This window comes from Pinus tabuliformis, chromosome J, assembly GCF_031772625.1.
Source record: "Pinus tabuliformis cultivar Carrire ecotype Pingquan chromosome J, CPIR1, whole genome shotgun sequence".
NCBI classification, from domain to species: domain Eukaryota; kingdom Viridiplantae; phylum Streptophyta; class Pinopsida; order Pinales; family Pinaceae; genus Pinus; species Pinus tabuliformis.
In genome coordinates, this window is record NC_142295.1 from 1,643,762,027 (window position 1) to 1,644,338,742 (window position 576,716).

A 576,716-nucleotide genomic window follows, 5' to 3' on the forward strand; every position below is an offset into this window, starting at 1 on the left:
TCCTCTTCCAAAAATGGATCACATATTACAGAGGGTAGTGGGTTCCTCTAGAATCATACTGCTAGATGGGTTCTCTGGTTATAACCAAATCCTAGTCCACCCAGATGATCAGGCAAAGACTGCATTCACTACTCCATGGGGCACTTTCATGTATGTGAAAATTCCATTTGGGTTAAGAAATGCAGGGCCACTTTTCAAAGAGCAATGGACATACCCTTTGCCAAATAAATCCATGACTTCCCAGTAATTTACCTTGATGACCTCACAGTATTCTCCAAATTAGATCAACAACACCTGGATCATCTTAAGCAAGTCTTTATTAAATGCAGGAAATATGGAATTTCTCTGAATCCTAAAAATCTTTTTTTGGGTTGGAAGAAGGGAAATTATTAGGCCACATTATCTCCAAAGATGGTATCAGGATTGACCCAACAAGAATTGAAGCTATTTTGTAGATACCACATCCCAGGAATATCAAAGAACTTCAAGCATTTCTAGGAAAGATAAACATTTTGAGGAGATTTATCTCTAATTTAGTTGAGTTAATTAGATTACTAAACAACATGTTAAAGAAAGATTCGACTATTAAATGGACTCTAGAGGCTAAAAAGTCATTTGAAGATATAAAGTTAGCCTTAACACAAATGCCAGTTCTCATCAATCCAAAGTTTGATAGGGAATTTATCATATTTTCTTTTGCTTCAGAACACACCATTGCTGCAGTCCTTTTGCAGAAAAATGATCAGGGTTTTGAACAACCAATAGCCTTCTTTAGTAAAGCCTTGAGAGATGCACCTTTAAAGTATAACATAATGGAGAAACAGGCTTTTGCTCTGGTTAAAGCCATAAAAGATTTCAGAGTTTATATTTTGTACTCCCATATAGTAGCTTATGTTCCCAATGTTGTGGTTAAAGACATTTTAACTCAGAATGGACCTGATGGAAAAAGAGGAAAGTGGATAGCTACAATATTAGAGTATGATTTAGAAATTAAACTTACAAAATTGATCAAAGGCCAAGGTTTGGTTAAGCTCATGGCTGAAGCAAACTATCAAGCCCTAGACATAAACTTCATTGCAGAACTGGATAATGAAGAGGAGATGGCAACTCCACAGATCAGCTAGGCCTTTACAGATTCACCATGGTACGCTGACATAATATATGTTCTACAAAACCTTCAAGCTCCTCCAGAGCTATCTAGAACTAAAAGTAGGTTTTTAAAGATGAAATCTTCAAAGTTCTACATAATTGATAATGCCTTATTTTGGAAAAATCATGAAGGCATATTGTTGAATTGTTTATTAAAAGAGGAATCTAATAAAATTTTGCAAGAGTTTCATGAAGGTGACTGTGGGGGACATCTCTATTGGAAAACAACAACTGATAAGATCTTGAGGGCTGGTTTTTACTAGCCCACTCTGTTTGTTGATGTCAAAAAATTTGTAAACTCCTGTCACAAATGTCAAAATTTTGAAGGAAAAAGAAAATTACTGCCATTAACTTTGAAACCTATATCAACTGAAACACCATTTCAACAATGGGGTCTTGAATTCATTGGCAAAATTCATCCCCCTTCCTCTGCCCAGCATAGATGGATCTTAACTGCCACATATTATTTCACAAAATGGATAGAAGCAATACCCTCTAGACAAGCCACCGATACTGTCATAATAGGTTTTCTTGAGGCCAACATTCTATCCAGATTCGGTTGTCCCACTAAAATCATCACAGACAATGCTGCAGCCTTCAAATAAAAAAGGATGATTGATTTTTGCGACAAGTATCACATAACCCTTGGCCATTCCACAACCTACTATCCCCAGGGAAATGGACTGGCAGAATCATCCAATACAATCCTAATGAATATTATTAAAAAATTATTGGAAGACAATAAGAATACCTGGAACAAAAAACTAGTGAATGCTTTGTGGGCAGACAGACTGACCACAAAGAAATCTATTGGCACTAGTCCCTATCAGCTAGTCTATGGAATGGAGGTTGTCTTCCCATCTTCTTTGGGAACTCCAGTGATGAAATTACTCCAACAAGCACAGGTCGAGCCCATTGACATTAAAAGAAGGATCAACCAGACTATTCATTTGCAACAAACCAGAGAACAAGTCTATATCAGATCCCAAGTGGTGTAGGAGAAAATTAAGAAATCATTTGATAAAAGAACCAAGGCAGAAGATTTCTATCTAGGAGACAAAGTACTGAAATGGGACTCAAGAAGGGAAGATAAAGGGAAACATGGGAAGTTTGACTTCCTATGGAAAGGTCCCTACATTATTTATGCTTTCAGAGGTAATAATGCTTATTTCCTTAAAGAATTGGATGGTGCAGAAGTAGAAGGAGGACCAGTCAATGGTCGAATTCTTAAGCACTATATAGATCCCAGTCACTGATTTCACCAATCACTTGTACATACTATATCCTTCATAAAGTTCAGTGTGGATTGGATGGTAAACTTTGGATTTGAAGCCCGAAGAGAAGGCCCTAAGCTTCAAAAGTTGTGCTGTCAGTAAATATCAATAAAGCAGCAAGGTAAAAGGAAAGTTACAGAGCAAAATCACAGAAATTCAAAAGGCCATTGATCTACTAGTTCTTGACATTTCACCAGGAAATGCCATCCCCAAGTGGAGCCACTGTTATGTTCCTATACCAATAGGTGTCATAATTTTTGAATGGATGAGGTCAAAACTGTAATATGTACATACCTTTGCTTGCTGAAAATGTTTTCCATATTCAAAAAATCAAAAAATTAAAAAATGTAAAGAGGGTATGTCCTAAAATAAAAATCAAAGGACAAAAAGAATGAAAAATTGTCAAAAAGAAAAGATGAAAAATGAACCCCAAGGAAAAAGAAAAAGACCATGAAAGTGTGCAAATTGTTGTCATGCCACAATCCATGGTAACCAAACAGTTTAATCTTGGTTATTCCATGTTTTCAATTTCATTCTCAGAGATAGAGAATAAAATCTGACCAAACTATTTAATCTTGGCAGATAAGTATATAGGTAGAGTAAATAAAAAAGGAGCTCAACAGTTTAAACTGAGCCCTTGGATGTAATAAGGATAGATTGAGATAGATTTCTATTGTAAAAGAAAAGAAAAGTTTGATAAGGGTTTGCTAGTTCAAAGTGCACCCTAATAAAGAGTAGAAAAAATGGTAGGATGTGTAGATGGGTAGGTAGATGAATGGTTGCAGAATTATGGTGATTTATTGGATAAAATCATGTCATTTACTTTCATCATCAAATTTCTTAAAGTCTGGATGACGATGGGACAGTTACAAAGTCAAGTGATTAATTTCCCCATTCATTTTACCTTTTCACTAATTTCCCATAAGCAAAGTAAAGAGTACCTAAACCTTAAGTTAAAGGGGCTCAGAGCATTTCTTTGACTTCTGGAGGGACCGGACCCTCGGCCCAATAAATTATAGGTTCTAAGTACTAAAACCCCCTTACAAACATTCACTCCCTCCATAAACATTCATCTCACCTAAAAATTCTTTTCCTAAGGTGAAATTACCATTCACCTAGGGAAAGTAATAAACCTTACCGAAAACCCCCTTTGTTTACATAAAAACCCCTAAAAGAACATTAAGCCTAAGTTATAATGTGTAAATTTAAATGCACGAACCAATGTGTCAAGACATTATACTTAGCGCAATTTGTTCTCATTTCCATTTCATATTAACTTTAATTTTTATTATATTTAATTCCCGAAAATACACCCCTTTCCCGTATATTTAATTAAAAACCCATATGTTAAATATCCTGCCCCGATGGTTTGAAAAATAAACCATAATAATAAATAATTAAATGGATTAATTAGTCGAGTTGCAACTAATTAAGAGCCATAACCCTTCGCCTTACAAAAAAGGGATTAATTGATCAAACCGTGATTAATTAATAACCTTCCTCCAATCACATCGCCCCTGATGTCATTAAGCTGCCCTAACCCACAATTAAAATCCCGTCGGGCCCCTCCATTAACTCCCCGATCAAATCACACTCCCGATCACCGTACGATCTGACCCCTTCAGATCTAACGGCTGTTGCTCATATCGGGCGGCCTCCGATGCCGACCTTTACCCGCCCGATGTGAGCAGTTTTACTATTCACCCCACTGCTACGTGTCACTCGATAAATGGCATCGGGCGGACCTCTCCCAATACCGCCAAGTCTCCAAAAGCGATGCGATAGATTCCGCTTACCACCTCCACTACACGACAAAATGTCACCTCCGTTTGTTGGCGCTAGCTGTCATTTTCCATTATACCCACCAAAATCATTAGCTTTGCAGATAAACCAAAAGTACTCATTGTTTTCGTTTTTTACCAAGAAAAGAACCTTGTGTTCTCCATGCAAACATAGAGTACGTTCGAGTTGTCAACTAGCTACCAACCGTCAACCTTCCACAGCCGCTGAACTCCAGACCACTGTGCAGACCTGTGCGCTTCCTGTAAATAGTGCATAGCCACCATTTTACTGTTCAAACAACCGAAACTAGATATTTATCCTATTTTTGACTGAGAAACCCTATTTTCTTGCCAAACCTGAGCTAAATTTCTTTAAAATTTAAGTAATTTAGTAAGCTAAGTTGTCTGATAGTCCTGAAACACTCTAAAAAATCCAATTTTTCCATATTTCCCTGAAATTCATTGCCCCCCATCCTTGAATCCACAAGAACCAAGGATGGAAGCCCCAATTGCACTAAATGTTATGCCCATTACTACTCCCCATAGAGATTTAGACCATCTTCCACTTGTAGACAAAGATTTCCAAATAAAACACACATCAGTCTCAAAATCCCCCCTAAAACTATTCTGCAAGTATAGAGACTAGTACCTGAACCATACTGACTCCATTGGACTTCAGAAATCAAGTTTACCTAAATACCAGTTCCCCAGGGTGCATGTGTTCCCAAAAATTGTACATTACTGCCACATGAACTACGACCCTATCCAAAGGGCAGTAAGAGCTCCTGACCAGTCCGTTTTGTTTACTATCACTACTAAATCCATTAACCAGGTGCTTCAATTGCAGCCAAGCCAAAACCTAACTCCTCTTTCGATTGGAGACATGTTGAATAGATATCCTACACTCACTTCAACTAGATTATCCCAGTTATTCCAAATTTTCATCAGAGAAGAGCAATACATCCCAAAGGACCCTCCTCCTTATATATGGACTATATTCTCCAACCTGGGTCGAGATATTATAGATATGATATCCAGTATACTAGGATGCACCACTAGTGAATTTTTCGATGAGATCATAATATCCATCATGTCAATCTATTCTCTTGGCCAACTAACAACCATCATATTTGACTATGCAAAGTTTATTGCTGATAGAATGCATGATCAATTTATGAGGTTGGACAATGAAAGGGTGTTCAAATATTCCTCAGTTTTGTACCATTTATTCTTGTACTATCAAGCTAATAGGTTTCTAGTGGCCCTCCAAAAACTCGATACTAAAGGAAACCCCATATCAGTGATCTTCTGGACTTCTTTAATTCATCAGTTTGATTCTCAATACTCCTACACAGACTTCATAGACCTCTTTGTTTATCCTGTGATAACCATGCTGCAAGGAATCCCTCCACCTAGGATCAGTGCAGACATCAAGAGGGTCTTGCAATTGTCAAAGCAATACAAAGTAGGGGATTGGTACTTGTACCAAAACCATACAGAGATCAGAATCTATGGATGTGAGTTACCACCTTACAAAATTCCAAGGTGTCTCCCCATGAGATTATTTGATCTAGAGTACTACAGGCAGATGATCAATTCTGATGAGATTCATTTTGTTCAAACCAAGAAGAAGGCCCAACTAAGAATCAAAGATCATATTGGCCCATTCATTTGTAACGGTAGAGAAGAAGGAAAGGAGGCAGGTGAAATCCTCCAAAGGTTGAGATTAAAACAAAGTTTCATATGGACCTATGATCCCCACAGCTTTATTTGTAATAGGAGGCAGAAAAATAAGCTATCTCCTTACATCCACCATAGGATCCCAGAAATTGAACAGTATGCCAATCAATCTGAATGGATGGAAAACACATTAGTAGATCAAGATAGTACACAGGTTGTAGTTGACAATGTATTGATGGATTTAGAAAGGAGGCTTGATAAAGATTTATTTTTACAGGTGCTTGGAGAAACTCAATCTCAAAGGCAGTCACAAGAACACAGTGGACAAACTTCAGAGAAAGCAAGGCCATCAGGCCAACCAGGATCATCAGAGCAGGCAGAAGATTCAGAGCAACCTGAGATTTTAGAGGAGCTCAATCAAACAAAACATAATATGAGCAATCCACCCATTTTGAATACTCCTCTAAATGAGGAAAGAAATCCAAAAAGATACAGAGAGGAGGCCACTCCTTCCACCATACCTATTAATCAAACCTATGCTAAGAGGCAAAGGTTAAACCCATTTTATGAACAGGAATATACTGAGGAAACAACAAGCAACACAGTGGCAAAAAGAACTGATAGTGAGCATACTATCCCTTCAGGAGGTACACCATCTACCTCACAGTTCTAGGTATTAGAAAGGCAACAAAGCACAAAGGTATCTTCCTTCAGGGCTCCTTTTGGTCAGAGCCAGGATATCAAAGAAAAGTATAAAGAAATCAAAGCAAGAAATGAGAAACTAAAGGTTCAAACCTATGCTCATTATCTCAGAATGGCTCCAACCAATCAGACAAGGCTGATGTCAGCCTTTGATATAAAAGAAGGCAAAATGCAGATGAGCTTTCTTAAGCCAATTGTGCAACAACCAAGACCAATGGCTGACTATTTGAACACTGATTTTGAAGTTTTTGCAAAGGATATTCATCGTATTGACCAAATAGAGCTGCATAAACAAACGGGTGAAATGGTCTACTCTACATTGACCAACAAAGCAATCACAACTCATCAACTACAAAACTCACTGAGCAACACAACTGCACAACTTCAATTGGAAAAGGCCTCTTCTCACGCCAAAGACACCAGAATAAAGACTTTGGAGGACTTGATCATAGAGTTGCGACATGATCCCAATGATGTCAAAGTAACAGAACAATCAATAAAGAAGAAAAATGATGACATAGCTGCACTAAAGAAGCAGCTCAAGATCCCTCCTCTTCACCATCCTCAAACTTTTGAAGTTACAGAAAAGCAAAAGGAGGAAGAACTTATGGACCTAGTCCTTAAGTTGAATGATCAATTAAAAGAAATTGAGAAAGAATTGGAGAATGTGATACGGTCTAAGCAGAGTGAGCTGGCCACCACTCCTCAGACTGTAATACCTACAGTTTCCACAGCAATACCCTCCACCCTAGCAGCTTCCTTGGCACCAACGATTCCAACAGTAACAACATTTCCAGTAGCAGGTACTACTTCAGCCACAGGTACATCAACCAGTACAGGGACAACAACAGAAAGAATAGATGAATTGGTTAAGGCTATGGAACAAATGAGCATCCAGGCCATAGAACTGAAGAAGCTCAGAGACCAAGTGACAAGTTTGGAAACAAGTTGTGAACTTGCACAAATTCAGAATAAAGAAGAAGCATGAAAAAACCAAAGGATGGTGGAAAGAATAAGAATCCTTGAAAATGATTTGACACTAGAAAAGCCATTGGGAGATATCAAGGATATACTATGGACCAATATCATTGATTCCATCAATGATATTTGGCCTTCCATTCAGGTGATTTTTTAGCAAATTAAATTAGTCAAAATAGCCATGAAAGCCATACAAAAGACAAAGGAAGAACTGGGAGACAAGCCTGAGGAAGCAAATCAGTTGATAGATTTTTTGAACAGTAGAAACAGGTACCAACTAGATGGATTAGAAATTCAGGACAGAACAGCAACTATTATTGAGATAAAGAAGGTTCTTACTAAAAGGAACCTAATGCTTAATTTGGAGAAAAGACGTCAAAGCATTCAAGTAGACATCGATAGTTTCATGTTAAAATATGGCATTTTGAGAGAAAAAGGACTTCCTAGTCCTCTAGTCATACATGACAAGTTAATGACACAGGAAGATTATATTGAAAGACTGCACAAACAATCTAGTAGCCAAGCTATCTCTTCTGGAGTAAAAGCATTACCTACAGGAAAGATACTTTACGATGGCCTGGAGAATCTGTTCTATATAGAACATGAAATCAAGCATTTGTTCACCAGCAAACCTAATTTCACCAAATATACAGAAGCCGATGAAGTCTACAGGAAAATGATCAGAATAAAATTACCAAGTAGCGAATGGTGGACCAGTTTTACAAATTTACTATAAGTTACTATAGTAAATCTAGAGGTTAATGATAACTGCCAGGTGAAAATAGGTAATCCAAGATTAATCAACACAGGTAAAGAGTATTAGTAGGTTAAAGATAAGAGTGAATCCAACACATAACTACCAAGGCAACTACAAGAGCCAAATCCGAATTCCAGCAGCCAGCACATTCATAAATAAAGGGACAACAAGCAAATGGATTTCCATCTGTCTCTATCTTCGTGTTGAAGATATTTTTTGTTTCTTAGATTAATTCTCATATAGTTATGAGATATTTTGTATCAAATTTTGTATAAATACTTCACAAGTTGAAGTAATTAGGGTGGATTAAAAAGCATTTCTAGAGACATTTTGTTGTAAGCTAAGGAGCTATTGTACTCAAGACTGGACTGGTTTACTGGATTATGAAATAAAGCTGAGGACATTTCACTCTATTCTTATGCGCAATTGGAACAAATAAGTATCATTTTCTCATGTTTAAATATTGTATTCTATTTATGTTATGAAATATTCACATGTGTTTCTTATAAAATATTAAAACCAAACAAGGAATGATATCATCAGAATTAGCTTAAGTGCTCTCTGTTTCAATTGTTTGCTTTATTTATGTTTTCTTATAAACTGCCTTGGTCTGGAAATTCTTAATTGCCTCCTTACTTCCATAGTTTACCCCTATTGGCCCATAGTATAGGATTCTTCATTTCCCTTTGCTACTGGCCATCTTTCCTCTCTTCATCCCAATCCCGGTTAAGGATTCTTCATTGCCCTTGGCCCTGGTTAGGACTCTCATCCATTTAAACCTACAGATTTTCTCTTGTTGTGTTAGCCTGCCCTATGAACTCTTACCTCAACGATAAATCAAATCCAGTTAAGCCTTTCTTGATTGACTACATAGCCCAATGGGCTAAATATTTTCTCTGCCCATCTGTCTTCTTAATTCCACCACCCAATCAAAACAAACAACCCGGGACATTAAGAATTGGCCTAAAATCTTATTTAAACAAAGTTAAATAATAAAGAGAGAGCCCTCTCTGGACTTAGGTTGGCTAGGACCTGAGTCTAAAAGATTGGTTTGTGGTTACCTCGGGCCATTCCTTCTTTAATAACTTCTAAGGAAAAAACCTTAGTGATAACACTCCCAACGACTCTTGCTGTGGATTGTTCTTGAAAATGGAGCAAAGCAGAAGCTATCAGATAGACACAAGTAAAAATGAACATAAGAATGAATGATACAAATGACTTTGAAAAGGTGACAAGAAATGAGTTTCTGTTAAACGCAAGTTAGAAGATATCATATCATGAAAAAAAACTATTCAAACGTAAATGCCATTAACCCGTACTAAATTCCCACTAATGGTTCCTTATTCCTAGCTTTATTGCTCATTAATGTTTTGCATCGTGAGTCGAGAAAGAAACTTATTAGGGTGGCGAGCCTTTTAACTGCGAAAATTTTGATTTTGCGATTTGTGATGGAATATCGCAAATCGCATTATCGCATTTCGTGTGTGCGCTTTCTTTCCCATTCCTTTGGTTTTTGTGAAATGCGAGGCATCCTTTATTAGTTTTCAAAGCATAACTTATTTGATAGGATTTTCTTTGTAAATCCCTTCTCGTTGCACAACGGACTTGAGTGTTTTTTATAATATAGTTGGAAATTGGGTCCAGTCTTCCATCGCATTTCACAATATTGCATGGTTGGTAAGGTTTTAGATCTTTCTTAAGGGTTTCTAATGCGATGCTATAAGGGTGACTGTGTCATCGCAATATTGCATATCGCATGGTTAAAGATACTTTGTGAGGGTGCGCCCTTTGTAAGTGGTAATATGTGAAAAGGCAAGCATTTGCTAGCTTTTCAAGGGGTTTTATTTTGATATCTTGCTTTATTCAAAAAAATAATGAGAAAATGCCTAAATGCTAAAGTTATTTTTTTGGAAGGATTTTTTAAGGGTCCCCATTTATTAATAGAATACTATTTATTAAATTAACAAATGGGGGGGTTATTGAATAGCACAAAAGGGACCTACAAATTCAAGAGCCCACCTCTCAAAAGGTTCTATGAGAACCTGTGGCTGGAAAGGCACTGATTGTATAGGCCACCCCATTCTCTGGCAATTGTCACACTTCCAGACATATTCTCTTGCATCTTTGAAAAGACTTGGCCAATAGTAACATGAGCGAAGGATCTTGTAAGTTGTCCGCTTGTCTGCAAAATGTCTTCCACACGGTTCATCGTGACGGGCTCTCAAAATGTCCTAGATCTCCTCTTCCCGGAAACACCTACGGATAATGAAATCAAGTCCAGTGAAAAAAATATCTCCCCTAATCCAATAGTAATCAACAATTTTTCTAATAATTCTCTTTTTCTGATTAGATGAAAAATAAGGAGGCAACTTTCCTGTAGCAAGATAATTGGCCATGTCTGCAAACCAAGGTATTTTAACAGAAATAAAAAACAAATTTTCGTCATTAACAGGAACATCCTCACCTGCATGGTTGAGTCGAGATAAGAAATCAGTTGCCTGATTTTCCTTTCCAGGCCTATCGAACACCGTGATGTCAAATTCCTATAGCAACAAAAGCCACCTAGTAATCCTGCCATTAGTAACTGGTTTATTCATGAGATATCGAATGGCAGAGTGATTGGTGTGTACAAAAACTTCATAGCCCGTGATGTAATGTCTAAACTTATTAATAGCATAAATCACAACAAGGAATTCTTTTTCAGTTACTGTATAATTCAGTTCTGCAAGAGTTAAGTTTTTACTAACATAATAAATAGCATGGGTTACCGGATCCTCCTTTTGTCCCAATACTGCTCCTATGGCTGAATCAAAGGCATTAGTGGAAATATGAAAAGGCAATTTCCAATCTGGGCCTCTCAAGACTGGTGTTGAAGAAAGTTTTTCCTTGAGTGTATCAAATGCAGCTTGACACTCATCATCCCAATGAAATTCAACTTCTTTAGTCAACAATTTAAATAATGGAGAGGCTACTTTTGTAAAATTTTCAACAAACCTTCTATAGTAGCCTGCATGTCCAAGGTAACTTCAGACTCCCTTCTGATTGTTTGGTGGGGGTAGCTTTGCAATGACTTTAATCTTTACCGGATCAACTTTAATTCCTACAACAGAGACATGATGACCCAAAACAATACCTTCATTCATAATCATAAAACATTTTTCATTACTTAATGAGATGTCCTACATCTCTGCAAAACTTTCTCAAGATTATGTAAAGCTTCTTCAAAAGTATCACCCATGACTGTAAAGTCGTCCATATAAACTTCTACACAATCATGCAAAAGATCAGAAAAAATACCAAGGACCGCCCGCTGGAATGTGGTTGGTGCATTCTGCTAGTGTCAGTCTTTACAGCCTTCCTCCAGTGATCAAATGTGCTCTTACATAGTGATTTTGAAGTGTCAAGGTCAAATTTTGTCATTTCAGTGAGTCTTCAAGCAAAATTTGGTCACTAGGCATTAGGCCTAGGGTTTGCCCAAATGTCAGTCCATGTCATCATTCAGCTGAGCCTATCATCATTCAGAGGTTTTTCATCATCATGTCAGTGTCTAATGGGTCATTTTACACCATGTTCATGCTTCAGTTGTGCCTAGGCAAGCTCATTTCCCTCTCCTAGGGTTTTGAAAGCCAATTTCTCTTGGGCGGCCAAATCATCGGCAAAACTTGTTTCCTGATGTTAATACACCTTCCCCTATCCTTCATGTACCTTATCAAACACTTCCCATCCCTTAGATCCGCCAAATTCCTCATTTTTGCACAAACCCTAGTTTCTAGCTACAACTTGGCAATTTTCTAGGTTTGGCCTGTGTTTTGCCCTTTTGGACCCCTTCCCCTCGCTCAATCTCTGAGATTCCACTTTCCCCTGCTTCCTAACATCCCTCCCCATTCCCAAAAATTTCCCCAAGAATTTAGAAGCCCTCTGTCCCCTTCATTCCGCTTCATTTCGACAAAATTCCTTGTTTCACACATCGGGACAAGTTTCACTCAAAAGCTGTTTCTGAGCAATCAAAGATGAATTTTTCAAAACTGAGAGAGGTTTTTGTCCACAACATGCCAAGGAAGAAAAACCTCCTTCATTTTTTACACAGGTGTCATGGTTTGAGAGAAATGTCAAGAATACCGTTGCCTCAGGAGAATCAAAGGCACCTCTGAAGTGACCTTGGGAAAATCAAGTTTTCTCCTAGCTTGGTTGGCCAAATGACTTGCTTGATGGGTAAATTGATAACTAGACACGAAGAGCTTTCCAATGAGCTATCCTGCGCTCAATTTGGGGTTGAGGAAGGCATTCAAAAGTTGACTGCAACAGCACTCTTCCTTGAGGCAGCCTCATTGGACACTTTTTGACCAGTCTTGGGAGATTTGCTTTTTGACAGGTCAAATCAACTCCAAATTGAAAAATTCCGGTTGGGTTGGAAAGTAGACTCAAATACCTTTCCAACGAGCCATCCTGCGCCTGATTCCAATGCCGGGAAGGCCCTCAAACAAGGCTGTGAACGTGCGCGACTAAACGTAGGTGCGCGACCAAAAACAGGCCAACGCACTGTGTTAAATTACACAGGCGCGACCAAACGGAGGTGCGCGACCAAAAACTCTGTCTGCTGTAAAAACTCACCCAAACGCCAAATCTCCCTCAAATTTGCTCGATTTTGTTGAGCATACTTCACAGCATTTTGCAGGCAGGGCAGCGGTCATCTTGACTTGTTTATTCCACCTCGCTCAATAACATCAGGTCAACCAATGAGACTAATGAGCAAGGTGATGACCGGTCTTCTTCAACGGAGGTTGAGACACAGCAGAGGCTTTTAGAGAAGGCAAATCATGACAAAGAGCTGCTACGCAACATGAAAACACATTATTGGGCCAGAATGCATGTTTACAAAGCAAGGATGAAGATCCTTCAATGGCGGTTGAACGAGGCTCTCATGAGGAAAAAGAAAAGGACAAATCCCCGTATCTTGGCTGAGGCCTCCCTCACTCATCATGGTACTGATCAGCCTTGATCTAGCATCAAAATGTGAAAATTTTGAGAATTTTGGAGCATTTTGCAAATTTTTGGTAAAATTACAGGTTTTGCCCACGGTTTGGTCTCACCCCAGGTGAGACCATTTTCGAGGACTGCTCGGAATTTTGAAAACTTGGCATTTTTGGAAAGGGCATTCAAAAAGAAAAATTACCAATACTTGGGAGAAGCCTGATTTTGAGTTTTGAGCCTCCAAAAGCTCAAAATACACCTAAAAAATGACTTTCTGCCCACTTTTTGAGTTGCAGAAAGTGACCTTGGGAGAAATGGTTTTTGAGGGGTCAAATCAACACCAAATTCAGAAATTCCACTTGGGATGGAAAGTAGACAGGCCAAGCTTTCCAATGAGCCATCTTACACCTGATTTGGACCAGTGGAACCCACTCAAAAACAGCTGTGAAGGGGCGCGACCAGAACTTCCAGGGGCGCGACCAGAACTTCCAGATTTGCCAGAATTGCCATTTTCGATCAAAAAACACTGTTTTGACTATGGTTGACCATTTTTACTTGTAGATGATGGATGAATGTAATATTTTCATGGCACTTTGATAGGTTTTATCTTTCTTTACTCTTCTAGAAGCTTCTTTGATGTAAATAGTGAATAATTAATGCATGGATGAGTTAGCTAAGTAATAGAGGCAAGTTGTTTGGCTGCCTATTTTCTAGTTCTTAGTTTAGAATTAGTTCAAACTGCTCCTAGGAAGCTGAGCTCGACCCCTAGAGGTGGGGAAAGGAGTTAGATGGTCTAGGAGGTCTATATTATGCTCTCTCCTTCTCATTTTCATGGTTGGACTCTTGTGGGAGAAAGCATTATTGTGTATTGTACATCTATTTCTGCAATTTAAGGAAAGGAAGGCCAGGGTTTTGCAGACTTCATTGTGGATTCTTGTGGATCATTGTGTTGATGGTGTGTCTTCTAATTGTTACTGTAAGTTTGTTTATGTTTCACATCTCTCTTTCTTTGCTGCTAATTGAACAAGATGAAGTGATAAAGTTTGAATTCATGCATGCCATGCTCAGCTTTTAATTCTGTTCAATATCTATGTTTTCCACTGTTTAAAGAGGATTCAAAGTCCTTGTTTGCCCTCTTTAACCTCCTCTCTTTCTTCTCTGATCACTCATCCAAGCCAAAGGCATCAGCACAAGTTCCTACCTTGCCCCAAAGATCCCCCTGCAAAAACTGTGCTCAATCCCCGCACCCTAAATTGCACTCCCTCCAATTGCCACCAAAAAACCAAAAATCTTTAAATCAACCCCCCTTTATCAATTTACTAGCCCAATATCTTTGATCCTAATTGGTCAGCCTAATAATATTATAAGATCTATCAAATCTGACCCGAGAGAGCCTTCTCATACCTCGTAGGGCTAGCTACGAGGTGAAATGGTTTGATGTAGCCTTGAGAGTTTGTCTATCTCAGCCTAGGTGAATTCCAAGCGCTAACATATTGGCGACCATACTGGGGAGAACAACTGATCGTTTGCTCATTGATGTGTTTGTTTCATAAGTCTTAGACGGAGCCTGAAGTTACGCCAGAAGCCTTCGAAAACGCTCTTGTTTTACATCAGCGCAAGTAGATAAACGCTGCTTCAGTCTATCTCCGTGGGATTTGTGAACATAGCGCTTCATTGACACTTTACCCCAGTACATGTATCAAGTTCAGATCTGATTGTTGATGGTGAACAACGATCAGATACTGGCAAGGCTGAAATCATTCACTTGGCGACTCTAAAATATTTTCGAGATCAGATCCAAAGACTCCACTGGAGGATGATCCCGACCAGCAGAAACATGAAAGGAGAATATGGCAAGATCAGGTATTCAAGTTGGAATTTCATCCAAGATATTTTATTCCTTGTCGTAAATTATTTCTTCTCTTTTCCCACGAATGTCAAGAAGGCTTTGCAAAGTATATTGTATTTGAGAAGAGATCCTCGACCTACAGTTAATTCTTTTCCTTCGAAGATTGTGAGTACTAAAGATTTGCATACCTTTGAGCTTGATCAAGACCTTTTTTCCGAATTTTGTGATGGCCATTTTCAAGTTGATGAGCCTCAAGTGACCAAAACTAATTCCATACCTGCTGTACATACCCCTATACCTTGTAAAATTCCAGATCGGTATAAACCTCTTGTTTTACCTTCTTTTCTTCATGCTTTCCCCAAAAGCTATGATCTATACTTGCCGATGTTTGATGGTGAATGTAAGAATGTCAACGCTGAACAACATGTCCAGAATTTTGAGAATTTTCTAGATCTTTTTGAAGTTGATGAAGAAGATGTTAGTATAAGGCTTTTTGCTCTTTCTTTGCAAGCCAAAGTGAAGAGTTGGTTCAAAGCCCTGCCTGATGCGAGCATCTCAGATTTCCAGCAGTTCGTCAAAGTTTTTCTCGATAGGTGGATGATTGGGCGAAACCTTTTCTTGATTGTAGAAGAGTATAACCAGCTCAAAAGATTGCCAGGGGAGACAGTACAACAGTTTTCAGCGAGATTTAACCAAGTTTATTATTCAATCCCAGTTGATATAAGGCCTACTCCTAGATCTGCTCTCTTGCACTATCCGGGTGCCTTTGATCCGGAGATGGAGTTTCAGTTGAGAGAAAGGGATATTGCAACACTTCACGAGATGCAAAACAGTGCAGTAAGTGTAGAAGCGCATCTGCTGATCCGACGGGCAAGGATGAAAGAAGAAGAGATGAAAAGCATAGATCCAGCCGAATCTCTAGAGGTAAAGCTTGACGTTTTGGTAAGTGCAGTGGAGGAGATGATGCAAAGAATCAACACAAGGAATGATTATAATTTTCATGGCTCGCTGATTGAAGAAGAACAAGTTGCTGATCCAAAACATTTTGTTTCCCATCCTAGTTGTCATAGCACTTATAGTGATTGTTTTGTAGATCATCTTGGAGAAGAAAGAACTGTTGATATGACATGTATGCTTGATGACGTGTTTTATACCGATGATTTGCCTCAGTATGATCAGTATGATGATGATTATGTTCTCCAAACAGAAGCTAATCTTGCAGACAAATCAGCAGCTCGTTTGTGGGAGGAAGAAGTTCATTTTCAGCAGCTCGAATACAATGATCAGCCATCATATATCAGCTATGACAGTGACGAGGAAAGTGCAGCAAATTTTGAAGTAAGTGAAGGATCTTTGCCTTTTTGTTTTGATTCATGTCAGTTCATTAGAGACAACTTCCATGCAATCACAAATCAAATGTCAACAAGTCTTGATTTAGATCATCTTGAGGGCAATGAAAACCTTGTTCAAGACTTCTCATATTCAGATTTGCAACCTCCGAAAGCCATTGATTGTCCAGTTGCAGATGAAGGCATGAAAGTTGACATATTTGATCAAATGATACAAGAAGGTTCCCTACCTTTTTGTTTTGAATCAATTCAGTTTTTGAAGGGTAGATTGCATAGTAAATCTTCAAATGGACAGCCTATAACAAATCAACAATCACTCAGTTTTAATGTTGAGGATGAAGGTCAGATTATAGATGAAGTTGTGGAGGATGAAATACATGATGTGATGATGCAGGAAGATTCTATACCCTTTTGTTTCGAAACATTTCAGTTTATAAGGCAGAATTTTTGTAAAATCTCTAAAGAACAGGATGAGCAGCATGTAGGCAATCATGTAATCACATTGGAACCAATAGAAAATGGGTTGCAGCAGTCTTTTCAAGTTTTTCATGATCCAATAGCTGATGTTTTGGATGAGTTTTGCAGTCAAAGTCTTTCTCCATTTACTATGTGTGAGCTTGAAAAATGTGCTTATATGAATTTGATCTGGCAGCCAGTTTCTTCATCATTTTCAGCAGGGGTCTCGTCACAAGGCTCAGATCAAAGTGCGCATTCACGGTATAAGGGAAAGAGAAGTAATCTATTGGATGAGCTAAGTTCCAGTGTGCTTGCATTTCATGATCCTTATGCAGTGTTTTTGGAAGCGGATAGAGAGTTCATATCATTCAACGGATCTGTTTCTCAGTTGCCATCAGAGTTGCCTTTCAGTAGTTCTCTCTTGTTGCTCATAAACAAACATGTGTGGAGGTTTCAAACAGCAGACGAGATACTTACTTGGTTGCACTGGTTGTTTCATTTCACTTGATCCGCTGATGAATGAAACTGTTAGGGTAGGTTGTGTTGAATAAGCTCCACTTTGAGCATCATTTTCAGTTGGTCGATTGTGTTTAAGTATCGAGTCAGTTTTTAGTTGAGTCATGAGTCCTTTGTTAGTCCATTTTCAGTCTTGTTGTTAAGTTAGTTTGAGTCGGTTTGAGTCAAGTTTCAGTTAAGTTTCAGTCAAGTTTTCATTCAATAAATGAGTCAATGTCTTGTGTCGTTTGCCGAAATATTGACTCCATCGCCCAATGGTTGAAGGCACTGGTCTGCTCTCCCAGAGGTCTGAGGTTCTTGGCACCTCCAATGAGCTACCATCCCCATTGGAGCCAATGTTAGTGTCAGTCTTTACAGCCTTCCTCCAGTGATCAAATGTGCTCTTACATAGTGATTTTGAAGTGTCAAGGTCAAATTTTGTCATTTCAGTGAGTCTTCAAGCAAAATTTGGTCACTAGGCATTAGGCCTAGGGTTTGCCCAAATGTCAGTCCATGTCATCATTCAGCTGAGCCTATCATCATTCAGAGGTTTTTCATCATCATGTCAGTGTCTAATGGGTCATTTTACACCATGTTCATGCTTCAGTTGTGCCTAGGCAAGCTCATTTCCCTCTCCTAGGGTTTTGAAAGCCAATTTCTCTTGGGCGGCCAAATCATCGGCAAAACTTGTTTCCTGATGTTAATACACCTTCCCCTATCCTTCATGTACCTTATCAAACACTTCCCATCCCTTAGATCCGCCAAATTCCTCATTTTTGCACAAACCCTAATTTCTAGCTACAACTTGGCAATTTTCTAGGTTTGGCCTGTGTTTTGCCCTTTTGGACCCCTTCCCCTCGATCAATCTCTGAGATTCCACTTTCCCCTGCTTCCTAACATCCCTCCCCATTCCCAAAAATTTCCCCAAGAATTTAGAAGCCCTCTGTCCCCTTCATTCCGCTTCATTTCGACAAAATTCCTTGTTTCACACATCGGGACAAGTTTCACTCAAAAGCTGTTTCTGAGCAATCAAAGATGAATTTTTCAAAACTGAGAGAGGTTTTTGTCCAAAACATGCCAAGGAAGAAAAACCTCCTTCATCTTTTACACAGGTGTCATGGTTTGAGAGAAATGTCAAGAATACAGTTGCCTCAGGAGAATCAAAGGCACCTCTGAAGTGACCTTGGGAAAATCAAGTTTTCTCCTAGCTTGGTTGGCCAAATGACTTGCTTGATGGGTAAATTGATAACTAGACACGAAGAGCTTTCCAATGAGCTATCCTGCGCTCAATTTGGGGTTGAGGAAGGCATTCAAAAGTTGACTGCAACAGCACTCTTCCTTGAGGCAGCCTCATTGGACACTTTTTGACCAGTCTTGGGAGATTTGCTTTTTGACAGGTCAAATCAACTCCAAATTGAAAAATTCCTGTTGGGTTGGAAAGTAGACTCAAATACCTTTCCAACGAGCCATCCTGCGCCTGATTCCAATGCCGGGAAGGCCCTCAAACAAGGCTGTGAACGTGCGCGACTAAACGTAGGTGCGCGACCAAAAACAGGCCAACGCACTGTGTTAAATTACACAGGCGCGACCAAACGGAGGTGCGCGACCAAAAACTCTGTCTGCTGTAAAAACTCACCCAAACGCCAAATCTCCCTCAAATTTGCTCGATTTTGTTGAGCATACTTCACAGCATTTTGCAGGCAGGGCAGCGGTCATCTTGACTTGTTTATTCCACCTCGCTCAATAACATCAGGTCAACCAATGAGACTAATGAGCAAGGTGATGACCGGTCTTCTTCAACGGAGGTTGAGACACAGCAGAGGCTTTTAGAGAAGGCAAATCATGACAAAGAGCTGCTACGCAACATGAAAACACATTATTGGGCCAGAATGCATGTTTACAAAGCAAGGATGAAGATCCTTCAATGGCGGTTGAACGAGGCTCTCATGAGGAAAAAGAAAAGGACAAATCCCCGTATCTTGGCTGAGGCCTCCCTCACTCATCATGGTACTGATCAGCCTTGATCTAGCATCAAAATGTGAAAATTTTGAGAATTTTGGAGCATTTTGCAAATTTTTGGTAAAATTACAGGTTTTGCCCACGGTTTGGTCTCACCCCAGGTGAGACCATTTTGGAGGACTGCTCGGAATTTTGAAAACTTGGCATTTTTGGAAAGGGCATTCAAAAAGAAAAATTACCAATACTTGGGAGAAGCCTGATTTTGAGTTTTGAGCCTCCAAAAGCTCAAAATACACCTAAAAAATGACTTTCTGCCCACTTTTTGAGTTGCAGAAAGTGACCTTGGGAGAAATGGTTTTTGAGGGGTCAAATCAACACCAAATTCAGAAATTCCACTTGGGATGGAAAGTAGACAGGCCAAGCTTTCCAATGAGCCATCTTACACCTGATTTGGACCAGTGGAACCCACTCAAAAACAGTTGTGAAGGGGCGCGACCAGAACTTCCAGATTTGCCAGAATTGCCATTTTCGATCAAAAAACACTGTTTTGACTATGGTTGACCATTTTTACTTGTAGATGATGGATGAATGTAATATTTTCATGGCACTTTGATAGGTTTTATCTTTCTTTACTCTTCTAGAAGCTTCTTTGATGTAAATAGTGAATAATTAATGCATGGATGAGTTAGCTAAGTAATAGAGGCAAGTTGTTTGGCTGCCTATTTTCTAGTTCTTAGTTTAGAATTAGTTCAAACTGCTCCTAGGAAGCTGAGCTCGACCCCTAGAGGTGGGGAAAGGAGTTAGATGGTCTAGGAGGTCTATATTATGCTCTCTCCTTCTCATTTTCATGGTTGGACTCTTGTGGGAGAAAGCATTATTGTGTATTGTACATCTATTTCTGCAATTTAAGGAAAGGAAGGCCAGGGTTTTGCAGACTTCATTGTGGATTCTTGTGGATCATTGTGTTGATGGTGTGTCTTCTAATTGTTACTGTAAGTTTGTTTATGTTTCACATCTCTCTTTCTTTGCTGCTAATTGAACAAGATGAAGTGATAAAGTTTGAATTCATGCATGCCATGCTCAGCTTTTAATTCTGTTCAATATCTATGTTTTCCACTGTTTAAAGAGGATTCAAAGTCCTTGTTTGCCCTCTTTAACCTCCTCTCTTTCTTCTCTGATCACTCATCCAAGCCAAAGGCATCAGCACAAGTTCCTACCTTGCCCCAAAGATCCCCCTGCAAAAACTGTGCTCAATCCCCGCACCCTAAATTGCACTCCCTCCAATTGCCACCAAAAAACCAAAAATCTTTAAATCAACCCCCCTTTATCAATTTACTAGCCTAATATCTTTGATCCTAATTGGTCAGCCTAATAATATTATAAGATCTATCAAATCTGACCCGAGAGAGCCTTCTCATACCTCGTAGGGCTAGCTACGAGGTGAAATGGTTTGATGTAGCCTTGAGAGTTTGTCTATCTCAGCCTAGGTGAATTCCAAGCGCTAACACATTCCATAGACCAAATGGTAGTACCCTATATGCATAGGTGCCCCAGGGACATGTGAATGTAGTCTTTTCCAGGTCTTCCAGATCTCTCCTAATCTGATTGTACCTACTGAACCCATCTAGGAAGGAAAAATACTTTTTCCCCGCTAAAGTGTCAAGCACTTGATCTATAAAAGGCAAGGGAAAGTGATCTTTCAAGGTGGCCTTATTTAGTTCCCTGCAATCCACACACACTCACCATTTACCATTATTTTTTGGGACAATAACCAACAGAGATACCCACTAGCTATCAGAGATAGGATAGATGAACCTTACATTTAACAATTTCTGCAATTCATCTTTCACAATTTCCCTTAAAGCGGGGTCATCCTCCTTTGTGGCTGTCTCACGGGCCTGGCTTTCTCTTCTATTTAAATATGATGAATGCATGTGTCTGGGTGAATGCCTCTCATATTTGTATATTCCCAAGCAAAAGTATCTGAAAAGTTTTTCAATGGTTGAATTAATTATTTTTCCTGTTCAGGGGTTAAGCCAGAGTTAATATTCAAAGGTTTTTTAGGAAAATTTTCAAACACCTTACTCCCCCATTCATTCATGGAATATGCAGGAAATGCATATAATAAGGCTGAATGTAGTTCAGTTGCTATACTATATTCATGAAAATCCTGCAGATTAGTAATGAAATCTAAATTATGACTAGACTTCCCTTCTTCTTGCTGCAAAAAACCAGGATTAGAAATACAACAATTTATCAAGTTTTCTTCTGAATTTTCTTTAAGGCTCATGACTTGGGAGATCATCAAAACTGGTCGGGCACATTCTGAATCATGCTCTTCTTCTTCAACCCAATGTGTATTTTCTGATCTTAAGAGAGGTTGAGAGGGGGGATACAAATTAATATGCTTTATTTCAATCCCATGAGTGATGGTCATATTTCCGAACCTACACCCTATATAAGCATCTATCATGGCTAACCACGGTCTCCCCAAGATCAAAGGATGCCCTCCTAAGTTAGTTTTGGGTTGAAGAACATAAAAATCTTCAGGGTACTTCCAAGAATATAATGACACGACAATGTCTTCTAATACTCCCTCTGTCTTTACGTTAGACCTATCAGCTAATTCTAACATGGTAGGAGTAGGCAATAAGTCAAAGGTTCCTATTCTAGATAAGGTCTCCATAGTCATCACATTAATGGCTGCACCCAAATCAATTAAAGTATTTTTTATAGGTTGTCCATTGATAAAGGTGGTAACCACAGGGATTCCAGGGTCTGCATATTTTTTGGTAACAAATCCGGTAGACATTAAACTTGCAAGCTTTCCACCTACTTGAATTGTAGAGATTTCTTTCTTTTGTCTTCCTGGTCCCTTGGTACATAGCTCATTTAGTGTTTTAGCATAGATTGGGATATCTTTAATTGCTTACAGCAATGGGATCTTAATGCATACATTTCTTAATTCAAACACAAGATCAAACTCACGTTGTTTTAGTCTCATTTCCAACCTCTCCGGAAAAGGAGGTTGGATTATAAGGGATGAGGAAGGTTCTTGTGGCCTTGAAGTAGGTTGTTCAGCTGGTTCAAGTGTGGTTTCAACTTCAGGCATTTCTAGAGTGTCTTCCTCTACAATCTCTGCAATTATTCTGAGCTAATTCACCACTTTTCCTGACCTCAGCTGAATTTCCTGTAGCAACACAGGAAATTCATGTAACACAGGAACAAAAATTTCCTGCAGCGACTATGGTGCAATACAGTAGGTAGGAAAAGTGGGATAGGTGACCAATCCAATGTTGTGATCGGATTGGATGGTTTTATTATTGGGGTTAGACACTGGCTGGGACGGAAGCTGTGCAGGACGAGGTTGATTTGGTGGGGCAGACAACTGAAGCTGCTGTTGTTGAGGCTGAATCATTTGTTGTTGTGTGGGTTGCGGAGGATAAAAGTTTTGAGAAGGAAAATTCTGAGGCTGGGCATTGGAATATTCCACATTTGATTTTGATTATAAGGAACTTGAAAATGCGACTGAGCCATACCTACAGCACGTGGTTTCCATGGTCTTTGAGGTGCCATTGCATAAAGTGCATTGACAGCTCCTTGATCTGCTAGATATGCTACTTTGATTTCAGGAAATGAAGGGCATTGATCGGTGGAGTGTTTTACTTCATAGATTCGGCATATCTCTATGTTATCTGCAAGACATTCCCTCAAGGCATGCTTCTTCTTGCATTTCTAACAGAACACGGCCAAGGCTTTTTCCAGTTCCTCCTATTTTTCCTGTTTCTTCTTAACCTGTAAAACATACAATTGAGAAGATAATGTGCTAAGAATATCAGTCTTAAAATTTTCAAATAAATTACCCATTTCAGCTCTAGTTAGTCCATCTCCAGCAACTGACTTGAAAAGCCTGGAAGCAGTATCTCTTATTTTTCCTCCAAATTTAGAATTTCCTCTTGAATATTGACGACATATCTCACATACTTCATCATAGCCCAACTTTGATATGTCACCTCCTCCCGTCAGATTCAAAATCCCTAGAGATTCTGGTTTGATTGCTCTGAGAAAAATTATTCTTTTAGTATCCTTGCTTAGTTGATTCATTTTAGACCTCTACATATTGCACTAAAATATCTCCACCAAGTCCTCAAGACTCTCCCCCTCCTTCTGAGTCATGCCAAAAATCTCTTCTCTGAGGTCTCTAGTCTTGCAATAATCTTGATACTTTCTTAAGAATACTTTTTACATTTCCTCCAAAGTTGTAATGGAGTTTGAAGCCAACCCCATAAACCACCTGAGAGTCACATCCTTCAATGTGGCAGGAAACAACTTCAGCTTCTGAGCATTGGAAGAATAGTCATAGCTCTTGCATAACACATCGAACTCGAATAGAAATGCATCAGGATCTTCACTGGGAGCCCCGCGAAAGTTAGGTAAGGCTGAAGGAGGAATATTCTTCATCTGAGTAGCTCCACCAACCTCCTTGATAGGTAATTTGAATGTGAACAATTCTTCTTCCTTCTCATTGTATCCATCTGTGTGACAAGTCCCCTCTTCATGAGCCATTCTGGACCAAAAGGAAGTGGGGGCTTTGTAGACTGCAGATCCTGCAGAATCAATGGTTTGGAATTCTGGTTCTTGAACATGATTGCCAAGGAATTCCTTTTCAGGCTAACCACTGAGTAGAGATGTTGTTTTCCTTGTGACAGGAGATTCAAAATGGGCAGCAACAAAAGATTTTCCTGTAGAAGCTGCTACAGTAGAAGCAGGAATATGTTCTAGGCTCTTTTCAAGACCACAAACCTCCTGACCGGACTCTTCTTCTCTTGTTGCCTTATATCTTGCAGACTTCTTTTTCCTTGCCAGTGTATTAGTAAATGAAGTGGTGCTCACACCACCACAAAAGACATTTGTAGATGTTGGACCCAATCATCTACTATGAAAACAAATTCAAAAGAAACTACTTACCAAACAATCAGGACATGGCTTTGGTGAATTTCTGACCTCCTCCGGTGCATGGGCTTTGCCCTTCGTCTTACCACTTTGACTCCCCCAGTCCTGAAAAATTCCAAACAATGCATGTAATACAAAAACACTTCAGTATTATCCCTTTAGCACCTCCCCGACAACAATGCCAAAATGTTGAGTCAAATTATAGCCTTATAATTTGATTAACATAAATCATCAACTCGGGCGGGTAAGCTCGTGAGATGCATGCAAAGTATATACAGGCTTAACACTGTAAGTGATTATTAATATAACTAGCCAATCACACAAAACCAATGACTCTTTCCTACATCAATCACTAAGCAGCAAAGGCTATAGAGTGGATCAAACTTCCCTCTGCAGCGCTTAAGATTGTTGATGATGATTAAGAAAAGATATAGAAATCAACTCACAGCAAATTCGGAAATTTAATCAACATTAGAAATCAAATCTTCATTAATTGAATTCCACACATGAATAGAAAACTAGTTCATTTAATCCAGTGTTGTTGATATATTAGAAAGAGTGCATTAGCTATAAAAATAAATTATTGCTACATAACATAAATAAAATTCATAAAGACTAAACTATGGGAGTTGTGAGCAAAGGGGGCCCTCCCTTACTCACGACCCCTTCAAATTAGAAGAGCTTGCTCACTGCAATAGACTAGAAATATATATTTATATTAATATGAAAAATATAGTCGAGTACAATCTGTTACACAGTCCGTGCTGAAACCAACCCAACACTCTAACAACCCCTATCATCGAAACTAGGACATAATTTATACATTTACAAATCCCATATATGGCTTTAAAAAAAGGAGACTACTAATCTAACCCATCAGCTAACAGAACTGTTACAAAATATTCATTTTTAGCCATACTAGGTCTAATCCATGACTGAAAGCATGGATTATACAAAACTCGTTACATGGATTTAACTTTACTCCAAATGACCAATGAGAGAAGGCTTCTGAATCTGGGCGGTGTTGTTGGTAGATCTGAAACAACCAATAGGATCTCAACCATATGTGATATATTCCCCAAAAAAACCATGTTCCCATTTGACTTAGATATTTGTGGAACATGGCTAACCACCAATGTTGCTACAGGAAATCCGGGCGGTTACAGGAAATCCACAACTGCAGGAAATCTGGAGTGTTTGCAAGAAATAGAATCGCACAACTATCTGCAGGAATTCTAGGCATGTTTCCGAATCAAAGCAAATATGCACAAGAACTCAAGATTAGTTGGCATGGTAATTAAATAAAGAACATCTAGCTAAGGAATATTCAAAGTTAAGGTAAAAGATGCTTTTTAGTGTTAATTTACATACCTTCAGCCTACGACACCCTTCTGGCGAAAACATAAGTATTATAACCGAAATAGGCATAGTAGGGGTTAAAGATAGTTCAAAATAGGAGAGGTAAAGTATGGAAAAAGGTGTCAAAATCGAGCAAAACCAAGCCCCAACAGACATACTGAAGTAGTGAACAAGAATCTTGGGAATTTGTTGAGAAGTTTGAGTGGTGAAAATCCCAACCAGTGGGATATGGTCTTGACATAGGCAGCGTTTGCATACAATGACTCAGTGAATAGATCTACTGGTAAGAGTCCATTTTAGATTGTTTATGGCCGGTCACCAAAGGGTATTGTGGACCTAATACAGTTGCCAAATTTGGGGGAAAGGAAGAGTGTTGATGCAAGTGATTTTGCAGACAACATGCAGTTATACACAGACAAGTGAAGAAAATATTCCAACAAAGTCATGAGAGATATAAGGAGAAGAAAGATTTGAGAAAAGGTTTTCACTGAAGCAGAGTTGGTAACTGTGCATCTATGGAAAGAGATATTTCCCAGGAGTACCTACAATAAGTTAAAATATAACAAAATAGGCCCATGCAGAATTCTTCAAAAAAATCTAAAAACCCCTACAATTGGAAGCTGCTGAGAGACTTGGATATCTCTATGATATTCAATATAATTAATCTATATGAGTTTTGTGAAGGATAAAGCAGTGAAGAGATGGGTACGTCTGATGAGTGGAAGAAATTGTTACCAGTCACACCTATCGAAGAAGTGGAAGAAATTTTGGCCACCAGGGTTGGAAGGAACACTCGTTGTAAGGAGTATTTGGAGTATTTGGTCAAATGGAGAAACAGGAGATCTAAAGATGCATCATGGGTGACTAAGCAAGAGCTAGCATGCCTACAAGGGACTTCAATCTCTAAGGAAATACCACATGAGTTGGTAGCTCATATTTTCTTACCAAGGGTGTCTGATGCAGGAGCATCCTTGGCCTCGGGCAATCCTCATCAACAAAAAACAAGTTTCTATTGAGTTTGTAATAAGTGTTGTTACTCCTATATATTTTAAAGATACACCGATTATGTTAGTTGTTGATACACCCAGTTGATAATTTTTGCTAATCCTGTAACTACATTTTATCAGAGCGACGACTCCTCTAAAGTTGTTGGCACTCCTAGGATCATGTTCTTATACTCCTCCTACGTGGAGTTGTTGAAACATCTAATATTGGCAGATATTTAGTTGCACTGCTACAGGACAAACCCTATTAGACTTGTTGTCAGAGTGAGATGTAAGTTATAAATTTGGGTTTGCATTATGAGAGGAAGCAAATCGATTCAACTCAGGAAGGCGAAAATGTCAAAAACATATAACAATATTAATTTCAATTGCAATGCGAGGAGGTTAGAAGCGCGAGGATAAATTACACGAGAATGGAAGAAAAATGAGCTTTTGGCTTTTGTTTTTTAATTGGTTTCTGTTGGATCATGTGAGCTCCTGTCCCTTGGACTGTTCACATTGGTTTGGTTCCTACACTATTTTCAGAGAATGTGACTCACTGTTGTATGATTTCGGAAGGTGTATAGTTTCTATGCATGGTGTTGATGTGTAACAACATAGGAAATTCAAGTGCTCTAAGGGAATTGTTCTGTAATATGAGTTATTATCTGTAACAACACATTTTGAATGATAAAAATATATTTGAATCCCTTCATGTGTTCTTGTAAGAAGATTCAAATTAGTCTCTATTTGTGTCCATGATTTAATCCTGAATTAATTAAATTAGTAGTCAAACTTCAATGGCCTAGGCAGTGCACTATGTAACAATGATTAATATTTTGTAGGTGTTGTGAAAGCTACATAATTTGGACTGCGTCATTATGCCTGGATCGTGGCCTATACAATAGGTGAATATAATAAAAATCCTTCGAGACTAACTATACTTGTAAGCTCACGATGATCATTATTATTAATATATATTAGCCATTTTACTATCCTAAATGACATAGGGTCTTTGGAGTTGTAGATTCTCCAAAAGACCTGTAGATACTAAAAAATATATACTACATATCAGACCTACCATTAAGGAATAATTGTGAGGGAAGGAATACCATTTCTCATTAGGACTCTTGCGTCTAAGTTTACAACTTTACTGGCAAGATCATCTATAGCAGAATTGTTCATTCTCAATACATGAAAGAATATAATAGTAGAGAAGGTTAGTTTCAGATTCCTAATTCGATTAATAATGCTTCATAAGTTGTAATCCTTTGGCAAAGATCCATGAGCAAGGTGATGGATAACCAGTTGCGAAATCTCCCAACACCACCAAATATTAACATGTTTGCATCTTTGGCTAGAAGGAGCCCTTGCAGTAATCCATATGCCTCTACCACAATATTTGTGCAATTGCCTAACCTCCAATTGCACTCAATTTCATTTTTTCCATCAGGGTTGAGAATAACCCCTCCCCTCTTGTCACCCCCTATTATTTTCTAATTGTTAGGAAAATTTCCTTGAAGTTAATTATTGATTGCTAATTGTTAGCAAGGACCATGGAAATCATTCATTATTTAGGAAATTGTTGTAATCACTATAGATTTGTTAAATTCACGAGTATGTTTATTTAGGTATCTGTTATTTATAGTTTCCATTAAATTATGTATAAAAGAGAGCACTCTCTCCGTTGTTTTGGGAGGACTCTTGGAGCACATATCACAGTGATGATAAAATAATTTATAATTATTGAGCTTTTATTTTAATTGTAATTTTATAATTTCTATTGTGTGTGATTTAATTGATTAATTTACTTTATTTCGTTTGGATATTTATATTAGATTTGTTTCTCTTAATTAACTCAATCAATTTAATTAATTTATGTTGTAGATGCAGGAGTGTTGATATAGAATAATATTAACACTTTGTGCTACGGAAGTAGAACCCAGAGTCAATAGAATAGAGTATTATGTAGTTTAGATAGTTTCTTTAATTTGTTGTTGCGTAATCTAATTATGTAATTATATATTCATGTAGGATTTCTTTTATTTATTTGTTTATTTAACTATTTTTTGTTATATGATTCAATTTGTTCATGCAATTAGATTACTCATGTGAGATTATGTTTATTTATTTATGCAATTGATTATAAATGTCAAATTTCATTTATTTATTTCTAATGCTTTCATTTCAGATCAGTTTGCATCCCTTTATGTTTTTAAATAATGAACTTAACCTTAATGATTGCATTTGTTAGTTTGAGTAGAAAAAACAAACATTTTAGCAAGGATTAGGTAACAAACTCCATGGGTGGTTCAGAGTGGGAGTCAACGCAAGTCACCCATTCATTTTTGTAAGTGTGTTTCTTTTATTTCCAACATGCGTGTTTCCTTTCATCGTGAGTAAATTTTATTTCCTATGACTTTCTTGTAAGTGTGTTTATTTTCTTGCAAGTAGAATTAGTCACTTTAATTTTATATTTGTAAAACCTTGCCAATATTGTGAACTATCTATACTTCCTCTGCAAAAGTTATCATTGATACTAGAACTTGTTGTAGCAGCTACAACAACCCTAAAATTTTATGACAAGAGGCGAATTTAGGGTCCCCTCATCCAAAATAGTAAGAGATCTAATTGACCAAGACCCTAAGACCATTTTTCATACCCTTGAACTACAATAAATGAGGATGTTATAACTTAGAAAATTCACAAAATTTGGAGGGTGCATCACAACTTCTCAACGTGGCATAGATGCTCAGCATTCGCAACTTTGCATTGTATCGCAAACATGATCCACTACACGAAGTTTCATTTCAAATATATTTGTGATGTGTGAACACAATTAATGTGCATTTAATGTGCTCCCTGTTATACTCCTATACCAATAGGTGTCATATTTCATGATTGACTTGTTGAGCTCTGCAATATGTTCATTCCTTTCCTTGCTACAAAGGTTTTCCATATTATTAAAAAATCAAAAAATGTAAAAAAATGTAAAAAGGGTATGCCCTAAAAGAAAAATCAAAGGGTAAAAAGAATAGAATGGTAAAAAAAAAAAGTGAAAGAAATCCCCAAATAAAGAAAGACCAGGAAAGTGTGCAAGTCCAAAATGCCACTACTTTTTCATTTTTGTAAATAAAGCATTGTGTGTGGCTTGTTAAATTCATGCCACGATTGATGAATGGCCAAACAGTTTAATCTTGGCTAGTTCATGTTTGAATTTCCTGTTTTAGAGATAGAGAATAGAATCTGACCAAACCGTTTAATCTTGGTAGATAAATAAATAGGTAGAGAAGCAAAGGAGCTCAACAGTTAAATCTGAGCCCTTGGAAGTAATAAGTGCAGACTTAGGTAGGCTTGCTATGAAAAGAAAAGAAAAGTTGATGAGGGTTTGCTAGTCTAAAAGCACCCAAAGAAAGAAAGAAAAAATGCTAGGCAAAGTAGGCAGGGTAAGTAGATTGTTGTTGCAGAATGATACTTGTGATAGGTTTTGTCTCTAAATGTGTTACTCTTCATCTCTATCACAAGTGCAAGGCAGATATTATACTTGATGCAGCTCAAGCAAGGCATGGTTGAAATAACTAACTCCCCTTCATCTTTTTCCCTAAATCATTTACTAATTCCCCCCCAAAGTATTAAGATCTGTTCTTAATATCATTCATAAATCACTCATATCATTTCATAAACATTGCCTAAGTAAAACCCTATTTTACTTAGGAAAATGGCAAGAATTCTCCATAAAAAACCCTTTTTCAACTCTAGCCTAAGTTTGACTACAAAAGTTAAAGTATTTTTTAGCGCTCCATTCAAATTCATATTAATTGCTAACATGTATTATATATAACTCCCTTATAAACGTTTTTACCCTATCCCATATTCTATAAATATATTGTAAAAACCCTGATTTTTATATATATTCTCGCCCCTGGTCGAAATACGACCATAGTCATAGTATAAAGCGGGATTAATAAACTTATCTGGAGTTTATTAAAAACCTTTTCACCATATGTGATTAATTAACCACCTGGGTTAATTAATAACCAAACCCCTCAACCAATGAAAACAACCCCGATACATTCAAAACATGGTTTAATACATCGGGCCCGCAATGTTGACTTCCCGCCAAGTTCAAAGCTCGTCCACCGTTAGATCTACGCCCGTTCATCCAACGGTCGACGATTGTATCGCGCCCCCCTCCATCGCCGAACTTTAACTCGCGGGAGGCCGGTGGTTTTGGTGCCCATACTCTGCCATGCGTCGCGCTCCCGCTATGATCGCTTGCCCTCCGCCCGAAACTGCTCAACCCCAAAAGCAGTGCGGGCAAAACCGCTTACCACCGCCCTCCGCTGACGTCAACTGTCCTTTGCTGACATCACCCACCACGTCCTCCGCCACATCATCTGCCCCCGTACTTCCGCTGATGTCATCCGTACTACCACGTCATCCGCCCTTCAAAGCAAAAAATCCCGCCAAAAATTCATTTTGTCAACTAAAAGGGTAAAAAAGGTCATTTTTGCTATATTTCTCTGTGTATCGCGCTCCAGGCATAAAATCGACCGAAATCAAATGTGTTAGTTTCAGGCCGGACCCCGACTAGAAAAGACTCCATCGACGAGATCGTAGACTCAACCAACCTGCCATTTACAGTTTATTCCTCTTTAAATACAGTTCGAAACAACACCAAGGGACTTCGAGGCTCGCAGAAAAAAGGAATAAAAGGATATACAGGGAGATTGCTACCCAAACCAGTGGGCCTTCAGAGACGCAAATTGCCAGAGGAAAGATAATCAGAAGACACGTCAGTTGTTTTCATTTTACCAGAACACGAGGGACAGCGATAAACAGAGGAAAACAAGTCAAAGTGTAACAGTTCGGCATTAAAGTGTACCAGTTCGGCATTAAAGTGTATCAGATCAGAATTAAAACTGTCAGAGCAGAATTAAAGAGTAGCAGGTCAGAATTAAAGAGCACAGTTAAGACAGGCAGTCAGCGCAGAGTTATTACAGAGGACAGCTTCAAGCCGAACCCTAAAGGCCTGCCTCCAACACTACATCAATCAGTTGTTTCTATTTTACTTGTAAATTATTATTAGGTTAAACCCAGATATTATCTCACAGTTGTTATGAGATATTTGTTTTACATATTTTGTTATATAAATACCCCCTCCATTAGAGTGTTGGGGGGGTGTGGATTTTCTAGTCTTTGCTGTAAATTTGAACTGTTGGAATAAAGAGCTATTTGGAACCAACTCTTGTTTGGCCTACTGGATGAAGAATTGAAGTAGATGACTTGTCACAGACTTCTTGAATCAACCACTGGATCAATAAGTCCCCTATATATTGTGTTTTACAGTTTTCTTGTTTATTATAACATCTGTGTTTCATAAACTGAATGATAAAGAAAATGGTTAATTTCAGAATATGCTTGATTGCACTCTGTTTTCAATCTTTGTTGTTTTCTGTGTTTTCTTCAGAATTAGAATAAGCAATGAAATCTTAATTGCTCCTTGTTAGCACTTGAATCTGGCCTCAGGCTGAAAAAGACAAAATCCAAGGCAACATCAAACCACTTAGCCTCGTAGCTAGCCCTACGGGGATAGGAGAGGGCTCTCTCCGGGTCTATCTCAGAAAAAGGTCTTCAAAGGGCTGAGATGACCAATAAAGAACACTGATTTTAAGCTAGTAAACTGATAGGGAAAGTTTGATTTTAAATTTTTAGGGTTTTGTTGGAAAGCTGAGCACGGCAATTTTGGGTAAGGGGATGAGACACAGTTTTTGCAGAGGTCTTTTTGGGGCAAGGTAGGAGATTTTCTTGATGCCTTTGAAATAAGTGAATGGATAGATATGACTGGTGAGGAGTTAAGGAGAGCAAGAAACCATCGAGATTTCTCCTTAAACAGATGAAAACATAGATATTAAGCAAACTTAAAGGCAGAGCATAGAAACCATGAATTCTACCTTAACACTTCATTTACTTAATTTGCAGAAGAGAAGAGTGGGAAAATGATACACATAACAAACTTACAAGTACATGAGAGAAACACACCATCAACACAAATCACCACAGGAATCCCAAATAGTGCTGCAAAACCCTGGTCTTTCCTTTGCCAAAATTGCAGAGATACAAAGAGTAATACAGTCTAAGCTTATCCCTCAAGAGTCCAACCATGAAAATGATTAAGAAAATACATAATATAGGCAAGCTAACACATTCCCTTGCCTCTAGGGGTCGAGCTCATCATCCTAGGATCTGTTTCAACCAATTCTAAACTGAGCACTATAATCTAGGCAATCAAAACAACTTGCCTCTATAAGCTAGGAAACCAATTCATTCGTTAATTTTTTGCCATTTTATGAATGAATCTTCTAGAATAGGTAAATAAGTGTCATGTCAACATGAAATTACATCAATTACATCAAGGAGGATGAAAAATCCCACCAAAAAGTCAAAACTGGTCAAATGATGCGTTTTCCTGAGCTAAAGGTGAAAAATTGAGAAAATGCCCTGATGCGTAGCGCGCCATTTCTCAACGCGTAGCGCGCCTTTGAGCCCACTTTTGGGGCACTTCCCGACATCCAAATGAGGCACAAGTAGGCTTGTTGGAAAGGTCTAGATTTCTACTCTCCATACCAAGTGGAATTTCTCAATTTGGTGGCCATTTTCCCCTCCAAAAATGCAATCTCCCAAGACTGCTTCCTGTGTGTCCAAAAAGGGGCAGTGAGGTCATTTTTTGCATGTTTTTTTACCTTTTGGGAGCCCAAAACTTGATGAAATGTCTTGGAAATGGCTGAGCAGGTGTATTTCATCATGAAAAATCCAAAAATGCAAACCTTTCTTGAATAGGACCTCCCCATCTTCAGGGTAGCGCGCGGCGCGCTACGCGTTGAGCCAAAACCCTGATGCGTAGTGCGCCTGAACCCTACGCGTAGCGTGACTTTCAGATGCTTTTTGGAGGCCTTCCCGATGTTCAAATTGGGCGCAGGATAGCTCGTTGGAAAGGTATCTGAGTATAATTTCCAACCCAAGTGGAATTTTTCAATTTGGAGTTCATTTTCCTTGCCAAAAATAAAATCTCCCAAGATTGGTCAAAATGTGCCAAATGAGGCTGCCTCAAGGTAGAGTGCTGTTGTAGTCAACGTTTGAATGCCTTCCTCAACTCCAAATTGAGCTCATGATAGCTCATTGGAAATATCTTTGTGTCTAGTTATCATTTGACTCATCAAGAAAGTCATTTGGCCAACCAATCTAGGAGAAAACTTGATTTTCCCAAGGTCACTTTAGAGGTGCATTCAATTCTCCTGAGGCAACGATATTTTTGACATTTCTCTAAAACCATGACACCTATGTAAAAAGTGAAAGATATTTTTCTTCTTTGGCATGTTGTGAACAAAAACCTCACTCAGTTTTCCAAAATTCATCTTTTATTGCTCTGAAACATCTTTTGAGTGAAATTTATCCCGATGTGTGGAACAAGGGATTTTGTCGAAATGAAGCGAAATGAAGGGGATAAGGGGCTTCTAAATTCTTGGGGAAATTTTTTGAAGTAGGGAGGGATGTTAGGGAGCAGGGGAAAGTGGAATTTTAGAGATCGAGTGAGGGGAAGGGGTCTAAAAGGGCAAAACACAGTCCCAACCTAGAAAATTGCCAGGTTGTAGCAAGAAACTAGGGTTTGTGCGAAAATGAGGAATTTGGCGGATCTAAGGGATGGGAAGTGTTTAATAAGGTACATGAAGGATAGGGGAAGGTGTATGAACATCTGGATACAAGTTTTGATAATTATTTGACCATCCAAGAGAAATTACCTCCAAAACCCTAGGAGAGGGAAATGACCTTACCTAGGCGCAATTGAAGCATGAACAAGGTGTAAAATGACTCATTAGACACTGACATGATAATGAAAACCCTATGAATGATGATAGACTCAGCTGAATAGTGACATAGATTGGCATTTGGGCAATTTTGAAAAGAGTGAAAGCAAACCCTAGACCTAATGCCTAGTGACCAAATTTTGCTTGAAAACTCTTTGAGATGACAAAATTTGACCTGGACAGTCTGAGACCACTATGTAAGAGCATATTTGATCACTGGAGGAAGGCTGGAAATACTGACACTAACACTCCTATTTCCTGATTCTTTCATGTTGATTATTTGCTAAAGAATACTTAACTGCTCCTTACCAGTAATCGTCCATTTTCCCTCTTTAAATAGGTTGAAGGATTCTTAACTACCCTTCACCCATCTGAGCCCATTCCATCTGTTTAAAATCTTCATTTGTTCCCTGTGACTACCTTGCTTTGTGAAGCCATCCTCTGTTAAAAAACCAAATCCAAAAAGCCATCTTCTTTGACTCCATCATGCCCAATGGACTGAACTATTCTGTCTTACCTCTCTGTTCTATTGAATCTCACCACCCAAACTCCAACAAAACCCTTGAACTTCATAACTAGCCTAATACCTGTAAAAAACAAAGCTAAATCATAAAGAGAGAGCCCTCTCTAGATACAAATTGGCTAGATTCTGTATCTAAAAGATTGGTCTGTGGTTACCTCGGCATCCTTCCCCTTTCTTACAACTTTGGGGAAAACTTGAGTGATAACATCATTGGCGACTCCGCTGGGGACCAGAATAATTGTTTGTTACTATTGTTTATTTCATAAGCTACAGACGAAGCCTGAAGTTAGCCAGGTAGCCTTTGAAATGCTTTTGCTTTGTAATTGCAAAAGTAAATGAATGCTACTTTAGTCTATCTCCGGTCTAGCTTATAGATTGGATAGTTGGTTTCAAACACTTGATCAATTCCTTTTTCAAAAAGTCTTTAGGAAAGTTCAAAACTCCCACATCTAAAAACCTCCTAGAAGAGACTGTTAAAGTTGTATTGTCAAATTTATTTCAAGAAAAAACCAAAAACACACCTAGAAACTGGCTTCGTAAAAGATTCATTACACCATATCAAATCCTGATCCTAATCCCCCACCTGTGTTTGAAAATCCTAATCTGATTCCTAGGATTCTTAGAAGTCAAGAGAGCCAAGGAAATTCTGTTACTTCACACCTTGACAGACATTTGCAGAACTCCTTTCAATCTGAGCTTACCTCTGAGAGAACACTAAACCTTTTTGTGATTATGTTGAGGGCCCCGAAATCGGGTCAACAACAAGGGGGATACCCACCCGGTCCGGAACCTGGTTGGCGGCTCCTTACCCGTTTGGAGTAGCGGGTCCGACTGGGGATAACGGGACCAGCTTCCCGATGCATGGGATGTGTATGTGTGTGTGAAGTTTGATTATGTTAGTTCTGAAGGCATTCTATAACTACTGTAAATCTAACTTGCAAACTGACTCTAAGCTACTGTAATCTAATAGGAACAACACATAAGATCTACATAAACCAGGGATACATCTTTTCCATTATGCAACCTAGAAAGATTTCATACGATAACTGGAAATAAAGATTATTCAGCTATCATAAGAATATAAGCCATTTAAGATGAACTGCTCTGCCTAAGAAGTTAGACAAAACAGTTGTGAAAAGCACATCGCATAGTCAAATCATTCGCATATCAAGCATAAATAAATAAGTCCACCGTACAGAAGTGCCAAATGATAACCCATGTGTTCATACATTAACATGCAAACAATATCAGCTGTATATCACTCTAAGAATGCAAGCAAGAATTTAATCAAGAGATAAAAGTACCATTTATGACTAATTCTTACTCACAGACTTCAAGCAATAACGATCTACCTCTACTTGCTCTAATATCTACCAAGAGTACAGAAGTGCAACATCAGTAGCAGACATTAAGACACAAACATAAATAAATCTCGATCCTTCCATTCATCAAAACCTCCTCTGAGGGTGCAGAAGTGCATGTTCCGAGGACAAGTTTTTGACAAATTTCTGGACCCTTCTCCAATGCAATGAGAAGGGTTGAAATACTACTATCTAATCCTAATAATAGTATTATTACAAAATTTAGGACACGGTTCTCAAATGACCGCCCTTTTTCTAATTCAGTAAAACAAAAAAAACAAGAAAAAACAACTTTCTAAATGAAATTACTTCTTAATTTGGTCTCTGAAATTGCAGTTTTCAAGCATGGGCTTGAGAAGAGTCGGTTGGCCGACTTCTGTGTTTAACTGGGCTGTGAAAACGGCATCCATAAGAGCTGGCGCTACTTTCTCGGCCGCGTTCATGATGCACCTTACTGTCATGCATTGGCTGTGGGGCTTAACTAAGTAAGTCCAGTAACTTTCCCAGTTTAGTCTAGCCAATGTCTGAATTGTCTTCCCGTTTGCCTGTGCCTTCTGCTTCCATTCTGCCTCCAGCTGTAACGCGCTCGGTAAGTACCCCGGGGTGGACTCTGAAATCAAATTGGCCCTGTGTAAATTTTCATTTACACAGTCGATAAGTATGTTTGCCTGTGTCGCCGCTGACTCTGCTGCCTGTTCCGCTTGTGTGATTTGTTCGTCCCATTTATTGAAGAGCAGTTCCTTATGATTCTCATTAATCTTGGGTGCCCCTGCTCTTTTCCCTTCCTCGTCATTTTTCCAAGCCAGATATTCTGTTACTCTTCTGTTGGCTTGGTCATAGTCATTCCGCAATTCCACCACCTGGCTGGTGATCTTGTCGCTTAGCTCACAAAAATGCCTCCACTGTGATATTCTGCGCACCATATCTTCCTGTTGCTGTGATAGTTGGTTGTTCAAGCCGAAGGACTCTGAAATAAACTCTGCCAGCTTGGGTTCATCCTTGTGCATTTCTTGCGCCGAGTGCAGCTGCTTTTCTTTTTCTTCAATACTTCTTTGGTGGCTCACCTGCATCTGGCGAAAGTCTTCTTGTAGCTTTTCAAGCTGCTTGGAGGCTTCAGCGTTCACATTGGCTTGTTGCAACTGTTGTTGCAGCAGTTGTATTTGACTCTCGCGTTCGTTTAGAAGTTGTTGAACTTCAGAAGCCTTATCGATAGTCGCAGAAGCGTATGCTCCTGCAATCTGAGACAATTTCGTGAGATTGTCGGTTGGATTGTTATTCAGGTCTTTCCACAAGACATCTAGGCGTTCAGCATTTTGAGATAGAGCGTCTTCGAGCTTTCTTTTCTTTCTTTGTATCCTTACAACTGCCATGTGCTGTGGGCTGTAGAATACGTCCATTGGAGGGATCTCTTCTACGCTAAGTAGAAGTTCTGAGGATGGAGCGATAGGAAGATGCTCCATTTCTGCGGTACTACTGACTATGGTTGAGAAGACCTCTTGCACCACCTGTGTATTGCTCACAGGTGTTTTCGGGGCTTGGCCTTCAAGATTAATTAGTTCATTGAAGGTCTCCCATTCTTTATCTAGTTCTGCTGTAACCAGAGGTGCTTCGGTGACGGGAGGGGGAACTTCTCTTGGTGGCGAGGCGGCAACTTGCTGCTGAGCCATCGAACTTGACTGAGCCGTGTCCTTGATTGTTTCTTCGTTCTTGTCTTCTTTGTGGACAGACTCTTCAGGATCTGGAAATATTTCTTTTACGGCGCTGGAATCGGATTTGGAGGCGTTGGAGTGTTCACTGAGGCTGATGCTCAGAGTCGGTCCTCTGGTAGCTACTCGCAGTCTTTCCAGTGGAACATTAACCAGCCTTCTTTCTCTATACAACGTGAATTTCCGAAAGTCGTCCGGGGACAGCCTTGACTGAGCTTCCTGCAAAACTTCTTTGAGCGAGTTCTTGCCCTGAAAGAGATCGTCGAATAGATCTTTCTGCCCAGAGAACACACTTATCCTGACGTTAGTTGTAAATTCTTGGGCCACCTTATTTGGGTCAAATGGCCTTGGTGAGAATTTAAATACTTGGAGACACGTCACATTCTCCACCTCGCCAAAAGCGTGTCCCACATCGAATAAAGAGAAGGCCCCACATGTGACTGGGAATTGAGGCCAAATGGCTTTCTTTTTGTTCTTTAGATCTTTAGTTAAACCGCCTTCAGAACAAGTTTGATAAGCGATCTCTCGGGCCAACAATTTATCTGGGATGTACAAGGGTAGGACATGAGGAGGTGTTGTGCTTCCAAAAACTCGGATGTAGGTAAACCATTCTTCCCCAAACCATCTTGCGATGGGGGTGATATCAATTTGTGCCTCGGGAGAGCACCTTGGGGGATCTTTATCATATATCATTCTATGCATGGGCAGTATAAGCCCATGACAAATCTGGTAAAAATGGGGGGCGAACTGGGAATCCCACAAGATTTTATGATAGACATGAATAGGCAATGGGTCCTGGGTAGTCCATTGCCAACCCATAGTAGGGAATTTTGATACAAGACAGACATAATCCATTATATAGGCAGACAAATAGAAAGGAGGGTAGAACCTTTGGGAGAAGGATCCCTTAGAACGGTAGTGGAGAACTGCCGTGTATAGAGTGTCAGAAAGGATTTTGGCCCAATCAACTATCTCGGAGTTAGTCGCGGCATCAATTAACGGTAGCCATTCAGATGGAAATTTATTGATATCGGGCTTACCAAATAGCCTACAGAGCATGGCTGCAGCAAAACAATACGGAGAGGTAAGAGAACCAGTGCTATACATACCGTTCTTATCTTTTTTCAGTGGTTCATCCCTTTTTGACCATTCCTTGGTAGTGTCTGATAGGTCCGGATTCTCTGCTGCGAACTTCCTAACAAAATTTGCATTGTAGGTCGTTTGTGGTTTAGGAAGGTGATACATGAGCTTCAGGTCTTGAGCCGCGAATGATCCCACGAGCCCATGTCCTTTGACTTTGAACTGCCTATGATGCAATTCCGCATCATCTAAAATCCACTTGATCATGTCTGTATACGGTAAGATCTACGGCCTTGCCGCTATTCTGTGGAGGAAAGAGCATGCTAGGTCTTCCAGGGATGCTTCTGAAGGACGTTGTGCATCTGCGACAGCAGCAGTTGCCTTGATTATTCTAGGGTTCTCTTCTTCTAACAGCCTATACATGCCTTCCCATGTGGAAATGCCTGCATCTTTATTGCATGCGGTATCTGTGTAGAGGGGCGCCATCTCCTTGGTCTTTTCCCTTGTCTCTGAGCTCTGAGCTTTGTTCTTCTTCCCCATCTCGCTTATCGTTTCTGGTTGATTTTGCCTTCGCACTTTGCTCCTGCAGGTTATGAGTAAAATGGAAAGATTGATCAGAAAGGTGATGGGAGAGTTTTAAATGCAAGAGATAAATCAGATACGCCACCTTACGTGAAGCAAATCCGCATTAAGGCACGCGTCTTTATGCCACTTAATAACTGACAACTAATTCATTACTAACATTAAAAGCACATAATTTCCAATTCAGGTTATAGTAAGTGGATTTTCTTTGGGTGGCGTGCTCAAAGGAGTCGTACTAAGGTGCTTTTAAGAGCTGCCAACGTATCCTTGCATGTCGCGCGATCGCAAACGGTAGTGATCGCAACATCGCAGATCGCCCTAATTCAATGCTCGCCAACGTACCCTGCCTCATTTCTGCGATATGCGATCGCGCGATCGCAACATCGCAGATCGGCGGACTCGTAGGCTTTTGTTCATGGATGCTAACGTATTGCGATGCGATGTTGTCTATTAATACCGAGGCGATGTGCATATATGGCTTTTTAGAGGGGAGACGAAGGCGTTTATTTTTTCGCGATGCGACCTTGAAGGTTTGCTTTTATGAACACAGGTTTAGGCTTAAGTCGTCCAAGAAACCTTTCCTAAACTTATGCTTGTAACTTCAAAAGAAATCTTTGTTTTTTCTGAAAATTAACTAAGGGTCCCCATTCATTCTAGCATCATGGCCGATACTAGTTTGAACGAGGGGGGTTGTTGCTGGCCACAACAATTGGCGATTCACTTGGGAGAACCAGTTATCTCTGCTCTTTTTCTATTGACGCTTTCAGATTTTCTCAAAAAAAAAATTCAGGGAATCCGAACTTTATTATAAAAAGATAAAAACAAGCAATACTTTAAAGCGTCAATGATGTTTTGTTTTAGCCCCATTCCATTCCAATTACTTGCATTCTCAGGTTGTTTTCGAGTTTAGATCAGTTATTACTTGGTCTTGTAAAACATAAAAATAAAGTGTTCTCTATGTATCAACCCCTTTTAAGAATGCTCCTTTGTCGTAGGTAGAGCCACTGCTGCCAGCAGGCGTCCATAGCCTCGACAGGGTTACCTATTATCCAGGAATGATCCTTTATCTTGCTTCAGGTTTTCGCAACTGTTTCAGAAGAATTATCCCTTTCTTGATGCTTTTTTTTTTTTTTTTTTTATTCTCTAAAGAACAATGTCTTGGTTTGGTGGCCAAATAATGACACAGTCATTCACTTGATTTACACTTTTGCTGAACAAGCTGGCTCGTGATGAGACCCCTTGTCTTTTGATCGCAACAATCTTGAGTCGTTGCCCTGTTTTGGTAGACAGTTTTGGCAAAGTCAGCAAGTTATAATATCTGTGATTATGATAAGTCGGCTCGTGATGAGACCTCTTATTCTCTGAGATATAGCATCTTTCTAGGTCATTCCTCTGAATGTTGCATTTTCCTTTAGCAGGGAGGAAGTCAAATTCTCTTTCCTTAAGAAAGTTCTGGACGACAATGATAGGGCTACTTTTGATAATGGCTGTTTTCACAGAGAATCTTTATTCTAATATTGATACCTTTCATTGTGCTGATCTAAAACGAATTTCTCACAGAGATAGCTTTCTTTAAAATTTTCTGGGGTTGAACTTAACATCATCTCTGGTTAAAGATCTATCGATAATGAAAGATCAAATTTCTCAAAAGATTTCCTGTTTCACAAGAGCCGAAGTTCAAAATCTTTAACAGAGACAAGGTTTCTTCAGTGAATGTCAAATACTGTTTAGCCAGAACAAACTTTATTTGGGAGAGGCAACTATTCCCTAGGGCCATGTAGAGAATATAACTAACTTTGCCTATCAATTATTGGAAGTAAAACTAATAACCTAGCTAAACTACTCTTACTCCTACTCTAATTATATACAGGAAATAACTAGGTAAAATGATATTTCCAATGGAACCAGCGATTCATTATTATTCCTAGCCGTATGAATCTTCCAAGCATTAGTAAAAAGAATTGAATTCCTCTTGGATCGAAATTGTTGGCTAGAGAATAATAACCCATAAACTCAATTGGAATTCTGCCTGGTTTTATTTTCTCATGATAGGTTCTTTCCAACTGGGTACCTATTGGATCATAGAGATTGAGATGGATTTCTTTTGTAGATCGGTGATCTTTCAATAGGAGGGATAACAAGCCAAATTGTGAAATAGTTTTTTCAACTTCGATGGCTTGTAACCCGTTGATTGTTAACTTTGAGTTCTTAGCGATTCCGTTTGAAATGAAAGTCTTTATACATAAATCGCCAAAATCTAATCTATCAAAAATTCGAAAATCTAAACAGGAATTCGATTTTGTACAAGATGAACGTGAGTGAGAAAGAAATGATTGGGTATGTATACGCATAGTGGTGTCACACGTCTGGGAGTTACTTGTAACTTTTTCCTTTTCACAAGAACTGGCCGGGTTTTGTGAATCAGGACTTAAATCATGATTGCGAACAGGGATGGAGCTTTCTTCTTGGTATGAATCATAGATAGGAGCATCGTCTTGGATAGTAAAATTATTCAAATGAGATTTCACTTTGAGATGAGGGTTAGATGGAATAGTTTCTGATTTAAGACGTTTCTTATGATCTGACCCTAGTTGAGTTACTTGTGACAACTCAATATCATCACAATTATCAAAGCAACTATCACGAAAGACTTTACAGTTTTCCCTAGGTTCCTCTTTTTCATTGTATATTTTCAGACAAGGGAGATGAGGCAGCTCTCGTTTGATATGAATCGTAGGCTGTGTTAAAGTGGTCTCTTTGTTTTGGAAACCCAGTGATGTTTTGTTTGAATAACCCTTTGTTGGAATATACTTGATATCATGAGGGAGAAGATCGTCATTACCAAAAACATCGGGGTAAAGAGAAAAATGTGAATCTGGAACAATGCATTTAAAGACATCAAATAAATCTCGTTCATCAGACTCACAATAAGTATTAGGACTTAGATCATACCTTTTTGCGTCGATACTTTTCGAAAGAGAAACAGTAGGTGGATCTAACCTTGGCATCAACATTTGTTGATCTGGGATGATATTGCCTGACTTCATGTTAAAGTCGTCTTCTGGTGCCAGGGTATTTTCCCTTTCAGTACTTTCACCTTCGTTTTCTGATGGTAGAGCATGCAAAACTCCTAGGCTAAATTCTGTTTGGTCAGGTACAGGAGGTAGGGAATCCTCATCATAATCTGAAGGTTCTTCATCTGTGAGCTCATTCTCGAGATCATACTGTAGACATTTAAGGTGAAATCGCATATTGAAATCCCTTACGGGTTCGTCTTGTTTCCGCAGATAGTCGATTTCATCGTATACCTGGTCGTATTCATAGCAATCAAATTCCAAGATGAAAGTTCTAACGAATTGGTCCCAGCTGTGGATTGATGCAACTGGGAGGTTTCTGCACCATCTTCTAGCTTTCGCTGTGAATGTAAGAGTAAAAATCCTGCACAAAACGCCTTCGTCAATTTTTTGAATATCAGCATTTGAAACTCTTTGAATGAACTGCAGGGCGTGATGAAATGCGGAAGAATTATTCTCACCATTGAATTTTACCTGAGATAATAGCCTTACCACATGTGGTGGAGTGTTGGAAGAGGCAGGAACGTGGATGCAACTCCAGATGGGAATTCTGTAAGCAGACATCCTTTTCCAGGATTTCTAGTTTAAAGACAATCCAACAGACAATATGCTCAGGCCCTCCTTCTAGCGCCAGAAATGTTGAGGGCCCCGAAGTCGGGTCAACAACAAGGGGGATACCCACCCGGTCCGGAACCTGGTTGGCGGCTCCTTACCCGTTTGGAGTAGCGGGTCCGACTGGGGATAACGGGACCAGCTTCCCGATGCATGGGATGTGTATGTGTGTGTGAAGTTTGATTATGTTAGTTCAGAAGGCATTCTATAACTACTGTAAATCTAACTTGCAAACTGACTCTAAGCTACTGTAATCTAATAGGAACAACACATAAGATCTACATAAACCCGGGATACATCTTTTCCATTATGCAACATAGAAAGATTTCATACGATAACTGGTAATAAAGATTATTCAGCTATCATAAGAATATAAGCCATTTAAGATGAACTGCTCTGCCTAAGAAGTTAGACAAAACAGTTGTGAAAAGCACATCGCATAATCAAATCATTCGCATATCAAGCATAAATAAATAAGTCCACCGTACAGAAGTGCCAAATGATAACCCATGTGTTCATACATTAACATGCAAACAATATCAGCTGTATATCACTCTAAGAATGCAAGCAGGAATTTAATCAAGAGATAAAAGTACCATTTATGACTAATTCTTACTCACAGACTTCAAGCAATAATGATCTACCTCTACTTGCTCTAATATCTACCAAGAGTACAGAAGTGCAACATCAGTAGCAGACATTAAGACACAAACATAAATAAATCTCGATCCTTCCATTCATCAAAACCTCCTCTAAGGGTGCAGAAGTGCATGTTCCGAGGACAAGTTTTTGACACATTTCTGGACCCTTCTCCAATGCAATGAGAAGGGTTGAAATACTACTATCTAATCCTAATAATAGTATTATTACAAAATTTAGGACACGGTTCTCAAATGACCGCCCTTTTTCTAATTCAGTAAAACAAGAAAAAACAACTTTCTAAATGAAATTACTTCTTAATTTGGTCTCTGAAATTGCAGTTTTCAAGCATGGGCTTGAGAAGAGTCGGTTGGCCAACTTCTGTGTTTAACTGGGTTGTGAAAACGGCATCCATAAGAGTTGGCGCTACTTTCTCAACCGCGTTCATGATGCACCTTACTGTCATGCATTGGCTGTGGGGCTTAACTAAGTAAGTCCAGTAACTTTCCCAGTTTAGTCTAGCCAATGTCTGAATTGTCTTCCCGTTTGCCTGTGCCTTCTGCTTCCATTCTGCCTCCAGCTGTAACGCGCTCGGTAAGTACCCCGGGGTGGACTCTGAAATCAAATTGGCCCTGTGTAAATTTTCATTTACACAGTCGATAAGTATGTTTTCCTGTGTCGTCGCTGACTCTGCTGCCTGTTCCGCCTGTGTGATTTGTTCGTCCCATTTATTGAAGAGCAGTTCCTTATGATTCTCATTAATCTTGGGTGCCCCTGCTCTTTTCCCTTCCTCGTCATTTTTCCAAGCCAGATATTATGTTACTCTTCTGTTGGCTTGGTCATAGTCATTCCGCAATTCCACCACCTGGCTGGTGATCTTGTCGCTTAGCTCACAAAAATGCCTCCACTGTGATATTCTGCGCACCATATCTTCCTGTTGCTGTGATAGTTGGTTGTTCAAGCCGATGGACTCTGAAATAAACTCTGCCAGCTTGGGTTCATCCTTGTGCATTTCTTGCGCCGAGTGCAGCTGCTTTTCTTTTTCTTCAATACTTCTTTGGTGGCTCACCTGCATCTGGCGAAAGTCTTCTTGTAGCTTTTCAAGCTGCTTGGAGGCTTCAGCGTTCACATTGGCTTGTTGCAACTGTTGTTGCAGCAGTTGTATTTGACTCTCGCGTTCTTTTAGAAGTTTCTGAACTTCAGAAGCCTTATCGATAGTCACAGAAGCGTATGCTCCTGCAATCTGAGACAATTTCGTGAGATTGTCGGTTGGATTGTTATTCGGGTCTTTCCACAAGACATCTAGGTGTTCAGCATTTTGAGATAGAGCGTCTTCGAGCTTTCTTTTCTTTCTTTGTCTCCTTACAACTGCCCTGTGCTGTGGGCTGTAGAATACGTCCAGTGGAGGGATCTCTTCTACGCTAAGTAGAAATTCTGAGGATGGAGCGATAGGAAGATGCTCCATTTCTGCGGTACTACTGACTATGGTTGAGAAGACCTCTTGCACCACCTGTGTATTGCTCACAGGTGTTTTCGGGGCTTGGCCTTCAAGATTAATTAGTTCATTGAAGGTCTCCCATTCTTTATCTAGTTCTGCTGTAACCAGAGGTGCTTCGGTGACGGGAGGGGGAACTTCTCTTGGTGGCGAGGCGGCAACTTACTGCTGAGCCATCGAACTTGACTGAGCCATGTCCTTGATTGTTTCTTCGTTCTTGTCTTCTTTGTGGACAGACTCTTCAGGATCTGGAAATATTTCTTTTACGGCGCTGGAATCGGATTTGGAGGCGTTGGAGTGTTCACTGAGGCTGATGCTCAGAGTCGGTTCTCTGGTAGCTACTCGCAGTCTTTCCAGTGGAACATTAACCAGCCTTCTTTCTCTATACAACGTGAATTTCCGGAGGTCGTCCGGGGACAGCCTTGACTGAGCTTCCTGCAAAACTTCTTCGAGCGAGTTCTTGCCCTGAAAGAGATCGTCGAATAGATCTTTCTGCCCAGAGAACACACTTATCCTGACGTTAGTTGTAAATTCCTGGGCCACCTTATTTGGGTCAAATGGCCTTGGTGAGAATTTAAATAGTTGGAGACACGTCACATTCTCCACCTCGCCAAAAGCGTGTCCCACATCGAATAAAGAGAAGGCCCCACATGTGACTGGGAATTGAGGCCAAATGGCTTTCTTTTTGTTCTTTAGATCTTTAGTTAAACCGCCTTCAGAACAAGTCTGATAAGTGATCTCTCGGGCCAACAATTTATCTGGGATGTACAAGGGTAGGACATGAGGAGGTGCTGTGCTTCCAAAAACTCGGATGTAGGTAAACCATTCTTCCCCAAACCATCTTGCGATGGGGGTCATATCAATTTGTGCCTCGGGAGAGCACCTTGGGGGATCTTTATCATATATCATTCTATGCATGGGCAGTATAAGCCCATGACAAATCTGGTAAAAATGGGGGGCGAACTGGGAATCCCACAAGATTTTATGATAGACATGAATAGGCAATGGGTCCTGGGTAGTCCATTGCCAACCCATAGTAGGGAATTTTGATACAAGACAGACATAATCCATTATATAGGCAGACAAATAGAAAGGAGGGTAGAACCTTTGGGAGAAGGATCCCTTAGAACGGTAGTGGAGAACTGTCGTGTATAGAGTGTCAGAAAGGATTTTGGCCCAATCTACTATCTCGGAGTTAGTCGCGGCATCAATTAACGGTAGCCATTCAGATGGAAATTTATTGATATCGGGCTTACCAAATAGCCTACAGAGCATGGCTGCAGCAAAACAATATGGAGAGGTAAGAGAACCAGTGCTATACATACCGTTCTTATCTTTTTTCAGTGGTTCATCCCTTTTTGACCATTCCTTGGTAGTGTCTGATAGGTCCGGATTCTCTGTTGCGAACTTCCTAACAAAATCTGCATTGTAGGTCGTTTGTGGTTCAGGAAGGTGATACATGAGCTTCAGGTCTTGAGCCGCGAACGATCCCACGAGCCCATGTCCTTTGACTTTGAACTGCCTATGATGCAACTCCGCATCATCTAAAATCCACTTGATCATGTCTGTATACGGTAGGATCTACGGCCTTGCCGCTATTCTGTGGAGGAAAGAGCATGCTAGGTCTTCCAGGGATGCTTCTGAAGGACGTTGTGCATCTGCGACAGCAGCAGTTGCCTTGATTATTCTAGGGTTCTCTTCTTCTAACAGCCTATACATGCCTTCCCATGTGGAAATGCCTGCATCTTTGTTGCATGTGGTATCTGTGTAGAGGGGCGCCATCTCCTTGGTCTTTTCCCTTGTCTCTGAGCTCTGAGCTTTGTTCTTCTTCCCCATCTCGCTTATCGTTTCTGGTTGATTTTGCCTTCGCACTTTGCTCCTGCAGGTTATGAGTAAAATGGAAAGATTGATCAGAAAGGTGATGGGAGAGTTTTAAATTCAAGAGATAAATCAGATACGCCACCTTACGTGAAGCAAATCCGCATTAAGGCACGCGTCTTTATGCCACTTAATAACTGACAACTAATTCATTACTAACATTAAAAGCGCATAATTTCCAAGTCAGGTTATAGTAAGTGGATTTTCTTTGGGTGGCGTGCTCAAAGGAGTCATACTAAGGTGCTTTTAAGAGCTGCCAACGTATCCTTGCATGTCGCGCGATCGCAAACGGTAGTGGTCGCAACATCGCAGATTGCCCTAATTCAATGCTCGCCAACGTACCCTGCCTCATTTCTGCGATATGCGATCGCAACATCGCAGATCAGCGGACTCGTAGGCTTTTATTCATGGATGCTAACGTATTGCGATGCGATGTTGTCTATTAATAATGAGGCGATGTGCATATATGGCTTTTTAGAGGGGAGACGAAGGCGTTTATTTTTTCGCGATGCGACATTGAAGGTTTGCTTTTATGAACACAGGTTTAGGCTTAAGTCGTCCAAGAAACCTTTCCTAAACTTATGCTTGTAACTTCAAAAGAAATCTTTGTTTTTTCTGAAAATTAACTAAGGGTCCCCATTCATTCTAGCATCATGGCCGATACTAGTTTGAACGAGGGGGGGTTGTTGCTGGCCACAACAGATTACTACAGCTTCTCCAAGTTCACCATCAACACCTGCAACTACCCTTTCCACTCCTCCATCTACAACACACATTCCCATTGTTATCCCTACTCCTCTAGTTGTCACATCTATTTCTGCAACCATGGCAAACCGATATACTCCCCTAAACTTACCTGCCAATCCAGGGGCTCTGCCCCAAGACTATCAAAGTAAAATCCCTTCTTTTGAAGGTACTGGCACTTACACAACTCAACAACATACCAACAAAATGACCAACTATCTTGAAAGTTATGAGATTGATGTTGATGATGTTAGAATGAAAGTATTTGTGCAAAGTTTAACTAGAGATGTTAGAACCTGGTTTAGAACCCTCCCTGCAAACAATATCAATGACCCACAAGCTCTTTATCAGACCTTCTTGAACAGATGGGAAAAGAAGAAAGATCCTCTTCACATTTTATCAGAGTATGAAAACCTAAGAAGAGGCACACAAAAAACTGCCCAAGATTATTGTACCAGATTCAACAATGTCTACAATGCTATTCCTCAAAATCTCAAACCTCTTCCAGATTTGGCCTTGATCAAATTCCCAGATGCATTTGATTCTGATATGGCATACCAACTTAGGGAAAGAGCTCCTCGAAACTTAGAAGAGATGCAAAGTATAGCTGTCAGCGTTGAGGCCAACTTGATATCTAAACTTTCTAGAGCCAGAGCTGAAAGGAGGACACCTTTCAAAGAAGAACCTTCTGCCTTTGAATAGAAATTAGATGCTATTATTAAAGGAATGGATAGACTTGGAGATAGAGTAGAAACAATCGAGAGAAAATCCCCTTGGGATGGTCAACCAAGCAATACTGGGAGAAATCCAAATTTCAGGAAGAACCAAAATCCTAACACTGGAAAGACAGGGCCTGACCAAAATATTAAGCCCCCATTTCAAGAAAATTATGTTGAAGCCTCAACTTCTGATGAACCAACAGAAGACAATCAAATTAATCTGATGGGACTCAACAATGAACAACAAGTTTTCTTGACCCAAGAGGATCAAGAAGCTCACATCCTTAAACCATTCCAAACTAAGTCAGGTGAAACATTTGACTTTAGGGAGGGATATGATACAACCATTTATGAAGTCCACAAACAATACAATCTGAGGATCAGAAGAATAGATGTCCCTAAAAACAGTAAACAGAAAGATACCAAGCAGCCTAACAAAGGTAAGAGCAATAACCCCCCTGTATATATTCTTGCTAGAACATGTCCTAACCCTAATAACCCAATTGTTGAAGATGTATCAGATAATCAGCCACATAATAGACAACCTTCCTCTGCTATTCCTTCTAAAGGAAAAGTAGGAGAGCCTCTAGAACTTGATTTGGAAACAACTTCAGCCCATAATCCCACTCCTGAAGAGGAGAAAAACGCAGAAAATCCAGTTGTCCGAAATACAAGAACTCAAACCGAAAAACCTTTCAATCTTGAGACAGAAGTAGGCAAACTAAAGATAGTTGTTCCATTATCATAATTAGCTAAACATGATGTCTACAGAAGTCAAATCAGCAGATCACTCAAAATTTCTGTGAACGAAGATTCAGTAAATGTTTTTGATGACCAACCTGAATTGATATTTGGCCCTGAAGTAAATGGAAAAACAGCAGAGGGAGAAGTTCCTCCTTTCTATGTAGGTTTAAACATACATGATAAAATACTTCATAATGCCATGTTTGATTCTGGTGCTTCCCATAACTTAATGCCTAACTCTGTAACGGAGAGACTAGACCTTGACATCACTAGGCCATATAAAGACCTTTTCTCTTTTGATTCAAGTCAGGTCAAATGTTTAGGTTTAATGAAAGACTTATGTGTGTCACTAGTCCAATATCCTGCCAAAACCATCTTAATGGACATAGTAGTAACTGATATTTCACCAAAGTATGGCATGTTATTATCTAGATCTTGGGGTGCAAAGCTTCAAGGATCTCTACAGCTGGACATGTCTTACGCTACTATTTCAGTGTTTGGTCAACCTAAGAGACTATACAGGGAAACCTTAATGAAGTATGTAGTAAGTAGTCAAGAGAAACCTCAAAATTTCCCTATCTACTCAGTACATTCAGACATGGATTCTTTTATCCTTTACAATGCTGAAATTCATCCCCCACATGCAATAAAAGTTCTAGCAGGTGAAACAGAAAAAAATTGCAAATAAGAGGTCTAATGTCCGAATCCAAGAAATTTCTGAAAAACATGAAACATCAGATAAACCAGAAGAAACTGAAAAACCAGATCTCCCTATTGAACAGATCCCTGAAACTCCAGATACTAATTATGAACATGAAATCCTTTGGTACTTAGAATTTGATGGTTCTGTGAACAAATTAGGAGCAGGAGCGGGAGTCTGGGTGCACAATCTTGAAAACAATCATGCTGAAGGCCATGCCTACAGATTAAACTTTAGATGCACAAATAATATGGCTGAATATGAAGCTCTATTGTTAGGTCTTAAACTAGTCAAAAAATTGGGAGCAACTAGAGTGTCAGTCCTAGGAGATTCTGATTTTAATCATTCAACAGATAAAAGGGAAGTTCTTAACAAATGATCCAAGATTAAGAAAGTACAGAGGAACAACTCTAGAGATCCTCAATACTCTTCTAGAAAGTCAGCTTGCCAAAATCTCGAGAAAACATAACGTGCAAGCTCATAGCCTAGCAATGTTTGCCAGCACCTGTAAATTACCATTTGAACCAAATCATCAATTCACAGCAAAAATTAGACACAAGCCAGCCATAGTTGATAATGTGAAGAACTGGCAAGTGTTTGACAGTGATAATCAAATCAACAATTTTTTAACCCTAGAAGAAGAATTTTCTAGCACTAACATAGATGGAGATACAGTTAGTGAGTTTGATCCAACAAATCAGATGCAAACAGACATTTCAGCAGAAGATGCAACTCAAATGCTTCATCCAACGAAATTTACCAAAGAGGAAATACAAGATCTTAAAGAAATAGATGTTGATGAAATTATTGAAGGAGAATATGAAATTATCAATTTGAAAGACAATCATTTGCCCAAAGGGTTAACTCCTTTGGAAGATCTCTTTGATTTTAACGATATTCGAAAGAAACCTCAGATGGAATCTCCAAAGGTAGACATTGAAGACTACAACATAGGAACTGAAGAGAATCCAAAAGTGGTAAAATTGTCCAAATCTTTGCCCCCTAATCAAAATCTTAAGTATGTTGAACTGATCAAAGAATTCCGGGATGTTTTTGCCTGGAGCTATGAAGACCTGAAGTCTTATGACACTTCTGTAATTCAACATACAATAACCCTCAAGGAAAATCAAACACCATTCAAACAAAAGCTCAGAAGAATCAACCCTGTACTGCTTCCTTTAATTGAAAAAGAAATCAAACGAATGCATGATGCAGGGATAATTGCTCCAATCATATTTTTAGAATGGGTTTCTAATTTAGTGCCTACCAAGAAGAAAACATGAGAAATCAGATTATGTGTTGACTTAAGAAATGTAAACAAGGTTTCTTTGAAAGACAACTACCCTTTACCTAAGATGGATCATATTTTACAAAGAGTAGTAGGTGCTTCTAGAATTTCACTTTTGGATGGGTTTTTAGGTTCTAATCAGATTCTGGTTCATCCTGATGACCAAGAAAAGACTGCATTTACAACACCATGGGGTACATTCAAATATGTTAAAATGCCATTTGGACTTAAGAATGCAGGGGCAACCTTTCAGCGAGCAATGGACATAGCTTTTTCAAAAGAGATTCACGATTTTCTAGTTGTATATCTAGATGACCTCACTGTGTTTTCTAGATCATATCAGCAACATTTAGATCATTTGAGACAAGTGTTTTTAAAATGTAGAAAATATGGTATTCCATTAAATCCTAAAAATTCTTTGTTTGGTCTAGAAGAAGGCAAACTATTAGGCCATATCATCTCCAAAGATGGCATCAGAATTGATCCTGCTAGAATAGAAGCCATTCTGCAAATACCCCACCCCAGAAATGTCAAAGAACTTCAAGCTTTCCTAGGGAAGATTAACTTTTTGAGAAGATTCATATCTAATTTGGCTGAATTAAATAGATTGATGAACAACATGTTAATCAAGGATTCAAAAGTTAAATGGACAGTAGAAGCCAAACAAGCATTTGAAGAAATTAAAATGGCTTTGACCAAAACACCGGTCCTCACAAGTCCAAAGTTCAATAGAGACTTCATAATTTTCTCATTTGCATCAGAACACACTGTAGCAGCTGTTTTACTACAGAAAGATGATCAAGGATGTGAAAAACCCATAGCCTTTTTCAGTAAAGCACTTAGAGATGCACCTCTGAAATACAAAATCATGGAAAAACAGGCTTTTGCACTTGTGAAAGCTATTCAAGACTTCAGAGTCTATATATTGTACTCCCATGTAGTAGCTTATGTACCAAATGTTGTTGTCAAAGATATCCTGACTCAGGATGGAATTGAAGGCAAACGAGGTAAATGGATAGCTAAAATATTGGAGTATGACATTGAGATAAAACCTACAAGGCTTATAAAAGGACAGGGATTGGCTAAACTCGTGACTGAAACAAACTTTCAAGCCTTGGATATTAATGAACTAGATAATCAACAGGAGATGGTGACTCCACAAATCAGCCAGGCCTTCTTAGAATCACCTTGGTATGCTGATATAATTCATGTATTATTAAACCTGCAGGCTCCTCCAGGGTTATCCAGAACAAAGAAAAGATTTTTAAAGATGAAAGCTTCAAAATTTTGTATTTTAGATAATGCTCTTTTCTGGAAAAATCATGAAGGTATTCTATTGAATTGTTTAATAAAAGAAGAAGCTGACAAAGTTCTCAAAGAATTTCATGCAGGGGACTGCGGTGGTCACCTTTACTGGAAATCAATTGCAGAAAAAATCCTAAGGGCTGGATTTTATGGGCCAACCTTGTTCGCTGATGTAAAGAAGTTTGTCATTGCTTGCCACAAATCCTAAATTTTTGAAGGCAAAAGGAAACTGTTACCCCTACCCTTGAGACTAATTTCCATTGAAAAACCCTTTCAACAATGGGGTTTGGACTTCACTAGAGAAATACACCCTCCCTGTTCTGGCCAACATAAATGGATTCTTACTGCCACAGATTATTTCACCAAATGGATAGAAGCCATTCCTTATAGACAAGCCAATGATGCAGTGATTATAGGATTCTTAGAAACCAATATCTTGTCTAGATTTGGTTGTCCTGAAAAGATCATAACCGACAATGTTGCTGCCTTCAAGTCTAAGAAAATGATAAATTTCTGTAACAAATACCATATCACTTTAGGCCATTCCACAGCCTATTACCCTCAAGGTAATGGTCTAGCTGAATCCTCCAATAAAAGCCTGACTAATATTATTAATAAATTGTTGGAAGAGAACAAGAAAAATTGGCACAAGAAACTTACAAATGCACTATAGGCAGACAGACTTACTACAGGGAGATCTATTGGAACTAGCCATTATGAGTTAGTTTATGGCATGGAGGTTGTATTTCCTTCATCTCTAGGAGTTCTTGTAATGAAATTACTGCAAGAAGATCAGGTGGAACCCAATGACATTCAAAGGAGAATAAATAAGACCATCCATTTGCAGCAGACCAGAGAAGAAGTGCACCAAAGATCCCAAGTGTTACAAGAAGAACTCAAGAAAATATTTGATAAAAGGACCAAAGCAGAAGACTTCTACATTGGAGACAAAGTTCTAAGGTGGGATTCCAGGAGAGAAGACAAAGGAAAACATGGGAAGTTTGACTTCCTATGGAAAGGGCCATTTATCATCCAGGCATTGCAAGGGAATAATACTTACTTTCTGAAGAGCCTGGATGGTACAAAAACAAAAGATGGACCAGTGAATGGTCGAATGCTGAAATATTACTTTGATACAGTTTTTTAATGTATTCTGACTCTAACATGTACATACTATATCCTTGATAATGTCACAGTTTGGATTGGATAGTAACTTTCTGCAGTTGAAGCCCGAAGAGAAGGCCCTAAGCTTCACAGATGTGTTGTCATACATACAATAAAGCAACCAGCAAAGGAAGATTTCAGAACATAGTAAAAGTTATTCAAAAGGCCATCTGACCTGCTATTCTTGACTTTCCACCAGGGAAAGCCATCCCCAAGTGGAGCCATTGTTATACTCCTATACCAATAGGTGTCATATTTCATGATTGACTTGTTGAGCTCTGTAATATGTTCATTCCTTTCCTTGCTGCAAAGGTTTTCCATATTATCAAAAAATCCAAAAATGTAAAGAGGGTATGCCCTAAAAAAAATTCAAAGGGTAAAAAGAATAGAATGGTAAAAAAAAAAAGTGAAAGAAATGAACCCCAAATAAAGAAAGACCAGGAAAGTGTGCAAGTCCAAAATGCCACTACTTTTTCATTTTCTGTAAATAAAGCATTGTGTGCAGCTTGTTAAATTCATGCCACAATTGATGAATGGCCAAACAACTTAATCTTGGCTAGTTCATGTTTGAATTTCCTATTTTAGAGATAAAGAATAAAATCTAACCAAACCGTTTAATCTTGGCAGATAAATAGATAGGTAGAGAAGCAAAGGAGCTCAACAATTAAATCTGAGCCCTTGGAAGTAATAAGTGCAGACTTAGGTAGGCTTGCTATGAAAAGAAAAGAAAATTTGATGAGGGTTTTCTAGTCTAAATGAACCCAAAGAAATAAAGAAAAAATGCTAGGCAAAGTAGGCAGAGTAAGTAGATTGGTGTTGTAGAATGATACTTGTGATAGGTTTTGTTTCTAAATGTGTTACTCTCCATCTCTATCACAAGTGCAAGGCAGATATTATACTTGATGCAGCTCAAGCAAGGCATGGTTGAAATAACTAACTCCCCTTCATCTTTTTCCCTAAATCATTTACTAATTTCCCCCCAAAGCATTAAGATCTGTTCTTAATATCATTCATAAATCACTCATCTCATTTCATAAACATTGCCTAAGTAAAACCCTATTTTACTTAGGAAAATGGCAAGAATTCTCCATAAAAAACCCTTGTTCAACTCTAGCCTAAGTTTGACTACAAAAGTTAAAGTATTTTTTAGCGCTCAATTCAAATTCATATTAATTGTTAACATGTATTATATATAACTCCCTTATAAACGTTTTTACCCTATCCCGTATTCTATAAATATATTGTAAAAACCCCGATTTTTATATATATTCCCGCCCCTGGTCGAAATACGACCATAGTCATAGTATAAAGCAGGATTAATAAACTTATCCGAAGTTTATTAAAAACCTTTTCACCATATGGGTTTAATTAACCACCTAGGTTAATTAATAACCAAACCCCTCGACCAATGAAAACAACCCCGATACATTCAAAACATGGTTTAATACATCAGGCCCGCAGTGTTAACCTCCCGCCAAGTTCAAAGCCCGCCCACCGTTAGATCTGCACCCGTTCATCCAACGGTCGATGATCGTATCGCACCCCCCTCCATCGCCGAACGTTAACTTGCAGGAGGCCGGTGGTTTTGGCGCCCGTACTCTACCATGCATCGCGCTCCCGCTATGATCGCTTGCCCTCCGCCCGAAACCGCTCAGCCCCAAAAGCGGTGTGGGCAAAACCGCTTACCATCGCCCTCCGCTGACATCAGCTATCCTTTGCTGACATCACCCGCCACGTCCTCCACCACATCATCTGCCCCCGTACTTCCACTGATGTCATCCGTACTACCATGTCATCTGCCCTTCAAATCAAAAAATCCCGCCAAAAATTCATTTTGTCAATTAAAAGGGTAAAAAAGGTCATTTTTGCTGTATTTCTCTACGTATCGCGCTCCAGGCATAAAATCGACCGAAATCAAATGTGCTAGTTTCAGGCCGGCCCCCGACCAAAAAAGACTCCATCGACGAGCTCGCAGACTCAACCAACCTGCCATTTACAGTTTCTTCCTCTTTAAATACAGTTCGAAACAACACCAAGGGACTTCCAGGCTCGCAGAAAGAAAAAAAAAAGGAATAAAAGGATATACAGGGAGATTGCTACCCTAATCCGTGGAACTTTAGAGACGCAAATTGCCAGAGGAAAGATAATCATAAGACACGTCAACTGTTTTCATTTTACCAGAACACGAGGGACAGCGATGAACAGAGGAAAACAAGTTAAAGTGTAACAGTTCGGCATTAAAGTGTATCAGTTCAACATTAAAGTGTATCGGATCATAAATAAAACTGTCAGAGTAGAATTAAAAAGTAGCAGGTCAGAATTAAAGAGCATAGTTAAGACAGGCAGTTGGCGCAGAGTTATTACAGAGGACAACTGCAAGCCGAACCCTAAAGGCCTGCCTCCAGCACTACATCAGTTAGTTGTTTCTATTTTACTTGTAAATTATTATTAGGTTAAACCTAGATATTATCTCACAGTTGTTATGAGATATTTGTTGTACATATTTTGTTATATAAATACCCCCTCCATTAGAGTGTTAGGGGGGTGTGGATTTTCTAGACTTTGCTGTAAATTTGAACTGTTGGAATAAAGAGTTGTTTGGAACCAACTCTTGTTTGGCCTACTGGATGAAGAATTGAAGCAGAGGACTTGTCACAGACTTCTTGAATCAACCACTGGATCAATAAGTCCCCTATATCTTGTGTTTTACAGTTTTCTTGTTTATTATATCATCTATGTTTCATAAACTGAATGATAAATAAAATGGTTAATTTCAGAATATGCTTGATTGCACTCTGTTTTCAGTCTTTGTTGTTCTCTGTGTTTTCTTCAGAATTAGAATAAGTAGTGAAATCTTAATTGCTCCTGTTTCCTGATTCTTTCATGTTGATTATTTGCTAAAGAATACTTAACTGCTCTTTACCAATAACCATCCATTTTCCCTCTTTAAATAGGTTGAAGTATTCTTAACTGCCCTTCACCCATCTGAGCCCATTCCATCTGTTTCAAATCTTCATTTGTTCCCTGTTTGACTACCTTGCTCTGTGAAGCCATCCTCTGTTAAAAAACCAAATCCAGAAAGCCATCTTCTTTGACTCCATCATGCCCAATGGACTGAACTATTATGTCTTACCTCTCTGTTCTATCGAATCTCACCACCCAAACTCCAACAAAACCCTTGAACTTCATAACTAGCCTAATACCTTTAAAAAACAAAGCTAAATCATAAAGAGAGAGCCCTCTCTGGATACAGATTGGCTAGATTCTGTATCTAAAATATTGGTCTGTGGTTACCTCGGCATCCTTCCCTTTTCTTACAACTTTGGGGAAAACCTGAGTGATAACACTCCCCATAGTAAAAATTGCTCTATATAAACCCTCCCCTTCATTTTTGTTGTGATATGTTATTGCAAATATTTTGTGCTTACTTTCACTATGCCATTTGGCAACACATCCCTTTTACCCAAGTTTGTGTTGCGCTACTTGGATTTGTAATGCCCGCACTTTTCCACGCCACATTTTAGGTCAGTATTATGCACCCTCTTCTCCAATTTGTTTTGTCTGTAGATTGTAAGCGATACTCTATTTTCGCATGACTATTCATCTTCCCAGCACCTCACCTTCCACCTTTTGCACATATATACATATATATGGGTGAATCCTTATGCCCCCAACACTTAGTAATTTTTTTGAATTCCCCTTGCGATGGCCCTGTGATTTCTCATCACATCACTACATTATTGCCTTGTGCAACATGCTTTGGCATAGGAAGTGTCACACCTCTTTCTGCGTCACATCATATTTTTGTTGAGTAGTCTAGGTTTTAGTGTTACAATACATTTCAATCCTTTGTGTAGCATATGAGGAATTTATGCGATGTGTCATATAATAATGTCTTGATCCATTCCTGAAAGGGCACATTACCAAGTTGCGTCACGACACAATCTTATTTGATAACATAATTATTTCCCTTGCACCACAATGCACCTCTCGAGTTTAGACTTCATTACTCTTTTGTGCGACACCCAAATTCACTTTCACGTGTTTAATTTACTTGTTCTAATTAATATCTTTGATCTTACACGCTTGGTTGATTTGTGGTATTTTAGCATATCATTGTTTGAAGATATGACTCCTCCCAAGAGAAGAGATGGGAAATACCCTATGGAGGAAGAATTTGAGGAAAGTCCTATCGCATTGATGGCCACCTATGTTAATACAAGATTTTATATTGATAAGTCAATTACTCTGGAGTGGTCACAAATCTACCATTTGTTCACGAGGAAAGAATATCTAGATGGGGAAGAAAACATTGGGGTATATCAAAATGTAAGGAAGTCATGGTTGCATAGAGTGGCTTCTAATCTAGCGATATTTCCATGTGGGGAAACCATAGAATGGATAGTCAAGTGTATTGATACAAGAGACATGGCTATTAGAGATAGTCGTGGAAATGAAATTTTTGCACTTACATATCCACAGATAGTTGAGTATTACAAGCTACCAAAACATCATATTGCATTCTAACTGGCTTGGTCAACAAATTTAATTTGAATAACAAGGACATCTTAAGAGATTTGTGGCAAGACGCCAACAAGGTCATAAGTAAGCCAGACAAGAGATATAAAACAAAGTCACCCAGGAAAGCATATAAGACGGTCACAGCTATGTGTTGCAGGTTGTATGGCAATGAAACTGTAGAATTTTTCTAGGAAAGCTAGGTAACACTCATATGCACATGCGCTCATGATGGGGTCATTTTCAATTGAGCTTAAATTATTGTTGCATCAATCTAGGCCAATGCAATAAGTGCTTAGAGTCTAGAAGAAGGGAAACAACTCCAAATTTGCATCGATTCTTACCTACTTGATTGTATATGTGCTAGATGTGAGTTTGAGATGATGACGTGGAGGTGGACTCTAACTCCGAACATTAAGTTGGTGCATATTTACTGTAGGGAGTTGTGGAATAGCCAACATATGACATCATACACAAAGATAGTTCAAGGCTTCATCTCATGACTCTTCCATATTTTCTTTGATCACCATTCATCGTGCATGTCTGATCTTGCTAAGGAGTAGTGCAAGATGATTGGTTTAATGCACCAAATTCGACATATATCATAGTACTTGGCTAATGGAAACCACCACACCAACTCCCATTGTTTGTGACTCATAAGATAATTTTACAGGAAATTTCATATCAGGTGATCATAGGTGTTTGTGGCATGCTAGCATGATTAAAGAAGGCCCCATGGACTACATAGCCTCTTATTTAGGTATGTATGGTATAAGGAACTGTAAAAAAGCTTGCTTACCTAGATTGTTTTAGATTTTGAGAGTTGGACCTCCATAGGTATGACCCAAGGGGTGTAGTCTTGGCACGTTGTTCCAAATGCAAGTGCAAGTGGTCTTACTTGTCTCAAACCAAAAAATATGAAGAAAGAATTGAAAATTGTTACAATTCTATAGAAGCCCTTGGAAGAATGAATGGCTCTAATCCTATAGCATCAAAGTCTTCTAAATGAAAGGATGCTAAAGATAAGAAAATTGCACAAAAAAGGGTAGCAGAAAGAGAAGTTGCTAAGAAATAAAAGGAGAAGAAATTAAAAGAAGATCTCAAGTTAAAGAAAGAGAAAGAAAAAATAGAGAAGGGGGAGGTAGAAAAAGGGCAAAAGCCGAAAAACAAAGATTGCAAGAGGAGGAAGAAGAAGAGTGTCTTGAAAGAGCAAGGTTGTAAAAACAAGCCTAAGACGAAGCAAGGTTGAAAGAACAACATGAATAAGAAGCCCAAAATACAGACATTGATGGTTTTCCTAGCATGGACATTGATCCAACAACCTCATATTCCACGTCGTTAATAGGAGGTGATTTGTCAATTGGGGGATAGGAATCATTGTAAGTGATGATAATTGGGTTATGAACTTGAAAGTTTCTGTATTGACAGGGATACCAATTGGATTGTCCTAGGAAGGAGGAAAAGTTGGCCCAAGAATCGACAAATCCCATATAAGTGACCGTGGAAAGAAACATAATGTCCAACACTTTAGATAATCCTATAGCCATAAGCTTAGCTAGCATAACCTTGGCCTCGGCTAAAGAAAGAAGTATTGAACATTTGATGGAATGGGTAAAAGAGCAAGATAGGAGCTTGAAGAAAGCCTTGCAATAAATCAAAATGTTGTCGAAAGAACACTAGGATTTATTGATTTTAAGCTCTTATGATAAGGATTATTAGAGTGTAGCATTTGAATTAAATAAATCACTAGAGGAAATTGTGAAGCAATTGTACCAAGAACTCGGGAAACTCCGAAAGGTGGTTGCCATACTCATCTCAATTCAAAATGAAATTAAAGGGAAAGGTGTGCAATTAAAAGGAACCTTGTTGGCCATTGATTTGATGCATCCATGGATTATAGGACACCCTGATTGATGTATTGCCAAGAAAAGACGAGCTTAGTTAGGAAAGAGATAAAGCTGAAATCATACTTGCCATCCAAGTACTAGAAAATATTAAAACGAATGTGGTGAAAACTATGAACACCTATCAACAACATCACATCATGATGGAGAGACTAATAAAAGCTCACAAGTTAGTCTCCACCAGAGCTCAAGGAGAGGCTACAGAGGTAACAGGTGTAGCAGCACCTGGAGTGTTGTTCAAGGGGATATGTGCAGTGGGTGAAGATGTGAAAGGAGGGCTTTGAGATGTAGATGGTGAACTGGGGGAGACAGGGGTAGAGCGAAATAGAACCTTGATAGGGGTAGGAACCAGTTCAGGGTTGGCTGTCTCAGGACTCAAATCACTAGAGTTTTCCTGCCTTTGCTGCTTCCTAATTATTCTAGGGATTATATTAGGATTTTCAAAAACAGCTTGTGGGTTTGGGTCAGGGTTTGACCTAGTGGGTCTGATTTCCCTTTTAGGAGCCAATTTCTAAACTTCTTTTGGTATTTTTGCAGGATATTTTTGTGTCTACAGAGGCCAGACAAGATTTTGAACTTACTGTATATTTTCCAAAGCTAGCAGCAAAGGGAACGAGCAGCTTTCAAGAGATAAACAGAAATTAGAAAATCTTGAGGAAGTCCCCAGTGGAGTCGCCAATTATGTTAACACCCAGGTTGTTCCCTATGACTCCCAAGGGAATACAGCCGGGGTAACCACTAACCAATCTTTGGATTACAGTTTCTAGCCAAACTGTAATCAGAGAGGGCTCTCTCTTTATGATTTTTCTCTGTTTGGTAGTGTTTTAGGCTAGCTATTGTGTTCAGGTTTTTGGTTTATGTTTTGGTTGAAGGATTTCTTTCAGTGCTTAAGATGTAGTGTTCAGACAGTAGTATATCATTGGGCAATGGAGTCTGGAGCTGCGAAATGCTTTGAAATGCTTGAGTGATGATGTTCAGACTGCAGGGCCTATTGGGTATCTCAAACAGACAAAATTTGAACTTAGGTGGTGATGTATGGTCAGCCAACAGAAAGCAATTAAGAATTCTCCATTAAGCTGGTGATGTGAAAGTGAAACATGTTGCTCAGGAGCAAACTTGAATTCCTGAAACAAAGGTCACTGTGAAAGATATATTCTGAAAGTGCAGCAATTAAGAATTACACTTATCAAGATTATAGCTGAAGAAAACAATCATTAACAACATAGATTGAACTCAGGGTATTGCATGAATAAGTCCTGAAGGTTATTCTTTTTCTTTGTTGCTAAACACTTAGAAATTGGAAACATGTATGGATTGTAACAGATTGAAACACATAAAGAGAGATACAGAAAAACTTATTGTATTGTGAGATGCACAGGAATCCTGCAGTTTTCAACAGACACCAGAACGCATTCAATACTTCAGAACTCCGAGAAATTCCATCACTTTCTTTATTAAACTCTGAAAGGATTACAGCATAAGAACTTCTTCAAGAGAAATCAACAACCACCCTGCAAGCTTGTGCGAGGGGCAAATATATACAATCGGTTTGTACAAAATATCTGAGTGCTAAGTTATCTCAGAAATGAATACGTTCACCAACTTTTCAAGATATTTAGATAAGAAAGTTATTACATCATTGAATACAAAGTAAATGCATCTTTATGCCTGTCAGAAGATATTTTGGCCTTTGGAGGCCACTGAGTCGGTTGGAGTGATCTGCATTAATGCTAAAAAATGCGCTTTTGGAGCTGCTCTGCTGTAGCTTCTCGGCCTGGACACCTGTAGCTTCTCACTTTGCTTTGTTGGCCGCAAGTTCTGCTGAGTTGGCTCAGCTTTCATCTTTAATGCATGCTGATTCTTTAGACTGTCCTGTGTATGACAATTTGCATTTTCCATGAACAAAATTTATCGAATGGCTTCCTGTTTATAAAATCATCTGTATGGCCTTAGTCCACCATTCTAGTGTAGGTAGTTGATGCCTGAGAATTGCATCCATAGTCTCCTCTGCCTCTGTATATTTGTAAAAATTGGGAGGCACCTCAAACAGGTGTTTAATTTCATTCATTATAAAAAATAAACTTTCTACTCTATTGTAGAGAGTCTGTCCTGTGGCTGGCCCTGTTTCCTCTGAGGTGCTGGGCTTCTCATTGATCTGACTTGTGGCAAATGCATTAACCCTTTTGGCATACTGCTCATGAGTGAACAGTCTCCCTGCGTTGTTCAGTAAGCTAGGGAGCCCTCTGTTTTCTAATACCTGAAACTTCTCCAAAAACCTGTTTACCTCAGTCTGCATGTCCTGGGTTCTTCTCTCTAATGTCTGCACCAAGTTTCTCAGTGTAAGAACCCTCTTGATTAACTGAATGTGCTCAGTTCTGTTTGAAATTCCCATGGTAGCCAACTGAGTACTTGTTCTATTGTTAAGCACATTAATCATCCTGGTGGCAATTTCAGGCATATTGCTTAGAGCAGCTCTTGATCTCTGAATTTCAGTCTGTGCTTTTGGAATGAGCTCTAACTGCTCATGGATTGTTTCAATATACTGCCATTGGTCATTAATAGATTGGCCAATGTTAGCCCACAACACTATTTTAAGCTCAGCCACAACCTTATCTAATTTGAGCTCATTCTCTAGCTCTTTGATCCTGTCTTTGAGGGCTTTTATCTCCCTGCCCTTTTCTGCCACAGACTGCTTGGATTTGTCATATCTATCATTTACTTTGGCCAATTTCTCCCTGGTCTCATTCAGTTCTGTCATTTGAGCTTCCAGGGCCTGAATCTCATTCCTTAGCTTTTGCATATCCAAGCTAGGGGCCTGCTCTGTTGTTGGTGGTGCTGAAGTAGATGGTGCTGCTTTTTCAGTCTGTTGAGGAGGAGGAATAGTAGTTGGAGCAGCTTCCTCAAGGTTAATGATTTGAGGAGGAGGCTGGGAGGTCTGACCTTCTTCTCTTTGTTTCAGAGTTGCTTGTAATGCTGCCTGTGCAGCCTCTGATTCTCCCAGCTTTTCTTGTGTCTGGATAAGCTGCTTGTAGAGAGACACCAGCAAAGCTGTGGCATCTTGATCATGCCTTTGTTGAGCTACTTCATCTGTTTGAGGGTGAATTGTGGCTGGGAGTTTGATCTTTCTACTTAAAGCTGCCATATCTGCATCCCTCAATTTTAATATTTCCTGTATGCCCTTGATATCTTTGGGATCATGCCCAATCTCAATAATTATATCTTCTAAGGACCTTATTCTGTTGTCCTTTGCTTGAGAGGATGCCCTTTCCAACTCAAGTTGGGCAGCTGTATTATTAAGGCTATTTTCTAGCCTGTAGTTATCTAATGTCTTGTCTGCCAAGGAAGCATAGACCATCTCACCTGTTTGTTTATGCAATTCAATTTTATCCATTGGGTGGATGTCCTTGGCCAGGACCTCAAGATTGGTCCTTAAGTAATCTGAAGGGGACTTTGGCTGCAAAGTAGTTGGCATGAAGTGACTCATGATCATCTTGCCCTCCTGGACATCATATGCAGACATTAGTCGCTGCTGGTTGGTGGGAGCCATATTCAACAGATGGTTATACAGTTGTATTTTTATGGGCTCATTCCTTTTCTTTATTTCGATGAACTGTTGTTTAACGCTCAGTTCACCCTCTCTCTGCTGGCTAGAGGAGCTGACTTCTCCTCCCACTGTCCTCTCTTGTTCCTGTTGGAAGGAACTTGCAGATGCCTCTAAACTGGGTGGGCCCATACCCAAAGATTGCCCTATAGGCATCTCTTCCTCTGAAAGGGGATTCATCCTGTGCCTCTTCTCACCATGACTTGTTGATGTAGTTAAGGGAGTCTCTCTATCCCTTTTCCTGCTTACATCCTCCTTTTGTGGAGTTTGGAGGACTGAGGTTTCATTAACAGCTTCTTGCCTAGGAGGTACTATGTTTTGGGCCTGCTGCTCAGTGAGAATTGGGGCCTCAACTGCCCCTTCTTGCTGTGTGGGCTGCTCTCTGTCATGCTGCCCTTCTCTTTGCTGTGATTCCTGTTGTTGCTGTTGCTCTACCTGCTGCTGTACTTCTTCTTGTTGTTCCATCTCTTTATCTGTTTGGTCTTCAGTCCTGGGAGGTGGTTGCTCTTGTTCCACCTGCTTTCCTTTGCCTTTGCTGCCTGTCTGTTGAGTGTCCATGGCAGCTTGCTGATGTGTTGTTGAAGAAGAGGCAGCTGCTCCAAGTTGCCTTTGATATGATGAGGAAACCTGTCCACAAGTTTCCAAGTCAGCCTCTTTTTGCATATTCCTAGCCTCTCTCTCTAGTATCTGCTCTCTAGAGATTGGCTCTTCTAGAGTGCCTTCTTTCCAGCCTAAAGAATTTGCATACTCTTCAATATGAGGCAGCTTAACATGTGAATAGTTACCCAATTTGTGTTTTATCCTCCTGAGGGAAATAAAATGATTACGGTCATAAGGTGACCATTTGAAACTGGTTTGCAATTTAAGGCCTGCTAGGATCATATCTGCCTCCTTCCATCCCTCCTCTCTTTTGTTGTACAAAAAAGGGCCTAGCTGGCTCCTTACCTTCAGTTGTACCTTCTTGTTTTTGCTTTGGAAATGGATGTAGTCAGCATATCCAAACTGCCTGAAGTATTCTAGGGCAAACAGTCTCATAGGGACATATCTTGGCAGCCTGTAAGGGTCCAATTCACAGCCATATACTCTGATCACTGTGTGATGTTGGTAAAAATACCAATCACCAATGTTGTAAGATTTGGAGAGATGGAGAATTCTCTGCATGTCATCGGTTAACCTTGGAGGAGGGACACCATACAGCAATGTCATAGCTGGGTGAATGAACAGGTCTATAAATTCACAGTATGTGTATGGTGATTGAGAAACATGATGGAAAACTGGAGTCCAAAACACAACTGACCTTGGATTCCCCTGGGCATTAAGTTTCTTGAGGGGAATGGAGAAACTGTCTGGCTGATAAAACAAGAACAGGTGGTAGATGTATGAGGTGTATCTGAACACCCTTTCCCTTGGTAGATTCATTAGCTGTTCATGGATCTTCTCTGCAATATAAGTGGCATAGTCATAGTGTACAGCTGGAGGCTTTCCAGGAGAAAACATGGACAGCATTGCCATTATAGTGTCATCAACATCCTCAATTCCCTTGTATCCCAGGACATAGCTGATCAAATCCACTAGCATTCTGCCCAGGTCATTCAGGTAGTGATATCCAATAGGAGGAGTCCTTATAGTTTCAGAGCTTGGCTGTACAAATAACTGGTTAATTTTGGTAATCTGGGCACTTGACAGATTACTCCCCTTCTTTATTGAATCCAACATGGAAAGAGGGGTTAATGGCCTTGCAGTACGGAAATGCAGCATCTCATTTATGGTTTCTGGAGTGATAAAGAACAAAACTGAGCCTGTAGGACTGAGAACAGCTCTCTGGCAAGGATCATAGCATTCCTGGCATTTATGGATCAAGTCTGGAAGGGCATTGACTTGAGGGAGGTTGTAGATGGGCAAATTTGAGTCCCAAATCCCTAAAATATCAGCTCCATTTAGGTGTTGGTCTTTCAATTCATTTAGCATGTGAATATTGAACTTGGAACCCATTGGAAACCAATCTAACATCTGATAATCTACATCTCCCAGGGCTTTCCATGCTATCTCCTTGTGAGGGGCATTCAGAGGCTGAACATTCAGGGCTATTGGTGTCTCCATGGCTAGTAAAGTTTCTGAATTGTATGTAGACTGCTCTGAGTGAGCAGAAAACGCAGAGGAGTTTCTAGACGCTGTGACTGTGAATTGTAGGGAACAATGGGCAAATTTGTACAAACAGCAATTGAAATACCGTTTATGGGACTGATAGAAACAGTAGTAAAAGTGACTGGATTGTTTCTATGGTGAAATTACGTAATGGAGGTTTCTAGTTCACGACTGCGCGAACTACCAATGAATTCAGGCCAATTTTGTCAAATGCTGGCTCTGCAGAAGGTTTATTGTTCCACCAGTTTGAAATAGGTGCAGGTCACTGGGTAATTGATGGTGAAAACAGTGTTTTTTAGGCCTCCTTAAACAGTTTGTTTGCAGAAATACGATAAAACCAGGTACAGGGATTTATCTTGAAAAATACCTTGCGAATGGCCGATAACAGGTCGCAACTGCAGGTACAATGGAGGCGCTGACGGTTTCGGAATCAAGTTTGGCAGGTTGGCGCTGGTTTGAACGTAAACAGCATGCATATATATCAACAGACTCTTTTGGCAAAAGTGTGAAAAAACACGAAAATTGGCCTAAATATGGATTTTTGGCATATTGGCGCGTTTTTGGGATGACGTCAGCATGACGTCATCAGGTGGGGCCGAAGTCGAATGATGTCAGCATGACGTCACCGGGTGAGGTGGTGGGCTGTGATTGGTCCACGGATATGATGAAGTGGCAGACATATCAGCGCGGGGGCGGACGGCGAAGCTGATGCGGCGACGGGGTGGCAGTGACGTGGCGATGACGCGGGCATGGCAAAACCGGTGGTAAACGAAAAAAAGGGGTAATGGTTTTCTCGGACCGCCTACCATACGGCGATGGTTTTGTCAGAGGGCAACCCGAGAAATTGTGAGGGCGACGCGTGGCAGAGGCCTGACGTCACCCTCTGACAGTTTCTCGGGTGCTAACTGTCGGACGTCGGGCCCAACCCGATATGTATAATGGCCGTCCGATCAAAAGCGCTCGATCGGACGGTTGACGGGTTGATGAGGTGATCGGTTGATACGACAGCGGAAATTGATTAAAATAATATATTTTTGGGGTCTGCGCCCGGCGGAAAACTTTTGGGATATGGTATTTAGTAATGTTTTCCAATGCAAAAATAATGCGGCCCCGACACTTTGGATAAGCGAACAAAAGTGGGTTTTTGGTGTATTATTTGCAAATGAAGCGGGTATAGGTAGAAAGGGTTTTTTCCAAGGTTTTCTTAGCAAATGAAGGTTTTAATGGGCCAAATGAATTCAGAAAGGGGGAGGGGGTTAGACTTAGGTTCATCAAAGTGACCAGATGCCATTTTGATCCCTGACAGAGGGCATATGGCTATAATGCCAAGGGGAGGGATATTTATACAATGTTTGGGGTTTATACACCATGGTGTTATAATACTAGGGAAAGGGTAACATAGGGGAATTATATAATAGAGTTAGGGTTAATATGGTTAAAAAGGGTGGATGAAGGGAGATATCACTAAGTTGCTTAAAACTCACTTAGTTTAGGGAGTAGATCAAAATGAAAAGAGTTTTAGACAAGAAATGTGGCTTCTAATAGGACTAAGAACCATCATAAAACCACCAATTCTTCCATGAATCTCAGCTGATGAGGGGATATTAGTAATGAATGGGAAAGGGGATAAGTGGGAAGTTAGACATGCTTCTTTGCTTTGCTGCAACCTGATGGAGAAGAACACCTTCTCAATTCATTGATTTTGCTTTATGAACAAGGCTAACACACATGCAATTTTGTAAGAAATGACATTTCTGCAACCCCAACTGCCTACCCATCTACCTGCCTAGCATTTTTTATTTCTTCTTGGAGGGTGCACTTAGACTTGCAGACCCTTATTTGCCTTTTCTTTTCTTTGGCTTTTTCCTTTTGATTCTCTATCTACTGCTACCCTTATTTCTTCCAAGGTCCCAGATTAAGCAGTTGGGAGCCTTACTTCTCTACCTAAGCTACTTGTCTGCCAAGATTAAACAGTTTGGACAGACTTCTTTCTCTATTCTACAACTGAAAATTTAAAACATGGCATGATCCAGATTAGGCTGTTGGACCATCCATCAAAATTTAGACAACATCAAGCTATATACACAGATTGTTTTCTCTTGGAAATATGTGATCTTTGCATGATCAAAGCAGAGCATATTTGGAACTTTTCATTGTCAATCATTAAATATGAAACCTATTGGTATAGGTAGCTAACAAGACCTAAGCAGGATATTGGACGTGGAATACAAGCAACGATTCTTTCACGACATCTAGCATTCATGGAAAAAAATATAAATCTGACCAAGCAAGCATTGGAACAACATATGGTGGAGCCCACTAAGCTACATACCATGCTCACTTCGTTATTTCACTGAATCCAAGTGGACTTGAAGACAACTGTAATAAATACATGTGAATATAAAGTCAATAATGAAATCTTAATTTGAGAAATGTTATCTATTGCAACAGATTATAAGGCTTGGCACACTCATATGACCTAAGAGTTACAAATCCAAGTGCAAGCCTTATAAATTTTGAGGTCGAGCCTAAGTTAGATGTTTATTTTATTCAAACGGTTTTTTTGGACTCTGATGTAATTATGTAAAAGTAAAATAAAATTAAAAAATAAAGTGAATTAGAAATTAAAGATGAGGGTAGATGAAAAGTCATGAAAGGTGAAAGTTCACCTCACTTTTTTATAAATATAACCCTTTAGTAAGGAGGAGGGGATCTTAGTTTTTGACTTGGAGGATTTTTGAAAGGGAGAAGCTTGTAATCACCTTGAGGACTATTCTTCAACTTTATGCACTCCCACTATTCGGATTTTTGAAGACACATTATGATTTGGCCTTGAATGTTCAACTATAATATTTAGAAGCACGAAGGGTGATGACAAGGACTTTATTATCATGTGTTATCAACTACTGTGAGAATTTTCTTTATTGTTATTTGTTAATATATGATTGTTGTATATTTTTGGTAGGTTAATGAACTATTTTGTTAGTTGTAAACTCTTATCATTCTAAGAATTTCTTGTTGATTTTTGCATATGTTTATGCTAGTTGTTGATTGTAAATTGTTTCACAATTAATAACTAGTATACTTTTAGTTGTCATGTATCTTAATTAATTATTGTTATCATTCTTTCTTTGAGATACATTTCTATCATATATATGTTGTCACATTCCTTCTACAAATTCACTTAAAGTATTTTCATTAAAGCTTGTTTTATTTTCATTCAATCAAGGACTTAGGTCTCCATTTCATATGCCATTCATCCAAAATTTTAACATTTGCAAAAGCATAAGATGACATTTGGGCCAAAAACCCGGATGGGACTCTCAACCCAAATAACGTGAAGCCTCATACCATAGATATCCCATTAAGACCGTCAGTAGTGCATTCAACCCTTTTGACACAACCATAAAACAAAATAGTGGAAGTAGAGAGTGTAGCTTGCATATACAGTCCATGGCAACTTGCAAGTTCCATACCAGCCCCAAGTTGACAATTAAATGCACAATCTTTTGGTTGTCTTTTTGAAGCAATTAGGAAGGTGATTAAAAGGCCCATCAAAGGCCAAAGTGCCTTTCATTAATAACTTCCAAAGGGCCTGCATGAAGTCCTCAAAGGGTGTGTACATGACCTTCTTTGGTGAAACTCATATGTGGTTCCTTGAAATCCATCAAGACTATTCCCAAAGTATGTAGCCATTATGCCCTAACGCTATATCACAACCATTCATATCAATGGAAAATATACAGGTATTGAGTTGGTAGTATATCATGCAGAGTTTAACATTTTGCATCTATGCCCATGTTTTATCATATCTATATTGGCTATCGTGATTTGGATGTTGTGCATCGGGTGAAGAAAACAATGGGTTTTTTCTACTACTCACCTATGAATGAAATTATGAGTACCACCACTATTAACTGGGACTATGATTTGTTGGTGCTTAATGTATCCTATAAGTTTCAAGGTTTGTGGAGTCAAAATGATTGATAATGCATGTGGCGAGAAGAGGGGTACCTTGAAAGGAAGTTGAGGTTCGCAAGCTTCCCAAGTAGGAATGTTGGCATCTTCAATCAATAAATCTGGTGTTGATTTTGTAGTTATCTCTTTTGTCAAGGATGGAGTGGTCATATCAATTTATAAAAATTTATATTCTTAACACCTACGACTTGGAGGATATTTTTCATCATAGTTATAATAGAGTACATATTTCTGGTGGTTTTCCATTTCTGTTGGAGACAAACTTTGTACTTTCAAGCAATGAATAGGGGTTTATCTTAGGGAATTAACCTATGGAGAACAAGTATGGAGAATCAAGAAGGCATTCTTTAGTTTGTGCATTAATCACCCTTTGTTTCTAGAACCCTATAAGATGCTTTCAACCATGTAATCATATGCTACATTTTGACTTGTGGTTGAATCATCCCCTTGAGACCACTAATGAAACATTCTTTATAGGAAGAATCTATTAATATCTCTGTATAGATGGTTAATTGCTTGAAGGTTGTCATAAAGTTTGCAACCAAGCTTGTCTAGCATAGCTTGGTTAGCCACCCAAAATAGTGAGTATGTATATCAAAACATGCATGGATACATTTACCGAACAAAATCCAGACGATGTAGCCCACATGGATGTTGACACATATACCCCTATGATTTTGAAAACTTGTGAAGCATTGCAAGGTCTAATTAATGTGTGAAATAATAAAATTTTAAGTATGTGGGGTCCCTATACAATAAAATTAGGTTAAGGCATGACAATTATTTTCAATGATGGTATGATTATTTCTTTTGCACATCATATATGTTGTTTTTTTCTCACAAGGGAAATTGGTCTTATATGTGCATCAATATGAATGCGATGTTTTTATGAAAAAAAATATTCATAACTATATATTATTATAATAAATAATAAAATAATAATAATATATATATTAATTAATTAATTAATTAAATTAAATTAAGTTGCCTAATTAATTATGAAAGGGCGCTTATGTCAAAAGTCGTGTCTTAACCTTGTGCCTAGTCAACTCCTATAAAGGAGAACCGCCCAAGGGTTGTAAATCATCCATTATTGAATAATATATATATAAATACATTGTTATATGCATTGATGTGTTTTCGATTGTAAAACTCAGTGAACAAATTAATTGTTCCAGTGGTATCATAGCACGTCGACATCCTCCACCTCCACTATTATTCGTTGTCATCTTTGTTGCCTACACCATACCATTCTTCATCTTCATTTACAACTCTCGATCAACTTGTCCACACCGCTATGCATATCCCCCGCCAGACATCACTATCGTTGTGCTTGCTCGACTCACCATACCCCCCGCAACAAAAACCACATGTTGTGCCTGCTGGACCTACCATACCCTCGCTATTCAAACACTGCCCCACACCAATCTTCACCCGCTAATAGTCAATAGATCGAAAATTAGTTCCTCATCCCCCTCCACGCGTTTTTCTAATAGCCAATCCATAAGTCTTGCCGAAAATCCGTCGCACGCCAATCATTATACGCTGACTGCCTCCCAACCCTGTCCATCGAACTCTGTCAGTGCTTCGATCACTATTTATCCACTGTTTGATCGTCGTTTTGTTTGACTACAAGACAAACAGTGTGACCCCGTTTAACGTCCTGAACCATTGCAACTAATATGTTAGAAACTATATAAATTAATATAGTTACAAACTATATAACTTAATTAATTTATATAATTTGATTAATTTAATTAATATATATATATATAATTGGGTCTATTAAGAAAAAGAAGAACAAAATGGGGAGTAATAATGATGTCAATTCAAATAAATTTCAAGACAAACTCGACAGAATGCGCAAGCGCTTGGACAATGTCGAAAGGAAGCAGGATGAGTTCGAAAAAGGCTAAGAGATTTTAAGTATGGGGGATTTACGCAGTGCATTATATTAGATATCATTTTTGGGATTCAACTGCGTTAAGTAAGTCATTCAAACGTATGACCATTTCCATGAGAGGTAGTCATAACTGACTAATTTCTCATGATTTTTGAATAGTTCACTTAGCACTCATTGCATCGGGTGATGCTCACAGGGGTGAAGAAGTGGGATTGAAACTAGTGAAATGTGGAGAACGAATCACATAGCATCAATCATCACTTCCGGGGCTTGCACCCGGTAACCAGGACTTCCCAGGAGGTCACCCATCCCAGAACTCCTCTGGCTCAAGCGCGCTTAACTGTGGAGTTTTTCCCCACAATCAAGCCCACTTAGCTTGCTACCCCATTTGCAAAACCTTAGCAAGTATTGTGCCTCATGAACCATTCAAGTAGAGATCCCTTGACTCTTTTTGAATTTAAGTATGGGGGATTTACGGCTAAGAGATGATAATTAACAATCAAGACCAAATGGCGAGTGATATAAAAAAAAATACAAAGCCTGATGAGCCAGTTTATGGGAGTAGTTAATCCACCTTATAATCCCTTAAGCACACAAGGGTCACCACAAAGTCCCAAGACTCTAGAAAGTGAAGTTTTTCCAAACATGAATTTTCATCGATTCATGAAGCCCCATGAATACCAAATACACAGTTTCAAGGAAGTCAATATTATACAATTTTTTCTAAAAGAGACTTTCAAAAAATTAAAATGGAATTTCCGAAGTACGATGGTAAAGACCATAAAGGTGCCATTGTGTGGGTAAATAAAATGGAGACAACCTTCGGAGCTAACACACCAATAGGTGAACAGGAGAAGGTTATGACCACATCCGACAACCTGGAAGATGAAGCATATGACTGGTTCCTGTGGTGGTCCAATAGATGTGAATCTCGTGTGTTCAATTGGAAAAATTTTGTGGAAGCTCTACTCAAAAGGTTCCATGAAGAAGAACAAGATCATGTTTATGAAAGATTCGTTCACCTCAAACAAAAAGGAATTGTAAGCGAATACACCCACGAGTGGGAAGTATTAGCTATAAGACAAAGAGGGTTCTCCAATGAAGAGCTGCTTAAAATGTACATATGTGGACTTAAAAGCTATATTCGAGAAGAATTAAAACTATATAAACCCAAAACCATTGAAGAAGCTAGACATGGAATGATAATTATTGAGTGAAAATATAAGATCCATAAAGCACCATATGTCAGTAATGAAAAATCCAACAACTACTCAAAAGGGAAGACCACTAAGTCATCTTTAGAAAACACTGGTAAATGCATTCCACCACTAATGCACGAAGGAGGAAAACAACAATCAAATTTTGAAAATGAAAAAGATGGCAAATGTTGGACATGTAGAGATAAATATTCTCCAGGCCACATATGCACTATGCAAAAAATTTACAATTGTGAAGCAGAACAAGAAGAGGAATCTTCAAAGGACAGCTCCGACGAAGAAAATGAAGAATGCAAGACCCCTCATCTAGATCCAGAAGAAGAGAATATGCCAAGAATTTCTCTGGAAACTATCATAAGGATGGCTCAACCACAAACATTGAATCTTAAAGGACGTATCAAGAAACAAAACCTTATCATTATAATAGATTCAGGGAGTACACACAACTTTATAGATGTCAATGTCACAAAAGGAATAGACATTTTTACCTATCTCGTAGTAGATTTAAAAGTTATGGTGGCAAATGGAAAATGAATAGATGGAGTAGGAAAGTGCCATAAAGTTAAAATGTAATTGAACGAATATGAAATGGAGTCTAGTTTTTATACAGTCCCCTTAGGAGGTGTAGACATTGTCTTAGGAGTACAATGGTGGCAAACACTAGGGACATATTCTGCAAACCACCAAAAACAATTCATTAAGTTCAAAATGGATGGGAGGAAGTATAAGTTGTTCGGATTCCAAGCTCCACCTACCCAAGTCATTTTTGCTCAGTAAATGAAGAAGCTCATTCACGAGGGAGCCCCAATGTTCATCGCACAATGTCAACAGTTAGAACTATTATTGATGGAAGGGATTCACCAACAGTCTGAAATTACATCTCTAATCCAGAAATATGACAAAGTTTTTCAAGAATTGCCGATGAAATTACCCCCTGAAAGGAAAATTGAACATATCATTGAAGTCAAACCAGATTTGACACTAGTAAATGTAAAACCGTGTCGCTACCCCCATCATCATAAAACAAAAATAGAAAGAATGATACAAGATGTGTTAAAGCATGGATTCATTACGAAAAGTATAACTCCATATGCTGCACCGGTAGTATTAGTCAGGAAGAAAGATGGATCTTTTCGACTCTGTATAGATTACAGAGGATTAAACAAAATTACTATTAAACACAAATTCATAATTCCATTCATTGATGATATGCTGGACAAACTCCATGGCGCAAAATATTTCTCAAAATTAGATTTGAGATCAAGCTACCATCAAATTCGAGTGTTACTAGAAGACGTCGAAAAGACTTCCTTCGGGACTCATGAAGGAAACTATGAGTTTAAGGTAATGCCATTTGTTTTAACAAATGTGTCATCCACATTCTAGGAAACCATGAATGAACTCTTCCATCCATACTTGCGAAAATTTGTATTAGTCTTCTTCGACAATATCCTCGTCTATAGCAAAAAGTGGAAGGAGCACCTCAAGCATCTAGAGGAAGTACTTTTCGTATTGAAGAAGAATCAATTTTACGCCAAGTTATCAAAATGTACCTTTGGGCAAAAGGAAGTTAATATTTGGGACATGTCATTTCCAAGGAAGGAATCAAAGTGGACCCCAAAATAATTAAATAGATTAAAGAATGGCCCAAACCCAAGAACATATCAAAACTGAGAGGATTTCTAGGTTTAACTGGGTATTACAGAAGGTTCATAAAGAACTATGCACATTTGACTACGCCACTGACAAACTTGTTAAAAACGAATGCTTTCCAACGGAGTAACCAAGCAGATGAATGCTTCGAGAAACTAAAAGAAGTGATGTCAACCACACTAGTACTGGCAACTCCATATTTCTCCAAACCGTTCATAGTCGAATGTGATGCTTCAAGAATTGGAATTGGAGTAGTATTAATGCAACATAACCATCCTATAGCCTTCAAAAGTAGGAAGCTTATCAAATAAGAAAGCTTGAAGTCAACTTACCAAAAAGAGATGCTTTCCAACATACATATGTTAACTAAATGGTGACAGTACTTGCTTGGAAGTAAGTTCTCAATCTGAACCGATCACAATAGTCTTAAATTTCTACTTCAAAAAAAAACATTATCAACAGAACAATAAAAGTGGATGGAGAAGCTTTCGACATTCGACCTAGAAATACTGCATAAAAAGGGAAAGGAAAATGTTGTAGTTGATGCACTCTCATGAAAAGATGAGGAAAACACAACATGCGCTGCCTTGGTAATTGTTCCTGACTAGTTAGACGAAATACGAGCTGAGTATTCCAAGGATTTGGAATGTGGTGCTATGATTAAAAATATCAATCAATATGCCAACTTTGAATAGAAAAATGACATATTATGGTACAAAGGTAGAATTGATTTAACTCCATCATCCAAATTGAGAATGAAAATTCTGAAGGAATCTCACAGTTCTCCAGCAGTTGGCCATGTTGGATTCTTCAAAACCTACTACAACATTCGACAATCATTCTAGTGGAAGGGTATGAGTAAGGAAATCCAAAAATATGTCACGGAATGTGATGTTTTTCAGAGAAATAAGGGTGAAAATATCCCAACTCCTGGTTTACTACACCCATTACATATTCCAAATAAAAAATGGGAGGAAATCTTGATGGATTTCATTGAAGGACTACCTATGTCTGATGGTAAGGATAAGATATTTGTCGTCGTTGAAAAACTCACCAAATATGGCCACTTCATGACAGTAAAAAAAAATTGACACAACTAAGAAAATTGCGGATGTGTTTTGTAAAAACATTTACAAACTACATGGTTTTCCCAAGGTTATTGTCAGTGACAGAGACGCAAAATTTAAAGGCAATTTTTGGAAAAAATTTGCCACCAAGTAGGAATATCCCTTAACATGAGCTCGGCTCATCACCCCGAGACATATGGTCAAAATGAATTTGTAAATAAATGTTTGGAAACATATCTTTGTTGTTTTTTCACTGACAAACAAAGCAAATGGTCTCAATGGCTACACTTGGCAGAATGGTGGTACAATACCACTTATCACACTTGAACTAAAATGACTCCCTTCCAAGCCCTATATGGCTATGAACCACCCAGGTGGAAGGATTTTGCACTGCATGATTCTAAGGTCCAAACTGTAAGGAACCACTTAGAATAAAGCCAAAGAATTATTAACTTGTTAAAAGAAAATCTAACAATTGCACGTAATAGAATGAAACAACAAGCCGACCAGCACCTCACCGAAAGAGAGTTCGAAGAAGGAGATTGGGTCTTTGTCAGACTTCAACCTTATAAGCAATTATCATTAAAACAACAAGGGAAAATAAGTTATCACCTAAGTATTACAGACCATACCAAATAATCAAAAAAATAAGTAGCGTGGCTTATGGATTAAAGTTACCAGACCATTGTCGAATTCACAACACATTTCATGTATCAAGCCTAAAAAAGGTACTTGGTCAAAATAAAACAGCGCAAACAGAGATACCAGAAATTGACGAAGAATGTAGGATCATATTAGAACCTCAAGGCATACTCGCTACCAGAGAGAAGGTACTACGATCCAAGACTATTAAAGAATATCTTATCAAATGGAAAAGACTACCAAAAGAAGACTCATCATGGGAGACATAACGTTTTTGCCAACAACACCCAACATTGCCTATGCTTTGAGGACAAAACATTTTTAAGGGAGAGGCAATGTTATGAATAAAATATTCATAACTATATAATATTAAAATAAGTAATAAAATAATAATAAATAGATATTAATTAATAAATAAATTAAATTAAATTAAGTTGCCCAATTAATTATGAAAGGGCACTTATGTCAAAATTCATGTCTTAACCTTGTGGCCAGTCAACTCCTATAAAGGATAACCACCCAAGGGTTGTAAATCATCCATTATTGAATCTATATATATATATATATATATATATTTGTTTTCAATTGTCAAAACCAGTGAACAAATTAATTGTTCCAGATGTTGAAAGGGAAACAATGGCAACTGCAATGCTTTGACCAAAAATATATTTTCATAGATATATTTCATATGTGTCTAGACTTGATTGTGACATTATACTTGATTATCCATATCACATGCATAAAGGAGGCTATACCTTGCATTTGAAATAAAAAATAAAATATATATGATAATGTGGTGATTATATAAAATCAATTTTTATGTACAAGGAATACATTAGGGTGTTGATGTTGTGGTTGCACATGTATACAGTTCGTGTTGCAAGTGTTAAGAAAGGTTGTAATACATATTTAATTTTAAAACATAAAGGGTGTGTTATACCTGCTACCATGTACGCACATGTAACATTTAATAGAATTAACATGTTACCATTTTGAGGTGATATTAAATTATATACCATGAATTTGATACAAGGTTGATGGAGTAAATGAAAAATAGTGTGGTCTAAGGTGGCCACTACTTCCACCCATGAATTAATGTTTGATGGAAATTTTCTCTTGCCACACTAACTTTGTAACTAGCTTACATGGAAAGGGATTACTTGCTTTGTGATTTTGAATTCATAATTCATTTTCATTCCTTGGCCCTGGTGGTTACGTTATGCTTTGAACGAATTTGGAAGTATTTGCATGTTGGTTGCTCAATTGGTTTCCCATGATATGTAATCTTAGTTTACACTTGCTTGGGTAACAAGGTTAGTAATTAATGTGGTTTTTTGTAGTTGTTTTTTGTGTTGATAACCATTGAAGATGATCTCAGATATAGTATGTATGCCAAGCTTTGTTCTCTCTCTCTCTGTTTTTCAAACGATTTAGTAAAATTATGAATGAGTTCAAGTCTTGAAATGAATGTTGTTACTTTAATAACATTACATAGTGTTCATGTAATCCCTCATACTCAAATTTTTCAAATGCTCCATTTCCCTATAGGTTTACTCTATCTATAGTTTTGAAGTACTTTGCATGCACAGAAATGAGTTGATTCAATTTGTGTTGTAGTTGGCTTGAAGCTTTCATTGCGATGAAAAGCTAGTAAATAGTAGTAAAAGGAAAATGATGCCTTTGTAGTATGTGTAAAGCGTTTTGGATACCTATTTATAATTGTACTCAGTATCAAAGTATTGATTAGTTGAAAGTATTTTTAATATGTAGTAAATGACAACAAAGGAGTGGATATTTATGGGTATTGTATCAAACATTACTAATCCTTGTTATCAACTATGATCTAATTGAATCTTGGATAGTGAGTTTTTGTGGTTGACAATTTACAAGGTACAAATAATATTTATTTTGGTTTCGAACCAGCTACAATACAAAAGCTAAGCTAAACCCTACGAGTTACATTGAATAGTTGGAAGTAACACATGTTTTACTTCATCATAAAAATAAAACATAAGCAAAACCCTAACCTAATTTTAGATAAAGCAAAGACATGATAAATGGTTACGCCTAGAACTATGTATATAGCTTATAATCATCGATGTGAACTATCCAAGAAGCTTAGCATTCATGGTGTTCACCATGGTATTTTCATTTGTTGGGTTGAAACCCTAACTTTGTAACTACACAAAGTTATTGATTTAAAACATTATTTGAATGAGAGGAACTTGTGTTCCTCAACAAGTCATTATGTGCTCACAATAAATGGTTAGTTATACTATGAGAGGAATATAAGCATACTTGTCTATATCACAACACGTGATAAATACTGGTTGGCAGTGGGTATTTTAAGAGCAAAATGTCTAAGAAAAAATGTATTTTGATATGAATCACATCATATAGAGGCATTATCGAAAGCCAAATCCTGATGTATAGCTTCGCATATACACGTTCTCATAAATTTGTAACAAATAAAGTTAGGATTTCAAACTTTAGCAGGTAGATTATGAAGAAATATAAAAAGTTTTGAATTGTTAATTAGGGATTACTCCCTTCTTCGTATTATTTCATAGTCAGAATTAAAGCAACCTTTTATGGCTGAATATGCATCTATGCCATTTCATTCCTACACACAAACCCACACGATATTCCTTTCCTTAATGGACATTTTGTCTCATTACATTCATATATTTCACTTTTCATAATAAAATTACATACATAATCAATGATTCATTTCAAGATATGTATGGGGATGATGTTATTGTTTTTTGGAGACAATTAAAAGGATGAACATGTATGGTTTATAAATGATGTTGATTGGAGAAATAAGGAGTTCTATATTTGGATTCAATGATTCATAATGATTTGTTTTCTTCGTGATATATTCTTGTATTGCATCCCCTTTTAATGCTTGATTAATTATATTGTGATATAGGCCATATTTAATTTATATAATGGAAGATGAAATCGAAGGAGAAGAGGTAAAAGGCCAAATGTCATTTGGTACAAAGGATGAAACAAAAGAATGAGACTTTACATTTTTATGCAAACTATGATGAGTTCAATTAGATTTGTAGGCTGGTCAAATTACCCACAATGGCCAAGTTGTCTTACCTCCTTTGCTAGTCGAACTTGATGATTTTTATAGCATCATCCTAGCATTTCTAATATTCTCGAGTCTTGTCGACACCATGCTAACGATGGATGGAACACTAACCATGTACAACCTCCATTTGGTGTTATACATTTGCCCCATATACTAATAAATATTCCAATTGTGTCTAATCTTGATATCATAATCATGTATACAACCTCCTTTGCTCATTCTTTTTCCAAACAACCCATTCTCGTCCTATGGGAAGAAAAAGAGAAAAGGCCTTTAGACCTCTGAGTCCTCCAGGAACCACCTTCAGGATGGTTCCTATGAGTGTACCTCTACCCCATCAAAGTTACATTCCATCAAGCTTAAGGAAGAAAGAAAATAAGATGTTTCATTTCGAGATATGTAACTAGAAATCATGTGAACTTTATTTTATATTTGGAAATTTGGCACATTACATTTTTGAAATGATGGGGCATATGTGATATAATTTCAATAACTCTAATATCATATATGATGGTTTTTTAGGGGAGGCACAAGGGAGATGCGATCTATGATTTTATGGTGTTGATTATGATATATTTATATTTTGCCTTATGATTAATTTGTTGATTATGAATTGGAGTTAAAAGGGTGAAACTATATATATATATATACATATATATATATATATATATATAGAGAGAGAGAGAGAGAGAGAGTCTAGCGAAATCCCATCTGCTTCTAATCATTATTTATTATATAAATTCGTAATCCCTTCTTTCAGTGAAAATAAATTTACATATTCTTATAAAATTAATAAACATATTTCAGTTGAGAGGTAGTTCAACTACCAAACTGATTTCCATATAAATAAAAAAGAGGAGAATTATGAATGGAAGGAGAATTATCTATGAAGATACACTTAAGATTTGAAAGTCAATTGTCAATTTATCCATTTTCCGTTTTTGAGTTTTCTAGAAATAAAATTTTCTTGTTGATAGTAGGGGACATTTTGAAAAGGTGGTAGGAAAGATAGTTTGGCATTCCATGTATTGTTCTTCAAGGTTGATTACTTGATTTAAAGTTTTTGTTCATTCTATTCATGAGTTTTTATTAGTTTGTTTTTTACAATGTGTTTGGTGACTCCTTAAAGTGATATAGTGAAGATTTTATATTTGTTTCTTCCTTTGGGAACTTGGTTGCATTGCATAAGCCTTTTTACATCTTTGGCTTCTAAGCATCTTCTTTGATCCAAACTCTCATAAAGGTCTGGAAAGACATTTTGTCAGTTATAACTTAAATTTGTCTTTTATATATATCTTGTTGATTCCTTTCAAATTTTAGCTAATTGGAGAATTGAGTTATTATTGATTTATTGTTGCCATTTACTTTTTGAGTATAATTCTTCTTAATTTGTATCATTCATTCATTCATTTATTCTTTTGCTCATATATTCTTTAAAGATACAAATTTTATGAAGTAAAAGGATTTCAAATTTAAATATCCAAGTCTTGAAATATGGTTGTATAATTAATAAGGATATAAACCTAGGGTAATAATATTGACTATTTCACCTAGCCTTACGAGTTTCACGAGTGTTATGCGAGAAGCATTAGAACCTCTTGTTGTCAAAAAAACCCCCAACCCAAGTTTCATCATGTCATCAATAATGCCATGGAGAGAAAATTGTTCCATTTAAGTGACCCATCATGATGGTTCATAACAATCAAACTTGTTCAAGTCCAATTTAGAAAATGGTGCCATATGTTATTATACATTGGCATGTGGTTGTTATTATCCATTTGCCAAAATTTATTTTGGATGATTTTTTTATTTTATAGCTTGCATTATTTTTTTAGAGGAATTTAGATATGTGGATGGTTTCTTTATATTCTACATAGAAAGCTTTAGGAATTAATATGAATGCCACCATCCTTTTTTTTGTCAGAAACTGCAAAAAGATAAAATAGTTCTCCATTTTTTGTCCCAAGAAGAGCTCTAAAATCACTTGTAATGTACTTAACCCCAAATCTTTAGAGCAATCACATAAAATATAGTGCAAAACCAAAGAATTGAAGGGAAAATAGATAAACGATGAGAAAGATATCTTGGTAATCAAAGTAAAGAGATATGTTTAGTTTCCTCTTCAAGGGGGAATCTTTCTAGAGAAAAGCTCAAAATACAATAACAATTATTAACAAAGCATTACATAACTTTCTACTCAACATATAACTATCCATAGAGAATCTTAACTACATATGGGCCCACTAATAATGATGTTCTATTAACTAATTTGGACCTTATTAATGAAGGGGGGGCATTTGACAATGAGTGACTATTAACTAATTATTTACTAGGCCTTATTCAAGGATGGTGGCCCCATACATTAAATTATCCCAAGCAAGGGGGTTATGGCAGTACCCCAACATTACATACTACATCAAAACTTACATGTATCCAAATCTTTTCATCCTTGCTCCTTCAACCACATTACATGTCTTTTTCCCTTCATATTTTTCTCTATATGTCAAATGTAGAGGTAACACCTTCACTCTCCACTCATCCATCGCTTTGTATTCTCAAAAAATTGTCTTTCAAATGATTGGAGCTAAAACTTGCATCAAAGTCATGAGAAAAAGTGAGTAAGCTAGACTTACAAAGAAGGCTTAGTAGAGGGTTGCGGTCATTAAAGCTACAACTTAAGCACTAAAATTGGAATAAAAAACGAATTAAAAACAAGCCATGTGTTTGTTAATGATCCATCTCTAATCGCATATACCCAATGGGAGGTTTTTGGTCCTTAAAATCTTACTAGTGGAGAAGATGGAAGTACATAGCCTCCACTTGTTTCTCCAAGTCCACTATTCCTTGAGATACAAAGGTTATTTCAATCAATCATATTATTTGTTTTTATCTTACTACAACCAAGGATATTTTTTAATCCTTTTTTCTGGTTTGATGATTTAGACTTCACCACCTTGGACCAAGTGATATTTGATTTCTTTATTGTGTAAGGTTTCATCCCTATTAGATATGTAGGGATTTTGAAACATCACTTCACATGGAATAAGATGTGCTACATCACATCTTCATAATCATAATCAACATTAATGGGCACCTTATTTACATCTTCTAGCAATTCTAAATGCATATTTCTCTTTTACCCATCCGAGTGATCATGGTTATACTAGACAACGAATCCCTAAACCATGCTCATCAACAAAGGTTTCTAAGATATTGTTGCATTGAGAATGACTATTGATTCATAAACCATTTTATTTTTTATTTTATTTTTTTAATTGGTAAGATAATGTGTTATGTTGCATTCAAACCATTAAAATACACAATTAGAATGAAACAAAGAGGCTACTGGAATAGTCTACTTGGAGGAATCTAGAACAAACATTTTAGCATTGTCTAATATGCAAAAGAAACATGTTTGCTCATATGGTTCACAAAAGGACAAAATTACGTATTCACCTACCCATTTCGGAGCCAAGCCATACTAGATATTAACATCATAGAATATTAGTTGAAAGTATTCCATACAACTCGGTAGGTCCACCCTATAGGAAACCAAACTTGCCTTAATTTGGGAGCTATACAGATGGAACTAAAGATAAACCTAAAACTGAGAAAACATAGATAAAACCCATAGTAGAGAACCCTCCACATCCTTCACATCATAATTAAAATATATCTCAATAGGATTACCTTTCGAGCATACTATTGATTATGAGATGAGAACCCCACCATGTTTCCTTGTTAGCTATGAATATAGAGTAACTAGAAGTCAACTCCGCTTCTCCAAAGTCCCTAGCTCTTGCCTAAGGTTGAGATGATTTGACTACTGAGAAAGTAAAGCATGATCCGCAAACAATTTTATGTGTCAGTAGAGCTCAACAATCCTAAAAAAATTAGTGTTTGTCGTGTGATGTTAGAAAGACAAAGAGGGGGGTGAATCAATATGCCATTTCCAATTAAACTTTACTTAATTTATTCTTTCAATTCACAATTTCTTCATTGGAAAATTATTGTGTGAGCATATTCAATAAACCATGAGCAACATCAATAATAAAACATGTAAACCATAAAGCACATCAACGCATAAACCACATATGAACACCAAGATTTTAGGTGGAAACCTAATGTGGGAGAAAACCACCGTTGTTGTCAGATATGTCTTCTTCTTTTATTATAAAGAAAACTTCTTCATGACATCATGGTCTTGTACTGGCTCAGACTCTTGCCAACATGTAGGCACCTACCTGGAGGAGGCTACAACCTCCACCCGTTCTCCAACACCCACTGGAAGGGAGCTACAATCCCTTGGTCAAGTTTATCGGCTCCTACCGGAAGGAACCTCCTACTTCCTCAACAAGTTTACTAGTTACCTCTAGAAGGAATCTCTGAATCCTACACTAAAGGCTTTGACCCTTAGCACCTTATGGACCATGTTTCACAATATTTCATACTAGATCCACGTATCAATCAATCATCAAAACATGTATACCACCTTTCATTAATTTTCAAACTAGACTCACACCCTGCAATAAGGTCAAACTAAGATACCAACTGAATACTAATCACCAATATACTAAATCACTAAAACATTGAAGACCACATAATAATAATATCAATCAAACCAATATGCCAGAATTGAACCACTGAAGACTAATACCAATGTAGAATATTGTTGTGCAAACCACTAAATCACCAAAATGATCAAGCCAGTCTCAATGTGCCAACCAATACACTAATTATGTGAAACTCAATATTCAACCATTGAATGTCAATATGCCACTAAAAACCATATTAATAAAGCACTGAAGCATACCATCCAATAATAATTCCAAGATCTAAGTCTAAATGCCCTATATCAAACATCTAGGCATTGTCAATACCCAAGCTACCAAGCCAAGCCCTTGCAACTATCAATCAAGATGCAATATCAAATCATGTTCATAAGTCTAGAAGAAGAGAACGAATAGCAACAAAGATAGATCATTTTCAATCTCTGTCACAATCACTAATCACCCATATAGATATCATAACACATCAAGGAGCAATAGATCTCTGCATAAGACAACAATTCTTTTCAAGACTTCTAGATCTCTGCCTTGTAACACCATTGTCCAAAATAGTCAGTCAAATACAATGTATAATTCTAAAAGTATAATTATGTGTGTTTGTAAGAAGAGAAGAAGTAATTTCAAGGGTCCAATATTGAATCTTTGTCATACATATAAAGCATAAGTATTGTAGACAAGCAAAGATCATATCAAGTAGCCAAGGGTAGATCTTTGTCACTGAATCATAAGCTTTTGACTTGCATACAAATATTTATAACCTCTGGAAATATTTTGCGCACAGATTTCAAATCTCCGCAATTCAAACATTGTTCTGCTACCTCAATACAAGACACTTCCATAAACAATTATGGAACCAATACCGAATAACTTTTGCAAAAGAACTCTACTGCAATACGTTCAAGGTAATCAATATCATTGTAAATTCTTATAACATAAGATACAACAACCTCTACCATCATCAATCACTTGCAACAAAAATCATATAAAATATGCATACATATTTGAATTGCTCAAGTAACAAACACATCAATGAGAAACTATATAGATCTTTGTCTTGCAAGTATTCCTTATGCAAACTCTACTCTTAAACACGTGACATACGATTTCAGATGTCAGTATATATGTTAATTAATGGCATCCACAATTCCTCTTTGTCTCTGCATACCAGAAGACAGATAAATATTAAAACCTCTTATTAGATCTAGACAAATCTCTATCCTAGGTCATGTAAATCTTGTGCATACTCTATCTCAAAGATCAAGCTTCAAAAAACTAATTTCAATCACAAGTATTAGCTTCAATCAAAAAAATCATTCCGCATACCACAAATACAATGACCTTTGTTTAGATCAAATTTCATTGTCAAGGTTGTAGATTAGTAACATAGACATATCATATCAGTGAAGGTAAGCAACATCATAAATTCTATCACAAATCAAGTTATAACAATTTCAATATGCAAGATAAATAATGGCAAATCCAACACCATAGCTCCATATACTTAGATTTATCAATTTGAAATAGATCCACTTCTCCAATACACCTGCAATCAAACAAATTAGTGCCTAATGCCATATTAGATATGCTCCTCTATGCGCCCTTCATGCATTCCTGTTCAGAAGAAAACTTTTTCAAATGGCTTAATCGAAAATGCACACTCAATGCTTTGGATGGATCTCCATTATATTTGATTTGATCCTATCAATACCTGAGAGAATTACTTTGGTTTTTACAATACCATATGCACAATAACAATTGTATTTGTTGAACAAATTAAATTCATAGAGTACACAAATTCTTGTGGGTACAACCTTGGTTTCATGTGCAATTTTTATTTTTATTTTTGCAACTACAGGCCTGACCACACCCACACACCCTTCTCCATGCAGCTGGGAGGCCTTTAGCCACACCCATAGGCCCTCTTCCATGCGACTGGGAGGCATCTGGATGCATTCATAAGCTTGCTTCCTTGCAACTATGGTTTGGACTAGTTAATGACTCTTTTCTTGGTCAAGAACTTTAAGAAACTTTTAGTCATGGTTCAATCTCTTGTTATACATGTCTTTCTTCTGTAAAACCTCATCATTCAATTATTCAAACGTCATCCTACACCGATACATTAGTCTTGCAATGTCCCTTCATTCTTGTACTAGATGTTCATTCCCACACTACACACTTGTTAACCATTCTATAGACATATCAAACATGCAAACAACATCACATGAAGACATGTTAATCCTGTATTGACCACTGTGATAATAAACATATGACACTTCTTCCAGATCGGGCCTTATCATCCATGGATGCGTACAACAACTAAATAAGCAAACTATCCATAGAAAAGTTGATACATTCATCAATGTAGGTTGTCATCAAGGACAACATCAGAGCCATAAAGCCAACATGTGATTGGTTCCCAGATCTAGCACAAAGTCCTTGACCAAAATCAACATCCTTGTCCTCTCTATATGCATGTTATATTTTGACAACATCCTTCAAGGCTTAGATCTTCTATAACAACCCTGCTTAAAAATCCCTATAAAAATATATAAGACCAAGGTCATGGGACACGTATTCCAAGTTGAATGGTGGGCAAAACACCCTAGCGGGTGTTCATTTCAATTATTATGGCTAAAGGAAAATGGCAAAGGCTTTGGAAAGGAAAAATGGAATTTTTGTCAATTCATTTATGAAAATAATGGAAATTAGGAGAAAGGGAAGGTGAAAGGTCACAGGTTGCATGTGAGGAGGAAAATGAAGGTAAATAATGGAAAATTGAAGAAATTAGAGGCCTCATTAATAAAAAGGCTTTTAAGGATCAGTTTGTGGCTTTTGGTCAGTTTAGTTTTGGAGTTCTCTCTCTATTCTCTCTCTCACACTCTTGAACACTTAGAGTTTATTGGAACGCCTCAGCGTTGGATCGAGAAAGGCAAAGAGGAAACAAAAGATCAAGCAAGACAAAGTAGGATTAAGCAGCCACAACGAGTTTACTTGTAGGTATCAATTTGCATGTGTGATTTCCTTTCTATATTTGGCATGCATGGTTATGCATGTTTGTTCTTAGTTCTCTTGTTGTCATAGGCATGGGTTTTGCCAGGTGTGATAGTGTTCTTTAGCCTTGCCTTGCCATTTCCGGATAACCATGGTGTGATGGGGTTCTCATGTTTTGGTTGATCTATATTATTAGATGGATTCAAAGCTAAGTTAGGTGGATCTCTGAATGAAAGAACACATGGCCTAGTGATCCCTGAACCAAACTGTGAATTGCGGTAAAGTCATTGGCCTAGTGACCGCTGAACCAGACTGTGGGTTTCGGTAAAGTCAGGTATTGTCTGCCTTGGTGGTCCTATGAAACCTCGACTGATGAATAGTGGGATATATGGTAAATCTTAGAAGTGGTTGCCCTTGATTATGCCTAGGAATCCTTACCAGTGAATGGCGGGATATATGGTAAATCCTAGAGGATGATGTCTCGATTATGGCCTGGTGATCCCTGGATAAGACTGTGGATTGTGGTAAAACCTACAGACTAGGAGACAAGAAAATTCCACACGGGGTAGGTGGAGAAATCCAATGGAATCCATGCCTATTTATGGCATAGTGATCCGGTGAGGATTGCGGTAAAGCTCGATTTTATTGATGAGGGTGAGGTGGTTTAGCCTCAAGAAGCCCTAGTTAGTTCTTTTGGTTTGAGTCCCACATTCATGCTTGGAATATGGGATGAGGGTGATTGGATGAAGAGAGATTTGTCTTAGCCAATCTATGGTTAGGTGGAACAAGGAAGTCCCAAACCTGGTTGGCTTAGGCATTCATTAATTAGAGTTCCTTCTCCTTGGTATTTCATGTGTAAATGTACTGGTTTATGTGTGGATTTTATGGATGTTGTATCCTTGTTATTTTTGTTGTTTATATGTTGGTTATGAGTGTTTTATGATAGTGATGATGTATGTCTCTCATCATGTTTTTATTTGTAAATGTGATAAGGCATCAGTGCTTCTTTACGAATCTCAAATAAGTATGAGACCCATATGCTCAGATATGTTATTATGAACTATAGATTGCATGTTCATGATGTCTTTGATGAAATGTATGTCATGGTTAGGCTTGGTCAGGTCAAGTCATTGATCAAGTTTTGTTGTTAAAGGCTTTGCCTTGGTGTTATTTATTATCTTGGAAAGTCTCATCAAGTTCCAGGCAGCGGTTTGGAGACTGGCCCTGAAAAAGTGGCTTTAATCTTGCAGTCTCTGGCACAAAACCGGTAAAAAAAGACTGCAATATCTCCCTTGCAAGCATTGTGGGAGTGACTAGAGGGTCCCAGTTGCATGCATGCCCATGTCATGGGAGAGACTGGGGGTTTAATTCATTGAAAGGCTAGGTTAACTTAGGGGTTGGGCACCTGGAGTCGTATATTCGCTCATGGGTGTCCTGTAGGACCCGAGGGAGGTCTGTAAAGTGTTGTTTCGTCAGTTCCACTTCCTTAGCTGCACTTAGGGAGTTGAATTATATCATAGTAACTTTTCATCACATGTTTACCCTGGTGGACCTGTTAGCTTGGGTAAATGTTGGAGGAGGGTGTTACATCTTCTTCTTGATAACAGATAGAAATAAGCATAGAAAGGTGACAGCATTAGTGGCAACATTAATCTCCACATTTGTTCAATAGACAGGCTCTTTACCTTGGTGAGAGTAGAGAGGAGCCATAGTAACTAGAGTGAGCAATAAATTGTAGAAAGGGAGTCCTGTAGACAGCTCTAGACTAGAACTAGCATTAACATAATTGTACATGATAAAAAATGGAAGTGTCAAGTTTATTACCATCATGTCGAGAGGGATTCAAATCCATGAGACAGGTTGCATGCTAAATGCATTTAAATTACCAATTTCCAACGTAATTATCATGAAACCAACTACATTATTCTAAAGACTCTACACCAACAAAGCACCCTTCCCTAGTGAGCCTTGTGGGAACCATAAACAACATCCTCTAAGTGTGCATGCATTGAGGTGATGTCAAACCAACACATAGTTGGTGACATGATAGAGCCACTACCCATATATGCAACTTGTCCATCCTCTTCATCGATCACCCAATATAACAACTTTGAAAGAAATACATATGGGTGGGATTTGATCAACTTATGTGTACATGAGTCATGAGACCATTAATTTAATATCTCTTAGTGCAACAATGTATTTAATCAAGACCTCAAGGTGTCCCCATGGATTCCAGGGTAAGTGGACCTCACAAGAGTTAAACCTTGCCCAATGGTGAAAAACACCTCACTTTTCACTGTTAGATCCAATCCCTTTGGGATTGATTTATAGTTCTTTACTTGAACTTGGATTAGAATATTGTGCTTCTCTGTCCACTTTCCCTTAGTTGTTGAAGTGTGGTGTAATTTATTGTTTCATATATATCATAGGTGCCTCCTACTATTGTTTCTTCTACCTTGGTAGTTGTCCTCCTCCTTCTGAAGACTTGCTCTAATTTGGGCACAATTATGGATGAAGTTTCCAACATTTCTCATCCATGTGCCTATCTACATCAATATATTTGCAAATCTTCTCAATGTTTTTTCTTTCTTTAGGTTATGGTTGCAATTTTCTTGTTATTTTTGTTGATTTCTTCTTTTCCCTTTTGATGTTTCCCTCTCTTAAAGTCCAACTCAATGTAAGGTTCTTTCTTTCTTGCCTCGTATATGATTTTCTCACTAGACGACTATAATAACTTTATGACATTTATTGAATAGGCCTTTAAGGTATTTCACTATTAACTCGGGTTCTTCTAAAGAGATCCCCATTGTGGTGTCTTACTCATGTAACTTGGACAAGTATGATTGAACACCTTTTCCTTATTCTTGCTAGAGGTATTTCCATTTCAAGAGTTGTTCCTCTTCATAGTGAATAGGACAAAATTGTGATTTTAATAATTCCTTGGAATTATTCCATTTTGTAACTATCGTCTTCTTACCTATCCTTCAGGCATCCGCATAGCTCTACCATCATAACAAAGTATGTCCATACATTGTCAACCAGGAAAAAGCAATCATTCAGGTTTCTTTTATTTGATAAAAGTTGAAATAGATATCTATATAGATCGACTAGTTATTAAGGTTCTCAACATTATTTAACCATCATATGTTGGTGTTCCCAATTTTGCTTCAACCTTGAATGGAGTATTTAAAGATGAAGGGAGAGAGTCATTATTAATCAAATCATTGGGCAACCCATATTTGGTTGCTCCACACTTTCTCTCATGTAATTGGTTCTTTCTATATATCTATCATCATCCTTCATTGCCAATAGACATGTTACCATCTCACAATACAACAATGCTTTCTTCTAGTTGAGCAGATAATCCAAAATGGATCATTATATAATTTTTCATTTGTTTTGACACTTTCTACTTGGAAAAACTGAATCTATTGGCTTGCGGAGCCCATTTTAGGGGTAGGTACCATTTTGGTGATTCCCATCCCTCCCTTAATAATTATTTATCTCTTTGAGGTTCCCATCCCTCCATTTAGTAATAAAGAGATGTTGCATTGCTTATCTCCTTTGTTAGAAGCTCCACTTCATGGGATATCATGGAGAACCTCTCTCTTCAAGACATCTAAATGAAAATCATTTATTTGATTTGGTGAATGTTTTTTTTTTTTTTTTTGGTAGGGAGTTATGAATCCCATGCCACTTTAACACATAACACAAACATTCTCTTTACTTGATTACACACTAATGTCCTCCAAGGTTGTCATAAATGGATATCATCCATAGGACTTTGATATCTCTACCATTGGTCCTGTAAATAAATACAAAGTCTTATTTTCCATGTGTATGCATTTGTACATACTTTTCATTGATACACAACAATTTCCATAGTATAAATGCTAATTAATTATTAAGTCAAAATAAACATTTTATTTTATTTTAAATTTGATGCCTTTTTTTTTGCAAAATAAATACATTTTTTGACATAGTTATATGTTTATGTTTAAACTATATGCGATGTATGATTACTCATGCATACCTATGTTTATTTTTAAGGATCATTATTAATGAACAAGAATTTGAATCCTTTATTTCTCAAAGCAATGGTATGTAAGTGGACTTTGCATCTATACTTTCTTAGAGAATGCTCATTATTACACACAAACTCATCCATCGTTGTAGACATATGCATGATGTGATTGTCACATGGGTAGAAGTTTCATTGGGAACCTACTCACAATATAGTTGTAATTTCCTTTTATACTCTGAACATGTGCACCAATTTTCCCTAGGATGTCATGATTCTTAAGGTGTGTCATAGTAGTTTTACCTAAATAAAATACAAACCCCCACCCATCACATGATAAAACAAGGCTTTACTTAATTTATAGAGATTGGATGTATTTGAATCAATGCCTATTAAGAAAAATCAAGTTTGAATTTGTATGGCCTTTGGTGAGTTAAAGGTAACCATCAATGTTAGCAATTTTTTTGGTTGAAAATGGAAGGTAGGAGAGGGAATAATCAATCACGAAGAAATTATAGCATTTCCAATTTGCCTTTCAACTACACATTTTTTTGGGACAAGTGAGTCCCTTTTATGCATCATAGGTAGCTGAAATTATGTGATGTGTTGCTTTTGAGTTTCCCAAATTTGTTAACTACTATTTATAATGATTATGACATAAAGATAGTTGGCATTATATACCCCTTTTATTTATTGAAGGTGGTTAAACTCATGGGATATGTAGCTTGGAGTGTACCAAATTTGTCTACTATTGTTTATATCAAATATGAAATAAATATGGTTTGTTAAGAGTTATCTATTTCTTATATTCCTTGGAAGTAATTGACTAGTGGGTTCTGTTGCTTTGGAATTTCTCAATTTTGCGACTACTAGTTATAACAATTGTAAATATGGCTTATAATGCACTATGCACCCAATTTTTTGCCACCATTACACTTAGCTTTGGACTTTTCCACACTTGCAATTAACTTTGGAGTATAATTCTCAAGATGTTGTGATAACATTCTCCTTTATTTTATCACTAACATCACCGACAATTTCCACATTATTCTCGCAGGCTCTCATTAACTTTATTATTGTTTTTTCCCAAGAAAAACCCATACTTTTTTATTTCATAAGGAAACCAAAAATTACATTTTGAATGTGCATAACAACACCTAAAAAGAAGGCTTGTCCTTTACAAAAAAAAACTTAAAAGAAAACAACCAAGGACTAAATTCCTACCAAAAGAGGATTTATACCCCTCGTTTCAACCTTGTTTACTTTGCCTTGTTTTAACAATTATTCATATTGACATATTTGTTCTCTTGTAGAAGGTTTCAATGGGGGCTACATATTGAGTTTGATTTATAAGATTCAAAGGGATTGCTAACACCTTGTCAAAATCAAAGTAATCAAATTTATGTGGCCCCTTCATTCCCAGTGATGGGGTTTGATTTAGATATTTAGTTGTTGGGTCCCTATAATACTAGTGATTCCCCCATTACTATTGTCATTGTATCCCTTATTGTTATTGTTGTGCCCCTATTGTCCCCATATTGTTATTATTGTGCCCCATAGAATCCCACTATTATTATTTTTGTACCTTTATATTATTATTGTTAGGTCGACTTTGGTTATATTGTGACCCCTTAGACTCCTATATATAGAAAGGAGGTTTTGTCATTTGAATCATCTAAGAATTTTTCATTTCTGTAATGTAAAGGAGGTTTCCTCCTCGAAGAGGCTTATTTCTAAGGTGTTGATCTATTTTTTATATCTTTCTGTGAATCGGTTTCATAACATTTGGTATCAGAGCTTTGGATTCTAGGGTTTCGTTGCTCCAAACAGGTCATCGTGGCATTTTCGCTATAACTTCTTTTTTTCTTTTCTTTTTTTCATTTTTTTCTTTTCTTTTTTTATTTTATTTTTTTTGCGACGCTTCAGAAGCTAAAAAAAAAACCCATTTGAGAAGAAAGCTCCTTGAACCTCTGGCCTAAACTTCAGATCTTATCTCGCTATATTTTCGGAGATATAACCTGAGGAAGTTAGGGTTTTTGCAGACCCCCGAATTACATTCCAAACAGGTGACCTTGGGAAAATCGTCATAACTTTTGTTCTGAGAATCAGATTGAATTTTCGTAAGAAGTTACAGAAAGAGTACAGACTATAGTTTGTTTGGGTATCATTTTCAGAGCCTAAGGTTGAAACAGTGACCCGTAGTACGTCGTAGAAGTTTGCTCTACTGAACTAGTCGATACTCAGGCCATCGTGGGAGATTTGGCATAAATCTTCATTGGAGAATCCAATATTGATTAGACTTGCGCGGTTAGAAAGATTACTCAGAGGGTTATTGCAGGAAGCAATTTCAGACCTTGGAGATCCATAATTACAAAGATACATCAGATTCAATATCGAGCTCCTACAAAGTGAAAAAAGGTGTGTAGTTTTTTGTTTAATTTTTGCATAAGCTTGGTTTGAAAAAATAGTTTGAAGGAATTCAAAGGGCATAGTGAAGCATTATTATCGGTAATTGATGCCACGAATAAAGAAAATGGAAACACCTAGTAAGAAATCTAAAAGCTCTAGCATGACTCATGAAGAAGAGGAAGAAATGCAACATGATATATCAAAATTACGAGACCAAGTGCAACAAATTTCACTCGCACAAAAAGTAACAGAAGCTAAGATGGATGGTTTAAAGAAAGGCGTAGAATCTAAGATGAATTATGTGGAAGCTAATATGGACGACGTGGAAGCTAAGGTGGATGATTTAAAGAAAGGCATGGACGATTTGAAGACAGATTTGACAAAGTTTCTACAAGAAATGCTTACTAATGGCGAAAGGGTAGTAAAGGAAACTCATGATGAGGACAATAAATGTTAATCGTGATTTCATAGACTCTAACATTGGATCGAAGAAACACCATGTCCCAAAGATTGATATGAGGAAGTTTGATGGCAAGGATCCCGGAACATGGATACTATAGATGGAGCAATTTTTCGATCTCCATAATGTGAAAAACACACAAAAGGTACACATTGCAACTTTATATTTGGAACCAAATCAGTTTGTATGGTATCGATGGCTTTGCTTTCGTAAACAAATTGTCACTTGTGCTATTTTTACAGATGAACTGATAGCACATTATGAGGATATAAAAAGCAACAATTTTTTTAGCCAATTGATAAATCTCAAACAAACGGGTTCAATGATGGAGCACATTGAGGACTTCTAAAAATTGAATATAAGGGTAAAAGATATTCCACAGGAGCATAGGATTGATGTATTCATAGGGACTTTAAAAAATAACATCCAACATGAGGTTCGCCTTTGGGAACCAGATTCATTGGAGAAGGCATTCAGGTTGGCAAGAAAAATGGAAAGCAAAATTATGGAAACAAGGAAGCCTACCACTCACAATCATAAAGATGGAAGTGTTGCTGCCCCTAGCCATCCAAAACCTACAAGGTTGACACCACAACAATTGGAAGAAAAAAGAACAAAAGGGCTTTGTTATAGTTGTGATAGCAAATACACTAAAGTTCATAAGTGTGCTAAGAAGAAATAATTTTACATAGATTGTGAAGAGGAGGAAGAAAAGGAACAAGAAACGTCAAAAAGAAGAGGATATACACCAGGAACAAACCCTCGAAAAAGAAGAAATGAATCCGACCATATCTTGTAATGCATTGGCTGGAATTACCACTCCTCAAACTATCAAGATAGAAGGGCATATCAAGAAGAAAAAGGTAATAGTGTTGATTGATTCGGGAAGTACCCATAATTTTATCCATTGTTGATCTGATATTCACCCTATGAGTGACATCAATTAAAGATTTATTGTTTAAAGGTATTACAGACTCATGTGTTGGTGTGTGTTCTATGTTATTGAAGCAATGGATTGATCAGATTGCCAATACACATACAATAAAATGGAAAGACAACAGAGAAATACAGTAAGCAACAAAAAGACACAAGAAATTAATAAGGAGTTCACCCTATTCTCCAGGGCTACATCTCTGGTCCAGATCTCAGTGGTGGCCTTGTTTTATTATGCCTCTAAGCAGATAATTACAATACAGGGACTCAATATGAGTTCTCCTGAAGCAGATTCGCTTGGCAGGGTGGTTCTTGGACTCCCCAAGCCACTAGAGTGCACATACTCTTCTTCTTCCTACCAGCTTTCTGACCTTCTGGTCTACAGTGGAAAGAGCCAAATGTGGTGCTCAGTCCGGAAAGATTCCTCTATGGGATGGCTTGAATCTTCAAGCTCTCTAGTGCTCGATGTTGCCTCTGGTCATCTCGGCCCTCTGTCTCTTCTACTTTACTTTACTATTCTATGTGTTCCGTCCTCCTCTCGGGATTCTGGTATCTCTGTCTTCATCTCTCGTATTGACTCTAAAATTGTGTATTTTGTCTCTGTTTGTGGCTTTTAGCCATCCATTCCAATGCCTGTTCAGTTCCTCTTCCGCCTCTGTCGGTTCACCTTCTGTCGCTGCGCTTGGAGTTCCCTGTTCGATGTCATCATCAGCGCTCAGGAAGTGGCCACATGTCCTCCTCTAAATGGCGCCAGCCTGCTTTGTCGGTTCGTTTCTTCAGTTATGTTGTGGATGCGTTCTTCCTCAACCGTGGCGGTCAAACAAATTCCAAATCCTTCTAAAACGCAGCGTATTCCTTTGTCGATTCCGCTTCCTTCATCGGGCGCTATCTCAGCCGTCCGATCTGGGGCCTCCAGATCCGACGCCATATGCATGTTTCGCACGGTTGACTTGCTCGACCTTTAGCGCGCGATCAACGACGATTTTCTCTCACCTCTGCTTGCCACGCGTCGATCAATGAATGGAATCACTCCACTCTCTTCCAAAACCTCTTACTGTTTGAGGGCAACTTGATCAAAACCGCTGGTTTCCAGAGCACGGGTCCCGCCTTTATACGTTTAGCGCTTTTTCCTTTCCGCCCGCAATTCTTTGGCTTCCCCCACATGACCGAGTGCTCGGGCTTTTCCTTCACGGTCCTGTTCACCCAGCGCATCAAAAATCACCTTTGTTTCCTGATCCTAGACTCCCAGGGGCTACTTTGACCTCCTGCGTAGTCTCCATGGGCCTCGGTCAGCACACTTTGACCGAGGTCCTCATCATGTAACGCTGGCTGCCATTGCCACTGGTTTAGGGTGTTTTTTATCGTTGTTTTGGATTTCTTTAGAGATTTGTTTCGACCTGATACAGTCATGGTTCTTTGACAGTCTTCTATGGATCCAATTCATATCACGGCCTTCACACTGAAAAAGCTTTTGGACCACCCAAAGTTGGTTTTCAAGCATCAACTAAGTGAGGGTATTTCTTTCTCACTTGTCCAATCTCAATCCACTTTGCACTGCTCGGATTTGAACCTTTGCGCCCAATCCTGAGGTATTCAACATCTCCCCTGCGCGTTGTCCTCACCTTCCTCTCCAGCACTACGTCTTCCTGCAATTCATTAAGATATTCAGGTAGCAGGTCATCAATAGAAGGCAATTGACTTTGCTCTTCAGGGTCCTCAATCATTGAAGGTTCAAACAATCTCAAGCAATCTGCATTTATGACTAAGTAGATGTGCATGTAAGCTGGTAGATCAAGGTGAAAAGCATTTTCACTAATCTTCTCAAGTATCCTAAAAGGTCCATACCTGATAGGCTTTAGCTTTTTACCTTCACCTTGCATCCTGTCCTTGCTGATATACAGCCAGACTTGGTCTCCAACTTGAAAATTATGCTCCATCCAATGCTTGTCATGCCTAGCCTTGTACTTGGCTTGGCTCTTTTCCAGCTATTCCTGTACTACCTAGTGGATCTCCTGGATCTGTTCAATGAATCTAGTTGCCTTGTCCACATCACTGTTTCCATCAACCATGGTATCTTTACCAAAGACAAAATCCAAAGGAGACCTTGGTGTGAAACCAAAATAGGTCTCAAAAGGAGATCTTTGTGTATAAGAATGCTTGGCTCTGTTGTAAGCATGTTGCACATAACACAAGTGTTCATCCCAAAGCTTAGGATGTTTGCTGCAATATCCTCTCAGTAACTGGATCACCGTCCTGTTTACTACTTCTGTCTGGCCATCTGTTTGTGGATGAAAAGTTGTGCTTTTCTTAAGTTGGGTGTCCATCAGTTCCCATAGACTCGACCAAAACTTCCCCACAAATCGGGTATCTCGATCAGATACAATGGAAATGGTAATCCAAAATGAACTCATACATGTTCAAAGAACAATTTTGCAGTCTATTCAGTTATAATTTGTTTACTACAAGGTATCAAAATACACATTTTGTTGAACCTATCCACAACAACATATAGATAATCGTGACCTTTCCTAGATTTAGGCAGCCCTCCAACAAAATCCATGGAAACACTTTCCCAAGGGCGAGAAGGAATTGGCAATGGAGTGTACAAGCCTAGTTTTCTGTTACTGGGCTTGCTTTTAGCACACATGGCACACCCTCTTACATATCTAGAAACTGTCTCATTCATTAGCATAAACTTTGCAGCTGTGCAACTATTTTACTTACCCCAAAGTGACATGATATCAGAGAAGTGTGTGCTTCCCTAATTATCTTTACTCTCTCAGTTTGTGGAATGCAGAGTTTGCCACAATGGTATAAGAGTCGGTCTTTTATATGGTAGTCCAATTCTTCTACTCTTTTGCCTTGACTCAAAGTTGCATACACATCTTTTAAAGTCCATATCCTGAGCATATTGCTCTATGTAGCTTTCATGTAGCACCGAATTATGCTTAAGTATGGTAGATGCATTTATAATGGGTCTAGATAACATGTCTGCAACCTTGTTATGTATGCCCTTTTTATATCTGATGACTAAATAAAACTGTTGTAGAAAACCCGTCCATCTGTAATGTCTTGATTGCAACAACTTAGTTTGGGAGTGTAGATATTGAAGTGGTTGATGATCAATATGTATTACTATCTCTTTGCCCATTAAGTAATGTTTCCACTTTTTCACACGCTGAACTAATGCATACAATTCTTTATCATATGTAGGATAGTTAACTATTGCAGGATTAAAAGTCTTAGAATGATAACAGATGGGTTTACAGTGTTGTGTCAACACTTCTCCCATGGCATAGTCACTGGCATCAGTTTGGATCTCAAATGGTCTTTGTAGATCTGGCAGTGCTAGTATAGGTGTTGTACTAATCTTTTCTTTCAAAGTGTCGAAGGCTTTCTGATGTTTGCCTCCCCACTGAAACACCTTATTCAATCCTGTTAAAGCATGTAAGGGAGCTGCAATTGAGGAGAAGTTAGAAATGAACTTCCTCCAATATTGTGCTACTCCTAAGAAGCTTCTCACTTCTATAGCAGACCTAGGTTTAGGCCAGTTCACAATGACTGCCACTTTAGAGGGATCTATTTTCAATTCACCTCCCCCTACTATATGACCCAAGTAGTTTAGAGATGTTTTGCCAAATTCACATTTTGAGAGTTTAACATAAAGTTTTTCTCCTTTCAAAACATCTAATGTCTGCTTAACATGCTTTAAATGTTCTTTCCACCTTTCACTAAAAATCAGAATGTTATCCAGATACACAATAACAAAATCATCAAGAAAAGGTATGAGTACATCATTCATTAATCTCATGAAAGTAGCAGGAGCATTAGTTAAGCAAAAAGGCATAACCACCCATTCATACAATCCCTGCTTTGATTTGAAAGCAGTCTTCCATGCATCTTGCTCTGCAACTCTGACCTGACGGTATCCATTGTGCAAATCCAGCTTGGTGAAATAAACAACTTCCTTCAATTGATCTAAAAGATCATCTATGCGAGGAAGGGGATAACGATTTTTTATTGTTATCTTATTCAATGCTCGGTAATCAATGCACATTCTCCACAATCCATCTTTCTTTCTCACCAAAACGATTGGTGATCCACATGGTGATGTGCTAGGCCCGATGAAGCCTTTCTCGAGCAACTCCTGCACCTGCTTCTTGATTTCAGCATTCTCTAAATCAGACAACCTATACATCCCAATGTTAGGCAATGGAACATCTTGCTGCAAAATAATATCATGCACTATTCCCTTTTTGGGTGGCAGAACTTTAGGTTCCTGAAATAAAACATCATACTCTGAAATAACCTTTTCTATATCAGCTTGTTGTTCAACATTACAACCTTCAAATACATTGGTTTTATCCGGTTTCTTTTCCTTTACAACCATCAGTAAGAATTGTTTTCATGAGTTTATCATTCTTTTCATCTGTCTTGAGTTTATGAGAGTGTAATTATTCTTGAGCTTATGAGCTCTTACAAAGTATTTGATTCCATCTTTAACAAGTAGATACTTGTTCTCAGCTCTATAGAAAATAGCCTTTCTATCATACAAGTAAGGACTTCCTAAAACAATTCCACATATATCCAAAGGAATTATGTCTAACTCAACCTCATCTGCAAATGCTGACCCAAAAGAAAACTTGAGTTTGCACTGTTTAGTCACTTGTAGTTGTGCTTTATCATTCAACCATCCTAATGGGTATGGTTTCTTGTGAGGTGTAGTTGCTAATCCCAATTTCTTTACAGTTGCTTCAGAAATTAGATTTACTTGTGAGCCACTATCAAACAAAGTATCAATCTTTTGATTTTTGGAAATAACTCGAATATGGAAAAGCTCATGTCTTTTTCTCTCATTTTCTTCATCAATAATAGATTGAGTAGAATTACTAGTAGATGCTTCAGAATTCTTATCTTTTATACCTGTGGCTGCTATAGTTGTTTCATCTCCCGAGTCTGATCCCAAAACTTTCTGAATAACTGCAGTTGTTTTCTTCTTCTTGCCCTCAAACTTCTTAGGTCTCAGCTCTGGATGCAGAATCAAACAATGCTCATCATCATGCCCCTCCTTTTTACAGTGAATGCATGAATCTTTGGCTTTCTATGCAGTGTTAGCCTTCCTTGATTTCCACTTCTGCTTTCTTTTCTCCTTGCTCTTGCTTATAGTGGGTTGGGATGGTCCCCCAACTTTTGGATTTCCATTCTTTCCTCTAGCTTCTAGATGAGTAGCTTGTACAGATACCTCATCTATACTAGTGGGATTAAACATGAGGATGGTATGCCTCATGTAGCTGTGTAGACCACCAATGTACTTCAAAAGAGTCTCTAGTGAGTCTAATGAGATACCCAACATCAATGCTCTCTTTCTGAATTCTTGAGTATACCCTTGCACACTTTGCCCTTTCAACTGTTGAAGAGTTTGCCAACTCATCATGGCTTGTTGCATGTAGGCCAATGGATATAGCTGCTTTTTTATTGCAGCAACAAATTCACTCCAGACAGAGATGGTCTTGCCATGTCTTTTCATATCAACTTGGGTTCTGCCTTCCCACCAAACCAAGGCAGTGCCTCCTAGGCATAGGCTTGCCAGCTGAATCTTACTCTTGTCTGAGTCTATGTTTTGTACCCTGCAATACACATCAATTTGTCTAATCCAATTGTCCAACTTTTCAGCATTTATCTCTCCATCATATATAGGCAAATCAAATTTAACATCTAGCTTAATCAAAGATGCTTTCTTATTATGCACAGGGCTATTGGGAGGTGTGAGAAAGCTTTCCTCTTTCCCCTTTCCTTTGGAGTGGTCGTGGAAGTGAGACTCTTCTTCTTCTTTATCTTTTTTAGAACCTGATGAATCTTCCACCTTATGCTTTCTAAAGTCTCTGTACATTTCTTCTACCATAGACTTTATAGCTAGGAAACTCTCTATGAATTGAGGGTCTGGCCCTACAGAACCTTCCTCTAACATTGTCTTCCGAGAATAGACTCTCCCAATTTCAGGATTAGTTTCCACCAACTCTCCTTCTCCTAATTTGAGCTTTGATCTAGTGAGCATTCACAGCTAAACCAACACAAGCTTGTCTAACCTTACAGCCTAGAGCTCTGATACCACTTGATCTGATATTCACCCTATGAGTGACATCAGTTAAAGATTTATTGTTTAAAGGTATTACAGACTCATGTGCTGGTGTGTGTTCTATGTTATTGAAGCAACGGATCGATCAGATTGCCAATACATAGACAATAAAATGGAAAGACAACAGAGAAATACAATAAGCAACACAAAGACACAATAAATTAATAAGGAGTTCACCCTATTCTCCAGGGCTACATCTTCGGTATAGCTGTCAGTGGTGGCCTTGTTTTATTATGCCTTTAAGCAGAGAATTACAATATAGGGACTCAATAAGAGTTCTCCTGAAGCAGATTCGCTTGGCAGGGTGGTTCCTGGATTCCCCAAGCCATTGGAGTGCACAGACTCTTCTTCTTCCTACCAGCTCTGTGACCTTCTGGTCTATAGTGGAAAGAGCCAAATGTGGTGCTCAGTCCGGACAGATTCCTCTATGGGATGGCTTGAATCTTCAAGCTCTCTGGTGCTCGATGTTGCCTCTAGTCAGCTCGACCCTCTGTCTCTTCTGCTTTACTTTACTGTTCTCTGTGTTCCGTCCTCCTCTCGGGATTCTGGTTTCTCTGTCTTCGTCTCTCGGGCTGACTCTAAAACTGTGTATTATGTCTCTGTTCATGGCTTTTAGCCATCCATTCCAATGCATGTTCGGTTCCTCTTCCACCTCTGTCGATTCACCTTCTGCAGCTGCGCTTGGAGTTCCCTGTTCAGCGTCATCATCAGCGCTCAGGGAGTGGCCACATGTCCTCCTCTAAATGACGCCATCTTGCTTCATCAGTTCGTTTCTTCAGTTATGTCGTGGATGCGTTCTTCCTCCACTGTGGCAGTCAAACAGATTCCAAATCCTTCTAAAACGCGGCGTATTCCTTCGTCAATTCTGCTTCCTCCATCGGGTGCAATCTCAGCCGTCCGATCTGGGGCCTCCAGATCCGACGCCATACGCACGTTTCGCGTGGTTGACTTGCTTGACCTTTAGTGTGTGATCAACGGTGGTTTTCTCTCACCTCTGCTTGCCACACGTCGATCGATGAATGGAATCGCTCTGCTCTCGTCCAAAACCTCTTACCGTTTGAGGGCACCCCGATCAAAACCACTGGTTTCTAGAGCGTGGGTCTCGCCTTTATACATTTAGCGCTTTTTCCTTTCCGCCCGCGGTTCTCTGGCTTCCCCCACGCGATCGAGTGCTCGGGCTTTTCCTTCACGACCCTGTTTGCCTAGTAATCATGCATCAAAAATCACCTTTGTTTCCTGATTCGGGGCTCCCAAGGGCTACTTTGACCTCCTGCATAGTCTGTATGGGCCTCGGTCAACGCGCTTTGACTGAGATCCTCGTCATTCCACGCTGGCTGCCATTGCCATTGGTTCAGGGTATTTTTGATCGTTGTTTTGGATTTCTTTAGAAATTTGTTTCGACCTGATACAACCATGGTTCTTTGACAGTCTTCTATGGATCCAATTCGGATCAATTGTAAGATAGCCAAGGAATTGAATTGCTTCCTATATCCAACATCAGAGTGTCAAGTGATGGTTGCAAGTGGAGGAACCATAAATTGCTCAGGAAAGTGCCATAATATCAAGCTATCCATGGGAGAATATGTATCGAATATCCTAATGCTTTCCATTCCAATGGGTGGTGCTGATGTTGTATAGGGAGTCCAATGGCTACAATCCTTGGGTACAATAGCTTTTAATTTTCAAGATTTTTTCATGAAATTTTCTTCAGAAGAAAAGGAAGTTGTATTAAGGGGTATCGCAGGGAAACCGAGAAAGATAATTAGCTCTAACGGAATGACAAAGCTTCTAAAGAAAGAACAACAGGGCATAATTGCACAATTATGTTCACTAGAGGTTCCCACATCGAAATCATCCATTTCTCTAGATCTCCAAAAAGTCTTGGACAATCATTCCAAGGTATTTGAGACTCCCAAAGGCCTCCCACCTATTCATGATCATGATCATGCTATTAATTTGATTCCAGGAAGTGTTCCTCCAAACATCAGGCCTTACAAATATCCCTATGTCCAAAAGAGTGAAATTGAACGTATGGTTGCAGAAATGCTAGAGGCTGGTATAATTCAACCTAGTCAAAGTTCTTTCTCTGCTCCAGTAGTATTGGTTCACAAGAAGGATGGATCATGGCGCATGTGTCCAGATTATAGGGAGCTCAACAAGCTCACTATTAAAGATAAATTTCCCATTCCTGTCATTGATGAATTATTGGATAAATTGCATGGATCAATTTACTTCACCAAGTTGGATCTTCATTCAAGATATCATCAAATCAGAATGAAGACTGAAGACATTCCAAAAACAACATTTAGAACTCATGAGGGTCACTGTGAATTTTTGGTCATGCCTTTTGGCCTTACTAATGCACCTTCTACATTTCAAGGTTTGATGAATTCCATTTTCAAACCCTTCCTTAGAAAATTTGTGTTAGTATTTTTTGATGATATACTAATTTACAACAAGTCTTGAAAGGATCATGTCCAACATGTTGATATGGTGCTCAAACTATTGGAGGAGAAACAATTATATGCAGAAATCTCCAAATATTTCTTTGGAGTACAAGAGGTGGAATATTTGGGTCATATTGTATCTCATGAAGGTGTTAAGGTAGACCCTAGCAGAATTAAAACCATTAAGGAATGGAAAATCCCCACATCCATAAAGCATCTACGAGGATTTCTCAGGTTGACAGGGTATTATCGCAAGTTTTTTAAGAATTATGGGAGAATAGCAGCACCTTTAACAACATTATTGAAGAAAGATGCATTTTCATGGACTCCAGAAGCAATGAAGGCCTTTGAATATCTTAAAGAGGCAATGTGCCAAGCACCAGTCTTAGCTACACCAGACTTCACAAAAACCTTTATTTTGGAATGTGATGCCTTAGGAAATGGAATTGGTGCTGTTGTAATGCAAGAAGAAAGACCCATTGCTTTCGAAAGTCGTCGAATCAAAGGAAAGTATTTACACAAAGCTATTTATGAGAAGGAAATGTTGGCAATACTACATGCACTTAAGAAATGGCGACCCTACCTAATGGGAAGACACTTCAAGGTAAAAACAGATCATGATAGTCTTAAATTCTTTATAGAACAAAGATTATCTTTAGAAGAGCAGCAAAAATGGGCCACAAAGATGTTGGGTTATGACTTTGAAATCATCTACAAAAAAGGGAAGCAAAATGTTGTGGAAAATGTACTCTCAAGAAAGGATGAGGATGTGGAAGCATTTCTTTGCGCCATTTCTATTATCCAACTAGATTGGATAAACGAAGCAAGGGATGAATGGAAGAAGGACGAGGAAGTATAGGCACTCATTCAAAAGATACAACAAGATCACAGTACATTTGACACATTTAGCTGGAAAAATGATTCGTTATGGTACAAGGATCGGTTATACCTATATAATAATTCACAACTCAAACAAAAGATTCTTAAGGAATTGCACACCTCTCCCTTAGGAGGGCACTCAGGATCTCTAAAAACCTACCACAGGGTTAAGAAGGATTTTTTTTGGGATGGCCTTAAATTGGATATTCAAAAGTTTGTGGCGGAATGTTTGGTTTGCCAACAAAATAAAGTTGAAACAATTAAGACCCGATGACTATTACAACCTTTATCCATTCCAAGCCAACATTGGGAGGAGGTTTCAATGGACTTTATCATAGGTTTACCCAAGTCCGAAGGAAAGAGTGTTATCATGGTGGTAGTTGACAAACTTACCAAGTACGCACACTTTTGTGCATTATCTCCTCCATCTAAAGCGAGTACAGTTTCTACTGCATTTATGGAAATAATTCAAAAGCTACATGGAAACCCAAAGATTATTGTAAACAACAAAGATCCCATTTTCACTGGAAATTTTTGGACATAATTATTTTCTTGTCTTGGTACTCAGTTAGCTCATAGCTCATCTTATCATCCTCAATCTGATGGGCAAATTGAAATAGTAAACAAATGTTTGGAAGGATATCTTCGTTGCTTTGTATCTGATAAGCAGACACAATGGGTCAAATGGTTGCCTCTAGCTGAATGGTGGTATAACACTTCCTTCCATACTGCAACAAAAATGAACCCATTTATGGCACTTTATGGATGTCATCCACCATCTATCACATCATATTTAATAGAAAATTCTAAGGCTCAAGCAATGGAGGATCACATCGAGCATCAACAAGAAGTTCTCCAACTCTTAAAGGATAACCTCACCTTGGCGCATAATAGAATGAAACAGTAGGCAGATCAACATCGCAGCAAAAGAAGTTTTGATGTAAGTGATTGGGTATTCCTACGGTTACAACCATATAAACAAATGTCCCTCAAGCAAGCTAAGAAGGATAATAAATTATCACCAAAGTATTATGGTCCGTACAAGGTGTTGCAAAAGATAGGTACTATGGCATACAAATTGGAGCTTCCTGCAGCTTCCCGAGTGCACCCAGTTTTCCATGTTTCATGCTTAAAGAAGGTTATAGGTGACAAGCTTCTAATTCAAACAATATTGCCAGAACTTGATGAGGAAGGAAAACTCATATTGGAACCTGAAGAAGTCAAAGAAACAAGAACTCAATAGCTATGAAATCGATCAATTTCAGAGTATCTCATCAAGTGGAAGAACTTACCCGTTGAAGATTCCACATGGGAGGATGAGAATTTTATACAAAAGCATCCAGAAGTACTCAAGCGTTGAGGACAACACTTTTTTGAAGGAGAGGGGCATGTTAGGTCCCTATAATACTAGTGATTCCCCCATTACTATTGTTGTTGTATCCCTTATTGTTATTATTGTGCCCCTATTGTCCCCATATTGTTATTATTGTGCTCCATAGAATCCCACTATTATTATTTTTGTACCTTTATATTATTATTGTTAGGTTGGCTTTGGTTATATTGTGACCCCTTAGAATCCTATATATAGAAAGGAGGTTTTGTCATTTGAATCATCTAAGAATTGTTCATTTGTGTAATGTAAAGGAGCTTTCCCCCTTGAAGAGGCTTATTTCTAAGGTGTTGATCTATCTTTTCTATCTTTCTGTGAGCTAGTTTCATAACATTAGTGCTCGCAAGGGATACCATCATAGACATGTTTTTCTCCATTCTTTAGGAGTGAGTTGGTTCTTCAATTGAATAAGCTAATCAAGTTTGGATATCTGGCTCAGGGGGCATTGCTTGATGATTTTTTTGTAGGTTGATTATCCACGTGATGTAAATATAGTTGTTATGGAGAGTATTGATGCTTTGGTTTGGCTTTGAGATATTTTTATATTTTGGGTGACTGTGCACTTGAGGATAAGAGTCTTCTAGTTTATTTATTTGTTGATAATGTTGACACCAAAATGTTATATTCTCATAATTTAAATTTGTAGTCCATTATAAGTATTCCCATTCAATAATTATCTCATTCAATAACCTTTGATTGAGGTTAAGCTCTACAAAAATTAAGACATATGTGAGATCTATTTTTGAATCTAAACAATAAATTTTTTTATAAAATTTCCCATGGCATTCCAAATATCTTCAAATACTATTAAATACCACAAATGTGTGTGTATATTGGGAGACAAACCCAAACAACCATCATGGTGACATATGAAATGGTAGGATTGAATTTTGGAAACGATGGAGTAACAAATAAATCCACTCTACCCCTTATTGAGGGTCCTTCCTTAAAGGCTTTTTAATTATCAACAAAGTTTGTAAAATAAATAACGAAAAACCTTAGCAACATAAATATACACCACAATGTTTGGTCTTAGTGGAATGAATCTATTAAAACAACTCAAATTTAGGAAGCTGAAAGCCATTGAAATGACATATATAAGATTGAAGTAGCTCAAGCACCCTAAGATTTTCAATGTTGACACCCTTAGAGGTGTAAGATGAAAATAGGTTAAACACTCCAAGGTTTTCAATGCTAGAACTTTTCACATTTCTTCTCTAAACTTTTCAATGCTGAAACATTTTCAAATTTCTCCATAATATAAGCAGAGCGAAGGGTATAAGGGTTGAACCAACTATTAAATATTTATTTTTGACCACGTCTTTCAAGCAACCTGACTCACACCTCCACAAAGTTGTAATATCAAGTTGTATTTTTACAAATTACAAGGAAGAAGTCTTTTGCTGATTTTAGAAAAGCGTTTGACACGGTTCCTAGGGATAAGCTTTGGCACAGAATGGAGGAACTTGGGGGATAGGTTGTATGAAGAGGTGAAAGTCAAAATTAAAACTGCAACAGAAATTTCTGAATTTTTTAGAAGCGATATCGGGGTCAAGCAAGGTTGCCCATTGTCTCCTACCCTTTTTGGTTTATATATTGACAAGCTTGAGGAGTGGTTAAATTCGCAAGGGGGTGATGGCATTTATTTGGGCAAGTTTGTTATAAGGCTTCTTTTGTATGAAGATGACCTTATTCTATTTGCTAAATCCGCTCTTGGTTTTCAAGAGCACTTACTATCCCTTGAGCATTTTTGTAGAAGGGTGGGCATACAAGTCAATATTAGCAAAACGAAAGTAGTGGTTTTCTCTGAAAAAAGAAAACATAACTAGCATAATGCCTACTTTGAAGGCAACATTCTAGAAGAAGTTATGGATTAAAAATACCTAGGAATTGATTTCAACAAAAATCTAAGCTAGGATGGCTATAGAAAGAAAAGAACTTTGGGGGGTTGGAAAGCATTTTCAAAATAGGTGTAGAGAAGCAGAGTTATGGGACTGGAAAACCACTCAAACTCTTTTTGGGCTTCTAGTGATTCCGATGATTCTCTATGGTTGTGAACTGTGGGTCAGCAGTACATCCAACATGCAATGGAAACAAATTGAGAAAATTCAGAAGCGTTTGATTACAAACAAATTCAAAATTAAAAGTGCAGTTACTTATGCTATCTTGTTAAGTGAAACATGGGCTGCTCCTATTGAAGCAATTGCTATGGTGCGAGTCATAAGGTATTTAAAAAAAATGAGCAAATGGAAGATGGTAGATGGCCTAAGGTTGTCTTTAATGACATATTGTGCAAAAGAAAAAAGACTTGGATGCAGTAAAATAACAAATAGTTTAGTAAATGGGGTATTTGCTTGAACACGTGTCCCATAAACAATAAAGAGATAAAAGCTTTTGTTATGGATAAGTTCCACAAGCGTACTTGGGATAAGGAGCTAGGGAGAAAGAAAAAATACTATATTGAAGTGTTTAATCTCACTCATAATCATCAACAAAAAACGTACATAGAGGCCAATATTTCTTGGAGAGCCAAAATTCTTATTACTTAGTTAAGGACTAATTCTCATCAACTCCGTTGTGAAACAGGGCGCTGGAAAAGGCCAAAAGAAGTGTGGGAGGAAAGAGTATGTATTTTTTGTTCTTTCGAAAAAGTGGAAACAAAAAAGCATTTCATTTTAGAATGTGAGGCCTTCAAAGACAGCAGGGAAAGTTATGTAGATAATATGGCAGCTAGCTCTTGGGATACTCTATTTAGCGAGGGATTTGTCAAGAAGTTGGGAGCATTTATTGTGAGGCTTCATAGGAAAAGGGCCGAATACATCAACCAGATGAAGAAACAATCTGTCCCATAGGCTATCTTTAGCCTCATGTACATTAAAATAATTTTCTTTCTTTCTTGTCTAACCATTATACATTTTAATTTTTTTGGGAATTTTTTAACCCAAAACCCAACAAAACCGTTTTTGATCAAATTTGAATATTTTATTATTTAAAACGTATAACAGAGATACTTACAATTTTCTTGACATTGGAGTAAAGCAAGGTTGCCCTCTATCTCCTACTCTTTTTGGCTTATATATTGATAAACTGTTAGAGTGGCTAAATCTGCAAGGTGGAGATGGTGTTCGGTTGGGGGAATTTGTGATAAAGCTTCTTTTATATGTGGATGATCTTGCATTGATTTCTAAATCGGCCCATGGATTGCAAATGCACCTATATGCCCTTGAGCATTTTTGTAGAGCAGTGGGGATGCAAGTCAATACTAGCAAGACCAAATAATGATTTTCTCTAATAAAAGAAAGCAAAGTCAATACACGTTCTTCTTTGAAGACAACATTCTTGAAGAAGTAAATGTGTACAAGTACCTCGTGATTGATTTCAATAACAAACTTGATTGGGAGGACTAGAGAAAGAAGATAATTTTAGGAGTGTGGAAAGCATTATATGCTCTTGAAAACAGATGTAGAGAGATAGAGTTATGGGTTTGGAAAACAATTAAAGCGCTTTTGGACTCCTAGTTTGTCTAGTCATGCTATATGGGTGTGAATTGTGGGCTAGCAACGCCCTCGTCTCAAAAAAACGCTTGATCATGAGCAAGTTCAAAATAAAAAGTTCAGTATCTTATGAGATAATGTTGAGTGAAACAGGAGCAACGCCCATCGAAGCAATTGCTATGGTGTAGCTCATAAGATATCTAAAAAGAATTGAGCAAATGGGAGTAGGTAGATGACCTAATGTTATCTTCAATGAAGGCATGAGTGAAAGAAAGAAAACATGGATGAAATAAAACTATATATGGATGTAAAAATGGAATATCTACCTCAATCCCTGTCCCACAAATAGCAAGGAGCTAAAAGATTTTGTTATGGAGAAGTTTCATAAACGGGTATGGGGAAAAGAGTTGGGTAGAAAGAAGAAGTACTACATTGAGGAATTCAACCCTACGTGTGATTTACAACAAAAAGAGTTCATTAGAACTAGCATTTCGTGGAGGGCAAATGTTCTTATTGCTCAATTAAGAACCAACTGGCATCAACTTCGGTGTAAAATAGGACATTGGAAAAGGCCTAAAAAAGCTCGGGAAGAACGGGTGTGTACATTTTGCACGTCTCGAGCAGTTGAATTAGAAAAACATTTCATTTTGGAATGTGATGCATTCAAAGACATCATAGAAAGTTATGGGAATATGCTAGCATCGGTTCCTTGGCATTGTCTTTTCAGCGAGGAGATTGTTAGAAAGTTAGGCCAGCTCATCATCAATTTAAACAAGAAAAAAATTAAATTACAAAAAACGAAAAACAAAAAATTAATAATCCCTAATCTCATAAACATTAAAATATCATTTCATTTCCTATTAAAAAACAAATAAAAAAATTCTAATTTCCTACTTGAAGTCGCTATCGAACTACAAAGGTGCGTAGTTTGCACTACAGTGTGTTTTTCACGGATTGGATAAATTAAACTGACCACTGTTACGTATTCGACGAATCAACTCACTGTTAACGATATGATGCCCATGATAATTGCTAGACTTATTATTACTCTGACATATCCTCTCGGAATTTGATGTCACATTAAAAGTATGCTTATAAGTCTCTCTGTGTCCACCAAACTTGTCGTCGTTTCCGGGAGGGCGTCGCACACTGGGCCCTGCCCGTCGAGTTGAAGGAATGGTCGGCGTGCTTGATTTGACTGATGGGATTGAAAACGCCCACGTGGCAGTAAACAATATGAACAGGTGGCCGGCAGAGCACTAGGACTCCAAACTGCGAATGGAATTGGAACTGTGGAACGAAAAAGCCATGAACGATTGACAGCTAATAACAATAATAACGAGGGGGCGGGGGAAGATTCAGGGAAATAGAGAGTGATTGGTATCGGGATTCGGAGGGAAGCGGAGGAGCGAGCATAGCGTTAGGGAATGGCAGGGCATCAGCGTCCATTGTTCGTGCTGTTCGGAGCATCTCTGACTGAAAATGCCTTCCAACCGGGAGGCTGGGGTGCCAGTTTGGCAGATTATTACACTCGGAAGGTACCTTAAAACTCTCAGTCCCACTGCACTCCTGTATAGAATATATGCTGTTTATAGTTTTAAGAATACCTCAATCCTTTAGTCAGCACTGTAGCTGAATTGAAGCATTGATTTCCTTAGATTCAGAAAATCAGTTCCCAGGAGCTCATAGACAACTAATTGATAACAATTTCGCTGTGAAACGTATATGCACGACCAATTATAGGAAATGTACTTGACGAAGAACCGTTACAGTTATATAGCTGAGTTGAGTTGTTTTCGGTGTCATCGACTGTGATGATTCCGAATTATTAAAATTCAATATGCAGGCTTCACACACAGATCCATGGGTTGAATTTCTATTAATAGTATAGCTTGCAGAATGCCCCGTTCTGCCATTTTGGTTAAAGACTTGTATCCACAGGTAGGTGATTATTGAGTAACAAGGTTGTCTATTAAGGAATGGGAGCAGCGACCAGCCTAGCTTGTTGGGGCAGGTCCTTCCATTCTAAGGTTTAACAAGAACGTATGAGAGCCAGTTGCTGGCAAAACCATTCATAACAGTATTGTTTATGCGCTAAAGATCAGTGCCAATTTCGATTGGAGGATTTACTCTGCACAATCCTAAGGCAAGTTATGCAGTATTCGACACAATAAAGCATTATAGCTAGTTGTTGGCCATGCGGTGTAAACCTCAAGGAACTGAATTCCTTGCACATGTAGGCCGTCTTTTTCTTTCTTGGAAGGCCTCATAACGACAGCACCGTCCATTTTGTGATATGCAAAGCCCTTTATTTTTGGGAGCTATCTTGGAGAGAGAGAGGGAGAATCAAATTATTGACATCATATTCAACTTTTTAGTGTGAAATAACCGAGAATAAGATAGATGATGAATGGATGAATGATAGATATAAAAGAACATGACATTATTAATACACATTCAAGGTGACAGTTGCCACTGGCCTATATATGGGTCATCGATACATTTATTATTAATTACTGTTCTATCCTACATCTAGCTCTACTAATGAATATTCATGTTCATTACATGTCCTCTCCCTTTTAAGAAGCTTTGTCTTCAAAAAATATAATTTCGAGAGGTCGTTGTGTTAGAATGACCATGCTTTCCTACGGGATGACTTCCATTGGATCGAAGGTCTCTAGGAAGTTCCCAAACTTGGTCCTGTTCTTTTCCTAGGCACCCTTGCATGGTTTTGCATGTTCTTTTGTAATTGGTCCATATGGTTCATATGGTTTCTTATGCTACATCTTTCTATGTTTGTTTGTGTATGATATTCCATCCTAGGACATTGGTTTGATTTCGCTTGGGGGTACATCTTCCGTTGTAACTTGTTGGTTGGTTGTTGAAGGTTGACCGTGTAACTTTCCATTTTAACTCCACGAGTGGCTTTTGTAGATTGAAGGTGTATTCACCTAACATCGTTAGCTATTTTACCAAGTGGTATTGCATAAAGTCTAGTTTGCAATTAGAACTTCTGTATCTTTAACATAACTTTTGTGACATCTTTCAATCTTTGTAATTTCTAGGTCATCTACCATTTCTACTCAAGGTCTTTCGTTGGATAAACAAATAAATTCAACTTCTTTGTGACATTGATATCAAGGAAGTTGCGAGTACTTCTAGAGTCCACAAATATAGTTAGATCCATTTTTTCACCAACCTCTTGAACTTCAAGGTTTCATTTTGTAGGCTTATTGAGATAGTTGCTAGTGAGATCTTGGATAAGTCTACATCAGCACACCTCTTGGGTTACATAGTTTGTGTCACCATTGCCATAGCTGCCAACAAATTTTTGGCATCTTTCTTTCTTTTGATTTCTATTTGTCATCACTAATGGTTTCTTGTTCTGAGCCCGTCATGGGGTCACCTTTTTCTTCCCCAAAGGGTCACCTCTTTCTCATGTATTTTTCTACTTGCTCAGGGTAGCAAATGTCAGGGATAGACCCACATCACTGCAGATACTACATTTGTGAGATCTTGAGTCTCCTCTTGACCTCACCCCTCAACAGGTTGACCTATCAAGATACTTATGAAGAGCTCCTATGTCAAACCCTAGGACAAATATTGCTAAGCTGAAATATATACTAGCTTTAGGAGGTCCTAGAGCTAGAATCCTTTATCATATGGTACAATTCCCCAAGTCTGGTTGAGCAATCAATCTTCCATTTAGAAATTCTTCTCATTAGGCTTGGATGTTAGGAGTGAGGAACCTCTTCAATTTGTTGGTTTGTCTAGGTCGGACTAGTGTTCTAGTCTCGGGTGGTGTTTATGAGACGAAGGAACACTATGGATTAATTATCTCAATACCTAGAAAAAGTTTATAAGGAAAATTGTCTTAATTAGATTTAATTAGCTAGTTTAATTATTTTCATAAGTCCAACTTACAAAAAATGGTTAATTAAGCGAGATTAATAGAGACAAATCAATTTCTCTCTAGTGACTTCTAGAAAAGTTATTTTTAGAAGTTAAGATGATTTTAGCCATCGATTGGAGTTAGATTGTGGTCGTTGATTGCTCAACAAGAGATTATAAGAGGAGATCAATGGGCCCTTGGAGATCATTCAGACAAACAAATTGCAGTGATAGCAAGGGCACAATGATAGCGTGGAGGAGGCTCATCAAGGAGGCCTAAAGAAGCGGTTTTGCTATCTATGGATGCAACTACACGACAAATTTAGACTTATATACTTCAATGACAATTGATAAGAAGTTTCAAGGATGCAAATTATCCTCTAGGAACATTCGTTCATTCATCATCTTATGAGTAATACGTGCAAAATTTTCCAATAGTATCAGGCCTTAAACAATTTTTCATGAATCAGGGCACAATAATAGCCATAACACAAAAATTCCATGCATTAGACATTCTTATTTCAGAAATATAACATTACAAGACATTTACAAGACAATGAAGAGTATATCCATCCATCAATTTGCCAAAAAGAAGCTCCAAGAAGGATAACGAATTTTTCCAAACATCAAAATGCATTAGAGTCATCCAAATCTCTTCAGAAAATTGCGGTCCGAAAATCTCTAATGAGAGGGCCGAAAATCCCAAGTGTGATGATCAAATTGAGAGGGACTCTCTCTTATTTATACAATCCTAATGAGTTCGAATTTTCTAATGAAGAAGCCCCTAATGTGATTAAACAATGTAACAAACCCTTGGTTACAAGCCAACCAAGACAAATTTATAGTAATTATTATTTTATTTGTCTTTTAGCCCATGTAATTGATGCAAAGTGCTCTCCAAGGCTAGCGTTGAGGCTTCATGTGTTGGGAATGAGGACGAGGGCCTCAAAAGTGATGAACAAGAGGGGGATGCCTTCTAAATGCTGCAAAACATCTCCAAACCCCATCTTGGGCTTTGTGGGCTCCAAATGGGTTTCATGGGTCTCCAAATGGCTCAAGATCATGTCGATGCTCTAAAATGAGGGCTAGAAGATGACACATGCCCTCCCATGTCTCTCCAAATGAGACAAAACTTCCTTTGGATCTTGGATCAGCTGCCAAGTGTCAGGTGCAATGTGTGGCCGTTTGGGGAACATGGTCCAAGTGCATCATCATCTCTAAATGGTTTTGGCTCAAACAAGCAATGTGTGGTGCTGAAGAAGCCCATGGTGTGGCAATCAATGCTTTGCTATGGTGGAGGTCCATTGCTCTCAATGCTCACCCTACAAGTGCCATTATGCCCCTTTGGATAGCTTGGACCCCATATAGGGAGACCAAGTCCATGACAAAGACCCACCCACAATCCTGTATAAGATCCAATGCATCTCCTCACCTTCCAGTAAATAATTCATTAGTATAATTGAGTAAATAAGTTTGCTAATAAAGGGCATAAGTGGGCACGTCATAGTGGCATGACCTTCCAAATGGGCTTTAAACATGTACTAATGTTACCTTTCTCGACAAAGGAAGTTAATGAAGGACCTTGTTAGGTGGTTTCAACCTTTAAGGGAGTGACAGGTCCATGGTACATCCATCAAAGGGCTAGTGTCATGTGAAATAGTGATGGAATGAAGTGGGGACAGAAGGGAAGGCTCCAAGCCACATGCCATGGTACAAGGGTAGCTATAATAAAGGAAGCCCATACCTTGGGTGTATGATTGCAGGAGGGAGCAATTGTGGTACATGAGTTACCTTGACCTTTGTTTTTCCACCCTTCTTCATATGCCTTTTGCCTTTTATTGATTTTTCTTGTTTTTACTGCTCGGGGCTCCAAGGGATGAGAGAATGATCTGTAAAATATAGTAGTGAATACCCCCTTAAGGTTGGGCAGTTCATCGCCTACCAGGGGTTGGGACAATCATGGGTTCCTTGATGGTGCTGGGGGTACCCATAGGGGGTCTTGGAATTAGGGTGATGGCCATAATGATAGGGGGTAGAGCTCATATTCGGCTTTTTCCCATGTGCTAGATTCTTTTTTCCTGCCCATCTTTTTCATTTTGTTGTACATTTCCTATTGTATGTGGCCATGCTATGCTTTTATCTTTCTTTTTAGCTACATCAACCTTCGGGGCATCATTCCAGGCCCAATCCAAGGTGTGGACAAGGGGAAGGGGTGGCTAACACCTTGTGGACCTAGATGGGGATCAGGGTTTCCCATGTAGTGCCACTCCTAAAGCTAATAGCTCGTAGAGGAGATACCATGAGCCCGAGACGCAAGATTAACTCCCAAGATGAGGTAAGGGAACAAGAGTACAAGTCAAAGCCCGTTCTTTCTGCAGAATCCCCCCACTAATCCATGCCCAAATGTGCCCAAGAAAAGCAAGCATAAACACCCAATTACATAGTGAAAAATCATACCTTCAGGGTTGGAAGTGTTAGAATATTAGATCTACTAAACTAGCTATCTATCTAAGAAACCAACAATTTATCAACATATAAATAAGAACAAGGAAAAAGAATACAACTGATATACATGGTTCACCCAATTGGGCTACGTCCATGGGAAGGTTGTCTTCTATTATCTCTAGAAATCTCCTACAATCTTACAAAGAGAGCAACTACAAATAGCCCGATACAAATAGCAGTATGTTGTGAGCACAAGATAAGATGTGATGGTATCACAAAACAATATTTGCCTTAAGAGGCTCCCTTGACCCTATTATATACCCAGAGATGTGGAGGAATTACTCTTACATATTAAATGTGGGATAATATAATTCTCCAAAATAACACCTCTTTATATAATAAATCGATACAAGAGTATACTATGCCATAATAAATATGGGATATAATGAATTACTCTTTTACATAAGATTGTGGACAAGTTCCGACATAATACAAAGACATTATTACCTTCCAAGGAATATAATATATTCCAACACTCCCCCTTAATAATGGCTGGGAGAAGGGCCCATCCTAACACTAAGGAAGGAAGGAGTCATTACTGCTCCCCCTTGATGACAACTTCCCTCATCCCAAGCAAAGAATGAAGATGCACATACTTCGCTTCTGTTAAGGATTTGGTGAAGATATCGGTTGCCTGCTGCTCGGTAGGACAATACTCCAGAGAAAGAATACCATCGGCGACAAGACCTCAAATATAATGAGCATCAAGGTCGAGATGCTTCGTCTTGGAGTGATATACTAGATTATAAGCAAGCTGAATTGCACCTTGATTGTCACATTTCAACACAGTGGACGATTTCAGAACCAAACCAAGCTCGGTAAGAACATGTCCGTAACCAAACAACTTCTTTAGCTGCTTCTTTGGCTACTCTATACTCTGCTTCACATGAAGATAAAGAAAGAGTCTTTCACCTTCTTGCTGGACCAAGAGATCAGACCTGAACCAAGTTGAAATATGTAACCAATAGTTGACCGTCGATCAAAACTGTCACTTGCCCAATCAGAATCTGTATAACCAGAGAGTAAAACTATAGCACTGCTCGAATAAAATACACCATAATGCAATGTCCCCTGTAAATATCGTAGAATTCTCTTGGCTGCCTGCCAATGACTTTCACGAGGTTGCTGCATGAATCGAGAAACCATACTGACCGCAAAAGAGAGATTTGGTCTACTGTGAGTTAAATATATCAAACTGCCAATGAGCTAACGATAAAGAGTAGCATCAACCAGTGGAGTGGTACACTCAACAATTAACTTTACACCAGATTGAAATGGCGTAGGAGTAGGTTTACAATCACTCATATGGAAACGAGCCAATAAATTTGTTGCATACATAGGCTGAGAGAGAAAAATACCATCGGCCATATGTGATCGAGGAGGATTCGTTGATTCAATTGCACAGTTGTTCAAAGCAGTGTTGTTAAAAGCGCGCTTTTTTCCCTAAGCCGATTTAATCGCACGTTTTATGGGAAAAAAGCACGCTTTTTTCTGAAAAAAGCGCTGGGTTGCCAGGACAGCATGATTTTATAAAAAAAAATTTGGTTTTTCATTTGGTCATTTGGGTTTTTTCATGCAATTTTTTTGGAAAGAAACAAATAATTTTTGAGTGGGGCAGCTTAATGATCAATTCTAGGCCCTAGTATGGATATGCTATTCATGGTAATGTTAAATTCTTAAAGTAAAAGTGACATTCTCTTTAATCTTCATTTTCATCCTTTTACTTAAATTTTTAACATTACCATGAAATGACTCAGGATGTTTGAGAGTCGTTCCGGCCTCATTGGATTTCATATGGAGAAAGTAGAATTTTAGATTTCATTTAAAATCCAGCAGACTTATCAGTTTTTCAGGATTTCAGGATTGGGAGATTGTAATGTTTCCAGGTGACACCACCTGCTCGGGCTACCCCTGCCACCAGTAGAGGACGTGGTCTACCTCCTATAGCTCCTACTTCTAGTTCTTCAGCTTCTAGAGCACATCAGACTCCACTGCCATCTCCACCAGCACAGGCACCAACATCTATATCTAGAGGGAAAGGGAAAGCTGTGGCATTTTCTCGCAAGAGGGGCAGAGGAAATCAATAGGATTAGACCTCATTTTATTGTATATGACATTATGACATGATGAGATACATTATCATATTTTTTGTTGATATTTTGAGGCTGAGTTGGGACTCAGGAGTTAGGACTTACTATTTAGGACATGATTCAATGTTATGTGTGATTTTAGCGCTAGAAATGATATTAAACATCTTATATATTAGTTTTTTTATCATATTTATGTGTCAATGTATTTATTTTATGTTGTAGATGGTTTAGATATTAAAAAAATTGAAAAAAAATGAAAAAAAATTGAATATTTTTGTACCAAACGCTTTTTTCCCGCTTTTTTCCGCTTTTTCCCGCTTTTTCCGATTTTTTCCCGCTTTTTTCCGCTTTTTCCCGCTTTTTTTGATTTTTTTCCGCTTTATTCCCGGCGCCGATTTAATCCCGCTCGCGCTTTTCACAACATTGGTTCAAAGTGTTGTCATCAGTGTTCATGGGTGTCGTTCAATGTTGTCGTCGCTTCAGTTTAGCTTCGACAGATCGACAATGTTGGTTATGATCAGATTGTTCAGATAATGTTCATAGGTTTTCATGGCGTTCAACAGAGATGGTTTAGCGCCTGGTTGTTGACAGTTCCCTAGGGTTTGGTCGACGACATGTGCTTTGTCATTCGACAAACAGGGTTGGTGTTGACATAGTTGTATCATCCATCGTAGAGGTTTGATATGTCGTTAGGGTGTTGTCCGTGGCATAGGTCATTGTTTAGGTTGTCGTTGCAAAGACAGTTGGAGTCGACGATGTGTGTGGGTTTATTGTCGCATATGTTTTTATGTCACAGTGTGACGAAAGATGTAAAAAGGGTTTTTTTAATTCTAGACCAAAAACCCTAAATTCAACATCTCAGTCCTAATGACTTAATCCTAAACCTATTCCTAAGATTAAAACCTATGCCTAAAGCCTAACCATGTTTTACAAATCCTAAATCCCTAAACCTATTGCATTCAAACCTAATGCTAAAAAACCTAAGGTTCTAACCCTCTTGGCCTTTACATATTTTACATTGTAAAAACATTACAATAAACATATATCAGCAGTAACTGCTAGTTAAACCGCGTCAGAAAACGGATTCATGTGAGCAGCTGAGCGGTGAGCAGTTCCTAACCGTCGGGCTTAGAAAACCGCGCAGAAAACATAACCTAAGCATTTGAGCGCTGCAAACAAACTACCGGGGTTAGCATTGACCGTGACTGCGTCGGAAACAGTTGACAGTCCACCGCCATCGTCGGAGGCAGCTGTCACATGAACCATCAGGCCACACGGTTAGCCGAAACTGCGGGGATAAACATCGCAGGTGGCTGCAAACAGTTACACTGCAACTGTTCACATGGAAAGTCATCAACCTCCGCTTGGTTTACCCTAATAGCTAACGGTTTCATTATAGCCAAAGTCTATTTTGGGTTTTTATAAATTAAATTGGTTTTCAATTAATTCGAGGACCTTAATAAACCTTAAGGTGTCCCTTGAGGTGGCTAAAATCAAACCAACTCAACCTTCAAGTCAGCTTATTCACCCCAATTTGAGTCAAAGAAGTTTTGATGAACCTGGAGGCCTTTAAAAGGCAGATTTTGTCCATGAAGAATAGGAGAGTGGTTTTCAGCTTTTGTATGCAGGTTCTGGAGGGATAGAGGCGATTTTGTTTTCAGTGTTTCGGGAGCATCCGGAGTCGGAATTGGAAACCGTAAGCAGCGTTGGAAAGCTGGTTCAGAGGGCTATCTGATGACAGAGGTCAGAATTGCCTATGTGCAAGTTCAGTCTGACTAAATCAATGTGTAATCGATACCTTCTTCTCCTTCTTAATAAAACAATCGCCCATTTTGAAAGCAGACCCGGAGACGTAGTCCATTAGGGACGAACTTCGTAACAAACCTTGCTGTCTGGTATCACTGTGTTTTCATTGTTTTCCTTTTTGTTTTGCATCTTAATTATGGTTTATCAGCTGTCGTAAAGTGATCAATTCAAGCAGTTTTCCTCGATTTCCGTGCTTTCAGTTAACATTCAACTCATTAATGGCTAATCAATTCTACATCAGTTTTTAGTATATGGTCATTTCAGATCATATAATTTGGTATCAGAGCAGGTTGCGTTTGTAGAGTTTGCCATTGAATGTTAACCAGGTCTAAGTCGCAACGAGGAGAAGGAATCCTTGAGCAGATTGATCCAAAGATTGGAAAGCGACGAGTCGTTTAGAAATCGACCATGTCAGGACCTGATGCAGGTGAAAACACTGAAACAAAGATGAGTGAGGAACAGTTTCAGTAGGCATTCTTAACTATGTAGCAGATGTTGGGAGAATTGTACAAAGACAAGAAGGTGAGAGATGCAGCTTCTTCTTCCAAGTCATCGAAGAAGGACAAAGGTAAAGGCAAGGCTGATAAACCTCCTTCACCTCCATCATCTCCATCATCCTCTTCTTCCAGTGCAGAATTTGAAACGGAAAAGAAACCTAAGAAAACATCTCTTTTGAAACTTGATGTTAAATTTGAGTTAACTGTTTATGATGGTGAAATGAATCCTGAAAAGCTAGATAACTGGATAAAGCAGTTAGAAGTGTATTGTCACATTCAGAACATTTTTAGCGATAAAACTAAAATTCAGTTAGCTACACTTAGAATGGGGGGAACAACTTTAATCTGGTGGGAAAGCAAAACTTAGCTAGATGTAAAGCATAAAGGAAAAGTCATCTCTTCATGGTCTAAGTTTTTAAAAGCTCTTAGGAAACAATTCTATCTTTTAGGATACATGCAGCAAGCTGTTATTGATTGGCAACATCTGAGGCAAGGTAAAGGGCAGAGTGTTCAGGAGTTTACTCAGGAGTTCAGAAAGAAAGCATTGGCGCTTGGTATTTCATTAGATACACGTGAAACTTTGTTAAAATACATCGACAGTTTACATTCATATTTGCAGCATACTTTATTGATGTTTAATACTGATGATTTTGACGAGGTGTGTGTTCAGGCCATACATATTGAATCAGGTGCTAGACCATTCAAGTTGTCATCTCAGTCATCGAAAGAGTTGGAAACCAGAGATTCCAGTGACAGTAAGGTGAAGAACATTTCGAAGAGAAAGAAATCAGCGATTGTTCAGAAGGAAAGACCTACTTTTTCTCATTGCCAGAGAATCAGTCATGATGAATCGAAGTGCTGGAAACTTCATCCAGAACTTAAGCCCAAAAAGTTCCTTAAGGTGAAGGATGAAAAGAAGGCCATTGCAACAGTCCAATAGGATCTAGGTTCAGATTCAGGTGATGAAAGGAGGATAATCGCCATGGTTACGATAGGTAAAACTTCTGATACTGGTTCAAGTTCGAAAACTAATGTATCTTCTTCAAACATAAATCCTCCACATGAGGATAAAAGAGTTGAACTCTTCCACATAAGGATAACTTCTAAGCATACAAAGATTGACACAATGTTTGACAGTGGATCGCAAGCAAATTTAATATCTGAACATATAGTTAATCAATTGGGATTGGAAACACAGAATCATCCAAGACCATACCCATTAGGTTGGATTAATAAATCAACTCAGATACATGTCACAAAGCAGTGTCGGTTAAAATTTGCAATTACATCTAAGTACATTGATGAAGTGGAGTTAGATGTGGTCCCAGTAGACATATGTGGAGTTGTCTTAGGAAGTCCTTATCTTTATGATAGAGATGCAGTGTTTTACAGAAGAGAAAATAAATATCACCTAAAGAAAGAAGGGGTTGAATTTATTGTTAGGGCACATAAAGTCAAATCAAACTTAGAGTTAATTGTTACAAATCAAGTTATACAGTTTATAAGTTCAAGTAAATATGTACTCATGTTTATTAAGGAACAACATAAGGTTGATTGTTCGAGATGCAAGATTCAGTTTATAGATCAATTGGTCAAGGTGGTTAATTCTTTTCCAAGAAATCTTATTCATGAACAGGATAAGCAACATGAGATACATTTAATGTCCTATGAACATCTTCTTAAAGACAGAATGAATCTCAATTCATTCATTCAACTGAATTCTAGAAACTATCATCATCAACAATGTATTGCAGGGAATGGTACATGTGAGTCTAATCAGAGACTTGTTTCAGATGGTATGTTTATTTTTAGTTTCAGGGGTGCAGGTCAGTATTGGGGAAAGTCAGTGTTACATTTCTTTGGTATTGCATCATCATTTCATGCTTTAAAAAGTAATGAAGCCTCTTTTCAAGTGGAGAGGAAGTCTATAAGTTTTCATGACAAAGAATTTTCGAAAGCAGATCTAAAGTTTCCTTATCATGATTTGAAAACTAATGCATTAAGTGAAAGTGTTAGTCAATGGAGATATCAGTGAATAAACAAAGAAATAGTGATTCAAGTAAATCAACAATTACTTAGATACTTTCAAAGTCAGACTAAGTTGCAATAGTCTTTACATCACAGCTGGATGAGTTTTGTGCAACAAGTTCACTTAGTAATCAGTCAATAGGAAAGTAAATCAAGTCAAGTAATTGATATGAAGTCAAAATCAAAGGAGTCTTTGAATATTTCAGTTATTCCGGAAAGTAGATTGTTAATACCCATCAGATGTATTGAACAAAGTTCTACAAATACTATTTTCAAAGATGTTTTTGAATCACTAACTCATGATTCTTCGTGGAAAGAATTCAATTTCCATGTTGATAACAGGTTGTTTGCCCATCGTCGCAAGTTGTTCATACTACGGATGGAAGAAACAGGTCACCGAATCGAAAGGTATCATGGTCAGCATCATCAGGGTCATCACTTTTAGGTGATTGATCGAATGCATTGGTACATCGTCAGGTCAAGGTGGAAAGAGAGGGAGTTCTACCCTCATCGACTATTTAATTAGTCAAACTTTTGTGGTCCAAAAGCTTTCAAGTGGAGAGGAATGATCCAGGAGGATCCGTTGATTCAATTGCACAAGTGTTCAAAGTGTCGTCATCAGTGTTCATGGGTGTCGTTCAGTGTTGTCGTCGCTTCAGTTCAACTTCGACAGATCGACAATGTTGGTTATGATCAGATTGTTCAGGTAATGTTCATAGGTTTTCATGGCGTTCAACGGAAATGGTTTAGCACCTGGTTGTTGACTCGAGTTCGTCGACAATTCCCCAGGGTTTGGTCAACGACATGTGTTTTGTTGTTCGACAAACAGGGTTGGTGTCGACATAGTTGTATCATCCATCGCAGAGGTTTGATATGTCGTCAGGGTGTCGTCCGTGGCATAGGTTCATCGTCTCGGTTGTTGTTGCAAAGACAACTAGAGTCGACGATGTGCGTGGGTTTATCGTCACATATGGGTTTATGTCACATTGTGACGAAAGATGTAAAAGGGTTTTTTTAATTCTAGACCAAAAACCCTAAATTCAACATCTTAGTCCTAATGACTCAATCCTAAACCTATTCCTAAGATTAAAACCTATGCCTAAATCCTACCCATGTTCTACAAATCCTAAATCCCTAAACCTATCGCATTCAAACCTAATGCTAAAAGACCTAAGGTTCTAACCCTCTCGGCCTTTACATATTTTACATTGTAAAAACATTACAATAAACATATATCAACAGTAACCGCCAGTTAAACCGCGTCAGAAAACGGATTCATGTGAGCAGCCAAGCGGTGAGCAGTTCCTAACTGTCGGGCTTAGAAAACCACGCAGAAACCGTCACCTAAGCATGTGAGCGTTGCAAACAAACCGCTGGGGTTAGCATTGACCATGACTGCGTCGGAAACAGTTGACAGTCCACCGCCACCGTCGGAGGCAGCTGTCACATGAACCAACATGGTTAGCCGAAACTGCGGGGATAAACATCACAGGTGGCCGCAAACAGTTACATTGCAACTGTTCACATGGCAAGTCATCAACCTCCGCCTGGTTTACCCTGACAGCTAATGGTTTCATTATAGCCAAAGTCTATTTTGGGTTTTTATAAATTAAATTGGTTTTCAATTAATTCGAGGACCTTAATAAACCTTGAGGTGTCCCTTGAGGTGGCTAAAATCAAACCAACTCAACCTTCAAGTCATCTTATTCACCCCAATTTGAGTCAAAGAAGTTTTGATGAACCTGGAGGCCTTTAAAAGGCGGATTTTGTCCAGGAAGAACATGAGAGTGGTTTTCAGCTTTTGTATGCAGGTTCTGGAGGGATAGAGGCGATTTTGTTTTCAGTGTTTCAGGAGCTTCTGGAGTCGGAATTGGAAACTGTAAGCAGCATTGGAAAGTTGGTTCAGAGGGCTATCTGATGACAGAGGTCAGAATTGCCTGTGTGCAAGTTCAGTCTCACTAAATCACTGTGTAATCGACACCTTCTCCTTCTTAATAAAACGGTCGCTTATATTGAAAGCGGACCCGGAGACATAGTCCATTAGGGACGAACTCCATAACAAACCTTGTTGTCTGGTATCGCTGTGTTTTCACTTCTGTTTTGCATCTTAATTATGGTTTATCCATTGTTGTAAAGTGATCAATTCAAGCAGTTTTCCTCGATTTCCGTGCTTTCAGTTAACATTCAACTCAATAATGGCTAATCAATTCTACATCAGTTTTTAGTATATGGTCATTTCAGATCAATATGCCAGATCTAAAGACCCAAGAAATAGTGCAATGTACCGAGATCTATCATCTCAAACTGCTTCTGAAGAGCAATTTTCATCTTGAATTAATACAAGCTGGCTGCCATTAATAATTAGATCATCTACATATAAAACAATAATGAGGATATTATCACCAAAGTTCTTAACATATAGATTTGGATCAGATATACAACGCTTAAAACCATTATTCAAGAAATATGCATCAATTTTATCATACCAAGCCCTAGATGCTTGTTTGAGACCATATAAAGATTTGTGTAATTTGCATACTAAACTTGAGGATTCAGTAGAAATAAAACCAGGAGGTTGTTGCATATAAATTTCTTCAGTAAGATCACCATTTAAAAAGGCACTTTTAACATCCATTTGATGAATTTCCCACTTATAAGATGCAGCAAGTGATAAAATGGTTCTTATTGTGTTCATTTTAGCAACAAGAGCAAAAGTTTCATTATAATCAATACCTTCAAGTTGATTAAAACCTTTTGCAACTAATCTAGCTTTATGCTTTTCGATCTGTCCTTTTGCAGTGAACTTAGTTTTATAAACCCATTTACAGCCAACTAAATTCTTTCCTAAAGGAAGAGGAACAAGAGACCAAGTCTTGTTTCTCAAAAGAGATTCATATTCAGCAGACATAGCTTGTTCCCAATGAGGCTTACCCTTAGCTTGAGCATAAGTAGTAGGATCATTTGTGGCCAAAACTTTGGTCATAAGAGCAAAGTTAGATCTAGTTCGATGAGTGTTAGAAGGATTTCCGACCTCACTACCTGCAGATTCAAGAGTTTCTAAGCCCACACAAGAAGAGTAGAAGGAACAAGAGTCATTTCAGGAGATTCATGACTTTCAGGTGGAATACTTGAGGGAGAGGAAGAATCAAGATCAATAGGAGGCACAGAACTGGAAGGAGTAATTGGTGGTATTGGTAAATTCAGGGTAACATGAGATTCTACAGACTCAGGTGGGGAAGAGACTTCATGAAATTGAACATCCCTTCTGATTATGACACTTTGATTAGAAGGATCAAACAACCTGTAAGCCTTGGAATTCTCATCATAACCAATGAAGATACACTTGTGAGATTTGGGTTCTAACTTTTTTTGTTTTTCATCAGGAATATGAGCCCAACATTCACAACCAAACACCTTAAAATTACTAATATTCGGTTTATGTCCATTCCATTTGTTAATTTTAGGTATGTTCTATGCTTAGAGCAATTTATTTCAATTTTCACAGTTAGCTCCATATCTTTTCCAGATTAGAAATCACATCAGCATTAAAGTAAACTGCAGATAGAACATAAACATAAATTGCAGAAGACAAGCCAAGACAAGAGGACACAAGATGTGGCGCTAGCCAGGGACAAACCCCAATGTGGGGAAACCCTTGATCAATTCTTCTTATATGTTCTTCAATAGTTCAGCAGAGAGAGAGAGAGAGATAGTATGTTTACAATAGAAGTCAACACTTTGACTTATCTAGATAAGAGCATAGATCATCTCTAAGAAGATGATACATGAGATCAGTTGAAGACATGCTGCTTCAACTAATTCTCCAAGGTGACTCCTTCACCTATCGTTGTGCTGCATTTCGTCATCACGCTGCACCTCACTGCGCTGCACCATGCTGCACCCATCATCACTATGCTGCATCTCATCACACTTCATTAATCATGACTATACCTGTCACGCCCCTACACCTGTGGTAGCCTTTCAACCGCTTATAGCGAGGTGCGGCACTACCAATCGTTTTCTTTTCACCAATACTTACGATTGTAGACTACGCCTAACATTCCATACTTAGTTTTATTTTCGTTACCAAGTATTATTATGTGTCCTTTATACAAGTGAAAGCCCATAACATTCACATAAACAACATTCTACAAGAGAAATGCACAACAGTATAAAGGAAGGGGCAACTCCCTGCAATATGAGTTTGCCCGAATCAATATATTATACAATCTTCACTTTTACAAAGTATAAGTTAAATCTTGGGAAACCCCAAATTTACACTTAGCCAATTTTCACAACTTCGGCAAACTCGGTTGCCCAGCTCGTCGGCACCTCCGCACGGTTGCCGCACGACTCACCAACCCTTCGTTCACCTTGTCGCACGATCGTGTTGTTTGCCCAACTCGGGCGTGCCTCCAAGTCGCCACACACGGGCGCCTCTGCCCGAGACACACCTCCGTTCACAATCTCAACACTTCACCAAAAGTCACACCGTGCATACTTGCACGACGGGCGGGCGCTCACCCGAGTCACCCAAGAACCCGTGCTAAGTCGTTGCACAAACCGGGCGCCCACCAACGTTTCACCGTCGGGCGCTCTGTCGCATAACCCGGGTGCCACACACCCGTGCACGCCCTCACCCAACCGCTGGGCGCTCCTGCCCGCACCCTTCACCCACAACCGAGTCAAACTCATCCTCCTTCTTGCGGCTAGCCCAAGAATGGGCGCATCCCAACCTGCGCCTCTTCTCCTTAGCTTTGCGCACTTAGACTTGCGCCTTTACTCCTTGAGCGAAGATGTTCAAGCGATTGTCGATTGTGGAAATGCCTCCACGCACTTCCAATGTATATACGTGTGGCAGGGCGAGTTGGCTCACCCGGCCGACTTGTCCTCCACGCACTACGAGCCCCTACTTCTTCACAAACGCATCGTCGGCTTGCCTTCAAGTAAGGGTCGGCCTTCATAAGGTTTACACCATGCTCCTACGCGTATAAGTTCAGCTCGCCCTCCTCATATATCTCCAAGTTGAGCTCGCACTTCCACCGCAGTCGCACTTCGTTTTACTCCAACCGCGCGCACGTTGTCCACCCGCGGTCGCACTTCATCCGGCGGGCGTGCCAAGGACCGTAGGTCCTTACATCCTCCTCCACCTGAAGTCGTTGTCGCCCTCGACAACATACCATCCTGGTAGCCATCCACCAAGATCAACAATGTCTGTCTCGTCCATGATGTCAACTCCTCCACATACTGCAAACATCCCTGCAACATATGTAGAACCACAGTCTCCATCATGTCTCGCCCCGGCAACCATCTGTCACCAAGACCACCATACCAAGGTATACACCCCATCGGTATGTCATACATCGGAAATCATCTCAATCCATGACCATCGACCATCTTGTCACAATCTCCACATGCTGCCCCTCATCGTGGAAGGCTGGTCCCTCCATCTCAAGCTACATGCTTCCTGCAACATCTCGTGTCGACCTCATCATGCGTCGTCCTCGTGTGAACTGCTGCCGTGATACTCCAACAAATGCTAACACATCTCTGTACACTTCCGGACCCCATGTTTGAACTAGTCGGGTGATCAGTCCAATTATCACGCTCAAATCATGAGAGTGAACATCCTCATGCCATCATCAGTCGTTTCTTAGAACATCCCGTCACATCCTCAACTCGATCAAGAATCCATCTCCATACAAGAATAAGCCATGCTCAGGTCCATGAAGTAGTCCTCATCTCATCTGCAACACGCTGTCCATGATGTCTGGTACTAATGTGCTACATGAAATTAGTCACATCTACCCCAACATCATCATCCATATGTGTGCCTCCTCAATATGAAGAGACCATCTCATCAAACTCCGACTCTTGATGTGCCAAATCTAGGTCCATGAAGCAACCTCCATCATATCTGCAATGTGCCATTCCTCAAACCTGTCGTAGAAACAAGTATACACCTGTCTCATCTATCCATGTGCTGCCCATGATCATAGATCAATCAGCTCCCATGTGTCCAAAGTAGTTGAGTCTCGGCTCAACCCATGCCCAAGTGTAGTCACCAAGGCATCATCATCGTTGTAACTCCATCACTTCAAAGTGTCTCATATCGATCCTCCACATCAAGTCACTCTTTCAAGCCATTCCCATACATGTACTTCAAAGTATGCACCCCATCCTGCATCAAAGTCTCTGACCTCAGCTCCTCAATGCATCAGATCCTCCAAATCCACCATATATGAAGTCCCTAAAAGTCACAACCTCATGTCATCATGAGCTCCATGAGTCATCTCCAACCAACACTCTAGCAAGCATACAAGTCTCGGTCCAAAGGTCTCTGCAAGATGCCTCAGCTCTCCATGTAGTAGGAATGCTCCATAGTCTGCTCATAACTCCATCCAAGTCCATGGCCTTGTTGTACAAGAGTGCACAACCTCTCCATCGGCTCATAAGTAAAACATCTCCATGTCACATCAGCGAATCCATTTGCACAACATCCTTGCCTTGGCACTCCCCATGGGATGCCCATAAGTGACACCTCTACAAGTGCTCCCGCATAATGTCTCTGCATAAGACTGCCATGCTCCAAGTCTCCAACCTGATGTCCATGACTAAGTTTCCCATGTAGTCCAACCAAGTAGATCCATCACAACAATCGGTCATCCTCATCCAAGTCTGCAATCTTTGGTCTAATGAACTCGGTCACCCAACCATATCATCATCACATGAGTCTCTCCATCATAGCTCCCCCACTAAAGGTTCCACCAAGACTTGCTCTTGGTCTCGGCCATGAGAAGTCCACCCAAGCAACTCAAGTGTGTGCCCTTCTCCAATATGTCCATGAGTCATGTCGGGCACTTAGCCAATTCTCCATGTGGCTAAAGCATGACCCAATCTTCCGCAACGATCATCATGTTCCTCCCTTGTCACGGGCTTTTGTACCTTCTACCATAAGGTCACAAACAACCCCAACAAGTCCTACAACAGTCAACAATCCTTGCTTCTCCATTCAAGGTCTCATCATAGACATCCATGGTATGATCCTCCCTAGCATCGACAAACTGACTTTGCCCTTCCCTGCATACGGTCCATCTACCAAATGCTCAAGTGAAACACAAGTATCAATACTTACTTCATCATCATGAGGCCCCTCCATATGAGTATCCTCATTCATCCATGTCTGCAAACTGCACGATCCTGGTCCAACTTGATCAATCTCAAGTTCATCCTCCATCGTTGTCACATCTGCAACATTCTTGGTCATCACGGCTTCCTCTTCCTTGTCAGCACAATCCGCAACTTCATCTTGCTCCATTGTCCAACCAAGTTGAAGAAGTTCGTCTTCAACATTTTTTTCCAATACTTCAAGCTTCTCTCGAATCTGGGTATTCTCTTCTTTCATCCGCTTCAACCTGTATAAGGTAAGCAAGAGCTTCCCTTCGCATTCTTCCAAACTTGCCATGCCTTGTCGTTCAGCTTGGCCCAAGCACAAGGCTTCTCCTCTGCTAAACCTGTTTCACCATTCACCTGAATCACCCTGATATTCCACCTATCACCTGCAAAACTTGAGCTCCCTGTCAAGTCTCCGGTCTTCGTAGAATCAGCTCCTTGATTCAGTTCACCAAGTTTCCTGCAAAACTTGGACTAGCTCTGATACCAACTGTCACGATAGTGCAGTGGGATCAACACTTCATCATCAACCCGATCAGCTTCCTGATCATCAGCTCTGATACCAACTGTCACGATAGTGCAGTGGGATCAACACTTCATCGTCAACCTGATCAACTTCCTGATCATCAGCTCTGATACCACCTGTCACGCCCCTACACCTGTGGTAGTCTTTCAACTGCTTATAGCGAGGTGCGGCACTACTAATCGTTTTCTTTTCACCAATACTTACGATTGTAGACTAGGCCTAACATTCCATACTTAGTTTTATTTTCGTTACCAAGTATTATTATGTGTCCTTTATACAAGTGAAAGCCCATAACATTCACATAAACAACATTATACAAGAGAAATGCACAACAGTATAAAGGGAGGGGCAACTCCCTGCAATATGAGTATGCCCGAATCAATATATTATACAATCTTCACTTTTACAAGGTACAAGTTAAATCTTGGGAAACCCCAAATTTACACTTAGCCAATTTTCACAACTTCGGCAAACTCGGTTGCCCAACTCGTCGGCGCCTCCGCACGGTCGCCGCACGACTCACCAACCCTTCGTTCACCTTGTCGCACGATCGTGTTGTTTGCCCAACTCGGGCGCGCCTCCAAGTCGCCACACACGGGCGCCTCTGCCCGAGACACACCTTCGTTCACAATCTCAACATTTCACCAAAAGTCACACCGTGCATACTTGCACGACGGGTGGTCGCTCACCCGAGTCACCCAAGAACCCATGCCAAGTCGTCGCACAAACCGGGCGCCCACCAACGTTTCACCGTCGGGCGCTTCGTCGCATAACCCGGGCGCCACACACCCGTGCACGCCCTCACCCAACCGCCGGGTGCTCCTACCCGCACCCTTCACCCACAACCGAGTCAAATGCATCCTCCTTCGTGCGACTAGCCCAAGAATGGGCGCATCCCAACCTGCGCCTCTTCTCCTTAGCTTTGCGCACTTAGACCTGCGCCTTTACTCCTTGAGCGAAGATGTTCAAGCGATTGTCGATTGTGGAAATGCCTCCACGCACTTCCAATGTATATACGTGTGGCAGGGCGAGTTGGCTCACCCGGCCGACTCGTCCTCCACGCACTACGAGCCCCTACTTCTTCACAAACGCATCGTCGGCTTGCCTTCAAGTAAGGGTCGACCTTCATAAGGTTTACACCATGCTCCTACGCGTATAAGTTCAACTCGCCCTCCCAAAACATATGTGTGGACGGAAGTTCACCAAAAACATCAACACGAATGAGTTTATGAAACTCAGAGGCATTTCCCAAACTTGGTCCGACATTACTACCATATAACTTCTGAAAGTTAAGATCCTCGAGGTAGTCACAGGCTTGCAGTTTATCATTCCACATCTGGAATCCAACTCCCTCTTACTTCTGCAAATGAGAGGGTCTGCACCTGTCAGAAATAGGTTGTCCTCATAAGGTGCCGGTATGAGAGGTCTATCATCCACAACCTTCGGGTAATGGTTTGGATCGGTTTCACTCCTAGTGAATCTCAGCTTCATCATACAGCTATCAATCCTCTCATACTACGCCCGAGGTGTTTTGCTTCAAGACATAGAGGGCTTTCTTCCACCTGTATGCATGAGATTCCCGATCATGAATCTCAAACTCCTCAGGTTGTTCCAATCCTGTGGACCTGCTGCATGAGGGGAATGGTCCCCTTATAAGATTTTCCTTCGGTACATCTCAGACATGTACCTTCATGTTCTACTTGAATTCAGACATCCCTATCACCATTTGACTCACATCAAGTAGGGCCCCATAGGTAGACCTCCGGTGTTATAGATGCAATATGTCAATTGACATGATCCCCAATGGACCATCTTTCAACTTGATACAAATTGCCAACCCTGAACCCATGAGAAAAAGCATCTTTGAAAATTATATTTTTTAACACGTACCTTTCCATCGATGAATGCCACCCTGAAACCTTTGACTTCCATTTTCGGGATGGACACTAGGTTCTTCTTGCGATTAGGTACATTAAAGAGATTCTGTAAATGAATCGAGTTACCCTTATTCATTTGAGAGTTAACATTCCCTACACCCTTTCCGGGATAGGTGGCTTCAACTCCAAGTATAATCCCACGATTGTTTCCATCTCTACCAAATTAGAGAGTGCACCCATCTATTCGATGAAGTGCCTTGAAGCACTACAATCTATAAGCCAGATTCCCAAAGAATCTGAAGGAGAGGGCCAATACAAGATAACGCTTCTTTATCTTATCAGAAACAACATTTGATTCTTCATACCTGGGGTTCCTTGCTTTCTATGAAGAGTCGGCCATTTCCTTGATGACCTGCATTACCTGTCATTCCTTTGATCATTGAAGATGTCCCTGGAATGATTGTTATCATCATCAAGTGATGTGTCCCTGCCATTCAGACACTCCTTCGCATAATGGCCGAACTAGTTATCTGCCTTTCCTTCCACCTTGAGATCCGGTCTTCCAATGAAGTGATCTTTAGGTAGGCCATATTCCGCTGCGCCATTCTGATAATATTCTCTGCTTCGACTTCACCCTTGGTGAATTTGAAGAGGGATGAGGAATCCACTGATCCTTTTGTCCTTTCCCAACTGTCTTCGGTGATTGCTCTTTCACTCTTGCTTGGGCATTGTCTTCACCTCAACTCTGATACCATGTTAATTTTAGGTATGTTCTATGCTTAGAGCAATTTATTTCAATTTTCACAGTTAGCTCCATATCTTTTCCAGATTAACAATCACATCAGCATTAAAGTAAACTGCAGATAGAACATAAACATACATTGCAGAAGACAAGCCAAGACAAGAGGACACAACATGTGGCGCTAGCTAGGGACAAATCCCAATGTGGGGAAACCCTTGATCAATTCTTCTTATATGTTCTTAATAGTTCAACAAAGAGAGAGAGAGATAGTACGTTTACAACAGAAGTCAACACTTTGACTCAATGTTGCAGGAAGCGCCCCCCCCCCGGATCCTAGGCCCGAAGCGCGCCCCGTACGGAAGCGCCCCCGGAAGCGCGCTTCCGAAAATGGCGAAGCGCGCTTCCGAAAATGGCGAAGCGCGCTTCCGAAATTTTTAGACGCTTCCTGGAAATTTGGAAGCGTTGGCGCTTCCGAAGCGCCGAAGCGCGCTTCGTACGGCGCTTCCCAGACGCTTCCCAGGCGCTTCCCAGACGCTTCCGAGACGCTTCCAGAAAAGCTTCCGGAAAAGCATTTAGAAAATCGTTTTTTTTTTCAATTTTTTTTTAAATTTTAGGTGAGTTTGCTTGTTGGGGGTGGGTCCACCTTGGGTTAGGGTGACAAATGAAAGCAAAAAAAAATATAAATATAGCAGATGCTCCCTCATCTGGTCCCTTGGTTCCTAGGTTCCATGGTTCAACACCAACAGCAGGGGGTTCTTCTTCATCAGTTTCAGTGCCACGACTTCCAGAGGCACCATCTTCTTCATTGCCACCACGTGGAGGCCCGCCACCACGTTCTATTCGTGGTGGAAGGAGGAGAGATTAGTAGATATATTCACAATCTACTACTTTTTGTCATAGATTACTCATTAGACTTGTAGACTTGTGAATTTGAATTTTGAACCTTTTTGGCTTGGCGGTGACCAAGTGACATATTTTGTAAACATTATTATTTGAATTTTGGACATGACAAATGTTGACAGTTGCTCACTTGCTAGATAAATCATAATATGCTCTATGTTTTATGTTTTATGTTTTATAATATGCTTAAATGTTTTATGTTTTATAATATGCTTAAAAATTTGATGTATGTTTGTAATAGCTAGAATATAGATGATTGTTGTACATACTAGTAACTACAATGGAATCATGGATGCCATATCTATCTTGATTTATGCAAAAATATGCATGTTTTCATGTCTTCTACAATTAATTTGGTATTTGGGATGTTTGTTTTGAGTATAAATGCAAAAAAATATAAAATATATATATATATATATAGCAGACGCTTCCGCGGACGCTTCGCTTCCTAGATTTTTGGAAAATGACGCTTCCGCTTCCGCTTCGCTCCCGCTTCGTGCAACATTGCTTTGACTTATCTAGATAAGAGCATAGATCATCTCTAAGAAGATGATACATGAGATCAGTTGAAGACATGCTGCTTCAACTAATTCTCCAAGGTGACTCCTTCACCTATCGTTGTGCTGCATTTCGTCATCATGCTGCACCTCACCGTGCTGCACCATGCTGCACCCTTCATCACTATGCTGCATCTCATCACGCTTCATTAATCATGATTGTACCCATCACTGTACTGCATTATGTGCCATTGTTGCACCATGTTGCCATACTGACCTATGTGTTGGCTGCACCTTGCTTACTTGTCCCTTGCTTGCTTGTTGTCCCTAGCATACTTGTTGTCCTTAGCATGCTTGTTGTTGCATGCTAGTTGACCCTTGCATGGTTGGTGTATTTGTTGCTAAGTACCATACAACTGTGCCAATGTTAGTTAGTTGTCCCTTGCATGCTGCTCTCCTTCGGAGACAGATGCTCCAGTTGTTTCGGCAGTTCCCGACAGTTCTGGCAGTTCCCACTGTTCCCGGCAGTTCCGACTATTCCAGCTGTTCTCGATAGTTCCGGTAGTCCTGACAGTTCCGGCTTTTCCGGCAGTTCCGAATTTTCTAGCAGCTCCGGCAGTTCCAGCTTTTCCAGCTTTTCCGGCTTTTCCGGCAGTTCTGGTTTTTCCGGCTTTTCCGACAGTTTCGGCTTTTCCAGCTTTTTTGGCAGTTCCGTCTTTTCCAGTAGTTCCGACTTTACCAGTAGTTCCGGTAGTTTTGGCTTTTCCGGCTTTTCTGGCAGTTCCGTCTTTTCCGGAAGTTTCGGCTTTTCTGACAGTTCCGACAGTTCCGGCTTTTCCGGCAGTTCCGGCTTTCTGCCCTCTGGATGAGGGCAACGTTATTCCTTAGGATCTCTCCTCCTACTAAAACCCAAAGACAAGTAGAGAGAGGAAGAGATCCCAAGTGTGTTGAAATGACTTGAAGGCCACCTCTATTTAGTATTTATACTAAAACGTTGAGCACATGTGGGGTTTATTTGGTTGCTCGCCGACCTTGACGAATTGTCTTATAAGGCAAATAAATTCATAACTCCATGAATACTTATCGGAATTGGATGATCTTTAGATCAATCCTACACCTCTCGATGAGAGGGATCCAAGAAAAATATCAGTTGCCATAAATAAGATGACCCACATGGAGTTTGGCCCTAGTGGCCAATTTTAACACCATTTTTCCTCAGGGGTAACATGCTTAACAACTTTAGTAGGAACTCTATTTAAAATAAAATTAGCACAACAGATGGCTTCAACCCAAACTTTCTTATGCAGTCCTTTAGAATAAAGCATACATCTAGCCATTTGAACTAAAGTTCTGTTTTTCCTTTAGATAAATATGCATCAAATGCTGTCTTAACAAAATCCCCCCCATTATCAGATCGCAAGGTTTTAATACTCTTACCAGATGCATTTTCAACCATGGATTTAAATTCTTGAAATTTTACAAATGTTTCACTTTTATTTTTCAAAAAATAAACCCAAGATTTTCTACTAAAGTCATCAATAAAGGTAAGAAAATAAACTGCATGAGATATTGAAGGAACTTCAAGAGGACCACAGATATCACTATGAATTAATTGCAAAGGTGCTTTAGCACGCTAGGCTTTACCTTTATCAAACATTTCTCTATGATGTTTACCAAGAACACATCCTTCACAAACACCAGTAGTAGAAGAAATATTAGGCAAACCATGAACCATTTTAGTTAGCATTTGCATTTTACCATAATTCAAGTGACCCAATCTTTCATGCCATAATTGACTTAGTTCATCAGCATGAGAAACATAGGAATAAAAGGGTTGTCTCTTAGTTGAATTAAAACCAACAAATTTATATAAACCAGTTATATGATCAACAAGACTAGAAGAGACTACTTTGTAATTTCGGTTGATATCTTTAAGAACATATTTATCAGGCCAAGCTTCAAATTTAAAACCTTTCTGACATGCACGATAAATAGAAAGTAAGTTGATGGGCATGTTTTGAACATGAAAAACATCTTCCAATTGACCATTAGCAACATTAATATTACCAGAACCAATTACGGAAAGTTGTTTACCATCACCAATAGAAATTTTATGAGATGAGTGCTTATTAGTGTCACAAGATTTAAATAAAGAAACATTACCAGTCATATGTTTAGAAGCTCCAGAATCCATTATCCATTCCACATTAGAAGAAGAATTACAAGACGAAACAACAAATGCACATAAAACTACTTGAGATTCATTAGAATTTTTCTTGTTAGCTTTAGCCATTAAATGTTTCACTTTAAAGCAATTCTTTTCAGGATGGTTAGTTTTACCACAATGCTTACAAAGATCATACACTTTCTTCCTCTTACTAGTTTCATGATGTGCATGAAAAGCAAGACCATTATTATTAGTATGATTAGAAGTGTGTGAATAAGAACCTTTAGCATTATTAAAACTTTTCTTAGGATTCTTATTATGTGCCATAAGAGCTTTATTAGGTGAGACTTGTCCTAAATCAATCAACCTTTCTTGCTCATTTATCAACCCTTTACAAAAATCATCAAAAGTAGGTTTCGTGGTACTTTGAGACAATTCAAGAGCCCTATTCCTAGTTTGGATGAACATGTCAAAACAAGATGGCAATTTTTGTTCTACAAGAATGATAAGAGCAATGTTTGTCTTCTTGTAATCTTTACCACAATTATTTAACTTTTCATTTAAGGTTTTCAATTCAGCAAGATATAATTCTACTCTATCAAAATTAGTAGGATCTAGCTCATGAATCTTCTTTTCAAGGTAATAAGTAGAAACATCATCAAATTTATCAAATAAAGAAGCAAGAAGTATCCGTACCTCAACCAGGCTGTCTTCTGCCTTAATACTTACCTGAAGGCTATCTAAAACCGTTTAACCAATGAGCCCTCTTGCTTGATCACACTTTTATTCCCATTTAATCAAGGCTTGAGCATCTGTAGGTTTCTTGTGTTCACCATTAACCAACCTCCATAGATTCTTACTCTTGAGAACATCAATCATTTTCCTTTTCCATGCAAGATAGTTAGAACCGACAAGTTCAGGAACATAAGCTACTTCTGAAGTCAAAATGATCGAATATTTGACAAGAAATATAAACCCAAATGCAAGAAATGACAAGAGAAAAAGTGGATAGAAAACTGTAAATTTCTACAGTTCGTTCTGCCGTCACCAGAAAACCTGAAAAAACTGTCAATCTTAAATCAACGATAATTTTGCTTTCGGTACTCCATTTGAGCTGATTTTTTTTTTGAAATTGGGTAGCTCAGCGAGAGGAACCCAAATATCTACTCTGTTCTGGGAAATTATACATAGAAGGTAACAAATCTGACAAAAAACGTCGGGTGTCAAAACAAAAAACACTCAATAATGCTCCAAATGCTCATTATAACTAGTTTTTGGAAATGGTGCAACCACTTTGCATCCACTTATGTGGCTGAAATTCTGATTTGAACCCTCAGTCTGCCAATCTTTTGCCTTGCAAAAAAATGACCAAAAAAATGGACGAAAATCACAGATCTTACAACCGAAAGATAGATCTCCTTGAGGAGAATCCAAAAACCATATAGATCTTACAGAAAAACAATCAAGAGCCCCTTGAAAAAAAAATTCTGCAAAAAACTACATAACAAAGTTAGGGTTATGAGAAAAAAACTCAAATATGTAGAATCATGCCCAGATCTGAAGAGAAGCCTAATGGCGACCAGATAGAAAGCAAATCTACAAAAAATAATGAGTGCCCAGATAACAAAAAATGAAGATACACGTTGATGGTTAAATTCAAAGAAGATGCTAGATCATAGTAGCCATGGCTTTGATACCATGTTAGAATATTAGATCTACTAAACTAGCTATCTATCTAAGAAACCAACAATATATCAACATATAAATAAGAATAGAAAGAGAACAAGGAAACAGAATACAATAGATATACGTGGTTCACCCAATTGGGCTACATCCACAGGAAGGTTGTCCAACCTTTTATTATCTCCAGAAATCTCCTAAAATCTTACAAAGAGGGCAACTACAAATAACCCGATACAAATAGCAGTATGCTGTGAGCATAGGATAAGATGTGATGGTATCACAAAATAGTATCTGCCTTAAGAGGCTCCTTTGACCCCTATTATATACCCAGAGATGTGGAGGAATTACTCTCACATATTAAATGTGGGATAATATAATTCTCCAAAATAACACCTATTTATATAATAAATGGATACAAGAGTATACTATGCCATAATAAATATGGGATATAATGTAATACTCTTTTACATAAGATTGTGGACAAGTTCCAACATAATACAAAGACATTATTACCTTCCAAGGAATATAATATATTCCAACAAGAAGGCTCATGTTCAAACATACGATCATGACATATGAGCGAGGGCACATAATGACTGGCTTAGGCGGCGAAGAATAGTAACACACCAAGCTATTAGGTGGCTGCTGGTTGAAGACAGATCCAAGAGAAAATTTCTTTTATAGGGGTCACCCATTGGTGGTGGGTAATAGGCTTATAATGGTGATGAAAAACGTTGCAAAAGTTTGTATGTACCCCTGCTAACATGAGGGGTAACAGGTCCCAAAGTGAGTCCTTCACAAGACAAGGTCCAACAAAGGTATCGAATCCTCCAACACTACCTCTTAAGCATGTGCTTGTTAGTGTCTACCACACTCCAATGAATACTCCTCAAGCTAAGCATCCTCAAGTGAAACACAAGTCTCCCCGTAAGCAATTGAGTGGTTTGATACTACCTAGGGCTCATCACCCTTCTGTAACTATTAGATGCTCGTGATTAGTTAGCATGATATTGCCTCCAGTTGTTATATATGAGCAACCTCTTTAATATGAAGAAGTACTATTCACTGAATTGAGATATAGCAAGTGCTAAACATGATACCACCGTTTTGGTAATCACCATGTATATGTGTAAAGTGTTATGCTACATAAAAAAGTTATGCTTTTTTTCATACTCATAAAATTGCTTTACATGTTTTCTTAAATTTAGGTCACTTTAAGACACATGCACATTAAACTCTTTTTTAATGCCAATACTGTAAATTCTTATGGAGAAAGATTTCTAGTCGAGAAGAGGCCTTCTGGATTCTTGCGTTGAAGTATGTCATACAACGCATTTGGTAATCTAATGACAAGTTATTGTTATTTGCAGGCTGATGTTTTGGTTAGGGGATACACTGGATGGAATACTCGTCGAGCTGTTGCTGTATTGGAAAAGTTTTTCCCAAAGGTATTGCCATTGATTTGTATGTGATATTATATGGTTTTTCATATTTGACATATCTTGATTAATCCTTGAGTATTCTTTTGCTATATTCCTTTTGATCGTGCTGTGCATCAATAGACTTTGTTTGGTGAACTAAAATGTTTTTCTTAATAAGACGATTAGAGGGCTCAAACTAGCTTATTGACCATTTCTATTTGATTCTTTGTTAGAAATTCGCTAATATAAATGTGATCAAATTAATAGAGAAACTATTATAATGTCTTATAGCCCTTGAAGCTACTTCAATGGCATTTGATTCCTCTACAGAACAACGAAAAAGTTTGTTTTGATTCTTTGCTTTTATTTTATATCTAATATTTGTACTTTGTTTATTAAGAAGTTAATGTTTATTTTCTTTTTCTTGTCACTATATTTTCGTTGCATGATTCTTTATCCAATATTCCTCTTTGACATTATATGAATTGTTTTGATTATAAGTTATATTGAAATCTCCTTGTCATTGTACAATATCATTTAAAGACATTTTGTTGAAATGTAATTGAAATTGAAAATTGTAATAGGTCAAGAGGACTAGTAGTTGCAACTAGCAAGCATAGCCAAGCAAAAGAAATTGGTGCAAAAATAACACTAACAAAAAACAAAATGAATTGAATACCAAGTACAAGAGCAACATGAAATGAAATGATTAATGTAAGCATACAAGTAGGTTATCCCAAAAAGGAAAACCATAGAAAGTGATGGAGAGCTAGTGATGAAACATTCCTTGAATTAAGATGGCATTGTTGTAGGAAGGATGAGTTAGCTTATGTGTCCTCTAAATCAATAGTATAGGTATCAACACTAAGTGCCTACCAAATTGTGTACTTTGGACTTTGGATAGTGGCCTGGATTAATATTAGCATGCATGCAACTAGAGAGTGGTGATCGGTCTTTTAATTGGATCCCTGAAGCGAGGTGGTAGGAAACCTTCCATGTTGTTCAAGGTGAAGGAAATGATCACATGGGTTCATAGTCCTCTCCTTGAGTGGGCTCTGTTAGATCTCAAAGATTCCCTAGAGGAAAAGTCTAACCTCATTCTAACGGGAATGCCTAAGGCAACTACTCATTAAGTCACCAACCATCACTTAGATGACACACTCCTCACTTCCAGCTTGGAAAACCAAGCCAAAGGGGAAATCCTTTGGGCTTATCCTAGGTTTCATTGTTGTGGTTGGTAACATAGGGAAACGAGAACTAAGGAAGGTTAATTCGCAACCAAAGGATTATTTCTAGATACTAACTTGTTGCTTGCAATGCTATCCCAAATAATCCCTGGTACTTCTCAAAGTAGCGGGGTTTAATGAGGTCTCCAAACTAGCTACACAGTAAGCACCTTAGGAACACACCCAATGTATTCCTCTGCTTTCGGCTAACTCCTATGAAACACCAAGGGCGGTATCCCAAACGAAACACACAGCCAATATACAAATAGATTAGAGCCTAAATACACCAAGTTGGAAGGGTTAGGAGTTAATTTGACAACAACTTATGATATGGAAGATGATACGACAATAGACAATTAATGCATACCAACAAAGAAAATATTTGATGGATCAATGAAATAAGCTTGAAAATGACCACCAATTGAGTATTGAGACTTTTTACCACGATAGGGAATGATTTGGATACGTTTTACCTGATTTATTTGACTCTAGGAAGGAGATAATCTTTCTGTTCAAACTTGCAATTTCTGCAATTTCTGAAGATTGCAGAAAGTCAACAAGCAAAAGGCCAATTCAGGGGCCCATAACTAGCTCTTGGTGGACCTGAAACTCAAGAAACTTGGTTGGAAGTGTTAGTACAATGAAAGTATTTTCTAATGAACACAAAACACCAAATTTCTATGAGTAGTTGAAAAGGATATTCAATCTGCAAGTAAACTACTTAGAAAATGATCCTCAACTGTGAGGCCTGAAAATTGACTTTAGTCTAAATGAGTGATCAGATCCACAAAATGATTTGGATAGGTAATATATGATTTAGATAATGAATATTCAAAGAAGACACCTTTAAATCAATTATAAAAGGATACGAGAGGATTTGGCTTGAATATCATGTATTCCAAGGTTAGGGTTTGCCTCTAATTGTCTTCAATTGTTGTAAATAGTTTCCAGAACCTATAATAAGCCTTAAACACACGGAAATAAATGATGTTAGAACAACAATATGAGGCAAAACAAAGGGGGGTCATACAGCCTTAGGGCTTCTAGGGCCTCCAAAAATGCAAATTTATGGTGGTTTATCCAATGAAAATAATTAATTGATGCAAAGTAAACCATGCCTAGTGAAGAAATTTACTATTGAAATATGTTTTTGTATTACTATTTTCTTATATGACTTTTTTTGGATTTTTGGAATATATATATTTTTGAGGGCTTTTATATTTTAATTCTAAATATAAATTTACAAAAATTACAATAAATTTTGGAAAAGAGTTTTGATTATAAATTGTTGGAGTAAGAGTATGATTCCTTTTCCACAAGAGTCAAGGACAAAGAATTGTATCCCCTCTTAGATTTGGTATCACAGTGCTTGAAGTTTTGATAATAGGGGGAACACTAAGGATACAACCCTAGAATAAAAAACAAGACAAGAAATGGAGCCGAAATACTACAAGGAAGGCTTCATATGGAATGAATCCTCCAACCAAGAAAATCAACAATTATACAAGATAAGATTACTTGACCTCAAGGGAAAAGCTAAACAAATCCCAAAAGAGAACAATAGTATCTGTCAGCTTTCTATTATCCAACAACTAATTTGAACAATGTTTTGAGATGCAAGAACTAGAAACTAAACTGTGAAATTCATTGATCAAATATATTGAGTATTCTAACGAATTTGCAACAGAAAATAAATTCATAAAGACACAAACATACAATTAACAAAACATCAAAAATACCCAGGAAACCCCAACTGGGGAAAACCTGCTAATTTGTGTCTTTATTGATCTGCTTAGAAAAATTTCAGTGAATCAATTACAAAGCACTAGGAAAAATCCCCTTAGAATTCTCTGTTCCTCAAAACAACACCCTGCACACTCTAGTGCAACTCGGCCTCTCTCTTGCGTAGCTGTACGAACTGTACTTACTACTGGCTGATCCTGCTTCCTTGCGCAAGTTTGCTCGACCTCTCTAAATGATGTGATATGGAATGAAAATTTTGAGGTTAACACACACAAATTCAGCTGTATGGTCAAACACGCAGCGCCCTAGGGCGCTGCGCACTTTTTTGGGACACTTTTCGGAGAAATGGAGACCACCACTGGATTCATAATGACACATACATCTAGGAAAACCATGTTTCCAGCCCTGGTTTGAAAAACTGGCAGGTGAAAAGGGCAAAAAACTAGCAAAACATCATGTTTCTGCCCTCTTTTTCAGCTTGGCACTGCGCACTTGACCAGTCTTGGGAGAATGAAGTTTTGGAGGGCCAAATCAGGTCCATTTTGAAAACTAAAGGCAGATTTGGAAACTAGACTGGATAGGCTTTCCAATGAGCTATCTTGGGCTCAATTTGGACTCCAAGAAGGCAGCCAAAAGCTGGTCTGAAGATGGTGCTGCGCACTTGACACTGTGAGGGCGCACTTGACAGTTTGCCTGATTTTTCACTGTTCTTCTCCAGATTTGATTTTCACCTATGGGAATCAACTTTTTACTGATGTAATTGATATGGTAAATGTAATTATGGTCTTTTACTATTACCTAGGGGTAAATACATTAGGTTAATGGACTTCATCAAGTCAAATGAATCAGTTTCAATGTAATTAGGGATGAGTCACTTTGACCACCTTACACTCTAGCTATCAGTGTAGATTTTGGTGGAACTGCTCCTCCTCTCATGGATTCGACCCCTGAGGTTCGGAGGAGTTTGTTTTGATGTCTATATCTTCCCTTTCTTCACTCCTTTCAGAGGTTGGGCTCAGTTGGATGTTGTGCTAGTGATCAAAGACACTATTGTATCAGATTTTGGCCAGTATTAATAGATGAGTTGCAGCTATTTCTTTGGGATACATGTGGTATGAATGTTTAGCATTGTTTCTTCTTTGTGATCATCTGTATGAATGTTTTGTATGCTCATAAACCATTTCATGTCTATTATATGGTAATTTTCAAGTTGATAGGCAGAATACATGTTTGTTCATGCTCTGTTTTGGAAATTTATCATAATTTGTCCATTTTCTTCAGTTTAGGAAGAATACATCTCCTATGCTCTTCCTAACTCCTCATCAGTCTTAAACCATCTCATCAAACCACCTTTGAAGTGCTAAGCCTCCTACCTACCTTGCCCCTTTGAATGTCTGCAATCATATCTCATTTGCCCTGACCTAGCTTCTTTGACCTAATACCCTCATCCAACAATAACCCCACCAAATCAAATCAAACAACCCTCTGCACTTTATACCTAGCCTAAAACCCTAATCCATCCAGCCCTCTTGGCTGTGATCCTTTGGAGAGAGCCCTCTCCAGCTTGGTAAGGCTAGCTACCAAGTCAAAAGGTTGGTCTATGGTTGGATTCTTCCTCAGCCCTGGAGATTCGGAGGAGTGATAACAATATGGAAGACCGGAGTCTTAGCTATTCTGGAAGAATATGATCTTGAGGCCTACGTCAAAAGTGTTGTAGCTGTTCTTGCTGACAATGATCAAAAGAAGAAGTACAAGGCCAAGCAGGGGAATGCAAAGAGGCTCATTCTCGATGGAGTTTGAGATCATGTGGTTTCACACTTGTAGGGCAAGGATATCGCCCGAGAGATGTGGGAAGCCTTGTCTTCTCTGTATGAAGGCTCTTCCAAAGAATGAAAGATGTATTTGGAGCAAAAGTTGCAACGGACTTTGATGTAGAAAGGAGAAGGGTGAATCTCTATCTTCAACGTCTTCAGGACACTAGAGACCAACTTGCTGCAGTGGGGTCCACTCCTTAGCCAACCGCGATGGTGAGGATAGCCCTGAATGGAGTCTCGGATGAATGGCAAGTTTTCGTCCAAAGCATATTGGGCAAAGAAAAACTACCTTCGTGGAAGGAGATGTGGGCGACTCTTCAACAGGAGGAGTTAAGGAGGGACCTAGTGAAGGTCAACCTCAGTGGTAGTAATGGGAGTGACACAAAGATGAAGGAGGAGGAGGAGAACGCAACTCTACCACCAAAGGGATAGCAGAAGCCAAAGTGAAAGGAGGACATTTCGAAGGTGAAGTGTTTCAGTTGTGGCGAGATGCGTCACTATACATCCCAATGTCCTTTGAAGAAAAAGGATAAGGATAAGAAACATGATCCTAAGGCTGCTTTGTAATATTCCTAACCTAGAATATTCCTCAAACCCCAACAAAACTCCAACCAAATATGTGCAAATGATATAATAACCCAGAAGTGATAAAATAACAATGGAACAACATATAATAATGTAAATTGGAAATATAAGCAGATTCACAACAAATGTAGCGAGAAATGCTAAGCCATTTTATTATATTGAGCAATAAAATGAGTACAAGAGGTGATTAGACAGATGGCACCTCGACTTGCACAAGGCAAGTGAAGAAATACACTCAGAATGACAATAATGGCCTCTCTGCGTGGAAGCTGCTGCTGGAAAACAAATGATGATTTGGGGCTGCTCCCCTCCTTGGAAAAAGCGGAAACTCTGGATTCGGTCTCTACTCAAGAAACCCAGGAAAACCCAGAAAGCTCTCCTGGAATGGCTGACCCCCGAAAAACACCCCCTTGGGGTTCTGCGCAGTTCCTCAATGCCCTGCGCTGCCACTGAAGGAAACCCCCCTAAACTCTGCCTGAAATACTGCCTGAAACCCTGCCAAAATCCTCCAATGAGACGAGCTAGACCTCTACCCAATCTCTCTGTAAAAATCCACTTGCAAGACCCCAATCCAGCACAACAACCAAACAGAACTGTGTCCCTCTCCCAGTGCTGCGCAGTCCTCCAAAATGCTGCTAACACTGCTGCAGGAATGCTGATGAAACTTCTGCTGAAACACCAAAGGAAATACCTTGCTCGAGTAGGCACTCGAAGTCCCCCGGGGCTAAGGGTGAGATCTCCGAACGGAGACACTTAATGCACTAAATAGTGCTGCAGACCAGCTAAACAGCCAGCGTGCTCAGAATTCGAAATGACTAGCTCAAAATGCACATAACTAAATGATCAAAATGAGGGGGCTCCTCTCTCTTTTATAGCTTCTGCCTCTCTCAATCCCAATGCTCACCTTCTCCTGCGTGATTCCCCTTTTGCCACGTGTTCCTCCCCTCCTGCACAGTCCCTCCATGTGTCTGCGTGGGCTCCATTTTTGTGTCCCCCTTTTGGCCCCCTTGGCTCTCCCTTTAAGTCACAACATTGTGCTACTAGGAAGTGACTTTTATTCTAAAAGTGAGTTATGTCCCCCTTTCTCACTTTTTTTTATTTACAAAATAACTATAGAAGGCAAAATTTGGCAAAATCGAATATTCCAATTAGCTGGGGCTAATTAGGAACATTATAGTCTCCGGCGACAAAATGTTGCTTGTCCTAGCAACTGAAGTGATGGATGCTGTAAGATCTTCTCATTCTCCCAAGTGGCATCCTCATCCGACAAATTCTTCCACCTCACCAAGAATTCCTGGACCGTCCTGCACTGTAGCTGCCTCTCCCTGGTATCAATGATAGCCTCTAGCTGCAATACCAAATGCCCCTCATCATCCATAGGTGGTAGCTCATCTGTCACTATTACCTGTTGCCCCAATGCCTTTTTCAGGCATGATACATGAAAAATGTTATGAATCTTGCTGCCTTGGGGCAACTCTAACTCATATGCAACCTGTCCAATCCTGCGTATCACCCTGTATGGCTCATAAAAGCGGGGCTTGAGTTTTTCAGCCCCCTTCCGCTTCAGCGATGACTGTCGGTATGGCTGTAATCGTAGGTAGACCATGTCCCCCACCTCGAACTGCCTTTCTACCTGACCCCTGTCAGCATACAACTTCTGCTGGTTCTGCGCTGTAGCCATGTTATCCTTGAGAGCTCGGAGGATATCCTGACTCTCTTGGATCCAAATCTTGGCTCTAGGAGCCCTGTTGTCACCAAACATCACGTCAACAAAAGATAAAGGATGATACCCATATAAGGCATAGAATGGTGACATACCAATGGATATGTGATGTGAAGTATTGTAGCAATACTCCCCCAGATGCAGCCACTTCAGCCATGCTCGCTGCTGCCCACTGACATAGTTACGCAAGTAGCCCTCCAGCCACTTGTTAACTATCTCTGTCTGCCCATCCGTCTGTGGGTGATAACTGGTACTCGGAGTCAACTCCGTCCCCACCAACCGGAAAAGCTCCTGCCAAAACCCGCCCATGAAATGGCTGTCCCTGTCACTGACGATGGTCTTAGGAAGACCATGTAGCCTGAAGATCTCCCTGAAGAACAGCTCGGCCACCTGTGCTGCTGTGTAGTGTGCGGATATGGCAAAGAAATGCGCGTACTTTGTCAGTCGGTCAACGACGACAAAGATACAATCCTTGCCCTGTACCGTGGGCAATCCTGTGATGAAGTCCATCGAAATGCTCTCCCATTTCCCCTCTGGAATGGGTAGCGGCTGCAATAAACCCGCAGGATGGCTCATCTCTCCCTTGTTTCGTTGGCAAACATCGCACTCCTTGATATGCGGAGTACGTCCTCCTTGGGGCCCTTCCAGGAGAACGTCTCTCTAATGGCCCTGTAGGTTTTGGTAAACCCCTGATGGCCTGCCAATGGTGAATCATATGATGCCTGGAGTATCTTCTTCTTGAGCTGAGACCCCTCGGTTAAGAAGATCCGATCCCTGTAATAGATGATCTCATCGATCACGCTGAACCTGTCATCTGCCACTTGCCCATCCAGAATCTCACATGCAAACCTGTCTTTGGAGTACTCTACTAAGAGTCGAGCCCTCCAGTTTGTATCCAAGCTCATAAGAGACAATGTGGTTGGTCTACGTGAAAGGGCATCTGCTACCATGTTGTTCTTACCCTTGACATACTCAATGTCAAAGTCATATGCTTGGATCTCACTGATCCACTTCTGCTGCCTCTCCTGCAACTGCTTCTACTCCAAAAAGAACTTGAGGCTGTTGTGATCAGTCCTCACCCTGAACCTGTTCCCCACCAAATACTGCTGGTACTTAGCCAAGGCATGCATGATGGCCAGCATCTCCTTGTCATATATAGAATACAACCTCTCGTGCGGAAGGAGCTTCCGGCTCTCAAAGGCTATAGGGTGACCTCCCTGCATCAATACTGCGCCGATCCCCTCTCCCGACGCATCACACTCCAAAACAAATGGCTGCGTAAAATCTGGCAATGCAAGCACTGGGCAGCTGCTCATAACCTCCTTAAGCTTGTCAAAGGCTCGCTGCACTGTATCCGACCAACTGAATGCCCCCTTTTTCGTCAAATCTGTCAGGGGTGCAGCAAACTGTGAGAAACCTTTGACGAACTTCCGGTAGTAAGTACAAATGCCAATGAATCCTCGAAGTTCCGTCACGTTTCTCGGCTCCGGCCAATCTTTGATGGCCCTAATCTTCTCCTCGTGGACCCTCACTCCGTCCACTCCAATGATGTGTCCCAAGTATAAGATCTCTGTCAACCCGAACTCACATTTGGAGAGCTTGGCATAGAACTGCTGCTCCTCCAAGATGCGTAATAATATCTCAATATGCTAGAGATGCTCCTCCCATGTCTTGCTGTAAATGAGTATATCATCAAAGAACACCAACACAAATTTCCTCAGGTGACTACGAAAGATGTGATTCATGCAAGACTGGAATGTAGTTGGGGCGTTGGTTAGCCCGAAGGGCATCACCAAAAACTCAAAGTGCCCATAGTGACATCTGAAGGCGGTCTTGGGAATGTCCTGCTCCCTCATGCGAATCTGATGGTACCCTGATCTCAAATCAATCTTTGAGAAGAACCGTGCTCCTCTCAACTCATCCATCAACTCATAGATCCTGGGTATGGGGTACCTGTTCTTCAATGTCCTCTTGTTCAGGGCCCTGTAGTCAATGCACATCCTCAATGTACCGTCCTTCTTCTTCACCAACACCACAGAAGAAGCAAAAGGACTCGTGCTTGGTCGGATGTGCCCAAGAGCCAGCAACTCTTGAATGGCCTGCTCCATCTCGTCCCGATAGGCCTTGGGATGCCTATAGGGGGTAGTAATCACTGCCTATCTGCCCTGCTCAAGCTCAATAGTGTGCTCAAACCCCCAGTCTGGTGGTTGCCCCGGCGGAATCTCCCTAATGTTGAAATTTGATATTGGAGGATAGGTGGTTCCCTTAGGCTTTGATCTTTGGCCTAGGGAAAAGTGTCCAAAAGAATTTAATTTTTCTCCTAAAGTAACTTTATAATTTTTATAAAGTTAAATCTAATTTAAAAGTGACTTTAAGTGATAAAGTTACTAAGTCTAATTTTAAAGTGATTTTTATAAAGTCAATGAAAAATTAGAAAGGAAAAGTGACTTTGGAAATAAATGACTAAGTGGGTCTTTATTAAAGTGGGGTGAATTAAAAAATAAAAAGTGAGATTTAAATGAACATTTAATCTCAGCCTTAGATCTCAATCTATTTCAGCGATTGGATTTAGGGATCACCCAAAAGTCACTTGGATCACCCAAAAGTCACTTGGGGTTAGATTAAAGGAGGAAAAGGAGGAAAAGGTCATTCATTCTTTCATGAGCAGATTAGAAGAAGGAGAGCAAGAGAGCAAGAGAGATTTCTGAGCAGGGAGGAGAAGGAGACAGCAGTTTGGCACACATTCCAAGGCAGCAGTTGAGCAGATTTGTATAGCTGATTCAACACACAGTGAAAGGCAGATTTTGGCACGATTTTCGAGGAGTGGTTTGCACAAAAATCGAGGAGCAGTTTGCTGATTTTTTTGCACGCAAAACGAGGGCCGTACAACGCATTTATTGCAGTCCATACAGCGCATTTAATGCTGGTCGTACAACAGCATCTAATGCTGAAAGTGGGCACGAAAATCGAGGAGGCCGTATAGCATTTATTGCTGTCCTGTTTGCTGTAATTTCTAGTTTGCTGTGAAGCATGGGAAAAGAGATAAGTTGTAAATTTGCTTGTTGATTTTTTTGCTAAATATTTCTCACTGTAAAAAGGCAATTTTCAGAAATAAAGAAGAGCTCTCGAACTGGTTTTCCCCAAGAGTTGTAGGGGGTTTTTCCAGGGTCACATTGACCAAAAATCTCAGTGTTTAAATGTGTTTTAATGGTTGTTTATTACTGCTGATTTTTATTTCTGCAATTTCCAGCATTCTGTAAAATTTCCAGAATTTGTGTTTTCAGCAATATTTATTTTTTCAGCTTGTTAAATGTATGGTTATGGGAAAGGGCATTTAACTACATGGGAGAAATAAGGTGAAACTGAAAACCGGGGTGGGAAATGAGAAATTTCTACATGGTATCGGAGCTTGAGTATTGAAGGGCAATTTGGGACAGCAAAAGGAAAAATTACAGCTGCTGATTTTTCACTCAGAAAATTCCAGCAAGCTGATTTTTCATAAATAGCAGTTTTATCTTTACTACAACAGTGCTATTTTTCAGTTTTAGGACAGCAGGATGTCATTGGGATTGAGGGTGGAGGATAGGCTGGATGGGCATACAAATTACAACGTTTGGAAGGAGAGAATGCAGAGTATCTTTGAGGAGGTAGAAGTCTGGGATATCATGGTGCATACCACACAGAACCCTGTTGTTGTGCCTACTGATGCTACTCAGTTGGCTGAGTATAATAAGAAGAACAATAAGGGTAAGAGGCTGATTTTAGACGGAATCAAAGACCATTGCATTCCTCATGTGAGAGGAAAGAGCAATGCCCATGAGATGTGGACAGCGTTGTCCAATCTCTACCAGAGTACCAATGAGAACCGGAAGATGGTCCTGAAGGAGAAGCTGAAGAACATTAAGATGGGTAATGATAGTGCAGCTGGATATCTCACAAAGATTACTAATGTGAGAGATGAGTTGGCAGCGATTGGAGAGGCCATTCCACCCACTGAGTTGGTGCGGATTGCAGTGAATGGCCTCCCCCATTCATGGTTGAACTTTGCTGATGGGGTTTGTGCACGTGAGACCCTTCCCACATGGGAGAGGTTTTGAGATGATTGCATTCAGACAGAGATCAGGAAAGGTCAGCTTGGGGCAGCCAAGCCAGTTGAGCAGGATGAGGATGTAGCACTGGTGGCAGGAGGCAAGAAAGGCAAAGGTAAGAAGTAGGCTTCCACAAGCAGTGGTGGGGGCGAAGGCAAAGGTAAAGGTAAACAGGGGAACACACAGAAGGACTATTCCAAGGTGAAGTGTTGGAATTGTCAAAAGATGGGATGCAGTTGTGTGTCCGGAGAAGAAGAAGAAGAAGGGGAAGAACCAGGACGTGGCAGCTTCAGCAGAGATTGAGGACTTTGCAGGTCGTTTTGACCGGGAGTTTGCGTTCACTACGTGTGAGTCCTCTAGTGCAGGATCACCTGCCACACAGGTTCAGAGGGAGCATGCTTTTCCCTCGATTAGCGGAGCATCTTCAGGTATCTGGTATGTGGACAGTGCGGCTTCACGTCATATGACAGGAGTCCGTGAGTACTTCTCAGAGCTTTCAGAGAGTGGCACTGATATTGAGGTAGTACTCGGTGATGACAGAGTTGTTAGAGCAGTCGGGGTGGGGACACTGAGATTTCAAAGGGAGTCCAAACCTCCCTTGAAAGTGTCAGATGTTCTTTATGGGCTAGGGATGAGGAAGAACCTCATATCCGTCTCAGCTTTCAAGGACAGAGGATATGAGGTACTGTTCAGGGGAGGACAGGTGTTGATGTATCCCAGGGGCACTCCAGCTGATTCAGCTAGAGTAATAGGTGTACGCCATGCAAAGGTGTACAAGTTTGCATTCCAGCCCCTTTTGGCATTGAGCAGTAGTACCAACAGCAGAGCTAGCAGTTCTGAGCTGTGTGAGATTTGGCACCGCAGAATGGGACATATGTATCATGGAACCTTGAGGACATTGCGGGAGATCACTACAGGTGTGCCAGATTTCAGTACCGATCACTTTGATACTTGCAGAGGTTGTGCGATGGGCAAGTTTGCCAAATCCCTTTTTCCCAGTAGTGACAGTAGAGCGACTGGGATACTTGATTTGATTCATTCCGATGTGAGCGGTCGGATGTCTCATGTTTCCTTGAGTGGATATGAGTACTATGTTTTATTCGTTGATGATCACTCCAGGAGGACCTGGATTTATTTTTTGAAGACCAAGAGTGAGGTCTTCAAGCGGTTTCAGGAGTTCAGAGCTCTTGTGGAGACACAGACAGGTCGAAAGATCAAGTCCTTGAGGTCGGACAATGGAGGAGAGTACACCCTTGGAGAGTTTGTTGACTATTGTGCGGAGGCAGGCATTAGGAGGGAGTTCACTGTTCCTTACAACCCCCAGTAGAACGGGGTTGCGGAGAGGAAGAACAGATCCATCATAGGGGCTGCCAAAGCCATGTTACATGATCAGGGGTTGCCATTGTTCTTGTGGGCAGAGGCTTGCAACACAGCTGTTTACTTGCAGAACAGGAGTCCGCATCGTGCCTTGGGGAACATGACTCTGGAGGAGGCTTTCTCTGGGAAGAAGCCTGATATTGGTCATCTTCATATCTTTGGATGCATTACATACTCCTATATACCCAAGGAGAAGAGGACCAAACTAGAGCCCACCGCAGAGAAGGGTATCTTTGTGGGCTACAGTGAGACCTCAAAGGCCTTTCGGATTTACATTCCTGCACAGAGCAGAGTTGTTGTCAGACGGGATGTGAAGTTCGAGGAGGACAGGGCCTTTAGGAGGTCACGAGAGTTAGAGTATCTGGATCAGCCAGACCCTCAGCAACAGTTGAGTCAGTCGCAGGGATCCAGTGGGTAGGGATAAGGAGGATCAGGAGGTACATCTATGAGGATGTCAGGTCCGTTAGTGAGCAGTGGCTCACCGAGCCAGAGGGGTGGTGCTCCGGGCAGCATGCAGAGCAGTTCACAGAGCAGTTCACTAGGGAGTCCACTGATGGACAGTTCACACGGTACCTCAGCTTCTACAGGTTCAGGTGCAGGCAGGAGGACAACAGACAGACAGTCAGGAGTTCAGACTACTGATGGTGATGAGGAGTTTCATTCTCCTATGGGAGAAGCATGCTCAGGGAAGAGAAAGCCCAAGTGGCTTCAGGACACCTTGAGAGATGCCACATCTGTTGCTGAGCCGAAGAGGTCGGTCAGAGAGAGTAGACCACCTGAGAGGTTTTGTAGCTATATGGCGATGGTTACCAGCATCCTTGACTTTGAGCCTTCTAGCTATGAGGAGGCAGCTAGCCAGCAGTCTGGAGAGAGGCCATGCAGGAGGAGTATTCTTCTATCATGAAGAATAATGTTTGGGAGGTGGTGCCGAGGCCTGAGGGCAAATCCGTGGTTACTTCCAGATGGCTTTACAAGGTAAAGCATGCTGCAGATGGCAGCATTGAGAAATTCAAAGCCAAGGTTTGTGGCTAGAGGGTTCTCCCAAGTAGAGGGAGTTGATTATGAGGACCTTCGCTCCCGTGGCTCGATATACTTCTATCCGCTCCATTATATCGATAGCAGCAAAGATGGGTTGGAAGATCCACCAGATGGATGTGAAGACTGCATTTCTCAATGGCTTCATACAGGAGGAGGTGTACATTGAGCAGCCACAGTGCTTTGAGGTGCATGGGAAGGAGTCCCATGTGTGCAGACTGAAGAAGGCCCTTCATGGCCTGAAGCAAGCTCCCAGAGCTTGGTACTCCAGGATAGATACATACTTGCAGGGGACAGTGGATTATGGTCTGGACTACAGGCAGGGAGATGGAGTGAGATTGGCAGGATACACTGATTCTGATTGGGCAGGTTGTGCTTCTGATAGGAAGAGCACTTCAGGGTGCTGTTTTGGGTTGGGTTCAGCAGTAGTGTCATGGTTCAGCCGGAAGCAGCAGTCAGTAGCATTGAGTTCAGTGGAAGCAGAGTATATGGCAGCCAGTCTAGCTAGTTGTGAGGCCATCTGGCTTCGCAAGATGTTGTTTGGCTTATTTGGTCAGCCGTTGAGACCTTCAGTGATTTACTGTGATAATCAGAGTTGCATTAAACTCACGGAGAATCCAGTATTTCATGACAGGTCAAAGCATATCGGGATCAGATATCATTTCATCAGAGACTATGTTCAGAAGGGAGCTGTGAAGCTTGAGTATATTTCCACTGATGAGCAGGTTGCAGATCTTCTTACCAAAGCCTTACCACGGGGCAAGCATGTCTACTTCAGAGACAAGATGGGTGTGGTGAGGAACACCTTCCTCGGTAAGAGGGAGTGTTGAAATTTGGTACCGGAGGATAGGTGGTTCCCTTAGGCTTTGATCTTTGGCCTAGGGAAAAGTGTCCAAAAGAATTTAATTTTTCTCCTAAAGTAACTTTATAATTTTTATAAAGTTAAATTTAATTTAAAAGTGACTTTAAGTGATAAAGTTACTAAGTCTAATTTTAAAGTGACTTTTATAAAGTCAATGAAAAATTAGAAAGGAAAAGTGACTTTGGAAATAAATGACTAAGTGGGTCTTTATTAAAGTGGGGTGAATTAAAAAATAAAAAGTGAGATTTAAATGAGCATTTAATCTCAGCCTTAGATCTCAATCTATTTCAGCCATTGGATTTAGGGATCACCCAAAAGTCACTTGGATCACCCAAAAGTCACTTGGGGTTAGATTAAAGGAGGAAAAGGAGGAAAAGGTCATTCATTCTTTCATGAGCAGATTGGGAGAAGGAGAGCAAGAGAGCAAGAGAGATTTCTGAGCAGGGAGGAGAAGGAGACAGCAGCTTGGCACACATTCTAAGGCAGCAGTTGAGCAGATTTGTATAGCTGATTCAGCACACAGTGAAAGGCAGATTTGGCACGATTTTTGAGGAGTGGTTTGCACAAAAATCGAGGAGCAGTTTGCTGATTTTTCTGCACGCAAAACGAGGGCCGTACAACGCATTTATTGTAGTCCGTACAACGCATTTAATGCTGGATGTACAACAACATCTAATGCTGAAAGTGGGCACGAAAATCGAGGAGGTCGTACAACATTTATTGCTGTCCTGTTTGTTGTAATTTCTAGTTTGCTGTGAGGCATGGGAAAAGAGATAAGTTGTAAATTTGCTTGTTGATTTTTTTGCTGAATATTTCTCACTGTAAAAAGGCAATTTTCAGAAATAAAGAAGAGCTTTCGAACTGGTTTTCCCCAAGAGTTGTATGGGGTTTTTCCAGGGTCACATTGACCAAAAATATCAGTGTTTAAATGTGTTTTAATGGCTGTTTATTACTGCTGATTTTTATTTCTGCAATTTCCAGCATTCTGTAAAATTTCCAGAATTTGTGTTTTCAGCAATATTTATTTTTTCGGCTTGTTAAATGTATGGTTATGGGAAAGGGCATTTAACTACATGGGAGAAATAAGGTGAAACTGAAAACCGGGGTGGGAAATGAGAAATTTCTACACCTAAATACTATGGCATACCGGTCAAGGATGGACTGTATCTCCGGGTGCACTGTCTGCCCTGTAGTCCCTGTCTCCGATGCACACAGCTCTACTACCCACTCTGTGTCTCCCTTCCGGAAGACTACCTCCATCCGATGAGCCGAAATAGTCTGAGGTGGATACGTATGTTGTCCCCGTATCTTCTCATGCCTCCTTGTCTTCTCATCATCCCACTCCATCTCTAGGGTCTTCCAATCCGTCGTGACCTTCCCTAGAGTGATAAGCCATTGAACACCCAGTATCATGTTGGTGTCCGGAATATCGACCACAAAAAAGTGGTCAGCCAATGTGTAGGTGCCCATCTTCATTGAAAGCTCTGGAACAGACCGAGCACACGTCATGGTCTGATCTCCTGGGACCAAGACTGAAAACCCATCGAAGCTCTCTGTCTGTATGCCTCTCCGCTCAACCATCTATGCATCAATGAAGTTGTGGGTCGCCCCACTGTCAACCAAAATTGACACTCGTTGGCCACTTACCGTCCCTCGTACGCGTAGCGCCAGATACTTGGGAACTCCTCACTATGCGGCAAGGGCCCCTCCGGTGGGTGCAAAAGATGCACCACCTGCTGCTGGCGGTGGAGGTGGCAAAAGTCCCTGTCCATCATGGCCATCTCCTGCCTCCACACCATGCTCGTCATCCTCTTCTCCACTGCTTTCGGAGAAAACCTCAATGAAATGTGCCTTGCCAGCAACGCATCTATGCCTTGGTGTCCATGGCTCCTGACATGTGAAGCACAACCGCTTCTTCTTCAGCTCCCTCTTGACATCATCGTCAATCTGCACTCGTCCTAGATTCCCCTTTGGAGGTGGAATCCTCACATCCTTCCCCTTAGACTGGAAAGTCTGTCTCTGGGGTAAGGTGTCCGGCACCTGGGTAAGACATCATGTAGGTCCCGGGTCCTGCTGATAGCATCCTGAAGGGTGGTTGGTCTAGTGGATCTGACTAGACCCCGAAGTGGCTTTGCTAACCCCTCAACATACATATAGATCCTCCGTGCCGTGGATAGGTCTGACACCATCACGGAGACCCTTAAGAAATCTGCAATGTAGGTCTTTGGGCTCCCTGTCTGTTTGAGCCTCGTCAGCTCAACGAAATGCGCTCTGGATCCCTCCGATCAAATCGCTCCATCAGTATCCTGGTAAACTCGGCATACATCATCATTGTGGAGTGCCCCAGTGTAACCATCCCATGAAACCACCAATCCTGGGCCTCGCCATCCAAATGCAATGTTGCCACCTTGATGGCCTCTGCCTCCGACATCTGGTTAAGATGGAAATAAATGTCCAGCTTCTCCACCCAAGACTTTGCTGAACTGTTTGATGAGCCATCAAACGTAGGCAAGTGGAATCTACTCGCTGCACGGTGGGTGTCGCCATCATGGTAATGCCGATACCCTCTGTGATGGTCGCGAGGTTTGCTATCCCGCTGGAGCTGAACAAAATCTCTGAATGAGAGGGCTTCCCTGAACTCCTGCCCATAAGCTTGGTACTCTGTAAAATAATCGCCCATATGTCTGGGCTCTGCCTCCTGCTGGGCTACGGCCCCTGTGTCTGCTCCTAAGAAAGTGGGCATGGTAGAGCGTGTAGGGGCATGTGAGGCCACCTGTTGCGCAGTATCACGCTGCTCTGGCAAGTGATGGGATGCACCTGATCCCTCACCAATCTGAAAAACTCGTGGGCTCTCACGCTGTCTGGCCTCTACTGCCGTGAATCTCTGCCCCATCACCTCAATCTGCCTCGACAGATCCTGCATTGATTTGAGGAGCATATCCGCAAATCTCTTCCCGTCCTCGTCGGCCATCTGTTCTGCGTCCACTACTGGCTCTCTCTGTTTTGCGTCTACCACAGGCTCCACCTGTTCTGCGTCCACCACAGGAACACAGTCTCCCTCCCCGTAGGTATTCTCCAACCTACGTCCAGTGTCTTTGTACCTCCTACCTCTGTAACAAATGTAGGGTTTTTCCCCTGGTGTCATAGATTGCTAGCTCCACAGGTTGAGCCAGATCTATGCTCTGATACCACTGTAATATTCCTAACCCAGAATATTCCTCAAACCCTAGCAAAACTCCAACCAAATATGTGCAAATGATATAATAACCCAGAAGTGATAAAATAACAGTGGAACATCATATAATAATGTAAACCGGAAATATAAGCAGATACACAAGAAATGCAGCAGGAAACGCTAAGCCATTTTATTATACTGAGCAATAAAATGAGTACAAGAGGTGATTAGATAGATGGCACCTCGACTTGCACAAGGCAAGTGAAGAAATACTCTTAGAATGACAAGAATGGCCTCTCTGCGTGGATGCTGCTGCTGGAAAACAAATGATGATTTGGGGCTGCTCCCCTCCTCGGAAAACGCTGAAACTCTGGATTCGAGCTCTACTCAAGAAACCCAGGAAAACCCAGAAAGCTCTCCTGGAATGGCTGACCCCCGAAAAACACCCCCTTGGGGTTCTGCGCAGTTCCTCAATGCCCTACGCTGCCACTGAAGGAAACCCCCCTAAACTCTGCCTGAAATACTGCCTGAAACCCTGCCAAAATCCTCTAATGAGACAAGAGTTGGACCCCTACTCAATCTCTCTGTAAAAATCCACCTGCAAGACCCCAATCCAGCACAACAACCAAACAAAACTGCGCCCCTCTCCCAGTGCTGCGCAGTCCTCCAAAACGCTGCTAATACTGCTGCAGGAATGCTGATGAAACTTTTGCTGAAACACCAAAGGAAATACCTTGCCCGAGCAGGCACTCGAAGTCCCCCGGGGCTAAGGGTGAGATCTCCGAACGGAGATACTCAATGCATTAAACAATGTTGCAGACCAGCTAAACAGCCAGCGTGCTCAAAAGTCGAAATGACTAGCTCAAAATGTACATAACCGAATGATCAAAATGAGGGGGCTTCTCTCTCTTTTATAGCTTCTGCCTCTCTCAATCCCAATGCTCACCTTCTCCTGCGTGATTCCCCTTTTGCCACGTGTTCCTCCCCTCCTACGCAGTCCCTCCATGTGTTTGTGTGGGCTCCATTTCTGCGTCCCCCTTTTGGCCCCCTTGGCTCTCCCTTTAAGTCACAATGTTGTGCTACTAGGAAGTGACTTTTATATTAAAAGTGAGTTATGTCCCCCTTTCTCACTTTTATTTATTTATGAAATAACTATAGAAGGCAAAATTTGGCAAAAATCGAATATTCCAATTAGCTGGGGCTAATTAGGAATATTACATGCTTCAACAAAGATTGACGAGGATGAGTTTGCCATGAGTGCCCATGCATCTCCAGGCAGGAGATGGGGTGATATTGAGGTGTAGTCGGGAGGACTACATGTGGGCAGGATCCTTGAGGAGTCCACCTCTTGGATCAATTCATTGCTATGGGAGCCCAAGATTCAGCAATAGCGAGATGGACTTAGTGTCAAATGATGCAGTGGAGTGTTTGGAGGACAGATGTAGTGGCTTGGGACTAGAGACTGATCAACGCAGAGCAAGGTTGGAAGCAGTGCAGTTGGCACAGTGCAAGAGTCAACAACAAACCAGAAGATTCAGAGGGCCAGTATTATGTTTAACAAAGTTAAGTTAAGCTAATTTTGGATGTTTTTTCAGTTGCTTCTCTCAACAACTGAGTTGTAGTACGGATGCAGTGTTAGCAGTGGCAGTGCTAGCAGCATAGCAGATGCAGCGTTTGAGAGGGCGCTGTAGTACAGATGCAACAATGGTAGTGTCATGGGCAGCAGTACAGTAGCAACAACAGTGCAGAAAGGAGGTGCTTCAGAAACAAAGCAACATGCAGGTGGACACTGTTGCTAGAGCACTTTCCTCGCTAAGAGGGAGTGTTAGTTTTTGGTAGCATTGGAAGTGCTCTAGCCTTGAAAATTGGTGGAGGGGCTAAGGCACATGAGTTCTAAAGAACCAATAAACCATTTGGTGAAATTCCACCTGGATTTTATTTTATTAAAACAACTAATATTTTTAATGGAGTTCCTAAGTCTAAACTTAGGGAAATTAAAATCTTAATGGGTATTAATCAAAATATGAGTGAGAATGATCTAGAAGGCGGATCAAGTCATGTTTTAATCTTATTTGTTGATTAGAGATTTAATCTCGGCCGTTGAAGACTTCACAAGAAAAGTATAAAATGGAGGCTTGGGGTTCATTTGAAAATACAAAGAGAGAGAGAGAGAGAGAGAGTTGATCTAGAGTTCGATTCCTAGGGCTAGGAAGTTGAGAAATTCGAACTAAGTGATCATTCAACAACAGAGGGGCAGTGAGAATCCGGGAAAAGGACTTTCCTGAGAATACTAACAGAGAGGCGGAGAGAGCTTGCACAGAGGCAACGCAGTAGGTGGGAGAGCTGACGCTGGGCCAGTTTGAGTCCACGCAGCCTTGGCGTAGAGCCAAAGGGGCCAGCGCAGAGCAGAAAAGCTGTCTGTCACGTAGAATTCAGAATTGCCAGGAACAACCAGAACTGTCGGAACAATTGGGTTAACTAACGCAGAGGGCAGAAGAGGTGACGTAGGGTTGACGTAGAGCCTGAAAGGCTGACGTGGGGCCAGCGTAGAAGTAGCCGGGGTTAGCCAGTCTTGTGTCGGATCATCCGAAATTCTGCCGGGTGAATTGAGGTAAAACTCACTCAGATTTTCCGTCAATATTTTCTCTGTAAAGGATTGTTAGATGAGCATCCTAGATTTGTATTCAGATATTTCTCCTGCATAATAATAAACCCTCAGAACTGCTGCATTAGTTTTCCCGCATTGGGTTTTTCTGGTGACTATTGTGTCCAAAAATAAGTGTGTCCTATGTATCTTGTTCTTTTCTCTGTTTTCTGTTTCATGAGATCAAATATTTAATTAGTGTAGGTTGTAGAAGTAATTTTCTTTAGTATTCAGAAGAATAACTTGATGAATGCAATTTAAAAATCAAGTAGATGAAGTTGTGGAAATAATATTGAGAGGGGGGTGAATCAGTATTATCAGATCAATAATTTTATTTCCCAAACAGATTTGTATACGCTACTTCAGTTAAGTGAACTAGCGTGTACACACGACTGTACTTAAAGCAACCAGCGTATATGCAGAGAACTTTTGATTTAGCCAATTTATCATGCATTGAAATTTAACTAGTATATCAGAGATTTATTAGATAGTGTAGTAAAAGCAGAATAAAGCATCACACATAAGCTATGTTGTAGGAAACGTAAGGCAAGGGGGCGTTTCCGTACTGAAACGAGTACGAAACGCTGAAACACGTGTGGCACAGCCCTGAAACGCGTTTTAGGCCATACTGCCACGTTTCACGAAACTGAAACGTGGCCAGTACGGCATGAAACGCGTTTCAGGGCCGTATGACTCACGTTTCAACTTTTTATTTGGGTTTTTTTTTTATATTTTTAATTTGTGTTCTAATTTATTTTTAAGTTATCCTAGTGACTTCTAGATACCTGTCTAAAGTTATAAAAGTGAACTTTTGCCCTAGTGTTGATATGCAGTTCATCAGGAAGTTTGAGGCATATGCAGTTCATGGTAATGTTAAATTCTTAAAGTAAAAGTGATATTCTCCTTTATTTTTCATTTTCATCCTTTTACTTAAATTTTTAACATTACGATGAAATGACTCAGGATGTTTGAGAGTGGTTTTGCCCTCATTGGATTTCATATGGAGAAAGTAGAATTTTAGATCTCACTCAAAATCCAGCAAACTTATCTGTTTTTCAGGATTTCAGGATTGGGGGGATTGCAATGTTTCCATTGGATTTTATCATGTACTAGGGTATGCAACTTGTATTTAATCAAGAGAACCAAGCCCTCTATGCAGGGGAGACCCCCATTAATCAAGAGCATGTAGGGTACTAGGATTTGAAACTTGTATTTAATCAAGAGCACTAAGGTCGTTCGACTATGTAGGAGGAGACTCCCAATCAAGCACGAGACAAGAAATTAGAAATTTCTCGTGGTTGATTTTGGATATTTCTATTTTCATTATGTGATCATTCATGAGTAAATGTAATGTAAATTTAGAGACTTATAGTTTATGCATTGACAATTGACAATTTTATCATAATGTAATAAATGAGAATGTATCATATATGCTTTATGATTGCACATATTTCTTAAATGTCCTAATATATATATATATATTCGCGTTTCCCCGTTTCCAAAATTTGGGGAGGTCGCGTTTCGTATCGGTTCCTGTTTCGGAAACTCGTACCCATTTTCTCATTTCGTGCAACCTAGCACATAAGCAACACACATGAACACCAAGATATAAGGTGGAAACCCAATGTGGGTAAAAACCACCTGCTGTAGTCGTCTCTGTCTTCTTTTATTAATAAGAAAATCTGTTTACAATCTTGTATTGGTGCAGACTCATACCAGTGCACAGACCTCTACCTGTAGAAGGTTGCAACCTTCTCTTGTTCTCCACCTTCTACTAGAAGGGAGCTACAACCCCCTAGCTCTTGTACTAGCTGATATGTTTACTAGTATGTAGGCGGCAACCTACAGAAGGCTACGACCTTCTTTCTTCTTCCAAGGACCATGTTTCATAAATTTTCAGACTGGATCCATCAACAACATCATAACTGTAATACAATCATCAAATACATCTGCATCAACCAATCATTGAAACTCAATCATCACTTTCTGAATCAACCACAACTGAATCAATCAATCACTTTGACAACCCATCGTCAAATCACAATCAATTTGATCATTCAGAATACTGTCACCAGAACCCAAACCAGAACCCAGAACTCTGCAACAGCAAACAAAAACAATTGAAACATACTTTATAAGGTATACGCTACTTCCATGTGTCGAACCAACGTGTATACGCGCTTTTATCAAAGCCAACCAGCGTACACATCTGCAAATATTAATTCATAATTCTGCAGCTATTTCGGACTTCAGTTATACCCAGATCATAATATTTACAGAATAACATGTGTCAGTATTCAGATCTAGACTATACATGATCAAACCACATAATGATAATTCATTTCAAGCCTTAAGATCCCGATCCATCATTAGATCTTATCCCTCATCAACTGCTAAGGTTCATCCTTGGTTCAGATCAAGCACAACACCATAAGCCAATAACCTGCATACTAGATCTCACACTTCATCAGATATTCAATACTTGCACCCTTGGCCTAATGATCTTCTCCTCCTTATATAGTTTTAGGCCTTTCTCAATACCATGGACCAAAACCACTTAAGACCAATACCTTGAACCAAATACCTAGGGTCAATACCTCGGACCAAATACCTCAGACCAAAAACTTAGTTTTCCAAGATATACACGCTTTTCCTTTTGTGAAAGTGCGTGTGTACGTATATGCTACTTGTGTTTAGTGAACCTGTGTGTATACAGTGTACACAGCTTGGTCAAGGTGAATCTGCGTATACCTCTCTTTCTTCATTCTTTGTAGTCTGATCTGTAATTCTTTGCTGTTGACATGCTGTACTGTGATCTTTAATTTGAGTGAGTTGCCATCAAGGACAACACCTGTATCATAATGCCAACAGAAGTAGATTCATATTTGCTTGAGTAGGGGTTCCTAGAGGACTAGGAATTTTCACATGGTATCAGAGCATTGATTTTGAAACAGGAGCAGATCCAATGTTGAGCAGTGAGGCCGAAAGCTGCACTTGGCAGGAATTCAAATCCCCTTGAAGGGATTATGCAGTCCTTGCCGAAAAGCAGAGATTTCGAGGAAATCTCTCTAAGTGAGACGACACAGAGGTACGATTTCCAGTTCATGAGTTTGCAGAGGCAGAGGGAGTGATGCAGAGCCTTAGCGCAATGCTTGAAGGGTACAGTTTCCGCTGGGGCAGAAATCTGCTGGAAAAGAATGAAGACACGTAGAAGAGGAATTTTCTCCTCAGAGAACTTTTTGCCAAAAAGTTCGAATTTCTCAGTTGCTGGGTAGCTGAGCAGTGCTAAGCAGTGACTAGAGGAGTTAGTTTGACAGTTGGGTGAGATGGCATCGCATGGGCTTAAAGATTAGGATAGGTTGGACAAAGCCTCCAACTATGTCATATGGAAGACCAAAATATTAGTTGTTCTGGAGGAATATGATCTCGAGGCCTACGTGAAAAGTGTTCTAGCTGTTCCTGATGACAATGATCAAAGAAGAAATAAAAGGTCGAGTAGGGGAAGGCAAAGAGGCTTATTCTCAATGGAGTTTGAGATCATGTGGTCTCACACTTGTAGGGCAAGGATACAACTCGGGAGATGTGGGAAGCCTTGTCTTCTCTGTATGAAGGCTTTTCTGAACAACGAAAGATGTATTTAGAGCAGAAGTTGCAGCGGACTTTGATGCAGAAAGGAGAAGGGGTGAACTTTTATCTTCAACGTCTTTAGGACACTAGAGATCACCTTGCTGCAGTGGGGTCCACTCCTCAGCCAACCACGATGGTGAGGATAGCCCTGAATGGAGTCGCGGATGAATGGCAAGTCCTTCATCGGAGAAGATGTGGGCGACTCTTCAACATAAGAAGTTAAGGAGGGACCTAGTGAAGGTCAACCTCAATGACAATAGTGGGATTGGCACAAAGACGAAGGAGGAGGAGGAAAACACAACTCTAACATCGAAGGGACAATAGAAGCAGAAGGGCATTTCGAAGGTGAAATGTTTCAGTTGTGGTGAGATGGGCCACTATGCATTCCAGTGTCCTTTGAAGAAAAAGGATAAAGATGAGAAACATGATCCAAAGGCTACTTCAACAAAGATTGACGAAGATGAGTTTGCCATGAGTTCTCACGCATCTCCAGGAGGGAGATGGGGCCATATTGAACTGTAGTTGGGAGGACTACATGTGGGTAGGATCCTTGAGGAGTCCACCTCTTGGATCAATTCCTTGCTACGGGAGCCCAAGGTTCAACAGTAGCAAGATGGACTTAGTGTCAGATGTTGCAGTGGATTGTTTGGAGGACTGACGCAGCAGCTTGGGACCAAAGATTGATCAACGCAGAGCAAGGTTGGCAGCAGTGCAGTTAGCACAGTGCAGAAGTCAACAGACGTGCAGAAGATTTAGAGGGTTAGAGACTAGTAGCAGTCAGATTCCAACATTCATGGTATTATGCTGAACACAGTTAAGTTCAGTTAATTTTGAATGTTTTTCAGTTGATTCTCTCAGCCACTGAGTTGCAGTACGGATATAGTGTTAGCAGTGGCAGTGCTGGCAGCATAGCAGATGCAATGTTTAAGAAGGAGCTATAGTACATATGCAGCAGTGGCAGTGGCAGTGTCATGGGAAACAATACAGTAGCAGCAACAACACAGTGTTTGTGGCAGCAACAGTGCAAAAAGGAGGTGCTTCAAAAACATAGCAGCATGCAGGTGGACATTGTTGCTAGAGCACTTTCCTTGCTAAGAGGGAGTGTTAGTTTTTGGTAGCATCGGAAGTGCTCTAGCCTTGAAAATTGGTGGAGAGGCTAAGGCACATGAGTTCTAAAGAACCCAAAAACCATTTGGTGAAATTCCACTCGAATTGTATTTTATTAAAATAATTAATATTTTTAATGGAGTTCCTAAGTTTAAACTTAGGGAAATTAAAATATTAATGGGTATTAATCAAAATATGGGTGAGAATGATCTAGAAGGCGGATCAAGTCATGTTTTAATCTTAGCCGTTGATTAGAGACTTAATCTCAGTTGTTGAAGACTCAACGGGAAAAGTATAAGATGGAGGCTTGGTGTTCATTTGGAAACAGACACGGAGAAAACGAATTGATCTAGAGTTCGATTTCTGGGGCTAAGAAGCTGAGAAATTCGAACTAAGTGATCATTCAGTAGCAGAGGGGCAGTGAGAATCCGGGAGAAGGACTTTCCGGAGAATACTGACAGAGAGGCGAAGAGAGCTTGCAGAGAGGTAGCGCAGTAGCCGGGAGAGCTGATGTTGGGCCAGTGTGGGCCCACGCAGCCTTGACGCAGAGCCAGAAGGGCCAGTGTAGAGTTGAAAAGCTGCCTGTCACGAACAAGTTGGAACTGCTGGGACTTACCGGAACAACCGAGATAGCTAACAAAGAGGGAAGGAGAGCTGACGTAGGGCCTAACAGGGCAGCCCAGAAGTAGCCGGGGTTAGCCAGTCTTGTGCTGGATCAACTGGAATTCTGCCGGATGAAGTGAGGTAAAACTCACTTAGATTTTCCGCCAATATTTTCTCTGTAAAGGATTGCTAGATGAGCATTCTAGATTTGTATTCAGATATTTCTCCTGCATAGTAATAAACCCTCAAAACTGTTGCACTCATTTTCCCGCATTGGGTTCTTCCGGGGACTATTGTGTCCAAAAATAAGTGTCCTATGTATCTTGTTCTTTGCTTTGTTTTCTATTTCATGAGATCAAATATTTAATTAGTGTAGGCTGTAGAAGTAATTTGCTTCAGTATTCAGAAGAATAACTTGATGAATGTAATTTAAAAATCAAGTAGGTGAAGTAGATTTAAATTTGCTGCAGTAGGGGTTTCTTCAGTGTAGGAATTTTCACACTTCGTCCTCCATGTTTGATCTCTTAGGGCAACAACCAATTTCAGAGAGAAGAAAAACAAAATGTGGATGTCTCTAATGAGGATTGAGGTCGCTTCTATTTATAGGAAATAGGATGGGCTTTAACTTGGATAATTAACCCCAAGCCGACCTTGATAAATTACACATGAGAGGGCTTATTTTCAAATTTATATTTTTCCTTATCCAATTTTAGTGATATTTAGGTCGATTTTGGTCCTCTCGAAAAGAGGAATTCAATAGCACAAGTATCTTCTTCAAAGGAGCTGCCCAAGGTGGAATTTGGCCCAAGTTTCCAATTTTAACAACCTAATTGATGATCATAATCGTGATAAAAGTATTCTACTGATAATCTAAAAGAACCGCTAATTGTGTTTAACTTTTCATGTATCTAATTGACACATTGGCACATTATTGTTAATCACCATTATCTAATTGGTGTTCTAACATTGTTGAGAGAAGCACTAGATTTGTTTATTTTATGAGCAATTGTCTATTGGTAGTTTGGCGCCTTCTATCTTGTTTCATTGAGCACCTTTTCTTTTAGTGAAGATTGACAGTATACATTGATTAAGTACTTCATTGTTCTAAATTGAATATCGTTGCAATTTGTCCTTAAGTGCTTAAGACATTTAACAATCTCACTAAAAGTAATCTCTCATCTTGCATCTACATATTAAGTTTAGTGTTGGATTAATTAATTCACCTCCAAGCATAAGCTTGGTGGAGAGATTCTAGTTCCACCTTTCTCATCTAGCTTACGAAGTCTAGAACCTCTTTAGTGGTTAACACGGTGACCTTGCAGTCGTCAGAGCCACAGTCTTTGCAGCGCTGAAGGCATTGGGTGGTTAGATTTCCAAGGGAGGTATCGTTAATATAGCCATTGCTATCTTTCCCTGGGCTTCTCTCCACAACCTACTCTAGAGACTAGTTTCAAAACAGCTAAGGGAAAGGATTCACCTAGTTAGGCATCTAATCTAAAATAAACCAAGATCTTGCATTTCACTTAGTTTTTAGGTGTTGCATTTCATATAGGATAGTGAAGCATCTTAAGGCAGCAATTGTTCATCCGGTGGCTTGGTAGATAATTCACATTAAGGCAAGTATTTTGACTCCATTTAAGGCATTGGTTTTTCAAGATAATCTAATCATTAAACTTGCAAAATTAACCAAGTTGCTAGGCCATTCAGTGGTGTCTCCCAAACTTGTCGGTTGCCAACGGGTCTTACACCTTCACATCTCATAGGGACTACCCCCCATAGCTTGTTGGGAGACAACTAGAATGGAGAGGACGGGGATCAAAGCGATAGCCCATGCTTTGATCGTTGTCGCATCCGGCCTGTACAATTTGAGCGACAACAGTTTCCATGATGATGAATGTGTAGTTTGATAAATGAATGGTCGTTGATTCTTTGTTCGCATATGTTGTCATTGATATTTGGACACTTGTGATTGAACAAGATAAATGTATTTTCTAAACACAACGTATAAAACAAGCTTTGTTCGTCTCAATTAGGTAATTCCAACTTGTTTGCAATGGTAATTTGACATAGAATTCACATTTGCAAGCATGGTGATCCGATGATTTACTATGTGGTTTGTAGGATTCCAACACTGTTTGCGTTGCAGGTTGAGCAGACAATTTTCCCTTGATCATTGAAAGTGTTACATAAAGTTAATAGTGCATTCATCCACATCAGGCTCTCTTACCATTACTTTGGGGTGGGTGAACGTGTTATGTTTGTCAAGCCAGGCCATTTCCGTTCTCAGTCAATCCCCCTGTACTTATCCAATGACCGTGACTTAGATTGGCTGGTTAGGGAATCCCCTCTTAGGTTTAGAACCTTTCCCAAGACCTTAAGTGAGAGGCAAGGTTGCCGAGGTGACAGTGGCTGGCTTGCCTAGCAGTTGCTCCTTGTCTCTCGCCTGTAGTATTGGACTGCCCCATCACCATTAATCTAAGAGATGACAGGGAATTTACTTCATTATGTCCAAGCAATGTATTTATTACCTCTTTCATCATGAGTTATATTGCCTATCACATATCATTCTCTCTCATTCTTTCTTATTATTATTCTATCAACACCCTCTCAAAAAGATTGCTTTCCTTCTGAAACTGATATCTTTTGGTGAAGGCTGGGTATTGCAACCTTTCTTTTCCAAGTTTTTATGTTTCTAGGAACTTTCCAAGTCTCTCCCAAAGAGGGAAAAAGCATCAACAGTTTTTGTGATGTTTTGGAATATCAAACAGAGGACTTTTGGGATGTTTTTCAATGGGTATGTGGGGATATGTGTTAGCATGCTTCAGTTCAAAATTCAGCCCATTTCGACTTTGTATGAGAAAGTTATTGCCAAAACATAGGAAGTTATTTCAACTTGCACTTTTGAAGTGAAACAGTTGAATTTTCACCTGAAACTTCTTGTGCACATTGGAAACTATATTGAAAACACACCCATCAAGTTTCATCTCATTTGGACATTGCATGAATATTTTGTGGCTTGTGCACCTTCCATTCCTCTGTCTGCTGACTAGGCACTGTTATGTGGCGTTAGCTTTTGATGTTTTTCTGAACAGTAGTTGGCCGAGGATCTAAGTGGCAATGATATTTGATTCACGAGACTATTTCTGATCCATTAGAGAACAGTTCTTCATAAATCTGTCTCTTCTTTGTGTCTGTATCTGTTTGTAGAAATCACCATGTGGGGTGAATACTAGTGGTGCTTGGCTTGGCTATGATAGGATTCTGCGGTTCCCAACATATTATGTTGCAATAAACTTAGAAAGAGACTTGTTTCTCTTCCTAGGTTACTGAATTACTTCTTTCAAGTAAAGCTTGCTAAACTATGCTAAAACTTGTGGTTTTCTAGTAATATGGAATGCTGATGTTAAATTGTATATTTTCTACATTTCTTTTATATATCTATATATATATGTACTTTTCTTTGTGTGTAACTGTCAATGTATTTTTTTTCACATTAAGAAAATGCTTTTAGTTACAGGATCATCCTTCTCAGCCTGCATATATATATATATACTTTTCTTTGTGTGTGACTGTCAATGTATTTTTTTCACATTAAGAAAATGCTATTTGTATTACAGGATCATCCTTCTCAGCCTGCCTTAGTAGTAGTATTCTTTGGATCCAATGATGCTGCCTTTCCTCTTCCTAGTGGAATGGGTCAAAGTGTGCCAATCACAGAGTACAAAGCAAATCTTCGACAAATATGTGCACATATCAAGGTTAGTATGAATTTTAGTTATTATGTTTCCAGTATTTGATGCTTTTACATTCAACCATGTAACTCAATCATCTATTTAGAAAAACTGAAAATAAATGTCTTTCTGACCTATAAAATATAGGGAGATTCTGAACAATGACTAGTTTATGTATGGGTTCATCACTCTAGAAAAATACCAAAGAAATGAACTGCGAGAAGCGCATAAAGGAGGCAGATTTATTTTAGATTTCTGGACTGATCCTTCCATGGTTCTTTGATGTTTGAAAATGTGATAACCAAAGACATTCTGCTCACTTCTTGCTGTGTTCGTCCTAGCTGAGTCATGATGCAGTTATGAATCCATTTGACTTGGTAGATGATGCTATCTTAAATTTTATTAGAGAAGGGTTGTGAAGTTCATATTGTAGCTCAACGGTTAACTATACTATCTCTTTCTGTTCCCATGTGTTGAAAAAAACAGAAGGATTCTTGGATAAGGAATGATCTATTCTATGTCTCTTATGGTGTTGAACATGTTTCATCTAGTGGAACAACTTCCATTAAAATGCTTCACTGAGACATCTCATGGCCATTCTTCTTAAGATGGCAACCAAGAAAGGTCGACTTCCATGGAGCACCTATTCTCTGAAAAAAAGGTGATGACTGGATAACCTGGTAGAGGTAGTTTAGCTGTAGTCTACCTCATAATATTCTATAGGCTAGATAATTAATAGGGAAGATCATAATGCTATAATATAATGAATAGATGGTTATCGACACAAATGATAAATTAGTAATTTTCATTCATTTACAAGAGGTCATGTCTTAATAATAAATATGTATAAATGAAGGACTCAACATTTTGACTCTTCACCTCTTAGCAATTTATCAATATTTTGATTCTTCACAATTTATCAACTTATCAAATATATTTTGTACTTCAAGTATAATATCTTCTCTTGGTATATACTAGAATGTGATAACTGAAGACATTCTCCGCACTGAATCATGAATGCTGTCCATTTGAGCTGAATGGTGATGCACTTATGTATTCATTTGATTAGTTAATCAGAGCATGCTATCTTAACTTTTGTAAAAGGGGGGTCATGAAGCTCATATCACATTTCAATTGTTAACTGTTCTAGTTCTCTATAGTCCCATGCATTATAAAGACAGAGAGTGTTAGTTTTTGGTAGCATCGGAAGTGCTCTACTCTTGAAAATTGGTGGAGAGGCTGAGACACATGAGTTCTAAAGAACCCAGAAACCGTTTGGTGAAATTCCACCCGGATTGTATTTTATTAAAATAATTAATATTTTTAAAGGAGTTCCTAAGTTTAAACTTACGAAAATTAAAATATTAACGGGTATTAATCAAAATATGGATGAGAATGATTTAGAAGGCAGATCAAGTCATGTTTTAGTCTTAGCTGTTGATTAGAGACTTAATCTCGACTGTTGAAGACTCAACAGGAAAAGTATAAAATGGAGGCTTGGGGTTCATTTGAAAACACACACGGAAAGAATGAATTGATCAAGGATTCAATTCCTAGGGTAGGGTTTGCTAAGGATTTCGAATTAAGTGATCATTCTGCAGCAGAGGGGCAGTGAGAATTCGGAAGAAGGACTTTCCAGAGAATACTGACAGAGAGGTGGAGAGAGCCAGCAGATAGGCAACGCAGTAGCCGGGAGAGTTGACACTGGGCCAGTCTGGGCCCACACAGCCTTGACACAGAGCCATAAGGGCCAGCGTAGAGCAAAAAAGCTGCTTGTCACGCAGAAGCCGGCACTGCCAGGAATAGCCAGAACTGTCGGGAACTGCTGGAACAGTCGGGAACGCTGACGCAGAGGGTAGAAGTCGGAACTGTCAGGAATAGCTGGAATAGTCGGGAAAGTTGACGCAGAGGGTAGAAGTTAGAACTGTCAGGAATAGTCGGAACTATTGGGAATGGTCGGAATTGCTGGGAACTGCTAGAACAGCCAGGAAAGCTGACGCAGAAGGTAGAAGGCGGAACTACTGGGAATAGCAGGGAACTGCCAGAACAGCTAAGAACGCTGACGCAGAGGGCAGAAGCCGGAACTACTGGGAACAACCAGAACAACCGGAGCGCTGACGCAGAGGGCAGAGAAGGTGACGCGGGGCTGACGCAGAGCCAACACAGCTGGGGTTAGCCAGTTTTGTGTCGGATCAGCCGGAATTCTGCTGGGTGAAGTGAGGTAAAACTCACTTAGATTTTCCTGCTATATTTTCTCTGTAAAGGATTGCTAGTTGAGCATCCTAGATTTGTATTTAGATATTTCTCTTTCATAATAATAAAACCCTTGGAGCTGCTGCACCGGTTTTCCCGCATTGGGTTTTTCCGGGGACTATTGTGTACAAAAATAAATGTGTCCTATGTATCTTGTTCTTTGCGCTGTTTTCTGTTTCATGAGATCAAATATTTAATTAGTGTAGGCTGTAAAAGTAATTTGCTTCAGTATTCAGAAGAATAACTTGATGAATGTAAATTAAAAATCAAGTAGGTGAAGTAGATTTAGATTTGCTGCAATAGGGGTTCCTAGAGGACTAGAAATTTTCACATGGTATTAGAGCATTGATTTTGAAACAGGAAGAGCAGATCCAGTGCTAAGCAGTGAGGCGGAAAGCTGCACTTGGCAGGAATTCGAATCCCCTTGAAGGGATTGCGCAATCCTTGTCGGGAAGTAGAGATTATGAGGAAATCTCTCTCTGAGAGAGTTGACAGAGAGGTACGATTTCTGAATCGTGAGCTTGTAGAGGCAGAGGGAGTGACGCAGAGCCTCAGCGCAGTGCTTGAAGGGCGTAGTTTCTGCTGGGGCAAAAATCCGCTGGAAAAGAACAAAGACACATAGAAGGGGAATTTTATCCTCAGAGAACTTTCCGCTAGAAAGTTTGAATTTCTCACTCGCTGGGAAGTAGTGCTAAGCAGTGACTAGGGGAGTCAGTTCGAGAGTTGGGTGAGATGGCATTGCATGGGCTCAGAGATTAGGATAGGTTGGACAGAGCCTCCAACTATGTCATATGGACGACCAGAATCTTATCTTTTCTGGAGGAATATGATCTTGAGGCCTATGTCAAAAGTGTTGTAGTTGTTCCTACTGACAATGATCAAAAGAAGAAATACAAGGCTGAGCAGGGGAAGGCAAAGAGGCTGATTCTTGATGGAGTTCGAGATCACGTGGTCTCACACGTGCAGGGCAAGGATATAGCTTGGGAGATGTGGGAAGCCTTGTCTTCTCTGTATGAAGGCTCTTTCGAACAATGAAAGATGTATTTGGAGCAGAAGTTGTAGCAAACATTGATGCAAAAGGGAGAAGGGGTGAACCTCTATCTTCAATGTCTTCAGGACACTAGAGTCCAACTTGCTGCAATGGGGTCCACTCCTCAGCCAACCGTGGTGGTGAGGATAGCCCTGAATGGAGTCTCGGATGAATGGCAAGTTTTCGTCCTGTTGACCACTACATGTCAATTACCCATAGCAGTACACCCCCTTTTTCGCAAAAGGGATAGCGCTTGATCGATATGTCTGTGCCATTCGATTGTCGTCATCAGCCCGATCATATTGTTTTGTAAACCTAGTCTGCATGTGTAAATTGTAAATAATCTTCGCAGATCTTAGTCATGTATGTAAACTGCCTAGGCAACCTAATTTTCTGGTGATAATCTACATTCCGGAAGGTTTTCTGTCTCACCGACCTATGGTCGGCAGAGTTTTCCTTCAGCCTAACCCCAAAGTCGGAATGGATTTTGTCATTAGAATCTTAGGGGAATCCTAGTGTGTTTCGAGTCTATGTAAAAGTAATTTGGAAATAATCCCAATTATTTGGTTAGGTTATTACAAATTGCTTGATCTGCTAGATTATATTTGTGTCGCAGAACTGGGTGGTCTATGAGGGTCTATGTCAAATGGGTTTTCCCCCTAAAGTGTCTTGAGGGTTAGAAAATGTTTTAATCCCCTCATAAGTCCCAAGTCCTAGGTGATTCTTCCAAAGGGCTAAGTTGGAGGATCCAAAAATAAAAAAATAAAATAAAAAATAAAAAATAAAAGATATAAATAATAAAAAAATAAAATAAAAAATAAAAAAATAAAAAATAACTAATCTAATAAAATAAAATAAAATAAAATTTAAAAATAAATTAAAAAATAAATGAAAAACCGAGAAATAAAATAAAATAATAAACTAATAATAAGTCAAAGTTTTGAGGAAATAAATGCAAGATTTTAATTTTTTAATATATTAATTTCGACGAATGAGATTAAAAGGGATTTTGATCCTCATCGACGGTCGAGATTAGTTTGACATGGATCACTCGAACTAACTGTCGGGAATTTTTCCTTTAAATAGGGTGTCAGGGGTCATTTGAGATGAGATTCGATCTGTGAGTCTTGTGCTAAAGAAAGCTCTCTTGTAGTCATTTTTTGTGCAATAAAGAAAGACTTTGGGGTTGAAAATCTTGCTGGTGTTACTCTTCTGGAAGTGCTGTAAGATGATTTATTTTTCTGCATTATTTTATTTTCAGCCATTGATAATAGCTTGATGAAGATTGATTTAGGCAAAGGTATCTTGTCTGATCTCTGGGTTTTGAATGATAGTTTAGATTCTAAAATATAATGGTAGGTATCTCCATTGATCTGGATTTCACTATTTTTTTCTCCCTTTATGTTAATGGTTGATTTTAAGCTGTGCAGGAAATCTTAGTTTTGAGTTTACCGGGCGTTAGGGGAAGTTCTCGGCTGAACCAGCCAACTCCCGGATTGCGTTTTCTGAAAGAGCCCAGCCAGTTCTTGATCCAGGGCTTATCATTTTTTTTAATGAATGCATGAAGGGTTTTCTGAAGCATCTCACATTAAGTTTAAAATTTTGAAAATATTACTGTGGATTATTGACAAATCTGGCTGCTTAAGAGTCGAAAATCTATAAATATTGTAAATTTTTAGCTGGTTTTAGGGTTTTCAGTTTTGTTTCTGGCACATTTTGTTTCTGGGTGTTTGGTTTTTGCAGGTTGTAGGTACATATTTTTGAAATTTTTTTAGGGTTTTCCATTAGGCAATCTGAAGCGGATTGATTCAAAATTTTTTACAATTTCTGAGGAAATTCAAGGTTTTCTGCCGCTGCCTGGAGGGTTTTTTTTTCACAGAAGGATTTCGAAATTTGTTTCAGCCACCACACAAATCTCAATCAGTTGCCCATTCACAAGCAGTCAACTATCAACCTTAGCGATCCATTCACGCAAAACCCGCATAATAGTGACAGTTTTCTCCACCGCAGCTCTGCTCCCTTACCTGCAAAAACAATAAATCCACAACCTCCTACGCTGGCCCTTCCTCCACGCAGCTGCCTCAGTCCCATGCATACCTGCACGCTGGCCTTCCTTCTGCCATCATCCATTCCTGCCCCACGTCTTCTTCAAAACCCATCTCTGCTGCCAGGTTTTCCCTCTCTTCCTCATCCGGAAACCTTAGCTCTCCTCCACGTGATTTCTGGCTGACCATCGAACGCTGCCACCCAATCTGCCCCAGCGTTCTCCACCTTTCTTCGCTGCCATCGCTGCAAAAATTCTGCGTTATCCATCTGCCAAAACCTCAGCTTCATCCAGCTCATTCCCTCAGCCCTGTGGCTCCCTCGCTGCTGTCCAAAACTAAACCTGCGTCAACCCTTTTCTCCACAGCGTATTACTCATTCACTGCAATCATACCCACGCCCATCCTCCATCTAAACTTGCTGCCTTCACGCAGTCAGCTCAACGCCATTATATCCCTTGCCCTTGCCTCTGCGCAGCAATCTTCCATAGCGTCGTCGGCCATAAACCTGCACACGATTGAAACACAACAGCAAAAACAAAAGGAAAAATTCGATTTTCTGGTAAGTCGTATGATTTAAGGTTAGCGTATTAGCATTCCATAAGTTTAGCGTGGGTATTTTTGTCATGATATGTGCGTATGTTAACTTAGTTTTAGGCTAGGTTTTGATTTTAGATATTTAGATTTTAGTTTTAGTTTAAACATTGGATATAAATGATTTTAGTTTGGTTTTGTTTTTTACTTTAAAAAAATAAAAAATCAATTTTCATTTTTTAGATTAACTTTAGTTTCAAGTTTAGTCTTGTTTTGTTTTTTTTTTTTTAATTTTAATATATATATATATATATATATCTCCTATCTCCTCTTCCGCGGATCTCAGAAGTCTCGGTGGCTCAGATCTCCTATCTCCTCTTCCGCGGATCTCAGAAGTCTCGATGGCTCAGATCTCCTATCTCCTCTTCTGTGGATCTCAGAAGTCTCGGTGGCTCAGATCTCCTATCTCCTCTTCCGCAGATCTCAGAAGTCTTGATAAGTCTCAAATACGATTTCAAAAGTCTCGGTGAGATTCCAGAAGTATTTCACAAGTCTCGGTGGGATTCCAGAAGTCTCGGTGGCTCAGATCTCCTATCTCCTCTTCCGCAGATCTCAGAAGTCTTGATAGTCTCAAATACGATTTCAGAAGTCTCGGTGGGATTCCAGAAGTCTCGGTGGGAAGTATCGGGCTTTCTCAGATTTCCTATCTCCTCTTCCGCAGATCTCAGATCTCTTCCGCAGATCGGGCTTTCTCAGATCTCTTTCGCAGATCTCCTCTTATATATATATCTGCGATTTATTGGAAAACATATAAACCAACTAGCACGCAGATCTTGCTAGGCTTTCGGTATAGATCTGCAAATTCTTGCTCGGCTTTCGGTATAGTTTTTATGATGAAAAGAATCCTAAATTAAATTAATACCTTCTCCCACGATTGGGAAGAGATCTTTCTTTAGCTTTCGATATAGATCTGCGGCATTGAATTGAATCTGCAGTATAGATCTGGTGCAGATCTGCGGTATAGATCTGGGGCCTGCTCGCATTTACAGTTTATTTCACGGCTAGGTTTTAGATCTGAGGCTAGATCTAGGCGGCTAATTTCTGCGGTCAGATCTAGATCTAATCTTATCTTCTGTCTTATTTGTCTGCGGTTGCGTTCTACGAGCAAGTAAAATATGGCTCCGAGCTTCGCAAAAATAACTGTTGGCTCATCCGCCTCTGAAGGGCAATCTCCTGTCCATATCGTGAGTGAAGCCCCAGCTCCCACTATCCAAGTGGTCCAGGACTCACTCGATGAAGCTTTAAAGTTCTCCGAAAGTGCCCTAATTTGCCGGTTCAATGGTTTTTGGCCGCGGCTGATAGCACTCCACAATTGGATCTCGGAGGTATGAAAGCCTATCATTTCTGATGAAATTAATATCTACCCCTGTGCTAGAGGTTTCTTTATAATAGATTTTGAAAATCCTGAAAGCAGACAATGTATTCTAGATTCCGGCCCTTGGTTTTGGGAAAAATCAGGCCTATTCATGAAGCCATGGAACCCATCATTCGATCCCTCTACAGCAGTGATAACCTCAGCACCAGTTTGGGTGAGATTGCCAAGCCTACCCTTGCATCTCTGGAATCTCTCCTCGCTAAAAGCCATCGGAAATGCAATTGGGAAATTTTACTGCAGGTGCCCAGAAACAGAGGAATATGCCAGAACCACCTATGCACGCATCTGTGTGGAAATGGATTTCAGCGCCGGATTCCCAGCTGAAATAAACCTAACAAGTAAAGACTATGTGTGGAACCAGAAGCTTGATTATGAAAGTGTCCTCTTCAGATGTCGATCGTGCTTTGAGACGGGGCATCTAGCCAAAAATTGCCCAAAAGCCTCTGAGAAAAATTTTGCTAGAAAAAACCACCACAGATCTACATGGTGGGAAGGAGCACAAAAAGAACACTACACTGTCATCAAAGAAGAAGAATATTCTAGAGAAAATGAGTCACAAGAAATCAAGGAAGAAGGAAACAACTCTCAAAACAAGCAAGGAGAAAGCCCGCCCCAACAAATCAACAGTTATGAGGATTTGAATACCGCAGAAAATAAATCTTCATTTAACAGCGAAGCAGATCTCCTAAACCAAACTTCTTCTCCGACTATTTTCAAAAGAACGAACACAATAGATCGCGAAGCTAAGACACCAATGTCCCAAGAACCAGAAGAGAGGAAGGAGATGCAAGACAAAGGAAGTTGGAAGACCGTAGAGAAAAGAAAGAAAGCTACAACACCAATCTCGCCAAGAAAGACGAGGAGCCAGACAAGTAAAAATTAAGAAAATTGTAGGTCCGATAGACCAATTTGGTCTGAGTGGACGTTAACCATCATCATCATCATCATCATCATAATATAAAAAAAATCATAAAAAGGTTTAAGTTTTAATGACTTGGGTTCCATTTTTTTTATTATTTTAGATCTATTTTTAGCAAAAAAAAGATATAAAAAGTAAAAATCCCAAAAATATAAAAAGTTGATCCTTAGGCCTTTTTTTTTAGAGTTTTGTTTTATAGTTTAGATTTTTAGATATTAGTTTTGTTTTATCTTAATATTAGAATTTTATTTAAAAAAATCAAAAAATTGTAAAAATAAAAAAATTATAAAAAGTTTTAAATTTTAGATTTTAATGGGTTCATATTTTGTTTTGATTTTTTTTAGATTTATTTGATTTTAGGATTAAATTTTAATAATTTTGAGTTTCATTTAGTTTACTTTAGTTTAATTTTGTTTTATTTATATAAAAATATATAAAAATTAATTTTTTTTGAAAAGCTTAATTAAAAATTGAAAATTCATTTTTGGTGACTTTTGTGGTATCTATGTCCCACTTGTCTATAGTTAAATGCACTTAAATGTTTATTTGAAGATTAGCTATATGAAAGTGGTAATTCGTTAGCATTTAAATTGTATGGTTGTTTAATGTATTAAATCTTTAGAAATTTAATTGCTGGATCATTATTAAAGCGTTGAGTTTATTGAATAGCTTGTATCGCTTGGGATATTTGATGATAAATGGTTGTTTTACAAGGTTTGTATTTTTTCAACATTTAATAAATAATCATTTAATCATTGATCATTTAATCATTAACTCCATAAGGCACTGGTACATTAATTTCCAAAATCAATTAGGTGTTAAATTGCTTTGCTCTGTCTCCCAACCCAACTGGTCTGCAGTTGGTCTTCCTTCATCCCATATGGTCTACCCGCCTTAGCTTCGGGAGACGACTTAAACGGAGAGATCGGGGATCAGGGTGACAGCCCCCGGTCTGAGCGTTGTCGTGACAATTTGTGTGACAACACGTCCAAAGCATATTGGGCAGGGAGAAACTACCTTCATGGGAGGAGATGTGGGCAGTTCTTCAATAGGAGGAGTTAAGGAGGGACCTAGTGAAGGTCAACCTCAGTGGCAACAATGGGAGTGACACAAAGACGAAGGAGGAGGAGGTGAACGCAACTGTAGCATCGAAAGGACAATAGAAGCCCAAGCAAAAGAAGGACATTTTGAAGGTGAAATGTTTCAGTTGTGGCGAGATGGGCCACTGTGCATCCCAATGTCCTTTGAAGAAAAAGGATAAGGATGAGAAACATGACCCTGAGGTTGCTTCAACAAAGATAAATGAGGAAGAGTATGCCACGAGTGCCCACACATCTCTAGGAGGGAGATGGGTCGATATTGAGCTGTAGTCGGGAGGACTACATGTGGGCAAGATGCTTGAGGAGTCCACCTCTTGGATCGATTCCTTGCTATTGGAGCCCAAGATTCAGCAGTAGCGAGATGGACTTAGTGTCAGATGATGTAGTGGAGTGTTTGGAGGACAGATGCAGTGGCTTGGAACCAGAAACTGATCAGCACAGCGCAAGGTTGGCAGCAGTGCTGGAGTCAGTAGCAGCGCAGAAGATTCAGAGGGTCAGAATCAACAACTGTCAGATTCCAACATTCATTGTATTATGTTTAACACAGTTAAGTTCAACTAATTTTTGATGTTTTTCAGTTGCTTCTCTCAACAACTGAGTTGCAGTACGGATACAGTGTTAGCAGTGGCAGTGCTAGCAGCATAGCAGATGCAACATTTGAGAGGGAGTTGTAGTACAGATGCAGTAGTGACAGTGGCAGTGTCATGGGCAGTAGTACAGTAGCAGCAACAACACAGTGTTGGTGGCAGCAGCAGTGCAAAAAGGAGGTGCTTCAGAAATAGAGCAACATGCAAGTGGACATTGTTGCTAGAGCACTTTCCTCGCTAAGAGGGAGTGTTAGTTTTTGGTAGCATCGGAAGTGCTCTAGCCTTGAAAATTGGTGGAGAGGCTAAGGCACATGAGTTCTAAAGAACCCAAAAACCATTTGGTGAAATTCCACATGGATTGTATTTTATTAAAATAATTAATATTTTTAATGGGGTCGCTAAGTCTAAACTTAGGAAAATTAAAATATTAATGGGTATTAATCAAAATATGGGTGAGAATGATCTAGAAGACGGATCAAGTCATGTTTTAATCTTAGCCGTTGATTAGAGACTTAATCTCGGCGATTGAAGACTCAATAGGAAAAGTATAAAATGGAGGCTTGAGGTTCATTTGAAAACACACACGGAGAGAACGAATTGATCAAGAATTCGATTCCTAGGGCAGGGTTTGCTAAGGATTTCGAATTAAGTGATCATTTGCAACAGAGGGGCAGTGAGAATTCGGGGGAAGAACTTTCCGGAGAATACTGACATAGAGGCAGGCAGAGAGAGCCAGCGGAGAGGCAGTGCAGTAGCCGGGAGAGTTGACGCTGGGCCATTCTAGGCCCACGCAGACTTGACGCAAAGCCATAAGGGCTAGTGCAGAGCAGAAAAGCTGCCTGTCACGCAAAAGCTAGAACTGCCAGGAACATCTCGAATTGCTAGAATAGTCGGGAAAGTTGACGTAGAGGGCAGAAGCCGAATTGCCGGGAATAGCCGGAACTGCCGGGAACTACCAGAACAGCCGGGAAAGTTGACGCAGAGGGCAGAAGGCAGTACTATCGGGAATAACCGAGAACTGCCAAAACAGCCGGGAAAGCTGACGCAGAGGGCAAAAGTCGGAACTGCTGGGAACAACCGGAACTAACAAGAACTGCTGGAACAACTGGGAGAGCGGACGCAGAGGGCAGAGAAGGTGACGCAGAGCCAGCACAGAAATAGCAGGCGTTAGGCTGTCTTGTGTCGGATCAGCCAGAATTCTGTCGCGTGAAGTGAGGTAAAACTCACTCAGATTTTTTGCCAGTGTTTTCTTTGTAAAGGATTGCTAGATGAGCATCCTAGATTTGTGTTCAGATATTTGTCCTGCATAATAATAAAACCCTCAGAGATGCTGCACCTGTTTTCCCGCATTGGATTTTTTCAGGGACTATTGTGTCCAAAAATAAGTGTGTCCTATGTATCTTGTTCTTTGCTCTGTTTTTTGTTTCATGAGATCAAATATTTAATTAGTGTAGGCTGCAGAAGTAATTTATTTCAGTATTCAGAAGAATAACTTGATGAATGTAATTTAAAACTCAAGTAGGTGAAGCACATTCAGATTTGCTGCCTTTTCACAGAGAGTGCCTTGGATAAGGAACGATCTATTCTTTGTCTCTCAAGCGGATTTGTGGGAGCTTTCATTGAGATCTGTTGGATTTTGGGGGATCCAGACCCTTTCCAATTTATTCCAGTACTCGGACTCGAGATGTCTAGCCCTTTACATGCAGGAAGTCCTGTCACTCCGTGCTTGTTACCCACCAAAAAGTGGGTAACCCATAGGATAAAAATTTTCTGACCCACAGACAACCAGATAGCTAGTAGCCCTATTTGATGAGTACATAACATGATGCCAGGATCCGGTACTTCTTGCTCTGGTTAGATTTCTCTCTCCCATCCAGAATTCCTTCTTGAAGGAAGGTGGGTCATCCATTGGTAGTTTGTTAACCATTTTGTAATGATGTGCTTTCACTTAATGTTATGGGCATACTAATATGGATGAAAGGGTGAATTGGATGATTGATTGATCTTCAGTGTATTCTTGTTCCATCACTTCATCTGGAAAGGTTAGTCTTTGACTCTAGTCCAATTGGACCTCCTTTGAGGCTTTAGGGTTCTAGGAAGGGCACTACTGGGGAGGATTTGATTGAAGTAGTGTGTCAATGATATTCCATACTTACTGCTTACCATCTTGTTATCCACCAAAATGGGTAACCTAAAAGTAGAAAAATTTTCTCCTATTTTTGACAGCCAGTTGGTCAGCCATGCAACCAACAACCCTTAACAACCACCACTAGCTAATGATATGCCATTATATCTCTGCCACTTGCATCTGTGAAAATTTTGCTCCAGTAATTGATTTATTTCTCCTACTTATTTACAATAAGTTATTCACCAATGCTTTAGTAAATGTCAAAATAAATTCAGCTGCAGACTTCACAAATTAAGAACTGAAAAATTAAAAGGCAAGAGAAACATCAGCATATGAACAATCACATTGACACACTTGTTTTTGGACAATCGTCCCCGGAAAAACCAAATGCGAGAAAATCAGTGTAACGGATCCGAGGGTTTCTATTATTGGCGGTAAATTTCTGAATACAATCTGGATGCCCCAGAGAAAATGGCAATCCACTCAGAGAAGATATCTGATAAATTCTTTCACACTGAATCTGGAGATTTTATACTGTCCCCAGCTCCTGGATGACCCACTGCGCAGTCTTTGCATGAGCCTACGCAGCCACTGCGTGGAGACTCCCTCTCACTACGTCAACCTTTGCTGCTGCTGCTTCTGCTGTTGAGAAATCGAGATTTCTCCTACCAATCACCCATAGTGATTCTTGGCACTGATCTTTGCTATCCCCCAACACTTCTGCGTCAACCTCCTCTAGTTGCTGCGCTGTCCCTCTGTGTCAACCTCCTCTAGTTGTTGCGCTATCCCTCCTTGGCACTGCGTTGGCTCTATTATCCTTCATTGTCTTTTTTGAAGTATATTCACTGGAAATTGAAATCACTTCCTTCTTGTACTGCCTCTGATCCTCACTGCTTTGATCACTTGTTCGAATTCCTTAGCAAACCCTTCCCTAGGAAAATCGAACTGACTGTTCAACATTGTGTGTTTTCAAATGAACCCCATGCCTCCTTATACTTTTCTCGTTGAGACTTCAACGACCGAGATTAAGTCTCTAATTAATGGCTAAGATTAAATCTTGACTTGATCCGCTTTCTAGAACATTCTCACCCATATTTTAATTAATACCCATTAATACTTTAATTTTCCTAAGTTTAGACTTAGGAACCCCATTAAAAATATTAATTATTTTAATAAAATACAATCCGGGTGGAATTTCACCAAACGGTTTCTGGGTTCTTTAGAACTCATGTGCTTTAGCCTCTCCACAAATTTTCATGGCTAGAGGACATCCGATGCTACCAAAAACAAACACTCCCTCTTAGAAAGGAAAGTGCTCTAGCAACAATGTCCAACTGCATGCTGCTCTGTCTCCGAAACATCCCCTTTCTGCACTCTTGTTTCCACCAACACTGTACTGTTGCTACTACTGTATCGCTGCCCATGACACTACCACTGCCACTACTGCATCTGTACTACAACTCCCTCTCAAATGCTGCATCATGCTATTGAAAGGGATTTTCCAACATACCCATTTGTTCCTGAAATTGAACAAACTTTGTTCTTCCTAGAGCCTTGGTGAGTACATCTGCTACCTGATTTCCTATGGGAGTATACTCCAACTGTACCACCCCACGCTGAACACAGTCCCTGATAAAGTGACACTGAATATCAATGTGTTTGGAGCGATCATGAAACACTGGATTTTCAGAGAGCTTGATACAACTCTGATTATCACAGAAGATTTTTGTCGCTTCCATCCTTTTCCTGAATAGATTTACAAGCAGTTTCCTGAGCCATATAGCTTCACATGTTGCTTTGCTAGCTGCCATATACTCAGCTTCAGCAGAGCTCAGTGCTACAAACTTCTGTTTCTCACTGCACTAGGAGGTCATCTCAGATCCAATACTGAAGCAATACCCAGTGGTACTTTTCCTGTCTACTGAACTTCCTGCCCAATCTGCATCAGTGAATCCACTCAATTTGATATCATCGCCCTTGGTGTATCTTAATCCAAAATTGACTGTTCCCCGCACATACCTAAGAATGTGCTTTGCTGCTGCCCAATGCGCCCTTTTTGGTTCCACCATGAACTGACTAAGGGTGTTGACAACATAACATATGTCTGGCCTGGTGTTGACTAGATACATAAGCAACCCAATGAGCTATCTGTATAAGGTGGGGTCCACTTCCTTATCTCCAGAAGCATCTATTTTCTTCCAATTGGTAATCATAGGCATAGCCATAGGTCGACAATCCTGCATTCTGAATCTTTTCAGAATTTCTGACGCATATCTACCTTGGCCAAGGAAGATCTCACCATCCTGCTGCCAAACTTCCAATCCCAGAAAGTAGTGCATTAGCCCCAAATCCTTCATGTCAAATTCTGTTTCCAAGTTCTTCTTGCAATCCTCTATGAGTTTGGATGATCCTGTCAAAAATAGATCATCCACATACAATACCAGAATTAACGGCTCACCTTCTACCAACAAATAATAAAGATTGGGATCGACATCGCTCTTGATGAATCCCAACTGCTGTAAGTAGTTGTCAATTCGACCATACCAAGCTCTGGGTGCTTGTTTCAGCTGATACAAGGCTTTCTTCAATCTACACACGAGTTCTCTTTTCATGCGTTTCAAAACCTTCTGGCTGTTCGATATATACCTCTTCTTCTATCACCTCATTCAAGAACCCTGTCTTGACATCCATTTGGTGAATCTCCCATCCCATCTATGTTGCAAGGGATATAATGGATCTGATAGAGGTATACTGAGCCACTGGGGCAAAGGTTTCCTCAGTCTATTCCTTCCTTTTGAGCATATCCTTTTGCGACGAACCTAGCCTTGTACTTGTCTATGCTGCCGTCTACAACATACTTGATCTTGTAGATCCATCTCGAACCCACAATTGATCTATTCTCTGGTCTCGGTACAATTTCCCAGACATCATTTATCATGATGGAACTATACTCTTCTACCATGGCATCCACCCATAACTGGTGCTATACGGCTTCACGAAAACTAGAAGGTTCTTCGACTTGAGCTACCAATGCTTGGTACCTTTTCTCAGCTCTAGGAGCTCCAACGAATTCCTCTGCGTCCCTCAGAGTCTATTGTACCTCTCGGCTAGTCCTTCCACTGGTGGTGGGAGCCTGGGTGGGTCCATTTGTTCCTCTTCCTGTTTTTGTACCTGCTGTGACACTCTTGGCTTCTCTTCTCTTGAGGAGTTGCTAGTACTCGTTACAGTGCTCGAACTAGATACTTGTCTGCCTGCCAAATCCAATCCCTGTTGCTGGATCAGAGGAGCATCCTCAGCCTGTTCTTCAAATGACATCTCTCGAGATTTCCAGAAAGCTCTATCTTCCATGAACTTTACATCCCGCCTTACTACAATCTTCATACTGTTCGGAATGTAGATTCAGTACGCCTTTGAAGTCTTGTTGTAACCCACGAGATATCCGACTTCGGCAGTCTGCTCTAACTTGCTCCGCTTCTCTTCTGGAATATGACAATAAGCCACACTTTTGAATATCTTCAGGTGACTTACTTCTGGCTTCTTTTCCGTGAAAACACCCTCTGGCGTCTTCTTTCCTAAAGCCTTGTGAGGAGTCCTGTTCTGAATGTATACAACCGTGCTGCATGCTTCTGCCCATAAAAACTTGGGTAGATTATGATCATATAACATCACCTTTGCTGCTCCAACAATAGTTTTGTTCTTCCTTTCTGCGACTCCATTCTGCTTTGGATTATAAGGTGTTGTCCATTCTCTTTGGATCCCTTCTCTTGCGCAGAAATCTGTGAAGTCTTTATCCGTGCATTCTTCGCCATTGTCTGAGCACAATATTTTGATCTTCCTTCCTGTTAGGTTTTCCACTAGAGCCTTAAACTCACTAAACTGATTAAAGACCTCATCGTTGGTTCTTAAAAAATAAATCCAAGTTTTCCTGGAATGGTCATCTATGAAGGTAACAAAATACTCAACACCACTGGTAGCTCTTGTAGACATTGGACTGCAGATGTTTGAGTGTATTAAGTCTAATACACCCTTAGCTCCACTGTTGCTTCTGGAATAAGCTGCTTTGGCGTACTTGCCTAGTACACAACCTCTGCATGTATCATCATGCATGGTAGTATGCACTGGAACCCCCGAAACAATTTCCTTGAGCATCTGTAACGCCCCATGATGCAAGTGTCCCATCCTTCTATGCCATAGTTCATTTAAGTCTTTTTCTCCACTGACATTATTGCTTATCAATGCCATAGGAGACTTGAGCTGCAACTTGTATAACCTGTTGCTTTGAGTTCCAATTTGGGCCCTCTTTTTCCACTTAAGATGCTTGACATATACTTGTTATCGATGAAGTACACATCATATCCTTTATCTTGTAATTGAGATACATAAATCAAATTCATTCCCATACTTGGCACATGCAGTATGTTCGTGGCCTGAAGACTATCTCCTGCTGCTGTCTGGAATGTAATGGTTCCCTTTCCTATTAGGGTGCATTTCGTCCTGTTACCCATTGTGATTTGGAAGTTCATCTGTTCCTCCTGATAGCTTGAGAAATATTCTTGTTCTCCAGTCATATGAGCTGAAGCCTTGCTATCAATGTACCAATCCTCGGCTGATGCAAAACTCGATAAGCAAGCAAATTCCTCTTCCAGTCTGGAAGCTAATTCAGAAATATTCTGATCCCTACTGTTCTCCATGCTCTTTTTCTTTGCTTCCATCTTTCCTGGACCTTACTTTGATACCATGTGAAAATTTTGCTACAACAATTGATTTATTTCTCCTACTTATTTACAATACGTTATTCACCAATGCTTTCAGTAAATATCAAAATAAATTCAGCTGTAGTCTTTAGAAATTAAGAACTGAAAATTAAAAGGCAAGAGAAACATCAGCATAAGAACAAACACATTGACACACTTGTTTTTGGACAACTGTCCCCGGAAAAACCCAATATGGGAAAATCGGTGCAGCAGATATGAGGGTTTCTATTATTGGCAGTAAATTTCTGAATACAATCTGGATGCCCCAGAGAAAATGGTAATCCACTCAGAGAAGATAACTGAGAAATTCTCACACTGAATCTGGAGATTTTATACCATCCCCAGCGCCTGGATGACCCACTCTGCAGTCTCTGCGTGAGCCTACACAGCCACTGCGTGGAGACTCCCTTTGAATGCGTCAACCTTGGCTGCTGCTGTTTCTGCTGCTGAGAAATCGAGATTTCTCTTGCCAATCACCCACAGTGATTCTTGGCATTGATCTATGCTATCCCCCAGCACTTATGCGTCAACCTCCTCCAGTCGCTGCGCTGTCCCTCTGCCTCAACCTCCTCCAATTGCTGCACTGTCCCTCCTTGGCACTGCGTTGGCTCTATTATCCTTCACTGTCTTTTTTGAAGTATATTCACGGAATTGGAAATCACTTCCTTCCTGTATTGCCTCTGATCTTCACTGCTTTGATCACTTGTTCGAATTCCTTAGCAAACCCTTCCCCGGGAAAATCGAATTGATTGATCAACACTATGTGTGTTTTCAAATGAACCCCAAGCCTCCTTCTTATACTTTTCTCGTTGAGACTCCAACAGCCAAGATTAAGTCTTTAATCAATGGCTAAGATTAAATCTTGACTTGATCCACTTTTTAGAACATTCTCACCCATATTTTAATTAATACCCATTAATATTTTAATTTTCCTAAGTTTAGACTTAGGAACCCCATTAAAAATATTAATTATTTTAATAAAATACAATCCGGGTGGAATTTCACCAAATGGTTTCTGGTTTCTTTAGAACTCATGTGCCTTAGCCTCTCCACAAATTTACATGGCTAGAGCACATCCGATGCTACCAAAAACTAACCAGCATCAACCATTTGCTTCTCACCCATCTAGCATGAGCACATAGACGAAGGTGGGTCTCCACTCAAAAGGTACTTCGGTCATTTTCAAATCAATGCTTATTCTTGTTTCTTTTTGGGCACTTGATATGGATAATGGGTTGATTTGGAACAATTATGGGATTTGACCATGATCTTGTTCTCTCACCTTAAATATCGGGTGCTTATACTTGTTTATTTTTGGGCACTTGATATGGATTATGGGTTGATTTGGAATAATGATAGGATTTGACCATGATCTTGTTCTCTCACCTTAAATGGGGGGTTAATCTTTGACCCTAGTCTAGTGGGACCTTCCTTAATGGCGCAATGGTAAAGGAAGGGCACTACTTGGGAAGCTCTGATTGAGATAGCATAGTTCCATTACCCCTATGTGATACTCAACACTTTCCCTCTGACATTATAAGTCGTGATTTCACCTCCATTCTTTGTGTTCATCCTGTCATGAGTTCTTTGGGATATGGCACCCATATGTCCACATACATGAGTAGGGATTGGAAACCTTGCTCTAGGAGGTTGATGCAACTAAAAGAAACAAAAAGAGCATAGCATGGCCACAACAAAATAAAAAAAAGAAAGAAAATCAAAATGCAAACGGTGGCCAGGGACATACAGATTAGCATGTGGGCAAAAGCCTAACATGAGCTCTACCTCACTCGTTATGGACATCACTCAGTTCCTAAGCACATGTTGCTCTATTATATCAAAAGAAAGAACCCTTGCATGTCCCAACCTTGATGAGTGATGAACTGACTCATCATTAAGGGGTAATACAATTGCTATATCATTCAAAGCAAACTCTAACCCTTGACCTATGAGGAATAATACAAAGATAAATCAAGAAGTAAAAGGCACACAAGAGGGGTGGAAAAACAAAAGCAGAGTTGGTAACTCATGCATCCACAACTTCTCCCTCCTCAAATCTATTCACTTATGATGTAGACACCCCCATCAACAGGTCCCTTTGACCATGGCACTTGGCCATGAAGTCTTATCTTTTCTGTTACCGTCATTATTATTCACTAACACCTATCAATTGAAGGTTGGACTAGGGAAATGTTGCTTCCTTGTAGGGGTTTTAAACACCTAATTGGGTTGTCCTTTAGCCACTCCTACCTAGGGAGTGTTGCCACACAATCTAGCAGGGGTCCTAGAAGGGGTACCTAAGGGACAACTACTAGACCAAATGACAACAATGGGACAAAGACCGATTGTCACCTCAGTTAGTGTCCCCTACTCTTTATAGACTTTCACCAATGGGAGGAGTCTCGGTATGAGGGAAATCACTATTAATGATAGAATCAATGACTAGGTATGATGTGATTTCCAAGGCCCATTCAAAGGAGAGGCTCAAATAAAGGCTTAGTGCTTCAAGAGAAGTAAAAGGCTCTCCAAGAAAGACCTATGAGGAGACCTAGACCTAGGGTTAATGATATTCAATAATGAGAAGGATGCCTAAGGTCAAGGCTCCAAAGATGATAAGGACCTCTCAAGAAGCTTTGTAAGATGATTATATGCCTTTATATAAGATTTCACTATGCTTGAGGAAGACCTAGAATGGGACCAAATGACACCTAGGGTTTATGAATAATCGTGGGAGTAGACCCTCCAAGGAGCTCACTAGGTCAAGGTAGTGTAGGGAAAGGGTTTTGAATGATTTATTCCACTGAATACTATGTGCAAAACCCTCAAGAAGACCTCTTACCAATACGTTCAAGATGATTTCCAGGAATGCAACTAGGGCTTGAGATTTATCACAATCCAACTATGGGAATTGCCTCAAATTTAGAGGAGAGCCAGGGGAAATACCAATGTAGTAGTCTGTTCAAGCAGTTTTGCAAGAGCTCCTTTCTAATGCAATTTGTAGGAGGCCCTAGTTGGTCGTCTAAAGTAAGGGCCGACATTTTAGGAAAGGTGAAAAAGATAAGGGAAAAAGAGATGATCACCAAATTTACTTGGATCAATGCCTTATCCTTGGGCAATGGAGTCTATGTGATTCGAAATTTGGTCGAAATTGTCTTCAAGGAGGCTAAAAAGTGATGCCTAGCAAGCACTCTTTAACATTTACCCACCCAAGATCTATGGACTTTCATGGAAGAAAATCAAATTTTCAATCCACTAGGAACTTTCATCTACTCGTTATTCAATGAGTAACATGTGCAATTTCACAATCTAACAATCTCTACAATGATATTCAATAAATTAGTGCACAAAAGAAATAGCTAATTTCAATTATTCCACGCATTAGACATTTTTCATGCAAAAATATTTAACAAGGTTACAAGATAACAAGAGATATATCCAATCCAAGATCAAGAAGATGGCTCCAAGAAAGAACGAAATTTCAGCTCCAAAAATATCGAAATGCATCAAGAGATCTCCAATAGACAACCAAGAGAAAAGTGTGAAATTCCTTAAGAGAATTAGATACAAGTGTGATGATGATGTTTGATACAAATGAGGTCTTACTTAATTTATGAGCCTCTAAGAGTTCGAATTAGCCTAAGATGCCCCTAAATTCACTTTAATGTGCAAAATAACAATAACTTTAGTGACAAACCCACCAAATAGCCATAAAGTGTAAGATAAGCGATCCAAAATGAAGTCCAAATGATGTAGCAATGGTATAGGAGGGCCATTGGAAGCCCTAATTGAGTCCTCAAGTGCCATGATGAAGAAGAGGGCTCCATGAATGTTGGTCAAAAGGGGGGTGGCCCCTTGATCTCCAATTAAAACATCATGTGGGGCTCTAGAGGGGCTTTGGGGCACAAAGAATTGTCTCATGGGTAACCTGGTGTAAGATAAGCCTGTAGACTGCTCCAAATGAGGGGACAAAAGATGGTGCTTTCCCTCCCTTGTCTCAAGGATGAGACAAACCTCCTCTGGGTCTCAGATTAGCTGCCAAACCCTGTATGCTAAGTCGACTGGGGACACTGTTGGTCCAAGTGCATCATCTCTCATATAATGTGGGCAATGAACAAGCTGCTATAGGTGTTGAGGCTTCCCATGGCATGAGATAACGCTCAGTCACATGATGGAAATCCATGGCTCTCAATGCTTCCCCTACAAGTTTCAATAAGATCCTATGGTGGTTTTGGATCCCGTATAGGGAGGCCAAGCCCAAAGTGAAACCACTTGCTAATCCTGTATAAGATCCAGGATCTGATAATCACCTTATGAGTGACCTCAGTTAAAGATTTATTGAATAAAGTTATTACAGACTCATGTGCTGGTGTGTGCGTGTCTATGTTATTTAAGCAACGGATCGATCAGATTGCAAATACACAGACACTTGAAATGGAAAGACAACAGAGAAATACAGTAAGCAAATACAAGAACACAAGAAATTAATAAGGAGTTCACCCTATCCTCCAGGGCTACATCTCTGGTCCAGCTCTCAGTGGTGGCCTTATTTTATTGTGTTTTAAGCAAAGAATTACAATGCAAGAGCTAAATATGAGTCTCCTGAAACAGATTTGCTTGGCAGGGTGGTTCTTAGATTTCCCAAGCCACTGGAGTGCACAGACTCTTTTGCCTACCAGCTCTTTGACCTCTCTGGTCTAACAGATCCTCTCAGGGATGGCTTGAATCTCTCAAGCTCTCTGGTGCTCGACGCTGCCTTTGGTCAGCTCGACCCTCTGTCTTCTTTCTGCTCTTCTTTGCTTCACTGTCTTCTTTGCTTCTCTGTCTTCTGTCTTCGGTTCCGTCCTCCTCTTAGGGTTCTGGTTCCTCTCCTCGTGTCTTCTGTTTTCTGTTCATGGCTTTAAGGCCATTCGTTCCCATGGCTGTTCGATTCTCCTTCCACTTCTCGTCAGATCGCCTTCTGCAGCTGCCTTGGAGTTCCCTGTTCGGCGTCATCATCAGGCTCACAGGGAGTGGCCACATGTCCTCTTGTAAACGGTGCCAGCCTGCTTCGTCGGTTCAATTCTTCGGTTACGTCATGGAATGAGTCTTCCGCCACCGTGGCAGTCAAAGCGGATCCCAAATCTTTACAAACTGTGGCTTATTCCCTCATTAACTCCGGTCTTGCCATCGGGTGCGATGTCAATCGTTAGATCTGGACCCCCCAGATCCAATGCCATCCGCTCATTTCGTGTGGTTGACTTGCTTGACCATTAGCGCGCGATGAGTGGCGGTTTTCTCTCTCCTTCGCTTGCCACGCGTCGACCACTGAGTGGGATCGCTCCAGTTTCTTTAATTCCGCTTACTGCTCAAGGAGCCCCCGATCAATACCGTCGGTTTCGGAGCGGGTCTTGCCTTTGTCCTTTCGCCTTTTCGCCTTTTGTCCTACGGTTTTCCGGTTCTCCATGCGACCAAGTGCTCGAGGCTTCTCCATTTTGAGGGTTTTCGCCCATCGCGCATCAAAAACCTCCTTTGTTTCCCGATCTGGGCCTCCCAGGGGCTAATTTTGCCTCCCGCGTGGTCTCCATGGGTCTCGGTCAGCGCGCTTTGACCGGGGTCCTCGTCGTTCCACGCTGGCTACCACTGCCATTGGTTTGAGGTGTTTTTGATCGCTGTTTTGAATTCTTTGAAGTCTGTCCTGACCCAGTACAGCCATGGTTCTTTGGATTATTCTTCATGGATCCCATTCGGATCAATCCAATGCATATCTTCACCCTTCCAATATAATAATTCATTAGTGCAATTGAGTGAATAAGCTTGTTAATCAAGGGCAAAAATTGACACTTCATAGTGGGTTTCTTTTCCGGATTTGGGACTTTGAGCATGTAATGGTGTTACCTTCGTTGGTAGGAGTAGTTAATAAACCACCCTATTAAATGTTCCCAACCCCTAAAGGGAAGGACATGCCTAAGGTACATCCTTCAAGTGCTAGAAGGACATGCCCAAGGTACATCCTTCAAGTGGTAGATGTCATGTGAATAATGATGAGGTGGATTTGGACACAGGGGTCTCAAGGCCAAATGACATGGGCTTAAGGGTGGCGATGTTGAGGGATGTCCACATATTTGGGTGTATGAATGTAGGAGGGAGCAATTGTGGTACATGAGTTACTCGACCTTTGTTTTTCCACCCTTCTTCATTTGTCTTTTGCCTTTTATTGATCTTTCTTTTATTTTACTACTCAGGGCTCCAGGGGATGAGAGCATGATGTGTATGATATAATAGTGATTACCCCCCTTAAGGTTGGGCAGTTCATTGCCCACCAGGGGTTGGGACATACATGGGTTCCGTTGACCACTTTGTGTTAATGACTCCTTAGCAGTACCCCCCTTTTTCTTCGCAAAAGGGATTTATCATGTTCAAGTGTTCGCATCATTCAAATTTTCATCATCAGTCGGAAATTTGTTAAAGATGTAAACCCATTTTGCATGGTTATAATGTAAATGATCTTAGTAAGACCATCATGTATGTAACAACCTAAGTAAGCATAGTATTTTGGTGACGATTTCAACCCTGGGAGGTTTTTTGTCTCACTGATTCATCTGTTTCTCTAGACACAAATGATCGACAAAATTTTTCCCTCCAACCTCACCCCAAAGCTAGGGTGGATTTTGTTGATTTTGGGTAGCATCGGATGTGCTCTAGCCACGGAAATTGGTGGAGAGGCTAAAACACATGAGATCTCCAATACCTAGAAATGGTTTGGCAGATTCTAAACAGTTTGGGAGATATTAAAATAATTAATATTTTTAATGGAGTCCCTAAGTCTAAACTTAGGGAAAATAAAATATCAATGTGAATTAATATAAAACTGTGTTAGAAGGGTCCGAAAGTCATGGATCAAGCCAGAGTTAATCTTAGCTGTTGATTAAGGACTTAATCTCGGCCGTTGAATTGTCAACGAGAAAAGTATAAGAGGAGGCTTGAGGGTCACTTGGAGAACACGCCGAGTTGATCAAGATTTTGATTTTCTGGGGCAGGGTTTGCTGAGGAAGTCGAAAGAGTGATCAGAGTTGCAGCTGAGGGGTAGTGAATATAGAAGCAAAGAGGCAGAGATAGTACCAGGAGGATCAACGCAGAAGTCGGGGGAGAGGGACGCAGAGCTAGCCAGGGCTCACGCAGAGGCAGCGAGGAGTTGTGCAGTGCCTCAGAGAACCAGTGTGGGTGACGCAAAGGCTATAAGGGCTGATGCAGTGACTCCAGAGGCTAACGCAGGGCAAGCTAGCGTGACGCTAGGTAGACGCTGGGTCAAAAAGCGCTGACGCAGTCCCTAGAGGTTGACACTGGGGCTTTCGTGGGGCAAATTGGAGCTTGGAGCTGTCAGAGTGTTTATCTGGGGTTTCAGCTGGAATATATGCTTCCGAGTAGAGAGGTACTACTGCCGAGATTATTCTCTATTGGGTGAGCCGGTTTTGGCACCCAGATTGTATTCAAAAACTGCATAATAATAAAACCCTCAGATTGTTGCACCAGTTTTCCCGCATTGGGTTTTTCCGGGGACATTGGTCCAAAAACAACGGTGTCACTTGTGTGCTTGTTTTATTTCCTTCAGTGGATGATCCGTAATATGTTGAGCATGTACTTGTATTTATTTTTATTATTTACATGATAAATAATTTGTTAATTAATCAGAACAAGTAGGCAGAAATAAATCAGAAAAGTACATGAAGGGTTTCTAACAGTTAGACTTAGAAATTCCAACATGGTATCAGAGCGTGGTTACAGATCACAGAGGAAATGAGGGTATCAATTGAGCAGAGCAACAATAGAAAAAACAATTGTCTTGAGTGACAGACGCTGTTCCTAGTAGAGAAGCAGCAAGGAAGGGGTGACGTAGTGCCTACGTCATCAAGTTTGAGCCGGGAAGAGGATCAGTGTAGTTGCAAAGGGGAGCAGACTCGACCTATGCAGTGCTCGGTCATCTTTCTCAGTCAGGAAGGATTGACGCCCGTGGCTAGGAGGTGCGGATTTTGCTGGTGTTGGGATTGCGCAGAGCCTAGAAGCTCTAACCTTTAGTTTGTTGGGGCTTAGGAGGCTGTGGGTAAGTTGCAGAGTGAAGCTGGTGGGGTACTGTAGTCAGAACAATACCTAATAGGGCAAGACCAAGGAGGAGGGAGTTGCTACCGAGGATTTCTAGCCAAGAAATCCGAATCAGTGGTGCAGCTGCACTAAGGATCGAAGTGGGGGCATCTTGACATTGGCAGAGGGGTTTCTAGGAGGGAAATCGAGGCTCAGAGGGAGTCACACCAAGAACTTCCAGAAGGGAAGTAGAGGAGCAGCGAGATGGCAGTGAACGGGGTAAGAGACCAGGACAGACTGGACGGAGCCTCAAACTTCGTAGTTTGGAAGGCCTGAATCTTATTCTTTCTAGACAGGAACTGTCTCAAGCACTTCGCCTTGAGGACCATAGCGGTCCTAGTTGACCCGGCTGATAATGATAGGTACGAGGATGCAATGGCGAGGGCCAAGAGCATCATCCTTGACGTGGTCAAGGACCATGTAGTACCACACATTGCCGAGAAGAATATGGCAAATGAGATGTGGGAGGCCCTAAAAAAGTTGTATCAACATATTTCCGTGCAGAGGAAGATGCTACTAGAAAATCAGTTGCGATCATACTAGATGCAGAAGGGGGAACAGATCGACACCTTCCTCGGTCGATTGAAGGGGATCCAGGATCAGCTGACTTCCATAGGGGCCACGTCAGATCAAGAATTGATGGCAAGAACAACCCGAACGCAGTCTCAAAACATTGGGAGGTGTTTGTCCAGAGCATACTGGGCAGGGGGACCCTTCCAGATTGGGAGGAAATGTGGGCGGCGCTTCGCCAAGAAGAGATTAGAAGGCTAAGCAAGGCGGGAAGCAGCGGCAAGGTGATCAGAATCAAGATGGAGGAAGAGGAGGATGCTGCCTTAACATCTAATGGAAAGCAGGAGAAACGAAAGAAGAAGGACCTCTCCAAGGTCAAATGCTTCAACTGTGGGGAACTGGGTCACTAAGCGAGACAGTGTCCGAGGAAGAAGAGCAAAGGAGAGGCTTCCGAGACCAAGGCAGCGCCAGCAAGGGCGGAGAAGGAAGTGGAGACTGATGATGATTGTGCCATGAGTGCTCACACGCCACTTGAGCGGAAGTGGGGAGACATCGAGCTGTAGTCAGACAGACTATAGGCGATGAGGGGCAGGATCCTCGTGGCACCCAACCTCTCAGATTATACCTGGCTACGGGAGCCCTGAAGAGGAGTAACAGTGCTGGCGGATGTCGGTAGAGATAGATGCAGATGGAGTGACAGAGGGAGCTACAGTGCAAGAGTCCCCGGATAGCGTGAGGTAGTAGTGCGAGATGCACAGAGTTGATACAGCAACGCAGAGGTCAGAGAGGGAGCACTTGTTAGTGACAGAGGGAGCTTCAACATCGGGAGTGTTTCTGTTGAAGTTTCTAAGTTTACTTAGTTTAGAAACCCTTCATGCACTTTTTGTGATTTATTCCTACCTACTTGTTATTTTTCTTTAACAAGTTATTTACAAAGTAAATATTGAAAATAAACACCAATGCATGCTCAACATATTACAGATCAACAACTAAAAGAAACAAGAACAAACACACCACATGACACCATTATTTTTGGACCAATGTCACTTGAAAAACCCAATGTGGGAAAACCGGTGCAGCTATCTGAGGGTTTTCTTATTAAGCAATATCAGAGTACAATCTAGGTGCTGAAACTGGCCTAACCAACAGAGAATTTCGTTAGCAGCTATACCTCACAGTTTGAGAGAAATCTCCTGGCTGAAACCCCAGAAAATCCTTCTGGCAGCTCCTCAGCACAAAATTGTTCTGCAACCTCAGTGTTTGCCCGATCTGGACTGCGTCAGCCCCTCTTTGTCTCACGCTGGCCCTGCGTTAGCCTTTCTTGGTCTGCGTCAGCGTCAGGAGGCCCTGTGTCAACTTTCTGGGCCTCTGCGTCAGACACGCTGGCCTCTCTGGTGCTCTGCGCAGCACTTGGCTACCTCTCCGTGGACCTGCGTGAGCCCTTGCTGGCTCTGCGTCACTCTCCTTGGCTGCTGCGCTGCTCTCCCGACACAATCTTTGCTTTCTATGTTTCTCTGTACTCAATGCCCCTCAGCTGCTCACCCGATCACTGATTCTATCTCTCTTAGCCAACCTGCTCTAGAGAATAGAATGACTGATCACTCTGGTGTACTCTCCAAGTGACCCTCAAGCCTCCTCTTATACTGTTCCTGTTGACATTTCAATGATCGAGATTAAGTCCGTAATCAACGATTGAGATTAGATCTGGTTTGATCCATGTCTTTTGGACTACTCTAACACAGATTCATATTAATACACATTAATATTTTATTTTCCCTAAGTTTAGACTTAGGGACTCCATTAAAAATATTAATTATTTTAATATCTTCTGATTTGTTTAAAATCTGCCCAAACCCTTTCTGGGTATTGGAGATCTCATGTGCCCCAACCTCTCCACCAAATTTCGTGGCTAGAGCATATTCGATGCTACCCAAAATCAATAGTTTCTAGCATGACGAAGATGTCGGAGTTGAGAGATCAATTACTTACTTCTCAGTGACTGAGTTGCAGTGCAACAGTTAACAGTGGCAGTTCTATGGGCAGCACGATGCAACATGATTAGAGGGGTTGTAGTGTAGATGTAGCAATGGCAGTGGCAAGGCCATGGGCAGCAACACAAATGCAGAGGGAGCTGCCGTACAGATGCAGCAGTGGTAGTGGCAGTGGCAGGGCCATGGGTAGCAGTACCTGATGCAGTAGTGCAGAGGATGTTGGGCAGCAGGCCTAGCATCAGCGCAGGGGCCGATGTCGGATGATTAGGGTGATGCTCAGTGAGGAGCATTACTAGAGCACAATCCTCGCTAGGAGGGAGTGTTGATTTGGGGTAGCATTGGATGTGCTCTAGCCACGAAAATTGGTGGAAAGGCTAAAACACATGAGATCTCCAATACCCAGAAATGGTTTGTGCAGATTCTAAACAGTTTGAGAGATATTAAAATAATTAATGTTTTTAATGGAGTCCCTAAGTCTAAACTTAGGGAAAATAACATATTAATGTGAATTAATATAAAACTATGTTAGAAGGGTCCAAAAGTCATGGATCAAGCTAGAGTTAATCTTAGCCGTTGATTAGGGACTTAATATCCGTTGTTGAATTGTCAACGAGAAAAGTATAAGAGGAGGCTTGAGGGTCACTTGGAGAACACACCAAGTTGATCAAGATTTCGATTTTCTGGGGCAGGGTTTGCTGAGGAAGTCAAAAGAGTGATCAGAGTTGCATTGAGGGGCAGTGAATACAGAAGCAGAGAAGTAGAGATAGTACTGGGAGGATTAGCGCAGAAGCCGGGAGAGAGGGACGCAGAGCCAGCTAGAGACTCATGCAGAGCTAGCCAGGGCTCACGTAGAGGCAGCCAAGAGCTGTGCAGTGCCTCAGAGAGCCAGCGTGGGTGACGCAAAGGCTCGAAGCGCTGACGAAGTGCCTCCAGAGGCTGACGCATGGCGAGCTAGGGTGATGCTGGGCAAATGCTTGGCCAAAAAGGGTTGACGCAGTCCCTAGAGGCTGACGCTAGGGTTTTCGTGGGGTAGATTGGAGCTGGGAGCTGTCAGAGTGTTTATTTGGGGTTTCAGCCAGAATATCTGATTCCGAGTAGAGAGGTACTACTGTCGAGATTATTCTATGTTGGGTGAGCCAGTTTTGGCGCCAAGATTGTATTTAGAAACTGCATAATAATAAAACCCTCAGATAGTTGCACCAATTTTCCCGCATTGGGTTTTTCCTGGGACATCGGTCCAAAAACAACGGTGTCACTTGTGTGTTTGTTTTGTTTCCTTCAATTGATGATCCGTAATGTGTTGAGCATGTACTTGTATTTATTTTCAATATTTACATGATAAATAACTTGTTAATTAATCAGAACAAGTTGGCATAAATAAATCAGAAAAGTATATGAAGGGTTTCTAACAGTTAGACTTAGAACTTCCAACAGATTTTGTCGTCAAGATATTAAGTGAGTTCTAGTGTTTTTTATTGAGTCCTTGTAAAAGTAATTTGGGAGTAATCCTAGCTAATTGGCTAAATTATTTTATTAAAAATTGCTTGGTCTACTAGATCATATTTTGAGTCGCAGATTTGAGTAGATATTTGAGGGTCTATAACGAATGAGTGTTCCCCCGTCATGTATAAAATTGTAATAGCTTGATGTAAAAAATATTTAAGTGCATGGTCCCTCATAATTAGATACTATGGCTAAATATTAGAGGGTTGGAAAAATTATTAATCCCCTCATAAGTCAATTAATTAAAATTTCTGGCAAAATTAAATTAAATCTTGAGCCAGAAATTTAATTAATTTTTTGTCCTAAGTAAAATTAAATTCTCCAAAGGTGAAATTCGTGGGTTTTAAAGAAGTTAATTTTGGAGGTCCTCGACCAAGGGAATATTGAAGAAATTAAGAAATTTTGGACCCTTGGGCTTTGGTGGTTAATTCAAAGCATAGTTTTAAAATTCGGCCGATTCGAAACGGAAACGGCTGAGTTGATCCGTTTCATTGCCTAGAAATATGACTCGGTGGAGGAAACAGTTCGAGAGGCCGAGTCAACCATGACTCGGCCAACTCAGCCGTTTCCACATCTACTCGGCCGAGTCATTAAATCCGGCCAGTCACCAAAAAAAACAGGGATTTTTCTAATTTTTTTTAACTTTTTAACATTTAGCTGGTTGTTGGGGACTCCAAGGTGTTTTCTAAATTGGTTAAGTTCTATTTGGGGTCCATTCCCCTCTCCTAGTATTGATATGCTATTCAAATTTCATGGTAATGTTAAATTCTTAAAGTAAAAGTGACATTCTCCTTAATCTTCATTTTCATCCTTTTACTTAAATTTTCAACATTACCATGAAATGACTCAGGATGTTTGAGAGTGGTTCTGGCCTCATTGGATTTCATATGGAGAAAGTAGAATTTTAGATTTCATTCAAAATCCAGCAGACTTATCAGTTTTTCAGGATTTCAGGATTGGAGGATTCCAATGTTTCCATTGAATCTTGTCATGTATTAGGGTATGGAATTCGTATTTAATCAAGAGCACCAATCCCTCTATGTACCTTGATGTTAGTGACACTGGTTGTCGAACTCCTCTGGGATTCGCTTCCAAACCAGGAGCTTCTGAAAATGTCACTCCCACTCCCGTTTTTGTTCTCGCTCCCCACTTTCGCTCCCGCTCCCAAGTAACACTGAGCCAGATGATGTTGGCAACTCTAGCAATTGCCAGTAGTACTGGCCACAGACTTTTGTTGTAGAGGCCATTTATAGCCTCCTTGGTTATGTGTTTTTGTTTTGATCTCTATATCAACATCGTGTATGTATTGGACAGTGCACTGTGTGCCATTTTGATATAATGGATATATTCATGAGCCTACTTTGATCATATGTTGTCTTCTATCTATATTCTAATGCTGTGTGTTTGGAAACATGAATGAAAATCTTTAAAATTATGTGTTTTTATAAAAAATAAATATTTAATGTATTTTTTGCAACGACCGAGTCAATGAAATCGAGCCGGCCGAATTGATACCGAGTCGGAGTCGGAGTCGGAGTCGACCCTCGGCCGAGTCGGAGTTTTAAAACATTGATTCAAAGTCAAAATTTTGAAGAAATTAACTCAAAATAATTAATTTTGAGTTAATTAAAAATCAATTAAATGAAAAATTCGTTTTTCCTCCAAAAATAAATAATTTCGACGGTGATGATTAAAGATTAATTAAATCTTTGTGAACGATTGAGATTAATTTGACAGGGATCAAGCCAACTAGCCGTTGGATATTTTATCTATAAATTAGAGGTTGGTGTCAGTATATTTTTTAATCCGATCTTTGAATCGCGTACTAAGCTCTCAAACTCTCTTGTCTATTTTCTGGAATAAATGCAAAAGTCTTTGGGGTTTCAATTTGCGGTGGTGTTCCTCTTCATGAATCTATGGTAACATTGTTCTAATTTCTGCTTAATATTATGTGAAAACTATCAATTAATAGTTCTCTTAGAATAATCTGAATACAAGTATTTTATTTAGTTCGTTGGATCTAGGGTAACAATTTTTAATTTCGATTGAATTAGCGAGTATCTTTATTTCTTCAGAATTTTATTGTTATTCTATTTCTCTACTTGGTTTGATGGTTGATCTAGTGTTTGCAGAAGATCTCTCAGGTTTTCATTGAGCGTTTCGGGATAGTAGTCGGTTGGACCAACCAACTCTCAACACATATTTTTTGAAGAGCCTAACTGTTAGGTCCCTATACTACTAGTGTAACCCCTTATTGTTATTAGTACAACCCTTTATTATATTGTTGTGCCCATGTAGTCCCCATATTGTTATTATTGTGCCCCATAGAAGCCCACTATTGTTATTATTGTGCCCTTATATTATTATTGTTATGTCGGCTTTGATTATGTTATGACTCCTTAGACTCCTATATATAGAAAGAAGGTCTTGTCATTTGTATCATCCAAAAATTGTTTATTTGTGTAATGTAAAAGAGGTTGCCCCCTCGAAGAGGCTTATTTTGAAGGCGTTTATTTATCTTTTCTATCTTTTTGTGAGATGGTTTCATAACACTAACTCATATAAGCTTCAGGATTTATCTAACGATTAATTTTTTCTACAGGGTGTTTTTGGGCTAGTAACTCTCTAAAAAACTTAAATCTTTGAAATATTATGAGGAAAATTTAATAGATCTAGTTAGTAGGAGCATTAGATCTTAAGATTTGGGAGTGGAGTTGGACTCATACTCTTGTGCATAAATCTGTAAATATTTTTTATAAATCTGAAGTTTTTCTAATTTGGGTTTTTATTCATTTTTGTATATTTGGGATTTGGGTATTTTATTTTTGCTTTTCATTTTGCAGGTGCTGATCTGAACTTTTTTATTTTTATTTTATTTTTTTAAATAAAATTTTCAAGATCTGAGACAGATCTAGGCCCTGGAGGGCAAATCTTGTCTCAGAAATATTTTGTGTGCAGGAAATAATTTTAAATCTGGGTTTGTTCATAACATTTCTTAGAGATTTTTAAAATAAAGTTCTGGGCATTTTTTCTTTTGAAGTTTTGGGCCTCACCCTCTGCGTTTTTCCTTCTCTGCTCCTTCAAATTGCAGCGCCCTCAAATCGCTGCCTTTCCTTACTGCATTTCTCCTCCCATTCCCTCTTTGCGTCGTTTTCTCTTGCGGCCCTAGCTGAAACCTTTTCCTTTTTGCATCTATTTTTTTTTGTTGATTTTTGTGTAGCTTGGGAGGTACTCCAAGCCCTAGTGTTCGAGGGTTGGAGGTCAAAGCACAACAAGTAGGCTTGTGGGCTTAGAAACCAAGCATGGGGTTTTTTACCCATCAGGATTTGGGTCGAAACCATGATGAATTTGAGCTTGAGAAAATTTGAGGTGATAGAGCTTGGCGAGACGATTCCAACGCTCCAAAGATCACTCAAATTGGAGCTCTAGAAACGAAGTTATGAATTTTTGAAGTTGACAATTAATTATGGACAACCAAAGTCATGTAGGCTTGGTGAATTTGTCCAAGAGACATGTCTCTTCAAATGAATTCGTGGAGCCCTCTTTATGTGTATATATAGAGGTGGAGAGGAGTCATTCTAATCATCCAAGAGCAACATTCATAGAGAAAATAAGACCTGTGGAAGCCGCAGCTCAAGGAGAGAAGGCCGAGGAGCATATTGGGCAGATTTGAGACCTTTTATGGAGGCCGAGGAGCAACAGAGGAATCCGAGCAAGTCTGGGCCATTTTGGTGTTGATTCAAGGGTGGTTTATCCCTGTTTGTTGAGCCGCAGGCCCTGTGGTCACATTGGAGGCACTGCAGGCCTATTCTGGGCTGGTTAGGAGGGCTGTAAGGCCTATTCCATGGTGTTGGAACAGAGGAAGAGACAACGTGGGAAGAGGGCTTAAGATGGAGGGAAACCGCAGTGAATGAGGGGATTATTGTAGGGTTTTGTGAAGGCTGTTGGGTCTGCTATGTTGCCCTAACCAAAACATTACCCTACAACAAGTACACGAGCCCATATGTACAGGTATGTTGGTCTTTCTATGTTGAATTGTTGTTGAGTGGGTGTTGTCCAAGTGTGGACAGTTTGGGCAGCCTGTGGAAGTCAAAGAGGAGGGGCAAACCTCATGGTTAGATGCCCTAAACCAGTGATAGTTTCCATAGTGATTGGGCGGCAAACTCGGAGTGGAAGTTTGTGTTTGTTGGGTCAAAGAAGTTGACCAGAGCTTGGATCAGTTTGATGGGCTTCTTGTAGGAGGCCTTAGGAGTTGTTTGGAGGAGCCCACGTGGATTGTTGGGAGGCCTACCAAGCAGCCAAGGTGACAACAAGCACATTAGATTGGAAGGCAAGAGGACAACAACAAGGAGTGTTGCAGATGTTCCCTTGGTTGATGAGTTGATGGTGTCCTAGGTGAGGACATATTGATGTGCCCAGATTTGTGCAATAGCTCCTCTATTGCAAAAGCAAAGGGTGGATTGGTGAAGTCCGTGGGCAGCCATGTGTAAGGGTCTCCTAAGTGTGGGGATGCCCTAACTAGGTGTAGATGCTGCAACGTGGACTTGGTCTCTCGTGGATTGTTGGAGGGCAAGGTGAGAGAAGATCAAGTGTAGACGTGATTGGGCACTTATGGTCTACTGGAGACAACGTGATAGTGTCCAAGTTGGAGCCCGGTGAACAACACCTTGATGGACAAAGGTAGTTGTGAGAGAGGCAGTGGTTGAGCTCAAGCGTTGACGAACCCGAGGAGCAGTTTGTGGAGCCCGAGACTTGTGTGTGGAGAAGGACATCTACAACAGATGATGGGCAGTCCTCCTAGCCCGTGTTCATTGTGGGAGATGGACATCTTGCAGTGATAGGTGGAAACCCTCCTTGCCCTATGTTGGTCTTCATTGGAGCAACGCAGGAAGACCATAGTGGGTGGAAGTCCCTAAGTACTTGAGGAGCAGCAGGGGGCAGTTGAGAGTTGTTCACAAATGGAGATGTGAACAACTCTACATGAGTCTCGATGTTTTGTGGCCTTGATGGACTAAGGCACAACTAGAAAGCAGATTGACATTCGAGGCTCAGTGGCCAGCGAAGTCACCTGACACGGGGACTCGGGATTCGACTGTCGGATATGGACATGTTGACCCCTCGGAATAGGACACGTTCGGATACGTTATATGTATATATTAAAAATTAGATATTTCTTACACAAATTCTCATTCATGATACAAATTCATTGATTCAAACATAGATCTTCATCTAGATGTAAGTTTTATAAAGTAACATTATGCATACAAAATTACAAATACAATTGTGACAAAAATGCTAAATGCTAAATTATAAATTTATAATACATATTCAATTCATCAATGATCCAGTAGGAGAATGACAAGATAGTAACATAAAGATATTGTAGTTTTTTCATTAAGTCATCAAAATCAAAATGTGTTACTATTTACATAGGTAGTGCAATGCCAATGGCAAATAGAAATAGAAAATACAAAACAACTAAAACTACAAGTCTACAAGTCTACAAGCCTCAAGGCAGTAGGTAGCTCATGACTCATGAGTCATCAATCCTCATAGTCATCATCAAAATTAGCATCAATGTTCTCATCATCATGGTCACCACTGCTCTCCTCTGCTGCATCCTCCTCCTCTGTATCCAAAGTCATCTCTACATCTGCTGGTGTGGAGGATGACCCCTCTATAGTATCACCATTAACAAATCTGATAGGCTCTAGCACTTACCTATTGCTTGAATCTCCTTGAAAATGCTCCCACACCCTTTGCTCCTTGCTCCCAAACACCCACAACAAACTAAACAAGTGAATGTGCAAATAGAATGGGGAATACGCCTTTATAAAGCCGCGCGTGTTGGAATTTACAGGGTAAGTTCCACAGAAAGAATACCAAAAGGACACCGCTCACAACCAGATCTCAAATCAATACACCAGTATTTTTGACGTGGTTAAAACCCTCAGAGTGCAAGGAGGGAAACAGTCCACGGCCTGTCCCAACGTGGGTACTACAGGCAATTTATTAATCAAAGAATGAAAATTTACATAAGCTTCTCTCATGCACGGATTACCCGAACAATGACCCTCCATGCGCTTTAAATAGAACTCATGGACCAATCGGGTGTCAAGCCACGGATCAAGTGTCGGCAATATCGAGGTGAGAGTGAACCGTCGGATCACTACATATCGTGACCGTCGGATTGTAAGTTACAAAATGTACAACGGTAAAGAAACACACTTTACCTAACTCTAACCTAACTCTATACTAGACCAAGTTGAACTTAACTATATCCTATGTGTCGGAATATCCTAACATCCCCCCTTAAGAACAACTTGGGATAGGATTGAAGGATTTACAAATATGACACAATAGGAGAAGGAAGGAGGCACTAGAGCCTATCCCCCCTTAGTGACAACTTCCTGAACTCCAAGCATATATCGAAGTTTAGTGAACTTCGCCTCTGTGAGAGCCTTTGTGAAGATGTCTGCAACCTGATCATCTGTTGGACAATATTGCACTTCAAGAACATGGTCATGAATGAGCTTTCTGATGAAGTGCATGTGTAGTTCAATGTGTTTGCTGCGCTGATGCTGGACTGGATCTTTGCATAGCTGAATGGCACTTTGATTATCACACCAAAGTGTGGTTGAATGCTGCTGCTCAAAGCCAAACTCTGATAGGATCTGACGAAGCCACAAGGCTTCCTTACTAGCTTCCACGGCACCACGATACTCTGCTTCTGCTGACGAAAGAGAAATGGCAGCCTGTTTCTTACAAGCCCATGTAATAGGTCCTGAACCAAGAGTGAAGACATAACCGGCAGTAGACTTCCGATCATCAGGGTCACCAGCCCAATCAGAATCAGTGAAACCAACTAACAGAGGAGCTGCTTTGGCACTGTAATGAATCCCAAACTGTATTGTACCTCGAACATAACGAAGTATTCTTTTAGCTGCTTTCCAATGACTTTCACGGGGGTTTTGCATAAAACGAGCAACAAGGCCAACAGCAAAGGAAAGATCAGGACGAGTATGGGTTAAATACAGGAGTTTTCCGACAAGTTGACGGTATAAGGTAGCATCAACTTCAGGAGAAGTACAAGAGACTGAAAGTTTGACTCCAGACTGAAAGGGAGAAGGGGCTGGCTTACAGTCTTCCATGTGAAAATGACGAAGAATATCACAAGCATACTTGGACTGGGAAAGGAAAATACCCTCTTGGGATTGCAAGACTTGAAGACCGAGAAAATAGTGTAAATGTCCTAAGTCTGTCATTTCAAATTTCTTTTTAAGGCTGGACTTCACATGGTTTATAAGGTTGGGATCACTACCAGTAAGAATAAGATCATCAACATAAAGAACAAGGATGATAAGAGAGTTGCCCACTTTCTTGGTGTAGACAGTATTGTCAGAATGACACCTAGAAAAGCCAGATTCGGAAAGAAAGCTATCCATTTTGGCATACCAAGCCCGAGGAGCTTGCTTGAGGCCATAAAGGGATTTCTTAAGTCGACAAACAAGGCTGGAGTCTGTTTGTATGAAGCCAATGGGTTGTTCCATATAGATTTCTTCCTGCAAGTCCCCATGCAAGAAGGCAGATTTAACATCCATCTGATGGACTTCCCATTTTAAAGAGGCAGCAAGGGAAAGAACAAGGCGGATGGAGTTCATTTTGGCAACAGGGGAAAAGGTTTCAGTGTAGTCAATGCCTTCAACCTGTGAAAAGCCCTTAGCAACGAGACGAGCTTTATGTTTATCAACTTTCCCATCTGGTCCATACTTGGTTCTGTAAACCCATTTACATCTAACAAGTTTGCGTCCCTTTGGTAGAGGAACAAGATCCCATGTATCATTTGTCATCAATGAATGATATTCTTCATTCATAGCTGCTTCCCAATGTGGATGGCCTGAAGCTTCTGCAAAAGTGTCAGGATCATGATTTACTGGAGCTTGAGCCAGTAAAGAAGAGGCTCTGTCAAACTGAGAACGTGTACGTCGCTGATCTGTAGGATCACCGGCAAGATCACCTGCTGCATCCCGAGTGGCACGAACCCATCTTGGAAGTTGAGGATCTTGAGAAGGTGGGGGAGGATTATCATCCTCGCTTTCATCATCTGAAGAAGAAATGTTTTCAAAGATAGAAGAGATAGGAAGAGGTGGCACATCTGACAAGTTGACGGTATAAGGTAGCATCAACTTCAGGAGAAGTACAAGAGACTGAAAGTTTGACTCCAGACTGAAAGGGAGAAGGGGCTGGCTTACAGTCTTCCATGTGAAAATGACGAAGAATATCACAAGCATACTTGGACTGGGAAAGGAAAATACCCTCTTGGGATTGCAAGACTTGAAGACCGAGAAAATAGTGTAAATGTCCTAAGTCTGTCATTTCAAATTTCTTTTTAAGGCTGGACTTCACATGGTTTATAAGGTTGGGATCACTACCAGTAAGAATAAGATCATCAACATAAAGAACAAGGATGATAAGAGAGTTGCCCACTTTCTTGGTGTAGACAGTATTGTCAGAATGACACCTAGAAAAGCCAGATTCGAAAAGAAAGCTATCCATTTTGGCATACCAAGCCCGAGGAGCTTGCTTGAGGCCATAAAGGGATTTCTTAAGTCGACAAACAAGGCTGGAGTCTGTTTGTATGAAGCCAATGGGTTGTTCCATATAGATTTCTTCCTGCAAGTCCCCATGCAAGAAGGCAGATTTAACATCCATCTGATGGACTTCCCATTTTAAAGAGGCAGCAAGGGAAAGAACAAGGCGGATGGAGTTCATTTTGGCAACAGGGGAAAAGGTTTCAGTGTAGTCAATGCCTTCAACCTGTGAAAAGCCCTTAGCAACGAGACGAGCTTTATGTTTATCAACTTTCCCATCTGGTCCATACTTGGTTCTGTAAACCCATTTACATCTAACAAGTTTGCGTCCCTTTGGTAGAGGAACAAGATCCCATGTATCATTTGTCATCAATGAATGATATTCTTCATTCATAGCTGCTTCCCAATGTGGATGGCCTGAAGCTTCTGCAAAAGTGTCAGGATCATGATTTACTGGAGCTTGAGCCAGTAAAGAAGAGGCTCTGTCAAACTGAGAACGTGTACGTCGCTGATCTGTAGGATCACCGGCAAGATCACCTGCTGCATCCCGAGTGGCACGGACCCATCTTGGAAGTTGAGGATCTTGAGAAGGTGGGGGAGGATTATCATCCTCGCTTTCATCATCTGAAGAAGAAATGTTTTCAAAGATAGAAGAGATAGGAAGAGGTGGCACATCCGACAAGTTGACGGTATAAGGTAGCATCAACTTCAGGAGAAGTACAAGAGACTGAAAGTTTGACTCCAGACTGAAAGGGAGAAGGGGCTGGCTTACAGTCTTCCATGTGAAAATGACGAAGAATATCACAAGCATACTTGGACTGGGAAAGGAAAATACCCTCTTGGGATTGCAAGACTTGAAGACCGAGAAAATAGTGTAAATGTCCTAAGTCTGTCATTTCAAATTTCTTTTTAAGGCTGGACTTCACATGGTTTATAAGGTTGGGATCACTACCAGTAAGAATAAGATCATCAACATAAAGAACAAGGATGATAAGAGAGTTGCCCACTTTCTTGGTGTAGACAGTATTGTCAGAATGACACCTAGAAAAGCCAGATTCGAAAAGAAAGCTATCCATTTTGGCATACCAAGCCCGAGGAGCTTGCTTGAGGCCATAAAGGGATTTCTTAAGTCGACAAACAAGGCTGGAGTCTGTTTGTATGAAGCCAATGGGTTGTTCCATATAGATTTCTTCCTGCAAGTCCCCATGCAAGAAGGCAGATTTAACATCCATCTGATGGACTTCCCATTTTAAAGAGGCAGCAAGGGAAAGAACAAGGCGGATGGAGTTCATTTTGGCAACAGGGGAAAAGGTTTCAGTGTAGTCAATGCCTTCAACCTGTGAAAAGCCCTTAGCAACGAGACGAGCTTTATGTTTATCAACTTTCCCATCTGGTCCATACTTGGTTCTGTAAACCCATTTACATCTAACAAGTTTGCGTCCCTTTGGTAGAGGAACAAGATCCCATGTATCATTTGTCATCAATGAATGATATTCTTCATTCATAGCTGCTTCCCAATGTGGATGGCCTGAAGCTTCTGCAAAAGTGTCAGGATCATGATTTACTGGAGCTTGAGCCAGTAAAGAAGAGGCTCTGTCAAACTGAGAACGTGTACGTCGCTGATCTGTAGGATCACCGGCAAGATCACCTGCTGCATCCCGAGTGGCACGGACCCATCTTGGAAGTTGAGGATCTTGAGAAGGTGGGGGAGGATTATCATCCTCGCTTTCATCATCTGAAGAAGAAATGTTTTCAAAGATAGAAGAGATAGGAAGAGGTGGCACATCCGACAAGTTGACGGTATAAGGTAGCATCAACTTCAGGAGAAGTACAAGAGACTGAAAGTTTGACTCCAGACTGAAAGGGAGAAGGGGCTGGCTTACAGTCTTCCATGTGAAAATGACGAAGAATATCACAAGCATACTTGGACTGGGAAAGGAAAATACCCTCTTGGGATTGCAAGACTTGAAGACCGAGAAAATAGTGTAAATGTCCTAAGTCTGTCATTTCAAATTTCTTTTTAAGGCTGGACTTCACATGGTTTATAAGGTTGGGATCACTACCAGTAAGAATAAGATCATCAACATAAAGAACAAGGATGATAAGAGAGTTGCCCACTTTCTTGGTGTAGACAGTATTGTCAGAATGACACCTAGAAAAGCCAGATTCGAAAAGAAAGCTATCCATTTTGGCATACCAAGCCCGAGGAGCTTGCTTGAGGCCATAAAGGGATTTCTTAAGTCGACAAACAAGGCTGGAGTCTGTTTGTATGAAGCCAATGGGTTGTTCCATATAGATTTCTTCCTGCAAGTCCCCATGCAAGAAGGCAGATTTAACATCCATCTGATGGACTTCCCATTTTAAAGAGGCAGCAAGGGAAAGAACAAGGCGGATGGAGTTCATTTTGGCAACAGGGGAAAAGGTTTCAGTGTAGTCAATGCCTTCAACCTGTGAAAAGCCCTTAGCAACGAGACGAGCTTTATGTTTATCAACTTTCCCATCTGGTCCATACTTGGTTCTGTAAACCCATTTACATCTAACAAGTTTGCGTCCCTTTGGTAGAGGAACAAGATCCCATGTATCATTTGTCATCAATGAATGATATTCTTCATTCATAGCTGCTTCCCAATGTGGATGGCCTGAAGCTTCTGCAAAAGTGTCAGGATCATGATTTACTGGAGCTTGAGCCAGTAAAGAAGAGGCTCTGTCAAACTGAGAACGTGTACGTCGCTGATCTGTAGGATCACCGGCAAGATCACCTGCTGCATCCCGAGTGGCACGGACCCATCTTGGAAGTTGAGGATCTTGAGAAGGTGGGGGAGGATTATCATCCTCGCTTTCATCATCTGAAGAAGAAATGTTTTCAAAGATAGAAGAGATAGGAAGAGGTGGCACATCCGCCGGACTAGGCTCGCAGGCCGATTTATTTTCATCAAATTTTACATCTCTTCTAATGATAACATTTTTGGACTTAAATGGAATAAGTCTATAACCTTTTACATCTTCAGAATATCCAACAAAAGTACATTTCTCACTCTTAGGTTCTAAAGCTTTATGCTTTTCATTTGGAATATGGGCCCATGCTTCACTTCCAAACACACGAAAGTGACTTACATCTGGTTTAATGGAACTCCAAGCTTCTTCTGGAGTGATATTCTCTAGAACCTTAGTAGGAGTGCGATTGATTATATAATTTGCACAATTAATTGCTTCGGCCCAAAAACTAAGACTGAGTCCTTTAGATTGCAGCATACAATTAGCCATTTCCTTTAAGGTGCGATTTTTCCTTTCAGCTACACCATTTTGTTGTGGAGTGTATGGAACAGTATGTTGCATTTGAATTCCATTTTCGGTGCAAAAGTTGATGAATGTGTTTTTAACATATTCTCCACCATTATCAGTTCTTAGCTTAAGAATTTGATGTCCAGATTGTTTTTCAACAAATGCTTTGAAGGCCAAAAAAGTGGTAAATACTTCGCTCTTGAGTTTTAAGAAGTATACCCAAGTGCGTCTGGAGAAATCATCAATGAAAGTTAAGAAGTACTTGTAGCCAGAGAATGAAGCAACAGGAAGAGGACCACATAAATCACTGTGCACAAGCTGTAAAGGGGCTGAGGCGTGCCAAGAGGCACGTTTGTCAAAACTGTCCCGATGATGTTTTCCGAGTACACATCCGGAACAAACACCATCTCTGCAAGATACCATAGGAAGACCTGTCACCATATTTTCTTTACATAGATGCTGAAGGGAGCGATAGTTTAAGTGACCAAATCACTCATGCCAAAGTTTGCTCACTTCATCATTATGAGCAACAAATACTGAGGGAAGATTGGATGACCCAAAGTTGTGAAACTTATACAACCTTTTGGAATCATCAGCAAGACCAGTAGCTAGAATCTGTTTAGGATCTTTTAGATCCTTGATTACAACATCATGAGGTGAAAATTCAACAATTTTACTGTAGGAATTTACAGGGTAAGTTCCACAGAAAGAATATCAAAAGGACACCGCTCACAACCAGATCTCAAATCAATACACCAGTATTTTTGACGTGGTTAAAACCCTCAGAGTGCAAGGAGGGAAACAGTCCACGGCCTGTCCCAACGTGGGTACTACAGGCAATTTATTAATCAAAGAATGAAAATTTACATAAGCTTCTCTCATGCACGGATTACCCGAACAATGACCCTCCATGCGCTTTAAATAGAACTCATGGACCAATCGGGTGTCAAGCCACGGATCAAGTGTCGGTAATGCCGAGGTGAGAGTGAACCGTCGGATCACTACATATCGTGACCGTCGGATTGTAAGTTACAAAATGTACAACGGTAAAGAAACACACTTTACCTAACTCTAACCTAACTCTATACTAGACCAAGTTGAACTTAACTATATCCTATGTGTCGGAATATCCTAACAGCGCGGGTTCTTGATTTCTGGATTCGAAGTGTCTTGATCGGGACATGTTTTGGATTTGAAGTGTCCTGATCGGGACACGTACTGGATTCAAAGTGTCCCAATTAGACACGACGTGTCCCAATTTTCGGACACGAATCCGCCTGAATCGTGTTCGATTCGCCGGATTCGGGACACGTAGGGCCTGGGGGACGAATCCGATTTCATAGGTGGCCAGGTGGACTTGGAGCATTGATAGAGGCAGGAGCTGCAGATCGGGAGCCGAAGAACCGGGCAGGTACAAGGTACGACCAAGAGGAGCTGTGAGAGCATGCGACAACCATATGGTCATAGTATCTTGTTGAGGGCAGATTGGTTGTCGATGGATTGACACCAAGCCCCAGTTTGTATTCTTGTACTAGTGGATGTATGAGGGCCATTATCCCTGGTACGGGAGCCCTACATTGTTGTATTATATCAATTCGATTACTATAATGAAGTTGGGTGTAAGAAACTAAATTTATATAAAAATAAACACAAATAATGTAAAAACAACAAATAAGATTAAATGATTAATTAGTTAGCAATTAATGAAAAGGTATGTCCCTAAAGGACATAACTATTAGTGAAAGGGTACTTACCTGGCTATATATATAGGACCCTGATTCTCATTGTATCATCATATTTCATAGTTCATACATTTAATATATATTCTTGTATATCAATGGAGATCTTTATATTCCAAGTCTTCTAGAGTATTTAACAGGGAGTACGAACTTTGTTCGCTTAATTGGGTTGAAAAATTAAAAAAATTTCAATATCCTGTGCATGTGTGATTTACTGCTATTTTATTCCGTTGTGCAAAGTAGTTTATGGTTGAGATTCTTGGTTTGGTAGCGTCATTGATTTTAAGACTCTAACCTAGACCCAAGATCGTGGAAATTCAACACTTTCATTTCTTCGCGGTTCCTTCTATGCCTACATTTTCTCCTTGCCGCTTCATTTGGTATCAGAGCCACATTTGGCTGATCACTAGGCCTTTGGCCATCAACCTATCATCAACCTTGTTGTCGTTGTGATTTAGGTGTTTCGCCAGTCTTGGAGATTCTCCATTCCACTCAGATCGCCGTCAAACCTTTGTCCATTAAAAAGAAATTGATATTATAAAAAAATAGGAATTATATCAAAAAAATTATAGAAAAAAAGTCAATATAAAAATAAAAAAATAAAAAATTATTACAAATATATATATATATATATATAATTAAATTAAAAATATTTATTTAAAAAAAATAATAAATATTAAAAACCAAATAAAAAAATGTATTTCAAAAAAAATATCGAAAATAAATAAGTAAATAAATAAAAACAAACGATTATCAAAAAAAGAAAAACCATCGGAAATGGGCCACCAAAGCGGTCGACCAACCACCGTGCACAACCATTGGCAATCTTGAATCTGCACATCGCCAAAGCCGCCGCCAGCCCCGCTGTCTCTCCAGCCCCGTGCCTGTTCCATTCTCCGTTGCCCAAGCGATCTACACCGCCTTCTACCCCTCGACCGACTCAACCTTTGCTGCCTCTCTCCCGGGTCATCTTTGCCACTACTCTATGTCTTCTTGACCGCTCGCTCTCCCTCACTTGTTTTCCCTCCCTGCCGTCACCACTCGTCCAGCGCCGTCCCTTTTTTCCCCCTCCCTGTTAGCCATCCACTGCCTAATTCCGCGCGTCCATTAGTCCAACCACAGCCGTGAGTTTAGTAAACCCGCCATTACCCTGCCCGTTCCACCCATACGTTGCCATTCTTTTCAGTCGTCCACTGCTCCTTGTTGCCCCCCACCGCCACCGCCACTCTTCGCCACCACTGGCTGGAATCATTTTTTGCCCATTCTACGACATGCCTGATAGTTCGCTGCTAGCCGCCAATTGCCTTGTGACAATCCACTTATTGCCATTGTTGTCGTCGTCCAAATCTATCCATTGTTGCCCTCACCACAAATAAGACGATAGGTCACACTACAATTGATTCCTTAATTGATTTCGTAGAGTAAAATAAATTGTCAAACCATTTAGTCAGCCCTACACCCATTCGTACCATTGTGTCCGAACATGAAATTAATCATAAAAAAAGGTTGTATTAAGAAAATTAACAAGTACTTTTAAAGTAAAAAGGATTATTGAAAAAAATATATATTCAAATTATAGAAAAAATAACTTATAATTTCATTAAAAAAAAATAATTGGATTTTTTTTATTCATAAAAAACAGTGAATATAAAATATATATATATATATATATATATATATATATATATATGTTACTAATAAAGAAAACATCAGATAATACCTTAAGTCATCTCGACAAAACAAATGGGATCAATCATTGCAAAAAAAAAGATGGAGCTGAATTCTAAAATGATGAAGGAAGAAAGGTTTTCCTATAATGGTCTTTCAGTTACAAATCACGGAGTAATTACATTAAAAGGAAGTATCCAAGGCAGAGAAGTTAATGTCGCCATCAGCCCAAGCAACGATAAAAATTATATCAACATCAACTTGACAAATCAGCGATTAATCCTAGAGCTAAGCATTGGTGTAAGGAAAAATATTTTTTACCAAAAAGAGTATAAAATTAGTGATCTACAAGTGACAATAGGTCATTATGAGTACATATCTCAATTTCATGTTGTAAGGACGGATAAAAAGACTAACATCATACTCGGTCACCCCGGGTTTAAAGATTTGGGTACATTGATGTTAAACATAGAGAAACAAGTTTTGACGTTTCCTTATAAAGGGAAGATGGTCATGTTTCGAGACATAACAAGTAAATCAAAATGAATAAAATCTTCGTTAGAAGACCTTAAGGATATCTCAAACTTGATGTTTCAAGATAACGTAAAAACTATATCAAAGAAGCAAAAAGAGCTTGAAGAAGTCATCCACAGCAAAGACAAGGAAATTTCGCACCTCAAAGATCACCAAGAAAAACTACTCGAACAAGTCAAGAAAGCTAAAGCATCAAAGAAGGAACTCAAGAAGTGTTTATTAGAACAAGAAGAAAATTTACTATTAAAGAGCCTTAACCAAACATTAGTAGAACAAATCAAGTGTTTAAAAGACGAGAAGCTTGAAGGCCAAAATAAAGTTGACTCAGAGAATGAGGAATGCTTACATCTCAAAAATCATAATCGAAATCTGCTCAAACAGATTAAAAAACTTAAGAATGAAAAGAAATCATTGACAAATAGGTTCAAAGAACTTGTCGCAAAGGAAGCATCAAAATCTCCAGATGTAGCAGTCCAAATTGAAGAAACAAACATCAATACCACTAATCTCGCCGTTCAGGCAAATCCAAACCCTATTGAAGGGAAAATGTACTCAAAGGTTATCATGCAAACAAAGGACACCCCAAATAAGGATTCAATAGTTAAGTCAACAACAACAATGCCTAATGGAAATCAGGAAACTGCCATAAAAACATTTAAGGAAGTTTAAACAAGAAAAAATCCTTATCTGCATCTGAATCTCAAGAGTAGATGCCTTAATAAATCTACAAATCTATATCACGCAAAACATAAACAAACTTATGGTCTGAAGAATACTGAAATAAGCTCAATCCAGTCATACGATAACTATTCACCACACATCTCCAAGGGTCAGAAGATTTCCTAGAAGATTAATCTAGGATAGTCTGATCCATTTTCAGTACTACAATTCTGTCTATCGCTCAGAACATAATATCGTCTTGTATCAACAAAAATGAAAGCTCAGAAATAAGAAGATACGCCGATCAACAGAAGAGAACCAATCCTTCATTAGTAAGCTTTGAGGACAAAGCTTTTTGAAGAGGAAGGCAATGTAACAAACTAAATTTATATAAAATAAACACAAATAATGTAAAAACAACAAATAAGATTAAATGATTAATTAGTTAGCAATTAATGAAAAGGTATGTCCCTAAATGACATAACTGTTCGTGAAAGGGTACTTACCTTGCTATATATATAGGACCCTCATTATCATTGTATCATCATTCTTCATACATTTAATACATATTCTTGGATCTCAATGGAGATCTTTATATTCCAAGTCTTCTGGAGTATTTAACAGGAATTACGAACTTTGTTCGCTTCATTGGGTTGAAAAATTAAAAAGTTTTCAATATTCTGTGCATGTGTGATTTACTACTATTTTATTTTGGTGTGCAAAGTAGTTGATGGTTGAGATTCTTGGTTTGGTAGCGTCAATGATTTTAATACTCTAACCTAGACTCAAGGTTGTGGAAATTCAACACTTTCATCTCTCCGCGGTTCCTTATTTGCCTGCAGTTTCTCCTTGTTGCGGCCCTAGCTTGATAGTCTTCCTCGAACCTGCGTTCTACCTTCTCTTCCTCTTCACCAGTCACTGCTTCCTTTTCCCTTTGGCGTAGCTCGTCCTCCTCTCCTCTCTGTGCTGCCATCTCCCTTTCTCTTATGCGGCCCTCCATTCCCTTGCTGCCCACATTCCCCTTCTTCCCTGCCAGCTGCTCGAGCTCGCTCCTCATCTTCTTCGCATTTCCTTCTCTCTTCCGTCGTTAATCTCCTTCGTAACCCTACTCCTCTTACTCCTTCATTCAACGTTTTCTTTTTGATTTCGATTTTTTTTTTTGCGAGCCTTAATTAAATCCAAAAAGTTTTTCATACTTTTCTTTAGGCCTAGCCTTTACGATTTCAATTTCATTTTTTTTCTAGGTTTTGGGAACACTAAACCTCATATAAATAGAGGAGAGGATCATTCTTTTCTAATCATCATCAATTGGGACATAATTCAGCTGCCTTGAGAATTTTGGCCCTCTTATATCTTGGAGGGATGTGATTCTATGGAAAAATTTGTCTATTGGAGCTACTTTCTTGGCATTGGAGAAGTTATCTTAGATCAATAGTGGAGTATACACGCATGTTTGTTGAATGGTATTGTCATTGATGCCAACGTAAGTTAATGAACGCTCTTATATTTGTCTGGAATCTGGATTACATCAAGTTGGAAACTCCATTGAAGGATGGCTAGAAACCCTAGTTCTAGAGTTTGAATGTCCTAGTCAATGGACATACCCCACACTTGTTGGAAGTTTTTGAAGAAGCAAATCACTGAGTTTGCCTTGGAGATCCTCGTTATTGGATTTTCCTTGTCAAGCTGTTTCTGGTTGTATATGGCACACCACAATAGGCCTCCCGGCTTGAGAGATATTTGCGTTTGAAGTTGAAGACCCCAGTCAATGGGCAAAAACCCCACAAGGTGTTGATGTGGCATGGTTTCATTGGTTGACCTAAGGCTCACTAAATGTTTAAAGATCAAGCTCCAAGGTCAAAATAAAAATAAAAATCAAAGCAAAGGTGAAATATTTAAATGTGGTCCAGGAACATTAAGTAAAGAAGTCAAGATTTAATGGTCTTAACCCTAATGGCACCACTAAAGTCAGCCTTGATTTAGGATTAAAAAATAAAAATTAATTATTTATCTCCTACAATTCCTCCAACTGCTCACCTTTCGAAGACCCTCCATAATCTATAAAAGGAGGCATAATACCTCTCTTCAAGTATCGATTTGAAAATGAATATCATCTGAAGTTGAGTCCTAAAATACCTTTGGCCCTGCAGTATTAGTACAAGATCAAACGCAAGGAGTCTTTTGTTTGGGTGTTTGTGATTACCGGTTTTTGGTTTTCGTTTGGGCTTGTTTTGATTGGTTCTCTTGGATGTACGTTGGGCTTATTTTATTACAGGTAGAAATCGAAGATCTGTAATAAAATCATATGTGGTTTCTGCCATATCTAGGGCAAGAATTCTGAGATTAATTCATGCCTCAAGACCTGCTAAGATTTGGCCCTCATTAGGGCTTTGTAGTCTGAATATTTTACATCATTTTTCTGTGATTTGAAGGGCAGTGAAGGAGAGAATCTTTAATTTTGTTGGTACAGGACATTCGGCCATTCTCAAGTAGATCAAAGATTGTTCTATCCCTGTGAAAGTTCCAGTGAGCATTGCAGTCCTGCCATTTAAGTTTTATCAACAAAGTTTTGTTTTTAAGCACACACAATGTTGGTGTTTATGTTCATTCTCGGCCTAAGGTTCTTGAATAATCTTGGCAGCAAAGAGTGTTGATTGCAATTGCTACTGTTTCATATCTACGGCTCCTTTAGAAGTCCTCCATGACAACGTGGATTTTGAGCTTAACTACAATGGTCTAACAACTGTTGTAAAAATCTCTATTTGGCTTACACATGGTTTAGTTATCCTGAAGCTATGGTGTCTAGAATTCACTGTATTTATTGTTGATTTTTAATGTACCTTGGACAAGTGGTTTCCCATGGGTTAGTCTTTACTTAGGGAAAAGTGTCCAAAATAATTCTTTTCCCAAGTGTGACTTTATAAAGTGAAAGTGACTTTATAAGTGGTAAAGTCAATGTTAAATTATAAAGTGAAAAATGACTTTAGACATAAAGTACAATGTGGGTACTTTATTTAATGGGTGAGTTAAGAAATAGAAAGTGAGAATTAAGTGCACATTTATTTTCATCCTTTGATCTAAATGAATCTAAGCCATTAGATCTTAGGGTTGCCCAAAAGTCATTTAGGGAAACAAAAGGGGGAAAGAAAAGAGAGACTACATTCATTTTTCATGAGCAGATTGGAGAAAGGAGGTTGAGAGCTAGAGAAAAGTTCTGAAGGATAAATTTTGATGTAACAAGCTGAAGGAATGATTTCTGGGCAAAGTTGGGCACAGAAATCAAGGCAGAGAAGACAGTGGAAGGTATAATACGAACAACATTTAATGTTGTGAACAGCATGCTGTTCGAGAGAAGTCTTTGAGAATTTTTTTTTTGAAAAAAAAATCCATACAGTTTGTACAGCGTTACAGAAATCCGGATAGTCCATATGGAATCTGTACAGTACAGTTCGTACAGTCATATCCGTACAGTACATATTTTTAGCTTCAAGTGGGCATGAATATCGTGGTAAAGTGGGTATGGTTTTCAAGGAGTTTTGGGCTAAAGAGATAAGTTGTATTTTGCTGTTTTATTTTGTTTGCAAATGTATTTTTCCTGAACTTGAAAGATAAATAAATTTGAAGAGCTCTCTAACAGGTTTTCTTCGGAGAGGATTGAAGCAGTTTTGCCTGGGTTTAAGTTGACCAAAAATTTGTGTATATTTTTATGTGTGTTGCTGATCTGTTTATGTCCATATTTATTTTCAGCATGTGTTGACAGTCCCATGTGTTTTAATCTGAAAATTTCATTTCCAGAATTCTATATGTTGAATGTATGTTTATGGGAAAGGGCATTTAACTGAATGAGAGTGATAAGATGAAATTAAAACTAGGTTGGGATTGCAAGAAACTTTTTAGTCATCAAATTTCCACATGGTATCAGAGCTACATGCTCAAAATTGCAGTTTGAACAACAGAGAATAGTTTGGGACAGCAAACAGTGGTTTGGACAACAAAGTCAGTTTGGACAACAAACTGTATTTTAGGATAGCAAGGTGAAATCTCACACAGACTGAACTTTTGAGACAAGAAGGTGTGATGGAAAGTTCATTTCTCCATTTTCTTGGTTTCGTAAATTTTGGACAACAATCATGGCCATGTTCTTAAGGATAGAGGATAGATTGGATGGGATATCCAACTATGCCGTTTGGAAGGATAGAATTTAGAGAGTCTTTGAGGAGGCATTAGTTTGGGACATAGTGCGACATGTGGTTGTACCTCCTACTGTTGCAGATGAACTGGCTGAATTCACAAAAAATAATGTAAAGACAAAAAGGATTTTGATGGACACTCTGAAGGATCATGTGGTTCATCAGGTGAGAGGAAACACATATGCATATCAGATGTGGACAACTCTAACCACTCTCTATCAGAGTACCAATGGGAGCAGGAAGATGGTACTCAAAGAACAATTGAAGAACATTACGATGACAAAGGCTAAAAGTGTAGTTCATTATCTTGGCAGGGTCAAACAGGTAAGTGATGATTTGACTGCTATTGGTGAGGCAATTGAACCCACAGAGTTAGTCAGGATAGATGTAGTGGGACTTCCTATGTCTTGGGAGGTCTTTGGAAATGTTGTTACCTCTAGGGAGAATCTTCGCAATTGGGACAGATTCTGGGATGATTGTGTGCAGCATGAGATACAGAAGAGTGGCAGTGGTAGGGTGAAGATAGCAAAGGAGGAGGATGTAGCCTTGACAACTAGGGGAAAGAACAAAGGGGAGGCCAAGAAAGGGGCCTCATCAGATGGGGCTAAGGGAAAGCAGAAGAAGAAGAAGAAAGATACGGATATGTCCAAAGTCAAATGTTGGGCATGTCAGAAAATGGGACACTATGTTGCTGCGTGTCTTGAGGGGAAGAACAAGGGGAAGAAGGCTATTGCAGCTTCAACAGAGGTGGAGCAGTTTGCTTCACGGTTTGACCAGGAGTTTGCATTTATTACTTCCTACATCTCGTAGGAGTACATCATCCGATGTGTGGTACATAGAGAGCGGGACTTCCCGCCCTCTGATAGGTGCACGAAAGTTCTTTTCAGAGCTTGCAGAGAGGGCACTTGATATTGAGATTGTACTAGGAGATAACCGCACTGTGAGAGCTGTTGGTGTGGGGACTGTGACTTTTGAGAGGGAGTCTTTGCCTCCTTTGAAGGTCATGGATGTTTTGTATGTTCTGGGGATGAAGAAGAACTTGATTTCAGTGTCTGCTATGGAGGAGAAGGGGTTTGACGTCAATTTCTCAGGAGGGCAGGTATTGATGCATCCCAGGCGAGCTTCCATCACTTCGGCCAAAGTGATTGGAGTACGCTCTGGGAAACTATATAGGTTCAGTTTTCAGTTGGCAGGAGCATTGGTGAGTAGCATATCTGGTAGCACGCACACTAGTACCACTAGCAGTAGAGACTTATGCGTGGCGCATATGCATCATGGAGCTTTGAGAGTACTGAGGGAGATCACTACTGGAGTTCTTGATTTCAGTGTCGAGCATTATGAGGTTTGCAGAGGGTGTGCTTTGGGCAAGTACATCAAGTTACCATCCCCAGCGAGCGACAACAGATCTACAAGTATACTAGACTTGATTCATACTGATGTTAGTGGTCGTATGTCTCATGTGCCTTTGGGTGGTTATGAGTATTATGTTATTTTCATTGATGACTACTCTAGGAGGACTTGGATATATTTCTTGAAGACCAAGGGTGAGGTCTTTAGTTGCTTTAAAGAGTTCAAAGCACTTGTGGAAAAGTAGATAGGTAGGAAGATTCGGGTCTTGAGGTTAGACAATGGTAGTGAGTACACTGATGGTGGGTTTTCTGACTTTTGTGCACATGAGGGCATTAGGAGAGAGTTCACAGTTCCTTACAACACCCAGCAGAATGGGGTGTCTGAAAGGAAGAACAAAGCTATTGTTGGGGCTGCTAGAGCGATGATTCATGATCAGGGGTTGCCTTTGTTTTTGTGGGCTGAGACCTGCAATATTACTGTTTATCTTCAGAACATGAGTCCTCACAGAGTATTGGGGAATATGACTACGGAGGAGGCTTTCACTGGAGAGAAGCCTCATCTGGGACATCTTCGTACCTTTGGATGTCTCACATATTCTTATATCCCCAAGGAGCAGAGGACGAAGTTGGAACCCATGGCAAAGAAGCGTATCTTTATGGGTTACAACGAGACTTCGAAGGCCTATCGGATCTTCGTTCCTTCTAAACGGAGGGTGGTGATTAGGAGGGATGTGTGAAAATTTCTAAACTGAAATTCTATTGCAGCAACTGATTTATTTCACCTACTTATTATTCACAATAAGTTATTTACGAAATCCCTTAAGCAAATATTAAGATAAACTCTACTGCAGTTATCACACAATTACCCAGAGAAAATACATACACAAGAACCAATCACATCAACACAGTTCTTTTTGGACAATTGTCCTCGGAAAAACCCAATGCGGGAAAACTGGTGCAGCAGATGAGGGCTCTATTAATCTTCAGCAACAATTGCTATTACAAGGAATGATTTTACAGAGAAACTGCAAGAAAACACCTGAGACTTTCCTTTGAGACTTTCTTACACTTTGGAGACCCTGCTCCCACTCCTGCGTCACCTCTGTGTCACTTTGCGTGGCTCAGTGAGGCTCAGAGTGGCTTTGCGTTAGCCTGCGTGAGAGCTACGTCTCTCCTCTGGACTGTGTCTCTCTTTGCACTGTCTCCACTGTCCCTGCGTCACCTCCTCCTCAGTCACTGCCTGCTATTGATGCCCTCCTCTTCCTCCACCCTGCAACTCTCCCTCTGAAATCGATCTCCTTTACTTGAGAATCAATTTTCCTTGAGATACTGAGTATCTGCTAGTGTGTCTCCAAATGATTCTCAAGTCTTCTCTTATACTTTTCTTATTGATGAATCAATGACCGAGATTAAGTCTCTAATCAACGACTAAAATTAAAACAGACTTGATCCTCATCTCTTAGAAGCTTCTCACCCTTATCTTTATTAATACCCATTAATATTTTTATTTTCCTAAGTTTAGACTTAGGAACCCATTAAAAATATATATTATTTTAATAACTCCTCAGCTGGGTGGAATTTCTCAAAACGATTTCTGGGTCTTGGAGATCTCATGTGCCTTAGCCTCTTCTCCAAATTTTTCTAGGCTAGAGCACATCTGATGCTAACAAAAATCAACACTCCCTCTTAGCAAGGAATGTGCTCTAGCAATGCTTCACCATAGAAGCATCACACTGATCCTCCGCATTGGTCCTATGTGCTGATGCCTGGCATGCCGCCCCATGTCCATTGCATTGCTGCTTCCTGTATTGCTTCCCATGAAACTGACACTGCCACTGCTGCATCTGTACTGCAACTCCTTCTCAACATGGTGCCCATAGCACTGCCACTGCTAATTGCTGCACTGCAACTCCCGACTATTATCCATTTCTGCCACTGAAATGGATTCTTTACCATCCCCATCTTCTGCCTGAAATAAACAAACTTTGTTCTTCCTAGAGCCTTGGTGAGGTTGTCTACCACCTATTCTCCTGTAGGAGTGTACCTCAACTATAATGCTCTTCATTGGACACAGTCTCTGACAAAGTGACACCTGTTATCAATGTGCTTCGACCGATCATGAAATACTGGATTCTCAGAGAGCTTGATGCAACTCTGATTATCACATATTATCTTGGTCGCTTCCATCCTTCACCTGAATAGATTCACAAGCAATTTGCTAAGCCATATGGCTTCGCACGAAGTTGTGATAGCTGCCATATATTCTGCTTCAGCTGAGCTCAAAGCCAGGGATTTCTGTTTCCTACTACACCAGGAGGTCATTCCTAATCCAATGTTGAAATAGTACCCAGTTGTACTTTTCCTATCTACTAAACTTCCAGCCCAATTTGTGTCAGTGAACCCACTTAGCTTGATGTCATTGTCTCGGGTGTACAATAGTCCATGCTCGACTGTTCCATGTATATACCCGAGAACATGTTTGGCTGCTGCCCAGTGCACCCTCTTAGGTTCCACCGTGAACTCACTGAGGGTGTTGACCGCGTAACAAATGTCTGGCCTGGTATTGACAAGATACATCATGGACCCTATAAGCTGCCTGTACAAGGTGGGATCAACGTCTTTATCTTCTGATGCATCAATCTTCTTCTAGTTGGTGATCATTGGAGTAGCCATAGGTTTACAGTGCTGCATCCTGAATCTCTTCAAAATCTCTGTAGCATATCCCCCTTGTCCAAGGAAGATTTGGCCCTTCTGCTGCCAAACTTCTAACCTCAGGAAATAATGCATCTGTCCCAAATATTTCATGTCGAATTTTGTGGCTAGGTTCTTCTTGCAGTCTTTGATGAGCCTGGATGATCCTGTCAGGAAAAGATCATCCACATATAACACTAGGATTAGAGGCTCATTCTCTACGACAAGATAGTAGAGATTAGGGTCTGCGTCACTCTTGACGAACCACATTTTCTGCAAGTAGCCATCAATTCGATCGTACCATGCTCTATGTGCCTGTTTAAGCCCATACAAGGCTTTCTTTAATTTGCATACATGAGATTTCTTCTCATGTGTCTCAAAACCTTCTGGTTGTTCAATGTATACTTTCTCTTCTATTACCCCGTTCAAGAATGTCGTCTTGACATTGATCTAATGAATCTCCCACGCCATCTGTGCTGCAAGAGATATCACGGTTCTAATAGAAGTATACTTGGCTATTGGGGCGAAGGTTTCTTCGTAGTCTATCCCTTCCTTCTGAGCATACCCCTTAGCCACAAACCTGGCTTTGTATTTCTCCACACTACCACTGCAACATATTTGACTTTGTAAATCCATCTCGAACCTACCACTGACCTGTCTTGAGGCCTAGGTACCACTTCCCATAACTCATTAACCATTATAGAGTTGTATTCCTCCACCATAACATCTACCCATACTTGATGCTGAACGACTTCCTGAAAACTAGAAGGTTCCCCAACTTGAGATATTAAGGCCTGGTATCTGTCTCGCTGTCTTCGCTCCCTTTTGTTATCCCTGGGTGCACCAATGAAGTCCTCTGCATCCCGTAGAATCTGTTGGAGTTCCCTGCTTGTTCTTCCATTGGTAGTAGGCACATCTATTAGCTCTTCCTCTTCCTGAGATTCCGCCTGTTCTGAAGCTTTGTCCTCAGGAGAATTTTTGGTAGTAGTTTCTGCCACTGTTTTCAAAACCGGTTGGCTCGGAATCGACTCGACCGAGTTGGTCTGAGCCAATGCCCAAAAGTTTGACCCGGCCATGGAAACGGTTCGGCTGACCGGGTTAATACCGAGCTGGCCGAGTTGTCTAACAACTCGGCTCGAGCCCCGGCCGGCTCGGCCGAGCTTGCAATAACTCAGTCAGGTTGGAACAGCGGCACGTTAACCTCGAAAATCAACGTTTTTTTTATTTTCTTCTTTTGGGGGACTCCAAACTGGATTGTAATTTGTCTATATTGTCTTTGGGGTCCATTCCCCTCTCCTAAACCCTATTTAACCCACCCAACCCCTCTCATTCTCTCACAGCCATCTCATGCATTTGAGTGAGAATTTTAGTGAGAGTTTGTGAGGAGTTGTTGAGTTTGTTTTTGGAGCAACAGTGAGGAGTCTTGGGCAAGCATTGTAGCTGGAGTGAGGAGCTTCTTGGGCAACCATTTGGAGCAGCATTTGCCATTGAGGAGTTGGTTTCTTGGAGCAAGCTTGAGGAGGCAGTTTGTGCCTGGAGGTATTTTTTTTCACTTGTAAAAATCTGTTTTTGCTTATTAAATTTTATGTGCAAATCTGGAAATCCTAAAGAGTGTTTTTTGTGAAAGAAATGAACATTGAATCAATGTTTTTTTGTTTGTTTTCATTTTCAGATTTTTTGCTTTCATTTCCAAGTCAAAAAATGGCACCTAGAGTGAAAGATGTTGCTTGGGCATATGTTGAAATGGTTGATAGTCAAATGCATTGCAAATTTTTCCATAGGAAAATTAAGGTCCTGGGGGCATTAATAGGTTGAAACAACACTTGACAAGGATTAGAGGCCAAATTACTCCATGTACCTCACCAGAAATTGGGGAGATTAGGAAGGATTTGCTAGCTAGCTTTGAAAAGTTTAAAGAAGATAAGGCTAGGCAAAAAGAATTAGAGGCTGGAATTGGGAGGAAGAGGTATATACAAAAAATTATGGCTACCAACCCCCATTTTGATTTTGAGGGTTCTTCCTCTATCCCTTGTATTGATGCATCCAACCCCTTCTAATATGTTCCTCCCTCTTTTGAGTCTATTCAAGAAAAGGGAAAGGGTAAAGTGAAAAAGGGTGATATGAATATCAAAAGTTATTTCACTCCCTCCTCTCCATCAGATGCACATGGTCCTCAAGCTAGTAGAAGTCATATGCAGCCCACTTTAGATGACCATTGGAAGAAAGAATTGAGGGAGACTGCTTGTGATTACATAGCTAGATGGTGGTATGATGCTGATATCCCCTTCAATGCTTCCCATTCACCATATTATGAGCCTATGTTTGATGCCATACATGTTGTTGGAAAAGACTTCAAAGGCCCTACTATGCATGAGCTAAGGGGGTATCATTTGCAGAAAGAAATTTTATCCATTAATGACTATTTGAAAGATTTCAAGGACTCATGGGCAAGAACAGGATGTACCATCATGTCAGATGGATGGACTGATCAAAGAAACCGTACCATCATAAACTTTCTTATCTTCTGCCCACAAGGAACCATGTTTCTAAAATCAGTTGATGCATCTGATAAGGTAAAAGATGGGCAATTGTTGTTTCAGCGATTGGATGAGGTTGTTGAGGAGGTGGGAGTGGCTAATGTTGTTCAAGTCATCATAGATAATGCCTCTAACTATGTTCTTGCTGGTAAACTGTTAGAGGAAAAACACAGGACCATCTTTTGGACCCCATGTGCTGCACATTGCATAGACCTCATGCTTGAGGATATTGGAAAATTAGATTGGGTCAAAAATACTGTAGATCATGCCAAAACCATAACAAAATTTATCTACAATCATTCATGGATTTTGAGCCTGATGAGGAAACACACAGGGGGCAGGGATATTATTAGGCCTACCATCACTAGATTTGCTACTCATTTTTTGACATTGCAATCTATGCTTTTACAACATAGAAACTTGCAAAAGATTTTTTCCAGTGAAGAATGGAGTCAAAGCCAGTGTCTCACAAACTGGAAGACAAAGAATTGAAAAAAGAAAGTTAATGAAGAAATATTTTGGAGACAGGTAGCAGAGATTGTGAAACTTGCTGAGCCATTGGTTAAGGTGTTGCGGTTGGTGGATGGGGAAAGATTGGCTATGGGCTTCATTTATGAGGCTATGGATCAAGCAAAGGAGCAAATAAAGAGGGCATACAAGGATAAAGTGGCTAAGTATGGGCCCATTTGGGCAATCATTGATGAAAGATGGAACAATCAACTCCATTGCCTTATACATGTAGCTGGGTTTTTTTTGAACCCAGGCGACAGGGGCTTTGAGGGGGGAGGTTAGAGATGGATTGATTGACTGCATTGATCGCATGATCCCATTGGAGTGTGATGAACTGGAGATACACCGACAGGTCACAACCTTCAACACTGCCTCAGGTACCTTTGGGAAGAACCTAGCAAAGATTGCAAGGGAAGCAGATGAGGCAGGTAAACAAAAATTTCAATTTTCAAATTCTTAATACTTATTTTGTTAAATCATTTACAATTTGAAAGTTGGATATAGTTTGTAATTTTGTTGAGCTAACTAATTGCACTCCTATGTTTTTTGCAGTACATTGGTGGGAGGCTTTTGGTAGCCATTGTCCTGAATTGCAGAAGTTTGCAATTCGTATTTTGAGTCAAACTTGTAGTGCTACTGGGTGTGAGCGCAATTGGTCTGTCTTTGAGAGGATTCACACAAAGAAGAGAAACCGTTTGGATCAAAAACAGTTAAATGATCTAGTATATGTCTAATATAACCTTCGGCTCAAGCGCAACCAATTGTTGAACAAAAGACTTGACAGATCCCATTGTGTTGGAAGACATTGATCCAACATCAGATTGGGTACTGGAGAGTCATCCAGCAGAGTTTGCTTCTGATGAGGATATTGATTATGACTTACAGATGATAGCATCACTCGAACATAATGTTCAGTTGAATGCAAATCTTGATCCACTTGTACCAGCCTAAGCCTTAGAGCTAGCAAGGCCTCTAGTTGCAGGCGCTGCCTCTGCTCAGCCACGACAGAAGCGCATATCTCGTCTATGTCAGCTTGCAGCTACTGCACAGCCTGCTAGTGCTACCACTTTTATAGTTGCAGTTGGAGATGATGAGGAGGAGGAGCCATTGGGCCCCCTGTCTGACTCTGATGATGATCCAGAGATTGATCCACATGACCTCGGCTCCTCTGGCAGTAGCCAGTAGTACTGGTCAGTTTACTTTTGTTGTAGAGGCCATTTCTAGCCTCCTTGGTTATGTGTTTTTGTTTTGATCTCTATATCAAGATCATATATGTATTGGACAGTGCACTGGGTGCCATTTTGATATAATAGATATATTCATGAGCCTATTTTGATCGTATGTTCTATTCTATCTATATTCTAATGCCGTGTGTTTGGAAACATGAATGAAAATCTTTAAAATTACGTTTTTTTTATAAAAAAAAATTAATGTATTTTTTACAACGACCGAGTCATTGAAATCGAGTCGACCGAGTTGATACCGAGTCGGAGTCGAAGCGGTTTGATCAATGGCTCGTCTTTCGACTGCTCCTCGGAAGGCGTTTCTCGGGATTTCCTGAAAGCTCTATCCTCCATGAACTCTACATCCCGCCAAACTACTACCTTCCTACTCCTTGGATGATAGAATCTATATGCCTTAGCATTCTCGCTATATCCCACAAGATATCCTTTCTCAACAGTTTGATCTAATTTCTCTCTTTTCTTCGGGTATACGACAATACACCAAACTCCCAAATATCCTGAAATGACTGACTTCAGGTGTCTTCCTGGTGAAGACCTTCTCTGGAGTGATTTTGCCCATTGCTCTGTGTGGAGTCCTATTCTGGACATAAACCGCCGTGCTGCATGCTTCTGCCCACAGGAATTTAGGCATATCCTGATGATACAGCATTGCCCTAGCTGCTTACACAATATTCATATTTTTCCTTTCTACTACTCCATTCTGCTCCGGATTGTAGGGAATTGTCCACTCTCTTCTGATGCCTTCCTTAGTACAAAAATTGGTGAATTCCTTGTCAACATACTCTCCACCTTTTTCTGAGCGCAACACTTTTATTTTCTTTCCTGTCAGATTCTCCACTAGAGCCTTGAACTCTTTGAATCGACCAAAAACCTCATCCTTGTTGATTTGGGGTAGCATCGGATGTGCTTTGGCCATGAAAATTGGTGGAGAGGCTAAAGCACATGAGATCTCCAAGACCCAGAAATGGTTTGGGCAGATTCTAACCGGTTTAGGAGATATTAAAATAATTAATATTTTTAATGGAGTTCCTAAGTCTAAACTTAGGAAAAATAAAATATTAATGGGTATTAATATAAAACTGGGTTAGAAGGTTCCAAAAGTCATGGATCAAGCCAAATCTAATCTTAGCTGTTGATTAGAGATTTAATCTCGATCATTGATGGACCAACAAGAAAAGTATAAGAAGAGGCTTGAGGGTCAGTGGGAGAACACACCAGAGTGATCAGTGATTCGTTTTGCTAGAGCGGTGTTGCCAAGAAAAGTTGAATCAGTGATCAACAATGAGGGGCAGTGAGTACGAGGCAGAGAGGCAGGGACAATACTGGGAGACCAACACAGAAGCAGAGAGAGCGAGAGCAACAGTCAGTCTAGGCTACTCAGTGCTTAGCAGAGGCAACGCAGAGCCCAGAGAGACTGCATCATCCACGTAGAGGGCAGAGGGAGTGACTTAGAGGCTCCTAGAGGCTGCGCAGTGCCTCAGAGAGTTGACGCAAAGGGTCTTGGGGCTGACATAGGTCAGCAGGAGGCTGACGCAGAGGCCAGAAGGGAAAGCGCTGAGCTTCAATTGTGCTAGAGAGGGTTTCGTGGGACAGGTTTTCTGAATACCTGTTTCCTGATATAGAGGCATTTCTGTCGTGTATTTTTCTCTGTCGAGTGAGCCGGATTAGGCACACTGTTGTACTCAAATAAACTGCATAATAATATAACCCTCAGAATAGCTGCACTGGTTTTCCCGCATTGGGTTTTTCCGGGGACATTTGTCCAAAAAATAACGGTGTCACTTGTGTGCTTTTTTTCTTTCAGTTGATGATCTGTAGATGTTGTGACCGTATGTAGTGGCCGTACTAAATAAAGAGCCATTACTGAACTGTGAAACTGTAAAGATTACTGAACTGTGAAACTGTAAAGATTACTGAACTGTGTGAAATGGTATTATTGATTTGATGAAGTACTTACCTGGCCTGCTACGGCTGTTGCGGTGAGGGTGCTTCAGAACTGCTCCAACGCTCTCATTACCGAATGACCAAAAACCACCCAGCCAAACCGAATATACCTAGATACTCGATCCAGTATGCTTCTCAACCGATGCATACCGTTCCCCCGTGCCCAGAAACTTCCAAAACAAGCAAGGCTCAATAGTTCCGAATCATAACCAGTATGTATAAATTTCTCCTTCCTCCTCCAACAACACCCGAATCAGTTTTTCCCACTCACAGCAAATAGCCTCTCAGGCAAAGAACACGGACCCCCCTCTTCCCTTTCGGCCTCTCCTTATGTACCATTTATTAGCGGTGGTTGCTCTCTCCACCTATGAGCCCACCGCTTCCCTTCTCAACGACACCTCTCAACATGCAGAGTCGTATCTTTTCTTAAGGATATTTTGACATGTGCCATTTCACTTTGATTAAGATTTTTATATGTTTAATTAAAAAGTCCTAAGTTCATACATAGGGGCTTTATTTTGATTTAATTTATCTCTTTAATAATTCATTCACATACTTTATTTAAAAATTGCTCAAATAGATAATTATATAACCTGATTTTTAAGAATTTACATAATTCTTTACATTTATTTTCTTTATAACCCTTTTACTTTATACTTTTAAACTTAATATCATTGGTAATCGCTCATTAATCATGAGGCATTAAGTAATATGTGTTAATGGGTGAATGCGACTTTTCTATATGAAGGGGTGTCAGGATATTTAATATTTTAGGTAATTTAGAATATAGCTACTAGTGCAGTGCATGCGATACATGCATATGTAGCTATCATATGCGTGCATCGTATGCATGCTAATATTCTCGTGCTCTCTATATTAATGATGGGTCACTACACCGTATTGTGTTTATTTCGGTATTTAATGTATTAAATAACTTGTTCGATTTTAAACAAGTAGAATAAATAAACCAACAGAATACAGATTAATTTTCTAACGGATAGACCTAGAAAATTCAACATGGTATCAAAGCATGGTTGCAGATCATAGGAAAATTGAAGGCATCAACCGAGTAGAGCATTTACAGCAGATTCAACTGTCCCCAGTGACAGAGCTGATCCTTGCAGAAGGTGACAGAGGAAGGAGTGACGCAGAGGGACTGCGTCATCAGTGTGGGCCAGAGAGAGGTCAGCGCAGAGGCTGAGAGAGGCAGAATCTGGCTCACGCAGAGGCCAGGAGGGCTAATGCTAGGAGGGCTAATGCCTTGGAAATCTGTGCGAGTCCCTTTGAATGGATGCCTCTACATCATGCTCTTGACCCATAGTTGATTATCCTCTCCTGTTGCCAGATTTCTGCTTTGATACCATGTGAAAAATTCTAAACTGAAATTCTACTGTAGCAACTGATTTATTTCACCTACTTATTATTCACAATAAGTTATTTACGGAATCCCTTCAACAAATATTAAAATAAATTCTACTGCAGTTACCACACAATTGCCCAGAGAAAAATACATGCACAAGAACCGATCACATCAACACAATTGTTTTTGGACAATTGTCCCCAGAAAAACGCAATGCGGGAAAACTGGGGCAGCAGATGAGGGCTTTATTAATCTTCAGCAGCAATTGCTTTTACAAGGAATGATTTTACAGAGAAACTGAAAGAAAACACTTGAGACTTTTCTGTTGAAACTTTCTGACACTTTGGAGACACTGCTCCCACTCCTGCGTCACCTCTGCATCACTCCGCGTGGCTCAATGAGGCTCAGAGTGGCTCTGTGTCAGCCTGCGTGAGGGCTACGTCTCTCCTCTGGAATGCGTCTCTCTCTGCATTGTCTCCCACTGTCCCTGTGTCACCTCCTCCTCGGTCACTCCCTGCTGCTGATGCCCTCCTCTTCCTCGACCCTGCAACTCTCCCTCTGAAATCGATCTCCTTTACTTGAGAATTGATTTTGAGATACTGAGTATCTGTTGGTGTTGTCTCCAAATGATCTTCAAGTCTTCCCTTATGCTTTTCCTGTTGATGAATCAACGATCGAGATTAAGTCTCTAATCAACAGCTAAGATTAAAACATACTTGATCCTTGTCTCTTAGAAGCTTCTCACCCTTATCTTTATTAATACCCATTAATATTTATATTTTCCTAAGTTTAGACTTAGGAACCCATTAAAAATATTAATTATTTCAATAACTCCTCATCCGGGTGGAATTTCTCAAAACGATTTCTGGGTCTTGGAGATCTCCTGTGCCTTAGTCTCTCTTCCAAATTTCAAGGCTAGAGCATATCCGATGCTACCAAAACTCAACAGGATGTGACGTTTGAGGAGGAGAGGGCCTGTCGGAGATCACGAGAGTATGATGAGAGAGAGTCACAGACTTCTCCTCAATAGGGAGGTCAGGTACAGGGAGCAAGACCTCAGGGTTTTGGATCGACTGGTACAGGAGGTACTTCAATGTCAGTGACATCTGGGGCACTAGTGGCGAGTTCACCGAGCACTTCTTTAGGGAGTCCTCTGGTATAGAGTTCACATGGCACTTCCGCTGACACAGGCACATGTGCCAGTATAGGTTCTTTGAGGATAGGTGCTGGTACATGCACACTAGGGTCAGTTGGCAGACCTTCAGGTTCACCAGACTAGGGGGCAGAGGATGAGGTTCCCTATGGGGAAGCTTCTTCAGGGAAGAGGAGGCCCAAGTGGCTTCAAGACACCTTGAAGGAAGCGAAGTCCGTTGGTCCTCCGAAGAGGGTGAATAGAGAAAGTGTGCCACATGAGCAGTTTTGCAGTTATGTAGCCAAGGCTACCAGCATTTGTTGACTTTGAGCCTACTAGCTTATGAGGAGGCTGCCAGCCAGGAGGTATGGAGAGAGGCTATGGTCGAGGAGTGTGCCTCTATCATTAAGAACAATGTCTGGGAAGTGGTGCCTAGGCCTGGGGGCAAGTCAGTTATGACTTCCAGGTGGCTATACAAGATCAAGCATGCTGCGGATGTTGATACTTACTTGCAGCAGATGGGTTTCACAAAGAGTGATGCAGATCCGAACCCATACTACATTGTTGTAAGGGATGAGCCACTCATTCTTGTACTGTATGTTGATGACTTGTCCATTACTGGGGCAAAGAGACTGATTAGTGGTTGCAAGGAGGATGTTGCTATGGAGTTTGAGATGAAGGACATTGGGTTGATGCAGTTCCCCCCTTTTTGCGAAGGCACGGGGTTGGGGAAGCTTGTTCTCTGTTTGAGCCTCCCCTTGTGAGCTGGTAGCCACGTTTGATATCTCTTTCTTTCATGTTGTTTTCTTCCCTTCTTCCTTTTGGCCCCTAGATTTACGGAGAAAAGGTGGGATTGTTGTGGATTGGTGTTAAGGAAGGACGAAACGCAGTGCGAGCTCTTTGGGTGGCCACCCTACTCCTTCTCGATCGTCGTCCCCTTCAACTCCCCCCTTTTTGCGAAGGCACGGGGCTTGGAAGGCTTGTGCTTTGTTTGAGCCTCCCCTTGTGAGCCGATAGCCACATTTGATCTCTAGTTCTTTCAACTTGTTTTCTTCCTTCTTCCTTTCGGTCCTTAGCTTTATGGAGAAAAGGGGGAATTGTTGTGGACTGGTGTTCGGGAAGGATTAAAAGCAGTGCGAGCTCCCGGGGTGGCCACCCTAGTCCTTCTCGATTGCTGCTCGATGCATTTCCCCCCTTTTTGTGAGGGTGTGGGGTTCAGGAAGATTGTTCTATGTTTGAGCCTCCTCCTGTGAGGGGGTAGACACCTTTGTTTCTCTTTCTTTCATGTGTTTTTCTTCCTTTCCTCCTTTTGGCCCTTAGCCTTACATTTGTCGTGGGGGGTGCCCCTATTCAGTGTTGTGGCGGATTTGTCGGTAATACGTGGAAACAACTCTCGGCAACAGATATCTCGCCTCTTGTTACGATGAATAACGTAGCAAAATGGGATACTTAGTGTGAATTGCAGAATCCCGTGAATCATTGAGTTTTTGAACACAATTTGCGCCTGAGGCCTTGGTCGAGGGCACGCCTGTCTGGGTGTCGCATCCCATTCAAATGCGCTCCTTGCAATATGTTAGGGAGCAGCGGAGCTGGTCGTCCGTGCCCAATGCGGTGCGGTTGGATGAAATACCTCAAGCGATGTTTCGTGGCATGCATCAACAAACGGTGATCTTGTCCCCTTGGATGGGCAGTGGGCATTCGCTGATGCGGGCTTTGTGTGGCATCGCTCGAACTTGCTTTGCTCTCTCTTGTCCTCCCATTGGGTAGGGCGGATTTAGCTCCAACTTGCGACCTCAGCTCAGGCGAGAACACCCGCTGAGTTTAAGCATATAATTAAGCGGAGGAAAAGAAGCTTACAAGGATTCCCCTAGTAGTAGCGAGCGAACCGGGAAGAGCCCAACATGAAAATCGGGCGGCAGCGTCGCCTGAATTGTAGTCTGTAGAAGCGTCCTCACTGGCGGACCTGGGCCAAGTCCCTTGGAAGGGGGCGCCTGAGAGGGTGACAACCCCGTCGGGCCGGGACCCTGCCGCATCACGAGGCATTGTCGATGAGTCGGGCTGTTTGGGAATGCAGCCCTAATTGGGTGGTAAATTCCGTCCAAGGCTAAATATAGGCGAAAGACCGATAGCGAACAAGTACCGCGAGGGAAAGATGAAAAGGACTTTGAAAAGAGAGTTAAAGAGTGCTTGAAATTACCGGGAGGGAAGTAGATGGAGGATGTTGATGCGTCTCGGTTGGATGTGGAACTCCTCAAGCTGGTACGCCGCTCGACTTGAGGTGCAAACCAACACAGGCTGCTGCATCGTCACAAGCGCGGGTGGATTACTACCTGTCGGTTTGCTGTTGCGGTGGTCTAGGAATGAAGCGTGCGCCCTTGTGGTGGGCCGTGTGCACCTGCGTGCTCGTGGTGTTGGTTGGCAGACTTGGCTTGAGGTGTGGCAGGAGGAGGGGCATATCTTTCTGGGGCAAGGGCAGTGTGCTGTGGATGTGTTGAGCATATTTCACATGGCAGACTATAGACCCTTGTCTACACCTATGATCACCAATTGGAAGACGCTTAATGCTTCAGTTTCTAGTTTGGTGGATCCCACATTGTATAGGCGCTTATTGGGTCCTAGATGTATCTGGTCAACACTAGGCCAGATATATGCTTTGTCGTGAACACACTTAGCCAGTTCGTGGTTGAACCCAGGAGGGTGTGCTGGGTAGCTGCAAAGCACATTTTTCACTACGTGCAGGGGACTGTTGATTATGGTCTGGACTGTAGGCAGGGAGATGGAGTGAGGTTGGCAGTGTACACAGATGCAGATTGGGCACGCAGTGCTTCTGATAGGAAAAGCACTTTAGGGTGTTGCTTTGGATTGGGTTTGGCAGTTTTGTCGTGGCTTAGTCGAAAGCAACTGCGCAGCGAAACACAGTTTTGCGTTTTTGGAGCCAAAAGTTAGAAGGTGAGCCAGAAAAATGCAGGTTAAAAGGATGCAAAAGTTTAACTTAGTTTATGATTTATCTGTCATCACTAGAACCCATAAATGATAATTATTTTTAATTTTTTGAGTATTTTTATTTTTTTATCAGAGTTTCAGTTTCTTGCTTGGAGCTATCAAAAAACTTGGAGCAACAATGCAAGAAACTTGGAGCAACAATGCGTTTTGGTTGCCAAGTAGTTTAAATTATTTATTTATTTATTAACTAGTAGTATGGTCTGATATTTTTAATTTTTTTCCTTGAAAATTAAAATTTTAAAACAAATCTATTGTATTTTTAAATTTCAGACCTCACCTCTAAAAACAAATCAAATGGACAACAATACTTCAGCAATTGCTCAACCTGAGGGTGAAACATTAGCAAGGGCAACAGAAAATTCTGTTTTCATCAACACAAAGAAACCCTTGCTTTAGTTTGTCAAAAAAATCACCAAGAATAAAAAGAAAAACAGTGGTGGTTCAGAGGAGTGGGCATGCAACCTTTGTGGTCATAATTTCAAGGGAAGCTACACTAGGGTTTACCATCATCTTTTGTCTATTCCTGGAGATGGAGTAAAGGCATGCACTTGTCCATTGGAAAAGAGAATTGAACTTACTAAACTTCACATGGCTGCCACAGGTGGCATTGTAGAGATGGAGGAGGACAACTCTACTGTCTTCAAAAAACCAAAAATTTTAAGCATAGAAGAAGAGTACTCTCAAAGAGAAATCAATGAAAAAGATTCAACTGATTTAGGTTCCAGTAAATCTAGTTCAAGTAAGAAAGGCAAAGTTGTTGTGGCAGAGTGGTTCAATGTGCAACACAAGAATGAGGCAGAGGATGCAGTGGCTGAATTCTTCTTTGCCAATGGAATATCATTTAATGCCACCCGTTCCCCTCAGTACAAAGAGATGATAAAGAAATTCATTGTTGCTGGTCCATCATTTCAACCCCCTGGTTACAATAAATTGAGGACAACATTGTTAGATCAATGTTGCACAAAGCGCGATCGGGATTTAATCGGCGCCGGGAAAAAAGCGGAAAAAATCGTTAAAAGCGGGAAAAAAGCGGAAAAAAGCGGGAAAAAAGCGTTTGGCACAAAAATATTCAATTTTTTTCAATTTTTTTAATATCTAAACCATCTACAACATAAAATAAATATATTGACACATAAATATGATAAAAAAACTAATATATAAGATGTTTAATATCATTTCTAGCGCTAAAATCACACATAACATTGAATCATGTCCTGAATAGTAAGTCCTGAGTCCCAACTCAGCCTCAAAATATCAACAAAAAATATGATAATGTATCTCATCATGTCATAATGTCATATACAATAAAATGAAAGTCTAATCCTATTGATTTCCTCTGCCCCTCTTGCGAGAAAATGGCACAACTTTCTGTTTCCCTCTAGATGTAGAAGCTGGTGCCTGTGCTGGTGGAAATGGCAGTGGAGTCTGACGTGCTCACCTCTTCTCCTCCTCCTCCGCGCGCAAACAACAAAATGACAAAAAAAATCGATTTTCGCCTATTAAAAGCCTGCTGCCCCGTGCCTCTGCGATTTTTTCTGTAAAAATCGCGATTTTTTCCGAAAAAATCGCTATAAAAAAAAGTCCGCGATTTTTTGGTATAAAAATCGCGATTTAATCGGGCAGAGGAAAAAATCGCGATTTTCCGATAGAATCGCGATTTTAACAACACTGTGTTAGATAAAGGGGTCACAAAGATGAAGGCGGTGATGGAAAGCTTTGAGAAATCATGGGTTGAATATGGGTGTTCAATCGTCATGGATGGTTGGACAAATATTCAACAAAGGCCTTTGTTGAACATCATTATCACCTCTCCAACTGGACCATATTTCTTAAGGGCAATTGATTGTACCGGAAAGATGAAGGATGCAACCTTTCAGTATGAGGTATTAAAAGATGCAATTGAGGAGATTGGTCCTACAAACGTAGTTCAAGTTATCACAGATGTTGCACCAATTTGTAGGTTTGCAGGGTTGATGATTCAAAGTAGGTACAAGCATCTATTTTGGACTCCTTGTTGTGTGCATGCTTTAAATAATGCACTCAAAGACATTGGTAAAATTTCTTGGATCACCCGCATTATTTTGGATGCAAGAGAGGTGAAAATGTTCATTTTCAACCACCATGTCTCTTTAGCTATTTATAGAATTTATGCAAAAAAGGAGTTCTTGAAACCAATAGATACAAGGTATGCCACCTACTATCTCCTTCTTGACCACATGCTAGAGGTGCAACATGCCTTAAAGGCCACTGTTATAAGTTCTGAGTGGTCTGCATGGGGGGAATCCAAAATAGATCAGGGAAAGAAAGTAAGGCAGTTGGTGTTGAATGATGATTGGTGGGTTGATGTGAAATACATTGTCTCATTCACTACTCCAATAGTGGAGCTAATCAGGTATGCAGATTCAGATTCCCCTTGCCTTGGGGAAATATATGAGTCAATTGATAACATGATTGGAAAGATCAAGTCCATCATTCGTCAAAGGGAGCCCTCTTTGGGGTTATTTAATGAACTCCAAAGGTTGATTGAAAATAGATGGAATAGGTTAAACACACCTCTTCATATGGCCACTTATGCACTTAATCCAAAGTGGTATGTGGAGAGGGAAGGCAAAGTTCCACCAATAGATGACCCTGAAGTGAAACAAGGCTTTATTGATGCCATAGAAAAGATGTATACATCAGAACAAGCAACCATATTTCGAGAACAATTTCTTGATTTTGCTTTGCTCAGTAGCCCCACTTTCTCTAGAGCTGCAAAGAAAGATTTGTTGGGTATGGCACAAAAAAGTCCCAGTGGATGGTGGAGGATGTATGGGGACAAAGCACCAGAAATACACACTCTTGCTATGTGTTTACTATCTCAGGTTGCTAGTTCTTCAGTTGTAGAAAGGAATTGGTCTACATTTAGTTTTATCCACTCTATTAAGAGGAATAGGCTTACCTCTAAAAGAGCAGAGAAACTAGTTTATGTGCACAACAATCTTCGCCTTCTTACAAGGAAGACTCTAGAGTATTTACAGGGACCTGCAACACAGTGGGATGTAGATCCTGAGGATGCTTCACAGATTGATGATGATGATGATGGGCCATCTATCCATACAGGATTGGTTAATGTACCATTAGATGACATTGAGCTGTAGTTGCAAAGCATTGATGATGATGGGAGAGAAGATAGTGAGGCTCAAGCATTTTCAGATAGACTTGATGTAGAAGATATGAATCTCTGAGTAGCTTCAGCCTTCATGCTACTATGGATATTGACTCATACTTCCTTTTTTGTTGTCTTGAGACATTTTGATTTTTCCATTTGGCAACTACACTAGTGACTATATTATTTTAATTTTTTCCATTTTGGTTCTTGGACTATAGTCTATAATTTATAAATTTATAATCCATGGTTTTCTAGACTCTTAATTTGAGATTTATATTTAAATTTTAATGACTTGTTCATGTTTACAACTTTATTAAATTTTAGTACTATTTACTTTTACGCTTTAACTGCTATTTAAATTTTGAAATGATTCATCATGCATCATAGAATGATTATGTAGATACTAGACAGTAGTAGATTGTAGGTTGTAACTTGTAAGTTTGTAACAAACTAATAGTACTTCTTAAGTTATGCAATGATGACGAAATTTGTTTTTGTGATGCACAATTCTCAATGACGATTAGATATTATTAGTATTAGACTTTAGTCTTTAGATTTATCATTTTAGTATTTTATTTTGTAATTTGAATTTCAAAATAGTAATAGTTCTAATTTTTATATTTTAATTTATCATTTTGATTCATGTTTATGTTGTATTACTAAATTTTATTTTAATTTTAATTTTTTAATAAATATAAAAATTAGTTGCCGCACATGTCGTCCCCTGAAAATTTGGGGGTACGCTCTAGTCGTTTCGGAAACTCATCCTTCCGCCCCCCCTGTCCCCCCTGTCCACCCCGTCCCCACAGCCAGTGCAACATAGGTTCTAATATAATATTTGATTTGATGTCTTACATGAACAAGAGACTGCTGCTATTTGTGACATGATGATTAAGCCGATACCAGATATGAGCACACTGATATGTTTATGATCTACAAAGAGTAGGATTGATCGAGAACATTGAGCTAACTCTTCCCCCCTATCTGAGCTCCTAGGGTGAGGAATTGGGATTGAGGGCTCTTGGGGTTGAGGGATCTCTAGACAATAGGGTTGTAGATGTTGATCCCTTATCTATCCCCCATAGTGCGTCTGTGATCCTTGTCTATTTTGATAAGTAGGGTATCTCCACTTATCTTGGTCTATGCAGAGTATACCCTAGTTGGCATCATACCAACAAGCTAGGCTTTTTAGGATTGTCTCGCAGTGTCTGGCCAATGAGTTGAGGAGAGTTGAGGAGGCTTGGGGGTGTGTGATCCTTACCTTTGGTAAGTCAGGTATCTCACCCAAGCTTGGATTATGATGCAGGTGTTCTACCACATGACTCTTGAGGGTCATTGTTGGGAAGATCAGTGGGAAATATGATGGGTTGAGATGTGCTCCCCTATATCACCTATTGCTCGATATGGGGTTGAAGATGTTTTGCTCCCCCATGAGATTTCGAGTTGAGATGTGCTCCCCAATGTGATTTTTGGGTTGAGATATGCTCCCCTATGTAGTTTCGGGTTGAGAATAAGCTCCCCGATGTGGTTTCAGGTTGAGATGTGCTCCCTAATATTGTTTCGGATTGAGATGTTCTCTCCAACATGATAGAGGGTGGTAGCTTAGGCTTCCCTTCGATGTCAAATTCTTCTTCTTTTAGATTCAAGAATGTTCAGCACATGAGTAGAGATGAGCAGTGATGACATTTGATGATAAGATACTTGATATTGAATATATTTTGATGACTGGATACTTGCGACGATTACATGATGCAGTTGGAATTTCTCCCTAGTTGAGAGGTAGTGTTAATTTCGCAGCTCAGTGACAAATTCCAACCATGGGACGAGATTCCTCTTTTCGAGAGGGGACCAATTGAAGCGCTCAATTTGGACAAGGGAAAGTGTATTTTTGAATTAAACCCCACGTGCATATTTGATCAGGTCGGCCCAAAAGATAAATTGGTCACCCTTGGAAGGCTAGAAATATAAGTCAAGTGACCCTCATTTGGACAATCATCTTGGATCCTTCTTCTATGCTCTTCCTTGGCTTTGGCTCGTACGGGTTTGAGGCAAATCTGTGGAGAATGGGTATGCACAAAGGTGAAATTGCTAGGTTCGAAGCTTGCATCTCTGTTTTTAGGGTTTTGGGTCTCAACTACAGGCATGTCACGGAGAAATCTCGGCTACAGCCACACGCTTGCCAGCACATACGTGCGGTTTTTCAACCGCACAGACAACACATCTTCCTTGCAGATAGAAAATAAGGGTTTTGTTTTATCAGTTGACTGTGGATTTCGCTCGTTGATTGCAGGATTCAGTAGTTGACCGCAGGCAGTGATAGTTGATTGCAGCCTTCTGAAGCAGGGTTTTGATTATTAACATTGTTGGGTTCATCTCATGAATGTTGTTTAACTGATATTGCTGGATAGGATTGTGGTTGATGATATGGATTATTGTACTCTCTTTTGTTGAATCATTTAATGACTATCTAATAAGAAGAAGAATTGAAAGGGTTTTCCCCATAGTGGATTTTTCCTTGGTCTCCGACCAATCCTGGTGTCTCTATGTGTGAATGCTTTTCTTCTATTGTTCCTTTATGTTCTGCTGCATTGATGATGATATTGTTCTTTCTATATAGTGAATTGCTAGATGTTTCTGAATTGGTCCAACTCTGTACCTCTCCAGCATTAAATTTCTTTCTTCTCTTTATTACTTTTCTCTTTCTTCGCCAGATAAGGGAATTTGTTCCTCTTGTTCCTCGAGACACCATCGGGGAGTGGCATATAGTTGCATATGTTGCTGAATAATGATGTAAATTTGAATAATGTTATGATGCTTTTAGGTGAATTCTATATATAAATGATGAAATGCAATTACAAAGCAAAGAACAATATAGCCCTAAGAAAAATTAACATATAGACATTCTAGAGCACTTGGAGGGTTGTTCTAGGATTGATTTGAGAATATTGTTTAGCCATTATGTTGGGAATCACGATTTTCGTTAGACCAAAACCCGCAGGTATTAGTCAACGATTGCATCGCCAGAGATAAGGATCCACGAGAGGTGGTTAGTCCATCTCGCAAAACATACGGGGAGCGTTGATTTATCCAATGTCCAACAATCTCCCCTCCAACGCGAGCCAAGTGTATATCAAACTCGTGATCTACGCTCTGATACCACTTGTTGGGAATCACAATTGCCGTTAAACCAAAACCCGCAGGTATTAGTCAACAATCGCATCGCCAGAGATAAGGATCCATGAGAGGTGATTATTCCATGTCACGAAACACACGGGGAGCGTTGATTTATCCAACATCTAACACATTACAGTGAGGCAGGACTTCTAGGACAATGATATTGTGACTTGACATGAATATAAGCAATTTTGATAAGGCTAGAATTGATGATGTTACTACAAGCTTGAGTAAGGAAGAATTGTATTGCAACTAGGGTTTGATATGCATCTTGCACAAAGTTAGTAGTGGTTAATATTGATAACTAGAGTTTAATGTGTAAATCAGATTTGATTGACATAGATTATGTAGCAGTTCTCTTGTATTGCAGTTTCCTTGTCTTTATTGATAGCAAAGGTGGATGCAGTCTAAAAATTGTGAAACATGGTCTGCTGACTCATAAGGGTGGCAGAGTGGTGCACGACAGGAGAGTGAAGTCTCCTTCGGGTTGGAGCTTGAGAACACTTCAGGGTGGTAGGGTGGTGCTAGGGCAGGGTGTAGCCTGCACAAGGAATTGGAGCGTCCGTCCAGTTGCAGCTGGTACACAAGGTGTTGGAGCATCTGTCAAGTTGGAGCCTGATCTAGGGCAGTGGAGCATCCTCCCAGTTACAGTTGGTAAATAGGGTTTTGGAGCATCCTAAAGGTCAAAGCCTATAAATCAGGGGGTTGGAGCCTCCTTCAATTGGAGTTGAAAACTTGATGTAATTATTTTTGAAGCCAAAGATTAAGAAGTGTTTGGTGGTTTTTGACCCAAAGGGGGTTTTCCATCTAAAAATCTCTTTGTTTACTGTCTAGATTATTGTGCATTGTTGAATGGTGTTGGTTATTGTTTATGTTGGTGAAATGTTTAAGATAATTAATGCTTTGAAAGGTTAAAAATACTAATTGATAAGAAACACCGATTCACCCCCCCTCTCAATATTTCCAACAATTTTATTTTATAAGTAAACCATGTACTGGATAAATTTTTGATCTTATGTCTATTGTATGGAATGCACATTCATTATCTATGATTTTTCTGTTGCACCATTTTTTATCGAAGATCAATTGTATAGAATCTAGATAATCATTGTATGCATTACTCATGTATGAAATGTTAATGATAATCCCCTTGGTAAATCTTTGTAATATCTATCCCAAGTGATATTGATCCTTCACAAAGATAATAGTTAGGGTTTTGTGCTAGGGCATCAAAATATCCTTACTCCTTTGTAAGATTTAGCTAATCTATCACACCCGTAAACTCCATCATCCTAAGGACTAGTCACTAGCCTTGTCAAATTGGTGATCAAAACTCATTTTATCCCTAAACTTGAATTTCACTCTTCTCTCTAATTTCAACCCTCTTAAGGATAAGCGACCAAACTAGGGCATAGTGCGAATTGGCCCAAAAGAAGAATTTTGGTTGGTGGAGGGATTCAACATTAATAGAAGGTTTGATTGCCTCAAAATAACCTTTGTTAATGGCTAATTTCTCCATTTCAAGCCCTAATTCTCTTTCTCTAAGTAAACCCTAGCTTTGCTAAGCTTCAACTTGAGGACTTTTTGAAGGTTTTCTTATGCCATTGGCTTGCTAATATTCTTTGTTGGAAACCTTTTCTTGGCTTATCGATCCTAGGATATCCCTTTAATCTTGTTGTAGCTTTCCTTGGTCTTACTAGAGGATTCAAGTTGCCTCTCTAGGCTTGATTGAGCCTTGTCCCTAAGAAGAGTCATCCTTTGTAAGCCATTTGCCACCTTATCCCTTAAACCTAAAATATCTCTCATAGTTGACCTATCTAACGAGAAGCCTCCCATTGGTGAAAGTCCATAAAGAACAGTGGGTCCAAAATCCCAAGTCAAACCATGCCCAAAATCTTAAAAGTCAATGTGACAAACAGAAATGTCTTCCCTTTGCACATGTGAACTCAGACATGCAATTTCAGAGCTGTACGAACCAATCAAGAGAAGGTGTGTTGTGTGATTGATGCCTCCAAGTGATGTGACATAAGGTCTATTTATATGTGTCCAAGGAGGTCAAATTTCCTTGCCCAGGCCGACTTGAATTTTTGTGCAAAAGTGGATTTCATATTAAAAATAATATTATTCTTTGTGCAATTAAATTCTTCCAAAGGCTAGTAGGGTCTTCTCCGGATGAGGAAGCCTTCCCAAAGGAGGGAATTTCTCCCTGAGTTGTCAAAATTCAACACATCCTTGAATAGGGCCGGAAAACATTGCCCTGGAGGTTGATGCAACTAAAAGAATGAAAACACATAAGATGGCCTTAAAGAAAGAAAAAAGAAAGTTAAAATGCAAAAGATGGTTGGGACATAAGTGAGCACATGGGAAAAAGCCTAACATGAGTTCTACCCTCCTCATTAGCCATCACTTGAGTTATGAGCACTTGAAGCTCTATCCATCAAAATGAACCCTTGCATGCCCTAACCCTGATGAACAATAAATTGCCTCAAGTGGTAAAACAAATACTATATCATAAAGAAAAATCTTTGATCCTTGAGCTATGCACCAAAATAAAAACATTATAAAGAATAAGTAAAAGGTGCACTAGAGGGGTGGAAAAAGCAGGACAAGAATGGTAACTTATGCCTCTACGATTGCTCCCTCCATTACATCAATACACTCAGGATGTGGACTCCCATTAGCTGGTCCCCTGGCCATGGCACTTGACCATGTAGTCCTTCCCCTCCATTTTGCCACTGATTAAAACTAACTCGTATGGATTGAAGGATTGACCTTAGAAATGCCACCTCCCCTTGGAGGTTAGAAGCACCTAATAGGGTTGGCTACTTAGCCACTCCTTCAAAAGTAGGAAACACCTTTATGGGACTTGGTCTAGTTAGATATTTGAAGGTGATCCCGCTTTGAAGTATTAATATGCCCTTAACGCTTAAGCATGGTCCACTTAGATGCATTTGTGATCTTAATCTTTAATGAATGGTTGCTTTCACTTGAGGTTGAATTGGTTTTTCTAGGTGGTCCAGATCAACAGAGGCATTGAGGGACCTTACTTCATATGATGCCCAGGGGGTACATTGCACTTTCAAAGAGCATGATGACTTAGCATATGCAACATTGCCCATTTATAGCTGAGCATTGGGCATTTTGAAGACGAGCAATTGATGCATATCCTAGAGCACCCCCAGGAGCTAGAATGTTGAGCTTCTCTTACTTGGCATGGAGGATTCTTGATGATGTACCAATGGACCCACCATGCCCCCAGGCTAGCCTTTGACACTACTTAATAATGCATGGTCCAGGGTAGAGATGAGGATGGTCATCTCCAAGATGATTAAGGAGGGCTTATTGCACTTGATGGAACCCCCAACGCTGGAGAGAGAAGGTACCAAGTTGCCTACTTGACACCCATGGAGATGACATGTGGCACCCACAAATAGATTTTGGATCCTTGGATCTTCTTTGAGGCTTTATTTGAGGATGTCTCCTCAAATGGAAGATGATCATGATGCTTGGAGACACTTTCAACCTATGCTTTGCCTAGTTGGAGCATTTGGAGCCATAAAAGGGCATGACATTATCACCCTTTTAGGCTTACATGTCACATGTGTGGGTGTAGTTTGGCATATTTGTTGTTAAGCTAATGGGTTGGCTTGTAACTTGTTAATTTTGTTTTTGGGACAGGTGTTCTAGTCTCAAATGGTGCCTATGAGACTAAGGAACACAAATGGATTAATTATCTTCAATACCTAGAAAATGTTTCCAAATGAAATTGTCTTAATTATATTTAATTAACCAGTTTTAATTATTTTCCTAAGTCTAACTTAGGGAAATGAGTTTGTTGGACACTTAATCTGCTAAGGGTTTTGGGTGTTGAATGTGAATAGTCAATGGAGTCCAAGAGAACACTTGGAATATGAAAACCAAGGGTCATTAGACAATGCCTAAAATGTATATCTTTGTGAATAAAATGCATTCAATGATTATCTAAATTCTTTCCACATTTTCATGTGTGTTTAACATGGTATCATAGCGAGTGAATTCCTAGCTTGTTCAAGTTTGAACAACTTGTTTTTGTGGCGTTTCTTTGCCTGTCAGTCGTGTTGCATTTTTGCTGGTCTTATCACCCAGCCTATTTCGTTGTTGTGCACCTCTGACAAGAAATGCTCCTTCCCTTAGCGATATCTGTGCTATTCTCAATGACCACCATCTCTTTGCCATTCACTTAGCCTGTCAAATTTTCTATTTTGGCTTGAGCGTTTCATCTCTTCACACCAATTTGTTCTACTCAATGCTGAACTATTCTCCACGTCAGTTTGCTCTATTCGATGCTCATTCCATGCTCTCCTTGAGTAATGCCTTTACGCTACACTATACTCTCCCCCCATGCATTATGGTGCCTTCATACGAGATTGTTGGTGTGAAACTTGCTCTCCCAAATGTTGATTCAGGGTAGCATTGGATGTGCTCTAGCCATGAAAATTGGTGGAGAGGCTAAAGCACATGATTTCTCCAAGACCCAGAAATGGTTTGGATAGATTGTACCCGGTTTGGGAGATATTAAAATAATTATTATTTTTAATGGAGTTCTTAAGTCTAAACTTAGGAAAAATAAAATAGTAATGGGTATTAATATAAAAATGGGTTAGAAGGTTCCAAAAGTCATGGATCAAGCCAAACCTAATCTTAGCCATTGATTAGAGATTTAATCTCGGCCGTTAAAGGACCAACGAGAAAAATATAAGAGGAGGGTTGAGGGTTTGTTGGAAGATACACTGAGGGAGATCGGTGAGTTCGATTTCTGGAGCGGGGTTAGTTGAGAAATTCGAACTAGTGTTTGGAGAGCAGCAAGAGGCAGTGGGTATAGAACAGAGAGTCGGGAACAACACCAGAAGATGTAACGACCTATCTAAACTAATCCACTAATATAAAGTTTTAAACTTTATATTAAAACATATATGATAAACTTTAAAACAAATATGAGTTAAACTTTAAAATAAATATGATTAAACTTTATAAATATAAATTTTAAACCTTATAAAATATATAAATTAAACTTTATAATAAAAATAAAATCAAAAAAAAGAAACACCCTTATATAAAAGGGGACGCATAAACCAAACGGGATATATATAACAAAGTACATATGACAGCAGAGGCAGAAATATCTAAGGGCCGCAGAATGCATGGAAGGCGTGTCGGAAGGAGGGAAGGCGGTGGCTGCAGGTAGGAGGGCGGCCGCCGCCAAGCCCGTAGTTAAAAACCGGAGGTCTGAACCGAGAGGGGGGGCTGGAACAACGGAGTTAGAAACCAGGAGGAGGAATTCAGCAGTGAGAGAGGTCCGCCATTGGAAGAGCTTTAATCCGTCTGAGGTTCTGGGCACGGGGGACAGTGAGCTTCTGTGAGAAGCTTACTGGATTGAGCAGCCAGTCTCTGCTCAGTCTGGCTGGGTGGAATTGGTCTCCCGGGTAATTGGAGCAAAGCAGCAGCAGCATCATCAACTTCACCAGATCAGATAACAGTTCAGGTAAGTACAAAATCAAAATTTTACGGTTACTGTTTTCCAGTTTTGATTACTACACATGGTATCAGAGCCTGTCGTTCAAACCCTTTGGGACCTCACAGGCCCTACACAACCGGCAGGGAATGAAATAGTAGCTAGTTATCGAATGAAACCGTGTTGAATGCAAAGCAGAAATCATCATTTGAAATCCATTCTGCTTTAAATTAATTTTCATTTGAACGGTTAGTGCTTCCCCACACCCGAGCCGTGGATTTAACACTCAATCGAAGCATATCATTTGTATATTTGCCTAAATTTAAATCATGAAAAGTTCGTCAATATAATAGCCATGTTCCACCAAATCAAACGCACTCACAGGACACCAAGAAGAGGAACCCATCGTAAAGCGGAAGCAAGATACACAAATTTTTATTAGATGCGTAAACCTTCACCGGTAGTGGGTACAGCCTCAACCTCAGCTCCGCGTAGCTGCAGGTATGGACTATACAGTTATCCATTGCCAGAATTAATATGAAGGTCTCAGCTCTAATTTTAGCGGTGGGAAATAGAAAATTATAGATAATACGGAACCATAAGTTGGCCTAGCCAAGACTGTTGTTGTTTCTCGAAATTTTAGAGTGAAAATAGGGAAAAATCCAAATAGTACGCAAACTATAGACAGCGCCGAGGTTGCTTCCGTTCATGAGATTTCTTACAGATTAATTTTACAATATTTGGATTAAATTTACATTAAAAAAAAAAATATCGGAGTTTTTAAATTAAATTAAATTCATAGCTTTTTAATTAAATTTCATATTGGAGCTTTTACTCTTTCATGTGATCATTCTATTTTGGACGTGCACGGGATTTATTTGATCTAAAAACAGATTAAATTTTCATATATGGGTATGGCATATGTTCGCTTTTAAATTTACATCTTTCATTTATTTATATTTAGGATAAATTATAATTACAGTCTATTTCCCTTTTAAATTTTATTTGTAATTGTTATTTTATATATATTTTTTGTGTGTCTGTTTTCTTTTGTTGGCCGATTCTATTTGGATGAAACTTAGATACGAAATGGACAGATGGAAACGAGACCTACGATTTGGGATTTCCATGAGGCAATTCAAGAAGGTCTGATTATCTATTATCTGCGGCCTAGTGAGCAGTTTCGAGGATCAGAAGCAGCATTCGTTGGGCATATCTATGGCCATTCAGCACTTTTGAAAACTGAATTTGAAGCTAGCTTAAACATTACATATTGTCTCTACGTCCTAAAGATTCGATTCCAGATCAAATGCTATGGTGTTCGCTATATTTTATTAAGTTCCAGCCCTATGCCTTCTGAGTTTCAGCCTCTCTATTACAAGGGTTGACTGTGTTATAGAATCCATATGCAAGCCTGTGTAAACCATGCAAAATTAGTCATTCAGTTGGTCGAGCTTCTAGTTTCATCTCAGTGACCTGTTGTCAAATCAAATGTTTGGTGGTTTTCTTGTTAGTGTTCCAATCTGAAAGGATAGTTTGGCCTTGAAGATTATAGTGAATTGACCCTATTTTACTTCATCAGCGTATACATTGAAAATTCTCATGTAGCAGTATAGTTTAGTGCTTGTTCTCTGAGGGCTATGCGCTGCCCACCTGTAGCCACTTGTGCACTTGTCTGAAGTATGTCTCGATTTCCTTAAGAAGCCCTAACCAGTGTTCTTGAAAGTTCTGAAGCCTATGTTTGTGCTACAATCCTAAGCAAAACTCTGATAGTTTCTAGCAGCCCTGATCTGAAGAATATAATATTAAATTGAAGGCTTGAAGATTGCTAAAGCACAGACTTGTGAACCCAGTAAATTCAGTATACTCGCATCTCTATTACTGTCAGTTGTCACAGATTGTCAAGATCTTTAGAAGGTACTGGTGTTGTTGAGCAGAACATTAAAGAAGACATCTTTAGTGGCATTCTTATACCAGTACATCTGAGGTATGATCTGGAAGATATATCAGCAGATTGAAGGCACAGCCGTGGAGGACAAACCCCTGAAGTATCCTCAACAATGAACCTCTGCTAGGGTTTGCATTGCAAGTATCATGATACTGTATCAGTATGATGCCTAGACGCTTTGTTTAATGCTGCTAAATATGCTTTGTTGATACCTAGATGCTTTAGGTTAAGAGAATATTCTTCTTCGGCAAAAACAAAACTTGCCGTGTTTCAACTAAAGGAAAGTGCCTTGATTTGGTGGGGAAATCTGGAAAAGCAGCTGCACCTTACATCGGATAATGTCCCTTGGGAACTACTTGAGGAAAGGTTTCGCGCAAAGTATTTACCTCCATACTTTCAACAACAGCAAGCCAGAGCCTTTCATACATTAATTCAGGGAAATAAAACGGTGGAAGAGTACGAGATAAGGTTTATGGAGCTTGTAAAATACATTCACTACTTAGATTCTGATGAACGTCAAGCTGAACGCTTCATATTTGGGTTAAATCCTCGCATCAGAGCCTTGGTAAGCATGTGGAAACCATCATCAGTAGCCGAGGCAGTCGAATGCGGTCGTTATGCAGAAGAGCACCTTGGAATCAAAAAAGATATGGGGCCAGCAGGGCCTTTACAATTAGGATTTCCAGAAAAGACTCCCCGAAACTTCTTCAAAGGAGATAGCTCGAGGCCACCTTACGGTAACAGGTTTACCCCAAGAAATATAGGGACAAGAGCTCCCACGGCAGTAAACACTATAGCCGCGGAATCATCAAACACCAGTCCATGGACATCTCGAGGGACTGCCAGTAGAGGAAGAAATTCGAGAGGAATCAACATGAGAGGACGAAGCTCATTCTCTAGAAATTCACGTCTTGATTCAAGAGGATCAACGCAGCTTAATTGTTGGGGATGTGGGGGACTGCATTTTCAACGTGACTGCCCAGAAGCTTCATCGAATATATTGCATAGGACTGGAAAGGAGCCGATATCAAACAATCGAGGTAATCATAGAATTCATGCAGTAGTCAACCACGACCAAGCAGCCCATCAATCCACTGTAGTGGAATCTTCAGGTATTATCAATGGTATAAAACTCAAAATCTTATTTGATACTGGTGCCACAGATAGTTTCATTTCGTCATATGCATTAAACAAATGTGGGTTGGCAGCTCGTAGACAAAATGATTTCCATCAAGTGGAAATGGCCTCAGGAGAACTCCAAACCGTGGGCTTGAGTGTGGATCAATGCAAAATCGATCTAGGGGTCTGTACGACTAAACTAAAAGTTTATGTCACAGCCTTAGGAACGTATGATCTTATCATAGGTATGGATTGGTTGGAAGCTTACCAAGCTTGGGTAGACTATTATGGGAAAAGGATTCTAGGTATAAATGATGAAGGAGAAGTAATCCAAATTCAAGGAATCAAGAGGGAAGTTTCTTTACGCTACATTTCAGCAATGCAGATGAAGCGTTGTTTAAGGAAAGGTTGTCAGGCTTATGTAATTCAAGAAGTAAGCCAAGGAAAAGGGCCATCCTTAGAACAATATCCGGTGTTAGCCGAATTCCCGGATGTATTTCCAAAAGAACTACCTGGATTACCCCCGGTAAGAGAATTGGATCTCACTATTGAATTAAAACCAGGTACCCAACCGATCTCTAAAACGCCTTATAGAATGACAGCTCCAGAACTTCAGGAATTGCAAATTCAATTGAAGGAACTACTCGATATAGGACATATTCGGCCCAGTACATCACCTTGGGGCGCTCCTGTAATTTTTGTGAAGAAGAAAGATGGATCTTTAAGATTATGCCTAGATTATCGAGAGTTGAATCGAGCTATAGTAAAGAATCGATACCCTATGCCTCGAATCGACGATCTTTTCGATCAAATGAAAGGAGCTGCTGTCTTTTCAAAAATTGATCTTTGATCAGGCTATCACCAGCTAAGGATTTCTGAAAATGATATTTCTAAGACTGCATTCCGGACACGTTTTGGACATTATGAATTTACTGTGGTACCATTTGGGTTAACAAATGCGCCAGCCGTATTCATGAATCTTATGAACAATGTTTTCCGTGAATATCTTGATCAATTTGTGCAAGTCTTTTTAGATGATATTCTCATCTATTCCAAGACTAAGAAAGAGCATGAAGATCATTTGCGGATAGTATTGTCCTGTCCTAGAGAACGTCAGTTATATGGAAAACTATCCAAGTGTTCATTCTTTCAGGAAAGGATTCATTATTTGGGTCACATCATATCAGGTGAAGGGATTTCAGTAGATCCCGAGAAGGTAAAAGCGATCATGGAATGGCCAATACCGAAAAATGCACATGAGATACGAAGCTTTATGGGTTTAGCCGGTTATTACCGGAGATTTGTGGAAGGATTCTCCAAAATCGCAAAGCCAATTACAACCCTTCAACGTAAAGGTGTTAAGTATGAATGGACCGAGGAATGTAATAAAGCATTCTCTGAACTCAAAAGACTACTCACCATTGCACCAATCCTAAAAGTCCCAGACATGAACAAAGATTTTACGGTATGTACTGATGCATCCAAACAAGGGTTGGGTGCAGTGTTGATGCAGGATAGAGGAGTGATAGCATATGCTTCCAGAAAGTTAAACCTCATGAAGAACTCTATGCTACTCATGATTTAGAATTAGCCGCTGTAGTGCTAGCTTTAAAGATTTGGAGACACTATCTAGCGGGACGAAGTTTTACATTTAAAAGCGACCATCAAAGTCTACAATATTTGTTCACCCAAAGAGACTTAAATGCCAGGCAAAGGCGATGGAGTGAATTCCTAAGTGAATATGACTTCGGAATATCATACATTAAGGGAAAAGAAAATGTAGTAGCAGATTCTTTAAGCAGGAGACCTCAGATATTTTCTCTCATACCCATTAAAGTAGACTTAAGACAACGAGTACTGGATCATCTTATAAAAGACAACTGGTATCTAAAGGTGAGAGCAAGTCTTGAAGGTATTAGGGCAAAAGAATCTAAATTTGAGGGATATGAATTAGAAAACGATGGGATCTTACGATTCCATGGAAGGATGTATATTCCTGATGATAAAGATCTTCGAGATACCATCGTTGGGGAAGCCCACAGAGTAGTGTATTGTGCTCATCCTGGAGTAGGGAAAATGTATGCGGATACCAAGAAACTCTTCTTTTGCGCAGGCATGAAGCGTGATATCACTCAATTTGTTGCAAAATGTTTGGAATGTCAGCAAGTAAAGGCAGATCATTGTCACCCAACGGGCCTCTTACAACCCCACGACATTCCTATGTCTAAATGGGAGACCATTTCTATGGATTTTATCACTGGATTACCTCTTACTTCTCAAAGACACAATGCCATTTTGGTAGTGGTGGATAAATTAACAAAAAACACCCATTTCATTCCCGTAAGAGATACTTTCGATGTTGCCTCTTACTTCACAATGCCATTTTGGTAGTGGTGGATAAATTAACAAAAAACGCCCATTTCATTCCCGTAAGAGATACTTTCGAGTATTCATAAATGAAATTATCAGATTTCATGGAGTACCTAAAAAGATTATATCCGATAGAGATTCGCGATTCACTTCTAGATTCTGGACTTGCATGCAAACAGCCTTAGGTACTCAGCTAAATTTAAGCACTGCTTACCATCCTGAGACTGATGGGCAAACTGAAAGAGTAAATCAAGTACTTGAAGACATGTTGCGAATGTATGTGATGGATCAACAATCACACTGGGAAAAGTATTTACCCTTAGTCGAATTCGCATACAACAATAGTTACCACAGCTCGATTGGAATGCCTCCATTTGAAGCTTTATATGGCAGACCTTGCAGAACACCGTTAAGTTGGGACATGTTAGAAGATCGAGTGATAATAGGACCAGAATTAATCCATGAAATGGAAGCGCAGGTAAGACAAATTAGACAACGATTGAAGGAAGCACAAGATAGACAAAAGAGTTATGCTGATGCTCACCGAATTGATAGGAGGTATGAAGTAGGGGATCAGGGCTTCATCCGCATCAAACCAAATAAAAGTACTATTCGATTCGGAAAAGGGACAAAGTTATCACCCCGATTTATTGGGCCATTTAAAGTCGTGGAAAGAGTGGGACCTGTTGCCTATCGTCTTGCCCTGCCACCTCACCTGCATAGAATTCATAATGTATTTCATGTTTCTGTATTAAGACATTATATAGCTGATCTATCTCATAAACTTCAATGGAAGGAATTGCAGGTATCGGACGAGGGAGTCATAATGGTCGAACCATTACGTATACTGGAACGTAGAGTTCGACAGCTGAGGAACTGCCTGGTGGACCAAGTTAAGGTCCAATGGGACAAGTATAGTCCTGGATCAGCAACTTGGGAAAATACAGAGGACATATGTCAGAGATACCTTAATTTATGTCCATTTTGAAGAACTTTAAACTATGTTTAGTATATATTTACTTCACTACAATCAGAGACTCAGAAACATTTTGAATGATTATAGATAAACGTGAAATTTTGTGGCATAATATATGTTTAAGTCCTGTTGGTACATGGATACCAAAACAATATATGTGGTTCATTTTACTAAATTATAGTTGTCGAAGTAAAGTTAAGACAGTTGAATGATTTTACTTTTGATAGAAATTAAGATATTATAGATCTGATTTATTTATACATGTCAATATGATCAATGGGATAGAAATCAGGAAGTGAATACATTCTAGATGAAAGTCAAAAGACATGCATGGAATATGGCAAAATATGTTGTACTGTAGTATCATAGATGAATTCATAAGGGAATAATATGTGAGTTATTTTGAATATGCTGATGCACATTTTACGGATGCATGGATAAGTGTATGATTGCAGGTAATAGACAGTTACCGGGATGACCACGTGATGACAGAACCTCAGAACAATTAAAGCTCCAAGTGATTCTATGATAGGGTGTTAACCCTAAATTCCACTGGGAGGGGTGGAGGTGTTGCCCACCGTTTATCCTCCGAACCCTGGAGTCATGGGAGGACTGTGCGAGTCACGCTCCCCTAGACATGTGATGATGATTGCCGGATGCTTATTGGGAATCAGGTCGGTGTAGCCGACGCTGTCATCTTAGAGTTTATGAATGGTTAGATCAGTAAAACTGACACCATGGCATACTCCAGTAGAGGACGGATAGGATGGGAGCAGAAGAGATTAGGAAGGATATGATGATTTTAGAATAGCTTGGGAACCTGGATAGGGAAAGACATGTCCATTAAAACCTTAAACCTAAAACTTTAACTTCGGGACGAAGTTTTCTGAAGGGGGAGTGTATGTAACGACCCATCTAAACTAATCCACAAATATAAAGTTTTAAACTTTATATTAAAACAGATATGATAAACTTTAAAACAAATATGAGTTAAATTTTAAAATAAATATGATTAAACTTTATAAATATAAATTTTAAACCTTATAAAATATATAAATTAAACTTTATAAAATTAAACTTTATAATAAAAATAAAATCAAAAAAAAGAAACACCTTTATATAAAAGGGGATGCATAAACCAAACGGGATATATATAACAAAGTACATATGACAACAGAGGCAGAAATATCTAAGGGCCGCAGAATGCATGGAAGGCGTGTCGGAAGGAGGGAAGGCGGTGGTTGCAGGTAGGAGGGCGGCCGCCAAGCCCGTAGTTAAAAACCGGAGGTCTGAATCGAGAGGGGGCGCTGGAACAACGGAGTTAGAAACCAGGGGGAGGAATTCAGCAGTGAGAGAGGTCCGCCATTGGAAGAGCTTTAATCCGTCTGAGGTTCTAGGCACGGGGGACAGTGAGCTTCTGTGAGAATCTTACTGGATTGAGCAGCCAGTCTCTGCTCAGTTTGGCTGGGTGGAATTGGTCTCCTGGGTAATTAGAGCAAAGCAGTAGCAGCATCATCAACTTCACCGGATCAGATAGCAGTTCAGGTAAGTACAAAATCAAAATTTTACGGTTACTGTTTTCCAGTTTTGATTACTACAGAGGACCAGTGCAAAGATTAGAGAGGCAGACGTAGAGCCTCTCAGGCAGACGCAGAGGCAGCATGTTGGAAATACTGTGAGGGGGGTTGAATAAGTATTTCTTTTCAATTATTATTTTTATTAGTTAAAAACATTTATATTTGGAACAGAGAAATAGATAACAGGGATAGATGCTTTTATTAATGTGATCTTTGCAATAAATCAAGTACAATCTATATATATATATATATTGTTTCAATCAGTTGCCAAGCACCAACTTGGACTCTTTGTGAGGCTCCAACCTCCAGAGCACCAACTCTGTCTTGTCAAGGCACCAACCTTGAATTTAGGAGCACCAACTCCCAGGACACCAATCCTTTCAGTTTTGAGGCACCAACCTCAAGGGCTCCAACCCTCTGCTATAACTGTCTGGATCTGTTTGGTTGTAATTCTCTGCTCCCAACCTTGCTGGACCTATGACTTACTTCTGTCCTCCTGTTCCTTCCACTTCTGCCAGAACTTCGGCTCCCTTTTTTTCTTATAGTTCGCCAGCACCTCAAACTTTCCCTTGTTCTCTGTTTTATATGCCTGATACTCCTGACCTTTGGCTTCCGCTCGTTTCCTCTTCGCTCGCTTGATCTTTCGGCTTTCTCTGCGCTCACTCTTCAGCTTCCTCTGCGCTCACTCTTCGGCTTCCTCTGTCTCTTCGGATTCATCAAATTCTTACAGGACACGTTAATGCAGAAGAGAGGCCGTATTATAATAATATTTCATATTAAAGAAATAACTATATCAGAGAGGCCCCCCCCTTTTTTTTCAATATTCATACAGTGGACCCAACATTCTTTACGGCAATCACATCACTGCTCTAATCGCAAATCGCAACTTCTGTAGTCGCAACTCTTTGTCTTCACGATATAACATTGTCGATGCCCCTTAACATCCTCTATTCTCCTGTAACAATATCATAGATTAACATAGTTAGAAATATATAATGGGTGGTCCCACATGCCACGTCACAATCTCAATCGCAATCGCAGCTTTCAGGAGATCTTTTATAAGTCATGTCTATAACATCGCCGATGGCCGATTATCGATTGCCCCTTCTAGATGCGATATGATTATAAACTGTTGTTAATAACTCCGTTGGGTCCATAGCTCCATCGCAATCGGCGGATTTAACATCCCTTAGAGACTAGCGACACAGCAGATGCGATATTACATTAGGGCGGTTTATAATGGAGCCACGGGTCTGCATATATTATCACAATCAGAGGTTTCAAGGGTGACAACCCTTTATAACTTGCGATATGAGGGTTCTGATGGGTGGACGCGATGTCATATTAAGGATTGTTGCTATAACTTGTTCGGGTCCGTGTTATTATATCGCATCTATATAATATATATACTCCTCCGCTCTTTGCTTCTCATGGTTTCAAATGAATCTTTCTCTATGCTTCTCTTGCTCCGTAACCTGCTTCTTTGAGGGCTTCCGATACAACGGTCGAAATTTCACTCGATCATCAGAACTAATCAAAAGATCTCCGCCGTTCAATCAACCCCGCTTGATCTGACGGTTGATATTGATTTTGGGTGGATAACTTGCGAGAGGAATACCCGCCCGATAAAGCGGTTTTCTCTCTCCAGTCTCCTGCCACGCGTTGGTTGATGAATGGTATCGGGTGATCAACCCTAAATACCACTTACAACCTTGAGTTCACTCGATCAACCCACTTACCGCTTACGGAAACTATGCTATTGGCGGTTAATCTGGGCTGTCTATCCTCTTGTTTCAACGATATGATTTAATCTTCACTGTCCATTGCCCTGTAGGTTTTAACCCCGTACAGAAATTACCTGCATACTAATTCTAAAACACAGAAAATAAATAATGCGAGAGCAGAACACATAAAACACATATACACAGAGATTTTTCCCTGGATCCCAAAACCCGGACTACCACCTTGATTTTTCATTATGTTTCTTTCAATGTTACAATACATATTTATACATGCCGAAGCATCCAATACCATGGATCGAAAACCATCGCGTCCAATACCATGGACCAAAAACCATCGCGTCCAAAAAACATGTGCGAAAATCATGCAAAAAACCATAGGTGGGTCCGTCCAACCTAACATAGGGTCCAAAACCAAAATTTTCCGGGGCGCTGCCCCGGACCCCATAAAGTGGGGTTACGGGTGCCCTTCAAACCCCCTGTTAACTATGTGGAAAGAATATAACACAATTCAACATTCTCCCACATGTTTTCTTTCCATAAGGGACCACAAGAGAGCTTAATCATTTTCCCAGCCCTGAAATGCCCATTGTCTCTCTACACCAAGAGAACTTCTCAGAGTTCACAGATTTTGTCAATGCATTTGCAGTGTTCTTCAAAGTGTCCACCTTTACCAGCAACACCTTTTTGTCCTCTATCATATCCCTCACAAAGTGATACTGAACATTAATGTGCTTTGTCTTTGAATGATATGTAGGGTTCTTTGCCAAGAAAATTGCACTTTGGCTGTCACGATCTATCCTTATAGCTTCCTGTACTAACCCCATACTTGAACACAATCTCTGCAACCAATCTGCTTCCTTGCTTGCATGAGTGGCTGCCATGTATTCTGCCTCTGTAGTTGATAGTGCCACTATAGATTGTTTCTTATTCATCCAACTGACTGAACCTCCAAATAGGTTAAACACATACCCACTTGTAGATCTTCTCTAATCCAGATCCCCAGCCCAGTCTGCATCAACAAAGCCATGAATATCCAACACTCTTCCAATCCTGGTCTTCCTTGGTAGCACAAACCATAATCACTAGTGCCACACAAATACCTGAAAACCCGCTTCACTGCTGTCCAGTGCTCCTTCCCTGGCTTTGACATAAACCTGCTCAATACTCCCACTGCATGTGCAATGTCTAGTCTAGTACAGACCATTGCATACATCAGGTTACAGACTGCACTTGCATATGGAACACGGGACATGCCCTCTTCCTCTTCTTGTGTCTTGGGACACTGTTCAGCAGATAACTTCACACCTACAGGAATAGGAACCTTCACCGGTTTACTATCCTGCATATTAAACCTCCGTAGTATTGTCTCGACATACTTCCTCTGGTTTAACCAGAGCTTTATCTTTGTACGATCTCTTTTAATTTCCATGCCCAAAATATAGTTTGCAGCACCAAGATCTTTCATGTCGAATTTGGAGGACAATTGGGTCTTCAAATCCTGGATAATTTCTGTCATTTCCAACCAGCAACATATCATCCACATACAAGACCAGAGAAATAACACGGTCACCAATTAATTTAAAATACACATAGTGATTTGCTTTGCTTCTGGTAAAGCCAAGTCCTCGTATAAATGTATCAAATTTCTGATGCCACATCCTTGATGACTGTTTTAACCCATACAAAGACTTCTTTAACTTGCATACCAGTTTTTTCTTACCCTTCACCGCAAAGCCTTCAGGTTGCTTCATGTATATTTCCTCTTCTAGATCCCCATGAAGAAATGTTGTCTTCACATCCATCTATTCCACCTCAAAATCAAAAGCAACAACAACAGATAAAAGTAATCTAATAGAAGTTACCTCGGCAACAGGAGAAAAAATATCACCAAAATCAATTCCCGGCACTTGGGAATAACCTTTTGCTACCAACCGAGTTTTGTATTTCTCCACCTTTCCTTCTGCATTTGTCTTCTTCTTGAAAACCCATTTGCTGCCAATGGGTTTCCTTCCAGCTGGCAACTCCACCAGATCCCAAGCCTCATTTTTGTGCAAAGATGCCATTTCATCAACCATGGCCTCTTTCTAGAGTTTTCCATCCTCTGAATCCACTGCTTCCTTCACAGTTTTGGGATCATCATCAGTGACAGACAAATCAAAATTTGAACAGAAAGCAGATGGATTATACCTTTCTGGCTGCCTTCTTTCTCGAATTGATCTTTTCACAGCCGGAGTTTGTGGCTCTTCATCTTCTGATTCCTCCTCTGCTGTAGAGTCTGATTCTTCCTCCTTTAGATCAAACTCTATCTCCTCAGGTTCCTTTGGTTGGACTTCATGTTTAATAACATCTTTCACCTCTCTGAACACCACATCTCGGTTGTACACAACCTTCCTTGTTACTGGGTTCCAAAGCTTATAACCCTTTAAACCATCCTTATATCCAATAAAGATGCACTTTTCAGATTTACTATCCAACTTTGTTCGTTTCTCCTTTGGAACATGTACATATGCATCACATTCAAATACCCTTAGATGTGAAAGAGAGGGTTTCTTACCAGTCCATACCTCTTGTGGAGTATTATCCTCCAATGCTGATGAAGGTGACCTGTTGACTAAGTAACATGCAGTATCCACCGCCTCTGCCTAGAATTCCTGTCCTAACCCGGCACCACTGAGCATGCTTCTTGCCCTTTCCATCAACGTTTTGTTGATTCTTTCTGCAACTCCATTTTGCTGAGGTGTATATGGAGTAGTCTTCTGCTGTGATATACTACACTTCTTACAGAATTCTTCAAATTCCTTACTGCAAAACTCTCCACCGTTATCTGTCCTCAACACCTTTATCTTCTTCTCTATTTGGTTTTCCACCAGAGCCTTAAATTCTTTAAACCTGTCAAAGACTTCATATTTCTTCTTAAGGAAATATATCCATGTATTCCTTGAAAAGTCATCAATAATTGATACATAGTACACAGACTTACCCAGTGATGGAACTTTCACAGGTCCAAACACATCACTGTGCACAAGCTCTAATATATGTTTCGCCCTCCTACCACCAGAGGGGAAACTCACCCGATTCTGCTACCCGTATACACAATTCTCACAGAAATCAAAATCCAAAGAGCTATTACTCATACCTTCTACCATACCTTTACCATGAAGTATTTGAAGGCCCTTCTCTCCAATATGTCCAAGCCTTTCATGCCACAACATGGTCTTTTTTCCAGAGACCACTAGATTTTCTGCTCCACTTTCAGGAATCACGGAACTGTTGCACCCATCAACAACAGTGCTACCTTGCAGTTTGTACAGAGTTCCAATCCGAACTCCTTGCATCAATACCAATGCTCCCCGAACCATCTTGCAAGTATCCTTCTCGAACACTGTTTTTACACTTGCATCATCTAGTTTACTAACAGAAATAAGATTTCTGGCTAATGCAAGAATATGTAGAACACCCGGAAGTGTTCTAACCCTTCCACCTTGCAACGTCAACTTTACTTTTCCACGACCAATAATTCTAGCCATCCTGTCATCCCCCAAGAAGACATCACCACCATCATATTTCTCATACTCACAGAACCACTCTCTATGGGGAGTGAAGTGAAAGGATGCACCTGAGTCAATCAACCATGCCTCATGATTTACATGTGTATTTGAAGAAGCGAAGTACACATCCCCACCTTCGTCTGAGGTGGTTTTCGCCTCTGTAGAAGGAGCCTCATCAGATTCCTTTCCTTTGTCAGGAGTTTTAGATTTACAGTCCCTTTTGAATTGGCCTCCCTTTCCGCATTTCCAACACACCACCTTTACAGGTTTTCCTGGAGATTTAGATCTCCCTCTAGATTTAGATCTCCCACTCGATGACTTATTTTTGTTTCTGCTCTGGGACCGTCCTCGTACAGACAAGGCATCACCATTTTGGCTCTCCATATTTTTCTGTCTCATCTCCTCCGTCAGCAAGGCTGAGACTATTTCATCAAACTGCAAAGTAGTTGCATTGCTATCTATTGCAATAACCAAACTATTCCACGAATCTAGTAGAGAACACAACAAACTGATGCACTTATCTTCATTTGAAATTTTAATATCAACAGATGCTAATTGACTTACCACAGTATTAAATGCGTTCAGATGCTATGTCACCGAGTCTCCATCTTTCATCCTCAGGTTATACAGCTTTTTCCGCAGGAACAGTTTATTCACCAGAGACTTAGATTGGTACAAAGTCCCTAACTTGTCCCACAAAGCCTTCGCTGTAGCTTCCCCTGATACATTCAGCAATATTGAATCTGAGACACACAATTGTATTGTGCTCTTTGCCTTTCGATCTAACTTCTTCCATTCTTCATTGGACACTCCCATTGGTTTAGTACCCAGATCTACCGCGATCCACTGATATTTATCCACCAACAGATCTTCCATCTTGAGTTTCCACAACTCAAAACTCTGACCATTAAATTTCTCGATCTCTATCTTTCCACTGCTTGCCATCTTCTTTCACCACCAGAATCGATCTTGCAGATCTCCCATTGAACAGGGTCTACCACAGGCCCGAGTGAAACCCCTCAGCAACAAAGGCGTCCCCTTGAAGCCAAATCTGCTTCGATACCAAATGTAGGTTTTAACCCCGTACAGAAATTACCTGCATACGAATTCTAAAACACAAAAAATAAATAATGCGAGAGCAGAACACATAAAACACATATACACAGAGATTTTCCCCTGGATCCCAAAACCGGGACTACCAACTTGATTTTTCATTATGTTCCTTTCAATGTTACAATACATATTTATACATGTCGAAGCATCCAATACCATGGACCGAAAACCATCGCATCCAATATGATGGACCGAAAACCATCGCGTCCAAAAAACATGCGCGAAAATCATGCACAAAACCATAGGTGGGTCCGCCCTGGACCCTATAAAGTGGGGTTACAGGTGCCCTTCAAACCCCCTGTTAACTACGTGGAAAGAATATAACACAACCCAACATGCCCTTCATTGGTTTCTTGGCCTTTCCATAGGAATTTTAGGAAAAGTCCGCATTCTCCATTATAGTCAGATGTTCTTGGTCTTCCTCTGTTTCGCTGTAAAACTCAATTGCGCCTGCTTCCAGCTGATCCTTGGATCCATTCACACGGAAATCCCGATTTCTACATGCCTAGATCCAATATAACGCTTCTGGTCTGACAATTTCCAATATTCTCTGCTCTGATATGTTCCTCTTTTCTTCTTTTGATGAATTCTTCCTCTCGGTTCTTCTTGGGCATACATTACACGCGATACTCCCGATATGGCTCCTCCGATGTGGCTGCTCCTCAATCTTCCGCTCTTACACTTGTTTCTCTTGTCTGCTTTGATAGCTCCTCGGCTTCATATTGCCATTAATGACAATCTAGATCAACACAACAGACTGCGTAGTCACTAGAGGGCCTGCATGGGTGATGCAGAGAGGCCTAGTGCTGACGCAGAGAGGTAGGAGCTGACGCAGAGGGTCTGGGAGCTGTGCAGAGGCTAGCAAACCTGACGCTGAGATTGGGAGAAGTGCTGGAGAAATTTTTTTCTCTGTTGGGTAAGCCAGTTCAGCACCTAGTTGTACTGAAGAATTGATGAATAATAAAATCCTCCTCTGCTGCACCGGTTTTCCCACATTGGGTTTTTCTGGGGACAATTGTCCAAAATATTTGTGTTTATTCTTGTGCATGTGTTTGTTTCTGTATTATGGTGTGATATCTGCAACATAATTTATTTTAATGTTTACTGAAGGGTTTTCATAAATAACTTATTGAGAAATAAAAAGGTAAAATAAATCAGTTGTTGCAGTGATAGAATTTTCACATGGTATCAGAGCAAGTAATCAGAGACAGGAAGGGAAAATCAGTTATGGGTCGAGACCATGATGCAGAGGCATCTATGTCAGGAGACTCGCACAGATTTTCAGAACATTGCACAAGAGACAGTAATTTCAATTTCTCTATGTTCGCTTCCAGGCTGGAAGAAGAAGTGGCTTGTGTAACTAGCTCTGCATCATCAGAGGTATGGTATATAGATAGTGGATCCTCTTGGCATATGATGGGAATCCGAGAATGTTTCTCAGATTATCAGGAGGAGAGGATGAACTTTCATATCACCATGGGGAACAAGGCAAAGTGTACTCCAATAGGGAGGGGTACCATAGTTTTTCAAACAGAAACGAAAGAGCGGTTCTGTGCTACCAATGTACTGCATGTACCAAGATTGGGGATGAACTTACTTTTCGTGTCGCAACTTCAAGGCAAAGGCTCAAACGTTTTCTTCATCAAGGAGAGAGTATACGTCAAACACCCGAGCTGGAAAAAGAAAATGCAAATCGGGATCAAAAGTAACAGGTTCTACAAACTACAACTAGAATCACCAATGGCACTAATAGACAGTCATGGAGACAAGGATTTGAACGAACTATGGCACAGAAGAATGGGACATTTGCACCATGGGGCTCTGCGAATTCTCAAGAACTCTATTACAGGAGTTCCGGATCTTAGTACGGAACGAGATGATGTGCTCTGGGAAAGTATGTTAAAGCAACATTTCCTAGAAGTAAAAACAGGGCCAAGAGTGAACTAGGATTAATACATTTAGATATTTGTGGACCTATGTCCACTAAAGCTCTTAGTGGTGCCAAGTATTTCCTCACTTTCATTGATGACCACTCAAGGAAAACTTGGATTTATTTACTGAAAACCAAAGACGAGGTTTTCTGTCGATTTAAAGAGTTCAAGGCTCTGATGGAGAATTTGAATGGGAAGAAAATAAAATTTTTGCGCTCAAATAATGGTGGAGAGTATGTCGATAAGCACTTCATTGATTTTTGTGATAAGGAGGGCATCAGAAGAGAGTGGACAACTCCTTACAATCCGAAGTAGAATGGAGTAGCAGAAAGAAAGAAAAGGACTATTGTAGAAGCAGCTAGGGCCATGATGTATGATCAGGATATGCCAAAATTCCTGTGGGCATAAGCATGCAACGCGACAGTTTATGTTCAGAATAGAACTCCTCATCGGGCATTGGGCAAGATTACTCCAGAGAAAGTCTTCACAAGGAAGACACCTGAAGTTGGTGATTTCAGGATATTTGGGAGCTTAGCGTATTGCCTCATACTCGAGGAAAAGAGGAAGAAGTTGGATCGAACATGCAGAGAAAGGATATCTAGTGGGATATAGTGAGAACACTAAGGCATACAGAATCTATCTTCTAGGGAGCAGGAAGGCTTCGATACAGAATCAATCTCAGGCTCCGATACAGAATCAATCTCAGGCTCTGATACCACCTGATCTGAAAATGGGGCACTTAGGTTTCTTGTCTAACTTACAAGAACCTCTCCCATTTCCAAAGCTTTAAATATTCCCAAGTCTTATTGATTAACCAATGCAGAATTGAATATGTGCTTGAAATAAGGTGTATGCTTATGTTTATTGTTCACTGTTTATGTGTTTTAAGTCTATTTACTTGAACTGATATAACAACAACTAAAGCAGCAAATATAATGCAGCAGTAAAACAACACACATAAGACAGTAATTTAATGAGGATTTCACCCAAAACTCTTGGGCTACATCTCCTTGAGCTCTAGTCAACTCGACTAGGCTCTTTAGGATTATGGCAGCAATCTTTTTACAAGCTCTCTGGCTCAACTCCACGATTTAACACAGAAACAATGGGTTTAAAATGCCATTCTGTCCCCAGCTTTGAAGCTCTCGGCCTTCTTGCTCTGGCTTTGGCTCTTAGGCTCTCGCGTTGGCTCTTAGGTTCTCGGCTCTTTGGCTTTGGCTTCTCAGCTCTGTCTCTCTGTCTCTGCGTGCCTCTATGATCCGCTTGACCTCCAAGCGATCCTCGACAACCTTCCAGCGACCTTGTTGCAGCTTTGCTGCCTGTCAATCACACTATTAGACTCAGCGACCCCTCTGTCTCTGTCATTGAACGGCTTTTAAGCCTATCAGTGCTTGTCTGTTCGTTTCAGCTCTTGGGCTCTCTGGCTTCCCGGCCTCGGTCCGCTCAGATCCCCCTCTGAGCGTTAGCAATCATTGCTAAATGCTTTCAGGGATGTTGGCCACCTGTTCTGTAACAGAATGGGTCATCGGGCCTTTGAAATCCCCATAAACAACGTTCTTTGTGTTCACAGAGAAATACACTAAAAATTGTGAAAAATTGCCAAACTTCCATTTACCGGATTTGAAATGTTATCAATTCCGCCTTACAACTCCTATCGGGTTTGCCTTTATGTCGCTTATTGCATCCTTGCCATTGATCTGGGAGATCTAGATCCAACGACTGTGGTTCATTTCAGGCTGCTCTTTCGTACGGGGGTTAATCCCCCGATAAGGGTGGTTTTCTCTCTCCAGGGCTTGGACACGTGGTAGCCAATGTATGGGCTCGGGCGGAGCTGGCCAAAACCATTTACTGCCCACGGCCCGCTCGAAATCCTGTCTGTTTTGTGATTTCCTTTGTATTTTAAAAAATACATTAAAACATTAAAATATCGCAAAACGACTTTATGGTGGACTTGAAATATTTATGAAGTGGCATTTACAAACCCATTCGGGTCCGGTTTTATCGCATCAGCGCTTTATCCTTTATATTTTGTTTATTTAACGAAAAACGCAATTACAAGGAAAAACCCTGTTTTCCGAATCTCAAATTATATCAAATATCGTTTATACTTTTATCGGCTCCGGCTATCGCAGTCATAGTTATTATCGACCTCGCTCTTTTGCATAGCTCCGATGTGATATTATGATGCGATTAATCGCAATCGCATATCGCATGGGCCCGGGGGTGTTTCCATATATATATTTCGCATATGCTTGCCTCTGACCCGATATGTCGGGGATCGGCAATCGGGGGTCTCTCCCCTTTCCGCTTAAGTCCGCCCTTTGGACCTCCTCCGATGCGATTTTCCCTTTATAAGGGTTTTTAAGCCATTTTTAGGGGATTTTGCCTCTTTTTCCCAAAAACAAAGGGTATCTTCTTTCTACAATAACTTCTGCATCCTAAGTCCATTTTTGCCCATTTAAGTTGCAGTAGATTCAGAATGGAGAGATCTCTGCAATGAGACTATGTCTAGGAACTTCCTTGGACTTTCATTTTCCTTTCTGAGGAACACTTAGACTTAGGAGTCTATCCAAAATCCATTTTGGATCATGCCTTCCCACTAAAAGAACTTTTGGTCTCCAAAACACTGATATACTGATCTGAACAGTACCTGACAGTAACTACACCCTCTTCTTTCAGCCTCCACACACTTGCCTTGCATGGTGCCTCTGAACCAAAGTATCTGACCATTTCCCTTCCTGGATGGGCTGGTTTTCTTGGGAAGAACTAGCTTCCTTCTTGCCTTCTTGCAGAACTCTTGCTGAATTGGTTATGGAAGGTAGTTTGAGCTTCTCTGCCTTGATCATTGATCTATGGTGGCTCAAACAAATGTGAAGTACATTTGCCCCACAAAACTTTCATTTGTACCTGTTTGACAAGCTATCAACAATAATTGTTAACAACAACAGAAATATAGACAACAACTGGATGGACTAAACTCCCGTTTCAACAAAAGAAACAGATTTCACAGCTTGTGAGCACCTCCATGTCTTACATCTGCATACAAATGATGGACTAGATAACAAGCCCACAAAACATGCCTTTAAAACAAATGACCCTTCAAGTCAAGCATGTAGAAAAAGACCATTAGGACTCTTTTCAAAAGATGAAACACTTCATCACTATCTCCATCTTGGAGACCAATTCAACTTTTTCCAAGTTAATATTGCATTACATGCATGTTTACAACAAAGCAATCAACCCTTCAAGTTAATTACACATACATGTTCAAATACAAGGAAAACATCAACATCCCTGTGTTCATGCATCTCATGCTCATGCATGCATTTCATCCTTCAACTTTCACTTAAGCACACTGTACTTTCGAAGCTGAAATGAAATATAATGTTGCAGCAACAAAGTGAGTCTCCTACTCAACCTTTTTCCATTCACCATCTTGGTAAAGTCCTGCAACTTGCATCTCATCAACAAAGAAATGCAAATAGATGCATCAATAGACATGCAACCTTAATTGGAAAAGAACTCTAGCCATTTCTTACCAATCCAGTTCCAAGGTCTTTCCTTTGTCTGCACATTAGTATTAACATGTGAATCAGTCAGGCCAGGCAGTAACTCCTCAAAGCAAAAATGATTCGTATATTTCATTTCTTCAGGTAGGTCTTCATTATATACATGAGGGAGACATTGTTCACTTCATCTCCCTATGACTGTTCATATTACTTATTTATTTATTTACATTATATTCACCCAATCCTGATGATTAGGTGTCAACATTCCCTCCCTTAATCTGAAGGGATGTTGGTGAGTCCAAGCATCATTTTGAATCGTTCAAGCTTTTCTCTTCCAAGCGCTTTGGTGAAGATGTCTGCAATTTGCTCATTAGTGGAACAATGACGGAGATGGATTGTTTTGGCCTCAACATGATGTCGAATCAGATGATATTTAGTATTGATGTGCTTCGTTCGATCATGGCACTTTGGGTTCTTGTCCAACTTTATTGCAGAGGTATTGTCAATCATGAGTGGAGTTGATTGTACTTGTTTTACCTACAAATCTTCAAGAATTTTCCTGAGCCACACAATTTCTCTTGTTGGTTTAGCTACTGCCACTTATTCTGCTTCTGTTGTGGAATCTGCTGGAACTGATTGTTTGCGTGATCTCTTGGAGACAACTCCTGATCCAAGACTCATAGCATATCCTGAAGTAGATACACTAGTTTCTTTGTCTCCATCGAAGTCTGAATCAGAGTATCCAATCAAGCTGAAGTTGTCCACCTATGTATACATGATTCCAAAGTCTTGAGTTCCCTTCAAGTACCTTAGAACTCTTTTTGCAATAGACCAATGTCCCTCACAAGGCTTTTGCATAAGCCTGGAGAGGATTCCAACAGCAAACGAAATGTCTGGTCTGGTAGTAGTTAGGTAGTTGAGACTTTCTACAAACTGTCTATACTTTGTTGCATCCTCAAATTCTTTTCCTTCAATAGATGTGAGCTTTAAGTTTTGTTCCATTGGAGTAGTAAGAGGATTGCATTCTGTCATGCCAAACCTGTTCAATAGATCTACAATATATATCTTTTGAGAAAGAAATATGAACTTTGGATGTTGGGTTACTTCAATACCAAGATAGTAATGAACATAGCCCAAATCAGTCATTTCAAAACTTTTCCCCAATTCCTTCTTTATGGATGCAATGTAGCTTTCATTTTTCCCTGTCATCAAAAGATCATCTACATATCCCACAAGATATACCACTGTTTTGCCAACTTTCTTGACAAATAAAGTTGCATCATCAAGACCATAATGTTTGAAATTGAGTTTCAGAAGATGCTCAGTTAGTTTTTCATACCAGGCTCGCGGTGCTTGTTTGAGGCCATACAAGGACTTCACAAGTTTGCATACTTTATGTTCATGTCCTTTCACAGCAAATCCTTCAGGCTGGGACATAAAAACATTCTCTTTTAGATCCCCATTTAAGAAAGCAGTTTTTACATCCATTTGATGGACTTTCCAACCGTTCTGAGCTGCTAGGGCAAAGAGTGTCCGGATGGTAGCCCATTTTGCTGTGGGGGCAAAAGTCTCCTGATAATTGACCCCTTCCTTCTGTGCAAAACCTTTTGCCACAAGCCTAGCTTTGTGCTTGTCAAGTGAGCCATCAACTTTATACTTGTTCTTGTAGACCCACTTGCAGCCAATTGGTTTGGTTCTTAATGGAGGATCAACCAACTTCCAAGTGTCTTTCTTTATGAGGGCATCATACTCCTTTTGCATCACTTCTTTCCATTCATCATGAGAAGCAGCGTCTTTGAAGGAAGTTGGTTCAAAATTTGTAGACAAGTTCAATTCCCAATCATAACAAACATCCATATCAACAGGTGAATTAGTGTCATCCACAACACCTCCATTTTGCCGGTTTGAATTTCTAGTTCCCGTCTTTCCAACCTCATCAGGATGAACACTTTCAAGTGTCTTTGTCAGCCACTTTGGGGGACCTTTCTCAGATGGTCCAGGCTACTCCGTTGATTGAGTTGGGACTGAATCAAGATTGAGTCTCCCAATTCTATCAATCACATCACTTAAAGCATCATCCGTTGTTGGAGTTTCATGCGGGGGAGAGTGTTCTTCAGAAGAAGATTCCACATGTTGATCTTGTATAGGAATCCCCCCTTCAAGATGTGGAATCTGATTATCAAATTCTTGAAATGATTTTGCTTTTGCGAATCTATCCAAGCGATCAAGTTGCCGCTCAACAACATTGTCTGTTTTGGATGATTCAAGAAAAAATACATTTCTAGATACAACAAATTTTTTATTTACTTCATCATAGAGACGGTATGATTTGGAGGTGTTTGAATACCCCAGGAAGATACACTTACGACTTCTAGCACCAAGTTTGTTTCTATGTACCTTTGGTATCAAGGCATAATAGGTGGAACCAAAGACTCTGAGATGCTTTACCGAAGGAACATGTCCATACCACATTTCATATGGAGTCTTGTTTCTAATAGCATTAGATGGACATCTATTCTTTATATATGCAGCACATAGAACAACATCAACCCAAAACATTATCTTAACATTTTTGGAGAAGAGCATGGATCATACCATATTTAAGATTGTCCTATTCATTTTTCAGCTACACCATTCTGTTAGGGATTATAAGGCACAGTTGTTTGATGTTTGATCTCATGTTGGTGAAGATAGTTTTCAAATTCATTTGATGTGTACTCTTTTCCATTATCAGTGCGAATAGACCCAATATGAGATTGTGCATCATTTTCAATCCATTTATGAAAGTTCTTGAATGTTTGAAAAGCATCAGATTTGTTCTTCAATAAATAAACCCAACACATTCTGGTGTAGTCATCAATAAATGTCATCATATATTTATTTCCATTTGCAGAAGGAACAGACATTGGACCACATAAATCTGAATGAATGAGTTCAAGTTTTCTATGTGCTCTTGAATGTGAATCATAAAAAGACTGTTTGCTATGCTTTCCTAGAATGCAAGCATCACATTGCTTAAGTTTCCTAGGAATTGTAGGCAAACCAACAACACCATTTTTCTTCAAAAAGTGGAGGTTGTCATAGTTCAAATGTCCAAATCTAGCATGCCATAATAAACTTGATGGAAGTGTACCTTCTTCATAATGAGAATTGTATGATAAATGTTGTGCACGAGCAGAGGTACCTTGCAGCTTGATAAGCCTTTCTTCTTCTATTCCCCTTATGACAAGTGAGTGGTCAGATGCTTTTCTCACTTCAAGCTTTCCATCAAACGTATGAATGGAATGACCTTTCTGGCGGATGTGGACCAAGGACAGCAAGTTTCTCTTGAGCTGTGGGAGATAGAGAACATGGTGTAGAAGAAAGTTTGGAAGATTAGGCAATTTAAGCCTGATTGTGCCAAGCCTTGATGGCTTGATTTTTAATTGGTCTGCAAAGTATATTGCTCCATCAAAATTGTTAGTAAATGTTGGGTGTGGAGTCTGATTATCTTCTATATTTAAAGGTATCGCCACATTGGACCCCAGTTCGAAATGGGGGCAGCAACGCCGCCCGTAAAATATTCGCTGTAGGGGGAGTCCAGGGGGGGCGGCTGCGACTTTTGGGAGCCCCCCTTGGTGGGGGGTTTTGGGGGCAGCACCCCCGAAGCTAAAAACCGCTGTAAAATTGCCTTGTAAAAGTATAGTAATTTCTAGTCAATCTGGGCCGTTCATTAGGCGGATGATCTGATGGTAGAACTTATGTTTAGTTTAGGGTTTTTTGCCCTAGAAGGCAACCCCTCTCTTTGTATGAGGGCATTGTATTTGAGACTGTGTGGTAGATGTGTATTCTGTGAGCGGGAAATAGAGAGGTGAGACTGTGAGAGAAAACAGAGGATATTACAACGGATCTTCTGTAGGTTGTGTCTTTTCATTTTGCTGGATAATAGAAAGGAAGGACTGGCTGTTCGGGGTGGACGTAGCCCAAACTGGGTGAACCACGTATATCTGTGTCTCTCTTGTTTTATGCGTTTTTTGTGTTTATATCTCTGCAATATTTTATGTGTTCCATTGCTCCATAATATATAATTTCTAACAGTAAATTCTTCCAAAAAAATCTTTTCTATGAGTCATGTGGCAAGTTGCTCCTGAATCAGCAACCAATATTTTTTCCAAGAAGCAAGTGAAGCATTAAATAAATCTTCATTTACTCCAATATTACATTGTGCCACAACATAGTGAGCGGATTCAGGTGCTTTACCTTTGTTTGTATCATCACTTTTACCTTTCTGTTGGTTTCTTTGCTGCTCAATTTTGTCCCATGGTAACTTGCATGTAGAGGCATCATGTGATCCATTTCTTTTGTAGCGTATGCAGTGCAAATCTGCCTTTTCTCCTTGAGAGTGTTTGCCCCTCCTTCCTTTGAAATATCTTCCTCTTCCTCTTCGACCACCTCTTCGTCTGGAAGAATCTTTAGCAGGATTCTTTTCTTTATGAGCAAGGCACACAACCTCTTTAGAAGATTAAGGGGTTGTCTTCTTTCCAAAAGCTTTCTCTCTTTCAGCAAATTTTTTCACAAGAGAGTCGAAGGTGATATCTTTGAAATTTCCATTTGCTTGCAATGATTCAAGATAATTGGAGTAAGTAGGATAAATTGCCTTGAGAAAAGCGATAAGAGGATTATCCAATTCAACCTTAGTGGATTCAATATCATGCATTATAGACTTTACTTCAGATGCAAGAGCAAGAGGATCATTATTTTGTAGTTCAAGAGTGAAGAGTTTAATCATGAGTTGAACAACTTCAAGTGCAAAATGTGAGTCATAGAGTTCTTTCAGCTTTTGTAAGGCTTCAAAAGCAGTTGAAAATGGCAAAATATGGTGACTCACCTCTTCATTTACAGATGCTGTGATTAATGCATAAGCTTTGCTGTTCTTGTTTTCCCAAATGACGAGCTCTTTGTCTGATGTAGGCTATTCTGGCTCTTTGTCTCCGTCTCCAACACACACTCCTTTCCACAACTCATTGAAAATGAGCGTGTGTTTTATCATCCGGGACCACTCAGGATAGTTTTCTTTGCTAGTGAGAACTATTCCCACAATGGATATGATTGAATGCATACTGTAACAAAAAAGCTTTTGCTGCAAACCTTTTACTCTTAATGGGAAAAAAATAGTTCTGATATGACTAGACAGCAAACTCACTTGACAGCAAATGTCAATAGGCAAGACATATATATTGGCACTATTCAAAATATATATTGGTTTCTTTTTACATTGATCACCCAATACAGCCCTTCAAAAATTTTAACACACAGCGGCGATTTTAAAACATGCACAAAATCATAGGACAACGCTTCATAGGCAGCGTATTCAACTCACAAAAATCAGGGCTCAACTCACATCATAGGAGAGCGCTTCATAAGCAGCGTATTCAACTCACAAAAATCAGGGCTCAACTCACATCATAGGACAACGCTTCATCAGAGTGACGCCGCGTACCAAAACAGTTCAATATTCAACGCACACCATGTACATTCAACGCATGGCTCAAATTAACTTACATACGCATTTAACATATGCCATGAATAGCGTTCAACGTATGGTATTAATCATATTTTACATACCATGAATCAACGTTCCAAAACAACATTAATACAATGCTTGTATACCAGCGTATAGCCAAAAACTTCAACACATTGGATACCATGCAGCAGGAATGTCAGCGTACCAAAAACAGCACAATACAATGCCATGAACAACGTACCAAAAACGGCTCAATATAATGCCATGAACAGCGTACCAAAAATGGCTCAATACAATGCCAAAAACTTCAATCGTATAGCCAAAAAAAAACTCAACATATATACCAGCATCAACACTCAGTAAACTTGGTGTGCTTTGACATCAACGTAGGTGCTCTTACGCAGAGCTCATGTACCAAGCAGTTGCATCATGCTCTCAGAGCTCAATTTGACAGCCTCACGATGGCTCTTGGGGCCACGCAGCAAGAGAACCCTCCGTTGAAACCAGAACAAAACTAGAGCTATTCCACTGAAACGTCTTCAATGGAGATAATGCTTCACGGGTTCACCACAGTTCTGCAGAGGAGAGTGTTCTTCAGAGTAATTTTAGATCAGAGGGCGGAATGGTTTACTCTCACGGTCATGGAGACAATATTCCAGTTCTAAAGCCGTCCCTCTCTCAATGCTTTCTGAATTTAGGTAGTAAGAACAGTAGATAGACCGTGTAGTAGGCACGTAGAGAGGCAGTGAACAGACTGCGCAGTAGACAGAGAGGACAGAGAGCACAGTAGACAGTGGACAGAGAGCAATAGGCAGAAGGGAGTTACACCTATTTTGGGAACGTGGCTCTGATACCATGTCAGGCCAGGCAGTAACTCTTCAAAGCAAAAATGATTCGTATATTTCATTCCTTCAGGTAGGTCTTCATTATATACATGAGGGAGAGACTGTTCACTTCATCTCCCGATGACTGTTCATATTACTTATTTATTTATTTACATTATATTCACCCAATCCTGATGATTAGGTGTCAACAGAATCATCCTGAGACACTTCATTCATGGAAACTTCATTTCCATTTCTGCCATCTTCTCTTTCCACTTTCCTTAGCTTTTGTGGAAGCATTGCTAGGTTCAAAGTCCAACATCTTTCAGTGAGATGCCCTTGCTTATGGCAATAAGTGCAACACATGTGCATCCGCTTGGTAACATGATTTGCCTTGTCCACTGGACCTTTGGCTTTTTGCTTCTTTTCCTTCGGAAGTTTCCTGTATGTGGCCATTCTCTTCCAACATCTAGAAACATGATGGTTATCCAAACCACAAAAGGAACATGCAATTCTTTTCCCATATCTATGTGGAAATTTATCATGCTTTGCAAAATCAAAGGGAAGATGATTAGAACCAGATTTATACCTTTCTCTTTCACCTTTATTGCCTTCATGAGGAGGTGAAGCAAATGAAGAAGTGGCTCCCTTTGGAACCCCATCAATCCTTTCAAGGCTGTTAGAGTCTCCCCAACTCTCTGGTTCAAGTGTGTGCTTTTGAATACCTGCATCCTGCAAATGATTTTTCGAACTATTACATTCCTCCTGAACACAATCTTCACACTCTGCAATGCAACTCCTTCTTGGAGCTGTTCTAATAGTCTTCATGGCAGCTTTGGAACTCTCTCCATAAGACTGTCCATAGCCAAGACCCAAATACTTAGGCCTTTCCTCAATCATTATTGGCTCAACAATACCTTGTGCATGTTTGCCCAAGCCCTTTCCTTCATAGCCCATCTTGGACGTTAGCTTGGAACCTATGCCTCTAATATGTTTTTCAAAAGAACCAATATAAGAATTCTTAGAGGAATTTGAAGATAAACTGGAATGGTTTACCTCTTCTTCAAGCTAATACTTGACCAAGGCTTCTTTGACAACAAAGAGCTGTGACTCCAACTCATACATCCTCTTCAGGTTCATATTTGCAATATGAAGTTACCTCTCCATTTCCTGCAGTCTGTCAGAAAGCAACCGCTTCTCTTTCTTCATGGAATTCAACTACTCTCTAAGTATGCCGCTCTTCCTTCCATCCTCATACATTTCTCTCACCTTGTCCATCATGATGAAAAAGTCTTGTTTCATGTCTCCATCAAAGAGTCTTGTGATGGAGAAGGAATTTGAGGATACACTTGTAGAAGTTCTCATTATACCAATGAACAAAAGAACTTCGAACAAGATTAATAAAGAGCTTTATAAAACAACTTTTTGCAACAAACCTCTTATGCTTCAAGGATTGCTTTGAGGTCCTTTGGAATAGAAGAATGCCTTCAACCCTTCCTGGACTGAGCTATCAACAACTTTCCCTTCACCTTTGCAAACTCAGAAAATAGTCAGTCTGCAACAAGCATACAATCAATCAGACAATCAATCCTGGCCAAACACCTTTCAGACAAGCAATCTTTGCTCTGTCAATCAAGTATTCTGATATAACCTTCTTTGAAGGGGAGGTTAATCAATCTCAAGCTCCGATACCACCTAATCTGAAAATGGGGCACTTGGGCTTCTTGTCTAACTTACAAGAACCTCTCCCACTTCCAAAGCTTTAAATATTCCCAAGTCTTATTGATTAACCAATGTGGAATTAAATATGTGCTTGAAATAAGGTGTATACTTATGTTTATTGTTGACTGTTTATGTGTTTTAAATCTATTTGCTTGAACTGATATAACAACAACTAAAGCAGCAGATATAATGCAACAATAAAACAACACACATAAGACAACAATTTAATGAGTTCACCCAAAACTCTTGGGCTACATCTCCTTGAGCTCTAGTCAACTCGACTAGGCTATCTGGGATTACGACAACATTCTTTTTACAAGCTCTCTGGCTCAACTCCACAATTTAACCCAGAAACAATGGGTTTAGAATGCCATTCTGTCCCCAACTCTGAAGCTCTCGGCCTTCTTGCTCTGGCTTTGGCTCTTAGGCTCTCGCGCTGGCTCTTAGGCTCTGGCTTCTCGGCTCTATCTCTCGGCCTCTACGTGCCTCTGTGATCTGCTTGACCTCCAAGCGATCCTCGACAACCTTCCAGTGACCTTGTTGCAGCTTTGTTGCCTGTCAATCACACTCTCAGACTCAGCAACCCCTCTGTCTTTGTCATTGAACGATTTTTAATCCTATCAGCGCTTGTCTGTTCATTTCAGCTCTCGGGCTCTCTGGCTTTCCGGCCTCGATCCGCTCAGATTCCCCTATGAGCGTTAGCAGTCATTGCTAAATGCTTTCAGGGATAGTAGCCACCTGTTCTGTAACGGAATGGGTCATCGGGCCTTTGTAATCCCCAGAAACAACGTTCTCTGTGTTCATAGAGAAATACACTAAAAACTGTGAAAAATCGCTAAACTTCCATTTATTGGATTTGAAATGTTATCAATTCCACCTTACAACTCTTATCGGGTCTGCCTTTATGTCGCTTATCGCATCCCCACCGTTGATCTGGGAGATCTAGATCCAACGATTGTGGTTCATTCCGGGCGGCTCTTTCGTATGGGGGTTAACCGCCCGATAAGGGTGGTTTTCTCTCTCCAAGGCCTGGACACGTGGCAGCGAATGTATGGGCTTGGGCGGAGCCTGGCCAAAAACATTTACTGCCCACGGCCTGCCTGAAATCCTCCCTGTTTTGTGATTTCCTTTGTATTTTTAAAAATACATTAAAACATTGAAATATCGCAAAACGGATTTATGGCGGACTTGAAATATCTATGAAGTGGCATTTACAAACACTTTCGGGTCCGGTTTCATTGCATCGACGCTTTATCCTTTGTATTTCGTTTATTTAACAAAAAACACAATTACAAAGAAAAACCTTGTTTTCCGGATCTAAAATTATATCAAATATCGTTTATACTTTTATTGGGTCCGACTATCGCAGTCATAGTTATTATCGGCCCCACTCCTTTGTATAGCTCCGATGCGATTAATCGCAATCGCATATCGCATGGGCCTGGGGTCTTTCCACATGGCATCGCCGATTGCGATCCGCCAATATCGGCGATTGCGATATCGCATCGGCTCGGGGGTCTTTCCATATATATATTTCGCATATGCTTGTCTCCGACCCGATATGTTGGGGATCGGCAATCGGGGGTCTCTCCTCTTTCTGCTTAAGTTCGCCCTTTGGACCTCCTCCAATGCGATTTTCCATTTATAAGGGTTTTTAAGCCATTTTTGGGGGATTTTGCCTCTTTTTCCAAAAAACAAAGGGTATTTTCTTTCTGCGATAAGTTCTGCATCCTAAGTCTTTTTTTGCCCATTCGAGTTGCAGTAGATTTAGAATGGAGAGATCTTTGCAATGAGACTATGTCCAGGAACTTCCTTGGACTTTCATTTTCCTTTGTGAGGAACACTTAGACTTAGGAGTCTATCCAAAATCCATTTTGGATCAGACATCAGTGGCAAAGGAGTGCACAAGGACTCCCCTTGTCCTGCAACATCTTTATGAATCAACTTAAGTGATGCTAAAGAGATAACCCCCATATTTTGACGAAGATGTTCAAATGCTTCTCGAGGAAGAGGTTTTGTGAAAATATCAACGATCTGCGCTTTAATATTGATATATTCCAAGATGATGTTTTGTTCAACTACTTGTTTACGAAGGAAATAATACTTGATTGGTATATGTTTGGTCTTTGAGTGCATCACTGGATTTTTGCTGAGGTTGATTGCACTTGTGTTATCACAATAGATGGTGATTGGTTGATTTGTACCTATGTTGACATCTTTTAGAGCTTCCTTCATTCATAGTATTTGAGTACAACAATCTGCAGCAGCTATATACTCGGCTTCAGTTGTAGATAGTGATATGGATGTCTTGTTTTTGCTGAGCCAAGATACTAAACAGTCTCCCAGGAAGAATGCATTTCCACTAGTACTTTTCCGATCATCGACACTTCCGGCCCAATCAACATCGGTGTATGTAGTCAAAGTAAGAGTTGAGCTCTTAGGGTACCAAAGACCGAAATTAGGAGTTCCTTTTAGGTCTCTCAGAATTCTTTTTACATCCAACAAATGGGATTGTTTAGGCGCTGATTGAAATCTTCCCACCATTCCTACTGCTTGCATAATGTCGGGTCTCATAGCAGTTAAGTACAGAAGGGCTCCAATTATTGACCTGTAATGAGTTGCATCTACCGGAGGGGAGTCATCATTTTTGCTCAATTTGCAACTTGTGGTCATAGGTGTGCTCATGGGTGCATAGTCTTCCATTCCATATCTTTTAAGCATGTCTTTAAGATATTTGGCTTGAGATATAAACATGCCTGCCGTGGTTTGAGATACTTGTAGTCCAAGGAAGTGAGATAACTCTCCTATCATTGACATCTCGAACTCTTTTGACATATTTTGAGAAAACTCATGGCTCATCTCATCATTATTACTAGCAAAAATCAGATCATCAACATAAACAAGTGTGACTAGTAACTTATCCTCATCCGTCTTTATGTAGAGATTACTTCCTGCCACCCCCTTCTTGAAGCCTTGTTGTTGTAGATAGTGATCCAATCTTGCGTACCAAGCTCTAGGAGCTTGTTTCAACCCATACAATGCCTTTTTCAACTTACAAACAAAGTCTTTTCCTTCTGTTAGATTAAACCCTTCTTGTTGCTCCAGGTAGACTTTTTCCTTGAGTTCCCCATTCAGAAATGCTGATTTTACGTCCATTTGATAGATTTTGAATCCTTTTGAGCAAGCAAATGCCAATAACATCCTGATAGCTTCCACACGAGCTACTGGTGCAAATGTTTCTTCAAAGTCAATTCCTTCAATTTGTGAATAGCCTTTACAAACAAGCCTTGCCTTGTTTTTGATGATTTGTCCATCTTCATTCATTTTGTTTTTAAACACCCACTTGGTTCCTATTATGTTTTTGTCCTTTGGACGAGGTACCAACTCCCATGTCTCATTCTTCTCAATTTGAGACATTTCTTCTTCCATGGCTTTTACCCAATGAGGATCCTTGCTTGAGTAAATGTTTCTGGTTCTATCATGGATAGAAGAGCAACATCATTCTTCTTTGGTGTACTAGTCATCCTTCTTCGGGTTTGCATCCCTTCATCCATATTGCCAATAATCTGCTCTTCTGGGTGATATTTTTGGAGAAATTTCATCTTTGAAGGGGTTTGAGATGGTTCTTTTTCCTTGGTTTTTCCTTTGTCTTTTTCAGGTTCTTCTTCTTCAATGAGAGGATCAACTTCATGTTCTTCAATTTCTTTTTTTGGAAGGTCTTCATCAATTTTTACATCAATGCTTTCCACTATTTTCCGTAGTCGGTTATTGTAGCACTTGTAGGCTTTGCTTCTTATAGAATATCCAAGAAAGATCCCTTCGTCAACCCGTGAATCAAATTTTCCTGGTGAGTCATCATTGATTTTTATGAAGCACTTGCTTCCAAAAATCTTGAAGTATTTTACTGACGCAGGTCTTCCTTTCCATAATTCATAAGGAGTCTTTTCATTATTTGGTCTCAATTGAGTTTGATTCAATGTATAGACAGCTGTCCCGACTGCTTCTTTCCAGAATTTTGTCTACAAGTTAGCTGCTATTAACATTGTTCTTGCCATTTCTTGAACTGTACGGTTTCTTTTTTCAACTACCCCATTTTGCTTTGGTGTTTTGGCAGCAGAGAGTTCTCTTTTAATCCCATGTATTTTACAGAATTCATCAAATTCTTTTGATGTGAATTCTCCCCCTCTATCTGTTCTGAGACACTTAATCATAGAGTCCTTTTCATTTTCCACAAGAGCTTTAAGATTCTTAAAACACTCAAATGCTTAGGATTTATATTTTATAAAATATACCCACATCATTCTAGTATAGTCATCAAAAAATAAAGCAAAGTACATTTCTCCTTGGAGTGCCGGAGTTCTAGTTGGTCCGCATAAATCAGCGTGAATGATCTCCAAAGGCTTTGATGTAGAGAACTCCTTGGTTTGGTGACTTGTTCTAGTTTGCTTTCCATGTTGACATGGGCCACATACTCCTTGATTTGGTTTGAATAACTTTGGAATGTCTCGTACTACTTTAATCTTGCTGATATTGATCAAGTTATTAAAGCTTGTATGTCCAAGTCGCTTGTGCCACAACCAAATTTCATCTGTTTGACATAAGTAGCATTTATCTTCTTGAATCTTGTTCAGAATATAGATGTTGTGTGGTGTTCTAACCCCTTTCGCCACAAGTTCCCCTGAGGAAGAGTTCCTTATTTCACAGTGTTTAGTGCTAAAGACAACATTATGTCCTTGATCACAGATTTTGCTAACACTTAGGAGGTTGTGTTTGAGCCCGTTTACTAGCAAAGCATTTTGAGCTTTTCCTTTTCCATTAATAAGAGTAACAGTTCCTTTTCTAGCAATTTTGGCACATCCACTTCCAAATGATACATTTCCTTCCTTTTTGTTCAATGAGACAAACTTCCCTTTGTCCCCTGTCATGTGTCTGGAGTACTCACTGTCCACAAACCAATGATTTTCATTATTTTGAGCACATAGAGCTAGGCCACATTTATCCGTGTTGGGATTCTCACTTCTTGCTTTTCCTCTTTTGAGTGCGCAATTTTGTTCATTGTGTCCATTATTATTACATAATGAGAAAATCAGATCAAATTTGGCCAAGGGATCAAAAGAATTGTAGGTCTTGATTTGTTCTTGCCCTTTGGGGCCATATGGTTTGTTTATTTGATTCTTCAGTTTTGGTGTGTCATTCTTACGAGCCATGCAATGTCTAGCTTGATGACCAAAATTTTTACAATGGAAACAATGCCCAAAAAATATAGTGTTGTACCTGTTGTAATATCCATGATTTGAATCAACATTCTTCCTTGGAGTTACTCCCACTTCATTCTTTGGATTTGAGATGGGCCTTTGATGAAAAACTGTTTTGTATCTGTTGTAACATCCATGATTCGAATCAACATTCTTCCTTGGAGTTACTCTCTCTTCATTCTTTGGATCTGGGATGAGCCTTTGATGAAATAATCTTTCTTCTTTTGGGTCGCTGGAAAGTACGTCGGCATAGCTTTTCACATTATTCTTAGTACTTGATGATTCTCCTTTAAAACCTATTCCAGATTTGTCATGTTGAGGTTTTTGATTATTTAGGATAGTGTCAAGTATTTGAGAGATTTTCCAACCCTTTTTAACTTGCTCCAATTCGTTCCTCAGAGATACTATTTCAGCGTCACGTTCTTCGCAAGCTTCTTCTTCTTTTTTTAGCTTATTTTTCAAGACTTCCCTTCTTTTTGTTTCCTCATTTTCTACCTTGAGAGAAATGATTTTATTCCGTAATTTCTCATTTTCTTCAATGGCACTTATTAACAGTTCATCTACATTTCCATCTAGCCCCGAGTCATCATCATTTTTGAATGCCATGAATAATACTTCTTGGCTTCCAGCATGGTCATTTTCTTCATCTGATTCTTCATTACCTCCTTTGTGGTGAGGGAATTGGTTAGTTGGTTTCTTTTTGATGACTACAAATTCATCTTCATTAGACTCATCTTGCTTAGAGAAGAAATTCTTCTTATTGAACCCTTTCTTTTTGTATACCATCCTTTTAGAATTTTCTTCATCATCACTATCATGCTTATGAGGACATTTTGCAGCATAATGACCTATTTTTCCACACTTGAAACACATAAGGGGGTATTTACCTTTTAGCTTAGATCCTTTCTTCAGCCTTCATACAAATTGCGCCAATTCGGATTCAACATCAGAGTCATCATTACTGAGATTCCTTTCTTTCCCCTTGTTTGATTTTGAGGCCTTGAATGCTGCATCTTTGGAACTTGGGCAACCTTTTCTCATCTCATAGGCAATGAGGATTCCATGGAGTTCATCCATCTTGAGAGTATCTAGATCCTTCATTTCTTCTATGGCACTTACTGTGGAGTCAAATTTGTCTGGGCGAGATCTTAAGACCTTTTGAACAATGGTGCTTTCTTTAATGTTTTCTTCCAATCCTTTAAGAGAGTTGACCACTTCAACTACTCGGAGAAAGTATGATGCAATATCTTCTTCATCATCCATTTTCAGACTTTCAAATTTCCTTCTATGAGTTTGAAGCTTTGCCTTCTTGACTTTGGTGTCTCCGTTGTATAAGCTAATTAGCTTATCCCATACTTCTTTGGCAAAGTTACAATTCATGACTTTTGTAAATTCAGAATCATTGATTCCACTAACGATGGAGTTTAAGGCTTTTGCATTTGCAACGTAGACTTTCCTCTCATCTTGATTTGTTGGAAGAGTGGAACGAGCTATGTACTCATTTAAGACTAAATGCCAAAATTTAGGTCTAAGGGACATAAAGTAGTAGGACATTCTCTTTTTCTAGAAACCAAAATTTGTGCCATCGAACAGAGGAGGTCTTCCTGACACTTCTTGATTTCTCATCATGACTAAGAATCCTTCTTCAAGCTGTTAGGCTGATATGAAGAAGCCCGCTCTGATACCAATTGTTGGAAATACTGGGGGGGGGGTGAATCAGTATTTCTTTTCAATTATTATTTTTATCAGTTAAAAACATTTATATTTGGAACACAGAAATAGATAACAGGAATAGATGCTTTTATTAATGTGATCTTTGCAATAAATCAAGTACAATATATATATATATATGGTTTCAATCAATTTCCAAGCACCAACTTGGACTCTTTGTGAGGCTCCAACCTCCAGAGCATCAACTCTATCTTGTCAAGGCACCAACCTTGAATTTAGGAGCACCAACTCCCAGGACATGAATCCTTTCAGTTCTGAGGCACCAACCTCAAGGGCTCCATCCCTCTGCTGTAATTGTCTGGATTTGTTTGGTTGTAATTCTCTGCGCCCAACCCTGCTGAAGCTATGACTTACTTCTGTCCTCCTGTTCCTTCCACTTCTGCCAGAACTTCGGCTCCCTTTTTTTCTTACAGTTCGCCAACACCTCAAACTTTCCCTTGTTCTCTGTTTTATATGCCTGATACTCTTGACCTTTGGCTTCCGCTCATTTCCTCTTTGCTTGCTTGATCTTTCGGCTTCCTCTGCGCTCACTCTTCGAATTCCTCTGTCTCTTCGGATTCATCAAATTCTTATAGGACACATTAATGCGGAAGCAAGGCCGTATTATAATAATATTGCATATTAAAGAAATAACTATATCAGAGAGGTCCCCCCTTTTTTTTTCAATATTCATACACCCAACATTATTTACGACAATTGCATCACTCCTTTAATCGCAATCGCAGCTTCCGCATTCGCAACTCTTTGTCTTCACGATATAACATTGCCGATGCCCCTTAACATCCTCTGTCCTCCTGTAACAGTATCATAGATTAACATAGTTAGAAATATATAATGGGTGGTTCCACATGCCACGTCACACAACTTTCAGGAGGTCTTTTATAAGTCATGTCTATAACATCGGCAATGGCCGATTACCGATTGCCCCTACTAGATGCGATATGATTATAAACTGTTGTTAATAACTCCGTCGGGTCCATAGCTCCATCGCAATCGGCAGATTTAACATCCCTTAGAGATTAGCGACACAACGGATGCGATATTACATTAGGGCGGTTTAGAATGGAGTTGCAGGTCCGCATATATTATCCCAATCGGAGGTTTTGGGGGTGACAGTCCTTTATAACTTGTGATATGAGGGTTCCGATGGGCGGACACGATGTTATATTAAGGATTGTTGCTATACCCTGTTCAGGTCCGTGTTATTATATCACATCTATATAATATATATACTCCTCCGCTCTTTGCTTCTCGTGGTTTCAAATGAATCTTCTTCTATGCTTCTCTTGCTCTGTAACCTGCTTCTTTGAGGGCTTCCGATCCAACAGTCCAAATTTCACCCGATCATCAAAACTGATCAAAAGATCTCCGCCGTTCAATCAACCCTGCTTGATTTGACGGTTGATATTGATTTTGGGTGGATAACTTGCGAGAGGAATACCTGCCTGATAAAGCGATTTTCTCTCTCCAGTCTTCTGCCACGCGTCGGTCGATGAATGGTATTAGGTGATCACCCCTAAATACCACTTACAGCCTTGAGTTCACCCGATGAACCCACTTACCGCTTATGGAAACTATGCTATCAGCGGTTAATCTGGGCCGTCCATCGTCCAGTTTCAACGATATGATTTAATCTTCACCGTCCATTGCCCTTCATTGGTTTCTTGGCCTTTCCATAGGAATTTTAGGAAAAGTCTGCATTCTCCGTTATAGTAAGATATTCTCAGTGTTCCTTTGTTCCGCTGTAAAACTCAATTGCGTCTGCTTCTGGCTGATCCTTCCATCCATTCACACGGAAATCCCGATTTCTACATGCCTAGATCCAATATAACGCTCCTGGTCTGACAACTTCCAATATTCTCTGCTCTGATATGTTCCTCTTTTCTTCTTTTGATGAATTCTTCCTCTCGGTTCTTCTTGGGCATACATTACACGTGATACTCCCGATATGGCTCCTCCTCAATCTTCCGCTCTTGCACTTGCTTCTCTTCTCTGCTTTGATAGCTCTTTGGCTTCATATTGCCATTAATGACAATCTAGATCAACACAGCAGACTGCGCAGTCACTGGAGGGCCTGCGTGGGTGTCGCAGAGAGGCCCAATGCTGACGCAGAGAGGTAGGAGCTGACGCAGAGAGTCTGGGAGCTGCGCAGAGGCTAGCAAGCCTGACGCTCAGACTGGGAGAAGTGCTGGAGAATTTTTTTTTCTCTGTTGGGTAAGCTAGTTTGGCACCCAATTCTACTGAAGAATTGTTGAATAATAAAATCCTCCTCTGCTGCACCGGTTTTCCCACATTGGGTTTCTCTGGGGACAATTGTCCAAAATATCTGTGTTTATTCTTGTGCATGGTGTGATATCTGCAACATAAGTTATTTTAGTGTTTACTGAAGGGTTTTCATAAATAACTTATTGAGAAATAAAAAGGTAAAATAAATCAGTGGTTGTAGTGATAGAATTTTCACATGGTATCAGAGCAAGTAATCAGAGACAGGAAGGGAAAATCAATTATGGGTCGAGACCATGATGCAGAGGCATCTACGTCAGGAGACTCGCACAGATTTTCAGAAAATTGCACAAGAGACAGTGATTTCAATTTCTCTATGTTCGCTTCTAGGCTGGAAGAAGAAGTGGCTTGTGTGACTAGCTCTACATCATCAGAGGTATGGTATATAGATAGTGGATCCTCTTGGCATATGACGAGAATCCGAGAATGTTTCTCAGATTATCAGGAGGAGAGGATGAACTTTCAGATCACCATGGGGAACAAGGCAAAGTGTACTCCAGTAGGGAGGGGTACCATAGTTTTTCAAACAGAAACAAGAGAGCGGTTCTGTGCTACCAATGTACTACATGTACCAAGATTGGGAATGAACTTACTTTTTGTGTTGCAAATTCAAGGCAAAGGCTATGACATTTTCTTCATCAAGGAGAGAGTATACGTCAAACACCTGAGCTGGAAAAAGAAAGTGCAGATTGGGATCAAAAGTAACAGGTTCTACAAACTACAACTAGAATCACCAATGGCACTAATAGACAGTCATGGAGACAAGGATTTGAACGAACTATGGCACAGAAGAATGGGACATTTGCACCATGGGGCTCTGCGAATTCTCAAGAACGCTATTACAGGAGTTCCGGATCTTATTACGAAATGAGATGATGTATGCAGAGGATGTGCTCTGGGAAAGTATGCTAAAGCAACATTTCCTAGAAGTAAAAACAGGGCCAAGAGTGTACTAGGATTAATACATTAAGATATTTGTGGATGTTGGAAATACTGAGAGGGGGGGTGAATCAATATTTCTTACAATTTTTATTCTAGTGATTGCCAAATGCATATATAGATATGTATATGTATACACAGAACACAGAAACCAGTAGCTGGAATAAATGCTTTTATTAAAAACTCAAGACAGTACAATGAAATAAATACAATATAAACATATATCTGATTGTGGATAGTTGCCAAGCTCCAACTTGGACTTCAGTGAGGCTCCAACCTCAAGAGCATCAACTTTGTTTTGCAGTGGTTCTGCACTTAGGAGCACCTACCCCTAATGACTTTAGTCCTGTTCAGTTATGAGGCTCCAACCTCTTGGGCTCCAACCCAATCTTAGTATCAACTGTTTTGCTGCAGTTTTCTGCACCCAACCCTGTTGAGCTTCTGCCTTTCTCCAGTTCTCCTGCTTCTTTGATCTCCCCTGCCTCTTGCCTGTTTTTCAGCTTCCTCTCTTACAGATTATGCATACACTCACAACACTTCACCTTGTGTTTCTGTTTTTATGTGTTTCAGGTACCTCTAACTGATCGTTTCCACTTTCCATGCCTTTTTGGCTTCCTCCTTGGACGCTGTAGATTCCTTTGCCTTGGTTGATCTTTCAGCTTCCCTCCTTGATCGCTGTGACCAATTCTTCTCATTACTGTCTTTGTCTTCTATTTGTCCTTTTGAGGAATTTAATAAACGACAGACATGTCTCTATTTCCTACCTTTGAAAGACTTCTGATAATAAAATATATAAGCCTAAATTTCTGAACGGTCGCAGCAGAACACTTTGGATTCGAGATGGATAGCAATTAGGTTGAATAGTGGTCACAAGGTATTCATATCATCCAATGCTTCAATACATTTTTTGAGAAAGGGTTTAACAGCAGCGCCTCAACTGTTCTAGCAGTACAACCAAGTTAATTCATTCGCGGCGGAATCTCTGTCACAACAGTGGGAAACCTCTGTAATTAACCCCGCCTTGATCTCCACCGTCGATCGCCCACGATCCGATGGTCTCCACTATGTTTACCGCACGATTAAATGTCGTTCTCTTTCCCACCGTTGATTACATTCACCGCTTGATCTAACGGTGATCGCGCCTCCCGCTTTTGTTAAGTGCTCACGCGTTAACGCGCGATCACGGCGGTTTCGCGCCCGTCACTTCAGCCACGTGTCATGCATTAACTGGATTGCGTGGCCATATATGGAAACCACCTTGGGCCCAAAGGCGGTGCGGGGAATACCGCTTACCGCCTACCTGTACGTCTCCCGCGCATTATCGTCCGCGCATCTTTCGCGTGCGACGACCGTTGGATCCGCTGCTCTTTGATCCGACGGCTCACATTCATCATCAGTGAATTCTTCTTTTTCCACCAGTTTCTTGCTAGGAAGTGATTTTCTTTCCCCCGGCTTAGCCTTTGCAGCTGCTTTATCAATTATCATAGATTCAGGCTTCACTTGTTTCACACCATCTTTCATTAACTTCGGTTTGGCAAGCCTCGCTTCTCTTTGGCCATTTTCCTTAACACGATGCATCAGAGCCTGAGCTTGTCGATCATCATCAGAATCAGAGTCTGAGTTATCATATCCTCCCAATCCACCATCTGTTTCTTCTACAACTGTGGTATAACCAATGAAGAAGACGCTTCTTGTGGTGCAACTGTGTGAAAGCTTAAAAGGTTTAGAAAACATAATATCCAACGAACACTGGTCGCATTTCCCATATGTAAGCGCACCAAGCACAACTTTCTTGTTACCAACATGAACATTGAGGAGAGCTCTCTCACTTTCCTTTGCATTTTGAATCTCACCCAGGGCTACCTGCGATAAGTGGAGATATTATAACTCTGTCTGCTTCTCTTGTCTCCATCTGCTCTTCTGGTGGCTCTGTCTACTCCTTGAATATTTCCACATTGACATCAATGACAATTCGTGTCCAACAATCTCCCCCTTTGTTATTGATGGCAATATTCTTCGGCTCTCTCCCCTTTTGACATCAATGGCAAAGGAATGTATACAGACTCCCCTGTCAAACTGCGTCCCTTGTCCTGCTACATCTTTATGAATGAACTTGAATGATGATAGAGAAATAACCCCCATCTTTTGACGCAGATGTTCGAATGCTTCTCGAGGAAGAGGTTTTGTGAAAATATCAGCTATCTGCTCCTTAGTACTGATATATTCCAGGACGATGTTTTGTTTAGCTACTTGTTCACGGAGGAAATGATACTTGATTGGTATGTGTTTGGTTCTTGAGTGCATCACAGGATTTTTGCTGAAACTGATAGCACTTGTGTTGTCACAATAGACAGAAATCAGTTGATCTGTACATATGTCGAGATCTTTTAGAGCTTACTTCATCCATAGTATCTGAGAACAACAGTCTACTGCAGCAATATACTCAGCTTCGGCTGTGGATAATGATATGGATCACTGTTTTTTGCTGAGCCAGGATACCAAACAGTCTCCTAGGAAGAATGCATTTCCACTAGTGCTTTTCCGATCATCTATACTTCCAGCCCAATCAGCATCGGTGTATGCAGTTACAATCAGTGTTGAGTTCTTTGGGTACCAAAGACCGAAATCAGAAGTTCCCTTTAGATATCTGAGAATTCTTTTTACAGCTAATAAATGGGATTGTTTGGGAGCAGATTGAAATCTTCCCACCATTCCTACTGCTTGCATTATGTCTGGTCGTGTAGCTGTTAAGTATAGAAGAGCTCCAATTATTGACCTGTAATGAGTTGCATCTACTAGAGGGGAGTCATCATCTTTGCTCAGTTTGCAGTTTGTGGTCATAGGTGTGCTCATGGGTGCACAATCCTCCATTCCATATTTTTTGAGCATGTCTTTTAGATATTTGGTTTGAGATATACACAATCATGCTCTAGTTTGAGATATTTGAAGTCCAAGGAAGTGGGACAACTCTCCTATCATTGACATCTCAAACTCTTTTGACATGTTTTGAGAAAATTCATGGCTCATTTCATCATTATTACTAGCAAAAATCAGATCATCGACATAAACAAGAGCAACTAGTAACTTACCTTGATCTGTCTTTATGTATAGATTGCTTCTAGCCACTCCCTTTTTGAAGCCTTGTTGTTGTAGATAGTGATCCAGTCTTGCATACCAAGCTCTAGGAGCTTGTTTCAACCCATATAAAGCCTTTTTCAACTTACAAACTAAGTCCTTTCCTGTTGTTAGATCAAAACCTTCTGGCTGCTCCATGTAGACTTCCTCCTTGAGTTCCCCATTTAGAAATGCTGATTTCACGTCCATTTGATAGATTTTGAATCCTTTTGAGCAAGCAAATTCCAAGAACATCCTGATAGCTTCCATACGGGCCACTGGTGCAAATGTCTCTTCAAAGTCAATTCCTTCAATTTGTGAATAGCCTTTGCAGACAAGTCTTGCCTTGTTTTTGATAACCTGTCCTTCCTCATTCATTTTATTTTTGAACACCCATTTGGTTCCTATTATGTTTTTGTCCTTTGGATGAGGTACCAGCTCCCATGTCTTGTTCTTCTCAATTTGGGTCATTTCTTCTTCCATGGCTTTTACCCAATGAGGATCCTTGCTTCTGCAAATGTCTCTGGTTCTATCATAGATAGGAGGACAATGACTTTTCTCTTGGGTGTATTTGTTATCCTTCTTTGGGTTTGCACACCTTCATCTTTATCGCCAATGATTTAATCTTCTGGATGGTGTCTTTGGACATACTTCGTCTTAGAAGGGGTATTAGGTGGTTCTCTTTCCTCTTCTTCTTCTTCTTCTTCCCCATCTATTTCTTCTTCTTTAGGTTCTTCTTCTTCAATGCGAGAGTCATCTTCATGTTCTTTAATTTCCTTTACTGGAAGATCTTCATCAACCTTTACGTCAATGCTTTCCACTATTTTTTTCAGTCGATAATTGTAGCACTTGTAAGCCTTGCTCCGTGTAGAGTATCCAAGAAATATCCCTTCATCAACCCGAGAATCAAACTTTCCTGGTGAACCATCATTTATTTTTATGAAGCACTTGCTTCCAAAGATCTTGAAGTACTTCACCGAAGCAGGTCTTCCTTTCCATAGCTCATAAGGAGTTTAATCACAATTTGGTCTTAATTGAGTTCGATTCAATGTGTAGACAGCGGTCCCTACTGCTTCTCTCCAGAATCTAGGCTGTAAGTCTGCTGCTAATAGCATAGTTCTTGCCATTTTTTGGACTGTTCGGTTTCTTCTTTCAACTACCCCATTTTGCTGAGGTGTTCTGGCAGCCGAGAATTCCCTTTTAATTCCATGTATATTACATAACTCACTCAACTCATTTGATGTGAATTCTCCTCCTCTATCTGTTCTGAGGCACTTAATTTTTGAATCTTTTTCATTTTCTACAAGGGCTTTTAGATTCTTAAAACACTCAAAAGTTTCAGATTTATACTTTATGAAATATATCCACATCATTCTAGTATAATCATCAACAAATAACACAAAGTACCTTTCTCCTTGGAGTGCTTGATTTCTAGTTGGCCCACACACATCAGCATGGATGATCTCCAAGGGCTTTGATGTATAGAGCTCCTTTGTCTTGTGGCTGGTTCTGGTCTGCTTTCCATGTTGACATGGACCACACACTGCTTGATTTGGTTTGGACAGCCTTGGGATGTCTCGTACAACTTTGATCTTGTTGATATTGATCAGATTTTCGAAGCTTGTATGTCCAAGTCGCTTGTGCCACAACCAACTCTCATCTGTCTGACTTAAGTAGCATTTATTTTCTTGAATCTTGTTTAGAATGTAAATGTTGTCTGATGTTCTCACCCCTTTTGCCACAAGTTTCCCTGAGGTAGAGTTCCTAATTTCACAGTCTTTGGTGCTGAAAACGACCTTATGTCCTTGATCACAGATTTGGCTGACACTCAGGAGGTTGTGTTTGAGCCCATCAACTAGCAGAGCATCTTGAGCTTTTCCTTTTCCATTGATTAGAGTAACTGTTCCTTTTCCTGCAATTCTGCCTGATCTGCTTCCAAAAGACACATTCCCTTCCTTTTTGCTTAGTGAGACAAACTTCCTTCTGTCTCCTGTCATGTGTCTGGAGCACCCACTATCTACAAACCACTGGTTTTCATTATTTTGAGCATATAGAGCCAAGCCGCATTTGTCCATGTTGGAGTTCTCGCTACTCGTCTTTCTTCCTTTGAGTGGGCAGTCTTGTTCATAGTGTCCATTATTGTAGCAGAAGGAGCAAATCATATCAAATTTGGTCAAGGGATCAAATGAATTGAACATTTTGATTTGTCCCTGCCTTTTGGGGGCATATGAGTTGATTATTCGGTCGTTTAGATTTGTCTTTTCACTTTTGCGAGCCATACAATGTCTGGCTTGATGACCGAAGTTTTTACAGTGAAAGCAGTGTCCAAGAAAGATGGTTTTGTACTTGTTGAAGCAACCACGGTTTGAGTTGATTTCCTTCCTGGGAATTACTCCTCCCTCGTTCTTTGGATTTGCGATGGGCCCTTGGTGGAGTACAGGTTTGTATTTGCTGTAGTGTCCATGATTCGACTTCACATTCTTCTTTGAAGCAACTCTCTCTTCATTCTTGGGATCTGGGATGCACTTTTGATAACATACTTTTTCATCTTTTGGATTGCAGGAAAGTGCATCGGCATAGCTTTTCGCATTATTCTCAGTGCTTGAGGATTCTCCTTTGAAACCTATTCCAGACTTGTCATGTTGAGGTTTTTGATTTTTCAGAATAGTCTCAAGTATTTGAGAGCTTTTACAGCCCTTTTTAATTTGCTCCAACTCCTTTCTCAGAGACACTATTTCGGTCTCGCGTTCTTCACAAGTCTCTTCCTTTTCTTTAAGCTTTGCTTCCAAGAGATCTTCTCTCCTTCTTATTTCCTCGTTTTCCACTTTGAGAGAAATGATTCTGTTCCGTAGTTTCTCATTTTCTTCAATGGCACTTATTAACAGTTCATCTACTTTTCCTTCCAGCCCTGAGTCATCATCATCTGCGAGTGCCATGAATAATGCTTTTTGGCTTTCATCATGATCACTTTCCTCATCTGATTTCTTTTTGATGACCATAAACTCATCCTCATCAGACTCATGTTGCTTGGAGAAGAAGTTTTTCTTATTGAACCCTTTCTTTTTATGTGCCATTCTTTTAGAATTTCCTTCATCATCACTGTCATGTTTATGAGGACATTTTGCTGCATAATGACCTATTTTACCACATTTAAAACAGATATGAGGATACTTGCCTTTAAGCTTAGATCCTCTCTTCAGCTTTCGTACAAATTGAGCCAATTTGGATTCCACATCTGACTCATCACTACAGTCATTCGTTTCTTTCCCCTTCTTTGACTTTGAGGCCTTGAATGCTGCATATTTGGAGCTTGTGCCACCTTTCCTCATTTCATAGGCAGTGAGGATTCCATGGAGTTCATCCATTTTGAGGGTATCTAGATCCTTTGCTTCTTCTATAGCGCTTATTTTGGAGTCAAATTTGTTTGGAAGAGACCTTAATACCTTTTGAACAATGGTACTTTCTTCCACTTTTTCGTCCAATCCTTTCAGGGAATTTACCACTTCAGCTACTTGGAGGAGGTATGCTGCAATATCTTCTTCATCTTCCATCCTCAAACTTTCAAATTGTCTTCTGTGAGTTTGAAGCTTTGCCTTTTTGACTTTTGAGTCTCCATCGTACAGGCCAACTAGCTTCTCCCACATTTCTTTGGCAAAGGTACAGTGCATGATTTTCGTAAACTCGGAATTAGTGATTCCACTAGTGATGGAGTTCATGGCCTTTGCATTTGTGATGTAGGCTTTCCTCTCGTCTTGGTCTATTGGAAGAGTGGAAGTAGTTTTGTATTCATTTTGAACAAAATGCCAGACTTCAGGTCCAAGGGACATTAAGTAGTAGGTCATTCTTTTCTTCCAGAAACCAAAGTTAGTGCCATCGAACAAAGGAGGTCTTCCTGATGCTTCGTGATTTCTCATCATGGTTGTGGATCCTTCTTCAAGCTGTTAGGCTAGTATGAAGAAGCCTGCTCTGATACCAATTGTTGGAAATACTGAGAGGGGGGGTGAATCAGTATTTCTTACAATTTTTATTCTAGTGATTGCCAAATGCATATATAGATATGTATATGTATACACAGAACACAGAAACCAGTAGCTGGAATAAATGCTTTTATTAAAAACTCAAGACAATACAATGAAATAAATACAATATAAATATATATCTGACTGTGGATAGTTGCCAAGCTCCAACTTGGACTTCAGTGAGGCTCCAACCTCCAGAGCACCAACTCTGTTTTGCAGTGGTTCTGCACTTAGGAGCACCTACCCCTAATGACTTTAGTCCTGTTCAGTTCTGAGGCTCCAACCTCTTGGGCTCCAACCCAATCTTAGTATCAACTATTTTGCTACAGTTTTCTGCACCCAACCCTGTTGAGCTTCTGCCTTTCTCCAGTTCTCCTGCTTCTCTGGTCTCTCCTGCCTCTTGCTTGTTCTTCGGCTTCCTCTCTTACAGATTATGCATACACTCACAACACTTCACCTTGTGTTTCTGTTTTTATGTGTTTCAGGCACCTCTAACTGATCGTTTCCACTTTCCACCGCCTTTTTGGCTTCCTCCTTGGACGTTGTAGATTCCTCTGCCTCGCTTGATCTTTCAGCTTCCCTCCTTGATCGCTGTGACCAATTCTTCTCATTACTGTCTTTGTCTTCTATTTGTCCTTCTGAGGAATTTAATAAACGACGGACATGTCTCTATTTTCTACCTTTGAAAGACTTCTGATAATAAAAGATATAAGCCCAAATTTCTGAACGGTCGCAGCAGAACACTTCGGATTCGAGATGGATAGCAATTAGGTTGAATAGTGGTCACACGGTATTCATATCATCCAATGCTTCAATACATTTTTTGAGAAAGGGTTTAACAGCAGCACCTCAACTATTCTAGCAGTACAACCAAGTTAATTCATTTGCGGCGGAATCTCTGTCACAACAGTGGGAAACCTCTGTAATTAACCCCGCCTTGATCTCCACCATCGATCGCCCACGATTCGACGGTATCCACTATGTTTACCGCACGATTAAACATCGTTCTCTTTCCCACCGTTGATTACATTCACCGCTTGATCTAACGGTGATCGCACCTCCCACTTTTGTTAAGTGCTCACGCGTTAACGCGCGATCGCGGCGGTTTCGCGCCCATCACTTCAGTCACGTGTCGCGCATTAACTAGATCGCACGACCATATACGGAAACCACCTTGGCCCCAAAGGCGGTGTAGGGAATACCGCTTACCGCCTACCTGTACGTCTCCTGCGCATTATCGTCCGCGCATCTTTCACGTGCGACAACCGTTGGATCCGCTGCTCTTTGATTCGACGACTCACATTCATCATCAGTGAATTCTTCTTTTTCCACCAGTTTCTTGCTAGGAAGTGATTTTCTTTTCCCCGGCTTAGCCTTTACAGCTGCTTTATCAATTATCATAGGTTCAGGCTTCACTTGTTTCGCACCATCTTTCATTAACTCAGGCTTGGCAAGCCTCACTTCTCTTTGGCCATTTTCCTTAACATGATGCATCAGAGCCTGAGCTTGTCGATCATCATCAGAATCAGAGTCTGAGTCATCATATCCTCCCATTCCACCATCTGTTTCTTCTACAACTGTGGTATAACCAATGAAGAAGACGCTTCCTGTGGTGCAACTGTGTGAAAGCTTGAAAGGTTTAGAAAACATAATATCCAACGAAAACTGGTCGCATTTCCCATATGTAAGCGCACCAAGCACAACTTTCTTGTTATCAACATGAACATTGAGGAGAGCTCTCTCACTTTCCTTTGCATTTTGAATCTCACCCAGGGCTACCTGCGATAAGTGGAGATATTATAACTCTGTCTGCTTCTCTCGTCTCCATCTGCTCCTCTGGTGGCTCTGTCTACTCCTTGAATATTGCCATATTGACATCAATGACAATCCGTGTCCAATAGTGGACCTATGTCCACTAAAGCTCTTAGTGGTGCTAAGTACTTCCTCACTTTCATTGATGACCACTCAAGGAAAACTTGGATGTATTTTCTGAAAACCAAGGACGAGGTTTTCTGTCTATTCAAAGAGTTCAAGGCTCTGGTGGAGAATCTCACTGGGAAGAAAATAATTTTTTTGTGCTCAGATAATGGTGGAGAGTATGTCGATAAGGACTTCACTAATTTTTGCGCTAAGGAGGGCATCATAAGAGAGTGGACAACTCCTTTCAATCTGGAGCAGAATGGAGTAGCAGAAAGAAAGAAAAGGACTATCGTAGAAGCAGCTAGGGCCATGATGTATGATCAGGATATGCCAAAATTCCAGTGGGCAGAAGCATGCAACACGGCAGTCTATGTTCAGAATAGAACTCTTCATCGGGCATTGGGCAAGATTACTCCAGAGAAAGTCTTCACAGGGAAGACACCTGAAGTCAGTGATTTCAGGATATTTGGGAGCTTATCATATTGCTGCATACCCAAGGAAAAGAGGAAGACGCTGGATCAAACATGCAGAGAAAGGATATCTAGTGGGATATAGCGAGAACGCTAAGGCATACATAATCTATTTTCTAGGGAGCAGGAAGGTAGTAGTTCGATGAGATGTAAAGTTCATGGAGGTTAGGGCTTTCAGAAAATCTTGAGAAATGCCTTTCAAGGAGTAGTCAAAAGAGGAGCCATTGGTCAAACCTCTTCAACCAACAAAAGTAAAGAATTCTTCCTCGAATCAGGAAGAATCGCATGAGGAGGAAGAGCTAACAGAAGCACTTGCTGGCAGAGGAAGAACGAACAAGGAACTTTGTCAGATTGTGCGAGATGCAGAGAATTTCATCGGTGCACCAAGGAACAATAAGAGGAAGCAAAAACAACCAGATACATATCAAGCATTAGTAGCTTAGGATGGGGAACTTGCTAGTTTTTAGGAGGCTGCTCAACATCAGGTTTGGTTGGATGCGATGGTAAAGGAGTACAACTCCATAATGGTGAACGATGTCTGTGAGGTAGTGCCAATGCTTCAAGACAGATCAGTGGTAGGTTCAAGATGGATCTACAAGATTAAATACACTGCAGATGGCAGTGTGGAAAAATACAAAGCCAGGTTTGTGGCTAAGGGGTATGCTTAGAAGGAAGGAATTGACTATGAAGAGACCTTCGCCCCAGTAGCCAGGGATACATCTATTAGAACTGTGACATCTCTTGCAACACATATGGGATGGGAGATTCATCAGATGGATGTCAAAACGACATTTCTGAAAGGGGTGATAGAAGAAGAGGTATACATATAACAACCAGAAGGCTATGAGACACATGAGAAGAAGTCTCATGTATGTAGATTGAAGAAAGCCTTGTATGGGCTGAAACAGGGACTTAGAGCATGGTATGGTCGAATTGATGGCTACTTGCAGAAGATGAGATTTCTCAAGAGTGATCTAGACCCAAATCTCTACTATCTAGTTGTAGAGAATGAACCTCTAATCCTAATATTATATGTGGATGATCTCTTCTTGACAGGATCATCCAGGGTCATTGGGGACTACAAGAAGAATCTAGCCACAGAATTTGACATGAAGGATTTGGGACGATGGATTATTTCTTGGGGTTGGAAGTTTGGTAGCAAAAGGGGGAGATCTTCCTTAGACAAGCGAGATATGCTACAAAAATTCTAAAGATATTTAGGATGGAGGATTGTAGACCCATGGTTACTCCAATGATCACCAACTAGAAGAAAATTGATGCATCGGAAGACAAAGATGTTGACCCCACATTATAAAGGCAGCTCATAGGGTCCCTGATGTATCTGGTCAAGATCAGGCCAGACATTTGTTACGTTGTCAACACCCTCAGTCAGTTCATGATAGAGCCGAAGAGGGTGAACTGGGCAGCAACCAAACATGTTCTCAGATATATACAAGGAAGAGTCGATTATGGACTCTTGTACATTAGGAGTAAGGAAATCAGATTGAGTGGATTCACTGATGCAGATTGGGCTGGAAGTTCAGTGGATTGAAAAAGTACCTCTGGGTACCATTTCAACATTGGATCAGGAATGACCTCTCGGTGCAGTAGGAAACAAAAGTCCGTAGCTCTGAGCTCAGCTGAGGCAGAATATATGGCTGCAAGCACAGCTTCCTGCGAGGCCATATGGCTTAGAAAAGTGCTTATGAACCTATTCAGAAGAAAGATGGAAGCGACCAAGATCATGTGTGATAATCAAAGTTGCATCAAGCTCTCTGAGAATCCAGTGTTTCACAATCAATCAAAGTATATTGATATCCAGTGTCACTTTGATAGACACTGTATCCAACGAGGAGCTGTACAATTGAGCTACACTCCTACAGGAGAACATGTGGCAGACATCCTCACCAAGGCCCTTGGAAGAACAAAGTTTGATTATTTCAGGGAAAAGATGGGGATGATAAAGAATCCATTTCAGTAGCAGAAATGGGGGTGATGTTGCAGTGCAATAGCAGTCAGCAGTAGCACGATGCAACATGACGAGAAGAGATTGCAGTGCAGATACAGTGTTGGGAAGAAGGACCAACAACAACACAGATGCAGAGGGAGTTGCAGTGCATATGTAGTGTTGGGAGATAGGACCAACAACAACACAGATGTAGAGGGAGCTGCCGTACAGAAGAAATAGTGGCAGAGGCAGAGCCATGGGCAACAGGATGCAACAGTGCAGAGGATGTTTGGTGGGGAGGCCTAGCATGAACACAAGTACTGGTGCCGTATAATCAGAGTAATGCTTAGTGTGGAGTATTACTAGAGCGTAGTCTTTGCTAAGAGGGAGTGTTGATTTGGGATAGCATCGGATGTGCTCTAGCCATGAAAATTGGTGGAGAGGCTAAAGCACATGAGATCTCCAAGACCTAGAATGGTTTGGACAGATTGTACCCGATTTGGGAGATATTAAAATAATTAATATTTTTAATGGAGTTCTTAAGTCTAAACTTAGGGAAAATAAAATATTAATGGGTATTAATATAAAACTGGGTTAGAAGGTTCCAAAAATCATGGATCAAGCCAAATCTAATCTTAGCCGTTGATTAGAGATTTAATCTCAGCCGTTGAAGGACCAATGAGAAAAGTATAAGAAGAGGCTTGAGGGTCAGTTGGAAGATACACTAAGGGAGACTAGTCAGTTTGATTTCTGGAGCAGGGTTAGTTGAGAAATTCGAACTAGTGGTCTGGAGAGCAACAAGAGGTAGTGGGTACGAAACAGAGAGTCGGGAATAACACCAGAAGATCAACGCATAGGTTGGAGAGGCAGACGTAGAGCCTCTCAGGTAGACGCAGAGGCAATAGACTGCACAGTCACTGGAGGGCCTGCATGGGTGACGCAAAGAGTCCTAGTGCTGACACAGAGAGGCAGGAGTGGACGCAGAGGGTCTGGGCGCTGCACAGAGGCTAGCAAGCCTGACGCTGAGATTGGGAGAAGTGTTGGAGAATTTTTTTTCTCTGTTGGGTAAGTCAGTTTGGCACCCAGTTGTACTGAGGAATTGCTGAATAATAAAATCCTCCTCTACTGCACCGGTTTTCCCACATTGGGTTTTTTCGGGGACAATTGTCCAAAATCTCTGTGTTGATTCTTGTGCATGTGTTTGTTTCTGTATTATGGTGTGATATCTACAAAAAAATTTATTTTAATGTTTACTGAAGAGTTTTCATAAATAACTTATTGAGAAATAAGTAGGTAAAATAAATCAGTTGTTGCAGTGATAGAATTTTCACACCAATGTTCTAGAATAAGTAACCATCATTGACATCTAGTTCAAGAGCCATTGAAATCAAAACCTTGAAATTATTGTGCCTTTTGCATTTATCCCTGCTTGGTGATTTTATATGCCTTGAGAGCGTAAGTGCGAACGCTGGATCATAATTTTCCTAAGAGTGTAAGTGACTTGAGAGTCACGAGTGTGAGCATGAGAGCTTGAGAGTAAGGGGCATCAAAATGCCATTGTTACTTCTCTTCATGGCTCTGCTCTAAAATGTATGCCCTTCTGGCATGTGTGAACTCTAATATGCATGTCCTTCTAGTATGTGCATTGAACAGTGAAATACGTGCTTTGAACAGCGAGTAATGTATGGTGAATAGTTTATATGTCGTATTGGTGTATGTGTTGACTACTCTCCTGTAATATTGCATCGTTTATAGAGCTACGTATATATATTTGGAAAAACAACCATAAGAAGAAGAACCTACGATATATCACTCCTTGGATAACCTTTCTGCTATAGTGATATTGTATTGTGAGTGTTGTTTCTTTTTCATTGGTTCATGATTGTGATCAGTGTTTTAAAGTATAAGTTTGACAAAGAAGAAAATGACCAAATTTAATGAAGTATTGGAGTTGCTTAACACTACGAGACTTTCTACAATGGATGATACAATAAAAATTAGCAAGGGCACTCTTTGTGATATTCAAATTTGTCTACAAAATGCACAAGAAAATATTGATTTTTTGCAGCTTCAATCATGGAAGTGTACCTTCATCATAATGAAAGCTGTATGAAAAGTTCTATGCACGAGCATAGGTTCCTTGCAACTTCAAAAGTCTTTCTTCTTCTATCCCAGTGATGACAAGTGAGTGATCTGATGCTTTTCTAACCTTAACCTTCCCATTGAATATGCGAATGGAGTGTTATTGCTGGAAAATGTGGACCAAAGACAACAAGTTTCTCCTCAACTCCGGGTGGTATAGAGCATCATGTAGAAGAAAGTATGGAAGATCAGACAATTTGAGCTTGATGTTGCCAATTCCAAATGACTTGAGGTTTGATTTATCTACAAAATAGATTACTCCATCAACATTGTCAGCAAATTATTCAAAGAAATCTCTTCTAAAAGTCATGTGGCAAGTTGCTCTTGAATCAAACAACCAAGAATCTTTCCATGAAGCAAGTGAAGCATTGAATAAGTCTTCAATTACTCCAATGTTGCAATGTGTCACAACATAATGAGCAGACTCAGTGCTTTTCCTTTCTCTTTACTAGGTGTTTTATCTTTTTCTTCATTTCTTTCTTGCTTGATTTTGTCCCAAGGCAACTTACATGTGGAATCATCGTGTCCATTTCTATTGCATCATATACAATGAAAATCACACCTTTCTCCTTGGAAATGTCTGCTCCCCCAACCCCTAAAATTCTTCTTTCCACGTCCTTTTCGGCAACCTCTTCCTCTAGAAGAATCATATCTCTGATTCTTCTCTTTTTGTGCAAGACATACAACTTCTTCAGGAGACTGAGCAGTTTTCTTCCCAAAAGCCTTCTCTCTTTCAACAAACTTCTTCTCAAGGGAGTCAAAGGAAATCTCTTTAAGTTTTCCACTTGCTTGCAATGACTCAAAATAATGTGAAGAAGTGCGATATAATGCCTTGACATAGGTTGTTAGAAGAACATCTATCTCAACACCAATGGTTTTTATGTCCTGTATAATGGATTTTATTTTTGATGCTAAGGCAAGAGGGTCATCATTTTTCAATTCAAGATTGAACAACTTGATTATCAATTGAACAACTTCAAGCTCATAGTGTGAGTCATATAATTCCTTCACTTTTTTAAAGCTTTAAAAGAATTTGAAAATGACAAAATATGTTGACTCACCTCTTCATTTACTGACGCTGCAATCAAGGCATAGGCTTTGCTATTCTTATTTTCCCAAATAGCAAGTTCCTTGTTTGAAGTGGGCTTTTCAGGTGCATTGTTTCATTCTCCTTCACAAACTCCTTTCCACAACTCATTGAAAATCAAAGTGTGCTTTATCTTCCTAAGCCACTCATAGGCTTTGCTATTCTTATTTTCCCAAATAGCAAGTTCCTTGTTTGAAGTGGGCTTTTCAGGTGCATTGTTTCATTCTCCTTCACAAACTCCTTTCCACAACTCATTGAAAATCAAAGTGTGCTTTATCTTCCTAAGCCACTCATGATAGTTCTCTTTGCGATAAAGAACTTTTCTAACAATGGAGATTAGTGACTGCATCATCAAAAAACACTGTGCCTTGATTTTCAAAATAATTACAACCTTACTTTTTGCCTTCTTGATTAAATAAGAAACTTATTATATAAATGATAAAATTTCACTTTACACTATGTCATTTTTTTTTTAATATATATATATATATATATATCATAATGTTTCATCACTCGTATATAACATATAAGATATATCTCTAACATATATATATATATATATATATATATATATATATCATAATGTTTCATCACTCGTATATAACATATAAGATATATCTCTAACATATATCATGTCCACCACTCGTACCATAAAAATTCCACCACTCTTATATTAAACAAGTGCTACATAGTAGCTTCTCCCTTCAGCGTAGTTTAAATATAGTTACATTAAAGTAAAAATGTTGAATTCAAATTATTGTTAAGGTTTGTAATCTGTACTATTTAGATTTCATTGATTCGTAAATTGAGATATTTCGATATTTTGGAATTTGGTCTATTTATATTTTACTGATTGGTAAATTAAGATATTTTGTAATTTGCAGTTTCACATTATGTTGTGGAGAATCTAATCTTACCCAACGAACCATAATAATGTTTTATTAGTCCTTATCATGAAGTATAAAATTCTATTTCCATGAACATTTTCAATAACTATAGCCGTTTTTTAAAAATATACTAGATATTTTATAGCTTATCATATTATTTTGGAGAATTAAATAATTATGAAAATATTTTATTTAAAGAAAATGCTCTTTTTTTTTGAATAAATTTAAAAAAGATTAAATTATAAATTTTTAATTGGTTGAAACATATGGAAACATTAATTAATTGGAGTTGAATCATATAAAATAAAAACGAAAAATTTAAAAATGTATGTTTAATTTAAAAACAAAATTAAATAATTATAAAAATATTATAACTAAAGAAAACAATTTTTAATTTAAAAAAATATAATTAGTAAAAACCTATAATTAATGGTTCATGATAGAAACACTTAATATAGTGGTCAATAAGTAATAGTTCCATACATGTGTATGAATTTATGGGTTTACCACAAAAAAATCGGTACTATATGATTTTTTAATTTTTTTAATATTTATTCTACCTCTTTTTTTTCATTGATTTGCTATTAGTTTTTTTTGATTAAAAAAATTTAAAATCTACTCAAATTTTAACATTAAAAATTAAATTTATTATGTTTAAATAAAATTTATTTCTATTTATTTCAAATATGATTGGTTGAAATGTTTCATCTCTTATTGTGTAATGATGACAAGAATTGACTTTTGTGTACTTTATTATTAATCACTATGTATTATATCACTAATTACTATGTACAATAAATATAAATAATTTGGAAAATAACATTATATATTAATTACTATGTACCATAAACACAAATGGTTTGTAATTAAATTCAAAAATTCCATTTTCTCATTGGTGTAAAGTACTGAATAGACAATTTTTATGGGTTTTACTTTTTAATTTACAAAAAAAAAATTAAAAATTATAAATTTGAAAAAAATATATAACAATAACATGTGTACAAGTTGTACAACTCTCATTATATCAATCTATACTCTAATGACATGACATGTGTACTATAATATGAGCATTATATAAAAAAATTGCCATCATTCAATAATAAATAATTATTAACTTGTTATCATTCTCTTCAATCTCATATATATATATATATATATATTTTTTATCTACCAAACAAATGTTTAATTATATTAAAAAATTAATTAAAAAAGGTTGAACAAATATTCATATAACTCATTTTACAATTTTATTATTGTTTGGAGTACATACAACACATCATGACATTAAAATATTTTATTAAACTAAGTAGCATGGAATGCTAGCTATGCGGCCTTGTTGTAAGATGTTTTTAAGTTTTACTTGTATTTAATAATTAAATTTTATATAAATTTAGATATTTTATAATTATATTTTTGACCTATGTAATTGAAATTTGTGTCAATAGATTTTTTAAATAGTTAATTATAAAAAAAAAAGTCAAATAAATTTAATGGAGCATATTTTATGATGGGACTTGTACTTTTCGCTCGTTAATCCATGCATTGAGCAATAACATGTTCATTTTCATAGCCAATCAAATTACAAAAAAAATATTAAAATAATGTCAAAAAATAATGAATTTCAATATTCAAAACTAAACTATGGAAATTTGATAATTTTTTAAGTCAACCCCAAAATAATATAAATTTGACCATAAACTCAATACAATATCTATGATAATAAGTATAGTGCTCCTTTCTAATTCATATGGCTTCTACATATGATTAAAAAAAAAATTCAAACACAAGTATATGAACCATGGCACCACTTATGAACTAAGACCATTTAAAAATGATCTACATATAAAAGAATGTGGCGTACACGTTTTCAAATGATAACTCCACACTATTTCTCTGTCCTCCAAATAACTTCACGCAGGTATCACATTGTTGCGGTTAGGGAAAATTGAATGTTCTTGTGTGAAAATACCAGCGTGCCATCACATATGTCAAAAAAAACCTTAGACTCAAATCATAATATACCGGCTTCATACAACACCCAACATTTCAAAATATACTATTTTCAGCCTATTCAACCAGGTTACCGCACAGTCATCAAAGAATTTCAACGCACAGGCCACAATGCATCAAAAAACTTCATCGACCACCCAAAAAGTTCAATGCACAGTCAACAAAAGTGCATACCAACATATGCAGGAAGCCAACGCACAGGGCACAATGAATAAAAAAACTTTATCGACCGCCCAAAAACTTCAATGCACAGTCAACAAAAATGCATACCAACATATGCAGGAAGCCAACGCACAATCTACGCTCACCGAGGAAGGCAACACACAGTGTCCCTCAACCGTAGCATACTCTTCAACACAATCGCACAGTTCAACCTTCAATTCATTACAATGCCCAAAGCAGCATACACACACACCAAAGTGTTCAATGCAGAACGCAAAAAACACTCTCTTGTTTGCTGCAAATAGTGGGAGCTAGAAGAAAAAATAAATAAATTATTTTAATGTCTACGAGGTTAAAGATAGCCTATGGGACAGATTGTAAATAGGGGTTACAAACGCAGAGAGAAGCTAAAATGGGGTTGGCTTTGACATTGTGAGGCTAGGAAAGTAACTCCACTACTCAATTGCATTTTTGCTATGTTGCATGAGTTTCTGGAACAAGAACGTTGGGAACTTGGATAAGGGTGTCCAGAACGGCTAAAAGTTTCTCTAAAATTTACAGAAACGGCTAATCAAGACGGACAATATTATATAATAAAAAATATAAAAATACAATTTTTTTATTATTATATAATTTAAAATTCTGGTCTTTTAAACTTTTAAATTAATTTTTTAATATAATAATATTAAAGATATTAATAATATTCATTCAATAATCAAAATCAGTTTAAGATAACATTCTGGATTCAATGGCCCACGGGGCTTTGGATTGACGGTGAATGGGTGCGCTGTTAAGGCACTCCTTGCGATAGGTCACTGGTTCAAATCCCCCGTGGGTACTTAAGTTAGTCTTAACTAAAAAAAAAAACATTCTGGATTCAATGAAACATGTTATAATATTTTTAATTAAAGCTAATCAAATATATATATTTATTTTTGTTTTTTAATTATGGTGAACATTGTTTTTACTTAATAAACACTTTTTGATCATGAAAGAAATATATTACAAATCTTCGTTATATTAAATTATATAATTTAATATATATCACACAGTATTTCTTAGAAGAAAGATTAACCAACAAGAATTTTAAACTTTATATTAAATATAAAATAATTTTAATAATAAAACAATAATTTACTACTATATGTTGGCTTTTCGTAGTTTAATTTACTACTATAAAAAAAAGGAGTTGTCTATAATGCGACTTTTTGGAGATTCCGGTGACAGAATCCGGCGGAAGAAATTGAGGTTAAATCTTGATTTTTTGCAGTTAAAATGGTTTTTTAACTGCATATTTGGATTCAGCACCCTCGAAAACCCCTGGGACGCTTTCATTGTGCAGAAACTAGCTATCAAACTTGCGATTCCAATAAATTCCTGCAGGATTTCGACCTAAAAACCCGCCGGAAAGACTTTCAAAAAGTCGCGTTATAGACAACTGCTAAAAAAATCACTACTTCCAGAGAACAACTTACGCTGGATTCTCGCAGGTTATCGATATGATGGATGATCTGCTCAGCCACAACCACAACCACATTAGGTTGCATGACCATGAACATGTGAGTGCTGTAAAGTACTCGTATAATAAATTTCTAAGCAAACTTTTGCTTTTGACGCTGCCGAATTACACCATGCACGGTAACCTAGAAAACTTCCAGTCCTGTAAAACACGACCAAAGATAGAAGCAAATAGCTGTGTCGAAAAGTCACATACATATAACGGTTCCTACAACTGGAACACTGATAAAGCGCTGCCATGTTCCTTCCACGTGCCAGAAACTTCGCCTCGGTCCTATCGCTGTTCCGCAAGAAAAAGGTAAGTTTCGCTCCCGTTCCAAAGCTCCTGGGAACACTGGAACGGGTTCTTTACCTACCGGGAACGGTTCCGTGTAATTAAGTATTTTTGTATCAAGAGAGAACATGGATATATACTAGGAGAGACTATTGAAATTATCTTCCAATGTTTTTTCATTTTTCAATTTTCTTTATTTTGCTATCTACAATATTTACATGGATTTTCTTAATTCCAAAAATTAGATGTCAATGGCATTGAAGAGCGTTGAAGAGCATTATCCTTGACAATCATGACAATGTTTAAGCAACAATTTTCTGAATAAATATGTTCTAAACTAAGTTGCACGAAACGGGGAAATGGGTAGGAGTTTCCGAAACGGGCACAGGTACGAAACGTGACCCCCCAAATTTTGGAAATGGGGAACACAATATATATATTTATATAGATTAGGACATCTAAAAAATATGTGCAATCATAAAGCATATATGATACATTCTAATTTATTACATTATGATTAAATTGTCAATTGTCAATGCATAAACTACAAGTCTCTAAATTTACATCACATTTACTCATGAATGATCAAATAATGAAAATAGCAATATCCAAAATCAGCCACGAGAAATTTCTAATTTCTTGTCTCGTGCTTGATTGGGAGTCTCCTCTTACATAGTCGAACGACCTTAGTGCTCTTGATTAAATACAAGTTCCATACCCTAGTAACCTACTTGCTCTTGATTTTTGGGAGTTTGCCCTGCGTAGAGGGCTTGGTTCTCTTGATTAAATACAAGTTCCATACCCTAGTACATGACAAAATCCAATGGAAACATTGCAATCCCCCAATCCTGAAATCTTGAAAAACAGATAAGTCTGCTGGATTTTGAGTGAGATCTAAAATTCTACTTTCTCCATATGAAATCCAATGAGGGTGAAAACATTCTCAAACACCCTGAGCCATTTCATGGTAATGTTAAAAATTTAAGTAAAATGATGAAAATGAAAAATAAAAGAGAATGTCACTTTTACTTTTAGAATTTAACATTACCATGAACTGCATATCAACACTAGGGCCATAGGGTTGAACATTAAGTTGCCCCACTCAAAAAATCATCTTTTTTATAACTTGAGAGGCATGTAGAAGCATCCAAAAGATATTTTAGTGGCCCAATAAAAAATTAGAAGCAAAAAAATTAAAAAAAATACAAGAGAAAGTCAAGTTAGAAGAGGAAACTCCACCATACGGCCTGGAAACCCATTTTCGGCCACACTGGCCATGTTTCTTCTTCGAGAAACGGACTAGTACGGCCCGAAACGAATTTGCAAGCCGTACAGTACGAGTTTCCTCGCGTTTCGTTTTCCGCTGGAAACAGAACCTTCTCCAAAGTTTCTTGCAACTTAAGTTCCAAGCAATCTCATGACCATTGCACTTAAACGCATACGATTCACATATCATCTAAAACTCTTCCTAAAGAATTGTTAATGCAAGTAGGCGAGATTGTTGCTGTGCACCATTAAAATTTTTTCTCAATGTATTACCCCAAAATCAAGACAGCAAATGAGTATTCAACTTAAACAATGCTTTCAAATATTACGTAACAGTCGCATGGCATATAGAAATGTAAATCATTTCAGCAATCATCATGTGAGCATCCATCCATCAGTGAATGCATCGAATCAACAAACATTTGTTTAGTGCGTTATAAGTTTATAACGTTTGGCAAAGAGGCAGTGTGTCACAAAATAGGTTTCAAGCAAATCGAAACTGTTTGATTGATGCTGTACGCAATTTGATAACTGTTTCAAAGAGCCCTTTACTCGTTTTGAAGTCAGATTTTATGTTAAACTCGAACCTGATTCAAATGTGTCAATAATACCAGTTTACCAATATTTTCTCAGAGAAATAAAATGGATCTGTTCCAAAGTCCCGCAATTCAAAAATGAAATTTCAAATGTAGCAATTAAAATTTGACCAGGGCATATGTCTTCGTTGAATACGCAAATGAGAAATCCTCAGCACACGCTGTCAAGTTGCAAGTGTATTAAAAAATAAAAAATCGATGATCTTCCCAAGATGCACTTACCCAAATCAATCTCTAACCTGTAATTGATACCAATTTACCAGAAATTTCAAGTTCTTTGAGGGATATTCCAAATTTATGCATATATAATCTGAAATCTCATTATTGATTGGCAAATTCTTTTTAATGCTTCGAACCAGAGATCATTAATAAAACAACAAAGCGCTTCGTGAATGAAATCGATGAAATATATGGTCTGGATTTTAAGAAATAATATCACGCATTTCGATCTCATGTAAAGAATGAGCCTTGCAAAACATTCGTTCCTCGAATTAATTCAAAACCCCAAGTTAAATGTACTCGGCTATGTCCGAACTGCATAGAATCAGCCGTTGTAACTCAGTCTACAGAGCCGAGGGTTTATGTTGGCACAAAGGTTCTAAAATACCATGTTCAAAATCAATTTTTCTGAACTGTAAATTCGTATGGGGTGCTGGCTATGTATCTGAGTCGAACTGTGGAACGGATGGCTGCTCATGCGCGACCCTATGCCTGAGCCATGATGTCTTTGCGCAAAGGGGGACCCTAGAGGAATCAGTGATCAGTGCGAGAGTGCTAATGGCATGGGCAAGAAATGGCCGCACAATGAGTGAAAGAAAGAAAACATGGATGAAACAAAACTACATATGGATGCAAAAATGAAATATCTGCCTCAATGTCTGGCCCACAAATAGCAAGGAGCTAAAGGATTTTGTTATGGAGAAGTTTCATAAAAAGGTATGGGGAAAAGAGTTGGGTAGAAAAAAGAAATATTACATTGAAGAATTCAACCCTACGTGTGATCTACAACAAACAGAGTTCAGTGGAGCTAGCATTTCGTGGAAGGCAAAGGTTCTTATTGCTCAATTAAGGACCAACTCACATCAATTTCGGTGTGAATCAGGATGGTGGAAAAGGCTTAAAGAAGTTTGGGAAGAATGGGTGTGTACATTTTGCACGTCTGGGGCTGTGGAATTGGAAAACCATTTCATTTTGGAATGTGATGCATTCAAAGACATCAGAGAAAGTTATGAGAACATGTTAGCATCAGTTCCTTGGCATTGTCTTTTTAACTAGGGGATTGTTGGAAGGTTGGGCCAAGTCATCATCAATTTGAATCGGAAAAGGATTGAATTGCAAAAGCGAAAAACAGAGAAGTAATGGTCTCATAGACTATTTTTTGTTAGGATATTCCGACACATAGGATATAGTTAAGTTCAACTTGGTCTAGTATAGAGTTAGGTAAAGTGTGTTTCTTTACCGTTGTACATTTTGTAACTTACAATCCGACGGTCACGATATGTAGTGATCCGACGGTTCACTCTCTCCTCGGTATTACCGACACTTGATCTGTGGCTTGACACCCGATTGGTCCATGAGTTCTATTTAAAGCGCATGGAGGGTCATTGTTCGGGTAATCCGTGCATGAGAGAAGCTTATGTAAATTTTCATTCTTTGATTAATAAATTTCCTGTAGTAGCCACGTTGGTGCAGGCCGTGGACTGTTTCCCTCTTTGAGGGTTTTAACCACGTCAAAAATACTGGTGTATTGATCTGTGATCTGGTTGTGAGCGGTGTCCTTTTGGTGTTCTTTCTGAGGAACTTACCCTGTAAATTCCTACATGGTATCGGAGCTATTTGAGGGCCGCGTCCGTTGGTGATCCAAATCTGAAGCCTGTAGAACTGCATCCGACTGCCGTTTCCTAGATCTGCTGTTTCTGACTGCTTTCGGGCCGAGAGGACTGCTCTGTTGTGTTCGGAGCATCTGTTCCAGTGAGGAACCCCTTTCGTTTCACGCGAAAAGGTTTCCGGTAGCCCTAGCTGCGTCATTTTTAAGATCTGGAGGTATATAGTCTTTATTTGCAGTTTACTGTTATTTTCTCTCTGCTTATTTCGGTTTCGGTTTATTTAGCTTTTTTTTAACCGGATCTATACCTTTCATTTCTGCGTATGCTCTTTGCCCTGCGACACTGTGCGATCTGGGCAAATCAGAAACAGAAAGGAAGGATTTTTTCTCATGCGTATGCTCTTTTCCCTGCACCTTAGTGTGATCTCGGAAAATCAGAAACATTAAGAAAAATATTTAGTTTTTCGGCTAAAGCTAACTTTGAGCCGCAAGGTTCATTTTTGAAAATATCTAGTTTTTTGGCTAAAGCTAACTTCAAGCCATAAGGTTCGTTTTCTTTGCATGTCCGTGTTGGGTTTTGTGTTTTGTGTTTTGTAGGGAAAAAGAGCTTTCTCAAGGCAAGCACGCAAACCAAGGCCCCCCCCCCCCTCTCTCTCTCTCTCTCTCAAATTTTTTGTATAGATCAATTGGTTCAAAGCTATTTTAAGAGAGTAGAGGTCTTGGGTTCAAGTCTCCATTTTGTGGGGGCGGATTATTTCATTCCCGCACATTCGCGCACTTTGCCGGCAACTTCAACAATTTTTTTTTCAAAAAGCCATAACTTCTTCATCCGGAAGCCTTTTTCAGAGCCGTTTTTTTTAAAACCGCCTAATTTTTCGAGATCTATCCATTGGAACACTTACTTTCAGCATCTTCAGCTCCAGTTTTTTTTTAAAATGGAAAGTCCATGCCAAGTCATTCTTGACAGCACTAACTACTTCCAATGGATATCCTACATGGAAGATTTACTTAGAAGTAAAGGTCCCTACAGAATAGCCACAGACCAAGAGAAGAAACCAAAAGATGAAGACAAGGCTGCAAAATGGGAAAATAGACAAGATCAAGCACGTGGTTTGATAGGGATGTCTATTTCTCCTGATCTTAGATTCCATATTGCAGAACTTGAGACTCCTCATGAAGCATTGGAACAAATCACTATAGTTTTTGGGATTAAAAATGAAATTAGAGCCCATCAACTTGAAAATGAGTTGCTTACATTGGATCCTAATAATTTTTCTTGCATTGAAGATTTCTTGTCCAAATTCAAGACCCTTAGATATCTCTTGGAAGGTGTTAAGGTTAAGAAAGAAGATAGTAACCTTATTTATTCCATCCTTACTAAGTTGGGACCAACCTACTCTGTATTTGTTTCCACTTTCCATTCTACAAGGGAAGCTTTCATTTGTCAAGGAAAAGACTACAAGGCCCCTTCCTTTGACTCTTTTTGTGATTCTTTAATAAGAGAACAAGAAAAACTCTTACACCTTGGTCTTCTTAATCTTGGAAACTCTTCCAAGAAAGCGTTAGCCGCCCAGCAGCAACCAAATTCAAAGAATCCTAAGAAGTCATATCCTAAAAAGAATGGTCCTAAACCAAACAAGGGTCCTAAGCAAACTCAGCCTCAAAATGAAAGATCATTTCAGCAAAATGATAAGACCAATAAAAACAAATGGAAGAAGACTGATAGACATTGTAACTTTTGTAATCGAGATGGCCACTTAGAATCTAAATGCTTTAAGAAGATGGAAGCCTTGGAAGCCGCAATGAAGAAACATAACATCCATGTGGAGCATTCTTCAACTTCAACTTCAACTTCATCTTCAGGAATGGCACTTTCTGCATGTCGCTGTCAATCATCTCAGTCTGGTTATGCATTAAATGTATCTTCTTCTTCTCATTCTCATGAGTGGCTCATTGATTCTGGAGCCTCTTATCACATGGCCAAAAACCAAGCCATGTTTTCTTCTTTAAATGATTGTAACACCAAAAATATATATGTTGGTGATGATAGATCTCTTAATGTTGTAGGGACTGGAACTGTTCATCTAGACAATGGTCAGTTTAATGATGTATTATGTGTTCCAACCTTATCCTGCAACCTTCTATCTGTATATCAGATAACTCATTCAGGTGAAGGTAAAATTGTTGAATTTTCACCTCATGATGTTGTAATCAAGGATCTGAGAGATCCTAAACAGATTCTAGCTACTGGTATTGCTGATGATTCCACAAGGTTGTATAAGTTTCACAACTTTGGGTCATCAAATCTTCCCTCAGTATTTGTTGCTCATAATGATGAAATGAGCAAACTTTGGCATGAGCGATTTGGTCACTTAAACTATCGCTCCCTTCAGCATCTATGTAAAGAAAATATGGTGACAGGTCTTCCTATGGTATCTTGCAGAGATGGTGTTTGTTCCGGATGTGTACTCGGAAAACATCATCGGGACAGTTTTGAAAAACGTGCCTCTTGGCACGCCTCAGCCCCTTTACAGCTTGTGCACAGTGATTTATGTGGTCCACTTCCTGTTGCTTCATTCTCTGGCTGCAAGTATTTCTTAACTTTCATTGATGATTTCTCCAGACGCACTTGGGTATACTTCCTAAAACTCAAGAGCGAAGTATTTAACACATTTTTGGCCTTCAAAGCCTTTGTTGAAAAACAATCTGGACATCAAATTCTTAAGTTAAGAACTGATAATGGTGGAGAATATGTTAAAAACACATTCATCAACTTTTGCACCGAAAATGGAATTCAAATGCAACATACTGTTCCATACACTCCTCAACAAAATGGTGTAGCTGAAAGGAAAAATCGCACCTTAAAGGAAATGGCTAATTGTATGCTGCAATCTAAAGGACTCAGTCTTAGTTTTTGGGCCGAAGCAATTAATTGTGCAAATTATATAATCAATCGCACTCCTACTAAGGTTCTAAAGAATATCACTCCAGAAGAAGCTTGGAGTTCCATTAAACCAGATGTAAGTCACTTTCGTGTTTTTGGAAGTGAAGCATGGGCCCATATTCCAGATGAAAAGCATAAAGCTTTAGAACCTAAGAGTGAGAAATGTACTTTTGTTGGATATTCTGAAGATGTAAAAGGTTATAGACTTATTCCATTTAAGTCCAAAAATGTGATCATTAGAAGAGATGTAAAATTTGATGAAAATAAATCGGCCTGCGAGCCTAGTCCGGCGGATGTGCCACCTCTTCCTATCTCTTCTACTTTTGAAAACATTTCTTCTTCAGATGATGAAAGTGAGGATGACAATCCTCCCCCACCTTCTCAGGATCCTCAACTTCCAAGATGGGTCCGTGCTACTCGGGATGCAGCAGGTGATCTTGCCGGTGATCCTACAGATCAACGACGTACACGTTCTCAGTTTGAAAGAGCCTCTTCTTTACTGGCTCAAGCTCCAGTAAATCATGATCCTGACACTTTTGCAGAAGCTTCAGGCCATCCACATTGGGAAGTAGCTATGAATGAAGAATATCATTCATTGTTAACAAATGATACATGGGATCTTGTTCCTCTACCAAAGGGACGCAAACTTGTTAGATGTAAATGGGTTTATAGAACCAAGTATGGACCAGATGGGAAAGTTGATAAACATAAAGCTCGTCTTGTTGCTAAGGGCTTTTCACAGGTTGAAGGCATTGACTACACTGAAACCTTCTCCCCTGTTGCCAAAATGAACTCTATCCGCCTTGTTCTTTCCCTTGCTGCCTCTTTAAAATGGGAAGTCCATCAGATGGATGTTAAATCTGCCTTCTTGCATGGGGACTTGCATGAAGAAATCTATATGGAACAACCCATTGGCTTCATCCAAACAGACTCCAGCCTTGTATGTCGACTTAAGAAATCTCTTTATGGTCTCAAGCAAGCTCCTCGGGCTTGGTATGCCAAAATGGATAGCTTTCTTTTAGAATCTGGCTTTTCTAGGTGTTATTCTGACAATACTGTCTACACCAAGAAAGTGGGCAACTCTCTTATCATCCTTGTTCTTTATGTTGATGATCTTATTCTTACTGGTAGTGATCCCAACCTTATAAACCATGTGAAGTCCAGCCTTAAAAAGAAATTTGAAATGACAGACTTAGGACACTTACACTATTTTCTCGGTCTTCAAGTCTTGCAATCCAAGGAGGGTATTTCCCTTTCCCAGTCCAAGTATGCTTGTGATATTCTTCGTCATTTTCACATGGAAGACTGCAAGCCAGCCCCTTCTCCCTTTCAGTCTGGAGTCAAACTTTCAGTCTCTTGTACTTCTCCTGAAGTTGATGCTACCTTATACCGTCAACTTGTAGGAAAACTCTTGTATTTAACCCATACTCGTCCTGACCTTTCCTTTGTTGTTGGCCTTGTTGCTCGTTTTATGCAAAACCCCCGTGAAAGTCATTGGAAAGCAGCTAAAAGAATACTTCGTTATGTTCGAGGTACAGTACAGTTTGGGATTCATTACAGTGCCAAAGCAGCTCCTCTATTAGTTGGTTTCACTGATTCTGATTGGGCTGGTGACCCTGATGATCGGAAGTCTACTGCCGGTTATGTCTTCACTCTTGGTTCAGGACCTATTACATGGGCTTGTAAGAAACAGGCTGCCATTTCTCTTTCGTCAGCAGAAGCAGAGTATCGTGGTGCCGTGGAAGTTAGTAAGGAAGCCTTGTGGCTTCGTCAGATCCTATCAGAGTTTGGCTTTGAGCAGCAGCATCCAACCACACTTTGGTGTGATAATCAAAGTGCCATTCAGCTATGCAAAGATCCAGTCCAGCATCAGCGCAACAAACACATTGAACTACACATGCACTTCATCAGAAAGCTCATTCATGACAATGTTCTTGAAGTGCAATATTGTTCAACAGATGATCAGGTTGCAGACATCTTCACAAAGGCTCTCACAGAGGCGAAGTTCACTAAACTTCGATATATGCTTGGAGTTCAGGAAGTTGTCACTAAGGGGGGATAGGCTCTAGTGCCTATTGTGTCATATTTGTAAATCCTTCAATCCTATCCCAAGTTGTTCTTAAGGGGGGATGTTAGGATATTCCGACACATAGGATATAGTTAAGTTCAACTTGGTCTAGTATAGAGTTAGGTATAGAGTTAGGTAAAGTGTGTTTCTTTACCGTTGTACATTTTGTAACTTACAATCCGACGGTCACGATATGTAGTGATCCGACGGTTCACTCTCTCCTCGGTATTACCGACACTTGATCCGTGGCTTGACACCCGATTGGTCCATGAGTTCTATTTAAAGCGCATGGAGGGTCATTGTTCGGGTAATCCGTGCATGAGAGAAGCTTATGTAAATTTTCATTCTTTGATTAATAAATTGCCTGTAGTAGCCACGTTGGCGCAGGCCGTGGACTGTTTCCCTCTTTGAGGGTTTTAACCACGTCAAAAATACTGGTGTATTGATCTGTGATCTGGTTGTGAGCGGTGTCCTTTTGGTGTTCTTTCTGAGGAACTTACCCTGTAAATTCCTACATTTTTAGTCTCGTGAACCTTAAAATATGATTTCATTTCATTTTTGCGCAAAGTGAGGAATGCGTGTGTGGTAGTCGGGGAGAAGGACGACTCATAGAGTGCCCAAACTAGAAAAGGAATGCTGGAAATTATGCGGATGGTGGCTCAATGGATGATTAGCGTAGAGGTGCGAGCTAGCACAAGGGCATATAATTTCCATGGATTGAATAAAATATTGACTTTAATGAAACATTTGATTGATCCCTTTCCCTTTATAAATTTTTATTTTTAAATCTAATTTAATCCTTAAAATATATACATTAAATCCTAAAAAGTAATATGTATAAAATAAAATCTACTTCTACGTTTAATTTAATTACGCAATAGAACCTAAGTCCTATTTTTTCTTTTAACTTTTAAAAAATAAAACCCAAACAAACTAAATCTAATCTAAATTTTTCCTAGTTAAATTTTAAATCTAATTTAAATAAGGCAAATGATGTGAGGAAAAATTTGCGTACTTGGTGTAATGAAATAATTTTTGTGTTGATGATCTCTCTTTTCAAAATTATTCAGCGCTGAGCTAGTTTCTCGATTTTCTCCCACCTAGGGTATGGGATAAAAATCAAAGACCCAAATCAAATCCTCTCTTCGTACTGATTTACTCCAAATGAAATAATTTTTGTGTTGATGATCTCTCTTTTCAAAATTATTCAGCGCTGAGCTAGTGTCTCGAATTTCTCCCACCTAGGGTATGGGATAAAAATCAAAGACCCAAATCAAATCCTCTCTTCGCACTGATTTACTCCAAATATTATATTGCGAGTCCCTCCCACTCAAAAGTATGGAAGGAAAATCAAATACCCAACAAGACAAATGGAAGAGCTAATGAAGAATGTTGACAAATTTTATTATTCCTCCATAAAAGATTTCATGTTGAATGAAGTAGGTTGCGTTCCTTTTAAGAGGCCTCTAACCCATTAGTTACAATTCCATAGGCAAATCAAATACTATGGAAGAATGTCAATGGTAATCAACCTTTTTTTTTGATGTGGTCAAATAAAATAATAATAAAATAATTTTTTTTCTTCTAGAAGATCAAGTTAAATAAATAAAGTGGTTTTTAAAACTTCTAGAAAAATATAGAATTAGTTGTGTTCATTTTTTCATCCCCTTTTTTTGGTATATAGGTAAATTAAAATTTCCCATGTGTGTGCTAGTAATCTCAACACACTAGGAAAAAAGCTTCAAATTAATGTTGATGTAGCCCATGGAATATCATGTAGCTCTTCATATTCATTGATAAGACGGACAAATACCTAGCTCAACACCTTCAACAACACATCCAGCTTAAACAAGTGGTTAGACACCAACATAGATAGGATAAATTAATCATAAGAAACTTAGCTAATGTTACCAAATTACTTAAGAGCCTAACCAAGGGGACAACCGTACCTTTGTTACACATGTCTTTGGGCTAAAACACAAAATATTTCCCAAGTCTTGTAAGTTTGAGTAGGTGGATATTTTTTGAGGGGAATAAGGAATAACGTATGGATTAACATCCAAAGGTATAAAGTGTGTTGATGGTATAGTTTTGGTTCTACTAGTTGATTAAATTGTGGCTAGGAACTTCATTTGCAAAGCTTTGTGAGAGGGAGCTCTTGCTACTTTAGCCTACACTCACGTCCCCTTCCTTTCACTTTTTTATTTTCATTTGCTTTTTTCGAGGTCCTCTTTCTTTGGATAGACATTCTGATTTGAGGACTTTGAAGGGAGGAACCATGATGAAGTAGTTTCTTTTGAGTTTCTTTTGCTCTTTAACTCTTTAGACCTTTATTTGGCTTGATTTGACTTTTTTGAGGATTGCATTTTGCAATTTTTTAATTTTTGAATGACCTTCTTTGGATGATCTTTGGTATGTTATCCATACATTAAGGGAATTGTGGATGGAATGGATTTAATGGAAATGTTAAATATGGAAGAGATAAGAACATGCTACCCAACTTGATTTCCAAGTAGTGCCTAGTGGTCTAGCTTCATGGTATACTTATCCAAAAGTAATTATATCCCAATGGATAGAAGTAGTAACATGGTAACACTTTTATTAAGTTAAAAGTGAGAAAGAATCCCTCTAATGCTGCTATATAAACAACAAGATGAAACCTTGGCATCATTTTCAGATGAAGAGGCTAAGCAATTAGAATACATGAGGTCTCCAAAACCCAGAAATTGTTTTTGGAAATTCCGCCTAGAAATGATTTAATTAGATTATTAACTAGTTTTTAAATATTTCCTAAGTCTAAACTTAGGGAATATGGTTAATTAATTAGCATTAATTAAGTCAAGGCGAGAATCATCTAGAAATTCACACAGATCGATCCAGAGATGATCCTAGCCATCGATTATGTTTTATTCTTGGCAGTTGGTGCTTTAACAAAGGATTATAAGAGGAGGTCGATGTGGTGATGGAAATGACACTTGAGTAATTCGATTTTCATGAGTAGATCGATTTCCTGAGTAGCAACAGTTAGTTGCTAGAGAGATAGCTAGTGAGATCGAAGCAGTGAGAGGGGCAAAGACAGTGAGTCGGAGGAAGGTTTCCAGATCCGGTGAGTGCATTTGCAGAGATGCAGAAAAGCCAGAGAGAGGCTGACGCTGGGGCAGTGCAGAAGCTTTTTGAGGCAGTTTGATTTTGCTAGGGAAAGACGAGTTTCAGTGCCAAAAGCTGGACAGAGGTTCCGGAGGCCAGGAGAGACATTTTCCCAGACAACAGCAGACTAGGCGGTTTGAAGAGAAGCTAGTTTGAACTAAGTGCATAAGGGACTGCGCTAGTGTGATGTTGTAACTGCGCAAAGCCAGTTTGGACGACTCACCTGGAGCTGAGGTCAGAGCTTAGATTTTCCTGTGGAGTGAGGAAATTTCTTCACTAGATTTTTGCCAGTATTTCTCTGTAGGATTGCTAGTTTGACATCCAGTTGTACTCAGATTATTTCACTGCTGCTTCATAATAAAAGCCTCAGCTGCTGCACTAGTTTTCGCAAGTTGGGTTTTTCTTGGGACATTGGTCCAAAAATAACTGTGTTAGTTTTATGTGTGTGTGCCAACATTTCTTCTAGCGTTTACTCTTCCGCAATTTTATTTGGGTAGGTTGCAGTGTGATTTATTCAGTATTTGCTGTAGCAAACAATAAACAAATTGTTAAATTAAAATAACAATTAGGAGGATAATTTCCAGTTGTTGCAATAGGGTTCTGGTTTGGAATTTTCACATGGTATTGGAGCGCGGTTGATTAGCCAAAGAGATCAGAGGAAAAAAGAGAAGGAATTTCGCTGTTCATTGTGAGCAACAGATTGAAATTCCTAGGGGCAGCGCAGTCACTTTGCCAAGAGGCCGAGTTACTTGAGGAGATTCGATTTTTTTGAGTGAGGGGCAGAAAAATTCGATCTCTCCAGATCGAGTGATTCCAGATGTAGAGGGAGCAATTCGGTATTTTCGTGGCGTAGATCTCTAGCTAGATGTAGTGGTTTTGCAGCAGTTTGCTATAGTAGAGCCAACGTCGGATGTGTTGACCCTGCTGTCTACACCTACGTACAAGTCAATGAGAAAAGACTTCAACCCCACAAGGTGTGGTTGGTGGAAGGGAACTAAGAGAAGGGGTTGTTACACTAATTCCCGTCTCTCTCCATTTAAGCTATCTCCTAGGTTAGCTAAGGGGGGTGGTCCCTAATGAAAAGTTAAGTTAAAAATGATATGAGGTTCTAGGAGGAAAGTTAATTTGGATTACTTGTCAAAAATAACTTGTTTCCAAGAATTAAGCCAACATATGAATAAATGTGCAAATTTCAATGATATATTCAAAGTATAGACCAATGCCTTCAAGTAAATAACAATAGCTTGCTCAAAAAATGAAATCAAGATACAATGATAGACAATTCAAATGTTAGACTAGAATAAGCATATGAACACCAATTGCAACTATAAAGGAAATAATACTTTGGAAGAGAATGCCCCAGATAACAAGATACATCAATTACTCATGAGCATAATGATCATCAAAGTAGAAAATACATGAAGTAACTTGAAATAGTGTTGCACCAATGAGAATATTCCAAGTACAAGAAAAGCTAACAGTTGTTGAAATTTGATGGCTAAAAAGTGTTCTGCAATCCCAACCCGGTTTTAATTTCACCTTATCACTCCCATTCAGTTAAATGCCCTTTCCCATAAACATACATTCAACATATAGAACAGTTTTAATTTCACCTTATCACTCCCATTCAGTTAAATGCCCTTTCCCATAAACATACATTCAACATATAGAATTCTGGAAATGAAATTTTCAGATTAAAACACATGGGACTATCAACACATGCTGAAAATAAATATGGACATAAATAGACCAGCAACACACATAAAAATACACACAAATTTTTGGTCAACTTAGACCCAGGAAAACCCCTTAAATCTTCTCCGTGGAAAACCTGTTAGAGAGCTCTTCACTTTTATTTATCTTTCAAGTTCAGGACTCCTTGAAAACCGTGCCCACTTTGCCTTGATTTCCATGCCCAACTAAAGCTGAAAATATTTACTGTATGGATTCTGTATAGACTGTACAGATTTCTGTACCACTGTATGAATTGTATGGTTTTTTTCATTTTTTTTGTCCAAAACATCTCTCGAATGGCGTGCAGCTCATACCATTAAATGTTTTTCATATTGTACCTTTTGCTGTCTTCTATGCCTTGATTTTCATGCTCAACTTTGCCTAGAAATCACTCCTTCAGCTTGTTGCAACAAATTTCTCCTTCAAAACTTTTCTCCACCTCTCAGCTTCCTTTCTCCAATCTACTCATGAAGAATGAATGCAATGTCTCTTTTCTTTTCCCCTTTTTGTTTCCCTAAATGACTTTTGGGCAACCCTAAGATCTAATGGCTCAGATTCATTTAGAAGGGATGAGAATAAATGTGCATTTAATTCTCACTTTCTATGTTTTAACTCACCCATTAAATAAAGTACCCACATTGTACTTTATGTTTAAAGTCACTTTTCACTTTATAATTTAACATTGACTTTAACACTTATAAAGTCACTTTCACTTTATAAAATCACACTTAGGAAAATAATTATTTTGGACACTTTTCCCTAGGTAGAGACTAACCCATGGGAAACCACTTGTACAAGGTACATTAAGAATCAACACTCCCTCTTACCGAGGAAAGTGTTTCTCACCACACCCATCTTGTCCTTGAAATGGACATGCTTGCCTCTTGGCAAGGACTTCGTGAGAACATCGACCACCTGCTCATCTGTTGATATATACTCCAACTTCATTGCCCCCTTCTAAACATAGTCCTTGATGAAATGATATCTGATGTCAATGTGTTTTGACCTGTCATGAAATACTGGATTCTCTGTGAGTATAATGCAACTCTAATTATCACAGTGAATAACCATTGATCTCAACTCTTGATCAAATAGGCCATACAACAACTTGCGAAGCCAAATGGCCTCAAAACTAGCCTCGCTAGCAGCCATATACTCAACCTTAGAAGAGCTCAAAGCAACTAACTTTTTCTTTCGACTGAACCCAATCTGAAGCAAAATGTTGAAATGATTTTCCTGTCAGAAGCACACCTGCCCAATCTGCATCTATGTAACCTGCCACCCTCACTCCATCTCCCGGTCTATATTCCAGACCATAATCAACAGTCCCCTGCACGTAGCGAAGAATGTGCTTTGCAACTACCCAGTGCACCCTCCTGGGCTCAACCATGAACTGGCTAAGTGTGTTCACTGCAAAGCATATATCTGGCCTAGTGTTGACCAGATACATCAAGGACCTAATAAGCTGCCTATACAATGTGGGATCCACCAAACTAGAATTTGAAGCATGAAGCTTCTTCCAGTTGGTGATCATAGGTGTAGACATGGGTCTACAGTCTGCCATGTGAAATCTGCTCAACACATCCACAACATACTGCCCCTGCCCTAGAAAGATATGCCCCTCCTCCTGCCACACCTCAAGCCCCAAAAAGTAATGCATCAACCCAATGTCCTTCATCTCGAACTCCATAGCAAGATCCTCCTTGCAACCACTAATCAGTCTCTCTGCCCCAGTAATGAACAAGTCATCAACATACAACACAAGAATGAGCAGATCATCCCCTACAACAATGTAGTATAGGCTTGGATTTGCATCATTCTTCGTGAAACCCATCTGTTGCAAGTATCAATCCTCGAATACCAAGATCTTGAAGCTTGCTTAAGTCCCTAGAGTGCTCGTCTCAACCTGCATATATGGGTCTCTCGCCCAAGTACCTCAAAGCCCTGTGGCTACTCAACATACACCTCCTCCTCTATAACTCCGTTTAGAGTCTTCACATCCATTTGGTGGATTTGCTAACCCATTTCTGCAGCAATAGAAATAAGGGACCGGATAGAAGTGTATCGAGCTATGGGAGCGAAGGTCTCATCATAGTCAACTCCCTCTATCTGTGAGAACCCTCTAGCCACAAACCTTGCCTTGAACTTCTCAATGCTGCCATCCACAACATGCTTGATCTTGTAGAGCCAACTAGAAGTCACAACTGACTTGCCATCAGGCCTAGGTACCACTTCCTAGACATTGTTCTTAATGATAGAGGCATACTCCTCCACCATAGCCTCTCTCCATACCTCCTGTCTGGCAGCCTCCTCACAGCTAGTAGGCTCAGAGTCAACAATGCTGGTAGCCTTGGCTACATAATTGCAAAACTACTCAGGTGGCACACTCTCCCTGTTCACCCTCTTCGGAGGACCAACAGACTCCACTTCCTTCAAGGTGTCTTGAAGCCACTTGGGCCTCCTCTTCCCTGAAGAAGCTTCCCCATAGGGAACCTCATCCTCTGCCCCCTAGTTTGGTGAACCTGAAGGTCTGCCAATTGACCTTGGTGTGCCTGTACCAACACTTGTCCTCGAAGAACTTGTACTGGCACCTGTGCTTGTGTCAGCTGAAGTGCCATGTGAACTCTGTACTAGTGGAATCCCTAAAGAAGTGCTTGGTGAACTCTCCAGTGGTGCCCCAAATGTCACTGACACTGAAGTACCTCCTATACCAGTCGATCCAGAACCCTGAGGTCTTGCTCCTCGTACCTAACCTCCCTGCTAAGGAGAAGTCTGTGACTCTCTCTCATCATACTCCCGTGTTCTCCGATGGGCCCTCTCCTCCTCGAACTTCACATCCCTCCTAATCACCATTCTTTGTTTAGAAGGAATGAAGATCCGATAGGCCTTTGAAGTCTCGTTGTAACCCATAAAGATACCATTCTCTGCCATGGGTTCCAGCTTCGTCTTCTGCTCCTTCGGGATATAAGAATATGTGATACATCCAAAGATACAAAGATGTCCCACATGAGGCTTCTCTCTAGTGAAAGCCTCCTACGGAGTCATATTCCCCAATACTCTGTGAGGACTCTTGTTCTGAAGATAAACACACTATTGCAGGCCTCAGCCCACAAAAACAAAGGCAACCCCTGATCATGAATCATCACTCTAGTAGCCCCAACAATAACTCTATTTTTCTTTTCAGTCACCTCATTCCGCTGGGGGTTGTAAGGAACTGGGAACTCTCTCTTAATGCCCTCCTGTGCGCAGAAGTCAGAAAGCCCACCATCGGTGTACTCACCACCATCGTTTGACCTCAAGACCCGAATCTTCCTACCTATTTGCTTTTCCACAAGAGCTTTGAACTCTTTTAAGTGACTAAAGACCTCACCCTTGGTCTTCAGGAAATCTATACAATTCCTCCTAGAGTAGTCATCAATGTATATAACATAATACTCATAACCACCCAAAGACACATGAGACATACGACCACTAACATTAGTATGAACAAAGTCTAGTATACTTGTAGATCTACTGTCGCTCGCTGGGAATGGTAGGACCTCATAATGCTCGACACTGAAATCAGAAACTCCAGTAGTGATCTCCCTTAGTACTCTCAAAGCTCCATGATGCATATGTGCCATCCTCCGGTGCCATAACTCGCACAAGTCTCTACTACTGGTGGTACTACTGTGAGTGCTACCAAATCTGCTACTCACCAATGCTCCTGCCGACTGAAAACTGAACCTGTATAGTTTCTCAGAGCGGACTCCAATCACTTTCATCGAAGTGATGGAAGCTCCCCTGAGATGCATCAATACCTGCCCTCCTGAGAAAGTGATGTCAAACCCCTTCTCCTCCATAGCAGACACTGAAATCAAGTTCTTCTTCATCCCCGGAACATACAAAACATCCATGACCTTCAACGGAGGCAAAGACTCTCTCTCAAAGTTCACAGTCCCCACACCAACAACTCTCATAGTGCAGTCATCTCCTAGTACAATCTCAATATCAAGTGCCCTCTCTGTAAGCTCTGAAATGAACTCTCGTGTACCTGTCATATGGTGGGAAGTCCCGTTGTCTATGTACCACACATCGGATGATGTACTCCTACTAGAGCTAGAAGTAATAAATGCAAAGTCCTGGTCAAATTGTGAAGCAAACTGCTCCACCTCTGCTGAAGCTGCAGTACCCTTCTTCCCCTTGTTCTTCCTCTCAAGACACGTAGGAGCATAGTGTGCCATCTTCTTGCATGCCCAACATTTGACTTTGGAAATATCCATATCTTTCTTCTTTTTCTTCTCTTTTCCCATAGCTCCATCTGATGAGGACCCTTTCTTGGCCTTCCCTTTGTTCTCCTCCCTGGCTGTCAAGGCTACATCCTCCTCATCTTTTATCTTCACCCCACCACTGCCATTCTTCTGTATCTCATGCTTTACACAGTCATCCCAGAATCTGTTCCAATTGTGAAGATTCTTCCTAGAGGTAACAACATCTCCAAAGACCTCCCAAGGCGTAGGAATTCTCGCTACAACTATCCTGACTAACTCTGTGGGTGCAACTGCCTCACCAATAGCAGTCAAATCATTATGTACCTGTTTGACCCTGCCAAGATAATGAACTACAATTTCAGCCTTTGTCATCCTGATGTTCTTCAATTGTTCTTTGAGTACGATCTTCCTCCTCTCATTTGTACTCTCACTTGAGGAACCACATGATCCTTCAGACTGTCCATCAAAATCCTTTTTGCCTTTGCATTATTTTTTGTGAATTCAGCAAGTTCATCTGCAACAGTAGGAGGTACAACCACTTGCTGCACTATGTCCCAAACTGCTGCCTCCTCAAATACTGTCTGAATTCTGTCATTCCAAATGACATAGTTGGATATCCCATCCAGTCTGTCATTTATCCTTAAGAACATGGCCATGACTGCTGTCCAAAATCTACAAAACCAAGAAAATGGAGAAATGAACTTTCTAGCACACATTGCTATCCCAAAATATCAGTGTGCTCTCCAAAAATTCAGTTTGTTGCCCAAACTACTGTTTGTTGTCCCAAACTACTGTTTGTTGTTCAAACTGCAATTTTCAGCATGTACCTCTGATACCATGTTGAAATTTGATGACTAAAAAGTTTCTTGCAATCCTAACCCGATTTGAATTTCACCTTATCACTCCCATTCAGTGAAATGCCCTTTCCTATAAATATACATTCAACATATTCTGGAAATGAAATTTTCAGATTAAAACACATGGCACTATCGACACAAGCTGAAAATAAATATGGACATAAACAAACCAACAACACACATAAAAATACACAGATTTTTGGTCAACTTAGACCCAGGCAAAACCCCTTCTATCTTCTTCCGGAAAAACCTGTGAGAGAGTTCTTCAAATCTATTTATCTTTAAAGTTCAGGAAAAATACATTTGTAGACAAAACAAAACAAGAAAATACAACTTATCTCTTCAGCCCAAAACTCCTTGAAAACCATGCCCACTTTGATTTGATTTTCGTGCCCACTTGAAGTTGAAATATGTACTGTACGAATACAGACTGTACATATTATATTGTATGGATTCAGTACGGACTGTACGAATTTCTGTACCACTGTACGAACTGTACCGTTTTTTTTCTTTAGTTTTTTGTCCAAAAACATCTCTCGAATGACATGCAACTCACAACATTAAATGTTTTTCATACTGTACCTTCTGCTCTCTTCTATGCCTTGATTTCCGTGCTCAGCTTTGCCCAGAAATCACTCTTTCAGCTTGTTGCAACAAATTTCTCCTTCAAAACTTTTCTCCACCTCTCAGCCTCCTTTCTCCAATCTACTCATGAAGAATGAATGCAATGTCTCTTTTCTTTTCCCCCTTTTGTTTCCCTAAATGACTTTTGGGCAACCCTAAGATCTAATGGCTCAAATTCATTTACATCAAGGGATAAGAATAAATGTTCATTTAATTCTCACTTTCTATTTTTTTAACTCACCCATTAAATAAAGTACCCACATTGTACTTATGTTTAAAGTCACTCTTCACTTTATAAAGTCACACTTAGGAAAATAATTATTTTGGACACTTTTTCCTAGGTAGAGACTAACCCATGGGAAACCACTTGTCCAAAGTACATTAAAAATCAACAATAGTTGCAAAAATAAAGGAATTCACAATACTTGCATAATAAAATAAATGCTTCTTGAAATAAAAATGATATTTGTAGATAAGACTCAAATAAATCCAAGATAACATAAATACGAGAATTGCATTTGCAAGTAAAGTTAAGTTGTGATGTAGATGTGCTCTTGGTTTATTTTATTAGTTAAACTCTAATAAGCAAGATTTCAATTAAACTCCAATCCTCAGACCTCACCCTCGCCCGAAAATTCGGATCTCACAGTGAGGAGTCAATAGAGGTGGAGGGTCCCTAAATGTCTATACAACCAACTTAAGTTGGAGGTTAATTTTGAATGAGGCTTTGGAAGCTTGTAAAATGCAACTAATTTAATATGCCTACTATGTCATGCAAGTAAATTTGCAAAAGTTAAGTAAATGATAGAAATTGCCTTAAACACAAGATTGCATACACATGTAGGATTTGTGAAAAATATTTGCTTTGCCTTATGATAGTTTTGTGATTTACCCAAAAACAAATAAAACTTGAGAGATGCCTTGCATGTAAGTAAATAACAATGCTTGTGATTAAGTGAACTCAAGATTGATTAACTTTGCAAAAGAAATGGACTTGAATTTGCAATATGAAATTAAAATGACTTATAGAAAATTAAGTTAATGAACATGTGAAGAGTAGATTGTTCAAAGTAAAGTGCTTGTAGCTCAAATCAACATATAAAATGGAGAATGCAAAACTTTAAGTTGAATTGTAGCAAACTTATTTGAACAAAATAAAAATGTGATGAGTGAGGTTGTGTAAATTTTAAGCATGCAATTAAAATGGAAAACAAGAAGATGCAAAAGTTAATTCACCCACATGTTTCTCTCCCTAAATGGAGAGAAGGGATGCCATGGGTAAAACCCAAGCTCCCACAAGAAAAATAGATTTTTTATTAGCTTTTTACAATGAGTAGAAGGCCCCTTAATGAGTTGCTCAAAAGATGGAAGAGACAATTACAAAATAGGAGTCTATAGGAACCAAGATTTCCTTCCAAGAAGTCGCGGGCACAATGGCCAAGAAACAACTTCTGAAATCTGAAAATTACAAGTGCACAAAGGCCAACGACCAAGCTAATTTGTTGTTATCTAAGATTTCCCACGACTTCCCTAAAGTTGATCCTCAAGTGCTCTTGGTGTCCTACAACGAATAGTTAGAGTTTCAAACTTTAGCTTACTCGATCTTGTCAACACAAAAGGTGAGCATAGTCCATAAATATATAAGAATTTTCTTCAAACCCACACTCAAACTTAGTATAAAACAAAAAGGAAAGTTAACAAATATAATCTACAAATATTTTACAAAATTTAGACTAAGGAATTAGAGCGAAACTCCAATTCTTGCCTAATTTTCAACATGCTCTTCATTAGCGAAATAAAATCATTATTAGCACAAGAAATTGAGACACGATTTTAATTGAAATTGGATTTTGAAACACAAGCTAAAAACCAAGGATCCCTGCAACCCAAAATCGTGAGATGAGGCCTGCGGAGATGACAAATGCGGGTTTTTCAGTGAACTTGCTCAAGAGTGGGATGATTCCTCCAAGAATTTCCCCTCATGCTTGAGGCTTGATCCAAGAGATGTGTCTACACAATTTCGAATAAACATTAGATTCACATGGGTTAAAAGAAATACAATGATAAAGAGATCTTAGAGATTTATTGGAAAATCAACTAAAACTTTATCTAGAGCAAACTCTCAAAACCAAATGCCAATGTGAGATAGCTGCACATTAACAAATCTCTAAAAGCATAATGGAAACTAATGAACACAATAACATAAGTAGAAAATGAAACACAATGATCAAGATATTACCTTGCTCAAGAAGAACAACACCTCATATGTGAAACCCCAAAGTCTTTTATTGCAATAGAACATAAGTGTACATAAGAGCAATGATTCCCCAAGCACAATAACTCATTTTCAATTGATACAAATGAGAGCTCAAAGCTCTATTATATAAAACTATGTGAGCCAATCCCAATGTAGAAGTGATTAAACAAGTGGCATGAGGTGACAATCCCAAAGAGAAATTCGAATTTGTTGAATGAAGCTCCAATGCCAAGTGTAAAAATCGAATTCTTACAAGTGGACATCATTTTCTTCTTCCCTTATGTGTCAAATTCGAATTTTATGATGGAATGACAAGGGTGGTAACCCATGTCGGGACAATTTCCCACAAAAATCTCCACCAAATATTCTTCCATATCCTCCCAAATGTGCATTAACTTCACAAATTCGAATTTCCAAGTAAGCAACTTTCTCATTTGATGTCAAAAATTTGATTTTATTTGAGCACATGTCCTTTCCTTGATTTAGGAGTCCACATCACCTTGGGACTTCACTTTAACTCCCGCATAATTTTCCACCTCATTTCCACAACATTTAACGTGTGGATATTTATTTAATTTATGGCTTAATTAATTGCCAAATTTTCCACTAAACTTAGAAAAAATGGATTTTGAGGGTTCAAAACACATTATTAACCCCTCAAATTGTGTCATAGTAGAAAGGTGGGAGTGAAAGGTGCAAATTTCATTACTCATACCTCATACAACTTACCTAGACATCACTTATTACATTACAAATACAATTTTATTAGCAATTTCTGTGGTGCGAAAAATCTAAAAATTTAAAAAATGACTTCTTAGACCTAACCAAATTTCACAATTTTTTTTGTGTGATCTAGTATGGCAATATACATCGACTCTAGACACTAAGATGTGTTAGGGGCTCAACCTTAAAACTGTTACCCTGGCCTTGGGATAAAAAGTGAGTGAAAAAACCCAGAAAATTATCCGCCTTTGAAAAAGAAGGCATAATTAACCACAAAAAAAAACACTCCAAGGTGTACTCGTTTGCTGATCGAGTCCAACATTTTAGGCTTGTTACAACCTCAAAACTCATCATTACTAGTATCACTTATTACAATTCCCTGCAGGGTGTGGAATCTCGGTACAAGAAAGATGATGAGAAAATAGAAGTAGAGTTTAAAAAACTCTGTTGATTGATGATATCTGATGGTACAAGTGTCCTCTAGATCATCCTTGGGCATGGAGTCTTTCATATAATCATCAGGTACCACTCCAGTGGTCAATAGGGTGGAAGGAAGAAGAACACACACTGAGGGAAAATTTTCCTCAAGGAACTTCTAATCTCAAGAAGTTCAATTTTTCCTTGCAGATCAACAGTCGTTGTGAGCCTATTTTCTCACTCCAGAAGGGAGTGCGAATAATTGAGCAACAGATGAGCAGAAGTAAGAGAGGAGATTTTCGACATTATGTTGAGATGGCCACTGCTGGGCTTCGTGATCAGGATAGGTTTGACGGAGCTTCCAACTATATCATTTGGAAGGAAAGGATGTCCTTCCTTATAGATGAGTTTGGCCTGAAAACATACATTGATGCAGTGGTAGCAGTTCCCACAGATGCAAATCAGCTAAAGGAGTACAAGAAGGAGATGGCACGAGCAAAGATGTTGATCCTAGACGAAGTTCGGGATCATATTGTCTCACATATAGTGGCTAAGGGAATGACCAAAGAAATGTGTGAGACTCTTTCCACGCTATACCAAGGTACTTCCGGGTAGCGAAAGATGTACTTAGAAGAGAAGCTGAGATGCATCAGGATACAGAAACGGGAAGACATAGACCCCTTCCTCACCAGGATTCAGGAGGTCCGAGACCTGTTGTTAGTTGTTGGGGTAGCGCCTCAACCTATAGAGCGTGTGAGATTGGCACTCAATAGTGTCTCTGAGGATTGGCAGGTCTTTGTCCAAAGAATATTAGGTAGAGACAAGTTACCAGAATGGAACAAAATGTGGGTTGACTTGCAGCAGGAGGAATTGAGACGAGCTCTTCTAAAGAGCTCCATCAGTGGCAGTAGCAGTGGATAGAAGTAGGTGAAGGAGGAGGAGAATGTGGCCCCTCGCATCTAAGGGTCCCAGTTAGGGACAGGGGGGACATAGGAAGAAGAAGGACCTGTCAAAGGTCAAGTGCTTCAAATATGGTGAGCTTGGTCACTATAGTACCTTGTGTCCTCTCAGGAAGAAGGAGGAGGAGGAGAAACAGGAACAATAGGCGGCATCAACAGAGATTGATAGGATTTCCTCCAGGCTAGAGGAAGACTTCGCCATGTTTGCTGACATACCTCCAGGAGTGAGGTGGGGTGACTTGGTGCTGTAGCCCCAGAGTGCTATAGCTGGGTAGGATCCTTGAGGAGTCCATCTCATGGATCAATACGTTGCTATGGGGGCCCACAACATTCAGTAGTAGGATGGGTGAGTGACAGTTGATGCAGTCAGATGCCAGAGTGACAATTGTAGAGACTAGTAGCATTCAGATGCTGGGGAGCGCAGTGTAGAGCTGGAAATAGTGCAATTGGCACAATGCAGAGTCAACAACAACGCAGATTCTTTAGTGACAATGCAGATACTAGCAGCAGTCAGAGACTTAGGTGATAGATGCATTATACCGATCACAGTTGATTCAGTATTTTGGATGCTTTTCAGTTATAGATGTTGTAGTTGCAGCAACAACATATGAGAGGGAGTTGCAGTGCAAATGCAGTGTTGGCAGTAGTAGAACAGGGTCAGCAACAAAAAAGCAATGTATATCAGAGTTGCACAGTGGTTGGTGCGCTGTATGGCCAAACATCAACATCGTGACAGGGGATGATGCAAAGACAGGGTACTGCTATAGGGTGTGCAATAGCACTAGAACACATTCTTCGCTAAGAAGGAGTGTTAGTTTTTGTAGCATCGGATGTGTTCTAGCCTTGAAATTTTGTGGAGAGGCTAGAATACATGAGATTTCCAAAACCTATAAATCTTTTCTAGAAATTCTGTCTAGAAATGACTTAATTAAATTATTAACCAATTTTTAAATATTTCGTAAGTCTAAACTTGGGGAATATGGTTAATTAATCAGTGTTAATTAAGTCAAGGCGAGAATCATTTAGAAACTCACACAAATCAATCTAGAGATGATCCTAGCCATCGATTATTTTTTAATCTTGGCCATTGGTGCTTCAACAGAGGATTATAAGAGGAGGTTGATGTGGTGATGAAGAGGACACTTGAGTAGTTTGATTTTCATGAGTAGATCGATTTCCTGAGTAGTAGCAGTCAGTTGCCACAAAGAGAGCTAGTGAGATCAAAGCAGTGAGAGGGGTAGAGACAGTGAAGCCGGAGGAAGGTTTCCAGATTTTGGTGAGTGTATTTGCAGAGAGGCAGAAGAGCCACATAGAGGCTGATGTTGGGGCAGTGCAAAAGCCTTTAGAGGCAGTTTCAATTATGCTGGGGAAGACGAGTTTCAGTGCTAGAAGCTAGACAAAGGTTCCAGAGGCCAGGAGAGACATTTTCCCAGACAACAGCATACCAGACGGCTTGAGGAGAAGCTGGTTCGAACTGAGTGCATAAGGGACTGTGCTAGTGTGGCGCAGTAGCTGTGCGAAGCCAGTTTGGACGACTCACCTGGAGCTGAGGTCAGAGCTCAAATTTTCCTGTGGAGTGAGGAAATTTCCTCACTAGATTTTTGCCAGTATTTCTCTGTAGGATTGCCAATTTCGGCATTCAGTTGTACTCGGATTATTTCACTGCTACTTAATAATAAAACCGTCAGCCGTTGCCCCGGTTTTCGCAAGTTGGGTTTTTCCGGGGACATTGGTCCAAAAATAACTGTTAGTTTTATGTGTGTGTGCTAGCATTTCTTCTAGTGTTTACTCTTCTGCAATTTTATTTGGGTAGGTTGCAGTGTGATTTATTCAGTATTTGTTGTAGCAAACAATAAATAAATTGTTGAATTAAAATAACAATTATGAGGATAATTTCCAGTTGTTGCAATAGGTTTCCGGTTTGGAATTTTCACATGGTATTGGAGTGCAGTTAATCAGCCGAAGAGCTCAGAGGTGAAGAGAGAAGGAATTTCACTATTTAGTATGAGCAATAGATCGAAATTCCTAAGGGTAGCGCAGTCACTTTGCCAAGAGGCCAAGTTACTTGAGGAGATTCGATTGTTTTGAGTGGGGCAGAAAAATTCGATCTCTCCATATCGATTGATTCCAAGGGCAGAGGGAGCAACTCGGTATTTTCGTGGAGCAGATCTCTAACTAGATGTAGTGGTTTTGCAGCAGTTTGCTAGAGTAGAGCCAGCGTCAGGTGGAAGGAAGAAGAGCACACATTGAGGGAAAGTTTGCCTCAGGGAACTTCTAGTCTCAAGAAGTTCAATTTTTCCTTGCAAATTAGCAGTCGTTGTGAGCAGATTTTCTCACTCCAGAAGAGAGTGTGAATAACTGAGCAACAACTGAGCAGAAGGAAAAGAGGAGATTTTCGACATTATGTTGAGATGGCCACTGCTGGGCTTCGTGATCAGGACAGGTTGGATGGAGCTTCCAACTACATCATTTGGAAGGGAAGGATGTCCTTCCTTCTAGATGAGTTTGGCCTGGAAACATACATTGATCAGTGGTAGCAGTTCCCACAAATGCAAATCAGCTAAAGGAGTACAAGAAGGAGATGGCATGGGCAAAGAGGTTGATCCTAGACGGAGTTCGGGATCATATTGCCTCACATATAGTGGCCAATGGAATGGCCAAAGAAATGTGGGAGAATCTCCACGCTATACCAAGGACTATGCTAGTGTGACACAGTGGCTGTGTAGAGCCAGTTTGGATGGCTCACTTGGAGCTGAGGTTAGAGCTCCAATTTTCCTGTGGAGTGAAGAAGTTTTCTCACTAGATTTTTTTCTGGTATTTCTCTGTAGTATTGTTAGTTTCAACATCCAGTTGTACTTAGATTATTTCACTGCCGCTTAATAATAAAACCCTCAGTTGCTACACCACTTTTCCCAAGTTGGGTTTTTCCGAAGACATTGGTCCAAAAGTAACTATTTTATTCTTATGTGCGTGTGCTAGCATTTCTTCTAGTGTTTATTCTTCTGCAGTTTTATTTGTGTAGGTTGCAGTGTGATTTATTCAGTATTTTGCTGTAGCAAACAATAAATAAAATTTTAAATTAAAATAACAATTAGGAGGGTAATTTCCAATTGCTGCAATAGGGTTCTAGTTTGGAATTTTCACAAATTTTAATTTAAATGCCTTGTCTAGATGTGACCCTTTTTTCGACTGTTTATAAACATGTCTCTTATGTGAGTTGTGGAAGGGGTCCAAGGAAAGACAACCAAGGCTATATTGATGATACCTCCCTTGGATTACCCAACACATCCGATGCCTTTAGCGCTGCAGAGAATGTCGCTCTGACAACTGCAAGGCTACTGTGTTAATCACATAAGAGGGTCTATGTCCCTCAAGTTGATGAAAGAAAGGAGTCTCTAAGAAATGTCTTTCAACCAAGCTTATGCTTGGAGATAAATTAACTTAAAATGCAACTATACTAATATACCTAAATGAGATGCAAGTAAGTTTATTAATGTTTGTAAAAGGAAATATGCTCAATGAGATAACTTAGATAATTGCTCAAAATTGTACAAGATACAAGAACATAAGCTTTATAAGCACATAAGGTTGTAAGTTGTTCAAAGTAAGTACTTTAACAAATGATATATCAATTTCCACCAGCGAAAACAATGAAATGAGATGAAACTTCAAAGTATGAAATGCTTGCAAAGTGAACAAATAACTTAAAAATAAATGAGCAAGTAACCAATGAGCATATAATGAGGCAAACGTGAAGTAAATTGTCAAATTAACTAAATCAAACTTTGCCACATGAATTGAGATGCTTGCATATAAATGGAATAAGTTGCTTCAAATTGAAATCTCAAGTTGTACTTCAAATGCAAGACATAAAATGGAAATTAGTAGCAAAATTACATTTGGAAAGTTGGATTGTGATGGTGAGATTGTGTTAATTCTTAAGGCATGCAAAATGAAAACTAAAAAAACAATGCAAGATCAATCCACCCACATGTTTCTCCTTCTAAATAAGGAGAAAATGATGCCTTTGGTGAAACGCAAGCTCCTACAATAAAAACGAAGACTTTTTATTAGATTGTTACAAAGATGAAAAACCTTCCTAAAAGGTCTCAAGTAAAATTTCAAGAGGAATCTTTACAACATATGAGACTTTTCAAGCATTAGACTTCCTCTTTGAAAGTAAAATTAGAAACTAAAGTACAATAACAATGCCCTGAAGATTGAAGATGTTAGGTGGTGAATGAAATTTCGTGAGAGAGAGGAGCCAGTTTTCTATGCTCATGGCCTCCTAGAAGATGAACTTCGAAAAATCTTGGGAGGTCCTACAAGAAAATGGTTAGAATTTGAGTGTTTTTTTTTTCAATTCTCTTGTCACCAACACTCCAATTTAGGGCTGCAAATTCAAGAGACAATTATTGTAGAAAGAACATGCGAAACAAATAAACATAATACAAATAGTGTACAAGAAACCAAATCAAGTGATGGGAGTGAAACCCATCACTTGTTTTAATTTAGAAAATGCTATCAAGTGGCTAATATACAATCAATGAAACACTATTTGAAAAGATTTTAAAATATGAAATGTTCAACTGTATACAAGCTATGTCCAACGAATCCCTGCAAGAACACTTTTCCATAAGATGAACTATGAAAATCCAAATAAAAAATGAGAGTTCCTGTGAAGATGTTTCAAGAGGGTTGATCTCCCAAAAACTTCCCCTCCCACTTGATCCAAAAATAATTCTTTTACAATACTCCAATCACACATTAGTCTATATAGATTTAGATAAACAAACAACAAATTGAAACTTCTAGAAATTTATGTGAAAATAAACTAAAATTTTCAATATCTAGAGCCTACTTCCAAAATCAAATGCTAATACAAGATAGCTTTGCACTAGCAAGTCTACAAGAACATATGAAAAATGAAATAACTCAAACCATAAATAGAAGAGATTATACCAATGACTCACCATGCACCATGCTCTAAAGGAAGAAAACGCATGAATGGACTCCCAAAGTCTTTTTATTGAAATTCTTGAAAAGTGTACAAAGTAGCAGCGCTTCCTCAAGCACAATAGCTAGTAACAATTGATACAAAATGAGAGTTCAAAGCTCTACTATATAGAAGAATGGGAACAAATCTTAATGAAAAACTATGCGCCAAGTGCGATGATGACAATCCCAAGGCCGCTTCATGCAATTTGATTTCCCCCAAGTGCCATTCGAATTCCTCCAGAGAGGTCTGTTATCCACCATTTTGTGGGTGATATCCCTAGGAAAAATTTTTCTTGCAAGATGGTCCTCAGTCGGTAGCTAGCAACCCCTTGCAGCCAACAACTAGCTCATTATGCCATTTCTCTGCCACTGGAGCCAACCATGTGGTCCCTCACCTATTTGCCATGATCGTGTGTTTGAAGGTGGGCCTCCCGAACTTAAAGGTATGCCGTTTATTGTAGTTTGCTTATCATGGACACTTTTAGGCATGGATTAATGGGGGGATTCAATGGAAAGAACGAGCTAGTTCCGTGCTCTTGTCCCCTAGCCCCCTTTTGGATGTTAACCTTGGATCCTAGCCCTGTGGGATCTCTTTCACTGACCATTTGGCTTTAGGGATGGTATCTTATGGGAAACCCTGATTTTGGTTGTGGTCCCTCTCCTCATCCACATATATTGCCCCCTTTCCACTCATTATAACCCCATTCATCATTTCTCCCATGTGGGTCCACATCCCTCCACTTGGTCCACATAGGGCTAGCATTCTCCTTCCCCTTTCCCACACCTTGGGTCGGGTTTGGAATGATGCAGCTAAAAAAAAGAGTAAAGGCATAATTGGCCACACTTAACACGAAAATGTACCACAAAATGCAAAAGATGGTCGGGACAAAGACATTTAGCACGTGGGCAAAAGCCAATACAGGAGCTCTATCCCATCATCATGGCCATCACCCTGGTTCCTACAGGCCCTACATGAGCCTCCTTTATCATTTAGGAACCCATGACTGTCCCAACCCCTAGTGGGAAAAAACCGCCCTACCTTAAAGGGGATATCCGCTGCCATATCTCACACATCATGCTCTTACCCCTTGAGCCCCGAGCAGTTAATTAAAGAAAAATCATAAAAAGGCAAAAAGCATATAAGAAGGGTTGAAAAATGAAGGCCGAAGCACCTCATGTACCATGATTGCTTCCTCCTATACATTATATACCCAAGTGTGGGCTTCCCTTTTACTAACTACCCTTGTACCCTAGCGTGTGGCCCAGGGATGCCCCTTTTCATTCCCTACCCCATTCATCTCTTTATTACATGCTACCACCTTTTAAATGATGTACCTTGAACATATTATCCTTTTTAAAAGTAGAAACCAACTAATAGAATACTTGGTTAACCCCATTTGGAGTTTGGAGACATTAGCACATGCCAAACCCTGTTATGAAAGGGCATGCCATTATGAAATCCCCACCTATTGTCCATGGTTTGTAAGCTCTTTTACTCAATTCCCTTGATGACTTGTTGTATTGGAAGGCTAGGGGACACATTGAATCTTATACAAGATTGCAAGTGGTCTCCATTTTGGGTTTGGTCTCCCTATAAGGGGTCCTAACCCTATAGAGAGATACATTGACACATGTAGATTGTGTGTTGAGAGCCACGAACCTCCACAACAGTAGACATCACTTGATGGATCCCCAGAGATGTTTAGAGATTGCTCGAGATTCACCTATTAGACGAGGAAGATGCACCTGGTTCACTTTGCGCAGCCAACCCCATAGTTGTACCATGCAAATGACCCAGGACTTGCTGATGTGGCATCATGTACACCATCATATGAGCCTTTATAGATGGTGTACATGCATCTTCAACTTACTTGGAGACCCATGAGGTCACTTGTGTGCCCTCACATCCATTGTGAGCACCGTAGGTTTATTATGTGGAGAACAAGGGTCCAATCCCTTGTCCATTACTTTTGGAAGTCCAATTCATCATTTTGGCATTTATGGACTTCATTAGGCCCTATAGAGAGCCCAACGACACACATTATTGATTATTCGACCTCTTGGGAGGCTTATTATTTTGTTTATGAGCTAGTTTGGTGGGCTTGTCACCAATAGATATTTTTTTGCACATTATTTTAGTTGATATGGGCTAATGTAGGCTCAAATTAAGTAATTCGAACTCCTAATGAGTGTATAAATAGGAGAGACATGAATTCATTTTGTATCATTAGTTGGATTGGATCATATCTTCTTATGAGATTTTCGCTATTTTTTGAGGATGAGACTTTTTGGATGAATGGATGAATTTCGATGTTTGGTTATTCTTGTTTGTCTTGGAGCTTCTATAATTGGCATATCTTGGTGATTGGATATGTTCTACTTACATGTAAGTACTATGTTAATGCCATTTTAATTCTTTATTTTTCTGCATTCATGATATTGGGATTTCCGCTATTCTAGGATTAATTTGTTGCTTTTCTTGGAACAAAATTGTGGAAATTAAATCTCTAAATAGTGTTATATCATGATTGGGCCACATTTGAAGAATGAATGTTCCTAGAGACATCCTTGTCTTGACAAGTCACCAAATATTGTTGAACGAAGTATAAATGACCTTGAAGCTACTTCCATTAAGCCATAATGCCCAACAAAGTTGTCTTTTAGGCCTCCTTCACAAGTAGAAATCAATCCAAACTCTAAATCTTCCATGCTTCATCTCTCCCAAAGGACAAAGCACTGGTCCTCCTTTGGTGATCACTTTAAAGCTTATTTCTTTCACCTTCCCCTCTTTTTCTAGGCCTAGCCTACATAGGTCACCTAGGGCATCAATTATCTCACAATCTAGCCATCCAAATACTTCGGTTTTTGGTCCACAACTGTGCTCTTGTGTCCTCAAGAAACCCTCCAAATTTCATGAGATTCTGACGGTGGGATCTTGAGATATCGCAAGCCCTAGCTCGAAGACCAATTCTTGCCCTTTGTTTCCCTTATGCTAGAAACTTCACTGGGATCCTTCAATTACCTTTCATTGAAAATTCATTCCTTGATCCATTTTCCCTTCCTAATTAGGTCAATTATATCATTGGTTGCTAAATCCTATCCTCTTGACCTAACCTCGGGTCCACTTGGTCCCATGTGGTCCCATGCACTATCAAGGTTAATTCTTCAAAGATCACCTAGAACCCAAGTTTCCACAAGAATTCTAGGGCTTAGGGATCTCCTTTATAAGACACATACTCAAAACCTAACCCTTGAAATTCTCCCCAAGCCCTTCCTAGAGAGCCTTCCATATTGTCTTCCAAGACAAGCAAGCCACAATCTTGAGCCTCTCTTGTGAATAGGCTTCTAGGATCACCCTTCATCCTATCTTTGATCTATTCATCTTTGTGATCCTTATCATACTAGATTTCCTCCCATCGGTGAAAGTCCGTAAAGAGTAGGGAGCTTTAGCTGAGGTGACAATGGGCTATTGCTCCATCGTTGCCCTTGACCTAGCAATTGTCCCTTTAGGATTCTTTCTACGGACCCATGCTAGTTTGAGTGGGTAACAAGGTCCACACAATCCTTGAGGAGGAGAACTCATTGTTGAAGAAGGGACAAGTGTATGTGGGAGTGGAGTGGTGGGAGACCACTCTCCACTCATCTCTAGTGGAACTCCAAGTCCAAAGCCCACCAAATGATGACTCATTAAGCCAATTTGAATTCCTCTCCTCATTAAATGTGTTTTTCCTTGAGAAATTCGTGGTCCCCTCCATAAAATTCGATTTCTTTGGAGCACGTCTTTTCCTTGAATTAAGGAGTCCACATCACCTTGGAACTTCACTTTAACTCCTCAATGATTTTCCACCTCATTTCCACATCATTTAGCATGTGTGGATATTTATTTTTTTCCATTTATTTAATTGTTGGCTCAATTTATTGCCACATTTTCCACTAGACTTAGGAAAAGTGGGTTTTGAGGGTCTAAAACACATTTTTTACCCCTCAAAGTGTGTCATAGAAAAAATTTGAGGCTAAGAGATGTAATTTTGAGCACACATACCTCATACAACTTCTTTAGACATCACTTATTACATATTACATTCAAAATTTATTCCAATTTCCATCACGCGGAAAATTTTAAAAAATAAAAAATGACGCCCTAGACTTAACCAAATTCCATGAAATTTTACGAGTGATATAGTATGGTAATATACAATGACTCTGGACACTAGGACTCACCTAAGGCCTTGCCTTCAAGCCGTATTCTGGCTTTGGGGGTATGCTAGGAGGAAAAAACTCAATTAATTATTAAATTCTTGGAGGAAAATGATAATTAACCAAGTGAAAAAAACCTCCCAGAGTAGACTCACTTGATGACAAGGTCCCAAGCTACCTAGGCCTATTACATGACTCAAAATCATCATACTAGCATCACTTTACATCATCTCCATAAGGCTTGTGGAATTTGGTACAATAGAAGAAGATGAGAAGAAGAAATAGAGTTAAAAATCTTTAGTGATATGATGATCTTTGATGGTACAAACAACCTTTGGTACATCCTTGGGCATGGAGTCTTCAAAAAATATTCAGGTGCCACTCCAGTGATGAACAAGACCTTGTATAGGGAAACCAAACCCTAGAGGAAGATCCACCTGCAATCTTGTATAAGATCCAATGCGTCTCCTTATCTTCCAGTACAGCCAATCATCAGTGTAATCGAGTAAATAAGCTTACAAATCATGGAACCAACTGGATGCTTCATAATGGCATGCCCTTCCATAATGGGCTTTAGAGTGTACAGGTGTCTCCATGTTCAAGAAGAAGGTTAGCAAAGGACCCTATTAGGTGGTTTCAACCTCTAAGGGTGTGACAGGTCCATGGTGCATGGTACATGTGTCATGTGATATAATGATGGAACAGAGTGGGGCATCAGGGGAAAGCTCCAAGCCACATGCCATGGTACAAGGGTAGATCTAATGAGGGAGGTCCACACTTGGGTGTATAGATGTAGGAGGGAGCAATCGTGGTACATGAGTTGAGCAATCGTGGTACATGAGTTACCCCGACCTTTTGTTTTTCCACCCTTCTTCATATGCCTTTTGCCTTTTAATGATTTTTCTTTTTAAACTGTTTGGGGCTCGAGGGGATGAGAGCATGATGTGAATGATATAACACTGAATACCCCTTTAAGGTTGGGCAGTTCATCACCCACTAGGGGTTGGGACAGTCATGGGTTCCTTAGTGATGTAAGGGGGCTCATATAGGGGCCCTAGGAACCGGGGTGATGGCCATAATGATAGGGGGCAGAGCTCATGTTGGCTTTTGCCCATGTTTTAAATTTGTAAGTTTCGACCATCTTTTGCATTTCATGGTACTTTTCCTGTTGAGAGTGGCCAAATTATGCTTTTAACTTTATTTTTAGTTGCATCAAACTCCGAGGCATAGTTCCATGCTCGACCCAAAGTGTGGACAAGGATAGGGGGAGGCTAATTCCTTGTGGACCCAATGGACAAATGTGGACCTGGATGGGAAATATGTGTAAAGGGGTTATAATGAGAGTAGGGGAGTGATGTATGTGGTGTCGGAAAGCGGGACCATGCAACAAAAATTGGGATTTCGCATGTAGTGGCACTCTGAAAGCTAGTAGCTAATAAAGGAGATCCCACGAGACTTGGATGCAAGACTCACCACCAAATTGTACAAGGGGAGAAGAGTACAAACCAAGCCCATTCTTTCTGCCGAATCCCCCCACTAATCCATGTCCAAGAGTGCCCAAGATAAGTAAGCAAAGATACCCAACTACATAATGAAAGCCATACCTTCGGGGTTGGAAGGCCCACCTTCAAACATACGATCATAACAGATGGGCGAGGGAGCACAACGACTAGCTTAGGTGGCGGAGATGGTGGCACATCGAGCTATCTGGTGGCTGCAAGGGGCTCCTGGCTACTGACAAAGGATCATGTAGGAGAAAATTTTTCTCGTGAGGGTGTCACCCACAGGTTCTGGGTAATAGGGCCAAGTGGTTCGATCTCTCCTTTTGCCTTCCTTCTCTTGTGGTTCAGATTTCTCCAAGGGGTTTGATTTCCATCTTTGGATGGCCCCCACAACCCACCGACTTTTAATTTTTCGTTTTTCCTAAGTGGCCACCTTTTCCTTCTCAAAATTTAATTTATTCCTCCAACCCCTTTCTCCTAAGTCAAAACATTTGTCAATTACCAAAATTGCAAAATTGTGAACTCTCCTTAGTAAAATTATTTGTTTGGGACATGACACATGATCTTTAGAGGAACACTGAAATGAGTGATAATCTTATCTTCAAGAAAATTAATCACGATATCGTCGGTTGCCTTCTTTGTTGGTATCACCTCCACCCACTTGGTGAAATAATTTGTAGTGTTAAGGATCGATTTGTGACCATTACTTTAGTTCTTCTTGAATTCACTAATAAAGTCAAGGCACCATTGTTGGAATGGTTCCTTGACTACTACTGATTGTAGAGATAAAGCCGCCAACTTTTGCTTTCCCATGAAGAATTGGCACAACTGACACTCTTTGAAAAATTTATGAATGTCAGTATAAATCGATGGCCAATAATGGCCACCCCTAAGAGTAAGGATCTTATGTGTGGATGTCCTAGCAGCATGATGTGCACCACATAATCCTTGATGAAATTCCTTAATTAAGGTTTGGGCTTCCTCTTGATTAACACACCTTAATATTAGCCCGTAAGGATTTCTCCATCCTAATTCTTGATCGATGAAACAATGTTTAGAGGCCTTTAGCCTCAGAGATCTACAATTGTACTCAGGAAGGTATTGAGGACTTCTCAAGTGTTTGAGATAATAGATTATATCATTGTACCATTCAATATGCTTTAACTCTTGAGTGACCACTCTAATGATTGCATAGTTTTCATCCTTAAGCACAAGGGCTTCTTCATTTTCCACAGCCATGAGGTTAGTGAGTCCCTGACCAAAATTATTCTTTATCCTAGAAAGACCTAGAAAACTTAAAAGCATGAAGAACATGCTTTTGACTCAAACTTGAGTATGAAACCCATACTCCAAAAAAACGAAATATGATTTCATTTTCTTTCTTTATAAAGAATATACAATGTCATGATTACAATTAGGTCATCATGAAGACTGAAGTTTGAACCTAGTTACAATTTTCAACAATAACTGCAGTGGAACTGTTCTTTTCACCTGATGTCCAACTCACAGATGCAGACAGTAGAGATCTATATACAGTTGGAAGATGAGTGTTTGCTAGTATAGTTTTTCCCTTGCCAAGTGGTGACATATTGCCAAGGCCAATCAGTGAGCTATGTACTAGGCCCCTTCAAAAAAATAAATGTGTTGATTATGGTGAAAGGTTGTCTTAAAACTTTAATTGCACTTACTGATTACAGTGAAATGTTGTGATAAATCTTTATATTGGTCAAGTCTTTTATTTTAGTTAAATGATATATTGGATGGCGGATTTGTTTTGTGGATAAGTTTTGTGTCAGGACCAGGGGTCCTGATATGCCATGATAGCTAAATGTCTGTAAACTTTATCACTCAGCTTCACTTATTTCTTAAGAAATTTTGATTTGTTTCGTCTAAATGAATAACTTGCATTATCCAATTAGCTTTATTGAGGTATCTCAAGTTGATGCTTTATTAGGTTGCCACCCGGAAGTGTGTACTGCTATGCAGCACTCATTTTCTGAACTGAATGTGACAAATGGCTGTTCAGTTAGAGATAATTTAGCTGTCTCAGTATATGTCTGTATTTTATTAGAGATGAAATGAGTTGCGCCTCTTTTAAGAGTGTATTTTTTACCAATGTACTTTTTCTTATGAGCTATTCTGACCTAAATATTAAGACTATTTGTATTTCCGGTCATGGTAAAATGTTTATATAATTCTCTTTTGTAAATCCTGATAACCATTGTGAGTTTATTTTTAATAATGCATTTCCCAAGTTTCTTGTGGGAAGTGTTATGAAGTCTACAATATACTATATTGCATCATAATTGGGCTATGGTAAACATTAATTTCAATTACTACACTAGTAAATAGAGGCATGGGGCCCTCGTCTACCAATGCATTCCCAGATGGTTGGATGATGTAATTGTGTATGATTGGCTGTTTTGGACACTAGTAGATGTTAGCAATCTATCTATTCTATCACCTTTAGTCATATCTGCAGATCTCATTTAGCTCATGAAGGAACTCTCTGCATATCTTTTGATGTTTTATTTAACACCTGTATCATGATCTTGATTTCATACTATCTGAATTAGAAATGATTATTCAGGGTCTTTCAGATACATCTCGTGTGGTTCTTGTAACTCCTTCACCTGTGTTTGATGAAGCACGCCGAGCTTATGCCAGGTATTGCATTTTGTATACCTTCTTCTCATTTACAGTATGTTCCAAGTAATTAGAACATATTAATACAAATTCAACACTTTTGTTAATCAGTTTACTAGAACTGTACGCCAGTTGATTTCAACTGCATCTGTAAAGGAATCTATCCTTTTCACAGTGCAAGTTGGTGGTTATAACTTATAACTATTTTTTATTTTTATTTTTTTGTAAAAGATACTTCTTATATATTAAAAAATGATTTACGTCTGCAGAAAATGTTTACATCAGCAGCATAAAAAAAGGAAAACGGAAGGGCATATACAATGCACTTCATATATCCTCTTCCTTAGAGCAACTGAAACAGTTATAAAATCAGAATAAAAGCCCAGGTCTAACAATGTGGCATCTTTCATCAGCAACACTCTTTTTTCCAGGAGTTGCATACATACCTCATCTTGCCATAATTTGACAAAAGGAAGTGTGAGAACTGACCACATTTTCCAAAACGTATTGCAGTGGACTTTCTAGAGGACATACAAAGCAGAAACTCTCAAACAGTGCCATATACCAGCCAAGGCATCTTAAATTACAGATCTGGAATTGCCCAACACGACTGCCTGAAATGACCCTATAGAATGCTTGTCAGCGAAGATTGAACCTGATCCAACAAGACCTCACAAAGGACCTGTTACCGCTCCTTGTAGCAGAGTTGCTGAAGATCCTTGCAACCTGCTGAACCAGAACACATAGGACAAGGACCCTGTTGTAGCAGGGGACTTTCTAATAATTTTTGTGTTCAGTAAACTTTATAATGCTTTGAAAATTAAGGGTTTACCCATTTAATTTTCTGGATAAATGTTAAAAAAATATGAAAATTTTGATTAAACATATATATTATATATTGTTTATGTTGAATAAAGTTTTGGTTAAGCAGTACACATATCTGACAGAGGGCACGTCAGATCTACAGTTTGCATTTATCGCCACCTCTCCCGCCTCGCAACATGCTTGGTGGTTAATAGAAGTGGGTGTTGGGGGGTGGCGGGGGCTCCAAAATGAATACCAGGTGGTATACTGCAGTCTTATGTGAGGGAAAAATATTGGCCCCCCCTGGATGATTTCAAAAACAGAAGGGGAGCCCCCTGCAAACCAATAAGATCCACAAGATCTCACAAAGGACCTGTTACCCTGATCCAACAATATCTCACAAAGGACCTGTTACCGCTCCTTGTAACAGAGTTGCTAAAGATCCTTGCAACCTGGTGAACGAGAACACATAGGACAACGACCCTGTTGTAGCAGTGAACTTCTTAATAATTTTTGTGGTCAGTAAAATTATAATGCTTTGAAAATTAAGGGTTTACCCATTTGATTTTCTGGATAAATGTTAAAAAATCTGAAAATTTTGATTAAACATATATAATTATATATATTGTTTATTAAATAAAGGTTTTAAGCAGTACACATATCTGACAGAGGGTGTTGTTACCGCACAAACTAGCAGGGGTCCTAAAGGGGAACCTAAAGGGACAACTACTAGGGCACAACAACAATTTGGGACAAAGGCCCACTGTCACCACAGCCTATGCCCCCTTCTCTTCTCAGATTTTCACCGACAGGAGGAGTCCCAGTATCCCTCACTTGTGATAGATATTCCTAGGATAAGTTTGAAGTGAGGCAAGATGGCTCATTCAATGGAAAGGCTCAATAAAGATGCAAGCTTTGGGAGAAGCTAGAAAGGCTTTCCATGAAAAACCCCTTGTAATAGATAGCTACACGAGACCTAGGGTTGATGTATATGCCAAAGTATGGGTTCATCCAAGGTCAGGGTAGTTAAGAGAAAAGGTTTTGTATGATGTACTTCAACAAGTAGTTAAGCATAAACCTTCAAGAAATCCCCAAGTCAAGGCAGCTTCAAGGGTTCCCACTTGGTACGAAGGCTAGGGCATCAAATATCTTGAAATTCAACCGTGAGAATGACCCCAAAACTGGAGGAGACCTAGAAGAAACACCAACGCAGGAGACTGTCAGATTAGTTTTGAAAGATCTCACTCCTAAGGGATTTCACACCAAGCCCTAGAGGGGCTACCTATTCTTGAAGGGATGAAGAATGAGGAGGGAGAAAAGAAGGTGAAAATAATGATGTTTCGTTAAGTTGATATGATCACCAAGGATTTCTAGACCAGTGCCTGTCTATTGGAGAAAATGGAGTCAAAATTTACTTCAATTTAGGAATTTCGCTCAAACAAGGAGTCCTAATGCAGCTTTTGCTAACCCTAATGAGGCAGCAACAAAACTACAATAGAAATTTACACTTCGTTCACAATGTATAATGGAGTTTCGAGGATGCAAAATACAATATAACCCTCTAGGAACATTCATTCATCTTCATCAATGAGTAATGCATGCAATGATTCCAATAACCATAAATGCTCTCATAAATTTGCATCAAATTAGGGCACATTCAAGATCTTGAAATGTCATTCCATACATTAGACATATAGCAATGTAAAATATAGCATCAAAATGTACTTACTAGACAAAGAGAATATATCCATCCATCACCATTGTAAAAAGGAAGCTCCAAGAATAGATAAGCGAAAATTTCCATACATCAAAGTGCATTCCAAACATCCAAAATTCGTCCAAATTGCAGGTCCAAGTTCTTTCTCAAGAGAGATCGAAATCCAAAATGATGATGATTCACAAATGAGGCTCTTCTTCAATTTATATGAGCCTCTCATAAGTTCGATTTGTCTAATTAGCCCAATAAGCCCCTAAAAATGACTTTAATGTGCAAAATAACAATCCTATTGGTGACAAGCCCACCAAATAGCTCATAAATACAAAATAAGCCTTCCTAATGAGGCCAAAATGATAAAATAGTGGTGCAAAGGGCCGTTGGAAGGCCAAGATAAGTCCTCCATGTGCCATGATGAAGAGGAGGGCTCTCAAAATGATGACCAAGGGGGTGGCCCCTTGGTTTCCAAGCAAAACATTTGTGGTGCTCCCAAGTGGCTGAGGGGCACAATGAATGGTCTCATGGGTCTCCAACTGGATCAAACATGTCAATGCTTCATCAATAAGAGCTAGAATGATGATATAAGCCGTCCTATGTCTCTCCGGATGAGACAACACCCCATCTAGGCCTTGGATCAATTGCCAAGTGTGTGGCCAGCTAGGCAAAGTGGTCCAAGTGCATCATCATCTTTGTATGGTTGGGGCATGAGCAAGCAACATGTGGTGTTGAAGAATCCCATGGTGTGGAAATGAATGCTCTGTTGTGAGGGAGGCCTAGGGCTCTCAACGGTCACCCTACAAGTGCCATCATGATCCTCTGGTGGGCTTGGATCCCATATAGGGATGCCAAGCCCAAGATGAAGAACCACCCGCAATCTTGTATAAGATCCAATGCGTCTCGTCACCATCCATTACAACAATCCATTAGTGCAATTGAGTAAATGAGCTTGCAAATTAGGGGCAAAAGTGGACACTTCATAGTGGCATGCCCTTCCAAATGGGCTTTAAAGTGTACTTGTGTTTCCTTACTCAAGAAGAGAAGATAATAAAGGACTCTGTTAGGTGTTTTCAACCTCTAAGGGAGTAACAGGTCCATGGTACATCCATCAAATGATAGGTTTCATGTGAAATAATGGTGGAATGGAGTGGGGCAATAGGGTAGAATCTAAGGAATCCAAGCCACATGCCATGGTACAAGGGTAGCTATAATGAGGGAATCCCACACATGGGTGTATGAATGTAGGAGGGAGCAATCGTGGTGCATGAGTTACCCCGACCTTTGTTTTCCCACCCTTCTTCATATGCCTTTTGCCTTTTATTCATTTTCTTTCTTTAACTTGCTCAGAGCTCCAGGGGATGAGAGCATGATGTGTGTGATAAAGCATTGAATACCCCCTTAAGGTTGGGCATTTCATCGACCATCAAGGGTTGGGACAAACATGGGTTCCTTAATGATGCAGGGGGCACACATAGGAGCCCTAGGAACCAGGGTGATGGCCATAATGATGAGGGGTAGAGTTCATCTTCGGCTTTTTCCCATGCGCTAAATTTTTTTATATCCCAACCATCTTTTGCATTTTACGGTACATTTCCTGTTGTAAGTAGCCAAATTATTCTTTTAACTTTCTTTTTAGCTGCATCAACCTCCGGGGCATCATTCTAGGCCCGACCCAAAGTGAGGACAAGGGAAGGGGGAGGCTAACTGCTTGTGGACCCAATGGACAAATGTGGACCCGGATGGGAAAAATGTGAAAATGGGTTATAATGAGCGGAGGGGAGTGAGATATATGGTGTCAGGAAACGGGACCACATGACCAAAATCAGGGTTTCCCATGTAGTGCCACTCCTAAAGCTAGTAGCCAATAGAGGAGATCCCATAGGATTAGGATACAAGATTAACCACCAAATTGGGACATGGGAACAAGAGTACAAACCAAGCCCTTTCTTTCTGTCGAATCCCCCCACTAATCCATGTCCAAATTGTTGGATTTCTAAGTTTAACTCGTTAGGAATTCTTCCTATACTATCTGGTTTATTTCTTGCTACTTAATTACTCAACAAGTTATTTACCATGTAAACACTGAAAATAAACACAAGTACAGTATCAACATTTATTGATCATCAGCTGAAAGAAAACGAGCACACAAGTGACACCGCTATTTTTGGACCAATGTCCTCGGAAAATCTCAATGCGGGAAAACCGGTGCAACTATTTAGAGGGTTTTATTATTATGCAATTTTCAGAATACAACTAGGGTGCCAGAAATGGCTTACCCAACGGAGAATGCCCTCGATTGTAGTACCTCTTCTTGGAGACAGATGTTCCAGCTGATCAATCGTCAGATGAACAATCCCATTGCAACAATTGCAACTCCCACTGCTCTGCGTCACTCTGATAGGGACTGCATCACCCTACCCAGCTCACCAACACCCAGTCTTTCCCACGAAATCCTTCCAGCGCTGCCACTTGGCCCTGCTAGCCTCTACGTCAGCTTTTGGAGCTTCTGCATCAGCCCCTAGACCCTCTGTGTCTCACACACTGGCCTCTCCTAGCTCTGCGCAACTCCTGGCTGCCTCTGCGTAGCACCCAGCTGCCTCTGTGTCAACCTCTCCGGGCTCTGCGCTGTCTTTCTGGTACCAACTCTGCCTCTCTACTATGTATTCACTGCCCCTCGCTGCTGATCACTGATTCTATCTCTCTTAGCAAAACCCCACTCTAGAGAAGAGAATGACTGATCACTTTGGTGTATTCTCCAACTGACCCTCAAGCCTCCTCTTATACTTTTCTTGTTGGTCCATCAACGACCAAGATTAAATCTCTAATCAACGGCTAAGATTAGATTTGGCTTGATCCATGACTTTTGGAACATTCTAACCCAGTTTTATATTAATACCCATTAATATTTTATTTTTCCTAAGTTGAGACTTAGGAACTCCATTAAAAATATCAATTATTTTAATATCTCCCAAACCATTTGAATCTGCCCAAACCATTCCTGGGTCTTCGAGATCTCATGTGCTTTAGCCTCTCCACTAATTTTCATGGCTAGAGCACATCTGATGCTACCCCAAATCAACACTCCCTCTTAGCGAGGATTGTGCTCTAGTAATACTCCACACTGAGCATAACCCTAATTATCCAGCACCAGTCCCTGTGCTGATGTTAGGCCTCCCTGCCCAACATCCTCTGCACTGTTGCATTTGTACGACATCTCCCTCTGCATCCGTGCTACTATTGGTCCATCCTCCCAGCACTGCATCCCCTCTCATCATGCTGCATCGTGCTGCCCATAGCACTGCCACTGCTAACTGCTGCACTGCAACTTAGTTACCGAGAAGTAAGTAACTGATCCACCCAACTCTGACATCCCTGTCAGGCTAGAGACACTCCCGATGTTGAAGCTCCCTCTGCTGCTAACAAGTGCTCCCTCTGCTGACCTCTGCGTTGTTGCAACAACTCCTTGCATCTCGCATTGTTGGAACCTACTAGCCTCGCACTGTCCCGAGATTCTTGCACTGTAGCACTCTCTTCCCCTCCATTTGCATCCGTCTCTACTAACATCCGCCAGTCCTGCTACTCCTCTTCGGGGCTCCCGTAGTAAGGTATAATCCAAGAGGTTGGGTACCTCGAGGATCCTGCCCCTCATCACCTGTAGTCCGTCTGACTACAGCTCGATGTCTCCCCACTTCTTCTCAAGTGGCACATGAGCACTCATGGCACAATCGTCATCCTCCTTGACTTCTTTCTCTGCCCTTGCTGGCGTTGCCTTGGTCTCAGAAGCCTCTCCCTTACTCTTCTTCCTAGGACACTAGTTCGCAAAATGACCCAGTTCCTCACAATGGAAGCATTTGACCTTGGAGAGGTCCTTTCTCTTCTCCTGCATTCCCGCATATGCTAGAGCCGCATCCTCTTCTTCCTCCTTGATTCTGACCCCTTTTCTGCTACTCCCCACCTTGGTCACCAGTATGATCTCTTCTTGACAAAGAGCCGCCCACACTTCCTCCCAATCTGGAAGGCTCGACCTCCCCAATATGCTCTGGACAAATACCTCCCAATCCTCTAAGACTGCGTTCAATGTGGTCCTCACCATCAATTCCTGATCTGGGGTGGCTCCTATGGAAGTTAGTTGGTCACGAATCTCCTTCAATTGACCGAGGAAGACATCTATCTGCTCTCCCTTCTGCATTTGGTATGACCGCAGCTGATTTTCAAGTAACATCTTCCTTTGCACGGAAGTATGCTAGTACAATTTCTTCAGGGCCTCCCACATCTCATTTGCCGTGTCCTTCTTGGCAATATGCGGCACCACATGATCCTTGACCCCATCAAGGATGATGCACTTCGCCCTGGCCATTGCCTCCTCGTACTTCTCATTTTCAGCTGGGTCAACTGGGATCGCTATTGTTTTCAAGGTGAAGTCCTTGATGCAATATCTGTCTAGAATGGACAAGATCCTGGCCTTCCAGACCACGAAGTTGGATGCTTCATCCAACCTATCTTGATCTCTTAGTCCATTCATGGCCATTATGCTGCTCTTCTTTCAACTCCTCTGAGTCTATATACTTCCCTCCTAGAAGTCCTCTGTTCGACTCCTGCTGAGTCTCTCAACTTCTCGTCTGGAAGTTCTCGGTTCAACTCCCTCTGAGTCTTGATTTCCCTTCGAAAATCCCTCCTCCTTGGTCTTGCCCTGTTAGGTACTGTTCTAACCACAGTACCTTACCAGCTTCGCTCTGCAAATTACCCGCAGCCTCCTATACCCCAGCAATTGAAGGATTGAGTCACTTGGCTTTGCGCAATCCCGACACTGGCAAATCAGCTCCCCTAGCCAACTGCGTCAGGCCTCCTGGCCTCTGCGTGAGCCTGATTCTGCCTCCCTTAGCCTTTGCGCTACCTTTCTCTGGCCTAGAATGATGATGCAGTCTTTTTGCGTCACTGCTTCCTCTGTCGCCTTCTGCACAGATTAACTCTCTCACTCGGGACAACTGAATTTGCTACTACTGCTCCGCTAGCTATTGCCTTCATTTATCCTGTGATCTGCAACCACCCTTTGATACCATGTTGGAATTTCTAAGTTTAACCTGTTAGAAATTCTTCCTGTACTCTCTGTTTTATTTCTTCCTACTTGTTTAATTACTTAACAAGTTATTTACCATGTAAATACTGAAAATAAACACAAGTACAATATCAACATTTATAGATCATCAACTAAAAGAAAAAGAGCACACAAGTGACACCGTTACTTTTGGACCAATGTCCCCGGAAAAACCTAATGCGGGAAAATCGGTGCAACTATTCAGAGGGTTTTATTATTATGCAGTTTTCAAAATACAACTAGGGTGCCAGAAATGGCTAACCCAATAGAGAATGCCCTCAACAGTAGTACCTCTCCTCGGAGACAGATATTCTGACTGATCATCACCGGATGAACAATCCCACAACAACAATTGTAGCTCCCACTGCTCTGTATCACTCTGATAGGGATTGCATCACCCTACCTGGCTCACCAGCACCCAGTCTGACCCATGAAATCCTTCCAGCGCTGCCTCTTGGCCCTGCGTCAGCTCTGCTAGCCTTTGCGTCAGCTTTTGGAGCTTCTACGTCAACCCCTAGACCCTCTGCGTCTCACATGCTGGCCTCTCATGGCTCTGCGCAGCTCTTGGCTACCTCTGCGTAGTACTCAACTGGTTCTGTGTCAACCTCTCTGGGCTTTGCGCTGTCTTTCTGGTACCAACTCTGCCTCTCTGCTATGTATTCACTGCCCCTCGCTGCTGATCACTAATTCTATCTCTCTTAGCAAAACCCTGCTCTAGAGAACAAAATGACTGATCACTCTGGTGTATTCTCCAATTGACCCTCAAGCCTCCTCTTATACTTTTCTCGTTGGTCCATCAACGACCGAGATTAAATCTCTAATCAACGGCTAAGATTAGATTTGGCTTGATCCATGACTTTTGGAACATTCTAACCCAGTTTTATATTAATACCCATTAATATTTTATTTTTCCTAAGTTTAGACTTAGGAACTCCATTAAAAATATTAATTATTTTAATATCTCCCAAACCGGTTAGAGTTTGCCCAAACCATTTCTGGGTCTTGGAGATCTCATGTGCTTTAGCCTCTCCACCAATTTTCATGGCTAGAGCACATCCAATGCCACCCCAAATCAACACAAATGTGTCCAAGAAAAGCTACCCTTAGATCAACTACCAAGTGTGTGGTGCAAATGGGTGGCCAATTGGGCAACATGGTCCAAGTGCATCATCATATCTGTATGGCTGGGGCATGAGCAAACAATATGTGGTGTTGAAGAAGCCCATGGTGTGGCAATGAATGCTCTGTTGTGAAGGAGGTCCATGGCTCTCAACGCTCACCCTACAAGTTCCATCATTCCCTCTGTGTGGCTTGGGCATGAGCAAGCAATATGTGGTGCTGAATAAGCCTATGGCGTGGCAATGAATGCTCTGTTGTGAAGAAGGCCCATGGCTCTCAATGTTCACCCATTCTTTCTAGGCCTTGGATCAACTGCCGAGTGTGTGGCCGACTGGGCAATGTGGTCCAAGTGCATCATCATCTCTGTATGGCTGGGGCATGAACAAGCAATATGTGGTGCTGAAGAAGCCTATGGTGTGGCAATGAATGCTTTCTTGTGAAGGAGGTCCATGGCTCTCAACGCTCACCCTACAAGTGCCATCATGACCCTTTGGAGGGCTTAAATCCCGTATTGGGAGGCCAAGCCCAAGATGAAGATCCACCTGCAATCCCGTATAAGATTCAATGCATCTCCTCACCTTCCAATACAACAATCCATTAGTGAAATTGTTTAACTGAGCTTGCAAATCAGCGGCAAAAGTGGACACTTCGTAGTGGCATGCCCTTCCAAATGGGCTTTAGAGTGTACAGGTGTTTCCTTACTCAAGAAGAGAGGTTAATACTAGACTCTATTAGGTGGTTTCAACCTCTAAGGGAGTAACAGGTCCATGATACATCTGTCAAAGGGTAGGTGTCATGTGAAATAATGGTGGAATGGAGTGGGGCAATAGTGGAGGCTCCAAGCAACATGCCATGGTACAAGGGTAGCTATAATGAGGGAAGCCCACACATGGGTATATGAATGTAGGAGGGAGAAATTGTGGTGCATGAGTTACCTTGAACTTTGTTTTTCCACCCTTTTTCATATGCCTTTTGCCTTTTATTGATTTTCTTTCTTTAACTTGCTCAGGGTTCCAGTGAATGAGAGCATGATGCGTGTAATAAAGTAGTGAATACCCCCTTAAGGTTGGACAATTCATCCCCCACCAAAGGTTGGGGCAATCATGGGTTCCTTAATGATGTTGGGGGAACACATAGGGGCCCTAGGAACTAGGGTGATGGCCATAATGATGAGGGGTAGAGCTCATGTTCGACTTTTTACCACACGTTAATTTTTTTCTTTTCTTTTTAATGTCTGGACCATCTTTTGCATTTTATGGTACATTTTCGGTTGTAAGTGGCCAACTTATGCTTTTAACTTTCTTTTTAGCTGCATCAACCTTTGGGGCATCGTTCCAAGCCCGACCCATAGTGTGGACAAGGGGAGGGGGAGGCTAACTCCTTGTGGACCCGATGGACAAATGTGGACTTGGATGGGAAAAATGTGAAAATGGGTTAATGAGCGAAGGGGAGTGAGATTTATGGTGTCAGTAAACGAGACCACACAACCAAAATCAGGGTTTCCCATGTAGTGCCACTCCTAAAGCTAGTAGCCAATAGAGAAGATCCCATAGGACTAGGATACAAGAGTAACCACCAAGTTGGGATAGGGGAACAAGAGTACAAACCAAGCCCTTTCTTTTTGTTGAATCCCCCCATTAATCCATGTCCAAATTTGTCCATAAAAGAAATCATAAACACCCAATTTGGTAATGAAAAGTCATACCTTCAGGGTTGGAAGACCCACCTTCAAACATACGATCATAACATATGGGCGAGGGCACATAATGGTTGTCTCCGGTAGCAGAGAATGGTGGTACATCAAGCTATCTGGTAGTTGCAAAGGGCTGTTGGTTGTCGATTGAAGACATAACTAGGAGAACAAATTCTCCTATGGGTGTCACCCACTTGTGGTGGGTAACAGGCGTGTTAGATCTATAGTTTGCATTCATCCCCCCCCCAGAAAAAAAACATGCTTGGTGGTTGATAGAAGTGGGGGAGGGCTCCAAAATGAATACCAAGTGGTATATTGCGGTTTTATGTGAGGGAAAAATATTAGGTTGCCCTGGATGATTTCAAAACCAATAGGCACTGCGCTTGAAACCAACAATATCCAACATTATCTCACAAACGACCTATTACCCTAATCCAACAAGATCTCACAAAAGACCTGTTACTCTCATCCAACAAGATCTTACAAAGGACCTGTTACCCTAATCCAACAAGATCTCACAAAGGACCTGTTATTGCTCCTTGTAGAAGAGTTGCTGAAGACCCTTGTAACCTGTAGAACCAGAACACATAGGACAAGGACCTTGTTGTAGCAGGGGATTTTTTAATAATTTTTGTGGTCAGTGAACTTTCTAATGTTTTGAAAATTAGGGGTTTACCAATTTAATTTTGTGGATAAATGTTAAAAAATCTGAAAATTTTGGTTAAACATATAAATTATATATTGTTAATGTTAAATAAAGTTTTGGTTAAGCAGTACACATATATGATAGAGGGTGCGTCAAATCTATAGTTTGCATTGATTCCTCCCCTTTGAAAATTTTGGTGCTACAAAATTATTTTGCAGCTCAAAAAATTTTTGCTACAAAAATTTATTGCAGTGACTGGAAATTATTCTTCTAACTGTAAATTAATTAACAGTTTGTTCGCCCATACAAACAACAAATAATTCACTACTACAAACTTCACAAATAAACTGCGGAAGAAAATAGAACTAGAAATTGAGAAAATCTAGTGCACACACGAATAAAATTTACAGTTATTTTTTGGCAAATGTCCTTGGAAAAACCCAACTTGGGAAAACCGGTGCAGCGACTGAGGGTTTTATTATTATGCAGTAGTGAAATCTGAGTACAATTTATGGATGTCCAACTGGAAACCCAAATAGCAAGTATCTGACAAAAATAATTAGAGAGAAGAATTTCTCTCACTCCACAAGCAATTCCGGTATTGTCTCCTCTTAAAAAACTAGCCATCCAAACCCCAACGTAGGCCCTTTGCGTAGTCCTTGCGCTGCCTCTCACACATGTGGCTTAGATCAGCCTTCAAGCAAGTCGTCTTGCCTGCCTTTGTTGCTAGAAGTGACTCTCCGACACTTTGGAAGACTTTCCCGGCCTCTGAAAGCTGAATCGACTTCCTCCTCAACTAAATCGAACTGCTCTTCTTCAACTACTGTGCAGTCCTTGCGCTGCTTCTGCGTGGATCACTTTTGTCACTTGCTGCTGCCTCTCCGAATTTGGAAAAATTCCTCTAGATCACTGTCTCTGCCCCTCACTATCTCTGCTTCGATCTATGGATCTTTGACAACTGCTGCTACTCTCTGGAAATCAATTTGTGAAAGAAATCAAGCAACTCAAGTGTCTCGAGTATAATCTCCAAGTGCCCATTGACTTCTTCTTATAATATTTTGTTGGAGCACCAACGACCAAGATTAAAACTTAATCAAGGGCCAAGATCATATCGAAGTCGATCCATGTGAGTTTCTAGAGAATTCTCACTTTGACTTAATTAATTATGATTAGTTAACCAATTTTCATAAGTTTAGACTTAGGAAACTTTAAAAAGTAGGTTAATAATCTAATTAAGTCATCTTGGAATTTCTAGAAACAATTTATGGGTTATGGAGATCTCATGTATTTTAGCCCCGCCACCAAGTTCTTTTCTAGAACACACTCAATGCTACAAAAACTAACACTCCCTCTTAGAGAGGACTGTGTTCTAGTGCTACACACCCTGCCACAACACCCTGTCTCTATATTGTGAAAAGTCCTAAATCTAACACATAAGAAATCCCTACTGCAATTACTGGTTTACAATCTCCTACTTGTTCTTTACATTAACAAGTTATTTAACTGCATGAACATCGAAGTAAACACTATTGCAACCTTCACAAATATACAGATCATGCACTGAAATAAACAGAGAATAACACAAGGGACACCGTTATTTTTGGACAATCGTCCCCCGGAAAAACCCAATTCGGGAAAACCGGTGTAGCATATAGATGGTTTGTATTATTAAGCAGATTTCGTGAATACAACTAGGGTGCCAGAAATGGCTCACCCAACAAAGCATATCTTTGGCAGTAGTACCTCTATCCGGAGACAAATATTCCGGCAAATCAGCAAACGGATGATCAAACCCCACAGTGACTCTGACTGTTCCCTATGCTGGACAACGAAAGCTGCTCCAAGCACAACTCTGGAACTGCGTCACTCCTCCAAGAGCTGTGTCACCCTCTCCTGACTCAGAATCAGTTGGTTTTCTCCCAGTCCGCCCCACAAAATCTCCCCAGTGCTGCCTCTGAGGCCCAGCGTCAGCCTCTACGGCTTCTGTGTCACCTGCATCAGCCTTCTGTGTCCTCTGCATCAGCTCTTCGGCCTCTTCGTTAGCCCTTCTAGGGCCTGCGCTGTCTCTACAGGCATTGTGCTGCCTCTCTGCTATGTATCCCTCAACCTCGGATGAAAATCCCTTGCTGAACTGCCCCTCACTACAACTCTGATCACTAACTCGATTTCCTCAGCAAACCTCACCCCAGAAAATCGAATTCTTTGATCACTTGGTCTGTCTCCAACTGATCGTCAAGCCTCCTCTTATACTTTTCCGATTGACGAATCAACGACTGAGATTAAGTCTCTAATCAATGGCTAAGATTAGAACTCGCTTGATCCTCGTCACTTAGAACTTTCCCACGAGTATTTTATTAATACACATTAATATTTTTATTTTCCTAAGTTTAAACTTAGGAACTCATTAAAAATATTAATTATTTTAATAACTCTTCATCTGGGTGGAATTTTTCCAAACGATTTATGTGTTTTGGAGGTCTCATGTGCCTTAGCCTCTCCACTAATTTCAAGGCTAGAGCACATCCGATGCTACCCAAAATCAACATGTACCATCTCCTATCATGTTGTTGATGTTTGGTTGTTGCTGCCCACCTACCCATGCATAACTCTGATGCAACGTCCATGCTACTGGTGACACTGACACACTGTTGCCAACCCTGCATCTGCATTGCAACTCCCTCTCACTTGTTGTTGTTGCAACTACAACAACTGCAACTGAGAAGCATCCGAAATACTGAATCAACTGTGTTTAGTATGATGCGTATGTCTCCTGAGTCTTGATTGCTACTAGCTTTTGCACTATCACTGAAGAATTTGCGTTGCTGCAATCACTGCACTGTGCCACTCTACATTGTGAAAATTCTGAAATCCGAAATCCTACTGCAACAATTGATTAAGTTTCTTCTATTTGTTAAATGAATTGAAAAAATTATTCATTGCATCCTACGGTAAATATCGAAACTAATACACTGCAACCTTCACAAATACAATACTGCGGAAGAAAAATAATGTTGGAAGAATAGATGCACATACACACACAAATACACAGTTATTTTTGGACCAATGTCCCTGGAAAAACCCAACTCGGGAAAACCAGTGCAGCAGCTGAGGGTTTTATTATTATGCAGTAGTAAATCTGAGTACAAAACTATGGATGCTCAAATCTAGCAATCCATACAGAGAAATGACTGACAGAAAGTCTAGTGAGAAAAATCTCACTCCCACTGGCGATCTGACACTGACCTTGGCTCAAGATGAGCTGCTCTCTGCTGCCTCTGCACAGTCCCTGCGTTAGCCTACGCAGTGTTGCATCCCACAATTAGAACCAACGTATCTCTCTCGCTAACTGATCAACTGTTGTTTAGAAGATCGATTCTCTTGGCCTATGGGCTCCCACTCCGACTTCTGGCATGGAATCACTGCTTCTCCCCAACAAAATACGACGCCCCCTCTAAAGCACTACGCTGCCTCTGCGTGGCTCTACGCTGCCTCTCTGCAATGCACTTCACCGAACTGGGAAATATCCCTACAACCTTACTATCCCTGCCCCTCTCTCATTGCTTCGAGCTCACTAGCTCTCTCTCCGGCAACTCAACGCTGCTACTTTGGAGTTCGATTTGCCAGTAAATTCGAACTCCTGGTGGCTCCAAGTGTGTTCTCCAACCCCCATCGAATTTCTTCTTATAATCTCTCGTTGAGACATCAACGGCCAAGATTAAAACATAATCAATGTCTAAGATTAACTAGAACTCGATCCATGTCTTCTTCTAGAAGATTCTCACCATGACTTAATTAATACCCTTTAATTAATTAGTTTTCCTAAGTTTAGACTTAGGAACCATTAAAAAAAAGATTAATTATTTTAATTAAGTCGTCTCTAGGTGGAATTTCCATAAATGATTTCTGGGTTTTGTAGAATATATGTATTCTGGCCTCTCCACCAAAATTCGTGGCTAGAACACATCTGATGCTACAAAAACTAGCATAGACTGCTGCCAACACTGCACTACGCTCCTCAACACCTGACTGCTACTAGTCTGCAATTGTCATCCTGGAATTTGACTGCATTTCTGACATTGATCCATCCTGCTACAAAATACTATGGTCCCTCGTAACTAGGTGATGATCCATGAGGTGGACTCCTCAGTGGACCCTGCCCAAACCTGTAGCTCTTTGGGGCTACAACACCAAATCACCCCACCTCTCTCCGTGAGGTATATCTGCGAACATAACAAACTCTTCCTCTAGCTTAGAGGAAAGCTTGTCTATTTGCTTGGATGCTTCCTGCTAGTCCTGCTTCTCCTGCTTGTCCTTCTTCCTGAGAGGACATTGCGTGTTGTAGTGACTGGATTCACTACACCTGAAGCACTTGAGCTTTGACAGGTCCTTCTTCTTCTTCTTTTGTTCCCCCTGTCCCTGGCTGGGACCCTTAGATGCTAGGGCCACATTCTCCTATTCCTTCTCACTCTTCATGACCTTGCTGCTGCTACTGTTGATGGTGCTCTTTACTAGAGTTGATGGTGTTTTTTAGATATTTGTTCTGTACCAGGCATTAATTCTATTGTGAGATCAAACTCCCTCTCAGGAGGTAATTTTGGTAGTTCCTTTGGAAAAACATTTTGAAATTCAGACAACACCAGATATGTTATATACCTAGGGGGGGGATAATATGGGGTACAAAGGGAGGTACCCAAGGTAATAATGTAATAATGGGATGGGCCATAGTAATAAATAAGGTGGTTAACCCATATCATGTAAGGGACCACAAGTAGTTAGTAGTAATGTAATGGGCCAATGGTATTAGTTCGATGGTATGAGGGAACCATGGTAATGATCCATGGTATTGTATGTATGAGGCCTATATAGAGGCTAGAGACTCCACATGAAGAGATGTCAAGGAATATTGTCAAGGATTATTGTATGAACAAGCATATGGCTCGTGGAGTGTTCTCCTTCTTTAAGGAGTGAATGTATGGTGTTGCCTTACCTTAAGGGTTTGATCAATAAAGAATCATTTCATATTATTTCTAGGTTTATTTGCATCATCTTATATTTTCATATCAGATCTATAGTATTTCCTGGTTAGATCTATAACAAGTGGTATCAGAGCACTTTCTTGGGCAAAAGTGGAGAATATTTTTTATTTATTTATTTATTTTTATTTTTATATTTTTGCAGGATTTCAAGGGCAGCGAGTTCGCAGATCAGATTTGTACGTTTTGGTGCAAGATCTGCTAAATCTAATTGCAGATCTGGATTATTTGTGAAAAAATAGCCGATTTCAAAAAAAAAAATTGGTTGAATCGGAGTCCGGATGAAGGAGATATCGCTGATCTAAAAATCAGTGGGGTTGCAGACAAATTTTCAGGGCAGCGAGTTTGCGGCGTAGATATGGACGTCCTGGTGCAAGATCTGCAAAATCTAATTGCAGATCTGGATTCTTTGTGAAAAAATACCCAATTTCAAAAAAAAAATCAGTTGAATCGGAGTCCGGATGAGGGAGATATCGCTGATTTAAAATCAGTGCTTTTTTGCAGAAATTTTGGTGACGACGGGAGAGTTGCAGCGCAGATATGAAATTTCAGTGTCTGGATCAAGATTTCTATCACATGGGCAGATGCAGAATGATTGTTCCATTTCTGAAAACAGGTCATAATAGGGATTCTGAGCAATATTGACTAAACTGTGACTATTTCAAATTTTCGCCAATTTTTTTTTTGTGATGGCGGGCCTACCTCAGAGTTTGAGGGACTTGTATAAATTTGATGGCTCTCATCCAGCCAAATGGCTAGCACAAATGGAGAAATGTTTTAGTTTGAATTACATCATGGATGATGAGACTCAGCTGAGAATGGGAAAAATGTACTTGGACAATGAAAGATGGCAATGGTGGCAAAGGCATCAACATTGCTATCAAAGGCCCTTGACTTGGGACATATTCACAAAAGCTATTATGGACCACTTTGACCGTAAAACTAATCTTGTGGATAAGCTCACACAGACAGACACAGCCTAGCAAAGATTTTATTTTTACAGAAAAGAAGGAAACCAAGGAACCTAAAGGGTTATTTTCTGCTGGTATCTCCTTATTGCAGGTTCATGGATTGATTCAGAAAGAGAAGATCATTGTTTCTATAAATCCTAGTTGCAAGCATAATTTCATCAATGTTAATTTGGCAAAAAAATTGCAAGTTCCTGCAAAACACATTGAAAACACACAGGTGGATGATGAGGATGTTCAAGTGTATAAGGATTTGAAGATTTCTATGGATAAGTATGTGTTGCATGGTGATTTTTATACTTCAAAGATGGATAATATGGATGTTGTTTTAGGATATTCTTGGATGGAATCTGTGGGTACTATAAATATTAACGTGCAGAAGAAATTCCTAAAGCTCTGGTATAAAAAGAAGAAAATTACATTACAGGATATTTCCATCAATAAACAGGTAGAGTCCACGGAAGTTGACGCAGAAGATGTTCCAGGGACTGACATATCAGATGATGAGCAGTTGATGGTCGACAATCAAACACAAACAGAGGCTGAAGCAGAAAAGGTTACAGGTGCTGATACATCAGATGAGGGCTTAGTGGTGGAAGTAATATTGGAAGATAAGACACCACAGCAGGCACCACAACATAACAGTCAGGCTCCAGTAAGGGGTGAATTAAAGAAAAAGACACCGTGGGTTAAAACTTCAACATATCATCACCCACATCACCCCGCAAGACAACAGCCAACAAGATGGCAACCAATTAGCCACAAGGACCACAACCCCCGCCGGACAGATAGAGAGGAGCAAAGATCCACCTACTACACATCAACACAGAAGAGCTACCATGGTCAGCTTCCATCTCAAGCGAGCGTGGCACCAGCGAGATCGAGGGTTCATCTTTCTCTTGGATGGCTAGATGCATGTGCATGGTACCAGTGGACTACTCTTTTGAGTAGATCTTATTATTTATGTTCTTCCCATGTTTCGGGGACGAAACATGCTAAGGGGGGTGGAATGTTATATACCTAGGGGGGATAATATGGGGTACAAAGGGAGGTACCCAAGGTAATAATGTAAAAATGGGATGGGCCATAGTAATAAATAAGGTGGTTAACCCATATCATATAAGAGACCACAAGTAGTTAGTAATAATGTAATGGGCCCATGGTATTAGTTCGATGGTATGAGGGAACCATGGTAATGATCCATGGTATTGTATGTATGAGGCCTATATAGAGGCTAGAGACTCCACATGGAGAGATGTCAAGGAATATTGTCAAGGATTATTGTATGAACAAGCATATGGCTTGTGGAGTGTTCTCCTTCCTTAAGGAGTGAATGTATGGTGTTGCCCTACCTTAAGGGTTTGATCAATAAATAATCATTTCATATTATTTCTGGGTTTATTTGCATCATCTTATATTTTCATATCAGATCTATAGTATTTCCGGGCTAGATCTATAACAAGATATTGCTCTAGGGATGGCCCTTTGTCCTTTTTTACTTCCTTAACTACATATATTTGACAATATTTTCTTAGGTAACGCTTCATTTGCATTGCGGAAATGAAGCGTAAAGATACTTTCCTATTAATATCTTGGATTTGGTTGACTCTCCTCTGTCATTTATGCAAAGAATTCTTTTCCATAACAGTCTGCCCAAGCTTGACGAGTTTCCAACCAATCCATCCCTATGACTGCTACCCTCGTCCTAAATTGAAGGGAAATCTATTCTAATATGCAAGAATGTGTAACAATACTTATCCTGTTATGTCGGTCTTTAGGATTCATGAAGGTGCGTGTAAGCCATAGTATATGTATTCATAATCTTTTTTGATAATATTGATGTGCTCTAGCCAAGGTCATAAAGACACAAATATATATATATATATATATATACCAGAATGTAAGGATCCAATTGCCCTAAGGTAAGCCAATATAAATTAGAATTTATCTTTGCATATATAAATTTTGGTGGGTACCATCTCGACTGAGTGACACACCCAAGTACATGAGATAGCATGTCGGCTTGAGTGATGAGTGAACAGGAATAAAGGTATAAACTCCAATCAACTTGTAAACAAATTCTTATATTGAGTTTATATTTATGTGTAGATAATAGTTGTAGGTATTTGTAATAGAATACTAACTTTCATCATTATATTTCAACTATATATCTATAGTTGAAATATAATGATGAAAGTTAGTATTCTATCTATAGTTGAAATATAATGATGAAAGTTAGTATTCTATTACATATACCTACAACTATTATCTACACATAAATATAAACTCAATATAAGCATTTGTTTACATTGTTAGTTTTTAGTAGCATCAGATGTGCTCTAGCCATGAAAATTGGTGGAGAGGCTAAGGCACATGAGTTCTAAAGAACCCGGAAACTGTTTGATGAAATTCTACCCAGATTGTATTTTATTAAAATAATTAATATTCTTAATGGGGGTTCTAAGTCTAAACTTATAAAAATGAAAGTATTAATGGGTATTAATCAAGATATGGGTGAGAATGTTCTAGAAAGCGGATTAAATCAAGTTTTAATCTTAGCCGTTGATTAGAGACTTAATCTCAGTCGTTGAAGTCTCAATGGGAAAAGTATAAGAAGGAGGCTTGGGGTTCATTTAGGAACGCACACACAGAGAACGAATTGATCTAGAGTTCGATTTCTGGGGCTAGGAAGCTGAGAAATATGAACTAATTGATCATTCTGCAGCAGAGGGGCAAGGATAGTTTGGGAATACTGGGCAGAGAGGCAGAGAGCTACTACTGGAGGCAACGCACCATCTAGAGGGACTAATGCTGGGCCAATCTGGGCCCACATAGTCTTGACGTAGAGCCAGAAGGGCCAATGCAGAGGAGAAAGCTGCTCTCACGCAGAAATCTGGAACTGCCGGAACAACCGGGAGAGGTTGACGCAGAAGCTCCAAGAGGCAGACGAGACAACGCGACGCTGATGCAGAGCCTGTAAGGCTGACGCAGGGCCTACGCAGGGCTAGTGTAGAGATAGTCGGGGTTAGCCAGTTCTGCTGCCGGATCTGCTGGAAACTATCAGGTAAAGTGAGGTAATCTCACTCAGTTTACCGCCATTATATTTTCTCTGTAATTGGATTTCCGCAAGGGCATCCAACATTGTATTCAGAACTACTGCTTAATAATATAAAACCCTCAGAGCTGTTGCATTGGTTTTTTCGCATTGGGTTTTTCTGGGGACATTTTGTCCAAAAATAACGGTGTCTTATGTATCTTGTTCTTTGCTCAGTTTCTTGTTTTATGTAATCAAATTAAATTGTAGGCTGCAGAAGTAATTTACTTCAGTATTTTTCAGAAAGTAACTTGATAATGTATATTAAAATCAAATAGGAGAAGTAAATTTAGTTTTGCTGCAGTAGGGATTCCTTGAGGATAGGAATTTTCACACACAAATATATATATATATATATATATATATATATATATATATATATATATCAGATTTCATAATGTGGAAGGGTACAAATACTTTTTGTTATGATAAGTATTTAACCTACTTTTAGCGATGATAAGAATACCAAAGTTCAAGAAAAATATCAAACATACCATAAGTTTAAGAAAGATATGTAACATTAAACAAACCCTTACTTCAAAATTCTCTCTATATAGTAAAGAATACTAACTAATAACAGTTTCTTTTCATTAAAATGAAGTATCAATAACTATGTAAAAATATTAATTAACATTAACAAACACATCCACCTTTAAATAAAATAAACAATTAATCTTATTGGAAATTTCTTTAAATGGAGAGTAATGGTGAGATTTGTTTTTTATTGTAATACTAATCCCCTTTGGCTGTAATGTGGGTGAAATATATTCAAATATATTCCCTAGAACTACCAATGTAAGGAAGACCAAATGTAAGGAAGACCAAAATAAAAATAACTCCTAGCAACTATTATGTCTGCCTCCAATTCAGACAAGGAATACAATTTAGCTCATGAATACATTTTTTTAATTAAATATTTCAGATTACAACTATTACGAAGTGTTAAATAAATGAACAATCAGCAATGTTGAGTACAACTTATTAAGCTAATACACGTCGTGGAATACCATGGAACATTTTAATCTATAACTTAAAAATTAAAAATACACAATTCTAATTTATCTTAATTTAAAGGTATATATTTTAAACATCCAAAATTTGTCTTTAATTTTTTTTTTTTACGTGGGTGATTTTATACAAAACCTTTCAATCTAAAGATGTTAAAAAAAATGAAATAGACTTTTTAGTCATGTCAACACAGAGTAAAATAGTATAAAATAAAATTCATAAACCTATTCAACGTATGTAACAATAGCGACCTAACAGGACATAGAACTTTGTGGGAACTTTTCTGCTGCAACTTTCTTTGACAGGTTTCAGTGCAGTTGTCCGAGCAGTGAGAGCAGCGAGCAGTGAACAGTGTACAATGAGCAGTGTGAGAGCAGGGAGATTTTATGCAGCGGAAGTATCGCGCAGTGATAACCTGAACAATAGGGAGTAGTACGAAGTAATCTTGGCATTTTATAGACCTACATATTTCTCGAAATAGGTTGGACGACAAAGGCATTCAAACATGACAAAGGGACAAGAAATTTCAGAACATGTGGAGACAAATGATTTAGGACAAGTGAAAATTGCCTCATCTGCCAAAGTTGGGAAGTGTGTTTGGGTCAATGCCAAACAATATCGGGGCATTTTAAAACGAAGAATAGCCCGTCTAAAATGGGAGCAAACAAGGAAGAAATGGTCTAAAAAGGAAAGTACTCAAGCCCTTCGCAAGAAGCACTCAAACAAGTCTCCTCTACAAGCACATGGCAACAAGAAGTCCAGAGGAAAAGTCATTGATGATTTTGCCTTATATAGTCCCACATCCACACCTCTCACCTGGTCATCTGAACGTTATGTGAAAGAATTGTTAAATGCAAAACAAAGGTTGGAGGTTTTAGAAGCTAAAGGGCAGGAAAGAGATCATAAAATTCATATAATAACAGCTGAGAACAAGGCTTTAGCATGAAGCAATAAAGTTTTAAAAGAACAAGTGGCATTGCTACAGGAAGCTCTACTAATAGGGAAGACAGAATGGCAATGCATGAAGGCGAATGTGCAAAACATAAAGAAATTTGTAGTGGAAAGTACAGAGGTGGTGAATGTGAAATCATCCCAGGATAAAAGGAAAATGATTGCCCAAATAAACAACCATGAAGAGAAAGAAAGAGAAGAAATGAGATTCCACCAAAGTTTCCAAAACTTGGGCTCAAGTTATTAGCAATTCTGCTAATAAGGAAGGATAAACAAATATTCAGGTTGGCAACATGCAAGATAGTGAAGACAAGGAAAATCAAAATAGGGCAGCAAACATAATTATTAAAGGGGTGAAAGACTGGGAAAAATGAATGTACTCTTGACCTTGCAAGAGACTTCTTGAAAGACAAGTTGCTATGGCAAGGACAAATATGCCAACCATAGAGGGTGGGTAAGCTTAGCAGGGAGAGAGCCATGCCAATAAAAGTCATCATGCCTAGCTTGCGTGATAAATATATCATTCTAAGCAAGAAACATCTCTTGAGAGGTTCTTGTTTTTTCCTAGAAGAAGATTTAACTGTAAAACAATAGGAGGAAAGAAGGGAGGAAATTTTAAAGGTTAGGGAAGCAAGAGAGCATGGATTTATAGAGGCAAAGCTGTGATAGTGCGATTTGGACCTCCTTCCAAAACAGAGTAGCAAGATGGTAATAAAGAAGAGGCAACAAACTCTTCAACAGGAAATCGGAAAGCAAGGTCAATATGGGAAAGCAAGGACAAAGACTCAAATGTGACTCTTGCATGTCAAAATAAATAGAAATCAAGTCATACCCAGGTTTCCTTAAGATAAGTTTGTTTTAACTGCAAAGGTTACCCATGGAGATGAGGACCTGGGTTAGAGCCTAATGCGGAAGATAGAGACATAATTTGCCTCATAGAAATACGTGAGCATGAAGGGTGCAAGACACCTTTGTTTGAAGGATACTAGAAGATGGCAGTGTGGAACAAGACAGCAGGGAATGGAAAAGGGCACGGGGGTATCATGGTTTTAGTAAGGGAGAAAGAAGGTAGTCTCATTCAGTGAGAAAAGAAGACTCAAATAAGCAATTCATTTGGTTTAAAATATCAGAAAATGGAAACCACATCAGAATTGCTGTTGATTTGAGGTAGCATCAGATGTGCTCTAGCCATGAAATTTGGTGGAGAGGTTGGGGCACAAGAGATCTCCAATACCCAGAAAGGGTTTGGGCAGATTCTAAACAGATCAAGAGATATTAAAATAATTAATATTTTTAATGGAGTCCCTAAGTCTGAACTTAAGGAAAATAAAATATTAATGTGTATTAATATGAATCTGTGTTAGAATGGTCCAAAAGACATGGATCAAGCCAGGTCTAATCTTAGCCGTTGATTAGGGACTTAATCTCAGCTGTTGATATGTCAACAGGAAAAGTATAAGAGGAGTCTTGAGGGTCACTTGGAAAACACATCAGAGTGATCAGTCATTCCATTCTCTAGAGTGGGGTTTGTTAAGAGAGATAGAATTAGTGATCGGGAGATGTAACTAAGGGGCATTTGAGTACAGAGAGACAGAGAGGCAAAGATAGCACTGGGAGAGTAGTGCAGTAGCCAAGGAGAGTGACGTAGAGTTAGCTAGGGCTCACGTAGGGCCACGCAGAGGCAGCCGAGAGCTGCAGAGAGCCTCAGAGAGGCCAGCATTGCTGACGTAGAGGGCCAGAGGGTTGACGCAGGGCATCCCGAGGCTGACGCAGACCCATCCGGGGTGACGCAGGGCCAACGTGGGACAGAGTGGGGTTGACGTAGTCCAGAGAGAAGCTGACGCTGGGATTTCTGGGGCAGATTTGTGCTGAGTAGCTGCTGGAAGGATTATTTGGGGTTTCAGCCAGGAGATTTGTTAGAAACTGAGAGGTATTACTACCAAGGAAATTCTCTGTTGGGTAGGCCAGTTTTGGCATCCAGATTGTACTCTGACATTGCTTTATAAGTAAAACCTCAGATAGCTACATTAGTTTTCCCACATTGGGTTTTTCCGGGGACATTAATCCAAAAATAATGGTGTCATATGGCGTGTTTGTTTTTGTTTCTTTTAGTTGCTGATCTGTAATATGTTGAGCATGCACTAGTGTTTATTTTCAGTAATTACATTGTAAATAACTTTTTAAGTAAAATAACAAGTAGGTAGGAATAAATCAGATAAAGTGCATGGAGGGTTTCCATCTAAGTAAACTTAGAAACTTCAACAATTGCAACATGCTATTTTGCGCCGTAGGTTTCAAAAATCTACAAAGGCAGAGGACTTGACCACAAAGATCCATTTGCAACCTTAAAAGCGGATATTGCAACATATTCGCAGCTAGGTGAAGTCATTATAGTGGGTGATTTCAATGCTAGGACTACAAGTGAGCAAGCTAGCATTTTTTGTTGTAAAGATGATTGCGACCCTATTTGGCTTACAAAAGAAAGTAATCATCAGTGGGAAGGAATTTCAGAGGACAAGGGCTGCAATCTCTTTGGTGAACAATTGCTTACTCTATGTGGGGACTTTGATTTAGTCATTTGTAATGGCTTGACTAGATGGGCAAAGTCCGTAATTCACTTGCAATACTTACAATGGAGCAAGTGTGGTAGATTATGTAATTTGCTCACATGGTTTGTGTGAGAAAATGGAGGAAGTTTTGATTGGAGATCAGCCGTGGGATTTAAAATCAGATCACAAGCTAGTTTATTTATGTTTCTCTTGGATTGGAAAGAAACAATTAGAGTAAAAAATTCAGCATGTCCAACAAAATCTCCCACAGGGCAGAATTCTTTTGACCCTAGAAAATTGTAATACCTTCAAAATGACGCTAGAGAGGCTCTTCGAGAAGGAGAAAATTACAATTCATAGCCTTCATAGTCATGAATTAACACATTTAATTCAATGTGCACTTGCAAAGTGCAAAAGAGCAAAAATTAAGAAGTCTGAAACAAATTTCTTTCCGGTTAATGCTTGGTTTGACGAGGAATGCAAAAAGGCAAGGAGAATGTGGAAAGATTCAAACAAGGATAACATAAAGCTCAAAGGTTACAAGCAGTTATTAAGCAAGAAAAAGATCGATTTCATGGTTTCAAGGAGGGAAGAACTAATCTTCCTTGGGAAAAATAATCCCAAATTATTTTGGAAGGATCTCCAACCGAAAAAGATACTAATTGGAAGTAATATTACAGCTTCTAAATGGTTTGACTATGAAGGACAACTCTATGAGCAGGTTCCCAAGGTTGACCCCACCCCCTTGGTCAATACTGATACTAAACTCTTCACGGTACAAGAGGTAGAGATGGATATCAAGAAGTTGGGTCTTGGAAAGGCAAAAGACTTAGCTGAACTCCAAGCAAAATATCTAAAGTGGGGCTCAAAGATTCTTGCACCTCACATTACAAAAATCTTCAACAACATCATACAACAGGGGCTTCCCACAGATTGGACAACTAGTCTGGCAATACCTCTTTTCAAGAGTGGTGACGTCAATAATCCCTCCAATTATAGGACCATCATGATAAACCCTTTGTTTGCAAAGCTATTTGGAAGCATGCTAGAAAACAAAATTAGCAAGTGGGCAGAAGAAAGAGATAAGCGTGCTAAAGGGCAAGCAGGTTTTAGACCTAAACATTCCACAGTTAATCATTGTATAACTTTAAGGCACGTCATTGAAAAAGATTGGGAGAAAAGGAAGAAGTCTTTTGTTGCTTTATTGATTTCAAAAAAAGCATTTGACTCGGTTCCTAGGGATAAGCTTTGGTACAGAATGGAGGAACTTGGGATTCCTAAACATTTGAGAGCAGTTGTGCATAGGCTGTATGAAGAGGTGAAAGTCAAAATTAGAACTTCAGCAGGCATTTCTGAAAGTTTTAGAAGCAATATCAGGGTCAAGCAAGGTTGCCTACTGTCTCCTACCCTTTTTGGTTTATATATTGACAAGCTTGAGCAGTGGTTAAATTCGCAAGGGGGTGATGGTATCTATTTGGTCAAGTTTGTTATAAGGCTTCTTTTGTATGTAGATGACCTTATTTTGATTGCTAAATTGACTCTTGGTTTGCAAGAGCACTTACTATCCCTTGAGCATTTTTGTAGAAGTGTGGGGATGCAAGTCAATATCAACAAAACGAAAGTAGTGGTTTTCTCTAAGAAAAGAAAACTTAACCAACATAAGTTCTACTTTGAAGGCAACATTCTGGAAGAAGTTAAGGATTATAAATAACTCGGAATTGACTTCAACAAAAATCTAAGCTGGAATGGTTGTAGAAAGAAAAGAACTTTGGGGGGTTGGAAAGCATTTTATGCTTTTCAAAATAGGTGTAGAGAGGCAGAGTTATGGGACTGGAAAACCACTCAAACTCTTTTTGGGCTTCTAATGATTCCGGTGATTCTCTATGGTTGTGAACTATGGGCTAGCAGTACATCCAACATGTAGTGGAGACAAATTGAGAAAATTCAGAAGTGTTTGATTACAAACAAATTTAAGATTAAAAGTGCAGTTCCTTATGCTATCTTGTTAAGTGAAACAGGGACTGCTCCTATTGAAGCAATTGCTATGGTGTGAGTCATAAGGTATTTAAAAAAAATTGAGCAAATGGAAGAGGGTAGATGACCTAAGGTTGTCTTTAATGATAGATTGTGCAAGAGCAAAAAAACTTGGATGCAACAAAATAACAAATGGTTTAGTAAATGGGGTATTTGCTTGAACACGTGTCCCATAAACAACAAAGAGATAAAATCTTTTGTTATGAAAAGTTCCGCAAGCATACTTGGGATAAGGAGCTAGGAAGAAAGTAAAAGTACTATATTGAAGTGTTCAATCCCACTCATAGTCATCAACCAAAAGCATACATAGAGGCCAATATCTCTTGGAGAGCCAAAATTCTTATTGCTCAGTTAAGGACTAATTCTCATCAACTCCGTTGTGAAACAGGGCGTTGGAAAAGGCCAACGGAAGTGTGGGAGGAAAGAGTATGCATTTTTTGTTCTTCCGGAAAAGTGGAAATAGAAAAACATTTCATTTTAGAATGTGAGCCTGTTGACCACTACGTGTCAACTACCCATAGCAGTACACCCCCTTTTCTTCGCAAAAGGGATAGCGCTTGATTGACGTGTCCATGCCATTTGACAGTCATCATCGACCTAATCATGTTATGTTGTAAACCCAGTCTGCATGTGTAACGTGTAAATAATCTTAGCAGATTTGAGTCATGTATGTAAATTGCCTAGGAAAATCTAATTTTCTAGTGATAATCTACGTTCCGGAAGTTTTTTTGTCTCACTGATCCATGATCGGCAGAGTTTTCCTTCAGCCTAACCCCAAAGCCGGAATGAATTTTATCATTAGAATCTTAGGGGACTCCTAATGTACTTGGTCGAGTCTATGTAAACGTAATTCGGAAATAACTCTAACTAATTGGTTAAGTTATTACAAATTGCTTGATTTGCTAGATCATAGTTGTGTCGCAGAACTGGGTGGTCTATGAGGGTCTTTGTCAAATGGGTTTTCCCCCTTGAGATGTAAAATTATAAAAGTCATGATATAAAGTGTCTTAAGGGTTAGAAAATGTTTTAATCCCCATATGAGTCCTAAGTCCTAGGTCTTAGGTAATTTTTCCAAAGGCTAAGTTCGAGGATCCAAAAAATGAAAAATGAAAATAATTAAAAAATTAAAAAAATATTTAAAAAATAAAAAAAATTAATAAAATAAAATAAAATTAAAAAAAAAAAAAAATTTAAAAAATAAAATAAAATAATAAAATAATAATAAGCCAAAAGTTTTGAGAAAATAAATGCAAAGTTTTAATTTTTTAATATATTAAAATGCATTTAAAATTTCGAAGGATGAGATTAAAAGGGATTTTGATTTTCATCGTTGGTCGAGATCATTTTGACATGGATCACTCGAACTAGCCGTTGGGAAATTCTCCTTTAAATAGGGTGTTAGGGGTCATTTGAGATCAGGTTTGATCTGAGAGTTTGGTGCTAAATAAAGCTCTCTTGTAGTCATTTTTTGTGCAATAAAGAAAGACTTTGGGGTTGAAATCTTACTGGTGTTACTCTTCTAGAAATGCTGTAAGATGTTTTATTTTTCTGCATAATTTTATTTTCAGCCATTGATAATAGCTTGATGGATATTGATTTAGGCACAGGTATCTTGTCTGATTTCTGGGGTTTGAATGATAGTTTAGATTCTGAAATATAATGGTAGGTATCTTCATTTGATCTGGATTTCACTATTGTTATCTCCCTCTATGTTAATGGTTGATTTTAAGCTATGCAGGAAATCTTAGTTTTGAGTTTACCGGGAGTTAGGGGAAGTTCTCGGCTAAACCGACCAACTCCGGGATTGCGTTTTCTGAAAGAGCCCAGCTAGTTTTGATCTCGGGCTTATCATTTGAAATTTTTTATGAATGCATGAAGGGTTTTCTGAAGTATCTCACATTAAATTTAAATTCTGAAAATATTACTGTGGATTATTGACAAATATGGCTGCTTACGAGTCGAAAATCTGTAAATATTGTAAATTTTTAACTGGTTTTAGGGTTTTTAGGGTTTCATTTATTTTTTGCATTTTCAAGTTCTGGTTGTTTGTTTCCATTGTCTTCAGGTTGCAGGAAAATTTTCGAAATTTTTTGGGAGGTTCCTAGGTTGTGCCAAGTTTCAGCATTGCTATTTTTGCTCAGCTCCTCCTCAACGCAGCCTTCAACGCTACCCATTCATGCACAGTCAGCCATCTCCTGCAAAAAATCCTCAGTCTTTTTGCTGCTATTTTTCTGTTAAGCTCCTTTAGAATTGTTGCCTCTCCTCTGGCTGTCACCTGATCTGTAACACTACCATCACTTCAGCTCTCCACGCATCTGCGCACTGGCTCCTCACGCAACGTCATTTCTACTGCCTCTTAACACTGCCCATTGTTGGCCTTATTTCTTCACGCAGTCCCTCCAAATCCGTAGCCATTTCATCACCTTCTCTGCATTTTTTCAAACCTGCAATTCACTCAATTTCCTCATTCAACAATCCCTTCCAGCATTTTTTGCTCCATACGCAGTCCAAAGTTGTGTCCAGCTCTCATCTCCCTTCGCCCATCGTGCTACCCACGCAACTCAGAAACCTCACCCAGCTTTCTTCTTTCCACCTCCACGTAGCTGCCTCGGTTCCACGCATACCTACACACAATCTTTAGCTGCCATCGAACCTGCACATGCAACAAGTCAGCAAACTCATCGATCCTTGGTTTCCCATCAGCTGCTGAGCGAGCCAAAAACCTAAATCTGCCGCGGTCCGTCCCACTGTCGACCTGCACACCTGCAAAGATCTCTCCTGTGTTTCCTCCCTCCTCGCCATTATACCTGAAAGGCATCGTTGCATTGGCTCTCCTCCGTAGCCTGATTCCTTTGTCGGCTCCTCTGCTCTATACATGGGTTTCATCCATTACCCTTCTCTACATTTCCACCCTGCAACAAATCCGTCGAGCTCCATCTTCCTCGACGTCGACTTCCGCTGCCGCTGCCCTTTCCATTCTATCTGGTCGTTCTTCATCCACAGACTTGCAAAACACAACAACAAAAAATTCGATTTTTTGTATGCGTATGGGTAAGTTAGCAGAGGTATGTCATTTATTTCTATTTTTATGCGTTTGTTTTAGTTTTAGTTTTAGGCTAGGGTGTGTTATTTACTTATTCACTTTAAGTTTCACTTTAATAAATTTTAGTTTAGATATTTTGTTTATTTATTTTTGAATGTTAAAATTTTTTGACTTTTTTATTTTTGTTTAGATCTTGATTATTGTTTTATTAAAAAAAAAACATAAAAACAAAAAAAGTTAAAAAAGGGTTAGTTTTTTTTTTTAAGGATTTGTTTAGATTTAAATTCAGATTTGATTTTTTAAAAGCTTGATTTTAAAATAAATAAAAAAAATCAATAAAAGATAAAAAAATTCATAAAAGTTAAAAAGTTTCTTTTTATTTTTTATTTTTGGCTTTAGTTTAGATTAGATTTTATTTAGGATTTTAGTTTTGTTTTTTCTTTTTTTTCAGACTTAAAATTTTATTAAAAAATATAAAAATTAAAAATTTTGAAAAAGGCTAATTAAAAATTGGAAATTCTTTTTTAAAGTCCTTTTTCTGTTGTGGTGAAGTTAAATGTGCTTAAAATGTTTATATCTGGAGATTAACTATTTGAAATCTGGTCAGCATTTAAATTTCGTGGTTGTTTAAAGCATTCATTCTTTAGAAATTTAATTGTTGGATCATTATTAAGGCATTGTAAGTTTGTTGAACATCTTGCATCGCTTGGGATATTTCGATGATAAACGATTGTTTTACATGGTTTATACTTCTGCAACATTTAATAAATAATCATTTAATCATTAACTCCATAAGGCACTGGTACATTAATTTCGAAATAAATCAAGTGCTAAATTGCCTTGCTGTGTCTCCCAACCCAACTGTTCCACAGTTGGTCATCCTTTATCCCATAGGGTCTACCCCCCTTAGCCTCAGGAGACTACTTAAATGGAGAGATCGGGGATCAGGGTGATAGTCCTCGGTCTGAGCATTGTCGAGTCAATCTGTGCGACAACATCTTTTGGCGCCGTTGCCGGGGACAGAGTTTTTTCTATCCTTGGTTTATTCGAAAATCATCTTTCATCTTTCTCATCTCTCATTTGAGCTGGCTGATTCAACATTTTTGGCATCATTTGGATCTTTTCACCTTATCTTTTGTCATATCAGCACTTACTCTTTAGTTCGTTTCTTGTTTGGGTGGCGACTCCATTTTTTTTCATTTATTTTTCCTAGACAAGAAGCCTCTCTTATATCAGCTTGTTTGTTGCTTTTTGGATCTTAGAATTAGATTCATTATTCAAGTGGTGACTCCACTTCTTTCATCTCTTGATTTTCTTGAGCAGAGATCTCTTTCTATCATCCATTTGGTTCCTCATTATTCATCATGGATTATTTGTTTAAACCATGTCGTTTCACTGATGATCTCCATGATTTACCGGAAGTGGCCATTTCTAAATTACCTTTGTTCTCGGGTGGTGGTTCAGTGGCTGTTAGAAGACATTTATGGAGTTTTTATCGTATAATGGTCATGTATTGTAGACTTCCTCAATATGATCATGAAGATGTCAAAATGCATCTATTTGTCCTTTCTTTAGAGGGTGATGCTTTGAATTGGTTTAATAATTGTCCCGAAGACTCTTTCACTTCTTTACAAGACATTTACAATGCTTTTAAAGATAGATATGGTGATCCAGATAGCTTGCCTTGTGCCCCTAAAATTGTGCGACAGAATGGAAGTAATCTTATAAAAGGTCCAGCTGTCGATGAAAGATTTCAAGACAATTCTTCATATCAGAATGTGCCATCCACCTGTACCATTGCAGATCAAATCCATGATAGTGGAAAAGCAGGGACAAATTACAAAATCAGTGTCGACAATGAAAAGGAAGATCAGAAGCAAATTATACAAGAACTAATGCGGCTAGTAAAAAATATGGAGATCAATCAAACTAATTACGCCAGTGATGTGAGAACTTTATGCACCCACCTGGAAAAACGTAATAAGGAGATGGAGATCATGCAAAATCAGCATGCTGAGGAAATTGAGGCCATGAAAACTAATCATGACACAGAAATTAGTTTTGTACAAAGCAAGTTATCAGGCTTAGAGGAAAATATGACGACCATGAAAGCTAATCATGATAGGGAAATTAATTTTATGCAAAACAAGTTATTAACTGTGGATGAAGAAATGACTATCATGACATTCGATCATAATAATAAGTTGGCTACCATGCGAGCAAATCATAAGAAAGAGATAAACTATATGCAGCATTGCTTGATGACCATAAAGGAAAAGAACGATAAAGTAATAAAAGATATGGAAGAAGACCATGCCAGGGAAATCAGTGCTATGAAAGTTGAACACCCTAGCTAGATAGATGCCATTACAATACAGGTACATAAATTTCAACAACGGTTAGAGGATGAAAGAAACCAGGAAACATCAATAGATCAGGAGCTTCCTCATTTGTTGCAACAAGCTCCATCTTATTATGAGGAGGTCATTGGTTCAATTGAAAGGTGGTTAATTGAAGGTGATCCAGATAAAATTAAAAACGATAAAGATCAGATGCAAGATGAAGAAAGACATGTCATGCATATCTTACATACTTCATCTGAGAGCTTTGAAGCAGAAAGTCCCACGTCATCAGTAATACAGCCTGCCACGAAGAAAAAGCGCAAGAGAAAGAAAATGAGAAGAAGATTTGATGCATCAGACGACCATGAGCAGCTTGATTTTCAGGTAGGAAAAAGTCCTATCGTATGAGAAATGGACATGGCACATCCGATAAGCAGCCGACAGATTTGCCTGAAAGCAGGCAAATGCTCAGTATACACTATATTGAACACATCTAATGCCATGGGGCATCCTCTGTATTTCTAACCTTACTCCTCGTTTTTTCAGCATTTTCATTTCTGTTTTAGGATTAGATTTACTTTTCATGTTACTACATAGTTAATAAATGAAGAGGTTATATCTTTCCTGTGCTTAACGTTATATGATGATTTTTGGATGGACACTACTTATGTTTTGTGGTGTGTTGCATGGATGCAGATTCTGGATTCTCACATTTCTACAATGCAGCAACTTGTCCCCAAGTAGAGCCAGATGTTGACCACTACATGTCAACTACCCATAGCAGTACACCCCCTTTTCTTCGCAAAAGGGATAGCGCTTGATCGACGTGTCCGTGCCATTCGACACTTATCATTGACCTGATCATGTTATGTTGTAAACTCAGTCTGCATGTGGTACTTGTAAATAATCTTAGTAGATCTGAGTCATGTATGTAAATTGCCTAGGCAAACCTAATTTTCTAGTGATAATCTACGTTCCGGAAGGTTTTTTGTCTCACCGATCCATGATCAGCAGAGTTTTCCTTCACCCTAACCCCAAAGCCAGAATGAATTTTGTCATTAAAATCTTAGGGGACTCCTAGTGTACTTGGTCGAGTCTATGTAAAAGTAATTTGGAAATAACTCTAACTATTTGGTTAAGTTATTACAAATTGCTTGATTTGCTAGACCATAGTTGTGTCGTAGAACTGGGTGGTCTATGAGGGTCTATGTCAAATGGGTTTTCCCCCTTGAGATGTAAAATTGTAAAAGTCATGATGTAAAGTGTCTTGAGGGTTAGAAAATGTCTTAATCCCCTCATGAGTCCTAGTTCCTAGGTCCTAGGTAATTTTTCCAAAGGCTAAGTTCGAGGATCCAAAAAATGAAAAATGAAAATAATTAAAAAACTAAAAAAATATTTAAAAAATTAAAAATTAAAAAAAACTAAAAAATTAAAATTAAATAAAATTTTAAAAAATAAACTAAAAATAAATAAAAATTTTAAAAATAAAATAAAATAATAATAAGTCAAAAGTTTTGAGAAAATAAATGCAAAGTTTTAATTTTTAATATATTAAAATGCATTTAAAATTTCGACGGATGATATTAAAAGGGATTTTGATCCTCATCGTCGGTCGAGATCATTTTGACATGGATTACTCGAACTAGCCGTTGGAAAATTTTCCTTTAAATAGGGTGTCAGGGGTCATTTGAGATCAGATTTGATCTGAGAGTCTGGTGCTAAAGAAAGCTCTCTTGTAGTTATTTTTTGTGCAACAAAGAAAGACTTTGGGTTTGAAATCTTGCTGGTGTTACTCTTCTGGAAATGTTGTAAGATGTTTTATTTTTCTGCATAATTTCATTTTTAGCCATTGATAATAGCTTGATGAAGATTGATTTAGGCACAAGGATCTTGTCTGATCTCTGGGGTTTGAATGATAGTTTAGATTCTAAAATATAATGGCAGGTATCTCCATTTGATTTGGATTTCACTATTGTTTTCTCCCTCTATGTTAATGGTTGATTTTAAGCTGTGCAAAAAATCTTAGTTTTGAGTTTACTGGGCGTTAGGGGAAGTTTTTGACTGAAGCAGACAACTCCCAGATTGCGTTTTCTGAAAGAGCCTAGCCAGTTTTAATCCTGGGCTTATCATTTGAAATTTTTTATGAATGCATGAAAGGTTTTCTGAAGTATCTCACATTAAATTTAAATTCTGAAAATATTAATGTGGATTACTGACAAATTTAGCTGCTTAAGAGTAAAAAATCTGTAAATATTGTAAATTTTTAACTGGTTTTAGGGTTTTTAGGGTTTCATTTATTTTTTTGCATTTTCAGGTTTTGGTTGTTTGTTTCCATTGTCTTCAGGTTGCAGGAAAATTTTCGAAATTTTTTGGGAGACTCCTGGGTTGTGCCAAGTTTCAGCATTGCTATTTTTGCTTAGCTCCTCCTCAACGCAGCCTTCAATGCTGCCCATTCATGCGCAATCAACCATCGCCTGCAAAAAATCCTCAGTCTTTTCGCTGCTATTTTTCTGCTCAGCTCCTTCAGAACTGTTGCCTCTCCTCTGGCCGTCACCTGATCTGTAACGTTGCCATCACTTCAGCTCTCCACGCATCTGCGTACTGGCTCCTCACGCAGCGTCATTTCTGCTGCCTCTTAATGCTACCCATTGTCGGCCTTATTCCTCCACGCAATTCCTCCAAATCCGCAGCCATTTCATCACCTTTCTCTGCGTTTTTTCAAACCTGCAATTCACTCAATTTCCTCATTCAACAATCCCTTCCAGCATTTTTTGCTCCATACGCAGTCCAAATTTGTGTCCAACTCTCAGCTCCCTTCGCCCATCGTGCTACCCATGCAACTCAGAAACCTCACCCAACTTTCTTCCTTCCACCTCCACGCCGCTGGCTCGGTTCCACGCATACTTGCACACAATCTTTAGCTGCCATCGAACCTGCACATGCAACAAGTCAACAAACTCATCGATCCTCGGTTTCCCATCAGCTGTTGAGCGAGCTAGAAACCCAAATTTGCCGCAGTCCCTCCCGCCATCGACCTGCACACCTGCAAAGATCTCTCCTGCGTTTCCTCCCTCCTCGCCATTATACCTGAAAGGCATCGTTGCATTGGCTCTCCTCCGTAGCCTGCTTCCTCTGTCGGCCCCTCTGCTCCATACGTGGGTTTCATCCATTACCCTTCTCTCCATTTCCACCCTGCAACAAATCCGTCGAGCTGCATCTTCCTTGACGTCGACTTCCGCTGCCGCTGCCCTTTCCATTCTGTCTGGTCATTCTTCATCCGCAGACTTGCAAAACACAACAGCAGAAAATTCGATTTTTTGTATGCGTATGGGTAAGTTAGCATAGGTATGTTGTTTATTTCTATTTTTATGCGTCTGTTTTAGTTTTAGTTTTAGGCTAGGGTGTGTTATTTACTTATTCACTTTAAGTTTCACTTTAATAAATTTTAGTTTAGATATTTTGTTTATTTATTTTTTAATATTAAATTTTTTTGACTTTTTATTTTTGTTTAGATCTTGATTATTGTTTTATTTAGAAAATATATATAAAAAAAAAAATTAATTATAAAAAAAAAAGTTAAAAAAGGGTTAGTTTTTTTTTTTTAAGGATTTGTTCAGATTTAAATTCAGATTTGATTTTTTAAAAGCTTGATTTTAAAATTAATCAAAAAAATCAATGAAAGATAAAACAATTCATAAAAGTTAAAAAGTTTCTTTTTATTTTTTTATTTTTGGCTTTAGTTTAGATTTTATTTTATTTAGGATTTTAGTTTTGCTTAATTTTTTTTTTAGACTTGAAATTTTACTAAAAAATATAAAAATTAAAAATTTTGAAAAGGCTAATTAAAAATTGGAAATTCTTTTTTTAAAGTCTTTTTTCTGTTGTGGTGAAGTTAAATGTGTTTAAAATGTTTATATCTGGAGATTAACTATTTGAAATCTGGTCAGCATTTAAATTTCGTGGTTGTTTAAAACATTCATTCTTTAGAAATTTAATTGTTGGATCATTATTAAGGTGTTGTACGTTTGTTGAACATCTTGCATCACTTGCGTTATTTCGATGATAAATGATTGTTTTACATGGTTTATACTTCTGCAACATTTAATAAATAATCATTTAATCATTAACTCCATAAGGCACTGGTACATTAATTTCAAAATCAATCAAGTGCTAAATTGCCTTGTTGTGTCTCCCAACTCAATTGGTCCACAGTTGGTCATCCTTTATCCCATAGGGTATAGCCCCCTTAGTCTCGGGAGATGGCTTAAATGGAGAGATCCGGGATCAGGGTGACAGCCCACGGTCTGAGCGTTGTCGAGACAATCTGTGCGACAACAAGGCCTTCAAAGACAACAAGGAAAGTTATGTAGATATGCTGGCAGCTAGCTCTTGGGATAATCTATTTAGCGAGGGGTTTGTCGAGAAGTTGGGAGCATTTATTTTGAAGCTTCACAGAAAAAGGTCGAATACATCAAGTAGATGAAGAAGCAATCTGTCCCATAGGCTATCTTTAGCCTCGTGGACGTTAAAATAATTTCCTTCCTTCCTTCCTATATATATATATATATGTTGTATGGTAAAGCTTCGAAATTACATTGCCAATTTTTGGTCACCCCTCACGACTTTAAAAATAAATATACACCCCTAAATTTATATAAATCGTATTCACAACCAAATTCAATTGTGTTTTGGTAAAGGAAACTTGGACGTAATTAAAGAAATTCTATGTAATTAAAGCATCTTTCGATCCTGCGTGGATATAGTTTGCATTTAAAATTTATCTCGATAAGGTTGGGGCATAGTATATGAATTTATAAAATTTAATGTCGATTAGCATATGGGCAGAAGGCTAGAGCCTATCGACTTGTGGATAGAGAGCCGAACTACACGCCGATCATTTTCTTCCATTGATGTCTGGGAGCTTTTCCCTATGATGAGAAGTAGAGTGCGTGGTGCCTTATTGTATTCCCCTCGTGGCTCTTCGCTTAGCTTGGCACTTGTGTTGGATGCTAACTTGACTTGTAGCAAAATTTGTCAAGTGGCTTGACTCTTTGATACTGTGCGTAGAGCATTATATATATATATATATCCTCCCTTCAGCTTTGGCACTTCGAACAACCATTGAAATGACTTTGAAAGGGCCCTGTTGTTTGCCATGTGCTTTGTCTTGGAGGCATATGTCTACCTGTTGTAGATACATTTTCTTATGATTATTGATATTGCAAGTCCAAAGCTTTTCGTAAATAGTGAAAATGAAGCTTTGTGCTCATTTTGTGCCTTATCGAGACAGTGCTATAATCTATTGATGTGTCATAGGATAAACGACGTTTTGAATTTTTTGATTTGTTTGTCTTCTCCAATTGAAGTATTGAGCCGGAGATTCGAAACCCCGAAAATCTGTGTGTTCTTTTCAATCATAACTTTAGGCATTTGTTCACAGGTTCATTTGCCTTAAATGACCCTAAAAACAGAGACATCTAGATTTGGGTGAGCCACTGGACAAAGTCAGAGATTTCCTAGACTGATGCTCTGAGTCCACAGAGGGTTCATTGGGAGTTTTTCTTGAGTTCATTTGTGTTGTAGTTTTGGCTTTTAAAAGATTATATTGGTAGAGTTTTTCTCTTCATTATAGGTACCCAGATCTTGAACACTACATCCTCTGTGTTTGTGATAAGCGGTTTAGCACAGTCAATCATAACAGAAGCAACAAGTTGAATTTGGAGAAGAGTTTGACTTTTATCTTGATTATGGTTTCGTTTAGAGCTTATGAGGCAGAATCTGACATAAATGATGCACCCTAAGAAAGAGGGAGGAAGAATATTGAACTGGAGGAGTACTTGCCTTATTTCCTGAAATAAAACAGTGTGCATGGGCATCTGTCATCTAACTTGCTATTTCAATAATACCTGCTGAGAATACCATAAAATCAAAGGATTGATTTTGCTCTAAACAATGGAGAAACCACTTAGAATAATCTTATCAATACTATGTATAATTATAATATATATGTTTTCCTCTTCTACTCATGTGCTTCAAGTTATCACTTGACGATTGATTCGATCTACTAAGCAAAATATTGGAAGCTTTATCCCTGATATTTCTCCATGTGGGCCATTTGAACTATGCCATTTGCAAATTTTAGGTTTACAACTGGGGTTTCACTATGTTATCAAGTGAACTTTGGATTGATATGTAGTCTATGGCAGCATACCATGTAATTGCATCAAGTTGAAAGTTCACTTAAAATGATCAATACTTTTTTTTTTTTGGCACATGTAGGAATTCTATCCAATAGATTATTTTTATAAGTTGATTGTTTAACCCTTGTATTTTTCAATCATTTCATCTCAAAGATCTTGAAATACAGTGCTATTTTGAAATTTTATGGTTGTGACGAGGCTCGCTTATTAGGAGAAAATATTTTATGTTTATGGTTGTATCTTGATTTATGCTTATAGTTTGTTGCAGAATCTGAAGCTTAGTCTAATTGTTAGGAAAGGTAAACCCTCTTAGCAATTTACCATCCAGCTGTGCCATGTTCATGTTGCTACAACCTCAAGCAAAGAAGCAAGATAAGCAAGGGTCTTAGTCCATCTATTCAATCCAAAGTCATGAATAGCATAACGACTAATGATACCCTTTTGACGGTTTAAGAAATCAGAAAAGACAACCCTGGAAACTCTAGGCATGGCAGGCCTAAAATTAAGGAATTCCCATTTAGTAGTACCAGTAAAAAAGGAATTGGAACCTAGCATCCATCCGTCATTAATAGGCAGGCGACAAGGAGCATGGTTTAATGGGCCTTTAGGATCCCAAGGGTTTGAGAACCAGGCTTTGATACCATAATGTAAGGCTCTAAATAATTTAATCAGATATTTACTCTAAATAGAATATGAAACCTGTTTTAAAGTTTATCTAGAATTTATAATATCAGAATTTATTAATTTGATGTGGAGTACCTACATTGGTTTCTGTGGTTGAAGATGCTTTAGAATTGCTCCCGCTCTCGCTCCCGTTACCAAAAGATCAAAACCTCCCCACCAATTTGGGTACAACATAGGTACTCAGTTCCAGAATGCTTCTCAATTGATGCAATCTGGTTCTTCGTGCCCAAAAACTTCAAGAACAACAAGGCTCAGTCCTTATTGTCTGTAGCTTTTCGTTAGAAATTTTCTCCTTTATTCTCCCGGTAATTTTCCTCCTCTCAACATTGTGCTCCCCAAAACAGAAAAGATCCCCTTTCAGTCGCACTCCCTTCTCCTTTTATTTCCTAGAACCATCATTCATTCATCCTCCATAGCCTTCACTGTGTGCCCCTTGTCTATTACGTGGCTCCTAACATTGAATTAAAGAGGTAGTCACACTTTGTTTTGACACTCATCACTTTATAAGGTTGTAGGGGCTATCAAACTATATTACGTAGTCCCTTTTTTCATTAAGATTTATTTAATATTTTTTTATATTATACCTCTTTTAATGTTTAACCTTTAGTTAAGAGTTACTTCTTTTATAACAATATAGCTCCCTTTTAAACTTTAAATAATTTAATTTAGAACTTTTGGATAATATTCTATGGTTACCTATTATGATGATGACACATACTAAAATACATATTCCAATATATTTTTGCGAATTATATATTTATTTAGTATCTTAATATTTTATCCTACGCTTGGAAATTTTTCATAATTTAATATGACTACTAGTGTAGTGCAGCCGACGTGTAATGATCCTAAATAGGAAATACAAGTGATAACAACAAATATTTTACACAACAAAATATAAAAACGAAATATTCATCAAGCACCCACAGGAAAACTGCAAATGAAGAACTTCTGAGCCATTTTATTATATCTCTACAAGCCAAATACAATAGATAGTGGAATTGTGCACTTGGGCTTGTCTCAATGGACAAGCAGGACCAAACCCAGGTAGGAAAATGGCGGAGCTAAAGGCTGCCCAACTGCTGCACCAATCTACACTGCGCTACCCACAAAACTATTGCCTTACTGAATTTTGAATGGTTGTAAAGTGCACTAAAACCACCCATAAATTTATATGCTTTTAACCCCGAACGCCTTGGCCAAAACCCAGAAAAACCCAGAAGGGAATTTGACTGGTTTTGAATTCTGTTTTTCGACCCCCTTGGAGCCTCACCCCAGCTATGGCTGCCAAATTCGACCTGCTAGAAACTGCCTGCAAATCCCTTTGCAAACTCCTCCAAAATGCTAGGTTCACCCCTGCTATCCAACTCCTAACTTCTCAGATGAACTCTTGGCCCGGATCAGCTACTCCCAAACACCACGAAATTTTGCTGAGTGGCCTCTGTGCTGTCCCTTTGCCCAGAAATGCGAATTGTTGGTATGCTGGCTCAGCTAGTTGAAAGCTCCAGCGAAAATGCCTACCCAATGCTGCTACCTCAGCTCCCTGACCTCCCAACAATGAGATCCCTGCTAGTCTCAAACTCCCTCTGCGTGATTCCTGGCTGCCCAGAAATATGCACTCCCCTCTCTACATTGGTTACTGATGTGTGTTGTTGCCCCGGAACTCCTGAAAACTCCTGTAGAACAACCTCCCTAGGGCGGGCACGGATGGTCCCCTGAAGTAGAGGTTGAATCTCCCGCTTGAGAGACTTATGGCTAAACAGCTGGTAGACTTGCTAAACAACAAAGTGTACAGATGAGTGTTTGTTTGCAAATGTCAAAGATACCAAATGGAGGCCTCCAAGCTCTATTTATAATTGCTAGTCCTCTCCCTTGGTGGTCCCCACCTTCCACTAATAAAATATTACTTTGCCCCCATTCTTCATTAAAATAATAATTTCCACTCTTCTCCCACAAAATAATATTTTCTCCTTTTTATTTAATATCACCAAAAATTGGCAAAACTCCTTAGTGAATTTTTCACTCACAAAAATTGGGAACATTACAGTCCTCCCCGCCAAAAATTGCTTGTCCTCAAGCAATATCTTGCTCCAAAACGTTGGTCTAGCCAATGCCAGGGTCCTAAATGTGCCACTGAACCACTCCTCGTTGTTAAACATCCTGCCATACTAGTGACAATCCCCATGTCAACAACGAATCACTAGATTCCAATGGAATATCTGAATGATCTCCCCTTGTAGAAAGCAGCTCACCCTTGAGGGTGGATGAACTGCCACATCCTATTGTACCCAGATCCCATGCTAGTCTCAGAAGGGTGCCACCATGCTGACACTGCGCCACTTTGACTATGACAAACCTCCCATCATGCTCAGACTGTATCCTCCCCTCCCAAAACCTGATGGTGGGATATCTGTGAAGGCCAAGCTTATCCTGCCCAGGCATCTCCATGATGTCAATGTCTACCCATCCACTGTCAATTTCAATCTTGAGTAGCAACATGATAAATCTACCTTGCCATACAATGGAGGTTTCAGCAATCTCCAAGGTGTCACACCCAAGGTGAACTAGATCACTTTCTCCCATGAACCTACCCATCATAGAATGGAGTGTCTTATTAATCAACTCAACCCCTGGATCCCATAGCCAGACCTGCTGTAGCATAGCTCTAACAACTACTGGAATCCGTCTGTTCCTTGTCCCTAATCCCTACATGAAATCGACATATAGGCCCCATATATCATGAACTAATCTGATGCATGCTAAACTACCTTGTGCCTACCACTGCGTAGTACTGATGACTGTTGGAAGCCACATGTGCCAAATAACTACCCCCTGAAGGCAACCAATAGATGGGTATCTAATACTCGCAATTGACTCAGTGTATGCGGACCCATCCCACTCCTGCCAACCATCACCACTGAGTCTTCCATCCGCCCTCTCGATAATGTGCCAATACAATGTTTGGAGGTTGGACACATACTGGAAAGTTGCCTCAGTCGTACATGGTATCCTCTGCTCATGCATGGTCCTAATGCCTTGTGGAAAGAGTGATATGTGTCTCCCTCGTGACCTGCTCCCCAAGTGTAGGCTCACTGATGAACGATATGCCACCCCTGTAGATGATCACATCATTCCCTAACCTGTGGTTGTCAACTCGTGCACCAACCCAATGTTGCCATTGAGAAGTCTCTTCCCTAGTGCGTTGAGTGTCATCCCAATATCTCAGGTGAGGTCCCAATCCCCAACTGCTCGCACCCAGAGTGTCAAAGGACAACAGCCAAATCGTCTATTCCTGTAAGTGATGTATAATAAGTATAGGCATGTGAGTCCCCATGGATACCATCGAGTATTGCTCATCTGTGTTCCCGTCGATCCTGGGTGAAGTACACCCAAAGGTATGCCCGGTGTCTCCGCCCATAAGTCTTCTTGGAGGCAACCCTCCAAGACCTTGTTGTGCAGCACCATATGCCCTTGCATCCCACCAAGTATCCCTGTAGTCCTCGACCTAGCACTGTACCCTGTAGCCTATTGTTGTACACCACTAGATACCCCTGCTACTGCTGTACCATCCTGTACCATCTCATATCTTGCCTGTCACTGTATCTGGCTCTCCCCACGTGCACTCGATGCGATGTGAGTTGCTTAATGCAAACCAGCATGCTACATCAAGCAACCACGCATCTCCATGCCCCTCTGCAAGCCACTACCCATCATTGCATACCTCTATACAACATTGGATGCTAGGTTGTAAAATTGGGTCTGTTGTGAGTGACTCAGCTATAATTAATTCGTTCTCTGCAAATGCAAGCCCATGAACTCGTCTTAGTGAAGTGAGAAAGAATGTGACCACCTTAATGCCAATAACCTGCAACCATTTTTTTTGTTCGAAAAATTTCTTTCGGGTCAAGGATGTCTTCTTAAGTAATTTTGCTCCAATACTCGCAAAATAATAAACTTGGTTCGTCCACTCTGCTACAAGTGGGATTGCTTCATCCCGTAATTAAGATAACTTTGGCTTGGGCACAATAAAAAAAAAATTGACTCTTGCAACAACTGATAAACCTGATCAGAAATTTTTTACAAGAAACCCTCAGACTGGTAGGGATACCAACTTTGCTACCACTGTAATGTCCCTTTTCGGGAACTTTGCGTATTTTTTTGAGAATTTTCTTTATAAAATTTTATGCCAATATTTTTTCCAAAAACCCACAAGATTATACCAAAATGCACTAGTAAATAATGACTCAGAAATTATATAAGCACAGTAAACCCATAAACTCAAATAACATCAGAAAATGCAGCACAAGAAACGACTTAGCTTCATTTATTATAATATATCATGTAGAGTAAAATTGGAAATATCTAAGACAAAATAGGAAAGATGATAGTTGAGTGGACCTCCAAATATTTTGTTGCTATGCTGATCTTGATCCCACAAAACTCCACAACGACTACACTCTCCCTCCAACAACAACTGCCACTGAATCAACTGAAAGACAATGAAGCACCAATTGAGGACCTGAATGATCCTCACTCCAATATCCTTGAAGCTCTATGAAACTCCTGGCTGAAGTCTCCTCAAAGAGAATTGGGTTTTCATCCAACACTCAACAACATACCTGAGGGTTTCCGTCCTGGGGTTACTGATGAAGTAGAGAACCGAGTCCTCAACCTCTCATACAAGAAGAAATGTCAAATTCAAGATGTCCTACAATGGCCACCTCCTCCTCTTTTATAGATTTGATGGACCCCTCTAGAACCTCCTATTTTATTATTATTTTAACACGGAGCACTTTTCCCTCTTTTATTTTAAGTAAAATATTCTTTTTATTGTGGGAAAAGGGTAAATTGGTCACCATGTCTCCTCAGGTCACTGAAACTCATATCTAGCCATCCCATCTTGTAGATCTTCTCGTTCTGGTTCCAACGAGCTATTACATTAAGTTGTTCTGTCAAGTTTCTCCTGGAATGCCACCTTAAGCTTAATTAATTGAGTCAGGCCCAATAATAACTCTGTTTTTTTTAAGTTGTCAAAATGCACCAGAATGAAAGGCAAGCTGTGTGATGATGGAATATACCAAGCGAATGCCATGGGACCTCACAAAAACTCGTCAAAACCCCTCCAAAATCCCCTAAGCCCAATGATGACACCATCCTGCACCTGTGACCTATCTGCCCCCAACTCTAAAGGTCCATCCTAACCATGTCATAAGGAACAGAAGAAAAAGGAACATTACATAATCCCTTTGGTGAACTCTTTTTATAGCTCTCCCAAGTGACTTTGATCCCTCACAAAGATAATAGTTAAGGTTTTGTGTTAGGGCATCAAAATATCCTTACTCCTTTGCAAGATTTTAGCTAATCTATCACACCCATTGTCTCCATCAACCCAAGGACTAGGCACTGACCACGTCAATTTGGTGATCAAACCTTATCTTATCCATAAACTTAAATTTTGCTCTCTTTCTCTCCTTATTTCGGCCCCGTTAAGGATAAGCGACTTAACTAGGGCTTAAAGTGAGTTGGTTTCGAGGGAGAATTTAAGGTGGTGGAAGGATTTAACATCAAGAGAAGAATCAGTTGCCTCAAAATCAGTTTGCCTCAAAATCGACTGCCGTAGGTGGCTAGTCTATCCATTTTAGGCTTTAATTCTCTTTCCCTAGCTAGTTTGCCCTAGGATAACCCTAATTTTGCTAAGCTTCAACTTGAAGACTTTTTGAAGGTTTCTTATGCCATTGGCTTGCTAATATTTATTGTTTGGAAACCTTTTCTTAGCACATTGATCATAGGATATTCCATTTTGCTTATTAATCCTCACGCCCTAGCTCTAGTGTGCCCTCTCTAGAGGATGTGAATTGCCCTATTCTCCTTGGTTGAGCCTCATACTTAAGAAGAGCCATCCTCTAGTAGCCTTTAGTGTCATCTTAAACTTTTAAACCTAGAATATATGTCATAGGTGACCTATATAACGGGAAGCCTCCTATTGGTGAAAGTCCATAAAGAGCAAGGAGTAGTGGCTATGGTGGCAGAGGGCCACACCTCATTGCTGTCACTTGGTCTAGTGCTTGTCTTGCAGGGTGCCCCTCTACAAGACCTGCTAGATTTTGAGGAAACACATATAACATTCTTTCACTTGTCCTAGCATCAACTACAATGACCTTGCTACCGTATGAAATCAGATATGAAGAGATGTTCCCTTCACCAAATATTCTTTAACAAGCATCACCCAGGGTTATTTTCTCAAAATTACTTGCTTGAACCATTGGCTGTACAAATGTTGGAAAGCTCTGTATCAGTCCCCTTTGGACTGATGTTAAACTGCCAATACCCCTGAAAAGGTCTTTTTGAAACCTGAGCATATCGCAAGTCTTCAAGATTTCACATCCTCACCATGCAATATCAGTGCAATAATTAGGGCTCCATAAACAACTGTTGAAGTTTCTAAGTCTACTTAGTTAGAAACCCTCCATGCACTTTATCTGATTTATTCCTACCTAATTGTTATTTTACTTAACAAGTTATTTACAATGTAAATACTGAAAATAAACACTAGTGCATGCTTAACATATTACAAAACAACAACTAAAGGAAACAGAAACAATCACACCATATGACACCATTATTTTTGGACCAATGTCCCTGGAAAAACCCAATGTGGGAAAACCGGTGCAACTATCTAAGGGTTTTCTTATTAAGTAATATCAGAGTACAATCTGGGTGCCGAAACTGGCCTACCCAACAAAGAATTTCCTTGGCAGTAATACCTCTCAGTTTGAGACAAATCTCTTGGCTGAAACCCCGGATAATCCTTCCAGTAGCTCTTCAGCACCAATCTACCCTAGAAACCCCAGCTTCAACCTCTCTCTGGACTGTGTCAGCCCCTCTTTGCCCAACGCTGGCATTGCGTCACCCCGGATGGGTCTGCGTCAGCCTTAGGGGGCTCTGCGTCAGCCCTCTGGCCCTCTGCGTCAGCAACGCTGGCCTCTCTGAGGCTCTGCGCAGCTCCCGACTGCCTCTGCGTGAGCCCTAGCTGGCTCTGCATCACTCTCTCCGACTATTGCGCTGCTCTCCCTGCACTATCTCTACCTCTCTGTCTCTCTGTACTCAATGCTCCTCAGCTACAACTCTCAATCACTAATTCTATCTCTCTTAGAAAACCCCGCTCTAGAGAATAGAATGACTGATCACTTTGGTGTACTCTCCAAGTGACCCTCAAGCCTCCTCTTATACTTTTCTTGTTGACATATCAACGGTCGCGATTAAGTCCCTAATCAACAGCTAAGATTAGATTTGGCTTGATCCATGTCTTTTGGACCATTCTAACACAATTTCATACTAATACACATTAATATTTTACTTTCCCTAAGTTTAGACTTAGGGACTCCATTAAAAATATTAATTTTTTTAATATCCCCTGAACTACTTAGAATGTGCCCAAACCCTTTCTGGGTATTGGAGATATCATGTGCCCCAAGCTCTCCACCAAATTTCGTGGCTAGAGCACATCCGATGCTACCCCAAATCAACAACAACATCATGCCAAAATAGCTCATGTGAAAGAAGGTGCAAGCATCATCATAAGCTGATCCATTTAGATGAGGCATGCAATGTGAAGAGTGCTAACAAATGGTCCATCCACTAATGATATGTCACAGCATAACAATCCATCAAGTGTAACCATTGTTGCAAACATCGGCATTGGGATAAAATCGGCAAGGATCCAGAAAACCAAAAAATCATAAAAATCAAGAAAATATCGGTAGAAATTGTTAAACATCAGCAAAGTTAAGATACCACCAAAATATTGGTAAAAATCGAAAAATAGCAGCATGGCCAAAAAATCACGATTTCATGAATTTTTCACAATAAAATTGAGATGTTTGCAACATTGAGTGTAACCATTCAAGCGATAACCAGGTACAAGCCACTCGTCCTACTGGCATATCAATTTCAACCTCTCATATGATGAAAATCACAGTTTTACCATTCATGCAATATGAGTGGTAACACTGTGAAGCTTACAGTTTCGACTCAGTTTTCCAATATTCGTTCCACCATGTTTTTTGATTGTCAGTTTGCTGCCTTTATTTCAGAGTCAATTGTTGTTGAATAAAGTTGTTTTTAATGTTCTTCCTGAATATTTTTCCACAGAAAAAAGAGAAAAAAATGCTTCCTATACTCCATAGGATGTTTCTTGTTTTATATAATCGTTTTACATGCATTGTCTGTCGATTACTTCAAAATTTATGTCCATATTCTATCTACAAATGTTCTGATTGTTTAGAGGCAATGAGAAGCCATTCACAGTTTATACTGCTTGTTAAAAAAATTCAAATTTAAGATTCTCAGATTGAATATGAGTTTTCTGACAATGAATCAGGTTTTTTCAGTATGTTTTATAAATCATGATCTGTTTATACAGACGCAAGTGGGGTAGCCTTGCTGGTAATTACCCAGATCGTACAAATCAACGTGCGCAGGAGTATGCTGAAGCCTGTATAGAAGTGGCGAAGGAGATGGATGTCAGCGTGGTAGATCTCTGGAATGCTATTCAAAGAACAAAGGACTGGGAGACAGAATGTCTGAGGTAAATTCATTTCATTTTCCACCTCAAGCAGATGTGGAGAATTGGCAGACCAATAAAAAATTTGCAGATATCTTCTGAAAGCATTAGTACTAGTATAGCTAACTCACTGAAGATGATACTCAGTGGGCCTTGTGTTTCACCATTTTTTCAGATTAATTCACAGTATAATGCATACATAAAGTAGCCAAATGAATATACAGGGGCGTCAAATAATTCTAAGAAAAATAGGCTTTAGAGTTTCTATCTGGTAATGCTACTTTGTCATAGTGATAATGATGAAAAGTTTTCATGCTGGTAGTTGTAATTTGGTATAGTGTATATTGATAAACGGTTTCACCAGACCCATTGAGTGTTGATTTTAGGTATATACCTGCTATGGGAAATGTATGGAATATAACTTTTTACTAAATGGAGTCCATTATAGAGTTTGATATCCTTTTATTCATGTGGTTCATGGTTGGGCCGCTGACTTCCACTAACTAACTAGATTTTAATGACACTGTCTTACCTAATTCATCACATTGATGTGCTTACTGCTTATTAACTCAACTCCTAATATTATTGGAGTGTGTTATCACACAATCTCACACCAAAGGATGAAAAGTCCTCACACCTAGATGGGGACATGTGTGCAGATTTGATGAATGGGACTGTTGGATATGCAGAGGAATGGCAGCAAATGTCCAAAAGAGAACGCAGACAAGGGAGAGGGTAAAATAAAAATTCGAATTTGCACAATGAAACCCCAAAACCAGGCAGAAATCAGACAAATGGTAGCCCAACAACCCCTTAAATCCATCAGAACTTCTTTAAGAATTTTCCAGAAATCGTAATTTAAAGATTTGAATCAACCTGCTTCAGATTTAACCCTGAAAACTTCACGAAATTTCTAGATCTGAATTTAAATTTAAACCTTTGGACTTCAGAATCTGGACATAATCCCTGCCAAAATAATGCTGATGAAACCAAAAAATCCAGATCTTACCCTCTAGGGCCTAGATCTGGACTCTGCACTACTTTCAGCTTCAGATCTGTAGCTGCAATACAACAACAAAAAACACCCAAATGATATACAGAAAATGACCCAAAAAACACTAAAACCCTGAAAACCAAAGTCAGAAAACCAAAATTAATTACAGATCTATGTACATAAATGGCAGATCTATAAGATCTATGGAGTGTGAGTCTGACGCCGCTCCCAGATCTGATGATCTGAGGCTCTCAACAGCCAGATCTAACAATTTAGCACAGAAAAATTAATTTTTTTTTAATTTTAGAGGAGGTACTAAGCTCGAAACCCTTCATGCATCACCCATAAAAATATCTTATGATAAGCCTGGGATCACATTTAAGTTGGGCTCTTCAGGAAACACGGATTGGGAGTTGGTTGGTTCAGCGGAGAACTTCCCTGAATGCCCGATGATCTAATAATCAAGGATTTTCCTGCAAAACTCAATTCAGCGGTCAACATAGAGCGAGAAAACAATAACAAAATTCAGATCTAATAGAGATACCTGTTGTTATATTCAAAACTTAAATTATCATTTAAACCCCAATGACTGAGCAAGATACACGTACTTAAATCGCTCTTCAGAAGCTATTATTAATGGCAAAAAAGAAATTACACACGAAAATAATACATCTTACAACATTTCCATGAAGAGTGACACCAACAGAAATTAACCCCAAAGTCTTTCTTTATTGCTCATAAAAAGATTACAAGAGAGCTTTTCGTTTAGTACATGATCAAAAGATCGAATGATCTGAATTGACAAATGACCTCCTATTTAAAGATAAATCCTCCAACAGCTAGTTCGAGTGATCCTTGTCAAAGTGATCTCGACCGTTGATGAGGATCAAAATTTCTTTTAACCTCATCCGTCGAAATTTTATTTCTTCAAAATTTTGACTTTGACTTAACCTCAGGGACCCAAGGCATAAAATTTAGCAAAATAATCAATTAACCTTAGTCCCTGGACCTGTTAAGATTTAATTTTTCAAAGGATCCACGAATTTTACCTCTGAAAAACTTAAATTTACCTAGGACCTAGGACCTATGAGGGGATAAATTATTTTTCTAACCCTCAAGACACTTTACATCATGATTTTTTACATTTTTACATCTCAAGGGCTAGGGCTTGGGATATCTCACAACCCCACCGTCAGAATTTTCTCAAATTTGGAGGAGGTCTAGGAGAGACACCGACGCAGTTGAAGCCAAGAGATCGAAGTTTTTCAATGGGTGGTGTGTTGGGAAAATGATGCCCTAGGAGCCCTAATGTGGCTTGACCTAGAGTAAAGAAAGGGAGGTAAAGAAAAATGTTTCTTTAGGTGATCACCTTATGGTAGACCAGTGCCTAATCCTTTGGGGAGATTGGAGTCAAGAAGAATATGAAGATAGACTTTGTTTCTAGGTCAAGGAGGCCTTAAGATCAACTTCGTTTGTCATTAGGGCAAAGGAGAGTGACCTTAAAAGCTTTTATACTTCGTTTTGCAAGGTGAAGTGGCTTATCAAGATAAATTCAACCATAGAATTATCCCTAGGAGAATTCGTTCAACATACATGTCCCATACATAGAGATATGCTATATAGAAACATAATTCCACAATTTCGTAGTGAATGCATGCAACAACTAGCCCTAGTATAGTGAAAATTTCATTATCAATGTATATGACAAAGTAAAAGAATAATAGCATTAAATTTGCACTTACATGTAAGAGAATATATCTAACCACCAACAGACTTGCCAATCATGAAGTTCCAAGATAAGAAAGGACAATCCATACATCAAAATTCATCCATGCTCCAAAATTTCGTCCACCAAGAAGGAATAGTGGAAATCTCAAGAGAGATACAAGTCCAAACCAAGTGATGATGAGAAATGAACTCTCATCATTTGTATATATACACTCTTGATGAGTTCGATTTAGCTACTTGAGCCTACATTAGCCCCTAAAATAAAAATAATGTGCAAATAACTAACATTTGGTGACAAGCCCACCAAACTAGCTCATAAACAAATAACAAGCCTCTCAAAAGATCGAATGATCATAATACATATTGTTGGGTTGTTTAAGAAGCCTGATGAAGTCCATAAGTGCAATAATGATGAATAAGACTTCCAAAAGTAAGGGACAAGGGTTTGGCCCCTTCTTCTCCACATAATAAACCTGTGATGCTCCCAATGAGTGTGAGGGCACACAAGTAACCTCATGGGTCTCCAAGTAAGTCGAAGATGCCTGTAGACTATCTGTAAGGGCTCAAATGATGATGTAAGTGATGCCACATCAACATACAAGTCTTGGATCATCTGCCAAGTGCATGGTACAGCTGTGGGGCTGACTTGACAAAGGTGACCCAGGTGCATCTTCCTCATCCAATAGGTGAATCGCGAGCAATCTCTGAACATCTCTAGGGATCCATGGAGTGTTGTCTACTGCTGTGGAGGCCCATGGCTCTCAACACACACCCTACATGTGCCAATGTAGCCCTCTGGAGGGTTGGGACCCCGTATAGGGAGACCAAACCCAAGATGGAGACCACTTGCAATCCTTTATAAGATCCAATGTGTCCCCTAGTCTTCCAGTACAACAAGCCATCAAGGAAATCGAGTAAAAGAGCTTACAAACCATGGACAACAGGGGGGGACTTCATAATGGGCTTTGGCATGTGCTAATGTCCCCAAGCTCCAAATAGGGTTAACGGTGGTTTTTACTTCTAAATAGGATAGTATGTCTAAGGTACATCCTTTAAAAGGTGGTGGCATGTGATAAAGAGATGAATGGAGTAGGGAATGAAAGGGGCAGCCCTGGGTCACATGCTGGGGTACAAGGGTAGCTAATACAAGGGAGGCCCAAACCTGGGTATATAATGTATAGTATGCACAAAAAGAAGGGATAGATTATGAGGAGACCTTCGCCTCAATTGCAAGATACACTTCTATCCGGTCAGTTATATCCCTAGCAGCTCAGATGGGATGACAAACTCACTAGATGGATGTCAAGACAACCTTCTTGAACAGGGTGATAGAGGAAGAGGTCTACATAGAACAACGAGAGGGCTTTGAGAATCATGAGAGGTGCACTCATGTGTGCAGACTGAAGAAGGCTCTATACAGACTCAAGCAGGCTCCCAAAACATGGTATGGTAGGATTGACGGCACTTGCAGCAGATGGGATTTGTCAAGAGTGAGGCAAATCCCAACCTTTACTATTTGGTGGTAGAGTGTGAGCCACTCATTCTATTTTGTATGTGGGTGATCTCTTTTTGACAGGATCATCAGGGCTCATAGAGCACTGCAAGAGGAACCTGGCAGCAGAGTTCAACATCAAGGATTTGGGGTTGATGCACCATTTCCTAGGATTAGAAGTTTGGCAGAAGGATGCAGATATCTTCCTTGGACAAGGAGATACGCTACAGATATCCTTAAGGCATTCAGAATGCAAGATTAAAAACCCATGTCTACGCCCATGATCACCAACTGGAAGAAGATATATGCATCAGATGACAAGGATGTCGACCCCACCTTGTATAGACAGCTTATTGGATCTCTCATGTATCTAGTCAATACGAGGCCAGATATTTGCTTCGCAGTCAATACCCTTAGTCAGTTCATGGTAGAGCTGAAGAGGGTACATTGGGCAGCAGCGAGGCATATTCTGAGGTATGTGCGTGGCACAGTTGAGTATGGGTTGAGATATACCCGAGGAGATGATGTCAGATTATGTGGACAAATGCAGATTGGGCAAGCAGTTCAGTGGATAGGAAAAGTACCTCTGGGTACTGCTTCAGCGTTGGATCAGGAATGGTTTCTTGGTGTAGCAGGAAGCAGAAGTCAGTAGCACTGAGCTCTGCAAAAGCAGAGTATATGGCAGCAAGCACAACTACGTGTGAAGCTATATGGCTTCGGAAGTTGCTAGTAAGCTTGTTCAAGCAGAGGATGGAGGCGACCAATGTCTACTGTGATAATCAGAGTTGCATAAAGCTCTTTGAGAATCCAGTGTTTCATGACAAGTTGAAACACATAGATATTCGATGTCATTTCATCAGAGATTGTGTACAACGTGGAGCAGTCGAGCTACAGTATGTTACCACAGAAGTGCAGGCTGTAGACATACTCACGAAAGCTCTAGGAAGAGCTAAGTTCGTCTATTTCAGAGAACATATGGGTATGGTGGAGAACTCGTTTCAGTGGCAGAGGCTAATTCTCAACTGCAATAGTAATAGATGAGAGGGAGTTGCAGTGCAGATGCAATGCCGGCAGTAGTATAGCGGGTCACCTACAGCCAAACATCAACAACATGACAGCAAATGATGCAAAGACAGGGTGTTGTGGTACGGAGTGCAGCACTAGTACACATTCCTCGCTAAAAGGGAGTGTTAATTTTTGTAGCATCAGATTTGTTCTAGCCACAGAATTTGGTGGAGAAGCTAGAATACATGAGATCTCCAAAAGCCAGAAATCGTTTCTGGAAATTCTGCCTAGAAATGACTTAATTAGATTATTAACCAGTTTTTAAATATTTCCTAAGTCTAAACTCAAGGAATATGGTTAATTAATTAGTATTAATTAAGCCAAGGCAAGAATCATCTAGAAATTCACACGGAACAATCCAGATATGATCCTATCCATTGATTATGTTTTAATCTTGGTCGTTGGTGCTCCAACAAAGGATTATAAGAGGAGGTCGATGTAGTGATGGAGAAAACACCAGAGAAGATACTCAGTTGCCCAAGCAGTTAGATTTTCTTAGTAGCAGTAGCTCAACAGAGAAGATAGAACCAGAGGGTGAGTAGCAAGTGGAAGAGGAGGGAAGCAACATTCCAGGAGAAAGGTTTCCAGTCCCCGGAAGAGGCAAAGGAAGGAAGGTCGAAATTCTCATAGGGCTAGCGTAAGCTCTGCGCAGAGGGTGACGCAGGAGGCTCAGCATAGAGGCTGGGGAGGTAATTTCGGAGGCAAAAAATAGCTGTGGGGTGAGAGAATATTCCTCACTAGATTTTGGCATCTAAATTATTGTACTCAGAATTGCTGCTAAAGAATAATAATAAAACCTTCATCTACTGCATCGGTTTTCCTGCTTTGGGTTTTTCCAAGGACAACTATCCAAAAATAACTGTGTCAAAATTCTTTTGTGTGTGCTATAATTTATCAATTTCCAGTATTTTATTTTCCGCAGTATTTTTATGGTGGAAATTGCAGTTGTAATATTATTTGTTGTTTGCCGTAGCAAATATACTGCATAATTAAATTTTCAATTAGAAGAATAATTTCCAGTTGCTGCAATAGATAAAAAAAATTCACACTCCTGGCCCTCATGCCCAAAGCTCCAAGAACAATGGCTCAAGCCTCAAACTTCCTCCTTTGCCTGTGAGTCTCTTAGTATTTCCACCTCTATCTTCACTTCACCCTAAAGTAAAAAAATAGTCCCCCCTTCTAAATTCCTCCTCCTCTCCTTAAATTGTAGAGGTTCCTTCCTCGTCCCACAATCTCTTCACCGCCTTGAATAGAATATTATCTGAAATTGCAAACTGTCACCACCTTCTGACAAGGAGGGTTAATAGTATTGAGGGCACCGCCTTCTTTTAACAGTCGAGACATTACTTATAATTATGTATGAATGGTATTTCTTGCTTGTATTTCATTTACTTTTGATTGTAAAATATTAAAAATATGCTTTCTTTTTAGTTAATATAATATTTATAGTATACTTTCTTTTACTTGTATAACAGATTAATATATAAATATTATAATTGCCCTTTCATATAATATAGATTGTATACCCATTGTACTTTGTATAATCCATTGTATTTACTTTTTATTTTGTATAATACATTCTAGTTATAAATTATGATGGCAATACATACATTAAGTACCTCCACTTAGTACATTCATTATATTCTGGTGAGTTAAGTATTTACTTAGTACTTCACTAATTGATTCATTACCCTATACTTGGAATATTTTTTTAATTAGTTAGTACATATACTAGTGTAGTGCATGTGATGCATGCATATGTAGCTATCTTATGCATGCTAATATTCTTGTGCTCCCTATAATTAGAGATGGGTCATTACAGTGTACCATTTTCAAACACCCTTTTGACTAGCCAAACCCAAGTAGCCTACAGCACTGATCTTGCAGCAGTGTTATCAGGTTTAGAAGAGCATTTCCTATCTTCTAGGAAGGCCGAATTTTGTGAGGTCCAAGCTATCGGAAGGAACCAAGATTCCTACAGATGTATAGATTGTCAAAGCAGTGCCATGACTGTTCTTAGTTTCTTAAGTAATTTGGCATGTAATTTCCTATAGAAAATTTAACAAAATTTGGCTCAAAGTTGATTGCTGTTCAAGTTTACCATGTTTATATGTTGAGCAAGGGTTTATATAAGATACATGCCATATGTTTGTAAAAATGTCTCTATGAATTTCACTCTGTTTTCCTCCAAAGTGTTTGATGAATTGTTTCTCTCTAAGTGTTTGCGAAAATTCTTGAAGGAAAAATCATAAGGTTAGACACATTTTAGTGGGGATATCACACAAGGCCTGCTAGATTTTGAGGCAACATTCCTAGTGTGAGTCGCTTCCCATCTGCTTGGTGCTCTCTTTCTTACCAAGTTAGGAGTTGCTATAGAGAATATAATTCTGTCTACCTATAGCCCCTCACCATTAAATTAATAGCCCTCCTAGATTGCATTCATGGCCTCCATAGCCCAAGCAACAAGGCATTGGAATTTCCTTTTCATTCATTATCTCTATGCCCTTTAATTATAATTTTATTTCTTATTTGTTGCTGAGCTCTCTTTACTCCCATTTCATACGACACAAAGTGAGCCTAGCAACCATAGGGAAGTCTCCCTTGACTTAGGTCTACCCTTTGTCTAGACTCTAGAGTGCAAAGGAGTGTTGGTGAGGTGATAATTGCCAACTTCCTAGTTTCCAGTATGATCATAAAGATGTCAAAATGCGTCTATTTGCCTTTTTTTTAGAGGTTGATGCTTTGAATTGGTTTAATAATTGTCCTGAAGATTCTTTCACTTCTTTACAAGATATCGTTCATGCTTTTAAAGATAGATATGGTTATCAAGATAGCTCGCCTTGTGCCCCTAAAATTATGCAATAGAATGAAAGTGATCTTGTGAAGGGTCCAGCTATCGATGAAAGATTTCAAGACAATTCTCCACATCAGAATGTGCCATCCACTTGCACCGTTACAGGTCAAATCCATGATAGTGGGAAGATAGGGACAAGTTGTCAAATCAGTGTCGACAATGAAAGGGAAAATGATAAGCAAATTATAGAAGAACTAAAGTAGTTGGTTAAAAACATGCAGTTCAGTCAAATGCAACAGGTAAAAAATATGGAGCTTAATCAAGAAAAAATTGTAACTGATTACATCAAGGATATGAGAACTTTATACACCCACCTAGAAAAGCGAGATAAGGAGATGGAAACCATGAAAGCTAATCATGATAGGGAAATTAATTCTATGCAAAACAAGTTATTAGCTATGGATGAAGAAATGACCATCATGAAATTTGGTTATAATAATCAGTTGGCTACCATGCAAGCAAATCATAAGAAAGAGATAAACTATATGCAAAATTGTTTCATGGGCATGAAAGAAAAGAATGAAAAAGTAATAAAAGATTTGGAAGCTGGTTAGATATGTCTTCAGAAAATGTTATTGACCATGGAGAAAAACCATGCCAAGGAAGTCAGTGCTATGAATGTTGAACACTCTAACCAGATGGATGCCATAACAATATAGGTACAGAAGCTTCAACATCAGTCAGAGGATGAAAGAAACAAGGAGACGTCAACAGATCATAAGCCTCCTTATCTGCTGCAACAAGCTCCATCTTATTATGAGGAGGTCATTTGTTCCATTGAAAACTGGTTAATTGAAGGTGATCCGGATAAAATTAAAAACAATAAAAATCAGATGCAAAATGAAGAAAGACATGTCACGCGTATCTTACATACTTCATCTGAGAGTTTTGACGCAGAATGTTCCACATCATCAGTGATACAGCCTACCACAAAGAAAAAGCGCAAGAGAAAGAGAATGAGAAAGCGATTTGATGCATCAGATGGCCGCAAGCAGCTTGATTTTCGGATAGGAAAAGGTCCTACCGTATGTAGGATTGGACATGGCACATTCGAGAAACAGCCAACAGATTTGCTTGAAAGCAGGCAAATGCTTAGTATACACTATATTGCACACATTTGATGCCATGGGGCATCTTTGTATTGTATTTCTAACCTTATGCCCTTTTATTTCAGTGTTTCATTTTGTAGTTAGATTTGGTTTTTCATGTTGTTAGACTAGTTAATAAATGAAGAGCTTATATCTTTCCTGTGCTTAACGTTATATGATGATTTTTGAATGGACACTACTTATGTTTTGTTGTGTGTTGCGTGGATGCAGATTCTGGATTTTCACATTCCTCCAGTGTAACAACGTGTCCCCAAGTAGAGCCAGATGTTGACCACTACGTGTCAACGACCCATACCAGTACACCCCCTTTTTCGCAAAAGGGATAGTGCCTGATCAATGTGTTCCTGCCATCTAGCTATCATCGTCAGCCTAAGGATCATCTTATAATGTAAACCCAATCTGCATGTGTATAATGTAAATAATCTCAGCAGATCTGTGTCGTGTATGTAATCACCTAGGTAAACTTAGTTTTCTGGTAACGATCTACATTCCGGGAGGTTTTTTGTCTCACCGATCCATTCTTGGATGGTCGGCAGAGTTTTCCTTTAGCCTACCCTAAAGCCAGAATGGATTTTGTCACTGGAATCTTAGGGGAGTCCTAGTGTTCTAGATTGAGTCTATGTAAAAGTGATTTAGGAATATTCCTAACTATTTGGTTAGTTTATTTTATTACAAATTGCTTGATCTGCTAGATTATATTTGTGTCGCAGAACTAGGTAGTCTATGACGGTCTTTTGCAAATGGGTTTTCCCAGAACTACAATATATGAGCATTATACGAGTAAACCTGCATAAATTCTTTCTAACAGTGTCTGAATCACCAGCGGAGAACAAAGACAATATATGAATGGCCACTTCCGGAATATCATGGAGAACATTAATAAAATGACACGGGGTAAACGAATAATCCATGATGAATAATGAAGGACCAAATGGATGATAGAGAGAGACCTCTGCTCAAGAAATTCAAGAGATCCACAAGAAGGGAGCTTCTAGTAGAAATTCTTGTGGAAATGAAAGAAGTGGAGTCGCCACTTGAACATGAATCTAACTCTAGGATCCAAAAGGCAACAAACAACTGGATATAAGGGAGGGCTTCTTGTCTGAGAAATAATAAATGGAAGAAGTGGAGTCACCACCCAAACAAGAAACGAACCAAAATGTCCAGATGCTAAAGGTGATTAACGAGATGATGAAAGATAGGGCGATGAAAAGATCAAATGACGCCAGGAAATGTTGTGCCGCTTGACAGGCTAATGAATGGCGGAAAAGATGAGATGATTAAAACGATGTCGAAGAAACCAAGGACATAAAAAACTCTGTCCCCGGTGGCAATGCCAAGGAGTGTTGACTTTGCCGGCTCGAATGAGAGATGAGACAGATAAAAGATGAATGTCAAAGAAATGTCGTGAGGACCAAGGACAGAAAAACTCTATCCCCGGCAACGGCACCAAAAAATGTTGTCGCGCAAAGTGTCTAGGCAGCGCAACAACGCTCAGAGTAAGGGTTGTCACTCTTAATCCTTACTCCGTTTAGACTCTCTCCTAGGCAAGTCAAGAGGAGTAGTCCCTAAGGTAAATGGATGAGAAAACCTGTGGATCACGGGCTCTAGTAGATTTAAATGATAGACAACTTGATGAATCTAAATGATTAAATCAGATTGATATATTAAATGCCAGTGTAAACAAGACACAACCACAAGATAAAAACAATTCTAGACCAGTGCCTTTGATATTTGAATTAACCATCAAGAAAACAAGCTATCCAAAATGATGAAAAGCGACGATCATAAAGAATCCATATGCAAAAAATTCTAGATTTAAAATTATTTTCGCTGACTGCCCAAATCTAGATTTAATAAATTTTCTTTAACAGCCAAATATGATTAAAAATGTTTATCGCACCTTGACCATAGGAAAATCATAAAAATTTCATTTAATGACCAAATGACGCTAAGGAACTTTAGTTTAAAATTTTTTAATTATTCCTTAGGAATTTAATTTAATCGAAGGGTTAAAAAATCAAAATTTTTAATGGGCCATAGGCCACATTAAAAATTCTAGAGTTTAAGCAAAAAAAACCCTAAATTTTATTTTGAATCCTTAGTCACCAAATTTAGATTTAAGATTTAAAGTTTTTTAATTTATATTTTTTAAATGTTTTTGGATTTTAAATATTTTAGATGTTTTTAGACTTTTGAAATTTTATATTTTTTAGATAGAAAATTTTTTAATGTTTAGGATTTTTAGAAATTTTTAGATTTTTAATTTTAGAATTTTTTTTTTAGATTTTTTTAATTTTTTAATTTTTATGATTTTGTATATTTTTATTTGTTTTTTCTTAAAAAAAAAATCAAAACATAAAAACAAAATCAAATGTCAGAAAAAAAAAAATAAAAAAAATAAAAAGGGTTTTTCACTTTTTCTAAATGTTTTAAATTTTCATTTTAAATGAAATAAAAAGAAAATAAATCGAATGAAACTAAAGAATGTACATACGTTTAACTATGTACAAACTAAAAGAAAATGAAATTCGATAAAAAGAAACTAACCATAAGATAAAATACAAAATGAAATTAAACTAAATAAAAACAAAACTTAATCTAACCTAGCATATACAAAACAAAAACGCATATATACGAACGAAAGGAAATCGAATGGATTTTTATTGTTTTGTCGCTGCAGGAGAGGCTCAATGGAAAGTAGAGGTTGAAGAAGGTGAGCGAGGACGAGGAGGCTTGGACCAGGTTTGGAGTGGATAGCGCAAAGAGGAGAGGAAGGGCTGCGGGCAACGTATATTTTGCAACTGTGGGCTTTGACGGCGGAAGGAGGAGGTTGCGATGGGAGAGAAGAGAATGCGAGAACAGGGATGGGTTAGCGTAGAGTGAGCAGAGAGGAAGAAGCAGCTTGTAAAGATTGCAGATTGATGGAAGGAGGACGCAAGTCGGAAGACAGTGCAAGCATGCGTGGAAGGGTTGAGGGTCGACGAGGAAGGGAGGACGAGTTTCGAAGGATGGACGCAGGGTAAAGCAGCAAATAAAGATTGCGTTTGAGGGAGCTGCGGATGGATAAAGGTTTAGCAGGCAGCGTATGGATCTGCTATGCATTTGCAGGTTGGATGGGGAAATGCAGTGAGAGTTTGGGCACGATGATTAAGGATTTGAAGCTATGTAGGCAGCATTGATGGATAGGAATTGGGTGAGGAAAAACGTGAGGGTTTTTGAGCAGCGGTAGACAAAGGTATGGAAATGCGTGGGATGGATTGGATAAGGCTAAGAGCTGGATGGAATGCAGATTCGATGAACGAGACTGTTGGATATGGAGAGGAATGGCAACAAACGTCCAAAAGAGAACACAGACAGGGGAGGGTAAATGTTTTTTGAATTTGCACAATGAAACCCCAAAACCAGGCAGAAATCGGACAAATGGTAGCCCAACAATCCCTTAAATCCACCAAAACTTCTTTAAGAATTTTCTAGAAATCTTAATTTAAAAGTTTGAATCAACCTGCTTCAGATTTAACCCTGAAAACTTCACGAAATTTCCAGATCTGAATTTAAATTTAAACCTTTGGACTTCAGAATCTGGACATAATCCTTCCCAAAATGATGCTGATGAAACCCAAAAATCCAAATCTTACCCTCCAGGGCCTAGATCTGGACTCTGCACAACTTTCAGCTTCAGATCTGTAGCTGCAATACAACAAAAAAAAAAGCACCCAAACGATATACAGAATGACCCAAAAACACTAAAACCCTGAAAACCAAAGTCAGAAAACCAAAATTAATTACAGATCTATGTACATAAATGGCAGATCTATCAGATCTAGGGAGTGTGAGTCCGACTCCGCTCCCAGATCTGATGATCTGAGGCTCTCAACAGCTAGATCTAATGATTTAGCACAGAAAATTAAAATTTTTTGAATTTTAGAGGAGGTACTAAGCTCAAAACCCTTCATGCATCACCCATAAAAATATCTTATGATAAGCTCGGGATCACATTTACGCTAGGCTCTTCAGAAAACACGGATCGGGAGTTGGCTGGTTCAGCCAAGAACATCCCTGAAAGTGCGATGATCTAATAATCAAGGATTTTCCTGCAAAACTCAATTCAACTGTCAACATAGAGCGAGAAAATAATAATAAAATTCAGATCTAATAGAGAAACCTGCTATTATATTCAAAACCTAAATTATCATTTAAACCCCAACGACTGAGCAAGATACCTATACTCAAATCGCTCTTCAGAAGCTATTTTAATGGCAAAAAAGAAATTACGCACAAAAACAATATATCTTACAGCATTTCCATGAAGAGTAACACCAACAGAAATTAACCCCAAAGTCTTTCTTTATTGTTCATAAAAAGATTACAAGAGAGCTTTTCGCTTAGTACACGATCAAAAGATCGGATGATCTAAACTGACAAATGACCTCTTATTTAAAGATAAATCCTCCAACGGCTAGTTCGAATGATCCTTGTCAAAGTGATCTCGACCGTTGATGAGAATCAAAATTTCTTTTAATCTCATCCGTCGAAATTTTAAATATCGAGGAAATTTCGAATTTTTCAATTAAATACATTTTAATAAATTCAAAAATTAAAATTTTGCATTTATTTCCTCAAAATTTTGACTTTGACTTAACCCCAGGGACCCAAGGCATAAAATTTAGCAAAATAATCAATTAACTTTAATCCTTGGACCTGTTAAGATTTAGTTTTTTAAAGGATCCATGAATTTTACCTTTGGAAAACTTAAATTTACCTAGGACCTAGAACCTACGAGGGGATAAATTATTTTCTAACCCTCAAGACACTTTACATCATGATTTTTTACATTTTTACATTTCAAGGGGGAAAACCCATTTACAAAAGACCCTCACAGACTACCCAGTTCTGCGACACAAATATAATCTAGCAGATCAAGCAATTTGTAATAAAATAACCTAACCAAATAGTTAGGAATATTCCCAAATCACTTTTACATAGACTCGATCTAGAACACTAGGACTCCCCTAAGATTCCAGTGACAAAATCCATTCTGGCTTTGGGGTAGGCTGAAATAAAACTTTGCCAACCATCCGAGAATGGATCGGTGAGACAAAAAACTTCTCGGAATGTAGATTGTTACCAGAAAACTAAGTTTACCTAGGTGATTACATACACGACACGGATCTGCTGAGATTATTTACATTATACACATGCAGACTGGGTTTACATTATAAGATGATCCTCAGGCTGACAATGATAGCTGGATGGCAGGAACACGTCGATCAGGCGCTATCCCTTTTGCGAAAAAGGGGGTGTACTGCTATGGGTCGTTGACACGTAGTGGTCAACAGAGCCCAAGGGTTAGCATACTTGTAATCTCTATAATTTTCTCAAGATAAAATTGTTAGATCATAGATCATATAGCAAATCAGTTCACCTAAGATAACTTGTACCAATAGAATGTTCTTATCATCGACCAATGAAATAACAATTTATAAAAAAATTATTCGACAAAATATAGGATAACACATAGCTAACACATACCATAGATCAGCAGAAGAAGAACACCATGAACTGAACCCCAAAGTCTTTATATTATGATAAAAAATGTTCCTAGTAGAGCAAAAGCTCAACACCATTGTTACAATTTTTTTCTCATCCAAAGATCATCCATCATAAAAATAGAAGCTTAATAGCTTCTTTATATAGAGAAACTCCTCCAAGTGGAAAATAACAACTAGTTGGCTTGATCCTTGTCAAAATAATCCGACTGTCAAAAATAACTTGATCATTTTTTAATCTCCAATGTCGAATTTTTATTTTCAAGCAAAAATTCGAATTTATTTTAAAAACCATTTTTTATTAATCTAAAAATTAATATTTTGGATTAATTTTCTCAAAAAATTGACTTTGACTTAACCACCAAGGTCCAAGGGCTCAAATTTTGTTAAAATATCCATTTTTCCCTTCGTGGGGGGCCTCCAAAAATTGACTTCTATTTGACCCACGAATTTTTTATTATTTTCCACCTGGAGAGAAATTAACTTCTCTATAATTATTTTTTGACTCAAAATTAATTCATTTTCTAGCTTAGGACTTTTATTTAATTTAGCGAGAAAAAATAATTAATTGACTCTAGAGGGGATTAATAATTTTTTCCACCCTCAAGTATTTTAGCCATGGTGTTGACTGCGAGTGATTCAGGTGGATATTGGTGGCCACCTGCCAAGTCCACCTGGACCCCCACCATTGTTTCTCTCAGCATTTTCAGTTTCCTTAATTGTAGCACAACTTACTATTTTTAGCAGTTTTTCGGGTCCTGAACTTCCGGAGCCGTTTTGAGGCCCTAAACGACGTTTTTTGGGAAATCTGGGGCAACATGGGTCCATGGATCAATGTTGCCTCCCAAAGTGGTAGTGCTCGGATAGATCTTTCTAACGAGCTATTGTACGCGTCAAATGGAGATCGTATGCCAAAGTTACGACCCCGGGAAGTTGGTGTACCAATTTACCCAAACGGGGCCCACAGTTTGGCGTTTCATCTTCTAGGGTTAGGTTTTGGAATGTTAAGGGTTTTCCATTGTTTCTCAACAATAAATAGGCCTTCGAACCTCATTGTAACACAGTTCAGAGGCATGTAGCCACCACATCTCTTCTCAGAGATAAGCTACCATCGCCCTAGCTAGTTTATTTCCATTATTGTTTGTAAGCATATTTCAGTATTTTACATTAATGAAATGAAGTATTATTTCCGCTGCATATCTGTGTTTATGGTTATCTCTGTAATTTGTTGCGTTCCTGTTTAAGTCCGGATTAGTGGTATCAGAGCGGTCTGCTTTTTCTCTGTTTTTCTTTGCATGTCCCCAACAAGGTCGGGATATAAGGAGTTAGGGCTTGAACTGGTCGAACCTTTACAAGACCAGCCTCGCAAATCCCGACGGCCTCCCATGGCGGATGAGAAGAAAGACGAGGGGGCAGGAGATCCTATCAAAATCTTGCTCGAAGAAGCCCTCGAGCGACAACGGAACGCGATGATGGACAGCTTTGCCCAGATCCTTCAGTGGCTACCCAGAAGTGACGCATCGGCTTCCAGCAGCTACTCTGGAAACACCACGCCCTTTAAGGTACAAGTTAATTTTGAAATCCCCATATTCGAGGGTCAGATAGACGCAGATGCTGTAGATAAATGGTTAAATCTGCTAGAGGGTTATTTTTCTGTTCATGAATTTTCGAGTCGGGAAAAGATTGTTTTCGCTCTTCTCAAAGCAGCCCCCCACGTCAAGGACTGGTGGGAAACCTACTGCGAGCAGAAGGATGAAAGTACTGGCTCACTATTTTCAGCCGCACCCACCTGGAATTCATTCCGGGATGCCATCAAGGAGCAGTACTACCCTGTCGGAAGCTATGAGGATGAATACATAAAGTGGACCACGCTGCGGCAGGGAAGGGACCAAGACGTGCCAGAGTTCACCAATCTTTTCCATACCCTTCGAACAAAGTTGGGTACCAAGGATTCGGAGCAGCATTTGATACTCAAATACCGTGGCTGCCTGCACAAGTACATCCAGGAAGAAACACAATTCCTGAACATCTCCTCGCTCGGCACAGCATACCGATATGCCGTTAAGGTCGAGCAGAAGTTTAAACAAAAGAAGTGGGACTTTGGATCTGCGAATCCAAAGCAGGTGAAAGGTGCCCCTAAACCACAGAACAAAGGACAAAGCCAGAAGCTGCAAGCAAAGAACAGCGCCGCGAAGCCGAAAAAGGACACGGGGAAATGGTGTGAGTTCCATAAGAGCTCCACTCACAACACAAGTGAGTGTCAGGCCAAGCAGTCACTGGTGGCTGAGCTAAAGGTTTCAGAATCAGATGCATGTTCCGACTCTGAGTCAGAACCCGATAAGGGGAATGACAAAGGGAAGAAGATCATTGATGCGGATCCCAATGCCACTGTTGCTATCGCCAAGATCCAGAAAAATGAACCTGAAGATCCAGAGGAGGAGGAGCGTCTCTTCCACTCCCAGATGTGGGTAAAGGGCTCCCCAATACAGTTCATTGTTGATAGCGGGAGCCAAAAGAACCTCATTTCGGCAGAGGTCGTGAAGCGGTTGGGCTTACCGACCACAACACATCCACAACCGTACACCATTGGGTGGCTTCACCAAGAACAAGATCTTCGCGTGAGCCAGTAGTGCCGCCTTCCATACAACATCAAGCCCTTCGCGGATGAGGTATTGTGTGACATTGCTCCCCTTGAAGTTTGTGATGTATTATTAGGACAACCATACTTGTGGAAGCGACATGCCGTGTATGAATCAAGGCCCCGTGCTGTTATTATTACATTGGGAAATAAGTTGTACAGGATACCAGAGGTAGCACCACCTACCGCCATCTCTTTGATTACTGCAAAACAATGCAGTAAGCTCATTTCCAAAACAAGGAAATTTGTTTTCCTGATGATACGCCCTCAAGGAAAGAAGAAGATGGTGGTCGCGGCCTCCAGACAGGGCCCCTCTGCACGACAACTACAGATGGACAAGGTCGTGGAGGAGTACGAGGACATCTTAACCTCCCCTGCAGGGGTTCCTCTGCACTGTCAGGTCAAGCACTCCATCGATCTGACCCCAGGCGCGCCGCTACCCAATGGACCAATTTATCGGCGCTCCGTTCTGGAGAACGATGAAATCAAGAGGCAGATTCAGGAGCTCCTGCAGAAAGGTCACATCCATCCGAGTTCATCGCCTTGTGGGAGCCCGATCGTGTTGGTACAGAAGAAGGATGGGACATGGAGACTTTGTATTGACTATCGGGCGCTGAACAAGATCACTGTCCGTAATAGGTACCCAATCTCGCGGATTGATGACCTCCTGGACCAACTAAAGGGGGAGAAATATTTCAGCAAGATCGATCTGAAGTCAGGATATCACCAGGTACCAATCGAACCCTCGGATGTGTGGAAGACTGCCTTCAAATCCAAGGAAGGCCTTTTCGAATGGTTGGTTATGCCTTTCGGAATGACGAATGCTCCTGCAACCTTCATGAAGCTAATGGATGACATCTTGCAGCCATTCACCAACTCATTTGTAGTAGTATACTTGGATGACATTCTGATCTTTAGCCAGAGTTGGGAAGAGCACCTCCACCACATCAGACAGGTTCTCCAAACACTGCGGCAACACAAGCTATGTGCCAATTTGGAGAAATGCACTTTTGGCATGACCCAGGTTCAGTATCTGGGATATATCATTGATGAACAGGGGGTGCATGTGGATCCAGCCAAGATCCAAGCCATTCGGGATTGGCCATCTCCAACCACTCTAACAGAGCTCCGCAGCTTTCTAGGTCTTGCCAACTTCTACCGCAGGTTCGTGTTGGGGTTTTCTCATATTACTTGGCCCTTGAGTCAAGTCACCAAGGGAGGGGCGAAAGCAAAATTCTTTTGGTCTGAATCTCAACAGAAGGCATTCATAGAGTTGAAGGATCGCCTCTGCACAGCACCAGTGCTCGTGTTACCAGATTTGCAACAACCATTTGAGGTCGAGACAGATGCCTCTGACTATGCTATTGGGGCAGTCCTTACTCAACATGGACATCCAGTGGCATATCACAGTGAAACACTTTCAGACACAGTCCGGAAGTACCCCACTTATGATAAAGAGATGTATTCCATTGTGCAGGCCTGCCGACAATGGAAGCATTACATTTTGGGGAAGGAAACGGTCATCCACACAGACCACCGACCCCTACAGTTCATACAGACCCAAGGGAAATTGCAGAATGATCGCCATCAGAAGTGGTCTATATACCTGCAACAGTTCCACTTGAATATCAAGTATAAGAAGGGCAGCACCAATAATGTTGCAGATTGCCTCAGTCGACCACCGACCCTGGCGTTAACCACCGTGCTCAACTCTTGTGGGCACGAGACTTCTGATTGGCCACTTCTCTACAAAAGCGACCCAGAATTCGACCACACATACCAGACACTCTTGGAGGGTCGGCATGTTCCAGATTTTCACCTCCAGGATGCCCTGTTATGCCACCTGGGTCACCTTTGTGTTCCTTCAAGCGAGCGTGCCAAGATGATTTGGGAAGCACACTACAGTCGGGCTGCTGGGCATTTCGAGGTCGAGAAAACAGTGCCAGTACTGCAAAATTATTTCTATTGGCCGAATCTTCGACAGGATGTTGGGAAGTACATCAGATCATGTACTGCCTGTGCCATTACCAAACCGACCATCAAGAAGCAAGGCCTCTATGCCCCGCTGCCTACCCCTAGTCGACCTTGGGAATCCATCTCCATGGATTACATGTCAGGCCTTCCTTCCACTAAGCATGGAAATGACTGTGTTTTTGTGGTCGTCAACAGATTCTCAAAGATGGCCATTATGGCGGCCTGCAAGAAGAATATCACAGCAGAAGCCACTGCTAAACTCTTCTTTGAACGAGTGTGGGTGCACTTTGGGATCCCACAGTCTATCATCTCAGATCGGGATAGTCGGTTCCTCAGTACATTTTGGTCCAGTCTCTGGTCAATGCTGGACACCAAACTCACTAAATCCACAGCCTTCCATCCTCAAACTGATGGCCAGACAGAGGTCGTCAATAGGATGATTGTGCACATTCTGCACATGTATAACTCAAAGCATCCACGCACATGGGACGAGAGCCTCCTCTATGTTCAGCACAGCTACAACCGAGCTCTTCACAGCTCGACTGGCCACAACCCTTTTCAGGTGGGTTTGGGATTCCAGCCACTATGCCCCATTGATGTGGCCATGCCACTTGCCACCACTCACATAAATCCAGCTCATGTCCAGTCCGAAACAGATAAGGCCACCAACTTCATTGAGCGCATCCAACATATTCGCCAGCAGGTCCATGAAATTTTGGAGAAATCAAATGCCAAGTACAAGCAGCGACATGATCAACATCGGGTGCCACACAAGTTTCAGGTGGGCGACAAAGTCTGGTTGCATTTGCAAAAGGAACGCCTTACTGGAGCCTATCAGAAACTGAGACCACTCCGATATGGTCCTTACACAATTACTAAGGTTGTGGGAGATAATGCATTTGAGCTCAGCATTCCCCCATTCCTTGGCCTGCACCCAGTGTTCAATGTGGACCGCCTTCGGCCATACTTTCCACCATTGCTAGACACATCTGACATTGCAGAACAGCTCACACCCACAGAACTAAATCCAGATTGCATGGAACAAGCTGCAGCTGATCGGATCATGGACACACAGATCAAGAACACTCGCCAACAGAATATCCAACTGTATCGAGTTGTCAAAGCAGGCCAACTCCTTCACCAGGGCAAGTGGTTCACCAGGGAACAAGTTCAGCAAAAGTTTCCTCATCTCATGGAGGAACTCAACGCAATGGGGACCATTGCTTCCTAAGGGGGGAGGAATGATCCAGGTGGATATTGGTGGCCACCTGGACCCCCACCATTGTTTCTCTCAGCATTTTCAGTTTCCTTAATTGTAGCACAACTTACTATTTTTAGCAGTTTTTCGGGTCCTGAACTTCCGGAGCCGTTTTGAGGCCCTAAACGACGTTTTTTGGGAAATCTGGGGCAACATGGGTCCATGGACTGATGTTGCCTCCCAAAGTGGTAGTGCTCAGATAGATCTTTCTAACGAGCTATTGTATGCGTCAAACGGAGATCGTATGCCAAAGTTACGACCCCAGGAAGTTGGTGTACCAATTTACCCAAACGGGGCCCATAGTTTGGCGTTTCATCTTCTAGGGTTAGGTTTTGGAATGTTAAGGGTTTTCCATTGTTTCTCAACAATAAATAGGCCTTTGAGCCTCATTGTAACACAGTTCAGAGGCATGTAGCCACCACATCTCTTCTCAGAGATAAGCTACCATCGCCCTAGCTAGTTTATTTCCATTATTGTTTGTAAGCATATTTCAGTATTTTACATTAATGAAATGAAGTATTATTTCCGCTGCATATCTGTGTTTATGGTTATCTCTGTAATTTGTTGCGTTCCTGTTTAAGTCCGGATCAGTGAGGGACCATGCACTAAAATATTTTTACATCAAATAATTACAAATTCAATCCTTAGAAGGGGTAATACACATTTAAACTAGACCCTCAATAATTTACCCAATTCTGCGACACAACATGATCTAGTATGAAATCAAGTGTTTATAATAAAATAATTTAGCCATGGTGTTCTAATTACAAGGGACCATGCACTAAAATTATTTCTAAACACACTTTTACATCGGACTCAATGAACACTAGGACTCACCTAAGATCTTGTCAACGAATTTCACCCTGGCTTTGGGGTTTAAGCTGGAAGAAAAACTTTGTCGATTAGGCGTGTTTACAAACACACATAATTCGGGGACGTTAAAGAAACTTCCTCGGATGAAATCCTTTGCCAAAATCAAAGGCTTACCTAGGTGTTGTTACATGATTAAATGGTCATACTAGAATCATTTACAATAAACTTTGCAGGAATTGCGTTTACAATGATATAATTGTGTTGGCTAATGACTTTGATCTTTGAAAACTTCTCTTGAATTCCTCATTCATTGCTTTCTACGAATGTTGACCAAATTGTGGATAACACAGTGCTTTGGAAATTTGTCAATGGAAGTAAGGAAATATTAATTCCAACAAGATTTATTTAGCATTGAGGCAACCACATATTCCATTTAACAAAAATAATGACTGTATGATTGAGGAAAAATCTTCACCATTGAAGCATTAGGATTCCACAAATAATGTGAGTACTTACTTAAAGAATATGACCATATCCAGAGTTAATGGTGATCCCAAGTACCAAAATATACTATTGTAGGAATCAGGCAATGAAAACATTTAAATATTGATGCCACATGTTAAATATACCAACTTTCTTGATTAAGTTGTTTTGAGCACCACTGTTAGCAATGTTGATATTGAGGTATTAAATAATCATTTCACATATACTATCAATGTAATATTCCTAAATGAAAATATTAAGTGTAACAGGAGCATGCACTAAACAATAGCAGAGAAATTATAAAACAACACAATGCACAAAAACCCAACACAATTTTAGAACAACAATTGAACCATTTTATTAAAATCTGGAATACATTGGAGTACAATAGCAAGGAATAAGTGCACCTAGGCTTGCAAAAGCAAGCTGAAGCAAACCCAGGTGAGATAGATGCCTCCAATGAGTAGAAATTTTGACCCAAGATGGCCTTTGCGCTGGACCAGGAAATTAGTTGTTGTTGCTACTAGAGAATAGCTTGAATCTCCCACTAGAATGCCCGGAATGGTCTGAAATCGTTGTTGTAGCCTCCTCTTAATTTTTCCCATAGGACCTAGAAAGGAATTGGTCCCAATCCTTCACACCGGAAAACACACAAAATGGTGCAAACTACTAGTTGAGAAATAAAACACACTGTTGAATAAAATGGGAGTTTGGCCTGAATACTAGTCGAAAAATTCCGTAAATTTAACCGGGGACCTCTCCTCCAATACCTAGAAAGCTTTGGGCCTGATTCCTGTTGAAAATACTGAGAGGGGGGGTCAATCAGTATTCCTTAGCAATTAACACTTTTAAATCTTTTCAGAGCATTAGTTAATCTTCAATTATTATTAATGTTTATAACAGCAAATAAAAGAACCCAATAGGCACAAAAATTTTAGGTGGAAAACCCTTGCCGGGTCAAAAACCACCGAACGCTTTTCTAATAAATTCTTTAATCTTCAGCCCCAACTGAAATGAAAGCAACAACTTCCTATAATTCTACAAAAGCATTCTTCTCCAGCTCCCTCTGGAAGGACGCCCCAACGCCCTGGTTTCTTCAGTAATCAACTGAATGGATGCCCCAACACCCTAGACCAACCTACCCACCCTGAAGTGTTCACAAGCTCCAACTTGTAGGCGACTTCATGCACCAGCCTAGCACCTCCCTGCCATCCTATAATGACTGAAATGAGACAAGAGTGTGGATTCCTGTACCAGGGACAACGATCCACGATACAATATGATTTACAATGATTTTAACCGAACACCCAATGATACTATGACCTGTAACCCAACCATGACATCATCCCAACAGAGACTCCTATACCTCCCAATAATGCCTTTTTGACTCTAGGCAAATTGACTCTTTTACAATAATGACTCTTCCAATGATGACACTTTTACAAATGACTCTTTTACAACTTTACAATGATGACTCTTGGCCTTGACACTTCTTCACAATATACAGATGGCTGTCATGTCTTCAAAGGATGTCCCGCTGCAATGCTTCCTTTGATTTGATACTTCTGCTCTTGAATTCTTGCTTGAAGTTGTACTTGAATCTTCTTCTACTTGCATACAAAATTTTCCCAGCGAAACCAATCACAAAACAAAACAAAATACCCTTCAACTTACCTCTGCTTGCAAAACACATGTAAGTGCATAATAATGAATAAATACAAATTAAAATTACAATGCGTACCTGAAGTGTGCTTGTCACTTTTGTTGTTGACTTGTTGCAGTAGTAGACAAAGACTCCCACTCTTGATATAGGCTTGGACTCTATGCAAGACTAAATCCAACACTGACCTAAAGATATATACAATAAAAACTAATGACAGACAAGTAACCTGAACTTACAACATCATACAGATTTAGCAGACTTGGTGTAGCATCAAGAATATGTAGCATCAAATGTGTAGTATTAAGAATAGGACATCCGAAATGTGGTATCAAAACTAACTGACATATAGAGACATAGAGATATAACTGAAACATAGTATATACTTATGTTGTCCTGCAAAAACATATATCAGAGATAATACTCAAAATTCAAATGTAAACACTAATCATAAATACCTTGATGTAGGAGACTTACCCTTGATGTTAATGTGTGGTCCTTACTGCAGTGATCGTTGATTGCATGCTTTTTCTTGCCTTCTAGGAGCTCGATATTGAATCTATTGTATCTATGTAATTTCGGATCTCCAGGGTCTGAAATTTCGTCCTGTGGTAGTCCTTTGAGTCCTCTTTGCAACCCCACAGGTCTGATCAAGATTGGATTATTCAAGAAAGAGTTATGCCCAATCTCCCACGATGACCTGATTATAGCCTGGTTCAGTAGAGCGAACTTGTACGAAGTGCCATGTGTCACTGTTGTGACCTTCGGTCCTGAAAATGCTACTCAACAAACTACAGACCGTCCTCTCTCTGTGACTATTTACAAAATTTGAATCCAATGCTTAGAGAGAAAGTTATGACTATTTTCCCAACATCACCTGTTTGACATGGAATTCGGGAGCCTGCAAAAACCCTAACTTCCTCAGATCATATCTCCGAAAATATAGTGAACCAAGATCTGAAATTCGATCACAAGGTTCATCAAGATTTCAGCTCAAATGGGTTTTAATTTCAGCTTCTGAAGCTTCACAAAAAATGTTATAGCGAAAATGCCACAATGACCTGTTTTAAGCCACAAAATCCCTACTAGAGGAGGATATGAGGGTCATTATTTATATGAATGTCTTGAGTTGAGAGGGTCCTCAACAAGTGAATGTTGGAGGGATTTTAGGAGCAAAAAAATATTATTAATTATTGACTATTCAATGACCACAACCAATTATGAGTGCCATGCCACAACCCCATAGGGTTTTAGCCCACTAATTGGGGTTACTAACTTCAAACGCAAATAACTCTCAAACCGTGAAGAACTGGGAGGCGTACCCTATATCAACGGAAGCATCTCGATGAGTAGAATCCATTGAGAAGATCTGTGATGCAAAATAATAGGATTTGTCAAGTCAAATGCCCTTGCAAGATCGGGGTAGCCCTTGGTGTTGCTTTGGTTGACATCAATGACAACCACTGATCAACAATTCCAACCTTCCAAAATTACCCCCAAATAGAGTGAGCTCCTCCCCTTGCTGGGAAATTCGTACCACCCAAAATTCTGCTGCAAATGCCCACCAAAAATAGCTGATAAATCCCTCCAATAATTCTCCTGACGTCCCCTAGCACAACTCACCCCCAACTTTGGTCTATCCTCCACAACAAATTTTGCTCCTCTAATGACTGCCCAGGCCCCCAGTCAACCACTTCTACGTATGCCCTAGGAAGAGAATTTCGGGCTGAAGTGTTGCCACCAAATCAACCTGTAAGCCACCTGCAAAAATGTTGCCAAATCCTCAGGAGATGGGCCTCTAATTTTCTGGAACAATCTTTGATCTGTAGCTCTCTCCTCCCACAAGTGCGTGGTCCTTTCATGTGCCTAGATTGCTCTGGAATAGCTCGATTTCACCTGTAGAATCCTTTCGGTGTAGCCTTAGATGTATAGCAATTCTCCCCTAGGGTGGCACTTGAAGCACCGAAGGTAGAGGTGGAATTCCTGCTTGGGAATTCCTTGTGCTAAACAACACTAGTTTACTTGGTTAAAAAGCTCAAGGAAACTTGTGTTCTAAAGTTAGATTGTCAAAAGATCCCAAAATGGAGGACACTTCTCGTATTTATAGTTGTTGCTCCTCTTCTCTCCTTGTGGGCTCCACAATTTGACCTCTTTGCCTCTTCTCTCTTCCCTCCAATTTGATTTCCTTTAGGAGTGCGTATTTCTTCATGGGGTGGTCCCCACACCCCAGTATGTGATTAATCTTCTGTTTGTCTAATGTTTGTGGCCTCCCCTACCACACAAAATTCAATTAATTAATTTTCACCCACTTTTCCTAAGTTTGTACTTGTTGCACACATTTTGTCAAAGTTCCAAGGAAGAGAAAGTGCCCAATTTTTTCAACATGATTGAGTCATCTACCAGTAGTTTACGTGTCATTGTAAACCCATTCTACAATTTATGTAATGTAAATGATCCTAGTAAGACCTTGAATATATGCAACAACCTAGTTAAGCCTATGATCTTGATGACGGATTGCATCCTAGGAGGTTTTTTAACCTCGTTGATTACCTGTGTTTCTAAACACGTCTAATCAGAATTTTTTTCCCTCTAGCTTAAACCCCAAAGCTAGGGTGAAATTTATTATCAGAATGTTAGGTGAGTCCTAGTGTTTTTAGTCAAGTCTGGTGTAAAAGTGATTTGGGAATAATTTAAGCTAGTTGGTGTTGAAGAAAGCGTAACTAGGTTCGGCCTTCACAAATGTAATTTTGATGTTTGTATTTATACAAGAAAAGAAATATTATTTTTGTTATATTTATCAATGAGTTTCTTGCTCATTGAAATAGGTCTAGCACATGTCAAAGTGCTATAGGTAAGTCAAAGAGTCAAAAGAAAATGTTGAAGACCCTTAAGGGCATGTTACACCATGTATATTTATGTATTAGAGTCAAAGATATCCCTCCAAGCAAAGTCACAAGTCCTCTCCATGCAACGACATCACCAAAGAAGCAAAAACGAAGTGGAAAAGTCAAGTCGGCCTAAAGGAGGGACAATCCTCTATATATAGAGGTTGTCCACTCCTCCAACGACAAGCAACAACTACCTCTGAAATCAGCAAAGAAGATAACTGAGAAAAGGGTGAGAGAAGTCGAGCATAAGGAGCCTCTAGTGCAGCGAAGGAGAATAAACCGAAGTTTAGAGGGCTGATTTAAGGGTGAATTATAGTCACACGTGCGAGAAAAGGAGGGAAGTTTGCGGTCACTACAACAGCAATATCACAATCATATATTTCTCTTTGTTTGGGCTAGAAACTATTGATCAGTGGTTGTCATTGATGTCAACCCAAACAGCACCAAGGGCTACCCTGATCTTGCATGGGTATTTTTGTAGGAATTTATAGGGTAAGTTCCACAGAAAGAATACCAAAAGGACACCGCTCACAACCAGATCTCAAATCAATACACCAGTATTTTTGACGTGGTTAAAACCCTCAGAGTGCAAGGAGGGAAACAGTCCACGGCCTGTCCCAACGTGGGTACTACAGGCAATTTATTAATCAAAGAATGAAAATTTACATAAGCTTCTCTCATGCACGGATTACCCGAACAATGACCCTCCATGCGCTTTAAATAGAACTCATGGACCAATCGGGTGTCAAGCCACGGATCAAGTGTCGGTAATACCGAGGTGAGAGTGAACCGTCGGATCACTACATATCGTGACCGTCGGATTGTAAGTTACAAAATGTACAACGGTAAAGAAACACACTTTACCTAACTCTAACTAGACCAAGTTGAACTTAACTATATCCTATGTGTCGGAATATCCTAACATCCCCCCTTAAGAACAACTTGGGATAGGATTGAAGGATTTACAAATATGACACAATAGGAGAAGGAAGGAGGCACTAGAGCCTATCCCCCCTTAGTGACAACTTCCTGAACTCCAAGCATATATCGAAGTTTAGTGAACTTCGCCTCTGTGAGAGCCTTTGTGAAGATGTCTGCAACCTGATCATCTGTTGGACATTATTGCACTTCAAGAACATGATCATGAATGAGCTTTCTGATGAAGTGCATGTGTAGTTCAATGTGTTTGCTGCGCTGATGCTGGACTGGATCTTTGCATAGCTGAATGGCACTTTGATTATCACACCAAAGTGTGGTTGAATGCTGCTGCTCAAAGCCAAACTCTGATAGGATCTGACGAAGCCACAAGGCTTCCTTACTAGCTTCCACGGCACCACGATACTCTGCTTCTGCTGACGAAAGAGAAATGGCAGCCTGTTTCTTACAAGCCCATGTAATAGGTCCTGAACCAAGAGTGAAGACATAACCGGCAGTAGACTTCCGATCATCAGGGTCACCAGCCCAATCAGAATCAGTGAAACCAACTAACAGAGGAGCTGCTTTGGCACTGTAATGAATCCCAAACTGTACTGTACCTCGAACATAACGAAGTATTCTTTTAGCTGCTTTCCAATGACTTTCACGGGGGTTTTGCATAAAACCAGCAACAAGGCCAACAGCAAAGGAAAGATCAGGACGAGTATGGGTTAAATACAGGAGTTTTCCGACAAGTTGACGGTATAAGGTAGCATCAACTTCAGGAGAAGTACAAGAGACTGAAAGTTTGACTCCAGACTGAAAGGGAGAAGGGGCTGGCTTACAGTCTTCCATGTGAAAATGACGAAGAATATCACAAGCATACTTGGACTGGGAAAGGAAAATACCCTCTTGGGATTGCAAGACTTGAAGACCAAGAAAATAGTGTAAATGTCCTAAGTCTGTCATTTCAAATTTCTTTTTAAGGCTGGACTTCACATGGTTTATAAGGTTGGGATCACTACCAGTAAGAATAAGATCATCAACATAAAGAACAAGGATGATAAGAGAGTTGCCCACTTTCTTGGTGTAGACAGTATTGTCAGAATGACACCTAGAAAAGCCAGATTCTAAAAGAAAGCTATCCATTTTGGCATACCAAGCCCGAGGAGCTTGCTTGAGGCCATAAAGGGATTTCTTAAGTCGACAAACAAGGCTGGAGTCTGTTTGTATGAAGCCAATGGGTTGTTCCATATAGATTTCTTCCTGCAAGTCCCCATGCAAGAAGGCAGATTTAACATCCATCTGATGGACTTCCCATTTTAAAGAGGCAGCAAGGGAAAGAACAAGGCGGATGGAGTTCATTTTGGCAACAGGGGAAAAGGTTTCAGTGTAGTCAATGCCTTCAACCTGTGAAAAGCCCTTAGCAACGAGACGAGCTTTATGTTTATCAACTTTCCCATCTGGTCCATACTTGGTTCTGTAAACCCATTTACATCTAACAAGTTTGCGTCCCTTTGGTAGAGGAACAAGATCCCATGTATCATTTGTCATCAATGAATGATATTCTTCATTCATAGCTGCTTCCCAATGTGGATGGCCTGAAGCTTCTGCAAAAGTGTCAGGATCATGATTTACTGGAGCTTGAGCCAGTAAAGAAGAGGCTCTTTCAAACTGAGAACGTGTACGTCGCTGATCTGTAGGATCACCGGCAAGATCACCTGCTGCATCCCGAGTGGCACGGACCCATCTTGGAAGTTGAGGATCCTGAGAAGGTGGGGGAGGATTATCATCCTCGCTTTCATCATCTGAAGAAGAAATGTTTTCAAAGATAGAAGAGATAGGAAGAGGTGGCACATCCGCCGGACTAGGCTCGCAGGCCGATTTATTTTCATCAAACTTTACATCTCTTCTAATGATAACATTTTTAGACTTAAATGGAATAAGTCTATAACCTTTTACATCTTCAGAATATCCAACAAAAGTACATTTCTCACTCTTAGGTTCTAAAGCTTTATGCTTTTCATCTGGAATATGGGCCCATGCTTCACTTCCAAACACACGAAAGTGACTTACATCTGGTTTAATGGAACTCCAAGCTTCTTCTGGAGTGATATTCTCTAGAACCTTAGTAGGAGTGCGATTGATTATATAATTTGCACAATTAATTGCTTCGGCCCAAAAACTAAGACTGAGTCCTTTAGATTGCAGCATACAATTAGCCATTTCCTTTAAGGTGCGATTTTTCCTTTCAGCTACACCATTTTGTTGTGGAGTGTATGGAACAGTATGTTGCATTTGAATTCCATTTTCGGTGCAAAAGTTGATGAATGTGTTTTTAACATATTCTCCACCATTATCAGTTCTTAGCTTAAGAATTTGATGTCCAGATTGTTTTTCAACAAAGGATTTGAAGGCCAAAAAAGTGTTAAATACTTCGCTCTTGAGTTTTAAGAAGTATACCCAAGTGCGTCTGGAGAAATCATCAATGAAAGTTAAGAAGTACTTGCAGCCAGAGAATGAAGCAACAGGAAGAGGACCACATAAATCACTGTGCACAAGCTGTAAAGGGGCTGAGGCGTGCCAAGAGGCACGTTTGTCAAAACTGTCCCGATGATGTTTTCCGAGTACACATCCGGAACAAACACCATCTCTGCAAGATACCATAGGAAGACCTGTCACCATATTTTCTTTACTTAGATGCTGAAGGGAGCGATAGTTTAAGTGACCAAATCGCTCATGCCAAAGTTTGCTCACTTCATCATTATGAGCAACAAATACTGAGGGAAGATTTGATGACCCAAAGTTGTGAAACTTATACAACCTTTTGGAATCATCAGCAAGACCAGTAGCTAGAATCTGTTTAGGATCTTTTAGATCCTTGATTACAACATCATGAGGTGAAAATTCAACAATTTTACCTTCACCTGAATGAGTTATCTGATAGACAGATAGAAGGTTGCAGGATAAGGTTGGAACACATAATACATCATTAAACTGACCATTGTCTAGATGAACAGTTCCAGTCCCTACAACATTAAGAGATCTATCATCACCAATATATATATTTTTGGTGTTACAATCATTTAAAGAAGAAAACATGGCTTGGTTTTTGGCCATGTGACAAGAGGCTCCAGAATCAATGAGCCACTCATGAGAATGAGAAGAAGAAGAAGATACATTTAATGCATAACCAGACTGAGATGATTGACGATGACATGCAGAAAGTGCCATTCCGGAAGTTGAAGTTGAAGTAGGCTCCACATGGATGTTATGTTTCTTCATTGCGGCTTCCAAGGCTTCCATCTTCTTAAAGCATTTAGATTCTAAGTGGCCATCTCGATTACAAAAGTTACAATGTCTATCAGTCTTCTTCCATTTGTTTTTATTGGTCTTATCATTTTGCTGAAATGATCTTTCATTTTGAGGCTGAGATGGTTTAGGACCATTCTTTTGAGGATATGACTTCTTAGGATTCTTGGAATTTGGTTGCTGCTGGGCGGCTAACGCTTTCGTGGAAGAGTTGCCAAGATTAAGAAGACCAAGGTGTAAGAGTTTTTCTTGTTCTCTTATTAAGGAATCACAAAAGGAGTCAAAGGAAGGGGCCTTGTAGTCTTGTCCTTGACAAATGAAAGCTTCTCTTGTAGAATGGAAAGTGGAAACAAATACAGAGTAGGCTGGTCCCAACTTAGTAAGGATGGAATAAATAAGGTTACCATCGTCTTTCTTAACTTTAACACCTTTCAGGAGATATCTAAGGTTCTTGAATTTGGACAAGAAATCTTCAATGCAAGAAAAATTATTAGGATCCAAAGTAAGCAGCTCATTTTCAAGTTGATGGGCTCTAATTTCATTTTTAATCCCAAAAACTTTAGCAAGTTTTTCTAATGCTTCATGAGGAGTCTCAAGTTCTGCAATGTGGAATCTAAGATCAGGAGAAATAGACATCCCTATCAAACCACGTGCTTGATCTTGTCTATTTTCCCATTTTGCCGCCTTGTCTTCATCTTTTGGTTTCTTCTCTTGGTCTGTGGCTATTCTGAAGAGACCTTTACTTCTAAGTAAATCTTCGATGTAGGCTACCCATTGGAAGTAGTTAGTGCTGTCAAGTCAAGAATGACTTGGCATGGGCTTTCCATTTTTTAAAAAAAAACTGAAGCTGAAGATGCTGAAAGTAAGTGTTCCAATGGATAGATCTCGAAAAAATAGGCGGTTTTAAAAAAAACGGCTCTGAAAAAGGCTTCCGGATGAAGAAGTTATGGCTTTTTGAAAAATAATTGTTGAAGTTGCCGGCAAAGTGCGCGAATGTGCGGGAATGAAAAAATCCGCCCCCACAAAATGGAGACTTGAACCCAAGACCTCTACTCTCTTAAAATAGCTTTGAACCAATTGATCTATACAAAAAATTTGAGAGAGAGAGAGAGAGAGAGAGAGAGGGGGGGGGGCCTTGGTTTGCGTGCTTGCCTTGAGAAACCTCTTTTTCCCTACAAAACACAAAACGCAAAACCCAACACGAATATGCAAAGAAAAACGAACCTTGCGGCTCGAAGTTAGCTTTAACCAAAAAACTAGAAATTTTAAAAAAAAATCTCAAGGTTAGCTTTAGCCGAAAAACTAAATATTTTTCTCAATGTTTCTGATTTTCCGAGATCACACTAAGGTGCAGGGAAAAGAGCATACGCATGAGAAAAATCCTTCCTTTCTGTTTCTGATTTGCCCAGATCGCACAGAGTCGCAGGGCAAAGAGCATACGCAGAAATGAAAGGTATAGATCCGGTTAAAAAAAGGCTAAATAAACCGAAACCGAAATAAGCAGAGAGAAAATAACAGTAAACTGCAAAAAAAAACTGTATACCTCCCGATCTGAAAAATGACGCAGCTAGGGCTACCGGAAACCTTTTCGCGTGAAACGAAAGGGGTTCCTCACTGGAACAGATGCTCCGAACGCAATAGAGCAGTCCTCTCGGCCCAAAAGCAGTCAGAAACAGCAGATCTAGGAAACGACAGCCGCATGCAGTTCTACCGGCTTCAGATTTGGATCACCAACGGACGCGGCCCTCAAATAGCTCCGATACCATGTAGGAATTTACAGGGTAAGTTCCACAGAAAGAATACCAAAAGGACACCGCTCACAACCAGATCTCAAATCAATACACCAGTATTTTTGACGTGGTTAAAACCCTCAGAGTGCAAGGAGGGAAACAGTCCACGGCCTGTCCCAACGTGGGTACTACAGGCAATTTATTAATCAAAGAATGAAAATTTACATAAGCTTCTCTCATGCACGGATTACCCGAACAATGACCCTCCATGCGCTTTAAATAGAACTCATGGACCAATCGGGTGTCAAGCCACGGATCAAGTGTCGGTAATACCGAGGTGAGAGTGAACCGTCGGATCACTACATATCGTGACCGTCGGATTGTAAGTTACAAAATGTACAACGGTAAAGAAACACACTTTACCTAACTCTAACCTAACTCTATACTAGACCAAGTTGAACTTAACTATATCCTATGTGTCGGAATATCCTAACAATTTTGACTTGACAACTTACTCTATTCTGAGTCCAGGATCTTCTAGATCAATTCTACTCGTCGAGATGTCTCCGTTGATATATGGTACACCAAGTAATTCTTCATGGTTTGAGAGATATTCATGTTTGAAGTTGGTGAACCCAGTTAGTGGGCTAAAACCCTATGGGGTTGTGGCATGGCACTCATAATTGGTTGTGGTCATTGAATAGTCAATAATTAATAATGTTTTTTTTCTCCTAAAATCCCTCCAACGTTCACTTGTTGAGGACTCTCTCAATTCAAGACATTCATATAAATAATGACCCACATATCCTCCTCCAGTAGGGATTTTGTTGCTACAAACACGTCATTGTGGTATTTTCGCTATAACTTTTTTTTTTGTGAAGCTTCAAAGGCTGAAATTAAAATCCATTTGAGCCGAAATCTTGATGAACCTCGGGACTGAATTTCAGATTTTGGTTCGCTATATTTTCAGAGATATGATCTGAGGAAGTTAGGGTTTTTGTAGGCTCCCGAATTCCATGTCATATAGGTGATGTTGGGAAAATCATCATAGCTTTCTCTCTAAGCATTGGATTCAAATTTCGTAAATAGTCACAGAAAAAGGACGGACTTTAGTTTGTTGAGTAGCGTTTTTAGGGCCGAATGTTGAAACAATGACAAGTGGCATTTCATACAAGTTCGCTCTACTAAACCAGTCTATAATCAGGTCATCGTGGGAGATTGGACATAACTCTTTCTTGAAGAATCCAATCTTGATCAGGCCTGTGGGGTTGGAAAGAGGACTCAGAGGGCTACCACAGGACGAAATTTTAGACCCTAGAGATCCGAAATTACATAGATACAATAGGTTCAATATCGAGCTCCTAGAATGAAAGAAAAAGCATGCATTCAAGGATCACTGCAGTAAGGACCACACGTCAATAGTCAAGGTTAAGTCTCCTACAGCAAGGTATATATGATTAGTGTTTACATTTGAATTTTGAGTATCATCTCTGACATATGTTTTTGCAGGACAACGTAATTATATACAGGGTCTCGGTTATATCTCTATGTCTCTATATGTCACAGTTAGTTTTGATATCACATTTCGGATGTCCTATTCTTGATACTACACATTTGATGCTACACCAAGTCTGCTAAATCTATATGATGTTGTAAGTTCATGTTACTTGTCTTGTCATAGTTGATAGAATGGTCTCCGTTGTTGTACTTAGAACTTGGTTCATCACAAGTCTAGGGTCTATCATCAGTTTCTATTGTATATATCTTTAGGTCAGTTTTGGATATAGTCTTGCATAGAGTCCAAGCCTATATCAAGAGTGGGAGTCTTTGTCTACTGCTGCAACAAGTCAACAACAAAAGTGACAAGCACACTTTAGGTACGCATTGTAATTTTACCTTGTATTTATTCATTATTATGCACTTACATGTGTTTTGTAGGCAGAGGTAAGTTTAAGGGTATTTGTTTTGTTTTGGGATTGGTTTCGCCAGGCAAATTTTGCATGTAGGTAGAAGAAGACAAGCACAACTTCAAGCAAGAATTCAAGAGCAGAAGTATCAAATCAAAGGAAGCATTGCAGTGGGACATCCTTTGAAGACATGATAGCCATCCGTATATTGTAAAGAAGTGTCAAGGCCAAGGGTCATCGTTGTAAAAGTGTCATCATTGGAAGAGTCATTATTGTAAAAAAGTCAATCTGCCTAGAGTCAAAAAGGCATTATTGGGAGGTATAGGAGTCTCTGTTGGGATGATGTCATGGTTGGGTTGTAGGTCATAGTGTGATTGGGTGTTCGGCCAAAATCATTGTAAATCATATTGTATCATGGATCGTTGTCCCTGGTATGGGAATCCACACTCTTGTCTCATTTCAGTCGTTATAGGGTGGTAGGGAGGTGCTAGGCTAGTGCATGAAGTCACCTACAGGTTGGAGCCTGTGAACACTTCAGGGTGGTAGGTTGGTCTAGGATGTTGGGGCATCCATTCAGTTGACTACTGAATAAACCAGGGCATTGGGGCGTCCTTCCAATGGGAGCTGGAGAAGAATGCTTTTGTAGAATTCTAGGAAGCTATTGCTTTCATTTTAGTTGGGGCTGAAGATTAAAGAATTTATTAGAAAAGCGTTCGGTGGTTTTTGACCCTAAGGGGGTTTTCCACCTAAAATTCATGTGTCTATTGTGTTCTTTTATTTACTGTTATTACTGCATAAACATTAATAATAATTGAAGATTAACTAATGCTTTGGGAAGATTTAAAAGTGCTAATTGCTAAGGAATACTAATTCACCCCCCCTCAATATTTCCAACAGAAACTTAGGCCTATAAGGCCTCCTACTCAAGTGAAGAAGAGGCTCTCCCAAGCGAAGGTAAAAGGAGTCAAATACACAAGGAAACCTCCCACATGTGCGAGAAACTAGGGTTGCAGTGTTGTCATATCAAGTCTGCAACTACACATCAAGAAGGTGCTCGGTTGGTCAAGAGAAGGAAGGCATCTCCATAAGTGAAGGACCTCACTAAGGATCAAAGATAAAGTATCTCTTCTAGAGCTCACATAACAAGGTCTATCACCAGTTGCCAGAAGAAGAAGGAGGACGAAGTGCCGAGAAACAAAGTGTCGAAAGAAGGAAGGACTTGACTTGTGCTTGGAGGATATTCTTTTCAAGGGTCTAGGGTTTGGCATTGATCAATAAGAAGCTTCAATAAGAGAAATTTACGAAAGGGTTTTCCTCTCTAAGAGAGAGAGATTTTGCCCTGGCAGAGAGCCAATATCTTGTGTTGTTGTTTATTGTGTTTTGGTAATAGTTTGATAAAGTAAACACACATACAATAATAATAAGAGAAGAAGATCAAGCTAACAATATAAATTGTAAAAGTGCTTCACAAATTGTTATCAAGTCTAGAAGAATCCTACTATATCTAATTGCCCTAGATTCTTCAACATGGCATCAGAGGTAAGGTGACACATCAAGGAAAGGACATCTCAAGAACACTCATAAGGTGACTCATCAAGGAAGGACATCTCAAGAACAACTACAAGGTTGAAGCATCAAGCCAAGAAGTCTCAAACACATCAAGGACAAGAAGGTCTACCATCTACTATTCATCAAGGACTACAAAGCAAGAAGCCTTTCATACAAAGACACCTACAAGAAGATCAAGTCAAAGAAGGACCTACATCAAGCTACACCATCTTCCAGGGAAGAAGCACTACTAGTCAAGTCCTACTCTCCAAGAAAATCTCATCATCAAGCAAGTCTATTTGAAGGAAGCAATTTGAAGATTGAGGAAGGCAAGCCATCAAGTCTTCAAGAAGAAAGCAAGACTACTACATCGCAAAACTCTATCAAGTAAGTATATGTCCCCTCTTGAATATACATCAATGTCTTTTTGCAAGGAATGCAACAAATTGGTTGGGACCACTAACTTCCTTGCATGGAAGAAGATGACTGATTTACTTCTCAAGGAGAATGAACTTCTAGATCTCATTAAAGGGAATATCACTATCCCTGCTAAGGAACAAACTCAAGCCTTAGCCAAGTACAATAAGGATGAAACAAGAGCTCAAAGGATTCTAATAGAATCTATCAAGGACTCTCTCATTCCTTATGTCTCCAAATTTGAAACATCAAAAGAAATCTATGATAAATTAATAGAGCTATTCTCGGTAAGCACAGCTAGAGAAGTGATACCTCTATGAAATGATTTGTACAAAATGAAGATGTCAAAGGAAGGAATAACTCCCTACTTCATGAAGATCTCTGAGATGAGAGATTAACTTCAAGAACTAGGAGAAGTCATGTTTGACAGAGAAATGACAACTGTAGTACTCAATGCTCTACCTGAGGATTGGGGCAACTTCACATCAAGCATATATACCAAGAAGGAAGCTACCCCACTAAGTGAACTATGGTCTCTATGCAAGATAGAGGAAACTAGACTCAAAGAAAAGGATGATGTGGGATCAAAGGAGCAAGAATTTTCTACCATGGCCAAGAGAAATGGAAAATTTGGCAGATATGGTCCATGAAGAACAAGCAATAGAGATATGTCCAAAGTCCAATGCTTTGGATGCCAAGAATATGGACACTACAAAAGGGATTGTCCCAAACTTAAGAAGGACAACAACAACAAGAGAAAAAGGGAAGAAGCTCACATAACTCAAGAAGTGAAAGAAGAAGACAAGAAGCAGAAGAAGGAAGATCCTCCAGATCTCTACTATGACTAAGTCAACCTCTTTACTTAAGTCTTCTTTCAAAGTTTGAGTAGCATAGGAGGATAGAGAGATAGGATAAAATGCATGGTTAAGTAGCATCTTCTAGAATATAGGAGCATGGTGTAGATATAACTCAAGATTTTCATATTGAAGGAGCATACCTATAGGAACTCATCCACAATGAAAGAATAATTGATCATGATTAAGAATCTTAGAAGGCCTCTATCATCAAAAGGAAGAAACATTTATAGGATAAGGGTCTTCAAGATCCTCTAATAGAATCTTCAAAAGAAGGTTGATAAATAAGAGTAGATGTCTAATTAGGAGTCCCATTCATGGGATTCAAGAAAGGATGATATGTAGGCAAGAAAAGATGAAGCAAGAAAGACTACAACAATCAAGAAGAACCATCAAATGAAGCCAAGATGATCAAAGAAGAATCAAGATGAGGTATGTATACATCAAAGTTTAAGTCATGTCATCATATATATTATTGAGTCATGGGAATATTTCTAAAACATGATCAAGCATAAAAGGATCTCTTTCACCAATGACATGCTCAAAAGCATGTACTACAATACAAAGAAGGTCAACATGAAGAAGTGCTCCCATAAGGAGTATAAGGTGGTTGACTAATCAATCCAAGAAGAAGCAAATGAAGAAAGAGATCAAGCATGTGAAGAACACCATGGTCACAAAGAATCAATATTTGGCAAGATTCATTAAAGACATCTCCTGAAAGAAGGCATGACAACTCTGACAAAGGAAGAAAAAGATCAAAGGACCCTTGACACCTATGAAGGCCTTGGAGATATTAAGGTGCAGATAATTGATTCAACTCTACAAAGATGTCATGATGAAGAAGCCATCCAAGCACTATTTGATGTTGAAGCAATATCAGGATGAAGTCATGAAGGGCTACTAAATCGAAGTATGGGAACAAGCAAGTACAACTAAGCATCTATGTGATAAATATTCTAAAGCATAGTCAAATGACAAAGGAGTAGCCAGATGACAAAAGAACCTAACATATATCAAGAAGGCCACTTTCCACGAAGGAAGTAATGACATGACAAGCCAAGAAGGAAAGTGATCGATGGCCAGTTCCCTACCAAGAAAAAGTTCAAACACAGACTTCATGACATCAAAAAAAAGGAGGAGATCAAGCAGCTGAAGGACCCTCAAAGATGAAGTTGTTGATTAATGGACAAGTCCCTAGCTAAGAGGGAGTTCTAACAAGTTCCCAATTACAAAGAAGCTTGATCAAGTTTCTGGTCAGAGGAAACTTGGGCATGTCTTCCTCAATTAAGAGGAAGAGATAGACACAACATTCTTGTCTTCACTTGGGAAGAAAGAATGGAAGGATTGGGTAATCATCTAGCATCTGATACTCTTTGAGGATGTGTAGGGCATCCAAGATAAGAGTAGGCAAGAGGACCAATATTCTTTGAGGGCTGGGAACCCAAGACAAGAATAGTCCTAGAAGGTCATACTCAATGAACACCCGAGTGGGTATGTACCTTGAGAGACAATGATTAAGGTGTCTATAAGTCATTGGTTTCGCCAACATTGTGCTCTGATCTTATGTGAGATAGAGCTGCTAGTCAAGGCCTTGCTATAAACAATGTTGGTTACTATTATGCTATAACAAATGGATTGCCAATCCGGTTTCTCTTATGTGAATTCTTCAAGATTGAAAAATAGCCAAACACCTTGTAATGATCTATGAATACCTCCCTAGTTAAGAGGGAGCGTTGAAGAAATTGTAACTAGGTTCGGTCATCATAAATGTAATTTTGATATTTGTATTTATACAAGAAAAGAAATATTATTTTTGTTATATATATCAATGAGTTTCTTTCTCATTGAAATAGGTCTGGCACATGTCACAATGCTATAGGTAAGTCAAATAGTCAAAAGAAAATGTTGAAGACCCTTAAGGGCATGTTACACCATGTATATTTATGTATTAGAGTCAAAGATATCCCTCCAAGCAAAGTCACAAGTCCTCTCCATGTAATGACATCACCAAAGAAGCAAAAACGAACCGGAAAAGTCAAGTCGGCCTAAAGGAGGGACAATTCTATATATATAGAGGCTGTCCACTCCTCCAATGACAAGCAACAACTACCTCTGAAATCAGCGAAAAAGATAGCTGAGAAAAGGGTGAGAGAAGTCGAGCATAAGGAGCCTCTAGTGCAGTGAAGAAGGAGACTAAACAAAATTTTAGAGGGCTGATTTAAGGGTGAATTACAGTCACACGTGTGAGAAAAGGAGGGCAATCTGTGGTCACTACAACAGCAATATCACAATCATATATTTCTCTTTGTTTGGGCTAGAAACTTAAGCCTATAAGGCCTCCTACTCAAGCGAAGAAGAGGCTCTCCCAAGCGAAGGTAAAAGAAGTCAACTACACAAAGAAACCTCCCACATGTGCGAGAAACTAGGGCTACAGTGCTGTCATATCAAGTCTGCAACTATACATCAAGAAGGTGCTCGGTTGGTTAAGAGAAGGAAGCTAAGTTGTAGGAAACGTTGCAGAAGGGTTCGTTTCCGGCCGGAAACGAAACGGAAACGAGGAAAGTTGTACCGTACGGCCTGGAAACTCGTTTCCGGCTGTATTGGCCCATTTCTCGAGGAGGAAACGTGGCCAGTACGGTCGGAAACACGTTTCCAGGCCGTACGGTGGAGTTTCCTTTTCTAACTTGACTTTTCCTTGTATTTTTTTTTTATTTTTTTCGCTTCTAATTTTTTATTGGGCAACTAAAATATCTTCTGGATGCTTCTGGATGCCTCTCAAGTTACAAAAAAGAGGATTTCTTGAGTGGGGTAGCCTAATGTTCAAGCCTATGGCCCTAGTGTTGATATGCAGTTCATGGTAATGTTAACATTACCATGAAATGACTCAGGATGTTTGAGAGTGGTTTCACCCTCATTGGATTTGATATGGAGAAAGTAGAATTTTAGATCTCACTCAAAATCCCGCAGACTTATTTGTTTTTCAGGATTTCAGAATTGGGGGGATTGCGATGTTTCCATTGGATTTTGTTATGTACTAGGGTATGGAACTTGTCTTTAATCAAGAGCACTAAGGTCGTTCGACTATGTAGGAGGAGACTCCCAATCAAGCACGAGAAGAAATTAGAAATTTCTCGTGGCTGATTCATGAGTAAATGTGATGTAAATTTAGAAACTTATAATTTATGCATTGACAATTGACAATTTAATCATAATGTAATAAATTAGAATGTATCATATATGCTTTATGATTGCACATATTTCTTAAATGTCCTAAGATATATATATATTGCGTTTCCCCGTTTCCAAAATTTGGGGGGGGGGGTCACGTTTCGTACCCATGCCCGTTTCGGAAACTCGTACCCATTTCCCCGTTTCATGCAACTTAAGAAAGAAGGCATCTCCATAAGTGAAGGAACTCACTAAGGATCAAGGATAAAGTATCTCTTCTAGAGCTCACATATCAAGGTCTATCACCAGTTGCCAAAAGAATAAGGAGGATGAAGTGCCGAAAGAAGGAGGACAAAGTGTCGAGAAACAAAGTGCCGGAAGAAGGAAGGACTTGACTTGTGCTTGGAGGATATTCTTGTCAAGGGTCTAGGGTTTGGCATTGATCAATAAGAAGCTTCAATAAGAGAAATTTACGAAAGGGTTTTCCTCTCTAAGAGAGAGAGGTTTTTCCCTGGCAGAGAGCCAATATCTTGTGTTCTTGTTTATTGTGTTTTGGTAACAGTTTGATGAAGTAAACACACATACAATAATAATAAGAGAAGAAGATCAAGCTAACAAGATAAATTGTAAAATTGCTTCACAAATTGTTGTCAAGTGTAGCAGAATTCTACTATATCTAATTGCCCTAGATTCATCAACAATTGGCTTAATTATTTTATTACAAATCACTTGGTCTACTAGATCATATTGTGTTGCAGATGGGTTATGTGTCTTGAGGGTCTAAGCCAAATGTGTATTTCCCTTTTGATAGTTGTAAATTTAAAATCTTATGTATTAAAGGGTGAAAAAATTATTAAATCCCCTCATGTGTAAGTTAATTAATTTCTCTGGCAAAATAAAATAAAACCCTAACCCAAAAAGTTAATTCATTAGAGTCAAAATTAAATTGTCATAGGAAAATTAATTCTCCAAGTGGAAAAACTCGTGGGTCCTAAAGAAATCAATTTTTAAAGGCCCTCCACCAAGGGAATATTATATATTTCAAGAAAATTTAGACCTTTGGACCTTGGTGGTTAAGTGAAAGTCAAATATTTGAGGAAATTAACTCAAAATAATTAATTTTGAGCTAATAAAAATGAAATTAAATGATAAATTTGAAAATTCCTCAAAAATAAAAATCAAGGACCAAGATTAAAAGATCTTGAAGTATTGATCAACGACCAAGATTATTTTGACAAGATCAAAGAAACTAGTCGTTATTTTTCAACTTGGAGGATAAATCTATAAATTAGAGAATCATTCGAGTCTCTAGCATCTTGATCTCTGGCTAGAAAATTGCTACTGAAGCATCTTTGTAATTATTGTCGCTCTGTGAACTATTTTTTCTATCATAGTAAAAAATTTGGGGTGGAATTCAAAGTGTTCTTGCTTATTGATTTGTGGTATGTGCTGACTGCGAACATCTCTATGTTGAGCTTAATATTGGTAAGATATGTTTTTTCATTTGATGGAGATAAAATCATATTATTGATAGTTAATATGATAGTTTTGGGCTAATCTGAGGTGATTTGATTCCCCATGTGATCTAATAGATTATTTTTTGAGATAAATACATAGTGTTTGTAGGTACTTCAGTGCTTGGCTTCCAAGTTCACAAACTTGGGCAATAATCATTGTTGCTTGGATCCCAAATGTTTGTATGGTGGATTAAATGTTTTCTAAGGCTATAGTATACATTGGGGTTTCTAAAGTATTTTTAGCCATTCTTCAAAGGAAAAAACTCCATAAATATATTTTTCTCAAAAATGTAAAATTTTCAAAACCCTTGTATATTTGTAGATCTTGTAAATAATTGTGTAAATCGAATTTGTAAATTATTTTTTTTAACTTGGCTTTTGGGGTTTTAAAGTATTTTGTATATATTTGGGCCCTGGGTGTTGTATTTTCCATTTTTGCAAGTTGGATCAAAGGATGAAGTGGAATAAGAGCTAGATCTAGGCCCTTAAGGGTAAGATCTAGTCTCTTAGAAAATTTACAGAGCTACCCACAGAAGAATTTTCAAAAAATTGGAGAGCTAAAGCATGAAATTTTTTGAACCAAGGGTTTCATCTTTTAGCCGTCCTGGGCCTAGATCTAACCCTCCTAGGGCCAGGGTTGCCCTCTATCCCCTGTGCATCAGTGTATTCTCCTTCTGCGTCTAGGTTTTAGGCCTCTCTGAGGCTGGTCGTGAGGCCTGGAGGCCTCAACCTCCTCCCTTTTCTCCTATGTATTGGCTCCAAGGGAATTTTTTCCCTAGTCGTGAGGCTTAGGGCCTTCAGCCTCCCCTACGCTAGGCTCCCTCGGCCTCCATCCTTCCTCGGCCTCCTCTATTTTCCCTCTGCCCTCCTGTTTCTTCCTCCGCTAGGCCTCCTCTCTCCTCTGTCCTCCCTTGACCTCCTTTCTTCCCTTCTCATTCCTCCTCTCCTAGCAGCAACCCTCTAAGGACTTGCGACAGGCCTTTGTGGCCTTAAAACCCTAAGTCGTGGGCCTTAGGGCTTTTTCCAGGACTTTAGGGCCCTCCTATCCCCAACACTAGCCTCATTAGGCATAGTATTGGCCTTTCTTGGCCTTCTAGCCTTCCTCCTAGCCTTATCTTGAGTCTTGATCCCTATCCCTCATCTGAATTTTTCAGTGCTAATTCCTTGGTGGTTTTGCAGATTTTTGAGCTTCAAAAGATTGCTTTTCAGGTGGCTTTTTCATCCTAAAATTTTGGGTCACTTGGGCAAGTGCATCTACAAAGGCTCTAGGCCTAGGGTTTGACCTCTAAACCCTTGTTTTCTCTCTATTTTAGTAACAACAGTTACATCATTGATAACTAAGGCCTAAAAACATATTTAGCTTGGTCAAAATTGTTCAAAATTGCAAAATTTTCATTTTCCTAAATTTTGGTCACCTTAGATCTAGCCTAGATCTAATTTTATGCTTTCTGGAATTTACTGCATAACTGAAGATTTCAGATCTGAAATTTCTGAAGCACACACTTAAAGAAAGTTAAAAAAACTTAAAATTTTCAGTTTCGATGAGTTTTCCTATTTTTGGGCATTTTGTGCATTGTCTCTAACATCATTAGCTCGCTGATCTATGGCTTATTTACTGCTGTAATAAATATATCAGATCCAAAATATCTTTGAAAAATACATTTTAAAAGGGCTAAATCATCTAATTTTTCAGTTATCTAAGTTTGCTTGGCAGTTGGGCTTTTCGTTGTGACTTTGGGCAAGCATAAGCATTGTGGAATTGTTATTTACTCACTGTTGCCATAAACTCCTTACTACTGTCATAATAGTCACTTATTGCTCATAAAAAGATCATTGGAACATAAAGTGCATAAGTGTCTTGATAGCTCTATTTTTTATTGTTACTTGTTCCTAGCATTTACATGGTGAAAGTGGTTAACATTGTGTTTTTCTTGTGAGTTTATGTGTTATAAGAATTTATATTTCACATCTAATTAGCTCACTCACCTAAAAGCACTTGAATCATAAATTGTCTTCGTGATTAGTCTATTGAGCAGATTGGTATTTTGTCGTTTTAATTGAGTTCCACTTGATAATTTCCATTGAAGTAATAAGATCGTTCGTAATCTTGTTTTGGGCATCTAAGTTTTCGTTGGTTATCTCAATAGCGATATTTGGCTCATCTTAAGTGATATTGAATATTCTTGAATAGTGGCATCTTATAGCTTTGTGGCTTATTGATAAGTGATCAAACATCTTGAGGAATATCTTGTGAAGTTTGCACTTTTATCTTTTAGAATTTATTTCGTTTAAGGTTGTTATCTCAATATTGTTAAGTACTCTTGCTTTAAGATAATTCATATTTAGTACTTGAATAACGTAAACAATCTTAATTCAATATAATCTCACTCATCATCTTGCATAAGTATTCTAGGATTTAGTCTGCATTAAAAATTTACCTCCTAGCATAAGCTAGGTTGATAGAAATCTAGGGCAACCCTTTTCACCTATCTTAAGGAGCTTGGAAACTCTTCGATGGTTTACACGGTGACCTTGGAGTTGTCTGAACCGCAGTCTTTGCAGTGCTGGAAGCATCGGGTGATAGGAGCACAACAGGAGGTATCGTTAATCAGGCCCTAGCCTGCCTCCTGTTGGCCTCCTTCCCACAACCTACCTTGGAGCCCAACTTCAAAATAGTTAAGAGAAGGCCACCAAGCATATAATTAAAATAAACCAAGATCACTGCATCTCACATAGGTCCTAGGAATTGCATATCATATAGGTTAGGCAATCATTCAAGCAACGAGTGTCCATCCGGTCGCTTGGTTTCAATTTACCATAAGCAAGAATTGTGACTGCATTAAGGCACTGGTCTCATACTTAAAATATAATCTAATCATTAACCTTGCTAAATTTAACCAACTAGGCCACTCATCCATGTCTCCCAAACAAGTTGGTTCCCAACTTGTTTTCCTTCACCTCATTCCATAGGGACTACCCCCCATAGCTTGTTGTTGCGAGACAACTAAAATGGACTGGGCGGGGATCAAAGTGACAACCTCTACCTTGAGCAGTTGTCGCAGTGCCTATACAATCTGGGCAACAACATCTTTTGGCGTTGTCGGGGACCATGTTGTTGGACCTTGGCTTTACGACAACTTCTCATAATCTTATAATCCCCTTCCATCTCTCATCATTCTTCATCTTCTCATCACCTTATCATTTTATCTTTTTTATTCTCACATTTAGCACCTGGACATTTAGGTTGGTTTCCTGTTTGGGTGGCCACTCAACTTATTCATCTATTCACAAGGACGTACTCTAGAAGGAATCCCAATAGCTTGGTTAACCTTGCTCTTGATCCTATAAAGGTTCTAAGAGCTCGGTTAAACAAGTTACATTCTAGAGATCGTTTAAATTTTCTCGGACAGGAAGCCCTCCTTGACCTCCATTTGTTTTTTATCCATGATCCTATAAATGTTGACATCATGGGTGATTTTTACAGACCTTGCAACTTCACCAACATTCAAGGGTATCCACATGATCTGCCAAACGAATCTACTATGAGCAAGCTACTGCTTTTCCAGGGGAACAATGCTATAAATGCTGAAGCACATATAAAGAAATTCAACAACTTCATCCACAAATTTGCTCATGCTACTGATTATAATCATGAAGATGTTTGAATGAAGTTATTTGTGCTTTCTCTAGAAGATGATGCTCTGGATTGGTTTCAAGATAGGGTTGATAATGCTTTTGATTCTTTGAGGACTCTCCTTGATTCTTTTAGAGATAAATATGGGGACAAAAGAGAAGGAAAATATTTGGTTAAAGAATTCAACACTATTAAGAAAAAAGAAAATGAAATGGTGGAAGAATTCAACCAAAGATTCAATAAGCTTCTAAGGCCAACAAGATTATTTTAGAACAATACCTTGAAGCTTATTTGTCAATGAGTTTCTTGCTCATTGAAGTAGGTCAAGCACATATTTAAGTGCTTCTAAGAAGTCAAAGAGTCAATGTATTTATGTAAGACCCTTAAGGGCATGTTACACCATGTATATAATTGTATTAGAGTCAAAAGGAATACCTCCAAGCAAATTCAAAGTCATCTCCATGCAGCAACGTCCTTCAAAAGAGGCTAAATGATGAAAGTTGATGAAGCAAATGTATGTAGGCCTACAAAGAGCAAGTCGGCCTAAAGGAGGGACAACCCTCTATAAATAGAGGTTGTCCACTCCCTCAAAAGATAATGAACAAGCAAGCTTTGAAATCAGCGAAGGTAGAAGCCGAGGAAAGTGAAGGAAAAGGCAAGTCTAAGGGTCTCCAAGACAAGCGAAGAAAGGAGGAAGAAGACCAAAGTGAAGAGGATTGTTTCTAGGGCAGAATACAGTCACACGTGCGAGATAAAAGAGGTCAAGTCTGTGGGTATGACAGCAGTGACAAAACAATCCATGAACTAGTGTTGTTTGGGCTAGAAACTAGGCCTACAAGGCCTCCCAAGTCAAGCGAAGAAGCCTATCTCTCTAGTGAACGAAAAAGGACCCTAATTCTCTAGGGTTCCTACTATACGTGGCAAAACTGGGGCTATTGTTATGTTACTTTAGTTTGTAGACCTATCTCATGAAGAATCTCATTGGATCAAGGGAAGGGTGTCTCCTTAAGCAGAAAACTGATCCAAGTGGATATTCATGGCCACTCGCCTATTCCACTTTGACCCCCACCATTGTCTTTTTTTTTTTTTTTTTTTCTTTTTTTTTTTTTCAGTTTTTCAGTTTCCTTATTTGTAGCACAATTTACTATTTTTGGCAGTTTTTCGGGTCCTGAACTTTCAGAGCCATTTTGAGGCCCTAAACGACGTTTTTTTGGGAAAACAGGCTAATCTGAAAGTTGTAGTCCTCGGATAGATCTTTCTAACGAGGTATTGTACACGTCAAACAAAGATCATATGCCAAAGTTACGACCCTAGGAAGTTGATGTACCAATTTACCCAAACGGGGCCCATAGTTTGGCGCTTCATCTCCTAGGGTTAGATTTTTGGAATTTAAGGGTTTTCCATTGTTTCTCAATAATAAATAGGCCTTTGAACCTCTTTGTAACACAGTTTAGAGGCATGTAGCTGCCACATCTCTTCTCAGAGATAAGCTACCATCACTGAGCTAGCCTTATTTGCATTCCGTTTGTAAGCATACTTCGGTATTTGATATTAATGAAATGAAGTGTTATTTCTGTTGCATATATGTATTTATGGTTATATCTATAATTTGTTGCGTTCCTATTTAAATTCGGATCAATGGTATTAGAGCCAACTCTTTCTCTGTTTTTCTTTGCATGTCCCCAACGACGTCGGGATATAACGAGTTAGGGCTTGAACTAGTCGAACCTTTGCAAGACCAGCCTCGCAAATCTCGACGGCCTCCCATGGGGGAAGAAAAGAAAGACGAGGGAGCAAGAGATTCTATCAAAATATTGCTTGAGGAGGCCCTCGAGAAATAAAGGAACGCGATAATGGATAACTTTGCCCAGATCCTTCAAAGGTTTCCCACCGGTGGCGCATCCACATTCAGCAACCACTCTGGAGGCACCACTCCTTTTAAGGTACAAGTAAACTTTGACATTCCCATATTTGAGGGCCAAATAGATGCAGACGCTGTAGATAAATGGTTAAATCTGCTAGAAGGATATTTTTTTGTTCATGATTTTTCTAGCCAGAAAAAAGATTACTTTTTCTCTTCTCAAAGTCGTCCCCCACGTCAAGGACTAGTGGGAAACCTACTATGAGCAGAAGGATGAAAGTACACCCTCACTGTTTTCAGCCACACCCATTTGGAATTCGTTTCGGGACGCCATCAAGGAGCAGTACTACCCTGTCAGGAGCTATGAAGATAAATACATAAAGTGGACCACGCTGCAGCAGGGAAGGGACCAAGATGTGCCGGAGTTTACCAATGTTTTTCATACCCTTCGCACGAAGTTGGGTATCAAGGATTCTAAGAAACATTTGGTACTCAAGTACTGCGACTACCTACACAGGTACATCTAGGATGAGATGGAGTTCCTGGACATCGCCTCGCTTGACACGGCGTACCGATATGCTGTCAAGATCGAGCACAAGATTAAATAGAAGAAGCAAGACTTTGGATCTGCGAATCTGAAGCAAGGGAAAGGTGCCTCCAAAATAGCAAAAAAAAGGACAAAGCCAAGGCGGGGCGGCCCAGGACAACCCGCCAAAGCCACAAGCAAAGAACAACACCGTGAAGCCGAACGACACGGGAAAGTGGTGTGAGTTCCATAAGAGCTCCAGTCACAACACAAGTGAGTGTTGGGCCAAACAGTCACTGGTGGCCGAGCTGAAGGCTTCTGAATCAAATGTATGTTCCGACTCTTGAGTCAAAACTCGATAAGGGGAATGACAAAGGGAAGCAGATTATCGACGGAGCCCAACGACATCGTTGCCACCACGAAGATCTAGAAGGAGGTGCTCGAAGATCCAGAGGAGGAGGAGCGCCTCTTCCACTCCCAGATGTGGGTAAAGGGTTCCCTGCTACATTTCATTATCGATAGTGGAAGCCAAAAGAACCTCATTTCAGTAGAGGTCGTGAAGCGACTGGGCTTACCGACCACAACACACACACAACCGTACACCATCGAGTGGCTTCACCAAGAATGGGATCTTCACATCAACCAGTAGTGTCGCCTTCCATACAGCATCAAGCCCCTCACGGATGAGGTATTATGTGACGTTGCTCCCCTTGATGTTTGTGATGTATTATTAGGCCAACCATACTTGTGGAAGCGACATGTTGTATATGAGTCAAGGCCTCGCGCTGTTATTGTTACCTTGGGAAATAAGTTGTACAGGATACTGGAGGTAGCACCGCCTATCGCCATCTCTTTGGTTACTGCAAAACAATGCAGTAAGCTCATTTCCAAAACCGGGAAATTTGTTTTCCTGATGATACGCCCTTAGGGAAAGAAGAAGACGGTGGCCACGACCTCCAGACAAGGCCCCTCTGCATGACAACAACAGATGGACAAGATCGTGGAGGAGTACGAGGAAATCTAAAAAATTAATTCTTTTTCCATGATACAAAAGCCTAAGAAGAGTCTTATAAAAGTGACAATGATTCTATTGACTCAAGACAAAACCTAGAAGCCTTTAATGGAGGCTTTGACCTAAAAATCATTGACCCAAGCATGAAACCCATGCTTTAATAAGACATTTTTTTTAATAATAAAGTTTATTTTGACAACTACAATTATGAAGACCGACACTAGTTACATTCTTCAACACTCCCTCTTAACTAGGGAGGTATTCATAATTACATACATATAGGTACATGGAAGATCTCAAAATGATATGAACTATGAAGAGTTCTAGCACACGTAGTGCTATAGATTAGATACCTGACCAGGGTACTCTAATCGGGTGGGACTAAGGTGTACTCAAACTTTAGCCTCTCTAGGTACCATCAGGATTTTAAGCTCTAACACCAACCTAGGGATCTAGGTGTGTATCCAAGGTCAGAGCTCCATGACCAATGCCACCCTCCCTACTTCGGGATCTAGACATCAACACATAGGTCAGCCAGATGTCCTCCCAAGCATCTTGTTGCCACAAGATGCTTCATCTCTCCCTATCAACTAAATTTGTAACATCAACAAATCCAAGCATGCTTATGAAATATTCAAACTTCTTATTCGGAAGAGATTCCGTCAACGCGTCAACTACATGTTCATCCATCGGAATATATTGTAGCTTCACAACCCCATCTTGTACCAAACTCCTAATGTAATGGTACTTGTTATTGATATGCTTCATCCTAGCATGGAATACGGGGTCTTCAGACATCTTGATGCTACTTTGATTATCACAATTTATCATTGTAGGATCTAAAGGCTTTCCAAACAAATTTGTCAAGAGTTTTTTTAACCAAACAACTTCTTTTCCTACTTCACATGCTAGAACATATTTAGCTTCAGCACTACTTAACTCAACAGGATCTTATTTTCTACTCGTCCATGAAATCATGGTAGATCCCAAACTAAAACAACCACTGGTGTTGCTTCTCCCATCAGTCTCACTGCCACCCTAATCGGAATCAGTAAAACCTATTAACTTAACTTCCTTTCCATCATACTTCAGGCAATGATGAATTGTTCCATGTAGGTATCTCAAGATATGCTTGGTAGCTATCCAATGGTCATGATGAGGCTCCAACTGAAATTGACTAAGAACATTTACAGCAAAGCATATATCAGGTCTCGTATTCACCAAGTACATCAAAGAGCCCACCAACTTATGATAGCTTGTAGGATCAACAAGGCTAGAGTCGGAGCTTCTCAACTTTTTGAGATTAGTGGTCATGGGAGTGGTCATAGGCTTGGAATCCATCATATAGAACCTTTGTAACATCTTGATTATGTACTGACCTTGACCAAGATATATCTCACCAGGTTTCTACCAAACTTTCAAGCCCAAGTAATAGTGCATGAGTCCCAAATATTTCATTTCAAATTCTGCTGTAATCATTTTCTTGCATTCTAGGATTTTGTGTTCCACACCTGTAATAAACAAATCATCCACATATAGTAGTATAATGACTGGTTCATTCTTCACTATCTTGATGTAGAGGTTTGCATTGGCAGATCTTTTGACGAACACAATCCTTAATAGATATGCATCCATTCTTGCATACCAAGCCCTAGGAGCTTGCTTCAAGCCATAAGAACTTTCTTGAGTCTGTAAACATGTGTATCCCTGCTATTTATCTCAAAGCCTTCTGGTTGTTCAATATATACTTTTTCATCAATGGTTCCATTTAGGAATATTGTTTTGACATCCATTTGATGGATATTCCATCCCATAGTAGAAACTAGCAAAACCAAAGATCTAATAGTAGTATACCTGGTAGTAGGAACAAAGGTTTTCTCATAATCTATTCCTTCCTTTTGTGCGAAACCCCTTGCAACAAATTTGGCTTTGTATTTGTCTATGCTTCCATCTACTACATGTTTGATTTTATAAATCCATTTGGAAGTGACAACAGATTTGTCACTTGGTCTAGGAATGATTTCCCAAACCCCATTCTTCATGATGGATTGATATTCTTCCCGCATCACTTTCTTTCGTTCTTCTTGATGAGCGGCTTCTTCAAAGGTAGTTGGTTCTGCTTCCATCAACTTCGTCATGTATGTCGTATATCCTGAGTATCTCTTTGGTCTTTTGTTTTCTCTAAAAGTTTCTTTAGTTTCTCCATGTCCTTTGGCATTTTCAAGTGTAGCTTTTAACCAATTTGTCTTCTTCTTTGTTTCGGGAATGACTATAGGTTGAATAGGCTCACTTGGTCCTTCTTCTTCTTCTTCTTGGTTTGCAGGTGCCTTGTCATGTTGCTCTTCTTCTTCAAATAGTGGTACATCTTCTTCATCAGATTTGATTGGTATATCCTTGGATCTTTTGTAGGCATGGTTTTCATCAAATATAACATCCCTGCTAACTTTGATTTGTCTTCCTTCTTTGATGTAGATTCTATAAGCCTTTGATGAAAGGCTATAACCAACGAAGATACCTTTTATACTTGTAGAATCTAACTTACTTTGCTTGTCTTTTGGAACATGAATGTATGCAGGACACCCAAAGATTCAAAGATGGTCTAGACATGGCTTCTTCCCTGTGAATGCTTCTTCTGGTATCATATTATCAAGGATTCTATGAGGACTTCTATTTTGTATGTATACTACTGTCATGGCTGCTTCTCCCCATAGAAATTTTGGTAGATCTTGATCAAATATCATAGTCCTTATGCATTCTTCAATGGTTCTATTCTTCCTTGACGTTGGAGATGCCCTTCACCATTTGACTAAGAGAGGGTATTATCTTGTAATGAATATGCCCATGTATTCTACGCCAAAGTTCAATAGGATTGATCTTCATGTGAACTAGGGCTTGAGGAGATGATGTTATAACTCTATATAGTCTTCCTTCACGAACTCCAATATCCTTTGCCTTTTCAATACTTGAATCCTTTCCCCAAACCAAAACTTTACCATCTACAAAAGCAACCATATCTCCTTTATCTTCTATACAAGAAATGGAAAGTAAATTCCTTTTCTAACCTAGAACATAGAGGATGTTGTTGAGATGTAGCTTTGCTCCATTTTCCAGCTTCAATGATGTAGATCCAAGGCCCTTGACTGCATAATTGTTGTTGTCTCCTAGCTCCACTACACGTGATGATGATTCTCTTGATAGAGTATGAAGTTCTACACTTTCTCCCATCATATGTCTCGAGGCTCTGCTATCAATGATCCATGCATTGTCATCATCAAGTATACCTGTAAGTGCAACCAAGAATCCTTCACTCTTGACTCTCCTAGATAGATTGGAGATAATCCTTCTAATCCAACTTCCTATAATTTTCATGATATTGAGTCCCATCTTCAAATAACTTGCCATAGAGGGAGTAACCTTTCCTTCCAATATTGCTTTTCCTTTCTTCAAATGATAACCAACAAAGTGATCTTCAACTAGCCCTTCTTTCACCTTAGCTCTGATACCATGTTGAGAAATCAATGCTTATAGGAATTAGGGTTTGATTCCTCTTTCTTGATAATTACTTGTGAGTTATGTTGGCTTCTTTTACTTCTTTATTAGTTTATCTTTCATCAAGCAATTACCAAATTAAATGTATATGAAGACCACAAGAACAAGAGACACAAGATGTAGGCACTCAGCCAGGGAAAAACCCCTCCAAGGGGAAAACCTAGTCCAACTCTTCCACTAGTAGATTCAAATCAAGATTAGACCTAGACAAAGACCTCCTAGGCTCCTCCAATCACCAAGTCAACCCTTCCTTCCAATAGATTATACTTGTCAAAGTCTCCAAGTGACAACTTCCCAGTAGCAACTACAACCCAGAATCTCAACCTCCAACTACTAATTTTCAGCCCCCAGCTACAGAATTTCGGACCTGCAGTAGATACAAAATTTTGGCCCCAACAACAGCCCATAAACTTCGCACATGTGAGAGATAGATTGCCCAAGAAGTTGATTTGGTCTACCAGCTTCTTCTATCCTTCTCCAACATCTTTGCTCTCTTTTTTTGCTTCTTCTCGTAGATCGAACTTGTTGAGTGAGTACTCCAAATAGGTCGAGTTGCCTCTCTATATATAGCCTTTCTGCTGGGTCAAATTGCCCTAATTTATGCCGACTTGGTGTGGAGGTGACAAATGACCTTTTTGACTCAAAAATAATTCTTTTACATGATACAAAAGCCCAAGAAGGGCCTAATAAAAATGAAAGTGACTCTATTGACTCAAGACAAAACCTAGAAACCTTCAATGGAGGCTTTGACCTAAAAATCCTTGAGCATGAAACTCATGCTTTAATAAGTCATTTTCTTTAATAATACAATTTCTTTTGACAAATAAAATTATGAAGATCGACTGTAGTTACATTCTTCAACACAAACAAGGTGGAAATCAACCAAATTAACTCCCACATTGTCTTAGAGAAAACCCTAGTTGAATTCGACCCTTTCCCTAGCCCTAGCGGCTTGCCTTGAAGTCTCAAAAATAGGAAAAAGAGAAGTAAAAGATAAGTTTTCAGTGGTTTTGATCATCGAGAGGGTTGTCAGTGCCTTTTCCCTACTTTAGTGATGGAATCTTAGGAACTTTAACCATGAAAATATCAAATCCTTGAAGGGAGTAAGGGGGAAAACCCTAGTTTTCACTTCCTAACCCTAGCTATCATTTTATGAGGGGAGAAATTCACTAGAAAAAGGCTCTCTAGGAGGTTTTCTAGGGAGTTCAAGGATAAAAGATTAAGCATGCAATAACTACCAATAATTTGATATAAAAAATTTCATTTGGACAAGGAATATAGAAACTCTAGCAATATTCCATTACAAGCAAAAGCATAAAAGATATTCAACAAAAACACTCACAATATACCGAAGAAAATGCCTTCTTCCAATCCTAAAATGATGCCTCCAAAACAAAAACTAGTCTCCAATAGCCAAAATCCACATAAGATCACATCTCCACAAGTAGGAAAGTACAAGAAAGGAAGTCAAGTCTCTTTTAGAGAGACCGAATTCCACCAATGTGATGATGAGCACTTATTAGGGTCCCTTTCTTCTAATGTTTTGGTTATTTTTTAATTTTTCATTTTTACAGACTTCAATTTTGTTTCAATTTAATTTATTAATGTTACAAACATGACACTTCTACCTAACCTGTAGATGAACCTCAGTACCCTCAGTGCAACAAGGTCATATATTAATCTTGTGCAAGGATGATCTAACTGCTATTTGCCTTTTGTAAATTTTTTGGGGATTCCTCACCTTCACACAACTGTTCCTTGGGTCCTGATATCATAGTGTTAACTGAAGGGATGGTGAGGAACATCTGTTCTGCTCTTATTTTTGCATGCCATGCCTTTAATGTTTTTCTGTTAATATACATTGTTTTCTAAATACTTTGCAGTGATGGGTTCCATTTGAGCCCTGTTGGCAACCAAATTCTGCTTGAGGAGCTTTTGAAGGTATTGAAGAATGCTAGTTGGGTTCCAAATTTGCATTGGGAGTACCTGCCAAATGACTTTGATGAGCCTTCCATATATGATTATATACACCCATCTACAGAATTGGCATCAAATGATGTCCAACAATCTGCAGTCTAGTGAATTGAGTGTATATGGAGGTTTTAGAATCTTTCTCAAACTATGCGCAGTTTTCAATAATTATTGAGGTTTCTCTGTTATGATTTATCTGTATGTGGTCATTAGTAAGAAAGTTGTTAGTAACAATAAGTAAATGATACAAGTCAAATGTGCACTATGGCTATGGTACAAAGGCCTAGTGTATTTTTCTGGTTGGGGGACCTATTTAAGCTATACCTGTCTAAATGCAAGTCCTCCAGCCACCATTTGAGTGACATATAATAAAGAGCATGGCAGGCTAAGCTCTTATAAAAAATTGTATTTGACAGTTCTCACAAGAAACTCAGAACTGAAAATTTCCAATTCATGCATGTTAGTCACGATTTAGAAGCCAATAATAAGGTCAAATATTAAGGTGGCTGCTGCAATAACATCAATATGCGTTTTTCATTTTTATCCAAAGAATGGATACATGCAGTTCAGTTGAGATGCACAGTACGCAGCAAGCTGTACAGCCAAACAACTGAGTGTCTACTTTTGCACTATCTGATGCAGAGTATAATGCATAATATATTTCTACTCTGTTGACCTTTTGGCATCTATCAATATATTTCCTACCACATGCATTACATTCCAGATTTACCATCAGTAGCCCATGGGTTTAATAATCAAGCATTTCTAATCTCATTTATATACATACTAGTAGCAGGAGGAAGTTATGGCATGTGGAATATACACCTACTTTTGCATACAATAGGCTGTATCCATGTATGCTTTACTTTTCTTTGTTTTGCATTATTGTGATGAGTTTGGGAGAAATCGTGCCTGCCCTTTCTATTGTCCTCTCTGCTGTTGTAGGCTGGCTCTAGGGATAGAAAGAATTGCCCATAATTATTTTCCCTTTTATGACAATCGATCACCTAAATTATAATAATAAAACAAATCCTATAGTTACAAGATCTAAAAGTTTTCTCCCTGCTAATCAAAGATCAAGATGAGTATCAACAAGGGTGAAATTTTAACATTTAACCACTGACAAGAAATATACAAAATAGAGATAATCTATTTGACCCCAAAACACTATCAGGTGAGTACATAAAAACAGATGCATCTACTCAAGCATAGAAAGGTATATCATAGGGAGTGAGTTTCCAGGAGGAGTTTAATGGATTTTTTTTCTCTATGGCCCAAGCAATCAATGTTGAGATAGAAGAATAGAAGATTCATCATGTAACTGTTTGGGTTTAAATGTACCTACAACTGAATTGTCTTGAAGAGAGCAGATGTGGATACACCACCAACATCCTAATGACAAACTCTTTGTAGAATATCTACTAGACCCTAATTCGATGTTGAAAGGAACCACGTACTGGCAGATAACACCATCCTAATGACAAACTCTTTGTAGAATATCTACTAGACCCTAATTCGATGTTGAAAGGAACCACGTACTGGCAGATAAGACCATGTGAATCCTTTGATTGTTTAAAAAATTCAAAAATAGTTCGTTGATTTCAATTTGTAGGATTTCGTGAAGGAAAGAGACTCAAGTACATTGTGTATCGAATTTATACAAATAGGGCCAATTTAGACATTGTGTTATATGAAGCATTGTATTAAGCTTGGCAATTGGTATTGCACCCTCTAAATTGTATTCTTATGTTCTTTTACATTGCATGACATAATTGTATGAAATTTAACAATTGATGTAACACTTGCAACAAATGTACAAAACCTTAAAAGGAGTGTTGTATCCTTCACTTCAAGCATTACATAAATCACATTATCTAGGAATTATTTGTTCTTGGTTTTGTCTTTTATGAAACTTTCCTTTTGGCATGTTGTATTAGACTTTCTTTGAGGGGCAACCTCCTATTACAAAATATCAAATTCACAGTGATTAGATTAGGGTCTTAGATAATGGGTGGTTATTTAGGATGGCTAGTACATGAAAGTGAACTTTTGTCTATTTGAAAACTTGACTTCTCATGGAATGGAGAAGGCTAATTAGGTTTCATAAGCAATAACAAGTTTTATGCATCTTCCAATTTATAATGCAAGATTTATGTTGTCATGTACCTTAAGTCAAATATTCTACGCTTGAAGCTTACCAACCTCTTAACTTACAATTTCTTTATCTCATATCAACGACTTAAAAATTATCCTCTTCAAGGGGGAAATCTTCTTTACATTACATAAATGAACAATTATTGGATGATACAAATGACAAGAACTCCTTTATATATATAGGAGTCTAAGGGGTCACAATATAATCAGAGCCTACATAACAATGATAATGTAAGGGCACAACAATAACAATAGTGGGCTTCTGTGGGGCACAACAATAATAATATGGGTGCTACATGGACACAACAATAACAATAAGGGAGCTACACTAGTATTATAGGGACCTAACATGTCCCTCTCCTTCAAAAAAGTGTTGTCCTCAATACTTGACTAGTTCCGGATGCTTATGTATAAAATTCTCATCCTCCCACATGGAATCTTCAGTGGGTAAGTTCTTCCACTTAATGAGATAATTTGAAATTGATCGATTCCGTAGTTGTCGGGTTCTTGTTTTCGTGACTGCTTCAGCCTCAAATATGATTTTTCCTTTTTCGTCAAGTTCTGGCAACACTGTTCTAATTGGAAGCTTGTCACCAATAACCTTTTTTAAGCATGAAACATGGAAAACTTGGTGTACTCGAGAAGATGCAAACAACTCCAATTGTATGCCATAGTACCAATCTTTTGCAACACCCTGTAAGGGTCGTAGTACTTGGGTGATAAATTATTATCCTTCTTAGCTTGCTTGAAAGACATTTGTTTGTATGGTTGTAGTTGTAAAAATACCCAATCACCTACATCAAAACTTTTTTCACTGTGATGTTGATGTGTTTGTTGTTTTATTTAATTCTGCGCCAGAGTGAGGTTATCCTTTAAGAGTTGGAGAACTTGTTGTTGATGCTCTATGTGATCTCCCATTGCTTGAACCTTAGAATTTTCTCTTAAAAATGATGTGATGGATGGTGGATGATATCCATAAAATGTCATAAATGGGGTCATTTTTACTGCAGTGTGGAAGGAATTGTTATACCACCATTTAGCTAAAGGTAACCACTTGACCATTTTTGTTTGTTTATCAGATACAAAGCAACGAAGATATCCTTCCAAACATTTGTTTACTATCTCAGTTTTCCCATCAGATTGAGGATGATAATATGAGCTATGAACTAATTGAGTACCAAGACAAGAAAATTATTTCGTCCAAAAATTTATAGTGAAAATGTGATATCTGTCACTTACTATAATCTTTGGGTTTCCATGATGCTTTTGAATTGTTTCCATAAATGTAGTAGGAACTGTACTGGCTTTAAAAGGATGAGATAATGCACAAAAGTGTGCATACTTGGTAAGTCTATCAACTACCACCATGATGACACTCTTTCTTTCATACTTGGGTAAACTTGTGATAAAATCCATTAGGACCTCCTTCCAACATTGACTTGGAATGTCTAAAGGTTGCAACAAACCTGGGGTCTTAATTGTCTCAACTTTATTTTGTTTGCAAACCAAACATTCTCCCACAAACTTCTTAATATGAGATTTAAGGTGTTCCCAAAAAAATATTTCTTGACCATATGATAAGTTTTTAAAAATCTTGAGTGTCTTTCTAAGGGAGAGGTGTGCAATTCCAAAAGAATCTTTTGTTTGAGTTGGGAATTCTTACAAAGATATAAATGATCTTTGTAATGAATCATTTTTCCAGCTAAATGTAGCAGGTGTACTGGGATTTTGTTGCAACTTTTGAATGAGTGACCACACTTCTTCATCATTCTTCCATTCATCCCTTACTTCGGTTATCCACTCAGTTTGGATAATAGAAATGGCACAAAGCAATGCTTCTGCATCCTCATCCTTTCTTGAGAGTGAATCTGCAACAACATTGTGCTTCCTTTTTTTGTAGATGATTTCAAAGTCATAACCCAACATCTTTGTCACCCGTTTTAGTTGCTCTTCTAAAGATAATTTTTGTTCCAAAAATGTATTTAAGAATATCATGATCTGTTTTTACCTTAAAGTGTCTTCCCATTAGGTAAGGTTGTCATTGCTTTAGTGCATGTAGTAGTGTTAACATTTCCTTCTCATAAATATTTTTTTGTAAATACTTTCCTTTGATTGGACAACTTTCAAAAGCAATGCGTCTTCCTTCTTGCATTAAAACAACACCAATTCCATTTCCTAAGGCATCACATTCCAAAATAATAGTTTTTGTGAAGTCTGGTGTAGCTAAGACCGGTGCTTGGCACATTGCCTCTTTAAGATGTTCAAAGGCCTATGTTGCTTCTGGAGTCCAAGAAAATATATCTTTCTTTAGTAATGATGTTAGAGGTGGTATTATTCTCCCATAATTCTTAACAATCTTGCGATAATGCCCTGTCAACCTGAGAAATCCTCGAAAATGATTTATGGTTGTGAGAATTTTCCATTCCTTGATGGCTTTAATTTTGTAAGGGTCTACTTTAACACCTTCATGAGATACAATATGACCCAAATATTCCACCTCTTGTACTCCAAAGAAACATTTAGAGGTTTTGCATATAATTGTTTTTCCTTCAATAGTGTGAGCACCCTATCAACATGTTGAACATAATCCTTCCAAGACTTGTAGATTAATATATCATCAAAAAATACTAACACAAATTTTCTAAGGAAGGGTTTGAAAATGGAATTCATCAAACTTTGAAATGTGGAAGGTGCATTACTAAGGCCAAAAGGCATGATTAAAAATTCATAATGACCCTCATGAGTCCTGAATGTTGTTTTCAAAGTATCTTCAATCTTCATTCTAATTTGATGATATCCTGAATGAAGATCCAACTTGGTGAAGTAAATTTCTCCATGTAATTCATCCAACAATTCATTAATGACAGGAATGGGAAATTTATCTTTAGTAGTGAGCTTGTTGAGCTCCCTATAATTCAGACACATATGCCATGATCCATCCTTCTTGTGCACCAATACTACTGAAGCAGAGAAAGAACTTTGACTAGGTTGAATTATACCAGCCTCTAGCATTTCTGCAACCATATGTTCAATTTCACTCTTTTGGGCATAAGGATATCTGTAAGGCCTGATGTTTGAAGGAACACTTCCTAGAATCAAATGAATAGCATGATCATGATCACGAATAGGTAGGAGGCCTTTAGGAGTCTCAAACACCTTGGAATGATTGTCCAAGACTTTTTGAAGATATGGAAAAATAGATGATTTCGATGTTTGAACATTTAGTGAACATAATTGTGCAATTACGCCTCATTCTTTCTTCAGAAGCTTTTTCATGCAATTAGAGCTGATTATCTTTCTTGGTTTCCCTGCGATACCCCTTAATTCAACTTCCTTTCCTTCCCAAAAACATTTCAAGGAAAGTTCTTGAAATTTGAAAGCTATCATCCTCAAAGATTATAACCATTGGACTCCTAGTACAATATCAACACTACCCATTGGAATGGAAAGCATTTGATTATTCAATACATATTCCCCTATGGTTAGTTTGATATTACAACACTTTCCAGAGCAATTTATAGTTCCTCCATTTGCAACCATCACTTGACACTCTGGTGTTGGATATAGGAAGCAATTCAATTCCTTGTTTATCCTACAATGAATAAAATTATGGGTACTACCCGTGTCAATCAGTGCGATTACCTTTTTATTTTTGATATATCCTTCTATCTTGAGAGTTTGAGGAGTGGTAATTCTTGCCAATGCATTACAAGATATGGTTGGATTCATTTCTTCATTATCGAGGGTTGGTTTCCGGTGTATATCCTCCTCTTTTGATGTTTCTTATTCATTTTCTTCCTCCTCTTCACAATCTATGTAAAATGATTTCTTCTCAGCACACTTATGACATTTAGTGTATTTGCTATCACAAATGTAACAAAGCCTTTTTGCTCTTTTTTCCTCCAATTGTTGTGGTGTCAACCTTGTAGGTTGTAGAAGACTAGGAGCAGCGACACTTCCCTCTTTATAGTTATGAGTAGTAGACTTCATGGTTGCCATAATTTTGCTTTCAACTTTTCTTGCCACCTTGAATGTCTTCTCCAATGAATCAGGTTTCCAAAGCTGAACCTGATTTTGGATGTTATCTTTTAAATTCCCTATGAAGACATCAATCTTATGCTCCTCTGGAATATCAGTTACCCTAATATTCAATTTTTGAAAGTCTTCAATGTGCTCCACCATTGAACCCTTTTGTTTGAGATTTATCAATTGACTAAAGAAGGCGTTGCTCTTTGTATCTTCATAATATCATTTCCTCCATAGAAATTGTCAAGGTGACAAGTGGTTTACGAGAACAAATCCATCTATACCTTACAAACTGATTGGGTTCTAAATATAAATATGCAATACGTACATTTTGTGAGGGTTGCACATCCTGTAGATCAAAATCTTGCTCCATCTGTAGTATCCATGTTATCGAATCCTTGTCATCAAACTTCCTCATATCTATCTTTGGAATGTGGTGGTTCTTAAACCCCACATTGGAATATCAAAAATCATAATTCATATTCCTTTTGTCCTCGTCATGAGTTTCATGGATTACCTTGTCACCACTGAGAAGCCTTTCTTACAACAACTTTATCAAACTTTCCTTCAAATCTTCCATGTCTGCGTTCAAACCATCCATCTTAGCATCCATGCCATCCTTAAAACCTTACATGTTTGTTTTTAAACCATCCATGTCATCTTTGGTCGCTCTTTGTGAGAGTGAAATTCGATCCCGTGGTAGCCCTATGAATCTTCTTTCCAATGCCGCAAGTCAGACCAATATTGGATTAGTCAATATATAGTTATGCTAGATATCCCACGATGACCTGATTATGGACTGGTTCAGTATAGAGAAGTTGTATGTGATGCCACATGTCACTATTTAAACATTCGGCCCTGAAATTGCTACAGAAGAAACTACAGTCTGTGCACTTTCATCCACTTTTTACAGAATTCAAATCTGATGTCTGAAACGAAAGTTGTGACGATTTTCCCTAGGTCACTTTTTTTAGACTGAACTACGGGACATGAAAAAACTCAACTTATTCGAACCATATCTCAGAAAATATACCTAACCAAGATCTGAAATTCTGACACGAAGTTCACCAACATTTTGACTCCACATGGTTGCAATTTCAACTTGTAAATCTTCGTAGAAAAAAGTTATAGTGAAAATGCCACGATGACTTGTTTGAAGCAGTGAAACTCTAGAATCCAAAGCTTTGATACCAAATGTTATTGAATCAGCTCACAAATAGATAGATCAACAACTTAGAAATTATCCTCTTCGAGGGGGAAATCTCTTTTACAGTACATAAATAAACAATTCTTGGATGATACAAATGACAATACCTTCTTTGTATATATAAGAGTCTAAGGGGTCACAATATAATCAGAGCCTACGTAACAATAATAATGTAAGGGCACAACAATAACAATAGTGGGCTTTTATGGGGCACAACAATAACAATATGGGGGCTACATGGGCACTAACAATAACACTAAGGGGGTTACACTAGTGTTATAAAGACCTAACATTCCTCTTAATAATGAGCTCGTATAGAAATTCTAGCGGACATTACTATTAGTTTATAATTCAGACATTGGAACATTATATTAAAGAGACTCCACACAATGTAAATCCATACATGATATGCTCTTATAAGAAAATAATAAATACACCTTGTTATTGCTTAGACACTCCCTAGAGGGAAATCCCTAATGTTACTCAAGGGGAGAACCTAAAGATACATTGTCTGTCATTTATTGACTCACTCCACTTAAATACCCAAACCAAGTGGGAATTAGCCTCTCCTAAATTTACCATTGGTGTCAAAAAATAAAATAACCTACGACTAAATCTAATTAACTTAAATAACTCAATTTAAACAATGTTAGTCTAATTTTGGCAGGAAGAAGCTTCCCAAATATAGAAATCTTGACCCAAACGATCACTTTAAACATTGTTGTGGAGATATTATGAAAGTGAAGCACTTATATAACTTTTAACCACAATTTTGTTGTTCCACTATTTTGGAAATTTGTCAATGGGCAGTAAGGAAAGATTAATTCCATTAAGATTTATTTAACATTGGGGCAAGTATATATTCCATTTAACAAAAATAATGATGGTATGATTATGGAAAAATGTTCACCATGGAAGCATTAGGGTTCCGCAAATGATGTGAGTACTTAGTTAAAAAATATGGTGGCCATATCGAGAGTTAATGGTGATCCCGAGTACCAAAATATGTTATTGCAAGAATAAGGCAATGAAAAAATTTAAATAGTGATGCCACATGTTAAATATATAAAGTTGTTTTGAGCACCACTGTAAACAATGAGGTATTAAATAATCATTTCGCATCTATTATCAAAAGAAAATATACAAAGTATTATGCCAAGATTTGACCATCACAATTGTAAACTCTCCTTAGATAAACAAAGGAAAAATTCAAATGTAACTAAATTTGGATACATCATCATATGATTTGGAATCAATTCGTGTAATTGCTTGAGTTTATTCTAGATTTGATTTTGTTGAATTAATAAAAAGGCAAGTGAAATATGTAGTGTTGTTTAGTACGAAAAAATAATTGATAATTTTAAATAGTAATAATTTTATTGAATTTAAAATTTATATAAAGTTATATATATTAAACATACTTCAAGTGTAATATGCAGTATTTGAGTTTATTCTAGATTTGATTTTGTTGAATTAATAAAAAAGGCAATGTAATATGCAATGTTGTTGTTTAGTACTGTTTCTTATGCAAAAAATAATTGATAATTTTAAATAATAATAATTTTATTGAATTTGAAATTTATATAAAATTACATATATTAAACATACATCAAGTGTAATATGCAGTATTGTTGTTTACTACTTGCCTTTTATACAAAAAGTAATTGATAATTTTAAATAATAATAATTTTATTGAATTTAAAATTTATATAAAACTATATATATTACACATACATCTAAATTGAAGATACTTTAATATAATTTTAAATTAATATAATATTAAAAACTAATATTTTCCTTTAAGTATAAAAATGTTATAAAATAAAATATTTTGATTTTGAAAGAGTTATAATTTTTGGGCAAGTGATATTGATAAGCCATGCTACTGGCCCACGGTATTGTAACAAAGCCTATTTACAAGTTAATACTATTCATGGTAAAATGGGGATAAATATACATGGTTAAAAATATTGTTATATTGTAAGTATTAAGCTTTAATTTAAAAAATATTATAAAATAAAATATTTTGATTTTGAAATGAGTTACAGTTTGCATGTACTATTGATAGGCCATAGTATTGCTTTTGACCAAAAAAATAAAATTATATATATAGCTTTTAAGTGAAAGTTTTTCAGTTTATTTTTCGATCTATTTTTTCTAGAATCTGGCAGGGATTAATTGAAATCACAAGTTTGACAGGTGAACTTTTCACAATCGAAGTGCCCCATGAGTTTTTGAGAGTGTTGAATCCATATACGCAATTAAAACCCCAATTTAAACAACGTAAATCAAGATTTGGCCACAAATTTTTTATCCTAATTCCGGTCTGGAAACTCCAAAAAGAGGCACTTAAAGATTACTCCATATATATATATATATATATATATATATATATATTACAATTGTTTAAAATGTCCAAATACTTTTGAAATATGCTATGAAGTTAAATCTACCGCACAATATTAAAACTAGTTATTTAGAAGAAAAAAGATATGCGAGAATCATGTTCAAACCTATAGTTTTGAAACTAATTAGTGAGGAAAAAGAGTCTAGAATAATTTAAATAATTATTTAGTTATAGTTTTTAATCAAAATGTATTTTTTTATTATTAAATTCTATTTTTAACTGTACAAATAAATTTAACTGCATAAATTATTTAATCACATAATTTAAGTAATTTATTTTTAAGTAAAATTTAATTAAAATAATTACTAACCAAAAAAAATTAATGAATTAAGTTATGGGTTAAAGATAAATAAATAAAAATTTTAATATAATTAATTTTTATTTGATATCAAATATCTTTTCAAATTTTATTTATTTTTAAAGTATTTAGTTTAAATTTGATGTGAAATATCTTTTCTAATTCTAATTTATTTTTAAAATGTTTTTGACCCAAAATTATTTAAATAATTTATTATTATATAAATATTTTATCCCACAAATGACAAGTAGATACCAATATACATTAGTTTGATTTGCAAATTTACGAAAATTAATTTTAACCATAATATTGGCCAAATATAAAATTTAAATATATTTATTTGACACAAATATAATATATTTAAAATTTCTATTGTGATCTTTACAGCAAAGACATCGATTGTCACTTTTCATGTGCACGGAAGAATTAAACAGATATGCTATCCATGGGTTAATGCGAACAATCTCCGTATAAAATTTCGAACCGCATCTGAATGAAAAATGTTACAAAATCTTATAGTTTGATTGCTAATGTTTAAAATACAAAGAATTAATCATTGTGGTTGGAGGTACACCAAATCAACATTGTAAGTAATTATTTTTTTGGTAGGTGTTACACTTTATTTTTTTCTCAAAAATATAATTTATTTTTGACTAAAAATGACTAAAAATCAATTACAATATAATTTATCTATTGGTATATATAAAAATGAAATAACACTTTTTTTAATATATTTATATGATATAATAAAAGACTGATTTGAACTTCTCAAAATTCTTTACTAGAGTATGTCAATCTTAAGCAACATCATCATTCAAGAGATGATTTAGGAAGGATGAGAAGTTTTGCAGAACTAAAATGTTATCTGACTAGTTCTTCTAGAGTGACAAGAAATGTAACATTTGGCTGAAAACAAAGTTCGATCCACACATTGATTCACTTTAAAATGTCAACCAAAAAGATACAATAGCCATAGCATTCCAATGAAATGAGAGTCTAGGAGCAAAGTGGAAAGATGCTTTGACTTCTTCCAAGTTGCAGACTTACTTCATATGTTTAAATTTCTTATGATGATGTTATAATGAATGTAGAAAGAATTAAAACTCATAAATAGTGTACAACCCTTCTTCCAAATTGACACCTTTGCATATTTTAAAATATGAAACCCTAAGTCTACCTTTACAAAAACTAAGCTCAATAATTCAGCATACGTCGGCCAAAATTGTAGTAAAATGTGTTGTTAAATGCAACGCTAGGTAATGTCTGAAGTTTATTTTCATGCTTAGGAAATTGATCAAATCTTAGATGCCATTCAAATATACACGAAGTAGAATGATTTAATAGATGTTTAAAAGCAAACAGTAAAAGTTTTTTGTGTTATAATTGTGAAATTTTAGGTGTGCATTATTTGTTTGGATCGTTTACATAGAATTTGTTATTGAGTGGAAATGAAACACGTTGAGATGTGGAAGTTCTAAATCTTGCAAAACAATCTCAAAACATTAAAAATAATAAATCGATCTTGATTGATTTCATAGATTAAACCTTAGACCGATTTATATCACCTAAGTCAAAATTGAAGATTTAAAATGTTTTAAGAACTTGCTTAGGTGGAGCAAGAGTAAATTTAAAAAAAAAAAAAAAAAAAAAAAAATTTACAAAAATAAAAAAAAAAATTAAAAAATAAGAAAAATTGGCTTAGAAAATTAAATGAAAGAGAGAAAAATTGATTGAAGAAAAGAGTTTAAGTTAGACATGTCATTGGGCCATACGGTCCCTTTCTTGTCTTAGGAATATTTTGTTACTAATATGAAGAACTTCTCTTTCCTTTAGAGTTGAGAAAAACATCAATCCGAGATCAAAGGCAATTATGAGAATAAGAAAAATTATGAAGTGATATTTTTTCTAAATTCAATGATAAATGTATCTAATGAAAACTTAGAAACACTGAAGATAGGAGAGATCATACCATTTGGGCATATCCACCTTTACCACACCCCTTTACTACTTTAAGATGCTACAACCAGTTGATCTCCTTTAAATAAATTGAAAAATTTACACAATGGAAAGAGAAAATACTAGAGACAAAATAATAAGAAAGTGTCTTCTTGTATTATTGTTATTTCTTGATATGGACTATGTGAATTTGCGAGAAACATCTAATGTTTCAGTTGGTCACTCCATCCATCATCAATGACTTAAGAAGTTGTATGATGAAGCTTTTTATTTATTTTCCAACAAGAAAAATGAGCTAAAGAAACATCTTTTATAGGAGAATAGGTGCTCTAAATCCATCATACAACCATGTTCCTAAAACAAGTGCTCTTGTAACCAATTCCTAACTTCCTTTCATCCACACATGCGAGGAGTTCTTGTTGGAAATACATAGTGATACTGAGAGGAGCAAATCAATATCGCACCAATTAAATTATTTTCACTTTATTAATTTGAAGATTGAAATTGCATCACATAATCAATCATCAACACAATGAATGAACAGAAATATAAAAGTGGAAATCCAAACTTGAAGAAAGAACACTTGTGTGTTTTCCAAACAACCTTCAATTTATTACAACCACTTGTGAGGACACCAATCCTCTGTATGAACCAACTTACAAAAATTGCAAGCTCCAACCTGTCAAGAAGATGAGGACACCAATCCTCTGCAAGCACCAATTTATGAATTTGCAGGCTTCAATTTGGAAACTTGTACTTAATTTTGACCAATCCATTGTCCCTTTTGTTTTGGCAGTCTTGATGAATTAGGAGAGCTCAGCTTCCTTCAAAACTCGACATCTAGAATAGACTTCAACCTCTTTCGTACCAGAACTCAACCTCTTTTAAAGCAAGATTGGACCTCTTTCTCACCAGAACCTGACCTCCTTCAAACCAAAACCAAAACAGATAGAAAAAACTTCAAAAAGTGTGCCAAAAGCCCTTCCACAACTCATCAAATACTTCACCAGAGACTTCTCCAAGTCGGATTCACTTAAGTTAATGGTTCATGAGGTATGAACCTCACTTCTACTCCTCCTACTCATTAAAACAAAACAAAACTTGCTTGAACAGTAGCTAGAAATGATCCTTTTCATGCATATTTATAGTGCATATGGGGTCTAGGGTAGGGATGACTTATCCACTGGCTAGGCAAACTTGTGCAACTTGAAAAATGTATAATGAATATAAAAAATTAATTTCTCCTCAAATGTGAGGAGTTAGAAGGCATGTCATATCTTGTTAGAAAGGTCTCGGAATAAGCTTACCAACCATATCTCCTATGCTCCCATTTGAGCTAGGTAATTTGAGTAAAAATTCCTTCAAAGATAGGGTATCCAAATGGGGCTTGCTTGTACTTTGGTTGGCTCATCTTGACAAAATATTACATATCTCCTCATTCCTATGGAATTAGAGGGAGCGCCATATACCGTTGGAAAGGTCTCAAAATATGCTATTTGACTATGTATCTTTCTCTTTCTTTTGGATATCCTTTAACATCAATAACAACCATTTTCAACAATCTCCCCCTTTGTTACTAATGGAAATACTTTGATATCTCCTTCTAATAGTTGCCCCCCTTGCCTGCATTCTCTCCCCCTTTAAAATCAATAGCAGAGGGTTCTCCCCCTGAGTTTGTGCTTTCTTTACTAAGATGAAGGAGAGATCACTCCCAACTTCTGCCTAAGATATTCAAAGGTTTCTCTAGGCAAAGATTTGGTAAAGATGTCAACAATATGTTCTTTGGTGTCAATATGTTCCATCTTGACATTCTGCTTAGCGAATTGTTCTCAGAGGAAATGATACTTGATTGGAATGTGCTTTATCTTTTAGTGCATGACAAAATTTATTGAGATATTGGCTACACTAGTGTTGTCATAGAAAATGACAATTGGTTGATCATATTTCACTTTGATGTCCTGCAAATCTTGTTTCATCTAGAGAACTTGGGTACAATATTTTGTTGCTGATATGTATTTAGATTCAGCTATTGAAAGAGAATATGATGATTTCTTTCTATTCAACCAAGACACAAGACAATATCCTAGGGGAAATGCACTCCCACTAGTGCATTTTCTGCCATCAATGTCACTTTCCAAATCAACATATGTGTACATTATTAATGTGAAATTTGTACTCTTAGGATACCAAAGCCCAAAATTGAGTGTGCCCTTTAAGTATCAAAGTATCCTCTTTATTGCTTGCATATGTGATTCCTTTGGTGCTAACTAAAATCTTCCAACCATTCCTGTTGCCTACATAATATATGGTCTTGAAGTTGTCAAGTATAGTAGACTCCCAATCATAGACTTGTAAAAGGTTGAATTGACTTAAGGAGATTCATCATCCTTTCTTAACTTGCATCTGGTAATCAATGGGTTACTAATTGGTGCACATTCTTCCATTCCAAAATGCTTGAGTATCTCCTTGAGGTATTTTCTTTAGGAAATGAATATCCCTTCATCAATTTGAGAAACATGTAATCCAAGGAAGGATAGTTCTCCAACCATTGACATTTCCTTCGAAAATCCATGACTCGTATCATCATTATTGCTTCCAAATTTGAGATCATGCACATATACAAGTGTAATTAGTAAGTTGTCTTTGCCCATCTTGATGTAGACATTATTGTCAGGAACCCCTATTTTGAAGTCTCGTTGTTGAAGATAGTGGTCCAGGCTGGCATACGAAGCTCTTGGAGCTTGTTTTAACCAATAAAGAGCTTTATTCAATTTGCATATAGTCTTTCTTTTCGGACAAGTCAAAATATTCTTATTATTTGATGTATACTTATTCCTTTAAATATCCATTTAGAAAGGTTGATTTAACATCCATCTAATAAAATTTGAAGCCTTTAGGACACACAAATGCCAAAAACATTCTTATTGCTTCTAATCTGGCAATTGGAGCAAAGGTTTCTTCAAAATCAATTCCTTCAATTTATGCATAGCCATTAAGTACAATTCTTGCCTTATTTATAATAATTTTCCCATTTTCATTCATTTTGTTTTTGAATACCCAGTTAGTCAGGATCACATTTTTTCCTTTCAGTGGTGGCACAAGTTCTTAGGTTCCATTTTTCTCAATTTGATTCAATTCTTCTTCCATAGCTTTCACCCAATGTTGGTCCTTACTGGCTTGTGCAAAGTCCCTTGTCCCTATTCTGGATAGAAAGGAAAAATTGAATTTTCCTGGTGAATTGGCCATTCTCCTTTCGGTTTGTATGCCTCCATCAACATCTCCAATAATTTAGTTCTTTGGGTGGTGTTTTTGCACAAATTTAAAAGTTGTCATGGATGGAGATTGTTCTTATTTTTCATTTTCTTCCTTTGTAGTAGGCTCTTCTTGGTCCACATAGATGGTATATTCTGAATTCTCATTTGTTTGTTCTGCTTCTTTATCTTGCCAAGCTTCATTTGTTCTTACATCAATACATTCCACAACTCTACTTAGTATTTTATTGTAGCATTCATAAGCTTTGCTTCTTGTTGAGTAGCTAATGAAAATTCCTTGGTCTACTCTAGAATTAAATTTGCCCAAATTATCATCATTTATCATGTAATACTTGCTTCCAAAAATTATAAAATACTTAAATAAAGTTGGCTTGCCTTTCCATGACTCATATGGTGTCTTGTTGCTATTAAATTGGAGTTGTGCTATGTTCATGATGTTGAATGCTATAGCTACTACTACCCTCCAAAAATTATCTAGTAATTTAGCCTCTAATGACATTGCTCTTGCTATTTCTTGCTCTGACCTGTTCTTTCTTTCTACGACTCCATTATGTTGTAGATTTCTTGCAACTAAAAGTTGTTCCTTGATTCCATATTTCTCACAGAATTCATTAAAATCATTTGAGTTGAATTCACATCCTCTATCTGATCCTAAACATTTGATTCTTAGATTGTTTTCATTTTCAATTCAGGCTTTGACTGATTTGAAAGTATCTAGTGCTTTTAATTTTACTTTAACAAATGTAACCACCACCATTCTAGTAAAATCTAGTAAAATCATCAATAAACAACATAAAATACCTTTCACCTTATAGGGTTGGTGTTATTGTTGGTCTACATAAATCTGTATGGACAAGCTCTAATGGTTTTAATGTCAAACAATCCTTTGACTTGAATTGCACTCTTATTTGTTTTTCATATTGGCAAGATTTACGGATAGTGCTTGTTGGTTTCGAGATTTTGGGCATATCTCTCGCTATTTGTCTTTTGCTAACTTTTAACAAACTGACAAAGCTAAAGTGTTCTAAACTTTTTTTTCATCCCCAACTTTCATTTTTTTGTACAATGTAGCATTTTTCTTCTTGAATTTCATTAAGAATATACATTTCTAAGATTCCCTATCACTCTTCCCACTGATCCTCTTGAAGTAATATTCCTTCACAATCTTTAGTACGAAAAGTGAGATCATAACCTTGATCGCACATCTAAATGACACTTAAAAGATTATGTTTGAGTCCTTCAACATACAAAACATTTTGTGCTTTATCCCTACCATTGTCAAGGCTTATGATACCTCTTCCAACAATTTTTTCATATCCATTGTCTCCAAATGTCACATTTCCTCCTTTTTTTTCGTTTAGAGTAATAAATCTCTTTTGATCTTCGATCATGTGTCTAGAGCACCCACTATCAATGTACCACTGAATTTGATTTTTTTGAGCATACATAACCAGTCCACATTTTTCTATTGGTGGTTCTTCTTGTTTTTTCTTCCAAAACCCTTATGTTGATTTTGTTGGAAAGTCTCGGGCCATATGTCCAAAATTGTTTCATATGTAACACTCAATATTGTACTTGGATAATGAAGTAAATGGATTATGATTTCTATTATTGAACCCCCTAGTATCTCTAATTCTATTGTCTACGAACTTATTGTTAGAAATACTGAGGGGGGGCTGAATCAGTATTCCTTTTGAATTGTTACTTTTACCAGTTAGATCACTTATATTTAGAACACAAAATGAACAATAGGAATAAATGATTTTATTAATATAATATTTACAATGACTCAAGTACAATGTATATAGGGCTCCAACCCTAGATGAAGACACTGATCTTCAAACTCCCAGGCTCCAACCTCTAGGGCACCAACCCTGTCTTGTCAAGGCTCCAACCTTGGGTTTAGGAGCACCAACTCCAAGGACACCAATCCTTCCAATTCTGAGGCACCAACCCCAAGGGCTCCAACCCTATCTTGTCAAGGCTCCAACCTTGGATTTAGGGGCACCAACTCCAAGGACACCAATCCTTCCAATTCTGAGGCACCAACCCCAAGGGCTCTAACCCTATCTTGTCAAGGCTCCAACCTTGGATTTAAGAGCACCAACTCCAAGGACACCAATCCTTCCAATTCTGAGGCACCAACCCCAAGGGCTCCAAACCTATAGTTTTTCTTTGTGAAGAAATGTTTTTATTGTATTACACTGCTCTCAAAATCTTCTTCACTGTGTTCTGTCAATCTACAACTTCACTGCTACATCAATGACAACTTGTCTTCATATGAAGGAGTCTTCACAATTTTTCACATTGCCCAAACAGAGTCTGCAAAGTTACCTCATGATGATTTCAAATAGCCATCGTGATCTACAATAGTCTTCACACAACTTCAATGTGTCTACAATGAACTGTACTAAGTTCTGTACGCAAACAATTCTCTGTTTCAACCCTTTGTTCTAACTATCGTGGTAACTTCTTCAGGAGTACTTCAGAGGTGTGAACATCACAGCTTCACATTGTGCGTTCAATTAGAAACAATCCTGTCTATGAAGTCCTTGTAACAGATCATGGGTTGTGCTTTAATAGATTCATCATAGGTTCGCTCTTTTTAATGAATAACCCAGTCTTCTTCCGCTAGACCTTCGGCTTTCTTCTTATTCTGCTAGACTTTCGACTTCTGTCTTCGACCTTCGGCTCTCTCTGTTTCTTCAAGTTCACAAGTTGTGAACTGTTGATTCTTCTGTGTGCCTGATGCCGAGATCGATACTTAAGGTGAGGTATTATAATTTGTATTTATACGGGTTTCCCCAATACCCAAAAGACACGTTCATTTGGAAGGAGAGGCCGACTTATGGATATCCATCCAATTACTCATAAACTTGTTTTATTTACGGAAAATTTCATAGGAGAGACCGTACCCAATGAGGTCCCACATCCACGTCATCAATCACAATCGCAACTTTTGAAGGTCCCGCAATCGCAACCTTTAACATTACTGATGTAACATAGCCGATATTCATATTGTCGATGAAGCAGACGCGATATAATATTAAACAGTCGTCAATAGATCCATCGGGTCCATAGCTCCATCACAATCGGCAGTTTATCGGGTCCACAAGTCTTATCGCAATCAGCAGTCCGATGGTGACAACCCTTTATGATTTGTGTAACTTCCGATACCCGAACGCGATACTACATAAAGGTGTATTCTAATGGAGTTGTCGAGTCCACATATTATTATCGCAATCACAGTTTTAGTGTGAAATTCCTTTAAGACTTGCAATGCGAAGGTTTTGATACAACCGATGTGATATTACAATAGGGCGTGTTGTAATAGGACCATTGGGTCCGCAGCTTATATCGTAATTGGGGATTTAAATGTAACAAGGCTTCAATACTTGCGATGCAATGGATGCGATATTGTATTGAGGTGTGTTGTATTTGAGCGATCGGATCCGCAATGCATATCGCAATCGGGGGTTTTGAGCAATGTTACATAACTTAATATAATGGAATCGCCGATAAAGTTCCTCCGATATAAATTCTCTGATGCGGTGTTATTACATGGTTTTATTCTTGGGTTCTTGCTCCTGTGACTTCTCTTCACTCTTCCGCTCTTCCGATAGTTGTTGCTCCTGTGGCTTATCTTCCTGTGACCTCTGATAACTCTTCCGAAAAACTCTTCCGATAGCTCTTCTTTGACTGCTTGTTCTTGACTTTCAATGGCTTTCCTTCTTGGGTCTACTACTTCTATTATATATATATTCAATCCACTTGGCTCCTCCATCTCATCATATCATGATATATCAAACTTTCATCACTATGAGCATTGTGATCAATGGGCATCAATAGGCAACATCATGTATTAAAGAATTTGCCATCACAAACACTGCTATATTGACATCAATGACAACCTGGATTGACAATCTCCCTCTTTGTCATTGATGGCAATATTCTTCTTCTCTTCCCCTTTGACATCAATGGCAAAGGAGTGCACAAGGATTCCCCCTGTCGAACTGCTCCTCTTATCAAACTACTCCCCCTGTCATGGTGCTCTTCTTATTGCTCAAGATAGAAGGATTGTTGTCTGTATTTTGTTGTCTTCCATAGTCGGATTTAAGAGGTCTTCATAGTCCAAAACAAGAAAAACAAAAGCCACTAAAATTGTCTTTCTCGCTATCTTTCTTCAAATCCGTGTTCTTCTATATTTCTGTGCTTCTCCTTAAGTCACCGCCATTCAATATTTTAACATTATTGCATTCAGATGAAATGGTGAGAGATTGTGCCCCACTGTTGCTATTTTCCAAAGTGACCAACATTAAACTAAGCTTATATTTAACTGTGCAACATCTTCTTTCTATAGTACTTTTGATGAGCCATTTTTCTTTGTGTTCTAGTAAAAGTTTCTGCAAGTTATTTCTACTAGCAGATTTGACATCCAGTCTGTGACTGTCTTTTGAATTCTTTTTACTGGTTGACAGCTTTTTGCAATGCTTCAGTTTTTTCAGATGCTGCCAATTGCTCTTGCTTCAAGCTTCATTCCCAGATGTATCTGTTTGTTTGAAGGTTGCCTCTATTTGTGTCCATAATTTACCTGTTCTCATATCAAATCCTTGAGTCGAAATATTCAACTTTTGTAATAACAACAACATAGTTATTCACTTATTAGCATTAGATGGCCTTCTGCTGCTCCAATTTCTGTTTAGAAATCAAGTGGAAAATATTTTTAACAACAGTCCATTGGATAGATAAGAGATCATGTTCTTTCAAAGGAGTGTTCCTGAGAAATGATCTATCAAAGAATGATTGTTAATATAGCTCATCAAGGATTTCATAAGGACCCTTTCACGGATAGCTTCTGCAATAATGATCAAGAATCACAAGCTCCCCCTAACTGTATGCATGGTCTCTTTTTGGCAGAATCCCATCATCAAACACTCGAAATATCAAGAATATCTTCATCAAGTCAACAACATGTGTTGTTGGCTAGAGAGTTCAGGAGATTTTCAGATTGTATTTGCTTTCTTCTCCATACTTGTGTAACTTTCTTTTCTGGCATGGTTCTAGCTTGTGTAGGAACCCAAGTTAAGTTACAATCATGTGCCATATGACCAATGTTATGACACTTGAAGAATTCTATGTTGTTCATGAATAAGAATTCATGATTTCTTCCTGCAGAATTGCTTCTCGGAGATTGTTGGGGACCATAGTGTCTATCTTTGTGGTATGCCCTACAATCTTTTGCCATGTGTCCAAAGTTTGTACAAGAATAACAATAACCAAGAAATATACTTTGGTACCTAGGAGAAGAAGGTTTCCTTGATGTACTTCTGAAGTCTTTCTGCCTTGAGATCCTTTGATTATAACCATTGCTTCTTGCGTCCTTGACATCATCTGCATTTCTTCTTGGAATAGGATTTCCTTCATTGTTGCCTTGACTCTTATCCTTGCCTTTGTTGGAACTGGGAGCATCAACATTTCTTTCTGGCTTCCTCACATCCTTGTTGTGTGAAGCATTTTCCTTCTTGTTTGAGGATTCACCTGCATAGCCAAGTCCTGATTTATCAAGGGGAGACCTTTGATGACTTAGGATGTCATCTAAGGTTTGAGAGCTTTTCAAGTTCTTATTCAGCAAGTAAACTTCCTTTTTAAGAAAGACAATTTCTCCTTTCAGCTTTTCACAATCTTCATCTTTCATAACTAGTTGCTTCTTCATTTCTTCCATCATCTTGGTTGCTTCACACGATTGGGCCTTAAGAGAAGTGATTTCTGATTTTAACTTGGTGATGTCATCATCCTTTTCTTCTAATTGGCATATCATGGTGTTTCTCTCCTTTGCTGCTTCATCAACTTGTCCTTTTATGAATGTTAGAGCTTCCATCACATTCTCAACTCCTTGTGCTTATTTCTTAGCTTCTTCTAGTTGAGATCTAAGGGAGGAGACCTCTTCCTTGCATTGACCAATCTCTGCTTCAAGTTTGTTCAAGCTTTTGTGCCTTTGTTCAAGGTGGTTTAACAATGTATCTTCTCGTTTCTTTGCCTTATCCAATTGATTTGTCATGGATATGACTTCTTCATGATGCTTTCTTTATGAAATTCTTCCTTAATCTTGGCAAGCTCCTCGTCTCTTTCTTGTACTTGAAGTTTGACAAGGTCAACTTCCTTCCTTGTGTTGCCCTGGTCACCAACTTGCGCTTTCTTCTTAAGTTTCTCATTTTCATTTTTCAAATTGTTAATCTCTTCTATGGCAGTCATAAGTTTAGTGAGGAGATCTTCTTCAAAATCTTCTTCATTCTCTTCATCTTCTAGGTCTTCTTTAGCCTTGGTGTTGTCACTCTTATTTTCAACTTCCTTGATGGGTTCTGGATTTCCTTCTTGCTTTCCATCATCTTCTTGACTAGTGGTCATGGTCAACGCTCCTTTTGAGTGAACGTCATGAAGTTTGTCCCATATACCCTTTGCTGACGAACATTTTTCGAAATTGGCCTTTATAGAATTTGGTAGCCCATTCAAGATTGCCTTCATCACTTTTGCATTGTACTCCTTGGATTCTCCATTCATCATGTTATCAGTAATTACTGATTCCCATACTTCAATGCCTTGAGTCTTTAAGAAATTCCTCATTCTTGCCTCCCATATATCAAAGTTCCCATTGAACAATGGAGCCGTCACAAATTGATTGACTTCAATTTCGGTGGTTGAGGGAGACACATCTTTAGGAGGATTGGAGACTTTCTTCCTTGGCTTCGCCATTTGTGTTCTAATGATCAACCTTCAAGCTGTTAGGCTTTGAGTGAAGGTACTGGCTCTGATACCAATTGTTGGAAATACTGAGAGGGGAGGGTGAATCAATATTCCTTTTGAATTGTTACTTTTACCAGTTAGATCACTTATATTTAGAACACAAAATGAACAATAGGAATAAATGCTTTTATTAATATAATCTTTACAATGAATCAAGTACAATGTATATAGGGCTCCAACCCTAGATGAAGACACCGATCTTCAAACTCCCAGGCTTCAACCTGTTGCCAAGCACCAACTTGGACTTTTTGTGAGGCTTTAACCTCTAGGGCACCAACCCTATCTTGTCAAGACACCAACCTTGGGTTTAGGAGCACCAACTACAAGGATACCAATCCTTCCATTTCTGAGGCACCAACCCCAAGGGCTCCAACCCTATCTTGTCAAGGCTCCAACCTTGGATTTAGAAGCACCAACTCCAAGGACACTGATCCTTCCAATTCTGAGGCACCAACCCCAAGGGCTCCGACCCTATCTTGTCAAGGCTCCAACCTTGGATTTAGGAGCACCAACTCCAAGGACACCAATCCTTCCAACTCTGAGGCACCAACCCCAAGGGCTCCGACCCTATAGTTTTGCTTTGTCAAGAAATATTTTGATTGTATTACACTTCTCTCAAAATCTTCTTCACTGTGTTCTGTCAATCTATAGCTTCACTACTACATCAATGACAACTTGTCTTCATATGAAGGAGTCTTTACAATTCTTCATATTGCCCAAACAGAGTCTGCAAAGTTACCTCATGATGATTTCAAATATCCATCTTGATCTACAATAGTCTTCACACAACTTCAATGTGTCTACAATGAACTGTACTAAGTTTTGTACGCAAAAAATTCTTTGTTTCAACCCTCTGTTCTAACTGTCGTGGTAATTGCTTCAGGAGTACTTCAGAGGTGTGAACATCGCGGCTTCACGTTGTGCATTCAATTAGAAAAAATCATGTCTATGCAGTCCTTGTAATAGAACGTAGGTTGTGCTTTAACAGATTCATCATAGGTCCGATCCTTTTAATGAATAACCCAGTCTTCTTCCGGTAGACCTTCGACTTTCGTCTTCTTCCGCTGGACTTTCAACTTTCATCTTCGACCTTCGGCTCTCTCTGTTTCTTCAAGTTCACAAGTTGTGAAATGTCGATTCTTATATGTGCCCGATGCCGAGATCAATACTTAAGGTGAGGTATTATAATTTGTATTTATACGGTTTTCCCCAATACCCAAAAGACACGTTCATTTGGAAGGAGAGGCCGACTTATGGATATCCATCCAATTACTCATAAACTTGTTTTATTTACGGAAAATTTCATAGGAGATACCGTACCCAATGAGGTCCCACATCCATGTCATCAATCGCAATCGCAACTTTTGGAGGTCCCGCAATCACAACCTTTAACATTACCATTGTAACATAGCCGATATTCATACTATCGATGAAGCAGACGCGATATAATATTAAACAGTGGTTGATAAATCCGTCGGGTCCATAGCTCCATCGCAATCGGCAGTCTGTCGGGTCCATAAGTCTTATCGCAATCGACGGTTTGATGGTGACAACCCTTTATGATTTGTGTAACTTCCAATACCCGAACGTGATACTACATAAAGGTGTATTCTAATGGAGTTGTCGGGTCTGCATATTATTATCGCAATCGTAGTTTTAGTGTGACATTCCTTTAAGACTTGCAATGCGAAGGTTCTGATACAGCGGATGTGATATTACAATAGGGCGTGTTATAATGGAGCAATCGGGTCCGCAACTCAAATCGTAATCGGAGATTTCAACGTGACAAGGCTTTAAAAACTTGCGGTATGGCGGATGCGATATTTCTTTAGGGCATGTTGTAATAGGACCATCGGGTCCGCAACTTATATCGCAATCGGGGATTTCAGTGTAACAAGGCTTCAATACTTGCAACGCAATGGATGCGATATTGTATTGAGGTGTGTTGTATTTGAGCGATCGGGTCCGCAATGCATATCGCAATCGGGGGTTTTGAGCAATGTTACATAACTTAATATAATGGAATCGCTGATAAAGTTCCTCCGATATAAATTCTCTGATGCGGTGTTATTACATGGTTTTATTCTTGGGTTCTTGCTCCTGTGATTTCTCTTCACTCTTCCGCTCTTCCGATAGTTGCTGCTTCTAAGGCTTATCTTCCTGTGACCTTCGATAACTCTTCCGATAGCTCTTGTTCTTGACTTTCAATGGCTTTCATTCTTGGGTCTACTGCTTCTATATATATATATTCAATCCACTTGGCTCCTCCTTCTCATCATATCATGATATATCAAACTATGAGCATTGTGATCAATGGGCATCAATAGGCAACATCATGTATTAAAGAATTTTCCATCACAAACACTGTTATATTGACATCAATGACAACCTAGATTAACACTTATTTCTAGAGGTTTGATGAGAACCTCTTTCATAATCATTTTTCCCATAAGCTCTGCAATCTTTTGTTTGATGTCCAAATTTTTTGCATTAAAAACAATGACAAAAAAAATAGTTTAATATCGTGCTGAGAAGAATTGTCTTAATGGAACGATTCTTCTCAAGTTGATCTGCTTTGGAGGGTATCCCTGGTCCTTGTCTGCTATCATATTGCTACCTGCATTGTGAATTGACTTCTTGAGAGCATTAGCGTAGCTTTTTGGTGCAGTTATGTTCCCATAGTCCTCCCAACTTCTATCTTTACTCTTGTTAGTGCCTGGATCTACCTCGGGCTGAAGGAAGGCGGGTCTAGGGTAACATCAAACCACGCTTAACCTGGTAGCTAGCCCTACAACGTCGGGAGAGGGCTCTCTCCTTGTCAATCTCAATTAGGATTTTGGAAATTAGGGCTTGAGATGACTGAATTTAATGTAGATTTTAGGCTAGGTATAGTAGCTCTTCAGGTTTGATTTTTAGGTTTTGGTTTCTGGATCATTTGGAGAAGGCAGATTGGGTCTGGGAAATCAACTTAGGGATACAGTCATGTTCTGTGGGGCGAGGTAGAAAAGGGTTTATGTACTAGAAATGGATTAAGATGGTAGATTAAGACAACTGAGGAGTTGAGAAGGGCATAAATAAACTATTAATCCTCTTCAAACAGTTGAAGACATTGAAAACCAAATGCATTCCCAAGACAAAGCATAACAGTGTATTTGTCCATTCACCTTGATTCATTTAGTTTTAGAAGAGAAAGATGGATTTGGATACATATAAAACATAAGAAAAGCTCATTACAAAGAAGAAATAGTACATAAACTCACTGTCACAAGAATCCCACAAAAATAGCTGTGAAACCTAGTTTTATTCCTTGCCAAACTGTTGATACAAATGTTCAATGAGTGCCACCACTTCCACCAAAGTCCAACCTTTACAAATGACTAATAAATTACATAGGTATAGGCAAGGAAACCACTCATGCTAGCTATTAGGGTTGAATCCATGAGAAAATGGGTGGTTTCAACCATATCTAAACTAAGAACAAGAATATAGGCAGTGGAACAGCTTGCCTCTAAAACTTAGGAAACCAATTCATTACAGTTCAAAACCACTTGGAACTTGATGTATCTACTCTATGAGGTGATTTTCATCAACATTTACATAAAACACATAATTTAACATGCATGCATTTACCAAGAAAAGTAGAAAAGTCAACCACAGAAGAAACTAGGCGAAATTCTAAGTTTTTAGGCAAAATTGGCAAAAATTTGCCTGATGCGCAGCGCCCTGAGCCTGATGCGTAGTGCCACTTCAAGGCTGCTTTTGGAGGCCTTCCACTTCACCAAATCAGGCCCAAGATAGCTTGTTGGAAAGCTTTGCTTGTCTAGTTTCTGGAACACTTTGAATTTTCTGATTTGGAGTTGATTTTCCCCTTCAAAAATCATTTCTCCCAAGACTGGTTCCTGTGGGTCCAAAAAGTGGCAGAGAGGGCATTTTTTAGGTGTTTTTTTCCCTTTAGGTGACCCATATCTCCTCCAAATTTTATGAAACTTTCTAGGTTTCATTTTTTTTTCATGAGGAATCCAAAACTGCAAGCCATTTGGCAAAATACTAATCCAACTCAATGCGCAGCACCAGTGGCGCTGCGCATCAGCTGAAAATTCTTGTGTTTTTAGTTACAAAATTGTAAAATGACAAAAATTTCCCAAAATTTCCCAAAATTTGGTGAGAGGCAAGCTTATTAACTTCTTTGCTGAGCTAATGAAGCTTCAGCCAAGATTTTAAGTTTATCTTGTTCTTTCTTGGCCCTCAAGGCTCTCTTTAACTTAGCTTTTAGCCTGTTTACCCTTGTCTTGCAAATCTTATTCCGAGCTAAGTAATGATAAGCCATATGGCGCAACATTTTCTTTTCTTTGTTAGCTTTCTCAAGCATCTTCTCAAGGTGAATGTTCACCCTTTCCAACCATGATTCTCGGTCAGCCTCAATTTCTTGCTCAAGGGATGTCATCTTGATTTTTCTTCTCTTTGCCACTTGCCTATTTTCTCTAATCATTTGCAGCTCCATAATAGCTTGCTTATCTTCCAGTTGCTTGTTTTCCTGCTCAAGAAAGTTGATGATCCATTTAGCCATCTCAAGGTCAAGTGATAAGACTTGTATTTCAGCCTCCTTCTCTTTGATAATCATGTCCTTGAGTCTTGAGCTTTAAGAGCCCAAATCAGTGACTTCCTCCTCAATCAAAACAAAATCCATGTCTTGCCCTTCAGTAGGGCCCTCTTCATGCATCTGTTGCTTTCCTTTGTCTCTTCCCTATACCTGTTTAGCTGGAGAAGAAGGCAAAGCCCATTTCGCCCCTGGTGAAGATAGCATTTGCCTGTGGTCCGGTGAAGAAAACGAGACCTCTTCCACCCCTGGTGGAGATAGTACTCGCTTAGCAGCTGCAAAGAGCATCCTAGTGCCTCTTTCATGAGTGTCAAACACAGGAACATGAACCTCCCCTATTTTATTTTCAGGTTCCTTTTGTTGCCTTGAAGGTTCACCTCCCTCTTGAGGATCTGAAAATATTTGAGGCCCCTTGAAGCACTCATGGGCAATAAAAGTTTCCCATGACACTCCCAACTGAGTGAGCTGATGCAGAATAACAATTTTGATAACAAAAAATTGATAAATACTATTGAGCTGCTGTGGATATGGTTTTCTTTTTGCAATCTCTATGTTTTTGCATATGAAATAAGGGATGTTCATCATTCTGACCCTAGTGAAGTGCATAAGCAATCTGATGTGGTAGGCATAAAGTCTGGAGAACCTACCCTCACATGTAAAGTATTTGATGATGAGTTTAATGAGTGGAACATACCGGTCCTCCAATAACTTGAATGGAAATACCCTGCTAAGTTTACCATGGTACTTGGCCTTGATATAAGGTTCATAATGTTGCTTACTAATATTTTGCCTTTTGTTCCACTTTTCCTCTACATCTGGAATTCTTGTAGCTTCTGCAATGATAGCTGGTGAAATAGTGAAATTGACCCCAGCAAGATGCACCACATTATTTTCCATGTTTATCACAAACTTCCTTGCTAACTCATGGTGATATTTGACCCTCTCAACCATTTCACAAAACTCAAAATAGGACTGATATCTTAAACATGTGGTGGCCAGAGGGCAAGCAAGGAGTTCACTCATGCTAATAGGTTCCTCCCTAATGATTTTTCCACCTTTGTGAGGCTTCCTACACTGCACATTTGTTTCCCTTGAGCTATCACTAAGTGTGTCCTCTTCAAAACTTGATTCACTGCTTCTTTCCATGCTTGTCTTAATGATGTAATGTGATGATGATATAGTGGACAATGATAATGGGTGGGGACAAAGAAGATGAGTATGAAGAGATTTTGCAGGGAACAATAGCAATGAAGTGGAGTAGGGGAATGAAGGGAAAGATTTAGGAAACTAGGGTTTTGACTTATGAGGGATTTAGGGTTTAATGAAGGGAATTAGTTTCTTAGGGGAATAGGGAAATGGAAAATGGAATTAATGGGTAGATTAAGGGCAATGAAGTTTGGGAAAAGGGGGAAAAGATAGTGGTTTTGTAATGTAGTGAAAATTTTGCAATGAGATGAAAATGTATGAAGGCAAGCTAGGGTTTTGATTTTAAGAAGCAACGCTCATGAAAAACACACGAAGAAAACTAATTTCAGCTCAAGATCGATGAAAACATACTTGTAGGAGTGAAATGCAGCGTTTGGGAGAGTTTAGGATGAATTTGAGTGATTTTGGAACCTCCCTGGCCAATGTGCAGCACTTGCCTGATGCGTAGCACCTGTGTATTTTTACACTGGCAAAAATTTTCTGATGCACAACGCTGGTCTGATGCGCAGCGCCAACCCTCTGATGCGCAGCGCCAGGCAAACTTGCTACAAAAACAGGGTTTTCTTCCTCCTTTGCTCAATTTCCCTTCAAATCGCGATTTTGGCTCTCCGCTTGATGTTTTGCACAATGAAATGAATAGCTAGCATGAATTCACTTTATAGATGATGCACTTTAATTTTTCCTCATGGCAAACCCACTTTTATAAAGTCTTAGTCACTTTTTCTCAAAAACTTTGTTTTTCATTTGAAGTTTGACTTTTTCTTGGCCATTTGATGGACTGATGCATTAGTGCTTTTGTTTTTGCAGTGGCAGGAGTTGGCAAGGTAACCAGGAACAGCTGCTGAGCTTATTACATATAGAAACACTTAAATTACATTAAATTTGTACAGAAAATGGAAAACTTTGTTTTCACCTCAAAACAGAGTTTTGAGGTAAAAAAGATTTATTGGGCATATCAAAAGTAAATTTATGATTTTATGAACTTATTTATCCTCCTCATGTGCCTGTTGACCTTTTTATCAATTTTGGATGACCATGATGACAAACCCTAAGACCTAGTGAAACTAAACCCTAAAACTGATTTTTATAAATGAAATGAAACATAATGACAATAAATGACTAAAAAAAAATGTGTGAACAGGTCAGTAGATGAATGTCATGAGGGAAACTGACATGAGACCACTACCATCAGTTGATCCATGACCTAATGGAATGTAGCTGATCGGATGAGACACCTAATATGCGTGCAAAAGAGCAATTTGATGACTGATGGAAGTGTGAAAATACTGACACTAACATTGGCTCCAATGGGGATGGTAGGTCCTAGGAGGTGCCAAGAACCACAAATCTTTGGGAGTGCAGACCAGTGCCTTATCCATTGGGCAATATGGAATCAAAATCTTGGCAACAAAAACATCAAAACTCAAGACTCAAGACTCAAGACTCATAACTGAAATGACTAAGAACTAAGACTAACTCAAAACTAAAACAAGACACTCAGCTGAAACTAGACACTCAAAAGTTGAAACTAGACACTCAACAGCTAAAACTAGACACTCAGAAGCTGAAACTATCTTGAAATTGACAAAAACAAAAAATGACTCAAGACTTACTTAACTAAAACAAGTACTTACAAAGATTTTTAATGACAGTTGTCCATCGAGATTTGAGGGCTTCAAATCATGATGACAACCACCTGCCTACTGATGAAATATGTACAATCATGTGAAGTGGGCCTTCCAATGTAACCAATCCAGCAGATGGCTACATACTGAAATTCTGCTCTCACTTTGCCCGAGCAAGTAGAACGATGTACATGTAGGCAACTCACAATAACAACTGAAACCAAGGCTTATGCTAACGAACCAAGCAACATTCATCTTTTCTAAAGCTTGCAAAAGAATGTCGAAGGGATCTTGAAAATCCTGAAGCACTAGCTTGTCTTGAGATCTAGCAGCAAAAATACAAGTACTCCCTTCATTATGATCTGAAAAAATAGTTGGTTGTTGTTTGATAGGAAGGCATAAAGAAGTATAAGCTTCTGCTATCTGAGTGTCGGTTGTAAATTCCTTGACCATGAGAAATTTTGACTTGAATTCTGGCATACTGTGTCTCTCAGGCTCACACTCCTCAATTTCATAGTCTAAGCCATTCCTAAATAGAAAACATTCTTCAAGATTATCAAACATGACAACCCTATCATCTTCATGAAGGAAAACAATATATGTTCGTTGATCTATAAATCTAATTTCAAGACTGTCATCATTTTCAAAAGTGGAAGAAGTTTCACCAACACCTTCTTGACCATGTGCACACTGTAGACCTGCATTAGCTTGGGTTGTAACATGACCTTTCAGGAGTTGATCTATCTCATCTTCAAACAGAGGAGAAAGTACTTTTTGTTCCCTTTTGCTAAAACAGTAATTGTCTTCTTTCCCTCCTAAAGAGTCACAAGGTTGTTGAATATCTTCATTAATTTAAAGCAAAGGAGTATATAAATTTTCCTCAGACTGCTGATTTATTTCACGTGATTCTTGTTGACTATCAAGATGCAAAATTCCTTCATCTTCAAGCAAAGAAGAAGCTACAATATACTGACTATGATCTTGTGTAACGAAGTGAGTGGCTCTTTGAGATTGTTGTTGAAGGGAAAAATCAAAGAAGGCTGCAATGATTTCTTCATCATCACGATCTGAATATAGATCTGGAATAGCCAACTTGACTTTATCACAATCTGAAATTGGAACTTGATTTTCCTGACTACTGTCTTCCGTTATGATCAGATCTGAAATAAGACCTTGTCTTCCATCATTTTCAATTGAACTAACATCTTGAACCTACTGAAAATTTTCCTGAGCATCTTGACAAGTATCCTCTAAGCTCTCTTTATTCTGCTGAAATGGATTTTCATACAAGGCTTCCATGATCTCATCGTCCATGAAGTCATCATCTTCATAAACTTTCTCAAGGTTTTCAATAAAACTATAAACATGTTTGCAATAGTTCTGAACTAAATTTAATGATGGATAAGATTCTTTATACCTTTCAAAGAACATGGCATGAAAATCCTTCAAATAGTAAATACTAGCAGGCGGCAAACTTTCATACCAAGATCGGGCTTCACCTTCCAGAGTGGCCATGAATATCTTCATCAAGCAGTCTTAAGAAAATCAACCTTCAACTTGCGAATATGCATGTGAAATCTAACCAGACGTAAAGCAGCATCATTCCTATCATTATATTTAAACATAGGAAAATTCCTTTGCCAATCTACCTTAGGAATTTTATTTGGGAAACCTGGAATGTGATCTCGACTCATGGGAGCATACCTTCGATCCAGCAAATCCATTTAGATAACAATGAATTTACCAAAAAATTCTTCAGGCTACTGGTTCTTGAAGAGTAGAGTTGCCATAAAAATTCTGAAGCCTGGGATTTTTTGACATTGGAGTCGCCAAGTGAATGATTTCAGCCTTCCAGTGTTTGATCGTTGTCCACCATCAACAATCAAATCTAAAATTGATACATTTTGCTGAGGAACATAAAACTACGTTTCCCAGCGGAGTTGCCACTATGTTAGTGCCTGGATCTACCTCAGGTTGAAGGAAGGTAGGTCTAGGGTAACATCAAACCACGCTTAACCTAGTAGCTAGCCCTACCAGGTTGGGTGAGGGCTCTCTCCTTGTCAATCTCAATTAGGATATTGACAATTAGGGCTTGAGATGACTGAATTTAATGTAGATTTTAGGCTAGGTATAGTTTCAGGTTTGATTTCTAGGTTTTGGTTGCTGGATCAATTGGAGAAGGCAGATTAGGTCCGGGAAATCAACTTAGGGATATAGTCATGTTCTGTGGGGCGAGGTAAACAAGGGTTTATGTACTAGAAATGGATTAATATGGTAGATTAAGACAACTGAGGAGTTGAGGAGGGCATAAAGAAACTATGAGTCCTCTTCAAACAGTTGAAAACATTGAAAACCAAATGCATTCCCAAGACAAAGCATAGCAGTGTATTTGTCCATTCACCTTGATTCATTTAGTTTTAGAAGAGAAAGATGGATTTGGATACATATAAAACATAAGAAAAACTCATTACAAATAAGAAACAATACATCAACTCACTGTCACAAGAATCCCACAAAAATCGCTATGAAAACCGGTTTTATTCCTTGCCAAACTGCTGATACAAATGTTCAATGAGTGCCACCACTTCCACCAAAGTCCAACCTTTACAAATGACTAAGAAATTACATAATATAGGAAAGGAAACCACTCATGCTAGCTATCAGGGTCGAATCCATGAGAAAAGGGGTGGTTTCAACCATATCTAAACTAAGAACAAGAATATAGGTAGTGGAACAACTTGCCTCTAAAACTTAGAAAGCCAATTCATTACAGTTCAAAACCACTTGGAACTTGATGTATCTGCCCTATGAGGTGATTTTCATCAAAATTTACATCAAACACATCATTTAACATACATACATTTACCAAGAAAAGAAGAAAAGTCAACCATAGAAGAAACTGGGCGAAATTATGAATTTTTAGGTAAAATTGGCAAAAATTTGCTTAATGCACAACGCCGCTTCAAGGCTGCTTTTGGAGGCCTTCCAATTCACCAAATGAGGCCCAAGATAGCTTTTTGGAAAGCTCTGCGTGTCTAGTTTCTGAAACACTGTGAATTTTCTGATTTGGAGTTGATTTTCCCCTTCAAAAATCATTTCTCCCAAGACTAGTTCTTGTGGGTCCAAAAAGTGGCAGAGAGGACATTTTTCAGGTGTTTTTTGCCCTTTAGGTGACCCAGATCTCCTCCAAATTTTATGAAACTTTCTGGGTTTCATTGTTTTTCCATGAGGAATCCAAAACTGCAAGCCATTTGGCAAAATACTAAGCCAACTCAATGCGCAGCGCCGGTGGCACTGCGCATCAGCTGAAAATTCCTGTGTTTTTAATTACAGAATTGTTAAATGACAAACATTTCCCACAATTTCTTCAAATTTGGCAAGACACAAGCTTATTAACTGCTTTGCCGAGCTAATGAATCTTCAGCCAAGATTTTAAGTTTATCTTGTTCTTTCTTGGCCCTCAAGGCTCTCTTTAACTTAGCTTTTAGCCTGTTTACCCTTGTCTTGCAAATCTTATTCCGAGCTAAGTAATGATAAGCCATATGGCGCAACATTTTCTTTTCTTTGTTAGCTTTCTCAAGCATCTTCTCAAGGTGAATGTTCACCCTTTCCAACCATGATTCTCGGTTAGCCTCAATTTCTTGTTCAAGGGATGTCATCTTGAGTTTTCTTCTCTATGCCACTTGCCTATTTTCTCCAATCATTTGCAGCTCCATAATAGCTTACTTATCTTCCAGTTGCTTGTTTTCCTACTCAAGAAAGTTGATGATCCATTTGGCCCTCTCAAGGTCAAGTGATAAGGCTTGTATTTCAGCCTCCTTCTCTTTGATAATCATGTCCTTGAGTCTTGAGCTTTGAGAGCCCAAATCAGTGACATCCTCCTCAATCAAAACAAAATCCCTGTCTTGCCCTTCAGTAGGGTCCTCTTCATGTATCTGTTGCTTTCCTTTGTCTCTGCCCTATACCTGTTTAGCTAGAGAAGAAGGCAAAGCCCCTTTCACCCTTGGTGAAGATAGCATTTGCCTGTGGTCCGATGAAGAAAACGAGACCCCTTCCACCCCTGGTGGAGATAGTACTCGCTTGGCAGCTGCAAAGAGCATCCTAGTGCCTCTTTCATAAGTGACAAACACAGGAACATGAACCTCCTCTGTTTTATTTTCAAGTTCCTTTTGTTGCCCGGAAGGTTCACCTCCCTCTTGAGGATCTGAAAATATTTGAGGCCCCTTGAAGCACTCATGGGCAATGAAAGTTTCCCATGACACTCCCAACTGAGTGAGCTGATGCAAAACAACAATTTTGATAACAGAAAAATGATAAATACTATTGAGCTACTGTGGATATGGTTTTCTTTTTGCAATCACTATCATCCTCTCTATGTTTTTGCATATGAAATAAGGGATGCTCATCATTCTGACCCTGGTGAAGTGCATAAGTAATCTGATGTGGTAGGCATAAAGTCTGGAGAACCTACCCTCACATGTAAAGTATTTGATGATAAGTTTCATGAGTGGAACATACCGGTCCTCCAAGAATTTGAATGGAAATGCCCTGCTAAGTTTACCATGGTACTTGGCCTTGATATAAGGTTCATAATGCTACTTACTAATATTTTTCCTTTTGTTTCACTTTTCCTCTACATCTGGCATTCTTGTAGCTTCTGCAATGATAGCTAGTGAAAGAGTGAAATTGACCCCAACAAGATGCACCACATTATTTTCCATGTTTATCACAAACTTCCTTGCTAACTCATGGTGATATTTGACCCTCTCAACCATTTCACAAAACTCAAAATAGGACTGATATCTGAAACATGTGGTGGCTAGAGGGAAAGCAAGGAGTTCACTCATGCTAATAGGTTCCTCCCTAATGATTTTTCCACCTTTGTGAGGCTTCCTACACTGCACATTTGTTTCCCTTGAGCTATCACTAAGTGTGTCCTCTTCAAAACTTGATTCACTGCTTCTTTCCATGCTTGTCTTAATGATGTAATGTGATGATGATATAGTGGACAATGATAATGGGTGGGGACAAAGAAGATGAGTATGAAGAGATTTTGCAGGGAACAATAGCAATGAAGTGGAGTAGGGGAATGAAGGGAAAGATTTAGGAAACTAGGGTTTTGACTTATGAGGGATTTAGGGTTTAATGAAGGGAATTAGTTTCTTAGGGGAATAGGGAAAGGGAAAATGGAATTAATGGGTAGATTAAGGGCAATGAAGTTTTGGAAAAGTGGAAAAAGATGGTGATTCTGTAATGCAGTGAAAATTTTGCAATGAGATGAAAATGTATGAAGGCAAGCTAGGGTTTTGATTTTAAGAAGCAACACTCATGAACAACACATGAAGAAAACTAATTTCAGCTCAAGATCGATGAAAATTTACTTGTAGGAGTGAAATGTAGTGTTTGGGAGAGTTTAGGATGAATTTGAGTGATTTTGGAACCTCCCTGGCCAATGCGCAGTGCATTGGGCCCAATGCGCAGCGCCTACCTGATGCACAACACCTGTGTATTTTTACACTAGCAAAAACTTTCTGATGCACAACGCCAACCCTCTGATGTGTAGCGCCAGGCAAACTTGCTGCAAAAACAGGGTTTTCTTCCTCCTTTGCTCAATTTCCCTTCAAATCGCGATTTTGGCTCTCCACTTGATGTTTTGCACAATGAAATGAATAGCTAGCATGAATTCACTTTATAGATGATGCACTTTAATATTTCCTCATGGCAAACCCACTTTTATAAAGTCTTAGTCACTTTTTCTCAAAAGCTCTGTTTTTCATTTGAAGTTTGACTTTTTCTTGGCCATTTGATGGACTGATGCATTAACGCTTTTGTTTTTGCAGTGGCAGGAGTTGGCAAGGTAACCAGGAACAACTGTTGAGCTTATTACATATAGAAACGCTTAAATTACATGAAATTTGTATAGAAAATGGAAAAACTCTATTTTCACCTCAAAACAGAGTTTTGAGGTAAAAAAGATTTATTGGGCATATCAAAAGTAAATTTATGATTTTATGAACTTATTTATCCTCCTCATGTGCCTGCTGACCTTTTTATCGATTTTGGATGACCATGATGACAAACCCTAAGACCTAGTGAAACTAAACCCTAAAACTGATTTTTATAAATGAAATGAAACAAAATGATAGTAAATGACTAAAAAAAATGTGTGAACAGGTCAGCAGATGAATGTCATGAGGGAAACTGACATGAGACCACTACCATCAGTTGATCCATGACCCAATAGAATGTAGCTGATCGGATGAGACACCTAATATGCATGCAAAAGAGCAATTTGATCATTGATGGAAGTGTGAAGATACTGACACTAACAACTCTTTTTGAGATTGGAGCTTTTAGGATTTTCTTCAACTTTCTTTTTTGTTGACTTGGGGTTTGCATCTTATTTGTATGAATTCACACCCAAATGAACAAGACCAATCTTGTTGTTGGGTGATTTAATTGTCTTTTAAATCCCTGTTATTTAATTGTAAACCCGGGGGTTTCGTAAAACTTAGAAGCAAACCAAAATATATGGGACCTCAAATGCAGCTAAAATCAGATTTAGAAGATAAGTTATGGAAACTGAAGGGAATGCAATTTTAAACTAATTAGAACCGCATATTACAAATATAAAATTTAACTAAGTAATTTCTAATTCATTATGTAATAAGCAGGAGAAGTGGCTCCTAATTTAGGAAAACCAGATTTGTCCTTCTTCTACAATACTACTTCATGAACATAAATAAAAAACCACTAATGGGCAATAGCTTAAGATGCATAAACAAATAATAGAAGAGGCTCCTAACTAAGGAGGTCATTGTTGTTCTTCATTACAAATTCATTCATCACTAATGTCATTGTTGGAAACCTGGAAATTCATAAAATCACTCGGAACTAGAAAAAAAGAATGAATTTCAATTATTACTCATATTAAATGGAAGAGAGCCTAACTTAGACCCTTGTTTTTCCTTTCATATGCTGATAAGATTTAAACTAAAATTCATTCATTAATAATGAAAAATCTTCAAACACCTAAGTAATTGAATGAAAATAAAATCTATAATGAAATAAAATGTTTCTTTGATCCTTTTAGAGTGAGCTCAATTCTCTTAAGAACAAAGTGACAAACTATTCCATAAATTCATATACTACATTAAGACAATTTATATCTAAAATTGTAGAAAGAAAACTTTATTCTATTCCATCATAAGTTAGGATACATGCTCCAAGAGTCCTCTCTTTGGAATGGAGGAGGTACTCCTATTTATACAAAAACATAAGAAACTAACTCATTAATGGAGATCCACAAATCCTTCATATGGTTACAACCAATATGAGACACTTATTCCTTTATCCATGTTTTTCTCCGTGAGATATGCTTGACCCCTATCCGAAATCTCCTTCAAATCTTCAAGAGAATTCGAATTTGAGTCTTGGAGGCCACATAAGAGTGTTTTGGAACCTTCCAAATCACCTACACATGTCACCGAACTCATTCCACCTTTAGGTATAAGCAAATACATGTTATTTTTTTAACTTTTAATCATAAATTCACTTTCAATACATAAAATAAATAACTTTGGAAAATGAAAATATGAACCCATATGGTAATGGAAATATAAAGATAATGTGATGAAATGAGGTGACAAAATGAGGATAAAGGTGAAAATGGAGTGAAAGTGTATGCTAATTTGGTAGCCCAACATACCCCCCAACTTAAGTTATTGCATGTCCTCATGTAATCTATTACATTTATTTACTTTAATCATGATTTGATCTTTTGAATTGTCTTCCTTTTATATGAACTTTGGTTGATGTTAATTCTTCTTTCATCTTCGCATAATCATTTGATAACTTTGTTCCTTTGCAAAGTGTCCCTTTGAAAGATATTTGATTGCAACATATTACTTTGGTTGGTTCTTGGGTGGCAACTAACTTTTATTAGTATTGGTTCTTGTGTAACAATACTTTTTTTTATTTTTGTGTTTCATCAAAAGACTTTGAAAACATTTAATCAACCATTCATTCTATGATCATCATTTGCAAACCATGTAACGTTTTGAATCATAATGCAATAGTAGTTGTTTGGAAAAGTATGTTGGTTAGGATGGTATGCGTATAAAGGACATATATGACATATGAAAGGTGATGTTGGACTATGAATGTGATATATATCATGAAATGTGAATATGAGGTATGAACATGAATTCCCCCTCCAACTAGAGATATGACAATGTGAAAAAGGAAGTGAGGAACTTTCCAGAGTTACAATTTTAAGCATTTTAAGGAATTTCACGACTAAAAATTAGAAAACCACATACCTTAACTTACCCTTAATGTACATGAGTTGTGGATGCTGAAGAGTGTGGCTACTGATGATGTTGGATCATGGAGTATGTAAACAAAGGAATTTGGATATTCTTATGTGTTCTCTTCGGTGATGACAAGGTTTGAATCTTTATTGTTGTTATAACAAATTGATCTGCTGCAAACTGTTAAAATGATATAGTCTTCAATCGTTACAACACCCGATGGTACAATTCTAATCATGCGAATAAATGTGTTGATGTCAATCATGAAGAGAAGTCATTGGATTACTGACCATTGATGCATGTCGTTAACCAATGCGAGGAAACTCACCATTAATGTCAATGAATGCCAAGGGACCTAAGTACATCTTGAAAAGGGCGAATAGAAGAGCTGATGTCAAGCCACTTTCAAGATCCAACGATCAAGGGACATTGGTGTATTCCCATGATTGCTGGCGAGAGAGCCTGTCATTAAGGCATATTGTCAAGCCACTTGCAAGATCCAACGATCAAGGGACATTGGTGTATTCCCATGATTGCTGGTGAGAGAGCATGTCATTAAGGCATATAAGCCTCAGGTTACTACTAAGGACTCTAGCCCTGAACCTAGATAATGTGTTGATGTCGATAGACCAAGACTTGTTAGAAGGGAGGCCTTAAGGAATCCTCCATCATCTAACTCGAGCATGAAACAATAATTTTGAAGGATTATGGATGAAAAATTTTGCAGTGGATCAAGGTTTAATTGGAAAAATGGAAAGGAAATGGAATGAACCAGCTTTGTAGAGGAGCTGAATGTTTTTATTGATGGGTTACAAGTTAGTGAAAGCAAGGCAGGAAAATGATTGTGAAGGAAACTTTATTGACTGAAAAAGTGAGAATGCAATGAAGGTTTTATTTACTGAAAAAGGAGGAATACAATGATGAATGTAAAGGGAAATGTTTTATTGACTGAAGAATCATAGATGCAATGGAGACATTGGCATCTGAAAGGCTTGCAAGTGATGGATCTGATCTGCCATCATGTGCTCATGCATTGATGTTTCATCTTTGTTGTTGCTTTGATCATTTTCTTGTGAAAGAAATGTGATATTTGAGATGATTTTCAATGATTTGATAGATATGATGACATTCCCCTCTTTGGCTTATGCAAAAGCATGTCCTCGTGCTTGAAATGGGGTCTTTAAAAGACATTGTTTGATTGTGATCATTTTTTTATCTTCCTGGAACCTACAAAAACTTAGTACTTTTTCTACAATGAAATGTAAGTTTATCATGAGAGAGGTGATAAATCTCTCTATTTATGAAATTTACAAAAAAAACTGAGAACTGGTACTAATAAAACAATTTCGTGAAACAAAAACCGAAAGAATTTATACCTATGACTAAACTAGTGCCTCATTTTACCTGTTATATCTTGTCAGCAATTTCTTCATTCTTTAATTGTTTCAAATTCTGATGATATCTTTCTCATTGTGTAGATCACTTTGAGATTTTTCTAATGACGCTCGAATCGTCGAAATCCGATGTCGTATGAGAAAGTTGTGCTTGTTTGAATTTTGGGTGAAACAATGAAGATTATGATGAGGTTTCTTAGTTGCAGGATTGCGCCCTTCCTGCATCGAAAAATCTTGTCTATCTTCTTTCGCTGAGCCATGGCATAAGATTTTCCAGTTTTTTATGTCATCGACTTCTATACCTGCGAGATTCAAAGAAACTTGATCATATCAAAATATTTTATGAAACGAAAACGCATGTCTGCAGGATTCAATCTTCCATCTACAAGATTCTGTTCAAGGCATTTTGCAAAACAATAATCCTGTAGATGAAACACCCTTATCGTTCTTCTTCTTGATCCATTTACAGTGTTGAAAAATGAGATGGTAGATGGAGGGTGACTGTGTAATAGTGATGTGGCAGTGGGTGACATGACAAATGAATGATGTGACATGTTGACTGTTTGACTGATGATGTGGCGATGGATGTGCAATATTGGCCAATGTTGTGCTGCCATGTGGTGGCAAAATTGTTGTTTAATTAATGTTGTGCCAAAATTGTAGAATAATTAACCAATTCCAACCCCTACAAGATTTGAACTCATGAACTCCATTATGCAATTTGCATGACTTACTAATAGATCACAAGTTACATTTATGAATTTAATGGAATTTTGAAAATTTTAATTATTCTAAAAATAAAAATTGAAACAACAGCTTGACAAGTGATCAATCTAAATCCAAGATTTTTAGGAAAATATGATTCCAAAATATTTGCCAAAATATTTTTTCATATCTTTTGAATTCATCCTTTTTGCCAAATCATTTTTCATATCTTTTGAACTCATCATTTTTCCCTAGAAAGTGAATTTTTTAACCAATTTTTATTCTATAAAAGCTTAGGAAATGTTTATATATATATATATATATATATATATATATATATATATATATATATATATATATATATATGTTGCAGGTTGTAAGCATGGAGAAAATATCATTTCTGAAAATTTCTATAGTAAGATTTTTTTTAAATAATTAATATTTTTTGTTATTTAATTATGAAAAGTTTTATTTTTATTAATTTTTTTAAAACTTTATTGATTGATTTTTTTTCTCTACAACTTGGAAACACTCTTGGGTGGCTGGTCATGGCTCTGTCGCTGGGCCGTTGGATGTTCGTGGCCTTGGCCTTGGCTATTGGCTGCATTTAATTGAAAACCGCTTTTTTTTCACGCAACTACAAATAAGGCTCCAAAGAACCCTGAAAATCTCTCAAATGGTTATGAATTTTGAGGAAATGTCTCACGCTAAACATAATTCACCCCGTTCTCATGTTTTATATTTTTGAGATTCGTTTTCATTTGGTCACAAAATGCATTTTAAAGATGACGCTTTTAACCTTTGCGAATTTGGCCTCTGCTCAGATAACTGTAGGGTGAATTTTTTTTTCTTTTTTTTTTTTTAATCAGGAGAATGCACAGCTATCATTCATTTTTCCAAAATCACACATAACATTTGCAGCAATTCGTTTTGTTGACTTCCATGAATTTTTTTTATTTGTTTACTTTATTCTCATTTTTGTTTTTGTGTTTTTATTTATTTTTATTTTCTTTGTTTTTTTAATGTTGTTTTGGTTTTGTGTTTTAAACTAATTTTTTATTTCAAATTTGTTTAAACAAACAATTCTATTATTTATTTATTTATTTACATGTGTTCCATTCACTTTTAATATATATATATATATATATATATATATATATATATATTTTTTATATATTTATCATTTTTTTATGCTCCATTTTATTTAAAATATATATATATATATATATATATATATATATATATATATATATATATATATAAAGAAACAAATAATGAAATAGAAGAATCAAATTTATTTTAACAAAAGATATACTAACATGGAAATTATTTTTTTGATCTTCCAGGTCACACAAAGCGTAGGAGGAGAGCATACTCAAGTTTTTATTAGTTGATTCCTCTCTTTTAAAATTTGGATGCAAAACATAAAATGAAAAGAATCGATCTCTTACCTGAAACTATCATTCTTCCACCTTCGCTTGTGCTCCTTATTCACAATCATTTTTATTGAAATTTTTCCTGCCAAGGATTAGTAGATGTGCGACTCTTATTGTACCACAAAATCACAAATTTATCCTAAAAATCACAAAAACTTGTTTTTTATTTGTTAGTCCTATTCTATTGAAAAAGAAATCAAACATTCTCTTAAGTATAAGAGAATTTCCAATGCATCCATTTGCACAACAAGATCATGAGTAGACTCATATCCAAGTTTGAAAAGTAAACCCTATTGAGTTCTTGGACATGATCATGAAGACTGATTAGTTGAAACCAAATTTGAATGTGATCTTTAGGTTTTTTATTTTCTTCAACTTTCATAGCACGAAGCTCTTCAGGTCTTGTTTTTGCAATTTTTTTTTTTTTTTTTAAATGAATGGGGGTTCTTGATTTTAATGTTCTATGTTTCCTATATGCAAATGCAAATAAAGTTAAATGAAAAATGCCTAAATGCATCTAACCCCAAATGAAAATGACCTTAAAAGAAAATGTTTCCTAAACAATCCTCCTAACTTAGTTACATCTAAGTTTGTTTCCCTGGCAACGGCGCCAAAATGTTGGGTGATTTAATTTTTTATTAAATCCTTATTATTTAATGGGGGTTTCGTAAAACTTAGAAGCAAACCAAAATATATGGGACCTTAGATGCAACTATAATTAGATTTAGAAGATAAGTTATGGAAATTGAAGGGAATGCAATTATAAACTAATTAGAAGTGCATATTACAAATATAAAATTTAACTAAGTAATTTCTAATTCATTATGTAATAAGCAGGAGAAGTGGCTCCTAACTTAGGAGAACCAGATTTGTCCTTCTTCTACAATACTACTTCATGAACATAAATAAAAACCACTAATTGGCAATAGCTTAAGATGCATAAAAAAATAATAGGAGAGGCTCCTAACTAAGGAGGTCCTTGTTGTTCTTCATTACAAATTCATTCATCATTAATGCCATTGTTGGAAAACTAGAAATTCAGAAAATCACTTGAAACTAGAAAAAGAGAATGAATTTCAATTATTACTCATATCAAATGGAAGAGAGCCTAACTTAGACCCTTGTTTGTCCTTTCATATGCTGATAAGATTTAAACTAAAATTCATTCATTAATAATGAAAAAATTTCAAACATCTAAGTAATTGAATGAAAATAAAATCTATAATGAAATAAAATGTTTCTTTGATCCTTTTAGAGTGAGCTCAATTCTCTTAAGAACAAAGTGACAAACTATTCCATAAATTCATATACTACATTAAGACAATTTATATCTAAAATTGTAGAAAGAAAACTTTATTCTATTCCATCATAAGTTAGGATACATGCTCCAAGAGTCCTCTCTTTGGAATGGAGGAGGTACTATTTATACAAAAACATAAGTAACTAACTCATTAATGGAGATCCACAAATCCTTCACATGGTTACAACCAATATGAGACACATATTCATTTATCCATGATTTTTCTCCATGATATGTGCTTGACCCTATCCCAAATCTTCTTCAAATCTTCAAGAGAATTCGAATTTGAGTCTTGAAGGCCACATAAGAGTGTCTTGGAACCTTCCAAATCACCTACACATGTCACCAAACTCATTCCACCTTTAGGTATAAGCAAATACATGTTATTTTTCTAACTTTTAATCATAAATTCACTTTAAATACATAAAATAAATAACTTTGGAAAATGAAAATATGAACCCATATGGTAATGGAAATATAATGATAATGTGATGAAATGAGGTGACAAAATGAGGATAAAGGTGAAAATGGAGTGAAAGTGTATGCTAATTTGGCGGCCCAACACTTGTAATATGGTTAACTTTGATTGTTGAGAATAGCACCAAGGTTTGAAAACTTTTCATGTTTTTGTTGAGCTTATCTAAAGCTTTCCTTAATGAGACAATTTTCCTCCTGTTATTTTAGTTGATTGTTCAACACTTCCGCTCTTTTTATTCCCGATTTTTAGTCTTGATGATGATGATTTCCTTTGATAGTTTTTTTTCCTTTTTTCTAAGGATCTCAATCTCTTCTAATGCATTGATGAGTTCTACTTCAAGATCCACTACACCTTCAACACCTTCTTTTGCTTTTTCTTTTGGCTCCTATGATTTCTTAATGTTGTATTCTTCATTTGTAGCTAAGTATTTTCTTGTATTTCCCTAGCTCTAGTTCTGGAGAGCTTCAAAGGTTATACAAGTTTATGATAAGCTTATAGTATGTAGTTAAACTTTTTCTCTTGTATATGTATATGAAGTTTTCAACTATCCAAAAATGTCTTATTGTAGATTTGATTTTCAACTATCATTGTCTTGATGTTTTGGTAATTTCTAGCACTTTTGTTTTCAATTGAAGCCATTAATATATTTGATTATGTTGCATATGAACTTATTTCTAGAGGTTTGATGAGAACCTCTTTTATAATCATTTTTCCCATAAGCTCTACAATCTTTGCTTGATGTCCAATTTTTTTGCATGAAAAACAATGACCAAGAAAAATAGTTTGATACATAGACGAGAAGGATTGTTTTAATGAAACAGTTCTTCTAAAGTTGATTTTCTTTGGAAAAGATTCCTGGTCGTTGTCCCTTATCATATTTCTACCTACATTATGAATGGACCTCTTGAGAGCATCAATGTAGCTTTTTGGTGTATTAGTGTTCCCACACTCCTCCCAATTTTTATCCTTACTCTTACTAAGATTGGAGCTTTCAGGATTTTCTCCAACTTTCTTTCCTAGTGACTTGGGGTTTCCATCTTCTTTGTATGAAGCTTCACCAATATAACCAAGACCAGCCTTATCATTTGGTGATATTTGACTACTGAGAATAGCACCCAGAGTATGAGAGTTTTTCGTGTTTTTGTTGAGATTATATAGCTCTTTGTTTAATGAGACATCTTTTTCTTAGCTTTTCACAAATTTTCTCTTTTTCCTTAGCTGATTGTTCAACACTTCTTCCACTCTTTTTCCTTCCTCTTTTTTAGCCTTTTGATGAAAATTATTTCCTTGGATAATATCATTGTTCTTCTTTCAGAGGTTATCAATCTCTTCTAATGCATTAATGAGTTCTACTTCAAGATCCATTACACCTTCAACGCCTTCTTCTTATGCTTTTTACTTTTTCTCCTCTAATTTTTCTATGTTGGACTTTTCATTTGTGGCAAAGGTTTTTCTTGGTTTTCCCTAACTAGGGTTTTGGAGAGTTTAAAAAATTATACAAGTTTGTGATAAGATTAGAGTACGTAGTTAAAATTTTTCTCTTATGTATTTATATGAAGTTTTCAACTATCCAAAGATGTCTTATTCTAGATTTGATTTTCATCTATCATTGTGTTAATGTTTTAGTAATTTCTAGCACTTACGTTTCTTATTGATTTGGCATAAGTTAAGGATAAATTGTTAATTGATTTAATATTTATATTGAAGATAATAGGCCATATTCAATGTCTTAAATATGCATTAATTGCAATGACTTCATATCTTGTTTATGCATGAAAATATTGTTATAAAGGGTTGAAATTTATTGGCATGTATTTGGTATCTTCTCTCTTGGGTTTCCTAGTTTATTGGGGTTGATGTGTTATCCATTGTTTCCTAGTGTAATTTGTATTTTATTTCATCCCTAAAGATCATAATTCACAACAATTAGATCCATGGAATCTGTAAAGAGGTGAAATTTCTACATTCGCAAAAGAAACAACTTTTCATAAAAAAAATTACATGGTATTAAAGCTTTCCTATTGAAATCACTCTTTCGGTAAAGAGGCAATTTATATTTCAGTTGCACTATACCATGCAGTGGTACAATGACTTATATATGTTGTTTTTGTGTGAAACCCTAGGACACTTGGGAGAAGTTTTTTACCCCTAGAAGGGAGTGTTCTACTTCATTATTGCTAGCCTTTGCTCTAAGGTGAATCTATATGATAGAGATGTCCACTATTGGACTTAGAGAGCGGGATATGTTGAATGGATCTTCTAATTTCATCCAATGGAAGCTTAGGATATAAATTTGGTGGCCTAGGTGCAGGCGATATGGACAAACGTTCAAACCCTGAAACAATTTCCTCTAATTCTATCTTAATCTCTTCTTCAATCCCAACTGGAGTATCAGTCATCTATTTCTAGACTGACTGTTTAATTAAACTTTCCCTTTTGGCCGCTATCACTACTCTTTTCCCCTTAACCACCCCAACCCTTGTTATCGGGAACAATTTACACCACAAAGCCTCTTTTCCTCTATCAGAGTTGTAATTCCATGAGAATTACGAAATACACTATCAACGAGGTTTTTGAATGGAATTGACGCAATTGTGCATAAAACACACTATCGGCGGCTTCAAATGGCTATAATGTGATTATTCATGGAAATACACTATCGACGGGGTTTAATTGCCGTAATGCTATTTCACATGAAAATACACTATCGGCGTGGTTTAATTGTCATAATGCTATTTCACATGAAAATACACTATCGGCGGGGTTTTCCCAAAGGAAAGCATTGATACACAGATACACTATCGGCGGGGGCTTTACTCCATAAAAATGGAATAACACTATTGGCAATTCCCATGGAACGAAACAATAACATAACGGCCCTTTCCGATGCGATAACATGTGGAATTATCGGCAATCACAATCGGCTATTCTAATACTCCCTCGCTAAGCTCTTCCCGTTGAAGACTTGCGATGCGATAAGCCCGCGGACCCGATAGGTGATAAAACCTCCCTTATAATATTTCGGATCCGAACGTCGCACTTTGGACTTCAGCACTTCAAAGGGCTCATCCCTCTCCACTCAAACACTGCGATGCGATAATGGTTTCCGACCCAATAAGGGTATTGACCGTATTTAATAAGATTTCAAGTCCGGAACTCAATTCTGACTAAGTTTTTCACGGTTTTCCAGTGTAAACCAGAGTTTCACCTACAGAACTCAACAATGCATATAAAGGAAATAGGGCACACCGATATAAAGGAAACACACTCCAACAGACTTCAATCAAAGTATTCGTTGGAAAACAAGGTTGAATCATTGTTATAAAGACTCAGAAGAAAAAACGAAGCCAAATACACACATAAATACTAGTTTAACAGACAAACATAAGTTCAGATTCACAGAAAGGGTTCAGAGGTCACCACACCTCCGGGATCGACCAATACACAGAGAAATCCCCTCTTCCTTTGAGAAATATGCGATAAAAGCATGCGGTCAAAATCCTTTTACAATAACATCAAACTTACATATATACTAGTTCGTGCTAACAACCAGATCCTAAAACAGAGGCTTAATTTATTGCAACTATCAGTTCTGCGAGACATCCTCCTCGAGAACCTCCACTATGCTTAACTAATCCTATCTGTTCAGTGAGGTATTCTCCTCGAGAACCTCCACTATGGCTTAACTATTTAACATTTATTACATCATGATTTATTCCTAGATTCTATCTCTATGCTAAACTAGAAAACATGGAAATTGATGGCTAAAGGATCCCACTCCTTTGCTTGTAGATTTTTTTGTATTTTTGGAATAAGTTTGAAGATTTTTCCCTCCAAGTCTCATGCTCCTGCATCAGACTCCTGAGGACAAAATTCTTCATGGGCTCCTATCCATGAGCTCTTCTACAGAACTGCCCAGCTTCTGTAGCATGCTTTCTGTTACCCAAGTAGCTTCAGCAGTTGGTTGATCCTTCCATTTGACCAAATATTGAAAGTACTCCTGTCCTCTGGTTTTCTTGAACACTTTCTTGTCCAAAATCCTTTCTGGTTGTAACTCTTTTGTTGTAGGTAACTGTTTTACCCAGTCAATCTCTTGTGTCTCTTGATCTTATGTTGTATCATCTGTAGTTTCACCTTCATACTTGTACAGGTCAGCAACATTGAAAATTGGAGATATTCCAACATCATGGGGTAATTCAATTTCATATGCATTTGCAGAAAACTTCCTTAATACTCTGCATGATCCAATTTTCTTGAACTTCAATTTTTTATACTCCCTCCTTGGAAATCTTTCCTTCCTTACGTGTGCTAAAACCAAATCTCAAACTTCAAATTTCACCTCTCTTCTTCTCATATCTGCTCTGGTTTTGTACTTGATGTTGCTATTTTGTAGTTGTTGTTTCACTTATTCATGTATTGCTTGCATTTCTGAAGAAAAATCTTCTCCCTCTGCACTTCTCATCTCATCTTTTCCCAAGTTTCTTAACTCAGATATTCCTCTTGGATGCATTCCATAAACAATATGGAATGGAATCTGTCCTGTACTCCTGTTAGGTGAGTCATTATATGCATATTCAGCTTGTGCCAACACTTGATCCCACTGCTTTGGATTTCTGCAGTAAGACTCCTTAAAAGATTTCCCAAACTCTTGTTCACAACTTCAGTCTATCCATCAGTCTGTGGATGATAGGCATAACTAAAACTCAGTTTAGTTCCTAACTTCTTCCATAATGTCCTCCAGAAATGTCCAACAAATTTGGAATCCCTTTCTGAGACAATACTCTTAGGCAACCCATGCAATCTTACTATCTCCTTGAAAAACAAATTAGCAATGTGAGTAGCATCACTAGTTTTATAACATGGAATAAAATGTGCCATTTTTGAAAATCTATCCACTACAACAAAAATTGAATCATTTCCTCTTTGAGTCTTTGGTAAGCCCAAAACAAAATCCATACTTACCATATCCCAAGGCCTATATGGAATTGGTAATGGAACATACAAACTTGTATTTTGGCTTCTTCCCTTTGCATATTGGCATATTTTGCAAGTTTTCACATACTTTTCCACTTCAGGTCTCATTTTCGGCCAGAAATAAAATCTTTTCAATTGTTCATAAGTCTTCTCTATAACAAAATGTCCTGCAAGTCCACCACTATGTTTCTTTTTGATTAAATTATCCCTCATAGAACAGTTTGGTATGCAAAATTGATTTCTCTTAAACAGCAGTCCATCTTGTAAGAAATAATCCAACCATTTATTCCTATCCATCAAAACATGATTCTTACAAGCTTCAAAAGCCTCTTTAAAATCAGAATATGTCTCATATAATTCTTTAAGAAATTCAAAACCTAACACTTGAATTTGATTCTCTTGAAGTAATACATTTCTCCTACTTAAGGCATCTGTAACTTTGTTTGATTGGCCATTTATGTGCTTCAAGACAAAATGGAAACCTTGAAGATACTCTACCCATTTAGCATGTTTCTGGCTAAGCTTTGGCTGCTGCATAATATACTGTAATGCATGGTTATCTGAATAAAGTATGAACTTTTTTGACATCAGATAATGTCTCCACTTCTTCAATGACTGCACAACTGCATAAAACTCTTTATCATAAGAAGAATACTTCTTCTTTGAATCATTCATCCTCTCACTAAAATAAGCTATAGGTCTGCATTCCTGACTTAAAACACCTCCAATAGCTTCTCCACTGGCATCACTTTTCACTTGGAAAGGTTTATTAAAATCAGTTAAAACCAAAATAGTTTTTTTTGTGATCTTCTTCTTCAACAGCTGAAAATTATTTTTTGCTTTAGTAGTCCATCTAAATGGTTGTTTATCCTTCTTTATGGTCTCAATAATAGGAGCATTGATCTTACTAAAATTCCTTATGAATTTCCTATAAAACTAGCAAGACCATGAAAACTTCTTACCTCAAAGACAATTTTAGGTGAAGGCCACTCCATGATTGCCTTGATCTTCTCTAGATCCATCTTCAACCCCTAAGCAGAAACAACAAAACCCAAATACACTAACTCCTCTTTCATGAATGAACACTTCTTCAAATTCAGCAATAATTTCTCTTGCTATAACCTTTGTAAGACATAATTCAGATGTCTCATGTGCTCCTCCTTAGACCTGCTGTAAACTAATATATCGTCCAGATATACTATTACAAATTTACCAATAAACTCTTTAAGAACTTCATTCATGAGTCTCATAAACGTACTTGGTGCATTTGAAAACCCAAAAGGCATTTCTTTCCACTCATACAATCCTTCATTTGTCTTAAAGGCAGTTTTCCACTCATCCCCTTCTCTTATCCTTATTTTATGATACCCACTTTTAAGATCTAGTTTTGTAAAATACCTTGCTCCACTCAAGCAACCCATTAAATCTTCAATTCTAGGTAAAGGAAATCTGTACCTGATTGTGATTTTATTGATGGCTCTTGAATCAGTACACATTCTCCAGCCTTCATCTTTCTTTGGACTCAACACTGTTGGTACTACACAAGGACTCAAGATTTCTCTGATCAGTCCTTTGTCAAGCAATTCCTAACCTCTTCATTTTCTGTAGGAGTCATTCTATAAGATGCTTTGTTAGGTAGATTTGCTCCAGGAATCAAATCTATATGATGGCTAATTCTTCTAATGGGTGGCAACTCATTAGGAAAATCATCAACAATGATATCACAATAGTTGTCCAACATTTCTTGAGTTTCAATGGGTAAATCAGAAACTTTAGTAGAAGTCATTATTACCTTAGTCTTGCAAATTACAACAAAATTTACCTCATCTTCTTCAATCTGCTGTAAGTATTCCTTTCCTCCTAGCAATAGAGTTTTTGGATCAGTCTTCTTTCCTGATGCATCTTATTCTCCCATAGGCAGCAATGTATGATTGATACCATCTTTACCGAACTTGTAGGTGTTTATTTTCCCATCATGCATAGCTCCTCTATCATATTGCCAAGGTCTTCTAAGAAATATGTGACACACATCCATTTGCATCACATCACATACAATTTTGTCCTTATATTTTCCCAACTGCAACTCCACTTCACGCTGTTCATTCACTAACAACTGATGTCCCTTTTGTAACCATGACACCTTGTAAGGTGTTGGATGTTTCATTGTCTTCAGCTTCAATTTCTCCACCACTTCTGTAGAGACCAAATTATCGGTGCTGCCACTATCAATGATCATCTGACAACATTTCCCTTGAACCTTACACATTGTTCTGAACAAATTCTTTCTTTGTGATGGTTCAACTATCTCCTTTGCTGGCTTGAGAAAAACATTATTGATTACCAAAGATTCTCCTCTCTCTGGTATATTTTCTTCTTTTGTCACTGTTGTTGCTATTGCTTCTCCCTCAACTTGAGCAAAAATTTCATTCCTCTGACTTGTTCATGCATTCTCTGGGCACTCAAAAGCTCTATGTCCCAGTTTGTTACATTTGTAACATCTTACTTCTCTTCCTCTTCCTTTGCCTCCTCTTCCTCTAGAAAAACTCCCTCTGCCACTTGCATCACCTCCTGTGGGTGCATGCTGGTTTGAGCTGTTGCTAGCTCCATCTTTAGGTGTTGTAGATCTTCCTCTACCACCTTGACTTCCCTTTCCTCAGAAAGTACCTCTCCCTCTGGCAGACTACTTCCTTATGAGTTTTTCTTCAGCGTTTAGTACCATCTGATAAGCTTCCTCTACTGTTTTAGGAGACAATATACTTATCTCATCTTGAATTTCCATCCTAAGACCATTCACATATCTAGCCACCTTCTCATCTGTATCCTGAGTTTGTCCAGCTCTTATACTTACCTTATAGAATTCCTCTATGTATTCTTTCACTGTCATAGACCTCTGTCTAAGATTTTGCATCTGTCTGAACAAGGTTTGCTGATAATTACTTGGTAGAAACTTACCTCTTAGCTTTGCTACCATCCTGTTCCAATTTCTGATTGGCTGCTTGCCAAGGCTCTTTCTTTCTGCTTGCACTCCATCCCACCAAAGTGTTGCATGTCCTTTAGCTTGGTGACAACAAACTTTACTTTCTTCTCATCTTCTGTTTCTTCATAGTCAAAGAATTTCTCCATGCCATTAATCCAGTCTATCAATTCTTCTGGATTCAATCCTCCTTCATATATTGAAACCTCAGTCTTTGGCCTAGCTGTGGATCTCAACACTGACTGGAAGAATCTCATCTCAGGAGTAACTGCTATAGTTTCCTCCTCTCCTTCAGCTTCAACCTCAGGCTCACTAACATCTCCATCATCTATATTTCTCCCTGTTGTTAATGCTTCCATTCTAGCCTGCATCTGTTGCACAACTTCCATCACTTCAACATTTGCAACTGGCCAACCTCTTCCACCACGTCCTCGTCCTCTTCCAACTCTGAAAGCCATATTAGGTCTCCTTCTCTTGCTTCTAAGATTCAATTCAGTGTCAAAAGGTTGCTCTGATACCACTAATGGTGGCCTAGGTGCAGTCAATATGGACAAACGTTCAAACCTTGAAACAATTTCCTCTAATTCTAGCTGAATCTCTTCTTCAATCCCAAATGGAGTATTAGTCATCTATTTCTAGACTGGCTGTTTAATTAAACTTTCCCCTTTGGCCGCTATCACCACTCTTTTCCCCTTAATCACCCCAACCCTTGTTATCAGGAACAATTTACACCACAAAGCCTCTTTTCCTCTATCGGAGCTATAATTCCATGAGAATTACGAAATACACTATCGGCGGGGTTTTTTGTTGGGTCCCTATAATACTAGTGATTACCCCATTACTATTGTAGTTATACCCCTTATTTATATTGATGTACCCATGTAGTGCCCATATTGTTACTATTGTGCCACATAGAAGCCCACTATTGTTATTGTTGTGCCCTACAATATTATTGTTATGTAGGCTTTGATTGTATTGGGACCACTTAGACTCCTATATATAGAAAGGAGGTATTTTGATTTGTATCATCCAAGAATTGTTCATTTATGTAATGTAAAGGAGGTTGCCCCCTTGAAGAGGCTGAATTCTAAGGCGTGGATCTCTCTTTTCTATCTTTTTGTGAGCTGGTTTCATAACATTTGGTATCAGAGCTTTGGATTCTAGGGTTTCGCTGCTCCAAACAGGTCATCGTAGCATTTTCGCTATAACCTTTTTTCTGTGACGTTTCAGAAGTCACAAAAAAAACCCATTTGAGAATAAATCGCGCTGAACCTTGGGTCCGAATTTCAGATCTTTTCGCGCGATATTTTCGGAGATATGATCTCAGGAAGTTGGTCTTTTTGAAGACTCCTGAATTACACTCAAAACAGGTGACCTGGGGAAAATCGTCATAACTTTCTTTCTGAGCATCAGATTGAAATTTCGTAAGAAGTTACAGAAAGAGAACGAACTGTAGTTTTCATTTATATATTTTTCAGAGTCAAGGGTTGAAACAGTGACACGTGGCACGTCATACAAGTTCTCTCTACTGAACCAGTCTATAATCAGGTCACTGCGGGAGATTGTGCATAACTCTTTCTTGGAGAATCCAATTTGGTTCAGACTAGTGGCATTGGAAAGAGGACACAGAAAGCTACTACAGATCACAATTTCAGGACTGGATGATTCGAAATTACAGAGGTACATCAGATTCAATATCAGGCTTCTATAAAGTAAAAAAAAGGTGTGTAGTTTTTATTTTTTATTTTTGCATAAGCTTGGTTTGAAGGAATTCAAAGGGCCTAGTAAAGCATTATTATCGGTAACTGATGCCCCGAGGAAAGAAAATTCAAACGCCTAGTAAGGAACCTGAAAGCTCTAGCATGACTCATGAAGAAGAGGAAGAAATGCTACATGATATATCAAAATTACAAGAACAAGTGCAACAAATGTCACGCTCACAAAAGCTAACAGATGCTAAGATAAAGGGCATGGAAGCTAAGATGGACGATTTGAAGACTGATTTGAAGACAGATTTGAAGAAAGACATGGCAAGTTTGAAGACAGATTTGAAGACAGACATGGCAGATTTGAAGACAGATTTGACAAATTTTCTACAAGAGATACTTACTAATGGTGAAAAGGTTGTAAAGGAAACTCATGATGTGAACAAAAGTAATGTTAATCATGATTCCATAGATTCTAATGTTGGATCGAAGACCCACCATATTCCAAAAATCGATATGAGGAAGTTTGATGGGAAGGATCCCGCCACATGGATATTACAGATGGAGCAGTTCTTTGATCTCAATAATGTGCAAAACACACAAAAGGTACGTATGGCAACTTTATATTTGGAACCCAATCAATTTGTATGGTATCAATGGCTTTGCTCTCGTAAACAATTTATCACTTGGGCAATTTTTACGGAAGAATTGATAGCACATTATGAGGATACAAAAAGCAACACTTTTTTTAGCCAATTGATAAGTCTCAAACAAAAGGGTTCAATAATGGAGCACATTGAGGAGTTCCAAAAATTGAACATAAGGGTAAAAGATATTCCAGAGAAGCATAGGATTGATGTGTTCATAGGGTCTTTAAAGGATAATATCCAACATGATGTTCGCCTTTGGGAACCTGATTCATTAGAGAAGGCATTCAGGTTAGCAAGAAAAATGGAAAGCAAAATTATGGCAACTAGGAAGCATACCATTCACAACTATAAAGATGGAAGCGTTGCTGCCCATAGTCTTCCACAACCTACAAGGTTGACACCACAACAATTGGAAGAAAAAAGAGCAAAAGGGCTTTGTTACAATTGTGATAGCAAATACACAAAGGGTCATAAGTGTGGTGAGAAGAAATTATTCTACATAGATTGTGAAGACGAAGAAGAAAAGGAGCAAGAAAGGTCAAAAGAAGAAGATATACTCCAGGAACAAAGCCTAGATGAAGAACAAATAAATCCAACCATATCTTGTAATGCATTGGCGGGAATTACCACTCCTCAAACCATCAAGATAGAAGGACAAATCAAGAAGAAAAAGGTGATAGTGTTGATTGATTCAGGAAGCACCCACAATTTTATTCATTGTAGGGTAGCAAAAGAATTGAATTGCTTCCTATATCCAGCACCAGAGTGTCAAGTGATGATTGCAAATGGAGGAACAATAAATTGCTCTGGAAAGTGCCATAATATCAAGCTATCCATGGGAGAATATGTATTGACTAGCCCAATGCTTTCCATTCCAATGGGAGGTGCTGATGTTGTACTAGGAGTCCAATGGCTACAATCCTTGGGTACAATAGCTTTTAATTTTCAAGAACTTTTCATGAAATTTTCTGTGGAAGGAAAGGAAGTTGAATTAAGGGGTATTGCAGGGAAACCAGGAAAGATAATCAGCTCTAATGGTATGACAAAGCTTCTAAAAAAGCAGCAAAGGGGTGTAATTGCACAATTATGTTCGCTAGATGTTTCCACATTAGAATCATCTATTTCTCCAGATCTCCAAAAAGTCCTCGACAATCATTCCAAGGTATTTGAGACTCCCAAAGGTCTCCCACCTATGCGTGATCATGATCATGCTATTCATATGATTCCAGGAAGTGTTCCTCCAAACATCAGGCCGTACAGATATCCCTATGTCCAAAAAAGTGAAATTGAACGTATGGTTGCAGAAATGCTAGAGGCTGGTATAATTCAACCGAGTCAAAGTTCTTTCTCTGCTCCAGTAGTATTGGTACACAAGAAGGATGGATCATGGCGCATGTGTCCGGATTATAGGGAGCTCAACAAGCTCACTATTAAAGATAAGTTCCCCATTCCTGTCATTGATGAATTACTGGATGAATTGCATGGATCAATTTACTTCACCAAGTTGGATCTTCGTTCAGGATATCATCAAATCAGAATGAAGATTGAAGACATTTCGAAAACGGCATTTAGAACTCATGAGGGTCATTATGAATTTTTGGTCATGCCTTTTGGCCTTACCAATGCACCTTCAACATTTCAAGGTTTGATGAATTCAATTTTCAAACCATTCCTTAGAAAATTTGTGTTAGTATTTTTTGATGATATACTTATCTACAGCAAGTCTTGGAAGGATCATGTTGAACATGTCGACAGGGTGCTACAACTATTGGAAGAGAAACAATTATATGCCAAAAGATCCAAATGTTTCTTTGGAGTCTAGGAGGTGGAATATTTGGGTCATATTGTATCTCATGAAGGAGTGAAGGTAGACCCTACCAAAATTAAAGCCATTAAGGAATGGAAAATCCCCACATCCATAAAGCATTTGCGTGGATTTCTTGGGTTGACAGGGTATTATCGCAAGTTTGTTAAGAATTATGGGAGAATAGCAGCACCTCTAACGACATTATTGAAGAAAGATGCATTTTCATGGACTCCGGAAGCAACAAAGGCCTTTGAACATCTTAAAGAGGCAATGTGCCAAGCACCGGTCTTAGCTACACCGGACTTCACAAAAACCTTTACTGTGGAATGTGATGCTTCAGGAAATGGAATTGGTGTTGTTCTAATGCAAGATGAAAGACCCATTGCTTTTGAAAGTCGTCCAATCAAGGGAAAGTTTCTAAGAAAAGCTATTTATGAGAAGGAAATGTTGGCAATACTCCATGCACTTAAGAAATGGCGACCCTACCTAATGGGAAGACACTTCAAGGTAAAAACAGATCATGATAGCCTTAAATACTTTTTAGAACAAAGATTATCCTCTGAAGAGCAACAAAAGTGGGTCACAAAGATGTTGGGTTATGACTTTGAAATCATCTACAAAAAAGGGAAGCAAAATGTGGTGGCAGATGCACTCTCAAGGAAGGATGAGGATGTGGAAGCATTGTTGTGCGCTATTTCTATCATCCAACCAGATTGGATAAATGAAGCAAGGGAGGAATGGAAGAATGACGAAGAAGTGTGGGCACTTATTCGAAAGCTACAACAAGATTCCAGTACGTTTGACACATTTAGCTGGAAAAATGATTCGTTATGGTACAAAGATCGCTTATACCTCCGTAAGAATTCCCAGCTAAAACAAAAGATTCTTATGGAATTGCACACTTCTCCCTTAGGAGGGCACTCAGGATTTTTAAAAACTTACCACAGGGTTGTTGTGCCCTACAACAACCCCCCATTTCATATCATCTGTATTCATAAACAATCAACATATGAAATGGGTCCCTTTCAAAAAATTAATTGGCATTAATGATTTTGTTCGAAAAGGATATGATAATCAAATGTGTTTGTGAATTGAAGCCTTTTTCGAATAACAATGTTCCCAAAATAAAACCAATCTTTCGTTATTGCGATAAAGCGATCGCAAGATCGCATATCGCAATAACAAAAGAGACGCATTTAAATGGCACTTCGTTCTTTGCCGATGCGATATCGCTATCGGCGATCGACGGTATTCAATGCATACACAAAAAGAGCACATATCTTACACCCCGATGCGATGCGATATTGTTGATCGGTAATCGGCATTCTCAAAAAGTGATTGCTTTGAGCCTTAAAATTATATTTAAATCTGGTTGATAAAGCGCAGATTTCAAAATGCCGTTAAATGCAGGGATAAGGTAATGCATGCGTATTTAGTAACTTTGCCCCTTCGATTAACGAATACTTGCGTCTAAAGCATTTTCATATCTGTTGCACGCGTTAGGGGGTCATTCAGCTGAATAACAGTGTAAAGGTCATTTAATGGGTAGCAGGCCTTAAAAACACCATTAATGCATATGCGATCTCTTACCAGTGATGGGATCCGCAGCCACCTTTTGAAAATTAATATCGCCACGCTTCAAGTGATATATATCTTTCCCATTATGCTTTGTCTTCATTATTTCTCGTGTTACGATTTCTCTTGCATTTGTGTAGAGTTCGTTTGTTGAGAAAAGCTTGAACATGATGGGGAAGAAACACAAGAGGGCTACCGGTTCCACTACAACACCTGTTGCAGGTCAAGCTGCTACAATTTCGAAGAAAGGCCTTATCTCGGACACTACGTGCACTGGTCTTGCTAGGACCACATGGCAGGGCACATATAATCTATTGGAGGCCGAGCAACTGCAAGTGACAGTGAGAACGGCTAGTGTAGATGTACTAAGGAAGTCTGATGCAATGCTCAAAGACTTGGCCGACTCCTTTTTACACAGAATAGCGGCCAGAGAGCAGGTTCTCCCTTACACAGATGTGGTGCGCTGGGCAATTGAAGAAATCCCCATCACTGATAGAACTTTTCATACAAGGGATGGAAGGATTTTCGGGTCATTCAAGCCTGATGACCTGAGGCAAATGTATCATCTGCCTGAACCGGAGCTAGTCTATAACAGAGCCTTCGTGGAGAAATTCGCAAAAGAAAATGAATCACCATCCGAACCCCTCCGAGATTGGAGGCAGAACCCAGCCAAACACAAGCATGAAAGTTCGGGTAAGTACTCCAACGTTTCTTTGGCTTCTCCCTATTGCTATGCGGGGATTATGATGTGTAGATTGTGGGGATTACATGACTCTGTTAATATCAATATTGACATGGTTCCCTTAATGGAAGCGGCTATCAATAGTATAATTATGGATTGGGCCACTATTCTTTCTGATAAGTTGGTCGTAGCCATTCGTGAATTTAGAGCCAAAACTATAGTCACCGAAAGGAAAATCCCGCCATTTTATTATACTGCTTACATTATGGATATCCTGTGTTATAATTCTGAGTTTCCTGTCCTCGGTTGGAGATGGACCACCCAAGATCCAACACCCATTCATTTATACCATCAGAAATTGTGGAAGTCCTCTTACAAGGACCATTTGTACCAAGTTTGTAATGGTTTCATGGTGCCCATTTACTATTCTATTTATGACAAGCCCATTCCCAGAATTTCCTATGAAGCTTCTTTTGACTTACCAGCCGTAGCAAGTTGGTTCGGGGAAGAGCATTTCACCTATATCAGAGTTTTTGGGAGTAAGGCTAGGCCGCATGTCCTCCCTTTATATATCCCAGACAAATTGTTAGCCCGGGAAATCTGCTACCAGATTATGGCCGAGAGTGTCACACAAACTCTCAAAGAGGAGAAGAAGAGAGGTTGGCCCTATTTTCCTTTAAGAATTGGGGTTTTTACTCTGCTTAATTACAAGCATGCAGAAAAAGAAGCGACAAAACTCCAAGCTTTATCCCTGGCCACTATCCCAAACAGACTCTATGATCCAAAGCAAACTGCCTATACTGCCCTAGAACAAGCAAAATTGACAAAAGTTGATCATCAAGAGGATATGTTTGATGACCTGTTCGCAGGTGCCGATACAATAGGTCAAACCAAACAGCTTTCCAGAATGAAATACAATGATGAGGCGTTGACTGAGTTTAACAAACTTAGGGAGCAGAGGTTGCAAACTCTGCCTCTAGATTTATTATCCACAACCCCAGCGTCTTCCTCAAGCGAGCCTGGTCAGCAACAGATACATCCACCTCCTGTTACAACTGAAGAACAGGATAAACAACAGGAGGAAAGGCAGAAGAAGCTGCAGGCTGAGAAGCAAAGAAAAGAGCAAGCAGAGAGGCAGAAAAAGGAGCAAATAGAAACGCAAAAAAAGGCACAGAAGGATCAAGAGCAGAGGAAGAAGAAGGAAGAAGAGAAACTAAAGAAAGAACTAGCAGATAGGCAGAAAAAGGAATTGGAGGAGCAGCAGCGGAAAACGCAAGAGGAGCAACAACGAAAAGCACTTGAAGAACAACAGAAGTTAGAACAAGAAAAAGAACGGAGCAAAGCCCCTACAGAGCAACATAAGCAAACCTCCATCGATCCTGAATTGATTAAACAATGGAACCAATTCGATTCCATTATCAGTGGTAAGGAAGGCTCCAAAGACACAGACACCCCTAAAACAAGCGATGCGCCTGATACCACTTCTTCTCAGGTTCTAGGAGGAACCAGCGGCCCACCCATTTCACAGGATGTCGAGATAATCAATAAGGACCCTTCCGATCAAATTGTTCTCCAGGTGGAAGAAATTCCTCCCCTGGATATTTTCTACAACCCAAAGCATAGAGCCGTTATTAAGCGCTCTAAGAAAAGACGAAGGCTTGATCAACCTTCTATCTTTCCTGAGCAAACAGTCACGGGCAATATGGTCTGGAAGGAGGATTTGGATCCCTCCGATGATCTAACAAAGCTGTCGCAATTCGCGGGAGCTTATTCTGCAGCAACTATCGACAAAGCATCGGAGGTAAGTCTTCTGTTGAAGACTAAGGACCATGAAATATATGCATTACAGGCAGAGGTAATTGAAGCGAAAAACAAAGCAACACAGGTGGAAGAGCAGTTGCTGGCTCAACAGCAGGAAAACAATTTGTTAACCCAGCAACTGCAAACTGAAAGACAAAGGATAGACCAAAGTGAAACTCAGAAGGCAAAAGAATTGTCGGAGGCATTGTCACAGTTGAAAGCATCAAATGAGCTGATGATGAAATCGAAAGATGAGCGAATAGCTCAACTATCAGCACAGCTCGAAGGTATCAAGAGCACACAGAATGTGAAAGTCTTCAGAGCAGAGGCAACTCAAATAAATAGCGCATTACTGTCTCAGATCAGACTTCTATGTCAACAACTTGCTAAGGCTGAGCCATTATGTGAAATATCTACAACAGTGTGTGAGCAAATAGAGAAGGCCAGAAATGAGCTAGATCAGGCCGAAGAAGCCATATCCGATTATATTGAGTGGCAAGACACTGTTGAAGGGAAAGCGGCGAATTTGTCCCGAATCCATGAAGCGTACAAGGACATACTCTTCACGGAATGGAACAATCAGGTAATGAAAGCAGAAAGGGCGGCTTCCAGGTGTAAAATAATTGCCAGCAATATGATCGACCTAGTCAATGATACACTTTATTTGGCAAACATGATCTCCAAGTGCACACCTGGAAGCATAACAACAGCAGATATGCTTGAACAAACAAATTATCACGACTTGGAGGAACAGAGGAAGTTAATTACCGGAGTAAATACTTTAACCTCTGATGCATATTGGCTCTTTCTAATCAAGCCACATACTCAAAGGTCTGCTCTCAAGTGTCTAACAGATGCCCTCGGATGCCTGATCCCCGACATTCAGGATGCTACATATGATGCCCAGCTAACTTCGCGTCTCAACACTCCACCGGAAGTAGAGCCAATGTTGGCGATATGTCAGCTAAGGAGTAAAGGCAAAGAACCCACCGAATGAAGCATTGCCGGCAACTGCCAGATCGCCAAGAAAGATGGAAAAAACATTTATTGATGCCAATTTAATAGCTTTTCAGTTGTTTAGATATTTGGATTAGTATAGTATTTATAGACCCTTTCATTGTTTTGGAAAGGGTCGTAAAATTTTGTAATAGACTTAAAGGCTGAAGTTTGCACTATTTTTGCTTTAGTCTATATTCTTTTGTGAAACTCGACCAACGGTTCTTAATTTTGATTAGAAGGCTGTTTTACACAATTGCGCACGACTGTCTGTTGTTGGGAATGCTTTCTGATTTGAAGGAAGGACTGCGACATAGTGATTAATATACTGGATTGATCGAGCAGCTTACATGGTACTATTATCTGTATCTGTGTTCTTTCTTATTATATGAATTGCTGTGTTATTATCTTTGCTATTGTTGAATGCATGTATGCGATATAACAGCGAATCTTCATTTCGTTTCACTATTGAATGTTTTGGTGATTTGTTATCTCTTTCACCCATGCATGTATCAATGATATAAATGATTAAGTGTAGTAATTCGCTATAATCGCTCTGCATAACTAATTATGCAGAGCAATCTTAAATGGTTTAAACATCTATGCTTAAGTGTTAGAGTCATCTATATGCCTGCCCTAAAGTACAGATCATCAAACACTACACTTTACCAAGCGATAAGTCCCGGGATTAGATTATTAGATTATATATTTTGCTGATAGTTTTAGTTATTCGCTTATCACTATCCTACCGCATAAGCTACTCATCCATCCCACTTTTATCTATTATTGGGAAACTGGTCCCATTATCCCCAGTCGGAGCCACTATTCCAAACGGAAAAGGAGCTGCTTTCAAGGTTCCGGACCGGGTGGTTTCCCCTTTGTTGTGGCAGCGATTTTCGAGGCCTCAACAAAATTGGCGCTAGAAGGAGGGCCTTGACTGTGAATGGCAAGCAGACCCAAATCGGCAAGTCATTCTAAGAGTAATTCTCCCTCCAAATCTCCTCGTTCTTCTCAATTACATGCTGGTTCGCCAGCCCATAACCAAGAAGAAGAGGAATCTACCACCACTGCTCAATCCCATCATATCCCAGAACAGCTAAGTCTTGAATCTCCTGAAGTCCAGTCTCTAATCCATAAACTTCAGAGCTTCTCGATCTCACCACAGAAATCTGAGATATCAGAAAGCAGTGCGACTTCGCAGTTCAACCTCACTCATCCTCTTACCAGACTTCAGAGTGAAAAACTTGGTATTGAACCCACTGAGTTTCCTTTACCCAAAAGGAAAAAGCCAAAGAAAAATACTGAAGGATCTGATAGTGGGGATTTTTCTTCTACATCCTCCATTTCATCTCCTCATCTGCAAAGTCAACCATCCACTCCTCCATTACAAATTTTCGTTCACCAGGGAACAGAAGCCTCAATATCCCAATCTATCCACTCCTCATCTTCAACCCTTTCCAACACATCCGGAATCCCAGCAGTAGTCCCAACCACTGTCGCCATTATAATGGCAGATCCATGGACTAGGCCAGGAGCAGTCAACATGCCTGGACCATTGCATGATCTACCCAATGATCCCGAAAAATGGCTGCCTAAATTCAATCCAGATGATGGGATCCAGGCTGAAGAACACATCAACAACTTCATGTTAGCAGTTAACCTAAAAGGAGTGACAGAGCAAGATGTTGTTGTAAGACTTTTCCCCTACACTTTACAAGGATCAGCAGGATCCTGGTATTTTTCCTTACCCTCTGGTTCGATTACCAGTTGGAATATATGCCAAGAGCAGTTTCTCACCAAATATGGAGATGATAGGTCCCTAGCAACTTTAATAAATGACCTCTCCAATTTGAGAATAGAGCACAGGGAACCAATAAAGGAGTTTAATGCCAGATTTAATAAACTACTGAATAAAATCCCTACCGCTTCTAAACCAAGTGAACAAATCCGAAGCGAATGGTACATCACTGCCCTACCTGCCAACATAGCCATTTTTGTAGACAGGGCTGGCAAACCTACCTTAGCTGAAAATATGAGAGAGGCACTTGCCGTTGAAAAGCGCATCAATGCTCTTGAAAAGAAAGCTGCTCTAGAAGATAGAAAAGCTAAAAAAGTCTCGTTCAAAGAAGATTCCAAGAAGAAAACCCCAAAGGACCCATATGACATGGAAGGTTTACAAAAAGTCCTTAAAACATTGTCTAATGAAATGGTTGAGATTAAAAAGCAGGTGGCCGAAACTTCAAGCAAAAGACCATTTAGGACTTTTAAGAGAACCGAATCAAAGCCACCTAATGTTATATCTAACGCTGATTCGGACCAAGAAGAAGAGGAAGAGGAAACACCTTCACAGACCGATGATGAAGAAGAAGTAGCTGAATGCCACGGAATGTGGGATTTTATACTCCCAAACTCTGATATGGAGAATGAAGAAGAAGCCTTTCCGGTTACTACAAGAAGTAAAAGCACTCCTGAACCCGCCCAGGCAACTTCAAAGAAGAGAAGCGCAGGCGCTACTACAACAAAGGAAAGAGTTCCCCCAAAGAAGTCACCTGTGGTAGTTCCTCAAAACCAGCCTTCAACTTCTAGTTCTCCTTCAACATCCAAGACTCTAGTGGTATCCGATTCAATGGAATATAACATTGTTGATGACATGAAGAAAACCAAGGCAAATATAACCATGTTTGAACTTAGTAAACTGAAACATCAGCAAAAGCTACTTCTCAAAGAATTAAATGCTGTTCCCTCTACTCCCCTTCCCAGTACAAGAGCTGCCAACGATCAAGGCCAGCCTCCCGCAGGTATGGTTGAAATTACCGATTCAGTCTTAATCGGAGATAAATCAAATTCTCACACTCCACCCTTCCTGCTCACTTATGAGATTTATAATAGAAACCTGCACAACTGTTTAATTGATTCAGGGGCTTCATCTAATATAATGCCAGCTTCAGTTTGCTCTAAGCTGAACATTGAACCCCAGAAGTCTGCCATTCATATTGTACAGTTGGATAGAACTAAAGTGCAGGTTGTGGGAGAAATTAATTCTGTAACCATCAGGTTGTCAGCCAACCCCAGAATTGTTCAAAGGATTGACATCCTAATCGCTGACATACCTGAATTCTATGGTTTGATTTTAAGTAGAGATTGGTCCGAAAAACTACATGGGAATATTTCCACAGATTGGTCACACATGTGGCTTCCCTACAAAGGAAAGCCAAATCAAATAAGGATCGATCGAGAGAAGCATATGACCCACACAGTTACTGAATTTGAGCAAGAAAACCAACCTGTGGCATTCAACAACAACATTTTGGGGAACTATTCGGCAGAATCATTCTTTGGCAACTTTGTTGCCCAACCATCTCCTTTTTCAGTTAATCATTTTACATCTCAAATAGAAAATTTTTCACAAACTGATAGGTCAAGATGTTTTAATGATGCTGAGGAAAATGTAAATATTTTAGTTAATACTTCTTTATTTTGGTCTCTGTATTTTGATGGCTCTAAGTCCACTGAAGGTTCAGGAGCTGGATGTATATTGGTTAGTCCCCAAGGAGAAAAGACAATGCTGTCTTGTAGGCTAGAATTTGAGTGTACTAATAACACAGCTGAATATGAAGCTCTGGTCCAGGGTTTATATAAAGCGATCGGCCTTGAAGTGCGATATCTAAAGGTATTCGGCGATTCGGAAATCATAGTCAAACAGGTTAGAAATGCAATTCATTGCCTTTCGACTCACCTTAAACATTACCAATCGCTCGTTCAAGAGCTTACCTCACACTTTTTGGCATTCAACATTTCTTCTATACCTCGATCTCAAAATTCAGCCGCAGATTTACTAGCCAATGTAGCTTCAAAGCTTCTACCTTCTGAAGACTACAACCTTGATAGATTTTCTGTAGAATTACTTTTCAGACCTTCAATTCCTGACAATGTCACTAATTGGAGAGTATTTAATCATGATGATGATATTTTGCAATTTTTAACTTCTGAGAATTCTTATGATAAGCAAGTTATTGAGGAAGATGATCATGATTCCCAGATGAAAGAAGTGCCCAAAGAAAATTCAATTCCCAAACCTGTGGTGAAGCTTGAAGATCTTTACGATATCAAAGACAGGTTTAAACCTGTAATTAATGCAAAGCTTCAAAGTTCTACTCTTAGGTTTGAATTAATAAATTTAGGCACTGACGATGCTCCTCAAAACATCAACTTAGGAATAGGACTTTCCCAAGAAGAAAAGGAAGCATTTATTAAACTATTGAGAAAAAACAAACAGGTCTTTGCTTGGAGATATGATGACTTAAAGACATATGATACATCTATTATCCAGCATACCATTCCTATGCTTCCTGATCAGAAACCAATTCAGCAGAAATTAAGGAAAATACATCCAAATTTGGAGAGCCAGATAAAGTCGGAACTTAACAAGCTCTTGAAAGCCAAGATTATCTTTCCAGTCCGACATTCAAACTGGGTCTCTAATATGGTGCCAGTCAGAAAGAAAAATGGCGACATTCGAATCTGTATTGATTTTAGGAATTTGAACAAAGCGAGCTTAAAAGACAACTTCCCTTTGCCTAATATGGAGCAAATTCTCCAATCGGTGGCAGGTTCTGAATTGATGTCCTTTCTCGATGGATTCTCCGGATACAACCAAGTTCTGGTACATCCTGATGACCAGCTTAAAACTACATTCAGAACAAAATGGGGAACCTATGCATATCAGAAAATGCCTTTTGGTCTTATAAATGCCGGAGCGACATTTCAGAGAGCTATGGACATGGCCTTCAGAGGGTTAATTAATCGATCAGTAGTCGTCTATCTAGACGATATTACTGTGTATTCTAAGAAGAGAGATAATCATTTGCACGACTTAAATCAGATCTTTCAGCGATGCAAAAGATATGGTATTTCTCTAAACCCAAAGAAGTCCTTCTTTGCTCTTGACCAAGGAAAACTCTTAGGCTTTATAGTATCCAAAGATGGTATTTATATTGATCCTGATCGGATTAATGAAATTTCTGAAATCCCTTTCCCACATAACAAAAAATCAATGCAGTCATTTTTGGGTCAGATTAATTTTGTCAAACGATTTGTTCCAGATTTTTCGCAGATTGTATTACCACTTCAGACAATGATCAAGAAGAATTCAGTCTTCAAATGGGGATCAGAAGAAAAGCAAGCTTTTGATGTTATCAAACAGTCAATAATCAATGCCCCAGCCTTGAATACTCCAATTTTTTCTAATCATTTTACACTATATACTATTGCATCCAACACTTCATATGCCGCAGTACTCACACAACTGAATGATAACAACTTAGAAGCACCCATATCATTTTTTAGTTCAAATCTTCAAGGTGCCGAATTGAATTATTCTGATGTGGAGAAACAAGCCTTTGCTGTATTCAAAGCAGTCAAACATTATAGACCCTTCCTTTTGAAAACCCACACAAAAGTTATAGTTCCTTTCCCAGGGGTAAGACAACTATTAATTCAGAAAGAATTGGGTGAAAAAAGAGCCAATTGGGTTACAGCGCTTCAAGAGTATGACTTAGAAATAAAGCCAGCAAAGATTGTTAGGGGCCAAGGTTTTTGCAGGATATTGGCAAGAGCATCAAACATTCACGAATCAAGCGACGAGGATCAGATTGAATCCATCAATCAGATAAGTGTCACTGATTCTGAATCTCAATATGCTGATTTGATATTTTATTTGAAGAACGGTCATGCTCCTCCAAATTTATCTTACAAAAATAAAAGGGCCATTAGGTTAAAAGCTAAGAATTTCACTCTCATTGATGATGTGTTGTTTAAACAAAATTATGATTCTATCCTGTTAAGATGTCTTGAGAAACCTGAAGCTCAAAAGGTTTTGCAGGAGCTACATGATGGACCAGCTGGGGGACATTTTGGAGCTGACACAACAGCTCACAAGATTATTCATGCTGGATATTATTGGCCTACTCTATTTAGAGATTGCCATGAGTATGTAAGAAAATGCCTTAATTGCCAAACATCTGGTGGAAGACAACGGAAATCAGCTTTCCCTCTGCAACCTGTCAACATTGAACAGCCATTCGAACAATGGGGATTAGATATCATCGGGGAAATTACTCCACCATCTTCCAAACAACATAGGTATATCCTTACTGCTACCGATTACTTTACTAAATGGGTAGAGGCTATTCCTTTGAAGGCGGCAAATGCAGAGGCGATTATCGAGTTCATTGACCAATTCATCATTACCAGGTTTGGTGTTCCAAATGCTCTTGTTTTTGATAATGCTTCCTATTTCTCAGGAAACGCTATGTATGATTTTGCTATTAAAAGGGGGTTTAAACTGAAATATTCTTCCAATTATTATCCCCAGGGAAACGGTTTAGCCGAATCTACTGATAAGAATCTCATCAAAATCATTAAGCGAACTGTTGAACAGAATCATAGAAACTGGCATAAATTTTTGGTCTTTGCATTATGGGCTGATAGAATAACACAAAAGGCTTCTATAGGGACCTCTCCTTTCAATCTGGTATATGGAAAAGAAGCCGTGTTGCCTACAAATCTTGTTCTTCCATCTTTAGCCCTGGTACACTACATTGAAGAAACTCCTTCTTCTTCTATCCAACTTAGACATGACCAAATTCTTAAATTAGAAGAAGAGAGGGAAAAAGCCAGAATCACTCATGCCAAACATCAACAAATCATCAAAGCATCTTTCGACTCAGCATCATCCGGTTCCAAACAACTTCAAGTTGGTGACTTAGTTCTCAAATGGGACAAGGCCCATGAAGATAAAGGTAAGCATACCAAATTTCAGAAAATGTGGCTTGGACCATTTCAGGTCTGTGAAAAGATAGGCCATTCAACTTTTATATTGCAAGACTTATCAGGGTTGAGAGATTCTCTCCCCGTCAATGGCCTGATCCTGAAGAAATTCTTTAATTGAGAAGGTAACCCCTTCTCCTTTGCTAGATTTGCGTAGTTTGTAGGATTGGTAGGAAATAAAACTGTAGAGTATCTCCATTGACCTTTTGTTGTGTTTGAGGAAGCTGTCTCACAAAAATAATATAAATATTTGTTTTTAAATAATAGAACCCTCAATCAAAAGAAATAGTTTCTAGGAAACTAGATATCCTTGTGTTCTGAAACTATAATTTAAATTTTGAAGACTCCTCTCAAGAGGTAAAAGTTCTGAATCATTTTCTGTTTTCAAAACTAGTCTCCAAAGGTTATCTATTAAAAGATAGAAACTAACCCATTTTCAGTATCTTCAACTCTTCACCTGTCATCCATTTGCTCTTAAGGAGAAGATTTTTCACCCCATTCACTAAAGGTTATGATTACTCAGAGTGTAATTCTAAAATATAAAAGATTAAAGATAAGAGGTCTTATCATAAGCCTGCTTACCATGTTCATAGGGAAATAGGTTGACTGACATTACGAATACTGCCTACCAAAACAGGGTAATGGCTTGAAATTTCAAGACAAGGGGTCTCATCACGAGCCAGCTTGATCAGTTAAATTATTACCAGTGAATGGCATTGTCATAAGCTGGCCACCAAACCAGGACAGTGGCTTTTTTATCTTATTAATTACAAAGAAAAAACAGATGAAAAATAAAATATGAAAACATTTTATGGATTCATTCTGTTAATCACACTCTTATGTGAATGGAAAAGTGGACAATACTATGGTTAATAGGTATCCCTGTCGAGACTATAAATGTTTGCTGGCAACAGAGGCTCTACCTATGACAAAGGGGTTAATTATAAAAGCTGATGTGGGAAGGTTTTCTATTTTATCACTATGAACCAATAAAGACTTATTTTTGAAACTTATTATGTATTTGGTTTCTTGAAACTAAATGGGAAGAAGTTGACAAAATGAAGTTCACTTTAGTCAGAACACATGAATATCTAGTTATATTAGAAGTTCTCCTTCTGATTGAGTTTCTATTTTTGAAAAACTTGAGTGTTTGTCTTAATTTCAGAGATAACTGGTTCTACCAACGAATCGCCAATTGTTGTGCCCTACAACAACCCCCCATTTCATATCATCTGTATTCATAAACAATCAACATATGAAATGGGTCCCTTTTAAAAAATTAATTGGCATTAATGATTTTGTTCGAAAAGGATATGATAATCAAATGTGTTTGTGAATTGAAGCCTTTTTCGAATAACAATGTTCCCAAAATAAAACCAATCTTTCGTTATTGCGATAAAGCGATTGCAAGATCGCATATCGCAATAACAAAAGAGACGCATTTAAATGGCACTTCGTTCTTTGCCGATGCGATATCGCTATCGGCGATCGACGGTATTCAATGCATACACAAAAAGAGCACATATCTTACACCCCGATGCGATGCGATATTGTTGATCGGTAATCGGCGTTCTCAAAAAGTGATTGCTTTGAGCCTTAAAATTATATTTAAATCCGGTTGATAAAGCGCAGATTTCAAAATGCCGTTAAATGCAGGGATAAGGTAATGCATGCGTATTTAATAACTTTGCCCCTTCGATTAACGAATACTTGCGTCTAAAGCATTTTCATATCTGTTGCACGCGTTAGGGGGTCATTCAGCTGAATAACAGTGTAAAGGTCATTTAATGGGTAGCAGGCCTTAAAAACACCATTAATGCATATGCGATCTCTTACCAGTGATGGGATCCGCAGCCACCTTTTGAAAATTAATATCGTCACGCTTCAAGTGATATATATCTTTCCCATTATGCTTTGTCTTCATTATTTCTCGTGTTACGATTTCTCTTGCATTTGTGTAGAGTTCGTTTGTTGAGAAAAGCTTGAACATGATGGGGAAGAAACACAAGAGGGCTACCGGTTCCACTACAACACCTGTTGCAGGTCAAGCTGCTACAATTTCGAAGAAAGGCCTTATCTCGGACACTACGTGCACTGGTCTTGCTAGGACCACATGGCAGGGCACATATAATCTGTTGGAGGCCGAGCAACCGCAAGTGACAGTGAGAACGGCTAGTGTAGATGTACTAAGGAAGTCTGATGCAACGCTCAAAGACTTGGCCGACTCCTTTTTACACAGAATAGTGGCCAGAGAGCATGTTCTCCCTTACACAGATGTGGTGCGCTGGGCAATTGAAGAAATCCCCATCACTGATAGAACTTTTCATACAAGGGATGGAAGGATTTTCGGGTCATTCAAGCCTGATGACCTGAGGCAAATGTATCATCTGCCTGAACCGGAGCTAGTCTATAACAGAGCCTTCGTGGAGAAATTCGCAAAAGAAAATGAATCACCATCTGAACCCCTCCGAGATTGGAGGCAGAACCCAGCCAAACACAAGCATGAAAGTTCGGGTAAGTACTCCAACGTTTCTTTGGCTTCTCCCTATTGCTATGCGGGGATTATGATGTGTAGATTGTGGGGATTACATGACTCCGTTAATATCAATATTGACATGGTTCCCTTAATGGAAGCGGCTATCAATAGTATAATTATGGATTGGGCCACTATTCTTTCTGATAAGTTGGTCGTAGCCATTCGTGAATTTAGAGCCAAAACTATAGTCACCGAAAGGAAAATCCCGCCATTTTATTATACTGCTTACATTATGGATACCCTGTGTTATAATTCTGAGTTTCCTGTCCTCGGTTGGAGATGGACCACCCAAGATCCAACACCCATTCATTTATACCATCAGAAATTGTGGAAGTCCTCTTACAAGGACCATTTGTACCAAGTTTGTAATGGTTTCATGGTGCCCATTTACTATTCTATTTATGACAAGCCCATTCCCAGAATTTCCTATGAAGCTTCTTTTGACTTACCAGCCGTAGCAAGTTGGTTCGGGGAAGAGCATTTCACCTATATCAGAGTTTTTGGGAGTAAGGCTAGGCCGCATGTCCTCCCTTTATATATCCCAGACAAACTGTTAGCCCGGGAAATCTGCTACCAGATTATGGCCGAGAGTGTCACACAAACTCTCAAAGAGGAGAAGAAGAGAGGTTGGCCCTCTTTTCCTTTAAGAATTGGGGTTTTTACTCTGCTTAATTACAAGCATGCAGAAAAAGAAGCGACAAAACTCCAAGCTTTATCCCTGGCCACTATCCCAAACAGACTCTATGATCCAAAGCAAACTGCCTATACTGCCCTAGAACAAGCAAAATTGACAAAAGTTGATCATCAAGAGGATATGTTTGATGACCTGTTCGCAGGTGCCGATACAATAGGTCAAACCAAACAGCTTGCCAGAATGAAATACAATGATGAGGCGTTGACTGAGTTTAACAAACTTAGGGAGCAGAGGTTGCAAACTCTGCCTCTAGATTTATTATCCACAACCCCAGCGTCTTCCTCAAGCGAGCCTGGTCGGCAACAGATACATCCACCTCCTGTTACAACTGAAGAACAGGATAAACAACAGGAGGAAAGGCAGAAGAAGCTGCAGGCTGAGAAGCAAAGAAAAGAGCAAGCAGAGAGGCAGAAAAAGGAGCAGATAGAAAGGCAGCAAAAGGCACAGAAGGATCAAGAGCAGAGGAAGAAGAAGGAAGAAGAGAAACTAAAGAAAGAACTAGCAGATAGGCAGAAAAAGGAATTGGAGGAGCAGCAGCGGAAAACGCAAGAGGAGCAACAGCGAAAAGCACTTGAAGAACAGCAGAAGTTAGAACAAGAAAAAGAACGGAGCAAAGCCCCTATAGAGCAACATAAGAAAACCTCCATCGATCCTGAATTGATTAAACAATGGAACCAATTCGATTCCATTATCAGTGGTAAGGAAGGCTCCAAAGACACAGACACCCCTAAAACAAGCGATGCGCCTGATACCACTTCTTCTCAGGTTCTAGGAGGAACCAGCGGCCCACCCATTTCACAGGATGTCGAGATAATCAATAAGGACCCTTCCGATCAAATTGTTCTCCAGGTGGAAGAAATTCCTCCCCTGGATATTTTCTACAGCCCAAAGCATAGAGCCGTTATTAAGCGCTCTAAGAAAAGACGAAGGCTTGATCAACCTTCTATCTTTCCTGAGCAAACAGTCACGGGCAATATGGTCTGGAAGGAGGATTTGGATCCCTCCGATGATCTAACAAAGCTGTCGCAATTCGCGGGAGCTTATTCTGCAGCAACTATCGACAAAGCATCGGAGGTAAGTCTTCTGTTGAAGACTAAGGACCATGAAATATATGCATTACAGGCAGAGGTAATTGAAGCGAAAAACAAAGCAGCACAGGTGGAAGAGCAGTTGCTGGCTCAACAGCAGGAAAACAATTTGTTAACCCAGCAACTGCAAACTGAAAGACAAAGGATAGACCAAAGTGAAACTCAGAAGGCAAAAGAATTGTCGGAGGCATTGTCACAGTTGAAAGCATCAAATGAGCTGATGATGAAATCGAAAGATGAGCGAATAGCTCAACTATCAGCACAGCTCGAAGGTATCAAGAGCACACAGAATGTGAAAGTCTTCAGAGCAGAGGCAACTCAAATAAATAGCGCATTACTGTCTCAGATCAGACTTCTATGTCAACAACTTGCTAAGGCTGAGCCATTATGCGAAATATCTACAACAGTGTGTGAGCAAATAGAGAAGGCCAGAAATGAGCTAGATCAGGCCGAAGAAGCCATATCCGATTATATTGAGTGGCAAGACACTGTTGAAGGGAAAGCGGCGAATTTGTCCCGAATCCATGAAGCGTACAAGGACATACTCTTCACGGAATGGAACACTCAGGTAATGAAAGCAGAAAGGGCGGCTTCCAGGTGTAAAATAATTGCCAGCAATATGATCGACCTAGTCAATGATACACTTTATTTGGCAAACATGATCTCCAAGTGCACACCTGGAAGCATAACAACAGCAGATATGCTTGAACAAACAAATTATCATGACTTGGAGGAACAGAGGAAGTTAATTACCGGAGTAAATACTTTAACCTCTGATGCATATTGGCTCTTTCTAATCAAGCCACATACTCAAAGGTCTGCTCTCAAGTGTCTAACAGATGTCCTCGGATGCCTGATCCCCGACATTCAGGATGCTACATATGATGCCCAGCTAACTTCGCGTCTCAACACTCCACCGGAAGTAGAGCCAATGCTGGCGATATGTTAGCTAAGGAGTAAAGGCAAAGAACCCACCGAATGAAGCATTGCCGGCAACTGCCAGATCGCCAAGAAAGATGGAAAAAACATTTATTGATGCCAATTTAATAGCTTTTCAGTTGTTTAGATATTTGGATTAGTATAGTATTTATAGACCCTTTCATTGTTTTGGAAAGGGTCGTAAAATTTTGTAATAGACTTAAAGGCTGAAGTTTGCACTATTGTGCTTCAGTCTATATTCTTTTGTGAAACTCGACCAACGGTTCTTAATTTTGATTAGAAGGTTGTTTTACACAATTGCGCACGACTGTCTGTTGTTGGGAATGCTTTCTGATTTGAAGGAAGGATTGCGACATAGTGATTAATATATTGGATTGATCGAGCAGCTTACATGGTACTATTATCTGTTTTTGTGTTCTTTCTTATTATATGAATTGCTGTGTTATTATCTTTGCTATTGTTGAATGCATGTATGCGATATAACAGCGAATCTTCATTTCGTTTCACTATTGAATGTTTTGGTGATTTGTTATCTCTTTCACCCATGCATGTATCAATGATATAAATGATTAAGTGTAGTAATTCGCTATAATCGCTCTGCATAACTAATTATGCAGAGCAATCTTAAATGGTTTAAACATCTATGCTTAAGTGTTAGAGTCATCTATATGCCTGCCCTAAAGTACAGATCATCAAACACTACACTTTACCAAGCGATAAGTCCCGGGATTAGATTATTAGATTATATATTTTGCTAATAGTTTTAGTTATTCGCTTATCACTATCCTACCGCATAAGCTACTCATCCATCCCACTTTTATCTATTATTGGGAAACTGGTCCCATTATCCCCAGTCGGAGCCACTATTCCAAACGGAAAAGGAGCTGCTTTCAAGGTTCCGGACCGGGTGGTTTCCCCTTTGTTGTGGCAGCGATTTTCGAGGCCTCAACAAGGGTTAAGAAGGAATTTTTTTGGGATGGCCTTAAATCAGATATTCAAAAGTTTGTGGCAGAATGTTTGGTTTGCCAACAAAGTAAAGTTGAAACAATTAAGACACCGGGTCTATTACAACCTTTACCCATTCCAAGCCAACGTTGGGAGGAGGTATCAATGGATTTTATCACAGGTATACCCAAGTCTGAGGGAAAGAGTGTCATCATGGTGGTAGTTGACAGACTTACCAAGTATGCACACTTTTGTGCATTATCACATCCATTTAAAGCCAGTACAGTTTCTACTGCATTTATGGAAACAATTCAAAAGCTACATGGAAACCCAAAGATTATTGTAAGTGACAGAGATCCCATTTTCACTGGAAATTTTTGGACAGAATTATTTTCTTGTCTTGGTACTCAGTTAGCTCATAGCTCATCTTATCATCCTCAATCTGATGGGCAAACTGAGATAGTAAACAAATGTTTGGAAGGATATCTTCGTTGCTTTGTATCTGATAAACAGACACAATGGGTCAAATGGTTGCCTCTGGCTGAATGGTGGTATAACACTTCCTTTCATACAGCAACAAAAATGACCCCATTTATGGCACTTTATGGGTATCAACCACCATCCATCACATCATATTTAAGAGAAAATTCTAAGGTTTAGGCAGTGGAACATCACATCGAACATCAACAACAAGTCCTCCAACTCTTAAAGGATAACCTTGTGTTGGCACAAAATAGAATGAAACAACAGGCAGATCAACATCGCAGTGAAAGAAGTTTTGATGTAGGTGATTGGGTATTCCTACGGCTACAACCATATAAGCAAATGTCCCTCAAGCAAGCTAAGAAGGATAATAAATTATCACCAAAGTATTATGGTCCGTACAAGGTGTTGCAAAAGATTGGTACTATGGCATACAAATTGGAGCTTCCTGCAGCTTCTCGATTGCACCCAGTTTTCCATGTTTCATGCTTTAAGAAGGTTATAGGCGACAAGCTCCCAGTTCAAACAATATTGCCAGAACTCGACGAAGAAGGAAAAATTATATTGGAACCGGAAGCAGTTATAGAAACAAGAACTCGACAGCTACGAAATCGATCAATTTCAGAGTACCTTATCAAGTGGAAGAACTTATCCGCTGAAGATTCCACATGGGAGGATGAGAATTTTATGCAGAAGTATCCTGAACTACTCAAGCGTTGAGGACAACACTTTTTTGAAGGAGAGGGGCATGTTGGGTCCCTATAATACTAGTGATTACCCCATTACTATTGTAGTTATACCCCTTATTTATATTGATGTACCCATGTAGTGCCCATATTGTTACTATTGTGCCACATAGAAGCCCACTATTGTTATTGTTGTGCCCTACAATATTATTGTTATGTAGGCTTTGATTGTATTGGGACCACTTAGACTCCTATATATAGAAAGGAGGTATTTTGATTTGTATCATCCAAGAATTGTTCATTTATGTAATGTAAAGGAGGTTGCCCCCTTGAAGAGGCTGAATTCTAAGGCGTGGATCTCTCTTTTCTATCTTTTTGTGAGCTGGTTTCATAACATTTTTGAATGGAATTGATGCAAATGTGCATAAAACACACTATCAGAGGCTTCAAATGGCTATAATGCAATTATTCATGGAAATACACTATCAGAGGGGTTTTCCCAAAGGAAAGCGTTGATACACAGATACACTATCGACGGGGGCTTTACTCCATAAAAATGGAATAACACTATTGGCAACCGTTATCGACAATTCCCATGGAACGGAACAATAACATAACAGCCCTTTCCGATGCGATAACACGTGGAGTTATCAGCAATCGCAATCGGCGATTCCAATACTCCCTCGCTAAGCTCTTCCCATCAAAGACTTGTGATGCAATAAGCCCGCGGACTCGATAGGTGATAAAACCTCCCTTATAATATTTTGGATCCGAACATCACACTTCGGACTTCGGCACTTCAAAGGGCTAGTCCCTCTCCGCTCAAACACTGCGATGTGATAATGGTTGTGGACCCGATAAGGGTATTGGCCATATTTAATAGGATTTCAAGTCCGAAACTCAATTCTGACTAAGTTTTTCACGGTTTTCTAGTGTAAACCAGAGTTTCGCCTGTGGAACTCAACAATGCATATAAAGGAAATAGGGCACGCTGATATAAAGGAAACACACTCCAACAGGCTTCAATCGAAGTATTCATTGGAAAACAAGGCCGAATCACTGTTATAAAGACTCAGAAGAAAAAACAAAGCCGAATACACGCATAAATACCAGTTTAACAGACAAACATAAGTTCAGATGCACAGAAAGGGTTCGGAGGTCACCACACCTCTGGGATCGACCAATACACAGAGAAATCCCCTCTTCCTTTGAGAAATATGCGATAAAAGCATGCGGTCAAAATCCTTTTACAATAACATCAAACTTACATATATATTGGTTCGTGCTAACAACCAGATCCTAAAACAGAGGCTTAATTTATTGCAACTATCAATTCTGCAAGACATCCTCCTCGAGAACCTCCACTATGCTTAACTAATACTATCTATTCAGTGAGGTACTCTCCTCGATAACCTCCACTATGGCTTAACTATTTAACATTTATTACATCATGATTTATTCCTAGATTCTATCTCTATGCTAAACTAGAAAACATGGAAATTGATGCCTAAAGGATCCCACTCCTTTGCTTGTAGATTTTTTTGGATTTTTGGAATAAGTTTGAAGATTTTTCCCTCCAAGTCTCACGCTCCTGCATCAAAATGCTTGTGAAGAAAGTCAAGATTTGGTGATCTAGGTGGATGTTGGTGTCCACCCACCTATTCCATTGGCTCATAGCATAATTTTCGTATTTTAGTAGTTTTCTATTTTTGGCAGTTTTAGGTCATGAACTCACAGAGCCATTTTGAGGCCTTAAACGAAATTTTTTTAGGAAACAAGAAAATTTAAGTATTTGAGAGATGTTGGTAGTCAGAATTTTTTCTCCTTGGATAGACCTTTCTAATAGGCTATCACGTGTGCCAAACGAAGATCGTATGCCAAAGTTACAACCCTGGGAAGTTGACGTTCCAACTTACCCCATCTAGGCCAATAAGCCTTTGCCACTTCATCTCCTATGGTTAGGTTTTTGGATGTTGAAGGTTTTTCATTGTTTGTTCACGACAAAAAGGCATTTTAGCCTCATTGTAACACAGTTCAAGAAGGCGAGTAGTCGTCACATCTCTTCTCAGATAAGTTACCACTGCTCGAGCTAGTTTTCTTTCATTCTACATGTAAACATTTTCATCATTTTCTATTTATTAATTGAAATTTAGTTCATTGTATCTCTGTGATTCTGTTTTAAATCTATATTTCATTTTGTTCCTTCATAAATTTGGATTGGTGGTATTAGAGTGGTCTCCTCTTTTTCTATTTGTCTATGCATGTCCCCATCAAGGTCGAGGTATAAGGAGTTGGGACTCAAACTTCTCGAACCCTTGCAAGACTGTCCTCACCAACCCCAACAACCTCCCATGGTGGAGGAAATGAAAGACGAGGGAGCAGGAAATCGCATCAAAGTATTACTCAAAGAATCGTTCAAGCAATAGAGGAACAAAATGATGGATAACTTTTCTTAGATCCTTCGGCATATACCAATAGGCGACGCATCTTCATCCAACAACCACTTAAGAGGCGTCGCCCCATTTATGGTACAATTTAATTTTGATATTCTTATATTCAAAGGTCAGGAAGATGCAAATGCTCTAGATAAATGGTTAAATCTTTTGGAAGGATATTTTGTTGTCTATAATTTTTCCGGTAGAGAGAAGATTACTTTTGCACTGCTTAAACCTGCCACCCATGTCAATCACTGGTGGGAAACTTACTATGAGAAAAAGACCACGGAGGATTCCACACTACTTTTAGTCGCATATTTTTGGAACTCTTTTAAGGATGTTGTTAAGGAACAATATTACCTGTTGGAATCTACGAAGACAAATATATAAAATGGACCACGCTATGGAAGGAAAGGTACCAAGAAGTGCCAGAGTTCACAAATATCTTTCATATTGTATGGATGAAGTTAGGTATTAAGGAATCTAAGAGAAATCTGGTGTTCAAGTATCGTGTTTGTTTGCACAAATACATCTAGACATAAATGGAGTTCATGGACATCTCCTCGCCTAGCATAGCATACCGATATGCTACTAGAATCAAGAAAAAATTTACACAGAAGAAGACTTTGGATATGAAAATTTGAAGCATGGAAAGGGCACTCACAAATTGTAGAATAAAGGACACATCCAAAGTGGAATATCCCAAGACAACCCATCAAAGTTGCAAGCAAATAATACCAATTAGAATATGAAGAAAGACATAGGAAAGTGGTGTCAGTCGCACAAGAGCCCCACTCATAACACAAATTACTGTCACGCAAAGAAGTCACTAGTGGCCAAGATGAAAGCTTCAGAGTTAGATGTAGGTTCCAACTTTGAACCAAAACCCCAACAAGGAGAAACATATCATTGATACAGAACCCAATGCCACTGTTGCTACCACCAAAGTCTAGCAAAGTGAGATTGAAGATCCAGAGGAAGGTGAGTGTCTCTTCCACTCACAAATTTGGGTGAAGGGTGTTCCACTACGTTTCATTGTCAATAGTGGGAGTCAAAAGAACCTCATATGAGCAGAGGTTGTTAAGTAGTTGGGCTTGCCAACAACACCACACCTACAACTGTCACCTTTCGAGTGATTCTACCAAGGACAAGATCTCTGCATTAGGTAATAATGTGTCCTTCCCTATAGCATCAAGTCTTTCGTGGATGAGGTATTGTGTGATGTTGCTCCCCTTGAAGTTTGTGATGTTTTTTTAGGCTAACCATATTTGTGGAAGTGTCATGTTGTGTATGAGTCCAAACCTTGTACTGTTATTATTATTTTAAGTAGAAAACTATACAAGATACCAAAGGTAGCTCCACCTACTTCCATTTCTCTAATCTTTGCTAAGAAATGCAGTAAGATTGTTTCCTAGACTGGGAAATTTGTCTTCCTCCTAATTCACTCTCAAAGTAAGGGAAATATTGTGGCCACATCTATGGCCTCCACACAAGGATCCTCTATGCAGTAAAGGAAAGTCGAGAAGGTCATGGAAGAGTACATAAACATATTCTCCTCACTCATGGGGTACCTTTGCAATATTAGTTCAAGCATTCAATCAATCTAACCCCCGACACACGTCTACCCAATGGGCCAATCTACCAGCGCTCTCTTATGGAAAATGAGGAAATCAAGTGATAGATCCAGGATTTTTTACCAAAATGGCACATATGACCAAGTTCCTCAACTTGTGGGAGCCCAATTGTACTTGTGTAGAAGAAGGATGGGACCTGGAGACTCTGCATTGATTATCGAGCCCTAAACAAAATCACATTCAAGAACAAGTACTCGATTCCATGGATTGATGACCTTCTTGACCAGCTCATGGGGGCCAAGTACTTTAGCAATATTGATTTGAAGTTCGACTGTCACCAAGTTCCAATAGAACCCATAAATGTGTGGAAGACTAATTTCAAGTCCAAGGAGGGCCTTTTTGAGTGGTCGATCATGCCCTTCGATTTGACGAATGCCCCTGCAATTTTCATGAGGTTGATGGATGACATCTTGTGGTTTTCACCAACTCATTCATGGTTGTATATCTCGATGATATCCTCATCTTAAGCAAGAGTTGGGAAGAGAACTTGCAACATATTTGGCAGGTCCTTCACACTTTGCGACAACACAAGTTATGTGCTAACTTGGAAAAATACTCCTTTGGCATGGACAAGGTCCAATATCTATGTTACATTATTGATGATAAATATGTACATGTGGATCCAGCTAAGATCAAAGTCATTCGTGATTGGCCAGCCCTGAAAACTCTCACAGAGCTTCGCAACTTCTTTGGCTTTGCTAATTTCTACCGAATATTTTTGTTGGGGTTCTCTCATATCACTTGAACTTTAAGTTAAGTTACCAAGGGTGGAGATTTTTTTTTTTTTTTTTGGTCTGAGTCACAACAGAAAGAATTCGTTGAATTAAAACACTATCTTTGCTCTGCACCAATCCTCACCTTTCTAGATGTGAAACAACCATTTGATATTGACACAGATGCCTCTGGTTATGCTATTAGTGTAGTCGTCACTCAACAACAACATTTGGTGGCCTATCATAATTAGGCACTCTAATATTATTCGAAGATACCCCACCTATGATAAGGAAATGTGTTCCATTGTGCAAGCTTGTCAGTAAGGGAAACATTATATTTTGGGGAATGAGATGATCATCCACACTGATCACCGACCTCTTCAATTTATGAAAACACAGGGGAAGTTACAAAACAATTTCCATAAGAAATGGTCCACATATCTACAACAATTACATTTGAACATTAAATACAACAAGGGTAGCACCAATCACATTGCAGATTGTCTTAGTCGGCCTTCGGTTGTGGCATTGACCACTGTTCTCAACTCTTATGGGAACAAGACCTTAGATGGCCGCAACTATACAACAGTGATCCAAAATTCGCCACCACATACAAAATGATGATGAAAGGAAAACAAGTTCCAGACTTCCACTTCCAAGATGAATTATTGTGCTACCTGTGACACCTTTGTGTTCCTTCAAGCGAGTGTTCCAAGTTGATTTGGGAGGCACATTACAGGTAGGTAGCAGGGAACTTTGGTGTGGATAAAACAATGATGGTATTGCAAAGGTATTTTTATTGGCAAAAACTTTGACAGGATGTTTGTAAATATATCAAGTCCTACACTCCTATGCCATTTTCAGGCCAACCATTAAGAATAAAGGTTTGTACACCCCTCTTCCTACTCTTAGCCATCCTTAGGAATCCATTTCCATGGAATATATGTCTGACCTTCCTTCTACCAAGCATGGTAATGAATGTATGTTTTTGGTCGTTGATAATTTTCTAAGATGGTCATATTGGCTCCCTGCAAAAAGAGTATCATGACAAAATCAACTACTAAGCTCTTCTTCAAACAGGCGTGGGTACATTTTGGGATCCCACAAATTGTCATATCATATCAGGATAGTAGGTTCCTAAGTGCGTTGATATATTTTCTAAGATGGCCATATTGGCTCCCTGCAAAAATAGTATCATGACAAAATCAACTACTAAGCTCTTCTTCGAACAGGCGTGGGTACATTTTGGGATCCCACAAATTGTCATATCATATCAGGATAGTAGGTTCCTAAGTGCATTATGATCAAGCCTCTAGTCATTATTGGACACCAGACTCACCAAGTCAATTTCCTTCCACCCCCAGACTAATGTTCAGCTAGATGTCATCAATAAAATGATCGTGCACATATTACACATGTACAACTCCAAACATACACAAACATGGGATGAGATTCCCCCTATGTTCAACATAACTACAACAAAGCTCCCCATAGCTCCATTAGCCACAACCCCTTTCAAGTGGGTCTAGGATTTCAATCATTGTGTCTAATTGATGTTGCAATGCCCCTTGCAAATAAACAGGCAAAATCTGCACATGTTCAATATGAAGTTGATAAGGCCACCAAGTTTATTGAACGTATTCAACACATCCACTAAAAACTTCATGATATCATGCATAAATCCAATACTAAGTATAAATAATGTCATGATCAACACCGGGTGCCACACAAGTTTCAAGTGGAAGCTAAGGTTCGGTTGCATTTGCAAAAGGAACACATTGCAAGGGCCCATCAAAAGCTTCAACCACTCCACTATGGACCTTACACCATCACCAAGTCTATGGGTGATAATGTTCTTGAGCTTAGTATCCCCCCATTTCTTGGCCTACACCCAGTGTTCAATGTGGACCGCCTTTGACCATACTTTCCACCATTGTTGGACACATCTGGAATTGTAGAAGTTGACATTGACAAAGCTCAACCCAGATTGCATTGAATAGTCCATGGTTGATCAGATCATGGACACACATATTAAGAACACCCACTAACAAAAAATCCAATTATATCATGTTATGAAACCATCTCACAAAAAGATAGAAAAGATAGATCAATGACTTAGAAATCAACCTCTTTGAGGGGGCAACCTCCTTTACATTATAGAAATGAACAATTCTTGGATAATACAAATGACAAGACCTTCTTTCTATATATAGGAGTATAAGGGGTCCCAATACAACAATAATAATAGTGAGCTTCTATGGGGCATAATAATAACAACATGGGGACTATATGGGCACAATAATACAATAAGGGGGTTTCACTAATAACAATAAGGGGTTACACTAGTAGTATAGGGACCTAACATGCCCCTCTCCTTCAAAAAGTGTTGTCCTCAACGCTTGAGTAGTTTTGGATGCTTATGTATAAAATTCTCATCCTACCATGTGGAATCTTCAGCAGGTAAGTTCTTCCACTTGATGAGATACTCTAAAATTGATCGATTTCGTAGCTGTCGATTTCTTGTTTTTGTGACTGCTTCCGGTTCCAATATGATTTTTCCTTCCTCGTCAATTTGTGGAAATATTGCTTGAACTAGGATCTTCTCACCTATAACCTTCTTTAAGCATGAAACATGGAAAACTGGGTGCACTCGGGAAGTTGCAGGAAGCTCCAATTTGTTGCCATAGTACCAATCTTTTGTAACACCTTGTACGGACTATAATATTTTTGGGATAATTTATTATCCTTCTTAGATTTCTTGAGGGACATTTGTTTGTATGGTTGTAGTCGTAGAAATACCCAGTCACCTACATCAAAACTTCTTTCGTTGTGATGCTGATTTGTTTGTTGTTCAATTCTATTTTGCACCAAAGTGACGTTATCCTTTAGAGTTTGAGAACTTGTTGTTGATGCTTGATGTGATCTTCCACTGCTTGAACCTTAGAATTTTATTTTAAAGATGATGTGATGGACGGTGGATGATGTCCATAAAGTGCCATAAATGGGGTCATTTCTGCTGAGTATGGAAGGAAGTGTTATACCATCATTCAGCCAGAGGAAACCACTTGACCCATTGTGTTTGTTTATCAGATACAAAGCAATGAAGATATCCTTCCAAACATTTGTTCACTATCTCAGTTTTCCCATCAGATTGAGGATGATAAGATGAGCTATGAGCTAACTTATTACCCACATATTCAACCTCTTGTACTCCAAAGAAACATCTGGAGCTTTTTGCATATAATTGTTTCTCCTCCAATAGTTTGAGCACCCTGTCAACATGTTGAACATGATCCTTCTAAGACTTGTTGTAGATTAGTATATCATTGAAAAATACTATCACAAATTTTCTACGAAAGGGTTTGAAAATGGAATTCATCAAACCTTGAAATGTAGAAGGTGCATTGGTAAGGCCAAAAGGCATGACTAAAAATTCATAATGACCCTCATGAGTTCTAAATCTTGCTTTTAGAATGTCTTCAGTCTTCATCTTGAATGAAGATCCAACTTGCAGAAAAATTGCTCCATGTAATTCATCCAATAATTCATCAATGACAGGAATGGGAGATTTATCTTTAATAGTAAGCTTGTTGAGATCCCTATAATCTGGACACATGCGCCATGATCCATCCTTCTTGTGTACCAATACCACTGTAGCAGAGAAACAAATTTGACTAGGTTGAATTATACCAACCTCTAGGATTTCTGCAACATACATTGAATTTCACTCTTTTGGGCATATGGATATCTATAAGGCCTGATGTTTGGGGGAACACTTCCTGGAATCAAATGAATCTCATGATCATGATCAAGAATAGGTGGGAGGCCTTTGGGAGTCTCAAATACCTTGGAATGATTGTCCAAAATGTTTTGGAGATCTGGAGAAATAGATGATTTCGATGTGGGAACCTCTAGTGAACATAATTGTGAAATTACACCTCGTTGTTTTTTCTTTAGAAGCTTTGTCATGCTCTTAGAGCTGATTATCTTTCCCAGTTTCCCAGTGATACCCCTTAATTCAACTTCGTTTCCTTCCCAAAAAAAATCAAGAAATTTTTTTGAAAATTAAAAGCTATCGTACCTAAATATTGTAGCCATTGGACTCCTAGTACAACATTTGCACCACCCATTGGAATGGAAAGCATTGGACTATTCAAGACATATTCTCCCATGGATAACTTGCTATTATGGCACTTTCCGGAGCACTTTATGGTTCCTACATTTGCAACCATTACTTGACACTTTGGTGCTAGATATAGGAATCAATTCAATTCCATGGCTATCTTACAATGAATAAAATTATGTGTACTACCCGAATCAATCAACATTATTACCTTTTTCTTCTTGATATGCCCTTCTATCTTGAGAGTTTAAGGAGTGGTAATTCATGTCAATGCATTACAAGATATGGTCAGGTTCATTTCTTTTTCTCTGGGATTGGTTCCTGGTGTATATCTTCTTCTTTTGATGTTTCTTGTCCCTTTTCTTACTCCTCTTCCCTATCTATGTAAATCCATTTCTTCTCGGCACACTTATGACCTTTAGTGTATTTTCTATCACAATTGTAACAAAGCCCTTTTTCTCTTTTTTCTTCCAATTGTTGTGGTGTCAACCTTGTAGGTGGTGAAAGGCTAGGAGCAACAACACTTCCATATTTATAGTTGTGAGTGGTAGGCTTCCTTGTTGCCATAATTTTTCTTTCCATTTTTCTTGCCAACCTGAATGTCTTCTCCAATGAATTAGGTTCCCAAAGGCGAACCTCATGTTGGATATTATCCTTTAAAGTATACATTAACACATCAATCCTATGCTCCTCTCGAATATCTTTTACCCTTATATTCAATCTTTGGAAGTCCTTAATGTTCTCCATCATTGAACCCTTTTGTTTGAGATTTATTAATTGGCTAAAAAAGGTGTTTCTTTTTGTATCCTCATAATGTGCTATCATTTCTTCCATAAAAATTTCCCAAGTGACAATTTGTTTATGAGACAAAAGCCATCGATACCATACAAACTGATTTGGTTCCAAATATAAAGTTGCAATGCGTACCTTTTGTGTGTTTTGCACATTATGGAGATCGAAATATTGCTCCATCTGTAGTATCCATGTTATGGGATCCTTGCCATCAAACTTCCTCATATCGATATTTGGAACACGGCGGGTCTTCAATCCAACGTTAGATTCTATGAAATCATGATTAACATTTATTTTTTTCTCATCATGAGTTTATTTTACTACCCTTTCCCCATTAGTAAGTGTTTCTTGTAACAACTTTGTCAAATCTGTCTTCAAATCTTCCATGTTGCCTTTAAGTTTTTCTTCTATACCATCCATCTTAGCTTCCACGCCATCCATCTTAGCTTCCATGCCTTTCTTTAAACCATCCATCTTAGCTTCTGTTACTTTTTGTGAGAGTGAATTTTGTTGCACTTGGTCTCGTAATTTTGATATATCATGTTGCATTTCTTCCTCTTCTTCATGAGTCATGCTAGAGCTTTCAGGTTGCTTACTATTTGTCTCCATTTTCTTTCTTTGGGTCATCAATTAATGATAATAATGCTTCACTATGCCCTTTGAATTCCTTCAAACTAATTTTTCAACCAAACTTATGCAAAAAAAAAAAAAAAAAAAAAAAACAAAAACAAAAACAAAAAAAAAAAAAACGAAAAAAAAAAAAAAAAAAAAAAAAAAAAAAAAACAAAACAAAAAAAAACTAAAAAAAAACTATACACCTTTTTTCACTTTGTAGGAGCTCGATATTGAATCTATTGTATCTCTATAGTTTTGGATCTCGAAGGTCTAAAACTGCATCCTATGGTAGCCCTCTAAGTCCTCTTTCCAACCCCATAATTATGATCAAGATTGGATTCTTTAAGGAAGAGTTATGCCAAATATCCCACGATGACCTGATTATAGAATTTGTATGAAGTTCCACGTGTCCCTGTTTTGACCTTACGACATGAACTCGATACACAAAAAACTAAATTTCGTCCTCCTTCTATAACTTTTTACGAGATTTCAATCCAATGCTCAGAGAGAATGTTATGACAATTTTCCCCAAGTCACCTGTTTAGGATGTAATTCGGGAGCCTGCAAAAACCCTAAATGTCTTGGACCATATATCCGACAATATAGTGAAGCAAGATCTGAAATTCGGGCCCAAACTTCATCATGATTTCGGCTCAAATGGGTTTTAATTTTAGAGTCTGAACCTTCGTAGAAAAATAATTATAGAGAAAATGCCACAATGACCTGTTTGTGATAGTATTCTGGAGCTTGCAAAAACCCTAAGTTCCTTAGATCATATCTCCAAAAATATATCGAGATAAGATCTGAAATTTGGATCCAAGGTTCAAAATGAGTTTGGGTAAAATGAGTTTTGTTTTTCTCTTTTGAAACTTCGTAGAGAAAATGTTATAGCGAAAATTCCATGATGACCTGTTTGGAACAGCGAAACCCTAGAATCCAAAGCTCTGAAACCAAATGTTATGAAACCAGCTCACATAAAGATAGAAAAGATAGATCAATGACTTACAAATCAGCCTTTTCAAGGGGGGAATCTCCTTTACATTACACAAATGAACAATTCTTGGATGATACAAATGACAACATGGGGAATATATGGGCACAATAATACAATAAGGGGGTTTCACTAATAACAATTGTAGGTTTTAACCTTGTACATAAATTACCTGCATACGAATTCTAAAACACAGAAAATAAACAATGCGAGAGCATAACACATAAAACACATATACACAAAGATTTTCCCCTGGATCCCAAAACCGGGACTACCAACTTGATTTTTCATTATATTCCTTTCAATGTTACAATACATATTTATACATGCCGAAGCATCTAATACCATGGACTGAAAACCATAGCATCCAAAACCATGGACCGAAAACCATCACGTCCAAAACCATGGGCGAAAAATCATGCACAAAACCATAGGTAGGCCCGCCCAACCTAATATAGGGTCCAAAAACAAAATTTTCTGGGGCGCTACCCCGGACCCCATAGAGTGGGGTTACCTGCAAACCTCAAACCCCCTGTGACTCCCCCCGCTACGCAATCAGCGCAACGAAGGGGGGGATCCGCCCCCCTTCTAACCCCCTAGTTAACTACGTGGGCTAGTCGTGGAAAGAATATAACACAACCCAACATTCTCCCACTTGTTATTTTCTTTCCATAGGGACCCACAAGAGAGCTTAGTCATTTATCCAGCCCTGCAACGCCCATTGTTTCTCTACACCAAGAGAACTTCTAATAGCTCACATATTTTGTCAATGCATCTGCAGTATTCTTCAAAGTGTCCACCTTTACCAGCAACACCTTTTTGTCTTCTATCATATCCCTCACAAAGTGATACTGAACATCAATGTGCTTTGCCTTTGAATGATATGCAGGGTTCTTTGCCAAGAAAATTGCACTTTGGCTATCATAGTCTATCCTTATAGCTCCCTGTACTAACCCCATATTTGAACACAATCTCTGCAACCAAACTGCTTCCTTGCTTGCATGAGTGGTTGCCATGTATTCTGTCTCTGTAGTTGATAGTGCCACTACAGATTGTTTCTTACTCATCCAACTGACTGCACCTCCAAATAGGTTAAACACATACTCACTTATAGATCTTCTTTGATCCATATCTCCAGCCTAGTCTGCATCAACAAAGCCATGAATATCCAACACTCTGTCCAATCCTGGTCTTCCTTGGTAGCACAAACCATAATCACTAGTCCCACGCAAATACCTGAAAACCCGCTTCACTGTTGTCCAATGCTCCTTCCCTGGTTTTGATATAAACCTGCTCAATACTCCCACTGCATGTGCAATGTCTAGTCTAGTATAGACCATCGCATACATCAAGCTACCGACTGCACTTGCATATGGAACACGGGACATGTCCTCTTCCTCTTCTTGTGTCTTGGAACGCTGTTTAACAAATAGCTTCACACCTACAGGAATAGGAACCTTCACCGGTTTACTATCCTGCATATTAAACCTCTGCAATATTGTCTTGACATACTTCCTCTGGTTTAACTAGAGCTTCCTCTTTATCCGATCTCTTTTAATTTCCATGCCCAACATATAGTTTGCAGCACCAAGATCTTCCATGTCGAATTTGGAGGACAATTAGGTCTTCAAATCCTGGATAATTTCTTGTCATTTCCAACCAACAACATATCATCCACATACAAGACCAGATAAATAACATGGTCACCAATTAATTTAAAATACACACAGTGATCTGCTTTGCTTCTGGTGAAGCCAAGTCCCCGTATAAATGTATCAAATTTCTGATACCACATCCTTGGTGACTGTTTTAACCCATACAGAGATTTCTTTAACTTGCATACCAGTTATTTCTTACCCTTCACCGCAAAGCCTTCAGGTTGCTTCATGTAGATCTCCTCTTCTAGATCCCCATGAAGAAATGTTGTCTTCACATCCATCTGTTCTACCTCAAAGTCAAAAGTAGCAGCAACAGATAAAAGTAATGTAATAGAAGCTACCTTGGAAATAGGAGAAAAAATATCACCAAAATCAATTCCCGGCACCTTGGAATAACCTTTTGCTACCAACCGATCTTTGTATTTCTCCACCTTTCCTTCTGCATTTATCTTCTCCTTGAACACCCATTTTCTGCCAATGGGTTTCCTTCCAGCAGGAAACTCCACCAGATCCCAAGCCTCATTTTTGTGCAAAGATTCCATTTCATCAACCATGGCCTCTTTCCAGAGTTTTCCATCCTCTAAATCTACTGCTTCCTTCACAGTTATGGGATCATCATCGGTAATAAATAAAGAAAAATTTGAATAGAAAGCATATGGACTATACCTTTCTGGTTGCCTTCTTTCTCGACTGATCTTCTCACACCCGGAGTTTGTGGCTCTTCATCTTCTGAATCCTCGTTTGTTGTAGAGTCTGATTCTTCCTCCTTTAGCTCAAACTCTATCTTCTCAGGTTCTTTTGGTTGGACTTCATGTTTAATAACATCTTTCACCTCTCTGAACACCACATCTCAACTGTACACAACCTTCCTTGTTACTGGGTTCCAAAGCTTATAACCCTTTAAACCATCCTTATACCCAATAAAGATGCACTTTTCAGATTTACTATCCAACTTTGTTCTTTTCTCCTTTAGAACATGTACATATGCATCACATCCAAATACCCTTAGATGTGAAAGAGAGGGTTTCTTACCAGTCCATAACTCTTATGGAGTCTTATCCTCCAATGTTGATGAAGGTGATCTGTTGACCAGGTAACATGCAGTCTCCACTGCCTCTGTCCAGAATTCTTGTCCTAACCCGACACCACTGAGCATGGTTCTTTCCCTTTCCATCAACGTCTTGTTCATTCTTTCTGCAACTCCATTTTGCTGAGGTGTATATGGAGTAGTCTTCTGCCATGCTATACCACACTTCTTACAGAATTCTTCAAGTTCCTTACTGCAAAACTCTCCACCATTATCTGTCCTTGGCACCTTTATCTTCTTCTCTGTCTGGTTTTCCACCAGAGCCTTAAATTCTTTAAACCTGTCAAAGACTTCAGATTTATTCTTAAGGAAATATATCCATGTATTTCTTGAGAAGTCATCTATAAATGATACATAGTACACAGACGTACTCAGTGATGGAACCTTCACAAGTCCAAACACATCACTGTGCACAAGCTCTAATATTTGTTTCGCCCTCTTACCACCAGAGGGGAAACTCACCCGATTCTTCTTCCCATATACACAATTTTCACAGAAATCAAGATTTGGAGAGCTATTACTCATACCTTCTACCATACCTTTACCATGAAGTATTCAAAGCCCCTTCTCTCCAATATGTCCAAGCCTTTGATGCACAACATGGTCTTCTCTCCAGAGACCACTATATTTTCTGCTCCACTTTCAGGAACCACAGAATTGCTGCACCCATCAACAACAATGCTACCTTGCAGCTTGTACAGAGTTCCAACCTGAACTCCCCGCATCAATACCAGTGCTCCCCGAACCATCTTGTAGGTATCCTTCTTGAACACTGCTTTTACACCTGCATCATCCAGCTTGCTTACAGAAATCAGATTTCTGGCCAATGCAGGAATATGCAGAACACCCTGAAGTGTTCTAACCCTTCCACCTTGCAATTTCAACTTTACTTTTCCGCGACGAATGATTCTAGCCTTCCTATCATCCCCCAAGAAGACATCACCACCATCATATTTCTTGTACTTGCAGAACCAATCTCTATGGGGAGTGAAGTGAAAGGATGCACCTGAGTCAATCAACCATGCCTCATGATCTACATGTGTACTTGAAGAAGCCAAGTACACATCCCCACCTTCATCTGAGGTGGTTTTCGCCTCTGCAGAAGGAGCATCATCAGATCCCTTTCCTTTATCAGGAGCTTTAGATTTACACTCCCTTTTGTAGTGCCCTTCCTTTCTGCATTTCCAGCACACCACCTTTACAGGTTTTCCTGGAGATTTAGATCTCCCTCTAGATTTAGATCTTCCCCTCAATGACTTATTTTTGTTTCTGTTCTAGGACCGTCCTCGTACAGACAAGGCATCACCATTCTGGCTCTCCATATTTTTCCATCTCATCTCCTCCGTCAGCAAGGATGAGACTATTTCATCAAATTGCAAGGCAGTTGCATTGCTACCTATTGCAATAACCAGACTATCCCATGAATCTAGTAGAGAACACAACAAACTAATACACTTATCTTCATCTGAAATTTTAATATCAACAGATGACAACTGACTTACCACAGTATTAAATGCATTCAGATACTCTATCACTGAGTCTCCATCTTTCATCCTCAGGTTATACATATTTTTCTATAGGAACAGTTTATTCACCAGAGACTTAGATTGGTATAAAGTCCCTAACTTGTCCAACAAAGCCTTCGCTGTAGCTTCCCCTGATACATTCATCAATACCGAATCTGAGACACACAATCGTATTGTGCTCTTAACCTTCTAATCCAACTTCTTCCATTCTTCATCAGACACTCCCATTGGTTTAGTACCTAGATCTACTGCGATCCACTGATCTTTATCCACCAACAGATCCTCCATCTTGAGTTTCCACAACTCAAAACTCTGACCATTAAATTTCTCGATCTCTATCTTTCCAGTGCTCTCCATCTTCTTTCACCACCAGAATCGATCTCGTAGATCTCCCACTGAACAGGGTCTACCACAGGCCCGAGCGAAACCCCTCAGCAACAAACGCGTCCCCTTGAAGCCAAAATAGCTCTGATACCAAATGTAGGTTTTAACCCTGTACAGAAATTACCTGCATATAAATTCTAAAACACAGAAAATAAACAATGCGAGAGAATAACACATAAAACACATATACACAGAGATTTTCCCCTGGATCCCAAAACCGAGACTACCAGCTTGATTTTTCATTATATTCCTTTCAATGTTACAATACATATTTATACATGCCAAAGCATCCAATATCATGGACCGAAAACCATTGCGTCCAAAACCATGGACCGAAAACCATCGTGTCCAAAACCATGTGCGAAAAATCATGCACAAAACCATAGGTAGGTCCGCCCAACCTAATATAGTCCAAAAACAAAATTTCTTGGGGCACTACCCCAAACCCCATAGAGTGGGGTTACCTGCAACCCTCAAACACCCTATGACTCCCCTTGCTACGCAATCGGCACAGAGAAGGGGGGGCTCCGCCCCCCTTCTAAACCCCCAGTTAACTACGTAGGCTAGTCATGGAAAGAATATAACACAACCCAAAACAATAAGGGGTTACACTAGTAGTATAGGGACCTAACATATCGAGTTGTCAAAGCAAGCAAGTGACTCACCAGGGATCAAGTTCAGCAAAACAAATTTCATCTCATGTATACACTCAATGTAATGGAGAGTATTGCTTCGTAAGAGGGGGAGGACTAATCTAGGTAGATATCGGTGGTCACCTACCCATTCCACTGGGTTAGCATGATTTTACTATTTTTGGTAGTTTTAGGTCCAGAATTCTCGGAGCCATTTTGAGGGCCTAAACGACATTTTTTTGGAAACAAGAAAACATTAGTCTTTAACAAACGTTTGTAGTGTTGAAATGTATAACTAGGTTTGGTCTTCATAATGACATATGTAATCATGATTGTATGTATTTGATGTAAAGAGAAAAATAAAATTATTATTGTCATTCTTGAGGCATGGGTTTCATGCTCAAGGTTATTTTATTTATAGCTCAAGCACCCATTGAGTGCTTCTAGGGCTTGTCATTGAGTCAACAAGTCAATAAAGTCATTGTCATGTATGGATGACCATTTTTGGGCATATTGTATATTGTAAAGGAAATTTTATTTGAGTCAAAATTAGAGTCAAAGACCCTGCAAGACCTTGTCAACGTGCAAGCAACAAGATGACCTTTACAAGTGACAAGTCTACCTACAAGTTGCGACAAGAAGCCTATATATAAAGGACTTGACCTCATTTATAAGAGGTATCAATCAAGTTCATTGAAGGCACACGAAGCATGAGTACATCCTGCAAAGGAGGGAGAATCAAAAGAGGAATAAAACTGAAACTTTGAGGATTGTTTTAGGGCTAATTCCTTACTGACGTGAAAAGTGACTAGGACACAATTTGTTGCAGCAGAGATGAAGTAAAATCACCATATAGAAGTTGAATTCAGGATACAAAGAAGGTAAATTTGGTAAGGCAAATTATTAAAGAAGAATTTGTTGTCCAAGCGAAGGTGAAAAGAGGCAATTTCACCCATATTCCAGCTACACGTGCGATCTAAGGTTTCAAGAGAAGTAGCTAAAATTTTAGTCATAATTACAGGTCTGAAGTTGAGATTCAAGAAGAGAGTTGTCGTAGTTGTGAAGCTAGATTGACTTGGGTTGACTTTTCTAGAAGAGGTTCTTCAAAGGAGAAGTTTGACTTGGGTTGACTTTTCTAGAAGAGGTTCTTCAAAGGAGAAGTTTGACTTGGTCTTGGAGGGATCTTGGCCAAGGGTCAAAGGTCATAGAATTCGTCATTTGAAGGTCTATAAGAAGAGAATAATTATTGTGGGTTTTCCTCTTAAGTGGAGAGGTTTTGGCCCTTTCTTATAGCCTATATCTCGTGTCCTCTTGTCTCATTGTTCTTTATTATTTGGTAGATGTTTGATGATAAGAACACTAATTATAATCAAGTAAAAGAGAAGCTAATAAAGTTAAGTAAAAATACATCACATGGAGTTATCAGAGTAAGAGAAATCACCTAATCTAGTTTCCCCTACATTTATCAACATGGAATCAAAGCTAAGGTGACTATGAAAAGAACAAAGGAAACTTGAAGATCATTATTGAAGAAGGATACATAAGGATCGGGCACAAGGAAATAATCAATAAGACCTAACTCACTCATCATCTTGAAGGAATGAAATGAGGAGTATCAAATAGGAGCTCAAAAACCCTAGCTCATTCAAAGAAGGATTCTACACTTGAAGCATTCTTGGGAAGCTCACACATTTTAAAATCATCATCACAAGGAGAATAAGACCTCATGGACCCTACCTCCACTCAAAGAAAGGACTACACATTGAAGCATATTGAAGTCTCTACATCAAAGGGAAGCAGGAAGAAGAATTACCATCATCATCATCAAGGTGATATCCTTCTCTTTAAATAAAGGATCACATCTCAAAGTGTAACAACCCTCGTTGAATTTCCATGTAACAAAAAAAGACCAAGGACATGGGACACGTATGCCAAGCTGAATGGTGGGAAAAACATCCTAGTGGGTGTCAATTTCAGTATATTATGGATAAGGAAATTGGAAAAGGAATTAGCAAAGGAAAATAGACATTATGTGGCATTTTATTTATGAAATTAAAGGAAAATAGGAGAAAAGGAAGGTGAAAGGTCACAAATTTGCATGAGAAGGAAATTGAAGGAAAATGAAGAAATTAGAGGCCTCAATGATAAAAAGGATTTTGAGGATCAGTTCATGGCTTTTGTCAGTGTTATATTTTGTGAGTTCAGTTTTGGAGCTATCTTCTATTCTCTCATTCTCTCACACTTAGAGCATTCTTGGATCATTCTAGTCTCACTTGGATTTGGAGGAAGAAGGAAAAGGAAAGAAGGAGAGCGCAAGGGAAAAAGTGGATCGACGACTACCACTAGATTGCTTTGCAGGTATCAAGTTGCATGTATGATTTCATTAATAGTTTTGGCATGCATGGTATATGCATGTGGTTGTTTGGTTATAATATGTCATTGGCATGGAGGATTTCCTGGATTGATAGCGGTTTTTCCTAGCCTTTCCATTTCCTAGATAGCCATGGTGTTGTGGGTTTCCCACTTGATTATTTATGATTGGTGCTCATGTTCCTTATGGTTGTGGGTTGAGTTACCAGTTCCTGGAGCCTTGGTTGGCCAAATGCTCTGGAATCCTTGGAACAGGTTGGGTTGAGTTACTAGTCCTGAAAGCCTTGGTTGTACAAATGCTCTGGAGCCCTTGGTGGGTTGAGTTACTAGTCCTAAAGCATTGGTTGGACAAACGCTTTGGAGCCCTATGATAGTTGTGGGTTGAGTTACTAGTCTTGGAGCCGGCTTGGAACAAACACTCTAGATCCGTGGACAGATTGGGTAGAGATTGATCTGGTGATGGTTAGTGATGTCTAGCCATGAGGTAGAATCATGGGTTATGGGTTAAGGTGGTTTTTCCTCTAGAATCCCTGGTTTGGTTTTGCTTGTTTTATTCCATGAGATCCCACATTCATGCTTGGAATATGGCACGAGGGTGATTGGCTTAAAGAAATACTTGGTTCAGCCCAATCTATGGTTGGGTGGTACGTGGAAGTCCCTAACTTGGTTGGAATTTTCATATATTAATAAGAGGTATTTTCTATTATGATCTATGAGCATATGTATTGATTATGACGGTGATAGTATGGTTGTGTTTCCATGGTTTATATGTTGTTTATCTGCTGGTTATGTGATGTATAATGCCTATGGCTCTTGACATGTTTGATGAATATATGAATGGTTGATGAATGCATGGACTAACAAATGTTATTACAGCTATTATGAGATGGCATTAGACCTTCTTGGTGAATCCTAGATAAGTTTCAGACCCCTATGTTCAGATATTCAATCATGGCTTGTAGATTACATGTTTTCCATATGTTTGATGAAATGTATTTCATGGTTAGGCCTTGTTAGGTCAAGTTCTTATCTAATTTTTATGTTAATGTATTTGTCCTAGTGTTATTTATCATTATGGAAAGTTCTATCAAGTTCTGGGCGGAGGTCTGAATCATAAACCTAAAAAAGTAGCTAAGATCTCAAGGTCACAGGCACAAAACTGAGTAAAGTAGACTACAGTTGTTGGGAGGTAGGTTTATCCATGCAACTGGAGGCTTACGATCACTGGCTTGCCTTGTTATGCATGCTATTGGAAACCTAGGTTAGTGAAAAAGAAATTAACTCGGGGTTTGGGCACCTGGAGTGATTGTTTAGCTCTTAGGTATCTTGTAGCTCTTGAGGAAGGTCAATAAAGTTTCCGTTTTTCGATTCCACTTCCTTAACTGTACTTAGGAGGTTGATTCATATCATAGTAACTCTTCTTCACATGTTTACCCTAGTAGACCGATGAACTTGGGTAAATGTTGGAGGAGGGTGTTACAGAATGGTATCAGAGCTTCCAGGTTCAAACACTTGGAATGTATAAGCAGAATGTGTTTGTCATGCATGCATGTCAATTTTATATGTGTGTGTTATGCATTCATTGTTATGTTCATTGTTGTGGCCTTGTGTCATCATGATGTTGATATGTTGGCTGAGATAGAGCAGGAGATGTAGATTATCAGAGCGAATTTGCAACACTAGTCCTCGTGGTAACAATAGATCGTCACATAAGTTTGTATGTTGGGCATGCAGGTATGATTGTTGATGGTTGTTATAAGAATTATGGTTATGTACATGCATGTCATTCTTTTGTCGTTGTGGTTATGTGCATAGGAGATGCTAGTTGATCAGTGCAGTCATAAGCACATGCGTCGGATAGTCATGCATGGTAGTTAACTCGTTGTTATATGCATTGTGGTCATATGCATGATGATTATGGTCATTGCATTTAAGATCTCGATGTTATTATGTATCATGCTAATCTAGATTGGCCTATCCACATGATTATGGTTATGATATTGAGGTATGAGTCAATATACTTGTGATATTGTGTTGTACTAATCAAGACTGACTTGGGTAGATGTGATAGCCTCCCCTGAGATACATTGAGGTATGAGTTTTATTATAATTTAGTTTATCTAACATGTTATGTTTGCAAGTTGTTTGAATGTTTGATTAATAGCATCATATGAGTATGTGTCTATAAAATTGCATGAAGGAAAGATCTTGTTTTAAGACGGTTGTACTAACATAATAGGTGTTGAGACAACTGATATGAACTTGAATGCTAGTGGGTGCTAGTTGTAGTATTATGATTAGTGATTGTGACTTGATTGTAGATTATGACATGGCTATTAGCCTTGGTAAAGGTTGATTTAAAACTAATAGATATGTTGTCGTGATCTTTGGAAAATGTGGTTGACATGTGTGAATAGTTGCAAGGCAACATGATTGGTGTTAGCATGATAAGGTAACAATTGATTTGTTTGTATAGCTAACAACTTGATGATGTGATAGTACATTATAAGACTAAATTGCAGCAAGGTAAAAGTTAAAAAAAAAGAAAGGACTTGGGTGAGAATTCCTTTGTCTATGTTTAGAAACAACAATTCCCAACGAATGAGTGTTTTGCATGAATACAGGAAGTCTTCTTAAGCTTGATCTTGTGTGACATTATGTGGATATGTACTATATTCATGAACATATATTTGACAGGAATAATAGTTGGCTTTGAGTTATGGCTAGATTTGTCAAGGAATTGAAGTCCCTAGAGAGATGGTATATGAACGTGCTTAGTTACAAGGCATCATTCCTGGCACAAAAAGGTAAAGTAACCGATATAGTGTTATATTTATTTATTCACTAATAGTTGTGTGTTTAAGATAGTATGATGCAAGGTATTGAATGGAAAAGAGACTACCATGAAATCTTAAAGAAGGCTCGTGTTGAGCTTTCCCTTGGAGGTATTGGGAACCCATGAGGATTGAGTCATGGAAAATGTTGAAAGTTTTATGCTTTCGGTTTTTTTCGATTTGTTTGCGCTTGATTTTCAGTTTTGTTTGTGTTCGGTGCATGGCCATGCCACTTCGTTGTGGTGTCATATTGTTATTGGTTTTTCATGCTTTTCTTCTTGTTTGTTTCTTGTTATTGCCTTTTATGTTTTGAGGGTCTTGGAAATTGGTTTGGGAAAGAGGAAGTTAATGGAGCCCAGATAGAGTTGAATGAAGCCAAATTGGTAATATAAGACTTGGATGAAGCCCGATGCATGTATAAGGCCAACTGAAGGTGAGAATATGACTACCAGTTGGATTGGTTGGGTCCATTGGGGTAAATGGACAGTGGTAGGACATACATGAGAAAGGTAACCAAGAAAGGTAAGGTGAATGGATATGATTCATCAGATGCCTTCGTTGTGTAGGGAACTATTGTTCTCAATGTTGTGCATGCATGCACAAATATAAAAAAAATTTCATAAACTTGACCTTATGATATTTGGTAATTATGTTGTCATTATGATTATGATGATGTCTATCTATGTATATATGTATGTGCATATGTATATATGTATGTACATATGTTGTTCTCTAACAGGGTCGTCAGGGATCATGAGTGTTTTATGCTAATTTTTATATGTATATATATATGCATGTATGTATGTCGTTGTTTGATAGGGTCATCGGGGATCATTCTTGTGGAGGAATCATTGTTGATGTAGGTGAATGGCATGAATAGGTTCCTGGTTTATGAGGAATCAAGTGGGCATAGTAGTCATGACAGATATACAAGGTCAGTATCACGTGGATATAAATTGATATTATATGCATATACTATGTCTATGTTTATCTTATGGACATGCTTTGTTGAGAGATACATCAGTGGAATGAAAGCAGTGCAATCTGTGACATGTTAGGATAAGCATGGATAGTGGGAAAACACTAGAACCAAGGTTTCTTGGTAGAGAGAGTGAGGTCTCTGGGTGCATAGTACTATTGTTGTATATATGTTGTACTTGTTGTATATGCGGTACATATTGTATATATGGTGTTATGTGCATGTTGCATAAGCGATGTTGTGTGCCTATAGCATATGTGGTAGTGTATACATATGGTGTTGCGTGCATCTTGCATATATGGTACTATGTACATATAGTGTCATGTGCATGTTATATGTGTGGTACTGTGTACATATAGTGTTGTGTGCATGTTTTATGTGTGGTACCGTCTACATATAGTATTGTGTGCATGTTGTATGTGTGGTGTTGTGTACATATGGTACTATGTGCATGTTGTATATGCAGTGTTGTCTACATATGGTGTGGTGTGCATGTTACACATGTGGTGTTGTGTGCATGTGGTGCTATGTACTTGTGGTACATGCGGTGTTGTGTGCATGTGGTGTTGTGTATGCGTTGTGCAAGTGGTGGTGTATACACGTTGTGCAGGTGGTGTTGTGTACATGTGGTGTTGTATACATATCGTGCAAGTGGTGTTGTGTACACACTGTACAGATGGTGTTGTGTACATGCAATGCTATGTAGACATTGTGCAGGTGGTGCTATGTACAGGTGGTGTTGTGTACATGTGGTACATGTGGTGTGTTTGTACATGTGGCATTGTGTACATGTCATACATGTTGCATTGTGTGGTCATTGCATCACGACATGTGTATTCGTTGTGTTGTACTTTGTGTATACATATGCATTGTTTTGTACATTGGATGTAGGAGTATGTATTATGTTGTGCTGTACACTGGGTATTGGTGTATGTGTCATGATGTGTACTGAGTGTAGGTGTATTTATTGTGGGGGTGTATGCACGTGATGTACATTGTGTGTATGTGTACGTGGTTGAAGAGAAGAGAAGTATTGGGTGCTTTCCGGGTGTGGCAACCGGTCCAGTGTGTGTACAGAAAGGACAAAGGATAAAGGCAAGAGAAAAGGACCGATTAAAGGATAAGTATCAACATTTATTTCAATTTTTATTGTGCATGTGATCGATGATTCAGATTCATGATGATTACATGTGATCTATGATTCTAATTTATGATGGTTGAGTTTTGAGCCAACTGAATGTGATATGTGTATTCATGATGATTTGATCAAATAACTAGTTTGAATTTGTGACAGGAAGTAATTAGAATTGCAGGTGTACCTTATTGATGAGATACTAATGAGTTATAATTGAGTGTATTTCAATTTGTTTTGAGTATAACAAAAATTATGTTCTTGGTATAGGAAATCATGGAAATGCCCAGTTTGGGTGGATGCAATTGGCTACAAGAACATTAGAAGCAACAAAAAAAGAAATTGGAACATGCAACAGTATGATGGTAAAGCATTCAAGAACAGGTTCATTGTGGGACACTGGTACCCAATAGTGTCAATTGATTTCCATGAGCATGCTATTGTTGTTATGATGGTTTTGAGGCAGGCATATGCCTTGGTTTTTGGACCTTCCAATGCGGGGAAACCTTGCTAAGGCAGGGGTCACCCGAGGGACTGTGTGGCAGAGAAGGAGATGCCCGCAAAACTTGGAAGGTGTGTGGCTGCATGGAAGGGGGTGACCAGATTTCCCGAGGGACTGTGTTGCAGAGAAGGGAAGGTCGAGGAATACATTGATTTTGGTTATTAGTATTTTCGGATGGAATCATAAGCACATTGGGAGTGTGCCCTAGAACAATGAGTCGGTAACTATTAACTGAGAGAACAAGTAGCACTAGATATTGGATGCAGGTTTGACTTTGGCAGCGGATTCTGGACTTCTTGGGAAGGAGGTGAATCCTGGTACTACTATTGAGGGTGGAGGTGTGAGCCTCTGGATTCACTTATTACTGATGAAGCATCATATTCTTTTATTTGCTAGTTGAGAAAATGTGCATATGTATATGTGTATATTATTGTAAATATTGTATCGAGTTGTGGTTATAAAGCTCCATAGACAGTATGATTATTTGTTGGTTGAAGCAAATGTGCATGAGTGTATATGTAGTTGTTATTGTAAATATTGTAATGAGTTGTGTTATAAAGCTCTAGTAAGTAGTATGATTGTCATGTTTTTAGGAGGATGTCATTGTAAATATTGCAATGAGTTATGTTATAAAGCTCCATGGGCAGTATGTTTTATTTCAGCAGTTTGCTAGTCATATGTATCATAGAACATCGAGGACGGTGTTCCCCCAAGGGGTGGGTTTTGTAACATCCCTGGTTTAATTTCCATGTAAAAAAAATTAAAACTAAGGTCATGGGACGCGTATTCCAAGTTGAATGGTGGGAAAAAAATCTTAGTGGGTGTCACTTTTGGTTTATTAAATAAGATCACTCAAATAAATATTAATCAAATAAAAAAAATTTAAAATAAAATAAAATAAAAGCATTGGAAAGAATTATGAATTAATTTCTTAATGGATTTTAATTAAATTTAATTAAGATTATTTAAATCAAAATTAATTAATTAAAATGAATTAATTTAATTTAATTTAATTAATTATATTAGAAGAAAGAGAAAAATAAAAATTAAATATTAGTCAAATAAAAAAAAAAATAATAATAAAATAAATAGATAAATAAATAATTTTTTTTTAAAATAAAATAAAGACTAAAGCATGAGAGAATTATAAATTAATCTCTTAATTGATTTTAATTAGATTTTAATTAAATTTAATGGAGATTAATTAATTAATTAAAAACAAATTAATTTAATTATTTAATTACATTAGTTTTAATTAATTATAAATAAAAAATGGAAATTGAATAAAATTAATTTATTAAACAAATAATAAATAACCAAAAACTAACATTTAATTTATAAATAAATAAAGATTAGAAATTAATAAAACTTTTATAAATAATTTTTTTTTTATAAAACTATTATAAAAATTAAATAAAATAATAATTAATAAAGATAAGAAATCATGTGTCGGTTTCTTTATAAAATTAGGGTTCTTGGTTTATTTATATCCAGGTCACAAGGCTCTCTTCTCTCAATAAACTTTCATTCATATTCTATCTGATTTAGTCCTCATGATGGACCCCTTTGGGGTTTGAAATGTCGGCAGAATGAACAAAAAACTGTGGATAATCCGGATCATGACACTACAAAAAACTTCCATAGAAGCTTAAAATCTAAAATTTTCTTGGTTTATTCCATGAGATCCCACATTCATGTTTAGAATATGGCATGGGAGTGATTTACTGAAAGAGAGATTTCATTCAGCCCAATCTATGGTCGGGTGGTACATGGAAGTCCTTGACTTGGTTGGAATTTTCATATATTAATAAGAGGTATTTTCTATTGTGATCTATAAGCATATGTATTGATTATGATGGTGATATTATGGTTGTGTTTCCATGGTTTATATGTTGGTTATGTGATGTATAATGTCTATGGACCTTGACATGTTTGATGAATATATGAATGGTTGATGGTGCATTGTTGATCTAGATTGTCATTGATGTCAATATGGAAATATTTTGGATAGTAAATAACGATGTGAGGCCAATTAGAGCAGATCCGTGAAGCAACAGGAGTAGGAAGAGTTCATCGGAAGCCATCAAAGAAGAGCTATCGGAGCAGAGAAGAGCTATAAGAAGAAGATCTATCGAAGCAATGTATCAGAAGTCATAGGAGTAAAGAGAAACCATAGGAGAGACGAACCAAGACAATGCAAATCTATCGCATATGCAAAGAGTAAGAGCCATATCGGAGGAAGTAATAAATCATGGGAACCCTTTCGGCAACATATAATATTAGTGGTTCTATTATATGCCACCGCTCAAAACCTCTGATTACAATATGTAATATGGACCCGATAGTTCCATTACAATATGCCTTAATATGATATCGCGTCTGTCACATCGCAAGCCTCTTTAAAGCCTTGTCATGTTGAAACCCTCGATTGTGATTTGAGCTGCGGACCCGATTGCTCCATTATAACACGCCCTATTGTAATATCGCATCCGTTGTATCGGAACTCTGATATTGCATTATTAAAGGAATGTCACACTAAAACTGTGATTGTGATATAATATGCAGACCCAATCTGTTTATGATAAAAATCCTAATGTAATATCGCATCCGCCTATCGGAACGCTCATATCGCAAGTCATAAAGGGATGTATATCCAAATCCTCCGATTGGGATAACATTGCAGACCCGCTGCACCATTATAACATGACTTAATGAAATATCACATCCGCAGTAATCGCAAGTTTCAAATGGTGTGGACCCAACGGACCGCCGATTCCGACAGACCCAACGGACCATCGATTGTGATAAAGTTGTGGACCCTATGGAGTTATCAAAAATAGTTTTGATATAACATCGCATCCGCTCCATCGGTAAAAGGGATCGGAAATATTATGTGCGGATTTTCACGAGTTTCGATTGCAGGATTTTAGATAATTGCGATTGCGATTAATAACGTGGCATGTGGGACGTCCATGTGGATCTTGGATGAATATTAAAAAGGGTCCTCTCTGATATATTGTGCAGTAAGAGACCTCTAAAAAGTTACGATTGAAATTAGCAATGACTTGGCATATGGGGATTGCTAGACTTCTATTATAATATGGGTATAGCCTCTCTTATAATGTGATTTCTGTAAAAAGGCTAAGTTATAATTGATTGAATATTAACAAAAGGCCCTTCGATATATTTTAATATACCACCTCATGCACAAGTCGGCCCCTCCACCAATGAACGGGTCGTTTCGTTTATTGGAAAAACTCAAATCTATATATATATATATATATATATAGATATAGAGAGAGAGAGAGAGAGAGAGAGAGAGAGAGAGAGAGAGAGAGAGAGAGAGATATAAGTTGATACGCTTCACTTGAGGGAAGTGATTCAAGCATCGTTTAAAGAGAGAAGAAGTAACAGTTCACAACTCGTGAACTTGAAGGAAGAGAGGAAGCCGAAGATCGAGCGGGAAGAAAGAAAGCCAAAGGTCCAACAGGAAAGAAGGAAGCCGAAGGATAAGCAACTTTGTTGATTTGGGTTAATCTTTGAAAAGGCTCAGACCTGTGATGAATTAATCAAGTACATAACGAAACCTGAAGAACAGTTCTGTGAAAGGAGGAGTAGCCAGCACCAACATTGAAGCGTTTGTGAGTTTGTTTCTTGGAAGTAAGATATCATGACAGTAAGAACAATGAGAAGAAGTCACTCCTAAAACAATTACCACAACAGTAAGAACAGAGGGTTGAAAATAGAGAATTGTCTTTGTGCAAACACCGAGGGCTTAGCGCAACTTATCAAAGATATCATGTTGAAAATCATCAGCAAATCTTGGAGACATTGTTGGAGATCATGATGGCTATTTAAAATCATCATGAGATAACTTCATAGACTCTATTTGGGAAATATGAAGAGTTGTGAAGACTCCTTCATATGAAGACAGGTTGTCATTGATGTAGCAGTGAAGCTGTAGATTGACAAAATAAAGTGAAGAAGATTTTGAGATCAGTGTAATACAATCAAAAACATTCCTTGACAAGATAGGGTTGGGGCCCTTGGGGTTGGTGCCTCAGAATTGGAAGGATTGGTGTCCTTGGAGTTGGTGCTCCTAAATCCAAGGTTGGTGCCTTAGAGGTTGGAGCCCTATATATATTCTACCTTATTTATTGTAAATATTATTTTAATAAAAGCATTTATTCCTATTGTTCATTTTGTGTTCTAAATATAATTGATTTAACTGGTAAAAGTAAGAATTGAAAAGAAATATTGATTCACCCCCCCTCTCAGTATTTCCAACAATTGGTTTCAGAGCTAGTACCTTCACACAAATCCTAACAAGCTTGAAGGTTGATCAATTAGAACACAAATGACAAAGCCAGGGAGAAAGTCTCCAATCCTCCTAAAGATGTGTCTCCCTCAACCATCGAAGTTGATATCAATCAATTTGTAAACACTCCATGGTTCAATAGAAACTTTGATATATGGGAAGCAAGAATGAGGAATTTATTAAAGACTCAAGGCATTGAAGTCTGGAAATCAGTGATTTCTGATAGCATTATGGATAGAGAATCCAAGCAGTACAATGCAAAAGCAATGAAGGAAATCTTGAATGGGCTACCAGATTCTATAAAGAACAATTTAGAAAAATGTTCGTCAGCAAAGGGTATATGGGACAAACTTCATGGCCTTCACTCAAAAGGAGCATTGACTATGACCTCTAGTCAAGAAGATAATGGAAACCATGAAGGATATACAGAACCCATCATAGAAGTTGAAAATGAGAATGATGCAATCAAGGCTAAAGAAGACTTAGAAGATGAAGAGATTGAAAAAGGTTTTGAACAATATCTCCTCACTAAACTTATGACTTCCATGGAAGATATTATCAGTTTGAAAAAGGAAAATGAGAAACTTAAGAAGAAAGCACTAGCTGGTGACCAAGACCAAACAAGGAAGAAAGTTGACCTTGTAAAGCTTCAAGTACAAGAAAGGGATGAAGAGCTTGTTGATATTAAGGAGGAATTTCATCAAAACAAAAGAAAGCATCATGAAGAAGTCATATCCATGACAAATCAATTGGATAAGGAAAAGAAACGGGAAGATAACTTGTCAAGCCACCTTGAACAAAGGAACAATAGCTTGAACAAACTTGAAGCAGAGATTGGTCAATACAAGGAAGAAGTCTCCTCCCTTAGATCACAACTAGAAGAAGCAAGGAAACAAGCACAAGGAACTGAGAATATAATGGAAGAATTGGTAATCATAGAAGGACAGTTTGATGAAGCAGAAAAGGAGAAAAACACCATGATATGCCAACTAAAAGCAAAGGATGAAGAAATATTCAAACTAAAATCCGACCTCAACCTTCTCAAGGCCGCAACATGTAAATCTACAAGGATCATGGAAGAAATGGAGAGAAGTCTAGCTAAGGAAAGTGAAGAAATATTCATAATGAAATTAGATATCATCTCCCTTAAAATGGAAGCAAATGAAGCAACTTGTATTAAGGAAGATATTGAGAAACAACTTGCTAAGAAGAATAATGATTGCAAAATATTGGAAGAAGAGATTGTCTCCCTCAGAAAAAAGGTTGAAGGGATGGACAAATTTTTGAAGAGCTTCCAAGCCTTGGATGACATGATCAACCATCAAGATCCCCATTTGATAAATCATGTCTTGGCTATGAAGGAGAATCCTCAAGAAATAATGATAATGCTTCAAACAACAAGGATGTGAGAAAGCCACAAAGAAATATTGATGCTCCTAGTTCCAGCAAAGGAAAGGATAAGAGTCAAGGCAACAATGAAGGAAGTCTCATTCCAAGAAGAAATGTAGATAATGTCAAGGATGCAAGAAGCAATGGTTATAATCAAAGGATCTCAAGGCAGAAAGACTTCAGAAGTACAACAAGGAAACCTTCTTCTCCCAGGTACCAAAGTATATTTCTTGGTTATTTCTATTCTTGTACAAACTTTGGACACATGGAAAAATATTGTAGGGCATATCATAAAGATAGACATTATGGTCCCCGAAAATCTCTGAGAAGCAATTTTGCAGGAAGAAATCATGAATTCTTATTCATGAACAACATAGAATGCTTCAAGTGTCATAACATTGGTCATATGGCACGTGATTGTAACTTAACTTGGGCTCATACACAAGATAGAACCATGCCAGAAAAGAAATTTACACAAGTATGGAGAAGAAATCAAATACAATCCGAAAATCTCCTGAACTCTCCAGCCAACAACACATGTTGTTGACTTGATGAAGATATCTTTGATATTCCAAGTGTTTGATAATGAGACTCTGCCAAAAAGAGACCATGCATGCAGTTAGGGGGAGCTTGTGATTCTTGATCATTATTGTAAAAGCTATCCGTGAAAGGGTCCTTATGAAATCCTTGATGAGATATATTAACAATCATTCTTTGATAGATCATCTCTCAGAAACACTCCATTGAAGAACATGATCTCTTATCTATCCAATGGATTGTTGTTAATGATTTTTTCCACTTGATCACTAAGCAGAAATTGGAGCAGTAGAAAAGGTCATCTAATGCTAATAAAGTGAATAACTATGTTGTTGTTATTATAGAAGTTGAATGTCTCGACTCAGGGATTTGATGTGAGAACAGGTAAATTATGGACACAAATAGAGGCAACCTTCTTCAGACCTGTTTCTACTCGGTCAATCCAGTGTTGCAGACTTTGGTTGTGAAGTTTCAAAGGCTTGGACCTGTGCACAGACTTCAGATAGAGAGCAGTCCTATTATATGCTTTAGTCCTCAATCTTTTGGAGCTCGTCTATTGGTCCATCAATCAAACTTACACCTTTGGACTTGTGGTAAGTTGTCATCTATTGGAGCTCGGATTACCTTAAGAAAGTGACACTTGTTCAACTCGGATTTGTGACAGGCAGCGAACATGTTTTGGAGGACTTACTACTCGGTCAGTCTTATAGTGGTAGTCACCTCGGTGGAAGGATTAGTAAGGAGACTCAATTGTAGTATCTCAGACTAAGAACTGTGGTGTAGAAATCTTGCTGAAGGATGCTTGATCGTTATCGAGAAGAAGATTTCTTTGAATACATTCTTAGCCTTGTTGAAGCAGTCTTATAAACATCTTATTGAAGGAGTTTTTACTACTTCTTGGGGTAGTACCTTAAAAGGCAGTGAAGGCTAGTATATAGAAAATTGGATGGCAGTGACTTAAGGAGAAGCACAAAAATATAGAGGAAATCAGATTTGAATAAAGATAGAGAGAAAGACAATTTCAGTGGCTTTTTCTCTTGTTTCGAACTATGAATACCTCTTAAACCTGACTACGGAGACAAAAAAATACGGGAAACAATCCTTCTATATTGAGCAAAAATAAGAGCACCATGACAGGGGGACTAACATACCCATGAAAATATATTATTCATGAAGAAGATGAGCAACTTGATAGAGGGAGTCCTTGTTCATTCCTTGCCATTGATGTCAAAGGGGGAGATTGTTGATCTAGATTGTCATTGATGTCAATATGGCAATATTCTGGATAGTAAATAATGATGTGAAGCCACATAGAGCAGATCCATAAAGCAACGGGAGCAGGAAGAGTTCATCAAAGCCATCAAAGAAGAGATATCGAAAGAAGAGCTATCGGAGCAGAGAAGAGCTATCAGAGCAGTGTATCAGAAGTCATAGGAATAAAGAGAAACCATAGGAGCGATGAGCAAAGACAATGCAAATCTATTTCATATGCCAAGAGTAAGATCCATATCGGAGGAAGTAATTAACCATGGGAACCCTTTCGACATTATATAATATCGGCAGTTCTATTATATGCAACTGCTCAAAACCTCCGATTGGGATATGTAATATGGACCTGATAGTTCCATTACAATACGCCTTAATATGATATCGTGTTTGCCACATCACAAGTCTCTTTAAAGCCTTGTCATGTTGAAATCCCTGATTGCGACTTGAGCTGCGGATCCAATTGCTCCATTATAACACGCCTTATTGTAATATCGCATCCAATGTATCAGAACTCTTATGTCACAAGTCTTAAAGGAATGTCACACTAAAACTATGATTGTGTTATAATATGCAGACCCGATCTGTTTATGATAACAATCCTAATGTAATATCGCATCCACCTATTGGAATGATCATATCGCAAGTCATAAAGGGATGTATATCCAAATCCTCTGAATGCGATAACATTACGGACTCGCCGCACCATTATAGCATGACTTAATGAAATATCACATTCGCAGTAATCACAAGTTTCAAAGGGTGTGGACCCAACGGACCGCCGATTGTGATAAAGTTGTGGACCCAGCGGAGTTATCAAAAACAGTTTTGATACAACATCTTATCCATTCCATCGGTAGTAAGGGATCGGAAATATTACGTGCAAATTTTCACGAGTTGTAATTACGGGATTTCAGATAATTGCGATTGCGATTAATAACATGGCATGTGGGACAACCATGTGGGCCTTGGATGAATATTAAAAATGGGCCTCTCTGATATATTGTGTAGTAAGAGACCTCCAAAAACTTGCGATTGTGATTAACAGTGACATGGCATATGGGGACTGCCAGACTTCTATTATAATATGGGTGTAGCCTCTCTTATAATTTGATTTCTGTAAAAAGGCTAAGTTATAATCGATTGAATATTAACAAAAGGCCCTCCGATATATTTTAATATACCACCTCATGCACAAGTCAGCCCCTCCACTAATGAACGGGTCGTTTTGTTTATTGGCAAAACTCATATATATATATATATATATATATATATATATATATATATATATATGTATATACAAATTGAAACGATTCACTTGAGGGAAGTTATTCGGGCATCGATTACAGAGAGAAGAAGTAACAGTTCACAACTCGTGAACTTGAAGGAATAGAGGAAGCCGAAGATCGAGCGGGAAGTAAGAAAGATGAAGGTCCAATAGGAAAGAAGGAAGCCGAAGGACGAGTAACTCTGTTGATTGGGTTAATCTTTAAAAGGCTTGGACCTATGATGAATTAATCAAGTACAGAACGCAACCTGAAGAACAGTTCTATGAAGGGAGGAGTAGCATGTACCAACATTGAAGCGTTTATGAGTTTGTTTTTGGAAGTAACATATCGTGACAGTAAGAACAATGAGAAGAATTCACTCCTGAAACAGTTACCACAACAGTAAGAACAGAGGGTTGAAAACAGAGGATTGTCTTTGTGCAGACATTGAGGGCTTAGTGCAGCTTATTAAAGATATCATGTTGAAAATCATCAGCAGATCTTGGAGACACTGTTGGAGATCATGATGGCTATTTAAAATCATCATGAGCTAACTTCGCAGACTCTATTTGGGTAATATGAAGAGTTGTGAAGACTCCTTCATATGAAGACAAGTTGTCATTGATGTAGCAATGAAGCTGTAGATTGATAGAATACAATGAAGAAGATTTTGAGATCAGTGTAATATAATAAAAAAAATTCCTTGATAAGATAAGGTCGGGGCCCTTGGGGTTGGTGCCTCAGAATTGGAAGGATTGGTGTCCTTGGAGTTGGTTCTCCTAAATCCAAGGTTGGTGCCTTGACAAGATAGGGTCAGAGCCCTTGGGGTTGGTTCCTCAGAATTGGAAGGATTGGTGTCCATAGAGTTGGTGCTCCTAAATCCAAGGTTGGTGCCTTAACAAGACAGGGTTGGTGCCCTAGAGGCTGGAGCCTCACAAAAGACCAAGTTGGTGCTTGGAAACGGGTTGGAGCCCTATATATATTGTACATGATTTATTGTAAAGATTCTATTAATAAAATAATTTATTCCTACTGTTCATTTTGTGTTGTAAATATAATTGATTTAACTAGTAAAAGTAACAATTGAAAAGAAATACTAATTCACCCCCCTCTCAGTATTTCCAACATGCATTGTTGATTTGCAGTAGCATCAGTTGTGCACTAGCCATGAAAATTGGTGGAGAGGCTAAGGCGCATAAGATATCCAAGGCCCAGAAATCGTTTGGGGAAATTACACCCGGATGGAGAGATATTAAAATAATTAACATTTTTAATGGGGTTCCTAAGTATAAACTTAGAAAAATTAAAATATTAATGTGTATTAATATAATATGGGTGAGAAAGTTATAAATAAAGAGGATCAAGAAAAATCTAATCTTAGTTATTGATTAGGGACTTAATCTCGGCTATTAAAGACTCAACAGGAAAAGTATAAGAGGAGGCTTGAGGGTCAGTTGGAGATACACCAAGTTGATCAAGAATTTGATTTTCTGGGGCAAGGTTTGCTGAGAAATCAAGTTAGTGATCTGTTGCAACGAGGGGCAGTTTAGCAGAAGGCTGAGAATACATATCAAAGAGGCAGAGAAAGTGTCGAAGAGACAGTGCGGAGCCTAGAAAGGCTGACGTAGAGGCATCCAGGACTGATGCAGAGGCTGAGAAGGCCAGCATAGGTGACGCAGAGGGCCAAGAGGCTGACACAAAGGGCCAAGAGGCTGCCGCAGAGGTAGCAGTGACTACGAAGAGGCTAGCAGAGCTGACATTGGGCTAAAGAGGCAACGCTGAAGGATTTTCATGGGGTATACTGGGAACTAAGAGGTAGATGTAGAGTAGAAGACGATGAAGTAGTCCCTAGAGGGTGACACAATTCTAGAGGGAAGATTGGAGCAACTTTCACTATCCAGCTAAGGAATTGTCGAAGTTGTTGTGGGATCAATCGTCCGGCTATTGATCAGCCAGAATATCTATCTCCGATGAGAGGTACTTCTATCAAGGAAATTCTTTGAAGGGTGAGCCATTTTTGGCACCCTAGTTGTATTCAAAAAACTACATAATAATAAAACCCTCATATCTGTTGCACCGGTTTTCCCGCATTGGGATTTTTCGGGGATGATTGTCCAAAAATAACAGTGTCCCTTGTGTGATTGTCTCAGATATTTCAGTTGTTGATCTATATATGTGTTAAGGTTGCATTTGTGTTTATTTTGGTATTTATATTTATAAATAACTTGTTAATGGAAAGAACAAGTAGGAGATAATAAACTAGATAATGCAATAGGAATTTTTGATGTGTTAGACTTAGAAATTTCAACATGGTATCAAAGCATTGCAGATCACAGGAGGATCGAAGGCACCAACAGAAATCTGAAATTTGTAGGAGTAGCAGCTATCCCGAGAGACAACGATGTTCTAGAACCGGAGAGGAAGAAGGAGGAGTGACGTAGTGTAGAAGAGGTTATGCAGAGGATCACGCAGTGCCTGCATCAACATTTCGAGCCAAGAGGAGGATCAACTCAGAGGAAGAGAGGGGCATATTAGACCTACGCGATACCCGGTCATATTTCTCAGCTAGGAAAGATCGACGTTGTGGCCAGGAGGAGCAAATTCAACCTTTTTCGAGATTACGCAGAACCTGAAGGGATTAGTTTCTTCAGTTGCCGGGGCTTGGGGAGCTATGGGAAGACTGTGATTTGAGGAGCTGGGGGTACGTCGTTTCTGTCGAAGCAGAACAATGTCTAAGGAGACAGAGCCAAGGTAGAGGGAATCACTACCTCGACAAATTTCTAGCCAAGGAATCCAAATCTATGTTGCAGTGGCAAAGGAGGATTGGAGAGGAGTAGTTCAACAATTCGCCAGAGGATTTACAGGAGGGAAATCAGGACTTAGAGGGATAGTTCCACGAGGGGAGTTGAGACTCAGGAGAGTCTAGAAGAGGAGTTGAAATGGTAATGAATGGATTGAGGGATCAGGACAAGTTGGATGGGACTTCCAACTTTGTCATCTAGAAGACCATGATCCTGGCAATCCTTGACAAACATTGCATCAAGGACTTCACCTTGAAAACCATAGCTATCATAGATGATCTAAATGCTAATGAGAAGTATGAGGAGGTTGAAGCGAAGGAAAAATGTTTGATCCTAGATGGGATCAAAGATCATGTCATACAACATATTGCTGAGAAGAACACAATAAGGGAGATGTGGGAGGCATTGACCACCTTATACCAGGGCTCTTCCGTGTAGAGGAAGATGCTATTGGAGAATCAACTATGGTCATATCAGATGCAGAAGGGAGAGAATATAGATATGTTCCTTCTCAGGTTGCAGGAGATTCGCAACCAGCTTATTTCCATGAGGTCTGCACCGGATCCAGAGTTTATGGTCAGGACTACCCTAAATGCAATCTTCGAGGAGTGGGATACATTTTTCCAAAGTATTTTTGGTAGGGATACTCTTCCCAGTTGGGAGGAGGTATGGGCAGCTCTTTGCCAGGAAGAGATCAGGAGGATGCAAGGCGGGGAGTAGTGGCAAGGGAGGTCGAATCAAGAAAAAGGAGGAGGAGGATGTGGCTCTAACATCTGTGGGATAGCAAGGGAAGAGGAAGAAGAAGGACATATCCAAGGTTAAGTGCTTTCATTGTGTGGAGTTGGGACATTATGCATCCCAATGTCCCAGGAAGAAAAACAAGGGAGAGGATTTCGATTCAAAGGCATCTCCAGCTAAGGCAGAGAAAGAGGTCGAGACTGATGACAATTGTGCCATGAGTGCTCATGCCCCTCTAGAGAAGAGGTGGGGAGATATCGAGTTGTAGTCAGGAGGAATACATTCTAGGGATGGGATCCTTGAGGTACCCAAACTCTTGGATCACATCTGGCTACGGGAGCCCTTAACGACAGTAGTATGATGACAAGAGTCAGGTGGAGCAAGGTATGATGGAGCAGCAAGGCAAGGCTAGAGTGCAAAGGTCTATAGCAATGCAGCAGAGGTTGCAGTAGTGCGAGAGGCACAAAGGTGTTTACAACAATGAAGTGGCAGCATAGGGAGCAAGGGTTAGCAGCAGAGACAACTTCAGCATCATGAGGCTTCCAGACTGGCTGGGATGTCAGTATTTGGGGGAAGTTAGCTACCACTTCTCGGTAACTGAGTTGTAGTTAGCAGTGGGAGTGCTAAGGGAAACATGGGCAGTGTATTGAGAGGGAGCAACAATACAAATGTTGCAGTGGCAGTGGCAGTGTCATGGGCAACAGTACAGGGAGAAGCAGTGTAGAAGATGTGAGGTAGCAGGCCAAGAATCAACACACGTACTAGTGCGGAGGATCAGTGTGATGTTTCAATGGTGGAGCATTACTATAGCACATTCCTCGCTAAGAGGGATTGTTGATTTGTGGTAGCATCAGATTGCACTAGCCATGCAAATTCGTGGAGAGGCTAAGGCACATAAGATCTCCAAGATCCAGAAATCGTTTGGGGAAATTCCACCCAGATGGAGAGATATTAAAATAATTAATTTTTTTAATGGGGTTCCTAAGTATAAACTTAGGAAAATTAAAATATTAATGTGTATTAATATAATATGGGTAAGAAATTTCTAAATAACGAGGATCAATCCAAATCTAATCTTAGTTGTTGATTAGGGACTTAATCTCAACCGTTGAAGACTCAACAACAAAAGTATAAGAGGAGGCTTGAGGGTCAGTTGGAGATACACCAAGTTGATCAAGAATTCAATTTTCTAGGGTAGGGTTTGATGAGAAATCGAGTTAGTGATTTGTTGCAGCGAGGGACATTTCAGAAGAAGGTCGAGAATACATATAAGAGAGACAACACAGAGCCTAGGAAGGATGATGCAGAGGCTGAGGAGGCCAGCACAGGTGACACAAAGGACCAAGAGGCTGATGCAAAGGCAGCAGAGGTTAGATGAGCTGACACTGGGTTGAAGAGGCAACCTTGAGGGATTTTCGTGGGGTAGACTGGGAGATGAGAGGAAGATGCAGAGTAGAAGAGAGTGACACATTCCCTAGAGGGTGACACGGTTCCAAAGGGAAGCTTGGAGCAGCTTTCGTTGTTCAGCTAAGGAACTGTCGAAGTTGTTGTGGGATCAAAATGTTGCTGATTAGTCAGAATATCTGTCTCCGAGGATAGGTATTTCTACTGAGGAAATTCTCTGAAGAGTGAGCCATTTTTGGCACCCTAGTTGTATTCAGAAAATTGCATAATAATAAAACCCTCATATTTGTTGCACCGATTTTCCTGCATTGGGTTTTTCTGGGGACAATTGTCCAAAAATAACGGTGTCCCTTATGATTGTCTCAGTTATTTCAGTTTTTGATTTGTATATGTGTTAAGGCTGCATTTGTGTTTATTTCAGTATTTATATTTATAAATAACTTGTTAATGAAAAGAACAAGTAGGAGATAATAAAACAGATAATGCAGTAGGGATTTCTGATGTGTCAGACGTAGAAATTTCAACATGCATGGACTAACAAATGTTATTGCAGCTATCATGAGAGGGAATTAGACCTTCTTCGTGAATCTCAGATAAGTTTTAGACACCTATGTTCAGATATGCATTCATGACCTATATATTACATGTTTTCCATATGTTTGACAAAATGTATGTCATGGTTAGGCCTTGTTAGGTCAATTTCTTGTCTAAGTTTTATGTTAATGGGTTTTTCCTAGTGTTATTCATTATTCTAGAAACTTCTATCAAGTTCTGGGCAGAGTTCTGGATCCTAGCCCTGAAAAAGTGGCTCAGATCTCGGGGTACCAGGCACAAACTAAGTAAATTAAACTGCAATCGTTGGGTGTAGTGGATCCTAGCCCTGAAAAAGTGGCTCAGATCTCGGGGTACCAGGCACAAAACTAAATAAATTAAACTACAATCGTTGGGTGTAGGTTTTAACCCTGTACAGAAATTACCTGCATACGAATTCTAAAACACATAAAATAAACAATGCGAGAGCATAACACATAAAACACATATACACAAAGATTTTCCCCTGGATCCCAAAACCGGGACTACCAGCTTGATTTTTCATTATTTTCCTTTCAATGTTACAATACATATTTATACATGCCGAAGAATCCAATACCATGGACCGAAAACCATCGCGTCCAAAACCATGGACCGAAAACCATCGCATCCAAAAACATGTGCGAAAATCATGCACAAAACCATAGGTGGGTCCGACCAACCTAACATAAGGTCCAAAACCAAAATTTTCCGGGGCACTACCCTGGACCCCATAAAGTGGGGTTACAGATACACCTCAAACCCCTGTTAACTATGTGGAAAGAATATAACACAACCCAACATTCTCCCACTTGTTGTTTTCTTTCCACAGGGGGCCACAAGAGAGCTTAGTCATTTTTTCAACCCTGAAACGCCCATTGTCTCTCTACACCAAGAGAAATTCTCAGAGCTCACAGATTTTTTCAATGCATCTACAGTATTCTTCAAAGTGTCCACCTTTACCAGCAACACCTTTTTGTCTTATATCATATCCCTCACAAAGTGATACTGAACATCATTGTGCTTTGTCTTTGAATGATATGCAGGGTTCTTTGCCAAGAAAATTGCACTTTGGCTATCACAGTCTATCCTTATAGCTTTCTGTACTAACCCCATACTTGAACACAATCTCTGCAACCAAACTGCTTCCTTGCTTGCATGAGTGGCTGCCATGTATTCTGCCTTTGTAGTTGATAGTGCCACTACAGATTGTTTCTTACTCATCCAACTAACTGCACCTCCAAATAGGTTAAACACATTCCCACTTGTAGATATTCTTTGATCCAGATCTCCAGCCCAGTATGCATCAACAAACCCATGAATATCCAACACTCTATCCAATCCTGGTCTTCCTTGGTAGCACAAACCATAATCACTAGTGCCATGCAAATACCTGAAAACCCACTTCACTGTTGTCCAATGCTCCTTTCCTGGTTTTGACATAAACCTGGTCAATACTCCCACTGCATGTGCAATGTTTGGTCTAGTACGGACCATTACATACATCAAGCTACCGACTGCACTTGCATATGGAACACGGGACATGTCCTCTTCCTCTTCTTGTGTCTTGGGACACTGTTCAACAGATAACCTCACACCTACAGGAATAGGAACCTTCACTGATTTACTATCCTGCATATTAAACCTCTGCAGTATTGTCTCAACATACTTCCTCTGGTTTAACCAGAGCTTCCTCTTTGTCCAATCTCTTTTAATTTCCATGCCCAAAATATAGTTTGCAGCACCCAGATCTTTCATGTCAAATTTGGAGGACAATTGGGTCTTCAAATCCTGGATAATTTCTTTGTCATTTCCAACCAGCAACATATCATCCACATACAATACCAGATAAATCACGGCCACCAATTAATTTAAAATACACATAGTGATCTACTTTGCTTCTGGTGAAGCCAAGTCCCTGTATAAATGTATCAAATTTCTGATACCACATCCTTGGTGACTGTTTTAATCCATACAAAGACTTCTTTAACTTGCATACCAGTTCTTTCTTACCCTTCACCGCAAAGCCTTCAGGTTGCTTCATGTATATTTCCTCTTCCAGATCCCCGTGAAGAAATGTTGTTTTCACATCCATCTGTTCTACCTCAAAATCAAAAGCAGCAACAATAGATAAAAGTAATCTAATAGAAGTTACCTTGGCAACAAGAGAAAAAATATCACCAAAATCAATTCCCAGCAACTGGGAATATCCTTTTGCTACCAACCGAGCTTTGTATTTCTCCACCTTTTCTTCTGCATTTGTCTTCTTCTTGAACACCCATTTGCTGCCTATGGGTTTCCTTCCAGCCGGCAACTCCACCAGATCCCAAGCTTCATTTTTGTGCAAAGATGCCATTTCATCAACCATGGCCTCTTTCCAGAGTTTTCCATCCTCTGAATCCACTGCTTCCTTCACAGTTCTGGGATCATCATCAGTAACAGACAAAGAAAAATTTGAACAGAAAGCAGATGGACTATACCTTTCTAGCTGCCTTCTTTCTCGAACTGATCTTCTCACAGCCGGAGTTTGTGGCTCTTCATCTTCTGATTCCTCCTCTACTGTAGAGTCTAATTCTTCCTCCTTTAGCTCGAACTCTATCTTCTCAGGTTCCTTTGCTTGGAATTCATGTTTAATAACATCTTTTACCTCTCTGAACACCACATCTCGACTGTACACAAGCTTCCGTGTGACTGGGTTCCAAAGCTTATAACCTTTTAAACCATCCTTATACCCAATAAAGATGCACATTTCACATTTACTATCCAACTTGGTTCGTTTCTCCTTTGGAACATGTACATATGCATCACATCCAAATACCCTCAGATGTGAAAGAGAGGGTTTCTTACCAGTCCATACCTCTTGTGGAGTCTTATCCTCCAACGCTGATGAAGGTGACCTGTTGACCAGGTAACATGCAGTATCCACCGCCTCTGCCCAGAATTCCTGTCCTAACCCGACACCACTGAGCATACTTCTTGCCCTTTCCATCAACATCTTATTCATTCTTTCTGCAACTCCATTTTGTTGAGGTGTATATGGAGTAGTCTTCTATCGTGCTATACCACACTTCTTACAGAATTCTTCAAATTCCTTGCTGCAAAACTCTCCACCATTATCTGTCCTCAGCACCTTTATCTTCTTCTCTGTCTGATTTTCCACAAGAGCCTTAAATTCTTTAAACCTGTCAAAGGCTTCAGATTTCTTCTTAAGGAAATATATCCATGTATTCCTTGAGAAGTCATCTATAAATGATACATAGTACACAGACTTACCCAGTGATGGAACCTTCACAGGTCCAAACACATCACTATGCACAAGTTCTAATATTTGTTTCGCCCTCTTACTACTAGAGGGGAAACTCACCCGATTCTGCTTCCCATATACACAATTTTCACAAAAATCAAAATCCAAAGAGCTATTACTCATACCTTCTACCATACCTTTACCATGAAGTATTCGAAGGCCCTTCTCTCCAATATGTCCAAGCCTTTGATGCCACAACATGGTCTTCTCTCCAGAGACCACTAGATCTTCTGCTCCACTTTCAGGAACCATAGAACTATTGCACCCATCAATAACAATGCTACCTTGCAGCTTGTACAGAGTTCCAATCCGAACTCCCCGCATCAATACCAGTGCTCCCCGAACCATCTTGTAGGTATCCTTCTCGAACACTGTTTTTACACCTGCATCATCCAGCTTGCTTACAGAAATCAGATTTCTGGCCAATGCAAGAATATGCAGAACACCTGGAAGTGTTCTAACTCTTCCACCTTGCAATTTCAACTTTACTTTTCCACGACCAATGATTCTAGCCTTCCTATCATCCCCTAAGAAGACATCACCACCATTGTATTTCTCACACTCGCAAAACCACTCTCTGTGGGGAGTGAAGTGAAAGGATGCACCTGAGTCAATCAACCATGCCTCATGATCTACATGTGTACTTGAATAAGCCAAGTACACATCCCCACCTTCATCTAAGGTGGTTTTCACCTCTTTAGAATGAGCATCATCAGATCCCTTTCCTTTGTCAGGAGCTTTAGATTTACAGTTCCTTTTGAAGTGCCCTTCCTTTCTGCATTTCCAGCACACCACCTTTACAGGTTTTCCTGGAGATTTAGATCTCCCTCTAGATTTAGATCTCCCACTCGATGACTTATTTTTGTTTCTATTCTGGGACCGTCCTCATACAGACAAGGCATCACCATTCTGGCTCTCCATATTTTTCCGTCTCATCTCCTCCATCAGCAAGGCTGAGACTATTTCATCAAACTGCAAGGCAGTTGCATTGCTACCTATTGCAATAACCAGACTATCCCACGAATCTGGTAGAGAACACAACAAATTGATGCACTTATCTTCATCTGAAATTTTAATATCAACAGACACTAACTGACTTACCACAGTATTAAATGCATTTAGATGCTCTGTCACCGATTCTCCATCTTTCATCCTCAGGTTATACAACTTTTTTCGCAGGAACAGTTTATTCACCAGAGACTTAGATTGGTACAAAGTCCCTAACTTGTCCCACAAAGCCTTCATCGTAGCTTCCCCAGATACATTCAACAATACTGAATCTGAGACACATAATCGTATTGTGCTCTTTGCCTTCTGATCCAACTTTTTCCATTCTTCATCGGACAATCCCGTTGGTTTAGTACCTGGATCTACCGCGATCCACTGATCTTTATCCACCAACAGATCCTCCATCTTGAGTTTCCACAACTCAAAAATCTGACCATTAAATTTCTCAATCTCTATCTTTCCACTATTCGCCATCTTCTTCACCACCAGAATTGATCTCGCATATCTCCCATTGAACAGGGTCTACCACAGGCCCGAGCGAAACCCCTCAGCAACAAAAGCGTCCCCTTGAAGCCAAAACTGCTCTGATACCAAATGTAGGTTTTAACCCCATACAAAAATTACCTGCATACGAATTCTAAAACACTTAAAATAAACAATGCGAGAGCATAACACATAAAACACATATACACAGAGATTTTCCCCTGGATCCCAAAACCAGGACTACCAGCTTGATTTTTCATTATTTTCCTTTCAATGTTACAATACATATTTATACATGCCAAAGCATCCAATACCATGGACCGAAAACCATCACGTCCAAAACCATGGACCGAAAATCATCGCGTCCAAAAACATGTGTGAAAATCATGCACAAAACCATAGGTGGGTCCGCCCAACCTAACATAGGGTCCAAAACCAAAATTTTCCGGAGTGCTGCCCCAGACCCCATAAAGTGGGGTTACGGGTACACCTCAAACCCCCTATTAACTACGTGGAAAGAATATAACACAACCCAACATTGGGAGGAAGGCTTATCCATGCAACTGGAGGCTTACATTCATTGGCTTCCCTTGTTAAGCATGTGACTTACAACCTAGGTGTTGATCAGGAAAAATTTACTAATCAACATTTGGGGAAATCCACTCAATCAATACCTGTAACTTAGATCTATATCTGTTGAAGTGGTGGTTTCGACTAGTATTATGGGACTAGTTACCCTTTCACACAGCAAGTGTATAATACAGGAATAAATGAAAGATAAACTATAACTCTAAGCTATGTATTGCATACCTATTACTCTAATATAATCTAAACTATAAGCTTATTAACTAAATGTACCCGGGCTTTATTGAGTTGACATGATTTTATAATTTTCCAATGTTACTTAGTAATATAGATCAATAAGTAAAACTGGAAGTAATCCCCTTAAATGATAAAAGTAATCTTGATTAAATAGTTAATCAAAATTATCTTTTAATGACAACAAACATGTAAAACTCAATGAATCATTCAAAACTAAATATCGCTTTCATTAGTATCTTCAATAGTGAAAAATACCAAATTTGATTCAATACACAGGAATGAATAAAATAAACAATTTATTTTGAAAAACAGAGAGAGAAGAAATCTAGAATAATAGTATTCAAGAGGAATTCTGCTATGCCTTATCCATAGATGATTGATGGTTCCACATTAAAATAAAATATCACTTACAAACAGTAGTTCACATATAAGTGTCGTTTGTGAATTCAAATCAAAACCTTGATCTCATAATCGAGATGGGTATTTATACATTTCAAAGAATAACAATCCTCCCCTATTTCTCAACTAAAAACTACATAAAAAGTAATTCAAACAATAAATCAATCTTCAACAGATATCCCGTCCTAACTTAACAGATCTTAAAAACTAAATCTGAATCTGATTCAAATAGAATTTGAATAAGTTGAAGGGTTGTTTCCAATATAATCCTTGAATATCCTTTTTCAACAACCTTTGTCTTTCTTTAGCATTGTAGTGGTTCAACTGTTCCATTAAAATCGGAAGAGAAAGTTCTTCCAGAATTGACCCCGCAATCCAAATACAACAAAGCAATCAATGTTTTACAAATAATTTGAATCTAAACTAATTCTAATAAAAAAAATGATAAATAGTCTGAAACCATTAACAGTGACTTATTCAAAACTTATAGTAACAACCAAACCAAAGTGTGACAAGAGGCGGACGCGGATGGATATCAGAGATTTTGAGTATCGGAGTTTTAACATGGCACACTCTGTAAAACTTGTGATATATGGAAAGTTCCGATGAGGAGAGGACACGATATTATATTAAATAATTATGATAAAGTCCATTGGATCCGAAACCATATTGGAGATCAGAGATTAGATCTTATCGAATATTTTTTAGATGTGTGCTATTCCAAAAGTTCTAAAATACGAGTGGACGCAATATCACAATTAAACCAAATCTTTAATAATATCGGAGATTGGTACATATAGAAAGTTTGAGGCTGAGGCACATTGGGATATTGTAAATTTGGTTTATCACAATTTTCATAATGTGACTCATAACAAAAACTCCAATATGGGTATTTCTCCAATAGTGTTTTATTATACACGTTATGTGTTATTTGTGTTAGTTTCCACTTTATATTCATCAAACTTTGGTTATAAAGGTTTTCAAAAGAATACTGCGATAGCATAAAGTTTCGTTGTTTGTTTATTAAATATTCATTGCCACATGTTGTAACATGAGCTTGGTCTCGGGGGTTATTTATTAATTAATCCTAAACATTTAAGATTTAAAACAAAGTTTTATTAACAACAAACTTAGTAAGATTAAGGCAAAATATGCTAAGATGAAACAATTCAATGATTCAAAATCCAAATGCAAATTCAAAAGGGTCCCCATAGTTATTATGATAGTAATAAAGTCAAAATGGGGGTGTTTTATTTTTTACCACAACACTAGGTCAATAAAAAAAAAAGTTTGTTGAAAAGTGGCAACAAGAAATTGCTAAAAATAGAAGTGCTAAAAATAGCACTGCTAAAAACAGTAGTTTGGGTACCAGTGCTAGATTGGGCAACAAGGAATGAAAAGTGGAAGTGCTAAAAATAGAAGTTCTATTTTTAGCAGTTCAGGATGGATTCCTATTTTAGTCAGTCCCTGGACTAAAAATAGAAAGTAAAATTCGAATTTGATATTAACAGCAGTTTGTAAATTAATTAATTAATTCATATTGAGTTAATTAGTTAAGGAAAAACAAACTTGAAGTCTATGTGAGGACATGAAACAGTTTATCTATTAATTGATGAATTTATCCATCAATTAAAGAGATAAGGATGAGTTGTAATTATGAGTTGCAATTAGTTGGCTCAGTTAGCTGAGTCAAGTCTAGTTAGATTAATTTAACAAGTTGTTAAATTAATGAGATTCAGTTTGTTAATGCTTGCATACATGTAACAACTGGTATTTTCAGATAACTGAGTATTATAGCTTAAATAACTCATGCATGTCAATTCAGACAGAGACCTAGTTGAGATCAGAAAAGGGACAGTGTACTATCAGTTGGATGAATATTTTTCCTATAAAGGAAGCTCATCCATGATAAGGATTTATCTCCTTCAGGTTTGTGCAGTTATTTCAGAGGTCAGTGTTGTGTGTGAGGTGAGAATCACACAGGTTGCAGCTGGAGGACCCAGGAAAAACTGTGCATAGAATATGAGGCATGGAGGGCAAAGGAGAAGGTTTGTGAGAAGCCTTTGACTGTCTATGAGCAACAGAGGGATTGTACTGAGAGCTAGATAGCTATCGAGCTAAGGCTTTGTGTAATCCGGACTATATTTCCACTTGTATGATAATATAGAGATGGGGTTTTAGGCAGGTGCTTTCCTCGGGTAAATTGTTTTGTGTTATGTGTGATTGATTCATTCTTATCATTTATATGTGTTCTTATTGATGTTGCTCATGGTTGATTAAGCTTCCGCTAAATTGTTTGTAGAAGAAGATCAAGTGTTTTGCTTTAGTACATTGCATTACTGGGTTGATCTACAGGTGGGAAATTTCTACATGGTATCAGAGCTAGCTGATTTGTAGAAAAAGTTGTACATGGTATCAGAACTAGCTGATTTGTAGAAAAATTCTACAAAATTCTACAAAGTTAACTCAGGATTAACTCAGTAAAGTTTCAGTTTGTCGATTCCACTTCCTTAACTCTACTTAGGAGGTTGAGTCATATCATAGTAACTCTTCGTCACATGTTTACCTCGATAGACTGGTGAACTTGGGTAAATGTGGGAGGAGAGTGTTGCACAAAGCATATTATCTAAGATAGAAGTATTGTCATCTTTGAAGAAGGTGTAATAAAAGAAAATCATATATCGTATTTTCAACATCATCAAGAAGGAATCAAGTTGAAGATATCATCATCTAGGATCATCTTCACTTGACAAATATCTTTATATCTATATCTAAATCTACTATTAAAATGACTTAATTTTGCAAGGAGGGCAACAAATTGGTTGAGTCATCAAATTTCCTTTCATGGAAGAAGAGCACAGATTTGATCGTCATAGAGAATGAAGTTGAATAATATGTAAAGGGCTCCATCTCGAAACCATCTCAAGAGAAAACTCAAGCATTATCAAAATATATGAAATGGGAAATAAGGGCTTAAAGAATCATTATAGAATCAATCGAAGATTCATTCATTTCTTATGTAACAAAGATCGAGACATCGAAATAAATATATGAAAAGTTGGTAGAATTGTTCTCTGTAAGCACTATAGGAGAAGTGATATATTTGAGAACTGATCTATACAAGATGAAGGTATCAAAGTAATAGGGGATATCCGCATACCTTATGAGGGCGCCACAAATAAGATATCCACTACAAGATGTAGGGGAAATAATGACTGAAAAAGAAATGACCACCTTTGTGCTCAATGCACTACCTAATGAATGGGGAAACTTTGTATCAAGTATCTATGGAAAGAACGAAGCCACCCATTCAGTGAACTCTAGTCACTATGCAATATTAAAGAAACTAAGTTGAAAGCAAAGAGTGATGTTGATTCAAATGAATAGGTTCAATCATTTGTTGTCATGGCCAAGAGAAAAGGAAAGTTTGGTCCTCAGAAAAAGAAGAAAATCGATATGTCAAAGATCCAATTCTATGGATGTCAGGAATATGGGAATTTCAAGAGAGATTGTCCTAAACTAAAGAAGGACAACAAGAATATAAAGGAAAGAAATGAATCCCATGTCACTGAAGAAGTGGAAGAACCTGAAAAGAAGAAATTAAAGAAAGAGGAAGTGAAAGATCTCTATTATGACTATGATAATCTCCTTCACTTAGTTCTTTTCAGTTTTGAAAAAGATAGTTATCATGATAGGAAGCATCACAAGAATGATAGGATGCATTAGAGATAAAATAGAGATGAACTCATCATAAAAGATTGAAAGGATAACTGAAGTAGAGGTCTACATGGTTGTAGTATTCATCATGATAAAAAGAAAGTAATCCATGATATCACTTGATCTAGTTATGAGATCTTAGACAATTATTAAGGTATTACAGACTCATGTGCTTGGATATGCCTATGTTACTTTGTGCAGTGGATCGATAAGATTGCGAAATACATAGACAATGAAGCAGTTAAAGAACATAACTGACAAACACATATAAACACTTCAAGTTTAATAAGGAGTTCACCCAACACTCCTGGGCTATGTCTCTTGGTCCAGCCTTTAGTGGTGACCTCTGTATTATGTCTTCAAAAATAGAGTTTTACAACAATGAGCTCAAATTGAGCCTCATACAATAGATACAAAACAATAAGGCTTTACCTGGATCCCGCAAGTCTCTTTTGAGTACACAGACTCTCCTCACTGACTCTCTGTCTCTGTTGCTCTATCTCAGCACTGCCTTGTCTATGTTTGCTCTCTGTCTATGGCTTTAAAGCCAATCAGTGTTGTTTGTTCATTTCTCCTTCTCGGGCTCTCTGGCTTCCCAACCTCTGTCCGCTCAGATCCCCCTCTGAGCGTTAGCAATCATTGCTAAACACTTTCAGGGATGGTGGCCACCTGTTCTATAACAGAATGGGTCATCGGGCCTTTGAAATCCCTGGAAATAACGTTCTCTGTGTTCATAGAGAAATACACTAAAAACTGTGAAAAATCGCCAAACTTCCGTTTATCAGATTTGAAATGTTATCAATTCCACCTTATAACTCCTATCGGGTTTGCCTTTATGTTGCTTATGGCATCTCCACCGTTGATTTGGGAGATCTAAATCCAACGACTGTGATTCATTTTGGGCAGCTCTTTCTTACTGGGGTTAACTGCCCGATAAGGGTGGTTTTCTCTCTCTAGGGCCTGGACACGTGGCAGCCAATGTATGGGATCGGGCGAAGCCTAGCCCAAACCACTTACCACCTTTGGCCCACCCAAAATCCCGCTTGTATCTCGATTTCCCTTTTATATTTAAAAATACATTAAAATATGAAATCCTTCTCATATTGGACTTGAAACAATATATATTTGCATTAACAAACCCTTTCGGGTCCGGTTTCATCGCATCGACACATTTTCTTTTGTTTTTCGTTTATTTAACGAAAATGTGATTTACAAAGGAAAACTCTATTTTCTAGATCTCAAAATATATCAAATGTCATTCATAGTTTTATCGGGTCTAGCTATCGCAGTCATAGTTATTATCAGCCCCGCTCCATTGAAATGCTCCGATGCAATGTTGCGATTGCGACTTGTCACTAATCGCATATCGCATAAACCCTGGGCCGTTTGGTAAGCGCTCCTCTGTATTTGCTGATTGCGATATCGTGATTCAACTTGGGTCATCGATTTGCGCGCTTGATTGATGGTCCTCGTTGACCCACGCTGATCACGATTGCAACTATCATGTGGTAGCCCCTGATTGCCACCGGTTGCCATCGCTGATTGCGATATGCCGATCAGATCTAGACCGTTGATTGGTCAGATCCGACGACTCCGATGCAATGTTGTTTTAAGCCTCCGATAAGCCTTATTTCATTGATTTCTTCATGTTTTTTCCTCCCGATAGTGTAATCGGAATTTTTGAAAAGTTCTTCTCATGCGATAGATTCGAGTGTTTGAAGACTTAGAGGGTTTTCTAGGATCCATTTGGATCACGCCTTCCCACTGAAAAAGATTTTGGACCACCAAAAGTTGGTTTTTAAGCATCAATCAAGTGAGGATACAACTTCCTCACTTGTCCAATCTCTATCCATCTTGCACTACTTGGTTTTGAACCTTTGAGTTTGATTCTGAGGTACTCAACATCCCCTCTACACGTAGTTCTCACCTTCCTATCCAGAACTGTATCTTCCTGCAACTCATTGAGATATTCAGGCAACAGATCATCAATAGAAGGCAACTGACTTTGCTCTTTGGGATCTTCAATCAATGAAGGTTCAAACAGTCTCAAGTTCTCTGCATTAACTACTGAATAGATGTGCATGTAAGCTGGCAAATCAAGGCAAAAAGCATTCTCACCAATTTTCTCAAGTATCTTGAAAGGCCCATACCTTATTGGCTTCAATTTCTTACCTTCACCTTGCATTTTGTCTTTGCTAATGTACAGCCAGACTTGATCACCAACTTGGAAGCTATGCTCAATTCGATACTTATCATGCCTTGCCTTGTACTTGGCTTGGCTCTTTTCCAGCTGTTCCTGCACTGCCTGGTGAATTTCTTGGATCTGTTCAATGAATTTGGTTGCTTTGTCCACATCACTGTACCCATCAATTGCTATGTCTTTACTAAAGACAAAATGCAAGGGAGACCTTGCTGTAAAACCAAAACAAGTCTCAAAAGGAAATCTTTGTGTAGAATAATGCTTAGCACGGTTGTAAGCATGTTGCACATAACACAAATGTTCATCCCAAAGCTTGGGATTCTTGCTACAATAGCCTCTGAGCAACTGGATCATTGTCCTATTGACCACCTCTGTTTGGCCATTTGTTTGTGGATGAAATTTTGTGCTCTTCTTTAGTCTGGTGTCCATCAACTCCCATAGACTTGACCAAAATTCCCCAACAAATCGGGAATCTCGATTAGATACAATAGAAGTGGGTAACCCAAAATGAACCCATACATGCTGAAAGAACAACTTTGCTATTTGTTCAGCTGTAATTTGCTTGTTACAAGGTATTAAAATACACATTTTGCTGAACCTATCCACAATAACATATAAATAGTCATGACCTTTTCTAGACTTTGGCAATCCCCCAACAAAGGCCATGGAAATACTTTCCCAAGGATGAGAAGGAACTGGAAGTGGAGTGTACAAGCCTAGTTTTCTATTGCTGGGCTTGCTTCTAGCACACATGGTACACCCTTTAATATATCTAGAAATTGTTTCATGCATTCTTGGCCAATAATAGAATCTTTGCAGCTGTGCAATTGTTTTACTTACCCCAAAATGACCTGATATTAGAAAATTATGTGCTTCTCGGATTATGTTAACTCTTTCAGTTTGAGGAATGCATAACTTTCCCAAATGATACAAGAGTTGGTCCTTAACATGATAATCCAATTCTTCTACTTGTTTGCCATGACTTTAGGTTGCATATACATTTTTAAAATCTACATCTTGAGCATATTGTTCAATGTAGCTTTCATGGAATACTGAGTTATGCTTAAGTATAGTAGATGCATTTATGATTGGTCTGGATAACATATCTGCAACCTTATTGTGTATGCCTTTCTTATATCTGATGACAAGATGAAACTATTGTAGAAAACCCATCCACCTATAGTGTCTTGATTGCTGCAATTTAGTTTGTGAGTGTAAATATTGAAGTGGTTGATGATCAATATGTATAACTGTTTCTTTTCCCATTAGGTAATGCTTCCATTTTTTCACACTCTGTACTAATGCATACAATTCTTTATCATATGTGGGATAATTAACTACTGCAGAATTAAATGTCTCAGAATGATAACATATGGGTTTACCATGTTGCATCAACACTGCTCCCATGGCATAGTCACTAGCATCTGTTTCAATCTCAAATGGTCTTTGAAGATCTGGCAATGCTAGTACTAATCCTGTACTAATCTTTTCTTTCAAGGTGTCGAAGGCTTTCTGCTATTTGCCTCCCCATTGAAACACCTTGTTCAATCCTATTAAAGCATGTAAGGGAGCTGCAATCAAGGGAAAGTTAGCAATAAACGTTCTCCAGTATTGTGCTGCTCCTAGGAAGCTCCTAACTTCTGTAGCAGATTTGGGTTTAGGCCAGTTCACAATGACTTCAACCTTAGAGGGATCTATCTTCAATTCACCACCCCCTACAATATGACCCAAATAATTCAAAGATGTTTTACCAAATTCACGTTTTGATAACTTAACATAGAGATTTTCTCTTTTCAAAAAATCTAGAGTCTTCTTTACATGATTTAAATGTTCTTCCCATGTTTTACTGAAAACAAAAATGTCATCTAAATATACAATTACAAAATCATCAATAAAAGGCTTGAGTACATCATTCATAACTCTCATGAAAGTGGCAGGAGCATTAGTTAAGCCAAAAGGCATAACTAGCCATTCATACAGCCCTTGCTTTGTTTTGAAAGCAGTCTTCCATGCATCTTGTTCTGCTACTCTGACCTGATGGTAGCCACTACGCAAGTCCAACTTGGAAAAGTAAACAACTTCTTTCAACTGATCCAATAGATCATCTATGCGAGGAAGAGGATAACGATTCTTGATCGTTATTTTATTTAGTGCTCTGTAATCAATGCACATCCTCCACGAGCCATCTTTCTTTCTCACCAAGACAATTGGAGATCCACATGGTGATGTGCTTGACCTTATGAACCCTTTGTCGAGCAACTCCTGTACCTGCTTCTTGATCTCTGCATTCTCTAAAGCGGATAACCTGTACACTCCAATGTTAGGCAATGGAGCATCTTGCTGCAAATGAATATCATGTACTATTTCCCTTTTGGGTGGCAGACCTTTAGGTTCTTGAAATAGGATATCATATTCTGAAACAAAAAATCAGCTTTCTGTTTAGCATTACAGCCCTCAAATGCATTGGTTTTATCAGGGGTCTTTTCCTTTACAACCATTAGTAAAAATTGCTTGCATGAATTTACAATTCTTTTCATCTGCCCTGAGTTTATGAGAGTGTAGTTATTTTTGAGCTGATGAGCTCTTATAATATATTTTATTCCATCTTTTGTGAGTTGATACTTATTTTCAGTTCTATAGAAAATGGCTTTTCTATCATACAAGTAAGGACTTCCTAAAACAATACCACATATATCCAAGGGAACTACATCTAAATCAACCTCATCTACAAAAGTTGACCCAATAGCAAACCTAAGTTTACATTGTCTAGTCACTTGTAGCTTTGCTTTATCACATACCTAACCTAATGGATATGGATTCTTGTGAGGTGTTGTTAGTGAGCCCAACTTCTTTACAATTGTTTTAGAAATAAAGTTTACTTGTGAACCACTATCAAATAAAGTATCAATCTTTTGATGCTTGGAAATAACTCTAATATGAAAAAGCTCATGTCTTTTCCTCTCATTTTTATGTTTATGGAAAAACCCGTGAACAGTTTTTGAAACCAATGTTTCGGACTAGCTTAGTGAGTGCATCATTGTCTTCATTATCAATAGATTGTGTAGAATTACTAGTAGATGCTTCAGAATTTTTACCTTTTATACCTGTGGTTGTGACTGTTGTTTCATCACCTGAGTCTGACCCCAAATCTTTCTGAATAGCAGCAGCAGTCTTCTTCTTCTTACAACCAAACTTCTTGGGTTTCAGCTCCAGATGCAAAGACCAATAGTTTTCATCATCATGCCCATCCTTCTTGCAGTGAATGCATGAAGGTTTGTCTTTCTGTACAGTGTTTGTCTTCCTCTCCTTCCATTTTTGCTTCTTCTTTTCCTTTTTCTTGCTTGCAGTGGGTTTTGATGATACCCCAATCTCTGGGTTGAAATTCTTGCCTCTAGCCTCTAGATGTGTAGCCTGAACGGATACCTCATCTATGCTAATGGGGTTAAACATGAGAACGATGTGCCTCAAATAGCTGTGTAGACCACCTATATACTTCAACAAAGTTTCAGGTGATTCTAGGGAAATGCCTAGAATTAAAACTCTTTTTCTAAATTCCTGGGTATAGCTTTGTACACTTTGGCCCTTTAGCTGGCAAAGAGTTTGCCAACTCATCATTGCTTGCTGCATATAAGCTAGTGGATAGAATTTTTTTTTAATGGCAGAAACAAATTCATTCCAGGTAGAAAGAATTTTACCATGCTTCTTCAAATCAGCCTGTGTCTTGCCTTCCCACCACACTAAGGTATTTCCTCCAAGGCAAAAGCTAGCCATCTGAATCTTTCTCCTTTCTGAATTGATGTTCTTCACCCTGCAATATACATCAATCTGTCTAATCCATTTATCTAGCTTTTCTGCATTTAATTCACCATCATAAATTGGTAAGTCAAATTTCACATCTAATTTAATCACAACAGCTTTCTTCTTTTTCTTTTCAGGGCTAGTTTTATGTAAGGAAGATGATGAGGATGGTGATGATGGAGTAGATGGTGGAGAGGGCTTCTCTTCTTTCCTTTTGCCTTCTGGATGGCCATCTAGAAGAGGTTCCTCTGCTTCTTTTTCTGTTTGAGGTGCTGAAGTGCTTTCACCTCGGCCTTTCTTAAATTCTCTATACATCTCTTCCACCATGGCTCTCATGGTCATGAAACTGTCCATGAACTGAGAGTCTGATTCTAATGAGGTTTGTTCTGCCATCCTCCTCCTAGGATAGACTCTTCCAATTTCTGGATTAGCCTTGACAAGTTCTCCTTCTCCTAGTTTGAGCTTTGATCTAGTTAGCATTCAACAATCCAACACAAGCTTGTCTAACCTTAGCAAACCTAAAGCTCTGATACCACTTGATCTAGTTATGAGATCTTAGACAATTATTAAGGTATTACAGACTCATGTGCTTGGATATGCCTATGTTACTTTGTGCAATGGATCGATAAGATTGCGAAATACATAGACAATGAAGCAGTTAAAGAACATAATAGACAAACACATATAAACACAACAAGTTTAATAAGGAGTTCACCCAACACTCTTAGGCTACATCTCCTGGTCCAGCCTTCAGTGGTGACCTCTCTATTATGTCTTCAAAAACAAAGTTTTACAACAGTGAGCTCAAATTGAGCCTCATACAACAGATACAAAACAATAAGGCTTTACTTGGATCCCCCAAGTCTCTTTTGAGTACATAGACTCTCCTCACTGACTCTCTGTCTTTGTTGCTCTGTCTCAGCACTGACTTGTCTCTGTTTGCTCTCTAACTGTGGCTTTAAAGCCAATCAGTGTTGTCTGTTCATTTCTCCTTCTCGGGCTTTTTGGCTTCCCAACCTCTGTTCGCTCAGATCCCCCTCTGAGCGTTAGCAATAATTGCTAAACGCTTTCAAGGATGGTGGCCACTTGTTCTATAATGGAATGGGTCATCGGGCCTTTGAAATCCCTGGAAACAGCGTTCTCTGTGTTCACAGAGAAATACACTAAAAACTGTGAAAAATTGCCAAACTTTCGTTTATCAAATTTGAAATGTTATCAATTTTGCCTTATAACTCCTATCGGGTCCGCCTTTATGTCGCTTATTACATCTCCACTGTTGATCTGGGAGATCTAGATCCAACGGCTGTGGTTCATTTCGGGCGGCTCTTTCGTACAGGGGTTAACCGCCCGATAAGGGTGGTTTTCTCTCTCCAGGGCCTGGACACGTGGCAGCCAATGTATGGGATCGGGTGGAGCCCGGCCCAAACCACTTACCACCTTTGGCCCGCCTAAAATCCCGCTTGAATCGTGATTTCCCTTTTATATTTAAAAATACATTAAATATGAAATCCCGCTCATATCGGACTTGAAATAATATATATTTGCATTAACAAACCCTTTCGGGTCCGGTTTCATCGCATCGGTGCATTTTCTTTTGTTTTTCGTTTATTTAACGAAAATGTGATTTACAAAGGAAAACCATGTTTTCCGGATCTCAAAATATATCAAATGTCATTCATAGTTTTATTGGGTCCGGCTATCACAGTCATAGTTATTATCGGCCCCGCTCCATTGAAATGCTCTGATGCGATGTTGCGATTGTGACTTGTCGCTAATCGCATATCGCATAGACCCCCGGGCCGTTTGGTAAGCGCTCCTCTGTATTTTCCGATTGCGATATCACGATTCAACTTGGGCCATTGATCTGCCCGCTTGATTGACGGTCCTCATTGACCCATGTTGATCGCGATCGCAATTGTCATGTGATAGCCCCCGATTTCCTCCGCTTGCTATCGCCGATTGCGATATGTCGATCGGATCTGGACCGTTGATTGGTCAGATCCAACGGCTCCAATGCAACGTTGTTTTAAGCCTCCGATAAGCCTTATTTCACTGATTTATTCATGTTTTTGCCTCCTGATAGTGTAATCCGACTTTTGAAAAGTTCTTCTCATGCGATAGTTTAGAGTGTTTGAAGACTTAGAGGGTTTTCTAGGATCCATTTGGATCATCACCATTAGAAGCATACAAGGAAAACCATAGCAACAATATATATGGTTGGAAGAAAGTCAATCATATAGCATGATAGAAGAAAGAAAGGTCATCATACATAATCATTATTGAGAATCATTTGCAAGATGAGGATGATCAAAGCCCTCCACTGGAATCTTCATTAGAAGGTTCATCTCTACTTGGAAGAAGCAAGTGTCTCATTGATAGTCTACGGTCCACCTTGTGTGAGATCTATTAGTAAGGTATGACGACGAAGATGTGCAACATGTCAGTTGGTTGAAGTACTTTAGTCTTCAAATAAAAGGAATTTGTTGATGACCACATGAAGGAAGAGGTATGTATATATCTAGAAAAATTCATGTCATCATGTGGTTGCAGTTAGAATGAGTGAATTCTCTATCTTATGAGCATGATCAAAAAATAAAAACAAAAAAGATATCTTCCTTTACGAATATGCATGAAGGCATGAAGACAATATGCCTTGAAATCGTTCACATATTGATAAGATGAAGTCATCATAATATGACCTCATATGGAATATGAAGTGGTTGATAATGATGAAAGAACTATGTATAGAAGTTCTTGGGGAAGCTATATGTGAAGAAAGGAAGAAGAGATCATGAAAGATGCAACCATTGTCACATAAGATAAGATAAGTGATCAAAATCCAATAACTAGAAGAATTAGTTATGACATCTCCATATAGAAGATATGAAGACCTTGATGAAGTTTATAAAGAAAGGAAACCCTTGACATTGAAATTCTTGGAGATGCATTTATGAATGTGAAGGATCTCAATGTTGCAAGAAGAATATGTCATGATGAAAGGCCATCATAAAAGGTAACTTTGATTTGATGTTCATTTTCATTTTTAAATCATCTGGTTGGGTTGAAACTGAGCTATCGAAAGAGAGTTATATATGTCACCAACAACTAGTACTCATGGGAATGGATGGAAGATCCTGAAAGAAACATGACTTGGAAGAGGCAGTTATATGATGAAAAACCATATGTGGACTAGAATATCATTTTCCAATGAAGATAAGGATGGAATGACTATTTGTTCAACCCTATGGTTCATTGAAGGAGAGTGATGGATGGTCGATGCCCTCCGAAGAAGATATAGAAGATGAAGGGCTCCATAATGAAGAAGATGAAGTTCACGACATTAAAGGGAGGAGCCCTACTAGCAGGTGATAGTACCATGATCTCCAACAAAGAACAAATAGCTCTTGTTGGAAACAAGTCCCTAGTTGAGAGGGAGATTGGTCAAGTTCTTGGTTAAGAGGGAGATTGAGTAGATTCTTTTATAGGAATGAGTATATCCTCCTTACTTGAGAGGGACAGATAGACAGATCATTCTTGTCTTTGTGTTATGAAGAAAGAATGGAGGATTGGTTAAGCATCTCAGAATGATTCTAATACTCTTTGAGGATGTGGTAGGGCATCCAATAGGAAAGAGTAGTCGAAGAGGAAATTCCTCAAGGATACGTTACTCCAAGATAGGAATTGTCCTAAGAGGACATACCCTTTGAACACTTAGGTGGGGTATGCGCCTTGAGAGACAATGATGATGGTTTCTATCAGTCATTGGTCTCGCCAGCATTGTGCTATGATCTTGTGGAGAGATAGAGTTGTTAGTCAAGGACTTACTATGTGACAAAGTTGGTTGGTATGATGAGATGCTTTGATATAAGCTGATAAGATAGCTTATGAGTTCGCTTACCAATCTGACTCTTCTTGTGAGACTTCTTTGGTTTGAGAATGACCAAGTGCCTTGTATGGATTATGAATACCTCCCTAGTTAAGAGGGAGAGTTGAAATTCGTGACTAGGTTCGGTCTTCATAGTGACATTTGTAATTATGGTTGTATGTATTTGATGTAAAGAGAAAAATAAAATTATTATTGTCATTCTTGAGGCATGCATTTCATGCTCAAGGTTATTTGATTTATAGATCATGATATATTAAAGAAAACTTGAAGGTGATATACAAAATTGCAAGTGAAATTTTATGTATTTTGGGTAATGGATCAAGTTACAAAACACATAAAAAAATATTTTTTAAACTTAGTTAACAACCAAAACAGAGACAAAATACCATATTAGAAACACATAATATCAAACATGATAAAGGAGTTCACCCCTCTCTTGGGCTACATCTCCTGGTCCAGCTTCCAATGTAGGGCCTCTTTCATTGAGTGCTCAAATTTGTGTTTACACGGCTTTACAATGCTCAAAATGAAAAATTGATGCCTCCAATGGATCCAGAACTATAAAAAATGCCCATCTGGGCTCTTTCTACACCTCATTTGGCCAAAAACTGAGAAAGTTATGCTTCTTCCAAGTTTTTTCCAATTTCCACAGCTAAATGTCCTACAATTTGACCCAAACCTGGCTTGAGTGCCCCAAATCCAGAACCGATGCGTAAATATAGCATACAATGATGCCCAACGAATAAAATTGTCGGACACTTTAAATGTCTAATAACCCCCAAAATTCTGAAAATTGTGGTCGTATGGGAGCACATGCCCAAGGGTTTGGGCTAATCTGCCCCCACTGATTGGCCCCCAACAGAGTTAAAACCTAGTCATGTTAATGGCGTAGTTATCGCCTGAAACCTAGGGCTAGGGCCTTAATACCCATGCACCTAAACTACTGAAGAGCTTGGTCATATTGCAGCCCATGTGGCCTGAGGCTGGCCCACAACGTTGCACTCCTAGGACTGGCCCCCTCCACCCCCACTTGTGATTATATGCCATGGATATGACTTGAGGCTAGCCCCTTCTCTAAGAATTTAGTGCTGGCCCCACTCCAAACTCCGCCAAGGTTACATTAAGGGTTCAGTCGATGGGGTTGTGACCTGGGGGATGGGGCTAAGCCTTGGCCCATGGTCCTGCCCCTTGGTTCTGAGGGTGCAGGGACTAGGGTTGGGGCTTAGCCTCGACCCTAACCTCCAAACACAAATGCGCTCAATGTTAGATAAAGGTCGTTGTAGGGACCAACCCTATACTATTTTTTTGTATTTTTAG

General features: G+C 39.2%; 1 protein-coding gene and 1 non-coding gene across 3 annotated transcripts; both read left to right on the plus strand.

Moving 5' to 3' along the window:
- The first annotated feature begins 110,884 nt into the window (after positions 1 to 110,884).
- Positions 110,885 to 484,003, plus strand: LOC149233834 (GDSL esterase/lipase WDL1-like). Of its 2 annotated transcripts, none has more exons than XM_089379865.1 (6): positions 110,885 to 111,174; positions 139,389 to 139,466; positions 168,666 to 168,806; positions 340,526 to 340,602; positions 387,978 to 388,142; positions 483,854 to 484,003. In XM_089379865.1, exons 1-6 carry the CDS (start codon positions 111,064 to 111,066, stop codon positions 483,867 to 483,869), a joined length of 588 nt encoding a protein of 195 aa, XP_089235991.1. In that variant the 5' UTR covers positions 110,885 to 111,063; the 3' UTR covers positions 483,870 to 484,003. The 2 variants fall into 2 exon arrangements, with proteins under 2 accessions (XP_089235991.1, XP_089235990.1); XM_089379864.1 differs by lacking the exon at positions 483,854 to 484,003 and adding an exon at positions 442,460 to 443,270 and having other exon boundaries at positions 110,907 to 111,174.
- On the plus strand, positions 232,500 to 232,653 carry LOC149233835 (5.8S ribosomal RNA). The gene has a single exon (XR_016248512.1). It is a non-coding gene; the product is annotated as a 5.8S ribosomal RNA (ribosomal RNA).
- Positions 484,004 to 576,716: the final 92,713 nt, after the last annotated feature.

What these genes read in the sequence shown, in the direction of transcription:
- LOC149233834 (XM_089379864.1), top strand. Translation starts at nt 111,064, where the DNA reads ATGGCAGGGCATCAGCGTCCATTGTTCGTGCTGTTCGGAGCATCTCTG. An exon ending in TGGAAAAGTTTTTCCCAAAG is followed by an intron (nt 139,467 to 168,665) that starts GTATTGCCATTG and finishes TTTGTATTACAG; the next exon opens with GATCATCCTTCTCAGCCTGC. An exon ending in GCACGCCGAGCTTATGCCAG is followed by an intron (nt 340,603 to 387,977) that starts GTATTGCATTTT and finishes CTGTTTATACAG; the next exon opens with ACGCAAGTGGGGTAGCCTTG.